The sequence below is a fragment of the Dendropsophus ebraccatus genome, chromosome 8 (assembly GCF_027789765.1).
Source record: "Dendropsophus ebraccatus isolate aDenEbr1 chromosome 8, aDenEbr1.pat, whole genome shotgun sequence".
Lineage (NCBI taxonomy): Eukaryota > Metazoa > Chordata > Amphibia > Anura > Hylidae > Dendropsophus > Dendropsophus ebraccatus.
This window is the reverse complement of record NC_091461.1, coordinates 113,317,075-113,808,364: the sequence shown is the minus strand read 5'-3', so window position 1 is coordinate 113,808,364 and position 491,290 is coordinate 113,317,075. Positions and strand designations below refer to the sequence as shown.

At 44.4% G+C, this 491,290-nt stretch overlaps 10 protein-coding genes, 1 long non-coding RNA gene and 1 other non-coding gene across 15 annotated transcripts in view; 7 read left to right on the top strand and 5 right to left on the bottom strand.

The window, feature by feature from the left end:
* The window catches only part of PRKACB (protein kinase cAMP-activated catalytic subunit beta), a 60,600-nt gene extending 47,671 nt beyond the window's left edge, over positions 1 to 12,929 (top strand). For all 3 annotated transcript variants that reach the window (XM_069981481.1, XM_069981480.1, XM_069981482.1), the window contains exons 4-10: positions 702 to 800; positions 2,803 to 2,885; positions 2,994 to 3,120; positions 3,414 to 3,509; positions 4,446 to 4,568; positions 4,697 to 4,861; positions 9,792 to 12,929. In XM_069981481.1, the coding sequence (XP_069837582.1) occupies positions 702 to 800; positions 2,803 to 2,885; positions 2,994 to 3,120; positions 3,414 to 3,509; positions 4,446 to 4,568; positions 4,697 to 4,861; positions 9,792 to 9,917 (819 nt within the window). In that variant the 3' untranslated portion in view covers positions 9,918 to 12,929. The remainder of the gene's footprint in view (positions 1 to 701; positions 801 to 2,802; positions 2,886 to 2,993; positions 3,121 to 3,413; positions 3,510 to 4,445; positions 4,569 to 4,696; positions 4,862 to 9,791) is intronic.
* Positions 12,930 to 23,471: 10,542 nt separating this feature from the next.
* Positions 23,472 to 68,710, top strand: DNASE2B (deoxyribonuclease 2 beta). 2 transcript variants are annotated; one of them, XM_069981477.1, is made up of 9 exons: positions 23,472 to 23,720; positions 28,078 to 28,162; positions 29,388 to 29,499; positions 30,774 to 30,913; positions 60,418 to 60,589; positions 61,788 to 61,869; positions 65,225 to 65,386; positions 67,148 to 67,345; positions 67,664 to 68,710. In XM_069981477.1, the coding sequence occupies exons 1-9, from the start codon at positions 23,711 to 23,713 to the stop codon at positions 68,005 to 68,007; spliced, it is 1,305 nt and encodes a 434-aa protein (XP_069837578.1). In that variant the 5' UTR covers positions 23,472 to 23,710; the 3' UTR covers positions 68,008 to 68,710. The 2 variants fall into 2 exon arrangements, with proteins under 2 accessions (XP_069837578.1, XP_069837579.1); XM_069981478.1 differs by lacking the exons at positions 23,472 to 23,720; positions 28,078 to 28,162; positions 29,388 to 29,499; positions 30,774 to 30,913 and adding an exon at positions 49,100 to 49,200.
* Positions 37,416 to 47,537, bottom strand: LOC138799825 (uricase-like). The gene is made up of 8 exons (XM_069981479.1): positions 47,431 to 47,537; positions 45,271 to 45,489; positions 43,634 to 43,750; positions 43,144 to 43,222; positions 42,804 to 42,990; positions 42,299 to 42,422; positions 38,270 to 38,353; positions 37,416 to 37,559 (listed from the first exon to the last, which is right to left on the bottom strand). The coding sequence occupies exons 1-8, from the start codon at positions 47,458 to 47,460 to the stop codon at positions 37,485 to 37,487; spliced, it is 915 nt and encodes a 304-aa protein (XP_069837580.1). The 5' UTR covers positions 47,461 to 47,537; the 3' UTR covers positions 37,416 to 37,484.
* LOC138798845 (peptidyl-prolyl cis-trans isomerase-like 1) lies at positions 54,839 to 55,704 on the bottom strand. Its single transcript, XM_069979451.1, has one exon. The coding sequence runs from the start codon at positions 55,639 to 55,641 to the stop codon at positions 55,141 to 55,143; it is 501 nt and encodes a 166-aa protein (XP_069835552.1). The 5' UTR covers positions 55,642 to 55,704; the 3' UTR covers positions 54,839 to 55,140.
* Positions 65,960 to 66,075, bottom strand: LOC138800145 (U5 spliceosomal RNA). Its single transcript, XR_011364350.1, has one exon. It is a non-coding gene; the product is annotated as a U5 spliceosomal RNA (small nuclear RNA).
* A 4,073-nt stretch (positions 68,711 to 72,783) lies between the features above and the next one.
* Positions 72,784 to 80,115, top strand: RPF1 (ribosome production factor 1 homolog). Its single transcript, XM_069979450.1, has 9 exons — positions 72,784 to 73,068; positions 75,087 to 75,143; positions 76,148 to 76,228; positions 76,494 to 76,589; positions 76,762 to 76,915; positions 77,091 to 77,173; positions 78,274 to 78,455; positions 78,556 to 78,682; positions 79,634 to 80,115. Exons 1-9 carry the CDS (start codon positions 72,832 to 72,834, stop codon positions 79,673 to 79,675), a joined length of 1,059 nt encoding a protein of 352 aa, XP_069835551.1. The 5' UTR covers positions 72,784 to 72,831; the 3' UTR covers positions 79,676 to 80,115.
* A 3,735-nt stretch (positions 80,116 to 83,850) lies between these two features.
* Positions 83,851 to 90,901, bottom strand: GNG5 (G protein subunit gamma 5). Its single transcript, XM_069981475.1, has 3 exons — positions 90,596 to 90,901; positions 86,296 to 86,442; positions 83,851 to 84,084 (listed from the first exon to the last, which is right to left on the bottom strand). The coding sequence occupies exons 1-2, from the start codon at positions 90,674 to 90,676 to the stop codon at positions 86,317 to 86,319; spliced, it is 207 nt and encodes a 68-aa protein (XP_069837576.1). The 5' UTR covers positions 90,677 to 90,901; the 3' UTR covers positions 83,851 to 84,084; positions 86,296 to 86,316.
* Positions 90,902 to 95,748: 4,847 nt separating this feature from the next.
* On the top strand, positions 95,749 to 109,837 carry SPATA1 (spermatogenesis associated 1). The gene is made up of 12 exons (XM_069981474.1): positions 95,749 to 95,954; positions 97,258 to 97,364; positions 97,786 to 97,903; positions 101,452 to 101,505; positions 101,603 to 101,927; positions 102,399 to 102,540; positions 104,329 to 104,380; positions 105,301 to 105,421; positions 105,825 to 105,950; positions 106,286 to 106,464; positions 107,052 to 107,150; positions 109,027 to 109,837. Exons 1-12 carry the CDS (start codon positions 95,898 to 95,900, stop codon positions 109,129 to 109,131), a joined length of 1,485 nt encoding a protein of 494 aa, XP_069837575.1. The 5' UTR covers positions 95,749 to 95,897; the 3' UTR covers positions 109,132 to 109,837.
* A 34,530-nt stretch (positions 109,838 to 144,367) lies between these two features.
* Positions 144,368 to 153,338, top strand: LOC138798843 (tRNA-uridine aminocarboxypropyltransferase 1-like). Its single transcript, XM_069979449.1, has 5 exons — positions 144,368 to 144,523; positions 147,113 to 147,332; positions 149,597 to 149,740; positions 150,168 to 150,417; positions 152,939 to 153,338. Exons 2-5 carry the CDS (start codon positions 147,135 to 147,137, stop codon positions 153,166 to 153,168), a joined length of 822 nt encoding a protein of 273 aa, XP_069835550.1. The 5' UTR covers positions 144,368 to 144,523; positions 147,113 to 147,134; the 3' UTR covers positions 153,169 to 153,338.
* Positions 153,339 to 180,098: 26,760 nt separating this feature from the next.
* LOC138798842 (uncharacterized) lies at positions 180,099 to 181,022 on the top strand. The gene is made up of 3 exons (XR_011364184.1): positions 180,099 to 180,471; positions 180,609 to 180,688; positions 180,820 to 181,022. It is a non-coding gene; the product is annotated as an uncharacterized lncRNA (long non-coding RNA).
* A 17,720-nt stretch (positions 181,023 to 198,742) lies between these two features.
* On the top strand, positions 198,743 to 297,003 carry PIGK (phosphatidylinositol glycan anchor biosynthesis class K). The gene is made up of 11 exons (XM_069979448.1): positions 198,743 to 198,861; positions 201,251 to 201,304; positions 204,341 to 204,432; positions 207,927 to 208,062; positions 209,272 to 209,383; positions 209,814 to 209,910; positions 210,067 to 210,184; positions 214,483 to 214,593; positions 218,063 to 218,235; positions 240,755 to 240,833; positions 296,671 to 297,003. The coding sequence occupies exons 1-11, from the start codon at positions 198,781 to 198,783 to the stop codon at positions 296,785 to 296,787; spliced, it is 1,170 nt and encodes a 389-aa protein (XP_069835549.1). The 5' UTR covers positions 198,743 to 198,780; the 3' UTR covers positions 296,788 to 297,003.
* A 4,931-nt stretch (positions 297,004 to 301,934) lies between these two features.
* Positions 301,935 to 410,373, bottom strand: ST6GALNAC5 (ST6 N-acetylgalactosaminide alpha-2,6-sialyltransferase 5). The gene is made up of 5 exons (XM_069979447.1): positions 410,091 to 410,373; positions 409,186 to 409,389; positions 325,693 to 326,102; positions 312,311 to 312,418; positions 301,935 to 303,088 (listed from the first exon to the last, which is right to left on the bottom strand). The coding sequence occupies exons 1-5, from the start codon at positions 410,103 to 410,105 to the stop codon at positions 302,857 to 302,859; spliced, it is 969 nt and encodes a 322-aa protein (XP_069835548.1). The 5' UTR covers positions 410,106 to 410,373; the 3' UTR covers positions 301,935 to 302,856.
* Between the last annotated feature and the right edge of the window lie 80,917 nt (positions 410,374 to 491,290).

Sequence of the window (491,290 nt, the reverse complement as noted above, 5' to 3'; positions counted from 1 at the left end):
AAAACATGCAATCAGTCAAGGATCAGGCGCTTTCTGGCTCCTTAGCTCATCGCTGACACCTTTGTCTAGCAATGATCCTTTCTGATGATCGTCCCCTATAAAAGAGCCTATACTTGGTGTGTTAATGTTGGGACAACCCCTTTAACACACAATCTACTATGAGCGGTGTTTTCCTCTAAACGCAGAAATTTCTTCCCTGCCGTCTGATCCGTCTTGTGAAATTCCAGATTTTATTGCAGTTTAACACTGAGAACAGGTCCTGGATTATAGGATGCAATGAGTATGCATCTGAAACCCTTAGGTTGTATTCACACAGGGCTGGTTTGTTACAGAGAGGAGCTGCAGAATCAAGGAAAGGCGGTTCTCCGTCCCATAGATGTTTACCGCAGGGATTAAGTCATCTATAATGGAAGGAGTCGGGAAGGTGTTCAGAAGCACACAGGGTTTGCTTATAATGGCGGCTCCTGGCCTGACTCCTATCATGCTGAGCGGGAGGCATGCAACATGCACTTGACCAAATCCTTTTAAACCAGTGGTGTTAAACTTGCTGCCTTCCAGCTATTGCAAAACTACAATTCCCATCATGCCTGGACAGCCAAAGCTAAAGCTTTGGATAGATGTTATTAGTAGAATAAGACTTTCATACATTACTGTAATGTTCATTGATGTGATCCTCACTCTGAATATTATCTCATTTCCAGGTAGTAAAACTGAAGCAGATAGAACACACACTCAATGAGAAGAGGATATTACAAGCCGTCAACTTCCCTTTCCTAGTGAGGTTGGAGTATTCATTCAAGGTAAAGATTAGTACCCATCATGTACCCTGCCTTTGTCCCTATCCGTGGAACAAGTTTTTATAACTTAAAGTGTAACAATATATATATTTATGTGAATATATATATATATATATATATATATATATAAGTGTATATGCACATTTTTTTTGCAGAAAACAGTAGTCTAAGTGATTTTAAGAAACTGTAATAGGTTTTATTAAGCAAAAAAGCTTTTCTGTACTCAAAAAGCAGTTTCCCAGCCTCCCCCCTCCTCATTTCTTATCTGTGTATTAGACAAATCAGTCTTCATTATAGAGTATCCAGTGAAGACTGGTTCTGCTGTGTCCATTATATCCTATGGTGGGGGGAGCGGCCCAGGGAGATGAGGGAGCAGGAAGAAGAGACATGAAGGTCAGCTGTTTGTAGACTGTCTGGGCACCTAAAACGCTGGATTCAGTGGTCAGAAAGGTCAGTGCTTTACTAGAAACTTGCTGTGAGAAGATTGCAGGGTGTTGTGCTGTGCAGGACTCCTCCGTGCTCCCTCACTCCCCTCTCCATAGAGTATAATGGACACAGAAATCCTGCTTCTTCATCAATGAGGGGGGACCTAGAAAAACTGCTTTTTCAGTACAGAAGGAAACTCTTTTGCTAAATAAAACCTATTACAGATTTTCTTAAAATCGCTTGTACTATAGATATTTATTGTTTTCAGAAAAATGACATTGAATTGACAGTTACGCTTTAAGGCCTTATTCACACGTAGAGTTGCATTTGATTGTGGATCCACAATCACAGACAATTTTAGGGCCCATTGATTTCTATAGGGCTATTCACACAATCACGTGGACATGTTCTCTGGTGAGTGGTGATTGCGGCACAGATTTCCCATAGTGGTCCATGGGATCCACGTTTTCATGCGTGTAACGTCCAAAAATCCATGGAAAACACAGATGTGATATCAGCGATGGGTTAACTTTATTATAACTTAAGTGCATCCGCCAAAAAAAAAGGACACTGATTGCAATACGGATGCAATCACTGTGTTTTTCACAGATTGTGTACGCTAGTGGGGTCTGGGGTTCCCTGCCATCTTCAGGGGATCCTTTTCCAAGTCCCGTTCACTTTGAGGGAGCCTTTCTGCAGAGTAGTAGGGTCCTTTTACACAGGCCGATATGGCGCTCGTTCACAGTGACTTCAGAAGACGCTACTAATCGAATGGCCAGGCCGCACCAATGATCCCTGTATCATTCATGCTGTCATTTAAATATATTGCTATTCGCCGCACATCCAGTGTTTACACAGAGAAATGTGCGACTGAAAGTGAGAAATTTTGAAGCCGCACAAAATGTGATCGGCCGAGGATCAGGTGTTTTCCCGCTCCTCAGCTGATCGATAACATGGACGAAGGAGTGTCTCTAGCAATGCTCCATGCTGATAATCGGCCCATGTAAAAGGCAATCTGCTGTCCCAGTAGTGTTGAGCGGAGGTGGCAAAGTGTTAGGTTCGGCAACTTTGTTAGAACCTAAATGCTGTGCATTTCTCTGCTGGATGCCGCCCTAGACCTGCCAGGAAATCTCCAGTCTTCCAGTACTTATCTGCTGTATGTCCTGCAGGAAGTGGTGTATTCTTTCCAGTCTGACACGGTGCTCTCTGCTGCCACCTCTGTCCATGTCAGAAACTGTCTAGTGCAAGAGAAAATCCCCATAGAAAACCTCTCCTGCTCTGGACAGATCCTGACATGGACAGAGGTGGCAGCAGAGAGCACTGTGTCAGACTGGGAATAATCCACCACTTCCTGCAGGACATACAGCAGCTGATAAGTACTGGAAGACTTGAGATTTTTAAATATAAGTAAATTACAAATCTATATACCTTTCTGAAACCAGCTGATAAGAAAAAAAGAAAATTTTCACCAAAGTACCCCTTTAAAGTCCTATAAAGTTATGACCAACATAATGCAGTGATTCCTGTCGTCTGTGAGGAGTAAATCTGTATTTTTTTTTTCACTCTTTGTTCCCTACAGGATAACTCAAATTTATATATGGTTATGGAATATGTGCCTGGGGGTGAAATGTTCTCACATCTAAGAAGAATCGGCAGGTTCAGGTCAGTGTGCGGTACGGATACACGGGTCACCGCTTCTCGTGTAACACATTGTGTGTGTCTGTGGGATCCTGTTAGCAGAGGTGTCTGAGGCGTCTTCTCTCTTCACAGTGAGCCCCATGCACGGTTCTATGCAGCTCAGATAGTTTTAACATTCGAGTACCTCCATTCATTAGACCTCATCTACAGAGATCTCAAGCCAGAAAATCTCTTAATTGACCAACAAGGATATATTCAGGTGAGTGGCGGCATTCGCACTGTAATATACATGATTATATGATAAATAACACTTGTGTCCAACAGACCCACATTTCTTGCAAAAACTGCGCCATCCCTTTCCTCAGGTTTTGTTTGATATTACAGTTCAGCTCCATTCATTTCAATGGAACTGAGCTGCAAAACCCCACACCCAACCTGAGGACAGGAGAGGCGCTGTTTCTGGAAGAAAGCAGCAATGTTTTTCTGAGCCCAGATAACCTCTTTAAGGACAGGACTAAAGCACAGAAAGTAATGTTATCATTTCCTCTACAGGTCACAGACTTTGGGTTCGCCAAACGAGTAAAGGGAAGAACTTGGACATTATGTGGAACTCCAGAATACCTGGCACCTGAAATCATTTTGAGCAAGGTAAGCCACCCGAGTAGTTACATATACAATGGGCACTCGCCATATAACGTGATCATCTTTATTTCTTTATGTGCATTTTAAAAGGTGGAGGACATCCTGGGCAATATAGTAGACCCCAAGCACTTACGAAGCAGGGTGGTTACAGCTGTTTTGTGCGCATACACGCTTATACAGACACTTCTACAGGCGTCTGTAAAAGCACGCGAAACAGCTGTAACCACCCTACTTTGTGAGTGCTTGGCGTCTACTATATTGCCCAGGATGTCCTCCACCTTCTAACATGCACGTAAAGAAATAAAGATCACGTTATATGGTGAGTGCCCTTATCTATTTTCTTATATGCTTCGACTTTGCACAACACTAGACTCGTAGTTAGCACCAACCAGTGATCCAAAATAAAGTATCAGTCCCCACGCATTGGCGATACTTACATGAATAAGCCACTAAATAGCAGTGCAGGTGTCTACGAATCTACCTAAACGTCACATATACAATGGATTTTCTGACAAAAGGCCATCTAAAATTGGGGGGCCTTGCAACAGAAGAGACAGATCACATGACCTCTGTCTCAAAAGGGAGGGGGAGATCAGAGGAGCAGAGACAGTGGCCCAGGAAGTCAGGATTTTCAGTAGCTTTATGGAGTAAATCAGGATGTGGTGCAGACAAAGGGCCTGAACAGAAATACATTTTTCTTAATCAGAGTTTCCCTTTAATACAGTAACAGTAAAAATGACAATTTCCTGCACTTTTAGCACTTTCTGGAATCAGACAACAGTCTCTACTGTACTTTATTTTGTCTAGTATTGATTGAGTTTGAACTCCGATACCAAACCAGACCTGCTACTTCTAATCTGTGGCTGCACAGATATTGGTCTGTTTATAGTGTAAGAGATTGAAGTACTACGTGTTACAGTGGTTATATTTCTCTCCTTCCAGGGCTATAACAAAGCAGTGGACTGGTGGGCATTAGGTGTGTTAATCTATGAAATGGCGGCTGGTTATCCTCCATTTTTCGCTGATCAGCCCATTCAGATATATGAAAAAATTGTTTCGGGAAAGGTAAGTAATGTATGAAATACGAGTCATGTCGTATGTTTGGAGGTCCCAGTTGGTGAATTGCACTGATGTCTTCTCCCTCTAAACAATGAGAAGAATTCTCTAAAAAAAATAACCTGTTTCTGCTCCAGGTACGGTTTCCATCCCACTTCAGCTCAGATCTTAAAGACTTACTAAGGAACTTGCTTCAGGTAGATCTGACCAAACGATACGGGAATCTGAAGAACGGGGTCAACGACATTAAGAACCACAAGTGGTTTGCCACTACAGATTGGATTGCAATCTACCAGAGAAAGGTATCTACCTATGATACATGACATTCATAAATGCTGATACATTTTTAAAAAAGTTGAGCAAACTGGAGTTTGACCGAACCCAAGCGTGCAGCATTGGGTGCAGCACTAGGGAGTCCTTGAAAACATGGATACAACCATAGGCTGAAGTCATGTTTTCCAGAACTCCCTGGAAATAATAAAATTCTGTATTCTACAAATACAAAACAACAACAAGCTAGGGCCATCTCTGTAATGTAATGAATAGGAGCTGCAGACACCTACAAGGCCACCTCCTGTTAGATACCTATGGACTGTCGGACATAGTAAACCCCTTAAGGCGTAGAGTTAGATCACCTCTGACCAACAGATCTGCAGCTTATAGATCTACAAGGCAGGATTGTAGACAAACCTGTTTTGGTCTGAGCCCTCTACATTCACATACAGGAGGGTTTTTAGCTTTGTCTTTAAAGGTGTTATCCAGGGTTTAAGGATTGTTGTCCTGGCCTTTACCATAGGTCATTAGTGTTAGTTTGGTTGGTGGGTCAGATCTTTGCTATGTGACGCCTGACTGCCTGCAGTCTCTTCATGGCTTATATTGTCACACACCATACTTTTCATTGCAGCTGTGTCCCATTCAAGTGAATAAGAAGGCAGAGATGACTAGTGTTGAGCAGAGAGGTCGAACTGTCCAGGTTTGGCATCGTTATCCGATCCTGGACACTAGACATTAGACTCACCCCTTTCTGCGTTATGCCTGTGGACAGGAACCCGATGTGCAGCAGCTTCTGGGTTACGAGATGCAATGTCACATCCCAGAACCAGGAAATGGCCGCACATCATAGACTGTAGCAGCTACGTACAAGCATCAGCGCAGGAGTTGGGGAGATGAGTGTATGTTATTTGTTTCACTCATCCCCCCTCTTGGAAAGCGATCTTTGACTTAGGACACCTGACAGCGGGGCTGAATTTGCATGCAGAATTGCTCACACTATTTCTCCTATTGAGGACGGACATTTCTGGTTAAAAACCAGAGTGGTAGAGATTATCAGCCAAACAGGCCAAAATCTCCCAGTGTAATGGGGTGGGCCAGTGAACAAGCAAAATGAAGCGGCCATACATCTCTCCAATGAGTGATGGCAGCAAAGGGTCCACACAAGTGATCGAGTGATTGTGCCGCCTTATAACAGGCTGTGTAGACGAGTGCTGATCTAAGAGATTTATAGCAAGAATCAGGCTGTTGAATACGACCCTTTGTCGCGGGCAGGGATCCCCCTGTAATGTCTTGATGAAACATCCCTTTAAATAGAGTTGGAGCCTCCGCTCACATAAGCTTTCTCAGTGTACAGTCTGCAGCGTACATCTGTGTGCGCTCCAAACATTGCGATAACAGATCTTATGGGAGCCGCTCTCCGCTTCACCAATCATCTGCTTCCTCGCCAACCAGTTCTGCTTTAGAAAAGGGAACAAATAAGCCTGGATATGTATAACGCCGAGTCGTTTATAAATGGAAACTGGTTGTTTGTCTATACAAGTTGTCAGAGCCGCAGTTGTGAGAATCAGACTATGGAGCAATTACTGAAGGCATGCTGCAATTACCCCATCACCCCCATCCCCCAGCCTGCTGGTTTGTGGGTGAATTCTCTACATCAAGCCCTTATCTCCTTCAGTGCGTCCCCATTATCAAATCCATGTTATGTCCTCATTTCTTTCTTTCTATTGGATCTGGCCTTACATAAAAGAATTAACCAGTTTAGATAAAGATGGCCGCTATTCACTTAGCTGTTTCTTAAAGGGAATCGGTCACTAGTAGAGATGAGCGAACCTGGAGCATGCTCGAGACGATCCGAACCCGAACTTTCGGCATTTGATTAGCGGTGGCTGCTGAAGTTGGATAAAGCCCTAAGGCTATGTGGAAATCATGGATATAGTCATTGGCTGTATCCATGTTTTCCAGACAACCTTAGAGCTTTATCCAAGTTCAGCAGCCCCAGCTAATCAAATGCCGAACGTTCGGGTTCGGATGGACTCGAACCTGAACCCGGTTCGCTCATCTCTAGTCACTAGGTTTATGCCACCTTAAATGAGGGCAACATAAACTAGTGATAAACATTCTTAACAGATCGATGTATTACTTAAAATATTTTGTTCAGCCTTTCTCCTAAAATACAGGAGAATAGGATTCTTGCCACTCCCCTCCCACCGCCCTCCAGCTGCTGATCGACAGGTGACTGCCTATACACAGCGCGGATAGATAACTGCCAATCAGCAGTTGGTGGGTGGAGTTTTCTGCTTCTCATAAATATCCAGGACTACTGGGCTCATGCACATTATGAAGAGGATTACTTATTGTCCATGTTATTCAGGAGGAGCTCTTTGGATCAGCTGCACAGTTCAGCTTCTCTGTCACTAATATATGCTACCCTGAGATAAGACAGTATGAACCTACTGACAGAGTCTCTTTAAAGCAAAAGTCATCGTGGCGGTCCTGATGGCTGTTTCTATATTCCATCAGCCTTAAGGGTGCCTTCACACGTAACTGGTCCACAGCGGATTTCATGCTGCGAATTCACAGTGAAATCCGCTGCGAATCCAGTGCCATTCATCCCTATGAGAACACATACTCGCAGCGGGATTGACATCCCACTGTATGTGAGTTGACATCCCCCCCGCAGCCCACCGCCGAGAGCATACATTACCTGCTCGGCGCCGCGGCTCCCGCCTCTTTTATGTCTCCTTCTGACATGCCATATGTCTTCCACGTGACACAGCAGAGCTGAACTGAAAAGGCGGTGATAGGACAATCCCTTTAAGTGATAGAGCTCTCCCTATTTGGGTATATAGAGAGAGATCAATCAAGGCTGGTGGGGCAGAGATATAAGAAACAAGTGACCACCCCAATGACTCATGCTTCAGGTAAGAAAGTGATGACATGTTCCCTTTAAGATGCAACTAAGTCAATGACTGTCATCTCTATCTTATAAACTGGTTAAAGGGGTACTCCGGCAAAAAATCTTTATTTCAAATCAACTGGTTTCAGAAAGTTATATAGATTTGTCGTTTTACTTCTCTTTAAAAATCTCGAGTCTTCCCGTACTTATCAGCTGCAGGAAGTGGTGTATTTGGTGACATGCTTTACAGCACGCCTCATGGACATAGATGACAATAGACAGACTGTCCCTTTGAGATGAATGTGAAACATTACTGAGTGCGCTCTGTGACCTGTGAAGAGACCATTCCACAGGGAGCTGCTATTGTCTCCTTTATCTACTGGTGTCACATGATGCTGCAATGCTGCACTGATCACTTTAAAGCAGCCTCCTCTTATCACTGCAGACACAACAGGAAGTTTCAGCTTAGTTTTTGCCCCAGTGGTGAGAATGAAAACTGCAAAATATCTGGATTTTTTTAAATTATTTTTTATTATATTATTGACAGTAAATTTTTCTGATGACTGAGCCAAGACTCTTACCGTACACAAAGGAGACAGGGCCGTCGGCATGTGCATCAGAGCACAATTTTCATGGTGGTTTCACCGCTTCCCTCTGCTGTCAAGGCCAATTTCACCTCCATCCGGCTGAGGCCTGTTTTATGGGTCGAATAAATATTCATGAGTGCAGCCCATGAGCCCACTGGGAACCAGAACCTCGAATCATCAGGCTTCATGAATATTAATCAACAAGAAGTGAAGAATCTATAAAGAAGTCAAGCCTAGATAGGAAATCTACCTTCTGTGTATGCAGCTTCAGACTAACTTGTAACCATGGTTACAGACCACAAGCATGCCTACAGAACCCTATAAATTATTATTGTTTATTTATATATATATATATATATATATAATATATATATATATATATATATATATATATATATATATATATATAATATTATTTTTACTTGGTAGTTTAACAAGAAAATTGTAGGGTCTGACAACAGATTTGCGTGTAGTCTGTAACCATGGAGACATATAGGGGGAGATTTATCAAACATGGTATAAAGTGAAACTGGCTCAGTTGCCCCTAGCAACCAATCAGATTCCACTTTTTCATTCCACACAGACGCTTTGAAAAATTTAAGGTGGAATCTGGTTGCTAGGGGCAACTGAGCAAGCTTCACTTTACACCATGTTTGATAAATCTCCCCATAGAGTGCACTGGAACTGTATACACAACAATGGGAGATTTTTAATCAAGGCTGTTTGCAAAGTTGCTTCTTATACATCATGGATGGTGAAAATTGTACATCTACAGCCTGTGGCTGTCCAGGAATGCTGGGAGTTTTAGTCCACTGTTATACCATAGGTGGTTTTAGTTTTATTAAATAACATGGGTTATGTTATGAGATCTTTTCCATGCATGCTACCTATAGAGGTACATTTGATGTACATGGATTTGCACCGTCTTCTCTTGTCTCCTTCTAAATATGTTTATAAGGCTAAGCTAAGGGGTACTCTGGCCATTTTAATTTTTTCTTTCATATGAACTGGTGTCAGAAAGTTATACAGAATTGTTATTCACTTCTATTTAAAAATCTCCAGCCTTCCATTACTTATCAGCTGCTGTATATCCTGCAGGTATTGGTGTATTCTCTCCAGTATCACACAGGGCTCTCTGCTGCCACCTCTGTCCATGTCAGGAACTGTCCAGAGCAGGAGAGGTTTTCTATGGGGATTTGCTACTGCTCTGGACAGTTCCTGACATGGACAGAGGTGGCAGCAGAGAGCACTGTGTCAGACTGGAATAAATATACCACTTCCTGCAGGACATACAGCAGCTGATAAATACTGGAATACTGGACACTTTTAGATAGAAGTAATTTTACAAATCTATATAACTTACTGACACTAGTTGATTTGAAAGAATATATATATATATCTGCAGCAATTCCACAGCATTGTGACTTTCATGTCTTCCTACGTCTCAGTACTGATCCTGTCCCGTTCATCCCACAGGTGGAAGCTCCGTTCATACCAAAGTGCAGAGGGCCAGGAGACACCAGCAACTTCGACGACTACGAGGAAGAGGACATCCGCGTGTCTCTCACCGAGAAATGTGCAAAAGAATTTGCTGACTTTTAGGATGATGCGTGTTAGGACGACAATGCCATCAGGGCTCACCTTGGGATCTTTGCACTCTGTTTTCAGATGGGGTGGAGCTGAAACCATCTTACTTCAAGAGTTACCTAGTTCCTTCATTCCGCAAAGCTGACTGAAGTCTAGAGCGCCATCTTCCATGCGTGCAGTTTGCACCAAACCCTCGTACCCCGGCACAGCAGAGCCGTCTGTGCCGAAACGCAGAATACTAGACCACTGATTTTGTTTTGTTTTTTTTCTTCTTCTTGTTCTGCGTCTTGTATGTTTTTCCCTTCCACCACCTCACCACCGTTTTTAAGTAGTATTTTACCCGATTACACTCCCTTTTACTTTGGAAATGTGTTATGTGTGTGACTGCTATGGGAGATGTTGCACTTAGTAACGTATAGAATGCAGAACTCGTTGCCTCCAGTCTGTGCCACTGTAAAGAGAAAAAAAAATTACTTTTTTTTGTTTTTTTGTTTTATTTATTTTTTTCTTTTCTACCTCCTCTTCGCAGGTAAAGAAAGACATTTCATTGTAAGAAATAATACCTTGTAGGGCCATACATCTACCGATATCTTTATTAAGGCTCCATGAGACTGACCATCACTAGGTAGTATCCAAATTGAAGTGCAACATTTTGATTGGCTAGACCCCCCCTCTCCCCGCCCCCGTGCCTTGGTTTTTTCTATACCGCCCTCCTATCTACACTTTGTTATTATTATAATTTTTTTCTAATTATATTGGCAGAATATTCTTGTTACCCGACCAGGCAGTATAGCATTGGCGCATCTCCAGGGTGGGGGTGAGTGTTTCAACCACGTCACTTAATGTTCACCTCGCGTTTTAACAAATACCGCTCCACCTGCTCGCTCGCTGTCTCTTACAAATTCCAGTCAGTATTTTTTTTTTTTTTTTAACGAACGTAATAAATAAAATGTGACGACACAATTACTTCCTTTTTTTTTTTTTTTTTTTTTAAACATACACCCTTCTCAAGGAAACCACGAACGACTGACGATCATGCAAAAAAAAAAGTGTTGAATATTCCGGCTTTATGATAATCACCGTCGATCCTCCCCCTCCCCCGTATATAGAAGTTGCTGCCACATTTTATTTTGGTATACTATATTAGTAAATTGAGGGTAAAGTGCTGTCAGCAACAGTCAGTACTTAGGTTCCCCCAGGAAGAGGCATATATGCTAGAAGCTGCCATAGTATGTTACCATTTATTTTATATACTTTTTTTTTTTTTGTTAATAGTTTTGACCTGTTTCTTGTAAAACAGACGTCCCATGTAATGAAACGCGTTGTTTTATGCCACGTCGGAATAGGCGGCTGTACAGGTAGTATTTGAGCCCAGTCATGTTATGTTAGGACTCACGCCGCCTTCTGTGTAATTTATATATATATATATATATATATATATATATATAATTTTTTGTTTTTCTCTCCTCCATCAAATGAAGTTTCCCCCCACGTCTCCCCCCCCACTTTATGGTTTATGCTTGTCCATTTAAATTTCTTGTTTGTACACGTCTACATATATATAAATATATATATATATCTCTCTCTATCTCTCAGTGACCTGTCTTAAAACAGCACACCGTTTCAAATAAACTAGTCTCATTTTCTGATCCATCTACATGCACAATGAGGATGATTTGTTTTTATTCCGGAGATGTATGTACGTATCTCCGTCTTATTGTATTCGTTTGAATGCTGGGAGATCTAGATCCACTGGCGTAACTTCCTTTTTTTTTTCTTTTTTTTTTATATATATATATATGTTTAATGCGGCGTCGGTCTGCAGCCTGGGAGGTTGTCTTGTCTAATCCCAGCGTGACCTAAGAACGTTAGGTAATACTGGGGCTTGTAGTCACATAATGGATGTGTAGAGGACAAGCAGGTCGCAGGCCGCCGCCGCCGCGTTTTAAAGTGTCGCTCTTGCCCACATATGTTGGAGGCAGGCAATTCGGTCATTGGGCTGATGTAGAAGATGGACCAGTAGGGTCATAATTGTCTCCAGTTGGTTGCCTCCACATTGCAGAGATACACTTTAAAGGGGTACTCCAGCGACAACAAAAAATTCTTTCACATCAACAGGTGTCATAAAGTTATATAGATTTGTAATTTAATTCTATTTAAAAATCCCAAGTCTTCCAGGACTTATCAGCTGCTGTCTACTTTGCAGGAAGTGGTGTATTCTTTCCAGTCTGACGAAGTGCTCTATGCTGACACCTCTGCCCATGGCAGGAGAGGTTTTCTATGTGAATTTCCTACTGCTCTGGACAGTTCCTGACATGGACAGAGGTGGCAGCAGAGAGCACTTTGTCAGACTGGAAAGAATGCACCTGCAGAGCAAAAAGCAGCTGATAAGTACTGGAAGACTTGAGATTTTTTTAATAGAAGTAAATTACAAATCTGTATAACTTTGTAACACCAGTTCAGTTGAAAGAAAAACATTTTGACCGGAGTACTCCTTTAAGGCGGGGATGGGGAAACTTCTGCCCTGTTGCAAAACTACAATTCCCATCATGCCTGGACAGCCAAAGGCTGTCCAAGCATGATGGGAATTGTAGTTTTGCGGCAGCTGGAGGACTAACGTTCCCCATCCCTGCTTTAAGGAGACCTTTTATTACCAACTCAGAGATGTACAAGTCGACACTGTGTATGTATGTCTTTAGGTCGGCGAGCGTTTTTTGCACAGAGTTGTAACGAGACGGCCGAGCAGAATCCGCAGTCTTTGTCCACTCTTTACTTACATTATGTGCAAGAAAAAAAAAAGTTTAAGATACTTTGCTGTAGCAAATTTTATGTAACAAAATATATATATACGTCACAATAAATTTAAACAAATTCTTTGTATGAAAAAAAAAATGTTAAAATCTTTTGTATTTCATTTAGACTGAGGACATGCTGTTGTATGCTGGTTGTATGCGATCAATTATACAGTAACTTTGTTGTCGTTTATGAACTTAAAAAAGATTTTAATAAATGCTGGAGATCACACGATTTCACTGGTCCGGTATCAGAGGATTTCCTGCTTTGGACACAGTCTCTTCATGTTGGAAAACTTTTTTGAGATAATCTTTGGGAAAAACTGGCAATATGTTTTTGCAGACTATATTTTCTGCAATAGTTTGTCATCAATCCACAAAAAACATCTGTTATGCACATCGTCTGTTTTTTGCGGGTCTGCAAAATTTATAAAGTGCTAGTTATTAAAGTTGAAGTAGTTAAAAATAAAGTATTAGCAGTCCCCACCCCTAAAAAGGTCATAAGATCGCTTGGCAGCCATTTTTCCTCTCCATAACTAGTTCACTGTGCTGCCAGAAGGAGCTAAATAAAACAAACCGCAATAAAACGAACTGCAATCTGCAAAGAACTGATCACCTTGACTTGTATTGGGTCCATGCCGCAATTGTGGCCCGCACTAGGACATGTCTTTTTTTTTTTTTTTTTGGGTGACATGGATCCACAAATATTGCGGACATGTGAATGAGGCCGGAGAAACCAATGAATTCTGTATTTGTCTGCAATTGTGGACAAGTTTTGTGGACGTTTGAATTTAGCGTTAAAGTGACTCTGTACCCACAATCTGACCCCCCCCAAACCACTTGTACCTTCGGATAGCTGCTTTTAATCCAAGATCTGTCCTGGGGTCCGTTCGGCAGGTGATGCAGTTATTGTCCTAAAAAAATACTTTTAAACTTGAAGCCCTGTGCCAAACGGGAGTATCTGTGCCCTAACTTTGCACCACCCCTCCGTCCCTACTCCCCACCCTCTTTACCATTAGGAAACGCCACTGAAAGCCCATGTGCCGGGCTTCCACAGGTGGAGAATTAGAGGCAATCTGCCTGGAGCATTCCTAATGATAAGGAGGGACGGAGGGGTGGTGCAAAGTTAGGGCACAGATACTCCCGTTTGACACAGGGCTGCGAGTTTAAAAGTATTTTTTTAGGACAATAATTGCATCACCTACCGAACGGACCCCAGGACAGATCTTGGATTAGAAGCAGCTATCCGAAGGTACAAGTGGGTTTTTTTTTTTGGGGGGGGGGGTGTGTGTGTCAGATCGTGGGTACAGAGAACTGAACTGCCGCGTCTTGGGTGCTGCATGTAGCCTGGGACCTCGGCTATTAGCGGGCACGGTCCGATAGCCGTGCCCGCTAATAAAGTAATCGGATGCAGCTGTCAAGGTTGAAAAATTGTAATAAAAAGCGATCAAAAAGATGCATATGCGCAATCAAGGTACCAATAGAAAGAACACATCATGGCGCAAAAACTGACACCTCACACAGACCCATAGACCAAAGGATAAAAGCGCTATAAGCATGGAAATAGAGCGATTTTAAGGAACATATATTTGTTAACAATGGTTTGAATTTTTTACAGGCCATCAGATACAATATAAGTTATACATGTTACATATCGTTGTAATCATAATGACTTGACGAACATATATAACAAGTCAGTTTACCCCAGGGCGAGAGGCGTAAAAATGAAAACACCCTAAATAAAAGAAATGCGTATTTTTTTTTTTTTTTCAATTTCACCACGCATTGAATTTTTTTCTGGTTTTGCAGTGTACTTTATGGGGAAAAAAAATCAGCCTGTCATTGCAAAGTACAATTAGTGGCGCAAAAAATAAGGGCTCATGTGGGTTTCTAGGTGAAAAAATGCAAATGCTATGGCCTTTTATGCACAAGGAGGAAAAAATGAAAATGCAAAAATTGAAATTGGCCCAGTCCTCTAAAGGTTAAAGATTTAGTCGTAATTTTTATTTTTTTTTTTTTTTGCAGAAAACAACAGTACCGGCGATTTTAAGAAACTTTGTAATTGGGTTTATTAGCTGAAAAATGCATTTTTATCATGATAAAGCAATTTGAATGTCTCCCCCTGTCTTTATTGTTCTCTATGGAGAGGGGAGAGGTGGAGGGAGATGAGGCACCAAAACAGGACAACAAAGAGTTAATTTACAGCTACATCACGGGCTATCTGCTCTGAAGTCAGCACTGACCTCTGAATACCGGCTTTCACACAGGTCCCGCTGTGTAATCCTTTGTTCTCTGCTGACGACTAATCTCCCTCCTCCCCTCTCCATAGGTTACACAGGGCCCGACTGCTGTAAAAGAGTCGAGATTTCCCGATAATGAGCTGTGAATGAGAGAGGGGGGACTTGGGGAAAGTCCTCTTGAATGCAGATATTGGCAGATTTGCCTAATAACCCCAATTACAAAGTTTCTTAAAATCGCCTGGACTATTGATTTCTGCAAAACAAAACAAAACAAAAAGATAGTGACACTTTAAGTGTTCAATGTGGGTTGCTAATGTAATAACGGATATGGCGTGTCCTCCAGGACATGAGACACTCATTGCAGTCAGCCTTCCAGCTGTTGCAAAACTACAGTTCCCATTATGCCTGAATATCTAAACCTTTTGCTGTCCTGGCATGATGGGAATTGTAGTTTCTCAACAGCTAGAGGGCCGAAGGTTCCCCATCTCTGTCTTAAAATGATGACTATTATAACCACCAAATTGAAGGCAAATGCCACTAGAGTTTCTGCATTGCTTAAATACACTAGATGCCAGAAACAGCGGCCTTTACCCTCAGGGTAGGTTCATACAATGTATCTTTTCCTCCTGAATTCTGTGTCCTTTTGTTTTTAATGGGAATATGTGCTTTAGTTTGTATTCAGACTGTTTGTTAGCACAAAAATGGTGGAGGGTGTTGGCCACTTGAAGTGTCACTGTTGTGTGTTTTGTTTTTTGCCGAAATCAATAGCACAAGCGATTTTAAGAAACTTTTGTAATTGGGTTTATTAGGCAAATATGTCATTATCTGCATTTAAAGAGACTTTTCCCAGCCCCCCCCCCCCCCTCCCCTCTCGACTCTTTCACATCTGGGCCCTGTGTAACCTATGGAGAGGGGAGGAGGGAGATTAGTCGGCAGCAGAGAACAAAGGATTACACAGTGGGACCTGTTTGAAAGGCTGTATTCAGAGGTCAGAGCTGACTTCAGAGAAGATAGCCCAGTGATGTATCTGTAAATTAACTCTTTGTTGTCCTGTTTTGGTGCCTCATCTCCCTCCACCCCTCCCCTCTCCATAGAGAATAATGAAGACAGGGGGGAGAGCTTCAAACTGCTTTTTCATGATAAAAATGCATTTTATGACTAATAAACCCAATTGCAAAGTTTCTTAAAATCACCTCTACTGTTGATTTTTGCAAAAAAAAAATTAAACGACAGGTACACTTTAAGGATTTGTATAGTCTGGAGGGAAAGGGGGGGGGGGGGGGAAATGACCAAAACCTTCATATGTTACAGAATAGAAAGGAGGATATAATAGGTTTATATATGTTAAAGGACTAAATGAGGTTGAGGAGGGAAGAAACACTAAAACAAGGGGAAACAATCTGCGGTTGGTTGGGGGAAAGATCAAGAGCAGTGGTTTAAATCTTTGCGTTACTGTACTGACACAAGATCAAAACTGTATCTGTGTTTCCACTTTAGTTAGATTCCACTTAGGGTCCTATTACACGGAGTGATTTTTAACGCTAAACTATCACAAACGAGATTGTTTATCGTTAGCCTGAAATCGTTCACCATATTACATGGAACGATTATCGTTCTAATTTTCGCAATAACGATCACATTTGAGCAATAATTGTTCCATGTAAACACAGCAAACGATCGGGCGACGAGTGAGAAATCGTTCGCTAATAATTCGCAGATCGCTGCGTGTAAACAGTATTTCAAAGATTCATCGCAATAACGATTTTTACGAATGTTCTAATGATTTTTCTAACGGTTTATTTGTCTAAACGCTGATCGTTATAAAAACCAAATTGTTGCTTCAAAATCGTTAAACGATCGATTGGGCGAATTATTGCGCCATGTAAACGCAGCATTAAAGTCCTACTCCGCAGGCTGACTGACTAGCGCTTGTTTGCTCCTCGTTCCCTGTTCGCTGCTATTACACACAGCGGTAGCGAGCGGGTGAGTTCGGGGGGGCTGCCCGGGTGATCGCTAGATCGTCCAGGCAGCCCATAGAGGATAGCAGCGATCTGCTGCCGCCTCTCCAAATCCACAGAGCGGCGTAAGCAGATCGTTTCTTTGTGAGTCGTGTGTTTTTCAACAAACAAACGACGTAACGACGTAAATAATGTCGGCTGATCGTTGCCTCCTATTCCACGGGACGATTAACGGCCGTTAATCTTTCCATGGAATAGGGCCTTTAGTTAAGATCATTACTGCGATCGTTATTGAGATTGTTACTATGATCGTTTGCTCCTTCTGATCCCAGCAAAACAATGGACAATGTGCAATTACACTGAACGATTAGTGAGCAAATGCGGAACGAATGTGGAATTACAGCGAACGATTAACCATAATTTAAGGTTCAGATCTAAATCAACGATCAATGACAAAGAAACGATTTTTCGATCGTTGCCTGCAATTACATAGAACGATTATCGTTTAAATTTGAACGATTTAACGATTTTTCGCGTGATAATCGTCCCGTGTAATAGGGCTCTTACACCTAGTACAGGGGGTAACGTGCCACACAGGGTATTACAGATAGCAGCAGATCTCACAATAACCAGACAGACGCCTTCCTTCTAGTTACCATCTGCTTAATATGGAGAGTAGGAGTGATGTTCTATACAGGGCGGTGAAGGTTTGGGCAGGTGCCAGCTCCATTGTGTTACGATAAGATGAGGGTGGAGAAAGGCAAACAGAGGAGCAGTCGCTGGTGACACTAGGTGCAGACGTATCCAATCAAGCCTAAAAACCAGCAGAGACCCTCCAGCTGAGTCTACTGTCCTGGTCACACCGGCTCCTTCTGGATTCCTCTGCTGTTTGTCAGAATAACATTGCACCCTGCTGCAGTTTATCCTATATAAAAGGCAGATAGTTGATTGACCTATTATATATCCTTATGGTGGATCCCAAAGGGTTGTAACAGATCACATCCAACATGAATGCTGTAAACACTGGCGTAAGTACCATAGAGGCAGACCACGCAGCTGCTTCGGGGCCCCCTGCCCCACCCCCACCCCCACCTAGAGATCCGCCGGCTGCAAAGGCCCCCTGCTCCACCCACGGACAGCTGCCCAAGCAAACCAAATTCTATAAAGTACTGTAGTTTTCTGGAGATTATTGATTCATTACCCAAAGTAGTAATCTGCTAAAATTTTCTAAATCTGAATGTTTCCTAAGAGGGAATTATTTATAAATTTCCGGTCTTACGGTACTTATCAGCTGCGGTATGTTCTGCAGGAAGTGGTGTATTCTTTCCAGTCCGACACAGTGCTCTCTGCTGCCACCTCTGTCCATGTCAAATTCCCATAGAAAACCTCTCCTGGTCTGGACAGATGCTGATATGGACAGAGGTGGCAGCAGAGAGCACTGTGTCAGACTGCATTGAGCACTTTCACTAGCAGCTGGCAGTGTTATCGCTTGGCTGGTTTCCCTGAGATCAGCGAAGTGTTTCTCTTATGGCTCTACTAGGCATTGCTCCCACCTGGCCAGAATCCTGCTCCACACTGATGAGGGGCAACACCCCAAAACAGCTGTATGTGGATGGATACCTGGCCTTGGTTTTTCCCTTGTCATTACATTGACTTATAGGGCCACTTAATATGGTGGTTTTGATGGTTTCCTTACAGGAGCCCCTCCTTGACTGCGTCCTTCCCGGAGGGATATCTGGCTAGTCCTGTGTTTCAAGACTCTTTGATGAGGCTCCACTAGCTCTTCTTTTGCATATTCATGTTTCCCAGGGGGCAATGCACCTAGGACTTTACTGCATTGCGAGCTTTCACTAGCAGCCGGCAGTGTTTTCGTTTGGCTGGTCTCCCTGGGATCTGTTTCTCTTAAGACTGGAAAGAATACACCACTTCCTGCAGGACATAAGTACTGGAAGACCTGAGATTTTTAAATAGTCATTTATAAATACGTATCTGCAACTTTTTTCAGAGTAAGGGTATGTGCACACTGAGCAATTCTCGAGGAATTGTAGCTGAAAGTTTTCAGGCAGAATTCAAGCAGAATTTAAGCCCCCCATTGACTTCTATAGGATTCCTCTAGCAGATCTACAGCAGAAAATTCTGCTCGGAAATTCTGCAGTGTGAACAACAGAGCAGAAAACCCATTGAACACAATGGGACTTTGCTCTGTACATATTTTACAGGAGGAATTTCAAGCTGAATCTCAAGCTGAATTTCAAGCTGAATTCCTCACCTTTTCCTCAGTGTGCACATACAGTAAATGGGTTCTTAAAGGGTCAGTTCACACTGAGGAATCGGTGCTGAATCCGCAAGGAAAGTGTTTCGCCCGAAATCACCTATAATGGAATTCCGCGCAAATGAATTTTTCATTTGATCAAATTCATTTATTTTTCCAATTCCGCACTGAATTTCCACACTTATTCCGCGATGAAAATTTTCAGAGCAGAAACTAACTGCTCATTTCATCTCAATGGGATTCTGCTAGCGCAATTCTTCTGGGGGTAAGCAGATCCGCCATGAAAAATTCAGCACGGAAATTCCGCTGTGTGAACTGCAGAGCGCAAATTTTATTGATCTCAATGAAGTTTGGCTCTACACTATATTTTCAGGCAGAATTTTTAGAGAGAATTCCTCAGTGTGAACTAGCCCTTAGGAAAATTTGCCTCTGATCAACTGATTGAAGGGTTCAGAGCACTAGTGGCTGTGCCTGGTATTGCAGCTCAGTCCCATTTACTTGACTTGTAATGGGGAAGCTTCGGCCTTTCAGCTGTTGCAAAACTACAATTCCCATCATGCCTGGAGAGCCAAAGCTTTAGCTTTGAATATGCAAAAGACGAGCCAGTGGAGCCTCATTCAAGAGTCTCTAAACACAGGACTAGCCAGATATCCCTCCGGAAAGAACCCAGCCACTAACCCAGTGTTATCGTTTGGCTGGTCTCCCTGAGATCAGCGATCTGTTTCTCTTATGGCTCTACCAGAATCCTGCTCCACACTGATGAGGGGCAACACCCCGAAACAGCTGTATGTGGATGGTTACCTGGCCTTGGTTTTTCCCTTGTCATTACATTGACTTACAGGAGCCACCCCTTGGCCTGGTACTTCCCGGAGGGATATCTGGCTAGTCCTGTGTTTTGAGACCACTTAATGAGGCTGCATAGACTCTTATTTTGCATATTCATGTTTTCCAGTGAGTAATGCACCTAGAATTTCACTGCATTGAGCGCTTTAACCGACAGTGTTATCGTTTGCCTGGTCTCCCTGAGATCAGTGATCTGTTTCTCTTAAAGGGGTTATCCAGCGCTACAAAAACATGGCCACTTTCCCCCCTACTGTTGTCTCCAGTTCAGGTGCAGTTTGCAATTAAGCTCCATTTACTTCAATGGAGTTTCAACGCCCCACCCAAACTGGAGACAAGAATAGGGGGAAAGTGGCCATGTTTTTGTAGCGCTGGATAACCCCTTTAATTGCAAACCGCACCTAACTTGGAGGCAACAGTAGGGGGAAAAGTGGCCATGTTTTTGTAGCGCTGGATAACCCCTTTAAAGCTTTAGCTGTCCAGGCATGATGGGAATTGTAGTTTTGCAACAGCTGGAGGGCAGAAGCTTCCTCATCCCCATTATAGCTGATTGGAAGCCTAGCTGATAGTTCAAAAAGATGGTCCACAGGGAAGCTGTCATCACAAGTGATCAGGGTGGTCCCTGGCGGTGTCTCTGTCCTATACCCAAACAGGGAGCGATCTATTAATCATGGCTGGTGGTTCGAGTGGGAGACCCCGAGCACCGTCCAACAAAGCGTCACAGCACCATTACTAAATGAAGAGCTATACAATATCAATACATATGGGGGGAGATTTATCAAACATGGTGGCTCAGTTGCCCCTAGCAACCAATCAGATTCCACCTTTCATTCCTCACAGACTCTTTGGAAAATAAAAGGTGGAATCTGATTGGTTGCTAGGGGCAACTGAGCCACCATGTTTGATAAATCTCCCCCATGATATACAGAAGATAGTAGACTCTAATCTTTATTTTTTTTTTTTGTGGAAGTAATTACAAGAAATAACAAATGTGAATCTGGCGTCACAGATGAGAGGAGCGGGCGGCTGTCAGGGTGTGTAAGTGACAGCTGATTTCTATGAATCCACCTCTGGGAGCGTTTAGTGTGGTCTGTGTGTTATCCCTACTGGTATCCAGGCAACAAGCCCTCATGTACAGTCACCGCTCCTCTCTGTATTCAGGAACTGAGGGAAGACAATTATTATTAGGGAGGATTAAATGGGTTATCCAGCACTACAAAAACATGGCCGTTTTTGCCCCTCTCTTGTCTCCAGTTCAGGTGCGGTTTGCAATTAAGCTCCATTTACTTCAATGGAACTGAGTTTGAAACCTCACCCAATCTGGAGACAAGAGAAGGGGAAAAGTGGCCATGTTTTTGTAGTGCTGGATAACCCCTTTAAATTACCCCAATCCTGATCATTGATGTCACCCGCTACATACAAGAGATCAAGTGAGGATCCTCTAAGGATGGGCAACCTTCGGCCCTCTAGCTGTCGCAAAACTACAATTCCCATCATGCCTGGACAGCCAAAGCTAAAGCTTTGGCTGTCCAGGCATGATGGGAATTGTAGTTTTGGGACAGCTAGGGGGCCGAAGGTTCCTTATCTCTGTTCTATGACAAGGTTCCTCATCCTGTAGACCTCCAGCCAGTGCAAAACTACAACTCCCACCATATCAACCATGGTGTAAAGTGAAAGCGGCTCAGTTGCCCCTAGCAACCAATCAGATTCCACCTTTCATTCCTCACAGACTCTTTGGAAAATGAAAGGTGGAATCTGATTGGTTACTAGGGGCAACTGAGCCAGTTTCACTTTACTCCATGTTGGATAAATTTCACTGCATTGAGCGCTTTAACCGGCAGTGTTATCGTTTGCCTGGTCTCCCTGAGATCAGTGATCTGTTTCTCTTAAAGGGGTTATCCAGCGCTATTTAGCTGGTTTTCTTTTGGGATTTGCTGCTGCTGGACAGTTCTTGACATGCATAGAGGTGGCGGCAGAGAGCACTGTGTCAGACTGGAAAGAATACACCACTTCCTGCAGGACATACAGCAGCTGATAAGTACTGGAAGACGAGATTTTTTTAATAGAAGTAAATTAAAAATCTCTGTCACTTTCTGGTACCAGTTGTTTGAAAGGAAAAGATTTTGCTGGAGTGCCCCTTCAAAGTGAATCTGTCCCCGATTTTAGAACGTAGACAAATGGTTTTATTCTCCGGTGATAAGTGTCACAGAGGTGTTCCGAGCTTCTGCAGTGCAGAGAACTAACTGCGGCAAGTGTGAAAATTGGAAACAGGGCTGGGCTTTCAGCTGAAATAGGGATGGGAGGGGGAGCGAGGAGACGTTACAGCTCTCAGCACTCCAGGAACTTGGGAACGCCTCCCTGACACTTGGAAGCACAGATGGGTATATGAAAGGTAGCAGGGTCAGCCAGGGGTATGTGACCTGTGTGCACCTCTTCCTTAAAGGGGTCATACCACAAAGCGCATTCATCACCTATATGCCCGGACCCCCATGATGATGGAAAAGGGGGATCCCACGTTGGGCATACATGCTGTCACTGGTGTGGGGTTAAAGGGGTACTCCTATCTTCTATCTTCCTATCTTATAAAGTCATTACTAGGATGTGGGGTCTGCTCTCACTGTCTGTGAGAATGAAGGGGATGCAGTGCGGCCCCCACTACCTGGCTGTGACACTACAACTCCCAGCATCTTCTGACAGTCATGGGACAATTCATCCATCTGCAACACCAAATATAGCTCTACAGCTGCTGTGGAACTACAACTCTCAGCATGTTCTGACAATTCTCAGTCTACTCTAACAGCTATGATGATTAAAAAAACTACAACTCCCAGCATGTCCTTACAGTGATCAGTAACCTGCCGGTGACACTACATCTCCCAGCATCATAGTGATCAGTAACCTGGTGGTGACACTACATCTCCCAGCATGCCCAGCAGCATAGTGATCAGTAACCTGGCGGTGACACTACATCTCCCAGCATGCCCGGCAGCATAGTGATCAGTAACCTGGAGGTGACACTACATCTCCCAGCATGCCCTTACAGTGATCAGTAACCTGGCGGTGACACTACATCTCCCAGCATGCCCAGCAGCATAGTGATCAGTAACCTGGCGGTGACACTACATCTCCCAGCATGCCCAGCAGCATAGTGATCAGTAACCTGGCGGTGACACTACATCTCCCAGCATGCCCTTACAGTGATCAGTAACCTGGCGGTGACACTACATCTCCCAGCATGCCCTTACAGTGATCAGTAACCTGGCGGTGACACTACATCTCCCAGCATGCCCGGCAGCATAGTGATCAGTAACCTGGCGGTGACACTACATCTCCCAGCATGCCCGGCAGCATAGTGATCAGTAACCTGGCGGTGACACTACATCTCCCAGCATGCCAGAAGTGGTAGTAGCAGCCACAGGTTGCAGATCGCTGCTTCTCCCCTATCTTCTCTCTGTAGCCATCGGTGTCACGTGACCCCCGGGCCGTCAGGCAGTTGCTGTGCCCGGGATCTCCCCGCAGCCGCCGCCGCTGTCTCCCGGGTCACAGGTGAAGCCGCCGCCACCACACACATTCCTGCAGAATCCACGGCAGAGAAAACTACAGCTCCCAGCATGCTCTCCGCCCGCCGGCGCCCTCTGATTGGTCGGATCGCAGCTTCTATTTGGACTGTGCATGTGAGGGAGGAAGCCGAGGCTGACATGCAGCTATGAAGAGGGGTGAGTGGCAGCTATTGGGGGGCAGAGTCCTGTCAGGAGGGTCTGCTGTCTCTGCTGTCTCACTGCCGGGGTCTCTGTCCTCTCTGGGGTCTCTGCCTGGCCCGCTGCAGGCTGCTTCTGCTTGGATACACTGTATTGTTGACTGTCTCTTATAAATTGCATGTATCCCCCACTATGTCTGTGTATCTAATCTCTCTCATCCTCCTACAGACATAGCAGGGACCACCTATGGGCTCAGTGTCCCCTCAGGGACCCCCATATATACCTATATACACAGAGAAATACTGCAACCAGGTGCTAGATACTGCACAACAGCCTAAAAAACTACAACTCCCAGCATGCCCGGCAGCTGTCACTCTCCTTTGTGTTTATTATCTGTTTTCAAATGTATCAAAATTTTCAGTAAATATTGAAACTTTATCTTCATATCTGACAAATCAGTTAGACGCCAGTCACATGACGCTCCAAGGCTCCGCCTCCTCCAATGTAAGGATTATATTACGTGAGGCAGATATTCTGACGTATACCGCGGCGCACCCATAGACCGACATCATGTGAAAGGTGTTTACGTTTCCTGAGGGTGGATCCGAAGCAGATTTAATCCTGCAAATTCGCAGCTAAATCCGCTGCGGATCCGCCCATGTAAATTTACCCTTAATGTGTATATATATATATTTTTAAATGGTTTCTTTTATTATCCCCCCAAAAAAATAGCTTATAGCCCTATTTCACGGAACGATTATCGTTCATAGACTCGCTCCAACGACCGCTCGTTAACGAGCACTTAACGATTTTTTTAAGCGAACGATAACACATAATACGTGTGGGAACGTGAACGATATATGTAGTATAACGATATTTTTGCGGTCGTTACATCGTTACATGGTCGTTTAAAACGTGGGGAAATGTAGGTAGACATTTCAAGAACGACTGAAAGATTTTTTTATTCAACGAAAAGATTAGCGAATTATTGTTGAAAGACCAACGATTTTTTTTCGAAATGTTGAAAAAAAATAGTGAACGACTCAACGACGATTTCGCTGTTGTAGTTCGCTCGTTTAAAGCTATTTCACGGAACAAATATCGTTAACGAGCGGTCGTTTGAACGATTTTATGAACAATAATCGTACGAAAAAGTTCAGTGGAATAGGGCCCTTAAGGTCCTATTAGACAAAGCGATTTTTTAATAATTGCACAGAGCGATAGTCGTGATGGTGCGCTTACACGGTACGATTATCATTCAAATTTTCGCGATAATCGGCTCGTGTAAACAGAGCGAACTATCGAGCGCCGGGTGAGAAATCGTTCATTTTGACCTTTCAACATGTTCTCAAACCATCGTCGGTCGTTCGCTGAAAATTCGCAGATCGCTTCGTATAAACTGTCTTTCACCGATTCACCCTATGTGTGAGATAGGCTCAAACAATCTTAAAACGATCGCAATAACGACTTTTCCAAACGATGGATCATTGCGTCTAAACGCTTATCGTTATAAAAAAAAAACAACACACATTGTTACTTTAAAATCGTTAATCATTCGATTGGGCGAATTATCGCTCTATGTAAACGCAGCATTAGGGTTCTATTAGACAAATCGATTTTTAATAATTAGCAATTAACGATAAACGCTGGCAGATGAGATTGTTTATTGTTAACCTGAAATCGTTCATCATATTACAAAGAGCGGTAGTCGTGACGGTGCGTTTACATGGAACGAATATCGTTCGAATTTTCGTGATAACGATCGCATTTGAGAGATAATCGGCTCATGTAAACACAGCGAACAATCAAGCGACGAGCGAGAAATCATTCATTGCGATCTTTCAACATGTTCTCAAACCGTTGTTGGTCGTTCGCTGAAAATTCGCAGATCGCTTCGTCTAAAGTCTTTCACAGATTCACCCTAATGTGTAAGAGGCTTAAGCGATCTTAAAAACGATCGCAATAACGATTTTTTCAACGATTTTCCCCTTTTTCACTTCGATCTAAATGCTGATTGTTATAAAAAAATCAAATTGTTGCTTTAAAATCGATAAACGATCAATTGGGCGAATTATCGCTCTGTGTAAACGGACCATTAGTTCCTATCATTAGATCTGATCCCAGCAAACGAAGGATCAATGTGGAATTACGCTGAGCGATAAGTGAACGAAGGTGGAACTCCTGCGAACGATTTACGACGACTTTTGGGTCAGATCTAAATGATCAACGACACAGAAACGATTTTTCGATTGTTGCCTGCAGTTACACAGGAAGATTATCACTTAAAGGGAACCATTTAAAAACAGATACTTTAAACGGACTGCAAAAACGCAGTGTGAATGCGGCCTTTTTAGTTTACCGTCTTTTTTTTTTTTTTTTTTTTTAATTGCCAAAAAATAAAAAAAATAAAAATTTTTAGGCACCATTTCAGTTCTGCAATGAAACCCCTCAGATACGCACAATCCTCTTCCTCACCTGCTTCCTTAGGGCCGTATTCCACCGGACGATTATCGTTCAGATTATCGTTAAATCGTTCGAATCTAAACAATAATTCTTCGGTTGAAATGCCGTTAACGATTAACGACCGAACTAGAAATCGTTGATCGCTTTATAAGACCTGGACCTATTTTTATCGTTGCTCGTTCGCAAATCGTTTGCTTTGACTAAGACGTCGTTCGTCGTTCGCAATAGATACGAACGAAATAGCGAAGAAAAAACGATCGCAAATACGATCATAAGTAACGATTATCGTTCCATGGAAATGAGTGAACGTTGCAATAGCGGTCGTTTGAGATCGTTAATTGTTAACGATTATGCGAACGATAATCGTCCGGTGGAATAGGGCCCTTATCCAGGGCGGAGTCGATAGATGCGGATGGCCATGATGGAGCAGAACTGCGACCCGTCACCGGACCACCACGTTTTTATAAATACAGCATTACTCAAAGTATCCCGCAAAACAGGAAATTTTCTATAAAGAGTTAAAGGGGTATTCCGGATTTTTTTCCGGATTCATTAGCATATCAAATTTTGTGCCAAATCAGGGCATTATGACATTATCCTGTAATATGAACACCAGGCTAATGCTGCCATAGTTACTGTAGGGTTGGGGGCCCAGGCTTGGTGAACAGCCCGGCCTCCCTGGCCCTTACCGATCCTGAGAACATGGTATGGAGCTTTCAGCGCACCCACCGCTCCATTTATTCTCTATGTTCTCCGCTCATTGAGGGGCACTTGCCTCCCCGTTCTCTGGATCAGTGCAGTCTGGATGGTTGGATCCCTACGATCAGCTTGTTATCACCAGCTCTTTGCAGAGGGGATAACATGCCCAGATGAGAAAAACACTTTAAAGGGGAAGTCCTGTAAAATCTTTAAAATCAACTTATGCCAGAGATTTGTCATTTACTTCTATTAAAAAATCTCCAGTCTTCCAGTACTTATCAGCTGCTGTATGTTCTGCAGGAAGTGGTGTATTCTCTCCAGTCCGACACAGTGCTCTCTGCTGCCACCTCTGTCCATGTCAGGAACTGTCCAGAGCAGCAGCAAATCCCCATAGAAAACCTCTCCTGCTCTGGACAGCTCCTGACATGGACTGTATCCAATTCAGATGATCTCTTTTCTTCTGCAGTTTTCATTGTTTCATCCCCACCTTCTTTTAGCCATAACTTATTAGTTTTTCCTCTAATGTAAATATATGAGCGCTTTGTTATTGTTGTTTTTTGTGTGAGACGTTTTGGTATCTAAAATGTATTGAAAACCTGGTTACTTTATATGGATGGGGAATGGGTAGTGATAAGGTTTTAGGTTTAGGTTTTTCGGCGTTCGTTGTGCGGTATACATCTTTTATTCTGGTTGCCCCCTTTTTTTTCTTTTTTTTTTTTTTTTCATTTTTTAATTATGTGACCTTCCTTTTTGTGATTGTTGTTGGGTCCCCGTGGTCTAAACCCCATGATCAGTTAGTGATGTCCTAACCTGTGGACAGGGGATAACCAGCTCACTGTCTATGGGACTTCTGAACATTGCCCAAGTCTAGTGTGTACAATTGACCTCTATAGGCTCCCAGTGGTCTAACCTCCCAATTATCAGGACATAACTCTCAATTTTAGGATCAGCCAAGTTTTCCTGTTAAAAAACAAACAAACATTCCTGCCCATGTGTTGGGGTTTCTCTGCTGGCACCAGTGTTTATGGGACATTTTGATGATGGAGGTCTCACTCCCAGCACAATTTATAGGAGTATTTTGTCTCCTGTAGTTCGTCCTTCCCACAGATACCAGTATGTATGATGGCACCATCTACACCAGCAGCTGATCTCGGCCATAGATCTCTGAGGATCTACTGATCATAGTAATCTTTGAATCTATTTTCCTGCACAGTTACAGAAACCAAAGAAATCGCCAGCCTTTCCCAGGACACGGAGAGTATGGAGAGCAAAGAGAACGGCTCCTCGGACTCTAAAAGGTAAATTCCCATTGGCAGATCAGATCCCTACCTGTCCTGTCCAGATAAATGGTGTCTGCAGGGTCTGGCAGCTCTTTATCTCTGGCCCTGGTAATAGTCTCCCACAACATTGACCAGCAGTGGTACCAGTCATTTGTTAACCCCTTTTAATGTGACCTGATTGGCCCTTAATTGGACCCTGATTGGACCATCAGCAGCCCCCACGGCCACTGTCCTCGCTGCTCATAATTTTGAGCCAATTACTGGCTGCAGCGGTGACCAAGCACCAGAGTAGCTGCAGTACTGGGGCTTGTTCACATGAAGCATATCTGTTGGTTCAAAATATTTGTAAAAACCTTCATGGTTGTGCTAGAGTAGTAATGACAATGTGATATAAGTGCCCTTACTGGTGTTATTGTTCCCCAGAGAGCCCTTTCCATGGGGAACAGCTGTTTCTCCTCTTCATTTCAGGAGCCAGGACCAGAGCTGGGCTGTTCGCCAGTAGTACACACACAGGAACTTCTTCCCCTACTTATCTGGCCAATCACAGCACAGCACTATATATTCCTCTTTGCTATGTCTTAACATAGTGCTGAAGACAATCTTCTGGACTGAGCAGGCTGCACTATGCTGCGTTAATGATTTACACAGTACACAATACTACATGTGGAAGGAGATGGGGTTACTGATGCACTGGCTTTTCAAAGTGCTTTGTGATGGAAACAAACAGCAAAGGGCTTCGACTGAGCACTACTGGTACTCATTCAGCTGGCAGGCTATCTGGGACTCTGCTCCTGCACCGAGCACATGGTAATAGCTCCACTTCCTGTACTTTGTCCAGATCAAGCTGTTACTATAGACAGAAATCTCCTGATAACAGACAGTGGACAGCAAGTTGCAGAAGAGGCGGAACCTAGTGATCAAGAGCTGTTTTTTTTTTTGTTTGTTTTTTCTTGAGGGGGGGGGGGGGGTAAGGAGTCATTCATTGGTACAACAATAAATAAAAAAAATATAAAAATAATAAAAAAATATATATATATATTTATATTATATTTTTCTGGACACCGGCTAATTCAGAATAAGGTAAAAAAAAAAAAAAGGTGAAATGAAAATAACGTCAGAACTATGAAACAAGCCGGAAACACACAGACAGTGCTTGTTGGACTCTCTATTCTTTCCATAATTGTACATTATTGTTCAGTATTGTTTCTAGAAGGATCTTATGTTCTCATCTCATGTTTTCCAGCTCCATAGAAAACGGAAGACCACCGGATCCTGCCCACTGGGCCATCGATGATGTCGTGAATTACTTTAAGGCAGCCGGATTTGAAGAACAAGCGACTGCATTTAAGGATCAGGTACCATTTCTGCCAAGTCTGAAAAGTTCTCTTTTACCTGTGATTTTGTAATTGTACGTAAAAAAAGCAAAGTTTGTACCCCTGGTATCGTCTCTATAACACTAAATGCATTATAAAAAAGGGGCAACGCAGTCCCTCTGCTGCCACCAATGACTGTGTTAGGAACTTCATTTCTGCCCAATCCCTAGTGCCGACACAGTTACATATCGGTATCACTGCTATATGCAGATACTGAGCCTCCCCTGATGTCTCTATATTACTAGAATAGACATTACACTGGGGGGAGCTGTCTGTGTCTGGAGCGCTGTAGCCTCCCCTGATGTCTATATAATGAATGTTACCATTACAATAGACATTACACTGGGGGGAGCTGTCTGTGTCACTAGTGCTGCAGCCTCCCCTGATGCCTATATAATACATGTTACCATTAGAATAGACATTACACTGGGGGGAGCTGTCTGTGTCACTAGTGCTGCAGCCTCCCCTGATGCCTATATAATACATGTTACCATTAGAATAGACATTACACTGAGGGGAGCTGTCTATGTCACTAGTGCTGCAGCCTCCCCTGATGCCTATATAATACATGTTACCATTAGAATAGACATTACACTGGGGGGAGCTGTCTGTGTCACTAGTGCTGCAGCCTCCCCTGATGCCTATATAATACACATAACCATTACAATAGACATTACACTAGGGGAGTGACTCGAGCTAGAACAGGCTTGAGCTTATTTCAACAGCATTTAGAATAATGTAATAATGTAATGTATGGACCTTAGGATCTTGTAATCTGAAGATGTTTAAAGACTACTATGGGAGAGTGTTTTGGGCATGCTCAGCGACCTGAGCAGAGATCCCTGAAGAGGGGAGCTTTGACCATTACTGTGAATGGTGGCTCCTGTTTTATCTACATACAGGTGTCTTCCTTCATTGTAATCCTGCCTGTGATAGTGTGAGACTGATGAAACATTATTTTGCAGAACAGAAAGTTTCAGTTTATTGTGATTTATTCTTAAATAGATAAAAAATAGGTAAAAATACATTTAACATAAAACCACTGGACTTCTGATGAGTAATTTTTCTTTGTAATAATGCTATCCAACCACTAGATGGCGCAGTCATTCCATATCTGACAATGGACACACACTATAGGAATCTCTATAGCAAACAACATTGACCGGTAAAGGTCAATCAGACGATTCCTTTATATTTTTGCGCTCTGTATTGTTGCGTCTTCCAGCTGAATAGACGTCTTTCTTCCTTCTCATCAGGAAATCGATGGTAAATCTCTCCTGCTCATGACCAGGAACGACGTGCTGACAGGACTTTCTCTAAAACTGGGCCCAGCCCTGAAAATCTACGAGTATCACGTGAAGCCGCTGCAGACGCAGCACCTGAAGACCGGCTCCCCGTAAGACGCGCGGTGATATGTGGCTATGATGTGGCTGCAAGCTTGAAGCCTAATGTGAACTGTCCATGAGGATGCATGACTGGGGGGATAGAAGGGGGGGGGCACCTTATTTGGGTCCAATGGAAACTTTCTTTATTTTTTATAATAACTTAGTATGTGACCCTGCATGTGATTTGTACAGGACTCCTCCTCCCCCTCTTCCCGCACCAGGTCACATGACGTCGGATTGGGATTACTATGAGTGATGAGATTAACCTTTTTATTTTTATCCTGATGTATCCTATGGGCAGATGTGGAGAAAACAGCGCCCCCCCATTGCTCAGATTGAGTAATATGTAAAAAAAAATATTAGATATGTGGAGAATGAAATGTAGGTATAGGAATATTTAATATGTATGGATGGCGGCCACCCTGACGTCTATATACAGGGTGTTACCCATAGCTAATACAAGTGCCTATTGCTCTCAGTGTCACCAGTTGAGTAACATTGACCCCAGTTACCAGGTATAGACTGAATATTGAGCCAGGTTTGATTTCCCTTTAATTCCTTAATGTGCAATAGTATAGTAGAAATAATCGTATAGTCTGTTATCGACTTGCCGTGCCTGCAGGTGATGTCTAAAATTTAAAGTGTAACTCCAGTCAGCATAATGATTTATAGGGGACAGTATTATAAAGGTGCTGCTAAATGTATTGGTTACTTGGTTTCCATGTCTAGAATGAGTGGGGAGAGAAGAGCGTGACCTAATGCTTCTCCCTCTGCTCTCTGTATCTGCAGCCACAACAGTCCCATAGACTTACATTGGGATTCTGTCTGGGTCACATGGCACAGGGCTGGAAGAGAATGCGCTTCTCCTTGAAGCTATAGATTTATATATATCTAAGAACGTTCTATGACAATCGTGTGATATACAGGATACCTACAGTATCCAGTCCTGTGTATTATTCCCTGGAGGCACTTTATAAAGTCCAACTATCCCGGGAAGATGCAGAATAGCAATTCCCTAATGTAATAGTATCTGAAAAGTAAGAAGTGTATGGTGTTAGGAAAGCTCCCCTATGACTAGAAGGAGTCATTTTGATATCATTATGTAATCTTTATACTAGCTCTAAGGTGGAGTGCCCCTTTAAAAAGGCATTGTTGAAAAAAAAATGTGTAAAGAAATCAACAGGGGTTGTGATTGCAAGCAATTTTGCAATATACTCTATTGTTTTTTATGTTTAGCAAAGAACCCTGGGGGTGCTCGCATTGTATGATCAGCTCTCCTGAGCATTGTTTCCTGGTAAGCTGTAGAGCTGATAGTATAAATTGGCAGAAGTTAATCATATAATTAGTATACATTGTGATCACAACCCTTGTTGAGTTCTTTAAAAAATAAAATAAAATTGTAACTGGTACACTTTAAAAGATCCTTGAACGTGCATTACACGTCCGATTTATTTTTTTAGGAAGACGGAATCAGCTTGAACTATAACAATCTTGGTGTATATGGAAATACTATGAAGATTCTTGGAATATTGGTTTGTAATAGAGATGTTATATTAAGTGCCCTAAGACCATGGTGCCATATAGTGGCCTGATTCAAGGCTGTCTCTATATACTATACTCTAAAGGCTATTATGTATATATTATATACCCTAAGGCAGTGGCTTCAAGCTCACATCCCTCCAGCTGTTGCAAAACTACAATTCCCATCATGCCCGGACAGCCAAAGAGGGGAATTGTAGTTTTGCAACAGCTGAAGGTCTGCAAGTTTGACCCCTGTACTCTACAGCTACATGACAATTTTGTCTTAAAGGGGTAGTGCGACGCTAAAAAATTATTCACAGAATAACACACATTACAAAGTTATACAACTTTGTAATGTATGTTATGTCTGTGAATGGCCCCCTTCCCCGTGTCCCACCACCCCCACCCGTGTACCCGTGTATTTTGTGCCAAACGTCATCTTCGGACATACGGCCGAATCCCTGCCGCCGCCCCCCCTCCGCTGCGTCATCAGCCGCGATTAAGCACAGCTGCGGCTGAGCACAGTTGTGACTCGGCGGAGGGGGGGCGGCGGCAGGGATTCGTCCATCCGTCCGAAGATGACGTTTGGCACAAAATGGCGGATGATCCTCGACACGGATCAGGTGATGTATAATGCACCACACACTTCCGGGTACACGGGCGGGGGTGGTGGGACACGGGAAGGGGGCGATTCACAGACATAACATACATTACAAAGTTGTATAACTTTGTAATGTGTGTTATTCTGTGAATAATTTTTTTAGCGCAGCACTACCCCTTTAAATGATCAGAAACCACCAAGTCATACTGCCTGATCAGGCACTGCAGCCACCATGCAAGTGGATGGGGTCATGTAGCAACAGTTGTCCTCAATTTAGGTGTACAGTTTTGCATCTCAGTTCCTTTAAAGTGAATGGAGCTGAACTGTAATACCACACACAACCTGAGGACAGGGGTGGCGCTGTTTTTACAAGGAAGCAGCTATTTTTTTCTAATCCCGGATAACCCCTTTAAGTATATGGACAAAACTGTAATATATTTTATGTTGTGCAATACAATGAACGAGAGGGCTGTCCAGGCATCATGGGAAATGTAGTTTTGCACCTGGAGGGTCTCATTTTGATACTCTAGAAGTAGATGGTCTGTAACCTACTAAACAAGCTAAAACATTGTCAGAGCTTTACTATAGATCTTGTAGTATTATGTTTTGTTGCTATCTTCACCCCAGACCATGGAGTTTATATAATAAATATATAGAGAAGGCATTGTGGTGTCGTTCTCTATAATGCTGGAATTTTTCAGGAGCTTTTAAATCTTTTAAATAACCCCACAGCTGTATACAGGTCCTCTAAAGACAGGTGGGGGGGTCACCTTATTTTGGATTTATGATGAGCGTTTTAGTTTTTCAAGAGATATTCCATGGGGGAATCCATTATGGAAATGATGAGGTCTCTATAGCAGCCCTACCCTATTTATTATTTAAAAGGGAATTCTGGCGATTAATTTTTGTTTCTAATCAACTGTTACTAGAAAGTTATAGAGATTTGTAAATTACTTCTATGTAAAAAATCTCCACTCTTCCAGTACTTATCAGCTACTGTACGTCCTGCAGGAAGTGGTGTATTCTTCCCAGTCTGACACAGTGCTCTCTGCTGCCACCTCTGTCCATGTCAGGAACTGTCCAGAGCAGGAGATGTTTTCTATGGGGATTTGATACTGCTTTGGACAGTTCCTGACATGAACAGAGGTGGCAGCAGAGAGCACTGTGTCAGACTGGAAAGAATACACCACATCCTGCAGGACATACTGTAGCTAATAAGTACTGGAAGACTGGAGATTTTTAAATAGAGGTAAATAACAAATCTATATGACTTTCTGACACCAGTTAATTAAAAAAAATATATATATTTTCACCAGAGTACCCCTTTAAAGGGGAAATGCTGCCCATCACATCAGACACATGGCACTAGACAAGTTCTCCAGTTAATAATAGGGTCAAGATTTATTTTTATTATATGGCAGGTGCCCTTTAAATGGGAACAAGGGTGGGCTATATTGAATATTATGGATCATTATATATAACGTCTGAGCCAGGGATGGGGAAGCTTCGGCCCTCCTGCTGTTGCCAAACTACAACTCCCCAAGCTTTGGCTCTCCAGGCATGATGGGAGTTGTAGTTTTGCAACAGCTAGAGGGTCGCAGGTTCCTCATCCCTGACTAAACCCTTAGAACTCAACCTGTAGCTTTCCAACTATTGCAAGACTACAACTTCCATCATGCCCTGACAGCCACATGATGGGAGTGGTAATTTTGGAACAGGTCAGGGAGGACTGCCTTACAATAGGGCAGGGGTAGGAAACCTTCGGCCCTCCACCTGTTACAAAACTACAACTCCCATCATGCTTCGGCAGCCAAAAGCTTTGGCTGTCCAGGCATGATGGGAGTTGTAGTTTTGGTTCCCTACCCCTGGAATAGGGGATTTATGCATTGTGGGTGAAGTGTGCTGAGGTAACTGCACTTTGTTCTTGGATAAGTCTCAGTTGTATTATACTTCTGCTTGCTCTGATTTTTGTTATGTTATGTGATGTATATATAGTATATATATATATATATATATATATATATATATATAATATATATTTATAGTAAAAATGTTTTTATTTTATTGTAAGTTGATATGGTTTACTGTTCTGTGATTAGGGGTTGGGGGTAGTCACATACGTATCACCCTCTGCTTGGCTTGTACATTGAAGCTCCAGGTTGGTTTTGTATAGAATTTTCGATAATGGTCAAGGATGATGTCTTTTATTTTTAACCGCGATGAGATTAAAAGAGTAAAAAAAAATGCATACACACCTATATGGTGATCTATACATAGAGATGGACATGACTAAAGTTCTTACATTTTTGCTAAAACTGGCCTTACAGGTTACAGGCTGGGTGACTAATGCAGGGATGTCAAACTCACATCCCTCCAACTGTTGAAAAACTACAATTCCCATCATGCCAAAGCCAGGCATGATGGGAATTGTAGTTTTGCAACAGTTGGAAGGATGCAAGTTTGATGCCTGTGATATAATGTGAATAGAGGCCTCCTGGCACATGCATGTTCAGGTAAGCTGAGTGTGTGTCTAGGAGGGAATGAAGAGAAATGGTGGTCAGCTATTCTATGGGATAGATCCCCAACTTTAGACTACGTGGCTGGGATCAGCAACAAAGCCTTAAAGCGACTCTGTACCCACAATCTGACCCCCCCAAACCGCTTGTACCGTCAGATAGCTGCTTCTAATCCAAGATCTGTCCTGGGGTCGGTAGGTGATGCAGTTATTGTTCTAAAAACAACTTTTAAACTGGCAGCCCCGTGCCCAACGGACGGGGCTTAGATTGTGTATGCATTAGGCTGGCACAACCTCTCTGTCCCTCCTCCCCGCCCTCCTCATCATTAGGAATGCTCCATGCAGATTGCCTACTATTCATCAGCTGTGTGAATACTGAACATGGGCTGGATCATTAAGGCACCTGTGCAATGTTCAGACAGGAGAAAATGTTCCAGTGGCATTCCTAATGATGAAGAGGGTAGGGAGGAGGGACAGAGGGGTGGAACAATTACACGGAACAATTTTCTGGGTGAAGCGAACACTGACCTGTCAGCCCAGCGTTCGCTTTCCCCTTGATTGCCACTCACCTTTTGACAGTGCTATTACACTCACAGACATGGAGTGGGGAGGAGCTGGAGGGGCTGTCCAAATGAGCCTTAAATCATCCTGGTGTTCCATTGAAGTGAGTGTTGCCACCGCTCCAAATACTTGGGACAACGTACAGCAGACCATCGCCGACATGATTGTGATCTTTCGACATGTTGAAAGACCATAAGCAGTTCACATTGCCCATGTCAGCTGATCGTTGCCTTTCAACATGTGCTACTACACAAAGCGATTATCGGCCGGTAATCGGCCAAGTAAGGCTAATAATAATTTTGCGTGAGGGTGGCAGAGACTGCAGAGAAGCGCTCACCTGGCTGGGTTGTGCAAAGGGAGAGGCACAACACTCAGTACCGCATACAAGTTATGGAAGGCAGCCGTTCCCATGGAATCACACAGGATTCTTAATGTAGCTAACACTCCTCCACTCCAATTCACCGGTGCTGGACGCAGATCCTACAACAAAAGCCGCCAGGTAACAGCAAATAGCATTTATTCAGACCTGACGTGTTTCTAAGCCGATCCGGCTTCTTCCTCAGGTGTGACCCCTTTGAGTTGGAGTGGAGGAGGTTTATCCATAATGACGGCTCGGATGCAGGCCACTTATAGAGCCGCTATGCCTAAAGCAATAATGTTGGCTGGTAGTGTTGGCGCTCTTACTGTGGTAAATGTATGGCGCCATCTATACTTGTTACTCATCGCCAATTCCAATAAGCTGTCAGTATGAGAGCTGGGCCCCTTGTTAGTATGAGAGCTGGTCCCCTTGTTAGTATGAGAGCTGGGCCCCTTGTTAGTATGAGAGCTGGGCCCCTTGTCAGGATGAGAGCTGGGCCCCTTGTCAGGTAGAGAGCTGGGCCCCTTGTCAGGATGAGAGCTGGGCCCCTTGTCAGGATGAGAGCTTGGCCCCTTGTCAGGATGAGAGCTGGGCCCCTTGTCAGGTAGAGAGCTGGGCCCCTTGTCAGGATGAGAGCTTGGCCCCTTGTTAGTATGAGAGCTGGGCCCCTTGTTAGTATGAGAGCTGGGCCCCTTGTCAGGATGAGAGCTGGGCCCCTTGTCAGGATGAGAGCTTGGCCCCTTGTCAGGATGAGAGCTGGGCCCCTTGTCAGAGTGAGAGCTGGGCCCCTTGTTAGTATGAGAGCCGGGCCCCTTGTTAGTATGAGAGCTGGGCCCCTTGTTAGTATGAGAGCTGGGGCCCTAGAACCCACCAGGAGCCCCCGATCTGACTGTATAACATTTATTGGACACTGTTCGGGTTTCAGATCACAAAGGACCAGAACCAGATGATGTTGAACTTATTTTATTCTTCTGGATGGCTCCAATCCAGTAATCCGGTCATATGATAATCTTCATTGCCGGCCAGTCACAACTTGGATAATGTTCTTCTCCTTACAGTCCCGGTGATATTTCCATAAGGTTTGTCCAAGGGCAGCAGAATCTGTGGAAACACGACATAATCCTAATTTTCATCCATCATCCTGCCATACTGACCCTCACCTCTGTATAATAATACCGCCAGCATAGTCTTTACCCTGTAGTGATCAGACCGAGCTGCAATACCAGCTGCAATGTATGGGTGGGTTCATACTGAGGAATTCTCGCGGATAAACTCCGCGAAATTCCGCAGTATGTCCGCGCGCCTTTCCGCCGACTCCATAGAATGGACATGTCACTTCTTTCGGCGGATAGCGGAATATGCCAGCCCATAGAATGGTGTCTGAGGAGCCGGCGGAAAGGCGCGCGGCCATGTGCACGGACAGCCGACGGAATTCCGCGGTAGTATATTGGAACCCCCAGCGATCGTATATCGATGACCTACGCCCGTGTGCAGGGCCCTTCGGTTTCAAGGTCTGGGTTTTTGCTAAAACATTCCAGTTTGACACAGTGTTCTCTGCTGCCACCTCTGTCCATGTCAGGAACTGTCCAGAGCTGTAGCAAATCCCCATAGAAAACCTCTCCTGCTCTGGACAGTTCCTGACATGGACAGAGGTGGCAGCAGAGAGCGCTGTGTCAGACTGGAAAGAATACACCACTTCCTGCAGGGCATACAGCAGCTGATAAGTACTGGAAGACTAGAGATACAATACAATATGACAACTTTTAAGCAGTATAGCCCCGAAACGTGTCTACTAGAAAAGTCCACATTACCTCATCATTGTTGGTCAGGCCAAACTTGCTCATGTCAACGGTAAAATAATGTATGTTCGGCAATTTAATTTCAATGTCTTCAATCTGAAATGAATAGAATAGTCGTGTTATTATCAGCGCCATTTGTCAATTCAGCAGTTTCTTGGTTATACTTATCGCCCTCTATAAAACCTGGGTGACCACCAATTCTGAAAAGCAAATCAGCATAGTTAAGGCCCTATTCCACGGGTCTTTTAGAGGAGCAATATCGTTCGTATTCGGCCGATATCGGCCGCTACAAACGATATTCGTCCCGTGGAATAGAGTGCAACGATCAGCCGACATCGTTCATGTCGGCTGATCGTTGCAGTCGCTTGTTTTTCAACATGTTCCCAGCAGCTCCCCGCCGCCCCTCCCGCACTCACCCGCTCGCTGACGCCGCGTTAAATAGTGGCGGCAGCGAGCAGGGAACGAGGAGCAAACGAGCGCTAATAGCGTTCGTTTGCTCCTCCAAACGACTCGTGGAATAGGGGCATTAGGGCCCTATTCCACCGGACGATTATCGTTTGCATAATCGTTAACGATTAACGATCTCAAACGACCGCTATTGCGAAAGACCTGAAAACGTTCAGTCATTTCCATGGAACGATAATTGCTACTTATGATTGTAATTGCGATCGTTTTTCTTCGCTTTTTATTCGCTATTGCGTTCGTATCTACTGCGAACGACCGAACAATGTCTTATTCAATGCGAACGATTTGCGAACGAGCAACGATAAAAATAGGTCCAGGTCTTATAAAGCGATCAACGATTTCTCGTTCGGTCTTTAATCGTTAACTGCATTTCAACCGAACGATTATCGTTTAGATTCGAACGATTTAACGATAATCTGAACGATAACCGTCCGGTGGAATAGGGCCCTTACTGTAAGTAGTATAATGTGATGGATTGTATAATCTGACAGTACTCCAGCCGGGACCTGTTTTTTCACAATGCCCAGGACGGGGGTGGGTGAAAATGATTACATCTACTTACCTCCCTGGCTCCAGCGCTGGCGCCTACACCTTGCTGCTCCAGTCCCCCCGGACTCTGTCCGAGACGAAACTTCAGACATGACGTTCAGAGGCTGTAGTGGAGTCCCACCACATCACATCTCATCTCAGACCAGGAAGTTGACGGAGACTGGGGGACTGGAGCAGCAGGATGCGAGCAGCAGTGCTGGAGCTGGGGAGGTAAGTAGGCGTAATTGTTATCAACCACCACCTCCCCGGGCATTGTAAAAAAAGGGTTCCCAGCCGGAATACTGCTTTAAAGAGAAAGTCCCAGCAACTTGAAAAACGTCTGGCAGACAGGTAGGGGGGTTGCGAGAAAATAATAAACAAGTAAACTCACCCACCCCTGTGCCTCCATTGCAGCGCTTCCGGATCCTGTTTACAGACGGAAACTGGGTAGGTTTCGTACCCAGCTCCGGCAAGGTCAGGCTGAACAATTGCCTGCTCAGTCTCAGTCACTGATGGACTGAGCAGGCAATCACTAAACCGGGTACATGATGTTGCACCTAGAACAGTCTGTATGACTTTTTTTTTTGTTTGGTGGGACTTCCCCTTTAAGGCCGTATTAGTTGTTCTGACCCGCACTACAAGCGAGCTAGCCTATTACACGGCTCAATAATCAGGCATCACTAGCGATGTTCACACAGACGTTGTTTTAATTAGCACTATATTATACAGATGCACGGTTGCCGATGCAGATGACTTTTTGAAAGGTTGAAAGACAACAAACAGCCAACAAGTGAACGTTTGCTCGCTGATCCCTGTCTCTATTACACTGGGAGATATTTGCCTGATTTGGCAATTAAAGGTGTTATCCAGCGCTACAAAAACATGGCCACTTTTCCCCTGCTGTTGTCTCCAGTTCAGGTGTGGTTTGCAATTAAGCTCCATTTACTTCAATGGAACTGAGTTTTAAAACCCCACCCAAACTGGAGACAACAGTAGGGGGAAAGTGGCCATGTTTTTGTAGCGCTGGATAATCCCTTTAATCTCTCCGTGTAATAAGGCCTTGGTTATGGGATGGATTGTATGGCAGATTCTGGGTGAAGCCCTGTTAGATAGAGCTGTAATGGTGGCACCAGATATTCTTATGGAGCTGTATGTAACAATGGAAAGAGGAAGCAAAGAAGTACAGGAACATTTAGTTTAAATGGGGAAGAGCTGCTGAGTAAACACAGAGTCAGCACTCGGCTAAACCGCACTCCTGTGAGGCTGAGTTCACATGTTGCAGTGGTGGATTGTGCAGCCAGAAATAAGATGAGTGATTTACCACAGACGGCTGCAGTTTTGTGATACAGTTATAGTCCGCACTGTTTTACAGGTGTAGTCCGCACTACTGCTTGTCAGTAACTGCATCGCTACACGGGCAAATCACACAGAAACGCATGTGGGGTCACATTCTAATGTGGTAGATTACAGTACCAGGGAATGGATTTAGGGCTCTATTACATGGAACGATAATCTGCCAAATCAGGCCGATTCATCAGAATATCGCTCCATGTAATAAAGATAATGATCAGCTGATCTTTTCTTTTGGTCCTGGCCTAAAATCATTGGCTGCCGACCGCACATCGCTATGTGTAACAGTGATGCACGGCCGATGAATGTGTAAAGAAAATAATAGAGTTCAAACTTTACCTCTGCCTACTCCCTGGTAGCTACCTGTCTTCTCTTCGCAGCCGCTGGTGCAGCTTCAGAGCAGCCTCAGAAGTGACAAGGTGTTCAGTCAATCACTGGCCGGGATGGGACCACCGCAGCCAGTGATTGGCTGAGCAGCCTGTCACTTCAGAGAGCGACTGTGAAGTTACACCAGCGGCTGCAGCGAGCGTGGAGAAGACAGGAAGACAATGGGGAGCGTGGTCAGGTAACATATGAACTTTTAGAGCAAGGCTGCACAGACATCGCTCTCTCTCTCTCTCTCTCTCTCTCTATATATATATATATATATCTATATATACATATATATATATATATATATATATATATATATATATAGCCCTTGCTGCACAATAATCGAGACGTGTGATAGGCTCAGTAAATGACCGCCCATGTAGCAGATCAGCGCTCATTTACTATAGTGATCAGCTATCTAATACGGCCGTTATTGTATGCAAAATACCATTAACATAAGGTAAAAAAAAAAACTGTGCCGTTTCTAGAGGGCTCTGCAGGTTTTTTGTTTTTTTTTAAGTCTACAGCATCCTCTGTATGAATGTTCTCCGACCTGTGGAAAAACTACAACTCCCATGATGCCAGTTAAAGGCAATAACATTAGGGTATGAAAGAGCATCCTGTCAAAAAGGGATGACAACATATACCAGGGAGTACAGTAATATACGAAATATACCAGGGAGTACCGTCATGGTGCCATATACAACATACACCAGGGAGTACCGTCATGGTACCATATAATACATATACCAGGGAGTACCATCATGGTACCATATACAACATACACCAGGGAGTACCACCAGGGTACCATATACAAAATATACCAGGTAGAACCGGCATGGTACCATATATGAAATATAGCAGGGAGTACCGTCATGGTACCATATACGACATATACTAGGACTAGGTAGTACTGTCATGGTACCATATACGACATATACCAGGGAGAACCGTCATGGTACCATATACGACATATACTAGGACTAGGTAGTACTGTCATGGTACCATATACGACATATACCAGGGAGAACCGTCATGGTACCATATACGACATATACCAGGGAGAACCGTCATGGTACCATATACGACATATACCAGGGAGAACCGTCATGGTACCATATACGACATATACCAGGGAGAACCGTCATAGAACCATATACAACATACACCAGGGAGTACCATCATGGCCCAAGTGTAGTTTACTGGTGATCATAAGATACATAAAATGGACGCTACATCATCACCATGACTAAATTCAACCCACAACTATACAAAATAAAAAAAGTGAAGAAAAAAAACACCGCTATCCTGTCTACAAGACTCTACCTCAGGGACGGTGCTCAGGCTCAGCACCTGGATGTCATACAGAGTCTTCTGGACCGATGGAGAATATTCGCCTTTGTCGTACGGACCAGCAAATTTGTCGAGTACAATTTCTTTTACAGTTCTCCTACAGAGACAAGAACATAGTCATGAAATAGATGTTTCATATAATCTATATACAGTAGAGGATGTATGAGAGCTGGAGGCTGCGGGCCTAGGATCCCTAATGGTTATAGGATACCAGGGACTCTCAGAGCCCCCATTCTCATCCTGCCTCACACATGAAGGTCCTAGGAGCTGGTGACGTGTTGGGGTCTGTATCACATGGAGGAGAATACAGGAGAAAGTGAGTATGCTACATGGTGAGGCAGGACTATGTATGTATGGGGGTATGTGGCCATGGTGGCTTTGGCTGGGTCCTTATCTAGTTAGTCCTGTGTTTTGGCTCCACCAATGTAAGGCTATGTGCTATGAGTGACCCCATCTTACCGCCCACAAGGTCACTTACCATATGGAATCAAAGTTGACTCCCTTATAGTTGCCGTACTTCCATCTGCAGTTGACCAGGGTTGAGAAGCAGCGATCTCTCACTTCCTGGAGTGTCGTGAATCGGTCTTTTAGAAAACCTTCGAACCCGGACTGTGTCGTCTTCAGGACTCGGAGATCTTTGATTCCACTGTGAAGTACGGGCTGACCTGCAGAAACCACATACCCATAGTATACAGACAGAGATCCTACCACAAACAGAGGTCCACCATGATCTTACACCAACTGGCTTCCATTTTAGTTAGCATTATTGGTGGAGTTCTCCTTTAAGAAGCCTTTCGGCGTAATATGTCCGCACATACCTCCTCGCTTCTGTTCTACCTCACAGTAGTGGATGCCCTCGGATGTGTAGAGAAACGCATGAACGTGTTGGACTCCATTCTAAAACGGAGAACAAAAAGATACATGGACAACAAAGGGATTATCCAGGGTTTGAAAAAGCACAGCTACTTTCCTGCAAGAACAGCGCTACCCCTGTCCTTAGGTTGTGTATGGTATTACAATTCGTCTTCATTCACTTCAATGGAACTGAGCCACAAACCCCACATTAGAATGAAGACAATAGTGGTGCTTTTTTTTAAAGGAAGCGTCCATGTTTGTTTTTGTTTTGTTTTTAGATGTTTGGTGATTTATTTTTACATTTTTCTAACAAAGTTTTAAATCCTGTGCAGAATAATGAGTCTCTGCAGAAGATTTTGGGCTCTCTATCAGAAATATGGAGCTCTGGCCACTGTAAGGACAGTGGAAAGGGTGACAATCACATAGGTAACTTATGATATACTGTAGGAATACCTTTTCGAAGCGTTTCCAGGGGGCTTCTTCGATATATGTTTTAGCTTGTGTGACATGGCTGAATGATGTGAGGAAGTGATTGCAAAGTTCCAGAGAGAAATCTTCAATGGTTTTTATCTGTGAAATAAAATTTTATGTGAAAATCTCCAGGTCTCCAGTACTTATCAGCTGCTGTATGTCCTGCAGGAAGTGGTGTATTCTTTCCAGTCTGACACAGTGCTCTCTGCTGCCCCCTCTATCCATAAGCAGTAGCAAATCCCTTATAAAAAAAAAAAAAAAAAAAAAAAAACCTCTCCTGCTCTCCAGACTGGAAAGAATACACCACTTCCTGCAGGACATACAGTAGCTGAAAAGTACTAGAAGATTTGAGATTTTGTAAAAGAAGTAAATTACAAAGCTCTGGCACTTTCTGACACCAGTTGATTGGAAAGAATTTTTTTTGGGGGGGAACTACCCCTTTAATAGAAGCTAAGGGACAATGACTTCCATGTGGTTAGATTCAGCATTATAGATGCTGAGCGCGGTGGCTGCCACCAGAGAATCATAGCATATATTTAACCCATCCCTAAGTTTCACATACATGTACATCCAAAGTCGGGTTAGAGAGTATGGAGGGGGTCTATAAATGATAGATGCTGGCTGGTAAATGTGTCACAAAAAAAAAAACATTTGACACGTAACAGGGACAAGTCAAAAGTTTTGATCAGCAGGGGTCGCACTGCTGAGACCTCCCACTGATCAGGAGAACAAATCAGGCAGTCCTATAGACTTATAATGGGGCTGCCTAAAGAAAGATCACTGAGCTGGGGAGAGAAGCGCACAACTGTGCACTTCTCCTGATCCGTGATGTGTCAGCAATGAGACCTTTAGGGTACTATTATACGGAGCGATAATCGGCCCAATTGGGCCGATTATCGTTCCATGTAATAAATACAACGATCAGCCGATGACAACGATCATTGGCTGATCGTTCATATAGGTTTGAACCTATATTTGTCGGGCGCCGACCGTGTAATAGCGGTGCGCAGCCAGCGACTGACAATATACTTTACCTATCCATGGTCCAGGGCTGCTCCTGCGGTCCGCTTCTCCCCAGGTCCCGCGCGCTCCAGCTTCAGAGTGGCCTGTCAGCTGACAGGCCACTCAGCCAATCACAGGCCATGGCGGTCCCGGCCTGTGATTGGCTGAAGCTGCAGCGCGCGGGACCCAGGGAGAAGAGGAGCAGGAGCAGCCCTGGACCATGGATAGGTAATGTATACAGTTAAGCAAGGGCTGCAAGGACATCGGTAACAATGTCCTTGCAGCCCTTGTTAAGCAGCCCTGATCTAGCGGATCAGCGCTCGTTTACAGGTATTATCGGGTCCCCATCGGCCTGTGTAATACCACCCTTACTCACCATTTATAATGATGGTGCCCATTAACTCCAGCTGACACATCTTAGTGCTATTAAGGGGAACTAAATATATGTTTTAAAACTAATACCAATAGTTCCTGAATACATTGTATAGTAGATGTAATAAAAAAAAAAAAAAAAAAAAAAAAAAAAAAACTGTCCCACAAAAAACAAGCCTTTCTACTGCTATGAAAATAAAAATAATAAAAAAAATCTTTATAAAATCCTTTATAATAATAATTACCCCTTTCAGTTTGGCCAGGGCATAGACGGTATTTTTTATGGTGTCTGTGGGGATGATGTCGCTGTTGTCCCCCTCTAAGTAATCTTTTTTTGACTTTAAGGAGAGTTGAACGGAGGCCTCGATCTCCTTTATATAATGCTGCTTGCCGTCTCTCTTGATCTGAAGAACTTTTACTGCGTTCTTTCCATAACCCGTCTGTACAAATTCCACCCCTGAGTCCTGAAAGAGAAACAGGATATAATAGGAGTTATAAAATAATTATTAACCCATAATGCAATACCAAATATCTGCCATATTTCACAAACAGCACCACTCCTGTTCAGTGGTTGCATCTGGTATTGCAGCTCAGCTCCTTTAAAGTCAATGGGGGGGGGATTTATCAAGACTGGCCTACGAGTAGACTTTAAGGGCCCTATTCCAAGGGACGATTATCGTTCAGATTATCGTTAAGTCGTTCGAATCTAAGCGATAATCATTCGGTTGAAAAGCAGTTAACGATTAACGACCGAACGAGAAATCGTTGATCGCTTAATAAGACCTGGACCCCCTGAGGAGGCCGTAGTACAGGTGGCCGAAATATGTAGGGAGAAGAGAGAGACCAGGGAAAGGCCAAAAGAGGGCCATATTATAATAGAGACAATTACTCCATACACTAACTGGAGCTTATTACATAACAATAAATGATTTCTAGCAGTCTGTTCCCCCCTCAATCTGTCTGTGTGTGGGCGGTCTACCTGCTGACATGTGACAATACAAAAATGTGCACTTCAATTACATTTTACATTAAAAGGAATTCTAGGCTGCGTGCCAAAGGTTTTTGAACCTGTCACTTTAAAAAAAAAAACAACTTTTGATGTGCCAAGATGTTTTGATCATTTAGACCTCGATGGTAGAAGCCTCTGGCTAAACACGTCCCCCATCCCGATAGACTTACATGGGGCTTCTGTCTCGTTTACGAGGCACAGAGCTGGGAGGAAACGTTCTTAAGGCTATGTTCACACACAGGATTTTTGCTCGGTATTTTTCAACCAAAATCAGGAGTGGATTAAAAAAACAGAAAGGCTATGTTCACACTATTGAAACCGAGTGGATGGCCGTCATTTAACCGCCTTTATTTTAAAACAACCGACATTGTTTTGAAGTAACGTCTGTTATTTGCCGTTAAATGACGGTCATCCACTCGATTTCAACAGTGTGAAAATAGCCTGTTTTTTTTTTTTTTGTTTTGTTTTTTTTATTCACTCCTGGTTTTGCTTAAAAAATACAGTGTGAACATAGCCTTAGGGTGCACAAAACTTTTCAGACGTCTCTAAAACGTAGTAGTTTTTTTTTTTTTTTTATTATTTTAAGTGGCAGCACCTATTTGTTAAATACGATGTGTTTTACAATGAACAATATCTTGGTATGATATAATATAAGTCATATATACTACTGACCTCACCATAATAGCACGACACTATTCACTGTACAAAGTAATTGTAATACTGACATAATATATTCTATTCACTGAACACTAGGGAGACGTGTATAAGTTGGGAATAGCTACATAAGCAACACAGTAATATCTATATTGAGAAACGTTACATAGAGAAGATGAGCTATATTTGTTATGGTCATATATGTGCAGATACACACACTCAATGATAATAAACACACCCACACATGACATTGACTGTGAGCCATGAACCCTATATAAATGGTAGTCACCAAGATGGAGGAAGGTTGGATCAGGCCTGTGAGCCCTATGTCACAAGAAGGATCCAGGGCCTTCAAGGAGAAGTTTGTGTCGCATGAGGAATCCATGATGGAAGCGTGAAGGAAGGGATGTCATCCAAGATGCTTGAGTGAAGCAACAGCTGCTTGAAGCTTGTGACAATTCGTAAGACAAACCCTTCACTTCAAAGGACTCTCATATGAACTATGGACACTAGACACTAAGGACATTTCTCTGATACTCACTTTTATTCAATTCTGTAACTTTCATTACTGAAGAATAAGCAATAAATCTCCATTTTTAAAGAAACCTCTCTGATGTCATCCTACTGCGGCGAGCCATGAACAACAGGTGCTAATGCCATTTTCTACACCATTTAAATACAATATAAGGGGCACCAGCAGAAGCATACACTTAACCATATATATATATAGGGTCAGTCATACCTTCATCGACCCACCGTAGTTCTGCGCCATTCTTCGATCTGGAACCGCAGCTGTAAACTGGCAGCTAGCGGTTTCTGGCAGTGGATGTGTGTGGAGGGGGCCTGGCCGGGGGGACGGCTATGGTAAAAAGACTCGGAACCAATCGGCTTCTGTTTGCCTGGTTGAAGTGTAAACCGATACCCGAATGTTCACAAATATTTGTGTCAATTATTGTTTAACCGGAGGCTTGTTCCTCTCTGGTTAACAAACTACAAATGTCCAAGACATCACTTATAGATCATGAGTGGGAGTTTTAATAAATACGCTTTTAACCCCTTCAGGGCACTTGGGCGGTGGTCTTTTATGTTATTTCCGAAATCCGTACTTTTTATCTTTAATACCATGTACAATGTGTGAGAAATATCGACCTTAGAAAACAAACCTCTTACAGTATGTATAGTACAGTATGTATAGTACAGTATGTATAGTACAGTATGTATAGTATAGTATGTATAGTACAGTATGTATAGTACAGTATGTATAGTATAGTATGTATAGTACAGTATGTATAGTACAGTATGTATAGTACAGTATGTATAGTACAGTATGTATAGTATAGTATGTATAGTACAGTATGTATAGTACAGTATGTATAGTATAGTATGTATAGTACAGTATGTATAGTATAGTTTGTATAGTACAGTATGTATAGTATAGTATGTATAGTATAGTATACTATGCTGTATGTGATAGGATATAAGGTTTTATTTATGGGAATGAAAGATTGAGAATAATGTGCATTGCTGCAGGTCTGCATTCCAGGCGAGGATCTTCATTGCATTCCTAAAAGGTCACTGGGTTTCCGCAGGTAGATTGCTTACATATCTGTCAATCTGTGTCTGATGGGATCAAAAGTTCCATTGGTAATTACATTGAGATGAGACGTCTTCTTAGCTGAGGGAAAGGCTAGAGGCTGTTGGTTTTTGTGATGACGTGGGGGGGGGGGGGGGGGGGGGGGTGGCACTGCCTCCTGCTGGTGTGATGTAGGGGACAAACTGCCCCTACCCCCCACTGGTGTGATGATGTGGTGAACACACAGCCCACTGCAGGTGGGATTATGTAGGGAGGACACACTGCCCCCTGCTGGTGTGATGATGTGGGGTCACACAGTGCCCCCTGCTGGTGTGATGATGTGGGGTCACACACTGCCCCCTGCTGGTGTGATGATGTGGAGGACACACTTTCCCCTACTGGTGTGATGATGTGGGGTCACACAGTGCCCCCTGCTGGTGTGATGATGTGGGGTCACACAGTGCCCCCTGCTGGTGTGATGATGTGGATGAACACTGTCCCCTGCTGGTGTGATGATGTGGAGGACACATTTTCCCCTACTGGAGTGATGATGTGGGATCACACAGTGCCCCCTGCTGGTGTGATGATGTGGAGGCCACACTGTCCCCTGCTGGTGTGATGTGGAGGACACATTGCCCCCTGCTAGTTCTCTCTCATGGCTTCTAGATCCATATTTTTTCTCTCAATGATCATATATAGGTCTGGCATCCCCGACTGCTATGTAACTCTATACATAGAGTCAATGGCACCGATCACATGATGTGACTTCCTGCTTTCGGACGGGGTCTGAGATGATGGGACTTCTCCTTTAGTGATTTTTACATCATATGGAGAAAAGATGTCTGGGCTGGGCCTGCTTTCCGGGCTCTGTATTTTCAGCGTCTGTCTAGTTACCTGTGAAATCACTTGTCGTAATGAAGACGGAGATCCTGTAGACTGGTAGGTGATGAACCGAGAACCAACATTTCACGCTCTATCATCTTTACTGTATGTTCCTCATGGAATAAGTTTAAGGCTATGTTCACACTACGTAAAAGTATGGCCGTTGTTGCCATCGGCAGAAACGGACGTACTTTTTGCGGAGAGCAACATAACCTTATCTGGTATGGGATCCCGGCCGGAGCGTATACACATCGTATACGCTCCGGCCGGGATCCCATATGGGGCCGCAAATAACTGACATGTCAGTTTTCTGCGGCCGGAATTCAGTGAATTCCGGCCCAGAAAGACCTGTCAGTTCACACAGTGAAGCGAGCGGCTCCGGCCGCTTGCTTCATTGTGTGCCATGGGAAGCTCTGATGCGGGTGCGCTCTGATGCGCCCGCATCAGGGCTCTGCGGCCGGACGGATCATCCGGCCGGTGCTTAAGTACCGTCCCGCGATGATCCGGGCACAGACCGGGCGGGGTCCATAGGGCAGGAATAGGGAACCTACGGCCCTCCAGCTGTTGCAATACTACAATTCCCATCATGCCTTTGGATGTCAAGACAAGATGGGGATTGTAGTTTTACAAGAGCTGGAGGTCCATGGGTGGCCCATCTCTGCCATATGGGAATACCCCGTTAAATGGGCACTTTCACTTTAAAAACCTGTGAACATGTGCTAGAGATTTATGACTGTACGATTCTTTGACGCCCATTACGACCAGTCACAGCTCCGCTTTCACTTCTCACATTGTTCTGGTAAAGTGAAAGGTAATCTGTGATCGGTTGCTATGGGTAACCAAGAAAACCTCAGTATACATATATGGGGGAGAGTTATCAAACATGGTGTAAAGTAAAACTGGCTCAGTTGCCCCTAGCAACCAATCAGATGCCACCTTGGTGACAGCAGAGAGCCCCCCCCCCCCAAAAAAAAAAAAAAAATGCTAGCAGACAGATGTTCACTAAGTCAATGGAAGTTTATGATCTGCCTTACATGTGGTGGTTTTTGTTTTTTTTTTGGGGGGGGGGGGGGGGGGGCATTTTTCTTTCCGTTTTAGTGTTTGAGGCACTGAAGGTGTGGCGGTTTTATCTTCCGTAGACTTGTGGCACTGGCCCTATTACATAAGGGTGGTCAGGGAATATATCAGTAATAGGACACTGGCCCTATTACATAAGGGGGGGTCAGGGAATATATCAGTAATAGGACACTGGCCCTATTACATAAGGGTGGTCGGGGAATATATCAGTAATAGGACACTGGCCCTATTACATAAGGGTGGTCAGGGAATATATCAGTAATAGGACACTGGCCCTATTACATAAGGGGGGGGGGTCAGGGAATATATCAGAAATAGGACACTGGCCCTATTACATAAGGGTGGTCAGGGAATATATCAGTAATAGGACACTGGCCCTATTAGATAAGGGTGGTCGGGGAATATATCAGAAATAGGACACTGGCCCTATTACATAAGGGTGGTCGGGGAATATATCAGTAATAGGACACTGGCCCTATTACATAAGGGTGGTCAGGGAATATATCAGTAATAGGACACTGGCCCTATTACATAAGGGGGGGGGGGTCAGGGAATATATCAGAAATAGGACACTGGCCCTATTACATAAGGGTGGTCGGGGAATATATCAGTAATAGGACACTGGCCCTATTACATAAGGGTGGTCGGGGAATATATCAGTAATAGGACACTGGCCCTATTACATAAGGGGTGGTCGGGGAATATATCAGTAATAGGACACTGGCCCTATTACATAAGGGTGATCGGGGAATATATCAGTAATAGGACACTGGCCCTATTACATAAGGGTGGTCAGGGAATATATCAGTAATAGGACACTGGCCCTATTAGATAAGGGTGGTCAGGGAATATATCAGTAATAGGACACTGGCCCTATTAGATAAGGGTGGTCAGGGAATATATCAGTAATAGGACACTGGCCCTATTACATAAGGGTGGTCAGGGAATATATCAGTAATAGGACACTGGCCCTATTACATAAGGGGGGGGGTCAGGGAATATATCAGTAATAGGACACTGGCCCTATTACATAAGGGTGGTCGGGGAATATATCAGAAATAGGACACTGGCCCTATTACATAAGGGTGGTCGGGGAATATATCAGTAATAGGACACTGGCCCTATTACATAAGGGGGGGGGTCAGGGAATATATCAGTAATAGGACACTGGCCCTATTACATAAGGGTGGTCGGGGAATATATCAGTAATAGGACACTGGCCCTATTACATAAGGGGGGGGGTCAGGGAATATATCAGAAATAGGACACTGGCCCTATTACATAAGGGTGGTCGGGGAATATATCAGAAATAGGACACTGGCCCTATTACATAAGGGTGGTCGGGGAATATATCAGTAATAGGACACTGGCCCTATTACATAAGGGGGGGGGGGTCAGGGAATATATCAGTAATAGGACACTGGCCCTATTACATAAGGGTGGTCGGGGAATATATCAGTAATAGGACACTGGCCCTATTACATAAGGGGGGGGTCAGGGAATATATCAGAAATAGGACACTGGCCCTATTACATAAGGGTGGTCGGGGAATATATCAGTAATAGGACACTGGCCCTATTACATAAGGGTGGTCGGGGAATATATCAGTAATAGGACACTGGCCCTATTACATAAGGGTGGTCGGGGAATATATCAGTAATAGGAAACTGGCCCTATTACATAAGGGTGGTCGGGGAATATATCAGTAATAGGACACTGGCCCTATTACATAAGGGTGGTCGGGGAATATATCAGTAATAGGACACTGGCCCTATTACATAAGGGGGGGGGGGTCAGGGAATATATCAGTAATAGGACACTGGCCCTATTACATAAGGGTGGTCGGGGAATATATCAGTAATAGGACACTGGCCCTATTACATAAGAGGGGGGGGTCAGGGAATATATCAGAAATAGGACACTGGCCCTATTACATAAGGGTGGTCGGGGAATATATCAGTAATAGGACACTGGCCCTATTACATAAGGGTGGTCGGGGAATATATCAGTAATAGGACACTGGCCCTATTACATAAGGGTGGTCGGGGAATATATCAGTAATAGGAAACTGGCCCTATTACATAAGGGTGGTCGGGGAATATATCAGTAATAGGACACTGGCCCTATTACATAAGGGTGGTCGGGGAATATATCAGTAATAGGACACTGGCCCTATTACATAAGGGTGGTCGGGGAAAAGTTGTCGGTCACTATTTGGCAGTTTGTTTCTGAGCTGGAAGAGTCCATTGTGTGGGGGGGATCTGTGCTGGTCTCTTCCTGGATGACTGTATATAAGCAGCAGTGTAATATGAAGATATCCTGTGTAATATAGAGGAGGAGAAGACATAAGTAGTGCTGCAGTAACCTCTGTCCTCAGTGCGGTGTTTTTCTTTAGTGTTCTATGGCTGCAGCTGTGTGTGTACTATGATGTGCCCCCACACCCACAGTGACCCCTCTCTATATCACTATGTGTGACCCCCTGTATATCACTATGTGTGACCCCTCTCTATATCACTATGTGTGACCCCTCTCTATATCACTGTGTGACCCCTCTCTATATCACTGTGTGACCCCTCTCTATATCACTATGTGTGACCCCTCTCTATATCACTGTGTGACCCCTCTATATCACTATGTGTGACCCCTCTATATCACTAAGTGTGACCTCTCTCTATATCACTATGTGTGACCCCTCTCTATATCACTATGTGTGACCCCTCTCTATATCACTATGTGTGACCCCTCTATCACTATGTGTGACCCCTCTATATCACTATGGCTGACCTCTATATTACAGGTATCTGGCATTGTTAGCAGTGTTTCTGTGTGTATGGTAAATATTTAGTTAGAAACTAAAAGACCACCTGCTCCATCTAGTCTAGTTGTGAGTAGTTCAGGACATGGAGGCTGGAGACTTTCTGCATCCACTGCACACACAGGAGAATCTGCTTTATATACAATATTCCTTTATTCCCTCAGAAGTCGCCCCAGGATCATGTAGGACATTAGGGAGAAGCTGCTGAGCCAGTGTGATAAAGAACTCCCCTGGTATATGGCCGGCCATTTATGAAGGAGCAGGAGTCGGAGTCGGTCCTGATTAAATTCAGGAGTCGGAGTTGCGGCTTACCGACTCCACAGCCCTGATGTAAATATAGCAGTTCTGCATAACAGTCGCACCCAAACTATATGACCATCACCCCCACTGGGTTCACTTCTCCTTTCTATAGCACGGTCAGCAGTTTTTAGGACTAGAAACTTCTAGCAGATTAGGAGTGTAGATCCCTGGTGTAAGGGTACTATTACACGGAACGATAACCGGTCGATTACACAGGTCAACAACAAAAAAAAAAAAAATTACTGGTGTCCAAAATATTTTAATGATTTTGGGGTATTTTTGGGGTGCTGATTCTGAATATGCTATCAGTTTTGCCAGATTAGCTCAAGTTTTTTTTCATGTCTTGTTCATTTTTGAAGATTACTTTCTAAAACTAGTTAAAATAAACTAAAATCAACATTTACTTTGTAAAATTTATTGTATTCATGACAATAGCAATAAAGTTAATGCGCGTGTAGCAAATTACGTCTTTTTTTTTTTTTTTTTTACACATTTCACGAAAATTCTCAAAAACTTGAGCCAATCTGGCAAAACTGATGACATATTCAGAATCAGCACCCCAAAGTTACCCTAAATTCGTTGAAATATCTTTGGCCCCAAAAATGCTGTTGACCTGTGTTATCATTCCGTGTAATAAATACAACAATCAGCCAATGACAATGATCATCGGCTGCTTGTTGATATAGGTTAGAACCTATACTTGTCGAGTGCCGACCGCACATCGCTACGTGTAATAGCGGTGCGCAGCCGACGACTGACAATATACATTACCTATCCACGCTGCAGGGCTGCTCCTGTGGTCCGCTTCTCCCCGGGTCCCGCGCATTCTTGCTTCAGAGCGGCCTGTCAGCTGACAGGCCACGGCGGTCCCGGCCTGTGATTGGCTGAGCGGCCTGTCAGCTGACAGACTTCTCTGAAGCTAGAGTGCACAGGACCCGGGGAGAAGCGGACCAGAGGAGCAGCCCTGGACCATGGATAGGTAAAGTATACAGTTTAAACAAGGGCTGCAAGGACAACGGTAACAATGTCCCTGCAGCCCTTGTTAAACGATTATCGGGCCGTGTTATAGGTCCAGTAAACGAGCGACGATTAGCAGATTAGCGCTCATTTACTGGTATTATCAGACCATCGTCCCATGTAATACCACCCTAAGGATGCGAATGGAGCCCCCAATGCACAATGTAGGGATGAAAGGCTTCCAGCTCCATCCACTATTCTTACTACATGGCTATACAGAACAGATGCCCACTCCCTTTTGTTGACTGAAAAAGAAGCCACAGCCGTGTACATCTCATCTCCTTCTTTCCAGGATATATGAACACTGATCAGCTATCGATCTTCAACCTGCAGCATAACTACAACTCCCAGCGTGACCGACAGGACTAACAGGGAGGAATCAAATGCTGCCGAACCATAGCCGTTAGGGCATGCTGGGAGTTGTAGTTTGGGGATTACAGGAGTATGGGGGTCTTCCGAATAGAATCTGTCAAACAAACAATAAAGTCGGTTCAGATTTTTTAATTAGAAAAAAAAACAACAACATTTCAATGCAATAATAAAAAAAGACCAAAAAATAAAAATAAAAAAAAAGAGAAACCCCTTCACATGTCCATACAGAACAGGGGGGCTCAGCAGGTATCCCATAGGGAATCATGGGGCCCCTGGTCACCTCCTGCAGATCAGTCCATAGAGAACCCAGGGGCCACAGCACGTGACTCAGAATCCAGGGGCCACGTGACCTGTCCCATAGAGCAGCCAGGGGCCACGTGACAGGTCCCATAGAGCAGCCAGGGGCCCCGGCTCCATCACTGCGGATAGGCCCGGAGGATCTTGACCTCGTCCAGCGGCCGGTCCTGGCTGTCGGTCTCCACCATCCCCAGCCGGTTCAGGGTCCCGATCCCCTGGTACACCCGCCCGAATATGGTGTGCTTCCCATCCAGCCACTGGGACGGGGCCAGGGTGAGGAAGAACTGGCTGCCATTGGTGTCCGCTCCGGCATTGGCCATGGCGAGGATACCGGCCCCGGTGAACTTCAGCTCCGGGTGCAGCTCATCGGCGAAGTGCTTCCCGTCATAGATGGAGCCGCCTCCCCGCCCGGTGCCCGTGGGGTCCCCGCCCTGCACCATAAAGTCCTTGATGATACGATGGAACTTGGTGCCATTATAGTAGCCGCGCCGGGCGAGCTCCGCGAAGTTCTTACAAGTCCGGGGAGCGTGATCCCAGTACAGCTCCACCGTGATGGCGCCCATGGTGGTGTCCAGGCAGATGGTGGCCGGCCGCCAGTTATCCGGTGGGATCCCCGCCATTATCCGCACGTGTGCCCGGGAAATCCTGCTACGCCAAAAGGGACTTCCGCGTGCCAAGCCTCGTTCTGGGACCGGCTCACTGTAGTGCGGTTTCCGTTCTAAATAAAGTTACATTTGAATATTCGACTGGATACACTTTTGCTAGGCCCCATGCCAGCGTTGCCCCTAGCAACCAATCAGAACACTGTCCAAATAGAGGCTAGAAGCTGATTGGTTAAACATTTTGCTAATTGGTTGCTATGGGCAGCGCAGTGAGGCCTGGTTAAAGCGTTATTTAGCAAAGTATTCAAATGCAACTTTATTTATAAAGGAAAAACTGCTCTGCAGGCTGCTTGAGAGAGTTCCCACAAAGTCTTTTAGGGTTGTTTTTTTGGGGGGGGCTGTTTTACTTCCCTCTTTTTGAGATGTAAATATAGCTGTATTATGCTAATTATGGGCGTCATTGGTATTATACGGTGGACTTTTAGGTTTAAGAAGACGGGTGCAAAAAGGCTGCACATAATAATAATTATTTGGGGCTCACATTACTAAAAGACTTTCCGTTCTTGCTGTCAAAATGACAAAAAAAAAAAACAACAAAAAAAAAAAAACGGCCGCAAAATGATCACTGTGTGAACATAGCCTAAAAGTACCCCCAGTGGTGGGGGGGCAGTTCTATAATGTCATGGCAAATTGATTGTGCACAATGGTCATTTGTCTTATGTACATGCATTTGCAACTTGGCACCAGAATAGGTTTCTGTGGGCCTGTTCACACTGCATACCAGCAATACACAAAAAGAGCTTCCATAGTAACCCGTCTGCAGCACAAGAACCAGCGCCATAGGCTTACATTGAGATGACTCTTGCACTGGAGCTACGGAAACACACTAATTACTGATTAAAGAGGTACTCCAGCGAGAAAAAAATATTTTCAAATCAACTGGTAGCAGAAAGTTATGCAGATTTGTAAATTAATTCTATTAAAAAAATCTTCAGTCTTCCAGTACTTATCAGCTGCTGTATGCTCTGCAGGAAGCTGTGTATTCTTTCCAGTCTGACACAGTTCTCTCTGCTGCCACCTCTGTCCATGTCAGGAACTGTCTATGGGAATTTGCAACTGCTCTGGCCAGTGCAGAGGGCACTGTGTAAGACTGGAAAGAATACACCACTTCCTACAGGACATATAGCTGGAAGACTGGAGATTTTTTTAGTAGAGTTAATTTACAAATATGTATAACTTTTTGACACCAGCTGATCTGAAAACATTTTTTTTCCACCAGAGTACTCCTTTAAGGATCTGTTCACGGGGCAAAAAAAAACAGTGGAAAAAAAGCCCTCTAGATCAGCATAGAATTTACTATGCAATTTTTGGTGCTGATTTGGAGGCGACTTATAATGTGGATTCAAGCTCAAACCGACTTTAAAGCGAATGTACCATCAGGATGCCCATGCCCATGGATGGCCCTCCCACCCGCAGTGGGGGAAACCCCCGCCTCTATGACTTGGCTCCATTAGAATCACAGGAGCCGCATCATAGAGGGGCAGGGTTTTCCTCCCAATGGGGGCCGTCTGGCCCGTCTCCAGTGCTTCAGCCTGGCTAGTGCCTGCAAATAGAGCGGCACTGTATATGGGAACCAGGCCGGGCCCACACAGTATATTTGCAACCAACACCAGAAATGGATTGAAAACACAGAAAGGCTACGTTCACACACTGTTGAAATTGAGTGGATGGCAAATAACGGCCATTGTTTTTAAAACAATGGCAATTACTTGCCATTAAATTGCGGACATCCACTCAACAGTGGATTTCAATAGTGTGTGTACATAGCCTTTCTGTGTTTACAATCCACTCCTGCTTTTGGTTGCAAAATACTGACCAAAATCCTGAGCAAAAATACTGTGTGCGAACATAGCCTAGAAGGGTAGTCCAACTTAAAGTGACTCTGTACCCACAATCTGACCCCCCAAACCGCTTGTACCTTCGGATAGCTGCTTTCAATCCAAGATCTGTTCTGCCGTCCGTTTGGCAGGTGATGCAGTTATTGTCCTAAAAAATTAATTTTAAAATTGCAGCCCCGTGTCCTACAGGCGTATCTGTGCCCTAACTTTGCAACACCCCTCCGTCCCTACTCATCATTAGAAATGCTCCAGGCAGATTGCCTATTATTCACCACCCGTGTTACTACAGCAGATGGGCTGGATCGTTAAGACACCTGTGCAATGTTCAAACAGGAGTAAATGTTCCAGTGGCATTCCTAATGATGAGGAGGGACGGAGGGGTGGTGCAAAGTTAGGGCACAGATACGACACGGGGCTGCAATTTTGAAATAAATTTTTTAGGACAATAGCTGCATCATCTGCCGAACGGACCGCAGGACAGATCTTGGATTAAAAGCAGCTATCTGACGGTACAAGTGGTTTGGGGGGGGGGTCAGATTGTGGGTACAGAGTCACTTTAAGGGTGCGTTCACTCCTACAGGATCTGCAGCAGATTTGATGCTGTGTTCAGTTATTTAAATGAAAATCAGCTGCAGATCCTGTAGGTGTGAACGCACCATAAAACTAACTTTTCCGCACGTGCGGCTCTATTCAAAACAAAGGAGGCGGGGGCTGATATGGAGATAGCTGTGGGGTACAGATGTAGGACCCCCGCAATTTTATACTTTTCCCTTATCCTCTCACATTTTAGGGTGCGGTTTTTGCCCATGTGCACACACCCTTCGGACAAGGGCAATCACTAGCAATGACTTTGCTGGAGTAAATGTAATCCCAGCACTGAGTATGAGGGTGGCTGGGACCTTACTTTGTATAGCAGTACCTGACCAGACCAGGGGTCCTGGAACTGACACGAACATTGGTAAGAGCAGAGGGGCTCATGTCACCCCCCACTGCTGCCACTCAAAGGATATATATATATATATATATATATATATAATTACAGGGTATTAACTTTATTGCAGCAATCTATTAAAGACAAAAAAAACCCCTTCACGTCTCACCCCTCTTCACACCCAGTGGTGCTATAATGACACCTACATCATGTAAGCTGACCATATGAAACTTACTGCATTCAAGGCAAACTCTGTTAGTTTCTCTGGGAGGGCAGGCCTGTCTGATGGTCCTCTGGTCACCATTGTGCAGCTTGTTGTGGCCATCACCACAGACATGAATGCCCTGCTCTTTAATGCTGGATTCAGACACTGTGTACACACCAAATCACAGTGCAGCAAGTGTTTACTGGCTGCCTCGTTTTTACAGATGAAACATGAGGGAAATTAGTATTACTGTCATTTACCAAAACCTTTGAAATGTCACAAGGTATAATGGGTCAGGGTGTCCGGACCTTCTCCAATCTCTAAAATGAACAGGTGTGTAACATCTAGTGCTTCAGGACTCTATAAAAAGTCTATGGAGCCCTCAGGGCCAGAACCACTGTGACCTTTGAACCCTTCACACAAGGAATAATTAGTCTAATCTGAATGAAGAAAAAAAGTCTGGGATGGGATGACCCCTTCCCCAGCCATTTCACCCAGGGCAGCTAAAGTTTTTACAAACTACAGGTACACTTTTAGGGTTGCTTCACATGTATCGGAGTTTGGTAGTGTGAAGTTGAATGGGTCATTCCACTGAGGATATGTAATTCGGCCCGGAGCATATATTACCTGCTCGGTGCTGCGGCTGTGTGAGGCTCCCGGCTCCTCTCGCTCCCCATCAGCCAATCAGTGCACGGCAGCGAAGGGAGCCTCACATACAGCCGCAGCGCCCAGCAGGTAATGTATGCTCCGGGCTGCGGGGGGTTAAAGGGGCCATGTTACATAATCGCAGTGGAATGAAAATTCTGTTGCGGATATGTAACCTCATAGACCTTCACACTACCAGGATCTGCAAACTCTCGCAGCGTGAAATCCGCTGCGGATCCGGTACGTGTGAAGCTACCCTAAGGCTATGTTCACACAGTATTTTTTTAACCGAAATCAGGAGTAGACATCACAGGGCAAATTTATAATGAAAAGATTTGCACAGTTTCTGTGTTTTAAGCCCACTTTTGGTTTTGCTTAAAATAATACTGACCAAAAGACTGACAGAAATACTATGTGTAAACATAGCCTAATAGTGATCCCCTATCCATTGCACAGGAGATAAGTAGTTGCTCAGTGGTGATCTGACTGGTGGGACTTCTTTGCCCACTACAAGAATGGAGGTCATTTATTGGCAAATAACAGCGGTTGTAAAATATTTTTTTGCTATTAAATGACGGCCATCCACTTAAAGGGGTTATCCAGCACTACAAAAACATGGCCACTTTCTTCCAGAGACAATCCCACTCTTGTCTCCAGCTTGGGCAGAATTTTGCTCAGTTCTATTGAAGTGAATGAAGCTTAAAGGGGTTATCCAGCGCTACAAAAACATGGCCATTTTTCCCCCTACTGTTGTCTCCAGTTCAGGTACGGTTTGCAATTAAGCTCCATTTACTTCAATGGAACTGAGTTTCAAAACCCCACCCAATCTAGAGACAACAGTAGGGGGAAAGTGGCCATGTTTTTGTAGCACTGAACAACCCCTTTAATTTCAACAGTGTGTGAACATAGCCTTTCTGTGTTTTTAATCCACTCCTGGTTTTGGTGTGAACATAGCCTACATCTCATAGCCACCAAAGGGGTCTGTGTTCTCTATAGAGTCCTGGCACTTTGTTAGTAAGAGATGACAATGTGTATGACATGTGAAAAGATGAATTACAATAGTTTTCCCCTATATTTCCTTTATACTTTTTTTTTGTTTTTTTATATTTGAACAGGTTTGTGGTGTATAAGTTACCAAAACGTCTAATAAATGAGACGTATGGATCTGGACTGGACTATTTGTATCTCGACTCAAAGTCACAGGGATGGCAAGTCAGCAAATTCCTCATCAACATGACCCAGGGAGCGATGGGGCATGTTCTGCAGCAGCTCTATCAGTCATACCATGTGAGTGCAGATGTCACCTAAGGACTCACAATATACACAACACTGAGCATGACATACCTGCACTGCTCCTGGCTTCTCCATGTTAACAAAATTACTTCCAATTGCAAATAAACACCCTATAGGTGTACATGTGGTGGGGGGCAGATTTTCTGGGGCTGGCATACCTGGCAGACATGTTGTTTGAGAATTTTTTTTTTTTGTCATCAACCCCTTTAAACCCTTAATGACCAGGGACGTACATTTACGCCCCCGCAGCCTGGGCCTTGGCGCAAGAGGGTGTAAATGTACGCCCCGCCGGTGTACCGAGCTCCTGAGCTCGCTTCATAGCAGGTGAGGACCGGCTGCTACCATCAATGGCCATTAACCCCTTAAACTCCGCGATTGTGCTGCAGTCGCTTAAGTATGAGTGGCAGGAGCATCTCCTGTCACTTACCTATTGGGACCCCCCCAGCATGTCTGCGGGGGTCCCGATCGTATGACCTGACTGCTGGAGGTCTCTTACCTTCCTCCGTGCAGTCAGGTCTTCAGTCTTCTAATACAGTCTGCCCCAGGCCACAGGCAGGCTCCATTGGAAGATCGCTGATAACACTGATCCCTCCTCTGCTATGGCTTACTGTAGCAGTGATCAGTGAATACAATATATGTAAAAGTCCCATAGGGGGACTAAAAATGTGTGAAAAAAAATAAATAAAAGTTTTTAAAAATTCCCCGAAGCCCCTCCCCCAATAAAAGTCTACATCACCCCCACTTCAGTCAGTTTTACCGTAAAGTGTTTACATAAACACGGACCCCCCCCCCAAAAAAAATAATAAATAAATAAAATAAATAAATTGCAGAATTGCATTTTAGTCCCAATTCCACCCTATAAATGATATTTTGGGGGTTCTATCATTAATTTTATGGCAGATTGAAAGGAGCCATTACAATGTACACCTGTTTCTGAAAAAACAAGACCTCACATGGCCCTGTAGCTGGACAAATAAAAGAGTTATAGCTCTTAGAAGGCGGGGAGGAAAAAACGGAAACGCAACACTGAAAATTGGCACTGTCCTTCAGGGGTTAAACCATCGCTTAATTCAGTTGCAGTGCACTAGTGGGTGCAGTAGTTCCAATGTATCACACATGACGATATGTTATGTTCCTGAACATGTGTCACTCTGTCTTTTATCTATATCTTAGTATATTTCCATTCTCACAGAGAAACGACACGGCATACATGTTATATAATGATTCTCCGCCGACCATAAACAGCTCCTTCACAAAAAAAGGCCACTCCAAGGGTAAGTGACAATCTGCTATTTGGGGAAGATCTTCTTACTGATTTTAAAACGACTCTGTACCCACAATCTGTCCCCCCCAAACCACTTGTACCTTCAGATAGCTGCTTTTAATCTAAGATCTGTCCTGGGGTCCGTTCGGCAGGTGATGCAGCTATTGTCCTAAAAAACAACTTTAAAACTGGCAGCCCTGTGCCCAACGGCCGTGGCCTACAATATCTGTGCCCTAACTTTGGACCACCCCTCCGTCCCTCCTCCCCACCCTCTTCATCATTAGGAATGCCACTGGAACATTTTCTCCTGTCTGAACATTGCACAGGTGCCTTAACGATACAGCCCATGTTCAGTATTCACGCAGCTGATGAATAGGAGACAATCTGCCTGGAGCATTCCTAATGATGAGAAAGGCGGGGAGGAGGCACAGAGAGGTTGTGCCAGCCTAAGGGTGCGTTTACACAGAAAGATTTATCTAACAGATTTTGGAAGCCAAAGCCAGGAATGGATCTGAAAAGAGGATAGATTTCAGTCTTTCCTTTATGACCTGATCCCTGTGTATAGTCTGTTCCTGGTTTTGGCTTCAAAGATCTGTCAGATAATCTGTCTGTGTAAACGCACCATAATGCATACACAATCTAAGCACCGGCCGTTGGGAACAGGGCTGCAAGATTAAAAGTTGTTTTATAGGACAATAACTGCATCACCTGCCGAACGGAGCCCAGGACAGATCTCGGATTAAAAGCAGCTATGCGAAGGTACAAGTGGTTTGGGGGGGTCAGATTGTGGGTACAGAGTCACTTTAAGGTCCAGGGACACTGTACATTGTGTTTACAGAAAGAGTCAATGTGATGTATCCTGTGATCTATAAAATATTTCACAGAATGAATATTGTGGAGACCATCTAAAGATCCAAATATTTTAGGAAAAGTGGGCTCTATATCCTGGACCCGCCTTGACACACAGGAAATGCCTACTCAGCCAATCACTGGTTAAGGTGGGTCACCACTGCAGCCAGCTATTGGCTGAGCAGATATTTCCTGTCTGTCAGAATGCAGAACAGAAGGTGGTGAGTAGCAGGGACCTAGTGAACGTCAGAATATCAGTAAATAAATTAAATACTAAATTATTTTTGTAATTTTATTATGTGGTGGTAATCAGTGAAACTAAATCTAGGCAATATATTCCCTTTAAGGGTACGTTCACACTTACCGGATCCGCAGCGTATTTCATTTAAATAACTGAACACAGCATCAAATCTGCACCATCAAATCTGCTGCGGATCCTGTAGGTGTGAACGCACCCTAAAGGTATATACAATACCATGATTCCACATATAGGGAGTTCCTATCTTGTACTAAGCTGTGGCTTGCCAGTCTACAGGGGTGCTCTCCCTGCGTGATTCCTTTAGTGGGTGAATATGAGGTGATGACCCAGAGTTTGTAACCTCATTACATACATTAATGGGTCACATAAGGAGTTAATAATTATTCTTCAGCTACTACATTACAGGCACAGAGCATGCCTATAGTAACGTTACCTTTCCCTTCACTATCTCACACAGTGGTTCACTTATTCATTGGCACAAACATGGACCGCTGGACCCAACTTAGACTTTGAACAGTAAAAAGTTGACTGTGCAGAAAAACTATTTACTTACACACTGTACCGTACAAGTAACAGGTTCTGAAATTTCGGGACAATTCACACAAAGGCTCATTAGGAATTGTAATGCCTTTTTTTTCAATTCAGTCTTGAAATAGAAAAAATTAAAGGGATCAGCAAAAAATAAATTTCTTTCAAATCAAATTTACTCAAGTCTTCCGGTACTTATCAGTTGCTGTATGTCCTGCAGGAAGTGGTGTATTCTTTCCAGTCGGACACAGTGCTCTCTGCTGCCACCTCTGTCCATGTCAGAAACTGTGCAGAGTAGTAGCAAATCCCCATAGAAAACTTCTACTGCTCTCCGGACTGGAAAGAATACACCACTTCCTGCAGGGCATACAGCAGCTGATAAGTACTGGAAGACTGGATAATTTTTAATAGAAGTAAATTGCAAATTTCTGGCTTTTTCTGGCACCGGTTGATTGGATTTTTTTTTTCTTTGCTGAACTACCCCTTTAATGTAAAGATATTTCAAATGATTGTGAAGAATAATGGAAATGGGAGGAGGAAATAGCTTTTCTGTGCAATATTTATCAGTACAAAATAAAGAAAGAGGTTGGACAGTCCCAGGACATGGTTTTAGCCTCTGACTATGACCAATGTTTCCTTTCCACCCACGAAGCATAGACATTGAAAAATGTGAAAAATTGCTTTCACTAACTTTTTAATATACCCTAAATACATAAAAACATGAAAGATACTTTCATTTAAAGGGGTAGTCCAGAGGGGGAGTCCAAAAAAACTGTTTATCTTTTTGACAGATTTGTAATAGAAAGAATATGGAGCGGGCACTCACCATAACGCAGTTCCCTTAGTGTTTCTTACTTCAAAGCAGATCCATACACGCTGGCAGCCGACGGCACGGACGCCAGCACCTTCACAATACGTTACGTCTGTATAGTGTGCTTGGTGCACTACTTCAGATGTCGCGCCCTCACCTGTGTCTGCAGACTAAATAGCTGACTGATGACGTAGGCAATGGAGCGTTCTAATGAGGCTTATTAGGCATGGGAAAAACAATCTGATGCTTAAATTGCACTTTAATTGAGCACGTGAAGTCCGTTTATACTCATATGTCAGTCTTGAATAAAGCCCAGTCTCCTGATTTACTAAGGCTAGGTTCACACTGCGTTTTCAGCATCCGTTTAACGGATCCGTTTTTTGCAAAAAACGGATGCATTTGTGTGCATCCGTTTTTGATCCGTTTTTCCATTGACTTCCATTATAAAAAAAAATGGATCAAAACGGATGTTTTTTTTTCTACGCACAATAAAGTACTGTTGACACTACTTTTTTGACCTTTAAAAAAAACGGATCCGTTAAACAGATGCTGAAAACTGGTACTAAATACAGCGCTGTCCCAAAAAATCCAAATGTGCACCATGGAAGAACGTTACATATATGATTTTTCAACAAAGCACAAAGTTTACGCGTTTCAGGAGTTCAATAATTCTCCCTTCATCGGAACAGTACAGTATCAAGGAACTGTCCAGAGCAGGAGAGGTTTTCTATGGGGATTTGCTGCTGCTCTGGACAGTTCCTGACATGGACAGAGGTGGCAGCAGAGAGCACTGTGTCAGGCTGGAAAGAATACACAACTTCCTACAGAGCATACAGCAGCTGTAAGTACTGGCATACAAGATTTAACTATCTAGTTATATCTATATAACTTTCTGGAACTCCTCTCTATTTCTTTCAGGAGCTCTTCTCTTTGACAGCTATCAGGGATTCTGGCTTGTTCACACCGTACCACATTTCCCCCCATTCCCAGAAGACGGCTTTGGATATCCTGATACTGGTAGAAGATACGGACAAGTCGCCTTATGTGTGACCTACAGATATGACCAGTTTAGACAGATCGGTGGGTTATTCAGAAGCTCAGCTCTAGTTGCATTAATATATACTGTATATAAACCTATTACACAGGTCATGGTTCAGGATACTGTATATAAACCTATTAGACAGGTCATGGTTCAGGATACTGTATATAAACCTATTGCTTAGGTCATGGTTCAGGATATTATATAGGTGTTAATGCGGCATTTTAATGGGCGGATTTTATTTGCAATGGTGTTCAATCAAAAGTGGAATCGGCTGCAGAATAAAGAGGTAGTATGTGACTGCTTACTTCTGGAACCAGCGCCACTCATGTCAATTGCAAATAACAGCCCTATTACACCGGGCGATTATCTGCCAAATGAGACAGAATTGAGCAGAAATCTCCCAGTGTAATAATAAAGACATCGATTAGCCGGTCATCGGCTTATTGTGGTCTTTGGACATGTTAAAAAAATCATTGGCCACCGCCCTGTGTAATAGAGATGTGCCGCTGCTGACGTCTGATGAGTAAAGAACATGTAAAGAAAATAATAAAAATATATACTTACCTGTCCACACCCCCCAGCTTCCTCTTCTTTTCTTCTTCTTTTTTTTTAGCTCCAGCCAAAGCTGGAGCATGTAAAAATTGCACAGAAACTCAGTTTTGCTCCTCTCCATGTACATCTTTAGCAAAAGGCGAAATTTATACAATCTGGAGAGAAACCAGAGCATCCCAGTGTCCTCTTCTGGACCCTTCTGTGCAGTGACAGGCCACAATCACTAACCGAGATGGGACAGCGCCGCAGCCAGTGATTGGCATCCAGCCAGATAGATGTCATTGCAGAGATGGGTTCAGAAGTGTCCACTGCAGCTGTAGTGAGCAGGGAGTCCCAGAAAAGGCCAGGGAGCATGGACAGGTTAGCTTCTTTGTTATTTTCTTAGTACCATTTAAAGAAAGAGCGGATCTTTTAGCAGATTAACGTGTGATTACCAGGCCGTGTAATTTGGCCTATAGACTTAGGGCAGCATTATACGACCGGAGGTAAGCAAGAGGTGATCTCTCTTACAGAGCCTATTACACGGCTCAATAATTGTGCAGAAAGAGCAGAATGGACAACACTTGCTTTGTATAGAAAATAATAAACATTAAACTTACCTCTCCATGCTCCCCTGGTGTCTCTGGGATTCCCCACTGACCACAACCACCATTGACACTTCTGAACCTGTCTCTACAGTGACAGGCTGCTCAGCCAATCACTGGCCAATACACAGAGCGATGGACAGACAGCAGCCGATTATTTTTTTTAACATGTGAAACACAACAATCAGTGAATAATTGGCTCCTCAGCTGATCATCGTCTTTGTAAGGGCCCTATTACACCAACAAATTATCTGACAGATTTTTTTAAGCCAAAGCCAGTAATGGATTTGAAAAGAGGAGAAATCTCAGTCTTTCCTTTATGACCTGTTCTCTGTGTATAGTCCATTCCTGGCTTTGGCTCAAAAACATGTCAGATAATCTGTTGGTGTAATAGGGCCCTTACACGGACCGATATCTGCCCAAATCAGCCTGATTTGGCAGATAATTGCAACATGTAATAGGGCTCCTATTTAAGTGATTGGGGCAACACTAAATCCTTGCAGAGGAGCTGCATGGTGTCTGGAAAGCAGTCATGTTTATAGGGTATCACAAACTAGGCAAATGCCAATAAACTAGGCAACCTTGTATATAGGAACCTAGAAAGCTAACGAAAAGTTTCCAGTTATAATGTGATATTAACCCGTCTTCTATTTCATGAAACAGCCGCCCAGTTGTTGTATTACAATCCAAATGTCTACAACTGTTCCATCCCCGATATGTATCAACAAGATCTGTGGGGCCTGTATAGAATCTGTCTAGGACTGCAATTCCCTTGGATAGAGGCTACCAGACTTGCTTCACTGGAGTCGGCCCAAGGAGAAATATTTCTGAACTTTGCAAAGTCCAAGTACTTCCAAGATGGTGAGAATCCAGAATATAACACTCATTCCCACTTGGTAAAGGGTCACTATCATTTCATCATCTCTGTATCTCCTGCCTGAATTTTGGCGGCACATATACAAGTAGAATTTCAGTACATTACCTACCTGTCCTTATCTGGACCGTAAAGTTGAATGGTGCGTCAGCATATACACTGGAATACACTTTTAAGGCCTCAGCACCCATTTTTCACTATTTTATAACATATAGTAAAACAATGTGAAGTAATTTTAACACCACAACTACATTACTTTTTCTATAAGAGCCTTTTTATTGTATATCTCTTTGTCTCTCTAACAGATATCTTAACAGCCTGGATGGCTCAGAAACTGCAGACGGATTTATTAACGGAAACATGGCGGCCAACGGGAACAGAGGTTCCATCAAACTGTTCTCTGCCCTGGCATGTATACACCATCAAAAGAATCAAACTCCTGAATCACTCCTTCTACTCCTACTATGATCACTCCAAATGGGCTGTCTCCAGATGCGGTAAAGATATGTGGACGTGTATTGGAGACTTGAACCGATACCCTAATCAGATATGGAGAAGTGGAGGCTTTATGTGCACCCAAAGCAAGATCATTTACGCAGCATTTTGGAATATTGTGGCGTATTACAGTGACTGTGGAAAATACATTTGATAGGAACTGATGTCTCTGTATAATCTTATGCTTTACAGTCGTATTAATTACCATCAGTACACTTACCATACATACTTATTCTTTACAAAGCTATCATATACTGTTGGGGCATATGGAGGTGGTTCCAGCTTCAAAGCTTCCATGCATCACATACAATGCACTGCATGTGATGTATCTCTTTAGCTGCTGCAAATACATTAAATAATGCTGCACCACGGCCGTAATGTCAGCTTCTATTTCAAAAGGGGTTATCTTTAACATTCCAAACCTACCTAGCCACCATACCCATCTACATATACTTTATAGAGCATTATACATATATATGATAAAACCCCTCCTGACAGTACTCATATAGCACCATTACAGTTGCATAGAGATAATGGACGCAAGAGTTGCAACCTGGCTCAGAAGCCTCATGGGTAAAAGAAAGTCTCTATGACACACAACAAACCGCCAGTGTTATAATTGTTATAAGTGTTATCCATGGCACTTTCTACATGGCACCATTTTTGTCTTCAGTTTGGGTGCAGTTTTGCAACTCTGTTCCATTGAAGTTAACAGAGCCTAAAGGGGTTATCCAGCGCTACAAAAACATGGCCACTTTCTTCCAGAGACAGCAGCACTCTTGTCTCCAGTTCATGTGGGGTTTGCAGTAAAGCTCTATTGACTTCAATGGAACTGAGTTGCAAAAACTACACCAAAACTGGAGACAAGAGTGGTGCTGCCTTTGGAAGAACGTCTGGCCATGTTTTTGTAGCGCTGGATAACCCCTTAAAGATTTTACATTGGGGCCCAAGAGCTCTAACGTATTCTCCTGCTTTATGCTAGGACTCTATTTATCTCTATAAGTGACCTGCCTAACCCAGTGAAACAATCTGCAGAAATCATACATGCGTCTCGAGTCCAGAGGAGAGGATCTTTGATCTTTAGGGGTAGATGCATTATATTTCCGCTGCTTTCAGTGATATCATTTACTGTCCCAATTGTCCTATAAAAATCACAAATTTCTCATTTTGTGAATTTTGAAATAAAAGTGTTGATGGTCATGAGACTGAAGATCACTATGACATATGCGGTAAAGTCTCTGTTTCCATTGCTTTTAGCGCTATGCTTGAGGTATAATAAAAAAAAGACATACAGGCACCTTGCACACATTCGTATTTTCTATCCACATACTGTCTGCAATTGTGGACAGTATACGGACCTATACTTGTCTACGGGCCAGTACACATAACTGGCCCCACTAGTCCACCATGGATGGGGGAGAAAAGGTTTCTAGATGCAGCTGTCAACTTTGCATCTAAATAGCGAGCACGGCGATCGGACCGTGCCTGCTAATAGCCACGGTCGAGGGCTGCATAAAGCACCGATTCAGATCGCTGTCGCTGTGCGGCCCCCCTCTGAACTCCCCTAGCGGCGCCGGGACGTACAGTTACGTCCTGGGTTGTCTAGGGGTTAAAGGGGTTATCCAGTGCTACAAATATGCAAAAGAACACTGCAGAGAAACCATCACATGTCTCGACGTCAGTGAACTAGCCAGACCTTCCCTCCGGGAAGGAACGACCAAGCCAAAGCGTTCTCCGGTCAAGGAAACCACCTCAGCAAGGTATCCATCCACAGACAGCTGTTTCGGGGTTTTTGCCCCTCATCAGTGTGGAGTAGGTTTCTGGCTAGTGGGAGCAATGACTAGTATGTGCATGCAAAAGGACGCTGGTTGACCTCAGGGAGATTAACCACAACTCCGCAGAGACACCATCACGTGTCTCAACGTCAGTGTATTCTAGAACATTGCCCCCTGGGAAATCAAATATGCAAAAGAACACTGCAGAGGCACCATCACATGTCTCGACGTCAGTGAACTAGCCAGACCTTCCCTCCGGGAAGGAACAACCAAGCCAAAGCGTTCTCCAGTCAAGGAAACCACCTCAGCAAGGTATCCATCCACAGACAGCTGTTTCGGGGTTTTTGCCCCTCATCAGTGTGGAGTAGGTTTCTGGCTAGTGGGAGCAATGACTAGTATGTGCATGCAAAAGGACGCTGGTTGACCTCAGGGAGATCAACCAAAACACCGCAGAGACACCATCACGTGTCTCAACGTCAGTGTATTCTAGAACATTGCCCCCTGGGAAATCAAATATGCAAAAGAACACTGCAGAGACACCATCACATGTCTACTCCACACTGATGAGGGGCAAAAACCCCGAAACAGCTGTCTGTGGATGGATACCTTGCTGAGGTGGTTTCCTTGACTGGAGAACGCTTTGGCTTGGTTGTTCCTTCCCGGAGGGAAGGTCTGGCTAGTTCACTGACGTCGAGACATGTGATGGTGTCTCTGTAGTGTTCTTTTGCATATTTGATTTCCCAGGGGGCAATGTTCTAGAATACACTGACGTTGAGACACGTGATGGTGTCTCTGCGGTGTTTTGGTTGATCTCCCTGAGGTCAACCAGCGTCCTTTTGCATGCACATACTAGTCATTGCTCCCACTAGCCAGAAACCTACTCCACACTGATGAGGGGCAAAAACCCCGAAACAGCTGTCTGTGGATGGATACCTTGCTGAGGTGGTTTCCTTGACTGGAGAACGCTTTGGCTTGGTTGTTCCTTCCCGGAGGGAAGGTCTGGCTAGTTCACTGACGTCAAGACATGTGATGGTGTCTCTGCAGTGTTCTTTTGCATATTTGATTTCCCAGGGGGCAATGTTCTAGAATACACTGACGTTGAGACACGTGATGGTGTCTCTGCGGTGTTTTGGTTGATCTCCCTGAGGTCAACCAGCGTCCTTTTGCATGCACATACTAGTCATTGCTCCCACTAGCCAGAAACCTACTCCACACTGATGAGGGGCAAAAACCCCGAAACAGCTGTCTGTGGATGGATACCTTGCTGAGGTGGTTTCCTTGACTGGAGAACGCTTTGGCTTGGTTGTTCCTTCCCGGAGGGAAGGTCTGGCTAGTTCACTGACGTCGAGACATGTGATGGTGTCTCTGCAGTGTTCTTTTGCATATTTGATTTCCCAGGGGGCAATGTTCTAGAATACACTGACGTTGAGACACGTGATGGTGTCTCTGCGGTGTTTTGGTTGATCTCCCTGAGGTCAACCAGCGTCCTTTTGCATGCACATACTAGTCATTGCTCCCACTAGCCAGAAACCTACTCCACACTGATGAGGGGCAAAAACCCCGAAACAGCTGTCTGTGGATGGATACCTTGCTGAGGTGGTTTCCTTGACTGGAGAACGCTTTGGCTTGGTTGTTCCTTCCCGGAGGGAAGGTCTGGCTAGTTCACTGACGTCGAGACATGTGATGGTGTCTCTGCAGTGTTCTTTTGCATATTTGATTTCCCAGGGGGCAATGTTCTAGAATACACTGACGTTGAGACACGTGATGGTGTCTCTGCGGTGTTTTGGTTGATCTCCCTGAGGTCAACCAGCGTCCTTTTGCATGCACATACTAGTCATTGCTCCCACTAGCCAGAAACCTACTCCACACTGATGAGGGGCAAAAACCCCGAAACAGCTGTCTGTGGATGGATACCTTGCTGAGGTGGTTTCCTTGACTGGAGAACGCTTTGGCTTGGTTGTTCCTTCCTGGAGGGAAGGTCTGGCTAGTTCACTGACGTCGAGACATGTGATGGTGTCTCTGCAGTGTTCTTTTGCATATTTGATTTCCCAGGGGGCAATGTTCTAGAATACACTGACGTTGAGACACGTGATGGTGTCTCTGCGGTGTTTTGGTTGATCTCCCTGAGGTCAACCAGCGTCCTTTTGCATGCACATACTAGTCATTGCTCCCACTAGCCAGAAACCTACTCCACACTGATGAGGGGCAAAAACCCCGAAACAGCTGTCTGTGGATGGATACCTTGCTGAGGTGGTTTCCTTGACCAGAGAACGCTTTGGCTTGGTTGTTCCTTCCCGGAGGGAAGGTCTGGCTAGTTCACTGACGTCGAGACATGTGATGGTGTCTCTGCAGTGTTCTTTTGCATATTTGATTTCCCAGGGGGCAATGTTCTAGAATACACTGACGTTGAGACACGTGATGGTGCCTCTGCGGTGTTTTGGTTGATCTCCCTGAGGTCAACCAGCATCCAGTGCTACAAAAACATGGCCACTGGAGACAGCAGCACTCTTGTCTCCAGTTCAGGTGTGGTTTGCAACTCCATTCACTTCAATGGAACCGAGATACAAAACCCCACTCAAACTGGAGGCAAGAGTCGTGCTGGTTCTGTGGCCATGTTTTTGTAACGCTGAATAACCCCTTTAAGGGTCCTAAACCTTATTGGCCTCACGTCCATGATTATGGGCAGCCCCCAGATGACACTCCATGGGCCATCTGTGACTTTTGCATACTGTGGTTTGCAGGGATGTGTGCACAAGGCCTTACTGCACCCAGTACAGATGTCCAATAGGTTCAAGCTGAACCCAAGCCTATGGCCAAGCACGCAAGGGATTCTGTAACTCCCATAGATATATATGGAGACCTAGGTGTATGTGCTTGGACACGCATACTTGTCTGGAAACCACAGGTGCTTCATTAGGGTATTAGGCGACCCCCATAGTGAACAATGGTGCAGGTCTTAAAGGTGACTGAATATCTATGCCATATATTACTATTTGCAGTACATGTCTGTATTGGACACACCCTATCAGTCAGGTATGAGTATATATAAGGATTATAACACGCAATTAAAGAAATCCCATAATATATCAGCTCTAGGGCGTTACACGGCAACATTCTTATTAGGCCTCATCTCCATGACAACAAATTAACCCGGAATCGGAAGTGCGCCGGCTGTCCCGGAAGTGCCGTCTCTGTGCTCCCACATGGCTGCAGGAAAGAAGACAGAGTCTGGGGAAAGTAAGAAACGTAAGAAGAGCAAAAGTAAGGCACCGGAGGAGAACAATGTGGCGAACGGAAGTAGCGAGCAGGCCGGGCCCAGTGGCGGGGAGCAGCAGCCACAGCAGGGGGCGTCCTTCCCTCCTACGTTCTCTGTGTCTGAGATCAAGAACAAGCAGCGCCGACACTTCATGTTCCTGAAGCTGAAGATGGAGAAGAGGAAGGTGAGGGGGATTACCGCGTGAGAGTGAAGAGCGAGGCTGTTGCCCATAGCAACCAATCAGAGCACAGCCTTTATATGCCTGGGAAAATAAAAGCATCGATCTGATTGGTTGTCCTAATAAACGGTTCCACCAATCAGTGGGAGGATTAGTGAACTGTATATTTATAACAGCCAATCAAAGCTTAGCTTTCATTTCCTATTCAGCCCTTTAAAAATGGAAGCTGGGCCTTGATTGGTTGCTATGGGCAACACATACCTTGACCATTGTCTGTTTACAGCAGAGCCCAGTCTGTGCTTCTCTCTGCTGGTCCTTGTACTGGGGACACTACTGCTTTATGGAGTTCTGCATCACTACTGCGGCTCATACTTCTTGGAAAGCAATTTGGCTGATATGATTCCCTGAACTGCTGTATACAGCTCCTGCAGCAGCCGCGGCACGTACCGGCTGCAGCAGTAGCTGTATACCTGAAAAAAAAAGCTTTAATCCCCTGGGTGTGTGACAGGCAGTGGCGGGCAGGTAGTCATCTGGGTGGCTCCCCGCCTGTATCTAGTCGCCGCTCTTTGCCTGTCAGCATGCTCCAAGGGATGATTGACAGGCAGAGAAGCCAGTAAAGGACCTTTCTGGCTGTCGTTCATCCTCTCCGAGTGCGCTGACAGGCAGAGAGCGATGACTAGATACAGGTGGGGAGCCGCCCAGATGACTACCTCCCCACCGCTGCCTGTTGCGCGCCCAGGGGATTAAAGCCTTTTTCTTTCGGGTATACAGCTACTGCTGCAGCCACGGCCGGTATGTGCCGCAGCTGCTGCAGGAGCCGTATACAGCAGTTCAGGGAATCATATCTGCCCAATTGGGCTGATTGGTTCCCTTTAAAGTGTACCTGTCATTAGAACAAACTTCTGATATCTTGTAGCCACATGTCAGTGGTTTGTATCAGCGGAGGTCTGGGTGCTGAGATCCCCCATGATCACTAGAACAAAGGAGCAGGATCACTCAGAAGCACATGCTCTGCCCTTTCATTCTCACTCTCGATGTTAAAGGGAACCTGTCACCCCCCGTGCCGGGGTGACAGGCTCCCGACCCCCGCTGGAGCACTCTATACTCACCTGATCCCGCCGGGTCCCGCTTCTGGATCCGGTCGGGTCACGGAGATCTCAGCCGCTGCAGCCCGGCGCGCGCGCTGAGAGATGAGTCCAACGCTCATAGAGAATGACGGATCGCTGGACTCTCCGTCATTCTCTATGAGCGTTGGACTCTCAGAGCGCGCTCCGGGCTGCAGCGGCTGAGATCTCTGTGACCCGACCGGATCCAGAAGCGGGACCCGGCGGGATCAGGTGAGTATAGGGGGCTGTAGCGGGGGGTCGGGAGCCTGTCACCCCGGCACGGGGGGTGACAGGTTCCCTTTAAGGGCCCATTAACACTGAGCAAAACAGGCAGAATTCTGGAGTAGCTCCCTGCCGCGGAATCCCACCTGCCTCAGTGTCACACAGTGTCTCTATTGGCTGGCTTGCGCGCTTCTGCTTCCGTCGCTCTCCGCTCAAAGAATTGACATATCAATTCTTTGAGCGGAGGTGTACGAGCCATCCCACAGAGACACTGTTTGACACTGAGGCAGGCGGAATACTACAGCAGGGAGCTCCTCCGTGGAATTCTACCTGTTTTGCTCAGTGAACATACCATACTGTTGCAATTAACATAATTAAAATGGAGCCTATTGAACTTCCATCAATTGCATCTATCAGAAGTTCCATTGACTCCATTATAATTGCAACATTAGCAGTGAGACGGGGGAGGAAGGGGCAGAGTGCACTCTGCTGAGCGATCCTTCCCCTTCATTCTAGCCATTGGCCGGCGTTTCAGCACCCGGACCCCCACTGATACAAACCTAGGATATGTGGCTGTTACATGTCAGAAGTTTGTTCTAATGGCAGGCTCGCTGCAGTCTGAAAAGAAAAAAGTTAAGGTTTGTTTAGGTAATATTATAATCATCTTGTAGTGACACACTTGTTGTTTCCTTTCAGGAGAAGCTTGCTCTAAGGAAGAAACGTAAGAAGGAGAGAGAGGCACTGGGAGACAAGGTATGTTGGGAACCTTCAGATCATATGTAGGAATTACATAAAGTCTTTCCCCAGAGAATTTTTTTTTTTTTTTTTTTTAAGGCTTTTTCCTTTTCATAAAGTGAGGACACATTACTAAAGGCTCTATTACACCAAACGCTCATTGGCTCCTAGTCATTTGGTGCCAAAGCGCCTGTTAAAAGACCATGATCAGATGGCATGCAGAATGTCAGCTGATCATGCTCGCTGTCTCTGCGTGTAATAGCAGGTACTGAGCGGGGAATGAGGAGGAAGTGAGCGCTGATCTGACAGGTCACCGCTCACTTCCTCCTTTAGATTGTGCCATATAACACGGCCCTAAGATATGCCGTCACTTCACCACTGTTCAGAGTCTGACCACTGACATAGCACTGGTGCTTTTCCAAAAGCCCCTTTTACACGAGCCAGTTATCAGATGGGAGCGTTTCTAGAAACACTCCTTGGGCTGGTAATGGTCCCGTAAAGGTGACCTAGGAGAGTGAAAATGCCCGCTCGTCTGCTGATCTCATCTTTTGTGCAGTTTAAAAATGTATTGCTATTGGCCGCACATGCGGACAGGGAACGCGTGTGGGCCATAGCAATAAATTTTTAGCAAGGTATTAAAATGCCCGCACGAAGGATACAGTGATTGTTTGTGCAGCTCAGCTCCGTGAATAATTGCTCCTCCTGAAGGTACTGCAAATAAGCGCTGATCTTGCTGATCGTTGCTTGTTTGCCTCCCTGCACAGCTGTGTAAAAGGACCTTAAGTTTTTCCTTGCAGGGTTGTACAAGAGAAAACTGTAAGGGCTGCATCATTACCATCTCTTCATTCTGTTGTGTGTGTGTGTATGGGGGGGTTGGGGGGGGGGGGGGTCAGACCCCAAACAGTCATATGTGATATGCCATCACTTTGAAGGGGGACTGCCCCCTTAATGTGATATCTACCACTATATTTTGAGATTATTTTGATCATTTATAAAATGTCCTTTTATTTTCTCGTGTACAGGCTCCACCAAAAGCTGTTCCCAAAACCATTGAAAATCAGCGAGTCTATGACGAAACAACAGTAGATCCAGCAGATGAGGAGGTAAATGCTGTTACATCAGATACACCCGAGCACATGATAACACATTACCCGGTTTTCTTGAAGATTACATTCACGTAAAATATGTGATACAGGTGGGATATTGATGGCCAGTGGAGAAGCTTCAGATGAGTGACACCACCTTCATAATGACTGTCATCTTCAGGATAGCGCCAGCAACTTCAGAGATTATTTTATATAGCATTGTGTGTTTTGTGTCCTGGACTTTGTGCCGTGATGGTTCATCTCTCATCTCTTCTTATTCTAGGTGGCTTATGATGAAACTACGGATGAGTTTGCACCTTATTTTAACAGACAGACGACACCCAAGATCCTTATTACAACATCTGACCGACCCCGTGGTGTAAGCCGCCTCTGACCTTTCATTCGCTATTCTTTTTCAATTGCCGTTATTGCTCTATTATATCTGTGTTCCCCAGTTTGTAGTTTGTAGAGCTATGCTGGGACTTGTAGTAGCCCACGAGCTAGGAGCAGACTGGTTTCTGATTGAAACTTTGTATTTCTTTCTCCTCCAGCGTACAGTGCGGTTTACAGAGCAGCTATCTTCCATTATACCCAACTCCCACGTGTATTACAGGAGGGGTCTGGCTCTGAAGAAGATTATCCCACAGTGTATAGCAAAAGATTTCACAGACCTCATTGTCATCAATGAAGATCGAAAAGTTCCAAGTATCCTTCCAAGCAACAACTTTCTTTGAGTTGTTACGTATGATTTGCCATTAAGACTAAGACAGTTTTCTGGTTAACATGGATACGTATGGTTGGTAGTTTTAAGAAAAGATAAATGGGGATGTGGTATTCTCACAGTGCTGCTTTTCCAGTTGTCCTTAACTCCGACCCTCAGATGGACTTATACTTAGTCATCTGCCTAATGGTCCGACGGCTCATTTTAAGATGAGTAACACACGTCTACGCAAAGAAATGAAGGTATGTGTGTCACATGGCTAAATATGGAGTAAGACTTTTTAATTAAAGGGGGTGTCCTGTGATATCACTACAAAATAGGAACTGCCTGCTCGGTGGCTGCAGCAGTGTCTCACCTCAGTCACTGGCTGGATGAGCAGCTCCTATGGGACATTACAGAAACTGGGAGATATAGGAGACAGGGAGTGGTGGCGTGACAGCTGCATTGGACCAGGGCGATGAGTGTCACTGTGTTTATGGAAGCCCCTGCTTTTTAGCATTCCTTTTTTTTTTTAGGTTGTTAGGTTGTAAGATAACCCCCTTATACCTACACTTTGTTGGCTTGGCAGGATATGCAGTGAATATGCAGACAGCTAGGTTGTCTCTCCTGATGCGAGGTTCTGGATCCCCCGGAACTGCCATATGTTGTAAGTACATTACAATGCAGTCTGTGGCACTTCTGGGGGTTCTCGTACCTCACTTGCGTCAACCTAGTTGCCAGCATATTTACAGTATATTCTGCTGTGCTGATGAAGTGATCGGTACCCTTTAGGATGCGTTCACACGTAACGGATCCGCAGCGGATTTCGATGGGCAGACAACCTCGCAGCAGGATGCGAGTTTGACAGCAGCCTGCCCCGGTAACCCCCCGCCGCTGGAGCGTATACTTCACCTGATCCCCGCTCCGGCTTGCTTTAGGGGGTTCCTGGCACGTCCTGCTTGGCCAATCAGTGCGCTGCCCTGCTGCAGTGCATTGATTAGCTCAGCGGGATGTGAAGACACTGGGAGCCCTGAAGCAACCCAGAGCAGGGACCAGATGACGTATAGGCGGCAGGGGGTTAACGGGGCAGGCTGCTGTCAAACTCGCAGCGGGATGTACATCCTGCTGCGAGTTTGTCTGCCCATAGGGTGTACAGCGTAAGGATCTGCAGCGGATCTTGCTGCGAGAAATCCGCTGTGGATCCGTTACGCATGAACGCACCCTTAAAGTGTTGTTGTTTTTTTTTTTTGTTTTTTTTTAACTCAATGTGGGCAAGATGGAAAATACAAGATACAAGGTTCTTTTCAGAACTTAAATGATCTTGTGTATTTCTTCTGTCTGAATTTCTTCTTAATATTCACAGAGAAAAGGAAAGGAACCAACAGAGCACCAACCAGAAGTCATCTTAAACAACTTCACCACCCGTCTGGGTCACTCCATCGGCCGCATGTTTGCCTCTCTCTTCCCACACGATCCGCACTTTACAGGAAGACAAGTGGCGACTTTCCACAACCAGCGGGACTACATCTTTTTCAGATACCACAGGTACTTTGTGCATCCAGTTTGTATCTTGTAATTGTATCATGTAACTGCATACTAATCCCTGTAAGCAGGAGAATCGCTGACGCCATGGTTTTATTCGCAGATACATTTTCAGGAGTGAAAAGAAAGTTGGAATTCAGGAGCTTGGACCAAGATTTACATTGAAGCTCAGGTCTCTCCAGAAGGGAACATTTGATTCGAAGTATGGAGAATACGAGTGGGTCCATAAGGTAAGGCAGCGACTGAGAAATAGGTTTGTGGGATGCAGGGGAAGGATATCTTAAGTTTAGTGGGACTCTGAATACTGAGAACCCACCAATTGCTAAAATGTCGGGTCAGAGGTACTCTCCTAAATGTTGTCTGGTTCTGCTTTAGCTTGGAGAGTTTATGTAACTACCATGAAGGTTAATGGGAATTAACCCTTTAACGACAAAGGGTTAAATGTACGTGAGATATAGAGAGGGCTAAGGACATGACCCCTCTCTGTACTGGCGGCTCCTGCCTGCTATCGGTAGCTGGGGGCCTCTGCTAATACCACACGGAGGGATCGTTGTTTAACCATTTAGATGCTGCTGTCTAAACTGACAGTGGATTTTTAAAAGGCTTGAACAAGCCTCCATTGGTGGTCTGGTGGTGGTGGGGGATTGGCTTGCCCTAATGCGATTGGGGTAAACTGATCAGTTATACTTGCTGCCCTGGTCCTCCTCCAGCTCTCGGCGCGGTCCTGGGCTTGGTGAGCCCTTCAGGCTTTCTGCAGCAGCCTGAAGTAATTGAGCCCAGATAACATTGATCAGTGCAGTGCATAGGTATTGCATTGATCACTGTGAGCAGTCATGGTATTGCTTGAATGTTTTCTGCTTCCCAACTACCTTGGTGGCCGCTTGGGGACTGTAAAAGGCTGGGTGGGGCTTGATCTCAAGATATGTATGGGTTCAAGGTGGGACCCCCATCTGTACAGAAGCATCTCATGTACACATGCCATTAATGTCCACATGGGAATAACCCTTCAGTGCCATTGTTCTCTCTCTGCCATTAATTTATCAGGATAAAGTCCTTCTGTATGACATTCAGATTCTGCAGGGGATAGCTGCACCCTCCTTGTACAGCATTAATACATGTAATAACATTGGCTGCTATATTCATCTAATTTTTCTTTTTATTTTTGTTCTTTGCGTTTATAGCGACATGAAATGGACAGCAATAGAAGAAAATTCCATTTATAAGCAGACTATTCATCTGCAGATCTCTACAGTAGATTCCTCTTGACTGGTGGAACTAGAAGCCTCCACTCGTTCACAGGTGGACAGAATGGGGACGTGTTACAGGATTCTGTGCCCAATGATGGCTGTAAATCCCCGGGCTGTTATACATGATCCGTTCACACCGTCACATCAGAGCAATTGGTTATAAAGTCTCATTGAGTTTTGTTTCTGCAGACTGAGAGATTCTCCGGTTCCTGGTTTTATATTGTGTGATATTTCCTGTTTATATATCTTGGTAACTAACCCGTGGTGACATCTGTATGGCTGCTGTTACTGAATCACCATAGAGCATGTCTCAGTGTCTGTAGGTAGAGGTGTGCAGGGCCTGGGACATGTAATAAACCAGTGATTTTTGTAAATGCAGAATGAAAGTTATTAAGAGAGATGCTATTTATATAAAAGCATTGTTGAGATTTTTTTTTATGTAAATGGCTGATCGCTTCTTTAAGCCCTAACCTAAAATCATCATCCCCCGACCGCGCATCGCTACACGTAATGGCGATGCTTGGCTGAGAATTGCTTAAATACTTTACCTATCCATGCTCCCGATCTCCTCCTGCGTGCTACAGTCTCAGCTGACTGGCTGCTCAGCCAATCACCAGCTGCAGTGGTCCCGACCAGTGATAAGTAATCGCTAACAATGTCTGTGCAGCCCTTACTAATCTATTATCGGGCTGTGTAATAGGCCCAGTAAATGAGCTAGCAGATTGGCGCTTGTTTACAGTATTAGGGCCCTATTCCACAGTAACGATAATTGGCCGATTATCGTCCAGTGAAATAGAGAACAATCAGCTGATGATCGTTCATTTAGGGCCAGATCTAAAATCATGGTTCCCCACTGCGCATCGCCTACGGTTGAATAGCGGTGCGCGGCGGGCGACTGACGATTTGACAAGCAGCAGCAGCAGCATACATTACTTGTCCAGGCTGCTTCTCCACGCTGTCTTCATCCCCAGGTCTATCTATCCCTCTATCTTCAGAATGGCCGGTTAGCTGACAGAGCGCTCAGCCAATCACAGTCCGGGACTGCCGTGGCCTGTGATTGGCTGAGTGTGGCCTGTCAGCTGACCGGCCATTCTGAAGATAGAGAGTGCGGGACCTGGGGATGAAGACAGCGCGGAGAAGACCTGCAGGTAATGTATGAGCTGCAGGGACATCGGTAACTATGTCCCTGCAGCCCTTGCTCAACGATCATCGGGCCGTGGAATAGGCCCAGTAAACGAGCGGCGATCTAGCAGATCGCCACATGTTTACATTGTTGATCGGGCCCTCCTCGGCCTATGGAATATGACCCTTAGGGTAGCTTCACATGTAACGGATCTTCAGCGTATTCTATTCCTTGTATTTGCTATGAGAATACACTAGTATGTAAGTTAATTCCCCGCTGGCCGGAACATACTGTACCTGCTCCAGCTTGCTTCACGAGTTCCCGGCTGGACGTCCTGCTCAGCCAGTCAGTGCGATGCCCTGCCGCAGCCACTGACTGGGACGTGCAGATGCAGAGCCTCCAAAGCAAGCCGGAGTGAGGAGCAGGTACAGTATGCTCTGGCCGGCGGAGGCTTTACATATACTCACAGCGGGATATCAATCCCATCGCAAGTATGTATTATCATAGAAAATACTATGAATTTGCAGCGTGAAATCTGCTGTGGACCAGTTCTGTGTAAACACTGATTTTGCAGCCTGTTCAACTGATCTGTTTTTAGGTGGTTACTTTTAAAGTACAGAAAAATGTGTTTTTGTGTACACTAAAAAAAAAAGCTTTTTCTTTTTTAAATTATGATATGTCCTACAATTGCATCCACATTAAATGGACTGCAAAACAGGAACAAATTTTTCCCAATCTCTAGGTAAAATGGTCTATTATGACACTATACTGTCTGCAATTACACATCTATATTTGTGGACAGTATAACAGTGATGTGTGAATGGGGCCTTAGACATCCTGTTTTCCTAATGCACTTTCCATGTGGGATGCAAGGCTCAATTCTGCATCACATATTTTCATTGTAGTTATTGCTGCAGTGTGTGTGTGTGTGTACACTTCTGCATTAGTCAGATAAACGGAACGGCTGTAGAAATTTCTGCAACAAATCTGAATTTAAGATACTTCACTAAATATTTGGGCATGATTTATGTTTGACAAGAACTGGCGTAATGACTATTTACCGCCATGGAAAAAGTCTGAGTGCGAGGTCTCACACACCCACCATTATTATCACTCGGCAACCACAACAGCCGCCTGTGATGAAACTAACATATAGAGGTCTACAGAATGGTGACACTACACCCTTTTATATATAACCTGGCGGAGAAGAAGCAGAAACATGACAAATCGGTGGTTAGATTTTAATAAAGCAGAATGAAGAAACTTTACGTTAACATACAATATGAAAAAAAAAAAAAATAGAAATTTTGCCACAAACACTTATTTTACTAAAAATCTTCCAGGTTATAAAACGCTCAATAATGACCAAGATAAAGTTACATTTCACTCCGGGAGAGAAAACAATCTGGTTTTGTTGCATTGCAGCTTCTACCTGCATCCGATTCCAATAGTAATGGAAGGATTTTATGGCAGAAACTGCAATACAACTTTATCATGTGTTTTCAGTAGAGATAAGCAAGCATTCAGTAAGTTTGGGTTTGTGAATGCTCAGCATCTGATGACTACCAGTGGCTTCCCAAGGTGGACGCAGCCCTAGGGCTACTTGGAAAACAGATATAGTCTATGGCTGTACCCACATTTTCTAAGCAGTTCTCAGGCTACAGGAGTCAGGAGCTGATGTTTCGGGTTCACACAAGCCTTAACTTACTGTATGTGCTCATCTCCAAGTTTCACATCAATGAGACTATATAAAATGCATCCATCAGATTTGTCAATTTCTAGCTCCATGGATAGCATTAAAATAATTTGTTTCTCTAGTCATGCAAATTAAAGGGGTTGTCCAGTGAAAATTTTTTAAATCAACTGAAAGTTATATAGATTTGTAATTTACTTCTGTTAAAAATTCTCAAGTATTCCTATACTTATTAGCTGCTGCATGTTCTGCATGAAATTTTGTTTTATTTTCAGTCTGACACTGTGCTCTCTGCTGACATCTCTGGCCAAGACAGGAACTTTGTCTCAGTTTTCTATGAATCCCCATAGAAAATCTCTCCTGCTCAGGACAGTTCCTGTCTTGGCCAGAGATGTCAGCAGAGAGCGCTGTGTCAGTCTGAAAATAAAACATTTCCTGCATGACATACAGCAGCTAATAAGTATAGGAATACTTGAGATTTTTTAATAGAAGTAAATTACAAATCTATATAACTTTCTGACACCAGTTGATTTGAAAGAAAAAGATTTTCGCTGGACAACCCCTTTAAAGGGAATGTTCATGTTGCACATTTTCTGCACCAACACAGTCAGTGAATGTGAACATGTGGATTAGCATTTGGGAAAGCCATAACTAGAGATGAGTGAACTGCCCGGACTTTTGGTCCGAAAACAAGTTCGCTCTCTCATCATGCCTTTGATCCCAGCCGCATAGTTGCGGGAATATGCGGCCAGGATATTCCAGGGAATCGCTGTTGAATTCCCTGGAATATCCTGGCCGCACATTCGCAACTATGCGGCCGGGATCAAAGGCATGATGAGAGAGCGCAGATGCTATCGGACCAAAAGTCCGACGGTCCGCTCATCTCTAGCCATAACGCAACTGTGTTAACACCTTTATTATAGCCACAACATCCAGGCCTGCCAACAGTAAGGGCCTTGTCCAGTTTAAAAAACCCTCTATTATCATGTGGCTCCTAAAAGGAGTATTATTTGAACTTGAGGACCTGTACTTCATTACCCAGAAAACCCATTGTGAATGGGTGTAATACTTCATTTTACCCAAATTGTGGCGCTGGTTTCCCCACAGATTACATCTGATCACTGGAGATGCTGCAATAGATTGAATTAGCTTCCTAATAAGTAAGGATTGTTAAATAAGTAGAAGTTGTTTAACCTGAACTAGAATAGGGTTGTATGGTTATACACGTCCGGATCAGCTGATCCGAGGGTGTTCATAGCTTTGCAGATATAATACAGACTCTGTATCACGGCTCTAAATGCTGGATAACATCATTCCACACCAAAGATAACAAAATGGGGGGAAAAAAAACCCATTTATTGTGATTAGTCACCAGTGTATATAAAAAAAACTGATTTTTATTTTTTAAAAAGATAAATGCAAATTACTGCAAATAGCCGACAATGGAGGAGAGGTAGATGTTATACGTCAGATGATAGAAATGTACAATAGAAAACTTGGCACATCCATGGGTCAGCTTGGAGTTACACCGAGCCCTCAGAACAAGTTGTGCTCCAGCTATGGTTAAATCTGTAGAAAATGGAGAGAAAAAAAAAAAAAGTTACAAACTGATACGGTAGTGGAGTCCAGGGGCTCAGTACCAAGGAGCTGAGTGGTCTCCAAGCGTAAGGCCCCGTTCCCACTGAGCAAAGGTAGCGGAATTCTGCAACGGAATTGTCCGCCGCGGAATGCTGTTAGCCTCCCGCTCATAATGGGAGTCTATATGGGAGGCGCGCGCGCCTACCATAGACTCCCATTATGAGCGGGAGGCTAAAGGCATCATTCCGCGGCAGACAATTCCGTTGCGGAATTCCGCTACCTTTGCTCAGTGGGAACGGGGCCTTAAGGAGAACTCCAGGATCCGACACTTTGATCGATTCACTGATTAACAATAAAGTGTCACTGTCGTTTTTATTTTTTTTGCAGAAATCAATAGTCCAGGCGATTTTAAGAAACTTTGTGATTGGGTTTATTAGGCAAATATGTCATTATCTGCATTCATGAGGACTTTCCCCAGGTCCCCCCCCCCCTCTCCCTCCTCTCTCTCATTCACTGCTCATTATCAGGAAATCTTGATTCTTTTATATCAGTCGGGCCCTGTCTGTTCTATGAAGAGGGGAGGAGGGAGATTAGTCGCCAGTAGAGAACAAAGGATTACACAGCGGGACCTGTGTGAAAGCCAGTATTCAGAGGTCAGTGCTGACCTCAGAGAAGATAGCCTGGTGATGTAACTGTAAATTAACTCTTTGTTGTTTTGTTTTGGTGCCTCATCTCCCTTCACCCATCCCCTCTCCACAGAGAACAATGAATACAGGGGAGAGAGCTTCAAACTGCTTTTTCATGATAAAAATAAATTTTTCGCCTAATAAACCCAACTACAAAGTTTCTTAAAATCGCCTCTACTATTAATTTCTGCAAAAAAAAATTAAATGACAGTGACACTTTAATAATTCATTTACATCAACAATAGGGAACCTTCTGCCCTCCAGCTGCTGCTAAACTACAACTCTCATCATGCCTGGACAGCTGGAGTTGTAGTTTTGCAACAGCTGGAAGACCAAAGGTTCCCCAACCCTGATTTAGATCCATACATACATCAGCCCCTGCAGTGATCCACCATAGACTCACCTTGTTCCTCAGCTTTTCGTTGCTCCGTATACAACAAACAATTGAAAGGCTTTAGTATAACCAGAAACTTGTAAAACCCGAGGACATTCTGGTTACTGCAAATTGCTCATTGTCCTCTGCTGCTTAAGGATATAAGCCGCTATTATGGTAATTGTCTGTGCTTAGGAGACTAAAGCCGGCCATACATAAGGTAAGTGTCATCCGAAACCATTATCGGGGTGAGACATTCCACCTAATGTGTACAGGATCTGTCAGGGAGAAGGATCAGCCATGTTGGATTTCTGCTGCCTAATAGTTTTGTTCTGAGTAGACATGATCGAACAGGGCTGAGGTTCATGTTCGTATGAACCCGAACCATCGGCATTTGACTCCCGCTGCCTTTCCATTCCGTGGGGAAGGTGGAGACAGCCCGAGTACCGCCTGGAAAACAGGGATACAGCCTAGGTAATAGGCTGCATCCCTGTTTTCCAAGCCTCTGTCTCCACCTTCCCCATGGAATGGGAAGGCAGCAGGAATCAAATGCCGATGGTGCTCCCCACCATAAGAGCACATGAATTCTCAGCTGAGCCGAGCATGCACATATATGGTGTAATTCACAGGTGTTAAAGCCGTGGCCCTCCAGCTGTTGCAAAACTACAATTCCCATCATGCTTTAGCTTTGGTTGTCCAGGCATGATGGGAATTGTAGTTCTGAAACAGCTGGAGGGCCACCAGTTTGACACCACTGGTGTAATAGGCAGGTTCTAGAAATTAGCGAATTTACAGTAAAAACAAAGCGAATCACTTCATTAGCTTGGCATTCAGCTTATCAGGTGCCTGGAAAAGCTGGATCCAGTCCTGGAAAACTTCTTCCTGTTTCCCAGGACTGGATCCAGCTTTTCCCAGCACGCACTTCTGGCTGATAAGCCGACTGCCGAGCTAAGGAATTGCTTTGTTTATACTGTACATTTGCTAATCTCTAGCGGGTACGGTGCGCTTCATTATACCACATCCTACACATGGGATAAGGGGGGGGGGGGGGGGAAGAGATAGCAGTCGGCTAATGCAAGTATTAATAAGTATATAGGATGCCAGTTGTATACCTTATAAACAAAGCTACCAACACATCCTTACCATAAGAGGAGGAGGAAGAAGCTACAGGAAGGAGCAGACTTTTGGGGGTCGGAAAGGGTTTGTGCTCGAGGAGATTCCAGTCAGTAAGGGATCGTGTTGTGCATTCTGCATACAGAACGTCTTCAGCTCAGCGGCGGCCTGGGAAACCTTCAAGATGGGAGAAACACAAAAAGTATGGCTTCAGCTTCAGTCCTATAGAGATCATTAGGTTCCCCATACTTTGCTTTCTATTGTAAATCTGTGGGCGAAAATTCTCCTGTAAAGCTGTGGGGCAGCGTCTCAAGTTTTCTTATGTGCGGAGTTCGATCAGGTAAGTGTCAGCAGCGGTACAAAAGGTGCACTATGGGCTTAAAGGGGGAAATCCAGGCTTAGAAACAGTGCCACTAGGGTCCTCAGGTTGGGTGTGGTATTGCAGCTCAGCTTCATTAAAGTGAATGTAGATGAATTGTTGGCGCTGTTTTTCTTTTTTAACAAGCTGCCTTTTTTTAATCCTAGACAACCCCTTTAATGGAGTTATGGAGGAGCTGGCCAGTTTACATGCTGCATTCTGTATCTTTCAGCAATTTTTACTAATGCCAGAATAAGGGCGCTATTCCACAGAGCGATTATCGGCCAATTATCGCTCTGTGGAATAGAGACAACAATCAGCCGATGATCGTGTCATCGGCTGATCGTTTATTTAGGTTCAAACCTAAAATCATCGGGCACCGACCGCGCATCGCTGTGTGGAATAACGATGAGCGGCAGGCGACTTCACAAGCACCATACATTACCTACACAAGTTGCAGGTCTTCTCCTGCGCTGCTTCTTCCTCCTGGTCCCGCGTGCAGCAGCAGCTTCGGTGCGGCCTGTCTAAGCTGACAGACCGCTCAGCCAATCCCTGGCCAGGACCGCAGCTCAGTCAGGCACACGGAAGCTGCTGCACGCAGGACCGAGAGGAAGAAGGAGCACAGGAGAAGACCTGCAATGTATGGTGTTTAACAAGGGCTGCAAGGACATTGGTGACGATGTCCCGGCAGCCCCTTACTAAACGATTATCAGGCCGTGGAATAAGCCCAGTAAACGAGCGCTGATCTAGTAGATCGGCACTCGTTTTCATTATTGATCGGTCCCCCATCGGCCCGTTGAATAGAACACTAAGGCTGTATTCACACGTCCTGTAAAATTGCCAATGGTCACAGATCTGCAACCATTCAAGTGAATGCAGCGACCCCCACTGTGAAAAATTAGGACATGTCCTAGTGCGGATGGCAGCACAGATCCACCTCCCCCACCCCTCCCAGCAGAGACGACAGGAGCGTAGAAGACAACTACTTGCCTACTTCCCCTGCCATCCATCATGCCCATTCCAGTCCATCATACTGGTTCCCATCCATCATACTCCCTGCCCATCACGCTTCCTCCCGTTGCATTCATTCTAGTTCATCGTGGTCCCTTCCATGCGTCACACTCATTCCCATCCATCATACTCCCTGCCGTCTGTTCCGCTTATTCCTGTCCATCACACTCCCTCCCGTCACTTTCCTGCCCATTGCATTCCCTTCCCTCGCATTTATTCCCGTCCGTTGCGCTCCCTCCTCGCATTCATTCCCTTCCGTCGCGCTCCCTCTCCTCGCATTCATTCCCGTCCGTCACGCTCCCTCTCCTCGCATTCATTCCTGTCCGTCGCGCTGCCTCTCTTCACATTCATTCCCGTCAGTCGCGCTCCCTCCCGCCCCCTCTCCTTGCATTCATTCCCATCCATCCCGCCGTACTCATTCCCATCCGTCGCGCTCCCTCTCCTCGCATTCATTCCCGTCCGTTGCGCTCCCTCTCCTCGCATTCATTCCCGTCCGTCGCGCTCCCTCCCGCCGTACTCATTCCCGTCCATCCCGCCCCCTCTCCTCCCATTCATTCCCGTTCATCCCGCTGTACTCATTCCCGTCCATCGCGCTCCCTCTCCTCGCATTCATTCCCATCTATCCCGCCGTACTCATTCCCGTCCATCCCGCCATACTCATTCCAGTCTGTTGCGCTCCCTCGCAACTGATTCCTGCCCACTGTGTTCCTCCAATCGCATCCACTCCCGTCCGTCACGCTCCCTCTCTTCATTCAGTCATTCCCGTCCGTCGCGCTCCCTCTCCTCGCATTCATTCCCGTCCGTCGCGCTCCCTCCCGCCGTACTCATTCCCGTTCGTCGCGCTCTCTCTCCTCGCATTCATTCCCGTCCATCCCGCCGTACTCATTCCCGTCCATCGCGCTCCCTCTCCTCGCATTCATTCCCGTCCGTCGCGCTCCCTCTTCTTGCATTGATTCCCGTCCATCCCGCCGTACTTATTCCCGTCCGTCGCTCTCCCTCTCCTCGCATTCATTCCCGTCCGTCGTGCTCCCTCGCAACTGATTCCTGCCCACTGTTTCTCCAATTGCATCCGTTCCCGTCCGTTGCGCTCCCTCTCTTCGCATTCATTCCCATCCGTCGCGCTCCCTCTCCTCGCATTCATTCCCGTCCGTCGCGCTCCCTCGCAACTGATTCCTGCCCACTGTGTTCCTCCAATCGCATTCATTCCCGTCCATCACGCTCCCTTGCAACACATTCCAGTCAGTCACGCTCCCTCTCCTCGCATTCATTCCCGTCCATCCCGTCGTACTCATTCCTGTCCATCGCGCTCCCTCTCCTCGCATTCATTCCCGTCCATCCCGTCGTACTCATTCCTGTCCATCGCGCTCCCTCTCCTCGCATTCATTCCCGTCCATCGCGCTCCCTCTCCTCGCATTCATTCCCGTCCATCCCGTCGTACTCATTCCCGTCAGTCGCTCTCCCTCTCCTCGCATTCATTCCCGTCCGTCGCGCTCCCTCTCCTCGCATTCATTCCTATCCGTCGTGCTCCCTCTCCTCGCATTCATTCTCGTCCGTCGCGCTCACTCTTCTCGCATTCATTCCCGTCCATCCCGCCATACTCATTTCCGTCCGTCGCTCTCCCTCTCCTCACATTCATTCCCGTCCGTCGCGCTCCCTCGCAACTGATTCCTGCCCACTGTGTTTCTCCAATCGCATCCGTTCCCGTCCCGTTGCGCTCCCTCCCGCCGTACTCATTCCCATCCGTCGCGCTCCCTCTCTTCGCATTCATTCCCATCCGTCGCGCTCCCTCTCCTCGCATTCATTCCCATCCGTCGCGCTCCCTCGCAACTGATTCCTGCCCACTGTGGTCCTCCAATCGCATTCATTCCCGTCCGTCACGCTCCCTTGCAACACATTCCTGTCCATCGCGCTCCCTCTCCTCGCATTCATTCCCGTCCATCCCGCCGTACTCATTCCCGTCCATCGCGCTCCCTCTCCTCGCATTCATTCCCGTCCGTCGTGCTCCCTCTCCTCGCATTCATTCCCGTCCATCCCGCCGTACTCATTCCCGTCCGTCGCTCTCCCTCTCCTCGCATTCATTCCCGTCCGTCGTGCTCCCTCTCCTCGCATTCATTCCTATCCGTCGTGCTCCCTCTCCTCGCATTCATTCCCGTCCGTCGCGCTCCCTCTCCTCGCATTCATTCCCGTCCATCCCGCCGTACTCATTCCCATCCGTCGCGCTCCCTCTCTTCGCATTCATTCCCGTCCGTCGCGCCCCCTCTCCTCGCATTCATTCCCGTCCGTCGCGCCCCCTCTCCTCGCATTCATTCCCGTCCGTCGCGCCCCCTCTCCTCGCATTCATTCCCGTCCGTCACGCTCCCTCCTGACGGATTCCTGCCCATTGCGTTCCTCCAATCGCATTCACTCCCATCCTTCACGCTCCCTCCCGTCACATTCATTCCCGTCCGTCGCGCTCCCTCTCCTCGCATTCACTCCCATCCTTCACGCTCCCTCCCGACGGATTCCTGCCCATTGCGTTCCTCCAATCGCATTCACTCCCATCCTTCACGCTCCCTCCCGTCACATTCATTCCTACCCATTGTATTCCCTTCCCTCCACTCGCATTCATTCCCGTCCATCTCTCCTGCCCCTTCACTCCCCATTAGGCCTATATCACATCATACTGATCATATGTGTACAGACAGAAGCCCAGAGCTGGGCGCTTCCTCCACTCTCAGACACAGGGGGCGCTGTGTCCTGCACTGAGCACATTACAGGTGACACAGTCCCCACTATCTGCCTGTCCTCCCCTGATATAACCCTGTAGCACACCGCTCAGCCTCCCCTCACAGCCGCACAGGACAGCAGGGCACACGGTGCAGGAACCTCTCCCCTCCCCCACCCTCCTCTCAGCAGGAAGTTTGGGGTCCGTGTAGTTTTCAGCCTCAGCCCTCACACGGATAGCGGGGGTCTCCCTCTCACCTTCACCCGGTTGATGCCGGCCTCCACCCGCAGCTGCTGCACCACCTTCTTCATAGCGGACACGTTCGCCGTTCCGGACATGTTGCCTGTGAAACTTTTCACCTCCCAAGTTTTTTCGTCAGTGTGTACTCCCAGGAGGCTGTGCGCATGCGCGGTGGTGCGCCCCCCAGTGGCTGTTTATCGGAGTTGGGGGCGGGGAGGACAGGAAGGGCGGGAGATGGTGGCGCTTCTGTTGTTTCCTGAGAGACTTGTTGTAGTAGATATGACTGAGCTTCCTCACCAGGAATAGGTTCGGGCTAGAGTTATGTATTTATAGCTCTAGAAGCTTCTATGCCACATAATTCTCTATATTGGGGGCTGACACCTTTCCTGTGAACATAGCAATAAAGTTATTCAAATAAAGTTTTTATAAAATATCAATTACCGTGAACTGTGTCTTAAAATATAGGTTATAAGCCTATAGAGATTTATCAAACATGGTGTAAAGTGAAACTGGCTCTGTTGCCCCTAGCAACCAATCAGATTCCACCTTTCATTCCTCACAGACTCTTTGGAAAATGAAAGGTGGAATCTGATTGGTTGCTAGGGGCAACTGAGCCAGTTTCACTTTACACCATGTTTGATAAGTCTCCCCCATAGGCTATAAGCCTATGGGTCTATATTCACACAATGCATCTGAAAATAGCATTGAATTCAATGCAGAATGGCCAGAAATAATTCACTCATTATTTCCACCGCCGTACATTGTGTGACCTGTACATTGAATTCAATGCAACACCTTTTTTTTTAATGACAAGAACGGCCATTGTTTTAAAAAAATACATTGTGTGAACATAGCTCTAAAGGGTTAGCAGTTGGTTTGGCTGGAGAAGATGAGGGGCTATTCTGCAGTCTTTGTAGACTTTTGGGGGTGTCAGAGATGCTCATATTCAGAAGGCCACTTCAGTGTATGTTCATACTGAGTAAATAAGGTGGAATTCCGCCTGCCTCAGTGTGCCATAGCTTGTATATGGAAGAGCGTGCGCTCCTCCGCTGCTGCTGCTCTCCGCTCAAAGAGGCTTATCTTCCTCACTTCCTCCTAAAATAAGTGAAGTGTCTCTTATCTCCTTGGGGGATTGCAGTGCAGCTTCCCATTGCAGTTGAACGAGATTAGAGGAACTCCACTCACATGCATGAAATGCAGATTTATGTAAGATCCACAATGAAATCCATGTCAAATTCAACCCACGTGGACAGGCTCTAAGGACAATTTTACGCAATCTACAAATCCCATGGAACCTCAGTGGGCTACAGATGTACCCAGAATTCTTACATGGACAGTCAGGGTGTCAGCACAAAGCCTGCTCACCCTGTAAGTACTGTTAAAGGGGTAGACCCATCTGAGCTTGTCACCCATACCTAGTGCTCCATTCTTTGTAGGGACAATTGCTTCCCTGTTCTTGGGATGGTAGGGGTCCTGTTGGTCCTGTTGGTCAGACTCCTGCAATCAGCTTGTAATGTCTTATGGATAGTAGATAACAAGTTGAAATGAGAATACCCGAGTTGTCTTCCAATGTCGAACAACCAACCAATGGCAATGGTTGGGGGCAGACCGCGCAAGTGCTACGAGGCCCATGGGAGGCCCACCCTGGTGTAATATGGTCTGCCTCCATGGTACGCGCTACAGCTGCTTCTGGACAGGGTCTCTGACCAGCATTCACATATTTACCTGCCGTGACGCAGCCCCCCGGCGTTCATTATCCTGGCTACCTGCGCATGAGTGACGTCATTCATGTGTCTGCATAGATGAAGGAATGCCGGGGGTGCTGGTTCAAACCAGGGGAGCTCATAAAAGGATTCTTGGGGCCCCATACTTTTTTTCACTATGAGACCCCATGAATCCTAACTACGCCTCTGCAACCAACTATGGTATAGGTGGGAACCCTACAATATACGAGACTGATTGGGTTCTCCAGGTATACACCTTTTTCCAGAAACAGCACCACCCTTGTCCTCAGTTTGGGTGTGCGGTTCCATTGGAGTGACTAGAGCTGAATCGTAATACCGCACAAAACCTGAGGACAAGGGTGGCGCTGTTTTTGTAAGAAAGCAGCTGTATTTTTTCTAATCCAGTATAAAATTGGAGTGCATTGGAGTTATCAGGTATAAATACCTTCTTATTTCAAGCACATACTGGCACCATACTCCAAGATGTGAATGAGACCTAAGAGAAATCTCCGAGCCAGGCCAAAGGGCCTTGTCTCATTCCAGGCCTGATGCTGGCAGTGTCACTCAGTGGTGTCCCTTACCTGGCATAACATTACAGCAGGCTTCAGATTACACAAACTATACTGTGTATTTTTTTTTGTGTCAGCCAAGTGATGGATTACCTGTTACTACAAGTACAGAGAGTTGTTGTTTTGCAGCTAGTGTATTAATATTTTATTTCGGGGATATCCTTTCTTATTAGGATCCTATTACACCCCTATAAATATTGTACGGGTTCACTCCGAGCATGGGCGGGCGGGCGGCAGCCATAACTCAGTAACATGACGGGGCAGAGGAAGTGGATGAGCAGGCACCTATCATACAGTAGATACTTACTGCTTCACAACAGGATGCTTCCTCTCATGGCTGCCGAGAAGGACAAACTATGTAAAATATGTGAGATATATATATATATATATATCTATTACACCCAGCAATTACTTACATAGTAAATGTTTTGTTGTCAGCGTAAAACTAATAGCCAGCCTCTAGGTCCTGCCTCATACATACATACATGGTAAACATTGCAGTCTTATATAGTGAGGGTGCTGTAGGGGTCACACAAGGAGCCCCCCCCTATGACTAACCACCAAGGATTTAACCAGGGTTGGTTGACATGTATTGTGCCTGTGCCATTCCGTCCATTTACAGTGTGTTATGCCAATGATGTAGCATCAGCGCCTTGAAGGGATTATTCAGGATTAGAAGAAATGACAGCGCCACCCCTGTCCTCAGGCTGTGTGTGGTATTACAATTCAGCTCCATTCACTTCAATGTAACTGAGCTGTAAAACCCCACACCTGAACTGAGGACAGGAGAGGTGCTGCTATTTCTGGAGGAACGCAGACATGTTTTTTCTAAGCTTGCACTACCCTTTTAAATGTAAAGCATTGTGTTCTGTTTATTGTCTCTGGAATTGGTGAAGATGGTTGAGTACAACTTATCCCATTCACTTCTATGGAACAAGTGCAGTACCAGGTACAGCCTCTAGCCGATGTACAGCAGTGTGAGTAGTTAGAAATAAGCTGGCTTGAGAACGGCCAAAACCCTGCCTGGTCTGATTAAAAGCAGAAAACTGACATGTCAGTTATTTGCGGCCCCGCATAGGATCCCGGCCGGAGCGTATACTATGTGTATACGCTCCGGCCGGGATCCCATAGAAGAATAGGCAGTGTTCCACACCGTGCAAAGTACGGCCGTTGTTGCCGATGGCAACAACGGCCGTACTTTTACGTAGTGTGAACATAGCCTATTACTAAATCTGTGCGGTTCTGCCACACTGGTAGCTGATAGAAATCCAGAAAGTGAAAAAAAAATTGCCTCCTGCTCCCACTGCTCTCCCACTTTAGGAGACAAATCTTCCATGCCTCTGTCTCACATTGTGTGTGTTTGCTGAGCACAGGCTGATGATGCAGACAGGGGGCAGGGCATGATGTCACAGGAGGCGTGGCTGTGTCCCGCAATCCCCTGAGTGATTCACCATCTCTGACCGGCCAGAAGCAGGTGCAGCACTAATTTTACTAATTGTGATGGGTGGGAGACTGTGATGATCAGCTAAGGGAAAGCATTGCGTTCTGGGAAATGCTAAACCAGGAAGGACAGAAACACAATACAGAACAACACCCCCCCCCCCCCAAACAAATGGATTGTTGGTAGTTTCAAAACTGGAATAGATAGGTAAGTAATGCTATATGCCTCTGCAGAAGTTTCATTTTTCTTAACCTCTACCTGGAGTTCCCCTTTAATTTCCACTCAGATATTCATGTGGCTGTACTCTTTTACTGCATTTGTCATATCATTACCTATAAAACTGTATGCTATACTAGATTTGGCCACAACCACACAATTATGAGGGAGATTTATCAAACATGGTGTAAAGTGAAACTGGCTCAGTTGCCCCTAGCAACCAATCAGATTCCGCCTTTCATTCCTCACAGACTCTTTGGAAAATAAAAGGTGGAATCTGATTGGTTGCTAGGGGCAACTGAGCCAGTTTCACTTTACACCATGTTTGATAAATCTCCCCTACAATGTCTTTTTTTAGCTGTTTTTTGAGACGACCATCATTTCGCACCCAAATAACGGCCGTTGTTTTAAAACAACAGGGGGGGAATTTACTAAGGAGCCTAATCTGTGCACCTATTCTAATGCGGATTGTAGTTTTTTTTTGCCCAATATATTTGGTTAGAATTTTCAAAAAGTCACAAAAGTAAATTTGTAAGTAAAAAGTCGCACAAAAAGTCGCAAACAGTTTTACCTGGTACTGGCCAGACATAGTTTGTGCAACTTTTTTTTAAAAGGGGCAAATGACAATTTGGGCACAAATCTCGGATTATTCAAATTTTTGAGTGAATACTCAAAACAGGCAGATTACAAAAAAGGCCCATCGAATATTGGTTCATAAATAGAACTTTGACCCAAAATCCAATTATTCACCTAAAAATAGGCGCAAAAGCCTTTGATAAATTTCCCCCAATGTCTATTATTTGGGTTGCGAAATGTCAGTCATCCAAAAAAAAAGGATGTTCGTGGTCGCGCCCGTAACCTCTTATCATTTTAGTGAAATGTAAAGGATGTTTCTGCTTTGTTATCTCTTGGAGAAAAAAAAAACTATAAAATGACATAAAATAAAACATAAAAAAACATAAACTGTACATCGCCTATTGATCTGCTGCCCAGAATTCGTACACAATTAGCCGCCTGGTTCTGGATTTTAACAGCCAATCCGCCTCTAACCAAACCTCTCATTAGCAAATTCCAGCCCGGCAGCAAATGGAGTCCTGAGTCTCCTAACTACAGAGGCATTCCGCACACTCATAGGCCACACAACAAAACAAAGCTGCTTATCTTGGCTTGAGATGCCGTATGTGGACATTACGGAGAGGTCCTGTGTATGTAGGGCGTGTCGGCCCTGTACACTCCGCACACTTGTTACCTGACACACCACACTCAGCTATGTCTGCACTGATTGGGAAGGTTTAGGACCCCGGAGATCCGAGTGATCCAAGTGATTTTCTATCAGGATGCAAAAGGCGACTTTGGATTTTTATCCGTCATGGACAGCGAACACGTTCAGACTCCACTGAACCAGACGAGACCATCCACAGCGGGGGTGAGAGAACGTCTCTGTTTTACTGTAGTTGTGATTGGTGCTGAAATCATATACAGTGGTACCTTGGTTTAAGAGTAACTTGGTTTAAGAGCGTTTGGTTTAAGAGCTCACAGTTTTTCAAAATTGTGACTTGGTTTAAGAGCATTGCTTTGGTTTAAGATCTCCCTGTACTGGGTGGGAGGGGAAGTGGAGGCGGGGCATGGTCTACATAGCGGGGTCTATAGCCCTGTATTCTGACCCAGGAAGTCTCTCTCACCTGCCAAATCATAGCATATCCACTTCAGGCTGGGGCTTACATCAGGGGACAGGACTGTGGGGGGTAATCTCTCCATAGCTGTAACCCCTCTCTCCCCGGACAGAGAGTGCTGCTATACTGTGCCCACATCTGCCCTGCTCATTCCTTCCTGCTCCCTGCAGTCTCTGTCCGCCCTTGTGTTTCCCATCCTCTCCATTACTGTACAGTAACTTATAATATCACATATTCTGCTGTTTCTGAATGTTTGTTTCATGTGTTTTACATGTTATTCAGTATAATAAATCATTATTTTTGGGGTGTGGAACCAATTGTCTGCATTTCTATGATTTCTTATGGGAAAATTTGCTTTGGTTTAAGAGTGGATTTGGATTACAAGCGCGGCCCCGGAACGAATTATGCTCGTAATCCAAGGCACCACTGTACTTGGTGGATCATATGGGAATAGCTGGTGATGGTGTAATATAATGTATAGAAGGGGATGGTGGCGATTTGGGAAAAGGAAACGGTATGGTTAAAAACAGATAATATGTATTGATTTCAAGGAATATCTCTAAATAAAAGGGGTGTTCCAAGACTTTGCTATTAATAAGCAACTGATTAGTGGGTGTCTGACACATCTGATGGGAGTACCCCTTTAAAAGTATCTATCATGCTGACCTGTCAGACATTTGTACTGGTGAGGGTCTGAGTGCTGAGACCCCCTTTAATCGCTAGAATGACAGGGCAGAAGAGCCCAGCCTTCATCTTCGCTCAGTGAGCAGTATATAGTCACAATGGAGGTCTATGGAACTTCTGGTATACAGAACATCCATTGTAATTTCATACACCGCTCACTATAGAGAGGCAGACAAAGATGAAGGGGCACAGTGTGTATGCACCCACATGCTTCTGCGCCTTCATTGTACCAATCAGTGGGGGTCTCAGCACCCTGACCCCCAACAATACAAACATTTGACTTATCATTGACATGTCAGAAGCTTATTCATGTCCGTACGTTCCCATGCCACTTATACAATATATGTAATGACTGACTGCCTCTAATTCTAGCTGATAGAGCTGCATGTCTACCTTGTGCCTGAAGATCTATGGAACCCAAAATTAAATAAAGTTTCTCTTGAAGCGATCTGGAAATTTATTTCACTTGGATTCATCAGGTAAGAAAGTTTATAAATCTTTTAAATTTGTTTTTGAACTCTTAAAGTGGTACTCCGGTGAAAATCCTTTACTTTCAAATCCACTGGTTTCAGAAAGTTATATAGATTTGTAATTTACAAAAATCTAAATTCTTCCAGTACTTATCAGCTGCTGCATTTCCTGCAGGAAGTGTTGTTTTCTTTTCGGTCTGACACAGTGCTCTCTGCTGCCACCTCTGTCAGAGACTGGGGGCCCTTTGTAGGGAACTCCCCCCAATCTCCATATGACCTGTGGACAGGGGAAAGTCCAAATTGTCCAGTGGTAGTTATGACATTTGCTGTCCTCGATATACAATGGATTGTTGGTGGTGCCTTACTTGATGTGTAACACGTACAAGCATTGTCCTTATTGCAGTATGTAGAATTGTTTATTCTTTTCCAGGGCGCCGCCTGATATGAAGCTGCGGACACTGAGAGAAAGCCTTACTGAATTCCTTGGAGAAGATGCTGTTACTGAGAAGTTTGTGTTCTTGAAATGCGTTGGGAGCAGTCTGGCTGTGGTAATTTACTATCTTATAGTCCCTAGATCCTGATGTAAAGAATTATCTATGTAGTTATTATTGGAACGCTGCTCAATGGCCAGTATAGTTTATACCTATGGGCCATATGACACGGCGGAATCACTATAGTAAACGAGTGCTAGATCTGTGCCTATTACATGTTTCGATTATCGTGCAGCAAGGCCGATATATATTGTTAACGATGTCCGTGCAGTTCTTGCTTTAAAAGGGAAATATTAAAGTTCCTTCAGACGCCAGAGCCCACATGCAGGGGCCTGGTTCTGCTGCCACGGTTCCTGGGGGCACCTCACCACTCCGCGTTCCTGCTCCCCGCTGTCCTAGCCGGTGCGCGTGTTGGTTGTCATAGATTTAAAGGGACAGTGCGTCCCTTATTGGATAGTGCACATACACCTGCCCTATAAATCCCTGCACCTCCCTGACCCCTCTGTTGGAGCCTCTGCATGCTTCCCATAGGTGTGTGGTCCCAGCTCTCCTGCCTGTGATACCTGCCGTTCCCTGTTCTAGCTACCTGTGGTTCTGCCTGTCTGCTATTCCGGTTCAAGCCATGAGTCCTGCTGTGTTCCAGCTTGCCTGCCTACGTGTCATCAGCTGCACCTCGGTTGCCACCGCTAGCAAGCCAAGCAAGGGGTAGTGAACTGGGGGTCGCCTGCCGCAGCAAGACCAGGGGCCCCTTAGACTCCGTTCTCTGGTGCGGCTTACGTCATCACCTCTTCATGCTCCCCGGTATCTTCCTGTCGTCTCCTCGCTCCCCGCAGCCTCCGATGCAACTGCAGATGATGCAGACAAGTTGCTCAGCCAATCACTGGCCACTGCCATCCCATCCTGGCTAGTGATTGGCTGAGCAGCCTGTCACTTCAGACATTGCCTAGAACGAGCTGAACCTACAGGACATCAGGGAGAGCGGAGAGATATGTAACTTTATTATTTTCTGTACAGATTCATCACCCGTCGGCCACCCGTCGTTATTACACATAGCGGCCCAGCGGCCGATGATTTTGTCGGGACCTAAAGAAATGATCAGCTGGTGATCGTTGTCATCGGCTCTTCGTTGTCTTTATTACACGGAGCAATGATATGCCGAATCGGCCTGGTTCAGCAGATTATTGTTCTGTGTAATAGCGCTCTATGACTGCACAATTTTTGCGTTCCACTAATTAGTCAACCTTTTGGGTGTAACTTGTAGCTTATGGGTCCCAAGGCGAAAAATCCTGGTTTTGCCTGTTCTGCATAAGCCAATCGCGGCTGAGCAGCTGATGACGAGCTGGAGGGGGGTCGGCATGAGGGAGGGCTGGAGCGGGCCAGCCTCCTGAAGATGACGTGTTCGACCCAAGATGGCGGCCGGGGTCGACAGTAATTATGTGAGTATAATGCACCACAAGTTGTATAACTTTGTAATGTGTTTTATTTAGTGAATAAATGTGTAGCACCGCACTACCCCTTTAATAACTGTGTATCACATGGTGTTCCATTTTTTCTGGTTCATCGAGCAATCCTTGATCCTGGCAACATCATTTCATTGTTTTGTTGCCAAATATTTGCACAGTTTCCCGGAGATGTGGTTGCACAAGTGTTACACAATCCCTGTTTAGACTATAGACACTGGGTTTTCCATTCACCTCTATGCAGCACAGCAGGAGGATATTGCCTTTACATCAATTATTGGAGTCTCGCTGAGATCCTCATTGTATTATATTATGAGGAAAGTGAGACCTTTGCAATGAATGAATGGCTTCTTACTAAATTGCCTTGTAACAGTCAATCTCATTTATCGAAACTGACCTTGGCGGCTTATATTCCCGCCTTTAAGGATGTATATGCTTTACTTTAAGGGACTTCTTTATTATATTATTTGTTATTGCCTTGTCCATATATTGTATGATAAGAATCTAGATATTTATGCTATGCTATCATTGTGGATGGTATTCCCTACACCAGCATGAACTTGCTGACTATGGTACGCATTGGTCCTGCCATGTCCTATCATGGTAGTTGACAATGGAAATGCTGGTTACCTATGTGGTTATTGACAGCACCGGGTTCCGGAATCACCACAGGCCCAGAAGAAGCCTGACATTGACATAGGTGCGAGAACATTGTGCTGCTGGAGAGCTGCACCAAAACATTGATAGGATTGTCAGAAAGAAGCAGAACTAACCAAGTTGTGTGGTGCCAATGAAGTCACTACGGATGGTCCATGTGTGCTGCTTGGAGAACCTTTTAGTGGTCAATGTATCTTAGGTCCAGGCTTGTCCATTACAGAAGTATCAAGGCGATGAAGGCCTAAGTGGGCTTGTCCATTGCAGAAGACTCAATAAGGTGAAGGCCAAAGTGGGTTTGTCCATTGCAGAAGACTCAATGAGGTGGAGGCTGGAATGGGCTTGTCCATTGCAGAAGACTCAATGAGGTGGAGGCCGGAATGGGCTTGTCTATTGCAGAAGACTCAATAAGGTGTAGGCTGGAGTGGGTTTGTTCATTGCAGAAGACTTAATGAAGTAGAGGCCGGAATGGGCTTGTCCACTGCAGAAGACTCAATAAGGTGTAGGCTGGAGTGGGCTTCTCTATTGCAGAAGACTCAATAAGGTGGAGGCTGGAGTGGGCTTGTCTATTGCAGAAGACTCAGTAAGTTGGAGGCCGGATTGGGTTTGTCCATTGCAGAAGACTCAGTAAGGTGGAGGCCGGAATGGGCTTGTCCATTGCAGAAGACTCAATGAGGTGGAGGCAGGAGTGGGCTTGTCCATTGCAGAAGACTCAATGAGGTGGAGGTCAAAGTGGGCTTGTCCATTGCAGAAGACTCAATGAGGTGGAGGTTGGAGTGGGCTTGTCTATTGCAGAAGGGTTGATGGGCTGTTGACCAGATGGGACAAGGAGCTTGTGTCGTTGTATGCTGCATCTGGCCCTTTTACTGTATGCGTTCCTAATAAGGAGCACATACAGTTAAATGAAGTGCTGTGTTCAGTGTTGGACTGGGGTATCTGGGGCCCACCAGAGGAAATGATCCTGGGGGCCCACCAATAAAGAACAAGTGAGAAACAACATGTCAGTCAATGTTAGTGCAGGTTCTAAAGCTGGGGGCCCACTGGAGGATCCTCCAGTCCTCTGGGGGGCCAGTCTGACCCCGGCTGTGTTTGACAGGGTGAGGGGCCATTGGCTCCCGGCCCTGTCAATCACTCTTCCTGCCAAAGGCAGCATTATGCCTCTGGCCACAAGAAGCCGCTGTCTCTCCCCAGCGCTGCAACATACAATTGACATCCCTAGTTCCCTCGCAGTGCAGGAAGGATTCTTCTATGTGGCATGCTCAATTTTACCAGTATCCATCATTTTTCCCTTTTTAACGTACACGTTAAACAGTAACAAAACCGCTGTGTGAACCCGGCCATACCTGAGCCCTTAATGGTTGATATGCACAATAAGACCTGTTTTACTTACAGACAGTTTTGATAAATGAGTCCCACACTTTGTTGCAGCCTTAACAGGCCAGGCTTTATTTTCAATGCATCGATTTACAATGTATTTTCTTTCATGTACAGGTAAAGGCAAGGCAAGAATATGAACTGAAGCTGAAGGCCTTCGCTCCACCTTATGTAAGTAGACCATGTTTATCTACCAACATCTAAGACTTTACAGAGCAGAATATTCATGGTAAGCGCTGCCTGCCCATGATGTATGAATGTTCTGCAGGCCCGTGAACCAGAACTGTATCTACTTCCCGGAGCCAATAATGAAGGAAGTTTATACGGATCCACAATCACACCAGATCAGCATCAGTCTCAGGCCGAATATTCAGCCTCGGATCAGTCTGAAGCGCCCGCTGATGCCGTCATTGAGCAAAGGACTACAGTACAGCCCACCAATGAGGACAATACAACCGCGTCCCAACCCGTTCAAGATAGAGGCCGAAGCTTTATATGGAATAGGAAGAATCGGGATGTTGTGCCTGTTCAAAGCCAGATGCAATATCAAGTACAGCTTGAGCACAGCAATGTATTATTACCCCTGATGAACGGTATGTCATCTGTATGGGAAGAAATGTCAAGTAAAGTGTCAATACAGATGTATTCCCCATATCAATTGTATTTCTTCTTTTTCTCCTCACTTCTCCTTTGGAAATGGCATATCATCTCTATACACCTGCTGAGGGAGTGGGATCTTCTACATGTGATGCAAATACTATGCTTAGTTGCTCAGTACTCTCAGAATTAGATATCCTCTGCTTCAGCTCCTCCTCCCCTCTCACAGCATGAAGTCTCAGAAACACAGAGCAGCTGCAGCTGCATCCCCTCTCCCCTGTTTCCTATTTATTATAGATAGACTTTTTAGAGGTGGTGGTGGGGGGCTGAATTAATGACAGGGTACTGGAAGCTGATGAAGATGTTACTCTCTTCTAGTACTCTATATTACTAAGTTTCATATTATAAATGCATGTGTTATAGATGTTGACCGCACTCCTTTACCATTTCTTTTTTTTTTCCCATAGGAAACGTCTCCAGTGTCCTCGGAGAAAAGTCAAAAGTTGGTCCTGAAGATGCCAAGAAATTATCGGAAAGAAACACGACTGGTGATTCTGGGATTGCAGATTCTCTCCTGGGTGCGGAAACTGAACTCTCTCAAAGGAAAAGGTATAAAAACCCATTACACACACAAATGTCAGGCTACCCGCTCACTGCTTGTGTGGTGTAGGTCTGCCATGTACTCCAGGAGAGCTCCTGCCACCTAATCACCATATACTTGTCAGTATATACTTGTCAGTATATCTTTTTATGCATAGAATGGTGCAACAGGATACTCTATTACATGCAGAGGCGTCTAGTAATAAAGCTAGGGCTAACGTCCATATTGGCTGCAACAGGGGTCACATGGCCAAAGATGGCGGCTCGACAGTCACAAAAAATACTTGAATGAATACTGATCATGGTCGCTACTACAACACGGTGGTGATCTTTGGTCACACAGCAACTGTCTGTGTATACCATGTAATAGAGGTTTATTTTAACGTATTTTCCAGTGTATAACCCCGAAAAATCTTGAGAAAAAGCCAGGTATGGTCGCCCCATACGGTGGGGGAGCTAAAAAATGGCCGCATCCCCACTGTATGGGGCGACCACTATAAAAAAACAAACAGTTAACTCACCTGGGGCCCGTTCCTGGCATCCGCGCGTCTCCTGGCCTGTTGCCGGTGCAGTGTGACGTACACTGCCTGCGCCAGGGATCCCCGAAGCTCTCCCGGGCAGCCGAGCGTCTCATCGGGGAAGCTCGGCTACAGGGAGAGCTTGGGGAGAATGACAGAGGCTCCAGAAGTACCTGAAGCCTCTGTCATTCTCCTGAAGCTCTCCCTGTAGCCGAGCTTCTCTGATGAGACGCTCGGCTGCCCGGGAGAGCTTCGGGGATCCCTGGCGCAGGCAGTGTACTTCACACTGCACTGGGAACAGGCCAGGAGACACGCGGATGCAGGAACAGGCCCCAGGTGACTGTGTTTTTTTTTTAACATTTAGCTGCAGTTAACCCCTCCCTAACCACAGCAGGGCTGCGGCCAGGCATGGGTTAACATTTTCTGGCGTATAAGGCGAACCCCTGACAATCTTATTAGAAGTCAGGGGTCGTCTTATACGCCCAGTCGCCTTATACACCGGAAAATACGGTAATTTAATTAAATCATATAAACAATTTTTATAATATATTTAATTTAGATATATTTATTTAAATTATATATATATATATATATATATATTTTTTTTTTTATGTGTGTGTGTGCATTTATTTTTATTTTGTTTTCTTTTTAACAATGGGGGCCTATGAGTAATGGAGTTTACTGCAGGGCTGTATAGTGGCTTCTGTTACAGTTATAGGCTATGTTTTTCCTGTCCATTTTTTTGGACGCCAGTCATTTTGCAGCTTGGCCGCCTGACAGCTGCTGGTACATTATTCCAGTTCAGGTGGACTGATTGGTCTTTGGATTTAGTAGTAAAGATTGTGAAAGGACCGTAAAAAAAAAGAAAAACTGTGTGCGAACAACTGAAAAATAAACCGAAAATATTTGTCATGATTATTATTTTAACGTCTGCACAGACAACGTCCGTCATTTTCTACATTGTGGGGGAGATTTATCAAACATGGTGTAAAGTGAAACTGGCTCAGTTGCCCCTAGCAACCAATCAGATTCCACCTTTCATTTTCCAAAGAGTCTGTGAAGAATGAAAGGTGGAATCTGATTGGTTGCTGGGGGCGACTGAGCCAGTTTCACTTTACACCATGTTTGATAAATCCCCCCCACTGTGTGTATTGGACGTCCGTCATTCCATTGACTTCAATGCATTGCAATTAAAATACGTCAATAATGGATGCCTTTTCTCTCTTTTTTAAATCTCCTCCCTCTGATCCTATATGTCTTTTATCTGTTTTACTTTCAGACTGGTTAAAAAAAATCCTATAAACAGACAGTCAAAAGATCAGAATAATCAGGTAATAGAAATGGAAATGAATGATTTGTAAGGGATCATCTTTGCTTACTATTATTTATTAGGAAGCTTCATTGGTTGCTCTCAGTGGTTAGAAATCCTGGCTATGTGATGGTCACACTGATAACAAGGAAAGTTCTTAGTATTCCTTAAGTTGGGTCATGTGATCATGGTGACCCCACCAGAAATGACATGTGTTTCTGTGCTCTCAACTGAGCCACCATCTCTGCCTCCTGTATGATGAAGCTGCATGGTCTGTTCCACACAAGCTCTCTTTGCCAGGGGGGAGGGGGCAGGTCTTATTTAGAGATATATAGCAATGAGGATTACTAAACTCTCCCCGCAGGCAGAGATGTTGTTAGCTCTAGCTGCCCATGTGATGCTGTGCTATGTACCATGGGATTTAGAGCAGATCTGAAAGGGAGAAAATGCAATTTGAAATCTGAGAGTCAAGATGGTGGCACACTAAAGGTCATATTATTAAAATATATATAATATATATAAAATATAATATATATATAAATTATATAGATGCAGCAGATCTAGGATGAAACAGATGGCACTGCAGAAATCCATGCACATTTTGCAAGACCTGCTGACTGTCTTGATATGTATAGGATAAACCTGATTCAGCACTGACAGATAATGTCAGGGAAAAGAAGGACCAGGCATGTTAGAATCCTTTTGTTCTTGGAGAGATAAGCCAGAAGAGTCTGGCAGTGGCACTCACCCGTCCTCTCTCCTTCCAGAACACATGAACACTCAGCAGAGCAGAATGTACATAGGTAGCCAATGGATCAGCTGTCTGTTCAGCTGACAGCTACCCCCTATGTGTAGGCACCCTGGTTAATAAATCATATACAATATACTGGTATATCATATGTGCTCTGTACACACTCCACATCTGATCATATGTTTTTACAGTTTGGTGGTACTTCTTTTAGACATCTAGCAGAGCCGACTCACTACCAGCCTCCACCGTCTCCTCCACCTCTACTAGATTTCCCGTCTATTGAATCTCCGAGAGTCCAGATCCCTTCACACAGTAAGTGCTGATCATAGGACAATGTAAATACTATGGGACACATTTACCCGACTGGGTAAGCGGCAGACAATGAATGTGAAATAAAATAGTATATTCTGCAATGCCTATACATCTTCAATAGATGCCCGCCGAACACTGGATCAGCTGACAGGTAATCCTGAGTTACGCGCACGCTGATCCTAGGTGAGCATGCATGTGTTCTGCATAGGGATAGGGAAGGTAGGTCAATCATTACATAATTTGTCCGAGAAGAGTTTGGCGGCTGCTGTACACAATGTATAACTGGTTGTTTCCTTATATCTATGCCGGCCTTTATTCTAGTTAGTCTGGTTATAAAACCTAGTTAACACCCTGTATGTTGGAGATTCAATGGCTCACACTTTGTTTCCTGTTTTATTATTAGATGAAACAATTCTAGAACGTTTGAATGTTGTAAAAGAGGAACGAATCCAGCTGGAAAAGTCCCGGGAGGAACTAATAAAGCGAATAAGATCTTTGCTAGAACAGCACAAACTCAGACGCCAGCAAGGTACCAGTCTATGTAGTACACTCTATATATAATGAGTGATCGGACTCTCTGTGATTATAATAGAGGCAGGTGTAGTGTATAAGGGTTAATATATCATATATAAGAATAAAGGTTCCCATTGATTGACAGCAAGCAGAGTTCTTGATATCCATTAGGAACGCTGTAAGTATACAATTTTTATAGTGGAATGAATATATATATTTTATATATATATATATATATATATATATACATATATATATATATTTATTTATTTTTTTATCGTAGAATATATATGTATATATTTTATTTTTGTTTTTTGCTTTTTTTTATTTTTTTCATTTATTTTTTTGCAGCCAGAGATTTTTGGAAAAAGAAGTATTTTGAAACAAAGAAAGAGACATCTGTATTAGAGGAGAGACTGACGAAACTAAAAAATGAGATGGACACTTACTACCAGAGACTCCTGACACAGCTGGCGGCTCGGGACAGTAAGAAACGTGCGAAGCATCCGACGCTGGCCGCCAACTCTAAGGTATCTAAAGAGAATATTGGATTTTTTTGCAGGGGTGAACAAAGGAATATAGGAAAACATCGCCCCCTGGAGGCAAAAGAGAGAAAATCTAGATTGCATCTGTAATAAATAGAGATGAGCGAACCAGGTTCGGGCTCGAGTCCATCCGAACCCCAACGATCGGCATTTGATTAGCGGTGGCTGCTGACCTTGAATAAAGCTCTAAGGCTATGTGGAAAACATGGATATAGTCATTGGCTGTATCCATGTTTTCCAGACAACCTTAGAGCTTTATCCAAGTTTAGCAGCCACCGCTAATCAAATGCCGAACGTTCGGGTTCAGATGGACTCGAACCCAAACCCCGTTCGCTCATCTCTAGTAATAAACAATGAATCCTCTGAGTGCTTAAAGATTTATGACCTCCAGATTTTATCCAAACCTGATGTCCATGAATCGGTGATTAAACCCCTGACGATGAGCCAACCCTTTAAACTTTTAGATTTTTGTAACAGAAAACTACAGCTCTGACTGCCGTAAAGATATAAGATGAGAATTATATGTAAGTATCTGTACTCACAAGTAACATTGTATTCTTCTCACCGCACAGAATTCTTTAATAATGACAATAACCACAAAACAGCAAGAACTGGACCAGTTGAAACGCAAAGTGGACAATGCGAAGATCAAGCTGGTCATCGAAATGAAGGTGACTATGTGTTTTCACGTAACGCAGCTGCAATAACGGGAAAAAATCCAGCTTTCCCAGCTTTATAGCAGGTGACATCACTGGGTCTGGTGTCACTATGCTACAATGAGAAGGCCAGCTCTTACTAGTTTCTTATTATAGACATCAACTTGTCCAAACTGCCTAGAAAGATCCGGTCTACAATAATCCAAGATGACATGAGTAAAATATTCTGCTTTGACTAGTGTCGGGCAAACTTGCTGAATTGTTTGGGTTCGGAAACGTTCTCTGAACCTAAATACTTGCCATTTGTTTCCGGGCATCTGGAAAAGTTGGATGCCGCCCTAGGAAGTTCTGGAAAATATTAGTGTATCCCAGATAGGGCGGCATTTCCAGACTCTGCTGAGCATTTAGGTTCGGAGAACGTTGCCAAACCTTAACAGTTCACCAAATTCACTTAAAGGGGTACACGGGCAAAAATCTTTTTCTTTCAAATCAACTGGTTTCGGAAAATTATATAGATTTGTAATTTACTTGTATTTAGAAAAAAACTTGTCTTCCAGTACTTATCAGCTGCTGTATCTCCTGCAAGAAGTGATGTAATCTTTCCAGTCTGACACAGTGCTCTCTGCTGCCTCCTCTGTCCATGTCAGGAACAGCAGTAGCAAATCCCCATAAAAACCTCTCCTGCTCTGGACAGTTCCTGACATGGACAGAGGTTTTCTTCCATTTTCCCGAATGAGGTGCCCTGATTCCAACATGAATTAGAGTGAATCAGTGAATATGAAGCTGAGGGGAAGTGAATTAGGCCCAGGGGTATAACTATGAGGCTTAAGGTCCTAATACACAGAACGATTTTTAACGATTAACGACTAACGATCGTAAACGAGATTGTTTATTGATAACCTGAAATCGTTCACCATATTACACAGAACGATAATCGTTAGTTATGATCATTACTATGATCGTTATTGTGATCGTTACTATGACCGTTTATTCCTTCTGATCCCAGCAAAACAATGGACAATGTGCAATTACACTGAACGATTAGTGAAAAAATGCGGAACTTGAGCGAACGAATGTGGAATTACAGCGAATGATTAACGATAATTTTAGGTTCAGATCTAAATTAATGATCAACGACATATGAACGATTTTTAAATTCGAACAATATAGAGATTTTTTGCACAATAATCGTCCCGTGTAATAGGGCCCTTAGAGGGCATAAATCGCAGTGGTGTGAATATAGGGCTGTGGGGGGAGTGAGTTCGGCTTGGGGGTTGTAACTATGAGGCCTAGGGGGCATGAATTAGCCTCTGGGAGGTGTGACTATGAAACTGAGGGAGATAAAAATCGATGGGGTGTAACTATGATGTTGAAGAGTATGTAAATCAGGATCAGGAGGTGTCAATATGAAGCTGAGGGGGGAGTGAATTAGGCCCACACCCCATAGACCAAGAAGTCACACCCCTGCCTATCTGATTTTATAGCAAAAAGTGCAGATAGTCAATCAAACAGTACAACCCCTGTAAACCAAATTTTTTATTTTATCGTTCCCATAGATCGTCTTTAAAAAGACCAGTCATCACTTTCATGCTGCCTGAATCATCGGGGTGATCCTCAGTCACTTCTGGCTGCTCCCCTGATCTTTTTCTCTGGGTATAAGAAGAGGCCTATTAATCAAGGCTGGTGTAGAAGGAGGGAGAATATGCTGAGGCCGGCCCCAATGACTTCGGCATGAAACTGATGACGGATTGTCCCAATAAGGTGTATGGCCGTCTTAAAGTTGTAAAACATTGAACTGTGGATGTTCAGCAGATCAGGACGCTATTATTGGCAATCCTAGGTGATGAGCAGACCATGAATGCAATATGAACGTCTTCTTACTGTATTTCAGATGAGAAAGCAGGCGTCTTCCGAGCTAAATGTTCTGAAAGCCGAATTAGCCCAAAAGAAAGCGCAGTCTGGGCTGCCGAGTCCCAGATCATTGTACGCTGTATGACACATCGTCTATGTGGAGTCGTCCCAGATGGACTTTTGGAACTTATATATAGCAGCGGAATGTTTTTCTACATGGATACACTACTTTTTATAAATTTATTTTATATAAAATTGTAACAGTCATGTGACTGTATGGGACAAATCCATTTTGCCTCCTGCACTGCTGTGACCTTAGAAGACTGAATTACGAATGACCTGGAAGTTTGGTTAGCCTCAGTAGCGGAGAGAGTAGGTTTGTACTGGGACCAATCGGCCAGGTTTACACTCTTCACCAGTATGTATCTGAAAAGTTGTAATTCCTATGGAGCGTCCAGCAGGGGGCGCACTATATATAGAAGTCAATGAGTACCATTGAGTACCATCACCACCACCCACTGTCGCCGCCACCGATGCCGCCCCTGCACTGCAGTTCACCTGATCCTGGCTTCGGGAGTGCGGGTGTCAGAGTGAGGTGCCAAGCAGCAAGAGACCAATTCCGGAGCTCTGGATCACTATTCCCATCCGTGGCCTACTTCCTCCCTTAGACTGGGGCCTCAATTACAGCAGTGGACCCGCCCGGCACGCCGGAGCTAAGGCCCGCGGAAACAAGACAAGGTATGCATTGAGTGACAGCACGACTGTGCAGGGGTGGCATCAGCGGCGGCGACAGGGGTCCGGGCGGGTCCGCTGCTGTAATTGAGGCCCCAGTCTCAGGGAGGAAGTAGGCCACGGACGGAAATAGTGATCCGGAGCTCCGGAATTGGTAACTAATAACATATTAAAAAATACTTTTGGCTTAACTTCTCCTTTAAGTATAGCTCCACCCGCTTAGGCCTTGTATAACATGGAGGCCAAATCGTCAGATGTTTAGTGCAGTGGTCACAAGACAGACAAGATATTCACTACGTTACCACATGCAATGCTACCTCTCCACATTGCTGGCCTGGAACAGCTTGTCCCAAATACTTCCACCACATAACAACCTTGATAGAGGGAATGTGTTATCAGAAAATGGACTACTGTTTAAATCAAGTTTGTATTTTAAACATTTTTTTAAAAAAATATTTGCAATGTTTTTTTCTCATTTTCCATTCTACTATGTATGTTTTAATCCCGAAATCTTGCAATTTCCACCTCAAAACCTAAAGATAATTTGAGACTTCCTGTTCTGTGTGTGATGATAAGGAGGAGGCTGCTGAAAAGTGATCTGTACAAAATTACAGCAAAAAGGTGGCACTAGTAGATAGAGAAGACAAAAGATGGTGTGGACAGCTCAGCCTCCCCCCCTGTAAAATTACCTTTTCAAAGGTCACAGAGCATGCCCAGACACCGTTCTCATTCAGTGGAAAAGCTCCTGTCTATTGTTATCTATATCCATGTGGTTTGCTGTAAAGCATTTTTCTAAACGTTGTTAAAAACAGCTCAAGTAAGATTGCTGCAGCAATATAAGGTACAAAAAAAAGATACCAGTCACAAATGTTACTAGGCATTTAAAGGGGTATTCCAAGAAAATCAACTTTTCAAATTGTCAAAGAACGGACGTTATTTTACCTTAAAAGACGTGTGAACATAGCCTGAATCAGAATATGATCCATAGCACATTAGCTTAGATGAGATAGTCGGCTGTACCTGTTATGGCTGGGATCCCGTTATTGAACCCAATGGTTCGTGCTCTGCCAGGTTGATTTTGGCATTAAAGGGAATATCCAAAGTTTAAGGCTACATTCACAACAAAAAAAGTTACTTTTTTTTAATTGAAAATGAGAAATTGGCTGATTCCAATTTAGTAAAATTTGCAAAAGCTATTATGACATTTGCAAGCCATTTTTTTATTTTGCAAAAAAAGTAACTTCCGGACAAAAAGATTTTGCACCTTAGAGCTAAATAGCGACCACAAATGGGACCCTTCTGTGCTCAAAATACTGTTTGAGAACCTAACCTAAATCCTATCACCTATTCAGAGTTATTGATTTGCGTCTGACCACTGGTACAGTCACCAATCACAGTACCAGTCTCTTGTAAGGGCCTGTTCACACTACGGAATTGGCGCCGAGATTCCATGTGGAACCCCCCCAATTTTGGGGGCAGAGAGGTGTGGAAAGCGGAGGTGCATGAGCCCTTCTATTCAAATTGATAGAAGGCCAATTCCGTAGTGTGAACGGGGCCTTAAAATGAGTCACCAGCGCAGCCTGGTGGTAGGGAAAGCTAATGGTATGCCGGGCTGTATATATAATGATTATACTCATAATCCCACCTGGACATATAATAATAACTCAATGTACATAAACTCCTCAAAACGTACTAGTCCAGATAAACCTCAAAACATCAACACCTCTACGCAAATTTGTATACTGAAAAAACACTGAAGCTAGTTCCCATAAAAAACATATACTTTATTCGTAAAATATGTATATATAATGGTATGCTGGGCTGTATATATATAATGGTATGCTGGGCTGTATATGTTATGGTATGCTGGGCTGTATATATATATATATATAATGGTATGCTGGGCTGTATATATACAGTGGGGAAAAAAAGTATTTAGTCAGTCACCAATAGTGCAAGTTCTCCCACTTAAAAAGATGAGAGGCGTCTGTAATTTACATCATACATCATACCTCAACTATGAGAGACAAAATGAGAAAACAAATCCCGAAAATCACATTGTCTGATTTTGTAAGAATTTATTTGCAAATTATGGTGGAAAATAAGTATTTGGTCACCTACAAACAATCAAGATTTCTGGCTCTCACAGACCTGTAACTTCTTCAAGAGTCTCCTCTTTCCTCCACTCATTACCTGTAGTAATGGCACCTGTTTAAACTTGTTATCAGTAAAAAAAGACACCTGTGCACACCCTCAAACAGTCAGACTCCAAACTCCACTATGGTGAAGACCAAAGAGCTGTCAAAGGACACCAGAAACAAAATTGTAGCCCTGCACCAGGCTGGGAAGACTGAATCTGCAACAGGCAACCAGCTTGGAGTGAAGAAATCAACTGTGGGAGCAATAATTAGAAAATAGAAGACATACATGACCACTGATAATCTCCCTCGATCTGGGGCTCCACGCAAAATCTTACCCTGTGGGGTCAAAATGATCACAAGAACGGTTGGGCTGTATATGTAATGGTATGCTGGGCTGTATATATATAATGGTATGCTGGGCTGTATATATATATATATATATATATATATATATATATATATATAATGGTATGCCGGGCTGTATATATATATATAATGGTATGCTGTGTTCTATATATAATGGTATGCTGGGCCGTGTGTATAATGGTATGCTGGGCTGTATATAAATAATGGTATGCTGGGTTGTATATATATAATGGTATGCTGGGCTGCATATATAACCGTGTGCTGGGCTGTATATATATATATATAATGGTGTGCTGGGCTGTATATATATAATGGTATGCTGGGCTGTATACACACAAACACATATATATATATATATATATATATATAATGGTATGCTGGGCTGTATATATATAATGGTATGCTGGGCTGTATATATATATAATGGTTTGCTGGGCTGTATATATATATATATATATATATAATGGTTTGCTGGGCTGTATATATAATGGTATGCTGGGCTGTATATATAATGGTATACTGGGCTGCATATATATAATGGTATGCTGGGCTGTCTATATTTATAATGGTATGCTGGGCTGTATATATAATGGTATGCTGGGCTGTATATATATAATGGTATGCTGGGCTGTATATATAATGGTATGCTGGGCTGTATATATATATATAATGGTATGCTGGGCTGTATATATATATATATAATGGTATGCTGGGCTGTATATATATAATGGTAAGCTGGGCTGTATATATAATGGTATGCTGGGCTGTATATATATAATGGTATGCTGGGCTGTATATATAATGGTATGCTGGGCTGTATATATATATATATATAATGGTATGCTGGGCTGTATATATATAATGGTATGCTGGGCTGTATATATAATGGTATACTGGGCTGTATATATATAATGGTATGCTGGGCTGTATATATAATGGTATGCTGGGCTGTATATATATATATATAATGGTATGCTGGGCTGTATATATATAATGGTTTGCTGGGCTGTATAGCTAGAGGAATAAGCAATAGGAAGAGGGAGATTATAGAGCTCTAGTGACATCATATCTGGAATACGGTGTAGACTAGATGGATCAGGGGGCCTTCTCTGATGACGATCTAATATGTCTCTATGTATGGAGCCATAATATAGCTACTGTATATCCATGAAAGACAAATAGAGCTGCTTTGCATATTTATTACACTAGTTTGCACAAGTCCTAAACAATAATGAAAAACAAACAAAAGAAAAACAACATAAAAAACCCCCACCATATATATATTTCCATTATTCCTTCTGTTACGGTATGGCAGATGTAGTGATACCAGTACCAGGCGATGCCCATCACAAGCTTCTTAGGATCAATGCTGATATTAATAAACTGTTCATAACCTACAAAAGATAGAGAAGAACATGTGAACTTCATTGGAAAAATATGATCACCGACAAATGTCATTGACGTTTTATCAGTTTGCAGACTTGATCCGACTTTCTCCGATTTGCTTGGTAAAGCTGGATGATAAAATCCTGATAGACGTTGTGAACTAGAACTTACAGTATTTTGTCTCTCCATAAGCTTATAAAAGTACAGCCCAGACGAGAGGTGGCCATGTACCAGGGAGGCGACTGACATGAAATTATTTAAAGCACCATAGACCAAAGATCCATACACCCCCAGCCCTTATATTAAGACTGTCTATGGTTTGATTAAATGCAGCGTTCGCTGCAGCGATATGTGTGGTCCGATTCTCGGATGGTTCTTAATAGCATATAACAAACAAGCAGTCACACAGGTCCGCTATGGCCGTAAAGGTATAGCAACGGTTGTAAACACAGTTAGGAGTACATCAAAGATCACCTACAACACCAAGAAAAGGTCATGTGACCAATGTTCCATCCATCCTTGACATGTTACCCACAATACAGAGCGCTATTACCCTTGCGCAACCATACTTCCTCAGTGTATGCAGCATTAGCAATGTGACAAGCAAAATAACAGTATATAGTATATAACAGCTCACTCGCGATATCCAGAGACAGATTTAGTCACATTGCTCAGCCACACAACAACGCTATACTTCTAGTCTAGTAGCCGGGATGTGGGTACAAGGACACTATATTTACGTAACACTTGTTTGGTGAAACATGTAATATCTCTGTTTGCCTGTAGATGGCAGTGGTGTACCAGGAATATTTCATGGATGCAGTTCAATGTGAATTTTTCGGTCTCAGAGAAACTTCTGAGCTGTAATAAGAGACCTTCATAGTTATCGTCCCTAGAACACTTGTCCTAGGCCGGGCCGGGGATATGTAGAGAGCAGGTAGTAAGCCCCCCCCCCCCCCCCCCATCCCTCACATATAGCCATTGTCCCCTGGTAGTAAGCCTCCAGCTCTTCTCTCTCCGCTCAGTGCATGAGGGATAAACCAGGAGGCAGGCAGCTGTATGCCGGGGTAGCTTGTGCAGTGTTGTGGCATGGAGTGGGGTGAGAACCCAACCCCGGACAAACAGGCACTGCTCCCATCATTTTGGATAACCCAAGTGTAAACCTGGGGGGATATTTATTAAATGGCAAAAATGCCTTTTTTAGGCGATCTGCCTAAAAATATTCAAAAATGGTCTATTTGCGAATATTTTTTTGCATTGGGCCAATCTGCGCAGAGAGGGGGCAATCCGGGGGGAACAGCAGCACGCAGAGGGGGCGTGGCCTCTGCATTTATCATTTTTCCGGCTCTGAGCTGGCATGGGTTTCAAATTATTCGCACAGACGGGCTCCGTGCGCTCGGGATTTATGTAGAGGCAATAGACCTCTACATAAATCCCCTGAGCTCCGGAGCTGCGGGGACATTTGTAAGCCTGGTGTAAAAAAACTACGGACTTCATAAATGTCCCCCATGGTGTGTAGGTGCGGGTGCAGGAAGAATAGACCAGAGTCCAATAGCTTAACCAGAATAACGTCCGTTTACTGAAGGTCTTTATTGAAATACAATAATACTTAGGTAACTGTAGGTGCAGGTAGAAGTGGAGAAGAGGAGCATTTTGAGGGCCCTGTCCAATGTAGCCGTGTACTCTGCCAGGATAATGTAGTGAAGAACAGAAGAAGAAGAAGATACTCATACTCACGTATAGATATGTTTGATCTGACCGCCTTATGCCCTATAGGTTTGGAGATCCCTGGCGTATAGTGTATGGGCGCCTTTACTCTTTACTGCTGCTGTCTTTTCTGTCCATGGTGCTGAAAACTCATATTACTGTAAGCGACATGATGGCTTTTGTCACCGATCACTACATACAACTTGTCCAACATTCACACTATGCAGAGTAGCTAATGGAGCTAACACGTCCATGCATTCTTGTATAATATAATCACCTCTATTAAAGGGGTTGTCCGGAATTAGACAATTTTTAATGAATTGCTGCTGTTATATAGAAAACACAAAAAAAACATACTTACCTCTCCACACTTCCCCGGTGTCCTCCAACGGGCCTCTACAAAAACAGCACTGCGGCCAGTGATTGGCTGACCAAGTTGTCACTCATGAGTCGAGTTTGTTTTGGAAGTGACTTCTATCAGCGGGGACGCTGGAGACCCATAGGAGGACACCGGAGGAGCAGGAGAGGTAAGTACAGTATAGGCTCTTGTTTATATCTGATATAACAGCAGCAGTATATTAAAATTTGTCTAACACCAGATAACACCTTTAAAGATAAAAAGAATGATTACTCTTTGTTATTTTTGGGTTTGTTCTAGTAACATTAGTGAGAAGAATATGGTGATGATGCTGAAAAGCTTTAGTCCTGACCAGCAGTGTAACCGTGAGCTCTCCCCCATGATGGTTATGCCAGATAGACGCCAGTCAGACAGATGGAACTGAAAAGAAATCAGTTGTAAGTAATGCTGCTTGTTCTGTCATAAGTTTGGTTTAGAGAAGTCATTTTTTATATTCTATGAGATAAACATAGCAGCTTTCTTCCAAAAACAGCACCACCCTTGTCCTCAGGTTGTGTGTGGTGTTGCAACTCAGCTCCATTTACTTTACTAGAACTAAACTGTAATAACGCACACAATCTGAGGACAAAAGGGTTGCTGTTTTTGGAAGAGAACACCTGGGTTTATCTAACCCTAGATAACCCATTTAAAGGGAATATCCAAAGGTCAAAAGTTATTCCCCATCCACAGAATAGGTAACTAGTATCTGATTGGTAGGACTCTTATTGATTGTAAGAATAGAGCTCAGGGAATGGTGGCCACCGCTCTGGTCACTGGACTCACAAACACAGCTGAACACGGTTATATCCTCAAGTCCTCACTGTAGTCATCCCCATTTCACAGGCCCAAAAGGAAAAGCGATCCGACACAAATGTGATCCTGGCGCAGGTGATGTGGGGGAGCATTGCAGGCATTTTCAGCATAGATTTTGTGGCGTAATACACATCAAAATGCATGCTAAAAAACTGGTGTGAACAGGGATGGAGATCCTTCGGCCCTTGGGCTGTTGTAAAACTACAATTCCCATCGTGCCTGGACAGCCAAGGCCAAAACACAATAGGAGTTGTAGTTTTGCCCAAGACTAGGGAGCACATTACATATAACACCCTAGTTGTTACATTTTTTTTCCAGCTTTGATAACGAGAATTGTGGCTTTTTGTGGGTGTGGTTTTTAGGGTAGTGGCCTTTTGTGGGTGTGGCTGGTCTCCGGTGTTCTGTGTTAGAGCTGTCGCTATGCTCTTTACATATGGGGGGTGAATCAGTGGCGTAGCTACCATAGAGGCAGGGTAGGCAGTTGCTATGGGGCCCATGCAGGAGGGGGTCCCAGGGGAGAAGATAAGAGAGTGTGTTCTTCTGCTTAACACCTTATGTACTGCAGTGTGTAAGTGACCCAATGTTTACTTACATGCTGCAACCAAAAAACAGAGACAGAGATCTCTGCTTCACTGCACTGATAACCTCTGACCTCTGTTCTCCAGCTGGCAATCAAGTAGGAAAAGAAATAGTGCAGAGCTCCATGCAGAGGTCAGGGGTTCTCAGTGCACCAGCAGTAAAGCAGATATATACAGTGCTTTGTGTTGTGCGTAGGGGAGGGGGGCCCCTAGAAATTTTTGCTATGGGGCCCCGTGAATCCTAGATACGCCACTAGGGTGAATGGTTACTATAGGCTATATTTATAAATTGGGGCAGGAACTGTCACTATGGCCTGCATATTTTGTGTAGGCAATGTCATTATGGGCTCTATATATGGATGGTACAATGTCATTATGGGCTGTATATATGAAGGGTACAATGTCATTATGGGCTCTATATATGGATGGTACAATGTCATTATGGGCTGTATATATGGGGGGTGCAATGTCACTATGGGCTGTATATATGGGGGTACAATGTCACTATGGGCTCGATATATGGGGCTACAATGTCACTATGGGCTGTATATATGGGGGTGCAATGTCACTATGGGTTGTATATATGGGGGTACAATGTCATTATGGGCTGTATATATGGGGGTGCAATGTCACTATGGGCTGAATATATGGGGGTACAATGTCATTATGGGCTGTTTATATGGGGGTGCAATGTCACTATGGGTTGTATATATGGGGGTACAATGTCATTATGGGCTGTATATATGGATGGTACAATGTCATTATGGGCTCTATATATGGATGGTACAATGTCATTATGGGCTGTATATATGAAGGGTACAATGTCATTATGGGCTCTATATATGGATGGTACAATGTCATTATGGGCTGTATATATGGGGGGTGCAATGTCACTATGGGCTGTATATATGGGGGTACAATGTCACTATGGGCTCGATATATGGGGCTACAATGTCACTATGGGCTGTATATATGGGGGTGCAATGTCACTATGGGTTGTATATATGGGGGTACAATGTCATTATGGGCTGTATATATGGGGGTGCAATGTCACTATGGGCTGAATATATGGGGGTACAATGTCATTATGGGCTGTTTATATGGGGGTGCAATGTCACTATGGGTTGTATATATGGGGGTACAATGTCATTATGGGCTGTATATATGGGGGTGCAATGTCACTATGGGCTGAATATATGGGGGTACAATGTCATTATGGGCTGTTTATATGGGGGTACAATGTCACTATGGGCTGTATATATGGGGCTACAATGTCACTATGGGCTTTATATATGGGGGTGCAATGTCACTATGGGCTGAATATATGGGGGTACAATGTCATTATGGGCTGTATATATGGGGGGTGCAATGTCCCCATGGGCTGTATAAACCTTCCTAATTGGGGTCCCACGTAATGGTTACATAGCCTATCTATCTATGTCTATTTTGTATGTATCTATCGTCTGTCCATGAAGTCACATTGCCTCCTATTTCCTGTGTAAATTGTCTGCGCTTTCTATGAAGTAACAGGGCACCTGGGAATTCTGCTCTTGTGGGCTATAAGATAGTAGCGGGGGCTAACATGGTGCCCACCAATAGGTAGAAGCTCTTCTTTTCATAGAAGGTTGTAACTTTTTGCAAGATCAGCACTTTCCCGCTGTGGTTACTATATGGTATTATTACAAATCATGCAGAAAACACTAGTGCTCATTTTATATCTTTATTAAGGAGCCATAGGGGGAGATTTATCAAAACCTGTACATCAGTCATAAAGAAAACCTTGCCCCCATTAACCCTGCCAGATTTACTAAGATTTATTCTCTGGTTGGGACGACTCTCGGATTTCTCAGGCACCTCCACTCTCCGACCAAAGTATTGACATAATCCAGCATTGTCCGGATGGTTGCTGGTTTATCTTTCTCCAGCCTCCTAGTTCTTTCCCCCTGGATATTACTAAGGGTTTTAGGGTTCTGGGTCTTTTCCCTCAGGCAGATGGAGACGCCTTCTCAGGATGACAATAGAGACAAACGCTAGGAAAAAGAAGACTGCTTGGATAACCTTTTACCGCGTGACGGTGCTGAGCTACTTGAAATAACTGTACAGACAACTCTTGTAACCTTAAGTGGACGGGGTCGGCCACAGCTTTAATAAGTATATAACTTGGAGAACCAAATAGCTGTCTTCACAGGGGTCGTGCCTGTCGTTGGAAGGCCGACGGGCACTGCCACCTTTTCTCCTTCAGTCAATTTCCTGCCAGCTGTGACTTAGTGAGAGTTGAGACACTCATCCACACCGAAACCACCACAACTTGCAGACACCAACGCTGCCCGAACAAAATAGAATGTTCCAAAATAGGGAGGGAGGAAGGGACAAACTCCTGGCTGGAAACCGGCAAAGAGGGTAAGACCGCCCCCCGTGCCGTCTTATATACCCCTTTAGCTCCTCCTGCCGCCAGCCCCTTCCTGACAACAACCCCTCCACCCCTTAACTCCAAACCCGTGCTGCCAGTTAACCCCTTCGCAGCCCCCTCACAGCCACCATTAACCCCTAGCTCTCCAAAACCGCCCCAGCAGTCCCAGACACCATGCCTAATACAGGCTGGTGTCCCCCCAGACTGCTTGGATAACCTTTTACCGCGTGACGGTGCTGAGCTACTTGAAATAACTCTACAGATAACTCTTGTAACCTTAAGTGGACGGGGTCGGCCACAGCTTTAATAAGTATATAACTTGGAGAGCCTTTAAGGGCTTGGAGGATGACAAAATTGCCGGATATGTCTGCCCATCCTCGCAATTTGAAATGAAAATTTACACCTGCTATCCTGCGCTGCAGAACCACGCCTGATAGATCTTTTTCCCGAAGGGATAGCAAATACTCCACTGTAACCGACACACGGTCGTCCTCGCTCTGAACGTCGTTTTTTGATTCAACACACCCCAACCACTCAGCCCATGCCTTACCATATGCTGACCATGTCGTTTGAGAGACCGAAGCCCGTACTAATGGGAGCAGCCGAGCGTCACTATATTCCAGAGGCGTTGTGGGCAACTCAGGCCGTGCTGTGCTGCTTCCGGATGGAGCTGTCGAAAAACCTGCCAATTAAAATGTGACAAGGCGTCAGCAACAACGTTTACATTACCTGGGACATGCTGGGCTCTGAACGCAATATTAAACTCTAAACACCGAAAAGCCAAATGACGTAACAGGGATAAAACAGGGAACGAAGACGAAGTAACTTTAGTAATACAGAAAACAACGCTAAGATTGCCTGTCCAGAAACACACACGACTATTTGCTAAAGCTTGACCCCAAAGTTTAACAGCAACGACTATGGGGAAAAGCTCCAGCAGCGTGAGGTTACGACAGAAACCAAGCTCCTGCCAATCCTGGAGCCACTCCTCAGCACACCATTTCTTGCCCAGGATGGCCCCGAAACCGACAGAACCAGCCGCGTCCATAAACAGTTCTAATTCCGGGCTCGTAACCTCCAGGGAGGGCCAGCAGGTACGGCCGTTGTATTTGGCCAAGAATTCTTTCCAAACTAGCAGATCGGCCTTAAGGGAGGAGGTCAGACAAATGTGGTGGCTGGGAAGCCTGACACCCCTCGTGGACAGAGATAGTCGCCTGCAGAAAACTCTGCACATCGGCATATTTCTGCATGCGAATACCAGCAAACCTAAAAGGGATTGCATCTGCTGTAAGGTAACCTTATGTGCGGCTACAAAACCATCAATAAGGGAGACAAGCCACTCCAGCTTATCCGAAGGAAGACAGAAAACCATCTCTGTAGAATCGAGCTCGAATCCCAAGAAAGAAAGGGAAGTGACCGGACCTTTCGTCTTTTCTTCAGCAATAGGAACACCGAATTTATACATGAAAAAACGGAAGGTGTTTAGCAAAAATCGGCACCAATTGGACTCTGCTGGGACAACAAACAAAAAATCATCCAAATAATGAATGACTGCATTACACCCTGTTTCATAACGTACCACCCACTCGAGAAAAGAACTGAACATCTCGAAGAAGTGGCACGAAATAGAACAACCCATAGGGAGACAAGTGTCGTAGTAATACAAGCTGTTTATCTGAAAACCCAGCAGATGGTAACAGTCAACAGGGAGAAGGCGAACAGGGAGAAGGCGAAAGGCAGACTGAATATCCGACTTCTCAAGGAGGGCTCCGCGGCCAGCCGCCACAAGGAGGCGGACAGCGCAGTCGAAAGGAACGTAAGAGACCGCAGCGTCCTCCTTGGGAATACCGTCATTGACAGAACTGCCCTTAGGGTGAGAAAGGTGGTGAATTAAACGAAACTTACCAGCCTCCTTTTTTGGGACAACACCGAGAGGGGACACTCTCAAATTAGCAAAAGGAGGGGAAACAAAAGGGCCCTCAACCCTGCCCAAAGATATCTCTTGACCGCCCTTTTTAATGAGGACCTCAGGTGACTCATGGGCAGATTTCAGATTATCGGCCCATAGTGGAAAAGGAGAAAAATAGAAAGGGATGAAAAAACCGTAAGTGAAACCATCTAACAGTTGGTGGGCAGAGTCAGGCTTTGGATAGTTACTTAACCACAGGCGCATTGCGTCCATGTTCACCGGAGTCTTTCCCATCAGCACCCGCTGCGGGCTTACCCGGCAATTTTGCTCGCTGACATCTGACCGCCGCATGTTGCCCCCCACAAGCTGAGCACTCATGGCGAAACGTACAAAGTCCGTAGAATTTGCAGTGGCCTTCATTGTAAAGCCAGCAGGTTCCTGGCCGTCGCACGGCCACTGCCCCCGGAACTGCGGTTGCTGAGGCAGTGGCCACTGAAGGAAAGGTGTTGTTCTTCTGAGACATCATCAGGTGCAACCAGACATCGGTAGCCTAAACTCCCCAACCGATGTCTGGCTGCAAAGCTAGGCGGCGGCGGAATTCCTCATCATACCGCCACCAAGCACTACCCCCATGGGATTTAAAGGCACTGTTTATGGAATCCATGTAAACGAAAAGCTCAGAGCAACGCTCTGGATGCTTTTGTCCCATAAAACAGCCCAACACCGAACAAGCCTGCAGCCAATTGTTTATAGTTTTTGCAACCTTTGGTCTTTTATCATACCGATCATTTAACAGCTTCCTCTCTTTATCAACCGTGTGCTGATCAGTAGTAATCAAGGACCAAATGTCCACATAATGATTATTCCAAATTTTTGTTTTTGTCTCCTAATGAAGGTGAGTGCCCAGCGGGCTAATCCCGCAGAAAAAGGCATCCTTGTGGACACCTGCTTTAACAGGAGGCTGTTTGGTTTCGGCCTGTGTTGGGGGCTCTGCTAAGGATAGCCTTAAGGGCAGGAACAATGTCCCCCGCCCTTCCCTCCCATGCCCGTGCATAGTCAAACTCACCACCAGCTGCGGATGACGACTGGCCGGGCATCTCCTGAGGTATGGACATCAAGCTTGACGTTAGTACGGGCTCCATCTGGACCAGAGCCGGAGGAGCAGAAGATAAGACTTGTGGCACCGGAGCCGCAGCTTCCGGCCTGACTGAGCTGCATGGACTCTTCTTGCGCCTTGAAGGCTCCCGCCTTTTTCCACTATGCCCCATCCGAACTCGAGGGGGTACCAGATGAGGACCTTGAAGAAGGTGAGCGCCACCTAAAACTCCTAGAGCGCCTCCTCCTTCTAGACTCCCTATAGTGTCGCCGGGAATAGTGGCTCCTGGATTCAAGGGATCTGCGGCGCCTATGCCTGGAAGATCCTCTGGAGGAAGCGTATGAGGGAGAGCGAGAACGCCTGTGCCCACAAGCACCAGAATGGGACCACTCGCATGATTGCGTAGTGACAGGCAGCCGCTCCTTACAGGAGGCCTGATCACAACCACGCTGCGCAGGATATTCCACCATAGTAGTGGGGTGACAAGATGGCAGGGGAGGGGGAGGGAGGATGGGGTTATAAGAGGGAGCATGGCAGGCAGGTACCGCAGGAGGGCACTAGGTGCAGGAGGGGAAGGGGTTGTCAGATTCTGGCTGCCGTCGCCAGCTTGTGGGCTGGTAGAACTACACTCCCCAGACTCCTGTGAGGCTGGGGAGGCACATGCCTGATTGCCCATAATATCCTCAGGGCGATTAGTGAGGTTACCGGACGCCAGGGGATTCTGCTGCAGACTCGGGGCACTGCTGGGAGCCGGAGCAGACGTGTGGTTACCGAGCGGAAGGGGCGGAGCCAGCGGCAGCGCTGCCGGAAGTTGCTCCGGCGCAACTGACATTTCGGCTCCTCCCCTTTGACCCGTACAGCGCCGCGTGGGAGGCGGGGGACTGGGGCTAAGGCGCGCAGGTGAGCGGATTCGCAGTGCGGTCCGTTGGCCACCTCTGGGCATACTCGGCACGACCGACGAGACCGATCCTTCCCCCATACCAGCCAGAAGGTGGCAGAGGAAGGACGGGTCCTTCTGCAACTACAGCCGCAGCGCAGCAGCCAAATCAAGCTCTTGAGACATCTTGGGGACTCACAAGTTCCTGGCTGGAAACCGGCAAAGAGGGTAAGACCGCCCCTCGTGCCGTCTTTTATACCCCTTTAGCTCTTCCTGCCGCCAGCCCCTTCCTGACAACAACCCCTCCACCCCTTAACAACCCTTAACTCCAAACCCGTGCTGCCAGTTAACCCCTTCGCAGCCCCCTCACAGCCACCATTAACCCCTAGCTCTCCACAACAGCCCCAGCAGTCCCAGACACCATGCCTTATACAGGCTGGTGTCCCCCCAGAAAAAAGAAGATTAATGATCAGACATCACTGATCTCCAGAAACTCTGTGAATATCGATCTGCATATATGAGGAATTGGATTATACCTGGAGCCCATGAGACTTTCACACGTCATCTACTCACCTGGAGTTACTTGATATAAAGTCATGTCTCGGAATCCCATGTATTCATCTACCAGGACAGGAACATAGAAGATCTGCAGGAGATAGAAGGACAGAATAGAGGATGTTAGTGTCCGGCTGTCCTCTGTACTCAGACACATGTGGATTACACCAGATGGTGAATAGTGACAGGCACTCACCTCAGCACATCGTCCGCTACATTCCATACAGACCCTCGTTCTTACTCCTGAATCTTATGCAGGATTTTCAGGGTCCAGGGTATTCTCCCTCAGGCGGATGGAGATGCCGTCTCGGGACAACTTTAACGTTAAACTCTAAAAAAAACAAGAAGAATAAACATTAATGATCATTTATCTCCAAAAACTTTATATATGAGGAATAGGATGAAATCTGGAGCCCATGAGACCTTCACCTGTCATCTACTCACCTGGAAATCTGTATAGCTGGTTAGATGTTGTAACGTCAGGCCGCAGAATCCCAAATACTCACATAGAAGATCTGCAAAAGGAAAGAATAGAGGGTGTTAGTGTCCGGCTGTACTGACCAAGGGCTCTGGAGTGGAAGGAGATGGAGGAGGACATGTCCACCAAGAGTTTCTATACTTCTCTTATATGGGAGAGGAACTCACCTCAGCACATCGTCCTGTACATAGCTGAATGTTGAAGGAGCCTATTCCTACAGCCACTGGAAAGAAACAGAATAGTATTATTATATCGCCTCCTACACTGTCATGTCAGATCTATTCTACAATGGAGTCACAGAGCAACAGGAAATCTCCAGCACACAACATGTTACTTACGCAGAACAACTATCGCGATGGTCACCAAGGCTGCGGCCAGTCTAACATGGCACATCAAGCAGCTGCCATAAGATGTTTTACCTAGGCATACAGCTTGGCAAAGGTTGTAAATTGCTGCGCCAACACGCCGTCTTACATGGCCTTCGCCTCTGTTGACTAGGCCTCACGGCTGACCAACATAGTACTGCTATGACCTCTATTTCCCTGCCTCCAATATGTATAGTTATAGTAACTGACTGCTTTCCTAACATTTTATACTAGTTCTATGCAGCTATTACTATAAGCTTGAAAACCTGCATTATATCTGGTTCTTTCCCTTTCTTTGGGTATCCTCCCCATCTTTTAGTTTTAGGCTTAGCCTGGCTTCACACTGCATTTTTTCAATCCGTTTAACGGATACGCTTTTCCACTTATAATCGTGTCCGTTTTGTTTTTTTTAAAGAAAAATGGAGAGAAAATTTGTTTTTAAAAGTGTGGGGGTTTTTTTTAACCAGAAAAAATGGATTGAATCCATACGTTTCTATCCGTTTTGTAAAAAAGAAAATGTGTAAGTTTTTTGTTACTTTTCTACATAGTTTAAAGTACATAATGTAAACCAACCCACTAAATTTGGATATGAGATTAAATTATACCAAACCAAAGCGGATTTATATACGTTGGGATGATACCTAACATCTGTTTCAAAGTGAAGATGATGAGGGAGATTTATCAAAGGGTGTAAAATTTAGACGGGTGCAAACTGGCTACAGCAACCAATTACAGCTCAGCTTCCAGCTCTGGTGAAAGGAAAGCTGAGCTGTCATTGGTTGTTGTGGCCAGTTTGCACCAGTCTAAATTTTACACCCTTTGATAAATCTCCCCCGATGCCTTCAGTGCACTTCAATCTATCTATGTGGGGATTCCTACATGCCAGGGACAATTTACTCAGAAGAGAAAGAAGGCGTTATTGGGTACACCCAATGGATTATACCAGGAATGAACATGGAGCATTCTGCAATTTATATTGGGATTTGCGAAAACATCCTGTAAAATTCAGGAACTACCTAAGGATGTCAATTGAAACATTTGACAATCTCCATCAGTGACGGGCTGCTTCCCGCGCATGCGCGAACCCCCCAGGCCGCCGCCGATCCTCCCGGAGGTCCCTCACAATGTAAGTATAAAGTTTATCTTATACTTACATCCTGAGGGACCTCTGGGAGGATCAGCGGCGGCCCCGGGGGTTCACGCATGCGCGGAAGGCAGCCCGTCCTGTATAGAGCCCACTATGCTGTTATAAATATGCATAGTGGTCTAGACGGGAAGGGGCAGGCTTGGCGGGGCGTTGCTCTCCAGCCCTGAGCAATGCCCTAAATGCTCTTATGCTAGTATTTTGCATAAGTGCATTTAGCAATTTAACAAACAATGCGGGGGAGGACAGGGGTTAAAGTAGTGGCTATGTACTACTAAGGTACACAGCTACTGCGGCATATCAGTAGGGTCTCTGGGGAGAACCTGCTGATAGTGCCGCTTTTCTCACATACCAGGATACCTCTTACCGGTAATGTATACCACCAGAACAGAGACTTCTTGTTGCCCTAAGGTAAGAATAGTGCATCTTTGTCTGTAAACATGTACTGGAATTGTTGTAATATCCACTCCTCAGGACTAGATGGCAGCTGTAGTGATGCAAACTGCACAGGGATAGCCAGCAGCTTGCTTTACTACTACCACCATCTTTAAACCAGAAATACATCCACCTGTTCTAACAAAACAATTCCAAAAAAGTATGGCAAACTCTTTTGATGCCCATCATTAAAGGGAACCTGTCACCCCCCGTGTCGGGGTGACAGGTTCCCTTTAATGAAAATATGAGCTTGTAATCGATGGAAGGGAAAAGTTTGATACCCCAGCACTATAGAAGTACTCAAACCTGGAATATGGTATACTTCCTTTTTTTGTAGACTTGGTAACACGAGCGCCAAACTTTTTTAGGCACTGGCACTTTTTTCTTAGCCTGTTCAATTGTTCAAAAAAAATGTTTTAAAAACAAACAAACGAAAAATAATGTAAACAATACCTTTAAAGCACGAACTGGAGAGAATGGAACCGCTGCACATCCCATCTATGGCTGATACTAATGCCGCTAGGCCTATATTAACCCCTTCACGTCAGCCATCTGTATATATACGTTCCTATTGCACATGCCCCGTGCAGTAGGAATGTACATATACGTTCCTGCTTTGACGGGGGTTTGTGATGAGAACGGGATCGCTGCAGGGAGTGAGGCACCGGAGATAATGAGAATCAGCTGCGATCCCGCAGCTGACCCCCATTAACCCCTTAGTGACCGCCGAAACGGCGGTCACTAATGGGCCGGTGCCGCCGCTATATTTCATCTCCCCCCACCGTGGATTCACCGTGGAGATGAAATAGTTAAAATCAGACCCCAGACCAGCCCCCCTAGTGCCCCGGTATCTAACCCCCCCTCCCCGCGGCGGCCATCAGATCCAAGATGGCCGCCGCGATCACTGTGAACAGACTAATGTCTGTTCACAGTGATCTCTTTGTAAAAATGAATGAAAACCCCATGCTCTCCGCCACCGGAGGTAGCGGAGAGCATGGGGCAGTCATCGGGGACCCCCCCTGTGGGGTCCCGGTACAAGCGATCAGAGGTATATACTATATACCGCTGATCGCTTGTACCATGTGCCGCCAGCACTTTTTATCCCCTGTCACCATAAATGATTGGTGACAGGGGATAAAAAGTGATGTCCCCCCCACCCCCCCAGTCACCCCCGTCCCCGAGTCACCCTCCCCTACCCCATATACTCACCTGATCCTGGGAGCTCCTTCCTCCTCGGTGTCCTGGCTGGTTATGAAGTGCGCATGCGCTCCACAACCAGCCAGCTCTGAAAATTTAAAGTGACAGAGACCAATTTGGTCTCTGTCACTAAACTATGATTACTGTGATAGAAAATATCACAGTAATCATAGTAATACAGTGAAAAAGAATGTGAAAAGTACAAAAAGTGACAAACACACAAAAAAATAAAACACACACTTTCTATTATAGTAATAATTGCAGTTTACTCCCAAATTACCCCTAACCCCCCAGATTACCCGTAACTACCGCAGCTAGCCCGTAACCACCCCAGGTTTTTCGTAATCACGTCAGATTGCACGTAACCCCCCAGATTACCCGTAACCACCGCACGTTGACCGCAACCACCGCACGTTGCCCGTAACCACCGCACGTTGCCAGTGACCCCCTCCAGATTGTCCGTAATCACCCCAGATTGCCTGTAACCACCCGAAATTACATGTACCCACCCCAGATTACCTATAAGCACTTCAGTCTATCCGTAACAATTCTAGATTGTCTGTAACCCCTCCAGGTTGCCCGTAACCACCGCAGGTTGCGCATAACCACCCCAGGTTGCCCGTAATCATGCCAGATTACATGTAACCCCCCAGATTGCACGCAACCACCGCAGGTTGCGTCTGACCACCGCACGTCGCATCTGACCACCGCACCTTGCCTCTGACCACCGCACGTCGCCTCTGACCACCGCACGTCGCCTCTGACCACCGCACGTCGCCTCTGACCACCCCAAATTGCCAGTGACCCCCTCCAGATTGCCCGCAACCACGCCAGATTACAGGTACCCACCTCAGATTACCTATTAGCACTTCAGTTTATCCGTAACCACAGCAGGTTGCCTGTAACCACCCCAGATTGTCTTTAACCACCCCAGATTGTCTGTAACCACCCCAGATTGTCTGTAACCACCCCAGACTGTCTGTAACCACCCCACATTGCCCGTAACCACAGCAGGTTGCCTGTAACCACCCTAGATTGTCTGTAACCACAGCAGGTTGTCCGTAACCACAGCAGGTTGTCCGTATTCACCCCAGGTTGCCTGTAACCACCCCAGGTTGCCTGTAACCACCCCAGGTTGCCGTAACCACAGCAGGTTGCCCGTGACCTCCCCATGTTGACGATATCCACCCCAGATTACCCGTAACCACCCCAGATTACCCGTAACCACCTCAGACTGCCCGTAACCACCCCAGACTGCCCGTAACCACCTCCAAATTACCCGGAACCACCCCACATTACCTGTAATCTAATTTTTTTTATTTTATTTTAGTAACTGCGCTATTCTAATAACTATTACTAGCTACTGTTTTGCTCCAGCAAATTGGCACTCCTTCCCTTCTGAGCCCTGCTGTGTGCCCATAAAGTGGTTTATGCCCACATATGGGGTACCGTTGTACTCGGGAGAACCTGCGTTACATATTTTGGGGTACGTTTTCTCTCATGTTCCTTGTGAAATTTAGAAATTTCAAACTAAACCAACATATTATTGGAAAAATTCAAGTTTTTCATTTTTACTGGCCAATTTGGAATACTTTCCTCTAATACCTGTGGGGCCAAAATGCTCATCCTACCCCAAGATGAATTCTTTGAGGGGTGTACTTTCCAAAATGGGGTGACTTTTGGGGGGGGTCTATTCTGTAGACATTACAGGGGCTCTGCAAATGCACCTGGCGCTCAGAAACTTCTTCAGAAAAATCTGCACGGAAAATGCTAATTGGCGCTCCTTCCCTTCTGAGCCCGGCTGTGTGCCCATACAGTGGTTTATACCCACATATGCGGTACCGTTCTACTCAGGAGAACCTGCGTTACAGATTTTGGGGTGAATTTTCTCTCCTTTTCCTTGTGAAATTGAGAAATTTCAAACTAAAGGAACAAATTATTGGAAAATTCGAGTTTTTCATTTTTACTGTCTACTTTTGAATACTTTCCTCTTATACCGGTGGGGTCAAAATGCTCACCACACCCCAAAATGAATTATTTGAGGGGTGTACTTTCCAAAATGGGGTGACTTATGGCGAGATTTTACTCCGCTGGCACTACAGGGGCTCTGCAAATGCACCTGGGGCTGGGAAACTTCTTCAGCAAAATCTGCAATGGAAAAGCTAGATGGCGCTCCCTTCCTTCTGAGCCCCGCTGTGTGCCCATACAGTGGTTTACGCCCACATATGGGGTACCGTAGTACTCAAAGAGAACCTGCCTTACAAATTTTGGGATGCTAATTTTTTCAATTTTTCATGATATTTTGATGTTTTTCACAAAAAACACACAAAGTAGTGACCAAATTTTGCCACTAATATAAAGTGCCATATGTGAAGAAAAAAAAATCTCAGAATCGCTAGCATACGTTAAAGCATCACTGAGCTATAAGCGCATAAAGTGAGACAGGTCAGATTTTGAAAAATGAGCCTGGTCTTTTAGGTGCAAATAGACTTGGTCTTGAAGGGGTTAAAAATCAACACCAGAGTGTCTGTATATGAATTGATCAAGCCATATTGCCCCGTGTACCACCGCGCAGGTCCTCTGGTCAACACGGGTCCCTACGCTAACTCCACACCGTGTCGGTCAGCGACCGCCAACCCCGCAAAGCGTGCACATGCAGGGAAGGGAGGCCATGGAACGGCCCTGCAACCCCAATGTCACAGGACCAGACCCAAAAAGCCACACCAAAACCCGGCCAGCACCACCGGCGGGGAAGGCTGCCCCCAAACAACACAAGTATGGATATGGTATTACACTTACCATTGCTGCTCTCGCAGAATGGGGAAGACATAAGGTCCAGACATGTGAGCACAGGCATATCCTGCTAATTTTGGTCATGTGGGTCTTATAAAGGAGTGCTAGCTGTTCAGAGAGGGAGAACTGTAAAACACGAACTGGAGAGAATGGAACTGCTGCACATCCCATCTATGGCTGATACTAATGCCGCTAGGCCTATATTAAAAATCAACACCAGAGTGTCTGTATATGAATTGATCAAGCCATATTGCCCCGTGTACCACCGCGCAGGTGCCTTTTTAGGCACTGGCACTTTTTTATTAGCCTGTTCAATTGTTCAAAAAAAATGTTTTAAAAACAAACGAAAAATAATGTAAACAATACCTTTAAAGCACTGCTCTGTTGTGAAACTGATGGCATATAAACTGCATCACTCAGAGGCGGACCTATCACTTGTGCAGCCTGTTCAGCTGCACAGGGGCCAAGGCCAATAAAGGGGCCCAGAATCTAAAGTGTCAGCTCAACATGGCACATGTCTGTAGTCGGCCCCCTAGGTGGCATCAGCACCTGGGAAGTGCGGGCCCCATGCTCCTGTGGGGCCCCTTTAGTGACCGGATGCTGTGCCCGGTCAGGGCTGATTCTCCTCTCCTCCTTCACGCTGCTGCTGACACCCCCTCCTGTACTCCACTGTCTGGCATACCTTGTGTGAGGAGGAGAGGACAGAGAGCATGTGATGACAGGGGCTGGAGGGATCATGCAGGGTTATGGCTGCCAAGGATGGGACTGTGAAGAGGAGCAACAGCAGCAGCTCTGACAGTGAGGGATTATTGTCAGTGTGTCTGTCAGGCTGCTGGAAGTTGTAAGATAGAGGGTGGACTGTGTAAGAGAAAGCACACAGCCCTCACCCACCTCTCTGGTGCTATAAGTTTTATTGTAAGTTTATGCCTTTTAGCCAATATCTGTGCCCCCTCCCCCCTGCAGCATATTTGTTCTTCTCTTTTATCTCCCCCCTGTGCAGCCACATACAGTACAAGTATCCCACCTGTGCAGCCACATACAGTACATGTCTCCCACCTGTGCAGCCACACACAGCACGTCTCCCACCTGTGCAGCCACATACAGTACATGTCTCCCACCTGTGCAGACACATACAGTACATGTATCCCACCTGTGCAGCCACATACAGTACATGTATCCCCCCTAAGCAGCCACATACAGTACATGTCTCCCCCCTGTGCAGCCACATACAGTACATGTCTCTCACCTGTGCAGCCACATACAGTACAAGTATCCCACCTGTGCAGCCACATACAGTACATGTCTCCCACCTGTGCAGCCACACACAGCACGTCTCCCACCTGTGCAGCCACATACAGTACATGTCTCCCACCTGTGCAGACACATACAGTACATGTATCCCACCTGTGCAGCCACATACAGTACATGTATCCCCCTGTGCAGCCACATACAGTACATGTATCCCCCCTAAGCAGCCACATACAGTACATGTATCCCACCTGTGCAGCCACATACAGTACATGTATCCCACCTGTGCAGCCACATACAGTACATGTATCCCACCTGTGTAGCCACATACAGTACATGTATCCCACCTGTGCCTCAACAGTGATTAAGGGCCCACCTGTTCTATCTCCTATTAGCGCTGTTCTGGGGTCACTTCCACACTTTGAGCTATAAATTCTAATTTCCCACAAAGCATTTAGTGTATAATGTACCCAGGACCCTCCAAGTACAACAGTACAAACACTACAACTCCCAGCATTTACTGCAGTCTGCAGCCCTCAGGATGTGCTGGGATTTGAAGTACAAATGAGCAGACAACTCAAGTGGTTATCCTCTCGGAAACTACAACTCCCAGCATTCTCTGAGAGCTTCATAAGTTTAAGGCATTCTGAGAGTTGTAGTTATTGTTATTCAGGCAGCTGTGGTCACAGATACATGAGTACAGGACGGGACCAGGTCAGCATGTCCCTTCTGACAGGTTCTTTATTTGGGTGCCCCCCATGATCAGTTCTATTGGTGGGCCACAAATACCCCAGTCCCACACTGGGGCCTGCACAGACTGCAGTACAGTCCTCTAGTGGGCCCTGGCATCCGCGCTGCGCTGTAGGGCCCTCCCCAGAAACTAGGACACATACCGGATACCTGGGTGTTCATATGTGTGCGCCTTTAAGGCAGAAAGGTGGAGAAACAAATGGGTTATTGGGGCCCAAACACATTTTTTGCACAGGGGCCCTCTGCAGTCTGTGTCCACCCCTGGCATCACCGTCTGTTGCTGGAGCCACTGCATTAAATAAAAAAAAATAAAATAAAAAAAATTATAATTTTATCTAAACATACAAACATAAAAAAGTTTAATATAAAAATTACCGTTTCCTCAATGCTGTGATTAGAGTCTGAATCGGAGCTCATGTTCTTTAATAAAAAATTTAAAGAAAATACATTAGATTATATGTATTAAATCTATAATACAGAATATATGTTTAGTTCTTTTACCACAATCCTACACCTTCTTTTATCCTTTTTAGCAATCTCTTCTATTGGAGACGAAGGCAATGACATCTGTAAAATTAAAAACATAGTGATAGACTACCACCACCATCAGGGCAAGATGGTGGTAGTAGTGAAGCAAGCTGCTGGCAATCCCTATGCACTAATCGACAATCACTATACACTACAGTTATTGGTACAGCAATAAAAAGACTGGGGCAAACACATACAAATATGGAGAAACCTTTCAAAGTTGTAGACATTAAAAAAATGTAGTAAAGTTTGCTTGGAATGTGCAGAACAAAGAATTTGAGTGGACAGGGAGGTGTAAAGACAGATGGCGTCTTTTTTAATTACTGCTGCCTCTATGGCTGTCTAGATGGCTCCATTAAAAGTTAGATGTACGTTAACGGTTGTACGAAACACATGCATCTGTCACAGTCCGTTTGCCGTAGCCATCAATGTTAGATAATAACGGATCATAACGCATACGTTATTTTAGACGTACACAAAAATAGTGTTGAATACGTTTTTGGATCCGTTAAAATAATGCATCAATAACGGATAGGTCAAAAACAAATACATCTTTGTGCCATATGTTATCATCCGTTACTATATACAATATAATGTATTCGTTAACACATCCGTTTTTATACGTTTAAAGGGGCTATCCAGCGCTACAAAAACATGGCCACTTTTCTCCCTACTGTTGTCTCCAGTTCAGGTGCAGTTTGCAATTAAGCTCCATTGACTTCAATGGAACTAAGTTTTAAAACCCCACCCAAACTGGAGACAACAGTAGGGGGAAAGTGGCCATGTTTTTGTAGCGCTGGATAACCCCTTTAAGTGTAAAAAAAAAAGGGTGGCTGCCTGAGCAGCAGCGTTTTAGTTGAGCTCTGCTTCTCCCTGTCTCTTTTATACTGCATTTTACCCTGTCAGCCGCTGCCTGGCGCTCGCTTCCTCCACGGACTGTTCCTTAGTGGCTACAGTTCTCTGATGTCTCGCCTGCCTATAGGTGCCTCTGGCCCACTGAAAGGTGTTCCTCGCACCTGCTGTGTGCCTCATGCCCGGAGTGTGCTCGCTGCCTGTGTCTGCTGCCAGCTTGCACGTGTCTCTTGTGTGTGGTCCATCTCCTGTCCGGGATTCCAGCACTGCCTGTGACTCCTCACCTGCCTGTGTCCTGCGGTTTCTCCCTGTGTGCTGCTGGCCCTATTGTGCCTCAAGGTCACAGACTGGGCATGTTCATATGTACCCAGTAATTCTTACAGGCTGCTGAAAATATGGTGGTGCAAATTTTTAAAGCCATTCTGTACCCCCAATCTGACCCCCCAAACCACATGTACCTTCGGATAGCTGCTTTTAATCCAAGATCTGTACTGGGGTCTGTTCGGCAGGTGATGCAGTTATTGTCCTAAAAAACAACTTTTAAACTTGCCCAACGGCCGGGGCTTAGAATATCTGCGCCCTAACTTTGCACCACCCCTCCGTCCCTCCTCCCCACCCTCTTCATCATTAGGAATGCCACTGGAACATTTTCTTCTGTCTTAACATTGCACAGGTGCCTTAACGATCCAGCCCATGTGCCGTGCTAACACAGCTGAGGAATAGGAGACAATCTGCATGGAGCATTCCTAATGATGAGGAGGGCAGGGAGGAGGGACAGAGAGGGTGTGCCAGCCTAATGTATATACAATCTAAGCCCTGGCCTTTGGGCACGGGGCTGCCAGTTTAAAAGTTGTTTTTAAGAACAAGGACAGATCTTGGATTAAAAGCAGCTATCTGAAGGTACAAGCAGTTTGGGGAGGGGGGGTCAGATTGTAGGTACAGAGTCGCTTTAACAATTAAGAAACAATTAAGAAATAGCCAGGTCCCCTTGGCCTGCCTTATTTTTGTTATTTTTTATATAGCCACTGGGATGGCTGCGGAGGCAACCTGAATGGACAATGGCCATTTGCTGTGATGAGTCACCTGTCAATGTTATGAGCGTCTCAGCAGTGCTTCTGCAGCATTTTTTATCATGCATCAAACATGAAAGTCCAGGGGACCTGGTATGAGGATTTTGGAGGGTAGTCCTAAATGTGGGGTAATTTTTGCTACTTAATGTCATTATCAGTACACATTAACATTCTAAATGTACGGTATGTCTTCCTGCCACAAATGCAGGTTTACTCAAATGATAAGGCATGTACCATAACAGACACACAATCTGCCAAGGAATATTGTCATTGGCTTATTGGTGTCTGATTTAGAGCCACATTCACATTAGTCAAATAGTGTTGATGCGTGGGCAAGATTAAATGTGGAATGTGGAAATAACTAAAAACAAGAACAGTGGCTTGGCTGGAAACATTATCACACCATCATTGTAATGGTGATGTGAGAATGTTTCCCCTATATAGACCACAAACCCCAAATACCAAACTTACTTGTCCCGGCAGCAGCCTGCTTTACTGGGTACCTGATGTCACAAACAGACTTCCATTGGCTATTTTTGGCCAACAGGGATAAACTAAGCAGGCTGCGCCACAAACCTTTTATGTGAGAGCAACAAATACATATGTAATGATGAAAGAGCCCACAGTCATGTCTTTTATCAATTGTATAATATGAACTTTTTTCGTACATCACTACATAAGGGAGGTATTGCCTATTCTTGGAAATTAAAGGGGTATTCCCCCCAAGAGCTAAAAAAATGAAATGCTCCCAAACCTAGCTGGCCTTACTCACCAAGTCCCCCTGAGTATTTTGAGCCGTCTCCCATCTTTCTAGCTGCTGCCGTTCCTGAGTTACAAGTTTTTCTAAAAGCCGATCTATATCCAAGATAGGAAACTACATTTCCCATCATGCAATGCTTCTGCCTGATGATGGTGAAGTAGCAGAGCTGAGACAATGAAGGAGATGATGACGGTGTAGCAGAGCTGAGATGGCGGTGTCGGTGTAGCAAAGCTGAGTTGGAAGAGACATTGTAGCACAGTTGAGTTGGGGATGACAGTGTAGCAGAGCTGAGTTGGGGGGACGGTGTAGCAGAGCTGCGTTGAGGGTGACATTGTAGCAGAGCTGAGTTGGGGATGACGGCGTAGCAGAGCTGAGTTGGCGGTGACGGCGTAGCAGAGCTGAGTTGGCGGTGACGGCGTAGCAGAGCTGAGTTGGCGGTGATGGCGTAGCAGAGCTGAGTTGGGGGGACGGTGTAGCAGACCTGAGTTGGGGGGGGACGGCGTAGCAGAGCTGAGTTGGGGAGGGATGGCGTAGCAGAGCTGAGTTGGCGGTGACGGCGTAGCAGAGCTGAGTTGGGTGGGACGGCGTAGCAGAGCTGAGTTGGGTGGGACGGCGTAGCAGAGCTGAGTTGGGGGTGACCAGGTGGCTGCTGTTGGCTGCGCTGATCACTGTCTCCCTCTGTAACAGCAGCCACCCCATCAGTGTTCTCAGTCACTTCACTGTGCTGGGACTGAGGACACGTGATGCCGTCTCGGAGGGTGGGGGCCAGGAGCAGGGAGCGTGTCGGTGTGGACTGAGGTCTGATGATTCTCTGCAATCCATGGAGGTGAATGCAGCTGGATAACAGCAAAACTGTGCAGAATCCGTAATAACTTTATATTGGAAAGATGGAAAGCTACGGGTGGGCAGCGTATTAATGCAAAAATAATTTTGGGGGGAATACCCCTTTAAGTTGATTAAGGGCCTTCTCTCTCAACCAGTGATTCAGTTTATCAACCGCCCCTTTCCATTCCCTTTTTGCCTCCGATGTCTCTGTGTCAATATATTTATTTTCAGTTACCACTACCTTCACTTTCAACTATCTTTCCTCCTCCCTGAGTTTCTTTTTAACCCCACACACTTGACTAAACAGTAACCCTCTTAAGTATGCTTTATCGGTATCCCATATAACCAAATTGTCTGCAGACCGCTCATTTACTTCAAAGAAGGCTTTCAGCTCCTCCACAACAACCTGATTATTAATTCATTTCAGACAGTGAGAGTTCTAAACATACCCCTATGCCCAACAACCGTGTTTCCCATATCAATGTCCACTCTCACTGGTATATGATCGGAAAGAGTACGGGTTTCAAATCTAATTTCCTTAATCCTGGATAAAGCCAGCTCGTTCACCAACACTAAATTCAACCTAGAAAATACTCCATGTGAAGCATCATAACAGGTAAATCCCTTCTCCCCTGAGTGTAAATGTCGCCATGCGTCAAGCCATCCAAACTCGTCCATGAGCTTAACCAAAGGCGAACCCGAAATCCTAAGATTATCCTTACCCTTCGCCCTCACTCTATCTAATTCCTCATTGGGCACAGCATTGAAATCACCCATCATAAAGAACGTCCAATCTCTATATTTGGCAGCAAACCATAAAACCCAACACAGATATCCATAGAAAATGGGGGGGGGGGAATATACACAAAAGCAAAAACCACCGGAACCACTTCCAGCTTGCAGGCCATAAAGATATATCTAGACTCTACGTCTACTTCCACTTGAATAGGACACAGATCAATGGATTTATGTATCATAAGACTCACACCTCTTGCATATATTGAATACACAGCATGGTATTGTTGAGACACCAATCGGTGTCTAAGACCTGAACCCTATCCGCATCCACATGCATCTCCGTAATGCAAATTATAGCCGGAAGGTGCATACTGCATATATTTTTTCATTAATCCCTCTGGCATTCCAAAAAACAATTTTCACCATTCAAGGCACGGGACAATCAATCCCCCCCCCCATTTCCACATTCCACCAGCGGAACCCACCCCCCTCTCCCCACCTGGCATCCAAGATTCCTCAGACACCACTAAACATTGTGCCTACGGTGTGCGGTGCCTTGCCGTCCGCCCCCGGAGAAGCATACCAACAGATATTCATTACCAATTACATCCCGTTCGCCTCTAGCCAAGTTACCACATGCCCGAGATCATCAAAGAATTGCGTTTGCTGTTTGTAAATCACCCTGAGCCTGGCGGGGTACAAAACTGCAAATGTAAAGTTTTCTCTCTTTCTGCGTAGCCGATGAGTAGTCAGAATAAAAAAACGATTTTGGACCCATTTAGTTCCCGCGGGGGGGGTTTCCTTACCTTGCAAACTATTTTATCTTTATCCTTTGCACATTGGATCTTTGCTAAAATAGGCCTAGGATTTTCACCAGGAGCCCTACGTCTGACTGCAATTCTATGCGCCCTCTCTACACAAAAGTGATTAGAGACATCACCTTCTCCCATACTCATTGCAATCCATTCCTGAACAAAGCCGGTACAATCTGATCCTCAGACCCTTCTGTTCTGCTACTTGTTCTCTGATTTTATTTTTATTTTAAAAGAGTTGCCAGTTACTGATATTACCTTCTACACAATACAATGTCGCAAATTGCAAAGAATCATTAGATGTAGAAAAAAAAGAAAACAATGTTTTCCACAGTAAGTCTAGCATACAATCTCCCACACACAGCACTAAATTTTTCTGAGGACTTTCAAAAATCAGGTTGTAGTGCTGTGTGAATGATGTGAATGATCTTATCTTATATAGTCTTCACTCAGTCCAGCAGGGGTTAAAGTTTCTCCAAGTTCGGTTAGGGTCCTATTCCACTGGACCATTATCGTTCGGATTATCGTGAACGATAAACGATCTCAAATGAACGCTTTGCGAGCTTCTTGAGATCGTTTGCGCATTTCAACATAGCGATGGTCGTTAAATCTAGTCGTTCTTGCGGTCGTTTTAAGATCGTTGATCGTTCACAGTGATTCAACGGAACGAAAATCATCAGATTATCGTTTAAGTAGGTGGGGCGATTAATTTTTTTTTTGTCCTGTCTACCTCCTATGGGCGTACTCGTACACACTTCAAGCTGAATCTCTTGTCTCCATATTGGGTTTGGTCTTGGGTTGGGTTTGGTCGTTAATCGTTAACTGCATTTCAACCGAACGATTATCTTTTAGATTCGAACGATTTAACGATAATCTGAACGATAATCGTCCAGTGAAATAGGGCCCTTAGGGCTTTATCCAAGTTCAGCAGCGCCCGCTAATCAAATGCCGAACGTTCAGGTTCGGATGGACTCGAGCAAGCTCGAGATTCGCTCATCTCTAGCAGCAAGCTGTAAACACCTTCTCCCTCCCCCTCCCATCCCTGACCCTGCTAGGACTCCAGGTGTTAATCAGGAGAGGGAGAGAGGAGGTGTTATGGTGCGTTTACACAGACAGATTTATCTGACAGATCTTTGAAGCCCAAACCAGGAACAGACTATAAAGAGGGAACAGGTCATAAAGGAAAGACTGGGATCTATCATCTTTTCAAATCCATTCCTGGCTTTGGCTTCCAAAATCTGTCAGATAAATCTGTCTGTGTAAACGCAGCATTACAGCTTTCAGCTATTCAGGAAATTGGGAAAGCCCCTGATTTCTTGTGAGTGTAGCTTCACACACACCGTATCACAGCGGATTTTCTGCTGCGGATCCGCAGCAGATTTGATCCAAATAGCTGGCCACAGCATCAAATCTGCTGCAAATCCTGTACGTGTGAATGCAGGTGGGTTCACACACAGCGGAATCGCAGCAGATTTCGCGCTGAAAGTTCACAGCGAAATCCGCTGCAATTCCCGTACCGTCAGTTTGAATAGGATTACATGCTGGAATTTTCATCCCGTTGCGAGTGTGTAAACGCGGTCCCCCGTAGCCCGCTGCGGCCCGATGAATACAGTGCCGGGAATTACAGTGGATTTCGCTGCAATATCGCTGAGTGAATTCCGCTGCAATTCCGCTGTGTGTAAACCCACCCTTAGGCTGGGTTGACAGTGTTTTCTGCAATCAGTTTTTTTCATCCTTTTCATGCAAAAAAAACTATGAAAGACGGATGAAAAAAACCGATGCATTCGTGTGGGTGCATCAGTTTTTTTTAGCATACAGAAAAAAATTGGTTGATCATGTTTTTGTGTACGCTAAAAAAAAAAAAAAAGTGTTTTGACCCTTTTTTTTAAAATGGAAGTCAATGGAAAAAACGGATCAAAACTGATGCACACAATTGCATCCTTTTTTTTTTGCATAAAATAGAGGGGAAAAAACTAATTGCAAAAATGCAGTGTGAACTCAGCCTAAAAGAAAGTAAAAGCATTTCGCTACATTTTTGAAGCACAGATGGATATATGAAAAGTACCATGTGTCTCCTTGACCAATCAGTTATCTAACAGGATCGGCACTTGAGTTAGGCCACATTCACGCGTTCTGTGTTTCGTACGGATCACGGAACGTGTGAATGCAGCCTTACTAAGGCTGGGTTCACACTATGTATATTTGAAGCTGTATTTGGTCCTCATGTCAGGTCCTCATAGCAACCAAAACCAGGAGTGGATTGAAAACACAGAAAGGCTCTGTCCACATAACGTTGAAATTGAGTGGATGGCCGTCATATAACGGTAAATAACTTCCATTATTTCAATACCACAGCCGTTGTTTTAAGATAACAGCACATATTTGCCATTAAATGACGGCCATCCACTCAATTACAGCATTATGTGAACAGAGCCTTTCTGTGTTTTCAATCCACTCCTTGTTTTGGTTGCTATACAGCCTCAAATATACAGCCTCAAATATACGTAGTGTGAACCCAGCTGACAGATTGCCTTTACAAATGTAAACACCCCCCTCCAAAAAAAACACATTACACCAATACATATTTTATAAATACATAAATCTTGCAAGTGAACATTTACAAGCAGTTATGTAATTGCTAATGCGTTCTTTAACTTTAGAAATGTGTGAGGACACGAAACACAAATAAGTTCAAGTGGACCAACTCTGATCTGTCTGACTGATGCGGCAAAAGAGGAGCCACAAAGTGTATTATAAGGGCGTCTGCCACAAAAATGCCAGGAAAAATGACAATGCGTTGTATGGCGGTTTTTTTTCATGTGCTTGCATTTTTGACTGTGTGTGAAAAGTGCTTATGCTAACTATGAATTTTTTTGGGTCTGCATTTGGACCCGGACTTCATTGCTGACCGAAAGGCAACTGCGCCAGAATGGAAGGGGTTAAGGGGTTCCTTGCTGGGGCAGCTGCCAGACCCAGCAGTGTTTTCTGTGTGCCAGATTGCAATGGGGGCAATGGGTGACAGTCTGTAGGCAAGACTGTGCTCCATTAGGGGGGGAAGCAGGGTTAAATGTAACGCTGATTGGCTGATCAGATATTTAAGGAGCCAGAGCCAAGCACACTTCAAGCTCAGTGTGCCGGGCTCTGTGTTAGAGGTGAGTATAAAGCCTTAAACCCCTTCCTTGCTGGTAAGGGTGCAATGTGATATCAGTCTTGCCCCGAAGAGGTTAAACGGGGATGCAATGCATCCTCACTTAACCCCTTGTGTGCCACACTGTAAGCACCTACCTGGAAAGTTGCTGCATACTGTAAGGATCAGACCACCAGTCAAAATGATGGGTGCTCTGCTCCTGCCTTTTTTTTGTCTCTCCCTTTTGTTTTTCAGATATCTGTATTCTGAGGATTATGCCAGATTCCATGGTGATCAGCGGATTTTTTTTTTCTTTCATAAAATGGTCCATGAGAGGTGTGGGGTTTGTTATTTTTTGGATAAAAAATATGTTTTGTATTGTGTATTTTTGTGCATCCATTACTAAGCCGGGGATTAGTGTTAGCTGGTAAAAATGCTAACACTAACCCCCTCCCCCATTACATTACAGGGGTACTGGGAAGAGCCTGGTGTCAGTTGTCCCAGAGCGTCAACAATGGCACTCCTGGACTGGGCGGTAGCAGGCTGGCATTATTAGGCTGGGGGGAGGCAAAATACATGGCACTTCCCACCCTGTTATTACTAGGCTGCTGTTTGCTTTTTTTTATCTGGCTGGTTATGGAGATAGGATGAAACACGCTAAACCACGGCCATTGTTTTGAGTATTAACCCCTAGACGACCCTGGATGTACAGTTACGTCATGGAAGTCTCTCATCAGACGACCCTAGACGTAAATGTACATCCTGGGTGTTTCTCCCGCTATGAAGCGCTTCATAGCAGGTGGGGGCCGGCTGCAATCAACAGCCGGCACCTCACCGTAAATGATAGGTGGCAGCGATCGCGCTGCAGCGTGACACTTACTCCTTAAACGTCGCAGCGTTTAAGTCTGACGGGGGAGTCCCCTGTCAATTACCGAACGGTCCCGATCATTGAAACGGACCGCCGGAGGTCTCTCATCTGCCTCCGTACGGTCCGATCTGCGATCTGCTTCAGTGAGCCTGCACAGGCAGGCTCAATGAGCAGAGCGCCGATAACACTGATCAATGCTATGCCTATGGCATAGCAGTGATCAGTGTGTACAATCAAACAAATGTATGTAAAAGTCCCCCAAAGGGACTTCAAATGTGCAAAAAAAAAAAAGTTAAAAACACTATTACACTACCCCAAAGCCCCTCCCCCAATAAAAGTTGAAATCACCCCCCATCCCATTATATAAATAAAACATATAAAAATAAACATATAATATACCGTAGCGTGCATAATTGTCCGATCTATTAAAATATAACAAGCATCATTGTGAACGGCAAATGGCGTACACGAAAAGAGGGCAAAAAGTGCGCGGATTACCGATTTAATTTAACATTATATATAAAACAATTTTTATAAAAACTGATCAAAACGTCCGATCTTCACAAATATGGTATTAATAAAAACTAGAGATCATGGCGGAACAAATGACGCCCCATAGGTGAAAAACTAAAACCGTTATAAGCGTCACAATAGGCCCATTTTATTAATAATTAATTGCCAAAAAAAAAGGATTTCATGAAAAAAAAAAAAAATAACATTAGAGAATCTGTGTAACCTGCATATGGTTGTGTTCAGACTGACCTATAGAATAATAATATCACATTGCTTTTACCATATAGTGCATTACGTAGACACAGGAACCCCCCAAACGTTACCATATTGCATTCTTTTTTTACGATTTCACCAATTTATATCTTCATAAATAATATATTTGGGATTCCGTCATACATGTTATGGTAAAATGAAAGACGCCATTACACAGTACAACTATTCCTGTAAAAAACAAGCCATTACATGGCCTGTAGATAGAAAACTGAAGTGCTAGAGCTCTTAGAAGGGGAGGAGGGAAAAACGAAAACACTAAGATCAAAATTTGCGCGGTCCACTGGGTCATTTTGGGCCTGGTCCTCAAAGGGTTAAACAACGGCCGTAGAAAATCATTATGTTAACATAGCCTAAAGCAGTCTCTAAACTGAAGATCAGCTGATAGCCGAAGACCTGGCCCAACTGTTACTTTTACAAGGGACGATTATTGGTCGCAGGAGTGTTTCTAGCGGCGCTCCTGGCCAATATAAGGGCTCGTTCACACAGAGCAAAAGCAGCTTAATTTCTGCGCTGAAATTTCAGCCGTTAAAATAGGTGCAGAGCTAATTTTCATTGTGTTGAATGGAAATTCTGCTCTGCAGTTCACACGGTGGAATTTCCGCACTGAACTAATCCGCTTTCCGCCAGAAGAATGAACATGTTCATTCTTCCGCTAGCAGAAGCCTATACAAATCAATGGGGCTCTGATTTTCTGTTTCAGCGCGGAATACAAGCGGAATACAAGCGGAAATTACGCGCTGAATCAGCGCGGAAATGGGGAAAAAAAGGGGGGAGGAGGATTATTCTGGTATAGTCTAGTTTACTCGCCAAATACTCGCTGAATTCATGCGGATTCAGCGCGGATTCCTCGAGTATTCCGCGCTGAATTTGTCAAGAGCTGATTACGAGCTGAACACTTTCCTAGCGGAATACGCAGGGATTCTGCTTACATTCTGCTCTGAATTCAGCGTCAGTTGATTTCAGGCGGAAATATTTCCTCGCGTAATCCGCCCCTTTTGCTCTGTGTGAACGTAGCCTAAATCAGCCCGTGTAAAAGGACCAGGAATTGGCCAGGGGACCAGAGCTACTAGATCAGTGTCAGAGCTGGTGTAGGGGAGGTAAGTGGACACCACTGTTTTAATCCACCCTCTCCCTGCCCATTATTTAAAAATAAGTCTCCCACCCGGAGTACCCCTTTAAAAATCAACAGAGCCCAGAATAAGTGAACAGCAAAGCACATCAAAGCGAGCACGCCGCCAGGAGTGAACTGCACAGCCCAGCATGCCCCCAGCAGTGAACTGCACAGCCCAGCATGCCCCCAGCAGTGAACTACACAGCCCAGCACGCCCCCAGCAGTGAACTACACAGCCCAGCACGCCCCCAGCAGTGAACTACACAGCCCAGCACGCCCCCAGCAGTGAACAGCAAAGTACAAGTGTAATAAAGATGTCTTCCTGAGAGTAACCTTGGCACCAGGTGAGCAGCACAACATGTCCTCACCCCCACAAGGGAACAGTAAAGTACAAGTATAACAGAGACTTCCTCCCCCTTAGAACATCCCCATTGTCTGTACTGCAGGAGCCTGTACACCAGAGACCTCTGTCTGCTCCAGGAGTCACGTGCACAGCAGCACCATGTGATCATGTCGTCACAGCACCATGTGATCAAACCTCCTGTGCTCGGGCCCCTCCCACCCGTCTGTGGGGCCTCTTCCTGTGTGTGACACGCTTATGCTCCCCGCTGTCGGTGTTATCAGCAGCTCTCAGTAACGCAGGGGTGACATGACACCTGGGCACAGGCCGCTTAGGAATCCAGGTAACTGCAGCAGATACACAGCACTCTAACGCTATAAGGCTACAGTGTCTATTAGAGCTGGCTTGTTGTCTGTAGCAACCTATCACAGTGCAGCTTTCATTTTGTTTTCTGTACTTGAAGACTAAAAGCTGTGCTGTGATTGGTTAGTATGGACAATACAGAGAACAGTGAGGGAGATGTATCCTGCAGGCTGAGCTCCCATTCACTGCTCTATACAATCTGTGTGGAATTACTGAGAGATTATGGACCCATTCATTTGAATGGCTTCTTTCGCACACCCTTATGTGTTATGGGTCCATGTCACTAAAGTACTGCTCAGCCTAGTACAGATCCCCATTCACCAATGGATGGGTCTGTGCATTGCAGATGACTATGGACTATGCACATGCTTAGTGTTGTGCGTAGCTTTCACACATCTGTGCATTCTACCTGCAATTACAGACAAATTGCGGACCCGTCTATTTCTATGGCCCCATACATTCATCCGTAGTTAGAGATGAGCGAACCTGGAGCAGCTGGAGTCCATCCGAACCCGAACGTTCGGCATTTGATTAGCGGTGGCTGCTGAAGTTGGATAAAGCCCTAAGGCTATGTGGAAATCATGGATATAGTCATTGGCTGTATCCATGTTTTCCAGACAAGCTTAGAGCTTTATCCAAGTTCAGCAGCCCCAGCTAATCAAATGCTGAACGTTCGGGTTTGGATCGACCCGAACCCGGTTCGCTCATCTCTACCCTTCAGTCTAGTGGGTGCTACTCCTAATTTCTACTACTACTTTCTGATTTAGAGATCCTGTCGGTAAGCACCGCTCACGGGTAATATCCCAGTCACTTTATCAGCCCAGTGGGGTCAGTGACTGTATTCCGCCGCGAGCCCTGCATACAGATATACATATCATGAACAGTGGGATGTACCTGGGTAATTGGAGCAATGGCATGAAGGACAAGCCACTGCGGTTTCCAGTAAGCAGTAGATACAGGCTATCTATTCTTCTTAAAGTGACTCTGTACCCACAATCTGACCCCCCAAACCGCTTGTACCTTCGGATAGCTGCTTTTAATCCAAGATCTGTCCTGGGGTCCGTTCGGCAGGGGATGCAGTTATTGTCATAAAAACAACTTTTAATCCTGCAGCGCTGTCTAACGGCCAGGGCTTACATTTGTATATGCATTAGGCTGGCACACCCTCTCTGCCCTTCCTCCCCACCCTCCTCATCATTATGGTGGTTTTACACGGAGCGATAATTCGCCCGATCGCACGATTAACGATTTTGAATGAACAATGTTTTTTTTATATGAAGGATCAGCGTTTAGATGGAACGATACATCGTACGGAAAAATCGTTATGCCATCGTTTTGCGATTGCTTAAGCCTATCTCACACATAGGTGAAATCGTTGAAAGAATGTTCACACAGAACGATCTGCAAATTTTTTGCGAACGATCAACGACGATTTGAGAACATGTTGAAAGATTAAAATGAACGATTTCTCGCTCGTCGCTTGATCGTTCGCTGCGTTTACACGTCCGTTAGACACAGCGCTGTAGGATTAAAAGTTGTTTTTAGGACAATAACTGCATCCCCTGCCGAACAAACCCCAGGACAGATCTTGGATTAAAAGCAGCTATCTGAAGGTACAAGTGGTTTGGGGGGTCAGATTGGGGTTACAGAATCGCTTTAAATAAATTGCAGAGATCCAAGGAGTGTAAAGAAAAGTGCAGTGTACTATTGTGTGGCCACACACCGGCTGGCCGTACGCACCGCTGAGAACGTCCGCCAGTCCAAGTGACGTCACTTTGATAAGCATGGTGGCCCGTGGATAGCCAGAAAACTCCCAACTCATTTTGGAAATTTTACTTTGTCAGGGAGATCACAATCCAGATCTGTGATGGAACTGGGATCAATGCCACAAAAAATACTGGCAGGTCCTTGTATGTTGTTTCAGCACAGATCACTCATTTCAATGGGTGCATAGAAATTGCTGTATCCACGTTTTCCTGGCACCCCTAGGGCTGCTTCCAACTTCTTCAGCCGTGGGGAATCAGGTGCTGGTTGAATAATCTTGCGAACCCGAACATTTTGACAGGTCCTCTCAACACTATTTGTTAGGGCTAATTCACAAGTCCGTTGTTCTGTCCGCAATTGCGGACAGAACATGAAACCAATGTTATCCTATGGCACCGTTAACACGTCCGTACGTGTATACGGGGCCTCAATCTGTGCCGCAAAAAAAAGGACATGTTGTAATGCGGACTGTTTTTTTGCGGCACGGATCTCTGGGGTAATGATGTGTGAACGTAGTGCTCCGTGAAGCACGGAGCACTACGGATACACACCCATAGTGCGGTCCGCACTACGGGTGTGTGAATGTGGCCTTAGGATATAAAAGCTCAGCGTGATTGGTTGTAGGAAAAGACAGTTTTGCTTTCAGGCACAATGATACACCTCGACACATGTATATACTCATATACTAATCATTTCTTTTTTTACCGTAAGAAATATGTGAATAAGGATTTTAGTGACTATTAGAGGGGGAAAGTGTTTGCTTATAAGTTGTGCATTGTTAACGCTAGCCTGTTCTTCTTTCCAGACCAAAAGTGCTTTGCAGTAAAATGTTGAGTAACCAGCAAGATACATCAGGAAAGGATCTCTTGGAGAAGTTGAAGGTCTCATCTCAAGTTGTACTTGAAACTGCTCAGAAGAAAGGGAGATCAAAATGCCCAAAATGTAACAGCTCCCGAATGTTTTACTGCTATACTTGCTATGTGCCAGTAGAGAGTGTGCCAATAGGCGATATCCCAACTGTGAAGGTAAGCAGCATAGCCGCATTTAGGTGGCTGCTCACTGCGAGGTGCATGTAAAATTCTGTGAGGATCATTGAAGAGAGAAGCATGTTGTGTTTTAGGGATAACATGGCCGGAACATTTATAAGGGTGTGTAACCTACAACTCCTCAGTGAAAAAAAAATATAGTATACCAATTAGAGATGAGCGAACCGGGTTTGAGTCAATCCGAACCCGAACGTTCGGCATTTGATTAGCGGGGGCTGCTGAACTTGGATAAAGCTCTAAGGTTGTCTGGAAAACATGGATACAGCCAATGACTATATCCATGTTTTCCACATAGCCTTAGGGCTTTATCCAAGTTCAGCAGCCACCGCTAATCAAATGCCGAAAGTTTGGGTTCGGATCGACTCGAGCATGCTCGAGGTTCGCTCATCTCTAACACCAATATTACTCTAAATTCATAAATAAATACTGGGCTGCAATACAATATACATGTCCTTTCCATTGAAAGGGACTAGAATAGCTTTGTTACCTACTAGGGGTTAGCTTACATGTGTTTGCTACCTTGATTGATTATTGTATTTGCACTTTATTAGTCATTGGTGAACAATATGGGGGACTTTTACAAATGCTGCGCCCCTGTGTGTATACCTGTTGTATCCTCTGCCCGCCTCATGGTTGGGGAGGAGGTGTGGCATTTACCATGTTTACGCCTGCTCGCCTGGTGGGGCCTAATTATGAGTACGCCGGTCTTCATAAATGTCCCCCTTTATGCTCATACTGTGACGCTATGCACCCATAACTAATTTACAGGTGTAAGCCAATTTTTTTTTTAATCTTAGCACACTGGGGTTCAGGCAGACTCCAGCATGCTCAGGATTCACTCATCTCTAATAGGGGAGCTTCTTTAGCTGAAACTTTTATATGGGCACTATTGAAGCAGTACATTTTCCTACTGCTATGCCATTTGAATCTTTTTTTTTTTTTTTTTTTTTTTTTTTTTTAATTCACACTGCCATGTGACTAGCAGAATTGCATGGATAATACTCTGTTGAGGTTATTAATAAACTAATGCTAGTATTTGGCCCACATTGCTTCATGGTCAAAATAATGAAGAATAGTATAATAGTGTCCAGGAGAGAGAGAGAGGTCGGCACCACTGCTATAGCAGCATAATAAATGATCAATCAGCAAAAAGGTCGTGTCTGAACAGACTCCTAGGGTGGTGCACACACTGAGGTAAGACAGTCTATAATAGTAAAAAGAAAGAGACGTATGGCACTCACCCAAAAGTAGTGGGGTCCTCTATTTATTCATGGACACGAAGGGGGACATTTATTAAGTCCGCCGTTTTTTACGCCGGACTTGAAAATGTCCCCGCATCTCCAGCGCTACGGGGATTTATGTAGAGGCGGACTGCCTCTACATAAATCCCGCGCGCGTTGGTGCGCACAGCCGAAAACCTACGCCAGCTGAGGACTGGAGTAGGTTTTTGGTGTATCTTTTGGCGGAATGAATGGTGAATCGCGTGGACTCTGAGTCCGCGCCCTCCGTAAACCCCCCCCCCGGCGTACTCGGCGAAAAGTGCAGATTGGCAAATATTTTATTCGCAAATCGACCATTTGCGAATAAAATTATGCGCAAATCGGCACTTTCCGCCGAAAATCATCCGAAGTGTCCATGAATAGAAGACCCCACTACTTTTGGGTAAGTGCCATTTGTCTCTTTCTTTTTACTAGTATAATAGTGTTACCACTGTGTAAGTACTACTTGGCTTTAGTATAGAAACTGCATTTTGGAACAATTCAAGGGTATGATTTACATCCCTAGCTTTGGCGGCTCTGGACTAGGAATACAAGATTGTGTTGAAGGTATAACTAGATTTTGTCTTTGATTTTGTGTGGACAGAACAGTAAACTGCATGATTTCTGCTATCCAAAAATATGGTTTTGGTGCGGACTTGTAAAGCTCCATGGCTGAGTCTCCCAAATTAAAGCTTTGTGTATTAGGGTATGCACACACTACGGAATCTGCAAAAATAACTTCCAGGGGATTCCGTGCACGCTCAGGCAGATTCCACCATGCGCCCTTAGAATTGACAATTTGGGCGGATGGCGTAATCTGCCTGAGCATATAATGGAGCCTATGGCACAACGACAGAATCCACTGCAAGTTATCCGTGCGGATTATAGTGTGCACATACCCTTATAGTTCACAAAGTGCAGTTAGCTGGCTATCCCTTTACTATAATGTTCATATACCCTAACATTAATTTATTTACATTTCAGCTCCCTGTGAAAATCGATATTATTAAACATCCCAATGAAACAGATGGCAAAAGTACCACTGCTCATGCAAAACTGCTGGCACATGAAGATGTGACCATGTACACATACCCATCTATTCCAGACTATGACAGACACATTGATGAAGTAAGTTAATGTCAGGATTGTGCAGTATAAGGCTGTGTTCACACTATGTATATTTCAGTCAGTATTGTGGTCCTCATATTGCAACCAAAACCAGGAGTGGATTAAAAACACAGAAAGTATCTGCTCACACAATGATGAAATTGAGTGGATGGCCGCCATTTAATGGCAAATATTTGCTGGTATTTTAAAACAACGGCTGTTATATTGAAATAATGGCCGTTATTTACTGTTATATGGCGGCCATCCACTCAATTTCAACATTGTGTGAACAGATCCTTTCTGTGTTTTTAATCCACTCCTGGTTTTGGTTGCAATATGAGGACCACAATACTGACTGAAATATACGTAGTGTGAACCCAGCCTAAAGGTGTTAGTTTGACAGATCATGCGGAATGAGTTAGGTCTTTTTATCTTGTCCTCTCTTTAGGTTGTACTGGTATTTCCTGGTCCAAGCGCAGTCTCACTGAAGGATGGGCTTCAGTATCTGACTCGGTATAATGAGAACAAGGTGTTTCCTAAACCAGATGTTAAACGTCCAAGATTAGATACAGACACGGGTGACAAAGATAAAGATAGGAAGGCTGCTGAAGAAAATGTTAGTTATTTGAAGAAAGTTGTATTTATTGATAGCACATGGAATCAGACAAACAAAATCATATCAGATGAACGTCTTCAAGGTAATAAACTTCAGTGGATGAAAGAGTAATGTGTGTGTGTGTGTGTGTGTATATATATATATATATATATATATACATGTACACACACTGTATAGGGATTAAAATTCATCCTTTTTTTTTTTACATACATAAAAACATACAAAAAACCCCAACATGGTTGACCATGTTTTTCTGTACATTAAAATTAAAATGAAGTGTGACCCTAGCCTGAATATACTGAAACAGGGGAACTGTGAACCCCGGCAGTGTGAACCAAGCCAAAGTGTTCAGTCTAGAGAAACGTATGAGGAAAATACACTATAAAATTTCTAATAGTAATTTAATCAACCGCTTAAACTGCTTGCCCACCATCTCACCCATTTTGGTCAGCCTTGACCTGTATGGAATGATTTGTCCCCACCATTTTACACAATGCTGCATGATCACTGTCACTAATAGCGTCAGATCTACTGCAGGATGCTATTGTGTGAAGAGGTTACATGCCATACACCGTCACCTAGCATTCTAATTCTTGTACATAACTGTTACCAGTTTACAAGCAGATTTTGGCTGGTGTTCACTAGCGTATAGTCAAAACATATCTGCCGTTTCAAAAGGTTTAAAAACCAGCATTAATTTCTCAGATTGAACCTTTAGAGTTGTGACAAGGAGGTTTTAATGCTTTCATTGCTGTTATTGAGCTTCTGAGAGTCCCTTCATTAGTGCACATCTATCTTATTCTGTTCCTTTCAGGGGGCGGGACCAGAGCTAGGCATTTTACAGTTGTGCAGTTCCTTCCTCTCTCACTTGTCTGGCCAATCACAGCACTTAGTTTGCTCTGCTGTACCATGACATAGCGCTGTTGAAAGCGCGCTAGACTGAACAGGTTGCACTGTGCTGGGGAATGATCGGAAAAATCTGAGGGGACATGATATTGCGGGAGGTTAGCGGGGTCCCTTAGAGGTAATGTTGTGCTGCGGGGGCACTGGCAAAAGTAAGTATAGATTCTTTATTATGTTCCTTCCACCCCCTGTCGGCCCAGGATTTTTCGGTTTCCCCAAAGTTCTGCTGTAAATACCATTGTAGTATTTGTGAATACTGTTTAGTTTTGTAATTGCTTTCTGATCAACCTTTTATGAGGTTGTGGTGCCAAGGGTTGCTTTTCTCAGCTTTCCTGGTTGTTGGCACACTTGCTGGGTTGTTTCCATAACTTCCATAGAAGTGAATGAAGAAAGCCTGAAAAGAGTGTGGCCCCTTTTTCCTTTACTCTCCACCTAGTTGCATTGGTGAGTGGATATTTGACCAGGCAGATTAGCAACCACCGCTATCAGACATTTGTACTACAGATGTCTGAGTTCAAAATACCTTTTTAATCTCATTGAGCTAATAAAATGTATATGCACTGTGGTACCAAAGAGCTTTTAGCATATTTAAAGCGAATGTACCACTAGGTACATCGCTATGGGCATTTTACATCAAGACCGCATTCACGGTTCTGCATGGAACACAGACGTGGAAGGCCTATAACAGAGTCCCCCCACCCGGGCAGCATCTGTGATAAGGTGGTGGGAGCGGGGGAACTGTATGAATATGCTCTGTGTGGCTTCCTCATTACAGGCGAGGGGGGGGGGGCGAGGCATTCCACCTCCATGTTCTGCGTGGAACACGGAACGTGTAAATGTGGCCTAACAAACCGTCGCAGGGATGCCGGTGGCGCAGTCCTTTTTTAGACCTGCCGCCTGGTCCCGGCCGGCCATGAAGCACTGGGGGGGGGACCCCCAGTGTGACTATCTCCCACCCCCCTGTAAAATGGCTGCATTGATTCTAATTGAGTCACCTCACAGAGGTCAGGGGGTTCCATCACACCGGGGGTCGGCGTCCCACCCCAGTTCTCAGACATAGACCGGAACTGTGCGGCGGTTAAAAAAAGTACTGCGCCACTGGCATCCTCATGCCAAAGCCGATTTGTTAATATAAAAAAAAAACCATAGCGATGTACCTAGCGGTTTTTGCAGTCTGTTTAATATATCAGTTTTTAAATGGTTACTTTTAATGTACATAAAAACCTGGTCAACCATGTGGTCAAAAAAAATCATTTTGATCTTTATATATATATATATATATATATATATATATATATATATATATATATATATATATATATAATGTCCACAATAGAGCGCACTCCCAGTTCCAGTGCTGGAGTGCCAAGCAACGGAGATTGGATAAAAATCTCCACTAAATAAATCCAAGAATTTTGCGGCACATCCGTATAGTGAAAAAAAGTTGTGGTATTTATTGGTACATCAAAAAGCAAGTGCCACGTTTCAGTCTCATCTCGAGACCTGCCATATATTATAATATATTGGCAGTCAATGGAAAAACGGATCGCACACAATTGCATCCGTCTTCTCATCTGTTTTTTTTTTCATAAAACCTACATCAAATGTGTCAGTCTTTTTTTGCTGTTGTTTATATAGTGGTGGTCAAGTCAAATATTAGGCTTTCATTTTCTCATTTTTTCTTTTCTTGGCCATACTAGGATTGGTGAGTGTGGAATTGACAGAACGAAAAACCTGCTTTTGGCGACATCAGAAAGGATCCCCTGACACTTACCTTTCAACAATAGAAGCTATTTACTACTTTATGCTGGACTTCCACACACAAATCTTAGAAAAGGACTACAGTGGTGAATACGACAATCTCCTCTTTTTCTTCTCTTTTATGTCCAAACTCATCAGAGATGCCAAGCAGGCTGCTGGAAAGTTGTAGCAAACAGTTTATAGGCAAGTCACTTAAGACTTGAGGGGTCATATTGTGACCAAGTTATATATAGAAGTATTGTTTTCATAATTTAAAAGGGGTGTGGAGAATTGGAGTCATTACCAAGATAAATCCTAGGACTTTTGTATGAACAATAAAACCATAATTTTTATTCTTTATCTTTTTGTTTTGTGTGTGTGTTTTTTTTTACTTTAATTGCTCAAATATGTTAGTTACTTGACACTTTCATGGAACATTCAGTTCAGCAGTATCTGGATGACATATTGATGCATCATATCTTTGTGTATACTGCAATAGAGTTGGGGCTTAATGTTATCCGGTATAAAATGGCTAACACTAACTCCCCCAATATTACCCCAGTACTCAATGCCACCAGGGATACTGGGAAGAGCCGGGTGCCAGTGGTCCCAGAGCGTCAAAACTGGTGCTTCTGGACTGGGCGGCAGCAGGCTGGTAATATTTAGGCTGGGGAGGGCCTAAACCAATGGCTCTTCCCACCCTGGTGTTACTTGGTTTTTAACCTGGCTGGTTATGAAAATAGGGGGAACCCTATGCGTTTTTTTTAAAATAAATAAATAAAAAACGCATGGGGTTCCCCCTATTTTCATAACCAGCCAGGTTAAAAATCAAACAAAAGCAGCCTGGTAACACCATTGGTTTAGGCCCTCCCCAGCCTAAATATTACCAGCCTGCTGTCCCCCAGTCCAGGAGCGCTAATTTTGACGCTCCGGGACCACTGGCAGCTTCCACTACTAAGTCTGTAAAGTAATGAAAGAAAACACAACACACCTAGAATTTTTTTTTATTCAAATAAAAACACCCCTCATTGACCATTTTTTGAACAGTAAAGTCCGCTGGTCATCGATGTAGTCCAAACGAATCCGACGTAATCCTCTGCATGCCGGTATCTGAAAAACAAAAAGAAAAGACACAAGCAAAAACAAATAGCAAGTAAGGGGTTAAAGGGGTAATCTAACGCTACAAAAACATGGCCACTTTTCCCCCTTCTGTTATCTCCAGTTCAAGTGTGGTTTTGCAATTAGGCTCCATTTACTGCAATGGAACGGAGTTTCAAGACCCCACCCAAACTGGAGACAACAATAGGGGGAAAGTGACCATGTTTTTGTAGCGCTGGATAACCCCTTTAAGTCCCTGGGAGCCAAACTGTAACCCCCATGCCTATGCATGGGCATTGCAGCTGCCCCAGCAAGGAAGGGGGCACTTACCCCCTCTTTGCTGGTGCAGTGCCAAAACGGTCTGGTACCCAGGGGCTTAAGCCCCTGGGAGCCAGACTGTACCTTCTCTGCTGGGATTTCAAATTTCCCGCCCAGAAGCAGAAGTTTTCTGCTTCTGGCTGGGTTCACACTATATTTCTATATCTTCTGCCTGGCAAGCTCAGACTCTTCCCCCCCCCGTGTGTGGAGCAGGTTGAGCTCTGCTGTGTGTGTGGAGCAAGTTGAGCCAGTCAACTTAGTGGACCTCCTTACTGGAGACTGCCTTCAGCATGCAGGGCCTGGACTGGACGTGCAGGTCAGACCCCCTCATCCCATTGCACCCCTGGCACATCCTGACCCCGCTCGGATCCCGCATTGTGCCGATTAGACGGCTCCCCCCCCCCATCATCTTCCATTCAGTCCCTCCCTCACAGATTTCGCAAGCTTCCGAGAATAATTCCATCACTATGGCCGACCTGCGCTCTTTAGTCTCATCCCTCCCCACCAAAGAGGATTTCACTACCCTGACTAAACAAATAGTGGAGGAATGTAGGCAGGAGTTTGCTCAATTCCGCACGGAACTTACCTCTCTTTCAGTCAAAGTGTCTTCCATTGCATCGGCACAGGAATCTTCCTCCTCTTTTGTTCAGGCCCTCCAAACCCAAGTGCGGCACCACTCGGATCAAATTTTCGCCTTACAACAGCATCTTGATGACATAGAAAATAGGACTCGGAGGAACAACCTCCACATCAGAGGTTTACCCGAAGGATTGCCCCTGGGGACCTATTTGCTGTACTAACTTCTATCTTTAATGATCTACTTGACCGTCCTCCAGATAACCATATTGAACTGAATAGGGCCCACAGGGCTCTGCGGCCTATTAGCCCGGATGACCAACAGCCCAGGGACGTAATATGCCGCGTGCACTTTTATTCCACTAAGGAGGAAATCTTGCAGAGTGCGAGACGTAGGAGGGCACTTTTCTACAAGGACACTCAAATCTTTCTGTTCGCTGATCTCTCCCGTCATACGCTGGCACAAAGGGCTGCACTGAAGCCACTCCTGGTGGTTCTTCAAGACCGGAATATTCCGTATCGCTGGGGGTTTCCATTTGCCTGTCAGTGCGCAGGGGGAACAGGACCTTCACCCTTCGCTCTCCGGACGACTTGCCTGGCTTTCTTCAGGACTTAGACCTGCCGAACATTGTTCTGCCCGAATGGCCTACGCTCACCACGGCTCCACAGAAACGTCCATCGCCACAACAACTTCATGGCCCTGCTAAAGACCCCCCCGGAGGCGTCCCACTGAAGGCCCCAAGGCGCCGGGGCGCAAGACACAGATCCGCGAGATCACCTGAGAGGGAGGGCATGGGAGCCCATCCATCCACGTCCGTGGGCTGAACTCTGTGACCTATTGGTGTTTTAGGTCCTAGATGTTTAGCTATTGCCTACGTACTGAGAGTTATGCATCTTCCCCCTAAACAAACATGCATATGTTCCTTTTTTCTGTGCTGTTTTCCCCCCTAGAGATTACATGTGGCTCCTCAGGAGCCGGTTGAGCTTGTTGTTAGTTAGGTTAGCCTGTTTTATGTACTCACATTAGCTCTTTCCCACCTGGCCTTGGATTGGTCCTCAATTGTCTCACCTGTCTACCTACCTCTTTCCCCCCAAATAGGTGGGAGACAGTTCCGGGTTCCCCCCGGACGTGTTTTCTCCGTTGATTTTAACTCTTCTAGTTGCCGCAGCAGTCGCTTTACTACTGCTTACACCTTGTCCTAACCTTTTGTGTCTCCCCCCCCCCCCCACTTCCCTATTGTTATTTTCATTGCTTTTTTTTCTGCTTCTCTCATCTTTACCTTTCTGCAGGTGGTCCGTGCGTGTGAGGTCGGTGCCTTCTACTGCCTATCCCGGGTGCCCCGGAAGACACTACTGGTCTGTAAGTGATGGCGGAACTACACATAGCATCCTTTAATGTGAAGGGGTTGAATACCCCGGAGAAACGGGCCCAGATATTGCATCACTTACACAAGAAAAATTTACACATAGCCTGTTTTCAGGAGACTCACTTTAAATCTGGCCACCATCAAAAACAAACTACACACAGTGGCATTTTGCTAATAATCCAGACTCAAGGTCCAAAGGGGTGGCGATTGCTATCCATCGCTCCCTCGCGTGCTCGGTATCACAGGTCACATCTGACCCGGATTCCCGTTACATAATCTTATCCCTCTCTGTAGCTGGTCACGACATTACTGTTATTAATACATATGCCCCCAATCAAGGTCAAACGGATTTTCTGATTGAGCTAGTTGATATGGCACTGCCCTTGCTCCGGGGGACTGTTGTGCTTTGCGGGGACCTTAACATGACCCTAGACCCTACCATGGATAACTCCACGGGTCAGTCAGGGCTCTCTTATTCTTCTATTGAAAGGGTCTAAAAGGCGTTCCTGCAACTCCAGCTTTGTGATTCATGGCAGATGTTGCACCCCACGGATCGCGATTATAGCTTTTATTCGACCCCGCATGACACATACAGTCGTCTGGACTATATTATAGTGCAACAGTGCGCCCTGTCCTGGCTGTCCTCCTCAACGATAGGAAACATCCTTTGGTTGGATCACGCCCCAGTCTTTTGCTCTCTCCAGTTGCCCAACCTTACCAGATCGGCCTGGTCCTGGAGATTGAACGAATCTCTCCTCTCTGATCCCGTCTGTCTGTCAGACCTTAAACGATCCATCGCGGACTTTCTGCAGGACCATGCCAAAGACCCTACGGCCCCCTATGTAAAGTGGGAGGCACTTAAGTGTGTTCTCCGAGGGGTACTAATGAAAAAGGGGGCGCAGCAGAAAAGAGATAAAGCACACAAAATGTCTTGCGCACTCCAGGAGGTCTCCCGGCTCGAGCTGGCTCATAAACGGGCACTCTCTGTCCCGATTCTCAGGGAACTGCAGGTGGCCAGGCTTGAGGTCAAACGACTTCTTGAAGCCTCGTGGGGTAGGGCGCTCCCTGCCCCCCGATTAGTCTTATCCTTGCAGTCTTCCTTCGCTTTCGTCTGGCCCGTTACAGGTATCACATACCTAGGTATTAAAATCCCCCCTGATCTTACTCTTCTCTTCTCGGCCAACTTCTCCCCCCTCCTCACACAGTTTCGGAAGGATCTGGTAAATTGGGACCGCCCTGAGTTTTCATGGTTTGGCAGAATCAGTATTGTCAAAATGAATTTATTGCCCCGACTCTTATATCTCTTACAAACCGTGCCGATCCTTATCTCCTCAGCATTTTCCCACCAAATTCAGAGGTGTTGGTGCACTTTTATTTGGGCCTCCAGGCGCTCCCATCTTAGTAAGCTGACGCTCACCAGACCTAAACTTGGGGGGGGGGGGGGGGCCCTGGTCTTCCAGATTGCCGTCTATATTATATGGCCTGTGTTCACGCCAGGATCTTGGATATGGTCCATAATGAGGGGACGAAGTTGTGGGTCCGCTTAGCCCAGACACTCTCATCCAAAGCCTTAGCTGTGCTCCCATGGATATGGTCCCCTTCCCTAGCTGACACTCAGACTATGTCCTTCTCCACCCGTCACACCCTAGCCAGTCTCCATACAGGTAGTCCTGGTATCTCTTTGATTGACCCCACAGGCCCCTTACTACCCATCACTGACCACCCAGAGTTTCCTATGGGAGACTCGACTACCAAACGCGTTCTCCAAACGCACTCCACTACATTTCCCCGAGGTTCTGACCAAGGGTTCCCTTAAGCCCCTTTCCTCCATTCTTCCCTAGGACGTACCAGTGGCGAGAGCCGCATTTGCTTATATGCAACTCACTCATTTTTATTCCTCCGTTTCTAGAGGTAAACGTCTTTCCCGTCCCTTCACAGATTTTGAACGCCTACGCACATCCCCCTCCGCTCCCACACACTCCATCTCCGCCATTTACGGACAGCTGATTGCGAATGGGTCGAAGGATCTCCCCCCCCCCCCTTCTGCAGGAAATGGGAAGCAGAACATGGTAAACAGTTTTCCGGGGAACAATGGTCCCACTGTTTCTTTCTCACACATAAAACGTCCATTGCCACGAGAGCACAAGAAACATGCTATAAAATTTTATCTTGGTGGTATAGGGTCCCCGTGACCCTACACAAGTGGTTTCCCTCAGTATCGGACACGTGTTGGAGATGCAGTGGCGCACCTGGAACTATGGTTCATATCTGGTGGGGCTGTACTTGCCTCCAGCCTTTCTGGAGGACAGTAATAGACCTGATCTCTGAGATAACAGGCGTCCTCATCCCCAACACCCCGGAATCGGTCTTGTTATTTATGTTCCCCATGGCCCAACAGAAATGCAAACGATCCCTCACCCGACATTTGTTGCAAGCAGCCAAGTCTGTAATCCCCAGGCACTGGAGATCTACGGAAGCCCCGTCTCTGGAGGAATGGTTTAAAGAAGTCTCCCACATTCATCGAATGGAGGAGCTTCTGGCGACGACCTCGAAGGAGATTTCCTCTTACACCTCTACATGGTTTTCCTGGCTGGACTTTCTCGCCTCGCCCCGATATAGGACAGTCAACCTTTCACAGCCTGTTAGCCAGGGCCCCCTCCCTCCATAGATCAATATCGACTGATGTGGTTTTGGGGCGTCCAGACTCTTTGGGCCCGGTATATTGCCGTCCTTACAGGTATGGTTCATATGCATGGCACTTGTGTCACCTCTTAGCTTCACCTATGTTTTTCTCTTTTCTTTTTCTTCTTCCCTCCACTCCCCCCCCCCCTCCTCTCCCACTTGTCTCCCCTCGTCTGTCTCTTTGCATTGATGAACCAGGCGATCCGAAGTTAGTAGTTGCTCTTTGACAGGGCGTCGCCAGGTGCCTTACTTATTTTTCTGTACGTTGTGAAGTTATTTTCGCAGCACTTAACATACGCCCTCATGGGTTCTACTATTATACTCTTACCTAAGGCTATCACCTTGTGCATGTTGGCAGCACGGCTTGTCGTGCCTGGCTATTTTGGCTCGTTGACCTAATTTTGCTCCTTATGTCTTTACTATGCTCTATGTTTTAACTCCTGTTTTTCTGTATTATATAAAATTTCTAATAAATATTTGAATTTGAAAAAAAGAAATAGAAATCTACAGGGCTTCTGGTGTTCAGAATTGCCAGAAGTCTCAAATTTTTATTTTCATTTCATATACCACTTATTATAACTAGGGATGAGCGAATTTACAGTAGGGACGAAGCGAAGCGCTTCATCCCTGTCTGTATGCCGCTCATCGGGCTGTGGTGCTTTGAAGTGTGCTCCACGCCGCTCCTTCCCAGGTGCTGGATAAGATGGATCCCGTTCTGGGAATCTTCTCCCAGTTTCCCAGGATGGGATCCATCTTTTTTCCTGCACCTACGGAGAAGCGGGGCGGAGCATACTTCAAAGCACCGCAGCCCGATGAGCGGCATAGACAGGGACGAAGCGCTTACTGTACATTCGCTCATCTCTAACTATAACTATGAATGGGGCACAGCATTGTCAGACGGTTGTCCAAATTTTTCTTTAACCAAAAAAATGCATTTAAAGACTTGCCTCCAAAACCTCCCTTATGTCAGTAAGAGATTAAATTAAGCTATTTCCCAATAGAAGTATTAATATTTTTACTGTAAGCCTACCAACATATTCTCTCCATTCTATTACTGAATTAAAAGGATTGTCATTAGGAAAATTAGGCTGATGCATTATGTCAGGGGCGTCAAACTCAGGCCCTCCAGCTGTTTCAGAACTACAATTTCCATCATGCCTGGACAACCAAAGCTAAGGCTGCATTCCCACGTTCTCTGTTCCTGACGGAACACCGACGAGGAATGCCTGTAACGGAGTCTCCCCCGCCCGGGCAGCATCTGTAAATAGATGCTGAGAGCGGGGGAAACCGTACTGATATGTGCCGCGCTGTAATGACAGAGCCACGCGGCTGATTCATCACAGTGCGGCACATATCAGTACAGTTCCCTCGCTCCCAGCTTTGGCTGTCCAGGCATGATGGGAATTGTAGTTTAACAGCTGGATGGCCTGAGTTTGACACGTTTGCATTATATGAAAGATCCCTTATATTCCTGCTTCTCCTGTTTTTATCTGTTTCCCTTGAACAACCCACTAAGATGGGTCAGGCATGCTCAGTTCAACTACAGTCTCCCGGAAGTACTTGGCAGTTGGTGTCCACCTGCTGGCAAGGGAGATTGTGGGCAACAGCAGGGTCATGGTTATATATTATGTGTTAATGATTTGGCTTCATGACACAGTTCACTTTATGAAAAACCATGCATGTGTACAGCAAGGGAATCCATGTTTTTAAAATTTACTTGTCATTTCAACTAACTCCTGACATGTTATAGTGTGATGTCAGAGGTTTGTATCAGTGCTGGTCTGGGTGCTGAGGTCCCTGCGATTGCTAGAGCGAAGGTGCATAAGCGCTTAGCAGCACATGCTCTGCCCCTTCATCACAGCTCTCACTGTTAAAGGGAACCAATCACTTAAAAAACACCTGTAACGCTAAGGGAATGTGCTGTAGCAGCACCCAGCACACTTTCCAAACCTGCTTCTACACCCCCCGTCCCTGGAATGTACAACCCTAAAACTTACTGTATAAACTTAACGCCCTGTATATAAATTGTCCCCGAGTAGTCACGGTGGGCAGTGAGCCGCGGCAAGTAGCCACGGTCCCCTGGGCGTTCCAGAGCAGTAATCGCGCCCCTCTGGGCGTGATTAGCCTGCATAATTGTGGCAACATCACCGAGAGGTGCGCTGTCCCTAACATCAGCACGCCAACGTTCTTGCTGTGCCTCTCATGCGCAGTACAGTGGGTCCAATCCGCACCATACTGCACAGGTGCAGAAAGCCTCAAACTCATTGCTGGAGATCCGGCAATGAGTTCGAGGCTATTTTGCACCTGCGCAGTACGGCGCAGACCGCACCCGCATGTACTGCGGCACAGCAAGAACATAGGCGTGCTGACGTTAAGGACAGTGCGCCTCTTGGTGACGTTGCCACAATTATGCAGGTTAATCACGCCCAGAGGGGCGTGATTACTGCTCTGGAACGCCCAGGGGACCGTGGCTATATATAAAGAGAGAGAGAGAGATATGCACAGAAGACAGTGATTTCCAGCTCTTTAAAAGTACTGTGGATTCAAGTGTGGTTGAGTATATGGACAAACCGGCTGCTGGGGGTTAAACTGAAAATAATAAAGAGAACACACCAGAAAGCTTCTTTAACCAATTTACTGATTACTTTAGCATGGGGAGGTGGAGGTTTGGAGGTGAAGACCATTTGATTCTTACATTATTTTAGTGTATACAAAGTACGATGATGGAGAACTAACTAGTTTTAACAACATTTTCTGCCAGGAAAAGCATGTCTGAAAGAAATATTGATAGGCATCAAATGCCAACAACATTTCAAAGTGGTGCACAGAAGAGGAAGAAGGCTGCAGAAAAAAAACAGGAAAGGGAGGGACTTCTTAAAAAAACCCAAAGCTCAGCAATTATTTAAAAAGAGCGGAGACAGCTAAAGAAGGAATCATTCAAGAAGAAAGAAGTCGGCTAGTGAGGCAGGCAAATGAAGGCAGGTTGAATAGGATAAATAAGTTTAAAACACCTTGTGATATTTTTTAATTTTAAAGTATATATTTTTTTTTTCTTGAAACAGGTTCAGGACACTGAGTCTACAGTACAAGATATACAACCAATCAATGAACAAGCTAGTATTCTACAGGAAAAACAGGGAGAAATTAACCTATTGGTTGATAGAGGGGAGGAAGCTGACCTGATGGTTGTTGAAGGGAACAAAGCCAACATGTTAGATAATGGAAGGGGAGGAGATGAAGTTCACCTTGAAAGTCCTCATACTGCTAACAAAGCAACAGATGAACCTTGTGAATCAATTTGGTTTCAGACATTGCAATGATATTGGTCTGTGGCCTGAAGTCTGTACCTCAGCGTTCATAAACTTTTGGGCTGTCGAAGGGTCAAAAAAACTTCAGAACTACACGTTGAGACTGTTGAACAGTTCAGTTACACAAAAGTGCAAAAGGGGAAAACAAATAATTGACAGAAAATGTAGCAAACACCTTTTCATTAGAAATAATCGAAATGGTGAATTTGTCAACAGGTTTTGGCTTTGTTTCTCTCCGAGCACAGGCAAAGTGTATTGTTATGTCTGTAAGCTAATTGCACCACAAAAAGACAGCCTTTCTGGAGAAGGATTTTGTGACTGGAAACATGCTAATTTTCGGATGGGTGAGCATGAAATCTAAAAGTCGCATTTGAACTTTGTCTCCGTTTTTGCACAACGTGCAACTACAAAGGGGTCTATTAATGCTCATTTGTCACAAGAATCTGAAAAAATGCGTGGCTATTGGAAGCATGTACTACTGCGTGTTGTAAGTGCTATAAAATTTTTGGCAGAAAGAGGCCTTGCCTTTCGAGGTGAAAATGAGCTTCTGAATTCTCTAAGAAATGGTAATTTTATGGGGGGAATGGAACTCATAGCGCAGTTCGACCCATTTCTTTCTTCACATATTAAAGAAAATGGTCAAAAAGGAAGAGGCAGAACAAACTACCTATCTTCAACAATCGTGGAAGAAATGATAAAACTTATGGGTCTACGTGCCCACCTAACTATAGTAGACAGATTAAAACGAGCTGAGTATAACTCTGTCTCAGTTGACTCAACCCCTGATGAGGCAAATATAGACCAGCTAACAATAATAGTACGATATATGGAAGGATCAACTCCAAAAGAAAGATTCCTTACATTTCTCCCTAATTGTGGTCACACGGGAGCTGCTTTAGCTGAAGCTTTTTTGCAGTTTCTACAGAAACATAAAATAGAAATTTGTGACTGTAGGGGACAGGCAGACGATAATGCAGCAAATATGTGTGGCAAATATAGAGGAATTCATCAAGCAAAAGTGCAAAGTGGTGGAACTTATACCTTGTTGTAGTCATTCATTAAATCTTGTTGGCAAAGCAGCTGCTAATGCGTGTCCAAAAGCTGTACATTTTTTTAACTTTGTCCAGTAGCTTTATGTATTTCTTACTGCATCTACTCACCGTTATGATATCTTAGTAACAAGTTTGAGTAAATCAAAAGGAAAGTATACTGTTCCAAAAAGTTTGAGCGATACCCGCTGGGCATGTAGGGCAGATGCCACAAAGGCCTTAGTTCACAGTTACACTGAAATTAAAGATGCTCTTAGGCACATAAGTAATGATGCGGATGAAAAATGTATTGTCAGAAATGAAGCAAATGGACTATTAAGGCAGATGTCATCTCTGGAAATATCATTTTTATCTTTTTTCTGGAATGATATTCTTACTTGCTGTAAGTAAAGCACTTCAGCACCCTAAATTAATTCTCCTTTCTGCCATAGAAATGCTTAAATCCTTAAAGGAGACCTGTCACCCCCGTGCCGGGGTGACAGGCTCCCTACCCCCCGTTAGAGCCCCCTATACTCACGTGATCCCGCTTCCTGAGCCGGTCGGGTCACGGAGATATCAGCGCCCGAAGCCCGGCGCGTGCTGACAGCAGAGTCAGATGCCCATAGAGAATGAATGGGGAGTCCGATGCTCCGTCATTCTCTATGGGCATCGGACTCTCCTGTCAGCGCGCGCCGGGCTTCGGGCGCTGATATCTCCGTGACCCGACCGGCTCAGGAAGCGGGACCCGGCGGGATCACGTGAGTATGGGGCTCTAACGGGGGGTCGGGAGCCTGTCACCCCGGCACGGGGGGTGACAGGTTCTCTTTAAAGGATTTTGTGGAGTCAAAAAGAGAAGAGTTTGCTGACTATGAAAACAAGGCAAAAACTCTGGCTGACACACAAGAGTACTGTGGAGAGAATTCTCGCCAACGGATAAAGAATGTTCGACTAAATCCTTTGGGTTATGCAAAGGAATCTGACACCAACTTTTCTGTTATTGAAAAGTTTAAGGTGGAAAGTTTTCTACCTGTGATAGATCAGATAACTTCATCCTTTTTGGATAGGATATCTCCCTATGAAGTAAGAAATAACCGGTTTGGCATTCTCCATGACCTTGCAGTAGCTTCTCCACTCCAAATATCATCTACAGTTCATAACCTTGTGAATATTTATCAAGAAGATCTAGACCCCTCACTGGAAAATGAGTTACAGCAATTTGCCTATCTTGTTAAAAATTCTAAACTAGAGGAATGTGAAGATGCCCCCATAGAGCACTGTATGTATGAAATAGTAAAAAAGGAGCCTTTCAGAAGTACTTTCCCAAATGTTGAAATTCTTCTGAGAATTTATTTAGTCTTAATGGTAACAAACTGCAGTGGAGAGAGATCATTCTCAAAAATGAAGCTCATTCAAAACAGGCTCCGCAGCACAATGGGCCAGGAACGTTTATCTCATCTCTGCTTGTTAAGCATTGAACATGACATTCTTCAAGAATTGGACTTTACTGATCCAATAGAAGACTTTGCAGCAAAGTTAATTTCTAAGTTTAACACTTTTACTTCTGGTTTAAAAAGGTTAGTAAAATCAGTTTTCTACTTGATACTATGACCTTTATTCATGTATAGAATTGACAGAAAAATTTCATACTCTTATTCTCCGCAAACATAATGTTAAGTAGGGCTTAAAAAAACAAATACTATAGTTCAATACATTTAGTTAGCTATTAGAGATGAGAGAACCGGGTTCGGGTTCGAGTCCATCCGAACCTGAACGTTTGGCATTTGATTAGCTGGGGCTGCTGAACTTGGATAAAGCTCTAAGGTTGTCTGGAAAACATGGATACAGCCAATGACTATATTCATGTTTTCCACATAGCCTTAGGGCTTTATCCAACTTGAGCAGCCACCGCTAATCAAATGCTGAACGTTCGGGTTCGGATGGACTCCAGCATGCTCAAGGTTCGTTCATCTCTATTAGCTATATTATCTCTTTAAATATCTGTAAAATCTCATGGGCACAGCACTTAATTGTCTTATGCTACTATACATGATATTCTTACAATCCCGTCTTGTATTTCTTTTTTTTACAGTTCTGTTCAGAGTTCAGGACACTTAATTTTGTCCATCAAATTGAATTATTTTGATTTCTGCATTTTTGGGATGTTCAATATGAAGAGAAATACTGCATTAAGGGTAAGTAGAGCTGTGAGGTTTACATCTTGCTTAAAAAGAAATTACTGTACAATTACTTTCCCATCTCTTATGCTTTTTAGCTTCGTTTGACAGAAGAGCCACGTTGATGTCACACTCAAAATCGTGGGGTTACTAGTGGATCAAGTTAACACATTTCTTTAAGTGTTACAGTGCATCTTATATGATTGGGTAAGAAATATTTCATATTTTTCCTACTGCCATTATACTGCTGGTTAACGGACAACACCTAGTTTCTCCTCTCCTTAGATTTAACTGTTAAAGGGATCCTGTCAATACTTTCATGGTGCCCAAACCACACGTCATTGGCAAGATCTCTAGTGGCTTCTTTCCAACCAGTGCAATGCACTTCATTATCTAACAGCTCTATTATTGCAGAGGCAGATACATGTAACCCCACACTAGGAAATGGGCAAAGATAACTCCCCTCCCTACACAATGCCCATTGCACATGTTATAGTGTATAAGTCACTCAACATCTTTATTCATCTATGGGTCTTGCTGTAACCCCTATCTCAATTCTTTTACAGCAGTGGGGGCAAAATGATTTCACTTTAACTATATGCAGAAAATAAAAGTCTACAGCTCGAAATAAAGGGGGAAACTTATCAAAGGTTGTAAACTGCCCACAGCAACCAATCACAACTCAGCTCTCAGTTCTTGTAAAATGAAAGCTGAGCTGTGATTGGTTTCTGTGGGCAGTTTACGCCAGCGCCTATTTTATACCACTTGATAGATCTGGGCCAGAGAACACATGGTAAACCATAAACAATATAAGATATATATATATATTCCTTTTAAGCCAACACAAACACATTTTTAAAGAATAACTAATGTATGTATTTCTATTCTTTTTACAAGCTTCCTGTAAACTACTGTACAGAGAAAATTCCTAATGCCAATCACCATCGCTACCCTTAGACGGTTGCTTCTTTATATTTTCCCTCTCTTTCTGTGGAAAACTACAGCAATTAAGACTAAGTAACTTCCTGAGTGCCCCACATACTTGTCTGTGTTATGTTACTGTACATGACATGTTTTCAACCGCTCCTTGTTTTTCCTCTTTTTACAGTTCTGTTCAAAGTTTTGGACATTTAATTTTGTCGTTCAAATTGGATTGTTAAATGGTGTAGATATCTACTTTTGCCTGAGAAATATATAATATGAAGAGGAGAAATACTGCATTGAAGGTAAATAGAGCTGAAGTAGGCATGATCAGTCTAAGTCAGTGACATGTCGCACAATTTTGCGCAGCTATGCGGGTGCTCAAAATTTTGCGACATTTTCACTCAGAAAAAGTGGCCTATATTGTTGATAAATTCCCCCCAATGTGTAGTTTTTTTTTTTCATGCCTGTGATTCTCTTTATAATACTGTCTATGCAAGTTATTATATTATCTTTGAACCCTTGTACTAGTTTTCATTGTTACATTTTACAGAATAACCCATCGAACCCATTGCCCCCCAGGGGAAGCCGACAATACTGAAAATGTATAAATGGATAAGAAGTAAAGTGTTTGTGATAGGTGACATCTTGTATTATAGGAAGCTTTCTGCAGTCAGACATGACCCCCTCCTGTTCTGTTTCAGGACGGACAATGAAATCTGCAACTGCTCTCATGGCTTCATACTCTGTTTCTTTCTATTACAGGAGCCCCACCACCCACGGCCCCCAGAGAGCTTCCACCTGGCTGTGTAGTAACCCTCCGAGATCGGATTCTCAGGGGAGCAGTATTTGCACTTTTAATATCACCACTTTTTACACTAGTGGTGGTGGCTGCGTGGCTTGTATATGAGAAGGAATTTTTAAAGCGACTCCGTACCCACAGTCTGACCCCCTTAAACCACTTCTACCTTCGGATAGCTGCTTTTAATCCAAGATCTGTCCTGGAGTCCGTTCGGCAGGTGATGCAGTTATTGTCCAAAAAAACAACAGATTGCCTCCTATTCCTCAGCTGTGTCAGCCCGGCACATGGGCTGGATCGTTAAGGCACCTGTGCAATGTTCAAACAGGAGACAATCTGCCTGGAGTATTCCTAATGATGAGGAGGGTGGGGAGGAAGGACAGAGAGGTTGTGCCAGCCTAATGCATACACAACGTAAGCCCCGGCCGTTGGGCACGGGGCTGCAAGTTTAAAAGTTTTTTTTTTTTGGACAATAACTGCATCACATGCCAAATGGATCCCAGGACAGATCTTGGATTAAAAGCAGCTATCTGACGGTACAAGTGGTTTTGGGGGGGGGGGGATCAGATTTTGGGTACAGAGTCGTTTTAAAAGAACAAGTGAATTCCTCTGGTGCCAATAACCTGCACCCCAATGTGGAAGCTCCAGTAACTGTGCAAGGTCCTGTAAGACTAGAACATGTGCCCCAAACATTCCCGCTGCCTAAAATCACAGCGTCGATGAAAAAACAACAACTCTAGAACACCAGACTTGGCCATGTCTGTACAAGAGAGGAACAACAAGAATTTAGAGATTACTGTCATGCTCAAATCCGAACAATATATACCTGTGACATCCATTGCATCAGAGAATCAGTTCAGCCAGGTAGCTCCTGACATTGTTACCTACCAGCAGGTGACTCAGAGGAAAGCTGTGCTGATCTTCTATGAGACATTACAGAAATTGGGAACAAAACCAGTAATGTTATACAGCTGTCAGAACAAGCCCAGGTTTAAGAGAAGCCGGTCATATAAGCTGATAGAAAAGAGCAAATCATCATACAATGGAGCCCTGTCCGAACTAAGCAGCGGGGAGGCAGGAGAACATCAACCTCCAAAGTACCAGGGAGTTCCACAAGTGCGCACACAAATAGAGATGATCAAACCTGGAGCATGCTTGAGTCCATCCAAACCCGAACGTTCGGCATTTGATTAGCAGGGGCTGCTGAAGTTGGATAAAGCTCTAAGGCTATGTGGAAAACATGGATACAGTCAATGACTATATCCATGTTTTCCACATAGCCTTAGGGCTTTATCCAAGTTCAGCAGCCCCCGCTAATCAAATGCCGAACGTTCGGGTTTGGATGGACTCGAGCATGCTCCAGGTTCGCTCATCTCTACACACAAATCATCTGTGTCAAACCTTCAAAGTAGGCTTATAGGACCCCAAGACGGCCATTGCCAAAAATACGGAAGATCACGGAAAATCTTTAGGCTGCATAAAGAAATCCTGTAACCTGTGTCAAATATCAAAAAGATCAGAGAAAAGATTTGTTGTTAATTAAAATAATGCCGAGATACTATAAATAAATCATTTATCATTGTAATATTGTGTTTCTGTTGCTATCTTTTATTATTCTATCACATTTCAGTTTCGGAAGGGCTGAGAAGGCGACTCCCCTGAATTTACCACAGTACAGATAACAGATCGCAACTCTGCTTTCTGTCGCCTGCTTTAATCCATAGTCCCAGGGCCGCTTTATCCAGAGGGCACATGATGCATTTGCACTGGGCCCACTAGTTAAGGTCACATAACAGCCCCCCCCTGACTCGCCCCTAAAGTTTTGCCCCCGCTATCATCCTAGTGGCCTGGCCCAACTGCACCACCTACTTCCTCCGCCCCCTGTAGCGTCCGGACGCCTGCTCACTGATCTGACCTCACCCGGGCCCACCACCTGATTGGATGTGCATTGCAAGGCCGGCCGCAGCGGTGCCACGTTACTGTCCCGTCTCTTACTGCAATGCGCGCTTCTTCTCACGAGATGAGGGGCCCTATACAGTCTGTGTCCACCCCTGGTGTAGAGTGTGTGTTGCGGAACACAACCCAGGCCATATGGCAAAATCTGGTGCCCTCTTCTGCTTTTTGGAAAGGAAACCCTAAGGCATTCAGCCAGAACACAGAAACATACAAGATTGGCTGCCGCAAAAGACCACTTGCTCTATCTAGTCCACCCTTTAAGTACTTACTTTCATATTATCTTAGGATAGATTTATGTGCATCCCAGGCTGTGCACACCAACCAGACCACCAACAATGCCCAGCCAGCAGAACTGTGTGCCCAGCTGCCAGGCAGCAGCAGGGCAGAAAGAACACCACCAAGTTTACTGTGGTAGGTCCTAGACTGGGTCTGGTAAGTGACCCCTGCTGCCTGTGTTCATGTAGTAACGGTGTGTGTAAATTTAACATGCAGATTTGAAAACCAAGGTTGACTAGTTTAGAAAAGATATATGAAGACTTCTGTCAAGGAGGCAGACCATGCAGCTGCTATGGGGCCCTCATTCAGCAGCATCAGGCCCCCCAAGAAGAGACAGTGTCCACAGCCGCCATACAGTGACAGGGCCATCTTCAGATGACTCAGGCACGGCCACTACCAACCATGGCCGCTGCCTGTACATCACTTCCCTCTGGACAGTGATAGGGCCATCCACAGCTACCGCCTGCACATCTCGCCCGAACAGGAAGGGCACGTAGCAGGGGCACAGACCTAGCGGAGGCCCAGCATGACAAGGTTAGCTGGGAGTGTAGGTCTTAAGGGGTTAATTAAGAAGTGTGGGGCAGTTAGGGTTAAGTGTAAGTCAGTTGGGAGGGGGAGAAAGGCTGGCAAGGAAAAGTGCGGGAATTGCTAGGGGAGTCACCAACGGATGCTGAGATATAAGAAGAGGTGGGGCTTCAGTTCCTGCCAGACCAGATTCACTTGCGGGTATCCCCATTGGGAGTGGTTCCCAAAAAAGAGCCTAACAAATTCTGTTTATTACTTGTCTTCCCCAGATTGTTTCTCTGTTAATGATGGTATCGATGACAGGTTGTGTTCAGTTACTTATGTCTCGGTTGACAAGGCAGCGGCTTGGGTGCGCCGATTAGGTCCTTATAGCCAAGACTGACATCGAGGCAGCTTTTAGACTTTTCCTTGTTCACCCGGACTGCTTCCACCTCCTCGGGTGCATGTGGGACGGCTCGTTTTTTGTCAACCGCTGCCTCCCGATGGGGTGTTTTTTTTCCTGTGCATACTTTGAATGTTTCAGTACGTTTGTTGAGTGGGTGGTCCAGGATGAAGCGGGTCTGAACTCTGTCCTGCATTATTTAGATGACTTCTTGTGCATCGGCCCTCCTGGGTCTCCGGTGTGTTCAGTGTTGCTACATACTCTTGAGCAGGTATCCCCTTAGCTCCTGAGAAAATCGAAGGGCCTACTACAACTATTCGTTTCCTTTGGATTGAAATAGATTTGATGGCTATGGAATGCAGGTTACCTGAGGACAAATTGTTAGACTTTGTGCAAGCGGTGGGGGAGTTGAGGTCAGCTAGGAAGGTGCGCTTGCATCAGTTGCAGTCAGTGCTGGGTAACTAACTGAATTTTGCCTGCCGGATTATTCCTATGGGGCGGATATTTTGTAGGCGGTTGTCTTTGGCTACAGTAGGAGTTAGGAGCCGTTGCATCCTATTCGTTTGAATGGGGAGCATAGGGAGGACTTGAGAGTGTGGTGTCATTTTCTGGCATGTTATAATAGGTTGATTAGGTGGTTTGCTGGCTTCAGCGCTCTAAGACTGTCCGGGGTGTTCAGGTAGTGCTGCATGGGGCGGAGGATAGTATAGCGTGCCCGGTTTGTTGTGTGTCCAGTTTTTAGGAAGTTCGTGCAGCGGTTGGGGGCTCTCTGTTAGTGCATCAAAATAGGCGAACCCTTTCGAGGTTTCAGTTTGTGGCTGTGTTTAAGAAAGTTTTGCAATTAAGGATGTTCCGAATCTTCCGAGGTCGGCATCAGATTCCCACTGTCTGCCCTCTCCGTGCAGCGGGTGGATACAGCGGGAGGACCGCCTGGAAAACTGGTATACCGCCTATGGCTATTGCTGTATCCCAGTTTTCCAGGCGGTCCTCCCGCTGTATCCACCCTCTCCACTGAGCGGGCAGACAGCGGGAATCATTTCCGAGAGTTCAGGTTCGTACGAACCCGAATTGAAGCAGGTTCGGACCATCCCTATTTGCAATGTTTGAATCTTCCTATAACAGAGTTTAATTCCCAGTCTTTTAGAATCGGGAGGACCACGGAGGCGGCAAAATGGAATTTGCCTGAGGAGGTGGTGATGCGCATTGGGTGATGGGAATCCAGGTGGTATTGCTTGTATGTGCGGCCTCATCTAGTGTATGCATGATCTGTCAGAAACTTACCTGACCGCGCTCCAGCGTCGTCTGTCCCGGCTGGAGCGCAGCGCCGCCCTCCTCGGCAGGGCCGGGTGATGTCACGGAGACCCGACGGCGTCCCTAGTAACCAAGGGAGCCGCGGGTCTCGCGTCAGTCGCCCGGCCGAGCAGCTGAGTGCTGTTGTACTCAGGCTGAGTGACGGATCTCTCTGCCACTCAGCCTGCAGTGCACCATCTGCAATGTGGCTGGATTCAGGAGGCCGGACCAATCAGTCTTTGGTCCGGGCTTCTGATCCAGTATAAAGTGTAGTCAGTGCCAGTTGCAAATCGCTGGCTATTAGGTTAACCCTGGTCCCAGCTTCCCCGTGTCTACTCCTGCGAACCCCGTCCTAATTCCTTCCTGCCCGACCTACTGTTATTCTGACCTCCGCCTGACCTGTGACTATTCTTTGTATTGCCGATTCTGTACTGCGTTGCTCGTGTGGTTTGACGCGGCTTGTTCACTCCTCTTTATTGTGTCGTGTTTGTCCGTCTTGTTTAGTGTTTCATGTACATAGCGTAGGGATCGTCTTCGTGGTTGTCCGCAGGCAGGGTCAGTAGGTGGATTCAGTTTAGGGCCCACTGTCTCTTGTCCTGTCCGTATTGCTAGTCCTGACAGAATAGCCAGCTCTTTTACTGCCACTTGCCCTATGGACAATCGGACCGCCATGGCTAATATCGTGGACCAAATGCAGCGACTCAACACCATGGTTCAGGAGCTCGCTGTAAGAGTCCAGGATCAGGAGATGACACCCCGACAACTCACTGTGACCTCCCCAGTACCTCCTGAACCGCCCGTTCAGCTCCCAGATAAATTCTCGGGGGACAGGAGGAGGTTCCGTGCTTTCAGGGAGGGGTGTAAATTGTTCTTTAGGTTGCGTCCCCGTTCCTCAGGAGACGAGACTCAGAAGGTGGCCATTATAATGTCCACCACAAGAATGGGCTTTTTCCTTACATCCCACAGCACCTGAGTTGTCTACCGTAGATCAGTTTTTTCGGCTCTGGGGTTATTGTATGATGACCCGGACAGTGCCGCCAATGCTGAGCGGCAGTTGACGGGGTTAAGGCAGGGCAGAGGACCGGTAGAGGAGTATTGCTCCGAATTTAGGCAATGGAGTGTCCTCTCCACCTGGAATGATTCTGCCCTCAGGTTCCAGTTTCGTGCAGGCTTGAGTGACCAACTTAAGGACATGCTGGTGGCTTACCCGACCCCTGACTCACTCGAAGAGAGTATGACATTAGCGATCAGGGTCGACCGACGTTTGAGGGACAGGCAGCGAGAGAAGGGTACTTCAGATCTCCCTAGAACTTCATTGTCCCCAGTCACCTATCCTAAACCATCTTCTCCTGCTGCACCCACACCAGAAGAGCCAATGCAGGTGGATTCCACTGACTCCAAGGTCAGGCGTACGTATCGACTACAGAACAATCTGTGTCTGTACTGTGGGAAGGCAGGTCATCGAGTTCGGGAATGTCCTTCCAGGCCAGGACCACCGGCGGAAAACTCCAGCGCCTGAGAGATTATCGAGGGGGTCTCTCAGGCGCACAGGTAACCTTCAAAAATAAAGTGTTGTTACCTATATCACTGGTTTTGGGGAGTAAAAAGATTAATGGGTATGCCCAGATTGACTCTGGGGCCTCTGCTAATTTCATTAACCCTATGTTTTTTTTCAGGTTTAGAGGTATGTCCCCTGTTGCTTCAACATCCAGTTAATGTCATTGGAGCTGATTCTGCCCCCTTTGCCCAAGGTGATGTACGATATAGGACCTCATGTCTGAAAGTCCATATTGAAAACCTTGAGTTTTTTCTTATGCATAATTTGTCGTCCGATGTGATATTGGGATTGCCCTGGCTGGAAGCACATAATCCTGTCTTTGATTGGTCCAGCAGGGAACTTGTGCGGTGGGGACCTGGGTGCGCTTCTCACTGTATAGCTGTGTGTCTTGCGGAATGCTCCCCTGGGGAGGGGGAGATTCCGGAATTCTTATCCGATTTTCTGGATGTGTTCGATGAAAAGGCGGTAGATGGGTTGCCACCCCATAGACCGTACGACTGTGCCATTGATTTAGTTCCCGATGCCAAGTACCCTCGAGGTCGAATATTTAATCTGTCCTGCCCCGAGAGAGAAGCTATGCGAGAATATATTAAGGACAGTCTGCGCAGGGGCCATATACGCCCGTCGTCTTCTCCTCTAGGGGCAGGATTCTTTTTTGTTGCCAAAAAAGACGGAGGGCTTTGGCCTTGCATTGACTACCGGGAGTTGAATAAAATTACTGTTAAAAATCGACCCCTGTTACCCCTCATCCCTGACTTATTTAACCAAATCATTGGTGCGAAATGGTTCTCTAAGGTAGATCTACGGGGAGCATATAATCTTATCAGGACCCGGAGGGGGATGAGTGGAAGACCGCCTTTAATACCCCAGAGGGTCATTTCGAATATCTTGTTATGCCCTTTGGGTTATGTAATGCTCCGGCGGTCTTCCAGCACTTTGTGAATGACATATTCCGGAAACATTTGGGTCAATTCCTGGTTGTCTACCTAGATGATATTTTGATTTTTTTCACCCGATTGGGCGTCCCATGTGTTACATGTACGTACAGTAATGGCGCTACTGAGACAGAATAACCTGTGTGCCAAGCTATCTAAGTGCCAGTTTGGTATCCAGGAGGTATCCTTTCTGGGTTACTATATTACCCCAAATTCTTTTGGTATGGACCCCCTTAAAGTTACGGACATTGAAAACTGGGAGCGACCCAATAACCTGAAGGCACTACAAAGGTTCCTGGGATTCGCTAATTATTATCGAAAATTTATTAAAGATTTCTCTCTGGTGGCCAAACCCCTTACGGATTTGATGAGGAAGGGGGCGGACCTAATCAATTGGTCACCCGAGGCAATCATGGCATTCAATAAACTTCGGAAATGTTTTACAGTAGCTCCAGTGCTGGCTCAGCCTGATGTTGACCGTCCCTTTATAGTGGAGGTAGACGCATCCGAGGTAGGGGTGGGGGCCGTACTATCCCAGGGCTCTAACATACTAACCAACCTTCGTCCTGTTGCTTATTTTTCCCGGAAATTCTCTTAGGCCGAGGGTAATTAGCAATAGGGAATTATTGGCCATTAAAATGGCATTTGACGAGTGGAGGCACTTCTTGGAAGGTGCCAAACATAAGATTGTCGTGCTTACCGATCATTAAAATTTGGTATATTTAGACAGTTCTAAACGTCTCACCCCATGTCAAGCCAGGTGGGCTCTATTCTTCTCCAGGTTTAACTTTGAGATCACGTACCGGCCTGGTTCCAGAAATGTCAAGGATGACGCTCTGTCCCGCAGTTTTGGCATTGAAAACCATCCCAGGAACCAGTCCGATGCGATTTTGAGCCCTGGCGTGGTGGTGTCCGTCCTACAACAGGACCTTGTGTCCCTGATTGCTGAGTCTCAGTCCCTGGCACCCCGTAATACCCCAAGTTCTTGTTTGTTTGTACCTCCTAATCTTCGTCTCCGGGTCTTGGAGGAGATTCACGGTTCTGTGTTGGCTGGACACCCAGGGGTGGCGGGAACCAAGTTCTTGCTCTCACAACACTACTGGTGGCCCTCCTGGTCCCGTGATGTGAAAGCTTTTGTTGATGCATGTAAAACTTGTGCTAGGTCCAAGGTCCCTCGAAGGCCACCGGAGGGGTTATTACACCCTCTACCGGTCCCTACTAGACCATGGACCCATATCTCGATGGACTTTATTACGGATCTGCCTTTGTCCAGAGGGAAGACTGTTATTTAGGTAGTTGTGGACAGATTTTCTAAGATGTGTCATCTTATTCCGTTATCCAAACTGCCAAATGCTCGCACTCTAGCTACATTATTTATTAATCATGTCTTGCGTTTACATGGTATTCCGGAGAATGTTGTTTCTGACAGGGGTGTCCAGTTTGTGGCAAAGTTCTGGAGAGAGTTTTGTGAAAAATTAGGCATTTCGTTATCCGTCTCATCAGCCTTCCATCCGCAGACCAATGGACAGACTGAGAGAACTAACCAGTCTCTTGAACAGTTTCTTAGGTGTTTTGTGGCTGATGCTCAGGACAAATGGAGGGATTTTATTTCTCTAGCGGAGTTTGCTTTAAATAATCATGAACAACGTTCACTTGGTATGTCGCCATTCTTTTGTAATTTTGGTTTCAATCCTAGGTATTCCTCTACTCATGCCGCTGAGTCAGTTAACCCTTCAGCTGAAGCTATATTTTCTAAACTGTGCACAGTTTGGGCCCAAGCTCATCAGAGCTTGGTTAAAGCCCAAGAGCAATACAAAAAGCATGCCAATAAAAGACGCGTACCTGGCCATCAATACGTAGTAGGAGAAAAAGTCTGGTTGTCCACGAGAAATTTGAGGCTAAGGGTTCAATTTGGTAAACTGGCACCCAAGTATGTCGGTCCATACACCATTATGGAGGTAATTAATCCCGTTACCTTCAGATTAAAACTCCCCACATCATTTCGCATACATAATGTATTCCATAAAGCACTTCTGAAAAAAGTATGTTCCTCCGGTTGCGCCATCTTCTCCTCCTGCTCCCCTGGTCATCCAGGGGGAGTTGGAGTATGAGATAGAAAAAATTCAGAATTCTCGCTGGGTACAAGGGTCTCTGCAGTACTTAGTGCATTGGAAAGGGTTTGGGCCAGAGGAGCGTACGTGGGTTCCCAGCAGGGATATGCATGCGCCACGTCTGGTTAGACAATTTCATTTGTACAATCCGTCTAAGCCTGGTCCCTTAAGTAAGGGTCCGCTCCAGCGTCGTCTGTCCCGGCTGGAGCGCAGTGCCGCCCTCCTCGGCGGGCCGGGTGACGTCAAGAAGACCCGACGGCGTCCCTAGTAACCAAGGGAGCCGCGGGTCTCGCGTCAGTAAGCGTCGCCCGGCCGAGCAGCTGAGTGCTGTTGTACTCAGGCTGAGTGACGGATCTCTCTGCCACTCAGCCTGCAGTGCACCAGCTGCAATGTGGCTGGATTCAGGAGGCCGGACCAATCAGTCTTTGGTCCGGGCTCCTGATCCAGTATAAAGTGTAGTCAGTGCCAGTTGCAAATCGCTGGCTATTAGGTTAACCCTGGTCCCAGCTTCCCCGTGTCTACTCCTGCGAACCCCGTCCTAATTCCTTCCTGCCCGACCTACTGTTATTCTGACCTCCGCCTGACCTGTGACTATTCTTTGTATTGCCGATTCTGTACTGCGTTGCTCGTGTGGTTTGACCCGGCTTGTTCACTCCTCTTTATTGTGTCGTGTTTGTCCGTCTTGTTTAGTGTTTCACGTACGTAGCGTAGGGATCGTGTTCGTGGTTGTCCGCGACCGCCTAGGGTCGATTGAGGCAAGCAGGCAGGGTCAGTGGGTGGATTCAGTTTAGGGCCCACTGTCTCTTGTCCTGTCCGTATTGCTAGTCCTGACATGATCGTTGTCTTCTTTTCTGTCCTCCTCTTTTACTGAATAGTCGTGTGCACGGTTAATTATGTTTTTCCTTTTTGCCTTGTTTTTGCTTGCTTTTTTCTTTTTAGCTAATGGTGGGGGCCTAGTGTGGATCATGGGCCACTCATATGTTCGGAGGGGAGCTCGGAGAGCGGATGTTAGGTTAGATGGGCGGCAACTTGGCTTCCAGAGAAGCAAAGCCATACTTCAATGCATTGGGATCGGAGGGATGTTGTGGAGCGGGCTACTGCCAGAGCTCTATTTTCATTCTAGGTTGGATAGCTCTCTGGATGTCTTAGTGGCTCATGTCGGGGACAATGACCTGGGCGTTCGGTCCCCGCGGGAATTGATTCGTGACATTAAATTTGATGTCCTTCGCCTATGGTCATTGTTCCCTGGCATAATAGTAGTGTGGTCGGAGATCATTGCCCGGTTGCACTGGTGTTATGCCAGGACTGTTGACTGCCTTAACAAGGCCAGACGCAAAGTTAATAGAGCCATTTCTAGCTCCATTGTGAGGAATGGTGGGATTGCTGTGCGCCACTGGGATTTAGAAATCCCTGATCGTGGTCATTTGATGGATGATAGGGTTCATCTTAATCATGTACATACTGATATCTGGTGCTTGGGGATTTAGGAGGAGATAGAGAAGGCGCTGAGGAACTCACTGGCATAAGGGGTCACGCCTGTTCGTGTGGCGGTAGGGAGGTCTTGCAGGGCACTTCAATATAGAGTTACTCTGAAAAAGGGGGACCCATAAGAGGGATGGTACTGGTACTCCTTCTGCTGCATGGTGCTCTGCCAGACCTCCCTAGACCTGATGTGTATTACCGCATTATTGTTATTTATTGTTATTTAACGTTGTTTGTTCATTTGAAGCACTTTAATAAAGAGGCTGTTATGGCCAATTTTTCCAATGCTAATGGAGTGTCCTCAGTTTGTGGGGAAGGGGGATTGGTGAAGGGAAAAGGTAAAGTGGGTGTAGAAGGGTTAAGGCTAGACAGAAGGAACTCAGAAATACCTTAAGTCAAGATGACTTAGCCACGGCCACTACCATCCATGGCTGCCGCCTGCACACCCCCCCCCCCTCCCCGGACAGTGACAGCCACCGTCTGCACAGATGACTCAGCCAACGTCTGCACCCCCTAACCCACCCCTGAGAAGAGACAACTGACAATGGGGAGCTGTGATGTGGGGACCAGTGCACAGTCATGTGAGTATGTGCATAGGGGGGAGGGCTTAGTACAGGATTTATGGGGCCCTGTACAGGTTCTTGCTATGGGGCCCCATAAATCCTAGCTATGCCCCTGGTGCAGAGATCTCTCCCATGATCTACTTATATGCTGGACTTTAGCGATTTCACCTAAAATTTTCTCAAACTATTATTAAACTAACTCCCTCCCTTAGTGTTTTTGTAAAGATACAGACTGCTGTACTGTATCCCGCAGTCCTGTTGGGTGCTGTGTTTTTTTCCCTTCATGTGGGCCATCAGTGCGTTCCACCACTGAGATCCCACCTCTTCCACCTGATGGCGCTTGCACACTGTATGTCCGGCACACAGTGTCAGCGGCACAGAGTTGCTGACAGCGGAGCAAGTGCAGAAAGGAGTCAGAGGATGAAAGAAAGACGATTACAGAAGAAAGCAGACCTCATCAACAGTTGAGGATCATTTGGTGAGTATAATATATGTTTACATGTGTTTTGTAAGTGTGTTATGTTATGAGACAGATCGCAAAACAAGACGGGAATGAGGGGGAGGGGGGTGATCTATATAATGGGCCGGCGTCAGCAGCCGAGGCCCCCTTGAGGCGCTGCAGGCCCCCCCGGCACTTGCCCATGCCTGGAATGCATAGCCACTGGACACTAGCAGCGGCGTGATGCCGACCGCCGCATCCCCCCCCCCCCCCCCCCCCCCGATTCAGGGTCTGCGTCATGACTATGTCATCTCCTACCATATTGTGTGCATTTTAAATAATATTAAATATTATTTGTTAAATAGATTTAATTTTTTTTAATCAAAATAATTTTATGACCATATAAAACCACTTGGACCCTCAACACACACACACACACACACATATATATATTGCTGCTTCTTTGAATACAGGACTTTTTTATTATCAAATTTATTATTTTAACTAAGAAAAATTATATAATAAATATATTTCAAAATTATTTGATTAGTTGCCCAGGCCTAGTGTAGTCTCTTTTTTGTGCCCATTGTTATTTGTAAAGTAAAAGATCTAACAATTTTGTCTTATGATGTCACTCTTCTTTTCCTAAGCATTGTATCATTCTCTTATTTTTATCTCTTATATTACTCGGACAGGTGATCAATGTTTTATAACTAGTCCACAAGGGTTAATAAATTCTGACATAGAAGATGATGTTGAAGGGAGGATAGGGAGCAGAGCATGGTGTCATTGTGGCAATTGTGTACCGATGCCAACTTTGGCAGAATTGGTTTGCTGCAAAGAAATTACCAATATTTTTACAAAAATATCCTGCTCCTGCATATGTGAAGACTCTTTCTTCAATTTCTTTATATTACTTGAAGAATCTGCCAGCGCACATATGCGCATGGTGATTTCATGACAGCAAATAGATAACCACAAACCAAAAACCACAAAGACACCAATTACAATGCCCGATTCTATCCTCAATATCATGAACATTCCTATGCGCCTTAGTAAATCGTTCTTTCAGGTTAACCACTGGGAGATGCAGTACCTTAATTTTTCCCACTAGGTGCCACCACTGTTTTTGCCTTGTATGCACAGCTGTGGAGCCAAAGGGTTAAGTTTTGTATCATGTGTTTCTATGCTGACCAGTTAGAGGTGCTCTCTCTTCTTATCCTATCCTGTCCTTCCTTTCTCTCTCACACACACTCACAGGAGGGGTGAGATATTGCTTCTGCTTCTGCTTCCCCATTAAGACTGCCCTGGGCAGTATTTTTCCTATTCATCACTTGTGCCTTAACGATCCAGCACCTGTGCAGTGTTTAGACAGGTGATGAATAGGAATAATCCTGCCCAGGACATTCCTAATAATGAGGAGGGCTGGGAGGAGGGACGGAGAGGCAATGCAAAGCTTGGGCACACACAATCTAGGCCACACCAATTTTACACAGGGCTGCAAGTTTAAAAGTTTTTTAGGACAATAACTGCATCACCTGCCAAATGGACCCCAGGACAGATCTTGGATTAAAGGCAGCTATTCGAAGGTACAAGTGGTTTGGGGGGTCAGATTGTGGGTACAGAGTTGCTTTAAAGGAAGGTTACCCTGTTGATGACCCATAAGTTCCAACTGGTCAGACGGACACGGGAGCGTTGCATTGGAGTAAGTTGAGCTCATACTGTATATTCAATGTGTACATTTTATTTTACATGCCCCTGATTCTCTTTATAATACTGTCTATGCAAGTTATTGTAGTATCTTTGAACCCTTGGACTAGTTTTCATTGTTTTATTTCACAGAATAACCCATCAAAACCCATTGCCCCCTGGGAGAAGCCGACAATAATACAGAAAATGGGATAAGAAGTAAAGTGTTTGGGGTAAGTGACAACATCTTGTATTATAGGAAGCTTTCTGCAGTCTGACATGACCCCTCCTGTTCTGTTGCAGGACGGACAATGAAAGCTGAAGCTGCTCTCATGGCTTTATACTCTGTTTCTTTTTATTACAGGACCCCCACCACCCGCGGCCCCCAGAGAGCTTCCACCTGGCTGTGTAGTAACCCTCCGTGACTGGCTTCCCGCTGCCTAAAATCACAGCATCAATGGAAAAAGAAAAATCTCTGGAACACCAGACTTGGCCATGTCTGTACGAGAGAGGAACAACAAGAATTCATTGGAGATTACTGACATGTTCAAGTCCGAACAATATATACCTGTGACGTCCATTGCATTGGAGAATCAAGACCCCAAGGACCCCAAGACGGCGATTCCCAAAAATACGGAAGATCATTATCTCTTTTGTAAGAAACATTCAAGCTCTGAGAAAATCTTTAGGCCGCATAAAGAAATCCTATAATCTATGTCAAAGATAAAAAAGATCAGAGAAAAGATTTGTTGTTGGTAAAATGATGCCGAGATGTAATAAATGTAATAGTGTTTCCCTTGCTGTCTTTTATTATTCTATCACATTTTCTATGTATTTACTATTCAGTTTCTGAAGAGCTGAGAAGGTGACCCCCCTGAATTTACCTGAGTACAGATAGCAGGTGACAGATCACATCTCTGCTTTCTGTCACCTGCTTTAAGCCGGTGCATTTGCACTGGGCCCACTGGGTAAGGTCACATGACAGGGCCCCCCCTTAGTCGGCCCTAAAGTTTTGCCCCTGGCAAGTGGCCGCCTGATGACAACAGCTGCGACCTCTATTATCCTCTGTGGCCTGGCCTGGCCGCACCACTACTCCCGCCCCCTGTACTATGGTGTCTGGACGCCTGCTCACCAATTTGACTTCACCCGGGCCCTGCACTTGATTAGATGTGCAGCACGTGCATTGCACAGCCAGCCACAGCGGTGCCACGCTACTGTCCCACCTCTTACTGCAAGGGGCACTTCTCACACCGTGAGATGAGGGGCCCTATGCAGTCTGTGTGTTGCGGCACGCAATCCAGGCCATGTGCCAAAATCTGGTGCCCCTTTCTTCTTTTTGGAAAGGAAACCCAAAGGCATTCAGCCAGAACATAGAAACATAGAAGACTGGCTGCAGAAAAAGACCATTTGCTCCATCTAGTCCACCCTTTAGGTACTTACTTTCTTAGTATCTTAGAACAGATATATGTGTATCCCAGGCTGTGCCCACCAACCAAAGCACCAACAGTGCCCAGCCAGCAGAACTGTGTGCCCAGCTGCCAGGCAGCAGCAGAGCAGAAAGGCACCACTAAGTTTACTGTGGTAGGTCCTAGACTGGGACTGGTAAAGGACCCCCGCTGCCTGTGTTTATGTAGTAACGGTGTGAGAAAATTTAACATGCAGGTTTGAAAACCAAGGTTAACTAGTTTAGAAAAGAGATAGCTGAGGGTTGACATGAAGACTTCTGTATATATAAACATATGTATATATGTCAGTGCAGAGCAGTGGCGTAGCTATCATGGAGGCAGACCATGCAACTGCTATGGGGCCCATGCGGTAGTGGGTCTGCCCCATGGTACTATTTGGCGGCCATGCGGCACTTACTGCTCACTCAGCAGCATCTGGCCTCCCCAGAAGACACAGTGTTCACAGCCGCCGCATGCATACATACCCCCCGCCGTACAGTGACAGGGCCATCCACAACTGCAGCCTGCACAGATGACTCAGGCACGGCCACTACCAACCATGGCTGCCGTCTGTACATCGCTCCCCTCTGGACAGCGACAGGGCCATCCACAGCTGCTGCCTGCACATCCCGCCTGAACAGGAAGGGCAGGGAGCAGGGGCGCAGACCTAGCGGAGGCCCAGCATGACTAGGTTAGCTGGGAGCGTAGGTCTTAAGGGGTTAAGTAAGGAGTAAGTGTGGGGCAGTTAGGGTTAAGTGTAAGTCAGTTGGGAGGGGGAGAGGGGCTGGCAAGAAAATTGCGGGAGTTGATAAGGAAGTCACTTACCAATGGACGCTGAGATAAGAAGAGGTGGAGCCTCAGTTTCTGCCGAACAGATTCACTTGCGGGTATTCCCGTTGGGAATGGTTCCCAAGAAAGAGCCTAACAAATTCTGTTTAATACATCACTTGTCTCACCCAGATTGCTTCTCTGTTAATGACGGTATCGATGACGGTTGTGTTCGGTTACTTATGTCTCGGTTGACAAGGCAGTGGCTTGGGGGCGCCAATTAGGTCCGGGGGCCTTTATGGCCAAGACGGACATCGAGGCAGCTTTTAGACTCTTGCCTGTTCACCCGGAGTGCTTCCACCTCCTCGGGTGCATGAGGGATGTCTCTTTTTATATCGCCCACTGCCTCCCAATAGGGTGTTTTTTTTTCCTGTGCATACTTTGAATGTTTCAGTACGTTTGTTGAGTAGGTGGTCCAGGATGAGGTGGGTCTGAACTCTCTCCTGCATTATTTAGATGACTTCTTGTGCATTGGCCCTCCTGGGCTTCCGTTTGTTCAGTGTTGCTACATACTCTTGAGCATGTTGCACATTGATTTGGTATCCCCTTAGCTCCTATTGTATTGGGCTGGGGATTCTTTTTCTAAATGGGTTTCTTAGTCCGGGATGCAGCATAGGTCAGTGGGTTTGGCTTTTTGGTTTAATTTTTTTCAGTTAGCAGATATGACCAAGCATTTTTTGATGAAGCAGGCCCTTAAAGGGTATGCTTCAGTGGCCTTTCCGCCGGATGGCAGGAGACCAGCCACGTTTGCAATTTACTGGAATTGTTGGGTCAGCTGTCGGGGGTATGAAATAGTGATTACGAGTATGGATTGTTTTATGTCGCTTATTCTCTGGCCTTTTTGGGGCATTCCGGATTAGCGAACTGGTGAGCCGTTCAAACGGGTGGGGGTTTGCAGCTGGATGATGTGCAGTGCGGTGCTGATACAGTGGTTCGCTGGCTTTGGCGCTCTAAGACTGTCCGGGCAGGAAGGGGTTTTCTGGTGGTGCTGCATGGGGTGGAGGATAGTATAGTATTGCAAAGTTTGAATCTTCCCATTCTTTTAGAATCTGGGAGGCCAAAAAATGGAATTTATCTAAGGAGGTGGTGATGCGCATTGGGCGATGGGAATCCAGGTGGTATTGCTTGTATGTGCAGCCTCATCTAGTGTGTGCATGATTGTTGTCTACTTTTCTGTCCTCCTCTTTTACTGTGAGTAGTCCCGTGCACGGTTAATTACGTTTTTCCTTGTTTTTGTTAGCTTTTTTCTTTTTAGCTGATGGTGGGGGCCTAGTGTGGATCATGGGCCACTCATATGTTCGGGGGGGGGGGGGGGGGGAAGAGCTTGGAGAGCGGATGTTAGGTTAGATGGGCGGCAACTTGGCTTCCAGAGAAGTGATGCCATACTTCAATGCATTGAGATCGGAAGGATGTTGTGGAGCGGGCTACTGCTAGAGCTCCATTTTCATTCTAGGTTGGATAGCTCTCCGGGTGTCTTAGTTGTTGATGTCAGGGACAATGACCTGGGCGTTCAGTCCTCGCGGAAATTGATTTATGACATTTAATTTGATGTCCTTTGTCTATGGACATTGTTCCCCGGCATTATAGTAGTGTGGTCGGAGATCATTGCCCGGTTGCAGACGCAAAGTTAATAAAGCCATATCTAGCTTCATTGTGAGGAATGGTCAGATTACCGTGCGCCACCAGGATTTAGAAATCCCTGATCGTGGTCATTTGATGGATGATGGGGTTCATCTTAACCATGTACGTGTTGATATCTGGTGCTTGGGGATTCAGCAGGGGATAGAGAAGGCGCTAAGGGTGTGGGGGGACTCACAGGCATAAGGGATCACGCCTGTTCATGTGACGGTAGGGAGGTCTTGCAGGGCACTTCAATGTGGGATGGTGCTTCCCCACTTCTTTAGTGGTAATAGTGGAAGTACGGTAGTGCAGCGTCAGGTGACAAATTTATCAGCTCCCGAGTTGGCGCCGTGCGGCTGGGGGATAGTTAACTTTGTTAATTTGAAGCACTTTAATAAAGAGTCCTCAGTTTGTGGGGAAGGGGAATTGGTGAAGGAAAAAGGTAAAGTGGTTGTAGAAGGGTTAAGGTTAGACAAAAGGAACTCAGCAATACCACTACCATCCATGGCCGCCGCCTGCACACCCTACCTGCACAGATGACTCAGTTAACGTCTGCACCCCCCGAGAAGACACAGCTGACAGTAGGGAGCTGTGATGTGGGGACCAGTGCACAGTCATGTGAATATGTGCATGGGGGGGCTCCGTACAGGATTTATGGGGCCCCATAAATCCTAGCTATGCCCCTGGTGCAGGGATCTCTCTCATGATCTACTTATAAGCTGCACCTACAAGAAATAAGGTTTCTCCACCAACAGAGAATCTGTTGTTTTTGTGTTGTGTTTTTTTCCCTTCATGTGGGCCATCAGTGCTTTCCACCACTGAGATCCCGCCTCTTCCACTTGACGGCGCTTGCACATTGTATGTCCGGCACACAGCGTCAGAGGCAAAGTAGCTGACAGTGGAGCAAGTGCAGAAAGAAGTCAGGAGATCGAAGAAAAAAGAAAGAAGACCTCCTTAACAGTTGAGGATTGTTTGGTGAGTATAATATACGTTTACATGTGTTTTGTAAGTGTGTTATGTTATGAGGAGAGCGATCAGCAAACAAGATGGGATAGGGGGGTGATCTATATACAGGGCTGGCGTCAGCACCCGACGCGGCTGGCATCCTGATATCACTCAGAGGCCCCTTGAGGCGCTGTGGGCCCATGCCCACTTGCCCATGCTCGGAATGCATAGCTACTGGACACTGGCAGCTGAGTGATGCTGACCGCCGCATCCCCCCCCATTCAGGGTCTGGGTCGCTGACACCTGTGGGGGCCTCTGAGTGATTTTGGGATGTCAGCCGCTGCACCCCACACTAGGACCCCTCCTATTGTGCAAATAGCATTTTGAAAATTTTATTACCTATTTTTGTGTTCTTATTTTTATGAAAAAAAACTCTTACTGCAAATAATGTCAAAGAGACAGAGAGTATTATTCTCTGGCTATTGGCAGCCCTATGCATGACAGTGGTGGTGTATTACGGACTTTTATATAATTATCAAGTATACTATGTAGACAGCACAGTCAGGCGTAGTGTTTCTTTGGTCCTAAGAATAAGACTATTTTATTGCAATCAAATTTAATTTCATGACCATATAAAACCACTTAGCCCCTATTCCACCGGACGATTATCGTTTGCATAATCGTTAACGATTAACTATCTCAAACGACCGCTATTGCGAAAGACCTGAAAACGTTCACTCATTTCCATGGAACGATAATCGTTACTTATGATCGTAATTGCGATAGTTTTTTCTTCGCTATTTATTCGCTATTGCGTTCCTATCTATTGCGAACGACCGAACGATGTCTTATTCAATGCGAACGTTTTGCGAACGAGCAACGATAAAAATAGGTCCAGGTCTTATAAAGCGATCAACGATTTCTCGTTCGGTCGTTTATCGTTAATTGCATTTCAACCGAACGATTATCGTTTAGATTCGAACGATTTAACGATAATCTGAACGATAATCGTCCGGTGGAATAGGGCCCTTAGATAGGAGTGTGGTACATATAACACAAACCATATAATTCAGTACGGTGTAGGCAAAAGCACAGACACCATCTGGTGGTCACTTTATGAATGGCACAGACTACAGTACATAATGCACATAAAGTGTGTGTCAATGAAATATGAATATAGATCAAGGTATATACAGGCCAGAAGACAGACTGTGTGTGTCTCTTCAGCATAAAGTCTATACGTAGCCAAACATATATAAATACAGGTAAAGACCACACTTACCCCCTGTCCGTCACAGAACAGCCTGACGTACGTTTCGCTCACTTCATCAGGAGATCACTTTTTTGCTATTTTTTGCAATTATGTTTTTGTGAGGAAAGTGTTCTCGCGGAATACACAAGAAAAGTGTTCCTCAACAACTCAGTGTGGAATTTCTACACGGAAAAATGGGAGGAGACACAAATACAATGTTGCAAAGTTTGCAGACAAGACATGGTTACCAGATTCTCCCAGAACAGAGCACCCAGTGCAAATTGGTTGTATGTTATGTGTGTTTTAGCTGTGTATGGGAGTGTGGTGTGTGCATGGTGCAAAATGTGCCCTTGCATGGGTTTCTGTTTTCAGAAACTTGCTTGTGGGCACTGGTGGATCATCTATATATGAATGTTGAGTTTTTCAAAACTACCCAGGATATATATTTTTTTCACTTTTTCTTGCACTTACATTTTAACTCTTCTTTGTATCTTATCATTCACTGCGGCACACCACTTCCAATTTTCTCATCTTATTGTTCACTGTAAAACACCACCTTTACCTTCATTTTTTCTCATTTTGCCATTTTTATTTTTTTCTTATATATATATATATATATATATATATATATATATATATATATATATATATATATATGTTATTTTTTAATTTAGATTTTTTTTTTTACTCTTTTTTTTTCTTTCTTTTAATCTTGATTTTGGATGGCCTCCCTATGAGTATAAAATATACTTTTTTGCATACTATTCTTGTTTTTTTAATTCTATTTTTTTTATAGTTCTTTTATATATTTTTCCTTTTTTATTTTTACTCTTTATTATTTTATTTATTGTCTCATATTGTCTTTACTGCAGTGATATAGTTATATCTGTGCTGTATAGGTTACAGGTATAGGTGGTGTTGGTGTTGATATTGGTACTTTGCCGGGCTCCTTAGACACAAGTGCAGAACGTGATCAACTCTTTTGATTGAGAGTGGCACTTGTAGAAGCTGGCGTGTGATGTCACATATGCAGCACTCTGTTTGCAGACCCGGAAGTATTCAATCATCTCATATGCGAGGACAGGTATGATTGCCGCACATGCTTAGATATTATTTCATTGGTTGGTGGCAATATAAAAAAGGCTGATGGACCGGCATGCGCTTAACCCCGGAAGAAGCTTCACGTGGCAGCAAAACGTGCGTTGGGTCCCGGGGCTCAAGACTTTCCATTTTTGTTATCTTCCTTTACTTCTATCATAATGGTGCAAGTTGGACATTGGTAGTGCTCTCTCTGTTGGAATTAATTACTTCAATGCCCCTAGGTCTGATTGGGCTTTTGTTGCCTAATCACGCCGTGTATCCACTTAGTAAATTTTTCTCTTTTTGTTTACTGTCTTAATTTTACTGAATAAAATTATTTTTTAATCCGATAACACATTTTTTGCTCTCCTTGGTATATTTTGAATAATGTACCGGTGGCCATCATTGCACAAATGGGCGCCAAACCGCAAAATTTTGGACTGAGGCTGGCTTCACACTGCCTTAAAATTTTGGAAAAACGGCACAGAAATTATTTTTTTTTTGCAAAAATGCCAGCAGCCACTGGCATGTTAGCTTGAAGCCAATGGAGGTTAATGAGATTATATATATATATATATATATATATATATATATATATATATATATATATATATTGTACAGAAGGTAAACAAGTTTTTTTTTTAGGTACGATATTACTTTGTGCAAGACTTGTTCATTTGTTATCACCTTAATGACCAAGGTCATTGATGCACGGATGTCCAAGTCTCAATGAAGCAGCGTTGACTCCTCACCTTTATATATATAAAGCTAGTGGGCACCACTAATAATCATGGAGTGCTAAACCAATGCATATAAGTAGTACATCATCCTCTCAAAAGAAAAAAAGCATATGCACAAAAAATGGTAGCACATCACAAAAATCATTATTATAACACTGACATAGATACAAAAATACCACATAAATATATTAATGTACAGTAGTAGTAAAATGAGGGAGACCCGCAGTATTTGGGGTGTTGTCTCCCTCATTTTACTACTCCTGTACATTCATATATTTATGTGGTATTTTTGTATCTATGTCTTGTATCTATGTTTTGTATCTATTTTTGTATCAATCTATGTTATAATAAAGATTTATGTGACTCCTCACCTTTAAGGCTTTTATTATTTCACCTACAGGGCTGGTTGGGGGCTCATTTTTTGCGCTACAAACTCTAGTTTTTGCTGGTATGATACTGATGTAAAAGAAATTTTTTATTTTCATAATTGTAATTTTTATTGAAATTTTTCAGTTTTAAACAAACATAAAACAGTGAAAACAGATGAAACCATAAATATCCAAAACAAAAGCCTAACAATCTTAGCGAGGCTTATGAAGCTTAGCGTATACATATACAATTTCCGCCATGTCAGAGAAAAAGGTCAATCAAAACACTGGTATAGGACAAACATATCCGACACAAAAAACAGAGGGAGGCAAGGAGAGAAAGGGGTGGGAAAAAGAAGGGAAAGATGCAGGTCACCTGATCAGTGAATACTAGGGGAGATATAGGCATCCCATGGAGACCAAATTGTGTCAAAATTATCTAATTTGTTATTCAATGAGGCTGTTAGACGTTCTAAAATTCTCAATTCTCTCATTCTGCCCAACACAATTTCCAGGGAAGGAGGCGAAGTTTGTTTCCGGGATCTAGCAGCAGTCAAAATCACCAAAAGCTATTTCAACGCCTTTTACCCCAGGGTCTTGGGCTTCAGATTTAGGAGACATAAGACAGGGTCTAGTGGAATATTTTTCTGAAGGACCCTCGTGGATAGGCCACAAACCTCCTTCCAAAATTCCTTAATCAACGGGCAATCCCAGAAGATATGGTACACTGATCCTGTAGCACCTAAACATCTCCAGCAGAGTGGAGATATAGAGGGGTTAATTTTATGTAAAAGTTCAGGGGTATGATACCACATGTTGTGCAAGTGGATGAAGTCGCAGCCCTATACCATATAATACTCCAGCACTCCGGGGGGAGTTGTCTTCCCAAACTGGCTTCCCACCTTTCCATATATAAAAGAAAAATTTTGACTGTTTTCTATTCATTTTTTTCCGATATATAATATTAAAAAAATCAGAAATTCTGGAATTTTTTTGCTTCTTTTTTCGTTTACGCTGTTCACCGTGCAGGAAAGATATTGTAAAATTTTAATAGATCGAACAATTCTGCACAATGCGACATATATGTTTTTTTTTTACATATTTTTATTTTATAATGGGCAAGGAGGTAATTTAAACTTTTATTGAGGGTTTATTTTATTTTATAAAAAAAAAATATTCTTATTATAATAAGTTATTTTATTCTTTATGTAACAGTCAAATAGGCAATCACTAGATAGCATATACTGATCTATGCTATGCCATAGCATAGCATAGATAAGTACTATCAGCTATCAGTACCCTCGATAAAGCGGTGAGTGGTACGGTGGCCAATGTATTAAAGTGACTCTGTACCCACAATCTGACCCCCCCAAACCACTTGTACCTTCGGATAGCTGCTTCTAATCCAAGATCTGTCCTGCGGTCCGTTTGGCAGGTGATGCAGTTATTGTCCTAAAAAACAACTTTTAAACTTGCAGCCCTGTGCCCAACAGGAGTATCTGTGCCCTAACTTTGCACCACCCCTCCGTCCCTCTCCCCGCCCTCTTCATCATTAGGAATGCCCCAGGCAGATTGCCTCCTATTCCCCACCTGAGTCAGCCCGGCACATGGGCTGAATCGTTAAGGACCTGTGCAATGTTCAGGAGAAAATGTTTCAGTGATGAAGAGGGTAGGGAGGAAGGACGGTGCAAAGTTAGGGCATAGATACTCCTGTTTGGCACAGGGGTGCAAGTTTAAAAGTGTTTTTCTAGGACAATAACTGCATCCCCTGCCGAACGAACCCCAGGACAGATCTTGGATTAAAAGCAGCTATCTGGGGGACTTCCGGTTCCGGCGCAGGCATGTAAAGACGGAGGCGCAGGAGCTCCCGCCGACCTTGCCACTAACCTGCTAAAAACCGCCTGCCCGGGCGACCGATCCGCTCCTGGGGACCCCCCTTCTCTCCCTGGCAAGTACCGGACGCTGTGCGCCCGCCTGGACACCGAGCCGCCGCTCGGAACCGCCGTAGTGAGTCGCCACGGGAACGGAGCAGTGGAGCGGCCGCCATTACGCAGCCGCCAGCACGGAGGGTGAGGAGAGCATCAGCTGCAGGGTCAGCTCACACCGGCTCACCCGAACGGCCCCGTGAGCCCACGGACAGTCAGCACGGCACTGAGGATAACAGTGCTCACATACACCCATATCCTGGGGCTGGGGGGGAGCCATCTTTCCCACGTGGGCGGCCTGCACGGCAGAGGCTCCAGGCATAAGTTCAGCTGAGCACTCCACTGCTGACCCCAGCTAAGCCTGCATCAGCCTTCTTAAAGTGACAGTGCCTGAGAAAGTGACTTTCTCCATATAGCTCCCATCCTCTGGAGCATAACTCTCAGCTTTTTGAACTCTGCTCTCACTCCACTGCACCCAATCCCCTCCACATCAAGTGAACCTCCTGCTACCCTATATATGGTTCCTATCATCCTGGGCATATCATTGTGTATACCATCTCTCGTCTTATGGTCATCTCTTATCAGCCTGTACTTCTCCTCCATCATCCTTTATTGAACTGGATCCATATATGATAACTATCCTCCCGTTCTGTGGTCTATAATATATGATGCACTGTACGTGCCTTCCAATAACTGTGTGCACATCCTATAATCCTGTGTGTGAGCAATATTGACCTGCTTGTCACTCATATACTCTGCACATTTCCTCTATCTTCTGAAATCTCATTATTATCCTGGACAGATTCTCCCTGCTATTACTATCTGCATTACATGATTTCTGGAGCCACCTAGTGGATGCTTGCAACAGTTCGCTCTGCTAATACACATGTCTGGGAGCCTACTCATTCCTAATCCTCTGGCGCCATCTGTTGACCTGTTACAATAGTGCTGGACCTGTTGCTTAATCATTCTCTGTCTACAAACATACCTGCTGACGACACTTCTCCAGATACTGTTTCTTTTTCTAAGTTTATACAGTGGCATCATGGATCGTTTTGTACAGCGGAACGCGGGCAACCCGCCAGCCACGCAAACAACAGCGGTGCCTCATGCCGCAGACCTGGAGGTGACTCCTAGCCAGACAGATATGTTTCCTGCCTCATTGGGGGACACGGCCCCCTTGTTGCCGCAAGGTACCACGCCGCGTGATGCGGACATTACTGCTGTCTCCTCTGGCATCAATCATCTGCAACTAGCTGCTGCGGTAGCAAAACTATTGGCTCCTGAGATACAAAAGACTGTCGAGGAAACCATTCGCTCTACTTTGCATCAACTTAAAGCCGAGGTTTCCGCCCAGGCGACCCGCCTTGACACGCTAGAACAAAGACTCACTTACTTAGAGGAGGAGAACGAGGACCTATACACGAGGATCAGCAAAACGGAGGAGAGGAACGTTAAAATGACTGACAAATTGGGAGACTTGGAAAATCGCTCTCGACGAAATAACCTCCGAATAGTGGGAGTGAGTGAATCTATATTACCGTCTGAGCTACGGCGTTTCTGCGAACATGATCTACCAAAAGCCATAGGTCTCCAACATACATGCCGGGTGGAAAGGGCTCACCGCATTGGTCCTCCCCCCCAATCTTCTCCACGCAGTAAAGACTCTGATAATATCCGACCAAGGCAAGTTATCTTCAAGTTACTCCACTACAATGATAAAATGGATATTCTACGTGCTTTCCGCAAGCGCACGAAACCCCTGGAGCTACACCGCACCAAACTTCTGATTTTTGAAGACTTCTCGGCCGAGGTCACAAAAAAAACGGAGAGCTTTCAGCGACATTTGTTCCGGTCTCTACAAAGCAGATCGTAGATTCCAATTGCAATACCCTGCCACCCTGAGAGTGTACAAATCGGACGGTACATCTCAATCTTTCACATCACCTGAGGAAGCTGAAAAGGCCCTGGTTGATATTATTGCACCCTCCAAGGGTCCTCGGGGTTCTGGCAAGCAACGCTCACCGTCACCAATGGAAGCCAGATCGTCCAGAATGCCTGCGGCGCGCCGGGAGGTCCTGCAAACACCAGCTGAGCGCAAAAGGAGGCGGAGATATTCTAGCAGGCGCCCCGAAGGCGAATGATCTAGATCACCAAATTGAGACAGTTTGTATTAACTAACACCTATTTCTTGCTTTGTTCCTTTATAGGAGGTCACATCTATGGTACATTTGATGGCGATTCTTTTCTATGTGCCTTTGTGAGGGTTTATCCTTTGAACTCTATCACTTTCTTTCTTGTGGGCGAGTCCTGGTGGGTAAACGTCCACAAATATTTTACTACTCCCACGGGAGCCAGTTTATATCGCAGGGAGCGGGAGTCTCCAGCGTTCATGCCTGAAAAAAGGTAGTCCATTATTGCCGTAATAGAAAGCTATGAAACACCAAGCTCTCTATTGGGTTAGTTTTTTAGGTTTTGTGTTAGTTATTTTTGGGTTACTGTTGAATTCACAGCATGTGCCAGATGGGACAGACTTCGTTTCTTACTTGCTTATCTAATTATTGTATGGCCTCTATACTCCGTATGTGCCCTGCCTGATGCTTTTTCATACTTACCATTATTTCTCCTCTGCTTGGTGTGTATCCTGCCTGCTGCTTTCTCATCCTTGACGATACTCCTCCGTTACATTTACCGACTAATTGTCCCTTTGAGATGGTCCCCCTATGGCTGAGACAATTAATTTAATAACGTGGAACGTCAAAGGTCTCAATTCACCCCACAAACGCATTAAATTGTTGCGACATTTAAAACGATTTCATCCTGACATAGTGCTCCTTCAGGAAACGCACTTGGAAGCTGAGGACTTTGAGAGGATGAGAAGGCTGTGGGTGGGACATGTTTTTGGGTCTCCAGCAGCCGGTGGAAAAGCGGGAGTACTGACTTTGATTCATAAAAACTTCCCGTTCCAACTTTTGTCCCATGAGTCTGATACTGAGGGTCGCTTTTCTCATATCATATTAGAACACAGGGGTCAGACCCTAAGTTTGTACAACCTGTATGGGCCTAATGCTGACAACAAACAATTCTTTAATACTGTTCAGGGCAAGCTGCAAGGTGATACTGAGCCTTGGAAATTGGTGGGGGGAGACCTCAATTCAGTGGTTGAACCAGCGCTGGATAGGAAACATCCGTCTAGACAGCATGCGCCCATACGGCCCAGTGATAGAATACTCCCTGTGCTCCTCACTGCCGCAGACCTGTGCGATATTTGGCGACAGCGCCATCCTGATACTTGTGACTTCACCCATTTTTCACATGTCCATCAATCGTGGTCACGTTTAGACTATTTTCTGGTGAGTCCTTTGGTATTGTCTAGGACTGCGACTGTGATGATTAGGGACATGGTTATCTCTGATCATGCTCCAGTAACGTTGGAGCTTTATACTTCTTTCCCCAAAACTACCGACTATATTTGGCGCTTCCCCTCATACCTAGCCAAAGATGAAGCTTTTCATGAGTTGCTGAGAGGCTGGTGGCTGGAGTTCGAATCCTATAATGCTGAACATAGACAAGACGAAACTATTTACTGGGAGACCGCGAAAGCGGTCATACGAGGTAGAATCATAGCCTATCACTCTACTATGAAACGTAAAACTACGTCACAGTATCAGAAAGCCAGTACACAATTACAACTAGCTTACTCTCGCTTCTTACTCTCCCCTACTGACCTGACTAAAAAAGGATGGCAGGAAGCGAGACAATCATATGAACTCTGGTTAGATAGACGAGAGCGAATGTATAGATCTAACATGGAGACAGACTTTTTCCGGCAAGGCAACAAAGCAGGACGTCTTTTGGCTAGACTAGCCAAGGGTAGTCACTGTCAGTCCCATATTCTAGCCCTCAAAGACACCAACGGTTATGTTCATAGGCAACCTCGTAAGATTAACGTCGTTTTAACAAATTTCTATACGACACTTTATAAATCCCCCACGACGAGTTCGACTGATAGTGTGGATTTTCTGAAAAATCTGCACTTGCCGTCGCTATCCGATGACGACTGTGCTTCCCTTAGTGCTGCGATCACTAAGGAGGAGGTTGTTGCCACCATAAAATCTCTACGTAATGGAAAGGCTCCCGGGCCCGATGGTTACCCGGGAGAGTTCTATAAGATTCTGTCAGCGCAAATCACCCCAGTGCTTACTGATTACTTTAATTTTGTTCTGAGTACAGGCACCCTTTCCCCTTTGGAAAAGCAGGCACACATTAAAGTGCTTCCCAAGCCAGGTAAAGACTTAACAGACCCAGGATCATACCGTCCCATCTCCCTGATAAATCAGGATATAAAGTTGATTACTAAGATACTACTTGCGGATAGGTTAGCTGCCTTTCTTCCTGGTTTGGTGGGGACCCATCAGGTGGGTTTTGGGAGGAACCGGTCATCTGTAGTAAATATTCGCAAGGTCCTGACAGTAATGGACTTCGTGGGGCGCAGATCTCAGACAGACTCCCAACCGGTTTTACTGACACTAGACGCAGAAAAAGCGTTTGATAACGTGAGATGGGACTGGCTGGGATCTGTGCTTGATGAATTCGGGATCCGAGGCAACTTTAGGATCTTTCTATCAGGGTTATACCAGGGTCTCACAGCACGCATTTACACGCCGGGCATACTCTCCCCACCCTTTTCAATGGAAAGAGGTACCCGCCAGGGATGCCCCCTATCTCCCCTTTTATTTGACTTAGCCATAGAACCCTTAGCAAGACACTTATTATTACCTGACGCTTTTGAGGGCATACATCTCCGTCACCACACCGTAAAGCTGGCCATGTTTGCCGACGATGTGCTCCTTTTTTTAAGTAATCCTGTGTCTGATCTGCCTCGCTTATTTCAGTTTTTCTCCTGGTACGGCTCATTCACGGGCTACAAAATCAATATAACAAAGAGCGAGCTCTTGCCGTTGGGGAAAGCCTGTGCTCAGTTACATTCAGTAGCAAGTTCGCTAGGTCTGGTGATAGCCTCCTCCTTTATAACGTATTTGGGAATCAAAATAGGGAAGTCGATCGGCCAGTTATACTCATTGAATTATACCCCGGTTATACGGAAGGTAGTCACCGAATTGCAGTCTTGGCGCTCCCTTCTGCTTTCCTTCATGGGGCGCTGCCATTTGATTAAAATAATAAGTTTTGCTCGCTTGTTATATCCCTTACAAACCTTGCCACTTCTGATAAAACATGCGGATATTAACGCACTCCAAGCGGCCTTTTCCAAGTTCATATGGAGTGGCAAGCGACCGCGGATATCTCTAGCAAAACTTATGTTGTGCAAGGCGGAAGGGGGTGTCAACTTTCCGAACGTACGTGGATACAATTTGGTGAGTCTTTTCCGCCATATCATAGACTGGTTACATGACTCCTCCCACTTCTCTAATCTTCTTTTAGAACAGGATCTTGCTTTTCCTTGGAACCTTATAAGCCTTTTGCATACCAACTATACCAAATTACCCTCTGAAATAAAGCAATCCTGCATACTCCGTGACTCGATTGTATCATGGAAAGTACTCAGGAAGATGCTTGGACTTTCTTTTCTGCTGTCCAAACACATGCCGTTAGATAGACATCCAGAATTTTTGAGGGGCCAAAATGTAGACTGGCTGAAAGTTTGGCATGAAAAAGGCTTTAACTGCGTTGGTGACCTCATAGATCCTCGCCAGCAACGCTGGCTCACACCCCAGGAAATACAGACGAAATTCCAGTTGCCATCCACACATAATTTATATATTAACCAGGTCCATACATTTTGTACCGCTAGGCTTAGGAACATCAGGAAGGAATCCCAACGGCATGGGCTGGATGGGATTATTGGGGACAGCACTAATAAGGCATCCATATCTATCTTATATAATGCCCTAAGGAACGACTTCCTTAAGGTCGATCCCGCGAAGCTTTTCCACAAATGGGCACTGCTGACCGGAGACGAGAACATTACCGAAGTAATTTTATCAGGGTGGGCGGTTATCAGGAAATGTGTTATAAATGAACGATGGCGGGAGACATACTTTAAACTCTCACATTCAGCATTATATGGATTCAATATCCTTCCGTCGCCATCCTTCCCTGACAGAATCACTGAATGTCCTAAGTGCCACTCCCCCCTAACCAACCTGTGGCATGGAGTGTGGACTTGCCCCTCCACAGTCTCTTATTGGACCATGATAATCACTTACATTCACACCTCTTACAAGATTAAACTTGATTTAGCCCTTTTTTGCTCTTATTTCACCAATTGAGACCCCCCCGAATCGACATCGGATAGCAGGGCAATACCACAATTGGTGCACATCACTTTACTGATTGCTCTACGGTGCTTGTTTACCAATTGGTTATTGCCTACTGTACCTGACCTTGATTTGGTAGTGGCACAGAAAAAGCTCTTTTTTGGAATCGATAAGATTGATACGGAGAGGCATAAAGATTCTGGTTCAAAGAAGTTTTTCCAGAAATGGAGACCCTTTATTTTACAGCATTATGATACGCAGGCCATTCATGACATAGTGAGGCCCTTCCAGTTCACAAAATGGTATTGTACGGAGTCGCTGAAAGGTACATTAGGGGCCTTACAGCTGCCACATTGACCCCCTTTCTATGTTACTCTGTTTGACTCTTATTAAACCCCCTTTGTTATGTTGTAATGCGAATACCTTTATCTGTATGGTATGTTGGCCACTCTGTACCTCTAAGGGTCTCTTTATCTGTCTATATGTTCCTATGTCTGGATCTTTTTGGTTATGATCCCGTTATTGGGCTCTGTTTTCTCTATTTTTGCTTGATATATGTTGTAATCTTTGTGTCTTGCATGGCACCTCATTGTTGTTTTTGGTCATTATTTCTGAAAATCCAATAAAAATATTTGGAAAAAAAAAAGAAAAAAAAAAAAGCAGCTATCTGAAGGTACAAGTGGTTTGGGGGGGGTCAGATTGTGGGTACAGAGTCGCTTTAAGGTCACGGTATATGGGTAACTTATATATACATGCTTTGTGTTTAGAGATCTAGGGGATCTGTACATTGTGTCAGCTCCTGAATAAATTACTCTTTTATCATTCATGTATAATTTTATATAACTTTTGTGTATTTCAATTAAAGGATATTTTTTTTTTTTCACATTCAGTCCTGCATTTTTTGGGGGGTTAACCCTTTGTACGTTTACGATATTCAGGCCTCCCAGAACATAGGCAGTGAACAATGCAGTACATTCTGCCCTGAGTTACATGTTATGTGAGTTGTTGTAACTATGTTTCCCATTGCAAATAGACTGTTACTTTTGCCTAAATTTAGGCACTGCTTTTGACCCATATAATCTGGGGGAACATGTACATGTCACACCACTATGTGATCACAGTACCTATGTGAATATTAATCTTATGGCTGCTGCATACATGTGCACAGGAGTCTGGTTTTTCTTCCTGTTTGTATTCTTATGTGATATGGTTTTTATCCTATAAAGTTGTATATTTTAAGGATAACTAGTCTCATTTATTTCTTTGGTATAATTCTACCTATCCCTGCCTGCCAGCAGCAGCCTCTCCCTACACTAAACAGCAGCAAAATGGCTGAAGAAGCTGTGGCTGCTTCTAATATACAGCTGGGTCACATGGTCTGCCTGTCCAATCACAGCCAGGCCAATACTGGGCATGGATGTGATTGCTAGGCAACGCTCCTCCTGTAACATTTTCTAATTGGCTGACAGCTCAGCAGCCTTTCAACAAACTTTATTGAGCTGACTGGTTGTTATGGCAACAGGTCCCTCTTTTCGCTTGCCTGTACATGAAATACTACAGGAAAAAAAAAGTATATATATATATATATATATATATCACAGCACAGTTTTTATATTCACCCTGTCTTTTTTACTGTGGGTTGAAGGACCTTTGATGACATCATGCCCCTGTGACAGTGTGGGTGGAGCTTAGCTGTTCCCATGCTTTCTTATCAGCATGTTCATGAATGTAGTTTTGCAACATCTGGAGAATCCGAGTGTGACGCCTGTGAGATAGCTCCGCCCACACTGTCACATGGGCATGATGTCATCAAAGGTCCTGTCACCCACTAGGAAACAGTAAAGATGGCGGCGCTGGGCTGCAGGTGCCGGCTGCTGCTGTACACTGCGGTGCTGGTGCTGGGGGGGAGCGCACAGTATACGGAGGTGAGAAGCGCTGCGTTATATGTCTGTGTGTGCGGCTAGGATGCGTTTTGTGCACTGGTCCTCTCCTCATACATTATGCAGCTCACCTATAGAGGAGAGATGTATAGAGGATAGGGCGGACACAGGGCTGGGTGTTATATGTAATGGAGTGCTCCCTAGTCTGTGGCATGCTGGGAGCTGTAGTCCTTTCACACTGATGTAATTACTTCTGGTGAGTAATCTGCTTCCTGGGTGAATCTGGTATAACTAGTGAGGCCCCATTCACACTGTCAGTTACTGTCAGGAAATCCTGATCGGGAGGCCTTAAATGTCATCAGGAAAGTATCAGGATTTCCTGACAGTAATCCGTTTTTACCTTCAGGAAACCTTCAGGATTTCCTGATGAGAAGAAAAATAGGACATTGTGGGAGAGGCTGCAGAACTACAACTCCCATCATGCCCGGCTGACAGGGGCGGGGCTGGCAGGAGTCTGATGCGGTGAGGTCCGGGGGGGAGTCGGGAGCCCTGTAGTGACGTCGCCCGGGGGTAGGTGGGCGATCCGGGCAGGTCTGGGTGCCGCTCAGAGTGCAGTGGTCGGGGGGCGGGGCTGGCAGGAGTATAATGTGGTGAGGTCCACGGGGGGGGGGGGGGGGGGGGGGGTTGTCCGGAGTGATGTCGGCAGCCCTGTAGTGAGGTCGCCCGGGGGTAGGTGGCGATCGGGTCAGGTACAGGTGCTGCTCAGAGTGCAGAGGTAGGCGGGGGGGGGGGGGGGAATTGGGAGGTCTGTAAGCTGGCTGCGGGCGGCCCAGTAGTGAGTTGCGGGGGGGTTTGAGAGCGGGCGGCATGCAGTGCAGAGGGGTGGGATGTGGGCTTGGGGGTTTGGGCGGCGGGCTGCCCTAAGGTCCGGGTGGCTCTCAACCAATCCAGAATCACGGGCACTTTCCTGATGTGCATCAGGAAAGTGCCCGTGATTCCGGCGCTCCCATAGACTTCTATGGGGGCGTCCAGGCCGGAATTCCGGACAAAAATAGGACATGTCCTATTTTTTCCGGAACGGACACCCTTACGGAAAAATCCTCAGCTGACAGGCCGCTCAGCCAATCACTGGGCGCGGTGGTCCCGGCCAGTGATTGGCTGAGTCGCCTGTCAGCCGAGACAGGCCGCCCTGACGTTGGAGCGCGCGGGACCCGGGGAGAAGCAGGAGAAGAGGAGCCCTTCACCATGCATAGGTAATGTATACTAGTTAAGCTAGGGCTGCAAGGACATCGGTAATGATGTCCCTGCAGCCCTTGTTTAACGATAATCGGACACAGCAGATCGGCGCTTGTTTATCGGGCTCCATCAGCCCGTGGAATACCACCCTAACTTATGACCACAGGGCCAAGTCAGATGACAGCATGCCCTTTTGAGTTATGTTTCACTGCATACTCTGATTGTACCCTGTTACCGGGCCGGACAGTCAGATTCAGTGTGTATGTGTGTGTGTGTGTGTCTGCTGCTGCTGGGCTGGGGGCCCACTGGAGGATCCTCCAGTCCTCCGGTGGCCTGGTCCAGCACTGCTGACACACACCACCAGAGCTTCTTTCATTCTCTATGGATTCCGAACGTTGCTGAGAAGTGGGATGGGGATAACTTTTGTAAATGGGAATCCCATCTTTGGGAGGAAAGGGGTGGGGTTTCAGCAGGCAGCTTTTTGTGAGACGACATCACTTTCACGCTGCCTGAACCGTTAGTCATTCGGATAGTCCTCAGGGTCTCCTCCCTTCTCCACCAACCTTGATTGGTAGATCCTTCCCTGTTTGACTATGGGGAGAATGACTTGTGGTTCAGGCAGCATGAAAATGACAGCTTCTCTTCCAATGATGATTCCCACCTGTACCAGCAAGGCTGCATGTTAGAATATGCAAATTAGCTTCCATAAAATGTATATGTTGATGGTCATGGTACCCACCAAGTTGCACATCATCCAAACCAAAGATACACCCCCACCCCCATATCTGTATACAGCAATGCAATGTCAGTAATCCCAGATCACTAGATTAAATCAATTTTTGATTTGATTTAATCTAGTGATCTGGGATTATTGTCCAGTATCTTTTGGTTGTCGTATATATATATATATATATATATATATATATATATATATATATATATATATATGGTGATCGATGCATATGGATATCAGTGATTAAAATTCCTATTTTAGGTTACTTAATGCAATGTCAGTACTGACTCCTAGTCATATTATAAGGGGGTGGATGCTGCCCTGGAGCTTGGTGACAGCTGCTGTTGGAGCCATTATTACCCCCATTAGCTGTGCATGGTATTGGAGGAGGGTTCATATAGGCCTGTAGAATCCTCCTGCATTATTAATGGGAAGTAACGTTACTGTATTCTCTTGTGCTTGTAGAATAAAGCAGAACATTTCTTCAGAAGCGGACACACAAATAACTGGGCCGTGCTGGTAAGTATTTCACATTTCTCATGATTTATTAGTATCATGATGAAATTTGACTTCACACAATGTTACCGAGGACATCTCCACAATTTCTATATGTCTTGTTAGTGGATATGGGTGTCATAGATGCTCAGGATCCTCCTCTGTTAGCCAGGGCCACATCATTGTAGATCTGCACATCCCCGACCATAAGGCCTGGAATCACTATAGAAAGATTATATTAGGTTTAAGTGTCACTGTCGTTTTATTATTATTTTATTTTTTTGCAGAAATCAATAGTACAGGCGATTTTCAGAAACTTTGTAATTGGGTTTATTAGGCAAATATGCCATTATCTGCATTCATAAAGCCTTTCCCCAGGTCCCCCCTCCCTATCTCTCTCATTCACTGTTCATTATCAGGAAATTTCAACTCTTCTACATCAGTCGGGGCTCTGTGTATGGAGAGGGGAGGGGGGAGGAGGAAGATTAGTCGGCAGCAGAAAACAAAGGATTACACAGTGGGACCTGTGTGAAACCCGGTATTCAGAGGTCAAAGAGGTCAGTGCTGACTGTCAGAGGAGAAAGCCCGGTGATGTAGCTGTAAATTAACTCTTTGTTGTCCTGTTTTGGTGCCTCATCTCCCTCCACCCCTCCCCTCTCCATATACAATCACGAAGACTGGGGGGAGAGTTTCAAACTGCTTTTACATGATGAAAATAAATTTTTTGGCTAATAAACCCTATGACAAAGTTTCTTAAAATCGCCTGTACTATAAATTTCTGCAAAAACCCCAGACAACCCCTTCAATGGTACGTGTCAGCAGGTTAGAGCACGCTACTGCTGGAGCCTTATACAGGACATAGGACATCCTAACCTGCTTATAGGGGACATAGGACATCCTAACATACTGCTATAGCCTGATAGGGAACAGAGGGTGCCCTAACCTGCTGATAGAGCATGATAGGGGGCAGGGGGTACCCTAACCTGCTGATAGAGCCTGATAGGGAACAGAGGGTGCCCTAACCTGCTGATAGAGCCTGATAGGGGACATAGGAGACACTAACCTGCTGATAGAGCCTGATAGGGGACATAGGAGACACTAACCTGCTGATAGAGCCTGATAGGGGACATAGGACACACTAACCTGATGATAGGGCCTGATAGGGGACAGGGGGTGCCCTAATCTGTTGATAGAGCCTGATAGGGAGCACAGGGTGCCCTAACCTGCTGATAGAGCCTGATAGGGAACAGAGGGTGCCCTAACCTGCTGATAGAGCCTGATAGGGGACATAGACACTAACCTGCTAATAGAGCCTGATAGAAAACATAGGACACACTAACCTGCTGATAGGGCCTGATAGGGGACATAGGACACACTGACCTGCACCTTTGTCATAATACATTGAGGTTTTCTTTAATGTGTTTGTGAATTACAGGTGGCCCATGGATGACACCCCATGGGCTGCCTGTGCTGTATGTTTTTTCTTGCTGTGTAAAGGAGGCCTAAGACCACTTTCCATACTCTTGTTATGTTTAGGCAAAAAACATTCACACCCAAACTGGCCATTGCTTCTTTCCTCTCTGAGGGAGACGATACGGCCGCGTCGTCTCCATAGACTTATTATGTTAAAATCGCTGCAGCATCATGGTCCCAAAGGTCTGAAGACAATGATACCCTCTGTTTGTGTGTGTGTGTATAACACTTCCAGCAATATTTTCACATATTTCTTTATGGAGCTGAACTATTTTATTAATATCTTGAGATCAGTTGTAATAAAGAACACAGATGGGTTTTCCAGGTCTCCGCTTCTCACTGTGAATAGACTCATAGATAGCGCCATAATAAAAGCTTAGCTGGGGCTTAGGTGTAATATCCCAGGCTTTGTGGAGTCTTACGGTTAATACACATACAATATATTAACTGGACCTGATCTGTGAAGGCCCAGGGTGCAGTTTCTGCTTTCATTTTAGGATAACCTGCTTTAGTAGAATTTAGATTTTATTGGTTATAACTTAAGAAGGTGGTAAATAAATTGTTGCGCCGGACTGGCCACACAATGAGCGGTCTATGTAAGATTATCATTGCAAACGCCCTGGCCATCATGTTCTATTCTGTACTACTACTACTAGTCCTCCTTTTACACCACTGCCCGTCTCCTGCCCGTCATGTTTTATACTGTACTACTACTAGCCCTACACAGACGCACATCGCCTGCCCTGCCCATCATGTTCTTTAAAGGAGAAGTCTGTTGAAAATTTTTATTTAAGTATCGTATTGGCCCCCCCAAAGGTTATACAAATCCCCAATATACACTTATTATGGGAAATGCTTATAAAGTGCTTTTTCCCTGCACTTACTACTGCATCAAGGCTTCATTTCCTGGATAACATGGTGATGTCACTTCCTGGATAACATGGTGATGTCACGACCCGACTCCCAGAGCTGTGCGGGCTGTGGCTGCTGGAGAGGATGATGGCAGGGGGACACTGAGGGACACAGGGCACTGAAGGGACACTGAGCATCCCTCTGCCATCATCCTCTCCAGCAGTCACAGCCCGCACAGCTCTGGGAGTCGGGTCGTGACATCACCATGTTATCCAGGAAGTGACATCACCATGTTATCCAGGAAGTGACATCACCATGTTATCCAGGAAGTGACATCACCAAGTTATCCAGGAAATGAAGCCTTGATGCAGTAGTAAGTGCGGGGAAAAAAAAAAGTACTTTATAAGTATTTCCCGTAATAAGTGTATAATGGTGATTTGTATAACTTTTGGGGGCCAAACAATACTTTAATAAAATTTTTCGCCGGCCTTCGCCTTTATTGTACTCCTACACAGCTGCAGATCCCGTGCGCTGTCCATCCTTGTTGTATTGATATAACAGCAAATAGTTGTGGCACACTCCGCTGCTCGCCATGTTACAGAGAGATGGTGTAGTTCTTCTCTATATTTGACCCCAGTTGGATAGTTGTGATGTATATTTTCTTCTATATATTTGAGTAATGGTTGGGTGTGTTCAGAGACTTATTAACACTCAGTTTTATTGCTTTTTTTTAAGGTTTGTACCTCTCGATTTTGGTTCAACTACCGACATGTGGCCAATACTCTTTCCGTATACAGGAGCGTTAAAAGACTTGGCATTCCTGACAGGTGAGAGGGAAGTTCATCCTGGTATGGCCTTTGTGTAGCACAGCGCTCGTGTGTTTGTTAAATGCTTTAAAGAGAATCTACCACCAGTTACATCCTCTTTTAAACTGACAGAGGGATAGAACGGCGCCATCATGGGCAAGCCAGTGCCGCGGTACGTTTTTCGAGCGTAGTTCTATGCACGGGTCCCAGGCCGGTGTGAAGCACTGGAGGCGGGCCGGCCGGCCCCCAGTGGGAGGGAATCCCCTGCCCCTGTATGTCGCAGTTCCGTTAGAATCAATGGAGCCGCGTCATAGAGAGGAGGGAATTCCCTCCCACTGGGGGCCGGCCGCCTCCAGTGCTTCACACCCGTACCCGTGGTACCCGTGCATAGAACTACGCTCGAAAAACGGACCGCGGCACCGGCTTTTCTGTGACTGCGCCGTTCTATCCGTGGGTCAGTTTAAAGAGGACGTACCTGGTGGTATATCCTCTTTAATCCTTACAGTTTTCTGATAAAAGGGCATTTTTGGGAGGGCCCCCCCCCCCAGTATAATTGTTCACTATATATATATAATCCTATACCTATATACCTTCCTCATCTCCAGTTTAAGCCACTTAGTCATGCCTGAGGATGAATAACCTGCGTGTGTGAAACACGTTTGTTAATCTTGTGGACTGTGAAGGGTGTTCTTATTATAAAGGCGTTTCAGATTGGAACTTTGCAAAATTGCTGTACTCCAGTTTCTTCAACTGTGACCACCCTGTCCACGTAATTCCACAAGTTCAGTACCTAGTGTATTCTGCCATAATGAATCACCGCTGTTCTGGAGGCCAAAGATCTCCTTCCCTGCACAGGTATAGAAGCAATGCCGTATAATGGCTGCAGGTAAGTGACAGGTTCCTACCATCTTGTCACCTTGGGGATTTTGTATCTGAGTTTAGTTGAACGTTATGAACCGCAAAACGATAACTGGCTGTAAGAGACAAGAAGCTTTCCATTGGGGCATAGCTAGAGTCTTCCTCCCTCACATAAGTGCCAGGAACGTCCATTATCGTCTTTGTGTCTCTGAATAGTTTTGCGGCAGATTGTACGTTCCGTTCCTTCAGTCTCTTATCATCCACATATCAATAGATAAAAAGAATCTGCTCCTCTTCCCCTGGGAATTTACTAGAAAGGTGGATGCAATCTCGCCGCGTCCTCCGGAGAAGACATCTTACATATGTACACTGCAGTGTTTTCATTCCCAAATCCTGTCATGTATCTGCTCAAATCCGAAGCTTTAGAAGTCGCCCCATCTGCTCGGAGCTTGGATTGGGGGCTGAGCAGAAGATGTAAGGGGGGGGGGGGGGTTCATTGGGATCTCTTTCCGTATTGCTGACACTGCTTTACTTGAGGTATTTTAGGAGCAAAGTGAGAAGCTGCAAGCCGAGGTGTCACATACAGGAGAGCGGCGCGCTCACATACTGTACAGGCGTCTCTAATTGGTTTTGTCTAGAGAGGAGCGAATCTACAGTAGGGACTAAGTGAATCATGTAAATGCCCCTTAAGCAGAATATATTATTATTATTTTATTTTATTTTATTTTTTTTAGCTAGATCCAGCCCTTTTGACAATAGGCCATTCCCATTTGTGAGTCCAGACACACAATACATAAAAAATTGCTGGGGGTCGATATAGAGGTCGGACCCCCTGCGGTCTTACTTTTTGATCGGGGAAAAGTTGATTTTGCCTGGACAACCTCTTTAACACGCAGATATCCCTAGTCATTTTTTTAATGCACTTATATGGGTTTGCCACATAGTGACAATTTATGGCACATAAAGAACAGAAGACTGCAGCCCCCCCCCATCCTTTCCCCCCATCTGTCTCTTTACTGCAGGTGACAGGCTCTATAGAAAGTATTGTTCAGCAAGAGAAGCGAAGCACCTAGCCAAACACTTCTCTCCACTTCTAGCAGCCTGAATAGACTGAACGACACGCCTCTATGCCTAAATGGCTTACCTTTACGGAATTTTTCAGTCATCATATTTGTAGATAAATATGGGACCCCAAAAATACGACCATAATTTTAACAGGTGCTCCTGCCTGATCAGCGGTGGATGGGCCTAATCATGATATTTTTTTTATGAGTTGTAAGATTTTTTTGTGATTCCTCCTTTCAGACTGAATAAGATCTATAAAAGACTCACAGTAATTCACAGTCCCTTTTTAATAAAGTTTTTTTTTGTTTTTTTTTTAACTAGCTGACCTATGAAATACCTTTGCTTAATTTACAGGCAGATGAAATAGGAAAGGATGTGAATTTGCATTATGTTCTTTGTTAGACGGAGACAATTCCTTTCCCCTTTGTTCTGTGTGTCTATGTATGTATATTACATCTTTAGGAGCTCTGATGAGACCGGCACATTTGAGTAGTTCTGGTATTCCTTATATTGTCATGTTCAGGTGTTAATGATGCAGGAAATATCTTTTAGCATCCATTAGTCAGAAAGTAATATGAAGTGATAGCCTGCCCCGGCCCCCTGCAGTCCATTTGCAAAGCTTAAAGGGACTGGACACTTTATAGTGAAATAATTCAGTGTACAGTATCAGTAACTGTACTCACTGTATATACTGACAGCAGCTGTTCCTGTGTACCTCATAGAACTTAAAGACTCCCCTCCTCCAGCCTGTGCTGTCCTGCTCTGTGGTGAGTCTGTCCGTAAGATGGCCGGCATGGAGGAACATGTGACCATGTCCCTCTCCTAATTTCCTCCAAAGGCATATACAGAGTCAGTGGAGGACACTGGAGGTGGGCATGGTCACATGTTCCTCCATGTCGGCCGCAGGGCAGCGCAGCTTGAGGGGGGGGGGGGGTCTAATTTCAGCTCAATGAGGAACATAGGGAGCTGCAGTGCAGCGAGTACTCAGTGAGGTTGCAGCACCTGTTGCATTCACTCCCTGTCTGCTCTTTCTGTAGCATAATTTATCACAAGGCAGCATGCTGTAATCACTTCAGTTGCATTAAAAAAAAAACTGAAAACCATAAAATAAAGTTTTTGTGTCGTATTTCTTGTTCCTCATTTTTATTACCTATGATTAGCTTGGTTTGGCATCTATGGCTTGGTTTGGTATCTATAGCTTGGTTTGGCATCTATGGCTTGGTTTGGCATCTATGGCTTGGTTTGGCATCTGTAGCTTGGGTTGGCATCTATGGCTTGGTTTGGCATCTGTAGCTTGGTTTGGCATCTATAGCTTGGTTTGGCATCTGTAGCTTGGTTTGGCATCTGTAGCTTGGTTTGGCATCTATAGCTTGGTTTGGTATCTGTAGCTTGGGTTGGTATGTATAGCTTGGTTTGGTATCTGTAGCTTGGTTTGGCATCTGTAGCTTGGGTTGGTATCTATAGCTTGGTTTGGTATCTGTAGCTTGGTTTGGCATCTGTAGCTTGGGTTGGTATCTATAGCTTGGTTTGGCTCATGTGTTGTCAGCAGATATTGTCTTGTATGACACGCTCCCTTATTTCCTCTATTACAGCCATATCATCCTGATGCTGGCAGACGACATGGCGTGTAACTCCAGGAATCCCAAACCGGCCACAGTGTTCAGCCACAAAAACATGGAGCTGAACGTCTACGGAGATAACGTTGAAGTCGACTATAGAGGTTATGAGGTAAAGCTCAGATGTTCTGCAGACTGAAACGCTAAAATACGCATCCTTGTGTATATATGTATACATGTATATATTTTTTTAACTATTGAAGTCAAAGGATAAAAACAGATGAAAGCGGTTGTTTTTGCAAAAAAAAAAAAACTGACTGCAAAAAACAGTGTGATCCCCGCCTAACCGATAATGTTACCTAGAATCTTCAATTCTCTAAGCAGATGCAGAACTAACTTTTACAGCTTTTCTCCAATGTAAATGTAAAACATGTAACATGGACAATCTGCTTTGAATTATACAGGAGTCAGCATGTCAGAGCTGCTGCCAGGATCCCCAGTGTCTCCCCTTGGCAAATAATCAGTGCCAGGAGGGTGGCTGTGCGGCATGGAGGCTGGTGTCATCCTGGCACCGCTCCAGCACAGCAGCACGGGCCGAGCAGATGGAGTCCGTATGACGGCGCAGGATTGTTGCTTTGTGGTTGAAGCTTTTTACTGACCATTTTGTGTGTCTAATGAAAGCGATCACTGCTGTCATAGTCACCGTGTAACATCCACAGCATCATTCTGATTGTTCTCTGGATGGGTTTCTATATAACGGCAGGAGATAATGATGGTGAGGATGGAGACCGGAACTGCTGGTTTGTGTGTAGGGAGCTATTGTAGGACCACCATAGACTAAAGTAGATCTTAAAGTGGTACTGTCATTTGTACAAACCTCAAAACTTGGACTATGTCTGCACACTCATATGGTAACAGGTACAATTGTATATCTATATATCTCTATATATCCACACACACAAATATAGTATATGTGTGTATATCCACATTGGTTGTTGCAGATGCTTTTTGAGAAAGGTCATTCTCTGCACGAAACATTGGCTCTATGGTATACGATCACTTTAGCTCTATGGACTATTGTAAAGAAGTTGTGTCTTTTTGACCTGATGAAGGTGCTAGATAGGACAACGTGCCTCGGTGCCCAGTGTTATGTCAGCATCTGCAACAAACAAAATGGAAAATTAAGATAAACTTTGCTCTATGATGTATCCTACAGTAGTGTTCTATACAAACCAGCAATGCTGTTTGTGGCAGCTCAGTAATAATATCTGCATCTAGGGGATGGATGGTGGAGGGGCACACTGTATCTTCTTTCTTGTAGGAGGCTCCCCTTTCCCCCCCCCCCCCATTCTTTACAGATTTCTTCTCTTGTTTTTTTTAGGTGACTGTAGAAAATTTTCTAAGAGTCTTGACCGGCAGATTACCGCCCAGCACACCGCGTCTAAAGCGTCTCCTGTCTGATGACCGGAGTAATATTCTCATCTACATGACTGGTAATATATACGACTAATAGGAGTAACTTCTGTATGTATTTGTATATCATCCATGGGCAGAACTCTTTGTCCACAAGCCACCAGTGATGATGTGTCAATTGGTGGTCTTGGTAGTCATGTGCCGTACTTGAAGTAATTGGTGGAAGCTTGGAAGCCGCTTGAATCGTTGAGGGACCACCAGAACACTGGGTCTCTTGGGTATTTAACAGTCTTTTGGTATATTAGAACAGGTTCCTTCAACGTGTGGCTCTCCAGCTGCTGTGAGGGCATGATGGGAGCTGGAGAGCCACAGGTTCGGAGACATTGTTATAGCGTTTATGTCCTTCTCCTCTGATATAGATGAACCCCTTTAATTTTATGTGGCATGTTCAGGGCTATTTCTTCTTTTTGGGCCTTTGCTCTTACATCATGATTTCTCGGCCTCTTGCAGGACATGGAGGGAACGGTTTCCTGAAATTTCAAGATTCCGAAGAAATCACCAATGTTGAGCTCGCTGACGCTTTTGAACAAATGTGGCAGAAAAGAAGGTAGAATAAAAATAAAAAAGTTAAAACATTGATAAAAATTGAGATAATAACCTGCTCGTGGCTCCTGCGTCCATGGTTCTCCAGGAACATCACTACAGCATTGGAGTGGTTTTATTCTGCGCTCCCAGATACTAATACTTTTTTTTTTCTTTACAGGTACAATGAGTTGCTCTTTATAATAGATACATGTCAAGGAGCCTCCATGTACGAGAGGTTTTACTCTCCTAACATCATCGCTCTTGCAAGCAGCCAGGTTGGAGAAGACTCTCTGTCTGTGAGTACATCCTTTCCCCCACACTGATGACAAATACAAAGTGCCACCATGGTGCTCACCCAACTTTCCTAGATCCCCATCAATTTAGCAGTCTGGGAAACCTGTGTGGGTATTCATCTATGACCTGTAAGGGAGAGTGTACTAGTGGATACTCACACCTTAAAAAAAACACAGTAAAACGCTAAATCCCCTATTCCACGGGATGACGAGAGGAGCAAACGAGCGCTATCAGCGCTATTCTAGCTGGCGGCAGCGAGCGGGTGAGTACGTGAGGGGCCGCGGGTGATCACTAGATCGATCACGCAGCCCATATGGATAGCAGTGGTCTGCTGCCGCTGCTCCTATTCCACGGAGCGATGCCAACAGATTGTTGCTATCCTAGTCGTTTGTCTTTCAACATGTTTGGAAGACAAACGACGCAATGATCAGCCGACATGAGCGATGTCGGCTGATCGTTCCTTCTATTCTACAGGACGATTATTGGCCGAATACAGACGATAATTGTTTCGTGGAATAGGGCCTTTACTGTCCCAATCATTGTTAAAAAAAAATCAACCTTTCAAATGCTGCAGAGACACAAGTTTTGCTTGGTTTGGTCTGAGTGTACAGAGAGAGTCAAGGAATGAAGCATCTAGAAATCGGGGTGGGGCAGGTGCTGGACACTCAGACCCCGACTGATCAAAATTTTAAATGTGATGTGAAAAGTTGTTTTTATTTTTTTTTAAATGACAGGAACACGGTACATGTTAAATATTCAGATAATATATTAGTATTTTTATTTGAAGGGAAAGTACTTTTCAAAGCTGCTTTCTGGAGCTTTGATATTCTAGCTATAGGCCATCAATATCAGACTGGAGGGGGTCCAACTCCTGGCACACCTACCAGCCTATCAGCTGAGTGAATTAGTTGTGACAAAAATTTTATCCACCTCATTGTTTATTGGGCACAATCTTAATGCATGTTATAGTGGCCACATCTGGTGCTGCAACACAATGCTGCCCCGTTCTATTCAGGATGATGAGACTGAGCTGCAGTACCAGGTACGGCCACTACACGATGTATGGAGCAGTGTGTGGTAAACAGTGACAGAATTGCATCTGCCATAGCGATCAATGGAGCTATTATTCTCTTAAAACTGTTTTTATTGAGTTTCGACAACACAGACAGACATGTGTTAATAAGAACGCAACAGTACAGTATGTATCTGAAGAGAGCGTCTGCAGTCACTGCATCAGAATACAATGGTAGGGCGTGCAAGTAGTGTGGAGCACATACAATTATAAGACAGATAATCAAGCAACGCCCCATCAGAGAAAGATGCAGCAGAGAAATACAAGGAGGCTGGATGCAGCTTCCTTATTTAACATGAACAGAAAAACTCTAACTCTAAACTTAAAAAAAAACAAAAAACAGGGGAGGGGGGGTTGCCCGTGGGTCTCCGCGTGCTCCAAAGAATACCCAAAGGATTTAGAATCTTTCGCATGTCAACTCACAGTGTAGTTGAGATTGGTGGGTCATTAGCAAGTTGCCTGGTGAGATACCATGTAGTGTCTTGGAAGGTGTGTTTGATTTTGTCCTGGATTTGCGGGGGTAGTGTGGGGACAAAGGTTTCCCAGACAGTGAAGAATTTTTCAACCCTTCGCTCTTTGAGGATGGAGGCCTCCATCAGGGCCGGCGTCAGCACCCGGCTAACTAGGGCAAATGCCGGGGCCCACAGCTCCTCTAGGGGCCCACTCCCGTTTGTTACTACATTTTTTTGTTAGTAAAAAAGAAAAAAAAGTGTAGTAACAAAGGGGACTGGGCCCCTAGAGGCCGCATGTGACAGTTAGGGGCCACGCCGATACATACTGGGGCCCCCGGGCACCTGTCTTCCTTCACAAATCTTCCCTACAGCCGAGTAGGAAAGGACCTTTGAGTGTGGGACCTTTGATGATGTCACGGGTCATGTGATCGGACACCTGACCTGATAGAGGACAGCACGGTAGGCTCTGCAAACTAAGTGTTCTGTATGTGCTGGTTTCTAGTTGTTTTGTGTATAGAGGTCCTGCTGTAATATATATATCTATTACAGCAGGATATATATATGTTACAGCAGGACCTCTATACACAAAACAACTAGATATCTGTATGTATCTATCTATCTATCTATCTATCTATCTATCTATCTATCTCCTATCTATCTATCTCCTATCTATCTATCTCCTATCTATCTATCTCCTATCTATCTATCTATCTATCTATCTATCTATCTATCTATCTATCTATCTATCTATCTATCTATCTATTATCTATCTATCTATTCTCTATCTATCTATCTCCTATCTATCTATCTCCTATCTATCTATCTCCTATCTATCTATCTATCTATCTATCTATCTATCTATCTATCTATCTATCTCCTATCTATCTATCTCCTATCTATCTATCTCCTATCTATCTATCTCCTATCTATCTATCTCCTATCTATCTATCTCCTATCTATCTATCTCCTATCTATCTATCTCCTATCTATCTATCTCCTATCTATCTATCTATCTATCTATCTATCTATCTATCTATCTATCTATCTATCTTCTATCTCTCTCTGTCTCTATCATATAAACATGGTGAGACCCCTAGTTCTCCTATATACAGGTCCTGCAGTGATATACAGTGTGTGTATATATATATAATCATGCTGGTGCTGCTAGTTCTCCTGTATACAGCTCCTGCTCTGCAGGAGCTGCATGCAGGAGAGATCAGGAGATACAGGAGGAGAAAGATATGCAGCAGCCGCATGTTTCTTTTGCTGCAAATCTTTCCTCACCTGTCTCTCCATGATTTGCTCCTCAAAGGGGCCCGCTGAGGCTCTGTCGCCCAAGGGCCCACAAAAAGCTGGAGCCGGCCCTGGCCTCCATCCAGTCCATTCTGAACAGAAATAATAATTTGTCCAGAAAAAGACGGCGAGAGGGAGGGAGTGGGGACTTCCACACCTGTAAGATAGCTTTTCGGGCTGCCGCAGCTAAAAAGTGCAGGAGTCTTCTGGCTCCCCAGTCACATTTATATTTAGAGGGATCTGTCCAACCAAAAATCCCCCACAAGGCCTCATAAGGTACAAAGGTTACCAGGTGTGACTTTGCGAATCTTTCCACCACTCTCCAGAAGGATTGTATCACTGGACAGAACCAGAGACTGTGAGCTATGTCCGCTCCGGATTCTCCACATTTAAAGCAGGCATCAGATTGTAAGATACCCATTTTAAAACCCCTTGTGAGAGAAATATAAGTCCTGTGGAAGATCCGCAAAGTCATCTCCATGTAGCGAGCGGAAGGCAGGGTTCTTATTGAGTAGTCTAAAATGGAGAGCAGATCGGGGATATCCACCCCCATACCAGTCTGGGTCCAACGGACTAGTCCAGTGGACATGTTCCGATAGTCTAGAGAGGGGGCATAGTAGTGGTAGGATAGTGATATTTGATGTCTGGAGGAGGTGGAGAGGTGTAGTGCCTTGTAGAAAGTGGTGTCCCATTCCACGAGGGGCATGGCTCGAATATATTTGGCAATGTAACTGCGGGCTTGCAGATAGGCAAAGAATGGTAATGGAGTGAAGGGTAAGTTTCTTTTAGGGTTTGTAGGGCCAGTGGTTGCTTGGTTTTCGTGTCGACGAAGTGTATGAGGAGGCGAAGACCCCCTGTGTGCCAGGTGCGGAAGACACAGCTCGGGTGACCCTGTTGGAAGTCTGGATTACCGATTAGAGTAGCGAAGAGAGAGGAGTAGGGGTTAAGACCAGTAACCTTACGGATTTTATTCCACGCTTTCCACGTGGAGACGAGGAGGGGATTTTCTTTGACCCACGGAGGTAAAGAGCTGTAGGGCGTGTATAATAGGTTGGGCAATGATAAGGTGGAAGCCATGTGATAGTCCAGATTTGTGTCTGTATGTACCTCAGTGCATTGGACCCAATCCCGTATAATACGGAATTGCGCTGCCAAGTTTAGTGAGCGTATGTCAGGAAAGTTGAGGCCACCATGTTGTTTGGATTGTCGAAGGATGCTAAAAGAGATTTTGGATTGTTTGTCACCCCAGATGAAGGATCTATAAAGGCAGTTTATCTTACGCTCGTCTTTGGGGCGTAGGTAGATCGGAGCTATTATTCTACATCTGTATGTCTGTAATTAATACAGGGAGGCATTTTCATTAGCTTCTAGGCTATAACATCCCCATACACATGGAGGCTGGTAGATGTGTATGAGCCCTTATGTGTATGAGCCCTTGTGTATAGATCTATATGGCCTATAACTGGATATTTTCCTCTTTCAGCACCAACCAGATATGGCCATTGGTGTTCACCTCATGGACAGATACACGTTCTACGTTTTGGAGTTTCTGGAGGAAATCCACCCTGCCAGTCAGAACAACATGAATGATCTGGTAAGATCTACTCTTCTCCTTCTTATATGGTTCCTTTCAGTTTTCCTGAATTGGGTATTAGGAATTTATTGAGTGATATTTATTAAAGGGATCCTGTCGGCACTTTTTTTTTTTTTTTTTTTTTAACTTTCTGGCAGTGGGATATAAGTCATGTGATACCCATTCTATTCGTGTGTATGAGATACCTGTGTCTGAGTAATATGTTTTAGATATAACATTTTTTGTCATTGGGGCGTAACACAGCAGCTCGGAATTCAGGAGTCATCTCTCTGCATTCACCTCTCTACCTGCTGCAAGCACGCCTCCTGTCTGATGTCACAATTATCAGACAGCAGGCATGCTTGCAGCAGGTGGAGAGAGGAATGCCTCCTTCATTCACAGCTGCTGTGTTATGCCCCACTGACTCCAGGTACTTCCTTAACATGCAGAACTGTCAGCAAGCAAAAAAGTTTAATATCTAAAACATATTAAGGCCCTATTCCACGGAACGATTATCGTCCGTTACGTCTGATATTTGTCCCGTGGAATAGAGGGAAACAATCAGCCGACATTGTTCATGTCGGCTAATCATTGCGTCGCTTGTTTTTCAAACATTTTGAAAAACAAGTTTTTGTGTTTGCAGCAATCTGCTGCCGTCGCTCTGTGGAATAGGATCGGTGGCAGCAGACCGCCACTATCCTCTATGGGCTGCCCGGACGATCTAGCGACTACTCGCGGAACGAGGAGCAAACAAGCGCTGACAGAGCTCGTTTGTTCCTCTACATCACCCCGTGGAATAGGGCCTTTACTCAGACACAGGTATTTAACCCACATGTATATAATGGGTATCACATGACCTACATCACACCACCAGCAACTTCAATTCACTTTAAAAGAAATCCACTGACAGGTTCCCTTTAATGGTTGGACTTCTAGACAGACATCTCTATTCCCATCTTATCTACCAACTAGGGATTGGGCATGTTAGGGTCCATTTACACAGAAATGTTATCTGACAGATTATCTGCCAAAGATTTGAAGCCAAAGCCCAAAACAGACTATAAACAGAGAACAGGTAATAAAGGAAAGACTGAGATTTCTCCTCTTTTCAAATCCCTTCCTGGTTTTGGCTTCAAATCTTTGGCAGATAATCTGTCAGATAATCTTTCTGTATAAATGGACCAATACAGTTCAGCATGCCCGTTCCTTCTTTCTCCTGATATCTCCTACCTGGCAAAAACACATTAAATGCAATGTTCTGTTTGATCTAACTCCTTCTTCTTATAGACAACAGGAACGTTTTCAGCAGTTTGCTTTACAGCATTTCTTCTGTGGGATTGGACCAAACAGGCTAGTCTTCACCCCCATGTGCATCAATGAGTCTTTGGTCTCGTGACCCTTTCCCTGGTACCCAGTTCTTTGTTGCACTTTTGGATGGTACTGATCACTTCATACTGGAAACATGCCACAAGACAGTCAGACCTGTTGACGCTCTGACCCCATCATCTAACAATATAATTTGACCCTTGTCAAATCCTTAAGGGGGCTGTACAGCTTCAATAGTCTCTCCTGACCTCCCTATACACATGAAAACTTGGTATGGCTAAACCTTCCTGGGTTCTCTATGGAAAGAGGAGAGAGGCTGCCTGGGTGGTCGCTAGATGGTCCTGGCAGCCCATAGAGGATAGTGACGGTCTCTTGCTCCTATTCCATGGAGTGACGGCTGCAGATCGCTGCTATCACAGTCATTTGTCTTTCAACATGTTTGAAAGACAAACGACGCAACAATCAGCCGACATGAACGATGTCGGCTGATCGTTGCCTTCTGTTCCACGGTATGATTATCAGCCGTAACGGCCGATATCGTGTAATAGGGCCCTTAGTTTACACAAGTTGGAGTTCCCCTTTAATACATGCAGCCTCCTGAATAACCCTACACCAGCTCAGCCATTGCTTCCGTCTTTACTTTAGCATCCAAAACACATCTTGATGGTTTTCTTGGCTTAGGTAGAAACCTTTGATCCTTCAGCCGGAGGCGGCCGTGTCCATATGCCTGGCCATTACTCATTCTTCTGCTTAAACAGACATTGAACGTCCCTCCTGATGCAGAAGGAGACGCGGAGTGGAGATAAAAGCTGAGTGTGCGTTACACTACTACACATCACAGGGAATGGATGAACTGCTTTTAGCCGTCAGTCTTTGAACATGGCGGGAAAGAATCGGCTTCTGTACAGGGACCCTCAGCGCCGGGCGAGACATCCAGCGGGGGCACTGTCACATCAAGCCGGATATCAAATGTTTGAGACACGATTTATGTTCAAAGGAGACCCCCACCTCCCTGCTCACACAGACCAACAAAGTGCATGTCGGGAGCAGAAGTGCATTTATATCTCTAAGTATTTACGACCCCCGCGAGGTGCACAAAATCTTTACAACCCGCTGATTTATTCTGCTAGATCTGCAGCTTTATTTCACGTAGGAATTTGGGCCAGCTATTAAGAGTAATGGGACAACTTAGACCGGGCTCCCGGCCACAAACACGTCTTATGTGATTTAAAGGAAGACTAAAGGAGAAAGCCGAAAATATACCAGCGATCACATGTTAAAAGCTGCTAAACCACTGACTTGCCCCCATCCCTGTACTATAGATATCTATAGTACAAGCGATTTTAATAAACTCTGTAATAGGTTTTATTTACCAAAAGAGTTTCCTTCTGTACTGAAAAAGCTGTTTCCCTAGCTCCGCCCTCACTGCTGAAGAAGCAGGATTTCTGTGTTCATTATGCTCTATGGAGAGGGGAGGGGCTGTTAGGAGTGAGTGAGCACGGAGCAGTCCTGCACAGCACAACACCCTGCAATCTTCTCTCAGCAAGTTCCTAGAGAAGCACTGACCTTTCTGACCCCTGAATCCTGCATTTTAGGTGCCCAGACAGTCTACAAACATCTGACCTTCATGTCACCGCTTCCAGCTCACTCACCTCCCTCGCCCCTCCCTCCTCCATAGGATATAATGGACACAGTAGAATCCGTCTTCATTGGTTTCTCTGTAATGAGGACAGATTTGCCTGATAATGCACAGATAAGAAGTCAGGGGGGGAGGGGAGGCTGGGAGATTGCTTTTTGAGTACAGAAAGAGGCTTTTTTTTGCCTAATAAAACCTATTACAAAGTTTATTAAAATCGTTTGTACTATTGATTTGTGCAAAAAAAAAAAAAAAGACAGTTACACTTAAGCTGGCCATGATAGGTTAATGGTGGCCTCGCCTGCTGATGTAGGTGGGGTTGGCCAACCATCTAATGCAGCCTGAAAGCTGTTACAAAACTACAATTCCCATAATACCTGGGGAAAAAAATACTAGATGTGAACCTCTTTCCGCTCAAAGAATTGTCATGTAGTGTGAATGGGCCCTTACAGTGAAGCGTTCCTTCTCTTTTGCTTATTGTGCCCTCATTGCCGTCTATCTCTTTTCATGATGGAATTCTCTTTGCAGTTCCAAGTCTGTCCTAAGAGCCTGTGCGTTTCTACGCCCGGACATCGCACCGACCTCTTCCAGAGAGACCCGCAAACCGTTCTCATCACCGATTTCTTCGGGAGTGTGAGGAAAGTGGAGCTCACCGAGAAAACTGTGGTGCTGAATCCCCATCTGGAGGCGGCAAAGAAAAGGTATTTCCCAGATTATAGTTTTTAGTAAGGCCAAGTTCCCACTGCGTTTTTGCAATCCGTTTTTTTTTTCCATCTATTTTTTTCCCCAAAAATTGCATGAAAAAAACGGAGGCTATTGTGTGCATCCGTTTTTCCATTGACTTTCATTATAGAAAAAAAGTATCAAAATGGATCTGTTTTTTTTTTAACAGACGCATAAATGAGGTCGACTACGTTTTGTTTACGTTAAAAAAAAAAAAAAAAAAAAAAAAGGATCCTTTTTAGAGATGAGCGAACCTGGAGCATGCTCGAGTCCATAACTTTCGGCATTTGATTAGCGGTGGCTGCTGAAGTTGGATAAAGCCCTAAGTGTATGTGAAAATCATGGATATGCATATGCATATGTACGTTCCTAGACTGAAGGGGCTTTAAATGTGCGCGGAGTCGCTCCAGTGTGGGCCGTCCCGCACACATCAATGTGGCCAGTGCCGGAGCTAATGACAGGCAGCCGTGGTCACGCAGCTGCCTGTCATTAACCCACACCGCTATGCACATATACAGTGGGGGGGGAAAAATCAGCAAAAGAATCATGACCGCTTTGCAGGTTTTTACATATGCAGCGTGCTCATCATTTATGCTCATTCTGCATGGAGAGGTTTAGCCCTATTTCATTACAGTGGGGTCGTCCGTGCAAAAATCAGACTATCTGCCTTAGACAGAGACATTGAAGGGGAACTGTGGAGAAAAAATAACTCTTTAAATCAACTGGTGGCAGAAAGTTATACAGATTTGGGAAATACTTCTATATCACTTGTTAAGAGTTATGGAAAAGAAAACGGCAGCATTTGTAGTCTGTGTTCCAGGAGTGATGTGGGGGCGAAAGGAAATTTAAACAGCTATTTGTATGTGTGATTAATAATGTATTACAGGGAGAAGGAAAACAAGCCATAATACAGCTATCAGGGTTATTCCAGTAGTCTGTGGCGCCATCTTGTGGTTTATTAGTGTATTGCACATAGTAGAGACATTTGTGAGACAACGCCAGGAAGTTTAATGAAATACGGTTTATTGAGGAGGTGACCTAGGCTGATATCCTTATGGGTTGGAATAGGTATCGAGCAATGTTGGTGGTCATAGGGCATTTCTTGATGACATCTATAGCATCTGCAGTCTTTACGCAAAAAAAATAAAAACTTTAGCGGGAATCTGTCTGGTCCCTACCAGTTAGCACTGCAGACAGATGTGGCACTTAAGCTTCTGTGGAAAAATACAATTTTATAACTTTGCAAATGGCCATCAGCAAAGACAAAAACATCACCTGTTTTATGTCCTTAATAGAGATGAGCGAACCTGGAGCATGCTGGAGTCCATCCGAACCCGAACTTTCGGCATTTGATTAGCGGTGGCTGCTGAGGTTGGATAAAGCCCTAAGGCTATGTGGAAATCATGGATATAGTCATTGGCTGTATCCATGTTTTCCAGACAACCTTAGAGCTTTATCCAACTTCAGCAGCCCCAGCTAATCAAATGCCAAAAGTTCGGGTTCGGATTCGAATGGACTCGAACCCGAACCCGGTTCGCTCATCTCTAGTCCTTGCCATCTATCTGCCTGTGTCTGCAGCTCTGTACTTGTTACACACCTGACAGATTACATTTTATAATGACACATGCAAAACAAACAACAACTAAAACTTTGGTGAAACTTGGGGAAAAAAACAAACCCCAATTTTTAAAAAAAGTTTCAGGGAGATTTTGTCTTTACGCCGTTTGCCCTGTGGTAAAACTGTCCTGCTATCTATGTTCCTAAAATCAGTACAATTACATCGATAGGCAGCTAATTTAACTTAATTTTTAAAAAGTAGTTTTTACCAAGGCTGTGGCCATAGGCCAACCTAAGCACTCTCCCTCCTCCTTAATTCCGGATTCCAGCTTTTGTAAAATATCCTATTTCATCTTTGACCCAATATTGCAAAAAATTGGCTTTGTTTCCATTTTGTTAGCTAAAAACTTGAAATGCTAAGGAATACCTCTGCATTGCACCGAGGATAAAACCAGTCTCTCTTTGTGTAACTGCAAGCAAGTCTAGTTCCGTCCGCGCTCGCTTGCATCCCCATATCAGAGACTACAGCAATATTGTTATTCTTGTTGATCCAGGTAGGGGGTATTCCAAAAACATACAAAAAAATGAGGACACATACAGATTTTCCCAAAACAATCTTGTTTGTTCTTGAAATTGCAAGTCTCTGCCAAACCCTTTGCTATTGCCATTGGCTCCCTCCCTGTTAGTCACTCTTATGGCCGCAGCGGTCACAAGAGGCCGCTCTCTGGTGACGTCACTGGAGCGCCAACGCCAGGACAAGGGGAGAGTGGCCTCTTGTGACCGCTGCAGTGCGGCCACAGGAGGGGGAAGAGAAAAGGAGACGCCCGGACCCAGGTGAGTATAAGGAGGGGGAGCACATGGGAGTATATGGGAGGGGGAGCACAGGGGGGCTATATACTACTTGGGGAGCACAAAGTACGGGTCTATATACTACTGGGGGAACACACAAGGAGGCTATATGGGAGGGGGAGCACAGGGGGCTATATACTACTGGAGGAGCACAAAGTGGGGGTCTATATACTACTGGGGGAGCGCACAGGGGGGCTATATACTACTGGGGGAGTCCACAGGGGTCTATATATTACTGTGGGAGCGCACAGGGGGACTATATACTACTGAGGGAGGGCACAAAGTGGCTCTATACTACTGGGGGAGCACACAGAGGGGCTATATACTACTTGGGGAGGGCACAGGGGGGCTATATACTACTGGGGGAGGGCACAGGACAGGGGGGCTATATACTACTGGGGGAGGACACAGGGGGGCTTTATACTACGGGGGAGTGCACAGGAAGACTATGTACTACTGGGGGAGCAACGGGGGGGGGGGGGCTATATACTACTGGGGGAGCGCAACACGTTTAATACTGATGTTCAGCTCGGACCTTCACCTGACAATAGACCCCGGTAAGTGGACCTTCACTAAATGTTATTGAGTACCCCTGCCATAGTGCATCCTTCCCCTGGTAAATGTCGCACCTGGTTGTCCACATGATAGACAACGTAACCCATCAGACCAAGTGGATTCTTCCATGGCTCCATGTTCTAGGGCTGATGGTCATGTGACCACTGTAGCTACTTCTGGTGGTCAATGGAGATCAATATGGGGACAAGTCCAAGGGTCCTATTCCACAGAGCGTTAATCGGCCGTATCGTCCCGATTCGGCCAATTATCGCTCCGTGGAATAAAGACAATGATCAGCCGATGATCGTGTCATTGGCTGATCATTTATTTAGGTTCAAACCTAAAATCAACGGGCACTGACTGCGCATCGCTGCGTGGAATAGTGATGCGCGACGGGCGACCAACAATTTCACAAGCACCATACTTTACCTAAACATGTTGCAGGTCTTCTCCTGCGCTCCTTCTTCCTCCTGGTCACCCGCGCAGCAGCAGCTTCAGTGCTGCCTGTCTTAGCTGTCAGACTGCTCAGCCAATCACTGGCCAGGACCGCGGCGGCCAGTGATTGGCTGAGCAGTCTGTTAGCTAAGACAGGCCGCACCAAAGGTAACAATGTCCCTGCAGCCCTCACTAAACGATTATCGGGCCGTGTAATATTCCCAGTAAACGATCGGCACTCGTTTGCATTATTGATTGGGCCCCCATCGGCCCGTGGAATAGGGCCCTAAGTCACACAACCCCACAGACGCCACAATGCAGCAACAATGACCACTGCACAGCACTGTACCAGCAAACCAGATGGGTTAGCTATCACACCCCATACATTTCAATGAACCTAGAGCACCCATGACCCTGTATCCGTTCATCAGTCCTGTCTTGGAGCACCTAGTATAGAATATTCCTTTATTATTGTGCTAGAATCATGTTAAACCTGGAACAGATTTTTTTTTTCCCCCTGCGTTTCTACATTTGAGCACTAGGTGGAGCTCTGCTGACACATATAGTCGCTTCAGTCCCTTCAGTCTCGTTTCCTTCGTAGAAACAATTCTTTGACAATCTGAGTTTATTTAACTTGTCAGGCCTTGACCGGACCGTAACATTTTCTATTATAGAGACTGCTTCATGTTTGCTATGTGTTGGTTTTTTACCATATTACCTTCAAAATCACGTCAGACACTTTCATTTTTCCAGAATCTCATTTAAAGTGTTTACTGTCAAATACAGCAATGACCTATAATAAGTGTAACTAATGCGTCTCTGGATTCCGTCGTATTTATAGGATGCATCATATATGTGTGAGAGGTGGGGGCCCCATTCCTGGGATCAAACCTTCATTCTTTTGGCCGCACATAAGTAAAGTTCTGTCTATCCAAGTCTGACCCACAGCGCCGCCACAGGGAAAATGAAGTATTACACAGAGTTTATTAGAATCCTAGATCTGTCTGTGTTATGCATGCATCTCTGAGGGACAGAAGATGAAGAATCTAAATGGAGGTCTCCCTCTCTTAATGCAAGGCTAAAATCAGACGACCAACTTAAGTAAAGAGCATATGCAACCTCTTCCCAGCTGTCCTCATTGTAGCTGCTGCAATTTGTGGTTGTATGTAAGCAGAAAAAATCATGACTACTTTGTAGGTATCCATCCACATACAGCTGTTTCGGGTTGTTGCCCCTCATCAGTGTGGAGCACAACTCTGTCTAGGTGGGAGCAATGCCTAGTAGAGCCATACGGAAAAAGATCACTGATCTCAGGGAGACCAGCCAAAGATTACACCGCCGGCTAAAGCGCTCAATGCAGTTAGATCATAGGTGCATTGCTTCCTGGGAAACATGAGTATGCAAAAGAAGAGCCCGTGGAGCCTCATTTTAGAATCTCAAAACACAGGACCCAGCCAAGGAGTGGTTTCTGTAGGGAAACCACCAAAACCACCATAGTAAGTGGCCCTATAAATCAATGTAATGATAAGCTAAAACCAAGACCAGGTATCCATCCACAGACAGCTGTTTCGGGGTGTTGTCCCTCATCAGTGTGGAGCAGGATTCTGGCTAGGTGTTTTGAGACTCTCTTAAATGAGGCTCGACGGGCTCTTATTTTGCATATTCATGTTTCCCAGGGAGCAATGCACCTAAGATTTCACTTTATTGAGCGCTTTCACTAGCAGCCGGTAGTGTTATCTTTGGCTGGTCTCCCTGAGATCAGCGATCTTTTTCTCTTATTGAGTAAAGACACATACTGTTCATCTCTTGCAGATACATGAGATTAGATGTGCTTTGAACGTAGTGATAGGTAAGGTGTCCATAAGTGGCTATCCTTGTATGGAGCACCCGCTGTTTAACCTGGCCTGGTGCATTATTGACGGTCAGAATGCAATACACTGTAATACAATAGCCTAGAAGTATATTGTACAAGTATGTAGCGATGGGGAATCTATAGCCCTCCAGCAGTAGCAAAACTACAACTCCCATCATGCCTGGACAGCTAAAGCTTTGGCCGCCTAGGTAGGATGGGAATTGAAGATTTGCAACAATTCGGGGGAAGAAGATTCCAAAAGAATTTCCATGAGAAAAACAAAACAAGTAAGTAGTAGTATTGCCACATGCCAAAATGTAAAATATAAGTTAATAATCCTGCAAAATTGCCAAGATTGCTGTTTTTTGCTCCCAAAAACATGGATTTTAATTAAGCAATCAAAATGTACCATTAACCTTTAGGCCATGCTCAAACATGGCAAAACAACGTCCGTTCTTTTGCCATGTGTGAGCATGGCCTAAAGGTTAATTGTCTGTGATGTTTGGCCGAGTGAACATCACTTTGAATTGGAACGCGGGTGTGCCCGTACTCCTATTAGCTATAGCACACAATGTAACGCACGGCAGGGACCCATACTTTACATTGTGTGTACGGTCTATTTTGTGCAGCCGTTTTTCACTGTGTGGCCGCTGTCTATTTTGTGCGGCCGTAGTGTATGCAGTGTGTATACACTACGGCCATGGTTCCCTAGGCTGTAATATAATTGGCTGCTGTCATTAAACAACTGCCTTATTGCAAACCTGCAACAACGGCCGTTTTTGTTTAATGAAAAATAGACTGTGTGAACTTGCCCTTCAAATGGTATCAATTAGAAAATGCACAAAACGTGAAATATCACACCGCTCCATAGGCAGAAAAAGGTGAATAAAAAGCTATAGGTGTCAGAGACCTAACAAAAGCTCTGTAATCTTCTATACGGATAGGATTTGCTTGTATTTTAGTGTTAACCGTACTACATGCTACAGAGATAACACGTGAATGCTAATGAATAAAAGATGAAAGCGGCTTCCAGATGTCGTATATCTGAAAAATCACAATGCCACAAACATTACGGGGATCCACAGTTCTCCAGAAGGACAGTGTGTCACCCAGGACTGCCCACTCTCACCATATAGGCAACAATCAATTACTACAAACACCAATAAAACATGAATTATCACAACCGCGACCATCGCACCGATGCCCGCACAAATCTCCTCTCACCACAAAGGGACAAATATATCAAGAACGGCAAATAACACCCAAATCGACTAATGTGTCCGCAATGCAGAGAGTCACAAAGCACCACGAGTTATAAGAAATAAAATAGACAAAGTCTACCCTCATCACAGCTGTGGTCTAGGTTTGGGCTGGCTGAAAAAGTGGTATAAAGTATGAAAAAATGAGATTTATAAAATATAGTGTAAAGTGAAACTGGCTCAGTTGCCCCTAGCAACCAATCAGATTCCACCTTTCATTTTCCAAAGAGTCTGTGAGGAATGAAAAGTGGAATCTGGAGTCAGTTTGACTTTACACCATGTTTGATAAATCTCCTAACTTTTTATATTTTGTAGCCTTGAGTGCCCCTATTTATAACAGTTTTTTATTTTGTTGCCAAGCCCCAACTATTTCTGCGATATTATTTACTATTTGGTTGACTGGCTCCAATTTTCCTTGACTTGAATATAAGTCTGGGCATGAATCGGGCTCAGGGTGGTTTATATAAGGCTTAAGGGGCATGGATCAGGCTCTGGGGGGTGAATTGAGTCATAGGGAGCATTTACATGTTCTGTGAATACGGTCCATGCACGGAAGATGCTACAGGCTGGATTGACAGACCTCCTGGCATCATTATCACATTATCATTATGATGCCAGGAGCGCCGCAACTGTTAATATCTTCACTGTACTGTACAGACCCAGTGACATGATTATGTAAGTACAGTATTTAAAAGGTTTAAACAATCGCTGTATCTGTAGTATCTGTACTGGACCATATATTAAATGTATTTTTAGAAAAAAGGTTTAAACTAATTTTAATGTAATTTTAAAGTATTGTAATGCCCCCCACAAGTTATACAAACCCTTAATATACACGGGAAATGCTTATAAAGTGCTTTTTTTCCCTGCACTTACTACTGCATCAAGGCTTCACTTCCTGGATAACATGGTGATGCCACTTCCTGGATAACATGGTGATGCCACTTCCTGGATAACATGGTGTCACTTCCTGGATAACATGGTGATGTCACAACCTGATTCCCAGAGTTGTGCGGGCTGTGGCTGCTGGAGAGGATGATGGCAGGGGGACACTAAGGGAAACAGGGCACTGGGGGGACACTGAGCATCCCTCTTCCATCATCCTCTCTGTGTCCCTCCAGTGCCCTGTGTCCCTCAGTGTCCCCCTGCCATCATCCTCTCCCGCACAACTCTGGGAATCAGGTTGTGACATCACTATGTTATCCAGGAAGTGACATCACCATGTTATCCAGGAAGTGACATCACCATGTTATCCAGGAAGTGACATCACCATGTTATCCAGGAAGTGACATCACCATGTTATCCAGGAAGTGACATCACCATGTTATCCAGGAAGTGACATCATCATGCTATCCAGGAAGTGACATTACCATGCTATCCAGGAAGTGAAGCCTTGATGCAGTAATAAGTACAGGGAAAGAAAGCACTTTATAAGCATTTCCCATAAGTGTATATTGGTGATTTGTATAGCTTTTGGGGGGGAATACAATACTTTAATACATGATGGCGGGAGGTCTGTGAATCCGGTCCTTAGCATCTTCCGTGCATGAACTGTATCCACAGATACACAGAATATGTATGTGCGTCCTTAGGGGGAACAAATCAGGCTCAGAGGGTAATTTTAAGACTGGGGGTGGGGACAGCTAAGTATGCGGCTGAGGGGTTATGAATGAGGCTCAGAGGGGAAAATGAAAAGACTGTAACTGTAAAGCCACGGGCAGATCAGGTGGAGCAAGCGAGCGCCGACCTGTTAGAACAGCAGCGCTCACTCGCCCCTCATTTCCTACATAGAATGATGGCCAGCAGACCCTCCTTATCGTAAGAAGAAAAGTCAGCATTGTGCATGTCAGCTGATCATTGCCTTTTAACAGTAGCTATTACACCAAACAAATCATCTGATAATCGCTTTGTGTAATAGGGTCGTCTTCCCCAGCGACCCCCGCCCTTTGGGAACATAAGTCTTCTCATCTGCTGTAACTTTCCCTCCACTAAGCATTGAATCCTGGCAAGCAAAGGTCTTGAAAACTATAGGGAAATTCCATAGAAAGTACATTAGGAAATCAGCTAGACTTTTGCTGTAACACATTGGACTGTCGGACTTTCCGGATTATAGGACGGTGAATTATTTGTCTCCATGGTTTCTCCTTTTGAAAAACCAATTTATTTCCTAAATGCCAGGCGGCTTTTGGAAGATGATGTTTTGCAAGGGATGTAAAAGCCGCTTGACCTGCGATTTGTTCTGCATGCAGCCTGCAAATGTGACCAGTTTATAGGGAGATTTACAATAATTGAGTTCCCTGTTCTAATACGGCGGAGCAGCCGAGCGGCCTGGCATTTTATCACAGAGCGTTGAATAACGGCGCGCTCCTCGGGAAATTTAATGTGTGATCTGTGCGGGGAATGGACGACCCTGCGCATATCTAAAGAGACAAGAGAACCGACTCCCGGCATAGCAGCTAATCTGGGGACAACACGCACATCCCTGCCAGCACATCACGTAGCACAGTAGCCCCTCCGCACGGTAAGGGTAAAGGGGTCAGCTGGGATTTGACCCCCTTAGGGTGCAGCTATTTTGGACCTCAGGAAGCAGCAAGTCTTTCAGGTTTTTATCTCTCTGTTCCAAATCCCTGAGCCCTTATTCTTCATCATTAGTCATGTTTCTCATTACCCCTCTATCTCTTTCTAATAAGTTTTTCATATCAGCCTCTGTCACGTCTTCTCTCTCTTTGATCAGTCAGTCATCGCTCTCTTGGTCTTCAGTCATCTCTCAAGACTCTATTACACCAAACGATTATCGTCCGTACTTGGCCAATTACCTCCCGTTTCGGACAGTATTTGTTTGGTGTAATGGCTCATATTAAAAGACCACGATCAGCCGACGTGCACAATGCTGACTGATTGTGGTCTTTCAACGTGTTGGAGAGGCCCTATCGTGACAGTGACGGTCTTCTGCTCATCACTCCGCGTAATAGGATCGGTGACAGCAGACCGGTGCTGACTTAAATCGGCCACCTGGATGATTTAAGGATTTTCTGGGCGGCCCTCCTTGCTGCTCCCAGCTCACTGTCTGTGTAATAGCACAGGCAGCGCATGGGGAACGAGGGGGAAGTGAGTGCGGACCTGACAGGTTTGCGCTCATTCCCTCCTCCTGTGTAATGCAGCCTTTATGGTCATCAGTCATCCCATCTTTGATTAATCAGTCGTGTCTCTCTCTCTCACCCATCAGTCATCTCTCTCTCTGACCCATCAGTCATCTCTCTCGCCCATAAATCATCCCTCCCTCTCTCTCGCCCATCAGTCATCTCTCTTGCCTGTCAGTCATCTCTCTCGCCCATCAGCCGTTCCCTCTCTCTCGCCCATCAGCCGTTCCCTCTCTCATTCGCCCATCAGCCGTTCCCTCTCTCTCTCTCTCGCCCATCAGCCGTTCCCTCTCTCTCTCTCTCGCCCATCAGCCGTTCCCTCTCTCTCTCTCTCGCCCATCAGCCGTTCCCTCTCTCTCTCTCTCTCTCGCCCATCAGCCGTTCCCTCTCTCTCTCTCTCTCGCCCATCAGCCGTTCCCTCTCTCTCTCTCTCTCGCCCATCAGCCGTTCCCTCTCTCTCTCTCTCTCGCCCATCAGCCGTTCCCTCTCTCTCTCTCGCCCATCAGCCGTTCCCTCTCTCTCTCTCTCTCGCCCATCAGCCGTTCCCTCTCTCTCTCTCTCTCTCTCTCTCTCTCTCGCGCCCATCAGCCGTTCCTTCCCTCCCTCCCTCTCTCTCTCTCTCTCTCTCTCTCTCTCTCTCTCTCTCTCGCCCATCAGTCGTTCTCTCTCGCCCATCAGCCGTTCCCTCAATCTCTCCCATAACAATCATTTTATCTTATTTCTCCTGTGGCCTGCCAGGACAGTGATTTACCCATCATCTGAAATCTCAATGGATTATGATGCAGATTTACATTCAGATTTCAATGCGCCCATTGATTCTAGTGGGAGAATCCATACATTTAAATGTGTGGACAAACACCAGCCTGGTTCTTGAAAATTTCATGGAAAATCAATAAAAGATGATTTTTCATGCCAAAAAAAAATTCCTTTATTTACATAGTGCTAATTTATCCTGCAGCACGTTGCATAGCTGATCATTGCTCAGAGCGATCCCTTTCCCTGTTGGGACTCACAATCTAAATTCGCTTATCTGTACATTTGGGATGTGGGAGGAAACCGGAGTACCTAAAGAAAACCAACGCAAACACAAGTAGAACTGTGCCAAACACTGACCATGCTGCCCATCAGTCTTCTCTATCTCTCTCTACATGCAGTCATCTCTCTACCTCCCATGTAAATCGGTCCGCTCTCCCTCTAGTCCTCATCCGTCATTCAGGTCTCCCTCTCTTCCTCATCAGAGAGTCATCTGTTTCTGTCTCTTTATCGTTCAATCATCTCTCTTGCTCATCGATAAGCCCGTCTATATTCAGCGTTGTAACTGAGAGTCACCACATCCATGAGTAGTCACCGTATAATTCTGAATCTTCCCGGAGACATGTCGCTGGGTCATCTCCCCAGATGAAGAACTTGCTGAGACTGCTGTGCTTCCATGTCGCTAGAGGCAAGGCAGTATATCACTCTTCCTCTCTTCTGGTTAACAGTCTTGGTTTTCTGACTTCCCTCCCATCTGAAAGTACATTTATAGTAGGTGATAGAACTTTTTAGCTAAAACTTTGGTCACAGTACTCGCAACGCAGTGGGACTTAAGATGTTACATACCATGGTAGATTGGCGATCTCCCCACTGGGAGGCACCCCTTAGCAACAGGTTTCCTTCCCAGGAGGGATATCTGGCTATTTATTTCCCCCGTTAGCCAGAATCCTACTCCACACTGACGAGGGGCAATACCTCAAAACAGCTGTCTGTGGATGGATGCCTGGCTTTGGTAATCCCTTGTCATGTCGCAATACTTTTAACTGAGTTAGACTTTGACGCAAAAGGGGCCTCCCTGGTATTTCCCTACTAGTGTCCTAATTTTTGCAAACGAGTGGGACCTTAGAGACTACGTATCAGGGTGGTTTTTCTGATCTCCCCACTAGGAGGCATCCTTTGACAACAGGTTTCCTTCCCAGGAGGGATATCTGGCTATTCCCCACGCTTAGCTGAGACTCCACAGACCCTCTTTTGTTTTTTGTTTCTTTTTCATACCCTATACAAAAAAAAGTATTGCTCCTACTGATGACTAATTGCCCTTCTTTATAATTGTGGCAGTGCCTTTTGTGCTGCACCAGTATCACCTGAGGGATACTAAATTGTGGTCTGCTGCACTATTGAGTCAGGAAAGTGGCCCATAATAAGAAAATTAAAAAAAAAAAACACTCCCAGATTTCTTAATTTTTTTGCCCATATGCTGCACACTTATGCTGCCTTTACACGGAACGATTATCGTTCGAATTTTCGCAATAAATATCGCATTTGAGCGATAATCGTTCCATGTAAACGCAGCAAACGATCAAGCGACAAGCGAAAAATCGTTCATTTTGATCTTTCAACATGTTCTCAAATGGTTGTTCATCGTTCGCTAAAAATTCGCAGATCGCTTCGTGTAAACAGTCTTTCAAAGATTCACCCTATATAAAAGATGGGCTTAAGCGATCTTAAAAACGATCGCAATAAAACGATTTTTCTTATGAATTTTCTAACTATTTATTTGTCTAAACGCTGATCGTTATAAAAACCAAATTGCTGCTTCAAAATCGTTAAACGATCGATTGGGCGAATTATCGCTCCATGTAAACGCAGCATTAGAATTCCTCTAGTGTCATCTGTTTCATCCCAGCTCTGCTGCGTCCATACATCTCAGTACTGTGGCCATTATCTTGACTTTCAGATTTCAAGCTGCATTCTCCCTCTCTCAAATCTATCAATGATGCATGAGTGCAGTATGACAGAGGCAGTACCATCTCTGTTATAATCCACACCTCTATATAAGCTTTATACAGACTATGGAGATTTATCAAACATGGTGTAAAGTGAAACTGGCTCAGTTGCCCATAGCAACCAATCAGATTCCACCTTTCATTTTCAAAAGAGTCTGTGAGGAATGAAAGGTGGAATCTGATTGGTTGCTAGGGGCAACTGGGCCAGTTTCACTTTACTCCATGTTTAATAAATCTCCCACTATAATTATACAGTATAATATATACTCTAAATATACGTCAACATCATGTGATTACTGTATAGGCTTCATGTTGTGGCGCTGTACACAATCCATATGACCTGATTGATCCTGATAGAGAGGAGCACAGGCGCCGCGTGACAGACGGAATTACTACAAGTAGGCCCTTAATTCTGTCGGCGAAGTCGGGGGACCCTGACACCTGGAATCTCAATGGTTCAATACGTAGAGAAGTAGTTCATCATCAGCGACACTCCAGAAAACACAAGTATCCCACAAGAATCAATTTATCCGATGAAATATCCGCAAAGCATCAGCTTCCCGTATAGGCGAGCGGCTCGTGTTTTGTTTGCTCTTGCGTCTGAGCATGGAGCCTAATTAAAAGCCGAGATATTCCCATAAACAGCCTCATTAAATCGTGTGCGCCAAAGCAAACCGCGTCAATAAAACCGTATAAATCCATCCCTTATGGTTTATTAGAGGAGCAGACTGACTGGGGGAAACGCATTCATACAGCTACAATTTATTGCTACCGTATGGGCCGCAGTGTTTTATGCTGATTTTGTTCCATTTTACGTGAGCGCTTATTTGATGCGGAGTTGCGGAAAGTGGAACTTTTTGAGTACCTGGAAGGAACTGCGAGTTTAGGGTCGTAGAATGGTGTTCTGGCAAGTATTTCAAGGACTTTCAAGGATTTATCCAGAAATCTAAAAATGTGTCTGCTTTTTTGCAAAAACAGCGCCACGTCTGCCCTCAGGTTGAGTGTGGAATTACAGCTCTGCTCCAAATAACGCTTGCAAGGCTGTTCGGGAGTGAGAACACTAAAACATGCCTGATCTCTTTGTTCTTAAAGTGACACTGTCACCCCTTCTCTTCCTCCTTCAGCAGCTCCCCTACACTCCTCCTTCTTTTACTCTGCTCTTTAGTGTAAGAACCTGGAGTACTACAGGAAGTACTGAGCCAAAATTTAAAATGCAGAGCGGCTATTATCAATGTAGTCTCTGCCGGGAGTCCCTGCTGTGTGGCCATGTCGGGCACAGCCAGGGATCGGTGATGTCCCAGCATACTGGGATCATTAGTTGAATCCACAACAAATCTGTATAACATTCTGATACAAGTTGATTGAAAAAAAAAAAAACTAAAAATGTTTTTCTCCAGAGTACCCCTTTAATAGTAACACTAGACTAAGGGTCCTTTTACACCAAGAGATATTTCTGACAGATTTTTACAACCAGAGCCAGGAACAGGGAACAGGTCATAAAGTAAAGACTGAGATTTCTCCTCTTTTCGAATCCATTCCTGGCTTTGGCTTCAATAATCTGCCAGATAAATCTCTGTGTAATAGGGCCCTAAGACTACACATGGGTTTGTTTGTAGTCTGTAACCAGTCTAACCTCATCCTGAGCACTGTATAGACTAGCCATGTTCACAGCAGATCTGAAATATACTCATACAGTATATTATATCTCAGGGGGCTACTGAACTGCATTTTGTCCCCCATAAATCAGAGAGAGACACAGACTTGAGCTTGAGAGAGAGTAGTGACTGGAGCCTCGCCCAACCAACAAAATGATGCCTGGGCCTCCCCAGACTGATCAGGAGGATGCCGAGGCCTCACCATCTATGGTGAAAGTCCATGTAAATGTAAAAACTATTGCTCAGTCTACCATCCATTTGTCTCCTAATCTCTGTATGACATTAAATAAGTACAAAATGAGTCAATAATGTTCCTAAAGCAGAGATTGTTGCAGTCAGGGAAAGAACTGTGCAGCTTGAGAACTGCCTACCAAAGCTGCGCCTCACCAGCAACTAGGGGGCGCCTCACTGGTGAAGCCCGCCTTACAGTTTGAGAAGCACTGGTATAGAGGACTCCTGAGTCTCAAACTTGCAGCATCACAAGCTGTACTAAGAAAGCGAGTGCAGGTATCACCCATCATAGAGCAATCATGCTCCTTAGCACGGGTACTCTTCTGGCAATCATTTTTCCATTGTACAAGCGTATACACATAAATACGTACACACATTAGCCGGCGCCCTCCATTGTACAGGTGTATACACACATAAATACTTACACACGTTAACCAGCGTCCTCCATTGTACTGGTGTATATACACATTAACCAGCGCCCTCCATTATACAGGTGTATATAACATTAGCCGGCGCCCCCCCATTGTATAGTCGTATACACACACAAATACTTACACAAGTTACCAGCTCCCTCCATTGTACAGGTGTATATACACGCATTAGCCAGCGCCCTTCATTGTATAGGTGTATACACACATTAGCCGGCGTCCTCTATTGTACAGGTGTATATATACACGCATTAGCCAGATTCCTCCATTGTACAGGCGTATATACACACATTAGCCAGTGTCCTCCATTGTACAGGTGTATATACACACATTATCCAGAGCCCTCCATTGTACAGGCGAATATACACACATAAATACTTACACACATTAGCCAGCGCCCTTCATTGTAAAGGTGTATACACACATTAGACGGCGTCCTCTATTGTACAGGTGTATATATACACGCATTAGCCAGATTCCTCCATTGTACAGGCGTATATACACACATTAGCCGGTGCCCTCCATTGTACAGGTGTATATACACACATTAGCTTGCGACCTCCATTATACAGGTGTATACACACATTAGCCAGTGTCCTCCATTGTACAGGTGTATATACACACATTATCCAGAGCCCTCCATTGTACAGGCGAATATACACACATTAACCTGCACCCTCCATTGTACAGGTGTATATACACACTATAGCTGGGGCCCTCCATTGTACAGGCGTATATATGCACACATTAGCCGACGTCCTCCATTGTACAGGCGTATATACACACATTAGCCAGAGCCCTTCATTCATTGTACAGGCGTATATATACACACATTAGCCGACGTCCTCCATTGTACAGGTGTATATACACACTATAGCTGGGGCCCTCCATTGTACAGGCGTATATATACACACATTAGCCAACGTCCTCCATTGTACAGGTGTATATACACACATTAGCCAGAGCCCTTCATTCATTGTACAGGCGTATATACACATATATACTTACACACATTAACCAGCGCCCTCCATTGTACAGGTGTATACACACATATATACTTACACACATTAGCAGACGCCCTCCTTGTACAGGCGTAGGCAGCTCACTGTAAGAGACGCCTGTGTATAACCTTCTGGAATTCGCTGCCCGCTGTTTCGGATACGGATATTATGCAGTATCGCAGCCCACAGTGACTTTTGCTTTGTGTAATTATTTCCGTCTCTCTTTTCAGAGCTATAAAATTGATATTTAGTCCGTGCACCATTCGGTTTGGGGAAAATTGCACTTTTTAGATGGAAAAACTTGAAAAGCCTCCAACTGATCTCATTGCCTTGTGTTATATTATTAATGGGCACAGCCACCATTGAAGTGTATTAGGCAGTGCACCCCGCTCTACATCAGAATACCATGGGGGGGTTTCTATCCATATGAAAGCCTTGTTGTGTCTGATAAATATTTGCCAATCTGCGAGCTGCTTATCCGGTGTGAACGCGTTACAGGTCGGATGTACCAGGGGTTGTATGAGATCGGCAAATACGTCTCTCTTCCCTCCTTGTTTGTGGCCACGTATGATATTTTTGTCATGTCTGAGCTGCAATACTGCCCACATCCTCATGCATGAAGTGGCGCTGTTTATAGTATCTAATATGATGAAATACACTTTATCCAAAAGAACTTACACAGGCAATGGGCCACTTGCAGATAAGTTAATGGTAGGGAGAAGGAGATGAACTCCTGTCAGTCTTAAGTTGGTGACCTATGGATGTCCTAGAAGGAGTCCGCCACTCAGGAACCTTCTTTATGTGCCAGAATAAAGAGATGTTCTGTAAGAGCAGCTTCCACTATGGCGGTATGGTAGGCAAGGTGTGGCTAGCCCCTGGGGGAGATTTATCAACCATGGTGTAAAGTGAAACTGGCCCAGTTGCCCCTACCAACCAATCAGATTCCATCTTTCATTCCTCACAGACTCTTTGGAAAATGAAAGGTGGAATCTGATTGGTTGCTAGGGGCAACTGGGCCAGTTTCACTTTACACCATGTTTGATAAATCTTCCCCACTTTGTTTACTATGCAAAGTAGAAGCCTATCGAGCCAGTTGTGGGCAGATACTACAAGACAGGGGTGGGTATCCAGCTATTGGCTCAGAGGTGCAATGCATGCTGGGAAATGTAGTTTCCCGTCTGGGTGCCATGATGTAAAACTGGGATCATTTATAAAAGATTGAATCTGGAGCTAAGAGTAGTGTAGACAAGAGGTAAGGTGTCAACTAGGGGATCGGTGAGTGCACCTGTTGCATTTTATTTTTTTTATAGGACCGCTGGAGTTATCCTTTAAATTTTTTTTTTTTTGGATCATTTCCGGCTGCTATTAGAAGGTCTCGTTCTTGAGCACCAAATGTTTGGTTGCTGCTAATAAACAAACCAGAACCTTTTAGTCTGGTAAAAGCTGCGGAGACGAGGTCCATTCATCACAGGCAGCCTCCTCTCCGCTCCGGTACTCGAGGCGCTCCCGCTGTCTGGGAACATATATTGCGGCCCCTCACTTACTGCAGCTCTGAACACTTTTCTTGGTTTCTTCATGGAGAAACAGCTTATAAAAAGTTAGATCCATTTTGTTACAGTGTGATATCAGAAAAAGGGAGAAAAAAAAGAGTGCGCAACTTCTCAGCCGAAAAGACCAGGCTTACGAGGAATGAAAGAAAAAAAGTCACGGCCGCTGAGGTATCGGCCCTTCACATTCCCAATGATATCATATCCAGATTAGCCGAGCAAATAGACGGGCGCTGCGCTGGGTGTCGTCTCATCTGCACCGATAATCATCTTGTACAATTCTCAGCACTTGCTAATCCTCTAAATCTGAATGTGCCGAGCTCATCTCTAATCTCTGATGGGGCTCAGTGTTTACTCTCTATGATGATGAGGAGGAGGATGATGATGCAAATGGCTAGACGATTGATGGCAGAAAAAGCCCTTTATAATATTGTCTGTCTTAGTGTCTTAGGATAGATATATGTATTTACCAGGCAGGTTTACATTCAGTTACTGTAGATTTACCTACCACATCTGCTGGATGTTTGTTCAAAGCATCTACTACTCTTTCAGCATAGTTATATTTTCTCATGGTGCTTCTGATCTTTCTTCTAATAACCTCAAATGGTGCCTCTTGTTCTTGTGCTTGGTTTATTCCCTGTCTGTGTATAAAGGTTTCCATCATGTCCTCCTTTCCCTTATGTAACATATATAAGGTTTCCATCATGCCCCTGTTCCCCTTCTTCCTCCTGTTAAATATAAAGGTTTCCATCATGTCCCCTTTTCCTTCTTCCTCCTGTAACATATATAAAGGTTTCAATCATGTCCCCCCTTTCCCTTCTTCCTCCTGTAACCTATATAAAGGTTTCTATCATGTCCCCCCTTTCCCTTCTTCCTCCTGTAACCTATATAAAGGTTTCTATCATGTCCCCCCCCCCTTCTTCCTTCTGTAACACATATAAAGGTTTCCATCATGTCCCCCTTTCCCTTCTTCCTCCTGTAACATATATAAAGGTTTCCATCATGCCCCCCCCTTTCCCTTCTTCCTCCTGTAACATATATATATAGGTTTCCTTCATGTCCCCCCTTTCCCTTCTTCCTCCTGTAACATATATAAAGGTTTCCATCATGTCCCCCTTTCCCTTCTTCCTTCTGTAACATATATAAAGGTTTCCATCATGCCCCCCCCTTTCCCTTCTTCCTCCTGTAACATATATATATAGGTTTCCTTCATGTCCCCCCTTTCCCTTCTTACTCCTGTAACATATATAAAGGTTTCCATCATGCCTCCCTTTCCATTCTTCCTCCTGTAACATATATAAAGGTTTCCATCATGTCCCCCCTTTCCCTTCTTCCTCCTGTAACATATATAAAGGTTTCCATCATATCCCCCCTTTCCCTTCTTCCTCCTCTAACATATATAAAGGTTTCCGCTGTGTCCATCCCCTGCAGGAATCCTAACAGTCACCATATTGCTTGCCATCCTGCTTTCCCAGTAACGGATACAATAAAACGCGGGAATGAAGTTTCTGTATTCCCAAACACAAGCTGCTATAGATCTGACTCCTGCATTATCTCTCTGCCCGCAGCAGCGTTAAGCACCAGACTGCAGCGATGGATGTGTTAGCTTATGTGACATATTTTTATCTCGTTTTATTCGATGTTTTTGCAGCTTCTTTGCAGCCACATTAAGTTTTGACATATTTTTTCCCCAATAACCAGCTGTTACTTAGTAACTTGTGAAATGCCAGGAGCCATGTGAGGAGCGGGTCGTGTGTAGTGACCGCACGCTTGGCAGCTGCTGATGCTGAACCCGTGTTCTTCATCTGTTCCCCTATCTCCGAGCTGGCGTATAGGATCTGTGTGTTTTTATTTGCTGGTTTTAGAGGATTATGTTACTGGGTAAATGTCCCCATGAAAGAAACATAACTGTATAAATCTATATTGCACACAACCTTCCATCCATATAAATGGTCATTTGAGACAAGTGGGACAATTGCCATAATTTCTGCTGTATGTGACTCCACACTTGAAAGGATTTTTAGAGGTTAAAAATGTTTGTTTAAATCAACTGGTATCATAAAGATAAACAGATTTGTAAATGACTTTTGTTAAAAAAACAAAAAAAACACAAGTCTTCCAGTACTTATCAGCTGTTGTATGTCCTGCAGAAAGTGGTGTATCCTTTCCAGTCTGACACCATGCTTTCTGTCCATGGCAGGAACTGTCCAGATTAGTTGAAAAAAAAACCCCTCTCCTGCTCTAGACAGTTCCTGACATGGACAGAGGTGGCAGCAGAGCGCACTGTGTCAGACTGGAAAGAATACACGACTTCCTGCAGGGCATACAGCAGCTAATAAGTACTGGAAGACTCCCATTTATTAAATTAATTTGCAAAGCTGCCACCAGTTGATTTTATTTTTTTTTACACAGTGGCAAATGGCTTCCTACATGTTCTGCCAAAATTTGCAGTTGCTTATGGGTTAGGCTAGGTTCACACTGCGTTTTCAGCATCCGTTTAACGGATCCGTTTTTTTTTAACGTCCAGAAAAATAGGGTCAGCAACGTTTCTTTGTCCGTTTTGGTCCGTCAAAAAAAACGGATCCGTTTTTTTTTTTATAATGGAAGTCAATGTAAAAACGGATGCACACAAATGAATCCGTTTTTTGCAATCCGTTTTTCATGCGTTTTTTGCAAAAAACGGATGCGTTAAACGGATGCTGAAAACGCAGTGTGAACCTAGCCTTATCAGTAACAGGGCTCCAGATGGTGACCAAAATGGTCGCCAATGCGACTGACATTTTGCAAATGGCGCCCAGATTTATTAATCTGGGCGCCATTTGCGACTGGCCCCGGCGGCGGCGCGCTGTCTCTTTAAGATGCTCGGCTGATACGCGGCTGCCGGGGGTGTCCCGTCCTATCCTCGGCAGCGCGGCGCGTCAGTGAGCTGCCTGGGGCCCTGACTTCCGGCACAGGAAGCGCGCGTCAGAGACGCTTCCTGTGTCAGAAGTCACAGCCCCGGCGTACACGGACGCGCCGCGCTGCCGGGGATAGGATGGGACACCCCCGGCAGCCGCGCATCAGCCGGGGACAGCGTCCGAAGAAGAAGAGGATCGCCGGGGGAGCGGGTTGTCAGGTGAGTTTGTGTGTTTGTTTTTTTTTAAATATTGCTTAGCATAGAGGAAAGGGGGGGGGGGGGCATCTATAATGGGGGGAGAAGAGGGGCCATCTTCAAGGGGGGGAGAGGGGGCCATCTATAAGGGGAGGGGGTATCTATAAGGGGGGGAGAAGAGGGGGCATCTATAATGGGGGGGGGGAGAGGGGGCATCTATAATGGGGGGGGGAGAGGGGGCATCTATAAGGGGAGGGGGTATCTATAAGGGGGGGAGAAGAGGGGGCATCTATAATGGGGGGGGGAGAGGGGGCATCTATAAGGGGAGGGGGTATCTATAAGGGGGGAGAAGAGGGGGCATCTATAATGGGGGGGGAGAGGGGGCCATCTATAAGGGGAGGGGGTCATCTATAAGGGGGGGAGAAGAGGGGGCATCTATAATGGGGGGGAGAGGGGGCATCTATAAGGGGAGGGGGTATCTATAAGGGGGGGGAGAGGGGGCATCTATAATGGGGGGGAGGAGGGGGCATCTATAATGGGGGGGAGGAGGGGGCATCTATAATGGGGGGGAGGAGGGGGCATCTATAATGGGGGTAGAGGGGGTCATCTATAAAAGGAGGGGGTCATCTATAAGGGGAGGGGGCCATCTATAAGTGTAGGGCAAACTGGCTGCAGACACTGGGAGATAGATATATGCACAATTATTACCAGGTGTCTGTATTGTAGGGGGTCACTTGCATTAGTCACTAGGTGAGAGATATATCTATCTATATACACATCTTGTGGGGGGTCACTATGGCTGCAGTCATAAGTCTAGCTCAGTATGTATAGACTGTCGCAAGCTTTTAAAGGGAACCTGTCACCCCCGGTGCCGGGGTGACAGGCTCCCAACCCCCCGTTAGAGCCCCCTATACTCACCTCATCGCGCCGGGTCCCGCTTCTGAAGATGGTCGGGTCACGGAGATCTCAGCCGCTGCAGCCCGGCGCGCACACTGAGAGATGAGTCCAACGCTCATAGAGAATGACGGAGCACTGGACTCTCCCGTCATTCTCTATGAGCGTTGGACTCATCTCTCAGCGCACGCCGGGCTGCAGCGGCTGAGATCTCCGTGACCCGACCATCTTCAGAAGCGGGACCCGGCGCGATGAGGTGAGTATAGGGGGTTCTAACGGGGGGTTGGGAGCCTGTCACCCTGGCACGGGGGTCGACAGGTTCCCTTTAAGTTCAAGTTCAGAAGAGTAAGCCTCATTAGAAGGCTAGCCAAGTGAGGCTGAAGTACTGAGTCAGACTGAAAACGTTCAACATGGAAACTTGCAACTTGACAACCATATACAAACTAAGAAAAGAAAGGATCTAAAGGAGGAGGATGCTGCCGCGGCCTCTGCACACAGTAAGTCCCATTTAACATAACATTAATTTTACATGGTTTAAAATGTTGGCGACCAAATATTCTATTTGGCGCCTAAATTTTTCAGGTTAGGAGCCAATGGCTCCCAGGTAAATTTTTTAGTCTGGAGCCCTGCAGTAATGTTGAGTGGACCTGTCAAACCGTCCTGGTTCGGCAACATTCTCTGAACCTGAACGCTCTGCATTTGACTCCCTGCGGCTGCAGAAGTTGGATGCCTCCCAAAGGGAGTCCTGGACAATGTGGGATACAGCCACAGACTGCAGCCATGCTTTCCTGGCAGCCCTAGGGCTGCATCCATCTTCTGGCTATATCTCCCAATCACAGAGGGTCATGACATCAAAGGTTATTTTTTTTTATGACTGGTACTCTTCGACTACATACAGCGCTCGTAGTCTGTTACCATGGAGACTCATGACCTATTACACATAGCATATTGTATCCTAAGCATTTCACATTCCTCTCCATTACCCCGAGTATTGATGAGCAGACTGTTTGGCTCTCTTTGATCTGTGGATAGGATACAGGCAATGGATTTTCGCACGCCTCTTTGATCTTCGGAAAAACGAAGGAGGATTTAAGTTTCCCATGCAATATTTACATAGCGTTCCGTGCGCCCGTGGGAAGAATTCTAACATCATCAATATTCTGAGATTTATTAGTTATGCAAATACATTATTCCGTATATTCTGATTGTTGCCTCTTTACTCATCGCCATTCTTTTTATTCCAGGGATTTTCCTGAGGAGTCTCCGATGACTGACCTGGTGACCTACGCCAACCAGCTACCCGTATCTGAGATTATACATCAGGTATTGATGCAATCTGGATTTGCTGATTAGGGCTCAGTCCATTACTGGAAGATTTCACTTAGAGTTTGTCCCTTCCACCCATTTTTCTGCAGTATATGCTTTTCTCTGCTGTGACATGTACTGTGTCAGACCATGGTACTAAGTAATGTAATGTATGTACACAGTGACCCCACCAGCAGAATAGTGAGTGCAGCTCTGGATTATAATACAGGATGTAACTCTGTACATACATATTTTACATTACTTATCCTGTACTGACCCTGAGTTACATCCTGAATTATACTCCAGAGCTGTAATGTATGTACACGATGACCCCACCAGCAGAATAGTGAGTGCAGCTCTGAGGTATAATACAGGATGTAGCTCAGGATCAGTACAGCATAAGTAATGTAATGTATGTACACAGTGACCCAACCAGCAGAATAGTGAGTGCAGCTCTGGATTATAATACAGGATGTAACTCTGTACATACATATATTACATTACTTATCCTGTACTGACCCTGAGTTACATCCTGAATTATACTCCAGAGCTGTAATGTATGTACACGATGACCCCACCAGCAGAATAGTGAGTGCAGCTCTGAGGTATAATACAGGATGTAGCTCAGGATCAGTACAGCATAAGTAATGTAATGTATGTACACAGTGACCCAACCAGCAGAATAGTGAGTGCAGCTCTGGATTATAATACAGGATGTAACTCTGTACATACATATATTACATTACTTATCCTGTACTGACCCTGAGTTACATCCTGTATTATACCCCAGAGCTGCTCTCACTATTTAGCTGGTGGGGTCACTAAGTACATATATTACATTACTTATCCTGTACTGATCCTGAGTTACATCCTGTATTACTCTCCAGAGCTGCACTCACTATTCTGCTGGTGAGGTCATTGTGTACATACATTACATTACTGATCCTGAGTTATATCCTGTATTATACTCTAGAGCTGCACTTACTATTTAGCTGGTGAGGTCACTGTGTACATACATTACATTACTGATCCTCAGTGACCCCACCAGCAGAATAGTGAGTGCAGCTCTGCAGTATAATACAGGATGTAGCTCGGGATCAGTACAGCATAAGTAATGTAATGTATGTACACAGTGACCCCACCAGCAGAATAGTGAGTGCAGCTCTGGAGTATAAAACAGGATGTAACTCTGGATCAGGACATAAGTCATTAAGCACAATTTTTGGCATCAAAATGGCAAAGCCCAGTTACCATTTTTGCGTTCACCCTTAGAGGGATCAGCAGCTTCAGAGCCTAATCCCTAATATGACGCTTACGTGAAGATGCCTTATAAAACAAGTGAAACTTGTCATTTTTGTTGAGACGTATTTCCCCAGTATATGGCCTAACTTTATTCCATTTCCATGGCAACTAAAGTACGATGCATATAAGTATAATTGTATCTTTCTTATAATGACATACGTGTGTACTTTTTTTTTTTTTTTTTTTTTTAAGGGTTTTGTTTATTTTACCTAAAGTGCGTAGGATTGTCTCTCGGACAACATAAGCCTCTCACAGAATGGAATTGTACTTTATGGTGATTTGGAGAAAAGGAATTGTAATAGCCGAATGTCGCCTCTCATTGTATTTTATATTTTCATCTTTGAATGCTTTCTGGTCTATACAAAAAAAAAAAATTTGAAAATCGAAAAAATTAACTGAAGTACAAACAAAACATTTTAGGAATTACTATGTACAGGGGCGCCACAATGCAACATTTGCATCCAACCAACCTTAGGGTGCCTTCACACACCCCGGATCCGCAGCAGATTTGATGATGTGTTCAGTTATTTAGATCAAATCAGCTGCGATACGGTGTCTGTGAAGCTACCCTTAAAGGGATTTTTGTAACTTGCAATGTGATTCCCTAGCCTGCAATCTCGAGAAGGGGGCATCGAGTCTCACATTAGAATGGAGCTACCGCTACGCCACTAATCACTCTCTATGGGAGTTGTACAGACAGCAGAATGCTGGACATGGCTATCTCTAGCGGGGCCCATAGAGAATAATGGAGCAGTAACTACGACCCGCATCTCCATTCTAATTGAAGGATCGGTGACCCCCTTCTTGAGATTACAGGATCGGATATCCTGTGGATAGGCGATATATTTGCGAGTTGGGAAAACTCCTTTGTCGCTGGTCATAGACATTAGATATTGAAGCGTCCCACAATCTAATGTGAGAATACAGATTCCCATACCCCTTTTACCTTTGTTGGCTGTACCCTCTGCTCACAGTATAAGGTGTATGGGGCACTCCTGAACCACCACGAACAGATGATAGGGGTCGGTCTTGATGCAAAATCACCTCCCCACCCCTTTGATGTGAGAAATATAAGCCGCAGTCAGAGATCCCTTGCTGCAGCTTCCCCTTGCCAAACGTGTACATGAAGGACAGGCTCTGGATGGGACACAGAACTGACAGACAAACAATCTTTCCCAATCAGTTATAAAAGGTGCTTGGGCACCTTAAAACATAGAAGATTGTTGGCGGAAACATGGAAACACACAATTTTCCCGATCCTTTTCCTCTGGCAGAGATAAGCCACCTCATTTCCTATTCAGAATCCATACAGTACATGCAAAAAAGGGTCCATGGAGCCTCAGTTGCGAGTCTCAAAACACGGGATAGCCAGATATCTCTAGCCTGTTGCCAAGGGGTGCCTCCCAGTGGGGAGTTCACCACACCACCCTGATAGGTAGCCCCTTAGGTCCCACTCTGTTGTGAGTATTGGAACATAAATAGGGAAATACCAGGTTGGCCCCTTTTGAGTCAAAGTGTAACACTGTGGCGAGTATTGTGACATGACGAGGGCTTGCTAATTCAGGCATCCATCCACAGACAGCTGTTTCGGGGTATTTGCCCCTCATCAGTTTGAAACAGGATGCTTGCTACCAGGGGCAATGAAAAATAGACCAACAAAACACAACAATCACTGAACTTAAAATCAAAATGGACAAAAAATCAAATGGAGTACTCACTCAAGAGTCTCAACTGATACATTGCCTCCTATAAATTTAAATATGCAAAAAAAAAAGGTCCGTGGAGCCCTCAGGAGGAATATCTGGCTATTCCTGTGTTTTGAGACTCGTAACTGAGGCTCCACAGACCTTTTTTTTTGCGTATTTAAATTTATAGGGGCAATGTATTAGTGGAGACTCTGGAGTGAGTACTTCATTAGTTTTTTTGTCACTGATCTCCTTGAGTTCAATGATTGCGGTGTTTTGTCAGAATCCATACTTGCTCAGACCAGCCAGGCATCACGCTATTGTCCGTGTACGGCTAGGGGTCGCAACTTACAGTAGTAGTGCGCCACGCAGCCACTTCACACCTAGTTTATTGTAAATTGCTGTGCTGTTGGGATAAGGGGAAAAACATGTTAAATAATGTTTCTATGAAAATGTTCATCGCAAACAGTAGTCATACTACAGCGGCATGTGATCCCAGCCTATGTCGTAGATGTGCCGGGTCCTCCATAGCCAGAGAGGCTCTTAGCAGTCATTCTCCTCTGACTAATAGATGAGGGTCCTGAGCGGTGACCTCCTCCCCTCTATTAACCCCGACTCCTCTAACAGGGTATTAGAAAATGAGTTTTCTAAATGAGACATCCCCTTTAATATGAACTGTACGCCTCTATTAAAGTCAATTGTGGAAGAGATGAGAAAAATAGTTGCAGAAATATATCAACCAGCAAAATGATAGAAGGCTCTGGGGCTCCAGAACATACTGATAGCCGCAATATCCCAATGGAGAGGACTTAAATAATTCCCGGATTACTTGGCCGGCTTGAAGACTTGGTGAGTACTGCTTGTTAACCTGCGATGACGTCTATGGGAGATATGGAGACAACAAGGCATCAGTCTTAAAGGGTCCCCCCCCCTTAAAACCGCTTGTACCGTCAGATAGCAGCTTTTTTTTTCAAGATCTGTCCTGGGGTCCGTTTGGCAGGAAATGCAGTTATTGTCCTAAAAACAAAAAAAACTACTTTCAGCCCTGTGTCAAATTGTCGTGGCCTAGAGTGTCTATGCCCTAGGCCTGCACCACTTCTCCACCTCTCCTTCCCGCCGGAGATACGGTGCAGGCCTAGGGCATAGACACTCTAGGCCACGACAATTTGACACAGAGTTGGGTAAAGAGTCGATTTACATTAACTCAACTAGCAGCCCATGTAATGTGTATGGGGCTGCCTAATATTCTTCCAACAGGCCCATTTCTCAAGGATTTGGTAGTGGCATTTGCTTTTGGGAGTATTAGAGAAGTTAGCTGTACTATCTAGCTTATAGGTAGCCATACCTTTTCAATAGCCATTGGTTGGATACTTATTTTACCAAACAGACTTTCTGTACATGTGCACACTCACTTTGGCTGAACATGCATGTGTTCTATAGGAAAAGGGCGTAGAATCCCCATAGGATGTCAAAATTCAGTGTATCTGATCATATGCTTTATATAGATGAGCAAATCTACATTAGGATTCTGCAAATCAAATGAAGGGTTGTCGTTGTATTGAAGAGAACTTTCCAAGTGCTCGATTTCTGATGAATCAGAACGCTTGGGAAGCAGAATGACTTTTTTTTTTTTTTTTTTACACTAGATGATGGCTGATCCATTAGATTTACAGTAGACTGTCTCACCTCTAATGCTGAATGAACATCGGCCAGATATCTCTCATTAAATGATGAGGCTCTTCTTTCTGAAGTCTATGGGGACCAAAAGTCTAACACCTTAAAGTGTCACTGTCGTTTAAATTTTTTGCAGAAATCAATAGTACAGGCGATTTTAAAGGGGTACTCCGGCCCGGGGAGGGGGTGGTTATGGATGCCGGAGGTGACTTACCTCCCCAGTTCCAGCGCCGGGTCCCAGATCACTGTGCCTTGTCCCCCCCGTCCCCCGGCCGCTTCCTGGTCTGAGCTGCCGCACGAGATGTGACGTCTCCAGGCAGCTCAGCCATTCGGCAGTCGTAGCGGAGTCCCGCCTCGGCTGCTGAATGGCTGAGCTGCCTGGAGACGTCACATTTCGTGCGGCAGCTCAGACCATAAAGCGCTTGTGGGACGGGGGAACGGGGCGCCGCAATCAGAGACCAGACGCTGGAACCGGGGAGGTAAGTCACCTCCGGCATCCATAACCACCCCCTCCTTGGCATTATCTGAAAAATACGGCGGGGCCGGGGTACCCCTTTAAGAAACTTTGTAATTGGGTTTATTATCATGGAAAAGCAGTTTGAAGCTCTCCCCCCTTCATGGTTCTTTTATGGAGAGGGGAGGGGTGGAGGGAGATGAGGCACCAAAACAGGACAACAAAGAGTTAATTTACAGCTACATCACCGGCTATCTCCTCTGAAGTCAGCACTGACCTCTGAATACCGGCTTTTATACAGGTCCCACTGTGTAATCCTTTGTTCTCTGCTGGCGACTAATCTCCCTCCATAGAACAGACAGGGCTCGACTGATGTAAAAAAGTCGAGATTTTCTGATTAATGAGCGGTGAATGAGAGAAAAGAGGGAGGAGGGGGGGGACCTAAATGCAGATAATGGCATATTTGCCTAATAAACCCAACTACAAAGTTTCTTAAAATCGCCTGGACTATTGATTTCTGCGAAAAAAATTCAAACGACAGTGACACTTTAAAGCTAGCTCGAAAGATGCGATCAGTCGACGATCTAGTGTTTTCACCCTCCCTCGCTGTCACTTTTACTTGTGCCGATAATTGGCCAGTGAAAAGAGCCCTTTACTTACATACTGCAGTGTGACAGTCCTCTGGCAGGGTCCATATATGACAGTCCTGGAGTTCTGGACAGCAGAATGATTGACCTCCCATGGGGACAGGGGAATGACTGTGTATGGAAGTTACAGGGTTGCCTCCTGCCCCTAAATCCACTTAGATGCCACGTGACTTTCTGAAGCATCTAGGGGGTTACATGGCCGAGATCAGAGATAGTCACCCCTTCCGCTCAGCATTGGGGCCTCATGTTTCTCTATTCCTGAAGTGTATAATTCATATTAGCATGATGAAAACCACCATAGGAAGCGTAGTGGTGGTCGCCAAGGGGTTAAGTTATCCTGGTCCCTCCCTGTGAATCTCTAATGTTGTAGCCCTCGCTGTATTACAAGGTTTTGGTATGGAGCATAAATATCCCCTTATTGCAATCTCTATTCTCTTCCATGCAGCACAAATTGTCCTGCTCACTATTTAAGCAGCTTTTGAGCAATTGGTGTGATTTATGGAGACTGGAGACAGGTGCAATAAGTCAGCCGCACTATCACCATAGAAAAAAGTGATTTAGAACCTGCACAGAGTCAACTTGTATTAATGCCAAGAGTGGGCACCACACACCCGCAGGAGAGATAGGGGGTGATATATGAGCCCACCGCAGCGTAGCAAATAACAGGAATAAATATGAAACGGTCATGGGTGCGTACATAACACCACAGCAATTGTTCTTCCCATGATTTAGTGATAACCCCAGTCTAATAGTTTTGCTGGAATTGTGCTGCTTTTTGCTATAGATAGCCTGCGGCTGGGAGTCTGCCCTGTCTGCGGGGGTGTGGGCATGCTGGGAGATGTAGTATCCCCACAGCTGAGAGGCGGCAGGTGTCTGGTCATCAATCTGCAGGATCATTTACAGACTAGTGTAAAGAGTCAATGTATACAGCCTTTATTAATCTTCAAGTTAAAGCCTTATACTCCAGAGCTGCGCTCACTGTCTACTGTACTGTTCCTGAGTTACATCCTGTATTATACTCCAGAGCTGTACTCAATATTCTGCTGATGGGGTCACTGTGTACATACATTACATTACTGATCCTGTACTGATCCTGAGTTACATCCTGTATTATACTCCAGATCTGTACACAATATTCTGCTAATGGGGTCACTGTGTACATACATTACATTACTGATCCTGAGTTACATCCTGTATTATACTCCAGAGCTGCACTCACTATTCTGCTGGTGTGGTCACTGTGTACATACATTACATTACTGATCCTGTACTGATCCTGAGTTACATCCTGTATTATACTCCAGATCTGTACACAATATTCTGCTAATGGGGTCACTGTGTACATACATTACATTACTGATCCTGAGTTACATCCTGTATTATACTCCAGAGCTGCACTCACTATTCTGCTGGTGGGGTCACTGTGTATGTGCACAAGTACATTGACATCCGCAGCAGAATAGTGTGTGGAGTTTTGGAGTATAATACAGCATGTAACTGAGGATCAGTACAGGATTAGTAATGTAATGTATGTACACAGTGACCTTACTAGCAGAATTGTGAGTGCAGCTCTGGAGTATAATACAGGATGTAACTCAGGATCAGTAATGTAATGTATGTACACAGTGACCTTACTAGCAGAATAGTGAGTGCAGCTCTGCAGTATAGTATAGGATGTAACTCAGGATTAGTAATGTATTGATAAAGTTACTCATATAATTATATGTGTAAAATGATGATCAGAGGTGAAGTTGCCCTTCAGACATGTCCAATAAACCATAATCCGTCAGGTGTCATCACAGACAGGTTTATCTCTTGATCTGCTCCTTGTGGATCCGCTGATCTGATGTAGTCTAGCTCTGAGCGGCCGCTGTGTCACGTCCATCTCCTGTGATGTCATATCGGCAGCACAATCTCCGGTAGAGGCGCACGCTGCGGCTCTGTGTTCTCGCTACGCTTGCTGTTGGTTCTGTAATGGATACAGGCAAAGGTTGGGGAATTAGGTTAATTAACTTCACCGGTGGCCGGAGGCCAATGTACCGCGTGTGATGAGCGGAGATAATGGAACTTATCACACGTCGCAGTGGTGCCGGATGCCCTTTGGATATTCATTGTCATTGAAGATTGTTCAATATACCCTTGGACAGTCTCTGGCTACGTCACGTTGGATTGTTCCCGGGGATAATGCTTTTATGTTTTATTCCGTGTTTTGTTTATATGTTCTTTCATCTGCTTTGCGCGCCAATTAAAGGGATCTTATCGTAGAGATTACAACTATTGTTTTCTGTTATCAGCTCATTCAAGCTGGGGGGGGGGGGCTTCAATGGGGTCTTCCAATGGGATTGTGGAAAGGAGGTCTACATATGGCCGCTTTCATCCAGAAACAGCATCACACCTGTCTGTGCGTTGTGTTTTGGTCACGGGAAGGTGTAGTGCTGCTGCTGGAAGAAACCGACCACTTTTAAGGTCATGTGCTTTTCCAGAGGGATAATATGTTGTAAAATACATGGCAAAAATCTGACGGTTCTCACATTTTTTGACATTTTGACAGTTACAAAAATAGCGAGCCAAGCTGACTATTTGTCTTCAGCAATTTAAGTTGTCTTGACATGGCAAGATTTCTCAAAGACACAGGTAGTCATAAGGCCTATCGGGCAAAGAAGCCTTTATAGGAAAAACCATTGGCCTATGTAGATGGACCAGCGATCAGATGACGAGAAAACGGTATTTTATCGGTCAATTGCATCTTTTGTGCGGCAAGTTATAATTATCTATTATTCTTATGAATAATCAATAGAACCGCAGGTTCGCAACTGTATTTAAAACAAAGGAGCCGCAGACCGATATGGAGATTGCTTGGGGGGGGGGGGGGGGTTATGGAGGTCAGACCCCCTGATATCTCTTACTTGTCCCCTACCCAAATTAGTTTTATCTTGCAATACCCCTTGAAGTTGATCATAGACATAGAGACTGAAAGTTAAAAGTTGAATACATACAATTTTTACATAATATAGAAACATGCCTGAAGTTTAGAGTGCTGAGACCCCGACCAAAGAGAGAGAGTGCTGAGACCCCCAACAAAGAGTGAGAGAGAGAGAGAGTGCTGTTCTTGATTCCAACTTATCTCTGCTTAGACCAGGGCTTGTACAGCCCTGCAGTTTCTAGCACAGCCATAGGTGGCAGCAGAGGGGCCATATTCTTACTGCTGCCAGTGAATGCATAAAAACTTTATGATGAAAAGTTTAAAAAATTATTTTATTCGCTGTAATACCCCTTATATATTACCTCTTTAACCCCTTCATAACCAAAGGTCAGTAATACACTGATGTCGAGGTCACTCTGGAGCAGCATCTATTGCAGTAGAAATGTGTATGGCTGACAGGAAAGTGTTAACCAGAATTAGGGGAGCAATGCCTGTGTCGTCTGAGCTCCCACAATGCTCTGCCCTCCAGTAATGGGAAACCAGTAGAATTTTTAATTTACTTCCTATTAAAGAGAGAAAACGTGTAAGTCATAATCATTGGGAGATACTTAACGTTGTTAAATGTTAAACTGACTAACTCTGCGTTTTGTGTGAATTTCATTTGTAAATTGAAAAAAAGAAAAAAATTTTAAAAACTGGAATTCTCCTTTTTAAGTAAAAAAAAAAAAGTAAAGTGTTAGCCATCTGGGATTCGGGCTATTGAGTATGTGTCTTGTGTTCTGGGTCCTGCTGCTTGTCGTATAGCTGGTGATCCGCTGTGTTTTAGAGCTGTAAATGACCCGGCCGCCTGTAAATGTCACATTAAGAATTCTGTCTCCTCGCCGGACTCTCTGACTAAATGAATTAAACAGCAGTCGAGGCATTGAGTCGATACACTCTGAACAAAAAGTGTGAGCAATGAAACAGTTTGCGGGTAGCCTGGAATAAGTAAATAGGAACTTCACGGAATGGTTCCCCAGAAGCCGACGCCGCAAAGACGAGAACGCCGGCTAACCTTTCCTTTTGTCGTCTGTATGAAATGTCAAAGCCATATTTTTAGCGTAATGAACTAATAACTGCGTGCTTCATTACGCTGGTCTGACTTACTGTACCGGGGATCTCACTGTGCTGCAAAACGAGAAAGTCACAGCAACAACATAGGCTTGTATTCGGGAGCGCTCCAAAGAGCCCCCCGAGGAGACTGCATTAGTCTAGAAATGGTTTTCTGACCATTTACGCCCATGTATTGCAGCCGCTGCACTCCCACGTCTAAGATCCTTTTAATAATCGTCACATTAGTACTGTGCTGAAATTATAAGCTCCCAATTCTACAAGTCACTAGGGGCATCTGTCGGTGTCTGACCACCAGTCATGAAGTGACGCCTCCAGGTTCCCCTACTTAATCGGTAAATGGCGGCTCTGTGGTGCAGGAATCTGCTACAAAGCCTCTTTTGAATAACATTTCACTGTGTTGTAGTTCTCTCTATTTCCAGGATAGCCCATCAGTCACTGATCAGTGGTAGACATGAGCGCAACGCAAGCATGCAAGTCCGTCCAAACCCAAAAGTTGTATGCCGCCCTAAGGAGTCCAGGAAAACATGGATACAGCCTATGGCTATACCCTCGTTTTCCAGGACTCCCTAGGACTGCTTCTTCAGGCACTGGTAATCAAATACCGAGACTTTCGAGTTTGGACGGACTCAAGCATGCTTGAGAAGCGCTCATCTCTCATCTCTAATCTCTCAAAATCAAGAGTCTGCACCCTCACTGATCAGCTGTTCAGAGCAGTTAAAGGTTACTGTCACCCCAGTTTTCCTGTGTGCTTTTATCTTTGTTGGACAGTGTCACTAAGGCGGGGCTTAGCGTCCATTGAACCCTCTCTGCCCTCCTTATCACATGGGGTGTGTGGAGAACAGAACTGGACCAAGGCAGGCAGAGGGGGCTCAATGGACACTAAGCTCCGCCTTAGTGACACTGTCCAACAATATAAAAGCACACAGGACAACTGAGCTGACAGTAGGGCTGGGCGATTAATCGAATTAATTCGATTAATTCGCCCAGAAGGTTAGAATCGATTTGATTTTTTGTGAAAATCGTAAATTCGATTTTCACAAAAAATCATTGCGGGCAGAGAAGCGCGGAGAGTCAGTCGGGCGGGCGGACGGGAGGTGCAGGTGCCGGGCGGGAGATGGAGGGCGGGCAGCACTGCGTGGAGGTGCTGGCCGGGCATGAGGTGCAGGTTACGGCCGGCGGGAAGTGAGGGGGCGGCGCTGCGTGGAGGTGCCGGGCGGGCGGGCGGGAAGTGCGGCGAGGTGCAGGTCGGTCGGCAGTCCCCCAGAGCCGCGACCGACCTTCCCCAGCTGTACACATAGCGTTCCGTTCCCCTACCGGCCACACATGCAGGTCCCGGTCTCTGCAGGAGGCTGCAGGGACTGTAGTGGTGATAGCGTCGCTGCCATTACTGGAGCTGTACAGCAGGATCTTCACCCCTGATCCCGCTGTACAGCTCCAGTAATGGCAGCGACGCTATCACCACTACAGTCCCTGCAGCCTCCTGCAGAGACCGGGACCTGCATGTGTGGCCGGGGTGAGGGGAGGAGGGCTATGTGTACTCCTTTCCCAATCATTCCCAGCTGCCCCAGTCGCCCTCCATTTCCTCCAGTCGCCCTCCATCTCCCCCAGTCGCCCTCCATCACCCCCAGTCGCCCTCCATCACCCCCAGTCGCCCTCCATCACCCCCAGTCGCCCTCCATCACCCCCAGTCGCCCTCCATCACCCCCACTCCTCCTTCAGTCACCCCCAGTCGCCCTCCATCACCCCCACTCCTCCTTCAGTCACCCCCAGTCGCCCTCCATCACCCCCACTCCTCCTTCAGTCACCCCCACTCCTCCTCCATCACCCCCACTCCTCCTTCAGTCACCCCCAGTCCCCCTCCATCACCCCCAGTCCCCCTCCATCACCCCCAGTCCCCCTTCAGTCACCCCCAGTCGCCCTCCATCACCCCCACTCCTCTTTCAGTCACCCCCAGTCGCCCTCCATCACCCCCACTCCTCCTTCAGTCACCCCCAGTCGCCCTCCATCACCCCCACTCCTCCTTCAGTCACCCCCAGTCGCCCTCCGTCACCCCCACTCCTCCTTCAGTCACCCCCAGTCGCCCTCCGTCACCCCCAGTCGCCCTCCGTCACCCCCAGTCGCCCTCCGTCACCCCCAGTCGCCCTCCGTCACCCCCAGTCGCCCTCCGTCACCCCCAGTCGCCCTCCGTCACCCCCAGTCGCCCTCCGTCACCCCCAGTCGCCCTCCATCCCCCCCTAGCTGCCCATCTATACCTGTACTACTACACCCCTCATCTGTACCTGTACTACTACTACACCCCTCATCTATACCTGTACTACTACACCCCTCATCTTTACCTGTACTACTACTACTACACCCCTTATCCACTATACCTCCACTACTAAACACACAAAGAAGATCTCCTATACTATATGGGGGGCCCAGAATGGCACACAGGGAGCTTGTCTACTACAGGGGAGCACTGTTACAGTGAGAAGCAATACAGTTGTCTCAAATGTCATTAAAATAGTATCTGATGCTGCAAGGACAAAACTATTCTGTTTATTTAGCAAAAAGGAAAAAAAATCGAGATTTAAATCGAGAATCTTCCAAAATTTTAAAAAAATCGAGATTTTATTTTTTGGCCATATCGCCCAGCTCTAGCTAACAGTATCCTTTAACAGGCGTCATTTACCATATAGTGGCCGCACCTTCTATCTGTATATAGCTCGTCAGTCTGGAAAACAGATTTACCTAGATCTGCTTAAAGAGCAGATGGATTTACACATATATATATATATATATTGCCCACTAGAGGACATACAAAGAACTGACATTTACAGTTTTTTGCAGCTTACTCTGCAGGGGGGTAAGCTATACTTTCCCCCCTGTCCCCCCGTTGTGCAGCGGTCTGATCTGCCGCTCCGCTCTACTGCTAGCTTCTGATGACATCCCGCTCCTCCTGCGCTCTGTAATTGGCTGAGCGGGGAGCGTGATGTCATCATCAGGGTAGCTACACTATACACAGATACAGCTTTGTACGCAGCTACTATCCGGTCTCTTGGGTTGGAAGAATATATTAGTCTATAGACCTTTTCCTAAGCATTCAGTCCCATTCATTGCAGCGGCCCTGAGGACAGACAATACAGGAATTTCCTAAAGAAGTTTTAAGCCTCCTCTACTGAATCCATCTGCCTAGAGAAGGAGGCAGAGGGGCAGAGCCACTTAAAGTAGTTTATTTCTTCTGACATCCTTCTATCCTTTATAAGGAGGAGAACACTCGTTCAATAGACTTGAAATAGTAGATTTCACATTCTCTAAGATTCCGACGTCTTGCCGAGAAGCTGTTGAGCCTCTATCAGACCTTCACTGCGTGCCAGAAATAACCATCGCAGCGTCCGGTGCTTTAAGAGCAGTGAATGCGAAAGGTGGTGTTATAGCCCTTTTAGAGCAAATCGGGAAATAAGCAATTTCTCCTGCCAAGAAATCTTCAAACATTTCATAGATTTTCACATTAGGACCATTTACAAATAATTGTGGCAGTCGCCTACGAGCATGTTGTGTTCTTGTTGAGCTGTTGGTGGAAATGACTGGCACATACATAAAAGGCACCCGGGGTCTGTCCATACCTGACTGCTGTCACCCGTTATTACTGCCACATACAGCACTTCTCAGAGAGTCATTTGGAGACATGTTACCTTGTCTCTTGCTTATTCCAATGGCTGAGCATGCATGTATTCTGAGTGGGCAGAAGGGAATAAGTCTCCTCAGGGTGCAGCCTATCAACATGCCATTTTCTTCTCCTCTCCATCATCTGTTGGAGGATGCCCCAATACGCATAGAGAATCTGGCAGAATATGGTGTTCAGATGACTTTGTCATTATGTGTATAAACGCTTTTCATACCACTATAACTCCTTCACGTTAGCCATACATCTATATGCTATACGTTCTTGAAACATGCCTGACATGAAGGGGGTTTTAATATGTCTGGGGGATTCACACAGCTGCCTGTCATTGACCCCTTAAACGCACCAATCTATAGTAATCACAGGGAGTCAGTGACAGGAGAAGTACCTGTCACTGACTGATCGGGACTGGGTTCCGATCACTTACGCTGACAGACGGAGGTTTAATACTTACCTCTTTTCTGTTGGCTTTGCAATCTTCTCATAGTCTGCCTCAGGCAGACTTTATAAGAAGATTGCTGATAATACTGATCTATGCTATACAGTGGCACAGCATTGAGCAGTGTATATAATAGCACGTAACTTATGAAGTGTTTTTTAAAAAAAACTCCCGCTAATAAAATTTTAAATGACCCCCTTTGCCATTATACAAATAAATATGTAAAAATAAATTAGTTAATAAGCATATTTGGTATTGTAGTGTGCAGAATTGTCTGATCTAATGAAATATAATATTGTTTTCTGTGAATGGCGCAAAAATTTATAAAAATCGATCAAAAAATTTCTTTTACACCAATATGATGCCATGATCGATACATTAATAGGTATTAGAGATAAAAGAATAGGGTCTAGAGATGTCATTAAATGCTGTTATAGATCTCTCAAACCATTCTTTGAAATGGAGCCCCATCTCGATCAGAGAAGAGACGCAGACAGGCTCATATTAGAGCTGCAAGTACTTCGGCGCCATTGGTTATCCACCGTTTTTTATTGCAGCAACTCAGCTGTTTACACCAAATGTCCAACAGGAGTATCGGATGGTGGTCGGCAGCAGCGCATGACACAAAAATCAGGTTCTTAATAGAGTCTTACTGAAGCTTGTACGACCCCAAAACGTTAGCGTGCATTTGTCATTTCTTTGAGCTGTGCTACCCAGACTTATTTCCCTGCACAGCAGCACCATTGTGACCTTTTTTTCTTTCTCTATCTGTACAGTCAGAGGCCCGGTTCACACAACTTATTTTTTCAATTACTAACTCCCGTTCTTGCAGATTGCAACATCAACTGCTATTTATTGAAAAAATACATTGCATTGTTTTCTATTGCAGTGATTTTCAACCAGTGTGCCGCGACACATGGTCGGGTGTGCCGCGGGGAAAGTTCCCCAAACTATGGTGCCCCTGCAGATTGCCCTGCTGCTGCTGTCAGCCTCACCTACTGTCCGCCTGTAGCGCCCGGACGTGCTCCTCCTATCCAATCAGCAGAGAAGGGGAGCGTGGTGCACTGTGGCGCACCACGCTCCTGGTCTCCGCGGATTGGAGGAGCAAGTCCGGGCCCTACTGGCGGCCAGTAGGTGAGGCGGACAGCAGCGGCGACCATCTCGTAGGAGGTGAGGAGAAAGGGGGGGAGAGAAACCTGGGGATGGGGGAGAGAAGCATGGGGGAGAAACAGGGGGGGAGAGACAGGGAGAGAAGCATGGGGGAGAGAAACATGGGGATGGGGGAGAGAAACAGGGGGATGGGGGAGAAACAAGGGGAAGAGAAACATGGGGATGGGGGAGAGAAACAGCGGAGAGGAGGGAGAGAAGTTTGGTCGAGAGAAGCAGGGGGAGAGAAGTATGGTGGAGAGAAGCACAGGAGACAAGTAGGGGGCAGAAGTATGGTGGAGAGAAGCATGGGGGAGAGAAGCACAGGAGAGAAGCAGGGGGGAGAAGTATGGTGGAGAGAAGCAGGGGGGAGAAGTATGGTGGAGAGAAGCAGGGGGGAGAAGTATGGTGGAGAGAAGCAGGGGGGAGAAGTATGGTGGAGAGAAGCACAGGAGAGAAGCACAGGGGGGAGAAGAAAACAGGCCCAGGTTTCACACTGAGTGAGTATAAATACATTTAGAATCTATATTATTAACTGTATAATATGTACTGTTTTAGTGTCATTTTGTGCCGTTTTGGTTGGTGGTGTGCCCCGGGATTTTTTAGGTATAAAAAGTGTGCCGCGGCTCAAAAAAGGTTGAAAATCACTGTTCTATTGTATCCCGCCCGGAGTGTATACACTCCGGCCAGGACTCATTGAATAGCAGCCGCACAGTGCAGTGCGGTCAATGTAAAGTGCGTCTCCGGACGAACTTTACATTGTCTGCAATGGCTAATTGGAACGCGGGCACACGCTTTCCAATTCGAAAGAAATAACGTTCATTCGGCTGGTACTGCAGTACCTGCCAGGTTGAACTTCACAGACAGCAGCCGTTCTGTGACACGGCCGCTGTCATACATTTTGGTAACTTAGCCAGAAAATAGAAAGAGATTACAAAAAAAACTGTGAAAACAGATCTAGGGGACACTTTTATTTAACCCCTTCAGGACAGAGCCAACTTGCATTTTTGCACTTCCGTTTTTTTCCTCCTTGTGCTTAAAAGGCCATAGCAGTTGCATTTTTCACCTAGAGACCCACATGAGCCCTTATTTTTTGCGTCACTAATTGTACTTTGCAATGACAGGCTGAATTTTTTCATAAAGTACACTGCGAAACCAGAAAAAAATTCAATGTGTGGTGAAATTGAAAAAAACAAACAAACGCATTTTGTTTATTTGGGGGGGGTATGTGTTTTTGCGCCGTTCGCCCTGGGGTAAAACTGACTTGTTTATATATGTTCCTCAAGTCGTTACGATTAAAACAATATGTAACATGTACAAACTTTTATATTAGGAGATGGCTTGTAAAAAATTGAAACCATTGTTAACAAATAAATGTTCCTTAATCGCTCCATTCCCAGGCTTATAGCGCTTTTATCCTTTGGTCTATGGGGCTGTGTGAGGTGTCATTTTTTGCACTATGATCTGTTCTTTCTATCGGTACCTTGATTGCGCATTGCGACTTTTTGATTGCTTTTTATTAAAATTTTTTTGGATTTGATGCGACCAAAAAATGCGCAAATTTGATCTTTGGGGTTTTTTGGCGCTTACGCCCTTTTTCCGCGCAAGATCAGGAATGTGATTAATAGTTCGGGCGATTACGCACGCGGCGATAACAAACATGTTTGTTTGTTTGTTTATTTTTATTTATAACATGGGAAAAGGGGGGTGAATCAAACTTTTATTAGGGGAGGGGGCTTTTTTAACTAATATTAACACTTTTTTTTTTTTACTTTTACAGTTATACCAGAAGCCACCCTAAGGGACTACTAGTATAAGCACTCAAATCTCTCATTGATCTATGCTGTATAAAGTAATACAGCAAAGATCAATGAGATAGGCACTCTATTGCTTTTGGCTGCTGAAGCTGGAAGCAACCAAGTGCCGAGCGGGGATCAGCGCCATTATGATCTCCGCCACTAGACCACCAGGGATCGAGCTGCATAAGTAATCAGATGCAGCTGTCAACTTTGACAGCTGCATCTGAGAACTTTTTTAGCGGGACCACGGCGGTTCAGAGTGGGGTCGCCGCGCGGCCCCCCTCTGAACTCCCCTAGGCGGCCACAGGGCGTAAATATACGCCCTGTGTTGTTAAGGGGTTAAGAGCAGTGACAAAACAGCCGGCATATATAAGTCTGAGAGAGCAAAGCATGAGCTGTGTATTATAGGGGCTATCAGGACTTAACGGGAATCGGTCAGCTGTAATTTATGTTCCAAACTGCAGACACTGTTTGATAGCTACTAGAACAAGGAGACACATGATACCTTTCATATATCCAGCTGTGCTTCCAGAATGTAGAACATGCTTTTACTCTCTGGTACAAGGGGTCAAAGAGGCGTTTCCAAGCTCCTGAATAGCTGCAAGCTGTAATGTCTTCTCTCCCTCCCTGCCTGATTGACACCTGGAAGCAGAGTCCCCAGCAGGGTCTTGTATGGGAGGGGGGGTACAGAGATGTTACAGCTTGCTGCACTTCAGGATCTTGGGAACGCCTCTTTGACTCTTCTTAATAAGAGCATTTTTCTACATCCTGGAATCACAGACAGATATATGACAGGTACCATGTGTCTCTCTGATCGAACACTCATGTAACAGTGTCCGCAGCTTGGAACGTGAATTGCAGTTGACAGATTCCCTTTAAGGACTGAGCCCCTTTGGGATTATGCCATTTTAATAACAATAGCGTAGGTCGTCCATTTCGAAGTCTCACCGCTGAACCCCCTTCTGTAGCCAGTGCCGCCTAACCTGTCTTGTTGTCTTTGTGACACCGCCATTCACGCCCTCTCGCATCTATAACATCTATATCATCAGACCTGAACCATAATTGCTGACATTTTCAGGAAAACACGGGTCTAATAGGAGGGCACAAAAGACAAATAAATATATATATATATATATATATATATATATATATATATATATATATATATATATATATTTATGTTCCATGGAAATGCTATCCTTTTATGTAACATAATATATTCTCCATCTAAAAACTTCATTTGCTTTAAATTAACTTATATCTCCAGTGAGAACGCCTGAAAGGAGCACAAAGGGAGGCTTAGTGATTTAGTCTTCCATCAAATAAACCACATAATTAAAAAAAAAAGGGAAGATGGCAAAGAGCTGCTTGAAAGCATTGCGCTCCCTCCCACGGGGACTTCAGATTAGAGAAATTAGAAAGACTTTGCACAGAAATTGGGAGATAGAATTAATTTTTGCTTAAGCAGGAAAGTGTCAAAAGCCTATTATGTTAATTTTTCAATTTTGCCTCCACTAGTCACACATTCTAAAATGGTCGCATCCCGGGGAACACTGTAATTAATGTCTATTTCTGCCATAGAACACGATAAAACAAGTGTCAAGAGCCACGCACACATCACTGGGTGTCCACATTATAGAGATGTCATGTCATCCCCTTTTTCGTGCTGTAAAAATGTGTATTTGTTTTTAAAGGGACACTGTGGCGACAGTCTCCGCACCGCTGATAAGAGCAAAATGGACCTGTAGCCTTTGTATGGCAATCAGCCCCCCTGAACTGCAGTTCATGGATATGGTGTGCAGCACCTTTTATGCTGTACAGTAGTGCCTTCAGAGGTATGATTTAGAGCAGCTTCTTCAGACATGCACTGTACAGCACCTTAGGTGAGGATTTGCTCTTCAGAGGATTCTTCAGGGAGCATGCTGTATTGCAGCTTCTTCTGAGGGTATGCTGTATTGCAGCTTCTGAGGGTATGCTGTATTGCAGCTTCTTCAGGGGTATGTTGTATTGCAGCTTCTTCTGTGGGTATGCTGTATTGCAGCTTCTTCGGGAGTATGCTGTACAGCAGCTTCTTCTGAGGGTATGCTGTACAGCAGCTTCTTTGGGAGTAGGCTTTATTGCAGCTTCTTCTGAGGGTATGCTTGTATTGCAGCTTTTTCTGAGGGTACGCTGTACAGCAGCTTCTTCGAGAGTATGCTGTATTGTAGCTTCAGCGGTATGCTGTACAGCAAATTCTTCGGGAGTATGCCGTATTGCAGCTTCTTCAGGAGTATGCCGTATTGCAGCTTCTTCAGGAGTATGCCGTATTGCAGCTTCTTCGGGAGTATGCCGTATTGCAGCTTCTTCGGGAGTATGCCGTATTGCAGCTTCTTTGGGAGTATGCCGTATTGCAGCTTCTTTGGGAGTATGCCGTATTGCAGCTTCTTTGGGAGTATGCCGTATTGCAGCTTCTTTGGGAGTATGCCGTATTGCAGCTTCTTTGGGAGTATGCCGTATTGCAGCTTCTTTGGGAGTATGCCGTATTGCAGCTTCTTTGGGAGTATGCCGTATTGCAGCTTCTTTGGGAGTATGCCGTATTGCAGCTTCTTTGGGAGTATGCCGTATTGCAGCTTCTTTGGGAGTATGCCGTATTGCAGCTTCTTTGGGAGTATGCCGTATTGCAGCTTCTTTGGGATTATGCCGTATTGCAGCTTCTTTGGGAGTATGCCGTATTGCAGCTTCTTTGGGAGTATGCCGTATTGCAGCTTCTTTGGGAGTATGTCGTATTGCAGCTTCTTTGGGAGTATGCCGTATTGCAGCTTCTTTGGGAGTATGCCGTATTGCAGCTTCTTTGGGAGTATGCCGTATTGCAGCTTCTTTGGGAGTATGCCGTATTGCAGCTTCTTTGGGAGTATGCCGTATTGCAGCTTCTTTGGGAGTATGCCGTATTGCAGCTTCTTCGGGAGTATGCCGTATTGCAGCTTCTTCGGGAGTATGCCGTATTGCAGCTTCTTCGGGGGTTTGCACTGTACAGCTGCAGATTCTTTAGGGGTTTGCTTTGCTGCGGCTTCTTCCAGGCTTATGCTGTACTGCAGCTCATTTCAGATATATGCTGTACTACAGCTTCTTTAGGGCTATGCTGTCCCAAAGATTGTCTGCCTCCTCTTTCCTCACCAGCCATAACTAACTATAAGAATAACTACAATATAAACAAAAGTGTAAGGCTAAATTCACAAGGGTCAGGATTGCGGCAGTTTAAAAAAAAAAAAAAATGTGTGCAGAACACAATGAATGAGATACTAACAAAAATGTTTAGAAATCTAACCAGTATCTTATGGAAACACTGTGTCAACCATTGTTTAACATGGGGGTCAGATCTCACAAAGGTAAATTAACCTATTAGCAAAAAGAAAACAAAAAAACAACAACAACAAAATTTGCATCTTCTGGAAAGGGTGGTATTTACAGATGCATTTAAAAGGTTAGAATACCCCCTTTAAATGCATCTGTAACCAATTTGCAGCAGATCTGACCCATGTGGACCTAAGGCCCTATTACACGGAACGATTATCGTTTAAAAATTCGCCAAAACTATCAAAATGAACGATTATCTGTCCGTGTAATAACACCCAACGATGAAACGACGAATGAAAAATCGTTTATTTTTGTCTTTCAACATGTTGAAAAATTATCGTTGGAAGTTTGCTAATCGTTCGCATATTCGTTCGTGTAATAAGTCGTTCGCCGATAAAACATGTTGTGTGGACTGTCCTGAGAAACGATTTGCGATCATATAACCACGTTAAAAACGATCGTTCATAACTGTAATCAGTGAATGTAATAACCTCAGAATCGTTCGCTAAAAAATCTCTAGTTATCGCTATTGAACTATCGACATAGTGAATCTTTGAACGATAATCGCTATGTGTAATACGGCCTTTACTTATTTGTTATTTTTAACACTCAGAATCACTTTTCAGATTGTGCTGCGTACTCTAGGGGGCAGTGTCAGCAGTCATCTCATTATCATCACAGGTCAGGATGGCAATGACCCCTGACCTATAACACAGAGACTGTATGGGCAACTGATCTTGATCTATGCGTATACAGTGACTTACATTAGGAACTGTAATTAACAGTTTTCAGAGATTTTATATGTCTTGGACACTGTTCATACAACATGGCCGTCACCATACACATGTCACGGCCGTCACCATACACAAGAAAATAGAACTACAAAAAAATAAATAAAACTGTATGGTAAAAGTAGTATATCTTAGCACACACATACTATATAAAAAAAAATATATATATATATATATATATATATATATATATATATATATATATATATATATAATATTAATGGTAAGAAAGGTGATGCATGCCCTTAAAGGTGCCATAGCCTGATAGTAGTGCTGGTCGAGGTGTAAAATAGATGTGTGAAGCTGTGATCCCTCATTTACAGAACTACCTGGTTAAGATTATTGTGAAATAAAATGTTAACCCTTCAGTATTTTAGTTCCAGCTAAGTGTTTTGGGATGTTTTCAGGTACTTTGGAGTCGTTACTGAGGGTGGGGGGCTTTGAAACTCACTAATATTATATGCCCGATGGCCAATGATTTTTTATTCTTTTTTGGCTGGTCAAAACAACCAGCTTATTTTTCAGCAGATCATATACCCTATTACACAGGGTGATAATCGTCCACTGTAATAGGACCCTAAGGTTCCTATTAGACTAAGGGGATGATTATTGTTCGAAAAATCGTTAGATCATTTGGAATTGAGCGATAAACGTTTTGTGTAATAACAAGCAACATTTAAATGGCCAACGAGAAATCATTGATCGTTTAAAAGGATCTGGACCTATTTTTATCGTTTGATCGTTCACACATCGTTCGGTGGAGTAAGAAGTCATAGCTGAAATGTACGCAATAGCAACGACTAAACGCCCGCAAGAACCATCATAAATAGCGATCATCATTTGGTGTAATTGGATTAAAGTTTTCGGGTCGTTTGCTGTAGCGATCGTTAAATCGCTAGTCGTCAAAAAATCGCTTGGTGTAATAGTACCCTAAGGGCCGTATTACACGGAATGATTATCGTTCGAAAAATCGTTAGATCGGATTTAAGCGATAATCGTTTTGTTTAATAGGCAACGGTTAAACGACCATCGAGAAATCGTTGATCGTTTGATAGAATCTGGACTTATTTTCAGTTTTGATCGTTCACAAATCGTTCCAACATCGTTCGGTGTAATAACACATCGTTTGGTCGTTCCCTGGTCTATCAGCCAGGAAAGGACGAGCGCATGAACGACCGTAAGTAACGTTCATCGTCCTGTTTAATAGGGTGAACGATTTATGATCGTTTGCCATAGCGGTTGTTTGAGATCATTTATCGTTAATTGCCAAAAAAAATCGTCCCATTTAATACCCCCCTAAAGCTGGGTTCACACTGCGTTTTTGCAGTCTGTTTTTTTTTTTTTTTCCCATCCATTTTATGCAAAAAACAGATGTATTTGTGTGCATCCGCTTTGATATCTTTTCCATTGACTTCCATTATTTAAAAAAATTTAAAAACAGATCAAAATGCATTTTTGTGTGCGCTAAAAAAGGATGCATTTTGATCAGTTTTTATAATGGTAAAATGAATCTCAACAAATGCACACAAATACATGTTTTTTTTGTTTGTTTAACAGCGGACTGGAAAAAAAAATGCTGTGTGAACCTAGCTTGAGTGATTTTATTTTTTTTTCCGCTTTCTCTGAAAAATAAGGGCTTTTGTGAACAGCCTGAAATGCTTCACCATAATACACGGAACCATAGTTAATAGTTATTCTAGTATACAAATGATCCTATTAATAACAGAACGATGTGTACATACAGTGAAAGATTTGCAGACGATTACTGAATATTTCATGGCCAGCAAAGATGCGATCAACGATACACGGACAAATTTTCGGTGTTTTCGCTGCCTGCATACACACGGAAAGATTATTGATTTAAAGAGAAGTCCGGCGAAAACTTTTATTAAAGTATTGTATTGCCCCCCAAAAGTTGTTATACAAATTCCCAATATACACTTATTACGGGAAATGCTTATAAAGGGCTTTTTTCCCTGCGCTTACTACTGCATCAAGGCTTCACTTCCTGGATAACATGGTGATGTCACTTCCTGGATAACATGGTGATGTCACTTCCTGGATAACATGGTCATGACCCGACTCCCAGAGCTGTGTGGGCTGTGGCTGCTGGAGAGGATGATGGCAGGGGGATGCTCAGTGTCCCTCCAGTGCCCTGTGTCCCTCAGTGTCCCCCTGCCATCATCCTCTCCAGCAGCCACAGCCCGCACAGCTCTGGGAGTCGGGTTGTGACATTACTATTTTATCTAGAAAGTGACATCACCATGTTATCCAGGAAGTGACATCACCATTTTATCCAGGAAGTGACATCACCATTTTATCCAGGAAGTGACATCACCATGTTATCCAGGTGAAGCCTTGATGCAGTAGTAAGTGCAGGGAAAAAAGAACTTTATAAGCATTTCCCGGAATAAGTGTATATTGGTGATTTGGGGGCAATACAATACTTTAATAAAAATTTTCGCTGGATTTCTCCTTTTAAATTTGAACAATTTAACAATCCCATTGAAAATATTCAGCACTGAATTCAGCGCCATTTCCGCGCAGAAATGGCACTGAATTCAGAGCTGAATTTAAAAGGGATTTCACACTGAGCAAAACACATACTGATTTTGCACGTAATTCTGCGCAATTTTTGCGCGGAAATTGTGCTGAAAAACGCGCTAAATCTACGCCAGAATCTCTCCGTCTATCCATATTACAGGGCCTTAAGTTTGCACTGTCTGAGTATTCCTACATCTTACCCGCTCTTCCCATTCACAGACAGCAACCTGAGATCTTGAACATGGCTGGGGGCGGGGGGGCTCTAGGCCAGTGTACTCCAAAAAGTTGCAGAGCTTTTAATCCAACAGTGATAGAGCGGCATTTCCATGAGTCTGGCCGACTTGTCTGATGTATTTTGCGCACCAGGTAATCCGCTATTTTCCATCGTCTCGGGCTTTGACACGCCGGCGCGTTACTTGTGTAATTAATGTTCTTTATTAATGAGCTTTTGTTTCTGACATCTGTTTTCTGATCTGAACATGATGCATGAAGGTCTGCGAGCGCTCTCAGGGAGCAGGAGAATATTTTATATGTGAAGCCTTTTTGACTCCGCTTCATATGGCGACTTTAATTTTCAGAATTAGCTCCCGCTTTTAACAGCGTTTACGGTGGTCGCACACAGGTCCTTCTAGGCCGCTAGTTTGAACACAGCGTATCCGCTGAACAGACACTCTCCATTATAATCAGTGGAGAGCAGCCGTTTCCGGTCTCATGAGCAGCAAATGTGCGTTGCCGTATATAAATGCGAAGTGCTTAACCCGCCAAGAGTGGATGGAGCTCCTGCATGCAAATTGCCTCCATTGGACTCTATATTATTTAACCTGTCTTGGTCACCATCAACCGAATGCATTTCTGTGGTCTGGACAGAATGAACCTCTCCTTTAAGCAATAACCTGATCAGCCTGACTTTTGCAGCATATTCCTCATTAAAAGCAATGGTGAGTCTTTGTAATAAACAGACTTACTGGATCATGTAGAATAGTTCTTTGCCATTACTCTCATTTAGCAGAATTAAAGGGGTATTCCACTCAAACATAACTTTTGATGCCCATGTTGAGACTAACAATTCCTTCCATACTTGCTATTATCTATTCAGTCTCCTTCTCCTAGTTCTATGCTGCTGCTTTCTGACGAAGACACAAAAATCTGTGTGTGAGCTCTTCTCTCTGTCTCCCCCCTCTCTTCTGAGATGGCTGATGTAAACAAGTCCTAGACTGGCTTTATCTGCAACATTGTAGCTTCTTTGTTATGCTGGGAGGTCAAGTTGCTAATGAACTTACTGTTATTAAAACAGAAGTTCGACCAAAAGTATTTTTTAATATGTTATTAAGTTAGACAAATTCCTAATGTACATTAATTATGGGAAATGCACATATACTGCTATTTCCCTTAATTTAGTAGATCAAGCAGGGTTCATATTCCCTAAAAAAAACTGTGACGTCACGAATCAATTGCAATTCCTATGGAGTGTCCGGCAAGGGGCGCACTATATGTAGAAGTCTATGGCACTGTATTGTATATGGAAGTGAATGTAATGTAGTGTAATGTACACTATGCTTTATTGATTGAATACATTTATGGAATACTTTGGAAAGCAACATATCAAAAAATATGTTTTGGCCGGAGTTGTACTTCAATTCGTCCAGCATTACACAGAAGTTACAAAGTTGTAGGGACTTGTTTACATCAGCCATTGCCAAGGGGGGTGGGAAGAGACAGAGAGAAAAGCTCACACACAGATTTTTGTGTCTTTAGCAGTAAGCAGCAGCTCAGAGATGGGGGAAGGATTAGATTATAACAAGTATGAAAGAAATTGTTAGTCTCAACATGGGCAGCATATCAAAATGTATGTTTGAGTGGAATACCCCTTTAAGGTTTTACAAATGTTAACAAATTGGGGGCACCCCAGTGCAACAGTATCTCCACCCCCCAGGAGACGCCAGCCTTCTCTATTGCCTTGAGGCAGGTCAGTGCACGGTGGAAAATCTGGGAGTACTTTCGTTTGTTACTTTGTATGATAAAACATGGAAAGTAATTAAAAAATGTTTCCATATCACAGGCCACTTGGGTTTTACACCGATTTGGGAAAATCAAGGTTTCGGTGGTGTGTTAAATAGCACTATGGAACAATTTTAAAAGAAATATGGGGTTAAGTATGTTCATCAGATTTTTGAAGATGGATGGATAATAACATTTGAGGATGTTAAAAGTAGGTTTGGGTTAAGTAAATCACAGTTATTCTATTATGTACAGTTGAAGTCTGCATTGAGGACTTTTAGAGGAGCTCAGATATTAGTTAGAAGTTCACATGAGACGTTTGAGAGTATATGGGAAGCAGGGGTAAAGGGGAAAGTTTTGACTAAAGTATACAGGGATCTTATAAACCAGAGAGAATCCACGTTTGTTAAGAGAGCTAGGGTAAGGTGGGAAACTGCATTGGGTAGAATAGAAGTGGTATGGGAGTCTATAGTAAAAAATTTGGGGTGTACGTCCAGAAGTCCAACGCATAGGTTAATCTTTTTTTAAATTTTTTACTGGCTGTATTATACCCCCAAAAGGCTGATGCAGTTTAAGAACATTGAGGAGATTAGATGTAGAAAATGCCAGGAATTGGGGGTGGATCTTGTGCATCTGATATGGAACTGCCCCAAGATTGTACAGTTTTGGAATCAGATCTTTCGATATGTTGAACAGGTAATGGGAATGGATATAGCGGGTGTATATTCTGAAGCAGAAATTCTACTGGGGGGATTGATAGAAGATGGGGAAACCAATACACTGATTAACAGAATTATGGGATGTGCTAAAGTGCTTATTCTTAGGAGGTGGATGGAAGAGGCCCCACCGGGGGTGGAGGAATGGAGAGGATTGGTGGAAAGGGTTAGAATGTATGAGGAGCTGGCGTCTAGAAAAGGGAAGAAAGAGTACGGGAAATATCAGAGAATTTGGAATAAGTGGCGGAATGGGTAGGTCCTGCAGGACTCTTAGAGAATATTTGCTTGTGTCCTTTTTTTTTTTTTTTTTTTGCTGTGTGCTGTCAGGAAGGGGTGGGAGGGGGGTAAGAATAGTACTGTTGATTCATTGTTTTGTGATTTTGTATGTAATTGAAGAAAAGGAAAAATAAATTTATTTAAAAACAAAAAACAACAACAAAACAAAACATGGGCAGCATATCAAAATGTATGTTTGAGTGGAATACCTCTTTAAGGTTTTACAAATGTTAACAAATTGGGGGCACCCCAGTGCAGCAGTATCTCCACCCCCCAGGAGACGCCAGCCTTCTCTATTGCCTTGTGTGTGCATTGTTGTCAGTCATATATCGCTCTATGTAAACAGGCATCAGTCATGAAGGCATAGCAGATGAGCGCCGATCAGAGTTTGGTGCTTGCTTGCTGTAGTTCGTTGTGTAAAAGGACTTTTAGTCTCCTCTATGTGTAGGACTTGTGACCTACAGGACTACATTAGCATCTATCGAATCCCTTCTGGCAGCTCCTGGACATCTCCCTTTATTCTCAAGCTTCGGCCTCTTTGTTCTGATGAACATTTTGTTTTGCATGAAGTACTGCTCCAGAGATTATTTAAGTGACCAGGATTGCAGTTATATAGCAGATGAGTCCATACAATGATTATGGACTCCTAATCATTGACACTACCCCTTTTTTTTTTTTTTTGCTATGTGTAAATGGTGAGTGCATAGAGAATTCCTATGAGATGCAGCTTCAAAGTGATCTCACTTGCCCCCGGCTTGTTAGAGCTGACAGGGTGAAACCTATGACAAGTGAAAGACCGAGGAGAGCAGTGTAAAGCAGCATCTCATAGGAATACATTGGAGCGTCTGCAGTATGAGGTTTAGGATGGCTACAGAGCTTTTTCTGCTCTAAGACACAACTGGTAAATAGTGAATGCAGCGTGATGAGACCCTTCTGGGAAGCCGGAGGCATAGTGAGAACTGTGGGCTGTAGGGCTGCACATGAGACTCCACTAGGGGAACAACAGGCCAATATAGCCAGGAGCGCTGTACAATTTCGCAACAACAACAAAAAAACAGATTTGGGGTCTGCTTTTATATCTGTTGACTGACCTGATCTACTGGGCAGAGGCTGAGGCCAGTATACCTGCAGAGCATTGCATCACCCAAGTGGAAGTCTCTTTTTAGAATCCACCTATACTTTCCAAAGCAGAAAGCAATGAACAAGGAGCAGCTCCCCCTCTGGCTGACCCAGCCAATATACATCACGTGCACATTGCAGTATCCCCAGGCAGTATCAGCTGTGATATTGGTAGCTGCTGCACCAGCCGACTGTTAACGTAAATGGCTGATGTGATGGGACAACGCCTGATGTAAACATCCAGCGTTCAAGGAATATAGTCACATTCCAAATCATGGAACACTCCTAGGCCACACCCTAAAAACTCCTAGCCACACCCATGTTGTGTGTAATTTGCATAAACCTGACCTTTTTGAGATAATGTTGCAAAAAACTTGATTATTCACTCTAGTCATACTAGTTAGAGAATTGTCCGGGGAAAGACTCGGGAGTGGTGACCCGCCTACCTATTTTGGGGATAGCTCAGCAGTCTGTGTTGCCTGTCCATAACAAGCTGATCGTTAGGAGTCTAGCCGCTGGGACCCCTACTGATCTTGGGAACAGGGACCTCATTGTTTCCAGGATGCATGGAGTACACTGCCCATGCTTCGCCACCGCCATTACATTCTCAATGAGGCCACTGAACATATCTGAGCACTGAACTCGGAAATGTTTGGCCGGTCCATAGAAAATTAATGGAGTGGCGTGGTGGCCGCCAACGTGCAGTGCCCTCCATTTATTTTGTCCCCGTTATCAGGATCTGAGGCATTTGCATTAGTCGGACACCTGCCGATCTGTTTATCTTCTATCTTGTGGATGAGGGATAACTTAAGGTGTACCTGTTTAATTTTTTTTTGCAGAAATCAATTGTACTGGTGATTTTAAGAAACGTTGTAATTGGGTTTATTAGCCGAAAAATGCATTTTTATCATGAAAAAGCAGTTTGAAGCTCCCCCGTCTTCATTGTTTTCTATGGAGAGGGGTTGAGGGAGATGAGGCACCAAAACAGGACAACAAACAGTTAATTTACAGCTACATTACCGGGCTATCTCCTCTGACGTCAGCACTGACCTCTCTGACCTCTGAATATCTGACCTCTGGCATTCTCTTTTTTGGATGAATTTATTACCAATATATAGTAAATGATGAATTCACAGACCCCTCCAGTGCCGTTTTTACGCCCATCTGATACAGTGCGCCGTCACCAAAAGAAAGCCGGCAGTGCCGTGACATTATTGCGAAGAACCCGTCTAGTTGTTTCCGACAAGGGCCAGCTGGTGTTTGGAGTTCAGCGGCCCTTTCATGTACATTACATTGTTATCTGAGCATTGTTTTTAATTACAGATACACGGCGGGCCCCAGATTACAGATCCGGCCGTCTATCAGCGTGTATATGGACTTTTATAATTGACTCTTCATTTACACAGATCTTATCCGGCTGGTAACGTATTGTGCGCTGCATGAGAATCTCCAGTCCTGCTCTCCGAAGGTCGGGAATGGAGGAGGATATACTTAGCCTAGTTATGTTTTATCCTTCCAAATATTTAGACATGGAGTCAGGTGATATCCCGGTAACGTCCTTGATCGTCGGCAGCCCCCCCCCCCCCTTCCCCTTCATATTATGCAGGTAGCAATCTCCCAACAAACATCCAACATGAAGGCTTCTCCGCGTCTCGGCTGCACTTGACATTTTACCGCTGATTATCCCAAATTTCCATCGTATTAATGTTATTTATAAGGCGTTGTTTAGTAACGTTTATCTCTTCAGATGGCCTTGAGAACCTTCCGGGGGATGAGCCTGTCATCGTATGACAGCACGTCCGCAGAAATAACATGCCTCGGAGTAACACCTTAAACACCAGGACACATTTTACATCCATTTCTAGCCGCATACGACTGCGGTCAGATCCCTCGTGAAAAATGGGAGCAGTACTCGACCTTCCTAAAATACGGCATATAGCTTCCTGTCCTGTAAAACAAATTTGAGGGTCTTAAATGTTCTTTTGTGATTATTTTTTGTGACAAACCCCCCCCCCCCCCCCCAGTGTTTCAAAGCAGCACAGAGTATTTTAGCAGAAAACAAGTAGCCGTGAAGACAGGGCTGGGGATAATAGAGAATTGCACTGGAAGATGAATATATGATGGTAGCAGGAGAGGAGTGTTCTGATCTTGTAGAAGAAAGTGACCTTTGTAATTATGTTCTTAAAGGGGAACTCCAGTGGGGGAGGGGGGGAGGGGATTCTTTCAATTGAACTGTTGTCAGAAAGTGTAATTTTACTGCTATTAAAAATTTTCAGTCTTCCAGTACTTATCAGCTGCTATATGTCCTGCAGGAAGTGATGTATTCTTTCCAGTCTGACACAGTGCTCTTTGCTGCCACCTCTGTCCATGTCAGGAACTGTCCAGAGCAGGAGAGGTTTTCTGTGGGGATTTGCTACTGCTCTGGACAGTTCCTGGCATTGACAGAGGTGGCAGCAGAGAGCACTGTGTCAGACTGGAACAAAAACCACATTTCCTGTATGTTCTGCAGGAAGTGATACATTCTTTCCAGTCTGACACAGTGCTCTCTGCTGCCACCTCTGTCTATGTCAGGAACTGTCCAGAGCAGCAGCAATTAACCATACAAAACCTCTCGTGCTCTTCAGACTGAAAAAATTCACTACTTCCTGCAGGATATACTGCAGCTGATAAGTACTGGAAGACTTGAGATTTTTTAATAGAAGTAAATTACAAATCTCTGACACTTTTTGTTAACAGTTGATTTCAAAGATTTTTTTTTCTTGCTGGAGTACCCCTTTAAATGGCTTTTCCATTAACAGCACTCATCACCCACCTGCATGACAGATGATGAGAGTCTGTCTGGGATACCCACCAGTGATGAGAATGGGAGAGCTGTGTTCATTGGTTAAAGGGGTTATCCAGCGCTACAAAAACATGGCCACTTTTCCCCCTCTCTTGTCTCCAGTTCAGGTGCGGTTTGCAGTTAAGCTCCATTTACTTCCCCACCCAATCTGGAGACAAGAGAGGGGGGAAAAGTTACCATGTTTTTGTAGCGCTGGATAACCCCTTTAAATGGAGCGGCGGTCTGACACGAGCACTGTTGCTCCATTGAATTCTGTAGTCCTGATAGGACAAGCATAAAACTGTAGATAAGGGTGGACTGTATGTAACTGTAAGGGTACTATTACATGGAGCAATAGTATATATAATAAATACAATGATCAGCCGCTGACAACGATCATCAGCTGATCGTTGATATAGGTTTGAACCTATAATTGTCGGGCGCCGACCGTGCATCGCCACGTGTAATAGCGGTGCGCGGCTGACGATTTACATTACCTATCCATGCTGCAGGGCTCCTCTTGTGCTCTTCTTCTTCTTCCCGGGTCCCACACACTCCAGCTTCAGAGCGCCATGTCTGAGCTGACAGGCCGCTCAGCCAATCACTGGCTTGGAACGCCGCCGCCTGTTATTAGCTGAGCGGCCTGTCAGCTGACGCTCTGAAGCTGGAGCGCGTGGGACCCGGGAAGAAGAAGAGCACAAGAGGAGCCCTGCAGCATGGATAGGTAATGTATAAAGTAAAAGCAAGGGCTGCAAGGATATCGGTATTGATGTCTCTTGTCTTTTCCGTACCTGTTCTTGACACGAATGATCTTCTCAGATGTCAGCAGCAGACAGATGTCTGTCAGTCTCAACCTGATTATTTTCACTCTCTGCTCGGCCGCAGTCACGGTCACATGTGAAAACTCTGCCGTGATAACAACTGATCATAGACCATTATTCTGCGCCGCTGTTGTCTCATTATTCACGTTCACTTTACATAGACCTGCTCTGATAGCTGCCTGCATTTTGTTGGGTCCATAACATTAGTCTAAGCAGGTTACATAGGAGTAGTTCCCTGTCTTCCCTGTTCTCTGATGCTACCTATTGAAGTAGTGCCCCTGCAAGTCAATGCCTGGACCCTCTATGAGCCTTAAAGGACAACTCCAGCCAAAAACTATTTTTAATATGTTATTACATAATGAAAGTTAGACAAATTCCTAATATACACTAATTATGGGAAATGTGCATATACTGTTATTTCCCTCAATTTAATAGATAAGGCAGGCCTCATATTCTCTTAAAAAAAAAAAAAAAAAGTGATGCCATGACTCTCCAGTCTATTTCAGCAGGGGGCACAGTACATGTAGAAATTACATGTAATGGCCGTTCATGTGCTTTTCCACCCAAAATTCAGCTACCTGCCCTCCCCCCTCCAGCTTCAGCTGATATGGACAGAGGTGGCAGCAGAGAGCACTGTGTCAGACTGAAGAGAATACACCATTTCCTGCAGGACATACAGCAGCTGATAAGTACTGGACTTGAGATTTTTAAATAGAAGTCATTTACAAATCTGTATAACTTTCTGATACCCGTTCATTTATTATTATTTTTTTTTTCCTAATGCTAGCTTCAGTGCTTAGTCCTTTAAGTATATTCAGGAGGGAAGTGTTAGTGAAAAACTGAGCTCAAGACAAGGAGGACACAGTGAGAGGTTAGTTGAGGGAAAGATCAAAAGCAAGGTGAGAAAATATTTCTTTACTGAAAGAGTAGTCGATGCTTGGAACAAACTTCCAGTACTCGAGATGAGCGTTCGAGTATTAGGGTACTCTATGGTACTTGTTACTCGGACGAGCATCTCGCAATACTCAAGACAATGGCATCTTCTTCTTCCTGAACGTTTGGCGGCTTTTTCTCAGCCAATCATCATGCAGGAGAGTCTTGCAGGGAGCTTGTAGCATCATGTGGGAATCCTACATATCCATAGCAGCGATTGGCCGGCCAGATCAGATGACCTGGGCATATAAAAATCAGGTCCCGCGATGCTCGCTTCAGACGCAGGCTGGAAGAGCATAGGGAGAGAGCTGCTGTCTGTCAGGGAAAGTGTTAGGGTGAGAATAATAGTGTCTGTTAAGCAGGAATCATCCACAAAGAACCCAACAGTCCTTCTAAGGACGACAACTACATTTTTTTTGGCCACTCTTGGCTGCTGGCTGGGACTTGTAGTGCAGCTACCGCCATCTTGGTTGCACACTGTGCAGAGCGACTGGTGCCAGAAAGGGGACAGCGCGTAGTCTCCAAAGAAATTGCCCAAAGTCCTCTCAGCTGCTGCTGTACCTTGGCTTGCTGGGATCTGTAGTGCAGCTACACCTAAACAGCTACTGCTCTAAAACAAAAAGCACCTGGTACACACAGACTCCATAGACTACACCAGAGGTCCTCCCAGTTGCACCTAGTTGGATGCTTTCCTAACACGTGCCAGCACATGTGCCCTACCCATCTTGGTCTGGGTCAGCAAAATTGTATTGAGGGTCACCACCCGGCTGTTGCCCATAATTTGTCGTAATGTTGCGATTAGCCAGCCCCAGAGGCGTCCATACATGCTGCCCCTGCTGTTTTCTGTCCGTTTCCGTGGTGTTTCCATCATTTTCTGAGGTTTCCAGGTTTTCAGGCAACCTTCCCTGTGCAGAGCTTTGGTCCCCTGCAAAAATGCTCGAGTTTCCTATTGACTTCAATGGGGTTTGTTACTCGAAACGAGCATCAGGAAATATTTGTCAAGCACCCGAGCATTTTAGTACTCGCTTATGTCTATTCAGTACCCCTTTAAGTTTTAATACGCAGTGATCTTCCCTTGTGGCGGCTGCCAGAATTCGATTAGATGGGGAAAAAAACAGAAACATCACTTTGTGCTAATAGTCAGCCCCACATGGGATATGTTCACTTACTCTGCTGATACCTTTACATGCATGGATACAATACAATACATAAACTAGCTGTAACAACACCATACTAATTAGGAAACAATACATCAGCAAGACAACACAATAAATGGGACATAAATCAATACATCATATCCACATACACAGGACAACATGCAGTAAAATCGCACATATTTAATCCTGCAGCGCGGTGTTACTGCGGGCAGCACCTTCCCTCTGCGGGATGATTAATCTCCAAGCCTTGTACTGTTTAACCCTTCGGGCATCTTCCTGACGCTCGCTACATTGCATATTTATCATGTTGTTTATTGTAAAACTTAAGGCTATGGGGTCTACACGAGCCTAATGATGTACACCGGGACCCCAATGAGTTTATACAAAGCCTTTGATGTGTTAAGTCTTATTTCTGCGAGTTTCTCACTTCCCATTTGGATGTTTATGACATATCCTCAGGGTTTGTTATTTCATGTCTGATAGATGCGGGTTACACCTTCCCAGATCGAGGGCCCCCTCCTGTCTGGTTGCAGCCGACAATAGTGTTCGGCAATCCAGTACTGCTTTACACAGTTTACTTAAAGTGTCACGGTCGCTTAATTTTTTTTTTTTGCAGAAATAATAGTACAGGCGATTTTAGGAAAATTTGTAATTGGGTTTATTACCGAAAAATGCATTTTTATCATGAAAAAGCAGTTTGATCACGGATGTTATGGAGCGTGAAGCTGGCAGCCGGCATCGGGAACTCCTGGCATCATGTACCATTATGATGCTGTGAGCTCTGAACCTGTTCAAATCTTCCTGCTACTGTAGTAACTGAGCCACACAGTTCCCCATGCTGGCCCGCAGCTTAATGCTCTACGTCTGAGAGTAGCAGGAAGATTTGGTCAGGCTCGTGTAAATGCCCCCTAAGTATGTCTTTCTGAAACAAGTGTTTTTTTGGTTGGAAAAATGTTCTTTTTACTTAATAGCTGAAGTAAAAACTAAGCGATCCTCACCTTCCTCATGTTCCACCATTGCCCGGTCCTCACTGTCTAGGTTTACTAGTCCACATCTCAACATACAGGAAAGGCCTGCTCCGCTAATCATTGGCTGCAGCATTGACGCCTCAGTGAGTGAGTGGCTGACTGAGCTTCCTGTGCGCAAAGATGTGGAGACCCTGTATCATAGTGTAAGGCCAGTGAGTGTTGCTAAGTTTTTAATTTTAGGCCAACCTGAGCCCTTTAACCCCTTAGGGACCAAGCCTGTTTGGGCCTTAATGACCAGGCTCATTTTTTAAAATCTGACCTGTCTCACTTTATGCGCTTATAGCTCAGTGATGCTTTAACGTATGCTAGCGATTCTGGGATTGTTTTTTCGTAACATATGGTACTTTATGTTAGTGGCAAAATTTGGTCACTGTCTTGTGTGTTTTTTGTGAAAAACATCAAAATATGAAAAATTTGAAAATTTTGCACTTTACCAACTTTGAAATTCTTTGCTTCTAAAAATTCGTAAACATATTTCACTTTTTTAGGGTGTTACGGGGCTTAGAAATGTATCAGCAAATTATAAAATTTTCATGAAATTTCCAAAACTGATTTTTTTAGGGACCAGTTCTTTTTTTAAGTTGATTTAGGAGGCTTGTATACTGGAAACCCCCATAAGTGACCTAATTTTGGAAACTAGACACCTTAAAGAATTAATCTAGGGGTATAATGAGCATTTTAACTCTACAGGGGCTGGAGGAAAGTATTCGCAATTAGGCCGGAAAAAAATGGAAAATAGAAATTTTCCAATAATATATTTGTTAAGATTAAAGTATCTCATTTTCATAATAAACATGAGAGAAAATGCACCCCAAATTTTGTAACGCAGGTTCTCCTGAGTACAATGGTACCCCATATGTGGGCGTAAACCACTGTATCGGCACACAGCGGGGCTCAGAAGGGAAGGAGCGCCAATTAGCATTTCCAGTTCAGATTTTGCTGAAGAAGTTTCTGAGCGCCAGGTGCGTTTGCAGAGCCCCTGTAGTGTCAGCAGAATAGAACCCTCCCAAAAGTCACCCCATTTTGGAAAGTACACCCCTCAAAGAATACATCTTGGGTTGTGGTGACCATTTTGACCCCACAGGTATTAGAGGAAAGTATTCAAAAGAAGACAGTAAAAATGAAAAAATTTAATTTTTCCAATAATATGTTTGTTTAGTTTGAAATTTCTCAATTTCACGAGGAAAAGGGGAGAAAACTCATCCCAATATATGTAACGCAGGTTCTCCTGAGTAGAACGGTACCCCATATGTGGGCATAAACCACTGTGTGGGCACACAGCGGGCCTCGGAAGGAAGGGAGCGCCAATTAGCATTTTCAGTGCATGGTTTTTCTGAAGAAGTTTCTGAGAGCCAGGTGCGTTTGCAGTGCCCCTGTAATGTCTACAGAATAGAACCCCCCCCAAAAGTCACCCCATTTTGGAAAGTACACCCCTCAAGGAATTCATCTTGGGGTGTGGTGAGCATTTTGACCCCACAGGTATTGAAGGAAAGTATTCAAAACTAGACTGTAAAAATGAAAAAAAAATAATTTTTCCAATAACATGTTTGTTTGTTTGGTTTGAAACTTCTCAATTTCACTAGGAACAGGGGAGAAAAAGCACCCCAAAATTTGTAACGGAGGTTCTCCTGAGTACAATGGTACCCCATATGTGGGCATAAACCACTGTATAGGCACACAGCAGGGCTCAGAAGAGGAGTGTCATTTTAGTTACAGGCAATATGTGGGTGTTTACTGGTTATCTGGGGTGGTAATAGACAATCTCGGGGTGTTTACTGGCTATCTGAGGTGGCAACAGGCAATCTGGTAGGGTTATGGGCAATCTGGGGTGGTTACGAGCAGTCTGTGCCAATCTGGGGTGGTTACGGTCAATCTGGGGTGGTTACGGTCAATCTTGGGGTGGTTACGGGCAATCTGGGGTGGTTACGGGCAATCTTGGGTTGTTTACTGGCTGTATGGGGTGGTGACGGGCAATCTGGTGGTGTTCACTGACTATCTGGGGTGGTGACGGGCAATCTGGGGTGGTGACGGGCAATCTGGGTTGGTTGCGGGCAATCTGGGGTGGTGACGGGCAATCTGGGTTGGTTGCGGGCAATCTGGGCTGGTTGCGGGCAATCTGGGCTGGTTGCGGGCAATCTGGGCTGGTTGCAGGCAATTTGGGGTAGTTACAGGCAGTCTGTGGCAATCTGGGGTGGTTACGGCAATCTGTGGTGGTTACGGGCTGTCTGGAATGGTTATGGGCTATCTGGGGGGGGATACAGGCAATCTGGGGAGATTACGGGCAATCTGGGGTAGTGACAGGCAATCTGGGGTAGTGTTGGGCAATCTGGGGTGGTGACGGGCAATCTGGGGTGGTTATGGGCTGTCTGGGATGATTATGGGCTGTCTGGGATGGTTATGGGCTATCTGGGATGGATACGGGCAATCTGGGGTGGATACGGGCAATCTGGGGAGATTACAGGCAATCTGGGGTGGTGACGGGCAATCTGGGGTGGTTACAGGTAATCCAGGGTGGTTACAAGTAATCCAGGGTGGTTACAGGTAATCCAGGGCACTTGACTTTGGTGACAGGCGTAAAAAAGTGTCGGCACCATTTGGAACAAGCGATCAGTGGTATATAGTATATACCGCTGATCACTTGTACTGGGACCACACCGGGTGGTCACCGATCATTGCCCCATGCTCTCCGCCACCTCCGGTGGTGGAGAGAATGAAGCTTTGATCATTTTTAGGAATCCATAAAATACAGCTATTCTGGTACTGTTTTTGGTGCACCCTTTTTTTCACTTTTTTTTACTTTTACATTAGTGTACATTACTGTACACTAGTGTAAAATACTTTGATCACTGATACAATACATTGCAGTACCTGATGTACTGCAGTGTATTGTATCATGCCTCATGCTGACAGGCAATAGCCACGGCCACCCCTGTCGGCATCAGGCATCTCCATGGTGACCCCGGGGACCTTCATTAGGACCCCGGGATCACCATGGAGACTTCGAGACCCCGGACGGCGCCGCGGGACATCGCGATCGCGTAAGTGACCCACGGCGCCGTCCGGGATCCCCCGGGACCCGTTAGTTGCCACTGTCATGGTTTGACAGCGGCATTTAACAGGTTAAACTGCCTGTAGATTCTCCGCTCCGGGCAGTTACAGGAGGGTGTCAGCGGTCACACTGACCGCTGATCACCCGTCCTGCAGCCGCCGCCGGGCGGTCATTTATTCCGATGCGCCCGCCGTTAAAAGGCGTACGCATCGGAATAAAGCCCATTAGTGGCCGCCGTGAAAAGGCAGCATGGCGGTCACTAAGGGGTTAAGGTGTCACTGTCATTTAATTATTTATTTATTTATTTTTGCAATAATCAATAGTCCAGGCGATTTTAAGAAACTTTGTAATTGGGTTTATTAGGCAAATATGTCATTATCTGCATTCATGAGGACTTTCCCCAGGTCCCCCCCCCCCCTCCTCTCTCTCATTCACTGCTCATTATCAGGAAATCTTGACTAGTTTACATCAGTCGAGCCCTGTGTAACCTATGGAGGGGGGAGGAGGGAGATTGGTCGGCAGCAGCCGCTATTTAGAGGTCAATGCTGGCTTCAGAGGAGATAGCCCGGTGATGTGGCTGTAAATGAACTCTTTGTTGTCCTGTTTTGGTGCCTCATCTCTCTCCACCCCTCCCCTCTCCATAGAGAACAATGAAGACGGGAGAGAGCTTCAATCTGCTTTTTCATGATAAAAATGCCTTTTTTAGCTAATAAACCCAATTACAAAGTTTCTTAAAATCGCCTGTACTATTGATTTCTGCAAAAAAAAAAAAAAAATTAAACGACAGTGACACTTTAAAATAAATAAATCTAGTGCTCAACCTCTTTCTCCAGTATTCCTCTATCCTTGCCTGCTATTTAACCAGACCTTCTTTGATTTAATAGAAGAAGCTGCGTTGTGTGCTCTGAACCAATCAGATGTCGTCATACTGCAGCTGCATCCCCCTCTTCCCCCTTGAGTATTTACAATATAATACTAGATACATTTTTAGGGGACAAAGAAATGTTGCGATTTGTCTCGCTGTCACACGACCGGTCAGGACTGTTCCCCTCGCCCCCACACTCTTTATCCTTGTTCAGTCCGTGCAGATTGTTTCAGATGGACAGGAACTCCCAAATTTATCCAAACATTTCCAGGAGGAATAACAGAGGGACGGCTATTTTATAGTATTTACAAAGCTGCCATGTCAGGAGAGATGACAGGGACTTCTTTACTAAAGGATTATTCTGATCCGCACTCTGCTCTAATTACTATGAGGGTAGTTTCTATCTCTCACTGAATAAATCCATTGAACGTTCACAACCCACTGCAGGAATATAATATATTGTAATTACAGAGCGCTCAGAGAAGAACTCTTGTCATGTTTTAAGGCTTCAATTTGTGCTAAAAATGTTTCTCCTTTTGATATTTGCAAAGAAATTAGATCTGGTATTTGCTGCGCCGCTGTTCTCCGCTCACCGGTGGGACTTTCCCTTATTTGTTTTTTAATGTTGGTAATTCAGTAATATCGATCTAACTACAATTCCACTGTTCTGGAAAGAGAACGAGTTTTGTTGATTCAGGTTTTTTTTTTTTTTTCCTTCAAAGGCGAAAAATTGATTTTATAATTTAAAAATGTATTTGCAATCTCTGTCCTCTCCACTCAGGTCTGAAGATGCTATCAGTTCATTAAGGAACGCACCGGCGCTCCGGCTCCAGTCAGATAGACTTAAAAAAAGGATTTAAGGAAAGACTTGGTGTCCTTGAGAGAGTTCGCCTTCTTAAAGGGGGTGTGCCATCTTATTAGGGCATATGGGGGTTATAGAGAAAATCACCACACTTGGAGAAACGTGAGCAGGTGGCAACTTTGTTCTGGCACGCAGGGGCTGTCATCTGACTCTATATATTGTCTATCTTTCTCCTGTCTATCGATTTATCTATCGATCTTTCTCTTATCTATTTATCATTCTCCTATCTATCGATCTCTCTATCTTGTATCTATGTTCTATTTATGTATTTCTTCTAATCTATCTATTCTCTATCTATCTCTATTATTTATCTATCATTTATCTATCATCTATCTACATTTCTCCTATCTATCTATCTATCTATCTATCTATCTATCTATCTATCTATCATCTATCTGTCTATGGGTAAACCCCATTGATCTCTTCTGCTATATAACAGCTAGACTTACTGTATCCAGGTCCAGTCTCCTGAAGGCAGCTATGTAACAGCTAGACTTACTGTATCCAGGTCCAGTCTCCTGAAGGCAGCTATGTAACAGCTAGACTTACTGTATCCAGGTCCAGTCTCCTGAAGGCAGCTATGTAACAGCTATACTTACTGTATCCAGGTCCAGTCTCCTGAAGGCAGCTATATAACAGCTATACTTACTGTATCCAGGTCCAGTCTCCTGAAGGCAGCTATATAACAGCTACACTTACTGTATCCAGGTCCAGTCTCCTGAAGGCCAGTATATAACAGCTATACTTACTGTATCCAGGTCCAGTCTCCTGAAGGCCAGTATATAACAGTTATACTTACTGTATCCAGGTCCAGTCTCCTGTGGGAAGATTTTCTGACTTGTGCTGGTCGAAAAAAACAGACTAAACACAGGAATTCCGGCCAGTATCACGGCTCAATGTGTCCATCAATCACATGCATGCCTTCTCTTTGTGAGTGCTCAGATGGCCTGAGATACACAGGACTTCCTGTTTTCTGTTTCCTGTTTTTTGATTTAAAAAAAAGTGTCAGAAAACAGGAAGTGCCGTGTTCTTCATGATAACTAAAAAAAATAAACTCGAGCATGCTCGAGTCGATCCGAACCCGAACTTTCAGCATTTGATTAGCGGTGGCTGCTGAAGTTGGATAAAGCCCTAAGGCTATGTGGAAAGCATGGATATAGTCATTGGCTGTATCCATGTTTTCCAGACAACCTTAGAGCTTTATCCAAGTTCAGCAGCCACCGCTAATCGAATACCGAACGCTCGACTCGGATCGACTCAAACCCAAACCCGGTTCGCTCATCTCTAATAACTAATGTATATTGTATATTGCTTTATATCACATCTGCTGCTGATTTAGATTTTGAAAGTTATAACGACAGGGACACTTTAAGGCTGTGCAACTTGGCTTCTTGGCTAAAGTAACAACCATTAATGGTGATTTTGGTTAAACAGAATTCCATCAGGTTTGGATTCTGATGACATCACGTTGTGGTCAGAGTAATTTGCAGGTTGTAACGTGGCCACATTTTCTATATTAGTTTGGGTATAACAGTGTTACTTTATGATCCTATGTTGCCCTAGTCAAATACTGATGGGCATGATTCACAGTACAGTATAAGTAGTGCAGTGTTACGTAAATGGTCAAATGATTGCAAGTTCAATCTTCTTCCCTGGATAATAAATCCTGTTAAAAGAAAAGTGTAAGGGCCCTATTACATGGAACGATAATCGGCCAAATCGGCCCTATTCGGCCCATTATCGTTCCGTGTGATAAACACAACAATAAGCCCATGATAACGATCGTTGATATAGGTTTGGACCTATGATTGTCTGGCACTGACCGTGCATCACCACGTGTAACAAAGGTGCACGGCTGACGATTTGCAAAATGCAAACTTTACCTACACATGGTCCAGGGCTCCTCCTGCGCTCTGCTTGTCCCCGGGTCCCGCGCACTGCAGCTTTAGCACAGCCTGTCTTAGCCGACAGGCCACTCAGCCAATCACTGTCCTGGACCGCCGTGGCCTGTGATTGGCTGAGCAGCCTGTCAGCTAAGACAGGCCGCTCTGAAGCGGCAGCGCACGGGACCCGGGGAGAAGAGGACCGCAAGAGGAGCCCTTGACCATGGATAGGTAATGTATGCAGTTTAAGCAAGGGCTGCATGGACGTCGTTACCGATGTCCATGCAGCCCTTGTTAAACGATTATCGGGCCATGTAATAGGCCCAGTAAACGAGCACCGATCTAGCAGATCGGCGCTCGTTTACAGTTATTATCGGGCCATGTAATAGTACCCTAACATGTCTGAGGCAAAAGTCCTGGTTAGTGAAGAAACAAAAGAACCCCCCTTTAAAGGGGTTATCCAGTGGCCACTTTCTTCCAGAGACAGCACCACACTTGTATATGGTTTGGGTGGGGGTTTTGCAACTCGGTGAATGGAGCTTAACTGCAAACCACACCTTAACTTGCCACGAGTATCTTTACCCCAATATTTGCCATTAAAAAGACAAAGCAGCATTCCACCTTTTCTATTTGTTATTCAGCAGCCGGCTGGTGCATATACTGTCTGTGTCCCGCGGCGCAGCAGCCTTCAGGTCCTGCGGCGCCATTCAAATTCCGTGAGCAAACACATGACTTCTTTTCAGACTGTTCTGAAGCAAAGGAGGCCGGAAGTCAGAGTCTCCAATGCATCTCTATAAGACACGCTCCTACTCCTATTCCATTATCTGCATTAAAAAAGACTTTCCCCAGGTCCCCCCCCCCCCCCTCTCTCATTCACTGCTCATTATAAGGAAATCTCGACTCTTTTTACATCAGTCGGGCCCTGTCTCTTCTATGGAGGGGGGAGGAGGGAGATTAGTCTCCAGCAGAGAACAAAGAATTACACAGCTGGACCTGTGTGAAAGCCGGTATTCAGCTGGTGCCTCATCTCCCTCCACCTCTCCCCTGTCCATAGAAAACCATGAAAACGGGGGAGAGCTTCAAATTGCTTTTTCATGATAAAAATGCATTTTTCAGCTAATAAACCCAATTACAAAGTTTCTTAAAATGGCCTGTACTATTGATTTTTGCAAAAAAAAATTTAAACAGCAGTGACACTTTGTTATGGATTTCTAGCTGTTCACCTTACTGGTCCTTAATGTTGCCATACTGATGCCTGCCAGGTCTGTACCCGTCCCGGCATAGTGCTTGTGACCACATCCTTGTTTCCATTACTGATATCTCATATGTTTATGATATATCCTACAGCCCCACCTGTCTTCCTGCGGTCAGAATGCCCCTTTAAGGATAGCCTTTCCCCTGTAATCCAGCAGTCAAAGGGTTTCTTCTATCATAAAGATGACATTTTGATTGTAAATGCTATAACACAAGGGATGTGTAAAAAGTCAGTTCTGCCTAAAGAGCAGCAAAGGCGTCGGAGCGCAGTCCGCAGCCCGTGAAGTCTCGCCAGAGTTTTATTGTGAATTTATTTAAGGTAAAAATCCTGATATTGTGTAAATGATCAAACTCCAGAGAGCAGTAATCCTTAATCTCACACAGGAGTGCCGGAGAACCTGGGACTTCTGCCCATTCTCCATAATCTACTCCGGCTTCAGGAGGAATGAATATTTATAGGGAGGAAAAGGCATTTTTTTAAGTCATTAGCTTAAGTCTCAGCTTGGTTTAGGGTAATGTGCACAGAGGCCTCCCCTGCCACAGTGATGGATCACTCTCACAAGCTTCACTGACTACTGCCACAGCTACGTCCTGCCAAATCTCTATACCAGGGCACACAAGCCCAAAAGGGTTGTCCATTGTGGAGTTTACACTGTAGTATATACAGTACCATAATACAGTTATGGCAGTATGACCCGGACCCCTGTGGTTTTAGTGCAACAAACTTAGATATAGCACAGGGGTCCAGGTGGCATAGTACCAGATAGGCCAGTGTTCACATCCTATGGTAATATTGTAAAAAGATCATTCATTCCCCATACTAATGCCACCATAGAGTGCTTAAAGGGGTTGTCCAGCGAAAATCTTTTTCTTTCGAATCAACTGGTGTCAGAAAGTTATATAGATTTGTAATTACTTCTATTAAAAAAATCTCAAGTCTTCCCGTACTTATCAGCTGCTGTATGTCATGCAGGAAATATTGTTTTATTTTCAGTCTGACACAGTGCTGTCTGCTGCCACCTCTGTCCGAGACAGGAACTGTCCAGAGCAGGAGAGGTTTTCAATGGAGGTTCATAGAAAACCAAGACAGAGTTCCTGTCTCCGCCAGAGATGTCAGCAGAGAGCACTGTGTAAGACTGAAAATAAAACAACATTTTCTGCAGGACATACAGCAGCTGATAAGTACTGGAAGACTTGAGATTTTCTAATAGAAGAACTGGACAACTGCTTTAAATGTGCATCCATACTGGCCCCAAAAAGTAGTATGTCAGCTCATGGCAATGGACATATAGGGGGGATTTACAAAGACCGAAGACCATAGTTCCTAGAGCAGGGTAGCACATTAGCTGATTTCTTGACCATGAGCCGCCACAAATGAGCGCAGATCACCGAGATCAACACTCATTTGCAGTGCATGGCATGAGAAATCGAGCGTCCGGGCTGCACAAATGATCCTTGTATTGTGCAGCCGTGGAAACTGACAGCACAAATATCAGTGCTGTCAGTTTCCAGATCACACAGCAGTACATACTTACCTAGTGTGCTTCTCCTGCTGTGATCCAACATCCTCTTCTCTGTCTCTCTCATCCAGCCGCTGTGTCTTAAGGCCCCACCTCCTCCAGCTGTTAATTTAATGTTGGACAAGGCGTCGGCCTGAAGATACAGCAGCTGGATGGGAGAGCTAAATAAGAGTTCACGCCAGTTCACAGCAGCAGCCCACTAGGTAAGTCTGTACTGCCATGGGATCTGGAAACTGACAACACAAATATATGTATATCCATGCTGTCAGTTTACACATGTTTTGTGCATACACAAGTTTTGTGTATACGCTAAGGGGACTTTACACAGGCTAATTATTGGTCAGGAGCGCTGGTAGAAAGGTATAATAGTGTCTGCGATCAGCACTGAAGGGGCACTGCAAACAAGCACTGATCTCACTAATGTGCACTTGTTTGCATCTGCAATCTCAGCTCTGAAGTCTTCAAAATAGTCAGTACAGCTCTGGAGTATAATACAGGATGTAACTCAGGATCAGTACAGGATAAGTAATGTATGTACACATTCACCCCACCAGCAGAATAGTGAGTGCAGCTCTGGAGTATAATACAGGATGTAACTCAGGATCAGTACAGGATAAGTAATATATGTACACAGTGACCCCACCAGCAGAATAGTGAGTGCAGCTCTGGAGTATAATACAAGATGTAACTCTGGATCAGTAATGTATGTACACAGTGACTCCACCAGCAGAATAGTGAGGGCAGCTCTGGAGTATAATACAAGATGTAACTCTGGATCAGTAATGTATGTACACAGTGACTCCACCAGCAGAATAGTGAGTGCAGCTCTGGAGTATAATACAGGATGTAACTCAGGATCAGTACAGGATAAGTAATGTATGTACACAGTGACTCCACCAGCAGAATAGTGAGTGCAGCTCTGGAGTATAATGCAGGGTGTAACTCAGGATCAGTACAGTAAAAGTATTGTGATTTATATATTTGTATCATATTTTTTCTATGTAATCTATAAAATATTGTTGCAGATAGATGCTGTAAAGTTGGAATTTCTTAGCTGGAAATGTCTTTTCTGTGACTTAGCGGCGTTTTTTTCCTGTCGGAGGTCGTCTTTGTGATTGCTGTCTTTATACTGGTTTGTTCTGTTCCTCCTTCCTCTTACAGTGGGGCACGGTCGCAGGCCACCCGGCAGGCGTTCTGTAAGCTCGGCACGCAGTTTTTCAGTTTGAAGCTTTCCCATTTACTTGAACCAGTGACCGATACATTGCAGACATCAAAGAGCAGTGGGACTCGGATCATAGCGTCCGCGCCGGAGGACTCTGCTGTGTCGGAGAGTGTAGTCAGGGTTACTTGGTGGTCAGTTGATAAACCACTGTACATTGTGTGTCCGTTGCTGTACTGGTTTGTCGTCTTCTTTCCCACACAAAGGAACAACAGGACTACTGAGGGTTTTTATAGTTTATATATAGATCTATAAGTAAGACTACAGTAAATGTCCGGAAGCTAAATCCTGTATATATGTCCTATTATTGCCACATCACATGAAAATAGTCAGTATATGTGTAAAGAAACATTCATCTGGCATCTATGGTCCACAAATCCTACTGATAGAAAGAGGAGTCACTGCGGAATCAGTGCCGAGATTCCATGCAGAACCCCAGGACATGTCAATTCTTTAAGCGCAGTGCCCTGTCATACAAACAGATAGCAGGCAGGATTTGCAGAGTCTGCGCACGGGGGTTCCACATGGAGTTTCGGTGGGATTTCTATAGTGTGAACGTGCGCTAAGTTGGATAAATGGAAATGCGGTTATTGTCTGTCCCAGCGTTCCTCTTCCCTTGCACATTCTCACTCGGGTAGGGATAACATATACATTCTAGATGAGCCCACCTAGCTAGAATCCTGCTCCACACTGATGAGGGGCAACACCCCGAAACAGCTGTCTGTGGAGGGATACCTGGCCTTGGTTTTTCCCTTGTCATTACATTGACTTAAAGGCCACTTAATATGGTCGTTTTGGTGGTTTCCTTACAGGAGCCACCCCCTGGCCGGGCCCTTTCCGGAGGGATATGTGGCTAGTCCTGTGTTCTCTGGACTCTTGAGTTATGCTCCACAGGCTCTTCTTATGCATATTCATGTTTCCCAGGGGGCAATGCACCTAGGACTTCACTGCATTGAGAGGTTTCACTAGCAGCCAGCAGTGTTCTCATTTGTCTGGTCTCCCTGAGATTAGCTATCTGTTTCTCTTATAGATGGGATAGTCTACAGATCTAAGGAACGAGGCCTGGTCATCATGCCAGGATTTCACAAACTAGGGCTTTCTCATGTAATGGAGTGACGAGAAACAGAAAGGTGACACTCCAGTAGGCAAAAGATTTCTCTGGAGAAATATAAATGTGGCCTGGTTAGGACGTTCCAGATCTCTGTGAAGAAACATGGCCCGGTCAGATGAGCGGAGAAGGAGAACTGTTCACCGAACCTGAATGGTCGGCATTTGATTTCCTGCAGCTGCAGAAGTCCTGGAAAACGTGAATGCAGCCTATGGCTGCATCCGCATGGAATTGAGCATTCATGCTTGGAGATTATTGCTGACCTAGAAGGGATCGGCATCTCCGCTCAGTGCCAATTGTAATCTCTGTGGAGAAACATAGACGGATGGATCCAGATGTCTGGGACACCATACTGTTGCAAACTAAGTTCACGATTCATGGCAGCTGTGGGCAGAAGACTGTCAGCAGGATAATGAACCATCCACAAGGGTTGGATAGTGGCTTGGCTTCTCAAGCCTAAACAGTCAAGTGTTAAAGGGGTACTCCGGGAGGAAGGGCTTTTTTCACTATGGTCGGGGAGGGGGTAGATGAAAGCAATTACACCAACTTACCTCCCTGGTTCCAGCGCCGGGTACTGCATCGCACTACTCCTGTCCCCGGCCGCTTCCTGGTTTATGACACAGCTTGAGATGTGACGTTTCAAGCCCGCTCAACCATTCAGCCGCCGTAGCGGGGTCCCACCTCTGCCATTGAATGGTTGAGTGGGTTTGAAACATCTCAAGCCGCGTCCTAGACCAGGAAGCGACTGTGGTTTGGAGACCAGAGCAGTGCTGGAACCTGAGAGGTAAGTTGACATTGTTGCTTTCATCCACCCCTCCCCGGCCATAGCAAAAAAAGCCCTCCCTCCCAGAGTACCCCTATAAATCCTATTGACATCTCTGGGGCAAGGTAGAACAGGCAGTTCTGAGAATGTCAGGGCCGCCATCACATATGCCGTAACTGAGAGAAGCTATCCTGTCCACATAGGTCAATATGCTTTTTTAACACATAGGGGGAGATTTATCAAACATGGTGTAAAGTGCAACTGGCTCAGTTGCCCCTAGCAACCAATCAGATTCCACCTTTCATTTTCCAAAGAGTCTGTGAGGAATGTAAAGTGGAATCTGATTGGTTGCTAGGGGCAACTGAGCCAGTTTACACCATGTTTGATAAATCTTCCCCTTAGGGTGCGTTTACACAGGCAGATTTATCTGTCAGATAACCAGGAACAGACTATAAACAGAGAACAGGTCATAAAGGAAAGACTGAGATTTCTCCTGTTTTTAAATCCATTCCTGGCTTTGGCTTAAAAAAATCTATCAGATAAATCTGCCTGTGTAAACGCACCATTAGGGTCCTCTTACACTGAGCGATTTTTAACGATTAGCGATCGCAAACGAGATTGTTTATCGTTAACCTGAAATCGTTCACCATATTACACAGAACGATAATCGTTAGTTACGATCGTTATTGCGATCGTTACTATGATCGTTTATTCCTTCTGATCCCAGAAAAACAATGAACAATGTGCAATTACACTGAACAATTAGTGAACAAATGCGGAACTTGAGCGAACGAACGTGGAATTAAAGCGAACGATTAACGATAATTTTAGGTTCAGATCTAAATCAACGACATAAGAACAGAACGATTATCGTTTAAATTTGAACGATTTAATGATTTTTCGCACGATAATCGTCCCATGTAATTGGGTCCTTAGTCTAATCCGTGCTATGATGAATTACTGCTATTCAGAATTACGGGCTCGGGGCTTTTATAAAGTGGCCATTTAGTGTATATAATTCCTTCCTTATGAGTGCGTGAACAGCGGTGATGGCTGACATGCATGGCTTCTCTGGTGTTCTACGTGGGTGCAGGGATGCGTTAGGCCTGTCAGGTGTAATTATTCCTGTCAGATCGGTGAAGCGCAGGCTGCAGAACATGGTGGCCGGGTGGAAGGGTTGCAGACTGCAGGCAGCCGCTGGGAGCTCGGTGCAGATGTCACTGCTTTACAGAGGCTGACATAATGGCAAGTGTAGAACCTGCCCAAGTAGTGCGCTGGGACAGCCGCCTCCTGCTCCGCGTTACAAGGCACAGCGATGTGAAGGAGAAGATTACTATTTAATGAATGTTTATTGTAAGAGAAGCTGGAAAATTCTCCTGGTAATAAGTGTTTGTGCAGTAGAAATACAATTGAAAACCAGTGGTGCTTCTCATGACAACCAAATAGCTGGCGGGATTGTAGCCTTTATGTCGGATTCAGAACGCTGTAATTCAGCTATGGTCCTTACTGTGCCCACCCGCAGTCCCTACAGTGCTATCTATCCAATCATGCGTCCCCATAGGTTTTGTATGCTTCCTTCTGCATATAGTAACCTCATCAGATCCATGTATTGCAGCCTTATTATGGGGATCTGCAGACATTCTTAAAGGGGTATTCTGGAGATTGATTTTTCCAAATCAACTGGTGCCAGAAGGTAATGCAGATTTGTAAATTACTATTCAAGTCTTCCTGTACTTATCAGCTGCTGTATATCCAGCAGGAAGTGGTGTATTCTCTCCAGTCTGACACAGTGCTCTCTGTTGCCACCTCTGTCCATGTCAGAAAACCTATCCTGCTCTGGACAGTTCCTGGCATGGACAGAGGTGGCAGCAGAGAGCACTGTGTCAGACTGGAAAGAACACACCACTTCCTGCAGGACATTCAGCAGCTTATCAGTGCTGGAAGGCCTCAACGGATCTCGCACTGCAAGTTTCGCAGCAAATCCGCTGCTATATTCTTTACCATTACAGTCTATGGCCGTGCATTCTCACAGCCATGAGGTAAAAAAAAAAATAGCCAATGCTGACCTGCGTCACCTCCCCCCATACACAAAAAGATCGGGCATGTTTCATTGTCCTTCTACTCAAACGGACGTTATTTGCCATTAAATGATGGCCATCCACTTAATTTCAACATTGTGTGAACATAGCCTTTCTGTGTTTTCAATCCACTCCTGTTTTGGTTGCAAAATACTGAGCAAAAATACTGTGTGGGAACATAGCCTAAGGCCGAATAACCCCTTTGTGACCAAGGACATAACCATGACCATACCCATTGTGGTAATCCCAGGCTAGAGTTGGAGGAATCTACAGTAAGACTCACCAAACCTGAATCTAATGAATTGGCCATCGTTTGATTTAATATTGTAAATGTGATTCTGATTTCCCAGAGAAGCTTGGAATAACTTTTTTAAGACGACTAAAGAGAATTTTAACCCATGAAAAGAAGAACGGCTTAAAGGAGATAATAAAGTGCTACTTACCTCTCCCGTGCCTCCGCAGCGCCACATCACAGGCTCCAGGACACCGCCGGAACTCATTTTCCACTCGAGTTGTGATGTTGTCACGACTTGGGGGGGGTTTAGGTTTAAATACCCGACTTGGCTCATGGATTACCTGCTCGCTCAGCCAATCAGTGACTGCCGTGGTGTTCCGCCCTAGTCACTGGCTGGCTGAGTGGGCAATCCATCATCAGAGATGTGATGTCCCTTCAGGAGGAGTTTAAGGTGCCTGGTGGGACTCCCGGAACTGTGGAGACATGGGGAGAGGGAAGTAGAGCTTCTCCTTTAATGACTTGTAATAGATTAAATAATAGATTTTTACTGTAGATTCACTCAGCTCTATCCCCTGTGCCGTTCTGCCTAGAAAAACCACCTAGAAACTATAAGCACATTTCCATACACCATTAGTTAATCAAAGAAGGACCTCTTTTAACCAATATCCATGCGCATCAGAGCAATACTTATAACCGACAACTAAAAGATGCTGGACACAATACTACATTTATCAAAGAATACTTTATTGTTACATACAGAAAGCATATTTAAAACCATATTAAAAAAGGGAGCAGAAATCCATACAGCACATACATCAAATGGTATACAAGGCAGGAAAAAATGTATAAATATTACAAGTTCTGTAACTTAAGTAGATGATGGTATATCACTTGACCCACAGAGGTACGGAGAGTACACACCAAAAAATGACGAAAAAATATGTACTAAAGAAAATAATGATGATACTGGATATACAATGCTGCAAGTGCAGGCTACAGTGCAAACTAAGTGCAATCTCAAAAATGCAATACCCAAAAACTTAATTTAAGAAAAAGTGCATATGTGTCATACAGAGATACCTCAGGTCTCAGGAAATGTCCTGCCCAGTACTACCACTCACCCAACGCTGCGTTTCGCCGTACAGGCTTTATCAAGGGTCCATACACCATGCCAATCTTTGCCGTTTGCTTAGGGCATTTGGCTATACATAGGTTATATATGTTGCCGTGTAATGATAGAATCAGGGATTTGATCAAATCCGGGGAAATTATGAAATGACCGCGCCGTTCCATCATTTCCCTGAAGAAAGTCAGGGAAATAAGGAAATGAGTAATCTATTCAAGTCTTACTCACCCAGGCCAGGCACAGCAGAGGACGTGGAGCAGGAGGCCCGTGATAGCGGCGTCCGGTCACCTCCCGGCAGGCACAGCAGCGGACGTGGAGCAGGAGGCTCATGATAGCGGCGTCCTGTCACCTCCCGGCAGGCACAGCGACGGACGTGGAGCAGGAGGCCCATGATAGCGGCGTCCTGTCTCCTCCCGGCAGGCACAGCAGCGGCAGACAGATGGCGAGGAGGAGGCCCAAGATGGCTCCGGACCTCCCGGCAGGCATATCGGCGGGGCAGACGGGGAGCAGAGAGGAGGCGGGCAGGAGGCCCATGATAGCGCACCAGTGTCCTGTGACCTCCCAGCTAGAGATGAGCGAATTTGACAAAGTTCGGGTTCGTATGAACCTGAACTATCGGCTTCTGATTCCAGCTGTCTGCAGCCTCCGTGAAAAGGGTGGATACAGCCTTACGGACCGCCTGGAAAACTGGGATACAGACTATGGCTATGGCTGTATCCCAGTTTTCCAGGTGGTCCTTAGGCTGTATCCACCCTCTCCACGGAGGCTGCAGACAGCGGGAATCAGAAGCCGATAGTTCAGGTTCATACGAACCCGAACTTCGGCAAATTTGCTCATCTCTACTCCCAGCAGGTGCAGCAGCGAGCAGGGCAGGGAGGAGGCCCACGATGGCGCCGACCACTAGGCATGGCGGCAGGGCGGATGGGGAGCAGAGAGGCAGTTGGGGAGCAGAGCGGCATGCACCGGACCTCCAGACAGGCTGGGGGACCAAAAGGCCCAGACCTCCCGACAGACAGGCTGGGGGGAGCAGGAGGCCCATTACAGTAAGCAACTTGTATGTTGTAGGGGAAATGATAGAATTCATTCCATCATTTCCCTGAAAGGGGTCAGTGGTTTGATGAAATCCCTGACTTTCTTTAGGGTCATTTCATCATTTCCCGGCATTCTTTCATTTCACTGCAACATACTGTATATAGGACAGTCATAAAACCATAGGATGTGGTTTTGTAATCAAGAATTCCATAGTTTTTTTTTTTTTTTGTTCAATGAAATAAATAATTATGCTAAAATCGTCCTCGTCCTTTATCTTCTATCCACGTTGTTATAAATCCCATTATAACTGGTCTTAGCACACAGCTATAAGGCCTCTCTCCACTGTATGATGAGTTCCTCGAAGGATCCTTGGTTCTCACCACTGACATTTTACCAGCTGTCTCAAACCAGTGACTCGGAAAGGCTATGTTTTTTAATGTAAAATACCACAAAGCGTTACGAGACAAGAATCCTGCCCCCCCCCCCCCCTCCTCCAGGGCCGCTCCGATGCTGCGCAACATCTTTCAGTTTTCACTGCAAATTAAAGTAATTTGTTTACAAGGGTCAGGTAGCACTTAGTGCGAGAGTTTGTCTCGGATCCAGCGTAGGGAAGATTGATTAGAGGAGCGATGCAGTCTGCAGACATAGGAACCAATTACCGGAATTTAGGCCAGACGGGTTCTGTATGCAGAACTGATGAGTCGCTACTGATTCACAATGATGGGATCGGGGCTTAAAGGGACAGTGCGCATCACATCAATGAGGGCTTCTCTGGTGTTTTCTATTCTAATAATTAAGGGAAGTCTATATGTTATCAGGGGGAGGGCTAGTTATTACATGACATCCATTGACATCAGTCAACACCAGATGCTTTTTACAGTATGGAGTCACTCTCTGCACGGCTCTTGACTAATGGAAGAGGAGTAGAAGATCCCTCCGTCTCAGCAGTGTTTGTCTTACCTTTGTAGACTGAGTTAAAAACACATCATTACATCCTATATATGCTTTGTAGCAGTTAAAGGGGTTATCCAGCGCTACAAAAACATGGCCACTTTCTTCCAGAGACAGCACCACTCTTGTCTCCAGCTTGGGCGGGGTTTTGCTGCTCAGTTCTATTGAAGTGAATGGAGCTTAATTGCTAACCGCACCTGAACTAGAGACGAGTCGCGTTGTGTTTGAAAGAAAGTGGCCATGTTTTTGTAGCACTTAAGAAAAGGACGCTCTTCATTCTGTTTTGTTTTTTGCCTGCTCTATTGTATAGGTTTGTTTCCATCCTTTATGGATATTTTAGAGGCCAGACCAGTAGCATCTTCTTGCCATAGACTTGAATGGTACTTTAAATAAATTAATCAATCAGCATAAAAAATGACCATATGCCTTTGTCTATCAGTTTAAAAAAAAAAGTAAAATGGATCCTAACTGAAACCTGTCAGACAGTACCCCTGAGGAAGCCGGTAAATATTGGTGATACACGTGGGGCAGGGTACAGTGCAGGCCTGTGCTTAACATGTGCTGTGCAGACTCCGCTATGTATCTGTGGGTATATACTTATTCTTTTTGATGTTCAGCATTTTTGTTTGCATGTTCTTTTATTCTTTTCTATAATTCATGTATATTGACATGGCGTGTTACTGTGATGTGTATTGTTCACAGACTCTAGTGCACCTGGGAACAATTATTTTTAATGCACGTGTTTGGCTTCAGTCAAGTTCTGTCTTTTTTCCTTTTTATAGACCTTTTTTTAGATTTGTTTCTATTGTATTTGACCTTTAAAGCGGTATTATTCTTAGGTAAAATACATGGCGAATCATCCCCCCCATACATGTCATTACCTTATTTGTCTCCTTCCCTCAGTTTTAAGCTGATGCTTTCTGCTGAAGACACAGAAAACTGTACAAGAGCTGTTCTGTCTGTCTCCCCCTCCTCTCTAAGACATCTCATGAAAGCAAGTCCCTGGCCGGTTAATTATTTACTCTCTATCACCGGAGAGTTAATCTAAGGCCAAGTTCCTTGTGACCTTTCTGTGATTAACCCTCCTGGCCTCGCAGAGAGCAGGAACTGTGCAGAAACAGCCGGCCAGGGACACTGTTCACATGAGCCGTCTCGTAATATAGGAGGGAGCAGAGGAGGGGGAAGACGGGAAGATCACATACAGTTTTCTGTGTTTTCAGCAAAAAGCAGTAGCTCAGAAATGGAAGAAGGAGACTGAAAAGTTAATGACATGCATGGAATGAATTGTTAGTCTCCAGGAGGAGGGATATAAAATACCCCTTTAATAGATTGGTTTATAATGTTTCAGTTCTGCCAGTTCAGCCAACAATAATTGACAGCTGTAAGTTGGTGCATCATCGGTTAGGGTATGTCCACACTACGGAATCCCGGCGCGCTCACGGCCGCGCATCTCTGCTGGTCCCATAGGCTTCATTCTATGGTTTGGGCAGATTCCACCGTCCCCCCAAAGAATAAGCGGGTTCATTCTTTTGATGGACAGCGGAACCTGCCCAACCATAGAATGTCTGGAGATGCGAACTGGGTGATCCGTCGTGATTCCATAGTGTGGACATACCCTAATTGTGTATAGTGATCGGAATAGAAGAAATTACATGTCCAATATTTTATTTTCTATTTTTTTGGGGGGTTTGCTCTTTAATAGTCTATGGAGGACCATGAGTGACAAAGAAGGTCGCCGCTGACTCGATGCCGTCATCTCTTCTCAGCCTCCCTATAGGTGTTACTGCGGTTACTCAGACTGATGAATCGGTGTCCTCAGACATTTTCCTGTCTTGAGACGCCATTAATCTGTCAGCCTCTTCCCTTCTATACACGTCTCATGTCATAAGAAGAAGTCGGAATTTGTTTTCACTCAAGTGGATTGATCTATTTAATCTTTCTAGGCTCCTTAGAGGGATCATTTCCATCAGTCTTTTTCTCCCGATGACTCAAATATGAGGAGATTTCAGTGAATAAACAACAAGCGCTTTTTTTTTTTTTCTTATTTCCGCCACATAATTAATAATTGCAGCGAGGTTTCTGGGCTAAGTGCACACGTCGCCCTGGTCGCTTCCACGCGGTGAGATTTCATTAGCCGAATGTTGCTCTTCAGTCTTCAGCTCCCAATGAACTGGAGAGGTGGAACCGCTGAATTTCCATAATAACCTTAATGGAACCTGAGGAATCAATCTCACTGGAAACTATAAGATTACGAAAGGGGAGGGGGCGGTCATCTTGTGCTGGGCATATGGAGCTAGTTTGTTGTGGAAAACTGGAAAGAAATTGAGCTTAAAGGGATACTCCAAATGTTTTTTTAAAAAAATTAAAGCCTTCCAGTACTTATTAGCTGCTGTATGTCCTGCAGGAAGTGGTGTATTCTCTCCAGTCTGACACAGAGCTCTCTGCTGCCACCTCTGTCCATGTAAGGAACTGTCCAGTGCAGTTTGCTATTGGGATTTCATTTGGATCTGGACAGTTTCTCCTCCTTTCTGTGGCATAGTGAATTAGACTAAGTTTAGTCTATTACAGTCTGTTGGTCCACAGTGGTTTACATTTTCATGTTTGCTTTTTATGCAGCAGACTGGCATTGAGTGGGTGAAAGTGGTAGCACAGCTGTAAGGCTATGTTCACACAGCGTTCTTTTTAGGTAAAGAACAGACGCTGAGTTCAATGGAATCCGCGTCCGTTCTTTACTGCAGGTGCGGCATTGCATTGAAGTCAATGTTCACACATTCTATTTTAAAGGGAACCTGTAACCCCCCCCTGTGCCGGGGTGACGCCCGACCCCCCGGTGGAGCATCATTTACTTACCCCTTCCCCGAAGTCGAAAGCCGTGGGCGCGATCTGAGATGAGTCCGACGCTCATAGAGAATGATGGCTCCAGCCATTCTCTATGGGCGTCGGACTCATCTGTGATGAGCACGCGCACGGCTCCCCTGGGGGGTCGGGCGGGCGTCACCCGGTCAAGGGGGGTGGAGGGTGTTTGACAGGTTTCCTTTAATGCCCGTTGACGTTAAAATAATGTACCTGCCTAATATTTCTGGACGCTGTTCAGTGTAAAGTACATTCACAAGGAGTGAATGGGTAATTGATTTGCAGGCACACCCAATGGTGCCCACAAATCAGTAGTAAAAAAAAGTATGTTCCTGCAGGAACGTGCTGAATGTAGCCTGGCCGCCAGCATTATAACAGCATCTGTTACTATGCAACGGACGCTATGTGAGCATAACCTAAGGCTGCAAACCCGCGTTCCGTTTATACAGTCCATATGCAGCCTGTATGTTACAGATTGAACTGTCGGAACTCCCTGCATGATCATTCACGATGCATCGATTCTGAAACAATTCAGCAGTTCGGTCCGTGACATACAGGCTGCTTACGGACTGAATATACAGAACGATTGTTTGCAGTCTGACACAGTAAAGGTTGTCACTCTGCTGCAGATTCCTAAAAGTTTTTCAATGTTTTTCCTTTTTGTTTTCCAGAAACCGAAACCAAAGGAATGGCACCCACCCGGAGGATTTATCATCGGACTATGGGGACTGATTCTTCTTGTCTTCTTCAAAACCTACGGCATGAAACATATGAAGCACGTGTTCTGAGAGGAGCGCAATGACCCCCAAGGCCCGGGAAATACTTTGCACTGATATTTTCTTGTATAAGTTCAAAAAGAGCCGCGCAGAACCCAACAGGAAAACCAAAAAGTTACAAGATTGAGAGTCCAATTCTGCAATGGGCCGAGATGACTCCATCCGTTGGATGCAGCCATGTTCACGATGAACGGCCAAACATAATTTATTGTGCACCGTTAAAAATTGGAGAATGTACAAAAGTCGCCCCTATCCTCCTCCCAATCTATATATACATTATATATATATATATATATATATATATATATTACAAGGTTTAATAGGTGTGAGCGATGGCCGAGCTGAAAGTCGCTCTCCCGGCAGGATGTATTTTATACCTTTCTGCGCTTTTCCACTCTTGGCATGGTATATTGAGAGCTTTCTCAGCAGAAACAAAAATAGAAATATTGATTTATCATGCTAAGTACAGCATTTCGGATCAATCCAGAACCCGAGGTAATTATGTATCTAGGAACTGGTGAGCAATTAGAATTTAAAGCAAGACTTAGCAGCCCGTGGAAAACCTCATTTGATTTATTCGCTGCTCATCAAACCAGAATGTCCGGCGCGTTTTGCCTTTCCAAGCATTTTTATTGCTCCTGTTTGCTTTTAGTGTTATACTCCTAGAAATATGAGGGGTTTCCAGTGCAAACAGTGCAGTTTATATTAAAAAAAAAAACTACCAGGTGAAAGAAGATGCTGACTAAGCAGGGAAAGTACTCGGCACAAGGACACTACCCAAGGGCAGTAAAGTGCCGCTGCATGAATTCAAGCCAAGGCCGCATCTCATGTGGGTAACGCGGAGACTGACATGTGTCCTAATCCACATTGTCCGAGTACAGGAGACCGCTAACTTCACATTAATGACCCAGGGATTCTCCATGTTGTATCTTTACTTTTAGTTACTTTGTTCATATAAATTGGGATTACATTTATACTGCCTTTTATGTGGTGTTTTTTTGTGTGTGAAAAGTACAGTTTTATTCAAAATGTATCTGCATCGTGCTCTGTATCTTACAAGCAGGATGTCTGGCATTGATGGTTTTCATGCAGCACAGGATCCATCATGTTGCCCTTGTCTGACCTCACTAGATATGGTTCAAGTAGGAGGCAACAAATCTGTATAACATACAGTAGCACTCAGTTACCCTTATACTTAAAGGGGTTATCCAGCGCTACAAAAACATGGCCACTTTTCCCCCTCTCTTGTCTCCAGTTCAGGTGCGGTTTGCAATTAAAGGGGTACTCCAGCGTGGGGGCTATTTTTTTAGCTCTGGCCGGGGAGGAGGTGGCTGAAAGAAAAGACGTCTACTCACCTCCCTGGTTCCAGCGGCGGCTCCCGCGTCGCGGCGCTCCGGTGCCCGATTCCCGTCCGCTTCCGGGTGTCTGACGCCTCCTTCACTGAGTGGCTGAGTGGACCTGAGACGTCACGTCTCGGGCCCGCGTCAGACATCCGGAAGCGGACGGGAACCGGGCACCGGAGCGCCGCGATGCGGGAGCCGCCGCTGGAACCGGGGAGGTGAGTGGATGTCTTTTCTTTCAGCCACCTTCTCCCCGCCAAAGCTAAAAATAGCCCCCACGCTGGAGTACCCTTTTAATTGCAAACCACACCTGAACTGGAGACAAGAGAGGGGGAAAAGTGGCCATGTTTTTGTAGCCCTGGATAACCCCTTTAAAATGTTAAGTCAGCCAGACTGGCAGGAGCGCAGACTATCTTATGTGTTTGTGGATGTTTCGACCCCTGATCCTTTTGTCCTTAAACGTTTGATACGTTGCTGCCCAGGCACAGAATATAACAAACATGCTATTCTTGCCTCTCTGTGCTTCTCTGGTCTTCTTTTCCATCATCTTCGGTCCCTGGTTGAACGCTCCCAGCCAATTACTGACAAGACAGTGTTGTAGCCAGTGACTGGCTGAGCGGGCCATCACTGCCAGACAAGTCTGTTCTGGAAGTTCAGGTGGCCGCTTTGAGCCAGGGACCGAAGATGATAGAGGACGACATAGGGGGGAGTGCAGGGAGGTAAGAATAGGCTGTTATGTTCAGCACCAGCAGCGTATTAAAAGTTATTTCTGAGAGGAATTCCCCTTTAAAGCAACACTGCCACCTCCGACTGCCTGGCAGTTAAATAGATATCAATAAAAATATTCATGACATACCTTATTGCATGTGTCAGATTTTTTTTTATATTAAAGACCTTTATTAGGGTCTTGCATAGTGTCAAGGAGGTGGGACTATTGTTCTCTGGGCACTGATATACCTCTCAGTACTGATTATGCAAAGGGCCAGACATATAGTACAGTGATAGCCCTATTTCACGGAACGATTATCGTTCATAGACTCGCTCCAACGACCGCTCGTTAACGAGCACTTAACGATTTTTTTTAAGCGAACGATAACACATAATACGTGTGGGAATGTGAACGATATCTGTAGTGTAACAATTTTTTTTGCGGTCCTTACATCGTTACATGGTTACAAGATTTTTTATTCAACGAAAAGATGTCTGTCTGGATGTTGCTTATCTCTCCCTTCCCCATGGACAACACAAGTTTTATGGAGAGGTAGGGTGGGAGAACTGCCAATTATTGAAAATATATGGCCACCCTAAAGGTTATATCAATAGCTGATGTGATGTAAAGCATCTTTGTGATATAATTTGGAAAATGCAACTATATTTTTTATATTGGAAAAACATTGTATCAATATGGCCACTGGGGTCTCACTTCAGGTTAAAGACGTAGTATATTAACTGTGAACATTATAAAAAGGCACTACTTACCTCTCCCCGTGAAGCATTGCCCCACCAGCTCCTGGACCCCCGCCGGAAGGCATTCCCCCCCCCCCGAGTTGTCTGGCCCAGCTGGTGGACGGCTCACTCAGCCAGTCAATTACTGGAGCGGCGTCCCGCCCCAGTCACTGGCTGGCTGAGCAGGCTGTCAATCAGCCGGGTTGTGACCTTGGCTGAGAAGAATATCTCGAAACCTCACAGGGGTCCCAGAGTGACGGTCTGGCGGCGGACAGGCACATGGACAGATGAGTAGTGGTGGTTATTAGGTCCCCCCCCTCCCCACCCTGCTTTTTCAAATAAGCTCTTTCCCTCTATTGCTGACAGCTTATTGTCTAGGAAAGCAGTCTTCTGGCTGGTGTATATATAGTTATAATGTAGATGCATAGAGATATGTTGTGCATATATACTATATTCAATATAAATATGTTATCTATAGCTATATATACACACCAGACAGAAAACTGCTTTTAGAGCAGATTGGTGGTCAGTAACCTAGACAATGAGCTGACAACAATGGTTGGAAGGGAGCAGCATACAGGAGGAGGAGACATATTTATAACTGAATGTATTTGCAAAAGTATAACTATATTAGCTGAGATGGGAATATCCCTTTAAATCGCTGTCCAGTCTCTGTTGCTAATGCCTTTCCGACTCTGGCAACCAATATAGTAAGACAGAAACGGCAGCTGTGACATCAGGCCTTCTTTTGCAGAGCGAGTTTGCTGGCTCACTTGCTGATTGATTTAGTACACAGAATTACAATACCGCCCCCTATGGACAACACTGTTAATGTGAACTCCTAGTTCTGACTATAACAAGTAGGAATTGGACAGATTTATAGAGAAAATTTCCGCCATTTATTTACAGAAGGATCAAGAATACTAACCAAAATATATTATGAAAAAAATCTGTATTGTCAGAGCAATACATACAACCAACAAAACAATCCTGGTAGAGTGAAGTAGAACCGCTGTGCGTCTCTGGGAAAGTGCCGGACTGAGTAGGAAATGAATTCTTATAAAACTACAGGATCCAGAGCGGAGTCTCGCTGTGTGCAGCCTCCTCTGTATATACACAAGTCGTGGACGTTATCGCTGTCAGCACCAACCTCGGTGCATGGTAATGTACATCGCCCAGTTTCGTCTCCACCTTACCAAGGAGACTTTAGTCCAGTTGGTCGGGGGGGGGGGGGGCAACTGGTTCTGGTAAAAGTGCTATAATGCAGACCCATAGTTTAACCAAACCTGAGGGCAACCATTTTTAAGGGGGTGGGGGACTAAACCAAAAGCTTGTGAATTCATTAGATGCGATAAATATCACATCTATCTGCAATCTTCTGACCATTCTTACCTTTCCAGACAGTTAAGTCCCACCATAGACATAGTTAAAGGGGTTATACCAAGATCATAATGCATCACCTATCTAAAGCAAAGTAGCATTTTTGCATTGAGTGGCAGCATTAATAGGTGACGTGGCTTCTCCTCTGCTGCCACTTGCTGTGTTGGGAACTGCAGGTCTGCACAAGTCCCAGTCCTGACACAGGTACATATCATTAGTAGAGATGAATCGCCCGTCTAAAGTAAGCAAAGCGATTGGCTTCAATTAGACAGGGGATCCACTCATCTCTAATCACTAGCACTGCTGCATGCAGATACTGAGCCTCCCCTGGTGTTTATATAATATGTCAGCGATAGACTAAACAATACACTTGGGGAAGCTGTCTGTGTCACTAGTGCTGCAGCCTCCCCTGATGTTTATTCTAATGCTAACATATATAAACAATACACTTGGGGAAGCTGTCTGTGTCACTAGTGCTGCAGCCTCCCCTGATGTTTATTCTAATGCTAACATATATAGACAATACACTTGGGGAAGCTGTCTGTGTCACTAGTGCTGCAGCCTCCCCTGATGTCTATATATGTTAGCATAAGGGTACTATTAGACGGGCTGATAGGGGCCCGATAACAACTGCAAACGAGCACCGATCTGCTAGATCGTTGCTCATTTACTCGGCCTATTACACGGCCCGATAATTGTTTAACAAGGGCTGCAAGGACATCGTTACTGATGCCCTTGCAGCCCTTGCTTAAACGGTATACTTAACTTATCCACGTTCCAGGGCTTCTGCTGCTGCGGTCCGCTTCTCCCTGGGTCCCGCGTGCTCTAGCTTCAAAGCGGCCTGTCAGCTGACAGGCCCTTCAGCCAATCACAGGCCGTGGCGGTCCTGGCCTGTGATTAGCTGAGCGGCCTGTCAGCTCAGACAGGACACTCTGAAGCTAGAGCGCACGGGACCCGGAGAGAAGCGGACCGCAGCAGCCCTGGAACGTGGATAGGTAATATATATCGTCAGTCGCCACGCACCGGTACGTCGGCGCCCAACAATTATAGGTTCTAACCTATATCAATGATCAGCCGATGACAACGAAACGGGACGATTTGGCCAATTATCGTTCCGTGTAATAGTACCCTTAGAATAAAAATATACTTGGCGAAGCTGTCTGTGTCACTAGTGCTGCAGCCTCCCCTGATGTCTATATATGTTAGCAATAGAATAAACACTACACTTGGGGAAGCTGTCTGTGTCACTAGCATTGCAGCTGAGGCACAGTGTAGAAGAGTGAGTGGTGATTGACAGTTATCCTTGCTCATTCTGCTACACTGCTCCATAGCTGCTGCACTAGTGACACAGACAGCTTCCCCAAGTGTATTGTTTATTCTATTGCTGAGGTATTCTATAGACACCAGGGGAGACTAGCTTCATGCAGCAGTGCTAGTGATATGTAACACTGCAGTTCCTGACACAGCCACTGGTGGCAGCAAAGGGGGCAATGTTGATTAAACAAATTAAAAAATATATATAACATTTTATTTGCCAGAATGGTTGGGGGGCAGGTGGTTGGATTCCCAAGAATCTGATGCTTATTATCCATCCTGTGGATAAGCATTAAATTATTTTGGCATAAACTTTAAAAAAAATAAAAGTAATAAAACGAAGCCTGCAAACGCTAAGATAAACCCTTAACCCTCCATGTCAGATATATCCATCATGGGAGTGTTAAGCATGTATGGAGCGGGCAGGGGAGCCTATCCCTTTCCATAGCAGGTGACAGCCTCAGTCAGTGGTCAGCATCGGAGCCAGCTCCAAAGCCGGTCATTTAACCACCTAGATGCCGCTCTAAGTGCTGATGGTTCACCATGGCTGCATCCCCTCAGGTTCAGTTGCTTCTAAGACTCCCTTGGGTCCTCTCGGTCCTCAGAACATTGGCTTTACAGGACTTTGCCTTCCAGAGTGGGATTCCGGTTCCCAGTCTGGTTGAAAAAAGTGAATGTTGAAAGTCCGGGCCCAGTTGGCAAAAACTCTTTTCTCCGTAATAAAGCGGTGGTGGCTTCCTTTACGTCCTCGTTCATGGGAGATGTACATGGTACATTCATCTGGTCCCATAGGTTCATAGTAATGGTAAGGTACCGACGTGTGGTTGGCGGCTCTGTGAAAAGAATAAGAAGGTTGGGTTAGGAAAATTCACACATCAAGTTTCTAATCATGGCCGATGCATGGATTGTCAATGGCGGATGTGGATGGCGGGCTTGGGTGAAAGGGAACGTCCAATACACAAGTTCTTTTTGGTGTACTTTGATTAGTCAAATTCAAATGAAGGATGCCTAAATATAGGTCATGTGACTACAACTACTCTCTATGATTTATTAATCTATGAGGTTTGGTACTTCCATGGTTATTGATCAGTTGAACAGGTTATGATTTGAACCATAATTTACACTCCCACTTCCCAGCATCATCCTTACATGTCAGTACAGTAATGCAAATATTTAAAAAGTTTTGGAGCTCCCAGCATCATCATAATTGATGATGCCGGGAGCTCTGAACTCTGAACACACCATCCATATTTCCAGAACGTGGGAATGCCCTCCTAGGGGGAGATTTATTAAACATGGTGTAAAGTAAAACTGTCTCAGTTGCCCCTAGCAACCAGATTCCACCTTTCATCTTCCGAAGAGTCTGTGAGGAATGAAAGGTGGAATCTGATTGGTTGCTAGGGGCAACTGAGCCAGTTTCACTTTACACCATGTTAGATAAACCCCCCCCCTAGGAGGGCATTCCCACGTTCTGAAAATATGGATGGTGTGTTCAGAGTTCAGAGCTCCCGGCATCATCAATTATGATGATGCTGGGAGCTCCAAAACTTTTTAAATATTTGCATTACTGTACTGACATGTAAGGATGATGCTGGGAAGTGGCAGTGTAAATTATGGTTCAAATCATAACCTGTTCAACTGATCAATAACCATGGAAGTACCAAACCTCATAGATCAATCTATTTTTCATACAGCACCAACACAGGAGAAATTAACTGTTAAACAGTGCGTATTTAACTCAATGGGTTGTCTATGTAAAGCCCCTATTACAAGGGCGATCGGCTGGAGCAAGTGGGCGCCAACCTGTCAGGTCAGTGCTCGCTTGCTCCTCGTTCACCGCCGACAGCGAGCAGGTAAGTGCAAGGCGGTCAGTGGGCAGCTCCCCGGACGATCTTTAAATCGTCCTGGGAGCCCATAGGCGATAGCAGCAGTATGCTGCCACTGCTGCTATTACACGGAGCAACAGCAGCAGATCGTTGCCGTTTCAGCCTGTTGAAAGACAATGATCAGCCGACATCATGCATATCCAGAGTCGGATTGGCCCACCAGAGGCCTGGAGGATCCTCCGGTGGGCCCCCAGCTTTAGAATCTGCACAAACACTAACTGACATGTTGTTTCTCACTGGTTTTCCTTTGGTGGTCCCCAGATACCCCAGTCCGACACTGTGCATGTCGACTGATCATTGTTTTCTCTTACACAAAGCAATTTTCTGCTGCAGCGGCCAATATCGGCTGAATACAGTCGCGAATCGCCTTGTGCAGGGCCTTGTATAGGGCCTTAATGCAAGACAGGACAGGTCCTCCAGACAGAAAGACGCTCTTTGGAACCACTTTACAATCTAGTCAAGATAAGATGATCTTGAACAGACACTTTCTCGAGTAACTTAGAATTCCCCAACAGGCTGCATGAAGATAGGTTTTCTGAATTGGAAATACAGTTATCGATGTGAATAAATGGGAAGCCATTAGTTTTCAAGACAAAACGCCACCATGAGAAGTCTAGAGCGGTGCGTGGTAAACACTAGAGATGAGCGCAACTTGAGTCCGATTGTTCAGCATTTGAATACCCTTCACTGAAGATGGATGCAGCCATAGGGACTCCTGGGAAAAGCCTATGGGTGGTATAACACAGGATGATTTTTTAGCGATTAACGATAAATGATCTCAATGATAACTATAACAAACCATCTTAATCGTTCACCCTATTACACAGGACGATGATCGTTACTTACTAATAGACCAGGGAACGACCCAACGATGTTTTATTACATCGAACAATGTTTGAACGATTTGTGAATGATCAACAATGAAAATAGGTCCAGATTCTATCAGCAGGAAACGATTAAACGACCAAAGAGAAATCGTTGATCCTTTATTTACACAAAACGATTACTATTTAAATCAAAACGATCTAAGTTTGTTTTTTTTTAGCGATAATCGTCCCGCGTAATACATAGTTGCCAACAGTCCCAGTTTTGCCAGAGACAGCCCCGGCAAAACCATGTCCCGGAAGGTCCCGCCCCCGTCGTGTGAAGCCCTGCCCCCTTCCAGCGCGAGTGATGTTACTCATGCAGAGGAGTCCCTGGGGGACTAGAGGAACCATACTGGTGAGGTAAGTATACCTTTTTTTTTTTTTTTTTTTTTTTTAATACAGATGAAGGGACAAGAGGATGCTGAAGGGGGTACTGGTATGATGATGAAGGGACAGGAGGAGGATGAAGGGGGAAGTCGTATGATAATGGAGGGGTAGGAGGATGAGGGGGTAGTACTATGATGATGGAAGGGCAGGAAGATGAAGGGGTAGTAGTATGATGATTGAGGGGGAAGGAGGATTAGAGGGGTAGTACTATGATGATGGAGGGGCAGGAGGATGAAGGGGGTAGTAGTATGATGATGGAGGGGCAGGAGGATGATGAAGGGGTAGTAATATAATGATGGAGGGGCAGGTGGATGAAGGGGGTTGTAGTATGATGATGGAGGAGCAGTAGAATGAAGGGGGCAGTAGTATGATGATGGAGGGGCAGGAGGATGAGGGGGTAGTACTATGATGATGGAAGGGCAGGAAGATGAAGGGGCTAGTAGTATGATGGAGGGGGAAGGAGGATTAGAGGGGTAGTGCTATGATGATGGAGGGGCAGGAGGATGAAGGGGGTAGTAGTATGATGATGGAGGGGCAGGAGGATGATAAAGGGGTAGTAATATAATGATGGAGGGGCAGGAGGATGATGAAGGGGTAGTAGTATGATGATGGAGGAGCAGTAAGATGAAAGGGGTAGTAGTATGATGAAATTGGGTGCAGCTGCATCATATGGGTACAAACTACCAGTATGTACAGTCAGTCAGGAGAATGCTATCTTTGAGTCTCAGCCTGCTCTGAGTGGGGAGTGTAATATACTGGGACCTGAAACTGGGGTGTGTAATATACTGGGGACCTGATACTGGGGTGTGTAATATACTGGGGATCTAATACTGGGGTGTGTAGTATACTGGGGACCTAATACTGGGATGTGTAATGCTCCTTTTGTGTTGTTCTGACTGTAAATTCCAACTGTAAAATTTTGAACCCACACCCATGATAGGCCACACCCCACTAAGACCACACCCACAATAAGCCACACCCTTTTTACAGCTAAAGTGTCCCTGGAAAAAAATTTCAAATGTTGGCAACTATGGTAATAGGGCCCTATGTCTATGACAAAAATATATGGACTATGCACCGCCAATATTACAGGCAGCTCAGTGGATGACCGGAATATAAATAGTACCAACCAAATAGTACCAAACAAAAAAAAAAGGAAAGGAAAGGCCTGTCATATATACTCACTGGCACACCAAACAAACAAAGAAGAAAATATGTACAGTATCTTTATTTCTCGTAAATCAAAGTAACAAACATCACACCGGGGCATAAACATCTAAAAAGCCTATATCTGTATTCATGTTTTCCAGGACTCCCTAGGGCTGCATCCAAATTCTTCAGCCGCTGGTATTTAAATGCTGAGTGATGAAACTCAAGCATGCTCATCCAGTAAACACTCATGGGGCGAAGCCCTCACTAGAGCACTTCAATCCGTTGATCAGAGCTGGTGCTGAGATTTAGATCTCCACCAATCTGATATCGATTGCTTTTCCTAGGGATAGGCCATCAATTTGCAGCCCTGGATGACCCCTTTAATGAAGAGACGCAGGAAGCAGCTGGTAGTCAGAAATAAAAAACTCTTTCTATATACTTTTAAAACACAAGCGGATTTAATTTCCTCTGGGATCTAAGATATATTGATGTACACGCCTCTCGGAGGGGAACTGTCGAACTGTATAATAATATTGAGCTGTAATCATAATCTGGAACCTAAAAATTTACATCCTGAATCAATATCTGGAGTGAGTGATGAATATACAGCCAGTCAGGCATATAGCAGAATATGAAGACAGAACTGGAGTCTATTCACAGACACAGATCCGGGAAGGGAATGCTAAGCAGGAAACACTCGCACAACATCTGTCTGCTCCACTTTAATGAATTCACAATAATAAATACACATTAAAAGTCAGTTGTAAGAAAAGAGAATATGTGAAAAATGCTAAGTGATTGTGGATTATACATGTGTGATAAGAAGGAAAGAAAAAAGCTGCCGAGAAGAAGTAATAACGTTCATATGCTGGGGACTTCAGGCAGAAATAGGAATGCAGTAATGAGTGCAGGCAGAAAGGGGTGTGGTTAACTATAGGAATGCAGTAACAAATGCAGGCACAAAGGGGTTGGATTAACTATAGGAGTTAAGTAACAAGTGCAGGCAGAAAGGGGTGGGTTTAACTATAGGAATTAAATAATGAGTGCAGGCAGAAAGGGGTGGGGTTAACTAAAGGAATGCAGTAATGAGTGCAGGCAGAAAGGGGTGGGGTTAATTATAGGAATGCAGTAACAAATGCAGGCAGAAAGGGGTGGGATTAACTATAGGAGTTAAGTAACAAGTGTAGGCAGAAAGGGGTGGGTTTAACTATAGGAATTAAATAATGAGTGCAGGCAGAAAGGGGTGGGGTTAATTATAGGAATGCAGTAATGAGTGCAGGCAGAAAGGGATGCGGTAAATTATAGGAATGCTGTAACGAGCACAGGCAGAAAGGGGCAGGGTTAAGTTATAGGAATGCTGGCAATTAGTGCAGACAGGGGGAGAGAGGTGACTACAGGATGTAATCAGATTCCAGCAGCACCTGGGGCAAGGCAAAGTATTGCACCCCCCAATGCCCCTAGTATTGTAGTTAAACCCCCCAAGATCCCCCCTAGTACTGTAGTGAACCCCTAATTATGCCCCAGGTACTGTAGTAAACTCCTTCATGATGCCCCTAGCCGTGCAGTTAACCCCCATGATGACCCTAGCCGTGCAGTTAACCCCCCATGATGCCCCTAGCCGTGCAGTTAACCCCCCATGATGCCTCTAGCCGTGCAGTTAACACCCCCCCTGCATGATGCCCCTGGCAGTGCAGTTAACCCACCTTATCCCTTAGCCTATACCAAATAAAAAAATACTAAACATCCCACTGACATTTCCTCAGGTCCAGATCCAGGCTCCACACTCAATGTAATACTGTGTGCAGTGCCCGCCAGACACAAGAGGGCGCTATGTACAGCATGCATCGTAGGAACTCGGGGCCGGAGGTGGCCTGCTGCCCTGAATTTCTCCACCCCCGCCTTAGAAGGATTACCTAAAATCTGCTGATCTAACCTAGGGGCTGCTAACTGCATACAGAATACTGAAGATAGAACAATTCAACATAATTCAAAATCGACACAAAACTAAATTTTAATTCAAAAAAATTATTCAAATTGTTCTTTAAGATTCAAAGTATCAAATACGAAATAACAGATTTTTCCCTCAAATTCCATCCCGGTCTAGAAACACAAGGTCGTCTGTACTCTACACAACGTCCCTCGTCCTAGACAGAACCTCAATAACATCTGCCGTCCACCCCATTAAGATGTACTTTAGATGTGTTGTTGGCCATATTAAATCTTCATCTCTCCCTTCGCCTCTCGTCCACTGGTTCATTGACTTCATAACATTACTTCCAATACCTTTGAGACGTCCTTCGTATGAATAGATAAGATATCCACTTAGTTCCATGGCAGTGATTAGACGGAATTGGTTCTCTCCTAATTAATACTTATGGTTGACAACCATTAAAGTGTTCTAATCCTGGAGAGGCAGCATCCTAAATAAGGATTAATACAGAGATCACCATGGCTGAGAACGCGGCCGGACAATCATTACGCCGCCTTCAGTCGATGGGAAACCAATCTCGGTTAACTGGTAGTGCATGTTACGTGGGAAATGGAAGTATGTACTTAGCCCCCAGTATAATGACTCGCTGTGGAGTGTAATAAGTAATATATTGATTTAGTCCTTTTTGATAAATGTCATTTCAAGCCCCACAGTCTATGTTCTGCAAACCTATCGCTGTGCCCGGCTGCTGAAAGGACGAAGGAAAATGGAAATATTAAGATCAAAGTTATAGGGGTGGGAAGAGGCCAAGAGGTAAAATTCTGATTGAAGTTCAGGTGACAATAAAACTCCTTCATCCTCCTTACTTAGGTCAAGAGCATTGATAACTCTAATAAAGATTTGGGTGAAGAGCTAAAGGGCTAAGGGTTCTCCTTGAGGAGAGCACCAGAAGGTTTGTGGAGTCTTAAAGGCCATGTGTGGTGTCCCAACACGGGTGTTCCTATTGGTTACACCCTTCGTAAAAGCCTGTACTTTCAAGTGTAAGTGGTGATGTAGTAGTACGAGTAGTAAGAGTTTCGCCACAAGATGTCGTTATTGCAAGTATGTATGCTCAGTTATTGCACAGCTGTAGTACTCAAATAGTTATTGTTTGTGTGTGTGTCACATGCGTCTGTACGCCAATGAGAGTTCTTTCTTCTTCTTACCTATCATCTCTCTCTTTACTTTTCACATATGCACTCCTCACCCATTCACAGCACACCTCAGATGCGCTGTGGGGAGGAAGTCACATGGGTAGAGGCAGTGTAGGGTCTTTTTTGTCTTTGGACTCTGTAGAAGGACACTAGCCAGAACGCTCTACAGCAGTCCAGGTCCCTAGTCTAAGTTGTGGTCTACGTGTGGCAAGTAGTGGTCGGCACTTCAACTGGTGGTGGTGCCTGGGCCAAGGCACAGTACATCAAAAGAAATTCCTGACACTTGCCAATCTTCTGCAAGGTAATTTATTTACATAGGTGCAAGTACAGACAGACAGATAAAGCTCTTTATCTGTCTGTCTGTTGTTGCACCTATGTAATAAATCACCTTGCAGAAGATTGGCGAGTGCCGGGAATTTCTTTTGATGATAAGTTAAGGTCTAGACGCAGAGCACATGTACCTAGACACCGTTTCTTCTCCAGTAACTCCACTCAACACTATGCAGTTTAAAACCTTTACTAGAGAGGACAAGTCAGGGATCATCATAACCCATGCGGTGGACAAGGTGAGATACAGTGCAGAACAGTATCCATAGCAAGTAAAGGAACTGATTCGGATAGAGCAAAGTTGCTAGAAGCCTGTGAACTCTATCTCGCAGCGTGGGTGTAAGCAGGGAACCCTCAGCATTCCGCTCATCTCAGGTAACAAGGTCTGAGGCTTGTGTCACCCTCTAGGATGGCTCACTCGACACTGGTGGGCAATAGGTGGTGCAAAGCCCAAAAAGTCAAAACACAGGCACCAGTATTCTCTCTCTTCTCCAGTATTCTTCTATTTCTACCTACGAAGTTCTGGCAGAGCACAGTACTACTTGTGTTGGGACTCTCGATATCCTCTTCTCTACTTCTCTAGTCCTCTCTTCTACTTCTCAGCACGCAGCTCAGTCAGCACGACTGTACCACTCTTTCTACTCTCAATAAAGATCTGGATCCTAAAGTATTAAGTGTCTTATCAAGTGTGAAGTATTGTATCAAGGCAAAGCTGTATTATCTACTGCCTACCTCAAGTATCTTCAGAGTAAACAAATTATATTTTTGCTAAAGAGACTCTGTGATTCCTCGTCAAGCATCGACACAGTACACACACACTCCTTGGGACATCTCCCCTTTTTGTGGGTGGCAGTGCCAATAGTCCGGGTGGGTCACTACTCCACTCCGAACCACCGTGATAAGTACTCAAGGGACCCTGAAACAGCCCGGCAGGTCATTGACCAGAGGGCAACAAGGTATAACCAGCCCATTAAAATAAAAGCAGGTGTGCCACCATACCTGTGTGCCCAACTGGCACTGGCGTCACGACAGATTACCATCACTGGGCAGGGCTATATCTCGGCCAACCACCATAGAACTGGCGTCACACCTAACCATTTGGCAAGTGACTGTCCGTACCTCTTAATTAGAGATGAGCGAACCTGGAGCATGCTCGAGTCCATCCGAACCCGAACTTTCGGCATTTGATTAGCGGTGGCTGCTGAACTTGGATAAAGCCCTAAGGCTATGTGGAAAACATGGATATAGTCATTGGCTGTATCCATGTTTTCAAGACAACTAGGGATGGTCCGAACCGAGTTGGGTTCGGGTTCGTACGAACCCGAACCCTCGGTAATGATTCCCTCTGTCTGCCCGCTCCGTGGAGTGGGCGGATCCAGCGGGAGGATCGCCTGGAAAACTGGGATACAGCCATAGCCATAGGCTGTATCCCAGTTTTCCAGGCGTTACTCCCGCTGGATCCGCCCGCTCCACGGAGCGGGCAGACAGCGGGAATCTGCTGCCGAGCGTTCGGGTTCATATGAACCCGAACTTCAGCAGGTTCGGACCATCCCTAAAGACAACCTTAGAGCTTTATCCAAGTTCAGCAGCCCCCGCTAATCACATGCCGAACATTCGGGTTCGGATCAACACGAACCCGAACCCGGTTCGCTCATCTCTACTCTTAATATATTTCACACATCTCTCTTTAAAGGGATTGTCCCAGGAAGAATATTGCTTATAGCCCCAAATTCTCAACATTTTTTATTTTACATTTCATATTTTAGCTGATAATACTGGATTTTCAGGGGCTAATGTTAGTATAGCACCACCTGCTGGTTCTCTTTAATATCTTTACTGTGTCCACCCGTGTAGGTATCTGAGGTGGACACAGTAAGTGAACACAGTAGGAGAGGTTGGTAAGGAAATGCAGTGGCAATCTCCACCTCTACCCAGCAGAGAAGCTTCACCACATCAGGGCTCCCTTCAAGTACCTGGTGGAGAAGAGAGAGGTGCAAGATATGTGTGTCCACCTAGATACTTACTGAGGTGGACATAGTAAAGCTATTAAAAAACACAGCATTATTCCTGGAATACCTGGTGAGTTTTTTTTTTTTTCTCAATAAGTTCAAATACAAAATATGTTCAGAATCTGCTGCTGGATTTAACAATAAACAATATTTTTCACTAAAAAATCCCTTTAAGACCATTGGTAACCCTCCCCCCCCCCCCCCCCCCCCCCCAAAAAAAAAAGAGTTTCTGAAGTTCTTGATTGACTCTACATAAAGGTTTTCCTAGTATAAGAGATGACAAGTTCTATAGGATGGAGAATTACCTGCAGAAATCCGGTGGGACCATCCCGTACACGTTGATTGTATCGCAGAGTTCCAATGCAATGGACATGGTGAACCATCCCGTACTGAGCCAAGTGTTGGAAACTTTCCTGCAAGAAGAAGGAGAAGTTCTATTACTATACAAATACCATAGAAGTCTTTATCATATAAACTATAACAACACTTATTACTGCTATATAAAGCAGGGCTTCTCTAACCGTTTGTTCTCGGGCCTCACCAGGTGACCCACATTGATGCTTACACCAACAAACACATACTACTATGCAGACACAGCATCAGATACCACCATGTAGTGCCTATAATATCCCAAATCAGCACCATAGTGAAGAATTGTTATTAATGCTCCACCTGTATAACCCAACACCCAACACACTGCAACAATACATCAACAATACATACCGCTCCACCTGAATAACTCAAAACCACATTGCGCCAATAAATACTGCTGCACCTGTATAACCCTACACTACACCAATGCATACTGCTCTTACTCCACGTTGCACAAATAAATACTGTTCCACCTGTATAATCCAACAGCATGCTGCATAAATAAATACTGCTCCACCTGAATAACCAAAAATCATGCTGCACCAATGCATACTGCTCCACCTGTATAACCCAACACTACACTGCACCAATCCATAGTGTTCTTACTCAACACTGCAGAAATAAATACTGCTCCACCTGTATAACCCAACAGCATGCTGCACAAATAAATACTGCTCCACCTGAATAACCCGAATCCACTCCGTGCCAATAAATACTGCTGCACCTGTAAAACCCAACACTGCACTGCAAAAATGCACACTGCTCTTACTCCACGTTGCACAAATAAATATTGCTCCACCTGTATAACCCAACAGCATGCTGCACAAATAAATACTGCTCTATCTGAAAAACCCAAAACCATGCTGCACCAGTAATTACTGCTGCACCTGTATAACCCCAATACTACACTGCACCAATCCATAGTGCTCTTACTCCACACTGCAGAAATAAATACTGCTCCACCTGTATAACCAAACACCATGCTGCACCAAACATACTGCTCCACCCGTATAACTCAACATCACACTGCACTAATACATACTACTCCACCTGTATAACTCAACATCACACTGCACTAATACATACTGCTCCACCTGTATAACTCAACATCACACTGCACTAATACATACTGCTCCACCTGTATAACTCAACATCCCACTGCACTAATATATACTGCTCCACCTGTATAACTCAACATCACACTGCACTAATACATGCTGCTCCACCTGTATAACTCAACATCACACTGCACTAATACATACTGCTCCACCTGTATAACTCAACATCACATTGCACTAATATATACTGCTCCACCTGTATAACTCAACATCTCACTGCACTAATACATACTGCTCCACCTGTATAACTCAACATCACACTGCACTAATACATGCTGCTCCACCTGTATAACTCAACATCACACTGCACTATACATACTGCTCCACCTGTATAACTCAACATCTCACTGCACTAATACATACTGCTCCACCGGTATAACTCAACATCACACTGCACTAATACATACTGCTCCACCTGTATAACTCAACATCCCACTGCACTAATACATACTGCTCCCCCTGTATAATCCATCACCATGCTGCACAAATACATACTGCTTCATGTATATAACCCAACAGAATGCTGCAATAAAAAAAGTACTGCTCCACCTGTAAACCAGCACAAGTGCAGACCTCCTGTTTAGAAAACCTACCCCTCTACTCACCTGGCAGCTTTCACACAGACTAATGTACAAAAGACTGAAGATTTATTGAGCCTGAAGTCACAGCACTTTCTTAGTTGATAATACTATAAGCTGGTGTCCTACCAGGAATATAGACGTCCATCTTCTATGTATGAGCAGAACACACATTGTCCAGTGCCAGGCTCTGACCCCAATGGCCTCATACTGGTTCTGTGCCTATATAGAGCCCATTCACACATGCAGGATCTGCAGCAGATCTGATTTCACACTGGGAGTCAATGGGGTTTGTTAAAACCTAAAATACCATAAATTCTGCGGTAGCCTTGTTGCCCCTCGGAGCAGCTTGGATAGCGGTGAATGCGGGGAGAGAGAGCTGTGACACGCCAATCCTTCCCTCTAATGGTATTATACCGCTACATACAGCCCTGTCTGTCCCATCACCATCCAAATTACAGGGGAACTGAGAAAAACACCAAGTTCGGGAGAAAACTGAGTATTAGCTAATGGTGTGAAGACTATAATTACTCTGTATGAAGGGAATTTTCTCCGCATTAGTATCCATATCCACGGAAATGCTACGGGCTCTCTGGCAGATGAACAAGAAAACCATTATTTTTTTTAGATTACGCTGGGAGGCAAATAATATCCGACTTTATATCATGTAGATCAGGAGTACGGAACCCAGGCACTCCAGCTGTTGCAAAACTACAACTCCCATCATGCTTCAGTCTGCCATTTGCCTTCATGCACTGTGTTTTTGATCTTGTATTGTTCCTGTTTGTTACCCCTATCGTTTTTATAGTGCTCTGAAATTAAGGGCGTTTAATAAGAAATAATAATAATTGCAGCAGTCGGGCCCCACCATGATCAGCCATAAGATGTAGGGAAGACTTGTCTGATGAAAATATCCCTTTAATAGGGCACTCTGGAGAAAAACATGTTTTCAAATCAACTGGTTTCAGAATGTTATACAGATTTGTGTTTTACTTCTATTTAAAAAATCTCCAGTCTTCCAGTACCTATCAGCTGCTGTATGTCCTGCAGGAAGAGGTGTATTCTTTCCAGTCTGACACCGTGCTCTCTGCTGCCACCTCTGTCCATGTCAGGAACTGTCCAGAGCAGGAGAGGTTTTCTATGGGCATTTGCTGCTGTTCTGGAAAGTTCCTGACATGGACAGAGGTGGCAGCAGAGAGCACTGTGTCACATCAGAAAGAATACTCCATTTCCTGCCGGACATACAGCAACTGATAAGTACTTGAAGACTTGAGATTTTGAAATAAAGGTACTCTACAAATCTGTATAACTTTCTAACACCAAAAGTGTCTCTGGAGTACTCCTTTAACCTTAAGGTCAGGGCCAATTTTCATTTTTGAGCTTTTGCTTTTTCCACTTTATGTTTAAAAGGCCATACATAGAAGTTGCATTTTTCCACCTAGAAACCCACATGAGCCCTTATTTTTTGCGTCACTAATTGTACTTTGCAATGATAGGCAGAATTTTTGCATAAAGTACACTGCAAAACCAGAAAAAAAAATAAATGTGTGGTGAAATTGAAAAAAAAAAACGCATTTCTTTTATTTGGAGGGTATTTGTTTTTACGCCGTTCACCCTGGGGTAAAATTGACTTATTTTGCATGTTCCTCAAGTCGTTATGATTAAAACGATATATATAACATGTATAACTTTTCTTTTATCTGATGGCCGGTAAAAAATTCAAACCATTGTTAACAAATATACGTTCCTTAAAATCGCTCCATTCTCAGGCTTATAGCGCTTTTATCCTTTGGTCTATGGGGCTGTGTCAGGTGACATTTTTTGCGCCATGATGTGTTCTTTCTATCGGTACCTTCATTGCGCATATGCGACTTTTTGATCGCTTTATATTAAATTTTTTCTGGAGTTGATGCGACCAAAAATGCGCAATTTTGCACTTTGGGATTTTTTTGCGCTTACGCCGTTTATTGTGCGAGATCAGGAATGTGATAAATTAATAGTTCGGGCGATTACGCGCGCGGCGATAGGAAACATGTTTATTTATTTGTTTATTTATTTATGTTTATAAAATGGGAAAAGGGGGGTGATTTGGACTTTTATTAGGGGGAGGGGATTTTTATTAATAAAAAAACATTTTTACTTTTATTTTTACATAAACTAGAAGCCCCCCTGGGGGACTTGTATTCAGACAGCACTGATCTCTCATAGAGAGCAAAGATCCATCAAATCGGTGATAGATTACTGTGGCCTGCTGCAGGCCATAGCAATCTATTGCCGAGCCGGGATCAGCGTCATTGCGACGCTGAGGTCCGGCACGGGCAGAAGAACGGATCTCCGACCCACTATACACCAGGGATGTTGTGTATAAAGCCCTTCAATGCAGCTGTCAAGCTTGACAGCTGCATAGAAGTGCTTAATTAGCCGGCAATGGGACCCGCGCCGGCTAATAGAGGCACTGCCCGGCTGCAGATTGCAGCCGAGAGCGGTGCCGTTCAGAGCGGGGTCCCGGCAGGACCCCTCTCTGAACACCCCCGGCGGCTCCATGACGTACCAGGTACGTCATGGGTCGCTAAGTGGTTAAGGACCTACCTCTCATAGATATGCACACATTAAAAGGGTATTCCCATTTTTTTACCAAATATTTTTGCAAATACATTTGTGGTGTCCAACCACGGGTGTTGCTTTTATTCACACCTTTTGTAAAAGTCTGTACTTTTGTGTGGTCTTGTTGCAGCTACAGCATTACTAAAGATGAGCACTAGATGTTGCTGTATGTTGTAACTTAAGTATGGAAGCTGCACGGCTGAAGTATCTCAAGGGTTATTTGTATGTGTATGTACCAGATTCTGTTAGCCAGTAGGATCTTTGCTTTCTTCTGTCACCTCTCTTTTTTCCTCTCTTCTGTTGCACTCTTTCCACCCAACCACAGCGCACCTTACAAGCTGGTTAGGAAGTTAGTCCCTTGGGTGAAGGAGGAGTCTTAGCTGAGTTTTGGTGGAGAAAGGACGTGCCCAGATACTGTAGCTCTCCACAGTGGTTCTACCTGGGCCCAGGCCCTCTGCCAGGTCCCCTTTACAGTCGCAGTCTTAGGGTATTACAGGGTATTACTGAAGCCGATGGGGGCCTAATAATACCTGTAAACGAGCGCCGATCTGCTAGATCGGCGCCACTTTACTGGGCCTATTACATGGCCCGATAATTGTTTAACAAGGGCTGCAGCCCTTGTTTAAACTGTATACATTACCTGTCGAGGTGGCACGGCTCCTTTTCCTCTGTGCTTCTCCCCGGGTCTGCACGCTCCAGCTTCAGAACAGCCTGTCTCAGCTGTCAGGCCGCTCAACCAATCACTGGCCGCGTCGGTCCTGGCCTGTGATTGACTGAGCGGCCTGTCAGCTAAGACAGGCCGCTCTGAAGCTGCAGCACACGGGACCTGAGGAAAAGCCCAGAGAAAGAGGAGCCATGCATACCTGGATAGGTACGTATTCCTCTTTGCATATCATCAGCGGCGCACCGCTATTACACGTAGCGGTGCGCGGTCGGCGCCCGACAATTATAGCTCAGAACCTATATCAACGATCAGCCGATGACAACGATCATCGGCTAATCGTTGTCTTTATTACACGGAAAGATAATCGGCTGGATAGGGCCTATTCGGCCGATTATCGTTCCGTGTAATAGTACCCTTAGTCAGTACCCCGCATGGGTAGGACATGGGACAGAGCCCCCTTACAAACTTCTTTCTTGAAGCATCAAACACACTGTGTGATGCACTGTTAGGCCCTTCAAGAAAGGACTAGCCAACAGATCACCTCAACCCACGCCGAGGACTAGGAGTAACTGCAGTGCAGGACAGTATCCACAAAAGAGCCAAAGAGCTAGGAACTGATCCGGGTGGAGCAAAGTTACTAAAGGTCTATGAACTCCATCTCCCAGCGCGATTGTACTTAGGAAATCCTAACCATTCCGCTCATCCCAGGTGAAAGGGTCTGGGGCCTGTGTCACCCATTGGTACGGTTCAGCCAAAGCTAGTGGGCATCAGGTGGTGTGAAGACTATAGGAAAGGTCAAAACACAGGCACAGGTTGTCTCCTTCTTCTTCTAAAATTATTCTACTATGCACTCCAACCTCCCGGCAGAGCACATTACTAATTGGGTTGAGACTCTCACGGCACTCTCCTCTCTACTACCTCAGTACAACCTTATCAACTTCACTACATCCGGCTCAGCACTTATCCCACAGATCTGGTGGTTCTATGTTCATGTATTTATGAACTGTATCAAGTGTACCTGAAGATTCGTTGTATTACCTGCTGCACATTTACAAGGAGTAAACCCAATCAACGTTATCACCTGAGTCTGTGATTATTCACCACCACCTGCACAGCATATATACCGCAACCTTGGGACATCTCCCCTTTCTGTGGGTGGCGGGTCCTACTACTATTCGGGAGGGTTACTACACCGCTCTGGCCATCCGTGACATAATCCCCAGGGACCCTGCAGCAACCCGACAGGACACCGACCACAGGGGAGAAGGGTACAACCAGCCTTACACTCTAAAAGCAGGCGTGCCATCACACCTGTGTGCCCACCAGGCACTGGCGTCACGTGACAAAACCGTTAAGGTCCGGTTGTATTTCGGCCATCCATCACAAGGAGTGGCGTCACACTTCCACCTAGCAAGTGACCGGCCGTCCCACATGGGTTACTACATATTTATTTAGCAAACCTGTCTCCTTCTCCTGATATGTTGACCACTCCTTTTAGAGCAGAGTGGTGGTCGGTAACCTAGACAACGAAATGTAAACAATGAAAAGGAAGGAGAAGGAGACAGGTTTGCTAAATACAGAATACAACACATAGGTTACATAACAGTGTAAGTATATAACATGTCCTTACAGGCCCCATAAGAAACAAACACACTGTAACAAAACTACAGCCTCACAACAGCAGTTACACTGGAAGTAGCGGGGCTCTGCACTTACTCTATCTGCATCCCACCGGGTGGACGTTACTTGGAGTAACTCAATGTCCACCTTTTAAAAAGATTTTCCTACGATGCAATACTTTACTGACTTCCCGGACCCCCCATCGATCCTCAGAATGAAGAAGCTTCAAAGGTTGCTGAGCACAGCGGCTACTTCACAGTATTTCCCTGCACAGCATCGCTCACCACCCGCCATGCCGGGATCTACAGTCACTGGGCTGTGGTAGCTTCTCGCACGGCAGGAGGTCAATGAGGTTATTGTACAAGGAATAAACCAAAGGGACCCAGTCTGCTCATTCTAGTGATCGGCAGAGGTCCTAGTGATGGCGTTATTAGCTCCACCATTCTACGGGGTTAATTTCATAACATAGATTTATAATGTGTGTGTATATATATATATATATATATATATATATATATATATATATATATATATATATAGTGGCTCTTATAGGGGTACTCTAGCATTAAAAAATTCTCTCAAATGAACTGGTGCCAGAGATTTGTATTTTGCTTCCAGTACTTATCAGCTGCTGTATGTCCTGCAGGAAGTGGTGTATTCTTTCCAGTCTGACACAGAGCTCTCTGCTGCCACCTCTGTCAATGTTAGGAACTGTCCAGAGCAGCCTCAAATCCCCATAGAAAACCTCTCCTGCTCTGGACAGTTCCTGACATGGACAGAGGTGGCATCAGAGAGCACTATGCCAGACTGGAGAGAATACACCACTTCCTGCATGACATACGGCAGCTGATAAGTACGGGAAGGCTAGATACTTTTCAATAGAAGTAAAGTAAAAAAAAATCTCTGGTATTTTCTAACATTAGTTAATTTGAAATATTTTTTTTTTCTGCTGGAGTACCCCTTTAAGAATTTTGTGCACCCCTGCCCTAAAGCACTAGTCACCTATGTGCTCCTTTTTATAACTCTGATTCATAAGGATTCATCTATAGTTGAACATTATAATTCCACCTTAAACTAGATAGCAGTAGATACAGTAGAACCATGCGGCGCTCTGCACAAGGTAATCCGTATACTCACAGCTGACATCTGTATACCATGTGTGCATAAATTCCATATAAGATACTAATATAGCACAAGGCAGAGAGAACGGCGGCACATGTAATTCTGGTTACTTCTCTTTGATGGAAGTGAATCTGAGCAGCTGTTACATCTCAGCTTCATCGGTCACGTGTTCTAGATGGGGAGAAAGTGGCTGCCAGACTCTTCCAACGAAGATTTACCTCCTTAAAGGGGTACTCCCATCTGAAGTAGTATCCAGAGGATAGGGCATAAGAGATAGTGGGGGCCCTTCTACAATCTCCAAAACAGGGACCCCAAAAATCCAGCTGAAGAGAGCCGAATGCAACTTCTGTACTCAATATCACAAGGGTTCCTAAGCAGTCAATATCTTTGCAGTGTCACAGAACCCATGTGCCACTGTTTTCTGTGTATGTATATTGGTCGGCACTGAGTATTTTGTATTACAGTGTTTCCTATGGGAAGGTGTCTTACTGCTTTTTGGCCACAAGATGGCACTATTTCTTAACAGTGAGCCCATGCTGAAGTATGCTAAATGGCTAACAGCCTTGTAAGATTTTGTAAGTGCATGAGAGGAAGATTGCCAGCTACCTCCCTCCCTAAGCCCTTCTAGAAGATTCCTTCCAGGTCTACCCTATCATGTGCCGAGTTATCCCACAGCTTGCTCCATCAATAGTAAACTAGTCATAACATAGCACTAATTTTATTAAGGCTTTCTGACATACAGTATATCTGTAATCTGAGGGTACCCAGCGGTTAGTGCTGCTTGTCTGCAGCACCCCCACAGGTGGGATGAAGTATTACATGCTGCCTATGGAACTCAATGTGCTGTTTGTGTGGTGCACTGACATGCGGGGTCCTCCAGAGGAAGAGATGTTCTTTGTCTCCACCGGAAGTGATAGAAAATATCTCTTGAACCTCAAAACCCCTTTAAGTGCCCTATAAACTAAAGAAAAGAAATGACAAATTAAAAAGACCTTTATATATGGATATAATGAAAAAAAATAAAAAAATAATTAAAAAATCATGGAGCGGGTTGTATTTCCTGAGCTGCAATACCAGGAACAGCCTATAGGCACGAGGGGCGCTATTTGCTTCTAAGATGCTATGGTCAATTGATCAGAAAGAAGTAAATGTTTGAAAGCTCTTTTCTCCATTGATGCACGTCACACCAAACCTCTGTCAATCTTCCGCCTGTCAGATCGGCCATGTTTTATAGGGAGCAGCATTTCTTTATGCCCCCATAAATGTTTACGCTTGATTTATTCTCCGCCGGCGCTCGCATCTAATGCCACAAATACACAGGTACATCTAAAGCAACTGCATCATGCTGCGTCTTTTCATATCTGTCTCTTATTCCCCAGGTCGGTCCTAACATGAGTATAAATATTAAAGGGAATTGATTTATTGGCTGCGGAGCTATGAGTATGCATACACTGCCAGACTAAAAGAGATCATAAAAAGGACCAAGAGTCAATGTCAACACCAGGCATCATCATCCGCCATGACAAGTATAGAGCTTTTGTCATTGACTGAATAAATGTCCTCTTGATGCAGAACATTGTTATACCATACCACCTTAAGATGCATTAGATGCTTATGTCTACCCTTCGCCCCTGAATATTATATGGGTTCCATTCTCATTGTGAATAATCTCACATCACACAGCAGAGCTCCTAACCAGAGCACTCAGCTGGATCAATTACTACCAGAATGCATTTAAGGTGGCATAAAAATATACTACCTTAAAAACAGGGTAATGTCAGCAGCCCTAATACTCTGGGGCAGAGAAAGGATTAATGTACAAATCCCAGGTGATCTACAGCAATGCATCCTAAATTATGGACAGAAAAGGGACCCACTGATGCCTAGAGGGTCATCCTCACATCCATTTTGAAAATGATTTCAATATGTTCCGCAAAAAAATGTTGGACTGGCACTTATAATGGAGGCCTGGCCTCCATAGTCTTTAATCCCCTTCAGAAGTTCATGGTCTGTAATTGCAGGTGGCACATCCATGGGCTGCAGTGGTGGAGCTACCATGGAGGCAGACCACGCAACTGCTATGGGCCCGTGTAGCAGTCCCCCTCCCCCGTAAAGCGTGGTTTGTGTTTGTGGTAACTACGGCTCACAGCAACTACATCTGCCACCAATAGCAGTCTCTCTTGTGGACAGAGGCACCACCAGCCACAAGAGGCCTGCTCTTCCTGACCTGACACAGTACCTCGGCGTTCATTCGGCCAGCTGCACCAGTGACGTTAGTATGATTTGGGATAAGGGACCATTGAGGTACTGCGCCGGGATACATCCAGTTTCTTGCTATGGGGCCCCATGAAGCCCCCAGCGGACCGTCATGGACTGGGCATTACGGTTTTACCCACAGCTGTAAGTATACAACCACACAAGTCCCTCTATGATCACATAGACGAGTGCAGGAAGGGGCTAGAGAGCGCTGTGCAGCTGTAACTGTATGGCCACATTCCTTATGTTCCCGCACCCCCCTGCCTTCCGATAAGTTTGACAATTCGTGGGACTTCGATCCAACCTGTCATGGCTCCTGTCTCACCCACCTAGTTTAAAGGGGTTCTCTGATTTGGAAAAGTCCTGTTTTTAGCAGTATCCACCTGATCACAATACGTCCTACTACTGAGAACCCCTGCTGTAACCTAGAAGCAGCGCCGCCACTGGGCACATGAAGAATTACATTGTCCTCATTGGTCTAGGAGCTGTCTATGCAGCGTACTGACCTATCGGGTCCTCCAAAGATATGAGCCCTGAATATGATATGAGATATGAGCCCTGAATGGGGCAGGCAGCCCCTTTAAGGAAAACTGGAAGGAAGACAAGAGGATAAATTATAAGACTACTCTCTGGGACCTCTGGGCCATCACTCACTGGGCGCACAAAGTGCCCATCTGGCACCACCATAACTAACACTTAATGTAAACAAAATGTCCGGCCTAACACACAGCAAACGTTATTAATGTATCTTCCCTGAAAGCCGCCCTTAGTAGTTTCCCATACATCCATCTCCATTTCGGATCAATAATTAAAATGCTGTCCCACGAATTCCTCTTGAATATTAATGAAATCTGAGTCTCAACGTAAATCTAAAATATGAAAAGCCTGAAAATGCTGTCTCCATGGTTAGTGATGGGTGAAGAGCTGTGACATGGTTCAGATGATTCACACGTTGCTTCGTTCTGTTTCTCGTTATCAATTATCCACTTATCTGACAAGCGAAATTGTTCTCAAATAACCGACGTCATTGAATAAAATACCAGCACTTTACTGAAACGTGTTTATACTTCACGGCCGCCTGTTCCATCCTCCAAGATGGTTTAACCCTGCAAGTTCCAGAGGCTCCCCGCACCATGACCGCTCTTGGTTGGAAAGAATGATCGATGCATGTCCTACGTGGTCAGGGTTGTATCAGCCACTTTAGCTTGCACTATACATTATTAGTCAGTGGCCATATTAACGTTCACAGATTATGGTCGGGCACCTGCCGCAGCTGTCAGGACCAGAGCCATGCTCCTAGGCTGACAGTTAACCCTATAGATGCTGCGGTCAGCTTATCTATAAGGCTACAAAGGGTGTCCCCATGTTAGCCATGTGCCTGGAGGCCTTCCTGAGGCCTTTGATGTCCTGGCTTTGGAAGTCACCCACTTGTTTGTTTTTGAACCAAAATACTAGGTTTGCCAGGTTTTTTTGTCGGGTCGTGTCGTACACCTTTAGTAAATATGTCTAAACACTAAACTGGCAGGGTAAATAGACAAAAAACATAAATTTTCTGACGGGACCAGGTTAGTAAATCAGCCCCTATATCTCTATACGTCTACACTATGGGGGAGATTTATCAAACTGGTGTGAAGTAGATTTCTCTCAGTTGCCCCTAGCAACCAATCAGATTCCACCTTTCATTTTCCAAAGAGTCTGTGAGGAATGAAAAGTGGAATCTGATTGGTTGCTAGGGGCAACTGAGCCTGTTTCACTTTACACCATGTTGAATAAATCTCCCCCTATATCTATATATCTGACCATTGTTTTTAGGGTGGAGTCGTGGTCAATAACCCAGACAATGAGCTATCAGCATTACATACTTAGTTAATACGGTTGAAAAAAGACGCATGTCCATCAAGTTGAACCAAGGAGGGAATGGATACAGGGAAGGGGTACGGATGATAGGTTCTATACATATGCATTTATGTTATTATGTTCTAAGAACTTGTCTCTCTTGTTGTGAAGCCCTCTACTGTTTTTGCTGTGACCAGATCCTGTGGGAGACTGTTCCACAGATTCACAATTCTCATGGTAAAGAAGACTTGTCGCCTCCGGAGATTGAACCTTTTTTTCTCCAGGCGGAGGCAGTGCCCTCTTGTCCTTTGAGGGGGTTTTACCTGGAACATCTTTCCCCCATATTTCTTGTAGGGGCCATTTATATATTTAAATAAATTAATCATATCTTTCCTATTAATCTTATCTCTGGGACGTCCTTTTTATGAATCGGGTTCCAAAACTGGACAGCATACTCCAGATGAGGCCGCACCAAAGCTTTATAGAGCGGTAATATTATATCCCTGTCCCGAGAGTTCAGGCCTGTTATATACATGACAATATCCTGCTGGCTTTAGAAGCAGCTGACTGACATTGTGTGCTGTTCTGTAGTCTATTATCTACAAGTACACCCAGATCCTTCTCCATCGGCGACTCTCCCAGAGTAACTCCACCCAGGACATATGATGCATGTGGGTTATTAGTACCCAGGTGCATAACTTTACATTTATCCACATTGAACCTCATTTGCCAAGTGGACGCCCAAACACTCAGTGTGTCTAAGGGTAATATTACACAGAACGATAATCGGACGAATCGGCCCTATCCGGCAGATTATCATTACGTGTAATAAAGACAACTATCGGCCGATGATAGTTGTCATTGGCTGATCGTTGATATAGGTTCTGACCTAAAATTGTCGAGCGCCAACCGCACACCGCTATGTGTAATAGCGGTGCACGGCCGGCACAGACGATATGCAAAGAAGAATACATTACCTATCCAGGCTGGAGGGCTCCTCTTGTTCTGTGCTTCTCCCCGGGTCCGCACGCTCCAGCTTTAGTGACTGGCTGAGCGGCCTGTCAGCTGAGACAGGCTGCTTTGAAGCTGGAGCACGCAGACCCAGGGAGAAGCACAGAACAAGAGGAGCCCTGCAGCCTGGAAAGGTAATGTATAAAGTTTAAACAAGGCCTGCAAGGACATCGGTAACGATGTCCCTGCAGCCCTTGTTAAACAATTATCGGGCCGATTATAGGCCCAGTAAACGAGCGCTGATCTAGCAGATTGGCGCTCGTTTACATTTATTATCGTGCCCCCATCGGCCCGTCTAACAGTACCCTTAGTCACCCTGTAACATCTGCACATCTTCCATAGACTGTACTGTACATTAGGAGTGAAAGAGCAGCCTATCAAGAGAAGGAGGCAAGTTTCCTAAATTATTGTATTTGCAAAAATATTTCAGAACCCTGAAATTGAAAGAATTATATTATCAATGCCCCCGCAAACACAAAACTTAATGTCACTAAACCAAGTCCTACCTGTCTTTCCCCGTCTCCTTCTTGAAGAGTTCATCGAACTGCAGCATCTTGTGGCGGGTTATAATGTGAACTTTTAATCGAGGTAGTATCTTGTTTATGAGCTGCAGATTGTTGTAAACTAATCCTTTTCCATCTCTCCTCATGTAGCTGCTGGGCCCCCAGAAAATGAAGACGGTGCCTTGGCTCATGTTCAGGAGTTCATTGCGGTTTCGGAGTATCCGCTGTATACTGGAGTGTGCAATCACTCGCAGGCTGGTTTTGTTGCCAACATCCTGTCCATAGCCCCGAGTGGGAGCATCATTCATACGTATTACACACTCCGTCTGGTCAATCTTATTACCCAGTTTACTGCCGAGCAGGTGTCCCGAGCTGGTGACTAGCGCACAACTCTTGCAGTGCATTTTCAGGGGCTGTGGAAAGAAATGTTTGCGGCAGTGAAAACATATAGCGAACCATAAAAATCACAGGGTAAGCGCTCATATTTCAGAGCCAGAAAACTGCACTTTATATTCCCTTAAAAAGACGAAAGTCTCTAAAGGCCGTTTCACCGAAAGCGTTTGGAAGGCAGGTTAATACCCCGAAAATAACCCACAAATGATAACAAATGTGATTGAATAATATTCCTCGTTGAACAAAACGCTTAATATATCTAAAGTGAATTTATCTCCGATGGAGTCGGCAGGGCTAGAGATGCTATATCGAGTGGCAAACAGTAAAGGGCGCTCATATAGGTATTGGAAAAAGAGAGGACCTAGTCCACATAGGCTCCTTTATAATGGACGTTCTATAGAACTCAGGCTGGAATTGGCTGGACAACCATCAATGTTCCTTTCCATAGAGGTACTCTAAGAGTCTCTAAGTGAATTAGCCCTTTGGTGAGAATGGGGAACCTTCGGCCCTCCAGGTGTTGCAAAACTACAATTCCCATCATGCCTGGACAGCCAAAGCTTTAGCTGACCAGAAATGATGAGAATTGTAGTTTTCCAACAGCTGGCCTAAAGCAACATGAGGGAGGCAGTACAGGGGATTGGTTGTGGCAGGGAAGTGCCCGCCCATGCGGAGCAAGACTTTGAAGATCTTCAGAAAGAAGAAGAAAATAACATATTACGCAGACACAATACGCCATATGTTACTTAGACACAAAACATCTGGCTGTACTATATCTCATGCATATCTACTGGTGCCTAAGAGAATGATAAATGTATTTTACTAAGCTACAAAACCATAAGGAAGTACAAGAAAATACTATATATTATTCATTCTTTAAAGGACACTCAAATACAAAGGAAAAAACATATACAGATGGTGAATATTGCTGATCCAGTCTAAAGGGGGAAGCACTGATGTGAGCATTCAGACAGTCTGTGCTTCAATCGGAGTGATCCCCAACCTGTGACAGTCCAGCTGTTGCAAAACTACAACTCCCATCCTGCCAGAAGGGCTGAAGGCTTGATGGGAGTCGTAGTTTTGCAACAGATTGAAAGCCATAGGTTGGGGATCACTGTTCTATGTTTCTCAGTCTGCTCAGCTCTTCCTGATCTATAACATGATGCCGATAGCTTATATAGCATTTTCATGATGATGGGTTTCCTTTAAAATCACCTACCTAAGGCCCCATTCACACAACGGAATCGGCGCCAAGATTCCTGCCTTCCATCAGTTACAATGGGAGGGCGTACGTGGCTTTGCACTCTGCTCAAAAAATTGACATGTCAATTCTTTAAGCGGAGAGGCACAGAGAGCGGAGGTGTGCGCACCCTCCCATTGTAACTGATAGGAGGCAGGAATGTCGGCGCCGATTCCGTAGTGTGAACGGGGCCTAATACTGTGTACTACTTGGCTACGCAGTCCCATGTACAGCAAGATGCAGTTCCACCACCACCGCCACTATGGTCAGCCAGATGGTAATGCCCCAATGATATCCCAATACATATAGCACAAGGCACTAGGCTTAGCATGCCCAATAAAGCCAGTGACTGGCTGCAGGGTTCCATGTCTTTGAGGACGTCATTGAGTTAAAATGAGGACCACTCTTTAGCAGTCCAACCCCAGTAACTATGTGTGCATATCTCATACCCTGATATAAAGCTCATACACAACCACAGATACATTGTCAACAATTCTCCAATGTATTTTTAATTCTCAGCTGAACAGAAGCCAAAAATAATCAGCATTTAAGAGAAAAAAAGACAAGAAGCCCCATAAATCTATAGAGAGCTCAATTATACGCAACGTCTCGGCTCTCACAAAAATGTCACTTTCAAGTTGTTTCAGCCGTCTTTAAGAATATCCTGCAATTAAAACATTTTCTTTACTTCTGTCTGAGCCGCCGCAATCAGCATCTTACACAGACTCGACTCCACAATTTCCATTTGCAAAAAAAAGATACTTGACATCTCCGCTAATGAACAGACTCGTACTACATGGAGAGACGCTAATTTTTATTTGTTGTGGAGTCACAAGGAAAGTCAAGGAGATGCGACACTTCTGAGAGAGGAAGACTATTTCAACCTAAAACGGAAAAGACCCCAAAGAGTGAGTGGGACGTGCTCCATTCACTGACGTCTGGCAGCTATGGTAAAATGCAGCAATAGTGAGAACAAAGGAAATATGGCGAAAGAGAACTTGGCCTATATAGTTTTCAAGATCTCTGCTTGTGGACGTTCTTTAGAGACCTTAAAGTGTCACTGTTAGAAAAAGACTTTTGACATGTCACAGAGACATGCCAAAAGTTTTGATCAGTCCGGGTCTGAGTGTTTAGACCTGTAAAATTAGGAGATAGAGCCGGGCGAAGACTGTGCTAAGCGAGGTCCTCTCCCGAGATAATGGAACAGCGGAAATTTTCAGGTTCGTACGAACTCTAACCATCGGATTTGAATGAAAAGCTGATGGTTCGAGTTCGAATGAACCTGAAAATTCCCGCTGTTCGATCATCTCTACTCGCGATGAGTTGGACTCATAGTGGAAGTCTATGGAGCCCGACTCTTTTTTTCTCCCACAGAGCGGGTCCTCTCCCCACTTCTCCCGATCGGTATGGGTCTGAACTGAGTGGTGTTGTGGCTACCAAACGGCCGCACCATGAAAACCATCCCAGATGAATGTTGGGTCAAGTTACTTTCAATCATAACGATGTCCCTATATATTTAGGGATGTAGTTATAAAGGATGGGTGGCAGCCCCAGTAGCCGTTGTAGTGGTGGCCAAATTCGATTGTACCAAAGCTTCTATGGCACATACTGTTTATAACTAAGCGCCGTCTGAATGGAATTTTTAACAATATGACTGAAAAGAATAGAAGGACAAAGAGCAGCAAAATACAGAGCGCGGCTACGTGCAGCTGACTGAGGTATCTGTTTTCGTACACTTATATATCAATGTCAGACCCACTTCAATAGTAACAACTCCAGACAAGTGGACACTTTGGATAATTGACTTTCCATTGTTCCGTCATTTCCAGCTCCGTTATCCATCCTAATTCCCGGCTAAGTCAGCATCTTCCTAATAATCTGCGGCACTGTTCAGAGGCATCGATTGAGCGCTTGCGTGATTCCAGCAGCAGTGACCATTGTATCTCATTCTCCTTTACAATAGTGTTGATTGTAGGGTAACGACCTTCCCTTCCACAGCCCCTACAATAGATGTATGACAGACCTGTAAACCGTAAGCACCTATAAACCTCAGATTTACTGAGCCAGTTCTGTTGTGCTCCCAATAAAAGTGTCCGCCGAGAAAGATCAGTATCAATCACGGCCTTATTGGAGTGGGAGCTAGGATACAAAGATAACCCAAAGCTATCAACCAGAGTAATGGTCAAACCAACAGAAGCAATCAGCAAAGAGAAACGCGTGAGCGCAAGGTGAAATGTGCAGCTAATGTGAACACATAGATCACTATGATCGAGTTTGGGGGGTCCATGCAGGATGGGGGGGGGGGTCCAGTGTGGCAATGCTTGGGTTAACAGCAGCTTGGTTTATCGGATATAAAAAAGGAAGAGATGGACCTATAGCCGAACCTCTCACTGTTCATCAGGCCTCCTGCAAAAGATGAATGGTGAATGCCCTGATCTCTGCTCTCCTGTCACCGCCGGCCACGCTGAAGAGAAGATCTAATTTCGAGCTTTTATTAGGCTAAATGTTTGCAATGGTTTCAATCCAATATAGCTTCCCTCTGAGGAAACGGACAAATCGATAAATACTCAACTCCATTTCACTTTTGCTCTTTTTAAAAGTGTCTTTAAGCAGCGGAGGCCGCCATTTATCTGTGGACTGAAGCTTCTGAAGCTGGGATGTGATGAAAATTTTGGTCAATTTACACCTCGAAGGGATATTGTTATGATACAGTATATATATAATTTCCATAATGTTGGGCAACCTCCAGGATACTTGCCAATACCTTGAACAAAAGGAAAGAAGCCCCTTGTGCCATGTCCTAGCAGAGAAGGACAACTGGCCCGGATCCAGTCAGCTACGGAATTCTCGTACAGCACAATATGAGCACCGACGACATCAAGGGTCAGTATCAGCCAGATCTTCAGTGTAGGTAAAAAAAAATCACTGCCAGGTCTACCAAAAAATAATAATTTTTAAAAATAATTGAAAAAAATAAATTTTACGGTACTCCTAGAAGTGATTTTTTTTTTTACCTACACCGAAGATCTGGCTTAGGGATGGTCCGAACCCAGCGAGGTTCGGGTTTGGCTGAACCCGAACACTCGGCATCGGATTCCCGCTGTCTGCCCGCTCCGTGTCTATGGCTGTATCCCAGTTTTCCAGGCGCTCCTCGCACGGAGCGGGCAGACAGCGGGAATCCGATGCCGAGCGTTCGGGTTCGTCCGAACCCCATCCGAACCAGGTTCGGACCATCCCTAATCTGTCTGATACTGACCCTTGATGTCGTCGGTGCTCATATTGTGCTGTACGGGAATTCCATGGCTGGCTGGATCCGGGACAGTTGTCCTGCGGTGACTTCCTATTCCTTGGAGCTCTGTGCCTATACATGCACAACCCCACCAGGTGAGTGTGTGTTTATGATTGTACTGCTGCTTATAACAGTCCTGAGGATACTTCAGCAGATAGCACCCTCTATTCCTCTCATGTACTAGCAGAGAGCAGAGGTTTCTTGGTGCTATTTTCTGCAGGCCACATGGGCCATGCTCCCTCATGACTAAAGTAATTTAGAAAAAAAATTATTTATTGTATTATTACGAGAATATACATTACATGTCAGTTTTCGGCGACCGCTATTCAATGAATAGCGGCAGCAGAAAACTGACATGTCAGTTGTTTGCGGCTGGGATCCCATAGACGGAGAGGTAACATATATTTTCGTAATAATCACGGCTGTCGTACAACGGCCGTAAATTTTGCAAAAATATACGTTGTGTGAACATAGCCTAACACTTTATCAATGGTGCCATGGCCAAGAGGTTGGCCAATAAAATTCTCTAAAAAGGAGCCTAGCTAGGCAGTTTTGAAAGTCTTTTTAGACTAAACATGGGATGCCCTAATATGTACCGTGATATAGGACCGTGTACCGTGATATAGGACTATTGCTGGGCTGTATGGGCTCATACATCACTGAAAAGCAGTGTTCAAAGACTAACATGCTCTGCTAGGATCACTCACGAAGGGCACGCATCACCTATCTTCAAGACTGATAGAGGTCTTACTGCTGGGACTCCTACCAACTGGGGTCATGTGTCTTCCTGGTTGAATGGGTAATCATTAGAAATGTGTGCTATTGCTCCATTCAACTCTATGGTCTTGAAGAGGATAGCCAAGTACAGTGCTCAGCTATCATTATCAGGTCCACAGAGTGTCCTTCGAGGAAAAAACAGATTTACTAAAGCTGTCTAATTCTTATTTGTTGGCTGTTACATGGTTGTTACAGCTGTAGGCACATGTAGAGGAAGCGTACCGCATACTCTTTATACATAGAACTCAATAATAAACCAGTATGCAGTAAGCTCTTCAGCTCCTCTAGTGGTGACTGCTGGTAGGCAAAATTATACAATTTACCTCTCAGTGAGGGATTTGGAGCTCTGTTTAAGAAAACCGACCGGTATACAGAAATCAGTGCAGAATGTTGGCCACAAAATTAAATGGCGTGAAACGGTAGCTATTCCCCTTAAGAATATGAGTAAAGTCGCTTAATTATGACATTAATATTTTCATAGAGAGAAGAAATGTGTTTTATTCCATAGAAGTTAGTAGAATCAAAAGGCAGAGAGTGACTATCACCTCCAGGGCTTAAGGGAGTCCGAAATTATTTACAGAAAGGGAAGCCATCCTGGGAATTTAACATGTAGCGGCGGCAATCACCAGACAAATAGCTGAACATGTTCCTTGGATTGAAAACAAAACACCAACAAATAATGGACTGGCATCTAATCACACATCTCTGTATTGATTGCTCTGCAGAGTGCTGGGAACAGGACAGTGCCCACAATGTGGCTGGCACCCGTCCTAACCTGCGTTTTTGTCTCCACTGAAGTGGGATGGCAAATTGCAAGTGAAATTAAATCAATCGGAATCGACTTTCCTTTGTTTCCTTCTGAGTTGACCGTCATGGACTTAATTGAATAATGAGGCAAATGGTACAAATAAAAATGTCATTCTGCACTCGCCTTAAAAGTCATTGTATGTTATTTACAATGCTATACCACGTAACATTTAACGTGGTTCAAGTGCATCAAGAGAGGGCTAAAAGTCTATGTCCACCTGCATAAATATTTTTTGTTTCTAATACATCAAAAATGATTCTCCTACCAATTAATGTATAAAGCTCCTATACAGAATGATTTGTTTCCATGGTAACAGACTACAAACAAACCTTATGTAGTCTAATTCTATTACTCCACATGTCACCTACTTACTAACTTACCAAGTGTAAAAAAGGTGAGAAGAGATAGAAGGGAGGATGACTACACAGGTTTGTAGTCTGTTACTATGGAAACACATAGAGATAGGAGCTATTTATCTCGGAAACACAGCTCTGCAAAGGAGCTACAGCCAAAATATGGCAGGATATTTTTAATCATGACAATGAACAAAGATCATTTAGCATGGCTTGCATGATGGTTTTCTGGACTTAAAAAATGTTTACGGCAACTTTCTGTGTGTATTGCGCAAAAACTTGCGAACAATGCACAAAGGTTGTGGCATCCCCCTTCATGCTAAGCCCCAACCCCCCTTCCCCATTTTTCCAGGCCACTTGGCAAGTGGTAAAAAAAAAGTTGCTAACTTTTGCTCAAAGGAGAAGTCCGGGGGAAATAAAAATTTTCCAGGAGGCAGGAGGAGTATATTAAATAAGCGCCATGTATCTCTCTTTGTGCTCTGAAGCACTGTGTCACAGGTTCCCGGACTTCTGGTAGAACTCATTTTCCCCCTAGTTTCAATGTCCTCACTAGAGATGATCGAACATCTGAAAATCTTAGTTTCTATCGAACCTGAACCTTGCCGAACCTTCCGCATTAGATTCCCGATGGCTTCACGGTCCGTGGGGAAGGAGGAGACAGCCCATGTCCCGCCTTGAATTCCGGGATACAGCCTATTACCTAAGCTGAATCCCAGAATTCAAGGCGGTACCCGGCTGTCTCCTTCTTCCCCACGGACCAGGAAGGCATCAGGAATCAAATGCGGAAGGTTCGGCAAGGTTCGAGTTCTATAGAATCTAAGATTTTCCTCTGTTCGATCATCTCCGGTCATTACGACTCGGGGGAAAATACCTGAACCCTCTGATGGATTGACCGCTCCGCCAATTAGTGACTGCAGTGGTGTCTACTGACTGGCTGAGCAGACAATCCATCAGTCGAGTTGTGACTTTGCTGAAGAAGGATATCCTGGAGCATGATGGGGGTCTTGGATCAGTAAGGCAATGCTGCGTAGGGACATGGAGATGGGTAAGTAGTGCTTATTATGTTCCTTCCTGCCCCTCTCTGCAGGAAAAGTGTGTTTAGTGTGAATTAAATATGCAAAAGAACACTGCAGAGACACCATCACATGTCTCGACGTCAGTGAACTAGCCAGACCTTCCCTCCGGGAAGGAACAACCAAGCCAAAGCGTCCTCCAGTCAAGGAAACCACCTCAGCAAGGTATCCATCCACATACAGCTGTTTCGGGGTTTTAACCCCGAAAAACCCCGAAACAGCTGTATGTGGATGGATACCTTGCTGAGGTGGTTTCCTTGACTGGAGAACGCTTTGGCTTGGTTGTTCCTTCCCGGAGGGAAGGTCTGGCTAGTTCACTGACGTCGAGACATGTGATGGTGTCTCTGCAGTGTTCTTTTGCATATTTGATTTCCCAGGGGGCAATGTTCTAGAATACACTGACGTTGAGACACGTGATGGTGTCTCTGCGGTGTTTTGGTTGATCTCCCTGAGGTCAACCAGCGTCCTTTAGTGTGAATTAAGGCATACTCTATGATAAGGGATAACTTGCGGATTGGGGCAGGTCTGATCACTCAGGCCCCTATTGATCCCCAAAACACCACAACATTACAGCTCTGCATGCACGGCCATCTCTCCATCTCTCCAGGACTTTCTGAGCATAGCACTCAGTTCGACCCCCATCGATCTGCACGTTATCCCCTAGCCTATGGATAGAGGATAACTTAAAATTATGAATTTGCATTGAAATAATAGGAAACATATTACACGCAGAAAGAACGTAAAAATACATTGTGTAAGCATAACTTACTGCATACAGACAAGTAGTACATTAACCCTTGAAAGACAGATCGATTTTGGCCTTAAAGGGGTATTGCAGTCAATAACATATAACGCCTATCTTCCGGATAGACGATGAATGTTAGACCCTTGGGGGGGTACGGCAGAACACTTTAGTATGTATTTTGTGTAACAAAACAAATAAGAAACCTAAAATTTCCCTTTTCTAGACAAATGAGGTAGCGTACGGCTCGGGAGAGACGAGTCGGCTACACAGATCAGACAGATACTCCACTGGTAATTTAACAATCCATCTAGTACCAAACCGCATGTGTCACGAGTGGTAACTATGACTGTGTGATGTGAATGTGGATGGGGTAGTAACCATGTTATTCCACAGAATGCCAAAGGGGATTATTAAGCAGGCTGCTATCTCAACACAGAGACTCTCTTAAACAAAGCCGGGTTGTCATGACAACCTGGTCTGCGGAATACTAAATGAAGAGAAAAATATGAATTTATCAGCCGTAGTTGTAAAGTCCTTTAATTAGTTCTAGATATTCAGTATACTCTAAAAAAAAAAAAAAGATTGCCGGCAGTACGTCACCTCGCCATCTTTACCCAGTCACACTCTCAACATGAACTGGACTTGTCGCAATCAGGCACCGCCATTAAATATGTCAGTGTCAATATCCGTGTCAAGACTTTCATATACCTCCAAAGTGGATGAGGTACCAGTAAAGGGGTGAACACCCTCCCCCCATAAACGCCCAACCAGGACTTACCTCATTAATTTTTTCAGCAAATATTACCAGCTAGAAAACTGCCTCAAACTCAGAAGCCTACATGGTGCCTTCTTCAGATACAAGTAGAAAGTACTTGCCTATTAGTTGCCCAGAGTGCCTGGCTTGTGTTCTCCCACAGTGTCTGGGTCACTGGGGCACAGAATACCTGTTGCAGGTCCCTCCACAGTTGGTACAGCTATGGAGGTCCATAGAACCTGCCCCAGATACCTCCAGAGAGCCTGCCTCAGAAACCCCAATAAAACCTGCTCCACATACCTCCATAGAATCTGCCCCAGATACCTCCAGAGTGCCTGTCTAAAAAACCCCTATAAAACCTGCCCCAGATACCTTCAAAATGCCTGCCTCAAATACCTCCATAGAATCTGCCCCAAAGCCCCAGATACCTCCAAAGTGCCTGTCTCAGATACTCCCATAGAACCTGACCCAGATACCTCCAAAATGCCTGCCTCAGAAACATCCATAGAACCTGCCCCAGATATCTCCAGAGTGCCTGCCTCAGATACTCCCATAGAACCTGACCCAGATACCTCCAGAGTACCTGCTTCAGATACCTCCTTATAACCTGCCTAAGATACCTCCAAAGTGTCTGCCTCAGATACAACATGCCAGAGATAGCTCCAGAGTGTCTGCCTTAGAAACGCCCAAAGAACCTGCCCCAAATACCTCCAGAGTGCCTGCCTCAGAATCCCCCATAGAACCTTCCCTAGATACCTCCAAAATGCCTGCCTGAGATACCTCCATGGAACCTGCCCCAGATACCTCCAGAGTGCTTACCTCACATACCCCCATAGAACCTTTCCCAGGTACCTTCAGAGCGCCTACCTCAGATACCTCCATAGAACCTTTCCCAGGTACCTTCAGAGCGCCTACCTCAGATACCTCCATAGAACCTTCCCCAGGTACCTTCAGAGTGCCTGCCTCAGATACCTCCATAGAACCTTCCCCAGGTACCTTCAGAGTGCCTGCCTCAGATACCTCCATAGAACCTTTCCCAGATACCTTCAGAGTGCCTGCCTCAGATACCTCCATAGAACCTTTCCCAGATACCTTCAGAGTGCCTGCCTCAGATACATACCTCCATAGAACCTTCCCCAGATATCTCCAGAGTGCCTGCCTCAGATACTCCCAGAGAACCTGATCCAGAAACCTCCAGAGTACCTGTTTCAGATATCTCTATAGAACCTGCCAGAGATACCTCCAGAGAATCTGCCTCAGATACCTCACAAAAACTTGTGTCAGATACCTCCAGAATGCCCTCCTCATATACCCCCCTCCAGAATGCTGCCTCATATACCTCCCTCCTGCCTCATATACCTCCCTCCAGAACACCAAACCTCTCTTGCGCTGGATAGGGGCATGTTCTGAGTTTGTCAGACACTACTGTACATGTCAGATGCAATAACTACCGCCATGGCGCCAATCAGTACAATCAATGGATTATCTGTTTCTCTATAATCTCACACAATCCATGGACTTTAGAATTTGTGATTATTTATCTCTGGAGGGGAAATTCACTCGTCCTCTCATGAAATACTGAAGGACAAACACATCCCCATCTAAGAGGCAGCGTATTATAGATTGGGGACGTTTATCCCTGTATTGTGTAAATTTCACTTAGCAATCACGGTCCTGATGTGCTTCATCTTTCACCCGCCATGATTTAATTAAAGGGCCTCTCCACCCGGCTGATATTTACTTACAGATTACATGTCCTGGTATATACCTCATATTGCCTGAGAAGACAGTTGGGTGTAAATGTCTGTATACCTGGTATAAGGAGATGTTCAGACTATGTCAGTGATCTACATTTACTATGTATGCCAGCCACATAGACCTGTCTGCCACATAATATGTCACTTGTTCTATAAATGGTGCCTGGTTGGTGGAATTGTAAGAGCAAAGTCGTGAATGAGGAAGACATGGCTGCACTGCCTGCGCAATATGGTATTAAAGGGGAACTCCGGCGGAAATGTTTTTGTTTCAAATCAACTGATGTCCGAAAGTTATACAGATTTTCTATTTGCTTCTATCAAAAAAATCTCCAGCCTTCCAGTACTTATCAGCTGCTGTATGCCCTGCAGGAAGAGGTGTATTCTTTCCAGTCTGACACAGTGCTCTCTGCTGCCACCTCTGTCCATGTCAGGAACTGTCCGCAGCAGGAGAGGCTTTCTAGGAGAATTTGCTGCTGCTCTGGACAGTTCCTGACACAGACAAAGGTGGCAGCGGAGAGCACTGTGTCAGACTTGAAAGAATACACCACTTCCTGCAGGAGATACAGTAGCTGATAAGTACTGGAAAACTGGAGATTTTTAGATAGAAGTAAATAACTACTATATAACTTTTTGACACAAACTGATTTACAGTATAAATACCCACACCGTATATGCATGCGTATTTACTGCTGCGATACGCAGCAAATACGCAACAAACACGCAGCAGATTCGATCTAAATAACTGAACACAGCATCAAATCTGCACCATCAAATCTGCTGCAGATCTGCTGCGTATCTGCTGCGTATACGGTGTGTGTGTTTGTACCCTTAAAGGATTTTTTTGCTGGAGTTCCCCTTTAAGGACTAGAGATGATCCTGTGGCTCTCCAGTGGGTACAAGTATGATGGGAGTTGTAGTTTTGCAGCCACTGGAAGGACACAGGTTACGTTATACTCCCATAGCTGCTGCTCCAAAAACTGAACCCAGAAGGGTTCTCCCTCAATATTTTAGGATTCCATAGCGGATCTGTAGCCTGGCGTCTATGCCTGTCACTGCCCGGTCCTCCGCCCGCACTGAGGGTCCCGGTTCTTACTCCTGTAACATCTCCCTATAGTGTGTGACAGATGTTCTCTTGCCTACAGAATCAGCACGAGGTGTTAATGATTTTTCTGCCTGTTCTAGCACATTTATCCAATGATCCAATGTACGTGTCACTTTCCATTATAATTTACATTCTTTTTATAACCTGATCTCAGCATTAGCAGGGACCACACTCCAAGAGACAGAAGCATATAGAATCGGAGAAGTTTTGATTTTTCTTTTTAGATGTTTTTTATGGGTAATATATTTTTTTGTGCCTTACTTGTACTAGTACTTTTTTTCTTTCAAATCAACTGGTGTCAGAAAGTTATTTAGATTTGTAATTTACTTCTTTTGAAAAATCATCATTTTTACAGTACTTATCAACTGCCGTATGTCCTGCAGGAAGTGGTGTATTCCTTCCAGTCTGATACAGTGCTCTCTGCTGCCACCTCTGTCTATGTCAGGAACTGTCCAGAGAAGGAGAGGTTTTCTATGGGGATTTAGACAGTTCCTGACATGGACAGAGGTGGCAGCAGAGAGCACTGTATCAGACTGGAAGGAATACACCACTTCTTGCAGCTAAGTACTGGAAGAATGAGATTTTTAAAAATAAGTAATTTACATATCTACATACCGTTATAAAACCAGTTGATTCACAAGAAAAAAAATTGAGGGAGTACCCCTTTAAAGGGTTGGAAATCCTAGGGCTGGTAAAACAGTCATAGCTGTATGTGCAGAGACGGCTTTTGTACTGTCAATAGGATGACTTAAGGGCCCCTCTATCACATAAGAAGGCACCAGTAATATACATGGGCCTGATACAGATCATGGATTTGTGGATTTCACAAGACTTCTCAAAAACAAATGTGTGCACAGCAATTTCGCCTTGAGAAGCAGCAACACATTAAAGCGGCAGAACTCCGACTCCGCTCATCAGATGAATCTCTTTTGCTTCTGACACCAGAGAGAAAACTTGGTTTGACTGAGTTGCGATGCTGCCTGACACGACGAGGCTGCACATCACACAATGATCCTGTTATGTAGAGCAATCACCTTCTGCATTTGAAGATATGAAGATTGGAAGATGCGGTTCTGGATGACAGAGAGACAATTATTTTCAATGATGTGAAGCCTGGAGGAATATGCACAGACCGCCTTGATCCTGCAATTTGTACATTGTTCTTATGGACGGCTGGAATCAGCCAGTTCAATACGTGGATTGCAAAATGGTTTGTCTGACTTATTGGCTAAATGGAAAGTAGTGTAGAACGCTAGTGACTGGAGCTGAAATGAGCGCCGAGAGGGGAATTTGTTGTCGCGGATCAAATTTCATGACATTAAATTATATTTTTCGCAAAACATTTTGGACAAATTTAAGTTCAATCTGGATGGCGTCTAAATTTGTCTTATCCTGTAGGGGCAAGTGTGCCTGACCACATCAGAATGGCCCACGGTGGGAAAGGGCCAAGCACAGTCCCAGTGGCTATCTGCAGACACCATTAGGGATATCCCAATATAAGGTGAAGCAGGTTGTTCTTACATGTGCAGTAAAGTGAGGAACACGGACTGGCCCACCAAGGTACTTGGGGACCCCCAAATGGTCACTGGCTCTGATAAAGTAATATGCCCTAATGACCAAGCAGAAGACATCCCTGTGGTTGGCCATGCTGCCTTTTCTGACTGACACTTTTATTGGCTGTAAAGAATTTTCTATAATACCTGATTTATATCAGTTAGCTTCCTGAGAAAAAGCAAAAAGTGAATCCCCCATGCCTCTCCAGCAAAGAAGAGGAAGACAATGCCATGATCCTCTACAATTATGCAAAAGAACATCACAGAGACACCATCACGTGTCTTGACGTCAGTAAACTAGCAAGACCTTCCTCCGGGAAGGAACAACCAAGCCAAGGAATGTCTCCAATCAAGGAAACCACCTAAGCAAGGTATCCATCGGGGTATTTGTGGAGTACTCCACACTGATGAGGGGCAAAAACCCTGAAACAGCTGTCTGTGGATTGATCCCTTGTTTGGGTGGTTTAGTTGATTGGAGAAATTCATTGGGCTTGGTTCTTACTTCCCGGAGGAAGGTCTGGCTAGTTCACTGATGTCAAGACACGTGATGGTGTCTCTGCAGTGTTCTTTTGCATATTTGATTTCCCAGGGGGCAATGTTCTAGAATACACTGATATCGAGACACATGATGGTGTCTTTGCGGTGTTTTGGTTGATCTCCCTGTGGTCAACCAGTGTCTTTTTGCATGATCCTCTACAATGTGACAGACTGGTGGAAAAAATGAGTTGGTCCATCTCCAGTTGGACCTTCCCAACCATCAGGAGAGGTCAATGATAGACCTACTGTCCATGACGCTTCCCAAACAGCTGCCCCTGAGCCTGGGCCTAGTGAGCAAGCTCCAAACCACCAACAAGAGAAGCCAAGCCTTTTCACCGAGGACGTCATGTCTTATCGGTATAGAGCAATATGTCAACTGGGAGCAAGTAAAATCTCTTTCCTGTACCCACATATACCATAGGGTCTTCCTAACACTTTTGCTCCCCTGTGTAGGCGCCATTGTTTCAAGTGAAACAGGTGGAGGAAACCAAGCTTAAACGTCTAGCTCAAGTCAGAAATCCATCCATACAATTGATTTATATTGGTTGAAAAATAAATCTTTCAGTCTCTTGAAACTAAGGTTTCAGGTAATCCAAAAAAAGAATAAGCAGATGTCAAAAAGGTACAATAATGAATCCCCAATGCCTCTCCAAGAAAGAAGAGGAAGAAGATGTCAAGACTATACAGAGAACTGAAGACCTCCCTTCTCATCCATTCACCCAGGATGATGACCTTCCATTGTGTATCCATATGACATTCCATCTGTATAAAGCTATATGTCAATGGAGACATGTCCAACAAGTACCATCAGGGTTGTATATCATCTTGGTGTATATCTCATATATAATATTTTAAATATAGGAACATAGACTAGAGAATGCAAAAAGCTGCAAGAAGACGACCAATGACTTGAGATGATGGAACATCGGATCTGTAGGTTCTGTAGAACTCGAACCTTGTCGAACCTTCCGCACTTAATTCCCGATACCTTCCCGGTCCGTAGGTAATAGGCTGTATCCCGGAATTCCAGGCGGTACTCGGGCTGTCTCCTCCTTCCCCACGGGCCGGGAAGGCATCGAGAATCAAATGCGGAAGGTTCGACAAGGTTCGAGTTCTATAGAACCTAAGATTTTCAGATGTTCCATCATCTCTACTTATGACTAGCTCGACCACCTAACAACACAAATTATCTAACATAACTGGTGATTCTATTGTCTGCTCATAAGGTTAAACATCTCCACTCGTGCCAAGTTCATTATTTTATCTGTATTTCTTTGCCAAAATGGCAATTTCCCCTGATTTAACATCTTTCCAGTTGATCTAAGCACAACACCAATGTTCTCGGGAACTAAAAACATATCTACCTTTACTTTCCTAGTCTATTAGTCTAGTTTTTTATAGTTTATCCATATACATAATTATATGTTAATACTGTGCAGACAGGGACAGAACAGTCCCCCAGAATACCAAAAGATCCACCGGTGGGCACATGGTCTGACTACAAACAGATTTACAGCTCTTATTGAATTTAATACTAACTGTATAAGGTGGGACCTATTTTCAGATTTACTCTTGGGCCCTATGACTGCCATCTATGCCCTCCATGGTATGAATGGAAGAGGTTCCCCAATGTTGCCAAACAAGTAGTGTTGAGAAGACTTGAGAGAACACTGTCCAGGTTCAGAGAAGTTGCTGAACTTCTCCAAACCCGAACGCTCGACATTTAATTCCCAGCATCTGGATAGGTTGGATGCTGCCCTAGGGAATCCTAGAAAACAAGGATACAGCTTATTGCTGAATTTATGTTTCCCTGGCAGCCCTAGGCCGCAACCGACTTCTCCAGATGTTGGGAATGCTTCTATCCGAATGCCATCAGCCCCTGAGCCCCAGTCTGGCGAGCAAGTGCAAAACCACCAACCACCACCAAAGTAACCATGAGGATACAGAAAGCTGAAGGCCTCCCTTCCCTCCATTTCACACAGGATCCCATCTTGTCTTATAAGTATGGAGCAATATGTCGATGGTGAGAAAGAAACATCAGGTAGTCACCCAGCTTTCACATTATTTAGATAGAAGACCCAGGGACTCTTTAATGTCCAGGATTTCCTCACACTGAGACACTACAGCCGATGATACCAGAGACAATTCTCCACTGAGAGAAGAAGCCGCATTGGGGACGTTACTAATTGCAGTTTAGTATGTTCGTGACCTGAACCAACCGCAACTCTACCTCCTCACAGTGTAATCTGCTGATGGAGAGAAATAAGGATTTATGGGAATATCTCCAAGAGAAGCATAAAGTTTATTAATGTGCGGATACTCAACGCTATGGAATTAAATACATCATACCTATAATAAGTAATGTAGAGAGAAAATGTATAGTGTCACAGGCTGAATCCAAAGGATAGATGATAGAGAGATAGAGAGATAGATAGATAGATAGATAGATAGATAGGAGATAGATAGATAGATAGATAGATAGGAGATAGATAGATAGATAGATAGGAGATAGATAGATAGATAGGAGATAGATAGATAGATAGATAATAGATAGATAGGAGATAGATAGATAGATAGATAGATAGATAATAGATAGATAGGAGATAGATAGGAGATAGATAGATATTAAATAGATAGATAGATAGATAGAAGATAGATAATAGATAGATAGATAGATAGATAGATAGATAGATAGATAGGAGATAGATAGGAGATAGATAATAGATAGATAAATAGATAGATAGATAGATTGATTGATTGATAGAGATTTATCAAACTCTAGATAGATAGATAGATAGATAGATAGATAGATAGATAGATAGATAGATAGATAGGAGATAGATAGATAGATAGATAGATAGATAGATAGATAGATAGATAGATAATAGATAGATAGATATATAAGCAGAAACTCCGCAGCACACAAGGTTGACGTAAAGGTGAACTGTGATTTATTCAAAACATAAGGGCAACACTCCAAGACGCAACGTTTCGGTGATATCGCATCACCTTTTTCAAGCTCCGAAACGTTGCGTCTTGGAGTGTTGCCCTTATGTTTTGAATAAATCACAGTTCACCTTTACTTCAACCTTGTGTGCTGCGGAGTTTCTGCTTATATATTTGGACGGTCTGAAGTCAGGACCCTGACCGCTGGCACCTGCATCTCGGTTACAAGCTGTGCTGCTCACTTTCTTTTGCATAGATAGATAGATAGATAGATAGATAGATGATAGATAGATGATAGATGATAGATAGATAGATGATAGATAGATAGATAATAGATAGATAATAGATAGGAGATAGATAGATAGATAATAGATAGATAATAGATAGGAGATAGATAGATAGATAGATGATAGATAGATAGATAGATAGATAGATAGATAGATAATAGATAGATAATAGATAGATAGATAGATAATAGATAGATAGATTGATAGATAGAGATTTATCAAACATGGTGTAAAGTGAAACTGTCTCAGTCGCCCCTAGCAACCAATCAGATTCCACCTTTTATTTTCCAAAGAGTCTGTGAGGAATGAAAGGTGGAATCTGATTGGTTGCTAGGGGCAACTGAGCCAGTTTCACTTTACACCAGTTTGATAAATCTCCCCCATAGAGTGTAGGTGTCCTAATACTGTAGTCGTGAATGACAACCATGTGAATGGGGAAACGTGATGTGCAAATCGAATGCCATGAAATGCGTCGGAGTGGTGCTGGCCAAGAGTCCAGCTTGTCTATAGGTATAATGTTATATCTGACATAGCAGCAGGTGCATTAGTGAAGGATTTATATCTGCTCGTCGTGTAGTTGTACAGTATATTGCTTTCCAGCACAATGAAGCATCCCGTGCTGCATCGCTTGGAGAGCTCAGCTCATTCCCAGCCCTAGAACCAATGAAGTAGGACGCCGCTCGATGTAATTCCAGGGAGTGAGTCCTACTCGGCGTGTTTTTAGATGCATCGCATCGGCAGCGTCATGCAAACAGTTGGTAAATTTATGTACATTTATGCGGGATTTAGGCCACTGACCGGAACTGTTGTGTTGGATGAATCATCGCTTCGCTCGGAGTCCGGCCTGTCCAAGTCATATTAGTAAATGGTAATACGCGGAGAAATGAAGTTTTCCGGGCAGAATCACAAGTGTTCATATGTTTGTATATTACCGCAGAACATTTACAGGAAGATAACGCGATACCAAACGGCGCCGGCCATACGGATTATTAAACAGTGTATAATACACAGTCCATGACAACATATGTATAAACTACTGTTAATTACATAGGACGTCAAATGCGAAAGAACTGAAGCCGCCATTTTACTGATTTTGACTATTCTGATAATGGAGAAGGTCTATCTAAGCATAGGACGCCATGACAAACACAGCTCTGTTACATGTGTAAAAGAGATAAATAAACCTTAGTAAGGTAGAGGCCTGACTGCGTCATACTGCAGTTTGTTCTGCTAATAGGATTGGTTGCTATGGATAATAGTAGATTTGCAGCGGCTCTGTCGGCTCTCTCTATATAATAACAATCCTATATTAGGACTCTGCTTAGTGCTATTCTTCCTGAAAATGTATGAATAAATTGACAACTGGGTGTTACTATTCTTGTTGTTAAAGGGGCGTGTCTTCACACAGCCTGAAGCTGTCCAATCAGGGGTGAATATGTCAGAGTGTGTAGGGACACGCCCAATTGTCACAAAGTACCATAAAGTAACACCTACCATAATCTACCAGGGCCTCCAGTGATGTCACCCAGTCTCCCGCTCACCACTCTTCTTCTTAATTCTAAGGCGAATGTGTTTCAGCACAAAGTACTTTCTCAGCCACTGGCCACAGCATTGTCCCACCCAAGTCAGTGATTGGCTAAGCAGGCCCTTATTGTGAAGATGACTCCATCTCAGAAGTAAGAAGACGTGGGAGCAGATAACGTCACACTGCAGTGGGCTGATGAATGTGGATATGACTTTAAGTGTATTTTTTATTGTGCAAATTAAATAAAAAGGTTAAAGCGGTTGTCCAGCGAAAACCTTTTTCTTTTAGATCAACTGGTTTCAGAAGGTTATATAGATTTGTAAATTACTTCTATTTAAAAACCTCAAGTCTTCCAGTACTCATCAGCTGCTGTATGTCCTGCATGAAGTGGTGTATTCTTTCCAGTCTGACACATTGCTCTCTGCTGCCACCTCTGTTCATGTCAGGTAGTGCCCAGAGCAGTATCAAATCCCCATTGGAAACTTCTCCTGCTCTGGGCAGTTCCTGACATGGACAGAGGTGGCAGCAAAGAGCACTGTGTCAGACTGGAAAGAATACACCACTTCATGCAGGACATACAGCAGCTGATGAGTACTGGAAGACTTGAGATTTTTAAATAGAAGTAATTTACAAATCTATATAACCTTCTGAAACCAGTTGATCTAAAAGAAAAAGGTTTTCGCTGGACATCCAGCAGCTGATATGAACTTTAAGATTTTAGATTTTTAAATAGAAGTAAATAACGTATCTGTAAAACTTTCTGGCACCAGTTGATTTGAAAGAAAAAGATTTTCGCTGGAGTACCCCTTTAATACCTTCATAACTCCTTTAAATTACTCATTCATTTCCAGGAGGAATAACAGAGAGAATTCCTCTATGATCCAGTCCTGGTTTTGGTTTAAAAAAATCTGAACTTGAGGACAGTAAGACTATATTCACACAAGCAAAATGAGCCTCAAAGTTTAAAGCTTGTATATTGTAAGCCCTTGCAGGCAGGATCCTCTGTTCCTATATACCAGTCTTACCTTGTAACGTGGTCTGATCTTATCTCGATCTGTTTGTCACCTCCTATCGCTTGTATAGCGCTCAGGATTTAAGGACGCTTACAAAATAAATAATAATACAGTTTTGTGATTTTTTAAGGGGTTGTATAGGTCTCATTATCCTTTACCGCCCTCACCTACAGGAAGCCAGGTCTGGCGTGATCGGAGCTCAGTATGAATGGTAGCAACAACATCAACTGCAGGCCTGGCATGAGGAGCCACACACAACCTAATAAGCCGTGCCCGCTCTGCTCCAGTTCTGCTGCCTGCTGGGCTGCTGCTATTTTAGCACTAAAACTGAAGTCAGGAAGGCGAGCGGAGCCAGAGTTGAGTTATTATATATAAGAAGTTGCTCAGTACTGAACCACAGTTCTCATCGCAAAGACTTTAAGTCCTCTAGCCTAAAGCAAACCCAGGAATAAGCTCTTCCTGTATAGGTCATCCACTCCGACGAGTACAGTCTTGTATCTTTGTCACATATTGTTATTCTGTGCATTGCGGATATGGTGGATAGTGTTGAGAGAACCTGTCAAAATGTTCGGAATCTGCACCATTCTTTGAACCTGAACGCTCAGTGGGTGACTCCCCACAGTGGCAGAAGTTGGATGCTGCCCTAGGACTTCCAGGAAAACGTGGATACAGCCTATGGCCTATGGCTGTATCCATGTTTTTCAGGACTCCACAGGATATGTTGTAAGTGTCCTTTAGATGTGGAAACCATCTCTACCACACCTATCTTCAGATCAGGAGCTCCCATGATTAAGGAGTTTGCACCCTGAAACATGTTGGGTTCTTACCTTTTTATTTTGTTTATTTCCAGGGAATATTTTAATAAGATGAAACAGTTTTAACACTCCTGAAGCAGGACGATCCACTTTTTCTTGTCGGGAAGCTAAAAACAGCCAAATCCACCAGGTTACTCAATTGACATTAATGGAAGTTGTGCAAACAGCATAGCCCAGCACAGCAAAAAGCAGAGCACAGGAGGCTACGCCATTTGCACAACTGTCATTAAAGTCAAAGTTAGACAAATTGTGAAACTGCCGGATGAGTTTTTGGCATCTTGACTACCTCCAGCAGCTGAGGGGACTGGGGAGCCCTCCATCTCAAGATATTCTGTGGATATGCCGTGGATATGTCATAGCTGTCCCAGATGAGTATATCCATTTAATATTAAAGGCCCAAAAGCCAAGTTATAAAAGAATAAAAGTAGTCGTGTGACATGAAGGTAATCCCATAGCAAAAATTAAAATGGGGTCCTCTCCAGATCCTAGTTGGTTCTTCCAAATCCTAACCACCTAGGGTAAGGAGACCTAGTCCTTGTTTGACCCATCCACATTTCCATGATTGTTGGGTTCATTCTCCACCATTGTTTGATTGTTATAAGGCTTGTGAAGAGAAGATCCCTACATTAGGATGTAGGCTTCATCAACCAGAGCTGAACCCGGGGGACCATGTCAACCATATGGACAACCTCTATGGTGCCTTCACCTATGCCTGGTACCATGTTTGGCCAACAAGAACCTATTAATCCATGCCAGGAATCCCTCTACTTTACTAGCTCTTCTTCTTGAGTCTTGTGTGTTTTAAGCCTCATGGTGTTTTCCTGTTTCACCTTTATAGAATGTAGCATTGGAATTTACCACCACGACGGATGATTTTTCTTTCCTCCTTTGAAAAATGGTCACTGCAAATAGATCAATTACCGATGGTTACACTTTGGGCGCACTACATTGTTCTCCTGTCTCTGTTAATTTATTTTTTTCTCGATTTATCAAAGTCACACGGCTAATGTGAACTTTGTGTCGTCTTAATGATATTCGCCCAGCGGACAGCTGCCTATAAGTCAACCGAGAAATCATAATTACATGTCCACAATAAGCACGGTGCTCTCAACATGGAGGCAATGACTATGTTCAGTTTACATCTGTAGTACACCATGGGTAATACCTTCACTTGGTCTATGCTATTCCTACATGATATAAGATCTTCCAACATCAACAAGGATCTCAGTATGATGAATGACTAGAAAAACATTTGTGTTGCAAAATCCACATTTACTGAGTCATTGAAGATATTTACCAGCTTAAGATCCAGTATATATCTTTATATAGCTAAAGAACATATACAGTATAACAATGTACTCATCCTCCTAGTTTTATGGTGAGCTGCCTTTTTCCTTGTTGATAGATTTTTTTGAGTCACCCTCCATACTCAGTCATCCTCTATATAATCTAAATTTTTTAAAATTCTTCTTGGATCCTCAAGTTTGTATTTGCTGGTAATGATAATATAAGCGACATTTAACATATCTTTTAAAAGAGAAGTCCGGCCAAATTTTTTTTTTATATGTTATTACTGATGGAAAGTTATACAATTTTCTAATGTACATTAATTATGGGAAATGCTCCTATACTGCTATTTCCCTTAATTTAGTGTATCAGGAAGTGTTAGAATTCTCTCAAAAGCAGTGACGTCACGACGAATGGTGTAATTCCTATGGAGTGTCCAGCAGGGGGCGCACTATATATAGAAGTCAATGAGTACCATTGACTTCTATATATAGTGCGCCCCTGCTGGACACTCCATTGGAATTACAATGGATGTGTATGTAAATGTAATATACAGTGTTTTTGATTGAACACATTTATGGAATACTTTGGGGAGCAAGTATCCTTGCTCCCCAAAGTATTCCATAAATGTAATCAGTCAGTACATCACAGTAAGGCCGCCGAACCGCCACCGCCCGCCGCCGCTACCGAACGCCCGCCGCTCTGGACTACACTCAATTACTACTCTTATCACCTGCTCAAAGCATGACGATGTCCATGCAGTCCTTACTGCCTGAATTTTGGGCCTTCTAATAGGTCGTAGATCGACGCTCGATCGTAGTTGGCCTGTGTAATAGTACCCTAAACTTCACCATCATTCTTAATCAATAATATAGGAGAAAAATCCACTTGAGATCCTGTTTAGTAGGGATGGACATGCCGTATGTGCAATCTGTGTAGCTATCCCTACTTGTAGGTAACCTGGAAAAACAGTCAACTTAAAGGGGTTATCCAGAATTAGAAAACATGGGCTTTTTTTTTAATTTTTTTTTACAGAAACAGCACCACTCTTGTCTCCAGTTTGGGTGGGGTCTGGCAATAAAGCTCCATTCATTTCAATGGAACTAAACTGTCTATGACTCACAGTTATGGGTTCAGCTCAGCACAACGGAGAGGTATTTCCTTTACCAAGATTTCTGAGAATGATATAAATGCAAAATCTTATGTTCCCCTGCATATTTCTTTCTGCTTGAGCCTGAAGATAGACGTCTGAATCAATATTCCTACACAGAACATCATAACTTTGAGCTAATTTCTAGCCTTCCATAAGAGTTCTGAACAAGTGAAATATTGCCAGTTAATTCCGAGTATTCGTGTCTGACATGTCAGATATTTTATGGATGAAACGATTACTCCTTATGTTTTCTGATGGCTGGGAGCTAGCGTGACAGGTTGGCTCTCAAGATGGGCAAGGGTGGGGGAAAGTTAACAAAAACTGATGCTAGAACTTTATAAAAATAGATGATAGAAGGCATAGACAATCATGGAAGGTGGTTAAAAACGAATTATGAACCAGTCTAAGTCAATACGTATTACAGTGTTTCTCTGAAAATAAGCCTTACCCCAAAAATAAGACCTTATGAATATGGTGTGTGTGTGTGTGTGTGTGTAAAGTATGGGGAATACATACGTTGAGGGGATGTATACACTATGGGGACTACCTGCAGATGGTGGAGGGAGGTATACACTATCAGGGCCTTACTGCAGAGGGGGGATGTATATAGTACGGGGAGTACCTTCAGAGGGGAGTGTATACAGTATGGGCCAATAATTACAGAAGGGGAAAGGAGGTATACAATGGAGGCCTAACTACATGTGAACTTACAATATAGGATTCTAACAACAGTGGGACATATAGTATGGCAGTAAACTACTGTAAAGAGTGTGGCTACAGTGTAGGGGCATACTGTGTATCTATAAAAAATAACACCTACACTGAAAATAAGCCCCCTTTCTTTTTTGTAAATATATTTTTTCAGAAAAAAAAAAGGACCTTGAGAAACACTGTAGTATTAAAGGACATATCGTGTATACCCAGTATAGGCCAAAGATAGTATATGATAGGTGTGGGCACTGGCATTAACACTTACAATATGGGTCCATTGATGGTGGAGCGGCTGGTGGACAACCTAGGATGGGGCAGGTCTGGTAGATATGCCATAATTGTCTGTAATGGTAATACACTATATAACCACTAAAAACTAGGCTAAAGGCCAGGCCTTTGTTTGGAATTCCCTGTGCCATACTATCCACTGACACCCAAGTTGTACCATTAAGCCCAAAATAATTTACAAAGTCAACAGATGAAATTGTCATAAATCATCCAAACAACACAACTCAATTGATAACTTAGAAAATGACGCTGTATCCTGAGAAGTTGGTGTTCCCTAACTTAAGGAACCAAGTGCACCACCCACCATCTACCCTAGATCAAATCACCAAACGCAAAGGACTAGGCTACTAAACACTATGGATGGTAGCCTTGGACACTAAACCTACGATAACGAAGCATTAAGGCCAATCTGCAGCAGCAGTGTCAATAAGGTGGAGTCTACAACGTTCCTGCCCAAGGCCTCTTGGTTCTTCTTCTCTACCCTCCTAGTTTCCAGTACCGACCACAGCGCGGATCTCTGCTGTACAGTGACTTACTGCGCATGCGCATAGCGGTCCTAAATCGTGCAGGCATAATATCTAGTACAAGAATCCCGGCCACGTCAATGCGCCTGTGCCATCTAAGACACAGTTCGGGTATTAGGGTCCATATACCCCTGGTGGTCTAGAGACATTCTCAATTAAAATCACAATAAATAATATTACATTTTCATTGGCTGAATGGAAAAAATATACAAAATATAAGTCTAGAAATTAAACAAGTCCTTCAATACCTTTGATATTGTAATTTTTTTTAAAAAAAACCCTCAGAATTTCATTGTATTGTTGTTAGTAAAGGTTAATAAGAAATCCACGACTGAATACATTTTTGGATGGGGAAAAGAACTTGGCGGCGCTGGATCTTATGAAAGAGGATATCAAGGATTTTTATGAAACTCAACACCAATAATAGGTGACTGCTCTTGTGGAAGATTAAAGGTTGCCTGGAATTAAAATATATTCTATATCTTCGAGAGCAGCTTTAAAGGTCAGCACCTCATCCTCTGCCGGAAATAGAAAGTGCAGAATTTCCAGGAGAGATATTTGTTTTTAAGGTTCACATTGGGTCTACCCTCCCTCTCTGGTAACTGCCCCCCTGAGTAGAAATCCACAGGGGCCTGTGCTCTGAAACATCTCTATTACTCTCTTAAGTAGTCTTCCTCATCTTAGGGATAAGTGGTCTTAGTAGGAAATTTATATCTACAAAGATGGGAACGGCAATTGAAGGCCCAGGGGAGACATCAGCTTCTGACGTAAGACATCTTCGAAAGTGGATCTCGAAACTGAAAGATGCAAATTTTGACTTATACAAGGTGAACTTTCTCTACATAAACTATAAGCTGAAGCTATAAGCATGTACTGTTTGACTAGAGGTATAATATTCTTGGGCCCTAGTGAAATATCTCTAAGGGAGCCTCCACCTACTGCAATACAGAGTCTTGGTTAGGATCACCTCGGAATCACCTTGAGCCAAGCCTTAACCAAGGGGCAGTTCAATAAGGGGGTGAAATAAAAATTTGCATTGAGGTCGACAATGTACTCTGGCTACAGAACTTCAGTTGCACCTCAGCGGGAAAATAAATATTATATTACCGTCTCAAGATCTACCTTGACTACCTTTGGAGGTCACCCAATGGGAGTGGTCAGCCTGATCCTGGATTACTTTGGATAACATAAAAAAAATGAAATCAAGAACAAAGCATTTGTGGCATTGTCAACAAAACTGGGTCTTTTACTTTGGTTGGTTTGCTATATGATGGTTTCCCGTTCCTGGGAACTACTTGAATAAGTTGATGCAACAACACCCTCAACAGATAAGTCTTCAGCTTCCATCTTCATGCATGCATTCTGAGTTATGGTAAGGGTAGGATACCAATATACTGTATGCCCATGCCCATCTAAAAATATTATGATGTAACATTCCATATTTTATTTTGTGCTCTGTATTCCTATAGCAGAGTGTAACAATGTTGTGTTGGGAGACACTCTAGTCAACCAGTAGAGTAAATACAATGACCAATACTCATGGTAACATAGCTACATAGTTAATATGGCTGGAAAGGACAAGATTCCATCAATTCCAACCTTTAACTCTAGGTGCAAAGCTTCAATAAAGTAGGCCCAAACATGGTCTCCATATGCAGTCAACATACTAGATCTATTCTTCCAATAAGTGACTCTTTGTAGGACTAGGTTGTGTTATCTTTGTGGGACTTGTACAAAGGTTCTCTTAGGTCCAAATTGCCTCAAGTTTCTACCACATTCACATTATTGGTCAACTCTACTAGAGTGGTTAGGTTCATGGTCTACAAAGCTCTACGAGGATGTAGTCCATTGTGTTCCTGCTCTCGGTTGAAGTTCTTAAAAATCCAACTTCCCATTTGTATTGCGTGAGTGCGATGCCAGTAAAAGGGAACCTAGACAATCATTAAGACACATCATGAAGATTAAGAACCTTTCCATGTAGAGTATATTCAGGTTATTACTCACAAAATATGTGATTAATGCTCAGACAAATTATCTGCAAATCCCTCAGAGCTTTTCCGTTGTTCAATCAAATATCCCGGAAGCTCTTTAGGTATATTGAGACTAGATTCTCTAATCCCATCTACATCCCATTACCCTGACCCCCAGGAGAATCAAATTAACTCCACGTCCACAGCTAAAAATCCCATCATATTTTTTAATTTTCAGACAATAATTTCAAATTAACTTCCAGCATTCAGACGTAAAATTATTATTCTACTTGAGCAATGCTTTGGAAAACAACAACTGTCTGGCCCGGCACAATTTAATCAGCCAGACAATTAATGACCTTAACCCTTGGATGCTTCCCACACAGACTTCAATTACCCGGTAAAGCAATCCCTGCTATTTCCATACACCGCCAATGGACCTTTTTGATTTAATTTCACTGTAACAAAAAATAAATAAATAAACAATATAGAGAATTTTTGATCCTGCTGACGCTGCATTGAAGGCTGCTCACACCTACAGGCGGATTCATCTGTCTGGATGAATCCCATGGGGCCAATTAGTAAAGGCAAATCATGTTTGCCACGATCGGTGAAGGTTTATGTACAATGTGATTTGGGGTATGTTAAATACATTTGCACCGCCCTTTATATACTCACTTTAAAGGGAATCTGTCACTAGGTTTATGCGGCCTTAAAGGAGGGCAGCATAAACTAGTCACAGAAATACTGAAGAGAACAATGTATTACTTCCATCATTCTGTTTAGCCGTTCTCCTAATATGCAAAAGAATGAGATTTGTACTGCACCACTCCTCCTACTCTCCAGCTGCTGATTGACAGTTAACTGCTTATACACAGCATGGATAGATAACTGACAATCAGCAGCTGGTGGGTGGAGTTTGCTGGTGCTCATGAATATCCAGGACTACTGGATAATGGAGAGGACTACTTATTGTCCATGTTATTCAGGAGGATATCTCTAAATAAGCTGCACAGAACAATGTAAGTGATCCATCATTTTGTTCAGCTTTTCTGTCACTAGTTTATGCTACCCTTAGCATAAGTCTACTGACAGAGTCTCTTTAAGAATATGTTCACAAGTGTAGATTTCCTTCATCAATTGGGAAAATGTGAATATACCGTGAGGACCCTATCTTGCACTGTAAATGAGCACCGATCTCTGCAAGCAATGGTCAGGCAGCCAAATGACCCCTATCATCTACTACACCTCTTATTACACGGGAAGATGTATGGCCGCCTGGCAATGTTTTTTTCATCAGGTCAGAACAGCTCGATCCATGAGTCTGAAATTGTCCGTCTGAAGTAAGATACACATCTTGCCACATGGCACATATGTTTCTGGTGAAGAAGCACCCACAGTCTTGTGGGTATACACAGAGCTCTTTCTCATGCACTATATTTTTACAAGACTGGAAATAGCCGAGTGAATCTTTTTGTAAAAGTTTAGAAAAATCTTAAACAATCTATGTCATTTGATTATATGAACTGGTTGTGGGTTAATAGCACTATGTGATCTTCAGTATAAGAGACAAACTCCTGAGGCTTGTTAGTTTCTTTTTCCATATACTGAAGATGGAAAAAAGGGGATAATGACCCTTGAACCCCTTCTGGCAGGTAGATGGGGCAAACCTTGATGGCCCATTGTAGAGGCTTAAACGAATATGTCATTTTTGGTCATCCAAAATATGAATTTTTTAAGAGATTTGACCATCAGATGGCACTCTTTTATTACTAAGTCACAGAAAATTTTTTTATTAGAAAACCTAAATATGAAGTTTATATTTTCACTAACATACAGCTATTTGCTCCTAAGACAACAAACACCTCAGGTTTCATAAATCTACAACACTCCCGTATTATATGAATGACAAGTCGAAAATCCACTTAAGTGACAAAGTGTTTGATGGTGGTAAGATTGCAGCGGTAATGATTATATTATCTATCAAACTTGGCAAGTTACACCATCTAAATTCTATTTGAAACACTTTACTTTACAGAAAACATTTTCTGCGGAGTGTGATCCTTTGCTGAAAGATATGACCTTGTCCTGCCCTGCCCATCAGTACACGTCCCCGGTGAGGCTTCAGAACAGAGTTTGCACAAATTGTTTAAGACAGGAAAATGAGTATTTGGAATTGGGGCTGTTAAATTTCCACTCAGATACAGCCTGCGATTGTTCCACATCCTGACAGATCCTAAAGAGTCCCCTTGGGATTATAAATTAAGTTCCAACACAGTGATGGGTAGTAGAAAGAAAAAAAAAGTTTCAAGTGAGGAATGCTTATTTTATACCATATATTGATGTCCGCACCAAAACGTTAAGGTAACCTTGAAAAGTTACATCGACGACGACAAATTTTTGTGGCTAGTAGAGGAGAAAAGGTTCAGCAGCATCAATGGTCCCTTTATGTCATCAGTACTTGCTAGATGCCCACTGGTAGACCCACAATCCGCAAGTGGATGTGTGACAATAGTGTAGATGGAGTCCAACAGCATCCAAGGATAATCTTTCAAAATGTATTGGTAACCAAGTCTACATAAATACAACATATCGACTCCTACTGGGGTCTCTGTTAAGTATACAGAACTTGCTCTATTAGCCACAAAAAATTGTCGTTGTCGATGTACTGGAGTCTTTGTCAAGTATACAGAACCCTAGTAACATATGGGTATAAATGTAGAAAGTGTGTGGCCCTTTACCAATGGAACAACAGCGTAGGTATGGCATAACATATATAGGCAATACTCAAAAACAGGATAACCAGCCTACCGTCAATGATAACATGTAGGTTCAAGCGAACAAGAATAGGCAACCTCCTATGCCCTAATATTGTTACCTCAGAGTTGATCCATGCCAGCTCTTGTGGGTAGTATACAGCCGACCATGTGTAGGGACGGATCGCTGCATCTGGTGGTGAGGTCAGGTGGAGACCCAGAGCCATAGAGGAAACCGGGAAGTAGTGTGGTAGCCGTCAGAGGAGGCAGGGAAGAGCATGCTGTTGTCAAGGAGATCAAGGAAGCCGGAGGTGCGCACACAAATTGTGCATTTATACCCATATGTCACTAGGGTTCTGTATACTTCACAAAGACCCCATTAGGAGTCGAAACATTGTACAGTATATATGTAGACTTGGTTACCAACAAATTTTGGAAGATTATTTTTGGATGCTGTTGAACTCCATCTACACTATAGACAAACTTTTGTGGGTCATTTCAGGTCCGATGGGCTGTTACTATAGTAAGCAGTTCTTTCTAAGTTGTCAATGAAATGGGTTTTTTTTTGTTTTTTTTCCCCCCGTAATGATGCAAAGAGATGGGTGGGAGGGGTCAGATCTTCTCACCATGATATGGAATTTTAGAAGTAATGATATCTGCCAGTTTGACAGTTACCGTCATCTGCGGCGTCACCGCCATAGGAAGCAGAGGCGGCACAAAGGGATCCATTTACTAAAGGTTCCTTGAAGTGCATTTCTTGAAAGGAAAGGGAATAATAGCTTATCAACGGGGTATGAGGTCCTGGGAGTAGAATGAGAAGGTTCCGTATAATGGTTCCTTACTCCCTGGGACTCTTAAATTGGTCGTCTGGTTTACAGAAATAACATTATTAAATATTTTATTAGGACATTCTTAGATAATAGAGGAAGGAAGTCATCATACTGGAGCTCCATATATTACCCAAAGTGGACAGCGGCTACACAGAGCATGGGTCTCTGGGGGGCTCATCACATGGACAGCCCACTGATTTTAATAAGGACTGTGCAACACTTTTCTAACCCTGTGGAGAGTTGAATAACTTGCTGCAGGGTTCCCCTACAGATTATAGCTGATCGCTGCAATGCAGAGGCCTTAAAGGTTGTCCAATTTAGAAAACTAAGTCTAAAGTGATGCATTATGTGAAATTATGTGAGTATTTCTGAAAAGATCCTGTTTGAGAGATATAGATTTATTAATCCACCATGTGCTGCAGCCCTTGGTTCGGACCCACTAAGGTGGGCCAGGCTCAGTTCCAATGCAATCTCCAGGGAGTACTGGCAGTTGGTCCCCACTGAGCCTGCAAGCAAGGGGAGTTGTGGGAAAGGGTAGGCTCGGTGCATGGCGACAGTATGGCCACAGTTCAGAGGAAAAAGCAGGAAGTTATCAGATCCATGGTGGAGAACAAATATATAGGAATGTAGGTTACTTTACTTAAAGGGGGTGTTCCGATAAAGACACATTATTATTTTTTGCATTTCCTTAATAAAGTTATATAATTTTGTAATATAACTTTATTAAAGGAAATGTAACTTTTTTAAAACATTTTTACATTGAGAGGCAGCAGTAAAGGGTAACAATGTGATCCTGCTGCCACAAATGGCTGTGTTGAGAACTGCAGGGCTGCAAAAGCTTGGGTCCCAGGACAGTAATGGCCCTATTCCACGAGTCGTCATAGAGGAGCAAACGAGCGCTGTCAGCGCTCGTTTGCTCCTCGTTCCTCGCTCGCTGCCGCCGCTATTCAACGCAGCAGCAGCGAGCAGGTGAGTGCGGGAGGGGCGGCGGGGAGCTGCGGGGGGGGGGGGGGCTGCCCGGGTGATCGCTGATCGACCAGGCAGCCCATAGGATACAGCAGCGTCTGCTGCCAACACTCCTATTCAACAGAGCAACGGCAGCAGATCGCTGCTATATCAGTCGCTTATTTTTCAACATGTTGAAAAACAAGCGACTGCAACGATCAGCCGACATGAACGATGTCGGCTGATCGTTGCACTCTATTCCACGGGACGATTATCGTCCGTAGCGGCCGATATCGGCCGAATACGGCCGATAATCGTTCCGTGGAATAGGGCCTTTAGATATCACTACTGCTGTTGCATATATTGAACCTCCCCTGATTTCTATATAATACATGTGACCAGTAGACTAGACATTACAACTGGGGGAAGCTGTCTGTGTCAATAGTTTGCTGTAACTGCAGCACAGTGATGCATAGCGAGTGGGGAAGCGCAGCATCTGCATGCAGCAGGGCTAGTGATATATAACTGTACGGGGACCAGGGCTTGTGCAACCCTGCAGTTCCCATCCAAGCCATAGTTGGCAGCAAAGTAGAAAAGCAAAAACAATTTAAAAAATTAAATTTCCTTTGATAAAGTTATATTCCAAAGTTAAATATATAATAAAACCTTATGAAAGAAATGAAAATTTAACAACCTTGCTAAATGGGATTACCCCTTTAAGTTATAACTGTCAGCCTTGGTGGCTATCACAGATCCGAAGCGTTATGTAGGTGTACTTTATAACATTTGTGTAATTCTGAAGCTGGCTGTATACATGAATCTGAAGAGGGCGACAGATGGGTAACAGATTGCTCTTTCAATTGTAATTTTGGCTGAAACAATTGCAGACATACAGGATAACATACACCTCTCTGCTTTCCCACTGCTTCCACTGGGGTGACTTTTAACTCTATTGGATCTTTATTATAATGCTTCTGTGTTCATCACATCCCAATGATAGACCACGTAAACATAGGTTAACCTATCGGCCATATGTGCTAAAGTCGACCGATTCCAATTCAACTTTTTGCTAATACATCCAAGCTTTAAAATAGGGAGAAGAACCCCTCTTTCCTCCTTTTAATGACTTATATCTCTGATGGGGGCAGCGGTGAGGCGGGAGTGTTCCCCAAACTTTTCCACCTTGGGGCACCCCTACCAAATAATGTTTTTTAAAAATCCAAAAAACGTCATTCAGTAACTCACAGATGATGTCTGATGTGTCACTTTCCCTTTTCCTCTCCATTTGGCCCAGACCACCATGATGATTTCTCTCTTCAGAACCTGCCAGACAAACATCTGTGCCTACATAATAATAATGCCCCCTGCTGTGTCCCCATATTTATAATGCTCCTTGCTGTGCCCTCCATATTAATAATGCTCCTTGCTGTGCCCTCCATATAGCAATATTGCCCCTGGCTGTGCCCTCTATATAGTAATAATGCCTCCTGCTGTGTCTTCATAGTAGTAATAGCCCCTTCTGTGCACCCCACCCATAGTTATAGTGCTCCCATAGTAGTAATAGCCCCTTCTGTGCACCCCACCCATAGTTATAGTGCTCCCATAGTAGTAATGGCCCCTTTTGTGCACCACCACCCTTAACAATAATGCCCCCTTTTGCGCTCCAGAATAACCAAGCAAACACATGATACTCAACTATTGTAGGAAACAACAGGTTCCTCCACCTTTAGGCTCCAGTCTGTCAGCTGCGGCATGGATCCTTTAGCAGGTGTTGGAGAGACAGGAAGTGCCCACTGTATGACAATGAATGGAACAGCAGGACACTGACAGGTGCTGCTGCTCTATTCCGTTTCTTATGTTCAACCTGCTCACCCTGCAGTGAGCGGGCTGAACATTACAGTAGAGGGGCAGTCTCAGCTTCTAGGGATGCTGAAAGGAGTCGGTCAAAATTAGTTAGCGGGCGAATGTGGTCCACGGGCCGTACAATGCCGATATCAAGTCCCTCTATAGGTATTTCAAACTGCTCTTAGCATAACACAGAGTTAGTTGGGAGGATGGGGACCCAATACGGAGATCAGTAATTGGTACGGAGGTCGGACCCCCCGCGATCTCCTACTTCCCCCTATCCTGTGAATAGGGGAAAAGTTGATTTTCCTGGAATACCCCTTTAACTAATAAACAAATAGGTAGTCACAACCCTGCCCCCTTTTATAAAGGGTAACTACACTAAAGGCCCCATTACACGGGCTGATCAGGAGGAGCAAGCGAGCCCCAACCAGATCAGCGCTCGCTTGCACCTGGTTCCCTGCTCACTGCTGGCGCTATTACACACAGTGAGCGTGTAAGAGCAGGGGGCCTGCTGGAGCTCATAGGAGATAGCCGCGGTCTGCTGCCGCCATTCCTATTACAAGTAAAGATGAGCAAACTGCTCGGACTTTTGGTCGGAAAGCAGTTCGCTCTCTCATCATGTCTTTAATCCCGGCCGCATACTTGCGCTCACCGGAATATGCGGCCAGGATATTCCAGGGAATCGCTGTTGAATTCCCTGGAATATCCTGGCCGCATATTCGCGGGATCGCAACTATGCGGCCGGGATCAAAGGCATAATAATAGAGCGCCGATGACGTCGGACCAAAATTCCAACAGTCTGCTCATCCCTAAATACAAGGAGCGAAGGGTAGCAGGTTGTCGTTATTGCTGTAAAATTTTCCAACATGTTGAAAGACATCGTTACCTTTTAACAGGAGTTATTATACCAAGCAGTTATCGTCCGTAAAGGCCGATAATCGTTTGGTGCAACTTTATAAGAATCTAGCCAAAAAAACTAACAAAATGTGACCTATACTCACATCTAATGATATTTTTTTTTCTCTTTTTCTCGACACAATAATGGAGGCCACTCCTGAAAACTTTGCGGAGAGATATCAGATAATTTGTGGCTTTCAAAAGCAATTGCATAATTACATAGATTAACAATGAACAGCGCAAAGGGAATTGGCTTACCTTTTTTTTTTTTCTTGTGCCATAGACAGATTGAGAAGACTTGGGAACACTTAGCAGCACATATAAGCCGTGCTAATGCTTATCATCATATAAAGCAATTACCCGTTCTACAGATCCTTTATGCCATAATAATGGGATTCGGGAGACATCGCGCAGTAATAGTTTCACTCCATATTTATATTTGCTGAAAATCTTTTCCATACAAAGTCGGTTTCTGAATGATATTATCCATCATAGCACAGTTGGTCCAGAGGACGAGGAAGATAAAAATGGCAAGTGAATCTCCGCGCTCGTGTAAGACTATTACACAACAAGCCGCACAAGATGGATTATTAGAGGCGTCTCAGCACGATACTGAAGTTCATGATATAATCCATACTCGGCTGATGGATTGTTTGTCATTTCCCACTTTTGCAGCTTGTTACATTCATAGAGGCTGGAAGGACATAGGGTTCACCAGAGGATTTGTTGGTTTACTGGTAGACATGTATTAACACAAGGGCAGGTCAAGTCCACTCAAGGGAGAAGATGGCAAGGGGTTTTCGGGAAGGTTGATAGATAGCTAGGATAGATAGATAGATAGATAGATAGATAGATAGATAGATAGATAGATAGATAGATAGGAGATAGATAGATAGATAGATAGATAGATAGATAGATGATAGATAGGAGATAGATAGATAGATGATAGATAGGAGATAGATAGATAGATAGATAGATAGATAGAAGATAGATAGATAGATAGATGATAGATAGATGATAGATAGATAGAAACATAGATAAATAGATAGATAGATAGACATGTATCAACAGAAAGGCAGGTCAATAAATAGATAGGAGACAGCTAGATAGATTGATTATTGGGTAGATGTAGCTGCACATCAAAATGAAAGTGTAGTGAGTGCCAGCAGATAGGTCGTGACCAGGGACCTTCCTTTAGCTACAGTTCACACAGAGTCCGCAGCACATCCAAGTTCAGGTGCAAAAAGGATTTATTCCATGTGCGTCAAAATCCGTTCATAGTGAATACAGCACAGCAAAACAAAAGGGTGTGACGTTTCGACGACCTTGCTTGGAAATGACGATGTGAGGTTGTTGAAACGTTGCACCCTTTTATTTTGCTGTGCTGTATTCACTATGAACGGATTTTGACGCACATGGAATAAATCCTTTTATGCACCTGAACTTGGATGTGCTGCGGACTCTGTGTGAACGATAGATGATAGATAGATAGATAGGAGATAGATAGATAAATAGATAGATAGATAGATAGATAGGAGATAGATAGATAGATAGATAGATAGATAGATAGATAGATAGATAGGAGATAGATAGATAGATAGATAGATAGAAAATACCGCGGCACACCGTTGTAGAAGTGAAAAAATAAGGTGATTTATTCAATCCATACAGCAGAAAATGCATTTTCTGCTGTATGGATTGAATAAATCACCCTATTTTTTCACTTCTACAACGGTGTGCCGCGGTATTTTCTACTTGGATATTTGTGTACTGGCACTGACACTGCTGGCACCTGAGACTCACCTCTATTTTCCGTGTGCAGCGTCCTTTCCCCTTTTTTTGTGTAGATAGATAGATAGATAGATAGATAGATAGATAGATAGATGAAATATAAAAATATTAGGTTTGGTAAAAGTTTTAGTTGGCCGCATATAGCCAAATAAAGTAAACAGTGGAAAACTTTTGTAAAAGTTGCAGTAGCATGAAACAAAATACAGTAAAGAGGGAATAACTTTAATAAAAGTTGCAGGAAGCTACATAAAATCAAATATAATGAAGAGGGGACAAATTAAAACTAAGTTGCAGGAAGCCGCATAAAACCAGATACAGTGAAAAGGGACAACTTTGCAGTAGGCCCTACTACAGTAGGCCCAAATACAGTAGATATAGTAGATTTTAGGATAGAAAATTGTCATCTTGGTCTAATAGAAACTGTCTTTTGAGTTTTTGGTCTGCCCCTCACTTTCTATAGACTGTAAATGGCAAAAAAAAAAAAAAACAGCACTGCTATATTCTGCAGAATAGGAGTGGTGGGATTATATAAGTAGTGGGATATAAAAGTCAATGGGTTGAAATAAAGCCTCGTATAGTTCACGTGGATTTGGATCCGCTTTTTAGCAATATCCAAAAATTTAAGTAAGTAGCTAATTCTGCAACAAAAAATGAACAAAAAGGGACAACATACAATATATAATAAAACCAGATACAAAATAGTAATATAGAATATAAACCGTCTATGGAATGAAAATTGGAACAAATTGCTAAAAAATAAATAAAAAATGTATCCATTTTTGGCCCGTGTTTTCATACAGAAGTATGAACAAGGCTAAACTGTGAGAGAAAGATCAAACCAATGTAAAATAAAATGTCAATATCAATGAAAATCAGCAGAACGATTCCATAAAACAGTCGTCATATTAGTCCAATGAGGATATTTTGATGCCTTTGCAGCGACGATTACCGGCGTATTAAGCGAATAGTGGTGAGTCTGAACACCGCGTCTGAATTTTAATTACTGCTCGTTCTGTGTTGCGGGTTACGATCCCTCATCTTGCTGTCGGTAAACTGTCTCCAAATGCACATCCTAATTTAATGGAGCTGAAATTTTCAACATTTTCCGTCTGTTTCATTTACAATATTACATGGGATGAAAAATAAAATGAAAAACTGCACATTTTCATCGCAAAATCTCTCCGGAATAAAGTACAAACAATCCGGCTCGTACAGAATGTTAACATTACAAGAAACTGATCAAATGATCATGCTGATTGTTACAAGAGTCCCAAGCGATCAGCGATGATCTGCTAGGGAAATGGGCAGAAAGTGTTCAGTTTCCCTGCAGCACCTCCACAGGGGAAGTGAGGAATTACACAGGAATTTCTTGTCAAGTTCTAGTCAATGAGCTGTGCATGTAAAACCCATGATGGACTTGGCCCTTGACACAATGACGCAATGAAAAGACTGTGCCGGTTCCTACTGCTTTTGTGGCCATCTAGAGGGTTGAAGCCTTTGACACATAGGTGGTCTATCCGAACATAAGACCAGGAATCTCCAACCTATAGCTGCCCCAGTTTTATACAACTACAGAAAGGAACAGGGTAGAGCCCATTTATTTGAAATCCCAATAATCAACATCTACTAAGCACTAGAGATGAGCGAATCGAACTTTATGAATTAAGATTCTTTACAAACTTTGCAAAAAGTTTGGTTCAGTACCAAGCCAAACTTTTTGAAAAGTTCTTAACGAACCTGGTCCAAGATTGCAGCCACACAATTAAATACGCAGAGAAAACAAACAAAAAAAATGGTATGCTCAATTGTCTACGCTCCCCCGTTGTCCTCCTTAGGGTCTCTGGGGAACCCTGCTGATCTCAGCTGCTCCAGCCCGCTCAGCCAATCACTAACTGTGATGGGACAGCGCAGCAGACAGTGATTGGCTAAGTGGGCTGTCCCTCACAAGACAAGCCTGCTCAGCCAATCACTGGCCATTGTCTCATTCAATGATGGGCTAAGTGGGCTGTCACTCCCAAGATAAGACAATCCTGCACAGCCAATCAATGGCCATGGTATTGTTTCAGTCAGTGATTGACCAAGAGGGCTGACCGCTCAGCCAATCACTGACTCACTGCTGGGACAGCACCACGGTCAATAACTGGCTGAGTGGGCTGTTACTCTCATCTCAGTCAGGAGGTGGAGATCAGCAGGGACACCGGGGAAGAGTAGGTAAGTACTCATTAGCAAACGTGCCAAACCAAATTAAAACTGCTAGGAAATCTTTTAGTGTTTTAGAGTGGTTTGTTTAAGATTTGGTTCTTTTTTTCTTTTTTCAACGTTCAGCAAACCCTGCTGAACCAAACTTAAACGTTTGCTCATATCTATTTGGCACTTGTTCCCGGAAAAGTGGTGCCACCGGCTACACAGCCATAAATGTGCCCGGTGAGAGTACTGCTGTTCCGGGAAAACTTTGAAAGGGATGATACACTAATATAGTACTATGGTTCTTATATTCTTGAGGTCCAACAGCGCCACCACTTTCTATAATGAGAAAACTGTTAAAGGGGTTGTACAGGCTGCACGCCACCCAGGCAAGTTGCCAAGGCAATCACCTAACACCCGTCAAGTATCATGCACGAGTCCTATTAATTTAGAATAGGATACATGAACAATACCTAACATGCAGACAAAAGAGGTGCTGCATGACCCCCATAAGTACATTCCCACCTCAGCAGCAGATGTTTTTACCCCAGATGAAGGCATTGGTCTTGCGTCCCTGACCACATAGTTGAAAGCCATTTAGTACATATGGTAACCTTGATGCACACAGAGCCAATTGCCCAGAAAGCAGCCGGATAATGTTAGGTTAATGTAGCGTTTCGGTGGGTCTTGCACCATGTGCTAATTAATTTCTATACGGTCCAATGTGTCCACTGCATCAACCTGGTTTTGTGTAGCGGAGACAAAATAAACCTCATACAAATATTAATAGGTCAGCATGGAGGCAAGTAAGGCTGTATTCACACTGCAATAAGGTCACGGCGGAAACGAAGGTCTGGTCATAATCAGCCATATTTAAGTTTATTCTGATCCATCTTTAAATGTCGTACTTTTGTATGTGGATCTGAATAAACTTAAACACAGCTGATTATGACCAGACGTCCTTTTCTGCAGTGACTTTATTGTGCGGTACTGTGTGAATCTGGACTGGCAATCGAGGTGGCAGTGTGGATGGTACCCAGAGCTAGCTTTATCTTCTTGGACTTTATCAATTTGGTGTATACAACTTCTAAGGAGGATGTGTCTCTATGGTAACAGACTACAAACACTGTGTATTCTGATCCTGTAAACAAATCAAATTCCATTTTTCCCCTACTTTTTGCTAATGTGTTTCATGAGTAAGGGTATGTGCACACTGAGTAATTTTGACGGAAACACCATCGCAGAATTCTCAGCTCGCGCCCTCTCCCAGACTGTGGCGGGCGCGCACTTCTCCACCCATTTCATAGACCCCATTCTATGCACGAGCGGATTCTTTCCTCCGTCCAAAGAATGATCAAGTTCAGCCTTTGTACATAGGGCGGAATCCGCCAGAGCATAGGATGTAGTTTATGACACGGGTGGAGACGCACGCCCCCGCCTCAGGGGCGAGCTCAGAATTCTGCGACTGAGTTTAAGCAGAATCAGGCCACATTTTCCCATCTAAAACTCTTTATATATATATATATATATATATATATATATTGTGTGTTTGCTTTTATTACTGCTGAAACATACTTGAATATGTAGTCAGGTTTTACAATAAGCTATAAAAAAGTCTAAAAGGGTTCACAAACTCTCTAGCACCCTAAAAATCAGATATGCGACACCTAGGCAGGTAGGCGATACATTTAATTAATCATCACTTTGGAAATCCGGCTCAGTTCATTACTACAAATGAGCGGAGACACAGATTTCTTTATGCCGTTCCAGGTATTTTTGGCAGTGATCTACAGAACAAAGACTCAAGCACACTTGCCTGGAATATAAAGGACTAAAAATAAGCGCCTCCGTAATGCACAATGCTTCCTTCCCACAATCCGCTGGACGTTGTCGGCTCAGACGTAGATTTTTGCCGTAAGTGCTACCTTCATTCGATAAATACAAGTTAGCCGGGTAAACATATCACCTGACTCTCTCCTCTTTGGATAATACACTTAAAATTGATGTTCGGTGTCAACCTAATTACTATTATTCTGTTTGCCGCTGACCTTTGTGTCGCCAAGGGCAGAATACGGCACATTCTCATTCAGCATCGCAGCCAAGGCTTGCAGAATACTTTCTATTACATTTAGATGGAGACGGAGGTAATAACTAGTTCTAAATAGAAAAATACAGAGTAGCCAATAAAGCCTTTGAGACACAATGTCGGCGTAACGTAATTGTATTTAAGGGGCTATGACAGCATCATTCACGGGGCGGACTGTAGGAATATGCAGATCATTACGTCCTAATAGGTCCCATCAAACTCATATCATGTGATAATGGAAACGTAATAAGCTCTACGCTCCTCGGTGTTGCAAATTGGCATTTTGATTGCCCAGAGTGGGGCACTACATTTATGTGCTGGCTACATCGGCAATGTGCTGGCATCATAAATGTTAGGTCCCGTCAGTGGGCAGATAGACTCGGGAAAAACTTGCAGTTGAATTTTTACACTAGGAATTGGAGATCAATGCGAGAAAAAGTTCTTAAAGGGGTTGTCCATTTTGGAAAACCCATTTTCAAGTAGCCTAATAAAGCAAGTAAATCAGTTATCCACATGACAGGGGCAAAGTGTCAGATGGGGGGGGGTAGGGCGAGACAGGTTGGTTCTGACTCCTAACAACAAAATGCATAATGTTGGTCTCATGTTTTGGTGTCCAGTCAACAGAATCTCATATTCATGACCTTCACGACAGAATTTATTTATTTTGTAAATGCTCATCCTTTCTACTGTCAACTCATCTGAACAGAAATGGTTTTGCCAATGTACAAGGTCTTACGTCCAACTAAAGAAACATTCAACCTTCTTTAAATGGAAAACCAGTCTTGGTTTGGTCAACTATCTTGTTGGTCTCCCTTGTTCCCCACAAAGTCTTGACCACTTCAAAGCATAAAGACATCAAGGCTTTGCCTGTGCCAGTGTTATCCAACTCTGACATCCATAGAGAACTACAGACAACCTAGCCCCAACAATTCTGATCAAAACATTGATGTGTCCAGCCATACCTTTCACTTAGATAAGTTAGGTCAAAAGTTTTTCATTCTCCCTGGAGGACTTATGATTTCAGTCGATGTCATGTAATTCTTAAGTTCTTCTGTGGAGGCACTGCATGTAATCGGATATTCATGACCTTTATAACTGAAGTTATCTATTTTGTAAATGTTTTTGCTTTCTACTGTCAACTCATCTGAACATAAATGTTTTTGCCAATGCACAATGTCTTATGTGACACTAAAGAAAGATTCAACCTTCTTTAAGTGGAAACCAGTGTTGGTTTGGTCAACTATCCTCTTGTTGGTCTTCCTTGTTACCCACAAAGTCTTGGCCTCTTCCAAACCTTAATGACATCAAGACTTTGCCTGTGCCAGTGTTATCTAACTCTAACATCCATAGAGAACTATAGACAACAACCTAGCCCTAACAATTCTGATCAAAACATAGATGTATCCAGCCATACCTTTCACTTAGATAAGTTAGGTCAAAGGTTTTTATTTCTCCCTGGAGGACTTTTGATTTTAATGGACATCAAGTAATTCTTAAGTTCCCCTGTAGAGGCACTGCAGGTAAACTTAACATTTATTCAATTCCTTTAAGTAATCTTTTTGAACAAAGTATTTCTACCAATTAATTCTACTGGAAGTGCAATTTCTTAGTAAGGATGTTCTCGAGTAAAATCCATTATGACTCTACGGCGCACAATTTACTAAGTATTTTCCAGTCTTTGACTCGCAGGGACATAGACGGAGCGGGTTCAAGGACCTAAAAAGATATTTTGTTCTGGAATTACTGATTAAATTGTACTAATGGTTGTGCGCAGCCTGATCTTTATGATACATTTTATCACTGTGTGTGGGAATACCTCCACTACCATGGCAATTTATATCATCCGTAAAAAACAGCAGACTCTGTTAAGACTCTGGCATAAAGCTGACTTGTGTTTCAATCTTTTGTGGTCCGTCCTGGGTTACCTGAGATGGAATAACAAGATTATACTTAGTTGAGCCAAGAGGTAAAAAAAAATACAGCAAAAGCTTTCTATGATCCGGAGTCATCTCTGTCAATGCTTCCCTGTCACTGCCGCAGCTGTATCATCATACTTCAGCATGGAAAATGCTGGTATAACCTGGGTATCTCCTGTATACAGGGCCGGTTTTAGACTAGATGTGGCCCTGGGCGAAGTTAAAGGTGGGGCCCCAAATGCTGAAATATTTTAGCAACAATTTAAGGTCCCCATACATGTTACTCTTTTGTTGGTGGTACCTGTTGCTCCTGGTGGGTTCGGCCATCAGCGTAAGGTGTATGGGGCTCTCTGGACAGTCCTCTGACAGATGATATCAGTGGACATAGGGGGTCGAGCTTGATGGAAAATCAACGCCCAACCTCTTTGTTCTCAGAGAGATAAGCCGGCATCAGATCTGTATGGCTATGGCTTTCCCCTCTCATAGAGAACACAGGAACACTCAGATGTGCCAAATTTCTGTGTATGGGGAGGACGGGACCGGATGGGACAGATAATTGTCAGCTGAAGGATTGTTCAGCCAGCAGTTATTGGAAGTGTACGGCCACTTTTAAGGCCGTATTACACGGCCTGATATTCCGCAGAAGCGAGCGCCAATCTGGTAGAATGGAGCTCGCTTAGAGAGCCTACTACAGCAAAAGCTATGGAGGAGATTTATCAAACTGGTGTAAAGAAGAATTGGCTCAGTTGCCCCTAGCAACCAATCAGATTCCACCTACTTAGAATGTGAGTAATGAAAGGTGGAATCTGATTGGTTGCTAGGGGCAACTGAGCAAGTTTCATTTTACACCATGTTTGATAAATTCCCCCCCCTATGTGTATATATACAGTATATCATTAGTGATGTGTGTGCAATCCTTGCTGTATATAGTAAACAATAAAGATATATACTACCTGATCATGTTCCCCAGTGTCCTCAGGCCTTGTCTGTGATATATACTACCTGATCATGTTCCCCAGTGTCCTCTCAGAGCGATAGCGTCCTGATTCGGACAATTTTCGCTCCATGTATTAGGGCCCTTACTCAGTTCAGAAGGTTACATGCCGGGACTGCCGCTATATGCCAGGACTGCCGCTATATGCCAGGACTGCCGCTACATGTCAGGACTGCAGCTACATGTCGGGACTGCCGCTACATGTCGGGACTGCCGCTACATGTCGGGACTGCCGCTACATGTCGGGACTGCCGCTACATGTCAGGACTGCCGCTACATGTCAGGACTGCCGCTACATGTCAGGACTGCCGCTACATGTCAGGACTGCCGCTACATGTCGGGACTGCCGCTACATGCCGGGACTGCCCCTACATGCCGGGACTGCCGCTACATTATGGGACTGCCCCTACATGGCAGGACTGCCGCTACATTCTGGGACTGCCGCTACATTCTGGGACTGCCGCTACATTCTGGGACTGCCACTACATGCCAGGACTGCCGCTAGTGGTGTAAACACAAGAACTATTTATATGAATTGCATTAAAAAAATAAAATAAAAAAATCACTATAATCAGGACCAAATATTACCTCCATACCGTTATTGAAGAAAACACACTATATATAGGCCAATATTACCACCATAAAGTGACCGCCCCATAATGACTTTATATACACTATATACAGACCAATATTACCGCCATAGAGTGACCACCGCATGACTCTTTATATACACTATATACAGACCAATATTACCGCTATAGACTGACCACTGTATAATGAATGACTCTATATACACTGTATACAGACCAATATTATGTGTCTGTAACTCTATGGCTGTACTTTTGGTCTGTATATAGTTTATATATAGAGTCATTATGTGGTGGTCACTGTATGGCGGCAATTTGGCAATATCATTATGTGGTGGTCAATCTATGGCAGTAATGACTATATATACACTATATACCGACCAATATTAATGCCAAAGAGTGACCACCGCATAATGACACTTTATACAGACCAATATTATTGCCAAAGAGTGACCACCGCATAATGGCTCTATATACAGACCAATATTACCGCCATAGACTGACCACCACATAATAACTCTATATACAGACCAATATTACTGCCATACAGTGACCACCACATAACTCTATATACACACTATATACAGACCAATATTACCGCCATAGAGTGACCGCCACATAACTCTATATACACACTATATACAGACCAATATTACCGCCATAGAGTGACCGCCACATAACTCTATATACACACTATATACAGACCAATATTACCGCCATAGATTGACCACTGCATAATGACTCTGTATCCAGACCAATATTATGTGGCGATCACTCTATGGCTGTACTATTGGTCTGTATATAGTGTATATAGTCATTATGTGGTGGTCACTGTATGGCGGTAATATTGGTCTGTATATAGTGTCATTATGTGGTAGTCAATCTATGGCAGTAATGACTATATATACACTATATACAGAGCAATATTAATGCCAAAGAGTGACCGCCACATAATGACTCTATATACAGACCAATATTACCGCCATACAGTGACCACCACCTAAGGACTGAATACCACCTTATTTTTTTTTCTCACCGTATTGCCTTATATACATAGGAGCTGCAGCCAATCACCTGCAGCAATTACATAGGACTGATGAGGCCAGAGAATGGCTGCAGCTCCTATATACAGTCTATTCACCTCAACACTTGGAGTCAGCAGTGCTAATACACACACACCATTATATATATATATATATATATATATATATATATATATATATATATATACACACACACCATTATATATATATATATACACACACACACACACCATTTTATATATATAATATATATATATATACACACACACCATTATATATATATATATATAATATATATATATATATATATACACACACACCATTATATATATATATATATATATATATATATAAAAAATTGAACACGAGGACGGCACTCCAGTAGTGTATAGTGAGGATTTATTCACCCAATCACAAACAGCTATATATATATATATATATATATATATATATACACACACACAGCTATATATATATATTGAGAGGAATGAGTTAATCCATCCAAAGTTTGAAAGAAACAATAAGACTTTTTTCTCATGGAACTTTCACTGAACTTGTTCAAGGATATACAGCTGGTTTCGAGATTATGGAACTCTCCTATGTGACTGAACCTGTTCCCAGCAGATAATAAACCTGTTCCCAGCAGATAATAAATGTTATTCTATAATTCTCATAAGCAGATAACAAATGTTTTTTAGCATCCTTATGTATGTATCAACATCCTTATGTAAACAATTTATCTGTCAAAATATATCCGTAGTTATTAGTTTTTTGAAGTTGACGACGTATATAGTGTATGACTTTGCATTTTACATTCATATCCATTGGTTTTTTTCTGTATAAACAAAGGTGGGTTCTCAGAGATAGTTGGAACATTGCTTACCTTGGAAAACTTCTGATATGACACTAGAAAGAATGTTTTGTCTCAAGAACTATTTCCCTCAGAGACATGTTTATCAGTGTTCAAGGCCATTCTCAGAGGAAAGTTGCCTGTCTGTTACAGTGGGAATAATGTGAAAGTATCATTGCACAGAATGTGTTATTCTAACCTTTTTGAATAATAATAATGGATACTAATATAGATGCTATTGCGCATGACTGAATATCTAAATCACTAGCACCGCCTCATCTATGTCTTATTAGCATTTGTTACCACCCTATATTTTATCTGTCTATAAAATGTGATCACCATAATAAAAACTGGGCCCATTTACACCAGACTTGTTTGCAAGATACGTTGTCTGTGTCTTCATTCTAAGTGCATGGTGTGGGAGAGGGGATCCGGACCCATTCTCCAACTTAATTAGGAGACAGCCAACAACAGTAGGCCTTCTTTGGGAAGGCACCTCGACATTATTGGCGCCCGAACAGGGACATGCCCATTACATCGGGAGATCGGATGACCTGCACTGCTGTACCAGGGGAGAGAGAGGTGAACAAGGAGACCACAAAACCTGGCCAGGTAAGAGTAAAAAATTTGTTTACTCTTTTCTGTGCTCTCCTCCTTCACATCTTTTCTCACCTACCTCTGCAGAGTAAGTTATCAAAGTGAACTCACGATAGGCGTGTCAATTTGAACTTTGTTCTCCTCTTGTTGGCTGTTCTATGTCTGTTTGTCCTAGCCTGTGAGGGTTAGTATATAGTAGGCGAAGAATTGCTCATTCAGGCTAAAACTGTTACCCAGAGCCCGGCCGTGGTTGTCACAGGTCCTCATAGACACGGAGCGTTGTGCAGTGGGAACAGTGCCAGTGCTAAAACCACCTTGGAATGAGCCTAGTAGCCTAACTATACAAGGACGCTGGACAGTGGTCTGGTTGTTTCCAAGGGAAAGATCTGTAATATGCCTATTACTGTCCTCTGTATACTTGGGGTAACTTGTTTTGCAATCTACATAGCAGCAAGAGTGTATTTCAACATAAGAGAAGGAAGCCCTGAACCGTGGAATATTCTAAGTCCCAGCTTTTGGTAGTGATCCGTGGTCATAAGTGTACAGGACACAAGAAAGAAAATCATCAGTTGATCATTCTGGGTGCCTCCTGTTATACGATCACGAAGTAATTGATCCGTGGTCACAAGTGTACAGGACACAAGAAAGAAAATCATCAGTTGATCATTCTGGGTGCCTCCTGTTATACGTACAGGACACAAGAAAGAAAATCATCAGTTGATCATTCTGGGTGCCTCCTGTTATACGATCACGAAGTAATATAAAATGGGACACACAGAATCAAAAGGGGTTTCTGCAACCCACATAGTGACCTGCCGATATGGCAAAGAACAAGCAAAAAGGGCAAAAGCAATGTTGAAATATTTTAACATCCAACACGATGCTGTTTTTAACCCCAATACTTGGACTAAAGTCCAAGAAACAAGGGGAGGATTAATAATTGATAATGGGTGGACATGTCATGTGCCGGTGACCAGCAATATCTAGATAAGACAGAATATTGTAGTGTGTGTGGCAGACCCAAGCCACATCATTATGTTACACCATTGTACCCAGTTTATATCTGTATACAAACTCCAGATCCTGCGAAAAGCCAACCTACCTCCAATGGTGGCGTATAGACCCTTTGTTCTGCAGGAATCTTCCCTTTGGTCGGCTGTTGAAGTAGTTACTTTGATTTAAAGTGCCCCTTACCTGATAGTAAGACCAATGCCTTTTGTGGAGGTGGCAGCCTAACCTCAAATAGTGTACATTGCCATGTAAGTGTCTAAGTACAAAGCCACGTACTCAGACAAGGAGAACAGTCCAGCTCATTGCTAGATACAGTACTGAGAGAGCTGAATAGGTTAATTAATGCTGCGTAGTGAAGCAGCATACAAAGTACATAATGTGTGTTATTTGTTATGTTTTGTACAAGGCCATCAACCAGCTCTGAGGGCTGCAGATCACATGCAAGCAGCATTAGGAAAAAAAAAGAATCAGAGCTGTTAGTGTAATGTAATGTCCGCTCCTACATTATATACTGTCGTATTTCAGCCAGTCTTACTAAGCTGGTGTTCCCCTTTAGAAGTATGTTACGTGTTACAAAATGTTGATCATTTTCTGTTGTCCCGACCGTGGAACATTTGTTTATTTAGCTACGCCACTTTTTTGTAATCAGCCCTCAAAGATGGCGACTGAAAGCCAACCACTCCCACATATCATCCACGTCTGTATTATAATTGTGACGTCTCAAAACCATGCCCTAAGCCAACACCCCTATATCCGGTTATCTAGTCCGGTGGCCATTTTAACTCCTGGCATTTCTGTCCTCCGCCCATACTGCTTAGTGTCACTGAGGGGGCGGGCACAGGATTCTCCGATAGAGTCTAACAACTGTTTTGCACATTTATTAATGAATATTATTACCTGATGGAGAAGAAAGTTAGACAAAGGTATATTGTAAGCAGATTTTCTTTAAGTGTGTGTCCCCAACGTATGATATTTCTAAGGAGTAGTAACTTACTACTGTAATATATATTTCTATGTAACTTTATTTAACAAGTGTTTTTATATATATATATATATATATATATATATATATATATATATATATATATGTGTACACATCTATCCTAATAAGTATGTGTGCCACTGTCCAACTTCCAAGAAGTTTTAACTCTTGTATCTAATGATTTCACTGCTCAAGGTTAGAAGTGAGGTACAGAGCGTTCTGTTTACTGATAAGAGCAGCGGATTGAAGGAATATTCATTTCAGCTGATTTATTTACTTTTTTTAATCAAAAGAAGGTTAATATGGGACAAGTGTACAATGTTTAATTGTTTTTTTAATGTCTTTATTTTTAGGGTTATGGCAGACTAGCTCATGAATATATATGTATTGTTTTATCCCTAGTAAAGCCAAACCCATATCCATGGCTCCAGTCTGCACTCCTTATGCCCCCCAATATATATAGCAGCCCATTTTGATGGAGTAGCCAATTTTGATATTTTAAATTGTGAAAGATGAAAATGTAATTGAAAGCCCAAATATTAATGAAAGTTTAAAAGTTTTCATTGTAGATTATCTCAGACTTTTCAAGATGGATGACACAAGACGCAAGGATATATGTTACCGCCATGCAGAGTGACGTTCCACTGCAGAAACCGCTCCTGCCATAAGCTGGAGGTGAGGACAATCACTAAGACATGTAGGATGGTTGAAGGTAACTGTGCAGATGTCTATATGAAGCCCACCATTATGGGTTAATTGGCAAATTAGAGATTTGTTTGGTCCCTGGGCTTACCAAAAGCACTTGAAAAAAAGCTGCCATAGAGTGGCTGACGCAACGTTCACGCAGACAAACCCTGATGCCAAAAAGGGTGATGGATGAAGCTGGTGATGCTGTGGTTTCTGTGCTCTTCCCAAGGTAACAGCGTACATAGTGTACAGGTGGAGGGGGAGATGTTTCCAGTCTCTTCCTGAGGTAACCGTACATAGTGTACAGGTGGATGGGGAGATGTGGATCTGTTTGTTTTTAAGTCTTTTCCAGAAACAATCAGCAACAAGCTGTGAGACCAGCGGATGGAGAGGAGGTACAGGGTAAAGATGGCAGTCAGACAGTAAGTAAGTAACTGTGTTTGCCGCCTGCCTTGTATCCCACTGTAAGTTGTCTGACAAAACCAGCAGAAGGAAGCCATGTGTAATGTGGTGTAGTATCCTCACATTGGGCGGCCCAGGGGACAACAAATATAGCAGAGAGGGTTGTGTACGGCTGTATCGTCTACACCTGCCATAACCTACTGTAAGTAACACGGTAAAGTGCCTGTCTGCATAGTCTGTCATCTTCCTGCCTGTTTCAGGGAATGTAAGTGGACGTCATCCACCTGCCACAGGTGGCCTATATAGGTATGTCCTTGTTTGTATTGGTGTCTTCTTTACAGGTCAGCCAAAACTATGGGAGACAACAAAGCCAATGTCTGAGGTGATACTAGTGGCCTTAAAAGAAGCGATATAACTGAGGCCAAGAGTCCAAGTGTCTGTAAAGAGGCCTGTCAGTCAAAAGATGGGTTTAAGGATAAAGGATCCATACCAATGCTACTATTACAAAAAGGATCATATGATATATTATTCTAAAAAGGCTTTGAAACCTTAGGTGATGTATCATTTACACTTTGCTTTTATTTCTATGGTGGTTATTTTATGTGTAATATATGATGATCTCAGTCAGACAAGAGACAATTCAGTAGGATCCAAATATTATATCGGTAATAAGCGCCCAGTCACTTCATATTATTGGTGTATGTATAATACTATATGATTATGTACAGGAAGAGATGTGACCATGCGACCAGTCATTAGACCTGTGGGATCTAATCATAAAGACGTTTTCTAGGTACAAAATAAAGTAAAAAGACTAAAAAGAAGTGGAAATTTTGAGAATCCGGTACTGAAGATTGTGAATTCACTATCTGGTTATTATAAGTGAATCTAGTGGTTACATAGTAGGTCACATTGTGGAGATTTTATTGCATTTACCTGTTGTGCTGTTTTTAATTTATGTGTCAATCAACTTATTTATTTATTTATACTTATTTTAATTTTGCCATGAGATAAGATTTGCTCACATCTAAACTTTCCTTTTTCAGAAACTTTTTAAAGTCCTTGTTATAGAGTCACGTCTGTTATATACAGTGATAAGACAATAAGGTTTGGTTATTTTGATAAAATCCGGAGAGGTATTTGTCATATATATATGTTATTTTGGGTATTGATAATAAGCTTTTATTTGTTTTGTTGTAACTAAGCTGTATATTTATGTATACTGTACAGACTCACCCATTGTTTAGTATTTTCTTTCGGTTATTGCAGACCTACCTATCTCATCTGCTGTAAGTTTGTTCCGCCATCTATAACTCTCAACAAATTTTTTAGTACTTTATTTCTGTATCTTATGGTGATGCAAACTTGGGACAAATTAGTTGGAGCCACAGACTATTTAGATGATCAGATATTTGACATACTGGATATACTTAACACCTCAGTAGCAGTACAGAGGCAACTTATGGTAGTTACTAACCAGCACACTGTGGTGCTTGATTTTCTGACTGCTGCTCAAGGGGGGATGTGTCAGGTAGTTGGCCCTACATGTTGTCATTATGTAAATGATCAGGGAATAGTGCAAATCACAGCAGGACTGGATAAAATTGCACAACTAAGGAAAAAACATGATGAGATGATTCTGTCAGACCAGGATAAATGGTGGTCAGGGGCATTAGCTAGCTTAAATCCTGCAAATTGGTTCAATGGTATAGGAGGATGGTTCATGGGAATACTACAAACAGTTTTTCAGATCATGTTGTTTCTTTTATTGGTCTATTGTATAATCAAAGGATTATGCTGTTGTTGTCAGAAAGTTACAAAGACTAAATCTTATACTCTATAAGTAATGATGTTTGTTTCTTTTCCTTCTAGATTGGCGTTATGATGAGGAAATTTCTTGGAGGAGGATATGCCCATGTGGCTCTAGGTGATGGTGTTGGACCCAGAAGCATCCGCACCCTGACAACCCTCGCCGGTCAGAGAGTGTTTAGGGTGCATACTGGGATTTAATCCTGTCCAGGACCCAGATTTCTTCATCATCGCCAAAAAGGGGGGACACTGAGAGGAATGAGTTAATCCATCCAAAGTTTGAAAGAAACAATAAGACTTTTTTCTCATGGAACTTTCACTGAACTTGTTCAAGGATATACAGCTGGTTTCGAGATTATGGAACTCTCCTATGTGACTGAACCTGTTCCCAGCAGATAATAAACCTGTTCCCAGCAGATAATAAATGTTATTCTATAATTCTCATAAGCAGATAACAAATGTTTTTTAGCATCCTTATGTATGTATCAACATCCTTATGTAAACAATTTATCTGTCAAAATATATCCGTAGTTATTAGTTTTTTGAAGTTGACGACGTATATAGTGTATGACTTTGCATTTTACATTCATATCCATTGGTTTTTTTCTGTATAAACAAAGGTGGGTTCTCAGAGATAGTTGGAACATTGCTTACCTTGGAAAACTTCTGATATGACACTAGAAAGAATGTTTTGTCTCAAGAACTATTTCCCTCAGAGACATGTTTATCAGTGTTCAAGGCCATTCTCAGAGGAAAGTTGCCTGTCTGTTACAGTGGGAATAATGTGAAAGTATCATTGCACAGAATGTGTTATTCTAACCTTTTTGAATAATAATAATGGATACTAATATAGATGCTATTGCGCATGACTGAATATCTAAATCACTAGCACCGCCTCATCTATGTCTTATTAGCATTTGTTACCACCCTATATTTTATCTGTCTATAAAATGTGATCACCATAATAAAAACTGGGCCCATTTACACCAGACTTGTTTGCAAGATACGTTGTCTGTGTCTTCATTCTAAGTGCATGGTGTGGGAGAGGGGATCCGGACCCATTCTCCAACTTAATTAGGAGACAGCCAACAACAGTAGGCCTTCTTTGGGAAGGCACCTCGACAATATATATATATATATATATATATATATATACACACACACACACCATTATATATATATATATATATATATATATATATATATATATATATATACACACACACACACACATCCATGAAAACACATTATACAGATACAAACCATCCAGTCCACACACTATACACAGGACATGTAACACACACTACATTCATCCATTATACACCTACATTCATACACATTACACACTACATGTACAGAATACTTACCCCCTCTAGCATGCTGGGTGTAGTGGTACATCCCCCTCATGTACCTTGCAGCAGCAGCAGGCTCTCATCCTCACCCGGCAGCCCTCTCCTCCATCGTCCCGACAGCTCCACACCAGAGCAGGAAGTCACGTGCAGAGAGAGGAGCTGGAGGGAGGGGGAGGGGGAGGGGGAGCAGACACGGAGCCCAGCGTCCTGCAGCCTCTGCGTGACCCCTGATAGCAGCAGCCAGGGATCACTCCCAGACGCTGGAGGACGCTGCCTGTGCTCTCCTCTCCTACTGGAACTGCGGGAGGGGGCCCCTGGGGGATGGGGGCCCTGGGCATTTGCCCTGCTTGCCCCCCCCTAACGCCGGCCATGCCTGTATACAATTATATATGTACAGCTGGTATAACCTGGGTATCTCCTGTATATAAATATATGTACAGCTGGTATAACCTGATTATCTCCTGTGTGTAATTATATATGTACAGCTGGTATAACCTGGGTATCTCCTGTATATGATTATATATGTACAGGTAATATAACCTGGGTATATACTGTATATAATTATATATGTACAGCTGGTATAACCTGGGTATATACTGTATATAATTATATATGTACAGCTAGTATAACCTAGGTATCTCCTGTATATAATTATATATGTACAGCTGGTATAACCTGGGTATCTCCTGTATATGATTATATATGTACAGCTGGTAAAACCTGGGTATCCTGTATATGATTTTATATGTACAGCTGGTATAACCTGGGTGTCATATATACTGTATAATGTAATATGTACAGCTGGTATAACCTGGTTATTGTATAAATAATGTTATTTGTACAGCTGGTATAACCTGGGTATCTCCTGTATATAATTATATATGTACAGCTGGTATAACCTGGGTATCTCTTGTATATGATTATATATGTACAGCTAATATAACCTGGGTATATACTGTATATAATTATATATGTACAGCTGGTATAACCTGGGTATATACTGTATATAATTATATATGTACAGCTAATATAACCTAGGTATCTCCTGTATATAATTATATATGTACAGCTGGTATAACCTGGGTATCTCTTGTATATAATTATACATGTACAGCTGGTAAAACCTGGGTATCCTGTATATAATTTTATATGTACAGCTGGTATAACCTGGGTATCTCCTGTATATAAATATATGTACAGCTGGTATAACCTGATTATCTCCTGTGTGTAATTATATATGTACAGCTGGTATAACCTGGGTATCTCCTGTGTATAATTATATATGTACAGGTGATATAACCTGGGTATCTCCTGTATATGATTATATATGTACAGCTAATATAACCTGGGTATATACTGTATATAATTATATATGTACAGCTGGTATAACCTGGGTATATACTGTATATAATTATATATGTACAGCTAATATAACCTAGGTATCTCCTGTATATAATTATATATGTACAGCTGGTATAACCTGGGTATCTCCTGTATATGATTATATATGTACAGCTGGTAAAACCTGGGTATCCTGTATATGATTTTATATGTACAGCTGGTATAACCTGGGTGTCATATATACTGTATAATGTAATATGTACAGCTGGTATAACCTGGTTATTGTATAAATAATGTTATTTGTACAGCTGGTATAACCTGGGTATCTCCTGTGTATAATTATATATGTACAGGTGGTATAACCTGGGTATCTCCTGTATATGATTATATATGTACAGCTAATATAACCTGGGTATATACTGTATATAATTATATATGTACAGCTGGTATAACCTGGGTATATACTGTATATAATTATATATGTACAGCTAATATAACCTAGGTATCTCCTGTATATAATTATATATGTACAGCTGGTATAACCTGGGTATCTCCTGTATATGATTATATATGTACAGCTGGTATAACCTGGGTATCTCCTGTATATGATTATATATGTACAGCTGGTAAAACCTGGGTATCCTGTATATGATTTTATATGTACAGCTGGTATAACCTGGGTGTCATATATACTGTATAATGTAATATGTACAGCTGGTATAACCTGGTTATTGTATAAATAATGTTATATATACAGCTGGTATAACCTGGGTATCTCCTGTATATAATTATATATGTACAGCTGGTATAACCTGGCTATCTCTTGTATATAATTATACATGTACAGCTGGTAAAACCTGGGTATCCTGTATATAATTTTATATGTACAGCTGGTGTAACCTGGGTATCGTATATATAATGTTATACTGTATGTACAGCTGGTACCTGTATATAGTGATATAAAGCATGCTGGTATAACCTGGGTATCTTACATAATGATACCATGGAATAAATAACTGATACATGTAACACACTCAGCTCTGCTATGTTCAGTATATAGCATATATCTAAGTAGTAGTTTTAATAGCAATTTAACAAGCTTTCCGGAAAGGCATAAAATTCCCCTAAAATCCTAATTAAATGAAGATTTTATGACCCATTATTTTTTCCCGCTGAGTATGTTGTAAAGAAATGACAGCTCTGGACACGTAGAATCTGGAGAACTTACAATCTGACGTCTGGTGCCTGACAATGGATAATGAAACGACATCTTGTGTTACTGTATCCTGACTCCGGGGCCCACAGGACTCTGTACAAACATGAAGCAAATTGATCTGTCTAACATTTAAATTGATATTGATTTCCTAGCGCAACTATCAGAATAATCAGAGGCGTCACAATACGCACATTGTTTCATACAAAGTAATGAAAGATGCAGTTGCCAATCTGAAAGTCTGCAGTCACGGAGACGCAAACCCGCGGCCGATTGTCTGAATTTTTTTCTGGGTCATCACAGTCTTTTTATCATTCAAACCATAGAAAGTAAAGTAAAACTAGTGCTTGCATAACAGACACAATGAGGCAGATTGATCAGCACTATCACAGTGCTATGTAAAAATACACTAATTTAAAGGGCATTTTCATCCTCAGTATAACATTGCCCATATATTAGTATACCAGAAGTTAGACCAACAGACAAACTTTGATAAATCTATTATGTTTACTAATAGAGATATAGGGATTTTTTTCTGTGTTGCGGTGGTGGCCATTTTGACCACTTTTTGAAAACGACAATAGAAATTGGTGCCATACTGGTGGTAATTGTTCACCACCCTTCACAGAAACTCTGTCAGGATATGGGACCAGGACAACAAAGGACAGGTGTAGCTCTGATGCTGGCACCTGCCCCAGTGTCCCTGCCTAATTACCTCAACAGCCCTAACGGCAGCGGACGACTGGTTGATGGTCCCTAATCCTATATAAGTGTGGAAACGGAACAAAGACAAGACAAACACAACATAACATAACAGGGTTAGCGGTCCAAGTCATCAACAAGAGAGCGGCAAAGTACAAAACGTGATCCAAGAGAATAGTCAAAGTCCAAAAAGCCAGAAGTCAGAATACCAAGTACACAATGCAGGGAACGCTAGGTCAAGACACTATGCTCTAATGCAGGCAAGGAGGATGATGATGGGAGTAGTCTTATGGATGCTGGAGTCTGTGATTGGGGCAGAGACCTTAGCCCCCAACACCTAAGCCATTTGGCTGGGGGTGGTGAAGCCCCAGTAGCGGCAACAACTAAGGACGCGCCCATAAAACTGGCTGGGCTTGTCATCAGGGACACTATTGGCACCAGGAGAAAGTCGGTCGCGTGCTACTGAAGTGCGGGAAGCAGCACGCGGCCAGGCTCTGACATTACACTTGATTGCAGCCAGGTTGAGCCCCCACTGAAATAAAAAAAAAAACTTTCAGGGAATTTATGCAGCCCTACTAAAAGAAATAGTAAATAGATTATTGAGTTTTGAGGAGTTTTTTTTCTTTCAAACTAAAAAAGCAGAATAAATCATGATAGGAGTCTTAGAAGAGACAGGAGAGCTCTGTTTACTTCGCCCACACACAATGATTGACAATCTGGGGAAAATCTGTCAATCACCAGGTGTGGGTGGGGTTAGTAGGACTCTCTTGTCTCTCTTAGGAGTCCTGTTATTTTTTACACAGAAATGGCCTGTAGTGTAGGACTGCATACTAATTCAAAGAGGCACAGTCTTCCAGTACTTAAGAGCTGCTGGATGTCCTGCAGGAAGTGGTGTATTCTTTCCAGTCGGACACAGTGCTCTCTGCTGCCACCTCTGTCCATGTCAGGAACTGTCCAGAGCAGGAGAGGTTTTTTTTATGGGGATTTGCTGCTGCTCTGGACAGTTCCTGACATGGACAGAGGTGGCAGCAGAAAGCAGTGTGTCAGACTGGAAAGAATTCACTACTTCCCGCAGGACATACAGCAGCTGATAAGTACTGGAAGATTTAAAATAGAAATATTAAAAAATCTGTATAACTTTATAATATCAGCTGATTTAAAAATACCTCTTTAGGCCATGTTGCCACTGCGTACGTTTCATAATAATCGTGGCCGGGTCACACAGAACAGCCGGTGTCTTACCACGTGTGAACATAGTCTTAAGGAGGAGAAGGGAGAAAGAAGGTTGTTAACATATACACAATAGGTGACAGAAGACTCCAAAATGGCTGACTATAGTTTCTAAAAACAAACAAACAGGAAGAGCAGCTCTGAAGCACAAACTGCTGCCCTAAGAAGGCAAATACTGTACAAACCAAGATAACAGGAACAATCATTAGCTTAAAGTGATTTAATATTCGCCGCAAGGTGCCCTCACTACAGAACAGGTAAGTGACAACCCTTACGTATTGCGATTTCAAGAGTAATTGCCAATTTCCTTTCCTATCTACTGGCCGTTCTTGTGCATTAAGGACACTGGAGTGTGAACGTCCCCTTACGTGCTCTGCAGATGACTGCGCCCTTAAAAAAGATCTGTTTACAGGAAGGAAAAGGGAAAGGAAACGACTTTTATTTACTAAATCTAATTAGGTCCTGCAGAGTGATTTCATACGTAGCAAATCACGGACGCATCGCTCCCTCTTCAGGTGGCTGACTAAGAGGAAGACGGCGACGTGACTCATAAAGCAGCGTTACATCTAAGAACAAATATAAGGAATTATCTAACCGTATAACTTCTCGCCCTTCAGACGACGCCAGATACGTGATCCACTATACTGATGCTTCTATTTCACTGCTGACATTAAATGCAAATACGTTCTCGCCTGCGCTCGGAAAATGTTATTAGTTATAGAAGAAATTATACGATCCCAGAGAGAAACCAAAAAAGGACTCCCCCCCCCAGAGGGCTTCCCCAAAATAAAGGGGTTCTCTAGAATTACTTTTCTTTCAAATCAACTGGCGTCAGAAAGAAATACAGATTTGTAATTTACTTCTATTTAAAAATTTCCAGTCTTCCAGTACTTATCAGTTGCTGTATGTCCTGCAGGAAGTGGCGTATTCTTTCCAGTCTGACACAGTGCTCTCTGCTGCAACCTCGGTCCACTGAGGTTTTCTATGGGGATTTGCTACTGCTCTGGACAGTTCCTAACATGGACAGAGGAGGCAGCAGAGAGCACTGTGTCAGACTGGAAAGAACAAACCACTTCCTGCAGGACATACAGCAAATAATAAGTACTAGATGGCTTTTTAAATAGAAGTAAATTTACAAATCTGTATAGCTTTCTGACACCAGCTGATTTGAAAGGGGAAAGAAAGTCACCGGAGTTCCTCTTTAAAGTAAAAGAAAAGTTGTCTAGGTTAGAAAACTAATTTGGAAATTCAGAATGAGAGATAAAGAGGGGTCCTCTTTCTAGGGGAGTGCAGAGCAGTTGCAAAGAGTGTCTCATGCTCTGGAGGACCTGACATGTCCTTTGTTATACAAACAACTCATTGATTTAAATGGGCAGTGTGCAATGCTTAACTTCCCCTGTGGTGGCGCTGCAGGGAATCTGAACACTTAGGAGGAGATTTATCAAACTGGTGTAAAGTAGAATTGTCTTAGTTGCCCCTAGAAACCAATCAGATTCCACCTTTCATTCCTCAAAGACTCTTTGGAAAATGAAAAGTGGAATCTGAGTGGTTTCTAGGGGCAACTCAGCCAGCTCTACTTTTCACCAGTTTGATAACTCTACCCCTGAGAGTCTTTATATAGGTCATTTGGGGAAGGCCTTTTATGCCCTCTTTTGGCAACACCCAGCGTCCAATCAGACCACAACTGTGACAGTCTAATATTCCTATCTGGATGCATTATTGTTTTTCTCAATAAGTGTACATAGGAAAACTCTTACCCTCTCCTAAAGTAATTACAATTACCACTATATATACTAATAGGGGTGTTCATTAAAGATTTCCCCTGACCCACATCCTGTGGACTGAGAGCAATGGTATTAGTCGTTCTCTAAATAGTTGTCACCTAGGAACACTCACTTCTTCCACCTCTTTGATACTGTTGACACGTCTCTTGTAGAAGTCAACAATTTGCTCCAAAAGTAGACACAAGCAAAACAGGCTTCATTATGGTTCGAACAAAGCCGAACGATCAGCTTTTGAATCCCGCTGTTGGCCCATTCCATGGAGAAGGTGGATACGGCCCGAGGACCTCCCTGCTGTCAGCCCACTGAATGGAGAAGGTGGATATGGCCTGAGGGCCTCCCCGCTGTCAGCCCACTGAAAGGAGAAGGTGGACACAACCTGAGGACCATCATTCACCATAGGCTGTATTCATGTTTTCCAGGCGATTCTCGAGCTGTATCCATCTTCTCCCCCGATCGGATAAAATCAAAGCAGGCTTCGTTATGGTTCGAACAAAGCTGAACATTCTGCTTTTGAATCCTGCTGTTGGCCCATTACATGGAGAAGGTAGACACGGCCCGAGAACCTCCCTGCTGTCATCCCACTGAATGGATAAGGTGGACACAACCCGAGGACCACTGGTCACCATAGGCTGTACTCATGTTTTGCTTGGGTTGTATCCACCTTCTCTCCTGATCGGACCAACAGCGGGATTCAAACGCTGATTGTTCGGCTTCATACAAACCTTAACGCTCATCTCTATCCGAAAGCCATGTTGTGACTTTCAAAATCAGAGTCTTATCATCTAGAAAATGCCCGTCCTTCAAAAAGAACTTCATTGTTGGAAAGAGGTGGAAGTCCCAAGGTGCAAGGTCAGGTAAATAAGGAGGATGCGGTAGAATTTCTAAGCCAAAGTTGGTGTGTTTCCATTTGGGCGACATGAGTTGTGACTGGGGGCACCTTTGGTGAGCATGCCACGTCTCTTGGTTTTGATGGCCTCCCATAATTTCAGTTCTCAATTCAGAGTTGCAAATTCTTTCATGAACATCCCTCGTAGAATGGAACGTATATAGCCCCGTCAGCCACAATATAAATGCTAAAACGCATCAGTATTATTTGATCCCTATAAAGTCAATAGAAATCAAAGGAGGAGCTCCCTTTTAACATCAAATATGATGGAATATATCTTTCGATTCGATATCCATTCGGCTCTTTTGCTCTGATGACAATGAATAATGGACGCCAATCTATTTTTCTGCATCAGTTAGAAAGTCACCTAAATTGTCAAGTAACTTGGATGCAGCGTTTTATCACAGCGGGCCCTTCTTGTTATCGGGAAATGTGTCTACAACAATTAATCGCTTAAAAAAAATAACTAAAAAATTCTGACAATTAAAACACAAAGACGCGAACGTCTGATGTTGCTTTCTGTTCAACTTCCAAGGAGAAGTTGACAATTGACAGTTCATTGTATTGTTCATGAATACACAATGGGTTTTTAGACAGACCTTCCTAGCTTGTATCGTCTAATCAATAGCCTCCCGCTGTGTGTGTAAGCGACCAATTATACCCGGGCGACATCTCCTATTTACCATCATCTTCTAGCTGCTTTCTATTATATTTGTATTCGCTGGCTTTGACATGGCCCATCATAAACAGGGCTATGGCTTGGGACAACTGTACCTCTAGCTATAAATCTTGCAAAAATGTATATACAGTACACAAGGGCCATAAAAAAATATTCCCAGCCCTATGAACATAACAAACAGTTGATTCTTACCTCTCTGCGTTCCCCCCACCCCAGTTTTCACCTTCATCATATTTCATCCCAGGCTGAACAATCCCTCCTCCACTTCCGAGGCGGACTTTTCTGACAGTGACAGCCCGCTCAGCCAATCACTGGCCACAACGCTGTCCTGTCTCAGTCAGCAATTGGCTGAGCAGGCTGTCACTGCCAGACAAGTCCGCCTCGGAAGTGGAGGCGGGATCGTTAAGTCAAGGACCAAATTTTTTTTTCTGTGGTGCACAATGTACATGTGTTTGTTTTGTATGCAAATAAAGCTGAAGTGCCCAGGGGGCGTTCCCCATCACAGCAAGAGCCAGAGTAAGTCCAGCCCATGTTCTCTTTTTCTAATAGATGTCACTCAAACAAGGTAATTGGATAAAAGTGGACCATAGGGTGATGATAGAGGACATGGGATGGATTTAGCTGGGCTCTTGTTGAGTTGAGGAACGCCCCCTGGGCATTTAGGCCTCATTTGCATATTAACAAGAAGGCTTATATCTCACAGAAGGAGAGGATTATGAAGATATAAAGGGTATGCCCAAACTCCTGATGACTCTCCCTATCTATCCATTGACTTATTTATACCCATACTGACAGACCCACTTTAAGCACTTTAAGCAATTTTGTGATCATGGCTTAGCATATATTAATAATAATTTTTTGCTGTGGTTTGTAAAAGCAATAGTGGCACAGATCTCTGCCATATCATTACCGGCACATACAGTATAGGCTCAGCCTTACATTGGGTTTCATTTAGATGCAAATGTGTATAGAAAGCATTTAAGTGTAGCAGAGACTTTCATACAGTGTCCTATATGCCTGAAGAAGTGATCCTCCACTTTAAAATGCGTCGTAGAAACACAATGTAAAGATCACTCCATCTTTTCCAGGGTGCGTAGGCTTCTTCATTTATTCATCATGTATAAGTGGATTTCGCAGAGAAGAGCGCACCCTTCCTGTTTCTATTTTTCTCTATCAATACTGATGGTGCTGGCGATCTATGCTACTGGCTGTGCGAGCGAGCTGCCTACTTCATACTTACAGTAAAGGCCTACTGAGAAGGTTTTATAAAATCATTATTTCATGAAGGGCTCTCTCATTTGTTTTCTATTTTTGTTCTTTATCTTCAGAGTTGTTTGGACCTTCTCTCCTGAGTTCATTGTCACCTACTGTTAAGTAATATACTTATTATATATATACAATAATACAGCCCCTATGGACAAAACTACTTTAACAGTGTTCTCTGTGCACAAAAATATAACGTCTATAATACTGCCTCCTATGTACAGGAATATAACTACTATAATACTGCCCCTATATACAAGAATATAACTACTATAATACTGCTCCCTATATACAGGAATATAACTACTATAATACTGCTCCTATATACAAGAATATAACTACTATAATACTGCTCCTATGTACAGGAATATAACTACTATAATACTGATCCTATATACAAGAATATAACTACTATAATACTGCCCCTATATACAGGAATATAACTACTATAATACTGCTTCCTATATACAAGAATATAACTACTATAATATTGCTCCTGTATACAAGAATATAACTACTATAATACTGCCCCCTATATAAAGGAATATAACTACTATAACACTGCCCCCTATATACAGGAATATAACTACATACATATATGTCTTTTTGGCTTGTGCATATTTTATGTATTCTGTCCTTTTTTTCATTGTGGCTAGCACTCGTGCTTTGTAAGACCCATGTGATCCAAATTAGCAGGAAGCACCTGTGTACATAAGGGGAGGATCTCCTAGTATTCTCCCATTCTACCTGCAGAGGAATGGAGAGAGGTAAGAGCTTGTTCACACCTGTGTTGCTTGGCGTCCACTTTTTCTGCCGGTGGCGCCTGCGGGGTCTGGGGGGCCCTTTAGGGTCTGGTCCTGTGACAATGGGGTTGCAGGGCCATTCCGTGGCCCCCCCTTCTCTGCTTGCGCACGTTTTGCGGGGATTGTGGTCCCTGACCGGCACAGTGATGTTTTTTGGTTAGGGACTCGTGTATCAGAAGACCTGCACGTGGTACATGAGGCAAAATGGTTTGGCCAAATGATATACTAACTTCTGATGTTGGTTTAAAATGTAGCTGAATAAGCTTTCGTGTCAGCCATGGGTGCGATGTGCAGCCATTTCTGTCTTTTTGGCTTGTGCATATAACTACTATAATACTGCTCCTATATACAAGAATATAACTACTATAATACTGCTCCTATATACAAGAATATAACTACTATAATACTGCCCCCTATATACAAGAATATAACTACTATAATACTGCTCCTATATACAAGAATATAATTACTATAATACTGCTCCCTATATACAAGAATATAACTACTATAATACTGCTACTATATACAAGAATATAACTACTATAATACTGCTCCTATATACAAGAATATAATTACTATAATACTGCCCCCTATATACAAGAATATAACTACCATAATACTGCTCCTACATACAAGAATATAACTACTATAATACTGCCTCCTATATACAGGAATATAACTACTATAATACTGCCCCCTATATACAAGAATATAACTACTATAATACTGCTCCTATATACAAGAATATAACTACTATAATACTGCTCCTATATACAAGAATATAACTACTATAATACTGCTCCTATATACAAGAATATAACTACTATAATACTGCTCCTATATACAAGAATATGGCTACTATAATACTGCTCCTATATACAAGAATATAATTACTATAATACTGCTCCCTATATACAGGAATATAACTACTATAATACTGCCCCCTATATACAAGAATATAACTACTATAATACTGCTCATATACAAGAATATAACTACTATAATACTGCTCCCTATATACAAGAATATAACTACTATAATACTGCTCCTATATACAAGAATATAACTACTATAATACTGCTCCTATATACAGGTATATAACTACTATAATACTGCTCCTATATACAAGAATATAACTACTATAATACTGCCCCTATATACAGGAATATAACTACTATAATACTGCTCCTATATACAAGACTATAACTACTTAACCAATAAGTCCTTGAGGCATCCTCCTCTATTAAGATGAAATATTATTCAGCCATGAATAAGTTATACCTGCTTCTTTCCATGCTAATGTGTTCCATTACAGGCTCTGTAGGGGTTGTCACCAGCCTTTGTATCAGAGAAGTGATGCCCCCCCTCCTCTGCTCCCATTCGAGAAAGCTGGGTGACAACCCATGTAGAGGCCGTAACAACCGCCATATTGGACGTCAAACAGACAGAAGTAAGAAACGGCTGAATAAGACTTTTTAATAACCTAACAGATGGGGAAATCTCAGGGCCCTGTATTTATAGGAGGTCTTAGATGACCTCACGCGTTCCCAACCTTGCTCTAAGGTCACAGATAGATGGAAAATTATCTTTTTTTTTGAGAGTTGAAACCTCCATAATGTATCGGGAGGAGTCATAAATCTGCGTTAAAAACATAAATGTGTCTTGTATTTTTGCAGGGAAGCAATGACCTGAGGAGCGCGGGACATTAGGGACGTCGCTCCCATCATTATTAGTGAGAAATAATGAATTCTTTCATCCTCTTAACATATAGGCAGAATGGGAGAATTTCATTCCATTAGACATAAATCAGCGGCGGGACGTCACCTCTGAACTGTGAGAACGGCGCCGGCTTTCTGCTTTACCTCCGGTATAATCATCATTTCATAAAAAGGAAATTAAATCTACATAAGAAGCCGTATCTACATATCGTAATGGCAGAGCATTGTGGAAAGGAGCAGGGAAGTGACATCCCTGCCATAGAAAGAGCACTTCCTGCTATGGCGGCCTCTAATGGGCGGTTGTAGCCCCATATTTGGAGTAAACCAAGATACTGGTGAGCGTTACTATACCTGCAACGGACTGAGAGAATTGAGAGGTAACCAACAGGGGCAGGATTGAGGGGGTAGTTTTGACATAGTGTTCCATAGGAAGACTAAGAATAGGCCCCTCCCCCTCGGTGAGATCTCCACCTGTATTTATTGGGCGGAAATAGCACAGAACATACTTCTCTCTGCTATACTATGAAATAGAGCTAGAAAAAGTGTGTTGGACGGAACAGACTGGCACTGTACCGATTTACACAGTAGAGTACTAGATGGTATGGGAGGGAGAAGGGGTTACTGATGCACTGGATTTGCAACATTCGGCCCAGTTCTTACTGAGCATAAACGGCGGAATACTGCGGCGGAGCTCAGTGTCCTGCAGTGAGTGAATGGGAGGGCACGCGTGCGTCCGCTTCCTCCCCTTCACTTGCCATGTCAATTTTTTGAGCGGAGAGCGGCGGGAGCGGATGTACGCGTGCCCTCCCATTCACTCACTGCAGGACACTGAGCACGGCGGGATTCCGCACATTTTTGCTCAGTGTGAACTGGGCCTTCTAAGGTAAAGTGTCACTGTCGTATTTTTTTTTTGCAGAAATCAATAGTCCAGGCGATTTTAAGAAACTTTGTTTTGGGGTTTAATAGACAAATATTTCATTATCTGCATTTATAAAGACTTTCCCCAGGTCCCCCCCCCTCCTCTCTCTCATCCACTGCTTATTATCAGGAAATCTCGACTCTTTTACATCAGTCGGGTCTTGTGTAACCTATGGAGAGGGGAGGGGGGAGGAGAAAGATTAGTCGCCAGGAGAGAGCAGGATTACACAGCGGGACCTGTGTATTTAGAGGTCAGAGAGGTCAGTGTTGACTTCAGAGGAGATAGCCCGGTGATGTAGCTGTAAATTAACTCTTTGTTGTCCTGTTTTGGTGCCTCATCTCCCTCAACCCCTCTCCTCTCCATAAGAGAACCATGAAGACAGGGGGGAGAGCTTCAAACTGCTTTTTCATGATAAAAATGCATTTTTTCGGCTAAAAAACCCAATTACAAAGTTTCTTAACTTTTATAATATCTGATGGCCTGTAAAAATTTAAAACCTTTTACAGAAAATAAACGGTCCTTAAAATTGCTCTATTTCCATGCTTATAGCGATTTTATCCTTTGGTCTATGGGGCTGTGTGAGGTGTCATTTTTTGCGCCATGATCTGTACTTTCTATTGGTATCTTGATTGCACATATGCGACTTTCGAACTGTTTTGCGCTTACGACGTTTACCATGAGGGATCATGAATTAAATAAATTAATATTTCGGGCGATTACGCACGCAGCGATACCAAACATGTTTGTTTGTTTATTTATTTATTTTTATTTAAATCACCCCCTGGGAAAAGGGGGGTGATTTGGACTTTCATTAGGGGAGGGGATTTTTTATTAATAAAAACACTTAATTCTTTTTTTACATACAGTAATTAGAAGCCCCCCTGGGGGACTTCTATATATACAGCACTGATCCCCCTGGGGGACTTCTATATACACAGCACTGATCTCCCTGGGGGACTTCTATATACACAGCACTGATCCCCCTGGGGGACTTCTATATATACAGCACTGATCCCCCTGGGGGACTTCTATATACACAGCACTGATCTCCCTGGGGGACTTCTATATACACAGCACTGATCTCCCTGGGGGACTTCTATATACACAGCACTGATCTCCCTGGGGGACTTCTATATACACAGCACTGATCTCCCTGGGGGACTTCTATATACACAGCACTGATCTCCCTGGGGGACTTCTATATACACAGCACTGATCTCCCTGGAGGACTTCTATATACACAGCACTGATCCCCCTGGGGGACTTCTATATACCCAGCACTGATCCCCCTGGGGGACTTCTATATACACAGCACTAGAGATGAGCAAACCTCGAGCATGTTCGAGTCCATCCGAACCTGAACTTTCGGCATTTGATTAGCAGTGGCTGCTGAAGTTGGATAAAGCCCTAAGGCTATGTGGAAATCATGGATATAGTCATTGGCTGTATCCATGTTTTCCAGACAACCTTAGAGCTTTATCCAAGTCCAGCAGCCCCCACTAATCAAATGCCCGATCGTTCGGGTTCGGATCAACTCGAACCCGAACCCGTTTCGGTCATCTCTGCACAGCACTGATCTCCCATTGAGATCAATGCTGTGTATATAATAGAGAAATGATCCCTCAGATCGGTGCTCTATTATAATGGTCTGCTGCAGACCAGCTGAATAGATTGCCGAGCCGAGATCAGCGTCATTCTGACGCTGAGCCCCGGCCGGCTCATTTGAACAGATCTCCCCTTTGCGATCGCATCGCGGGGGGGAGATCCCCCACTAGACACCAGGGACAGGGGGCACAGATACTATACAAATGCAGCTGTCGGCTTTGACAGCTTCATTTGAATAGCTAATTAGCCGACTGCGGCGATCGGCCGCGGCAGCTAATATCCGCAGTCCCTGGCTGCACATTGCAACCGGGGACCGCGGGTTGCAGAGAGGGCTCACGTCGGGAGCCCTCTCTGATCCCCCTTAACAGCCGCATGACAGGTATACCCGTCATGCGTCGTTAAGGGGTTAAAGAAACAGCAGCAACAAGGTTACAGCAAGGAAAGGGTTACACTAAGCAATGAGCTGCTACTGTTACTGCTGTCCAGAAGCTAAATGGAGGGAAGGGGGGATAACACCGCAGCAATGTGGACATCACCTCTATTTTTACAAGAGACATCTACCCTAAGGGCATTCATACGTTCCAAAAATTGGACAATGTGCTGCGGGCCAGACTTCAGAACTCCCGGCATCATCATTCATCATTGATGCTGTGAGCTCCGAAACTGTTTAACTCTTCACGCTACTGTACTGACATGCTGTAATTACGGAATGTGTGAATGCTTTCCTAAGCTTTACACTTTGGGGGAGATTTATCAAACATGGTGTAAAGTGAAACTGGCTCAGTTGCCCCTAGCAACCAATCAGATTCCAATTAAATTAAAAATAAAATCTATTCCGTTTCCAACATACAATGGCAGCATATCACACCTAGCTCTGCTACATCTGTATTTTTAACCTACAAAGGAATGCTTAAAAACCCGGCAGAATCTATTACCTAAAAAAAAAAAAACTGTGCGTGTCAAAGCCAGCCGAGCAAAATGTGCGATGGCGGGAAGCTGCAAGACGTCTTTTGTTTTTTTTTCTCGCAAAATGAAAACGTGTCCTTCGGAGCCTCTTCTCTCCAGTCCATCTCAATTTTTGAAGCCCGATGTCTCGAAGTCCGAGCTCCGGTGTCATAATCTGCCGACTCTTCCATTATAATCAGAAAACTGCTGCTAGAAGCGTCTTTATCCAACATCAGCTTAATGTTCCAAATCGCATCATTTATGTAGACGGGAACCCATCCAGCGATGAACTAAATAACAATTCTTGGTAACAATGCCGAAAATAAGAACATTAAAATGTCACGTAAACCGATCCATTAGTCACTGACCAATAAACCTGAACCAACAACTTTGTTTTGTTCCTTATGCTGCTCTGTAAATTACCTTCATACTCGTAATGATGAAATATCACAGGTACAATCTGATACAAGTCACCGATACAGACAATCATATAAACATAATTTAATGGTACATTACATAGAAACATTCCTGCGAGGGAAAAACAATAAAAAAACCTGCCGGCCTCTCTATATAATATACTACTGTATGTATTACTATGCACACATACAAATAGAGCTCCGACAATCTATAACTACATAACATATTTATCACAATTATCGATCACTATCAGCAGGCTAGACTAATCTAACCTGCTGATAGCCCCCTGTGGGGTGAAGTGCTGAGCACCATGCTTCTCCCCACTCATTCTACTAATCACCAAAAGTGATCAAAACTTTTGACATGTCTCTGGGATAGCTTTGCTTTGCTTTAATTATGTACTTGTGGATTATGTTAACATGTACTTGGGGAGGATCTAAAAGTTCGCTTTACATGACAATTACAGGGGTAGTTCACACACCAAAAAATTCTTATAAATCAACTGGTCCTAGCATGTGTCAGAGATTTGTAATTTGTTCCTATTAAAAAATCTCAAGCATTCCAGTACTTATCAGCTGCTGTATGTCCTGCAGGAAGTGGTGTATTTTTTTCCAGTCTGACACAGTGCTTTTTGCTGCCACCTCTGTCCATGTCAGCAACTGTCCAGAGCAGCAGCAAATCCCCATAGAAAAACTTTCCTTCTATTCAGACTGGGAAGAATACACCACTCCCTGCGTGACATACAGCAACTGATATGTACTGGAAGACTTATTTAAGTCTTTTTTAATAGAAGTGTGGTATGCCCCTGTATGATGTTGTAGCTGTGGGACGGCGGGTCACTTGCTAGATGGAAGTGTGACACCACTACTGGTGGTGGATGGCCGAGATACAGCCAGACTTTAAGGGTTTTGCACGTGACGCCAGTGCCTGGTGGGCACACAGCTGTGATGGCACGCCTGCTTTTAGAGGGTAAGGCCGGTTGCACCCTTCTCCCCTGTGGTCGGTGTCCTTCTGGGGAATATTGCTAGGACCCGCCACCCACAGATAGGGGAAATGTCCCAAGGTTGCGGTGTAAGTGCTGTGTAGGTGCTAGTCAGTAATCACAGACCCAGAAATAACGTTGACTTGCTTTACTCTTTGTAAATGTGCAGCCGGTAATACAACAAATCTTCAGGTACACGTGATACAGTTCCAATAAATACATATACAGAGAACCACCAGATCTGTGGGATAAGTAGGATGTAGTAGAGTTGATAAGGTTGTACTGAGGTAGTAGAGAGGAGAGTGCCGTGAGAGTCTCAACCCAAGTAGTAATGTGCTCTGCCGGGAGGTTGGAGTGCTTAGAAGAATACTTGGAGAAGAAGAAGAAACAACCTGTGCCTGTGTTTTGACCTTTCCTATAGTCTTCACACCACCTTCTGCCCGCTAGCTTTGGCTGAACCGTACCAATGGGTGACACAGGCCCCAGACCGTGTTACCTGGGTTGAGCGGAATGGTTAGGATTTCCTAAGTACACCCGCGTTGCGAGTTGGAGTTCATCGACTTTACTTAACTTAGCTCCACCCGGATCAGTTCCTAGCTTTTCTGCGGAAACTGTCCTGCACTGTACTGACTCTTATTCCTTGGCATGGGTTGAGGTTATCTGTAGGCTAGCTCTCCTGAAGGGCTCAGCAGCTCATCATACAGCTTGTGTGGTGCTTCAAGAAAAAGGGTTGTGTGAGCTGTCTGTTCTGCGTCCTACCCATGCGGGGCACTGACTAAGAACTAACTTGTAGTGGGGACCTGGCAGAGGGCCAGGGCCCAGGTAGAACAACTGGGAAGAGCTATCTGAGCTGCGTCCTTTCTCCTCCAAAGCTCGGCTAAGACTCCCCATCACCCAAGGGACTAACTTCCTAACCAGCTCGTGTGCTGTGTTGTGGTTGGGTGGACAGAATGCAATAAGAGAACGGGATAGAGAAGAGAGAATCGAATAGAAGGAGAAATTCTACTGGACAACAGAATCTGGTACATACTGAAACAATAACCCTTTCGTTTACTTCAGCCGTGCAGTTTTTAGACCTTAGTTACACACTATAGCGACATCTAGTGGTCATTTTCAGTAACAAAACAGCTATAGCAAAATCACAGATAAGTACACACTTTTATGAGGGGTGTAAAGAATAGCAACACCCACAGTGGGACACCACAGAAGTAAATTACAAATCTCTGGCACTTTCTGGCACCAGTTAATTTAAAAGAAAAAATTGTCGGGTGAACTATTACTTTAAATTGTTTAGGGAACAGCCGTTAAAAACGATCACTAATTGGCTGATTGGATCTTTTGACCAGCGGTAAAATCTATCATTATAGGCCGCCCATGTGTAAGCAGAAGACCTAAATCTTAATGAATGTAATGGCCGCACAAACAATACAGTGATCGCTCCTGCGGCCCGGCCGTGCAATTCGTTCTACCTTGTAAAAACACTGCAAGCGAGCACCAATTACACTGATCAGCTCTCATTTGGGTCTTTTCATGGTATCATTTTGGGCTGTGTAAAAAGACCCTAAGGCCAGTTTAAAGGGAACCTGTCACCATGATAATGCTATCTAATCTATCCCCATCATGTTATAGAGCAGGAAGAGCTGAGCTGATTGATATAAATCTTTATGGGAAGAAATTCAGTATAAATTTTAACATGTTGCTTGAAATCCCAAATCATTCTATGATAAGGAGTCCAGTGGGCGGAGTCACTCAATGGACTGGACTCTTTAGCATGGAAAATTAGATATTTCAATCAATAAATTACAACTTATACTGAATCTTTTACCATAAAGATATATATCAATCTGCTCAGCTCCTTCTGCTCTATAACATGATGGCGATAGCTTAGGTAGAACTTTCATGGTGACAGGTTCCCTTTAAGGGATAGCCCTGAGCCCAATATTTTCTCATGTATGAATGTGTTATAACGAGAAGCGTTTTAGTCTCTGGTGGTTTATACAACATTATACACTAGGGCACCTCTTGGTGTTACACTTACTCCCCCACTACAGACATGTCTGATACATGAGCCGCTCTGTGGACACGGGTCACCGAATAGTTCTATTTTGTCCAGGATTTCGGCGTCTAACACTCCCAGGCATCAAGAAGCAGTTTTATGACAAAACATCAGATAGCGTTCCGGTCTCCCGGTGACAGCAGATCATTACTGACGACAGGCAGCGTAGTTCTTCTTCTTCCAACGCGGATTCCTGTTTAGTCGCATGATTTTTGGGGACGGCCAAATTTCAGACCTCATCTACATTTCCACCGTGGAGCGATTTGCAAACAACTGTGCGGTGAATGAATTGTTTCTGTGACTCCGACTGCCATTTACATGCACAATTTTAGACACTGCGGGAACTTCAATGACAGACATTTTCCCGCAGGTTACGGCATATTCTGACCAATCAAACAGGTTTGGGTTATTGTTCTTTCTTATTTGTTATGCATACATGCAAAGAATAGATCAGCAAATGCTGGAGTTGACCTTGTAGGAGTCACAATAGTCTGTTCCCTTACAGGTCTGCTATAATATACCGGAGTTATGTAGATTCCTTAAAGGGGTTGTGACATAACTGGGAGGGACAACTGGTGGGGCAGCCATCCAATACCCAGTTATTATCCTTGCAGATCCTATTCTAATTAATGGAACCTTTGCATGACACCTGCTGGGATTTGGAGGGTTATGTTGGCAGCTCGAGTTTGAGCCTTCCATGAACATTCGGACTTAAGTTCTGGTGGTAGATTACCGTATATCTGCTCAAACCCTTTATATAAAGATATAAAGAACATAAAAAAGACAGCCTAAGCCACATAAGGGAACACAAGTCCAACTAGATTTAAACATTTGGACTTAAAGCGAATGTGCTGATGGTACATTTGCTCTAAAGTGTCACTGTTGTATTTTTATTTTATTTTTTTTGCAGAAATCAATAGTCCAGGCGATTTTAAGAAACGTTGTAATTGGGTTTATTAGGCAAATATGCCATTATCTGCATTCAAAAAGACTTTCCCCAGCCCCCCCCCCTCTCTCTCAGTCACTGCTCATTATCAGGAAATCTCGACTCTTTTACATCAGTCGGCCCTGTGTAACCTATGGAGGGGGGAGGAGGGAGATTAGTCGCCAGCAGAGAACAAAGAGTAACAGCGGGACCTGTGTGAAAGCCGGTATTCAAAGGTCAGAGAGATCAGTGCTGACTTCAGAGGAGATAGCCCGGTAATGTAGCTGTAAATTAACTCTTTGTTGTCCTATTTTGGTGCCTCATCTCCCTCCACCCCTCCCCTCTCCATAGAGAACAATGAAGATGGGGGGGGGGGGGGGAGCTTCAAACTGCTTTTTCATGATAAAAATGCATTTTTCGGCTAATAAACCCCAATTACAAAGTTTCTTAAAATCGTCTGTACTATTGATTTCTGCAAAAAAAGTTTAAACAACAGTGACACTTTACCAGCGTGGGGAAAGTGGGGAATTCCACCAGCGTGGGGAAGCTGGGGCCACTGTCCTTTTTTTGAACCGTGGCCTGGTTCCCGCATATGGCGCAGTTCTACTCCTGGACACCAACCATTACCAGGATGGAGACATGAGAGAGAAATAGAGAAGGGGGGGGGATGATGGAGTTGGAGATGGACAGATGTGAGAAATGGATGAAAAGATAGATAATAGACAATTGATGAGGTTTAAGCTAATTGTATTAGAAATGTGTTGGTGCAATCTGTTGATTTTAGTATATCATGTTTGTGGCAACATAACATCACCACCCAGGCAGATTAGACATCTCGGTTTCTAACTGCACAATCATTTTGTTCTCAGGGAGATAAGCAACTGCCAGAGGAATATGACAGTAAATCCAAACACATGAAAATTCAGCCGAGCTGAGCGTGCATATGAGGGCACCTGTCAGCTAAACAAGATAGATAGATAGATAGATACATAGATAGGAGATAGATAGATAGATAGAAGATAGATAGATAGGAGATAGATAGATAGATAGATAGAAGATAGATAGATAAGAGATAGATAGATAGATAGATAAGAGATAGATAGATAGATAGATAGATAGATAGATAGATAGATAGATAGATAGATAGATAGATAGATAGATTCAATACAGAGTAGCATTCCAGTATGTGGTAGGTGGTGCCAGCGGATAATCCCAACCAAAGGTTGAAGTTTTTCACTTCACCTTTGTGTGCTGCGGAGTATATACTATTGGACTAGATAGATAGATAGATAAGAGATTGTTATATTTCAGGATTTTCAGAGCACCACTGTCATCCGATTTTAGGAACGCCAATATCCATATAGAAATGAGGGAAGATTTATGGCGCAGTCTTAGGGCCAGTTCACACAGAGTAAAACTGGTGGAATCCTGCCAGCCTCCGTGTCATACTGGCCATCTATGGAAGAGCAAGACCTCCTATAGACTGCCAGTATGACACGGAGGCTGGCAGGATTCTGCAGCGGAGAGTTCCCTCGCAGATTTCCGCCAGTTTTACTCCGTGTGAACTGGCCCTTACAGTAAGAATATATTATGTTGTCCATAGCAACCAATCACAGCCCAACTCTCATTTTACCAGAGCTTATAAATATTTAAAATCTGAGCTGTGTTTGGTTGCTATGGGCAACAGTGGTCGTTCTTACATTCATGGTGGTTTTTGTTGGCGTTTTTTTCCCCTCTATAGATGTCTATGGGAGGAAAAACCTTATTTCTTGAAAAAAAAAAAAAGCCAAACACTCAGCTTAGGAGCCAGAAAAGCACCAAAATGCCCTAAAAAACGCCAAACATAAAAGATCACGTGGGTGTCTCATATTTTCCTATCTCGACTCTCAGCTAACATCTGGCCGCAGCTTCTTTGAAATGTGCCAATTTTGGTATTTTTATTGGCTTTTTTTTCTTACAGAACATCATCCCCATCATGGGACACTCAATATCCATATGACAAGGATGAAGCGGCAGGAAGTGTTGTCATGGTGACACAAAAAGACAGATGTTGTGAGATTTGGGTCTATCAAGAAATGATTATAAACCACTAAAAATAACAATAATACAATGCAAGATGGAGACTTCAAGGGCTTCTAGCCGACACTTCTGGTTATTCTCCTTTACTTGTCTGACAGGAATCCATGCGGTTATTTTGTTAGTATCCGGACATATCATCTTTATCCATTGTCTTTTTTCATCCAGAATCAGATTGTTGAAAAAAAAAAAAAAAAGGATTCGTCATCTGATTTGGCGTGAGGGACCTGGAAGCGAAACGCGTTGTGTTCTCACATCCAGCGCTCAGTGAAGGTCACTGCCCTTTATGCAATTCTCTAAATTATAAATGTTGAGTTAACATAAGCAAAAACCTCATGGCGCGGGTCACATGTACCACAGGCCGTAGCCGTGATTTCCCATCATTACAGATATCACTTTTCTTACCAGTAAAATTTGTATTGTTAAAATTCCCCTCCACGTTAACCCCTTACTGCCGCATCCAATGGCCCCAGACCTTTGGGTACCACTGCACCTAAGACAATTCAGTTGTATACCTGGTGCCAGAGACTATTCATATAAAGTACTGCTTTGGTAGAGGGGAGTACTGGCCAACAAACACCAAAGTCCAGGTGTGACAGCGCCCCCTATAGCCAACCCAATGCAGAGACAATTTGACCCATATACAAGTCATACTCAGTCCCCTATAGACTGGTATTAGAATAGGGAGCAGTATTGTAAAGTTAGCACAAGTCTTTAGATTTCATCCCATCTATATTCTGTATTATAGAGTCTACATACCATGTTTCCGCAAAAATAAGACAGTGCCCTATATTAATTTTCGTGATTGGTGAGCGGCACTGGGAGGGAGAGAGGCGAGCGGCACGGGGAGGGAGAGAGATTGGTAAGCAGCCCTGGAGGGAGAGAGGTGAGGGGCACAGAGAGGTGAGGGGCACAGGGAGGGAGGGGGATTGGTGAGCAGCACGGGGAGAGAGATTGGTGAGCGGCATCAGGAGGGAGAGAGATGAGGAGGAAGATTGGGGAACGGCACCGGGAGGAAGGGAGAGAGGTGAGCGGCACGGGGAGGGAAACTGGTGAGCGGCACTGGGAGGCAGGTTCGTGAGCAGCACTGGGAGGGAGAGAGATTGGTAAGCGGCACCGGAAGGGAGGGAGATTGGTGAGCGGCACCGGAAGGGAGGGAGATTGGTGAGCGGTACAGGGAGGGAGGGAGATTGGTGAGCGGCACAGGGAGGGAGATTGGTGAGCGACACGGGGAGGGAGATTGGTGAGCGGCACAGGGAGAGAGATTGGTGAGCGGCACGGGGAGGGAGAGAGATTGGTGAGCGGTACCGAGAGGGAGAGAGGTGAGCGGCAAGGGGAGGGAGAGAGGTGAGCGGCACGGGGAGGGAGATTGGTGAGCGGCACGGGGAGGGAGATTGGTGAGCGGCACGGGGAGGGAGAGAGATGAGCGGCACAGGGAGGGAGGGAGATTGGTGAGCAGCACGGGGAGAGAGATTGGTGAGCGGCACGGGGAGGGAGATTACAGTAGATGGTGCCAACCAATACCAGAGCTGTGGGTTGTGTCTGTGTCTTGTAGCCCTGGTCATATAGTGGACAGACATTGGTAGCTGCACAAGTACAAGTGGATACAAGTCTATTTTTATATCTTCTGCTATTTTTTACTATATTTTTTCTTCAGGGCCATGTTGCACCCTCTCTTATATACGTCATTGTTCATGCCCTTGGTTTCCCTGTTCAGCCTCTAGTCTCCATGGTGCACCAGGTTAGAGCACTTTGCTGCTTTCAGGTTTGATGAATTTATGAATTGTCCAAAGTGCTCAGTGTTACAGCATGCGATCCACCTACACAGTAATGTGTAGAATAAAACGCCCAAACCATCTTTATAAAAAGAACATAGAGACCTGATCAGATAGGAGGTTGTCATCGGAGTCACAGAGATACAAACATAGACACGCACTGCCATCCCGGGGAAGGGGTGTCTCAGTATATTGTATGTATATGTATATGTGGAGTATATGTGTCTAAACATCAAGAAGCATGTGTGCATATGAATCTAGAAAGATGTGTGTCTATGCATCTAGGAGGATGTGTGTCTATGCATCTAGGAGGATGTGTGTCTATGCATCTAAGAGGATGTGTGTCTATGCATCTAAGAGGATGTGTGTCTATGCATTTAGGAGTATATGTGTCTATGCATCTAGGAGGATGTGTGTCTATGCATCTAGAAGGATGTGTGTCTATGTATCTAGGTGGATGTGTGTCTATGCATCTAGGAGGATGTGTGTCTATGTATCTAGGTGGATGTGTGGCTATGCATCTAGAATGATATGTGTCTATGCATCTAGGAGGATGTGTGTTTATGTATCTAGGTGGATGTGTGTCTATGCATCTAGAAGGATGTGTGTCTATGCATCTAGGAGGATGTGTGTCTATGTATCTAGGTGGATGTGTGTCTATGCATCTAGAAGGATATGTGTCTATGCATCTAGGAGGATGGGTGTCTATGCATCTAGGAGAATGTGTGTCTATGCATCTAGAAGGATGTGTGTCTATGCATCTAGGAGGATGTGTGTCTATGTATCTAGGTGGATGTGTGTCTATGTATCTAGGAGAATGTGTGTCTATGCATCTAGAACAGGGGTGGGGAACCTTTTCCATGTCGAGGGCCGGTCGGGCATTAATAAAATCATTCGAGGGCCGCATACCGTGCGCGGCAGTTAGTAGCGGGGGTTTGCAGCACCCAGGACAAGGCATAGTATTGTTCCCCTAGTGCCCCTGCTATTGTAGTTAACCCCCAGTGATGCCCCTTGTAGTCTAGTTAACCCCCAAGTCATGTCCCTGGTAGCCTAGTTAACCCCCATCAGGCATGTCCCTGGTAGCCTAGTTATTCCCCCCCTCCATCAGTCATGTCTCTGGTAGCCTAGTTGTCCCCCCCATCAGTCATGTCCCTGGTAGCCTAGTTGTCCCTCCCCATCAGTCATGTCTCTGGTAGCCTAGTTGTCTCCCCCATCAGTCATGTCCCTGGTGGCCTAGTTATCCCCCCATCAGTCATGTCCCTGGTAGCCTAGTTGTCCCCCCCCCATCAGTCATGTCCCTGGTAGCCTAGTTGTCCCCCCCCATCAGTCATGTCTCTGGTAGCCTAGTTGTCCCCCCCCATCAGTCATGTCTCTGGTAGCCTAGTTGTCCCCCCCATCAGTCATGTCCCTGGTAGCCTAGTTGTCCCCCCCATCAGTCATGTCCCTGGTGGCCTAGTTGTCCCCCCCCCATCAGGCATGTCCCTGGTAGCCTAGTTATTCCCCCCCCCATCAGGCATGTCCCTGGTAGCCTAGTTAACCCCCATCAAGCATGTCCCTGGTAGCCTAGTTGTCCCCCCCCCCCATCAGTTATGTCCCTGGTAGCCTAGTTATTCCCCCCCCCCCATCAGTCATGTCTCTGGTAGCCTAGTTATTCCCCCCCCCCATCAGGCATGTCCCTGGTAGCCTAGTTATTCCCCCCCCCCCATCAGTCATGTCTCTGGTAGCCTAGTTATTCCCCCCCCCCATCAGGCATGTCCCTGGTAGCCTAGTTGTCCCCCCCCCATCAGTTATGTCCCTGGTAGCCTAGTTATTCCCCCCCCCCATCAGTCATGTCTCTGGTAGCCTAGTTATTCCCCCCCCCCCATCAGGCATGTCCCTGGTAGCCTAGTTGTCCCCCCCCCCATCAGTTATGTCCCTGGTAGCCTAGTTATTCCCCCCCCCCCATCAGTCATGTCTCTGGTAGCCTAGTTATTCCCCCCCCCCATCAGGCATGTCTCTGGTAGCCTAGTTGTCTCCCCCATCAGTCATGTCCCTGGTGGCCTAGTTATCCCCCCATCAGTCATGTCCCTGGTAGCCTAGTTGTCCCCCCCCCCCCATCAGTCATGTCCCTGGTAGCCTAGTTGTCCCCCCCCATCAGTCATGTCCCTGGTAGCCTAGTTGTCCCCCCCATCAGTCATGTCCCTGGTAGCCTAGTTGTCCCCCCCCCCATCAGTCATGTCCCTGGTAGCCTAGTTGTCCCCCCCATCAGTCATGTCCCTGGTAGCCTAGTTGTCCCCCCCATCAGTCATGTCCCTGGTAGCCTAGTTGTCCCCCCCCCCCCATCAGTCATGTCCCTGGGATCCTAGTTAACCCCCAAATAAAAAAATAAACATCCCACTCACCTTACCTCCGTTCCCACGCAGTCCAGGTCCTCTTCTCTCCCAGGTCCTCTGTGTCGGTCCTCTCCTGCAGGCGGCGCGCGATGAAATGACGTCATCGCGCGCGGCCCGCAAGAGACTAAAGACACGCGCCGCTCTGCTGGGGAAGAAGCCGGCACAGACAGCATCCTCCTGTGTCCGGCAGCTGTCACAGACACCGGAGGATGCTGTGTATGCCGGCTTCTTCCCCAGCAGAGCGGCGAGCATCACAGGGGAGCTGCGAGCCGCGGGCCGCATCGGGAGGTCTCAGGGGCCGGATGCGGCCCGCGGGCCGGAGGTTCCCCACCCCTGATCTAGAAGGATGTGTGTCTATGCATCTAGAAGGATGTGTGTCTATGCATCTAGGAGGATGTGTGTCTATGTATCTAGGTGGATGTGTGTCTATGCATCTAGGAGGATGTGTGTCTATGTATCTAGGTGGATGTGTGTCTATGCATCTAGGAGGATGTGTGTCTATGCATCTAGGAGGATGTGTGTCTATGTATCTAAGTGGATGTGTGTCTATGCATCTAGAAGGATGTGTGTCTATGCATCTAGAAAGATGTGTGTCTATGTATCTAGGTGGATGTGTGTCTATGTATCTAGGTGGATGTGTGGCTATGCATCTAGAAGGATGTGTGTCTATGCATCTAGAAAGATGTGTGTCTATGTATCTAGGTGGATGTGTGTCTATGTATCTAGGTGGATGTGTGGCTATGCATCTAGAAGGATGTGGGTCTATGCATCTAGGAGGATGTGTGTCTATGTATCTAGGTGGATGTGTGTCTATGCATCTAGGAGGATGTGTGTCTATGTATTTAGAAGGATGTGTGTCTATGCATCTAGGAGGATGTGTGTCTATGCATCTAGGAGGATGTGTGTCTATGTATCTAAGTGGATGTGTGTCTATGCATCTAGAAGGATGTGTGTCTATGCATCTAGAAAGATGTGTGTCTATGTATCTAGGTGGATGTGTGTCTATGTATCTAGGTGAATGTGTGTCAATGAATCTAGTAAGATGTGTGTCTATGCACCTAAGAGTATATGTGTCTATGCATCTAGAACGATGTGTGTTTATGCATCTGGGAGTATATGTGTCTATGCATCTTGGAGTATATGTGTCTATGCATCTTGGAGTATATGTGTCTATGCATCTTGGAGTATATGTGTCTATGAAGCTACGAGGGTGTGTGTCTATGGGAACATTTTAAAAGGGAAGGGAGAGGTGGAAGAGAGCAAGTAAAGACAGAAGAGAGAAGGGAGGAAGGGACAAAAATGAAGGACGGTAGGGAGCAAGGGGTGAGAGGTAGAAGAGAGGAGGAATAGAAAGAAAGAAATAAGGGATGGTGGAAAAGCAGAGAAAAAATGGCCAGTAGGGTGGAGGGAAAGAAGAGAGAAATTGGGAAAGGTGAGGAAAAAGGAGACAGAATGGAGGTATGGTAAAGTGGAAGTAGGATAGCAGGAGGCATACAAAGAGAGAAAGAGTAGTAAGTCATAATAGGGAATACAGACAGGAATAAGTAGAGGGCAGTAGGAAGGAAAGAGACAGAGAAAATGAAAGAGGCAGAAAAAGAGAGAGAGAGAGAGAGAGAGCAGAATAACAGTCCTAATGTAATCTAGATGTGCCACAGGATAACACCATTGAGGGGTTCACTACATTAATCCTCCTTTCCCTTTGGCTTGGAAATCTCTGGCACTTTGATCCTTGGACACAGTAATCCCTTTAAAGCATCATTACATTTGTCTGACTCCAGGGCTCTCCATAAGGCGGTTACTGTCACTTCATGGCAGGTGGTGCACCAAACAGGTCCCGGAGCTCGGCGGGTTACTGCAGCCACAGCCGCTGGACCTGTTACACTGCTATAGTATGATTTTTTTTAAATATAGGAGAAAATTATACAACGTATCTAAGCTGAGCTGAGATACAAACTGGCCTTTATAATACAAACGATTCATTTACCAATACGGTTAATTTAGGGAAAACGGTAATTTTTGATACCAAAAAGATCTATTAAAACCTCTCTTATACCATGAATTATTACCTAATCGGCACTTCTCCAGTACCACGTGTGTGTGGTACGTATGGAAGGGAAAAATTCTCATTTTAAAAATCCAAATTTCAAACATTTTAAATTGATAAATGTTTTGAATTAAAGGGGTATTCCTCTCAAACATAATTTTTGATATGTTGCTGCCCATGGTGAGACTAACAATTCCTTCCGTACTTGTTATTATCTATTCGGTCTACTTCCCCCAGTTCTGAGCTGCTGCTTTCCGCTGTATATACCTATATATGATCCAATGGGTGTATACCCCAGGGTCCATATGCACACTACAATGCCAAAACCAAAAAAGGGAAAGAAGGGGGGAAAACAAACCCACCCCGCTAACCAACCATGCAGGACCAAAAATCACAAAGTTTTATATAATCATATATCTTTATTTGTATGTATGAAAAGTATATTACAAAACAAGATTAAAATATTTTTTACATAATGGAGGAACTGACACATGAACAGAACCCCAGAACAATGGTGGTGGTAAATAATATAGAGCAATATATGTACAAAATACAGAAATAGTAAATAAATTTACACAAACGGAGCACTGGGCATTGGGCATGTAATAGACTAAGTTTCAAGCATAGTGCTTAATAAAGTGCATACAAAATACTACCCATATGTCCTTAATGCAACGACCACCATACCACTCACCCGACGCGCGTTTCGCGTACTTGCTTTATCGATAAAGCAAGTACGCGAAACGCGCGTCGGGTGAGTGGTATGGTGGTCGTTGCATTAAGGACATATGGGTAGTATTTTGTATGCACTTTATTAAGCACTATGCTTGAAACTTAGTCTATTACATGCCCAATGCCCAGTGCTCCGTTTGTGTAAATTTATTTACTATTTCTGTATTTTGTACATATATTGCTCTATATTATTTACCACCACCATTGTTCTGGGGTTCTGTTCATGTGTCAGTTCCTCCATTATGTAAAAAATATTTTAATCTTGTTTTGTAATATACTTTTCATACATACAAATAAAGATATATGATTATATAAAACTTTGTGATTTTTGGTCCTGCATGGTTGGTTAGCGGGGTGGGTTTGTTTTCCCCCCTTCTTTCCCTTTTTTGGTTTTTGCTTTCCGCTGTAAACACAAAAATCTGTGTGTGAGCTTTTCCCTCTGTCTCCCCCTCTTCCCCCCTCTCTTCTGAGACAGATGATGTAAACAAGTCCCAGACTGGCTTTATCTGCAACATTGTACCTTCTTTGTAATGCTGGGAGGGTTATCACAGTAAGTTCATTAGCTACAATGTTGCAGGTAAAGCCAGGGACTTGTTTACATCAGCTGTCTCAGAAGGGAGGGGGGAAAAGCTCACACACAGATTTTTGTATTTTCAGCAGAAAGCAGCAGCTCAGGAGTGGTGGAAGGAGACTAAATAAATAATATAAAGTATGGAATTAATTGTTATTCGCACTATGGGCAGCAACATATCAAAGGTTATGTTTGAGTGGAATACCTCTTTAATTGCAAGAGACCACACCTCTCCCCCCAATATATTTAAAGCAGTCTCAAACCAGGACTCTCTTATCTCTGTCCCATTAGGATAACCCATATTTTGTTAGATCACATGGGCAAGAGGAGACCCAGCCTATAAAGCGTAATGTAGAGCCGCTTAACCATTCATATAACGAGGCGCCATGTAATACCACGTTTGTCCAGCAGTGGTCACTGCAGGAAAATTGGCCAGCTTTCTACGGCTTTCCACAAGAAATTCAACTGGTCGCTGGGGGTTTGGACTGCGACAATCACATCAATCCGCTGATTTCCAGTGGGGACTTAGGGAAGGGGTTGTCCATGAGACAGCTCCTTTTGCTGATGTCATGTCTACCTTAAAGTGTAACTATCATTTGTAAAAACTTCTGACATGTCAGAAGTGCGTATGAGTGGGGGTCCTGGTGCTGAGATGAGTGAAGGGGGAAAAGCGCTCAGCAGTGCGGGCTCTGCCCCTTCATCTTCGCTATAACTGCAGTGTATTGAAGTATAATGGAGCCTACGGAAGTTCCATAGACTCCCATTATAATTCCGTAGACTGCTTGTATTAGCAGTCTACGGAATTCATCTCCATATAGCGGAGATGCAGGGGCAAAGTGCATGCTGCTGAGCGCTTCTGCCCCTTCATTCTAGCGATTGGACCCCCAGTTTATACAAATGATCGTTACACTTTAACCAATATGACTTGGTCGACATCCACAGTCCATAACTGCAACTTTTTGGAACACTGCATATTTTTAAAGTGTATCTTAATGTACGGATATACATAAACTCCAAGTAGAATCATTTCGACCAGTAAGATCATCAACAGCATAAAATGTATCACAAAAGTCAAACTTGTTTGGGTCCACCAATTTTTCCATGGGGCATGGGTGTCAAACTCGCGGACTCCAGCTGTTGCAAAACTACAATTCCCATCATGCCTGGACAGCCAAAGCTTTAGCTTTGGCTGTCCAGGCATGATGGGAATTGTAGTTTTGCAACAGCTGGAGGCCGCAAGTTTGACACTTGTTCCATAGGGCATGGCTAACAAGTAGCCATCTTGGCAACAAATCAGTCAGTGCACACATTGGTGTATAGTAGGTGCATACACAAAACGCATATCTCTTCGCTTTTTCAAGGAATATTTGTAATTGAACCCGGATAGAAATCGTACTACAAATTTAGGTTCACCGTCCACATAAACCTAATACATAGGGTACACATGGCGGCCGCGCAACAACCTCCGATCTCGGGTGATATCAAACGTTACAAAACAGAGTAGCGATAAAAAGTCGAGCTTTGCATTCGCTGCCAGAATCCCCCCCTTGTTCAGTACCGAAAGCTGTCAAAGTGAATAACAAGTGTGGGTGGTCCCTGGGGTCACCGAAGAGAGGGAGGTGGGGAAAATCAAATAATAGCGAACAGCATAAAATGACACGGCTGGGAAGCCTCCCTGTTGCTTTCTTGCACCGCTCTCTGTCTGGGAGATTAAGCTGCTGAGATTTAATGCCGCATTTGCCTCCTAGTTAAAGGCCACCGGCCCCCGTAAACACCAGACGCTAATGTGGCTATGACTTGGGCTGCCAATGAGAAGAAGACGGTCATCTCAGCTCACAAGTTTCTCTGCATGTCCAATATGAAATCAATGTTGTTATACAGCCTTGCCCCCTGCCCCCCCCCCCACCTTAAAAGTGGCAGCGAGGGTCATCAATCAGTACAAGAGCCGCTGCCTGGCACACTGCCAGCCTGGGATAAGTATATCTCCTCCTTACCTTGTGGTCTGAGACGCTGATGTACCCCTCCAGGACGGGGCTGGGGGTATACTCCTTGGCGCTTATCCTGCCCTCCTTCCTGATGGCAGCTGCCGATGATGAGTGCGGCGGGCTCTGTTCTTTCACGCTGCCCATATTGCTGTACATGATCACCAGACTGGTACACATGGTGCTGAGTGCTAGCAATACTGCCAGCCCATGGCGCTGCATACAGAAGAATGGCTGTTAGCATCTATTCCATTATACACCGGCACATGGCTGCGATATACTGTATTAGTGCGGAGTTAACCCTTACACCACCTGGTCTGTGCTATGCACCCTCTTCTAGTCCAGTGCTCTTTATTATAAGGACTATCTATAGGTTCTTCCTAAATTGGGGTCCCAGTGCAAAGTGTCCATACCCCACCCTAGGTAAGCCTTATATTAGAAAGTAGGGTTATTATAGGGTTAACCTAAGACCCTGTCCGGTATTAAAAAGTTGGTACGACGCCAATTGAAGTTAACCCTTCATTGCAATTACTGCAAAGTTAAATAATTAGGACTACTACTCCCAGTGGACCTCTGTAGAGTCTGCACTCCATCCCCCACCACCCCTGGGGTCAGCCCGCTGAGACAAGAACAGGACTAGTCCCATATTTATTAAGTTTTATATAGACTAAACTTGAACCCCAGCTGTTGTGGAACCACAAGTCCCAACAAGTCTTGCGAGGCGTCACCTGGGGGATCTTGCTGGGACTTTTAGCAGGTGCATGCCCACCGCTATGTGCCCCCCTATTGTCTGCACTTGTGATGTCTTGGAAAGTTTCAACAATGAAGCGGCTGCCCCCTGAGAGCCGGGGACCCCCACCCTGCTGGGCAGCACCCCTAACCCTGGATCAGGGCAATAATTGCAATAATTGACTTACCAGCAGTGTCTTCATCTTGTGCCGCCTTGTACAGGAGATCAGGCGTCCTCAGCTACTGGAGGTAGCCGGCTCTCTGCTCCTATCTGCTGCTTCCATTGTACAGATGCTGTGACATCTCCTTTAGGAGAGGGGGAGGCAGGGAGAGGCAGCTGGGGGGAGGATGGGGCAGGGCAGGGACAGGCAGGGCAGGGGGGCACAGTGGGCACAGCAGCTTCCTCCTCTGCCTGAGCTGCTGCTGCTGGTGCAGAGATTACAGACAGATTTAAACTGGACCCTCTGCTCTGTCTGATCTACACAACTGCTGCCTGCAGGCGCCTGCTGGGTCCTAGTGCCAGCTGATCGGTGCAGAATGCATTGCAATACGGGAGTGAGAGGATAGTCAGGAGGCTGGGAGCCGAATGCTGAAACAATATTTCATTTACAATATAACAGGGGTAGGGAACCTTGGCTCTCCAGCTGTTGCAAAACTACAACTCCCATCAAGCTTTATGTAATATATAATATATAGTATTATATAGCATAGTATAGTAAAAGTATTCTCCCCATCTCTTAAAGGGGTCCTTTGACTGACTATTTGTAAATCAGGATCCTAATTTATGGCCAAAAAAAGGACCCGTTGATTCCTACGTGGTCATCCACACGTGAGTTTTTGTCCGTCGATCCGTTCCGCATAAAAAAAAGTAGGACTGACACTTTTAGGCTAGGTTCACGATATGTAAAAATTCCGGCTGTCTTTCATAACAACGGCCATCAGTATGCAAATAACGTCCGTTGTTATGGAATACAGCCTAGCCACGTGATTTAGATAGGTGTCGATGGCTATGATCCCACTTTGGGAAATTATCGGGGAAGGCGGCCATCTTGTAACATAGACGGCCGCTAATAATGATTATGATCATTAAGGGGACGGCCGTCTTCTGCCAATATTATTATGTGGGAACCTAGGGGGAGATTTATCAAACATAGTGTAAAGTGAAACTGGCTCAGTCGCCCCTAGCAACCAATCAGATTCCACCTTTCATTTTCCAAAGAGTCTGTGAGGAATGAAAGGTGGAATCTGATTGGTTGCTAGGGGCAACTGAGCCAGTTTCACTGTACACCATGTTTGATAAATCTCCCCCTAGTCTATGAGTTCATTTTAAACTGACGACACACGGGTGTCACACCATCCCTGTGCCGTACAGAAGTATTGCCGTTAACCCTAACCTCTGTGGCTATTTAATACCCTCCAATCCGTTTTTTTCCAATCCGGATGCATCACTGATTGTTTTTCCAGGACATCTTTGATCCTGATTTCTGAGGTCCCAGACAGGGCCGGCCTCAGCACCAGGCTTACCCGGGCAAGTGTCAGGGGCCCACAACACCTCCAGGGACCTAGAGAGGAAGAGGGGCCCAGTGCTCTAATGTTCATCCCCCTCATTGTAGTGCAGAGTGAGTGCTGAACATGAAAAGACACAGGAGACGGAGCAGGACCTGCACAGAGAGAGAAAGGAGTGAAGGACCTGATCACATGACCCGCAGGTCCTCAACCTTACAGTGTGGAGATCGGCCTGGCAGAGAGCTGAGTGTGTGTGTGTGTTAGTCAGTAATGTCTGAGTCAGTGTCAATAGTGTGTGTGTCAGTAAGTGTCTGTGTCAGTATTGTGTGTGTCAGTAGGTGTCAGTGTCTGTGTCAGTAGTGTGTGTGTCAGTCTGTGTCTGTGTCAGTAGGGTGTGTGTCAGTCAGTGTCTGTGTCAGTAATGTGTGTGTCAGTTAGGGCCAGTTCACACTGAGCAAACACGGCGCAATTCCGCGGTGGAGGAATTCCGCCGTGCTCAGTGTGCTGCTTTGAGCGAATGGGAGAGAGTGTGCCTGTCCGCTCCCTCTCCTCTCTGCTCAAAGAATGAACATGTTCATTCTGTGAGCGGAGAGTGGCGGCAGCGGACGAGCGTGCGCCCTCTCCATTTACAGCAGGACACTGAGCACAGCGGGATTCTGCGGCGGAGAGCTCCGCCGTGGAATTGCGCCGTGTTTTCTCAGTGTGAACTGGCCCTTAGTGTCTGTGTCAGTAATGTGTGTGTCAGTCAGTGTCTGTGTCAGTACTGTGTATGTCAGTAAGTGTCAGTGTCTGTGTCAGTAGTGTGTGTGTCAGTCAGTGTCTGTGTCAGTACTGTGTATGTCAGTAAGTGTCTGTGTCAGTAGTGTGTGTGTCAGTCAGTGTCTGTGTCAGTACTGTGTATGTCAGTAAGTGTCAGTGTCTGTGTCAGTAGTGTGTGTGTCAGTCAGTGTCTGTGTCAGTACTGTGTATGTCAGTAAGTGTCAGTGTCAGTAATGTGTGTGTCAGTCAGTGTCTGTGTCAGTACTGTGTATGTCAGTAAGTGTCTGTGTCAGTAGTGTGTGTGTCAGTCAGTGTCTGTGTCAGTAATGTGTGTTTGTGTCTGTTAGTGGTGTCTTGTGCATAGTGTGTGGATGATGGGTGCATGAGGGTCCCACTGAAGCTTTGTCACCCAAGGGCCCGCAAAAACCTGGAGTCGATCCTGGTCCAAGAAGGAAAACCCATGTGTGGATGAGACCTAGGGCCCGGTCAACGTTGCTCCACAATGCTCGGAGTCTTCATCACACCATCGGTTTTAACTTACCAGACAAAATAATAATTTTATGCTCTATTACACTCAGGTAAATTGATGAATACAATATAATAAATTGATGGATGAGAGCAATGGGCATTGTTCGTGTCCGTTTCTGCAGCCGTCCTTCCGGCAGTGCCAAACAGACTGCGATGGAGGCTCCGAACCTAACAAACCTAGGAATTAGTAGCTTTATCCCCATGTGATGTAGCTTCTGCTCCGGTCATAGTTCACTACTCGTGTGCGACACTTTATAGTGATTTCCTATGGGAATAACTGTGACATTGACTGGATAAATACTATTGATCTTAACTGGAAATGTTGACTTAGAAAGGACTTAGGGATCAGGCACCCAGGAATTATCCCTATCGTTAAGGATCCATAATGTGGCACCCATAGAAATCTATGTGACAGCATTGCACCCCTGCACGCCCCGTATATATTCTCCTATAGATACATTACATGTCCATTTCAACAACAATCCGCCCCCAATGCAAGTAGATGGGATTTATGCATGGGAAAATGTTCACTACTTTGCTGTCAATCTCTACTTTTCAGTCCCGCAGGAAGTGGTGTGTTCTTTCCAGTCTGGAGAGCAGGAGAGGTTTTATATGGGGATTTGCTACTGCTCTGGACAGTTCCTGACATGGACAGAGGTGGCAGCAGAGAGCACTGTTTCAGACTGTAAAGAATACACCACTTCCTGGAGGACATACAGCAGCTGATAAGTATATTTCAATAGAAATACTTTACAAATGTCTGGCACTTTCTGGCATCAGTTGATTTGAAAGAAAAAAAATTTGGGTGAACTTCCCCTTTAAACACTGTGGTCTGACCCACCAGGTGTGTAAGAAGTCCATGCCTAGCCAGCTGCCCCAGATACAGCGTCCATCCTTGTGATACATTTGCTTCAATTTGCAAAATTTTTTGCCTTGAATATTCCTGCATCCTCTGACAGTATTTATAGATTTCATTTTGTACCAAACCGGATCAATATTTCTGTATTTTTCTTGTTGTTGCTGAAGCGACCTTTATAGAAAGAAATTTTGCATCCAAAAAAAGGAGAAAGGAACAGATTCATTGATGGTAAAATTTTATATGTCACAGTGGAATTTAACCCCTTGTTTAGCTCTGCTCTGGTATTATCCACTTTTTTCAAGATTTATACATAAATGTAGTAAAGTTATATAAGTTTGTAATATAACGTTATTAAAGGAGAAGTCAATTTTTTTAAAATTTGGCAGCAGACAGGGGCAGGGGGGAACATAATAAACAAAGGTTAGGGGCCTATTCCACAGAGCGATAATCGGGGTTCAAACCTAAAATCATCGGGCACCGACCACACACTGCTGCGTGGAATAGCGATGCGCAGCGGGCAACCGACGATTTCACAAGCACCATGCTTTACCTAAACATGTTGCAGGGCTTCTCCTGCGCTCCTTCTTCCTTCCGGTCCCGCGCAGCAGCAGCTTCGGAGGGGCCTGTCTCAGCTGACAGACTGCTTAGCCAATTACTGGCCAGGACCGCCGCAGCAAGTGATTGGCTGAGCGGTCTGTCAGCTCAGACAGGCCGCACTGAAGCTGCTGCTGTGCGCAGGACTGGGAGGAAGAAGGAAAGAAGGAGAAGCCCTGCATCATGTTTAGGTAAAGTATGGTGTTACCAGGGCTGCAAGGACATCGGTAATGATGCCCCTGCAGCCCTCGCTAAACGATTATCGGGCCGTGTAATAGGCCCGGTAAACGAGTGCAGAGCTAGGAGATCGGCGCTTGTTTACATTATTGATCAGGCCCCCCATTGGCCCGTGGAATAGGACCCTTACTCCTTGTGCTCCTGATGTGTCACATCACAGGCTCCAGGATTCCTGGGGAGAATTGCCCAACCTGGCATGGTGTCAGGAGCCAAGTAGTTAAAGCTAATGTACCATCAGGTACATTCACTTTAAGTGTAGCATATCAATAGATCAGCGCCATCGGGAGAATGCCAGTGGCACCGTCTTTTTTTTGAACAGAGTCCCGATTCCCGCGCACAGTCCCAGTCTATTGCTGGGCCCTGGTCCGGGCTAAAGCACTGGAGGCTGACCAGCCCACCCCCAGTGGGAGGAAACCCCCGCCCTCTGTGATGCGGCTCCATTAGAATCAAGTCTACAGCATGATATTCCTACAGCGAGAATTTAAATCTGCTGTGGGAATGGAGTGCCATTGACTTTAACAGAAATCAGTATTTCTGGTGGGTTATAGGTTTGCAGAGTGAAATTTTATTTGATGGGGTATGTGTGAATCCTTTAATAAGGTTATTTTTTTGAAGTTTAAAAAAATTTTGTTCAATAAAATACCTTATCCAAGGCTTATCCAAGGTTAGCAAAGTAAAACTTAGCTCCAAAAACAACGCCCCTCTTGTCCCCAGGTTGTGTGTGGCATTACAGCTCAATTTACTTTACCAGAACTGAGAATTGCCACTTGGCAGATCGTCACACTAGGGCCCGGTGGGCCCCCCTCCAGTGCTTCATGCCCAGATGATGCTCATTAATAGACCAGTGTCGTGTGCACGAACTGGGTGGCGGTTCAAAAAAAGGACCGCAGCATCGGCACATCGATATCACCGCACCGCTGTCGGTCTATTCATGTAAAAACCGGTGGTACATTCGCTCTAAAGACATTCTCCACGATTAGGAAACCTAGCTGCTTTCTTCTTCAAACAGCTCCTCTCTTGTGCTCAGTTTGTGTGGGGTTTTGCAGTTCAGTTTCATTGAACTGAATAGAGCAGAGTTGAAATGCCAAACACAACCTGAGGTGTCACTGTTTATTTAAAAGCAGCCATGTTTTTCTATTCCAGGCAGTGGCATAGCTACTATGGAGGCAGACCATGCAACTGCTACGGGGAATGAGTGAGGTTGTAGTTTACGGAAGCTTTACTGGGTCATAGGTGGAAGAGCTCTGGTCTACAGAGAATGGGGAAAATTTATGAAGCCTTGTACATATAGCAACCAATCACATCCCAGCTTTCATATTTCAGAGGCCATTTTAAAAATGAAAGCTGTAATCTAATTGGTTGCTATGGGCAACTAGACCACTGCTTCTCTGTATAAGGCTTGACTACTCTCCCCCATCCATCCATAGACGGACAGAGGAAAATTTCTGTTGGCCCCTTCAAGAACAAAGGGGGAGATTTATCAAACATGGTGTAAAGTGAAACTGGCTCAGTTGCCCCTAGCAACCAATCAGATTCGACCTTTCATTCCTCACAGATTCTCTTGAAAATGAAAGGTGGAATCTGATTGGTTGCTAAGGGCAACTGAGCCAGTTTCACTTTACTCCAGTTTGATAAATCTCCCCCAAAGATTTCGATAATGAATCCGTATCAGAGCTCCAATGCCGCCATAGATAAGGTCGTATGAAAAGCAGCAGTCAACGGGTTAACCTATAGCTCCCATTAAAACTCTTTACGGCTAATTGATGAGATTGCAGCCAGTTAGATGCGCGTTATTAACAATAACGTATTATATAGCTAAATGATGTGTGGCCTCCCATCAACCCCTTCTGGAACAAATCTCGCCAATTTACTATCAAACATCATTGGGTAATTGTGTCGCTTTGTCTTCGCTGCGAGAACGCGGGTTTGTTATTTACAAGTGACAACCAATAGGGGAGGCCATTAACCTCCCGGGCCTATTGCTTCCCAGCTGTCCCCGTACAATGGCTGAAAGCAATGTGGGGTGACAACCATTATTCTCGCTATTGCCGCTCTCGCTGAAGATGTCATCAGGTTTTTGCTATATAGCAAATCTCTCCAATAATGCGACATCACGGCAGCAAGAGACGTGCATTATGCTGGCAATTCCTTTAGTACTTGTAATAGCTTCAGTTCTCTGTGTCAGAAAAACTCAGATATATTGAAGGGGTATTCCAGCAAAAACATCTCCAGTCCTCCAGTACTTATCAGCTGCTGTATGTCCTGCAGGAAGTGGTGTATTCTTTCCAGGCTGACACAGTGCTCTGTGCTACAGCGCCACCTATTGACAATTTTTATGGCACAGTTTTTATTTAATAAATGGCGATTGCATCATCCAAAATGTCCGTTGTTCCATTTTTGTCTTCTATGGAGAAGCAGTTGATTTTTGCTCTCCTTGTACATAAACATGATAAACAGAGATAGTTGCACTTGATGGAGTATGATCGACAACCACCCTCCAGAACCAATCAGAGAAAGCTCAGATCCCGGCCATTTAATCCCTTTTGCACCATGATCAACGCTGGTTTTGATGCAAAGGGATGGTTTTGTCCCCACCCTGTGATAGTATGTTGAGGGAGATAGGGACATAATTCTGGCTCAATTTGTGCCATTCTTCATGTTAATTATGTGGATATTTAATGGGCGTGGCTTAGAGAGAATAGGTGTGGCTTAGAGAGAATGGGTGTGGCTTGGTGGGAAGGGCATAGCTTGAAATGTGACCAAAAATATTAACAGAAAGTAATCCAGCCAATGAGCGGTGTAAAGGTAGACTAAAGAGAGATGCACCACATTTGCACCAAAATAAGACTCTTTTGGGGTTGGGTTTTTGGTCTTTTTCTGGCAAGTTTTCTGGGTGCTTTACATGTTTTATGCAAATAAGTCCTTTGCAATTTCAAATGGTTGCAAATAAAGGGAAAATGGCACCAAAATCCATATAAAACACAAATAAGCAACAAAAATGTAACAAAAACGCATAAATGTTTATCAAAGTCAAGTTGTCTGTGCATTAAACCGCTATAATACATACACGTACATAAGCCCAAGCACTTTTTTTTTTTAACAGCCATTAAAGCGATATAATTATGGCTATAAGGCTGGGTTTGCACTACTTTTTTGCACTCCATTTAACATTCGTACATTTTATGAAAAAATGGATGAAAAAAACAGATGCAAAAACGCATGTAATTGTGTGCGATCTGTTTGGATCTGTTTTTTCCATTGACTTCCATAAATAAATAAAAAAAAGAATCAAAACGTGTTTTTTTTCTTCTTTTTTGTGTACACAAAACATGGTAGACCACATTTTTGTGTATGTTAAAAGTAACTAAGTAAGTAAATAACGAATTGTAAACGGCAGAGAGTTTTTCCATTTAATTGTGGGGGAGGGGGAAAAACACAGTATCAAATGTCCATTTTACAATTTAAAATTCACTCCAAAGTCTGAACACAGTCTTAGAAAGGATTTGTAAATGTGACCTTACTGTATGTAAAAAAAACAACATATACCAACGCTACCTAACCGCAAGTTCATGGACTGAGCGCTCTCGATCTCCGCCATACTGCCCCCTGCTGTACAGAGAAGAGAACATATTCTGAATATTTCCCATGTATCACCATTCTTTAGCTATGTCTTTTAAGAGTTACGGTCAGAGAAGCTGCTCCTCTCTGGTTTATGGAGATGTTGTGTCCTAACCACCACCCCCATCATCTCATCCTCTTGTGACGCATGGTTTGTATAAATCACGGCCGTTGTTGCAATTTGCAACAACGGCCGTGCTTTATACAAACCATACATTGTCTGTGAATGAATGCAATCCCGTCCAAAACATATACACATAGGGGGAGATTTATCAGACATGGTGTAAAGTGAAACTAGCTCAGTTGCCCCTAGCAACCAATCAGATTCCACCTTCCATTCCTCACAGACTCTTTAGAAAATGAAAGGTGGAATCTGATTGGTTGCTAGGGGCAACTGAGCTGGTTTCACTTTACACCATGTTTGATAAATCTCAACCATAGTATACACTCCGGCTGGGATTTCATCCGGCCGCACAGGAAACTAACATGTCATTGAACAGCGGCCGCAGAGAACTTGTCAGTTCACACAATAAAGTGTGTGACCCCGGCCACGCTCCATTGTGAGCAGCGGTGAATTCGGTGTGTGCCCGAATCCGAATTCAGCAGAGGTGAAGATCACTGCAGTACCGGCCGGGATGATCTTCAGTTTACACCGGCCGTTGTGTGATCAGAGAATGGCCAATGTTATACTAAGTGGGAACATGGCCTAACATTGAACAACGTAAAATAAAGGAATGCATTGCAGCTCTACTTATTTTATATTTATCGGAAAATGTAAAAATACGTCTCTTCCCATAAAAATCACAGATAGCGCGCAGCCTTAAAGGGAAAAAATTCCTTCAGACCAATAAGGCCAGAAATGGTCCGGTCCTTAGAGGGTTAATGAGAGTAATAGTCTCCCAGCTTCCCATTAGTCTTCCACACTACATTTCATCGATACGCTCCTCGTTGCAGGTTGATGATGATGATGATGATCGTCGGACATTACTCGGTAATAATTAACCAAACAGAATTAGGCAAAGATGAAAGATGATTTTCCTTCCGGTTTCTTCTATGTTATTGTGGACAGTTAATGCGGCACATATGAGCGGATGTCATTAGTGGCGATCATTGGCGATTATCCGCGGGAGCGTCACCACCGCTGTCTCCACGCTGCCTGCTGATTGCCTCCATGATTTACTGATGGCCATTCATGCTGCTAAAAATACACAGGGAATCAGTTTGGCTTTTCCCCGAGGGGAGATCCAGTATAGATTTAAGGAGAGAAAAATAAGGAGCTGTATGCTATTTCACCATTGGCGATTTACATGTTCCTGTTGCTCCAACATATACTGCGGCACGGCACAGAGATTGTCGTTATTCAGTACTTTACCTATCTCAGACACACACAGAAGCCTCCATCAACACAGCAGTATGGGGGCTTCTTTATCTGCAGGATTAAGTATATTTTTAATTCTACCCTATAGTGTACTTAAAGGGGCTATCCAGGAATAGAAAAACAGAGCTCACTTTCAAAAACAGCGCCACCCCTGTCTTCAGGCTGTGTGTGGCACTGCAGTTAAGTTCCTTTAGGGCAGGTTCACAGGTAGTAAATTGCAGAGAGTTCTGCAGCAAAATCCACTGCTATTCCTGCTACAGTAAGTTTCCCGCTACTTCTGAGGCTCCTGGTTCCTGTAGGTCCTGCTCAGCCAATCAGTGCACAGCCCCGCCACAGTCACTGACTGGTTGGGCGGAACTTACGGGAACTGGGAGCCTCAGCTGCGGACCAGAGCGCCAACTAGGTAAAATATGCTCTGGGAAGCAGCTGGTTAAGGGAGCCTACATTCAGATACTCACAGCGGAATGAACATTGTGCTGCGAGTATGTTACCCTATTCAAACCCACAGTAGCGGGAATCGCAGCAGATTTCGCTGCAGAACTCACAGCGTAAATTCCGCTGCGGTTCGCTACATGCGACGCTGCCCTTAAAGTAATCTCAGCCAAATTGTAATAACAGGCACAACCTGAAGGCAGGGGTGGAGCTGTTTTAGAATTAATTACTTGTTTTTTTTATATCTGGATAACACCTTTAAATTGGAAAGCATCAGGAAACATAGACAATCCTTCCATGTTTGGACAATTAAATTATATATCTAATATATATATATATATATATATATTTTTTTTTTTTTTTTTACTCTGAAAAATTTTATTATTTATGTATGTGTTTTATATTAATTTTTTTTAAAAAACTTCCTTTAATTGATAGCTATTTTTTAGTCCCCCAAGTACACTGAATTGCATCAGGTTGGGAAAGCACTTATAGGACACCCTGTCTGTTTCACCACCTAGATGCCGCAGTCACTATTGACTGTGGTATCCTGGGGGTTAAATGAATGAGTATAGGGCAGGTTTAGCTTCTGAGTTCTCTCCATATTCCCTGTCTAACATTTTATGTACATGTTGGGAAGATGGGAAGGGAATAAGGTGGATACACTTGTGCTGCAGGACTGTATATAGAAAACTAGGGACCCCATGGAAGCATCAGACTGCCCAGCAGCTGCCACCCCTCTCTTCCTGTATAGGAGATAATGGCAGCACAACCTTTTAGTCATCTATTTTTTTTCCCTAACCATGTAGAAGGGTCCCATCCCACATTTGCCTCTCATTCCCAATTTCAGCCGGATTTGACCCTATAATACGAGCGCCCATGCACTGCCAGTCACTATACCCTCTCCATGCATCTGGTTGCTGTTGCAATGTACTATACCTGTATCCTCTATCAAGCTATTATAGTGTTAGATATGCCTTTGTATAGCAAATATACCCCAGGCAGGCTCTGTCCCTGTCCTTATATCCATCTCCTGTTTATAGTAACCATAATACCAGATCGTGGCCAAAACCTCCATAAGCACATTACCGCCTGTGCCCAGCAGCTTTCTTTTGTCCTATTAAGTCTATTGTCTCTTTCTTGTCTGCTCAGCTAATCTGCTCATCATCCTCAGGAGCTGGATCTTAGCTCTGGCTGCCGTACAATCCTCTCCCAGAATGGAAGCGATGCCAGGACACGACGTAAGGCGTCTCCCAGAACACTTCGCGTGGGATCTGCTTACTGTTAGAAATGTTCTTGGTTTTTATGGATTATACATTTATTCTATTTTTTACATAGAGGACTGATAATATGTATAAAGAAATGCTTGAGGGCTCTTGCAAGGGCTGTAATGTGCCCCATATCCTCTCTCAGCACTTATGTATTGATATTGGAACAGTGGACCACAGTAGACTTCAGTACCACCATACCATGGTGAAGGCTCTGGGCAGTAAGGATGAGGGTCCTGTTCCACGGGCCGATGGGGGCGCGATCAATAATGTAAACGAGCACCGATCTGCCAGATCGGCGCTCGTTTACTGGGCCAATTACATGGCCCGATAATCATTTAGCGAGGGCTGCAGGGACATCGTTGCCGATGTCCTTGCAGCCCTTGTTTAAACACCATACCTTACCTAAGCATGTCGCAGGTCTTCTCCTGCACTCCTTCTTTCTCCTGGTCCAGCGCGCAGCAGCAGCTTCTGTGCGGCCTGTCTGAGCTGACAGACCGCTCAGCCAATCAATGGCCGCGGCGGTCCTGGCCAGCGATTGGCTCAGCGGTCTGTCAGCTTAGACAGGCCGCACCGAAGCTGCTGCTGCGTGCGGGACTCGCAAGAAGAAGGAGCGCAGGAGAAGACCTGCAACATGCATAGGTAAGGTATGGTGTTTGTAAAATCGTTGGTCATCCGCCCGCATAGCTATTCCACGCAGCGATGAGTGGTCGGTGCCTGATGATTTTAGGTTTCAACCTAAATAAACGATCAGCCGATGACACGATCATCGGCTGATCGTTGTCTCTATTCCACGGACGATAATTGGACGAATTATCACTCCGTGGAATAGGACCCTAACTGTATTACTGGGTACCAACATCCATGAAGAGACTCCAGTATTAGTGGAGGTCCAGGAAGTCTGGTGGGGAAGAAGCATTGCTTCACAATACTGCTAGGAAGGAACTAGAAGAAGATTATTGGTGCCACAAGTGGAATGTGTGTTCCTTTAAGGGACAGAAGACTTGGGATTGTCACCCGAGGACATTCAGTGGGCTGGAAGTTAAATGGGCACCATCATTTCAAGCAACTTCCCTTCAATGTGATATTATAAAACATATTAATAAATCCCTTCATTAACTAAAAATGACTCCTTACCACAGAAAATGGCTTAGAAATTTCACCAATCTGCAATTTGTTGTCCACTACTTGTTGTGAGGGGAAATCTGTCTCTAGTAATGGCTAGATCAGCACAAAACACAGGAAATATGTTGAAATCGTGCATGTCGGCTGATCGTTGCCTTTTAACACTAGGTATTACACCAAGCCATTATCGTATGTAACAGCCAATAATCGTCTGAAAACATCTGATAATTGCTTGGTGTAATAGGGCCTTAAGTGCACTGTATCTGAGGAAGAGAAAGAACTCCAAAAACGTATAATACCTGTTTGCATTATTTTACAATAAATTTTATTTATTTTTACATCCTGGACTCTTCCTACTGTTTTTGGGGAAGGGCTGGCAACTTTGAGTCCGGCCACTTAGCATTTCCTTCCTTGTACATTACTGCTGTACGGCGTCCTTTTTGGGAGCATCCCCCATGTACACCCAAGGCCCCGGCAGCCCCACCACATTACAGGACGTTCCACTGGTTAGAGGCACCATGCCTAGGATCACCTGCACTCCATACCTCGGGGTGATACGCCCAAAGCCCAAAGGGAAAAAAGGTAAGCACTGAATCTGTTCACCGGCTCTACTTCGTATACCTTCACGCGACGGGATTTTGTGGACGTTATTTGCCAATGATCATTTGATTTGATCATGATCATTATAGATGGTCGTCATTGGCAAATAACGGCAAATAAGGAAAGTATTTTAGACGGCTGTTGGCAACGACAGCTTCAAAATCTCATCATGTGAACTTAACCTTGCGGTATCACACAAGGCGCATCTTTTTCCCCTCTTTTTCTTTCCTTTCGAATTCTTTACGAGAAAGTCAGTAACTACATCTTAAAAATTTAATTGGATGCATTGGAAATTGAGAAGACTGCACTGCACATGGATTGGCAACTGAGAACAATGCAGGTCAATCTCTCAATGGAAGAATGATCTGGGGTTACCAAGAAAGACGAAACAGTAGAAATCCCTTGTTTCCAATACTGTAATTGTCTCAGCTTCTCTTCTGGACCATGGATGATTTGACACGTTGGAATAACGTTGATTACTATAGAAACCTTGCGGAAAAACTGCATAGACTTCTCCGGGTGATGCTACCGTATCTGCCATGGCTATAGCCTCATTCCTATGTTGCACAAATACCTAATGATATTTTATATCCCATGTGAAAAACGATCCTTAGATTTGCGCGCACGAGAAGGCGCCCCCGATCCTCGGCTCCATTTTCAAAAACAATTATCAGGTGAACAATTCATTGCGCAGCTGAACGTCAGCACTAAAGAGCATCGTAAAATGTTTGTTAGATCCTTGGCTTTGGCTGCTAACATTCATTCCAATTCATCTGCAATGGCTTCAAATTGTCTTTTTAGGGGAAGAAAAAGCTGCCAGACACAGAAGGTGAGAGGAGCGCCTTTATCTGCAACGTTAGTGGCTTGTGCACAACAATCCCAAGTCATTGGGAAGGGAAATGACATTCAGGGTTGCAAAAGCACTTCTGTTTATTTCTCCGCTCTTACTTTTATGGTATTTCGGCATGGGGGGGGACCTTCCATCGGAAATTTCAGATTGAATGTGCCGCAATTCTGCAGCGATATCGGCATCTAAGAGATTTTGCTGCAGATTCGCTTCCCTATATTGATGAAAAAAGTAAAAATTTTTGATTACTGGTGGTTGAAGACGTTGGATGCAGCCCTAGGGAGTCCTGGAAAACTTAGATATAGCCTATGGCCTATGGCTGTGTCCATGTTTTCCAGGCAGCCCTAGGGTTGCATCCAACTTCTTCAACCAACGGTAATCAAATGCCAAGACTTCCGGGTTTAGACAGACTCAAGCATGCTTGAGTTGCGCTCATCTCTACTGGTGACTAGAGATGATCTAACAGGGCTGATATTCAGGTTCGTACGAACTTGAACCATCGGTATTTGACTCCCGCAGACTTTCCATTCTGTGGGGAAGGTGGAGACAGCCCGAGTCAAGCCTGGAAAACAGGAATACAGCCCGGGCCATAGGTTGTATCCCTGTTTTCCAGGCGGAACAGGAACAGGAAGACTGCGGGAGTCAAATACCGATGGTTCGAGTTCGTACGAACCTGAACATCAGCGCTGTTCGATCATCTCTACTGGTGACATCATATAGATCAGTTGTCCACTGATCGTTTTATTTGATCACAACTGATCTATTAAATATGTAGGATGTCAGTCACATTAGCTGCAGTAGGTGTACACTATATCAGCATTATTTATATGTATTATATGGTGACATGAGTTGCAGTAGGTGTACACTATATCAGCATTATTTATGTGTCTTCTATGGTGACATGAGTTACAGTAGGTGTACACTGAGGCAGCATTATTTATGTGTATTATACGGTGAAATCAGCTGCAGTAGGTGTACACTATATCAGCATTATTTATGTGTATTATATGGTGAAATCAGTTGCAGTAGGTGTACACTATATGAGCATTATTTATGTGTCTTCTATGGTGACATGAGTTACAGTAGGTGTACACTGAGGCAGCATTATTTATGTGTATTATATGGTAAAATTAGCTACAGTAGGTGTACACTGTGGCAACATTATTTATGTGTGTTATATGGTGACATCAGTTGCAGTAGGTGTACATTACATTAGCATTATTTATGTGTCTTGTATGGTGACATTGGTTGCAGTAGGTATACACTATATTAGCATTATTTATGTGTCTTGTATGGTGACATTGGTTGCAGTAGGTGTACCCTATATTAGCATTATTTATGTGTCTTGTATGGTGACATTGGTTGCAGTAGGTGTACCCTATGGCAGCAGTATTTATGTGTCTTATATGGTAACATCGGTTGCAGTAGGTGTACTTTATATTAGCATTATTTATGTGTCTTGTATGGTGACATTGGTTGCAGTAGTTGTATCCTATGGCAGCATTATTTATGTGTCTTGTATGGTGACATTGGTTGCAGTAGGTGTACCCTATGGCCGCATTGTCTACATACATTATGTAGCGATATTTATTAACTTCAGGGAAGTATCAATGAATATGAATGAGAGAACGGTGCTTTTACTTCGAGCAATACTTAGCGAGCCCAGATTAAGGACAGGCAGGATGGGAGACAAGGATCATTTATTTAGTTCATGCCTAGGGCACGAAAAAACCTTATTTTACAATTCCTTGTGTGAATAATTGAATCAACTTTTTATTCTTGTTTTAATTGAAAAAGTAAAACATTTGAGAGGATGTCTTCTGAGGATCTATCATCACAATCTTCCTACAAAACTTTTTGGACCATTTCAGAATTCTGAAGTTTAATTTCATCCAACTTCTGTAATGGGAAGAAGAAGAAAAAAAAAAAAAAGAAGAGGCTGGCATTAAAATTTTCTCATTTTGTTCTTCACACTGAAGTGAATTTGTGGCCTAGATTCTGGAGATTTCACTTAGTAAAAAATAATAGGACGCCTTTTTTCTTGCCAGAGAGTATCAAAGGGGAAGGTAATTAAATACACCCGGGGACCGCTTAAATAGCCAACGCTCCAGATGTGACCATTGGATCGGAGTTGACTCTGGCAGGAAAGTGTTGCTTCAATTACATCAATTCAAGAAATTGGATTCTTTATGTCAATTACTTTGTAATGTCCATGGGCCGGGTTCCTGGTTCTAAGCGATTCACAATGCGTCGTATCCAGGGGTCAAGAAGGTGACCGCAGCCCTCACATAAAGTAAGTTGGCTCCAGTGTGCTGCAGATATCACAGGAGTATATAGCCCAAATCTGAAGGACGAATAATAATAATTAAAAAAAATCTTTATACTATTATGTATGCCTATAAATATGTACTTGCACGTGTATGTATGTGCATGTAAATAATATCTGTAATGTGATATGTTCTGACATCTAAATGCTTATGTTTCTATAGGAGCAACCTGTCATCTCTTAATGCAGGAATTTCATCTTGCATACTTTACAGTGAGAACAGAGAGAGGAAGTTATATGTGCACAGGAAGAGGAAGTTGTATGTGCGGAAGATGAGTGAGATAAAGGTGCACAGGAAGTAACAAGTATATGTGAGACAGTTCCTGCTGCAAAGAAACCAGGGCCTGGCTTAGGGTAGGACCCTTGTCAGGGACCAAGAGACTGAACTTTATTTCTTATGTTAGCAACTACAGCTAGCATGCACTGCTAGACCCCTCAGGAGGAAAGGACGTCCTCTGAGGATCACCTTTTCCACACCAGGGATACTCTCAACACTGTACAGGGCAGTGACCTGTTTCCAGTTAGGCACTGACCCTAGTAGAAGAAAGCTGCAACTAGCCTACGTATTCTACTGCGTAAAGTCCTTCTCTTCTAAAGGGATTTGTGAAATCTGCTTCACCCAGAGTGTGGACCTGGGAACTCGTACTACCCTTATAGGACGAGTATCCCGACACTGTAGGGCATTAGTCGATCAAGTACGTGAGTATAAGTTTTCCTCTTTTTCTCTTCTTAACTACACTATCCTAGCAGAGTTGGACTGGCCCTCAAGATGCTACTCTACTCTCACTTCAGTTGTTCCAATTACTTCTACCTCTCACCTGCACATGCAGTTACGAAAGCTTTGTCTTGTATTGCACTGAAAAAGTACTTCAGTAAATGGATGTTATTTTGGTTAAGCTACTGGACTCATCTTGCACCTACACACCAGGTTACACTTAGGTGATCCAAACCTGCGGAGCATTGCCTGTCTCACATTTGGGCAACTTAAGCTCCAAGATACACAAACCTACAGATAGCCTAAGGCCTACGCTACATTCAGTAAGTGATTTGGAGCCCTTCCTAAACATTCTACATTGCATCAGGAAAAAATTCCAGTAAAAAATTTACAGAAATTAAACTTTGCATAATATTCCGGGCATGCATAGGCACGTGAAAGAGAAGCGTAAAAAGTATAGGAGACATATTGTCAAGCCGAGTCATTATTCATCCTGTGGTTACACTTGGCATTCAAATTATAGAGACAATGAGAGAAATGAGGAATTACTAAGAAAAAATGATCTGCTGCTGTAGCCAAGGGCCTACATAGAAATCACAGGGCCCTATAGCAAAAGTCAAAAAACACAAAACAACAGCATACACTTGCTTATAACCCTTTGGCTCCGTACACACCATGCTGTTTACCATCTGGTTAGCATTTAAAGGGGATGTATCAGCTACTCTTTTGTACTAGTTTTAAGGTTACAGACTAAAATACCATTGAGAGAGATTATAGGGCTAGTAGTATTAGGCTATGTCCACACAACGTGTGAGACCGGCCGTTCCGTGACCTGGCCGGGTCACGGAACGACCGGTCTCTGCGAAGATCATCCCGGCCGGTACTGCAGTACTGGCCGGATGATCTTTATAGCCATAGTGTTCATTAGAACTTCCCATAGCGCACAATGCTGGAGCCGCTCGCTTTATTGTGTGAACTGACAGGGTTTCCTATGGCCGCAATTCACTGAATTGCAGCCGCAGAAAACTGACATGTCAGTTCTTTGCGGCGCAGCACGGGATCCCGCCCGGAGCTTATACGATGTGTATACGCTCCAGCCGGGATCCCATAGAGGAATAGGCAATGATCCACGCTGCATAAAGTATGGCCGTTGTTGCCGATGGCAACAAAGGCCGTACTTTTACGTAGTGTGAACATAGCCTCATACTGAAATGTAGGTCATATTATATTTTTGCTCTTTTCGCATACTGGGTGCTGATGAAGTGCTGTTTTTGAATCATGGGTATGATGGAGTATGTGGGTGTGGGCAGTAGTATGGGTCACATGAATAGCAGTAGCCAATCACAGTTAACCATGGATACTGACATCTCAGAACACAGTCCGAGTACTCAGCCAGCAGGTAAATTAGCACACATTATTTAAAGGGGTACTCCGACAAGAGGTAAAAAGAAGTAAACATGCTGAAGAAGAGTATAGCATTGATTACTTGTCTAAATTAAAAAAAACAAACCCTTTTATTTATTTATTTATTTTTTGTTGCAAAACCCCAATCAAACTAGAAACTAAAAAAATTTCCAACACTGGCTAACCCCTTTAAATACAATTTTCTGATACCGGAGTGCCCCTTTAAGTAAGACCGGTGTATGTTACGCTTCCCCTAGTAAATCCCCTCCATAATACAGTGCGCACGGCATTCCTCGACTCGCTCGCACATCATCTATCGCCTACGATAATGTCATCATGATAAACTATCTAAAAAGATATTTATATTAAATTTGCCCCAAAGCCCTTTAATAACCTCCGATGCTTGCTTTATGTTATACAGTCAGGACAAGGTCAAAGATCACGCGGACGCCGGTTGCTTCCTGTATTTATTCTTCTTGATTAATCACTTTCTCGGCGTGAAGCGCCATTCCTTGTGATGAGTCTGTGCAGTTAGGGAGTCTAATCAGGGGATTTCTCTTCCCGAGGAAAAACATACAAACTCTCCATGATTACCTCATTACCCTCAGAAATATGGAAATGGAGCCCGAAGTGAGCGCATCCCAATTAATGTTTGTTAAGGAGATTTTTTTTGTTGTTGTTGCATATTTAACAAATCCTTAAGAATTTACCTTCTAATTCCTCCCCCCCCCCCCAAGAGATGTTTCTGTTCTTGGGTAAGCAGCTGATTTACTGCACTCTAAGCACTAAACTTAAAGGGGAGTGCTACCTATCGTGTCATGTTAAAGGGGTACTCCGGCAGGGGGGCACTTTTTTGATGGGACCGGGGAGGGGGTAGCTGAGGAAAAAGACGTCCACTCACCTCCCCGGTCCCAGCGGCGGGTCCCGCATCGCGGCGCTCCGGTGCCCGGTTTCTGGACGCTTCCTGGTGTCTGACGCCGCCCGAGACGCGACACAGATCCCGACTCCTTCACTGAGTGGCTGAGCGGACCTGAGACGTAGCGTCAGACACCAGGAAGCGGCCGGGAACCGGGGACCGGAGCGCCGCAATGCGGGACCTGCCGCTGGAACCGGGGAGGTGAGTGGACGTCTTTTTCCTCAGCCACCCCCTCCCCGGTCCCATCAAAAAAGTGCCCCCCGCCGGAGTACCCCTTTAAAGGCAACATACTGTATATCTGAACTCGAGCATGCTCTGGTCCCATCATTCGGCATTTGAATACCGGTGGCTGAAGAGGTTGGATGCAGCCCTAGGGAGTCCGGGGAAACATGGTTACAGCCTATGGCTATGTTCACACTACGTAAAAGTACGGCCGTTGTACGGGTACGGGTGAACAATACCTATTGTTCTTAGGGATCCCGGCCGGAGCGTATACACATCGTTTACGCTCCGGCCGGGATCCTGCACGGGGCCGCAAATAACTGACATGTCAGTTTTCTGCGGCCGCAATTCAATGAGTTGCGACCGTAGGAAACTCTGACAGTTCACACAGTGAAGCGAGCGGCTCCGGCCGCTCGTTTCACTGTGCGCTATAGGAAGCTCTGATGCGTCAGAGCTCTGCGGTCGGTACCGGCCGGGATGATCCGGGCAGAGACCGGCCGTTCTGGGTCACGGAACGGCCGGTCTCAATACGTTGTGTGAACATAGCCCATGGCTGTATTCATGTTATCCAAGACTCACTAGGGCGGCATCCAACTTCTTCAGCCACCCATATTCATATTCCTTTGTCTTGCATTAAGAGAGTAATGAGTAAGTCACTCTTTCAGGTTCACAAGTGGGATATGTAGTACTGTGTTTTCCCCACTAGGTGTCACCACTGTTTAGTTACACCTGTTGCACAGCTGATTGTGTTATGTCATATGCTATATTGCTGACCAGTCAGAGGTGCTTATTTTTCTCTTGTCCTATTCTGTCTCGTCTTTCTCACACACACTCAGCCCCACCAGTCACAGGAGGGTTTAAATTGGCCCCTGTAGGAGGAGTTAGTCTTGGTGGAGGAAGTGAGGCAGTCTGTACCTAGTTTTCAGATTGAGAGGATGCAAACCAACTAGTTCCTGCAGAAGTTAACAGGGACCAAAGATTCCTAACCAAAGACTTTCTTATGCAAGTAACTAAAGCAAGTATGCAGTGCTAAGCTCACCTTAGGGGAGAGAAGCCACCTAGGATAACCCTTGCCCATGCCAGGAACCTCTCTAAACAGTGCAGGGCAGTCTCCTGAAACAAGAGGAACTGAACCCAGTAGGAAAAAGCTACTAGACAAAAGGTCTATGTATCCTAATGCGCAGCGCAGGAAGCCTGCTACACCCAGAATACCGACGACTGGGGCTCTTATTACCCACCTAGGACGAGTATCTCACAACTAAGGGGCATAAGGCGGTTCAGAGCCACTACTGGCATCCATGATTACGAGTATCTTCTTATCTCTACCTCTGCGCTTGTTCCGGTAGAGCACATTCTCTATATTGGGCATTCTCCTCTTTTTCTCTTTTTGCAAAGCACCTTCTACATTTACAAACACTGGTTATATCTGTGTCAGCACTAAAGTCGTGTGTCAAGATTTGCACTATAGTATCATGTGTACAGTTGAATCTGAACCTTCCTTCAGTAAAGTGTTCTATGTTTGACTAAACGCACAGGACTATGTTTGAATCTGTCAGTACCTACACCCACACACACATCACCGTATACTTGGGTTATTTCCCCCTTCTGTGAGTAATGGTACCAACATCCTGGGTGAGTCTGTTACCACTCTAGGCTACCGTGACAATTGCCCAAGTAACCCTAAATACTTGCGGAGGTTACCGACCATTGGGGATAGCAAACCGTCAGTCAGGTTGTCGCATCACAACACTGCTGCAGACGGCCTCACAGCCCCAGTCTAACATCAGTGAACACAGTGAACACATCAGTGAACACAGTTTTAAAGTGTCACTGTCGTTATAAGCAAGTTTGCAATAGACATTCATTATTTTTTTTGTTATTATCATGTTGTAAAACAAAGCTGAACTTACCAGAAATCCAGGTCCAGTCTCCTGAAGGCAGATTTTCTGACTTGTGCTGGTTGAAAAAAACAGACTAAACACAGGAATTCCGGCCAGTACAGAGAGTCACGGTTCAATGTCCGTTAATCACATGACTGCCTTCTCTCTGTGAGCGCTCAGATGGCCTGGGATACACAGGACTTCCTCTTTTATGACTGTTTCCTGTTTTTTGAGAAAAAAAAGTCAGAAATCAGGAAGTGCTGTTTTTCATGATAATTTTGTGCGCAAAAAACATACAGCAAAAACACAGTGTGAACCCTGCCTAAGTTCCATTTATGAACCAGTATTTGATGTGCGAATATTTTTTAAATGCCCATTTTTTTTAATCTGCCAAGTTTGAGAATTCACTCAAAAATTTGCAACTTTTTTTTTTTTTTTCAAAGTCACTGAAACTGGTGCAGGCCTACCTCTGGTCAGTACCAGGTGAATTTAATTGCAAATGTTTTTTTTTTTTAGAATATTCTGCCAAAATTTTATTCGCAAATTTCTGAACAATTTCTGTCGAAAAATTGCATGCTTTATGGTGCGTTTACACAGACAGATTTATCTGACAGATTTTTGAAGCCAAAACCAGGAACAGACTATAAACAGAGATAAGGTCATAAAGGAAAGACTGAGATGTCTTCTCTTTTCAAATGCATTCCTGGCTTTGGCTTCCAAAATCTGTCAGATAAATCTGTCTGTGTAAACGCACCATTAGACTCAATAGTACATGTCCTCCATTGTGTTTAATTACTGTTGAAAGAGATTGCGCAATCCGTCACCAGATAACGCTAATAACCCTTATTAAACGCGATGTGTGAACATGGCCTAAGTAAAACCCTGGTTCTGGATATGTATTGTATACGGAGATTTCCACATAAAAATACATGTAGATAATACGACCTATATCAGACACTTTAGACGTGCGGCGCCCCACGCAGTAAATATGCATGAAGCTGTCGGCTGCCAATGAGTTCTCTACAGTAGCCATAGATTATATGTCAAGATCAGGATTAAAACCAATGACGTCAAAGCAAGGAAACCAGAGAAGGGTGTTTGTCAGGGTCGCGTTTCTTGGCTTTGTTCTGACAGCCTTTAATCCATTTTTAGAAGTAAATATATGAGTTTAGTAGAGAGCTGCACTGACAGGAGCTTTATCGGGGGTTTTCACCTTGGACGACACCTCTTTGTTTTGAGGGTCCTCTGACAATAAGCTGGGCCCAGGTGGGCCCAGCCATCAGAAGTAATTGATTGCTAAATCTGGCAGCAAGTATTCATATTTCCTACAGCGCCACCACAGGCTAAATAGAGAATTACACTATATAGTTCTCATAAAAAGATTAGTTTGGGTTTGAAATGGGATTCGGAGGATTCAACAGAAGAAATTATTTTAAGCGGTCACCATCCATCTATACATAACAGGGGACATGTAGGCTGGGTTCACACTATGTTTTTGCAATCCGTTTCTTTCATCCATTTTTTTTGCAAAAAAATGATGAAAAAATGGATGGAAAAGGAGATGCATTTGTGTGCATTCCGTTTTTCTATTGACTTCCATTATGAAGAAAAAAAAACGGATCAAAACGATTTTTAATGTACACAAAAATAAGGTCAGCTACGTTTTTGTGTACATTAAAAAACAGATGCGTTTTGATCCTTTTTTTAAAAAATGGAAGTCAATGGACCGCTAACAACTAACTCCCTGTACTTCCTCTCACACAGAGCTAACTCCTCCTACAGGGTTGAGTGTGAGTAAGAGAGGACAGACAGGATAGCACAGAGAGAAAGAGCACCTAGGAGTGGTCAGCACACAAACACATGACATAGAACAATTAACCCATTAAATTCAGCTGTACATAAGAAATATATATTTATAAATAAATAAATAATTGTGACACCTAGTGGGGAAACTAAAGTACTACATCCACCACTTTTACCTTAAAGGACAACTCCAACTCCCACGGAAATTTTTTTGGGGGCTTATTTAACACACATTACAAAGTTATCTAACTTTGTAATGTGGTTAAATACCCAGTCGGGCCCCCTTCCCCAACCTTCGGACCCCTGACACCCCCCCGGAAGTTAAAGAAAGTATACATTACCAATTACGGTCGTCACCGTCCTCTTCTCCCGGGCGCCATCTTGTAACAACGACGTCAGAGCCGGTGGGCGGGCCAGGTCTTCTTCCTCCTCGGCGTCTTCATTGAAAGTGAATGGGAGAGAGAAGGCTGCTGGTGTACTTGCAACCTTTTTTCATTGGCTGGAGAGCATCACATGGCTTTCAGCTTGCTCAGCCCTGATTGGCTGAGCTTGCTGGAAGCCATGTGATGCGCTCCAACCAATGAAAAGGCTGCCAGTGCACAAGTGCAATGGCAGCCTTTTCTCTCCCATGGACCCGGAAGTGAGAGACATTGCAGGACGGCGGCAAGCGATGACGGAGACGTGGACGGCGGGCAAATCGAGTGGAGATCATCACCGGAGGGATGGTGAGTATGGTATCTGTGTGTGTCTGTGGTTTTTTTTTTTTTCGGCTCCCGTGGGAGTTGTCCTGTAGTGCACAACTTACTGGGGTGCATATACATAACAACACCCTTGGTGGGACACCACAAAACATAGAAACATGGAAGAAAAAGACCACTGGGTAAATCTAGTCTGCCCTATTAGTATTTCTCTTATTATTATCTTAGGATAGATGTATGTATATACCAGGCAGGTCTGTTATTGTAGATTTACCAACCACATCTGCTGGAAGTTTGTTCCCAGTATCTACTACTCTTTAAGTAAAGTAATATTTTCTCAGGTTGCTTCTGATCTTTCCCTCAGTAAAACACTTCTAAAAACACTTCCCTCCTGGACCTCATTTTTTTCTTTAACATACTTAAAGGTTTCCATCATGCTCCCCCCCCTTTCCCTTCTTTTCTCCAGACGATACAGATTCCAATCCTTAAATCCTTTACAAACCTGTTGTTTGTAAAAACTTTTTATTTAACATGTCATAGAGACATATCAAACATTTTGGAGGGGTAAGCCCAAAACAAAGGGGTCGGATGGTGATTTTTCCCATACACAGAGAGCCCTATACATGTGAGTGGTCAGTGTGGACGTCCAAAGTCTAAACTGGGGGACCCTTAGGCCATAAAGATTCAGCTGCTACCAAATTGGCAACGGGCAGTGGACTACTCTCTTCATTTGGTGAGTTACACTTTCTTCTGGGGCCTATTACTATTACTCTTATCCTGAACCCACGGCAGGATCCTCTATTGCCCCAGTGGGCCAGTCTATCCCCACAGTGATGAACAGATGTCCGTATCCTCCGGAGAACCCCCTGTAGGTAAGTACAGCACATTTACAGTATAACATAAATGAGAATATAAATGGAGGTGGACGTGATGGATGGCTCCTAGCACTCTGTGGGCAATCGATAAGTAAACTTACCGGCACGTGGTGGAAGCAGCGTGCTGGCGTCTCACAGGGATAATCATGCAGAGGAAAAATTACAAGACATCGACTGCAACAACGTTTAAATTGATCTATTGTTCTGAGCACAACGAGACAAAGGACATGGACCATGGTTTATACAGCGGTTGTTCTGTGCTACTGGGAGTAGGCCGCTCATTGTTACCATAAATATTCCTCGCTCCGTTATAAAGGGGGGTAAAGCCATGATGGTGTCAGGGGGTAAAACAGTTTATCCATAAACATTAGGTAATTTAGATGGGAGGTGATACATCATGATAGAAGAGGAAGAAATACTTGTGTAACCTCTCCAAAGCATTCGGCGTATGAAATAAACTCCACTAAATCCATACTTTATGGCTTTGTGTCTACAGCTCCTATAGAGACCTATGTGTCTCCATGGGTACAGACTACAAATAAGTGCAATGTAGTCAGAACCTGCAGCCATGGGTTGTACACTCTCTGCTGCCACCTCTGTCCATGCCAGGAACTGTCCAGAACAGCAGAGGTTTTCTATAGGGATTTGCTGCTGCTCTGGACAGTTCCTGACATGGACAGAAGTGGCAGCGGAGAGCACTGTGTCAGACTAGAAAGAATACACCACTTCCTGTAGGACATACAGCAGCTGATAAGTACTGCAAGGATTGAGATTTTTGAATAGAATTAATTTACAAATCTGTATAACTTTCTGTCACCAGTTGATTTGAAAACATTTTTTTCACCCCTTTAACACAAGCTGACCTTCTAGAACAACACCTGTGCAGATTGCATGCTGCATAACCCTATTGTTTTGAATCAGAAGAGTCTCTGTATTTGTTATTTCTTTTATTTATCCTGTGCTGACAACCAGTTCTGGATTACCAGGATTCCTGGACTATTGGATAGATTGCTTACTTGCCTGTATTTTGTGCATCCCCATGCCCCACAGTACTGTGACTTAGCCAGTGTTTTATGTTGCTGCCATTGATTCCGCAATGTTGGGAAACATTTCACTGATCAGATTTTTTACGTATTGATGGAACTGGAATCTTCGCTTCCATTCGATTAAATGCAATAAAGCGATGGCGGTGGCTGCGGCGTCTCTCATCTCCATTCACCGCTGATCGCTGACCTGCTGGCTCCTAAATAGAGTCAAACGGCCGGCTTTCTGTGTGCGGACTCAGGTGAGCGCGGCATTAATGATATCTGCTGGTGCTTAGCATTCTGGCCACATCCGATTCTGTGAATACAGATGGAGGGACAGCCGAGGACCAGCCGGAATACCACCCAGCGAAATGTCGACTTAAACAAAGATTTCCAGTGCCAGGAAAACAAACCCGAGCACTGCCAAATGAGACGGGGAGACTTGTTTTCTTATCGTCTGGATTCTGACAATTTATATTCTGTGTGGGGAATGATATTACACTCCGCATTACTCATATGTCCTTGAGAGATGATGAGAACTACAAGTTCCATCATTTTCCGACAGCTTCAATGTCTCAGCTGAGCAGTAGTTTAGTAATAATTTTCTAGTTTTTCATCGCCGCTTTTTGAAAGCTGTAACTGTTATTTTTCCCCAAAACTTTTTTTTGTATGCACTATACAGGGGCGTAACTAGAAATGGCTGGGCCCATAGCAAACTTTTGATTGCCCCCCCCCCCCTCCGACTGACCACTAAACGGTCAAGTGAAGTCATAACTACATAACTGCTAGCTCTGGTCAGGAGTGCTTGCAGTTAAAGGGACTTTTGCAAAACCCAGGAGACCAGCAGGGCCACCCGGTGTCCTGCAAATGATGACGGCTCAGGGGGCCCAGTGTATTGTAGGAGCAGGCCATGGGGCCCCCTGATGTGGTGGGCCCCATACCAGCCGCTATGGCTGCTATAGTGGTAGTTACGCCCCTGGCACTATATATTATACCGTTTTATACGATAATATTTTACAGAGTTCAAAGTGAACATTGCCATCCACCCCGGAGCCCCGACTGCCATGCTAACTGCTTGGGACTAGAGATGATCGAACAAGGCCGAGGTTCAGGTTTGTACGAACACGAACCATCAGCATTTGATTCCTGATGCCTTCCCGTTCCGTGGGGAAGGTGGAGACAGCCCGGGTAACACCTGGGATATAGCCTAGGTAATGTCTCCACCTTCCCAACGGAACGGGAAGGCATCGGGAATCAAATGCCGATGGATTGGACGAACCTGAACCTCGGCCTTGTTCGATCATCTCTACTTGGGACAACACAATTTAGTTGTTGAGGAGGTCAACGAGATGGCTTCCCCAATCTAACAGGCAGGACAAGGTGTACTGGTGTCCTAGGCAGAAAATGCAAAGGACAAATTCTCTTTCCTCATCTTCTCGATCCGTCCCGGACCACCATGACGACTTTTCCCATCCGTGACTTGTATCCACAGAATCCGTCAGACAAATATCTTAGGTTCTGCAGTTTTCCAGCATCATCTTCCCCTTTTTCCCACCTAAAGTGATCAAAATGGTATTAATGTGCTTCTTAGTAGGTAGTTGCCCCTTTTAGGTATCTGACCCCAGTAGGTAGTCAAGGGGGTCCTAGTAGGTAGATATCACTAGTAGGTAGTTGCCCCTCAGTACATAGATAGACACCAGTAGGTAGATTGGTGTCACCAGTAGGTAGATTGGTGCCCCCAGTAGGTAGATTGGTGTCCCCCCCGATGATGGCTGTCCCTATGTAGGTAGCTGAATACCCCTCAGTAAGTATGTAAGTATATAGGGGGAGATTTATCAAACATGGTGTAAAGTAGAATTGTCTTAGTTGCCCCTAGCAACCAATCAGATTACATCTTTCATTTTCTAAAGAGTCTGTGAGGAATGAAAGGTGGATTCTGATTGGTTGCTAGGGGCAACTGAGCCAGTTTCACTTTACACCATGTTTGATAAATTCCCCCCATAGTGTTCTCCTTAGTAGGTAGTCGCTCCATTGTAGGTAGCCAGATACCACTGTATAGGTAGATAGGATCCTCCCCAGTAGGTAGTTTAACCCTGTAGTTTTCACCCTATAGTTGAATGGGTATTCTCCAGTAGGAAGTTGATGCTTTCAGTAGGTATATGCCCCCCACCCCCCGTAGCTATTGCCCTCCATAAGTACACAAAGCCCCCTTCAGTATTAAAAAAACACACACCTATGAGGCCCGATGCTATAATTTCATGTAGTCTACTATTTCCAGTACACAGTTATTCTATATACCTCATATCTCGATGGCCTAATTCACTGTTCATAGCCTGCTATGGGCTTACATGATATGATACTAAGACGCCTATAGAGACACTATAGGTGATCCCTATAAATAGCAGGTTTCCTAATCCTAGAATAAGCCAGCTATATGGTAGAATGATGTATTGCCGAGGTGACCATTTAGTCTGAGCAGGTTCTATCCTCTCCGGTGAAGCTGTGCCGTCTCCTCTCCTGTGGCCTGTTAGTGCGGCTGACAGAGGTTATCGTACCGTCACGTTCCCTTCATTCCCAAAGGCGATCCTATGAATTTTCATAGGATCTTTATCCGGCGTCACATCTTTTTAGGAATGTGGAAAGCATAATATTCGGTGTAATGTGTAACACATTGGATATATATATATATATATATATATATATATATATATATATATATGTATATACTGCCATTTAATAGTCTATATAGTACAGTAGAATAATGATATTTTACTGGCTTGTTATTTAGCATTTTTTTCTCCTATTCACTTTAATGGAACTGAGCTGCAATACCACACACAACCTAAGGACAAGAGTGACACTGTTTCTGGACGAAATCAACTATGCTTTTCTAATCCTGGATAATCCTTTAAATATAGCGACAGGTCAGCTATTTCTCATTCTCTACAGAGCTGAGCTGTTTGCCAGTAGTACTCACATAGTTACTTCCTCTTTAACCTCACTAGCCAATCACAGCACAACATAACACTTTACATACTCCTTTCTGCTATGCCATAACATAGTGCTGGAGGAAGTGCACTGAACTGAACAGGCTGGCACTGTGTTAGGGGGTCATTTTGAGTACACTACTAGATGGCATGTGGAGGGAGAAGGGGTTACTGACGCTATGGGTTTGCAAGGTGCTATGTGAGAAAAAAGGAAAGAAAAAAAAAAACAGCAGCAGGACCACAGCAAGGAAGGGGTTACACTGCACTGAGCTGTTCCTGTTGAGAAACTGAAGGGAGGGGGAAAAGGGCACATACTGTGGACAAACAACAGGAGGTACATTTCTTTTTACACATGGGACAGCTGCTCTGAGCCTTATGGGTGGTGAGAGATTGGAGGGAAGCCATGATTTACCTTTAAGGAACATGTAGATCATATTCAGCAGGGGATCAGGAAATTATCCAATGTCTGGCGGAACGGTAATTAAAATAATTTTTTTTCCTTGTAACAAGGTGGTTATGCCCTTTAAAGTGGTACTCCAGGGAAAAGTTTTTTTCTTTTAAATCAACTGGCTTGAGAAAATTTTATAGACTTGTACATGTTTTATACTCCAGCGAAAATCTTTTTCATTCAAATCAACTGGTGTCAGACAGTTAGATAGATTTGTAATTTACTTCTATTTATAAATCACAAGTACTTATCAGCTGCTGTATGTCCTGCAGGAAGGACATACAGTCTGACACAGTCTTCTCTGCTGCCACCTCTGTCTTTGACAGAAACTGTTCAAAGCAGGAAAGATTTTCTATGGGGATTTGCTCCTGCTCTGGACAGTTCCTGTCATGGACAGAGGTGGCAGCAGAGAGCACTGTGTCAGACATAATAGAGCACATCACTTCTTGTAGGGCATACAGCAGCTGATAAGTACTGGAAGGCTTGAGATTTTAAAATAGAAGAATCTCTATAACGTTCTGATATCATTTGAATTGAAAGATTTTTTTCTTTTTGCTTGTTGGAGTGCCCCTTTAAGGGAAAAGGAACATTATATGGAAGCATTTAAGAATGTAATTGCAGAAATATTATTTTTTCTAATTGAACGCTCGTGTTCTCGCTCAAGCACAAATTGTTCTTATTTTATTGTGCAATCATTTTCACAGGACGGCATCGGCGTGTCAGGTTGTTGCAGGTAATTAGTCGGGATCTTTTACTCGTTAGCAGGATGTTTGCAATTATTTCCTGTGCAATCGCAACGTTTTTATTATTATGAGAAGTTACAGGATTCTCTGGTTCTGGTGACGGACGCTGGTGCAGAAGTAAACGAAGAAGAGCGGAATTGACTGTAGTAGAGACTGGAGTCTATTGTCTGAGACAGGACGAGAAAGATTAGAAGAGAGACGGAGGGAAATGTCTCTTAAAGGGAAACTGTCATCACTTTCATGCTGCCCGAACCATGAGTCATCGGGGTTGTCCCTGGTGGCTCCTCCCCACTCCACCCTACACCCAGATCTATGAACCAAGGCTGGTGGGGTAATCGTGGCTCAGGCAGCATTAAAGTAAAGAGAGGTTCCCATCAAATAACAATTCACAGGATAGGGGGTAAGTTTATGGTTGCTGAAGATTTAAGAACTAGGACCAAAAACATTGCTGAGAACAGGGGTTTAAAGGGGTACTCCAGCTAAAAACTTTTTCTTTCAAAACATTCGGTGTCAGAAAGTTATATAAATTTTTAATTTACTTCTATCTCAAGTCTTCCCATACTTATCAGCTGCTGTATGTCCTGCAGGAAGTGGTGTATTCTCTCCAGTCTGACACAGTGCTCTCTGCTGCCACCTCTGTCCATGTCAGGAACTGTCCAGGGCAGCAGAAAATCCCCATAGAAATCCTCTCCTGCTCTGGACAGTTCCTGACATGGACAGAGGTGGCAGCAGAGAGCACTGTGTCAGACTGGAGAGAATACACCACTTCCTGCAGGACATAAAGAAGCTGATAAGTATGGGAAGACTTAAGATTTTCAAATAGAAGTAAATTACAAATCTATATAACTTTCTGAAAGCATCTTATTTGAAAGAAAAAGATTTTCGCTGGAGTACCCCTTTAAGTGATATCTCATATACTGCTAGACTGAGCGCCAGCTCCTTGCTGAGTTTCAGGTGTTCAGATGTGATGTCTGGCTTGCAGACATCTGAGGCCTGTAGTGCTGCAGGCATCACTTTGATCCGATCACCATAAAGACTTTAGTGTCGCGGGCTCAAAGTACCTAAAGCGCACATAGGAGATCCAGGGATTTTAGGTAAGACCAGGCCAGGAGGTTGTGTTATTTGGCTGGTGCTTTAGGGGGCACTGAGGAGCTCTGTTATAGGGGTTCTGTGGACTCAAGAAGCCACTTGGAGACACTCGGGGAGATTTATCAAGCATGGTGTAAAGTGAAACAGACTCTTTGGAAAATGAAAGGTGGAATCTGATTGGTTGTTAGGGGCAACTGAGCCAGTTTCACTTTACACCATGTTTGATAAATCTCCTCCACTGTGGCTGTCAGTTATGGTGGAAGCCGTTTTGCTGTGTTAAGTGGTTGTCACTTATAAGGGCATTAAAGTGTGCCTATCTTTTTAAAAGAGTTTTTATAAACCTGCATGGTTTTCATAGATTAACCCTTCAAAGTGCAGATAAAGTGATTTTAGAGTCCTCACTGCTGTTATTGAGAGTCCTCTCTATGGTGCACAGCTTCTTTCCATTCTCTTCATTTGAGGGGGTGCTGTTTTCCAGTAGTGCACACATGGACCTACCTTCCCTTACTTCTCTGGCCAGTCACAGCACAGCACATACTCCTCTCTGCTATACCGTAACATAGAGCTATAGAAAGTGCTCAAAACTAAACAGGCGAAGAGGTTACTGATGCACTGGTGAAGAGGTTACTGATGCACTGGAGAAGAGGTTACTGATGCACTGGTGAAGAGGTTACTGATGCACTGGAGAAGAGGTTACTGATGCACTGGAGAAGAGGTTACTGATGCACTGGAGAAGAGGTTACTGATGCACTGGTGAAGAGGTTACTGATGCACTGGAGAAGAGGTTACTGATGCATTGGAGAAGAGGTTACTGATGCACTGGTGAAGAGGTTACTGATGCACTGGAGAAGAGGTTACTGATGCATTGGAGAAGAGGTAACTGATGCATTGGAGAAGAGGTTACTGATGCACTGGTGAAGAGGTTACTGATGCATTGGAGAAGAGGTTACTGATGCACTGGAGAAGAGGTTACTGATGTACTGGAGAAGAGGTTACTGATGCACTGGAGTTGCAAGGTGTTCTCCTTGCTGTTATTCATCCCCTGAATACACCCTCCGCAGTGCACAGTTATTTCTCATTTTCTTCATTTCAGGAGGTGGGAATAGAGCTGATCTGTCTGGCAGTAGTGCACGCACAGTGACTTCCTCTCTAACTTATCTAGCCAATCACAACACAACACTTTACATACTCCTCTCTGCTATACCATGATATAATGCTGGACTGGACTAAACACTGCACTGCACTGCAGTACTAGAGGGCACATATTGGGTATTTATATAAGTCATATTATGGGGTTCTGTGCCATGCTTGCCCTGTTTTGGGGCCATAATAATATTAAGGGGAGGGGGGGGGCCATAATAAAATTAAAGGGGGGGGGCGGGACTGTTTTTAAATAGTTATTACCATTATAATTGCTATACTAATAAAGTCACTAATCCACCCTAATTGCACCAGAGAAGTAATGACTTGCGAAGCCGTATAATGAATCATATGGGATAGATTCCTTGGTTTTTGGTTCCAGAAATAGAGAGCTGAGAAGTGAGATAATTAATCTTCTGTCTAATGAAGATTTCGGTCATTTATCTTATATTTTTGGCTATTTCCTGTCTGGAACGCGCGGTGAGAAGGAATACATGGCTTTTTGATTCACTCCGATGACAGATTTGTGATAATGATAGGAGAGGAGTTCTGGAGCTTAGACACCGAGCCGCGGCTTTTCAAGGTATCAGCAGATGGACACATAAAAGCTCAAAGCCGACAGCCCGGCCATTGATTCTTAGGTCTGCAATGTAAAACAGCATAACGCTAAGATCTAAACACGGACGCATTCACACTGCGCTGCCATTACTGAGGTCTCACAATAGTTCAGTTATACGGCTCACATAGGGCTATACTGTAGAAAGGGAGGTCTCCGATATCATATACAGACGAATACTTGGCATACATCATCGGGTGCTGTATTATGGATATTAGCTCTATAATATGATGGAAAAAAGAGGAATCATATGGCAGCACCCTAAATCTCAGACATTAACTGGTATTTAAAAAAAAAAAATGTTGAAAACTCTTTAATTAAATTTGATTTCTTCCACTGCCGGAAGCCACTCAGTGTTATAGCCATCTGCTACCTCAGGAAATTTAAAGGGGTAATCTGGAGGGAAAAAAATTGTATTTAAACCAACTGGTGTCAGTAAGTTATACAGATTTGTAATTTACTTCTTTTTAAAAATCTCAAGTCTTCTAGTACTTATCAGCTGCTGTATGTCTTGCAGGAAATGGTGTATTCTTTCCAGTGTGAGACAGTGCTCTCTGCTGCCACCTCTCGCCAGAGCAGGAGAGGTTTTCTATGGGGATTTGATACTGCTCTGGACAGTTCTTGACATGGACAGAGGTGGCAGCAGAGAGCACTGTGACAGGCTGGAGAGAACACACCACTTCCTGCAGGACATACAGCAGCTGATAATTACTGGAAGACTTGAGATTTTTAAACAGAAACAATTTACGGATCTTTATAGCTTTCTGACACTGGTTAATTAAAAAACAAAAAAGAACCCATGCTTACCTGTCTGTGCTCCCCTCGTGTCCTCCTACAGGTCTCTGTGTCCCCGCTGATCAGTCAGTGATTGACTGAGAGGGCTGTTACTCCCAAGAAGAAAGGGACAGCCCGCTCAGCCAATCACTGATTGAGATGGGACAACGCGTGGCCAGTGATTTGCTAAGCAGGCTTTCATTCTCATCTCGGAAGTGGAGGGGGCTATGATTACCTGAGACCCGTAGGAGGACACCGGTGGAGCACAGACAGGTAAGTAGTGATGAGTGAACTTGCTGAACTGCACTAAAACAGTTAAATGCCCACTGAAATTAACTTTTAAAAATTTCTCTTGTCTCTAGTCTTCATTAAAAATTTCCTATCATATGTGTATACAGCTACTCTGTAGACCTGTGTGTTTCCATGGTTACAGACTACAAACAAGCCCTTTGTAGTCTGATTCAATAGTCCTCTCCTTGTGCTCCAACTTCTTGCTAAACTGCAGACTGTAAAAGAGGAGGCATATGGAAAAAAATATGGCTATAGAATCACATCACATAGGGGTTTTGGGCATGTTAATAAGAAGTCACAGAGCCCTGAATAGGAGGTGGTCTGATTGTTCGGCATGGGAATACCGGTGGCTGCAGAAGTTGGATGCAGCCCTAAGACTAGCTCGAAAACATGGCTGTATCCATGTTTTACTTGACTCTCTAGGGCTGCATCCAACCTCTCCAGTCAATCAAATGCCGAACGATCGGACTCCAGCATGGTCCAGTTGTGTTGTCAGTCAAAAGCCATTACCGAAGTTTCATAGTTTTTATATATTTAGGATGAAGTGGAGGACTAAAGAGGTTGCACAGGAGGACATATTTAATTCTGATAAGTTATATGGCCGCAGTATCCTGGTGCACCTACTATTTATGTTGTTAGCCAAATATACGTTGTGCCATGAGGATTGTACTCTGGTGTAAAGTCTACAATTACTTAAAGAGGACCTGTCACCCCCCGTGCCGGGGTGACAGGCTCCTGACCCCCTGCTAGATCTCTCTATACTCACCTAATCGCGCACACAGCAGAGTCTGACGCTCATAGAGAATGAATGGGGAGTCCGGTGCTCCGTCATTCTCTATGGGCATTGGACTCTCCTGTGAGTGCGCGCGCCGGGCTTCGGGAGCTGATATCTCCGTGACCCGACCGCATCAGGAAGCGGGCCCCCGCGCGATTAGGTAAGTATAGGGGGCTGTAACGGGGGGTCGGGAGCCTGTCACCCCGGCACGGGGGGTGACAGGTATCCTTTAAATTGAAGTTTTACTTCCCACATAACGATCTGTGTAATCAGCTTTTATACTGTGTTCTTAAGCTGGAGCTACAGGCAGATACAGGTACAGATTTAACCCAGAACCTAGAGAGGAGAGTAGGGAGTACTGAGAGAAGTAAAAGCTTCAAGGAGGAGTCAGCAAGGGGGTAGTGCCAAGGCCTACTCATAGGGGGAGATTTATCAAACTGGTGTAAAGTAGAATTGGCTCAGTTACCCCTAGCAACCAATCAGATTCCACCTTTCATTTTTTAACCCAATTTAAATCTTTGCGTTTTCGTTTTTTCCTCCTTGTGCTTAAAAGGCCATAGCAGTTGCATTTTGTCACCTAGAAACCCACATGAGCCCTTATTTTTTGCGTCACTAATTGTACTTTGCAATGACACGCTGAATTGTTTCATAAAGTACACTGCGAAACAGGAAAAAAATTCAATGTGTGGTGAAATTGAAAAAAAAAACAAAACGCATTTCTATTATTTGGAGGGTATTTTTTTTACGCCATTCGCCCTGGGGTTAAACTGACTTGTTATATATGTTCTTCAAGTCGTTACGATTACAAAGATATGTAACATGTATAACTTATATATTAGGAGATGGCTTGTAAAAAATTCAAACCATTGTTAACAAATATATGTTCCTTAAAATCGCTCCATTCCCAGGCTTATAGCGCTTTTATCCTTTGGTCTATGGGGCTGTGTCAGGTGTCATTTTTTTGCGCCATGATGTGTTCTTTAGATCGGTACCTTGATTGCGCATATGCAACTTTTTGATCGCTTTTTATAACAAATTTTTCTGGATTTGATGCGACCAAAAATGCACAATTTTACACTTCGGGATTTTTTTGCGCTTGCGCTGTTTACCGTGCGAGATCAGGAATGTGATAAAGTAATAGTTCGGGAAACGATATAGAGCATAGATCAATGAGATAGTTCTGGCATAGATATACATAGATATACAGCATAGATCGATGAGATAGGCACTCGATTGCTTCCGGCTGCTGCAGCCGGAAGCAACCGAATGCCGAGCCGGGATCAGCACCATTACGGCGCAGACCCCGGCCGGGTGAAGACACGGGCAGCGCTCCTCCGGGACAACATCCCGGGGGGGAGAGATCAATGCCACTAGACACCAGGGAACGGCTGCATCAGGTAATCGGATGCAGCTGTCATCTTTGACAGCTGCATCCGATTATCTAATTAGCAGGCAAAGTGATCGGACCGTGCCCGCTAATAGCCGCGGTCCCGGGCTACATGCGGCACCCGGGACCGCGGAGGTTCAGAGTGCGGCCGCTGGGTGGTGATCGGCCACAGCTTTTAGTTATCATTTCTTTAACCAAACCAATAACCGGGCATGTAGTGCCGAACTCTTAGACCGAGGGGTGTAAGCGATATGCCTTACTAACCCAACACGCCTGCTTAGCAGGTAATTTTCACCAGCTGTGACTTAAGTATAACAAAAGAAAGCACAAAAAGAAACAAAACACCACGACAAACCAAGACCATAAGGGAGGGCGGGTGGGCGAAGCGCCTGCAGGTCCTGTGGAGACTGAGGACAGGAAGAGAATGGCGTCTATGACACAGGCGGAGACCCGCACGGCTGTGAGCAGGTACGGCCGACGGAATCTGCTGGAAGTTATCCGTGTGGATTCCGTAGTGTGAACCCACCCTCAGTGGGTAACAATTTCAAGGACCTCAAGAGCCTCCAAACCCTGCATCCCTCAGCTGTTGCAAAACCACAGTTCCCATTATGTTTGTAGTATTGCAACAGCTCTAGGGCTCCAAGTTTGGCACCATTGCCTTAGTAGTTTTCTAGTTGGGTTCGGACCCCATCTACCACTGTCAGGAGCTGATCGAGGTGATATTTGTCTGTTACCTGACGGACATTTCCATTTCAGGAACTAGACATTTACTGCATGGACTATTTGTAGAGGTGAGCAAAGGTTTCAAAATTAAAAAGACACATTTGGTCGGCTCTGATACAACACCATTCACACTAGGAAGGTGCACGTTGCTATGGCTGAAATTGCACAGAAAACTCAAAACACAGAAAATAGATCAGCTCACCAGTAATGGCAAGACACCCAATACAGATATAAAAATCGCTAAAAGCAGTCCCCCAACTGCTGAAGAAAATCTTGGTAAGCTCATGCATGAGGCCACCTTACTGTGGTGGGATGGTACACACTATTTGCAAATGGTAACCATTATTTTTATGGACATTTTCTTTAGCAGTTGGGGGTGGGGGGGCTGCTTTTATTGATTTTCCAATCTGTATTGGGTTTATGTCTTGTCATTAGTGGTGAGCTGTTGAATTTTGTGTGGTTTTTAAAGTTTTAAAAGTTTGGTTTGGCAAGTTGGTTGATCTTCGAAGGAAAGTTTTCTTAATTCTCTAAAATAATATAATTTATATTATTTTAGGGCATTAAGTAGTTGCAAACAGTTGGTTTTCTGTATGCTAGCTTTGCATAGACACAATCCCCATGCAAATGGATCACTTTCTACCCCACCAACTTTGTGTATATTTACTTATGACAGCATGTTTTCGTTCCAATGTTACTGTTGGAAAAGAAAATCAGCAACATTGGAACAAAACATGCTGTCATAAGAAAATATACACAAAAGCTGGCAGGGTAGAAAGCAATTGGCACACACAGAGATCGTATCTATTGCTTTCTACACAGCCAGCTTCTTTTGTCTATATTTACTTATGACAGCATGTTTTTGTTCCAGTATGGCTATTTTTCGCTCAGCAACATTGGAACGAATACATGCTGTCATAAGTAAATATACACAAAACAAGCTGGCAGGCTAGTAGATGCGATCCCTGTATATGCTGATTGCTTTCTACCCATCCAGCTTTTGTGTATATTTACTTATGACAGTATGTTTTTGTTGCTGTTTTTCTTTTCCAATAGTAACATTGGAACAAAAACATTAAAGGGGTACTCCAGTGGAAAGCTTTTTCCCAGTATTTGAAACATATTACAAAGTTATATAACTTTGTAATATGCATCACTCACCTATCTGCCCCCCCTTCCCTATCTTTTCCCCCTCAATCCCCCACCAGGAAGTGAAGTAAACTCATTCTTACCTAATGACTGTTGACCCCAGGCTTTTCTGTGGCAGCCATTTTGTGACAATGACATAATCAAGAGAGAGGCGGGTCTAAGCCCTGTTAAGCCAGCCTCCCTTTGTCAGATGACTCAGGTTGCTCAGCTCTGATTGGCTGAACAAGATGTAAGCCATCTAACAGTTTTACAGAGTCAGTTAGACATCAAAGGAGACAAAGTGCATCATGGGAAAGCCCAAACCAGGAAGTAAAGAAAAGAAAATGAAGCCACCAACTGGCGGTTTAGGGACCTGCAAACAGCGGGAAATTCAAACGAAGATAGACTCCGAAGGGGTGTTAAATGTAAAAACTATGTTTATGATTGATAATTTTTTTTTATCAGCGCCGGAGTGCCCCTTTAACTATCATAAGTAAATATTCACAAAACAAGGTGGTGGGGGAGACCCGTAGGAGGACACCGTGGTAACGTGGACAGGTAGGCGTAGGCTCTTTTTTGTTTTTTTATGTGTATTAAAATGTGCAGCCGCCATCTTTACCAACTGGTTTTGATCTTTGCAAGAGATTTATTTCCCTAAATGAAACAAACTTTTTGCCGAATTTTAACGAATCTTGGTTCATGAAATTCGGTTTACTCAAAGATATCATTGGCCAGGTGTTGTATGTGTGGCTTCGGCAAGAAAAAAGGGACTGCTGTCCCCAAACATTGATGCCGCGAGTTCCAGGAAAGTGCCCCCAGGGCAGGCTGTCTACTTTAGCTACCATGTCATCCGCAAAGCATGTCCCCTGGAACCACAAGTCTCAGCAGGTCCTCGTCATAACACCTGCACACTCCCAGTGTGATGTGTGATGAGCCAAGCATGAAGACTAGAAGCTACACGGATGATAACACGTGTACCCAGCCGCCTCCCAGTGACTTTATGATGCCAGCTCCTCGCTCGGCACGCATTATAAGGCCCGGCTTATAGCCTGATGATTTGCACAGTCTCCCAAGATTTGAAGAAGATTATCTGGATTTTTAAAACCCAATGGATACATACAAAGTATCCGGGAAATCCTGTCATACTAGGCAGCAGTCTCTCATTGGAATTTCATTATACCTGGCAGTTCTGCTCCTTGGGTACATGCACCAAGCTGTGATCACAGATCAATAAACACAGCGCTGCTTACTGGGAGGCCCAGTCTTTACTTTTCATCATCGAGATCTTGCACCATCAGAGCTGGTTTTTCTGGGATTATCCAATAGAGCGAGGGGATATTAATAAACCTTGTCAAGAGATGTTCTCCAGGCATGATTAGAACTGCAGCAGTTCTCAATGGGGACAGGACTTTCATGTCTATCTTTTATATTGTCAGAAAGGGAATGAATCATCTTAGACTTTTTGCTTTTTTAAAATAAATATTAACTTTTTTTATATATATATATATATATATATATATATATATATATATATATATATATTATGTTTTGGGGTTTTTTTTATTTTGATTTACTCTATGATTTTTGGGGCAGCCATTTTGCTTAAGTTGTGTACACCATAGGCTTGTAATATAGCAAGCACTGGCATATCACCTTTACCAACTGTAAACAGTAAGATTGAGTGTTATTTGCAGTTTATGGGAGAAGTTAGTGGGCATGCTCTGTGTCATGTACAGTGGTAACAATGATTATGGGGCAGCCATCTTGTTTAAGCTGTGTACACCAGAGGGTTGCACTCAAGCAGGCACCAGTATATCACCTTCACTTATCATCCACATTAAGATTGAGTGGTTATTTGCCTTTTAGGGGAGGAGGTCGTGAGCATGCTCTATGTCATGTACAGTGATAATAATGATTATAGGACAGTCATCTTGCCAAAGCTGTGTACATCATAGGGTTGCTTTACTAGCATGCCACCTTTCTCTACCGTCAACAGTAAGACGGAGTGTTATTGGCCATTTATGGGAGGAGGTAATAATGAGCATGCTCTGTACATTTACAGTAGTAACAGTGATTATGGGGCAGCCATCTTAGCTTAGCTGTATACACCAGATGTTGTGTTATAGCAGACACTGGCATATCAACTTCACCTACTGTTAAAAGTAAGATTGAGTGTTATTTGCCTTTTTATGGGAAAAGGTAGTAAGCATGCTCTATGCCATGTACAGTAGTAATGGTGATTATAGGGGCTGTGGTGTTGCCTAAGCTGTGTGTTTGCTTTGCAGCAGACACATCTGAATACTAAAGGTCGTATTAGACTGCCTGGCACTTAGGGTAAGTGATTGCCGATCTACTAGATCAGTGCTTATTTACCTAGCCAATTACATGGTTCAATAACTGTGCAGACAGGGCGGCACAGATATAGTCCGGCCCATGCTTACCTAGAAAGAGGTGTACCTAAACCAGTCTAAACCAGTCTAAGCTTGGCCTCTGGCCAGAGCACATGTAAAATAGCTCAGCGCGAGTTCTGACTCAGTCGTCTGTAAAGGTCAAACCAAGATTTCCTATTCAAGATTTTAAACCAAATTTTGTAGAAGCATCTGTGAGAACAACACGCTATATGCATATTACAGTATACAGACTCTGAGAGCCTCCAGCACTGAGCACTTCCCAAAGTTGTATGAGGAAAGTCACCATTTTTCCAGTCCACGCTGTGAGAATAAAGTCATATGCCCTGCAACAAACTTATTCTAGTCCAGGGTTGGAGAAAATGTTCAAGGACCCCCTGGCATTGTCATTTTCTTATCAGGACTCTGGTTGGAGAAAGTGCCAATTGTCTTCCATATCTGTGATCGTGTTCCGGCATGTCTCCCTCCCGGTTTAGTGCGGCAGATCTGCAGAGTTCTTCTGTGAGTACAAATGTTACTTCCCCACCACAGCCAGCCAAACTGTAAAGATCCTCGTAAGCAGAGTTTACTCTAATTGGACTGAGATCCCTTTAAGTAGATCCATAACTTATAAAAAATCAAGCTATATATTGCTACCAGAGTGCCTTAAAGCCAAATTCTTCTGTTAACCCGCTATTCGCAGTGAACTTAAAGGGAAAGTGACCAAATATTCCTAAACGCTGTAACTACCTAGGCTATACGAGACTGTATTGATTATTAGATTTTTGCACAAGAACTGATCAGTAAAGTTACAGTTGTTTCACAGAACTCTAGTGTTAGAAGTCGAAAAAAAAAAACACGTTTTCTATATAGTCACATACTTGGAGATTTCATGCACTGACGTTACAGGTGTTTAGAGCTTCATGGCCACTCACTATAATAACTGGGTAAAAGTGCCTGATCCAATCCCTCCTAGATGCCTATAAAACCTCTGTATATTGAATGAAATGCTCTCCCTTTAAACCGTGCGGGGATTGAGTCGCCTCGCAGACATCTCCGGGTAATCTGTGTGCACGGTCAGCGCTTACGCACATTTACATTTCATCGGCGGAGCCGCTCGGAGGCGCCGGCTGATGCAGAGGTGAATGACTTGAAGTCTTATTGTAAATGACATCAAGAACTCTCCAGCTGTCTACATTGAGTCAGGCCAGGCTGCCGGACCCCCTCAGACAAATGAGCTATGTATTGGCCTTTGTTTTCATCACAGCAGCTGTCAGGTAGGAGCATCACTCCGCTGCCCAGGGCCCGAGCCTGATGCTGCTGTCTGGAGGCAGGCGCCAATTATACAGCCGGGAGAGAAACGGACGTGATCCTCTCATGTCTTATATACTCAGGCTGTCCACACTGATATAACTATCGATATAGCAGGAGCCATTGGGTCAACTGTAGAAATGAGCGAACCATGAGCGAGAGCATCTGAACCCTCAAAATTTGATTACCAGTGGCTGGAGAAGTTGGATGCAGTCCTAAGGCTGCCTGGAAAACATGGATACCGCTATAGGTCATAGGCTGTATCCATATTTTGCAGGACTCCCTAGGGTGCATCCAACTTCTTCAGCCATTGGTAATCAAATACCGAATGATCGGAGTTGCGCTCCGGTACCTGCTTCATCTTCCAGCTGCATATAACTGATGGGCCACTAGTTGGCGCTGCATTAAACACTTTGCTAAAGGCCCTATTACACGGAACGATTATCGTTTAAAAATTCGCTAAAACGATCAAAATGAGCGATCATCTGTCCATGTAATAACACCCAAGAGCTCCCTGCTCTCTGCCAAACTGTATCTTGGTATTGGAGCAGGTCTCAGCAGTAAGAACCGATGCAATCAATAACTTTTAACATGTCAAATGTTTTAGAATTACGGTTACTTATGGGGGAAATTCCCACTGTACACATTATGTGGTTAGCCATTTCCATCCCTCACATACTCTTTAAGCCACAAGCCTTTTAAAGAGAAACTATCAGCACTATCAGCTTATATGTCCCTATATTGCACGGGGTGCTAAGGATGAAGGTATGCCTCTTACCTACATACTCTGCTCCGTTTTTATGAAATTAGCAGTTTGTTCCCTATGCTAATAAGGCATTTGGTGCACTGGGGGTGGGACTTTCAGGTCAGCCCGCCCCTTCTATTGGTTATCAGTAGTTTCTTTGCCCTCAGTTCCCCGTGTGCTATATATCAGCATGTTAGATTTGGAGTTTCCCTTAAATGCAAACCGACACATTTTTTGCTGAATTCTGGCCACCTGTCAAGGCTAGTGATAAGCGAACATCCCGATGTTCGTTTCAGATCCCGAACATGAAAATTAAAAAAAAATTGTCATTGGTTCGTGTTTGCTGAACATTCACAAGCAAATAGAGAGCACTGTGTCAGACTGGAGAGAACACACCACATCCTGCAGGACATACAGCATGACAACCCCTTTAACATAACATTACACAGCAACATCATGGGACTAGACAATGAATCACCAGCACCTACTGATCTGTACACATAGCTGTGGGCTCCATCAAATCCCATTGCTTATAATCAATAACATAGCAAATAGCACCTCTACTCTCAGCTTCTCTAATTTCACCTTCCTCCCCCTCCTCCCCCCTCCTCATCACATTATAATTGGTCCTGTAGAATAAACTGAATTTTCCTTGAAATCTTCCATCCTCATTAATTAATCAAACTCCATTTAGGCCGCTAACATTTTATTCAGCAATATTGTCAATTAAGGTGGCAGCGCGCGGCGGCGGCTCGGGACAATGGGGAAAGAAAAGAGCAAGTGATTCCGAATGGCGCGCTATTTCCTGTGTGATAATTGGACGGAATGACTCATAATGTGTAAAGGACGCTGCAGTGTGGGTGACACTCGCCTTGTATTGTAATAGTAATAAGCAGCTATTTAATGCCGGAATAAAGGCCTTGTCATATCGGTGACATTACTCTTAGCTGTGGCCGGGGAACTCTTATTCTTCCCGCGCAGGATCCTAATAATAAAACCGTCACTTACAGCATTGGTATTACAGGGAGATCAGTTACCGAGGTAACGGCGTAATTCTTGATGTGCGCCCTGCCGTGACCGAGATTCGGACCTTGTAAGAGACTAAGGTCAGTGTCAAAAGGTCTCGCTCCCCGGTGTTTAGGATCGACAGCTTACAAGTCTGATAGAAGCAATTGGTCACACATGTAAATCATAAGGTCCCCAGCCTCGACAAGGCTAGTATCAGTCAGTGGCAGGAGCCATAATTACCCATAGGGGCCCATACATTTATAATAGCTATTGGTCAGACTCTGGTTCATCTGAAAGCTATCTCCTTATCGTCCCATACACATACATACCCAATGTGGCTGAGCATGCCTCAGTATGTCTCAGTATCTACCCTATTTCCCTGAAAATAAGACCTAGTAGAGGTTTTGCAGAATTGCTAAATATAAGGCCTCCCCCGAAAGTAAGACCTAGCAAAGTTTTAGCTTGGAGGCATGCCCGCAGAACAGAACACCAGGGCATGCAGCTGAGATTCTTTTTAGCCCGTCGCCATTGTCCCCTACCTTCAGTGTCTGTTGCAGGGCAGCTGTATGTAAGACATGAAGACCAGACATGAAGGCATCAAGAGACCTGTTGCCTGCTGCACTCCCTATTGTCCCCTAGATATGTAGAGCTGCACACAGTCTGCCGTTATCTCATCACCTGCCGCCATACTGTATGCTGTCCCTGCTGTGCTGTACAAGTTTGCTGTGGTGAGAGCCCCCTAGTGTCTGGAAGCTGCCAAACTGTACGCTGTCCCTGCTGTACTGTATGAGTGAGCTGTGGTGAGCTCCCTATGGTGGCCGGAAGCCGCTATACAGTACGCTGTCACTGCTGTGCTGTACGAGTGTGCTGTGGTGAACTCCCCCTGGTGGCCGGAAGCGGCTATACAGTGCACTGTTCCTGATGTGCTGTATGAGTGTGCTGTGGTGAACTCCCCCTGGGGGCCGGAAGCCGCTATACAGTATGCTGTCCCGGCTGAACTGTACAAGTGTGCTTTGGTTAACTCCCGCTAGTGGCCGGAAGTCGCTATACAGTACGCTGTCCCTGATGTGCTGTACGAGTGGGATGTGGTGAACTCCCCCTGGTGGTCGGAAGCCGCTATATCGTACGCTGTCCCTGCTGTGCTGTATGTGTGTGCTGTGGTCAACTCCCCCTTGTGGCCGGAAGCCGCTATACCATATGCTGTTCTTGCTGTGCTGTATGAGTGTGCTGTGGTGAACCCCCCTGGCGGCCGAAAGCCGCTATATCGTACGCTGTCCCTACTGTGCATGTGACATGTGAATTACTCTATATTGAAAAATAAGACATCCCCGGAAAATAAGAGCTGGATTTTGTATAAAATCCAGCTAAAAAATCCACATTGGTAAAACAACAAACAGTGTGCAAAAAATCTAAGGTTTACCTTACAATTTGCACTTTGCTTCATTTGCTTTATGAGACAAGCAACCCCCTTTAAGTTCTGACCCCATCATGTAGCAGCAAACACGGCCCTGGTTAGCCTGAAGCTGCCCATTCCCATCAATGGTTATATGATGGTCTCAGCTTCCTCTGCTGTAATCAGCTGCCTGCTAGGCATGCTGGGAAATGGAGCCTTGACATTTGACTGAAATGGGCTAAATAGGATGTATCCATTACCAGAATAACTCGATCAATGCCCATAATAATACCATTGCATCCGGTAATTGTTATTTAAGCGATTTCCTTATATTTGTGGCACTTATCTTCTGCAGATAGGCTCATCACTTGATGTCTGACATTTTTCTTATTGTATGTTAGACTCAGATCACCTCACACCCAGGAAGGTAATGTCACATTTATGTCTGTTATTTCCCGTCCAGTGGTAAAGCGACAAGACAGAAACATATTATCCGACAAAAGAAAATAACACCTCCGTCTGCTCATCACGATGGCTTTTTCTCCAGTATCATAAATGAACCATAAAAAAAAATAAAAAATAAAATAAACATAAAACTGTTAAAAAAATATATAATGATAATACAGTATAGATAGATAGGAATATTTAACTAGAATTTCTAGAATTTATTATTATAATTTTTTATTATTATAGTTCCAGGCATTAAAACGCTGCAAAAACGCATCAAAAAAGGCGCCAAAAATCATGTTTTGTTATAATTATGTGAACCAAAGTAGTAAGTAGTGGTAACAGCGGTCTCAGTGACCTGACAGGGCCATAGACAGATAGGCGTAAGATTTATTCAGATTGTATGAAAAATTGTTTTATCGTTCAAATTTAAACAATGATCTGTACTGTACGTGTGAATGCAGTCAACGATCAAATGACGATTAAAGTTGTTCTTATGTTGTTGACCGCATCTTTCGAGCTGATCATAAAATCGTTGTTAAAGGGAATCTGTCACTAGGTGTATACCGCCTTAAATGAGGGCAGCATAAACTAGTGACAAAATGCTGAACAGATTGGTGTATTACTTACATTATTCTCTTCGGATGTTCTCCTAATATGCAGGAGAATAGGACCCAACTGCTGATTGAAAGTTGATTGCCTATAAACAGCATTGATAGATAACCACCAATCATAGTTTTCTGCTTCTCATGAATATTGAGGACTACTGAGCTCATGCACATAATGGAGAGAACTACTTATTGTCCATGTTATATCGCTGAACCAGCTGCACAGAACAGTGATACATCATTCTGTTTAGCTTCTCTGTCACTACTTTATGCTACCCTGAGATAGGACATGACTGGGTATTATTGAGTCCTTACTCACCACCTTCCCCAAAATAAAGACACAACACCATGTGGATTTTAATCGGCCACAGCAGCCGAGTTTATTACAAACAAACATTTAAATTCAATAACTCAATCAACCTGAACCTATATTCCCAACCATATTAAACGGCGGAGGTGGTCCTCGAAGCCCAAAAAATAACCGTGGCGGTCACCCACAATTAATCCCACCCACAGGTTGGCCTTCCAGCCGGTCTGCACAGGCTGAGAGGCATACAGTTAACACCTGTGGGCACCCAACTTCCTTTTACCCCCTAAAGGGTTAACTTCCACGAGCCACCAGGTAATTTTCCGTGACCGCCAACTCCATAAAGTTTGCTAAGGGAGACCGGAACCCACCTATGGTTCCCTCCCCTATTTTCCACCATTCCCAATAATCACCACCAACTCCGAGGACCCCCCCCCACGCCACAGCTGCTGCGACAAGACAACCGCCCCCAGCTGCGCCAATCAAAATACCACCTGCCCCCCAACCCCATACACACCGTTCTTAAACAGGCAAACCAGGGTGGGTGGGTGGGGTTGTCAGCTCGGCTTTTCAAACTGCAAGTGGCTAACACTCCCCCCTCCACTCACAATTTATATCATAACCCCCCCTTATCAAAACACCCTTCCATATATGGTGCCCCACATGACCTCCGGCCAATGCCCGAGGCTTAACCCCCCAATAACCCCCCACCCCTTCTCCTCTAACCAAAACACCCCCACCTCAACCCCCTCACCTGCAGACTCTACTCACCCTGCTCACTGTATTTTAACTCCCCCAGTCCCAATAAACCCCAGTCATGCTGGCCCACCCTCATGCATTCTGCTACTGTCCGGCCATTACTGCCTAACCCCACTGACAGTCTGTTTAAAGAGAACCTATCATCTAAATTTCACTGTCCTTAATATTAAAGTATATCTTTCCCTAAGTCTATCTATGAAGATACAGACTGCCTTTGCAGTCTGTATCTTATGCCTTACCTACTCTTTCGTATCTGTGTAAGCAAGGCCGGGCGCCGCCATCTTGATGACGTAATTTGCGTTCCACCGTTGGAACGCAAGTTGCGTCATCAAGATGGCGGCGCCTGGCCTTGCTTGCACAGAAACAGAGGATTAGGTAAAGTAGAAGATACAGACTGTAAAGGCAGTCTGTATCTTCATGAAGTCTATTTATGAAGATACAGACTGTCTTTACAGTCTGTATCTTCTACTTTACCTAATCCTCCGTTCTGTGCAGCAAGGCCGGCGCCGCCATCTTGATGACGTAACTTGCGTTCCAGCGGTGGAACGCAAAGACGTAATCAAGATGGCGGCGCCGGCCCTGCTGCACCGGCACAGAGTAGTAGGTAAGGCATAAGATACAGACTGCAAAGGCAGTCTGTATCTTCATAAATAGACTTCATGAAGATACAGACTGCCTTTACAGTCTTATACTTTACCTAATCCGCTTGTTTGGTGTAGCTAGGCTGGGGGGGGGGGGGGCGCCATCTTGAAGACGTGACTTGCGTTCCAGCGGTGGAACGCAAGTGACGTCATCAAGATGGCGGGCCCCCACCGGCCTTGCTGCCGCTCTGCATGACGGGAGTTTCCTGTCTCGCGCCGGCTCTTTTCAAAAGAGCCGGCGCGAGGCAGGAAAGTAAAACAGAAATATTTAAAAAACGCAGCTTTAAAATTAATTAATTATATTTACAAATATTGTTAAAATTAAGATTTACATCTAATTAGGGAATAAAAAAAAATTCATTTTCGCCCGTGATTGGTTCTCTTTAAGTGATGGTTAATCTTTTTCGCTAATTTCGGTTAGGTCATATAGTTTTTGTGCATGACCCACAACCCGAGAACTTGTGGACTTTCTATGACACATTACCCGCATGTGCTTTGTGAACACTGTTAATATTCAGCTTGTTTATTTCATGGATAGGCCTAACTCGCCTGATGCCATATCGGATAAGTACATGTTTATTGTCTGGAATGTACGGTTACGCTATGTTATTCCATGGCAATTGTTTACACAATTGTCCATCAAGCATTGTTTGTTTGTAATTTAAAAAAAAAATTCAATAAAAAGGACTGAAACATAAAATCCCAAAGGAGAGCTGTGGACTGTACGAGTGTGCTGTGGTGAACTCCCCCTGGTGGCCGGAAGCCATTATACAGTAAGCTGTCCCTGCTGTACTGTACGAGTGTGCTGTGGTGAACTCCCCCTGGTGGCCGGAAGCCATTATACAGTAAGCTGTCCCTGCTGTACTGTTTGAGTGTGCTGTGGTGAACTCCTTCTGGTGGCCGGAAGCCGCTATATCGTGCGCTGTCCCTGCTGTGTATGTGACATGTGAATTCCTCTGTATGGAAAAATAAGACATCTCTAGAAAATAAGACCTAGTGCATCTCTGGGAGCAAACATTAATATAAGACACTGTCTTATTTTCAGGGTAACACAGTAGGAGCTTAGGCCACATGTGCTTTGTTTACACAGGTAATATTCAACTTGTTTATTTTATGAATAGGCCTAACTTGCCTGATGCCATATCGGATAAGTACATGTTTATTGTCTGGAATGTATGGTTATGCTATTTTACTAAACATAAAATCACCCAGGAGAGCTGTGGACTTCTTAAAGTGACAGGAGCAATTTCACAGCTACACAGATTACACAACTGCGTTCCTCACACTTTCCTCTATCTCTACCTAATTAGCAATGTAATGTAATGTATGTGCGGCCGCCTTCCTTACAAACTTAGTACAAACTTTTCTGAAAATTCAGTTCGGTACCAAACCAAATTTTTGCAAAGTTCGGGACGAATCTCGGTTCAGGAATCTCAGTTCGCTCATCTCTAATCTTTACTTTTTATCATCTAACCATGGCCAAAAAAATCCAATAATGAGCCGGCAGATGGGATGAGTGCGGTCGTCGCTCCCATCTCACCCGGAGTTACTCTACGCCGCTCGTCTGATGAGTGTTCTTGTTTTTTTCCCCCCTGTAAGAAGATTGATTGAAACATTAATGTCTTCTATATTGCTCTACTTTGTGAAAATGTGATAGATTTCTCAATTGTTTGGAAATGAAATCTTTCAAAACATTCCGTAGCGGTGACATTCATTTTTCACCTGTAAATCTTACCGCCGGTGGGATCCTAATCAGTTCAGCACAAAAAAATAAAAAAAATAATATCTAAAATTGCAATAAAGTGAGACTACCCAGAAATCCCTGTGATAGTAACAAATAAATATAAGGAATATGATCCTGTCTGCAGGGCGCATTTAATAAAGCGGGGAATCAAAGCTTAAAGAGCGAAGGTATTTCACGGGTTTATTCTTTAATGGGAGACATTTGGAATTTTAAGAAACGAAGCCCCAGGGCTTATGTACGTTCTGAGATGTACAGAGCTGTAATACGGCAGTCATAGACATCTGAGGGGCTGTACAGTATACTTGTATGTCTCCACTCACATATTGTATTATGGAAGGACTCTAACCCTGAATATGTCCATAATCAGTCTCAGACTGGGGTATCTGGGGCCCCCCAGAGGAAATGATCCTGGGGTCCTGCCAATGAAGAACCAGAATAGTGAGTGCAGCTCTGGAGTATATTACAGGATGTAACTCAGGATCAGTACAGGATAAGTAATGTATGTACATAGTGACCCCACTAGCAGAATAGTAAGTGCAGCTCTGAAGTATAATACAGGATTTAACTCAGGATCAGTACAGGATAAGTAATGTAATGTATGTACACAGTGACCCCACCAGAAGAATTGTGAGTGCAGCTCTGAAGTATAATACAAGACATAACTCAGGATCAGTACAGGATAGGTAAAGTAATGCATGTACACAGTGACCACACAAGCAGAATAGTGAGTGCAGCTCTGAAGTATAATATAGGATGTAATATTGCCATCAGCTATAACCTGTAGAACCAGAAAGTAACTATACTTTTCTCCTGCAGCGCCTCTACAGGGGAAACAAAGCATTACATGATGAAAGTGATGGTCTGTGTGTGCTTGTTCCTCCAGAGGTAAAGGGTCACTCTTTTCTCTGGTTTTGATGGAAGTTCCACACAGACAATGCCATAAACCATCCCATGATTATTCTTGGCGTCTGACTTACCACAATGGACACTTGTAAAACAATAAATGGCGGCCTCGCTTACTGTAATTTCAGATGAAGTTTGCCTTTTGTATTCTTCTAAAAGAACTCGAGCAACAAAGCCTCTTGAGGGATTCCTGACATTTACAAAAGGAAGAGAAAAAAAAATCCCGCTCCCCGTATTGATCCGATTATTTTAAATTCCTTTGGAAATGGCTTAATTCTATGGGTTTCTGCTTAAGAAATGTTCAAAAGAGAGAGCAGAGGGGTAAAGGCAGTGGGAATCCTGGGGAGGAGTAAAAGAGAGATGTAAAGAGAACATCGCACTTTGTACGGCTTTACAGACAGGACCCATACCTGGTTCACTTTCAAAAGATTATAGATTGGAAAAGAAATTACAGCTTCCTGCCCCATTGAAGAGACTTAAATAGGCTAAATGTACTTTCATTCCCAGGAGTTTCAGTTGAAATAGGAATGAATTCTATTCACAGCACCTGTGAGCAATTTATATTTCATGTTCCCGAATGTTTCTTGCGTTTTATTCGGATGTAGCAGAGCTAAAGTTGTTTAACTCTTTGCAACGGCATTGTTGGGTACAGAATAGAGAATGCAGTCCTATGTAAGTCCTATATAAAGTAGCACATTGGGATTTCATCCAGTTATGTAAAATGTCAAGCTTGGCTCTGTTACCATATATAACTGTCAGTGTCCTGGTACCATATATAATAGTCAGTATCCTGGTACCATATATAACAGTCAGTATCCTGTTACCATATATAACAGTCAGTATCCTCTTACCATATATAACAGTCAGTATCCTGTTACCATATATAACAGTCAGTATCCTGTTACCATATATAACAGTCAGTATCCTGTTACCATATATAACAGTCAGTATCCTCTTACCATATATAACAGTCAGTATCCTGGTACCATATATAAACAGTCAGTATCCTGTTACCATATATAACAGTCAGTATCCTGTTACCATATATAACAGTCAGTGTCCTGTTACCATATATTACAGTCAGTGTCCTGTTACCATATATAACAGTCTGTATCCTCTTACCATATATAACAGTCAGTATCCTGTTACCATATATAACAGTCAGTATCCTGTTACCATATATAACAGTCAGTACCCTGGTACCATATATAACAGTCAGTATCCTGTTACCATATATAACAGTCAGTATCCTGGTACAATATATAACAGTCAGTATCCTGGTACCATATATAACAGTCAGTGTCCTGTTACCATATATAACAGTCAGTATCCTGTTACCATATATAACAGTCAGTGTCCTGTTACCATATATAACAGTCAGTGTCCTGTTACCATATATAACAGTCAGTATCCTGGTACCATATATAACAGTCAGTGTTCTGTTACCATATATAACAGTCAGTGTCCTGTTACCATATATAACAGTCAGTATCCTAATAGTGGTAGAACAATGGACCAAACTCAAAGCAGAGGTCAATCCAAAGGGTCTTGGCAAATGCCTTCCCAGCTATGGCTCATTGGCCTCATCATCGTGCCATCCATGGCATGGGTACGTTGCTACAATAAGATGCCATATGTGTAGGGACAGACAGAGGCTCCATTGATGTTAAAGTGTAACTATCATTTAAATTTTTATTGCAGAAATCAATAGTACAAGTGATTTTAAGAAACTTTGTAATAGGTTTTATTAGGCAAAAAGTTCAGGTTTCTGTACTCAAAAAGCAGTTTCTGGGACAGTGCCTTTTCAAGGACTCAAAAACACAGCACATGACCGGGTCATTACATACACAGTACACATTCTGGAAACGGCCCTAATGTAATCATTAGTTCACTACATTCAGTCATTATAGTCAATGCAGTCACGTCTGTCTGGGCACATATGTAACGGCATCACATTTTTACAGTTTGCCAATGTGTACATGCCACAGATGGCACAATCCGAATTCGAATCTAACCCTCTACATGATGGGCTGCAATATTCAGCTCCAATGCATTTGTAAAGCTGGAGACATATTGATGTGCATTAGGCTCCATATGCCGCTATGTGCATAACCCTCAAGAGTCAGGGGATCAAGCTTATCCCTCTAAGGACAAAATGGTTGGGTGGGAAAAATTCAGTGCATGGCACACTTTATTCGGTGGGGGACCATACACCTTCGACAGTCAGATGGGGCCATTGTTATTGGTCAGTATAGATGTAAGCATGTATATACCCTGTTTCTCCAAAAATAAGACAGTGTCTTAAATTAATTTTTGCTCCTATAGATGCGCTAGGTCTTATTGTTCACATTTATTGTTGAACAAAAAAAATATGTAACACTTATTATATACTGTACAGTCTTGAGACTGTAATGATCTCCCACAGCAGTTCCTGGACCACTTGTACAGCAGGGACAGTATTGCAGCTTCTGGCCACCAGGGGGAGCTCATCACAGCACACTCATACAGCACAGCAGGGACAGCGTACATATGGCGGCTTCCGGCCACCAGAGGGAGCTCATCACAGCACACAGCAGAAGTCGACGGGACAACAGCAGATTGTGTTCAGCTCTTCATCTTGCGGTAGGGGAGAGGAGGGATGGTGGCAGGTGATGATGCCTTGCCTTCACATTTACAAGTGATGGCCATAGAAGGTAACATCAGGGTTGGCGATAGGTGATGGTCTACATGTCCTGCATGCAGCTGCTCTGCAATGGACAGTTAAAGGTAGGTGACAAACATGCCCTTATTGTGTCATCACTGAGCGCATTATTCCACTGTTGTGACATCACTGTGCATATACTCCTTGTACTGTGATGTCATTGAGCACATTTCTGTACTGGGTGTATAATCCCTGTATTGTGACATCACTGTATTGTGGAATGAGGTCCCTCTCCAGGTTTTGCTTTGGGGCCCACAGATACACGATACACCCCTGGTCCTCTGTCATATATGATCCTAGACTCTTCTCTAGTTTCCTGGAGTAAGAAGACTTTCTCATACCTTCCGATAACAATCAATTGATGACACGTCTCAGGTGTTTCCCATTGACTTTCAGGAAGGGATTAAATAAAAGAGCCGCAATAATGACACGTCCCATTACAGGATGTTGCTCTAAGTAAATGTAGGAGTCGAAATTTAACTTAATGTTTAATGGCGGCAATTATACCTAAAGAATAATGAACCTATTAGATGGCAGAATTGGCAATTATTCTGCGGCTTATTGGAATACAGCTGCGAAGCCGTTCTGGAGCGGAATACTTAAGGCTAGTTATTAAATAGAATAATGCATAGTGTTTATTCTCTAACAACCGGAGCTTCTCCTAAAACATAATGAGACTCCTGGATGTTCCATCTGAGGCAGGAATACAGATCTCCGTAATTAAACTCTCCGAGCAGGGATGGTGTCACCGGGAAATTACCTAATGGAAGGGAACAGGTGGAAATTACATGTACAGAGGGAAGACCGGACCTGTCCTCTACTCTCCGAAAAGATTTCTAGCCCTGAGGTTCTCGTGTTGACTTTGGCTCCAATAAACTTTTTAGAAAAAAAATTAAAAAAATTAGGTTATAATACAATGAAGTCGAAGGCCACTTCTCTCAGTCTACTTCAAAGGGGTAAATAGTATATGGAAGCGGTGATGGTATCATAGGAAGGATTATTGTTGGTCTATCCGTGGAAATCCAAATATTTTTGGTTTCCCCCTTAAAAATATAGTCAGTTAAAAAATCCAGCCAAAGGGGAAAAAATGATTTCGGGCAGATGGTGGGACATAAAAAAGAGAGTATGCTTACTGGCCTCTGGGCTGTATCACTGGGCTCCCGTACCCCGTCGGATGTCATCTTCTTCCAGCCAAGAGGAACGTCACGATTTAGCTGACATGTCACAAAATTCATGACTGCAGTGATGTCCCCTGCCCCAGTCGCTGACTGGCTAAGCGGGACATCCGTCAACTGGGTTGTGACGTGGCTGCAGGGGAGCGATGAAGACATCGCGGGCACCGGGACAGGTAAATATAACCTTCCTTATTAAGTTTCCCCACCCCCAGCCAAAAGTAATTACTGCCCCCCCCCCCCAACAGACTTCTCCTTTAACAGTAGACAGGTGGAGGGGAGAGGAGGGGGATGCAGTTGCAGGTTCTCTGTTTCTCTTTCTTTTTTTTTATTGTCTATAAGATTGTATGCTGTGAACAGGAAGTGGACGTGAGAAAAGAATCGGTAGGCTCGGAGTTCTTTGTAGGGAAGAGCCTGCTCAATTAGCAGACATAGGGAGGAAATATGCATGATGAAATGGTACAGGGAAGATAGAAGGGTGAAAATTTAAAGGGAAATATCTACAGGTTATTAGTATTTAACCTGCTGATATGTCCCTATAGGACACGGGAGCTGAGCTAGAGAAGACTATAGATGAAGCTCACAGCTCAGCCATCCCCTCACTGTGGAATGATCTTCAAAGCTCACAGAGCATGCTGAGTAATGTTTCACATTCATTCATTGGACACCTTTTTATTGTTGTCTATGTCCATGAGGTTTACTGTAAAGCATATTACTAAGTGCAGTTAAAATAGATGACTGCCTCCATAATAATGTGGAAAATTAAATAAAAAAAAAAAATTACAAACAAAAAGATAGAAACTGATTAGAAAAAAAAGAATCTGTAGCTGGGTCTAATCTGTAAAGATCAAACTAGGCAATACTTAATTAAGCCCAAGATCTTCCCATTATAGAAGTAAAGGAGCCATTTGGTATCTGTGAACATCTCTCCTGCCCAATGTCAGGAGGATCCAGAACCTGCTCATACCACAGCCCAGCTGACCCAAAGTCCTGCGGCAACCATCCCCTATGGGACCTTATGTACCCCAAGCAATGACTCTGGGGGAAGCGGGGCCTGTTATTGTATTTATTAAAGATATTGATGGGGGAGAGTAATCAAACATGGTGTAAAGTGAAACTGGCTCAGTTGCCCCTAGCAACCAATCAGATTCCACCTTTCATTCCTTGCAGACTCTTTGGAAGATGAAAGGTGGAATCTGATTGGTTGCTAGGGGCAACTGAGCCAGTTTCACTTTACACTATGTTTGATAAATCTCCCCCTATGTTCCCACATAATAATATTGGCAGAAGACGGCCGTCTACTGTTAGTCAGTGGGGAGCACTGTTAGGAGCACTGCCCCGCCCCCACAGCATCATCCAACCCTCTCCTTCCAATAATAGTCGATGGAGTGGGCGGGCTGGAGATGCTGTGGGATGGGGCAGTGCTCCTAACAGTGCTCCCCACTGACTAACAGTGCGGGATCTGCGCCAAGGAGGAGGGTAAAACACATACCTTCCTCCTCAGCATCCCCGGGCACGATAGGGGGCTATCAGCAGGTTAGACAACTCAATATAACCTGAACAGAATAGTGGATTTGTATTATTACCTGTTTTTGATTTCCATATTGGAGAAAATATGACAGAAAAAACCTGACCGGCCCAAAAGGGAATATATTTTTTCTCTAAAAATCCTCAATCCTCCACCTTTTTTTACCCCGTGCACACTATCATGTGGATTATATTCAGACACCGGAGAAACATCGGAACAATAAAGCAGTGGATAAGATTCTGACAGAGGTCAATGCCTCATTGTGATATATGTTCCCATAAAAGTGTCAGACGTTACCTCGAGGTACATGTTAACAGCAAAACAATATCATAGAAATGCAATTGCTGTCATTATGAATAGTCTTTATATCGGCTCACAGTTTTCCATGAAACATGTCGGTGGTGGGTAGCCTTCAGTTTTTCTCCCCTGGCCGGCGGTTATCACTGCGTGTTTCTCTCCTGGTGTCGTATGTAAGTGTTGTAGAAGCAGAAGCAGATCTTCTCAATGGTTTTTCAGCTGAAGTGTTCATTTCAATATATGTCACTGGATCCATTGTTCCAGATCCATCAGTCAATTCTTCAGACTTTGAAGTTGTTTCGGCCTCCTCTGTGGACTCTTCTAAATGTGTCATTAGACTGACCCTCAAACCACGGTCTTGGGTGAATTTCCATATGCATAGGTGGTGAACTGCATGGGTCCGGTTGGTCTTCTTCTTCTGAGCTGATTCGTTTTATAATCCACATGCGATGTTGTATAAATCAATGAAGCTTGCAGGCTTGGCATCAAATGAACAAAAGAAATCACTATCACAGTACCGTAGCACATTTAAAACGTTCTGTTTATTGGTTGTACAATAAAAATAGGCAAAATTATACAAATCAAGACCAAAAACGCTTTTATCCTTTGGTCTATGGGGCTGTGTGAGGTGTCATTTTTGATCTGTACTTTCTATCGGTACCTTTATTGTGTATATGTGACTTTTTGATCGCTTTTTATTACAATTTTTCTGGATTTGATGCAACCAAAAATTGCACAATTTTGCACTTTGGAATTTTTTTGGACTTACGCCGTTTACCATGCGAGAATGTGATAATTTAATAGTTCAGGCGATTACGCACGCGGCGATGCCAAATATGTTTGTTTATTTATTTATTTTTATTTATTAAATGGGAAAAGGGGGGGGATTCATACTTTTATTAAGGGAGGGGATTTTTTATTAATAAAAACATTTCTTTTTTTAACATAACAAATTAATAAGAAGTCCCCCGGGGTACTTATAATACAACTACAGTGATCTCCCATAGAGATCACTGTAGCTGTATCCATCAGATCGGTGCTGTATTGCTCTGGTCTGCAGCAGACCAGACTCATGGATTGCCAAGCCGGGATCAGTGTCAGTCAGGGGAGATAACTGACAGCCATCAGTTCATGTTATTGAAGGTGTATGGCCACCTTTAGTTGTTTCCTTTTGGCGGATCTTTTGTTGTGATAATTCCGCAGTCTCTTATTGAAGTGGAAGATAAAAGTCAATAAAGTAATTAAAGATTACAGTGCAGAATCCTTGATCTGTTACCTACTGAGCTGTAATGTTTACACGGCTATTACTGGAGACGAAACGGAAGAGAAGCAAATGTAAAGCCAGCATCAACAAAAGTCTCTGGACAAGAACGTGGTGGGGGTGGTGATAGTGGCGGAGGATGCAACAGGATGGGGCATCTAAAGTCTCCAGAATAACAACCAGTTGGTAGTGAGACACAGCAGAACTATCCAGCAAAATGGGAAGGTAGACCCTAAGGCAGGGTAGGAAGGTGGACCCAGCAGCAGGACAACAGGAACATGGAGACAGTGCAGGACAGGAACATGGACACCGTAGCAGGACAGGAACATGGACACTTTAGCAGGACAGGAACATGGACACCGTAGCAGGACAGGAACATGGACACCGTAGCAGGACAGGAACATGGACATCGTAGCAGGACAGGAACATGGACACTGTAGCAGGACAGGAACATGGACACCACAGCAGGACAGGAACATGGACACCACAGCAGGATAGGAACATGAACACCGCAGCAGGACAGGAACATGGACACCGTAGCAGGACAGGAACATGGACACCGTAGCAGGACAGGAACATGGACACCACAGCAGGACAGGAACATGAACACCGTAGCAGGACAGGAACATGGACACCGTAGCAGGATAGGAACATGGACACCGTAGCAGGACAGGAACATGGACACCGTAGCAGGACAGGAACATGAACACCGTAGCAGGACAGGAACATGGACACCATAGTAGGACAGGTACATGAACACCGTAGCAGGACAGGAACATGGACACCGTAGTAGGACAGGTACATGGACACCGTAGCAGGACAGGAACATGAACACCGTAGCAGGACAGGAACATGAACACCGTAGCAGAGCAGGAACATGGACCCCACAGTGTGGTGGCCGGTAGCCGGCGCCTTGGGGGAGTTTAGAGTCACATGGGCACTTGTTACGGTGGACATGGACACAGGACAGGACAGGACTGAAACATAGCCTGACTGGAATATAGTCATTGGAGCAGAATTGGAGTGTACTCACTGGAGCTGAACTGGAACATTGTTACTAGAACACAGAATCAGACCAGAACTAAGACTAGGAACCAAAGTATAAAAAAAGACATTGAGGGACAGTCCACTGTGCTGACACTCAAAGAATGAGCAGTATCAGAGGTTACATAGCAGATCCTAATAAGCCTAAAACTGAGAAACAGCTGCATAGAACATGGAGTACACGCTCAGGTAGAGTTCAAGAAAGTTATGCAGATTTGTAAACTACTTCTATTAAAAAAAAGTAAGTCTTCCAGTACTTATCAGCTGTCGTATATCCTGCTATCCTCCAGTTTGACACAGTGCTCTCTGCTGCCACCTCTGTCCATATTAGGAACTATCCAGAGCAGGAGCAATTCCCCATACAAAACCTCTCCTGCTCTGGACAATTCCTGACATGGACAGAGGTGGCAGCAGAGAACACTGTGTCAGACTGGAAAGAATACACCACTTCCTGCAGGACATACAGCAGCTGATACTGTAAGTACTAGATTTTTAAATAGAAGTTATTTAAAAAATGTTATAACTTTCTGACACCAGTTGATTTTAAAACTCCCCCCCCGGAGTACCCCTTTAACTGTTGCAGTATCACATGGGCATTCTCCCTTATAGAGGCACCCTATGGCACACCATGAAACACCTACAGGTCTATAATAGAGACACAGAGGGAACCATATGCTGCGGTACACGTGCCTTTACCATAAGCACCAGCCCTTACAGTATGATACTGTTTGCATCAGTCCGTTAGTGTTTTCTTTGTCTGCAGAAATGATGAATTGTTCCCTATTGATCCCATTAACACATGAATATGCAAAGGAATTGTGGTAAAAGATACAGAAGTGCGAGTGCGCGGCAGGTTCATATGTATTGTAAGTGACAGATCCTCCTATGCCTGCGCAGTCACTACACTTAGGCATGGTGGAGAGCGGCAATACATTACATGACACCGCGGAGCTTCTTTAAGTAGCAATATGTTTTCATAAGAGCCGATTTTACCGTGTTACCCGCGTCCGTATGACAAATCTGCATTCCAGGGGCTGGTGACACGCTTTTACTTGTACATATTACTTAAACAATGTTATCTTAAGTGGATACCTCTTAAGGATATGTTTGATGATGACAGCGCACAGAATTACATCCTCCGGCTTGTCGTAGTAATGCGCACTAAGAGCCGCCTGCCTGGAGATGGATTTCTGCATCCATGGTCACAAATATATTTTCATAGTATAGAAGGCACTATGCTATTTTCATTAAACAGCCGGAGAAGGACGAGCCGGGAACCCATCCATTACCGCCTGACACATATTCATAACTCAATTTATCAAAAATATCCTTGAGAAAGTATAATTCCGGTGGCGTTATTTTTTTTTCCAGATCGGTGCTGAGCCATGACCTCATATGTTATGGAGACCGGCGGCATCTGGTGATAATTAATAAGAGACAGAAGGGTGAGCACCCGCTTATTATCTTTAGTATATTTGCTTCTACCTGATGGATTTCTGATTTGGTATTATATCTTTTATGTTCAAATTGTAGGGAGCCAAAATATGGATGCCATAGAGGTCTATGGGAGTTGTACTGTACCTCTGCAGGAATCTGATACCATATAAGACATGTTACATTAGACGCCATATTGTGGAGGTATTCTCTGCTAGAAACAAAGTTTTAAACATCGAGATATAGGGGGAGATTTATCAAAGGGTGTAAAATTTAGACTGCCCACAACAACCAATCACAGCTCAGCTTTCAGCTCTGGTAAAATGAAAAAGCAGCTGTGATTGGTTGCATCCTTTGATAACTCTCCCCCATAGTGGCTACCAACATGATTGGTGGCTCCCTACTCTATTGACATAGCACATCACAGAATGTACATACAGGTAACGTCTTGTCAATGGCTCAATATACTGAGCGTCGATGCATTCAATACAGTACGATGCATCACTGCTCACTTAAAGGGATACTCCTGTGATTTTTTTTTTCTTTCAGATCAATTGGTGTCAGAAAGTTATACAGGTTTGTAATTTCCTTCTATTTAAAAATCTCAAGTCTTCCAGTATTTATCAGCTGCTGTATGTGCAGCAGGAAGTGGTGTATTATAACCAGTTTGACACAGTGCTCTCTGCTGGCAACTCTGTCCATGTCAGGAACTGTCCAGGGCAGGAGAGGTTTTCTATGGGGATATACTTCTGCTCTGGACAGTTCCTGACATGGACAGAGGTGGCAGCATAGAGCACTGTGTCAGACTGGAGAGAATACACCACTTCCTGCAGGACATACAGCAGTTGATAAGTACTAGAAGGTTTGAGATTTTTAAATAGAAGTAAATTACAAATCTGTATAACATTGTGAAACCAGTTAATTCGAAAGATTTTTTTGGGGGGGATTTCTTAGAATTCAAACTTTTTGTCATTTGTTTTGGATTTCTTTCCGTGTACCTGTACAATGCTCAAGTATATACATAACAGCTTCACTCAATTTATTCACTGGATCAGTGGCTCAGTGTACTGTACAGGAGCAGGGACACCAGCCTATGACAGGTGCCCCTGCTCTTGTACATAATTAGCAGAACAATCAAGAAACCTCTGAATTGGGATGTAATTTGCCAAATCAGACCAGAAACAAGTCAGGCGAGATTTACTTATCTCTCCAACTAGGAGTCAGCGCAATAAAGGAAGGGTTATGTAACTGCAATACTATCGTGTACTAAAATAAAATCAGCAGCAAAGAAAGCGAGGACAAAGCATCGCTCACTTATTATAGGCTGAATATTATCTAGAGGAATGGCTCGACCGGCCAAATCCCTGTGAATTTGCAATAAATTGGCTAAAGAGCCTGTGTGATTTATCAATAAATGTATTTGGATAACACTAATTACGGAAGCGGGATTCCGCTGAAAGGAGCGGCGGCCGCCGTGCTGAATGCCGCAGCTCTGTCAGACACTGTTCATTTGGTAAAATACTCTCAGACACTTATTACCCATTCATTTGATCAATGTCTTTTAAAACACATTTCAACCTGGCAGGGAGTTTGCAGATATTTTTTCACAGCACTTGAATCGACATACTTAATGGTTTAGCTCTCAAAATGGCAAATTTTGTCATTCATTGTGATTTGGGAGAAAATCCCTATTGACAGCGGAGAGAATTCCATCATAAATTGCTCCAATGCGAGTCCACGATATGCAGAGCGAGTCCCAGCGCTGGAGACAGCTGCAAAGATACACATGGAACTGCAGCAATGGAAAATTACAGCTTTATATCATATAAAAGTACAATTATGTCACCTCTATGGAGGGACTGAATAGCCAAATAGTGTTTACCATCTGCTTAAAGTGTGAAAATGGCTATGCACCGATCAGCCGTAACATCGAGACCACCTGTCTGACATTATGTTGAAAGCTCTGACCCATCAAGACCCAGATCCCAAAAAGATCTATGGAAGGTCCACTGTGGTAACAGCAGCAGATCCTGTAAGGTGTGAGGTGCGGACCCCATATATCTGTGATGTCTCCTGTGCTATCAGCATCCTGTAAGGTGAGAGGTGCAGACCCCATATCCCTGTGATGTCCCCTGTGGTATCAGCATCCTGTAAGGTGAGAGGTGCAGACCCCATATCCCTGTGATGTCTCCTGTGGTATCAGCATCCTGTAAGGTGTGAGGTGCAGACCCCATATCCCTGTGATGTTTCCTGTGGTATCAGCAGCAGATCCTGTAAGGTGTGAGGTGCGGACCCCATGTCCCTGTAATGTCTCCTGTGGTATCAGCAGATCCTGTAAGGTGTGGGGTGCGGACCCCATATCCCTGTGATGTCTCCTGTGGTATCAGCAGATCCTGTAAGGTGTGGGGTGCGGACCCCATGTCCCTGTGATGTCTCCTGTTGTATCAACAGCAGATCCTTCAGACAGGCCAGCCATGGACCCCAACATACATCAATGAGCCTTGGGCCCTATGACCGGTCCCCTGGTCCCTTGTTGTTCTACCTTGTAACACTTATAGCCACTACTACATACCGGGAACATCCCACAAGACCATCCATCCTGGGTATGTCCTGACTTAGTAGTCACTATTTGGCCCTTGCTACAGACATGGCTCCAATACAAAATCTATACCAGCGGCCTACTAATATCATGTGACAATACTAGTACCATGGTCCAGTGGGACATCTCATATACCTGCCCCCCGGAGTGACTACAACCCCTGACCCCTCTAGTTTCAGCACCGTCACCCTGGATGCCCTGAGCCTGGACCCGGTCTTATTCCACATCCTGTATCTCTCTATAAAGTGAACAATGAACAGAATATTAATGTCCTCACGACAGCTGTGTGTTTCCAGGGAGCCATTTTTGCCACATTGTAATGTTAATAGATGATGGCAGGTGAGGCGTATATTCATTCCAATAAAATTCACCCTGCAGATAATAATGGATAATAAATGACATCCATCATAAATTATTTATATGACAATCTGATGGTGGCAGAAGCCATTGCAGTCCTTGGCAGGTAGATGTGCGTACAGTACACAGCCAGTCACCTCATTGGGTGACACGGACGGGTCAGATACAAAGGCTTTGAATACTGTACGGATGGCAGAATTTTATCTTTTATCAGCTTTACTTTTGATGGTTTGAATCTGTTTGTGAAGCTTGTGCTGATATAGAGAAATGCCTAGTAAGAGGCGGCATTCACCTCCGTGCCAGGCGTTTCTTTAAGAAAAACTAACAGGAGGTTAGAAGACTATAACCTGCTGCTATGTTCCCATAAGGCCAGAGACGCTAAGGAAGAAGGGAATTTTCTTACCTTCATCATCAGCGCAGATTTCACAAAATTTTCACATTAATCAATATGTAAATTAGGCCTTTTGGTGCACTAGGGGCGGGACTACCATACAACCCCTCTATATTAATATAGAGTTGGCACCCAATCCGGCGTTCATCTTTGGAGAACACTGGATGAGTATTCAGGAGGAGGGCCGTGATCGGTGCACTGAGTGCAGTAGTGCACCCAAACGCCTCATTCACAGATTGATTAAAATATAGATTTAGCAAAAATGCTGATTGCTAGAAAAATAGCATCAGTCACAGTGCCTCTATAACATAAGCAGTGTCCTTTATACCAGTATCAGTCACAGTGCCTCCATAACATAAGCAATGTCCCATATACCAGTATCAGTTGCATTGTTTCTATAATATAACCAGTGTCCTTTATACCAGTATCAGTCAAAGTTCCTCCATAACATAACCAGACAATGTACTCTATAAGACAGGAGTGTGCTGAAGTTAAGCCAGGGCCTGGCTTAGGCAAGGTCCTCTGTCAGGGACACAAGCCAGCCAGTTACAGATTCTCTTAATGAAAAACACAGCAACTATGCAGTGATAGAATTTAAAAGGGGTAGATCAGCCAGAAGAAGGATCACCTTGTTCACACCAGGAACCTCTCTAAAACGTGCAGGGCAGATACCTAGGAGTCACAGGCACTGACCCCAGTGGAACAAAGCTACTATAAGTCTAGGTATTCCACTGCGCATCGCAAGACAACCAGGAAGTCTTAGAAGTCTGCTTACCCCAGATAACTAGGCCTGGGGCTCGTTCTACCCTGCAAGACTGGTAGCCCGCAACTATAGGGCAGAAGGTGGTCAGACATAGTCTAAACGTGAGTACGAGTGTTCGCTATATCTTCTTCTTCAGTTCAAACTGTTCAAGGCAAAGAACACTACTAATTGGACAAGGCCCCTCTCTCCTCTATTCTCTCTTCTGCAAAACCTTCTCTTACAAGCACATTGTCTCTACCTCAACCACAAGTATTTTTTTTTGTATTGCACTAAACTGTGCTTTTACCAAGTACAACTGTAGTGCACTAAGTTTCTGCAAGTAAACTGTTCTACTTTTCAAGTGTTGGATTCTGGCCTATTCTTGTGCACACCTACACTTGAGTGAAACCTTCTGCAGGCAGGGCGCCAAACTATCCGGGTTGGGTCCAATACCACTCAAAGCTACCGTAACAAGTGTCCAAGTGACCCTACACCCACTGAGCTACCACACTATTGTACCAGCTGACCTGGCAGTAAACCAAAACCTCTGCACCCGGGCCATTGCATAGGGCCCTATTCCACAGTAACGATAATCGGCCGGATCGGCCCCATTTGGCCTGATTCGGCCGATTATCGTTCGGTGAAATAGTGAGAACGATCAGCCGATGATCGTGTCATCGGCTGATCGTTCATTTAGGGCCAGACCTAAAATCATCGTTCCCCCACCGCGCATCGCTATGGTTAAATAGCGGTGCGCGGCGGGCGACCGACGATTTGAGAAGAAACAGCAGCAGCATCATACATTACCTGGCTGCAGGGCTTCTTCTCCGCGCTGTCTTCATCCCCGGGTCCTGCGCGCTCTATCTTCTGAATGGCCGGTCAGCTGACGGTGCGCTCAGCCAATCACAGGCCGGGACCGCCGCGGCCTGTGATTGGCTGAGTGTGGCCTGTCAGCTGACCGGCCATTCAGAAGATAGAGCGCGGGGAGGAGACGGAGCGGAGGACAAGCCCTGGAGCCAGGTAATGTATGATGCTGCAAGGGCTGCAAGGACATCGGTAACGATGTCCTTGCAGCCCTCGCTCAATGATCATCGGGCCGTGGAATAGGCCCAGTAAACGAGCGGCGATCTAGCAGATCGCCGCTCGTTCACATCGTTGATCGAGCCCTCCTCGGCCCGTGGAATAGGACCCATAGTCAGTGTCCTCTATTACAGTATCAGTCACAGTGTCTCCATAACATAACCAGTATCCCCTATAACAGTCACATGTCTCCAACGTCCTCTAACCTGTTTCTGGTATCACTGCTAACTCGGCCCCCTCTACAGCTAAGCCCCAGTCCTCTTTCAGCCATCAGCTTGTCCAGTGACACAATCCACAGGTGTTATATTTAGGTCCCCGACCCCATTGTATATTATGAGCAGGAAAGCAGGAGGCTCCTGTTCCGGAGATATCATGACGACAGATAAAAGCTCTTCCGTGTCTGCAGCCTGTTTACATACAGAATGTGATCGGGTGAGCAGAGGGTTATTGCGGCATTGTGCCTGGAATAGATATCCATGGAAGTGTAGTTATTGGGGACAGGAGGTGATGTTTCCAATCTCACTCAATGGGATGCTCAGAACATAAACCTTTTCTCTGCCCTTGCTGGCATCAAATTGATGTATCCACCGAGCACAAGAAAAAAGGCCGCATTCCGCCAGTGAGGTTGGTAAATGAGATTTATTGTAATAAAGCCATAGCCGGCGCAGCTCTCGGAGAGACTGCGGAGAGCGGCACAGCAGGTGAGTAGGGTTCATGTTAATTGGAAAGTGCTTAATGAAAACAGTTGTATTTCGAGTTTCTTTTATCACAGTTGCTGAAGCCTGAGAAATCTTCTCTATCGCTGCGTCCATATGAGCCGACTGCGAGAACCAATTCCACTTTCATGTCGAAAATCCAACAGGCCGCTAATAACCAGTTTATTTTACATACCAACCGGCTGCCTCCAATCTCATTCTCCAAGGTTAAAGGTGCCGAGTTCAATTCAATATTTATTGCTTTATGTCTTAGAACTTTCCTTGAAGAGTTTTTCCCGGGAGGCCGGCACATCGCTCAGTGATGAGGAGTTATCATAAAGGAATACTCCGCGTTCAGCTAATAAAATTCTTTGTATAGTGAAGAGTTATGCATTTGTGTATCGCTCTTCAGATTACCTGTCATTTACTAGAGCCTTCAGGGGTGTCAAATATGGTGTCCCCCCACGGGTGTTGCTTTTGGTTACACCCTTTGCAAAAGTCTGTACTTAAATGGTAAGTGGTAAGTATTTATGTCCAGATATTGCACAGCTGTAGGAACTAAAGGGTTATTGTTTTTCGTATGTACCACATGGATCTGTACACCAATGAGAGTTCTTTCTTCTTCTAACCTATCACCTTTCTCTTTGCATCTTACACACGCACTCCTCACCCACTCACAGCATACTTTACATATGCTGTAGAAAGGAAGTCACATGGGTAGAGGAAGTGTGAGGTCTTCTCGCCTTGGATTCTGTAGAGGAAGGACGCATGATAGGATGCTCCCTACAGCAGTCAAGTTGGGCACTGGCTCCTGCCAGGTCCCCAGTGCAAGAGTGGTTGTGGTCTAGACGTTGAGCACAGTTTTCCCACAAGCAACCTTATTACACACTATGCAGTGTTAAGTCGCTACTAGAGAGGACAAGTCAGGGATCATCTCAACCCACCCCGTGGACATCGTAACACAGTGCAGGACAGTATCAACAAGAAGTAAAGGAACTGATCCCGATAGAGCAAAGTTGCTAGAAGCCTAAGTACTCTATCTCATAGTGCGGGTGTAATCAAAGAACTCTGACCACTCTGTTCATCCCAGGTAACAAGGTCTGGGGCTTGTGTCACCCTCTAGGACAGGTCACCCAACACTGGTGGGCAATAGGTGGGGCAAAGACCAAGGCGTCAAAACACGGACACAAGTATTCTCTCTACTTTCAAGTATTCTTCTTATTCTACCTCCAAAGTCCCAGGAGAGCACAGTACTACTTGTTTGGGACTCTCTCGACATCCTCCTCTCTACTCTTCTGATCCTTTTTTACCTCTCAGCACGCAACCCAGCCAGCACAGCTGTATCACCCTCTTCACTCCCAGTACAGTAATTTATCAATATGAAAGTGTACTGTATTTTCCTGTATCAAGTATCTTCACAGTAAACAAGAGTACATTTATTTTAGTTGCTTCTTCACCGAGCACCGACACAGTAATCACACTTTCCTTGGGTTATCTCTCCTTTCTGTGGGTGGCAGTGCCAATAGTCTGGGTGGGTCACTACTCCACTCCGGACCACCATGATAATCGCCCAATGGACCCCCAAACAGCCCGGCAGGTCACTGTCCACAGGGGAAAAGGTATAGCCAGCCCACTCACAATAAAAGCAGGTGTGCCAGCATACTGTACCTGTGTGCCCTACTGGCATTGGCATCACAACAAATTACCACCGGGCAGGGCTATGCCACTACATCAGTGGAGTCACGCTGTTACATCTAACTTGTGACCGACCGTCTGTCCCCGCTCACTGGCAGGACGGTCACCACACAAACTCAGGCCCTCCTGCTATTGCAAACTACAATTTCCATCTTGCCTGGTCAGCCAAAGCTAACGCCAAATCTGCAGCATATCCCCCCTGTGTGAACATGCCTTTACACTCCAGTTATCAGAGCCTCATCTAGTGACAAGCTTGGCACATGTGTTATCATCAGGATGGAAGCACTGAAGGTTCCCATCACATGACAGCAAGCAGAGATCCTGAGATTGGAAGGAACTGATGCCAAAACATATATTGGAAATCTGTTCCCTGTATTTGCGGATACTAGATTGCTCCTATCTGCTCCTTCCATGCACACAGAGCCTACAGTATAGGAGTCCCGCAGTCTATAGCCGCAGGCATTTTGCGCTCCACCATATGGTGCACCCGCACAGTATATAGGTGATATTTTTCCTTAGAAGAAATATAATGTATTGTGGCAATTATATTTTTTCTGTCAGATTCCATATGAATCGAATAGAAAAAAAAAATCTGTATTCTTCTGTATGAAATCAGGAGCACATGGAGGTACGAGCCCATAGAGTTCTGTGGGTGCCAGATTATCAACTGTAATACGTCAGTGTGCTGGAAGGCTTGTGGTCGGGTGATGGTCGCAGCAGCTTGTGGATTGTGGATAAAGCTATGTTCACACAACGTGAGACACCAGTGGTTGTGTCAAATAAGATCATTCCGACCGATACTGCTGTACCGGCCGGATGATCTTTAGTGCCGATGAATTCGGAGGCGGGGGCTTCAGTGCGCGCCCACATCCAAATTCCCCGCTGCTCACAATGGAGTATGCGGCCGGAGCCGCTCGCTCCACTGTGTGCACTGACAGGTTTTCTGCAGACGCTATTCAATGAATACTGCAGTACTGGCCAGATGATCTTCACTACTAATGAATTCGGATGCGGGTGCCCGCATCTGAATTCCCCGCTGCACACAATGAAGCGTGCGGCCAGAGCTGCACGCTCTATTAAGTGCACTGACTGGTTCTCTGTGGACGCTATTCAATGAATGGCGGCCGCAGAAAACTGACATGTCAGTTTTTTTGCGACGCAGCTAGCGATCCCAGATGGAGTGTATACTATGGGGGAGATTTATGAAAGGGTGTAAATACACACCTGGTGTAAACTGGCCACAGCAACCAATCACAGCTCAGCTTTTAGCTCTGGTAAAATAAAATCTGAGCTGTGATTGGTTGCTGTGGGCAGTTTACACCAGGTGCTTATTTACACTCTTTCATAAATCTCCTCCAGTGTGTATACAGTCCGGCCGGGATTCCCTCTTGTTGCAGCACAGTGTAAGTTCAGTATTAATAACGACCGTGTTGCAAATCGGCAACAATAGCCTAAATCTGTACTGACACAACTGTGTAGCTGTGTCAGTACAGTAGAGCAAGGATTTAAACTATTTCATGATGATGTCGGGAGTTCTAAAGTCTATTCCATAGCACACTGGCCGTAATTGCAGACTGTGCATGGTACGTGTGATGCATGCTGAGAAATGCTGTGATCTAAAAAGGGGTACTCCAGCAAAATACCTGTATACCTCTATAGAATAGTTACACAGACACCAAATAATGACCGCGTTCCCAGTCCTCACTGCCTTGCATTTCACATATATGTGTGTGGTCGGGATGGTCAGGTCATGACGTCAGTGAAAGCAATAGTATAGAATTAGAGAGATGAGGGGAGTGGTGTGCAGAAGAGGCAAGACAATATGGTTTTCAGCCACTCCAAGGAACGTGCCTGCCGCCTGAGGCAAGATTATCATCTCTCCTCATGGCAAATACAGCCTTGATGCCAATGCAGTGTTGTTGGGTGGATGCATCTGAAATCGCTCCATGTAATAGAGACAACGATTAGCCGATGAAGCGATCCTCGGCTCATAGTTTCTATAAGCTCTGACAATTGCACAAACAGTAAATACTTCACCTGTCCGCGCTCCCAGCCTTCCCCCGACACCGAGTGCCGCAGCTTCAGAGCGGCCTGTCTAAGCTGTCTCAGTGAATCATTGGCCAGCACCGCTGCGGCCAGTGATTGGTCAGCTCAGACAGGCCGCTCTGAAGCTCACGCAGTCCTAGGATGGATACAGAGCGCAGAAGAAGACAGCGGGGACAGGTGAAGTATTTACTGTTTGGGGAAGGGCTGCACGGACATCACTGACGGCATCACTAACTGCCATTCCCAGCATGCTCTGATGCATGCTGGGATTTGCAGTATTGCAAGTGTGCAATGGCTGGTGATTTTATTTATCTGGATTGGATTCATTTATAAAATCTGGAATTTCCCTTTAAAAAAAATATATACGGTGGCACTACAGCATTAAGCCAGGGATCGCACTGAATCATCCCCGGGAATGGTCGCTCTTGACTTGTTTGATTTACCCGAATAAAAACCTATAGAAACAATCATAAAAAGAGATTATTTCTCTAATGCGCCGTATTACTTGCCTCATCTCTCTAATTGCATCCAAGTAATCGGCAGAATTGAGAGGTAATGAGCAATATTTCTTTAAAACGCATTAAACAATACTGTCAAAATGCAAATTTATTCATTAAGTATAAATGAGGTTGGTAAATATTCATGAAGTGTTGCTTGCCGGCTATAATTAATCCCGCGGACTATATGTCCAAAGCCATTTAGAAGTGAGTAGAATATTCCTGCGCAGACAGATCCCGAACAGGGGAGGGGAAGAGATGAAGAGGATAGAAAGTCTCCTGTGTTTGTCTATAAAACCTTTCATTAAAGGGGAAGATTATAATAGGACATTTAAAGGATGTTTACTTAAAGGAATTTTTTTTTTATTGATTTTTATTATATTTAGGACCAATGACAGTGGCAATGACGCCTATAGGATGCCATGTGGTATACAGGTATATTACTAAGTGCCTGTGCTGCACTATCCTATATGCCATTACCAGATCTAATGATGTATACTGCCCTTTTGGCCTCCGTCTACTGAATAGCGTCCTATCAATAAGTTAGATGTATCTGCTGGGAGCTCCTCTGACTCATCCAGCAAGCAGAGACTGCACAATGCAGCGTGAAAGCAGCCTTAAAGGGGTATTCCAACTTAAATCAATTCCTGTGGATAGGGTATGTGTCCTATGTATGTGTGTTATATGATATGTATATGAATTATAAGTATGATAAGTATGTTGGGGAAACATTGCTGGGATCCCCTATGACTTCCAGTACGTTTTAGGGCTCTATTACACCAACAGATTATCCACTGACCACTGGGGACCCTGAACACACACACACACAGCCCCTGGGGAAGTAACTAGTTAGCCCCGTGTGGACAGGAAGCTGGTAGAGATTGTGTGTTAGTGAGTTCGGTACACACGTGTATGAAGCAGCTAGAGATACTCAATTCTTCTAGTCTATCTACTTCCATTATGCTGTATTAGAAACTACAAGGAGGACAAGTCGGGGATTAACCCAGCCCACTCTGCAAAGTGAAGGGCAGTTTCCTACAACACAAAGGAAATAGCCTGGATAGAACAAAGAAACAAGAAGGTCTACGTATTCTATCTCGCAGTGCAGGTGACACCGGGACATCCTCGGACACTTAGCTTAACCCAGGCTGGGGCTTGTATCACCCTAGTAAGACGAGTACCTCAACACTGTAGGGCAGAAGGTGGTCAGACATCAGCCTAAACATGAGTACAAGTAAAGCTTCTCACTCTCAAGTCTCAAGTATTCTCCTAAAAAAAAGCAGAGCACAAAACTACTTTGTGTTGGGACTCCCTTGACAAACTCCTCTCCACTGCTCCACTTTAAACTCTCAACTATCTAAGCACCAATACAACTACCTCTCTTATATTCAGCACTTACAAGTATCTCTCAGCACAGATCCAGTGAATCACTAAAGTCTGTATCAAAATAATCTATCTACTGCCAAAGTGTTTATAGTGTTCCAATACTGCTCAGTAAAGCTTTTCTATTTATTCCACTGGGACTCAGTCATCTTTTCATCAGCACCAGCACCTATACACATCCACTACACACCTTGGGTTATTTTTCCCCTCTTCTGTGGGTGGCGGTAACGATAGTCCGGAGGGGTCAATTGCCACTCAGGACTACCGTGACAGGAGCCCAAAGGACCAATCACAACTCAGCAGGTCACCAACCACTGGGGAACAGTACAAACCGGCCATATATGCTGGACTAGCACTGGCGTCACGACAAATAACATTACTGGCCGTGTGCTACACCGATCAGCACTACACCACACATACATGTGCATAGCCGCCGCATCCGGCTCTTTTGGTGGCCCCATAGAGAATGTATAGGGTGGTAGTGTTTGTCCCACTGAGTATATTTGCTTGTGACAACCAGCGATGGAGAGAAATGTAAATGTCAGAACAGGAAATCTCTGTGACTGAGCCGCCTGCGTGTACAGGTAAAGGTTATTCCGCCTGTAATGGCCGTATTACGCCACTGTTCCATTATATTCCTGCTTCAGCTCGGCAGAATGATCAAACATTCATGAGTCTCCCGCACTATACACCGGAATAGCAGAGATAGAAAATATCCCTTATATCCCCTTATATAGACTTTATGTTTATACAGAGTCCTATGAGTTTTAACAGACTGTGCAGGAGATTTATCTAACATGGTGTAAAGTAGAACTGGCTCAGTTGCCCCTAGCAACCAATCAGATTCCTCCTTTCATTCCTCACAGACTCTTTGGAAAATGAAAGGCGGAATCTGATTGGTTGCTAGGGGCAACTGGACCAGTTTCACTTTAAACCATGTTTGATAAATCTCCCCCAGTGTGTTTTTTAAAGGTTCAGTATCCTGTTCTGAATCATTTATTAACTTATATTTTTTCTGAAACAGAGCTTCAAACCCTCTGCATGGCCCTAGATATACACCTGGTGACATCACTACAGTCAGGGCCGGCTCCAGGTTTTTGTGGGCCCTTGGGTGAGAAAGCCTCAACGGGCCCCTTTGTATAGCACACCTCGGGGCACACCTAGCACACCTCGGGGCACACCTAAGTTTGACAAAATACCGAAAAAAAACGTAATTCAGTAACTCACAGGTGGCGTCTTCTTTGATCTGAGGCGATCGCTCTCCGTTTCCTCTCCATCTGGCCCAGACCTCCATGATGATTTCTTCCAGCTACAATTCATCTCTTCGGGACCTGTCAGACAAACATCTTAGGCTCCGCACATTTCCAGCCACTTCCTTCCCTTTTTCCCACCCATAGACTCCTATACAGTAGTAACTCCACTGTTTGGTGTCATGTGCAGTAAAGTAAGGAGGTTTGTGGGTCCCGTGCTGTGCCCCCCATATAGTAATAATGTCCCCATGCTGTGCCCTCCATATAGTAATAATGCCCTCATAGTAATGCCCCCTGCTCTGCCCCATAGTAATGTCCCATGCCCCCATAGAAATGCCCCCTGTTCTCCCTCAGCACAAAAAAATAAAAAAATAAATCATACTCACTAATCCGGGCGGGGGACAGGTCCTCTTCTCCCTTGTGTGCGCCCTGTGGATCCACCAGCAGGCGTGATGACGTCATCGCTCTGCGCCTGTTGGTGAGAGCGCATCCATGCTAGAATGGACTAGAATGGAGGTGCTAGAAGGAGGTCGTCCCCCTGGAGTCTGTATTCTAGCTTCTTCACCATAGAGCAGGCTAGAATGGAGTTACAATAAGAGACATTACATGAGGTATACCAGGGGGAACTACAACTCCCAGCGTGTCCAGCCTGTTATTATGGGAGCTCAGAGGACATTACAGAAGGAGATATAAGAGGACTACAACTCCCAGCATGCACAGCCTGTTATTATGGGAGATCAGAGGACATCACAGGAGGAGATATAAGAGGAGGACTAAAATTTACAGCATGCCCAGCCTGTTATTATGGGAGATCAGAGGCCATTGCAGGAGGAGATATAATAGGACTACAACTCCCAGCATGGACAGCCTGTTATTATGGGAGATCAGAGGCCATTGCAGGAGGAGATATAATAGGACTACAACTCCCAGCATGGACGGCCTGTTATTATGGGAGATCAGAGGACATCACAGGAGGAGATATAAGAGGAGGACTAAAACTCACAGCATACAGAGGGAAGGTATAAGTGAGCCCCGCCCCATCATGTCACATGACAATGATCACAGGTCCCTCATCCATATGCAGCCTCTCCTGTTCTCAGCCCCGCCCCCTTATGACGTCACCACAGGTCCTTCCCCAGTGCAGCAAACAGGGCAGGTCCTTCCCCAGCCCCTCCAGCTCTCCCCCCGACTTGGGGTCGGCAGCACCCAACCCCTGGGGGTCGGTGATGCGGTGGGCATCTGGCTCACTGCTCGGGCAAGTGTCAGGGGCCCCTTGGGCGGCCGTGGGCCCCGGCACTTACCCGAATATGCCGGGTGCTGACGCCGGCCCTGACTACAGTCCAAGAACTGTCCAGAGCAGGAGAGGTTTTCTATGGGGATTTGCTGCTGCTCTGGACAGTTCCTGACATGGACAGAGATGGCAGCAGAGAGCACTGTGTCAGACTGGAAAGAATACACCACTTCCTGCAGGACATACAGCAGCTGATAAGTAGTGATGAGCGAACATTTTAATAAATGTTCGTATTGTTTGTGTTCGCCAATCATGAACAATTTGTAACAATCATTTTCGAACATACTCAAACTTGCGAATGTTTATTTCGCGATGTACACAACTGTAACTTACGCTTTGTGACTGATAATCTGTATGCATGTGCGTAACCAAAAGGTACGCATCTACTGTACGTTCGTTATTTGTTCATGAATATTCAGCAAACACGAACCAATCACAATCTTTTTTTTTCATGTACTGGAAGACAGTAATTTACTACTTTCTGACACCAGTTGATTTGAAAAAAAGGGGGAATATATATATGTATATATATATATATATATATATATATATATATATATGTATGGTGTTACCCAGGATTAGAAAAAGTACAACTACTTTATTGCCAAACAGCGCCACCCCTATCCTCAGGCTGTTTGTGGTATTACAGCCTAATTCACTTGAAAGGAAAAGAGCTGCAATACCACTCCCAAACTGAGGATAAGCTTGGTGCTGTTTCTGGAAGAAAGCGGCCATGTTTTTCTTAGGGCCCTATTCCAATGGCCGATCAATAATGTAAAAGAGCGCCGTTCTGCTAGATCGTTTAGCGAGTGCTGCAGGGACATCAATACCGATGTCCTTGCAGCCCTTGCAGCATACATTACCTAGCAGGGCTTCTCCTCCGCTCCATCTTCATCCCGGTCCCGCTCGCAGCATCAACTCCGGAGACCGATCAGCCAATCACTGGTCGCAGTGGTCCCGTCCTGTGATTGGCTGAGCGGTTTAACAGCTCAGTCAGGCGGCACCGAAGCTGCTGCGCGTGGGACCAGGATAAAGACGGAGCGGAGGAGAGGCCCTGCTAGGTAATGTATGCTGCTTGAATCGTCGGTCTCCCGCCGCGCATCGCTATTCCACGCAGCGATGCACCGTGGGTGACCGATGATTTTAGGTTTGGGCCTAAATAAACGATCAGCCGATGACACGATCATCTGCTGATCATTTTCTCTATTCCACCGAGCGATAATCGGCCCAATCGGGCCAATGCGGCTGATTATCGCTCCGTGGAATAGGCCCCTCAGGCTTGTGTTGGATGATCCCTTTAATCTAGTTCTAGACTGTATCTGTAGAGTAACATCAATAAGTGCTTCATCCCCTTAGTGCCGTACACAGACGCCGGCGTCTTCTTTCCCGCGCGCTGAGATGTCGCCTTCCTGATCTGTGGCCTTAATCAGCTAAAAAGCTTTCTCATTTTTTGGCTTGTGGCTGGAAGCATTTACTGTTGTTCTGAGAACTCCTCATGTCAAACTTCATTTATGTAATGGCAGCAAATGAAAGTCAGTTCAATACACTCCATTTATCTTCCCGGTCAGCGACTATGGATGCAAAGTCCATCAATTGGGAATATGAGCGCGAGAAGGGAAAAAAAAAAGTGCTGATGGCTGCGCGTGTCGCTGCTCAATGTCTGAGAAATGGTCTGACCCAGAAACAATCATCCTTGGAACCTGGAGAAACAATTCTCTTCTCTATCAGGCCAATATCTTACTGTCAGGGGAAAAAAATTATAAACAAGTGAGGGGCGGCTGCCGTACTGCGCTGACAGGAAGATATTGATAGACAACAGAATTGTTTCTCCAAGCTTCGTACTACTCCCTAGAAGCAATATTCCCATAATTCGACATACGAGTCAATGACACAAGCAATGGGGAGCATCAGATATAGATACAAAGATTATTAATTGTCATCTACTAGAAGGAATAGAGATCAGCTGACATGGCGTCTCTCTCTGGAGGACCTGCAGACACCTTATTGATTTTAATGTGCAACATGTAATGCTTCATTTCTCCTGTGGTGGCGCTGCAGGTGAATCGAACACCTGCTACCTAATCATTCTGCAGTGTCCTAGTACCCGATCTACCCCCTACTGAAAAGTATAGGTCGTCATGTGGCTGTCAGTATAATCCTGTATGTGTGCTGTAAATCTAAACATATCTGACAGGTAATGTATTTGTTTATACTGCTTAAAGGGCATATCCAGAATTAGAAAAACATGGTTGCTTTCTTCCATAAACAGCTCCACTTTTGTTTCATTGGAGTGAATGAAGCAGAGTTGTAATACCACACACACACTGCCTGAGGACAGGAGTGGCGTTGTTTTGTGGAAGAATTTTCTAATTCTTGACAACCCCTTTAACATGAATGTATACTGAAGGGTATAATTGTGTAAATATAAACTAATGCTAATCTATGTATGAGAAGCAGGTCACATGACCTTCCTACACTGTCTTCTCCTAGAAGCTAAAAGCTAGTTAAGCCTGGCTTTGCCAGTGTAACAATTCCATGTTACTCCATCCAGCTCTGGGCTTTTCACTATAAGGGTACATGCATACTACGGAATCAAGATGGAAAATGCGCTGCGGATTCCGTAGCTTGCACCCGCTCGGGAACTCTGGCGGTCGCGTGTGTCTCCGCCCGTGTCATAGACTCCATTCTATGCATGGGCGGATTCCGCCATCCACCAAAAGAACTGACAAGTCAGAGCTGCGAAATCTGCGGCAGGTTTTCCGTCGTGATTCCGTAGTGTGCAAATACCTTAAAACTCACAACATCATGTGGAGTAATTATACCCCGGCAAGCTGCATCCAGCTCACACTAAAGGAGCATCTACAAACAATCCATATTCCGCCTCATCGAGTATCATCAGAAGGGACTTTTAGTGGGCCACGGCCTACACCCTGCCATAGGGTATCGTAGTGCAACCAACTGTGAGTAAACAAAGTCTTCGTAGCAGTCATATTTACTATGGGGGTCCAACCTGTGAAGACCCTTAACGTAGAGTACACATTTGTGCTGGTTGAGCTTCCAGAACAGCTGCACGCACCTTGAACTTTGCACCCAAAAATGAGTTTTGGCTGAAAAGTCTGGTGGACTTCAAGCCAAGTAACAGGCGGTGTAAGCTTTGCACAAAAAGACTAGACAGTTTTTGGCCGGGTTCACACTATGTATGACACCGGCCGTTCTGTGACACGGCTGTGTCACAAAGCGGCTGGTGTCAGCGAAGTTCATCCCGGCTGGCACTGCAGTACCAGCCGGATGAACTTCATTCCTTTAGAATTGGGATGCGGGCACATTCGGGTGTGCCTGCATTCCAATTACCTATACCACACAATGTAAAGTGTGGCCGGAGCAGTCCGTCTTATCCATCCCCAGTTCATCAGGCCCTGCCTCACCCGTCTCCGGCATACCCATCCTCAGTTCATCAGTCCCTGCCTCACCCATCCCTGGCTCGTGCCTCTCTGCCTCACCCATCCCTGGTTCATCCGTCCCTGGCTCACCCACCCCAGTTCATCAGTTCCTTGCCTCACCCGTTCCTGTCTCACCCACCCCTGGCTCACCCCTCTCTGTCTGGTTCATTAGTCGTTGGCTCACCTGTCCCCAGTACACCAGTAACTGGCTCACCCCTCTCTGCCTCACCCATCCCCGGATTCATCTGTCCCTGCCTCACCCGTCTCTGCCTCACCCATCCCCGGATTCATCTGTCCCTGCCTCACCCCTCTTTGCCTCACCCGGCCCCCGGCTTCTCTGTCCCTACCTCACCCCTCTTTGCCTCACCCGTCCCCGGCTTCTCTGTCCCTGCCTCACCCGTCCCAAGCTCACTCATCCCCAGTTCATCTGTCCCTACCTCAACCATCCCTGGCTCACCCCTCTCTGCCTCACATGGCCCTGGCTCCTCGGCTCATCTGTCCCTACCTCACCCCTGACTACAGCATCTGCTATGCACTGTGTATTCCTTATTCATTCCCATAAGGAGGTCGGTATTGATTGGTAATAATCAGTACACAGAGCGGCTTCTCTCGTGCTGCACGTTATATTTACCTTCTAGAGTCACTTCAGCTCTTCTATTAGATTCCAGCATTTAAAATGAATCTTATTGGACTCTCAGTGAGGGAAAGTTTTTAGCTTATTGTGGTTTAAGTGGCTCCAATTCTTTGAAGAACTGAGAAGGAGCGAGCTGATTAGTAAGGTAATTCCATCACAACGTTCCTTATATTGGTAAAAAAGTGAAACTCAAAGGAACGTTCTAGAGGCTGCGCCAAAAGAAGAAGGTCCTTGGCTAAATATGTAGAAGGTCAAGAATAAATGGTGGGTAAGATACAACATAGCATAGTACATTGTGATGGGTATCTATCTATCTATCTATATTAGATAGGTGGGATATGGTGTGCTGTTGTGTTTTCCCCACTAGGTGTCACTACTGTTTTATTTATATTGTACTATGCACAGCTGCTGAAGGAGTAGAAGGGTTAACTGTTTTATGTCACATGTTATGTATTGACAAATCACAGGTGCGACTGCTTCTCTATCCTATCCTGTCTTCTCTCTCTCACGCACACTCAGCCCCACCACTCACAGGAGGGTTAACATAGCCCCTGTAGGAGGAGTTAGTTCTTGGTGGGAGGAAGTTAGTTAGTGGCTGAAAGTCCAAGCATATTGATGTGTGAGGATCAGCTCAGCTACAAAGTTCTACTGCTGAACCCTAGGACAACTATGCAGTGCTAAGCTCTACAAAGGGGAGAGAAACCAAACAGAGAACACCTTGCCTACACCAGGAACCTCTCCAAAATGTGCAGGGCAGTTACCTCAAGCAATAGGAACTGACCCCAGTGGGACAAAGCAACAGTACATCTACGTATCCCACTGAGCAGTGCAGGACGACTGGGTAATCCTGGGAATCTGATACAGCCAGATAACCGACGACTGGGGCTCGTATTAACCACCTAGGACGGGTAGCCCACAACTAGGGGGCGTAAGGCGATTGAAGACTAGAACAGTTATCCGTAAGTATAAGTATTCTCTCTCTATTCTTCTGTCACTTCACCTGTTCCGGAAGAGCACACTTAATTCATTGGGCACGGTCCCTCTGGGAACTTCTCTCTCCTGTCTCTCTACTACAAAGCACCTATTACTACAAGCACTGGTTCTATGCCAACTGTCAGCATCTAAGTTCTCTGTAAAGATTTGTACTGTATCTATCTATCTATCTATCTCCTATCTATCTATCTATCTATCTCCTATCTATCTATCTATCTATCTATCTATCTATCTAACTATCTATCTATCTATCTATCTATCTATCTATCTATCTATCTATCTATCTCCTATCTATCTATCTATCTATCTATCTATCTATCTTCTATCTATCTCCTATCTTTCTATCTATCATCACATTTCTGTTTCTTCCCTCTCATCTCTCTCCTCTTGGCTCCTTTTCCATCTTCTCCTCTGCATTCTTACCCCCCCCCCCCCTCTCCTCTGCTATCCGTCTGTTCTTATTCCTCTTCCTTATTTCTGATAAGATGTAATGGTGAATCAGACATATTTCGGGGGTGAAGCATTGCGCCATTTCCTTCCACTGTAAACAACAACAAATGTACAGAGTGGCTGCATTAACAGATGAAACGCTCCTTAGACAGTGCAGATCTGATGCCAATCCATGAATGTGACTAGTTTAGTACAGTCTGTTATACAAATAGCGGCTGCCAGTGGGAAGCAGTAAGTCATCTGCGAGACACTTGTGGCAAACAACCCGTGGAGTTAGTGAACTTGGCAGCAAGACACAGCCGACATTTTTCTAAGGATGAATTGTTATTGAACAATCTCTATGATTGATTGAGCACGAATCGGCCCTGGGTTTCACACAGCATCACGGAGGCATGTCCTCACACATCGCCCGGAGCTACCCAGAGTAATACCGCGCCGTCTGCTCGCCAGGAAGATAAATAGCAATTTACCCATTCAATTATTTTCCGTACATTAATATGTCATGCACCATCCAGGCTCATTACAATGAGAACTAAATAGAAGAAATAAAATTTTATACCCCAATTTTTCCTCTGAAATTTTAAAGGGATTTCCAAGATTCCAAAAAATGTGATTAAACTATAAAAAGTTCCTCTCCTCTCACCATTCACATTAGACCGTGTCTCCATAGGGACTTGTAGTGTAAATTCTGTATCTCAGACGCACTAGGGCAGAGAAGGGGAAACTGCGGCCCTCCAGCTGTCACAAGACTAGAATTCCCATCATGACCCATAGGGACCGAAAGTTCCCCTTACCTGCCCTAGGTCCCAATCTATAGGAAGTTAGGTTACATATGTATTTTTCATGAATTAACAATGGTGGACCTTCCCTTTAAATAAATAAATGTAACCCAATGTAACTAAACTAATAACACACAACTATATTGTTCATGTCTTTTATTGAGCAGACTGCGTAAAAGTCCACAGTGCAGGGGAAAAAGGTGAACCCTTGAATCTGTAGATCCTGCTTGAGCAGCAATTACTTTTATTTTTTTTTAACTTTACTTTTTAACGATTAGATACAGATACTGAAACATGAGCTTTCTTTAATGTGTTTCTACTTTGCGATGGTAATTTTATTTTTTTGTAAATTATTATGGGGGCAGCCATATTGCCTGCCTTTTTTTTTTTTTTTTTTTTTAAACAGCATTTGAATAACATGCTTTACGGCAAGCTTCAAAGACACAGGCCAAAAAAGAAAACCCTTCTCAGGGTATCATAAACATTAGGGACAACCCTTAATCAGTCATAAGTCATTTTTGACATGTCATCTGATATCAAGGAGTCCAACAGCACCAATATATCCAATTTGCAAGTAGTTTGGCGGTCCATGGAAGAGGTCCACCATTTTAGTGGTGTGGACCAAAGTAGTGGCTCCAAAGACTCCAAAAGTATCCAAATGTCTAAAATCTTCAAAAGTTTATTGTGGGGCCAAGTACAAGACCTGCTGTGATCAATAACTTTTTAAATTTATTTTTTATGATGGTGACTCTGAGATTGGGACGATGGGTTTTATGTACAGCTCTCACCCATCCTATAAAACTTCATTAGCTTTCTAGTAGGTTATTTAGTAGATTATCACCTAGCCATAGGATATGGGATAACTGATGGGGGTCTAACTGCTGGGACCACCACCAATCACAAAAATGGGGGTCAGCTGACCTCTATGTAAATGAAGAACACTGCGCATGCTCAGTCACCGCTCTATTCACGCTCTATAGTTATAGTTGACAATGTTTGGAGGCCCCCAGAGTATGTTTGCTGCTGAAGGGTCCCTGGCTTCGGACCCCCACTGATCAGCTAGATATCAGAGTTAGCTCTGGTGTCAATGTGGTAATGGTATAGACTCATTTATTATTTTCCGTCTTGTTTTCTAGTACATCAGACTCAGTGGCGGAAGCGATTTTCATCCCGTCAGACCGGCTGCCCCTATTATAAATGTAACGCTGCATTTATCCACTGATGTAAATTGGTGTTATAGTGAAATCTCCATGAGGTGCCAGTCTCCTCCGTGACTTTACCTCTTTACGTCTTGTTTGCAGGGAAAGAAAAAAAAAGAAGAAAAACACAGACAATTCACATATTTTGACTTAAATACTGCCATAGCTCTCCCTCCTGCCGGCTTCCATGACAGTCCTCAGGCTGAAGTGATAAAGCCTTGTAGGACAGGTTGTAACTTACCCAACAAAATATTCCGCTGTTGTTGCCGCTGAAGCAAGAGAAGACATAATGAAATAACAGAATCTCATTTTTTCCTGACAGCGGCTTCACAATGCCGGCATTATCTGCATTATCTAATATGCTGCTTTGAAGCTGGCAGTGATTGTGATGGGGCAATAATCACACCGCTATGGAAAGCAGCCTGTGCACCACGTCCTGCGCACACACCGAATGGAGACGTAAA

What these genes read in the sequence shown, in the direction of transcription:
- DNASE2B (XM_069981477.1), top strand. An exon ending in CGACTGCATTTAAGGATCAG is followed by an intron (nt 29,500 to 30,773) that starts GTACCATTTCTG and finishes CCTTCTCATCAG; the next exon opens with GAAATCGATGGTAAATCTCT. An exon ending in AGCTCTATCAGTCATACCAT is followed by an intron (nt 60,590 to 61,787) that starts GTGAGTGCAGAT and finishes CCATTCTCACAG; the next exon opens with AGAAACGACACGGCATACAT.
- LOC138799825 (XM_069981479.1), bottom strand. Translation starts at nt 47,460, where the DNA reads ATGGCGCAGAACTACGGTGGGTCGATGAAG. An exon ending in GGTAGAACAGAAGCGAGGAG is followed by an intron (nt 42,991 to 43,143) that starts GTATGTGCGGAC and finishes TGGTTTCTGCAG; the next exon opens with GTCAGCCCGTACTTCACAGT. An exon ending in GCCTGAGCACCGTCCCTGAG is followed by an intron (nt 38,354 to 42,298) that starts GTAGAGTCTTGT and finishes TATTCATTTCAG; the next exon opens with ATTGAAGACATTGAAATTAA.
- LOC138798845 (XM_069979451.1), bottom strand. Translation starts at nt 55,641, where the DNA reads ATGGCGGGGATCCCACCGGATAACTGGCGGCCGGCCACCATCTGCCTG.
- RPF1 (XM_069979450.1), top strand. Translation starts at nt 72,832, where the DNA reads ATGGCTGCAGGAAAGAAGACAGAGTCTGGGGAAAGTAAGAAACGTAAG. An exon ending in ATCTTTTTCAGATACCACAG is followed by an intron (nt 78,456 to 78,555) that starts GTACTTTGTGCA and finishes TTTTATTCGCAG; the next exon opens with ATACATTTTCAGGAGTGAAA. An exon ending in AATACGAGTGGGTCCATAAG is followed by an intron (nt 78,683 to 79,633) that starts GTAAGGCAGCGA and finishes TTGCGTTTATAG; the next exon opens with CGACATGAAATGGACAGCAA.
- GNG5 (XM_069981475.1), bottom strand. Translation starts at nt 90,676, where the DNA reads ATGTCCGGAACGGCGAACGTGTCCGCTATGAAGAAGGTGGTGCAGCAG. An exon ending in CCGGCATCAACCGGGTGAAG is followed by an intron (nt 86,443 to 90,595) that starts GTGAGAGGGAGA and finishes CCCATCTTGAAG; the next exon opens with GTTTCCCAGGCCGCCGCTGA.
- SPATA1 (XM_069981474.1), top strand. Translation starts at nt 95,898, where the DNA reads ATGGACAGCGAACACGTTCAGACTCCACTGAACCAGACGAGACCATCC. An exon ending in CAAAAGATCAGAATAATCAG is followed by an intron (nt 104,381 to 105,300) that starts GTAATAGAAATG and finishes ATGTTTTTACAG; the next exon opens with TTTGGTGGTACTTCTTTTAG. An exon ending in AGCTGGTCATCGAAATGAAG is followed by an intron (nt 107,151 to 109,026) that starts GTGACTATGTGT and finishes ACTGTATTTCAG; the next exon opens with ATGAGAAAGCAGGCGTCTTC.
- LOC138798843 (XM_069979449.1), top strand. Translation starts at nt 147,135, where the DNA reads ATGTTGAGTAACCAGCAAGATACATCAGGAAAGGATCTCTTGGAGAAG. An exon ending in GCGATATCCCAACTGTGAAG is followed by an intron (nt 147,333 to 149,596) that starts GTAAGCAGCATA and finishes TTTACATTTCAG; the next exon opens with CTCCCTGTGAAAATCGATAT. An exon ending in ATCAGATGAACGTCTTCAAG is followed by an intron (nt 150,418 to 152,938) that starts GTAATAAACTTC and finishes TGGCCATACTAG; the next exon opens with GATTGGTGAGTGTGGAATTG.
- PIGK (XM_069979448.1), top strand. Translation starts at nt 198,781, where the DNA reads ATGGCGGCGCTGGGCTGCAGGTGCCGGCTGCTGCTGTACACTGCGGTG. An exon ending in TCGACTATAGAGGTTATGAG is followed by an intron (nt 208,063 to 209,271) that starts GTAAAGCTCAGA and finishes TGTTTTTTTTAG; the next exon opens with GTGACTGTAGAAAATTTTCT. An exon ending in CAAATGTGGCAGAAAAGAAG is followed by an intron (nt 209,911 to 210,066) that starts GTAGAATAAAAA and finishes TTTTCTTTACAG; the next exon opens with GTACAATGAGTTGCTCTTTA.
- ST6GALNAC5 (XM_069979447.1), bottom strand. An exon ending in TCAGCGTCTCAGACCACAAG is followed by an intron (nt 326,103 to 409,185) that starts GTAAGGAGGAGA and finishes TTCTTTCCACAG; the next exon opens with CCCCTGAAAATGCACTGCAA. An exon ending in AAGGAGACGGGGAAAGACAG is followed by an intron (nt 312,419 to 325,692) that starts GTAGGACTTGGT and finishes TTCTTCTTGCAG; the next exon opens with GAAAGTTTCCAACACTTGGC.